Source organism: Mustela nivalis (assembly GCF_964662115.1).
Source record: "Mustela nivalis genome assembly, chromosome: 4".
In the NCBI taxonomy this organism is placed as follows: Eukaryota; Metazoa; Chordata; class Mammalia; order Carnivora; family Mustelidae; genus Mustela; species Mustela nivalis.
Genome location: NC_139023.1, coordinates 104,134,744 through 104,711,459, shown reverse-complemented (window position 1 = coordinate 104,711,459; position 576,716 = coordinate 104,134,744). Strand labels below are relative to the sequence as shown.

At 39.4% G+C, this 576,716-nt stretch overlaps 5 protein-coding genes and 5 long non-coding RNA genes across 68 annotated transcripts in view; 6 read left to right on the top strand and 4 right to left on the bottom strand.

Moving 5' to 3' along the window:
• Positions 1-14,701: 14,701 nt before the first annotated feature.
• SLC39A8 (solute carrier family 39 member 8) lies at positions 14,702-95,738 on the bottom strand. 3 transcript variants are annotated; one of them, XM_082726791.1, is made up of 9 exons: positions 95,622-95,738; positions 94,438-94,889; positions 69,409-69,571; positions 62,315-62,484; positions 61,086-61,208; positions 60,267-60,434; positions 19,816-20,023; positions 19,442-19,626; positions 14,702-16,619 (listed from the first exon to the last, which is right to left on the bottom strand). In XM_082726791.1, exons 2-9 carry the CDS (start codon positions 94,654-94,656, stop codon positions 16,470-16,472), a joined length of 1,386 nt encoding a protein of 461 aa, XP_082582917.1. In that variant the 5' UTR covers positions 94,657-94,889; positions 95,622-95,738; the 3' UTR covers positions 14,702-16,469. The 3 variants fall into 3 exon arrangements, with proteins under 3 accessions (XP_082582917.1, XP_082582915.1, XP_082582916.1); XM_082726789.1 differs by lacking the exon at positions 95,622-95,738 and adding an exon at positions 95,323-95,450; XM_082726790.1 differs by lacking the exon at positions 95,622-95,738 and adding an exon at positions 95,144-95,271.
• Positions 95,739-211,671: 115,933 nt separating this feature from the next.
• NFKB1 (nuclear factor kappa B subunit 1) lies at positions 211,672-332,270 on the top strand. 7 transcript variants are annotated; one of them, XM_082728975.1, is made up of 24 exons: positions 211,672-212,312; positions 236,388-236,433; positions 241,876-241,951; positions 245,979-246,016; positions 250,276-250,374; positions 279,636-279,784; positions 291,541-291,704; positions 293,734-293,892; positions 295,462-295,566; positions 297,921-298,012; positions 300,072-300,210; positions 308,053-308,196; positions 309,589-309,678; positions 311,620-311,805; positions 312,899-313,040; positions 316,771-316,885; positions 322,114-322,315; positions 322,793-322,962; positions 323,303-323,405; positions 326,051-326,175; positions 327,719-327,785; positions 328,106-328,278; positions 328,974-329,154; positions 331,402-332,270. In XM_082728975.1, exons 2-24 carry the CDS (start codon positions 236,395-236,397, stop codon positions 331,557-331,559), a joined length of 2,916 nt encoding a protein of 971 aa, XP_082585101.1. In that variant the 5' UTR covers positions 211,672-212,312; positions 236,388-236,394; the 3' UTR covers positions 331,560-332,270. The 7 variants fall into 7 exon arrangements, with proteins under 7 accessions (XP_082585101.1, XP_082585105.1, XP_082585100.1 ...); XM_082728974.1 differs by having other exon boundaries at positions 211,802-212,312; positions 245,976-246,016; XM_082728977.1 differs by lacking the exon at positions 236,388-236,433 and having other exon boundaries at positions 211,802-212,312.
• Positions 332,271-333,674: 1,404 nt separating this feature from the next.
• On the bottom strand, positions 333,675-334,976 carry LOC309863826. Its single transcript, XR_014311284.1, has 3 exons — positions 334,812-334,976; positions 334,071-334,175; positions 333,675-333,942 (listed from the first exon to the last, which is right to left on the bottom strand). It is a non-coding gene; the product is annotated as an uncharacterized lncRNA (long non-coding RNA).
• Positions 334,977-346,086: 11,110 nt separating this feature from the next.
• Positions 346,087-467,856, bottom strand: MANBA (mannosidase beta). 4 transcript variants are annotated; one of them, XM_082728985.1, is made up of 18 exons: positions 467,575-467,845; positions 463,332-463,502; positions 452,403-452,497; positions 449,025-449,130; positions 447,797-447,967; positions 441,342-441,465; positions 425,918-426,093; positions 424,904-425,014; positions 396,130-396,281; positions 393,608-393,725; positions 391,865-391,951; positions 388,190-388,357; positions 377,219-377,437; positions 369,036-369,200; positions 355,574-355,718; positions 351,421-351,563; positions 350,302-350,559; positions 346,087-347,781 (listed from the first exon to the last, which is right to left on the bottom strand). In XM_082728985.1, exons 4-18 carry the CDS (start codon positions 449,037-449,039, stop codon positions 347,557-347,559), a joined length of 2,277 nt encoding a protein of 758 aa, XP_082585111.1. In that variant the 5' UTR covers positions 449,040-449,130; positions 452,403-452,497; positions 463,332-463,502; positions 467,575-467,845; the 3' UTR covers positions 346,087-347,556. The 4 variants fall into 4 exon arrangements, with proteins under 4 accessions (XP_082585111.1, XP_082585108.1, XP_082585109.1 ...); XM_082728982.1 differs by lacking the exon at positions 463,332-463,502 and having other exon boundaries at positions 467,575-467,856; XM_082728983.1 differs by lacking the exons at positions 463,332-463,502; positions 467,575-467,845 and adding an exon at positions 455,948-455,969.
• LOC309863824 lies at positions 467,854-487,863 on the top strand. Its single transcript, XR_014311282.1, has 2 exons — positions 467,854-468,267; positions 485,137-487,863. It is a non-coding gene; the product is annotated as an uncharacterized lncRNA (long non-coding RNA).
• Positions 487,864-500,980: 13,117 nt separating this feature from the next.
• UBE2D3 (ubiquitin conjugating enzyme E2 D3) lies at positions 500,981-529,002 on the bottom strand. 46 transcript variants are annotated; one of them, XM_082729014.1, is made up of 10 exons: positions 528,373-528,532; positions 527,430-527,584; positions 520,092-520,295; positions 515,092-515,155; positions 514,971-515,023; positions 508,163-508,240; positions 506,906-507,011; positions 504,464-504,557; positions 503,998-504,047; positions 500,981-502,463 (listed from the first exon to the last, which is right to left on the bottom strand). In XM_082729014.1, exons 3-9 carry the CDS (start codon positions 520,113-520,115, stop codon positions 503,999-504,001), a joined length of 468 nt encoding a protein of 155 aa, XP_082585140.1. In that variant the 5' UTR covers positions 520,116-520,295; positions 527,430-527,584; positions 528,373-528,532; the 3' UTR covers positions 500,981-502,463; position 503,998. The 46 variants fall into 46 exon arrangements, with proteins under 46 accessions (XP_082585140.1, XP_082585138.1, XP_082585173.1 ...); XM_082729012.1 differs by having other exon boundaries at positions 514,971-515,002; XM_082729047.1 differs by lacking the exons at positions 520,092-520,295; positions 528,373-528,532 and adding an exon at positions 528,894-529,002.
• LOC309863823 lies at positions 528,736-531,226 on the top strand. 3 transcript variants are annotated; one of them, XR_014311279.1, is made up of 3 exons: positions 528,736-528,825; positions 529,756-529,820; positions 530,911-531,226. It is a non-coding gene; the product is annotated as an uncharacterized lncRNA (long non-coding RNA). The 3 variants fall into 3 exon arrangements; XR_014311280.1 differs by lacking the exon at positions 528,736-528,825 and adding an exon at positions 529,145-529,263; XR_014311281.1 differs by lacking the exon at positions 528,736-528,825 and adding an exon at positions 529,246-529,415.
• A 4,530-nt stretch (positions 531,227-535,756) lies between these two features.
• On the top strand, positions 535,757-546,850 carry LOC309863828. Its single transcript, XR_014311286.1, has 2 exons — positions 535,757-536,705; positions 546,169-546,850. It is a non-coding gene; the product is annotated as an uncharacterized lncRNA (long non-coding RNA).
• A 20,265-nt stretch (positions 546,851-567,115) lies between these two features.
• CISD2 (CDGSH iron sulfur domain 2) overlaps positions 567,116-576,716 on the top strand; it is a 15,557-nt gene continuing 5,956 nt past the window's right edge. Inside the window, exon 1 of the mRNA XM_082729052.1 lies at positions 567,116-567,393. Within this exon, the coding sequence (XP_082585178.1) occupies positions 567,291-567,393 (103 nt within the window). The 5' untranslated portion in view covers positions 567,116-567,290. The remainder of the gene's footprint in view (positions 567,394-576,716) is intronic.
• LOC309863827 lies at positions 567,400-576,070 on the top strand. Its single transcript, XR_014311285.1, has 2 exons — positions 567,400-567,987; positions 572,310-576,070. It is a non-coding gene; the product is annotated as an uncharacterized lncRNA (long non-coding RNA).

Sequence of the window (576,716 nt, the reverse complement as noted above, 5' to 3'; positions counted from 1 at the left end):
AAGGACCAACTAAGAATTTAAGACCCTGACCACATAGTTCCCTTCTGTAGGGAGAACGTGTGGGAAGTCACGTAGGCGAGCGCACATAGCACAGACCCTTTCTCAGTGTTACTCAACTTTCCTGTCCTTAACCCCTTATCAAGGCATCCAGACTTTAAAGGAGACACAAGACAGGGCCTGGTTTGATCCATGACTCCAACCATGCCGTAGCCTCCCACAACTAATTATGGTGACCATGCTGTACATTCTATATCCTCGTGACCTACTTATTTATAACTGGAAGTTTGTCACTTTCGATAGTGATAACACTCACTCACTTCCTGCAGTCAGGCCCTGTTTTGGTTCTATCATACGCATTTGACCACTTGGAGTCATTGGCGCTGGTGGGGTAGACACCATGATGATCACCATTTCACAGATGTGGCTTAGAGGATCACCATGCTTACCGAGTTAGTACACAATGGGCTGAGAATGTGAGCCTTGCCTCTTGGTTCCACCCATGATAGCACTCATCTACAACCTTCTTCGGTCTTTGAAACCTGCCTGATGGGGGAATACTAGAAGATTACAGTAAGACAAGCCCTAGCTTTAATCATCACTGAAATGGGGAAGAGAACAGTTTAGAAACAAATGAAATAGAAACTGCAGAGAGTATAGAAGGAGGTGACCAGTACCAAGGGTGCATTTGATCTCTGGGTATCATCTCCAAAATCTTTTAGAGGAAAAACCAGGAAAATGAGCGACCCATCAACCTCAGCACATTGGGCCATTAGACAGAAGAGAGCAGCAGTCCTCCAAGCTGGCTGAGGTGAGGTGATAACACCACAGGAAGGAGAAGCAGTCAGGGACTGAGCAGCTTCACACACACAACCCCCCCACCACACACATACACAACTAGTGCTGGTGCGACCACAACATAGTAAGAATCAGGATCAAGTTGCAGTTAGAAGACTTGTAAAAATTGAAGGAAAGTCACTACCACTTCCAAAAGTATATTCTAGGTGATGCTAATAAAAGCTCTTACTAGAAAAGGCTAGGAGGTTTGAAACTATGGGGAGAAAATGGGATGTCTGGGTGGCTTGGGCAGTTAAGCACCTGCCTTCAGCTCAGGTCATGATTCCGGGGTCCTGGGGTCAAAGCCCTACATGGGGCTCCCTGCTCAGTGGGGAGTCTGTTTCTCCCCCTGCCCCGCCCCCACTCGTGCTCATGTTCTCTCTCTCTCTCATGCATGCGTGGATGCACACAAAAATAAATAAATAAAATCTTTTAAAAACTAATATGGGGAGAAGCTGGGTGAAAGAGATACACAGGTTTTTCTTTACTGAAAGGCTGCCAGGGCCTTTGATAAATTAAAGTGAATTTTCATGAGATGACTATAATGTGCAGCATTTCCTAAACTTTTTTGAATGCAGCATTCTTTTTTCTTAGAAAAAGATGTTAACATTTTTGTAGGATACCCATTTCTCATAAAACACAGGATGAATGAATTAACCAGCCTTTTGTTCTTTCTCTGTGATACAAACTCACAAAGCACATCACTGGAGGAAAGAAAGATCAGTGCTATGTGTCTCTTGTGTTCACACCCCTGCACTTCCATGTACCACAGTACCATGAAATCAGCACACCCAGGCTACCTTATCCTGTGCAACGCAATGTGATCTATAAGCAGGACTACCAAAACTAGAGGCTCATTAGCTATGTGAATCGGGGTGGGACCATGAAATACAGATGCTATGTGTGTCTATGTTTATTTCCACTGTCATATTGAGAGAAGCTCTGTCATGTTCATCGGAGATTCGAATAATTCCCAGGATCCAAAAAGCTGAGAAATCACAGTCAAAATAATCTTTACAAAGGTGATATAAATGCTAAATTCTAGATCCTGTTTATAATTTCAGACAAATCACAATTTCTTTGGGGTTTAGTTTCTTCATTTGCATATTCTTTGTCTTGTGTCCTTTGTAGAGTTAATATGACAATGAAATAATATAATAAATAAAAACTACAACCTTTATTACTTTATTATTATTTATGTTGTTGTAACAGAATCATATTTCCTCCATCAGGGGCAATATAGAGAAAGGAAAAAATCTGTAGCATTTTAAGTAATGTGTGTCTGAAAACCACCACAAACTACAAAGTAATAGAAATAATCAAAGAACTAAAACCAAAGTAAAGTTCTCTGTCAGGTAAGGTCAAGATGGCAACTAAGTCATTTGATGAATCCATCTGAACCAAAGCAGAAATTCCAGCGATCTTAAGAACCTGTTACAAAACACCAACATTTTAAGTGAAAATAGCATTTATATATTGCTCTTTTAAAGTAATATTAGTAATATTCCTGCTACCCAAATATACTTTCAAAGAAAGCAAATCTAGCAAGAGGGCAGAACCTTAAAAATACCCTCAATTACAATTTTTTAATAAATGATAACAGCTCAGTGGCCTTGTTACTATGAAACAGTAACTATTCACTCTCCCTAAATGCTTTTCAGAAAATAAAAAAACTTATAAAATAATGAGCTAGGTGTCTACCACTCACCAGGCACATTTCATGCATGGTCCATTTAACCCTGGGAGACAGAAATTAATATCCCTGTTTTACAGATAAGGAAACTGAGGTTCACAGAGGAACGACAATGTTCACATAGCAAATACATATCAGAGGTAGGATTAAAAATTCTAATCTCTTTCACTCCAGAATCTTTTCCATCTTCAGTCTGCTGTTTCTACATTTTTTTAAAAGAAACAAAATAATTTTAAAAATTAATAAACTGAAAACAAATGTTTTGGTGCTATAAGATGAAATCTAAAAGTATAAGTAGCTGAAAATAAGCTCATAGTAAATTTTTTTTTAAAGATTTTATTTATTTATTTGACAGAGCGAGAGATCACAAGTAGGCAGAGAGGCAGCCAGAGAGAGACGGGAAGCAGGCTCCCCACTGAGCAGAGAGCCTGACGCAGGCCTCGATCCCAGAACCCTGAGAACATGACCTGAGGTGAAGGCAGAGGCTTCACCCACTGGGCCACCCAGGTACCCCTCATAGTAAATTTTTAATACAAAAAAATGTTTCTACAGCTATCCCCCAAACTTATTTTTAACATTACATGCATAGGAGAAGTTTCAAAAGAAAAATTACTTTTAACAGATGTACTACTAACTACTACTTAGTTAGTGGTACTGTAATGATACATGAAAGAAGTAATATAACTTATCACTTAAAATAACAGAAGCCCCTAATGGCTAATATTGATTGATTGATTGAAAACAGATCAGCACTAAAAAAAAAAAAAAAAACCTGTTATATTTAATAAAATGTTCTCTGCTCAATATTATACTATTTTTATACTGATCTTGAAATAGCACTAGCAAGTTCTGTATTTTAAAACCAGGTTGAAAGATGATCTAGTTTCTTTGCACCCTCTGAGTCCTTTTAAAGAAAGTTTTTTACCTTCACAATTTTGTGTGAATACTTCACAAATCATTCCTTTCAGCTCTTATAAACAATTCAAGGAAGATACTTCCCACTGTTTACTCTTCAGCAGGAAAATATCCCCTTCAAAATTAGCTTTCCTTGAATATCAATCTACCACTGTTTCTTCAGTAGATGAACCCCTGAGTAGATCTCTTCGGTGGATGAATAAATAAGATGAGAAAGCCCGTAACAGCATCCCAGGGTAAGAACTCCAAAGTTTTGTCAGATCATTCAAGCCCGTGATCCATAACACAAATGGAAGCAGGACAGCTATAAGAAATGTTATCAGGAAATTGGGCTGAATAGCTTATGTGAGTATCCTTTTCCTCAAAACCCATGACCCATTCCCCTATGGAGGTATAAGTTAGCTCAGCGGCTTAAAGACACGGGGAAGCCATGTGAAGATGAAGTCCTAGGAACCCATCCTGAGGGGATGCTAGCCCTGTACTTGTGCAGGTAGGGATAGCATTGGCACCTAACTGGGTTGTACAAAAAGAGGAGTTCCAACAGGCCACTTTCATGGGCAATGGCCCACTTCAAAGCCTTCTCTGATTTCCCAGTCCTTGTGACCTTGTGACATTAGGCACTTTTTCCTCTCCTTTCCTCTTGGAGATTATGTCCAACCACACAACTTGTCAAAGCTTCTCTCCACCAAAGCAGGGTATGAAAATAGCTACCTTTCCTCAGTCCTAGAAAGTCCAGGCCCAAAAGCCAACTCCAAGAAGTGGGGAACTAGAGTGTAGGCCTGAAACTGCTTCTTTTGTTTCTACTGGGCAGCAATCAGGCACTCCCTATAGCACTAAGCAAAGAATGCATAATGATGAAAGCTCTAACAGGCAGGTCTGTTTAGTCTCTCCTCATTAAATGCTGCTATCTAAATGGCAGAGCACGGGTCATGACTGAGCTTGACTCACTGATTTAGAAGACCAAGATACCACCCTTCCTTCTGGGTGTTTCAGAAGCAAGATAATCTCAGGGGAGAAAAAAAAAGAGTTACCCCTCTTTCCTCTTGGATTTTTATTTTAATTATTGTAAGAATACTAAAATGAGATCTACCTTCTTAACATTTGCAGTGTATCATATGATATTGTTAACTATTGGCACAATGTTGTGCCACGAATCTCTAGAACTTACCCCACTTGGGGTCATTGGGTGGCTCAGTTGGTTAAGCATTCATCTCTTGATTTTGGCTCAAGTCATGATATCAGGGTTCCAGGATGGAGCCCTGCGCTAGGGTCTGTTCTCTGCATGGAGTCCACTTGTCCCTCTCCTTCTCCCTCTGCTTCTTCCCATCCCTCCACTAGCTCGCTTTCTCTCACTCTCTCTCTCTCTCAAATAAATGAATAAAGTCTTAAAAAAAAAAAAAACTTACTCCTCTTGCTTAATTGAAACTCAATTCCCATTGGTTAGCAACTCCTTATTACCCCTTCACCTTGTACCTGACAGTCATGGTTCTATTCTTCAATTATATGATTATAACCATTTTAGATACCCCTAGATAAAATGTCTTTAAGTAGATGGAATCATGCATAAACAAAACATGTGTTGACAAGGAGGTAGAGAAATGATGATCTATGTACACTTTGGTGGGAATGCAAAATGCTGCAGTCACTACGGAAAACAGTATGGAGGTTCTTCAAAAAATTAAAAATAGAGCTACCGTATGATCCAGTAGTCCCATTCCTGGGTATTTATTCAAAAGAATTGAATCAGGATCTTGAAGAGATATTAGCATTTGCATGTACATACCAACATTATTCACAATAGCCAAGACTTGGAAACTACCTAAATGTCCATTGGTGGGTGAATAAATAAAGAAAATGTGCTACACTGATGTGATGGAATATTATTCAGCCTTAAAAAATGAAGGAAATTCTGCAATATGTGACAACATGAATGAACATGGAGGATATTATGTGAAGTGAAATAAACCAGTCACAGGACAAAAATTACCACATGATTCCTCTCAAGTTTGGACATATAGAAAAACATCTGGAGAATGAGTGGAAAAGGGTGGCCAGAGGGCAGTGTGTGACATCAGAACTTGCATTGCAAAAGAGAACACTAGGGAGGAATGAATCAGTTAGTGTTTTTTTTTGTTTTGTTTTGTTTTTGTTTTTTAAAAAACATATAATGTATTATTAGCACCAGGGGTACAGGTCTGTGAATCACCAGGTCTACACACTTCACAGCACTCACCATATCACATACCCTCCCCAATGTCCATAACCCAACCACCCAGTTTTCTTTAACTGCTAGTAATTGAAAGCAACTCGAAAGTGACCACAAGACTAGGAAAACTGACATTACATACATCAAGAAGTCCCAAGAAAGGGGGTCGGCATGGAGGAGATTTGATAATCCAGCTGCTAAGGATGTCACCTTAGACCACAGTTCCACTTTCTACCATGCCTCTTCAGCACTCACCTGGGCTCTCAGTTTATTTCCTGTCAAAGTCCCAGGATGAGCTCGCTGAGGCTGCCATAGCTTAAACAACATAGATGTATTGTCTGACAGTTCTTGAGGCTAGAAGTCCAAGATCAAGCTGGGTGTGAGGTTAGTTCCTTCTAAGGGATGTGAGGGAAAATCATCTCCATGCCCCTCTCCTGGCTTCTGGCAGTTTGCAGAGGATCTCTGGCCCTCAGCTTGTCACAGCATCACTCCCATCTCTGCCTTCAGTTTGCCATGGCGCTCCTCCTGCATGCACATCTATACCCAAGCTTGCCCTTTTCAGAAGAACACCAGGCATAACGGGATTAGGAACCTACTCTGCTCTGATACGACCTCATTTTAACTAATTACATCTACAATTATTCTACTGGCAAATAAGATCACATTCTGAAGTACTGAGGGTTAGGATTCCAACACATCTATTTTTTTTTGAGGGGGGGGGGGACACAGTTCAACGTATAACATTAGAAAAACCGCTGCTTCAGACATCATGTCAAGACACAATGTCCCAAGGAAATGGAGGCTATCTCTTCCTCACTCCTTCTAAGAAACTTCTCAGGAGACATACTGTCTTTTCTCAGTGCCCAGAACTGTTTCATATGCCTACCCTTAACCAATGTCTGGTGAACAGGTTGGAAATGCAGATATTTGGAAGCAAAATTCTCCAGAAAATGCAATTACTATCTCAACTTGATAGACAAGGAGAAAGAGCATAACAAGATATTACACATGTAATATGTATGCACACTCACATTTTCCAGTCATCTAAGTTGTGAGCAATTCTCTATTTTTACTGATTGCATTTATTAGGTTTTTTTAGAATATTCACTGAAGAAAATTAAGGAAGTATTAAAAATGACAAATTTTGAATGATTCAAATTCCAACAACTGAAATTTCTTCTTTTAAAACACTGATATATCCATGTTTATAGAAGGAAGTTGGAAAAAAATCTTAATATCTTAAAAGAACCAATTTAAAGCCATTCATAATCCCACAGAGATCCCCCTACTGATGCATTAGAAAATATATATTTATACCTATACATACATATAAACAAAAATTAGGATTATAGTGTATACTGCTGGGTAGACTACTTTTTTTAGCTAATGTTAATTGTTTACATTTTCTTTTTTGTTGTAGTGTCCATGGTAATCATATCTGGTGTGTCTTACCTCAAACGTATTTACAATCTACAGTGTAAATGATGTTAAAATGTATACATTTGGTATCAATGGATACCATCATACTACCTGGAACAACTTACCTCCAACATATTTATACTTTGCAGTGCAAGTATACCAAGATACATACATTTGGTTCCAATAGATATCCCAGATAATATATGGTATAAATTACATCAGTGTAATGATGCCAAAAGCATCATACTGTTGATACCAAATATATCATTTGATATAATTAATCGCAAAAGCCTTCCATCTCAAGTTAAGTAACAAAGTGAAGTTCTTGGTTCCAGCTATGTGTTGTTAGAGTGTCTATTCAGAAAGGAATTACACATTACTCAGGAAGGCCAAAGTCATATTGTCAAATGTTACCTCTCTGTCAGTTATTGCTTATCTGACTCTCACTCCAACCTGAGAATTCCGCACTTGTGCTCAATTATTATTAGTCAGTGTCTTCCTATCTGACTGCCCATGTCTTCTCTCAAAATACCTTGAATGGTGGTATCAGTGGGTTTTTTTTACATGACCATACCCCCATGATCCTTCTGACGTGGGTTCTGATTCATCTTGTATCCTCTGGGCCTGGCTTCAGTAGACATCAAATACATGGTTTACTGAACAAATGAATGAATTCATTCGTTCACGAGAGAACACGCTCAGATGGGTTTTTTTCTCATTTCCTGTAGTAGTTTACTTAAAAAAATAAAGAGGTAAGGTTGGAATGGTTGGTTTTTAAAGTAGCACTTGGAAGAAAGTGAAACGTAACCATTCCAGTACTAACCTGGATATTAGATTTAAGTATTAGCGAGGCATGTGCCTAAAAAAGACAAGTGTCCCTAAAAATCAAGTGATAACTTGACAACCAGGTGATGGTTGCTAAGAAACTGCATTTTTCTGTGAACACATGGTGTATGAAGTATGGCCTAGATTCATATCCTACATAAAACATCTTCCTTGGAGTTACCTAAAAAGTCTGATTTTGCATGGCTTGTCAAGGCGCATAAGTTACTCCCTCTGCTGTGCTGCTCCTGCTATTAAAAAATCACAATTCTATACATAGAATATGATTTCAGCAACAATGTCTGTTCTGAACCTCAGCTTATTTAGATTATAGACAGAGGCCTCCATAGTCCCAAAGGGTTTCAGTCACTACTGAGGAAAGCTCGTCACTTTTGCTACACTAATAGAGCTAAACACAAAAATTAAAATACCTATTGTGTTTCTGGATTCCAAAATGAAATAAAAATAAGTTGGGTATTATCTGCATGTTTAGACTTTGGTTCATCGCCAGTGGAACATAGTGAAGACTTTGCCATACGCTGCCCCAAATAGGAAGTCCACCCCGCATCTTAACAATGGAGGGTCCAAAAAGTACTCAGTGTGTGCTGAATTCAAGAGCTAGAAAATCTAGAAATTATGCTTGAAATAAATATCTTGGTATTAACTGCTGTATTCCCCTGAAAGTTTTTATTGCAAGTAAGAGGAACTCAAACTAAATTACCTAAAGCAAATGAAAAAAGACATATGGAGACATTAGAATAAGTCCTTCACAAAACTGAAGGGCAGGCTAAAAAATTAGAGATAGACCAAGGGTGTCAGAGCATGAAACACTGAAGACTGAATGACTCTTTCCACTCCAATCCCCAGTTGTGTCTTCCACTTCTTTCTGGGTCTCAGTCCCATTTTTCTCTTCATGCCAGGGACATGACCACCAGCAGTTCTGGAGTCACATCCCAAAGAGCTTTCGCCGTGGTGGGAAGTTGTATGAAGAGCTTATGCCTGGCCCCATCTGGGCGGCCTATACAGCTCGTGTTACAGGGGTGGGGTAGGTGCAGTGGTTAACAGGTCCTCCAGAACCCCTGGGGATGGCAGGAATGATTCCCAAGAGAAAGACTGAAGCTGTGACAAGAACAAGAGCTGAAGTCAAGGTCAACAGAAGTCCATCACTCCAACCGGGTCAGCAGTGACTTTAATACCACTAGGGCAAATGAGCAAAGGAGCCCCTGCCTTACACAATATTACCCCAAATGTTCACTATTCTAGAAGTCTTAAACTTCTTTCACCTAAAACAGCAAGAGATAGCTACCACAGTGCAGTGGATTCATCTCACGTGCATCTAGAAAGCATGCAACACAGAATTCCGTTTTGTTTGTTTGTTTGTTTGTTTGTTGTTGTTTTGTGTTTGTGGGTTTTTTTTTTTTTTTTTAATTGAAAGCAAAAAGCAAAGGTGGAGAAAGGTGAAGGATGCAGAGGAAGTATCTTCTCACCAGTTTCTAAGATTTCTAAAAACCAATGTTTCTGAGTTCATTGACAATCCCTCAATCACAAGAATAACAACCTTAAGGCTAAGAAATACAATGAATCCCATTACCTATTTACAGGTGTCTGCTACAAATAGGAAGAGCCTCTCTGTTCTCTGATTATATGCTGGAGTGTCTGGTTTTCTCAGTCCCATAGGCCTCCTAATAATTCACAGTGCATTTTAAATGAAAGAACCGAATACATCTACATGGGAAAGATTCTTATAAGGCACAAACTGCTTATTTGGTATTTACAGAAGCATACTCACTCTTCCGGACCCAGAAATCAGTCTTTATTTTAAAAGAAGTGATGCTTCCATTTAAGAAGCATTGCCACACAGGTGGTGGGATTTTTCATCTATTCAAAAGATATTTATCTGCCAGAAGTGTGGTAAATCCACTCCATTGCTAATCTCTCAAAACATCCTAGAGATTCTCTGTTTGAATAGTCCAAGAAATTAATCGAAGCCAATCCTGCCCTGTTAACCTAAAAACACTTAATGCATGTCTTCTAATCTTCTTTAGCCCCCTATGAATTTTCAGTTTGCTTTCAAATAATACTAACTCTACTCCGATTTTACCCACTTCAGTGTCTTACTCTCTCTCCCTAAGTCACAGAGCCATAGCCTCTTCCAAACTAAGACATTTACTGCTGATCATTCCTAACCACAACAAGAAACAAATAGCCCACTGCACCTAAGTAAGGGGGTGAGTTCATTTATTTACAAAGGGCTTCACTGCAAATACACAAGTGGGTGTTAGGGATCCCACAACCTGCTGTTGACAGCTGCTACATGAGGTCTACAGTGGGGGAGGTGGGAGGGGGGAAGACTTCAGTCATGCTCTACTGTGACCATGCATCCGTACCCCAAAAACAATACACCCAGCCATACAACACAACCCTCTGCCAGCTTTCAGCTGCAGCCTAGCCTGCAATTACAAATAGAACCCTTTCCCAGGGTTGCTGTGAGGACTAATTCTTAGAGTGTGTATGTTAACAGTATATTGACAAGCAGTTCTCACAGGATGAACCAAAAACACCTTTGATTTTTATTCCCCACCTGCTTGGGCCCTGGGGCCTGGCAGCCCTTCTACCCCTGGGTAAAACTGGGGCTAGCAAAATGACTATTCTGACATAAGACTTGGGGGGACATCAAGTCCTACAATCATATGGTTTCAGGTCAATTATGGAAAGTATGCAGTCCAGTATACTAATCAGTAATTCCATTTTAATTCAAAGACAAGACACTTGGAAAGAAATCCTTGTCTTTTATCTCTCTTACTCCCTGTGTTTGTTAACTATGGCTTCTGGCCCCTTCAGAGTAAGTGCTTGGATGGCAGAGAGAAAAAGACACATAGAAAGTTCTCAGTTGAAGGGTACAAAGTGTGTCTTCATATGATCTGGACTTATAGGTACTTAAAGCTAACTCCTTCTTTTACTCACACTTTTAGGATTTTTCAGAGGGGCTCCTCCCCAACGATGTATTCTAGTTCTCAGCTTGTCCCACCTAAGTCCTTGGTTTCCTGGAAGTCTACCCAGTACTCACCTTCTCGGTCCTCAGGATGGTATCCCTCTTACGCATGACTTAAAATTGTTTCAGACCAGGTAGATCGCTTACCCTCTGAGTGGCTCATACCAGGCCAAGGGAATATTCATGTATCCTTTGTCCAAAAAAACTCGAGGACTGAAGGTCTAACTGAAAGCAGCAGCATCTCTCCCAATTGACCTCCAAAGCCACTTGCCAGCAAACTCTCAGCCTCTCTGTTTCCTGGGAGAAGTCAGACACCAGTTCGCCCTGTCCATCCTGACTGTGCAAGCTCCTACCGAGGATTCTGCAGGGCCCACTGGTGAATCCTGCCCCCAAATACAGAACTAGATGGGTTTTATATACTTCTTCAGCTTCTTAAGGGAAGGAAACTTTTTTGACTTGAATTCTTCCTAAGAGACTTTGCATGTAATTCATATTTTTACATCTTTATATTTCTTTCCCATACCCCTGATCAGACATTCCTTTGGTGACCACAAACATGGTCATAAATTATCCACTTACTGGGGCTTTACCACAGATTGGTCCACACAGTTGTGGGGATAACACACATAATCACTACAGTAAGAATTAAGCCATCACGAAAAGTTTAACACATGCAATCCCTACCATTAGCAACGTTCTTTAGTATTCTTGCTGTGCATATGCGAGCTAAATGACCTTAAGATTTGATGTCTCCAATGGCCCATCTAAGTACAAAACCTAGTAACATATAACATTTTTGCCCCAACTTTGCTTATGCTAAATAGCTGTGCTGATCCAGTTAGAGGAAGATGGAGGGATAAATGATTTTTAAATGTTATTTTTGCCAAGATCTGCTAACAGTACTTAGTTTCATAATTCTTGACATATGCCTGGTGATCAGAAGAGTTTTAAACAGAAAGATCAAAGTCCATAGGAACAGTTTTATTTCAGTTTCCTTAGAATTTAGACCATCCTGTAAAAAAAACATGGGATTTCTTCAAGGTAAGTAAGTAGTACTCACAAAAGACTGAAACAGAGGAACTACAAACGGAAGTACCAATGTGTATGAACAATTCTGTTTGGAGGTAACACTGATCAGGTGGACCAGTATAATTAAAATGGTCAAGGTGACAAGGAATTAATCTGAAAGAAATCACAAGAATCCCTAAAAGAAGCAGTTCCCTGAACTGGCTGTTTCAGAACCATCTAGAATAGTAAGTTCCCCAAGTGAACCAGACAACAAACCTGTCTGCACCTGAGAAGGCTATAAGTCTACCCAATATCCATCCTTTGCTTCTTCTTAGTAACAGAACACTGATTTTATTGGTGGTAGTATATCCAGCTAGAAGCAACATTTCCCAGCTTCTCCTGCAGGTTGTTGTGGCCATATGACTCATTCTGACCAGTGAATATAAGTAGAAATTGTTATGTGTTCTTTCTGAGAAAGTTCCTTTTTTGGGGGACGAAGAGCTAGGTGTGAATTTTTGGTTTTCTACCCATTCCTCCCTCCTGCTATGTGGAATTAGACTTTAAGACTTGATTTCTCTGGCAAATGTCTTAGAACATAAAGTCATCTTCAAGTCAGAAGCCACAGATGACAGATTGGATCCCCAGTGACCAGGCACTGCCATGCCAGCCCCTCACAGCTTCTTCCACATTCTTTCATAGGAAAGAAAGTAAAGCTGACATGGTTAGGTGCCTGTTATATACCATCAAAGCCTAAACACAGTGATACTGGCACTTCCTTGGCCTTACCAGATCCCAACACATGACTTTCATTTTCACTCAACTGTAACTATCCCAACAATGCTACCCGGTTGCCAGTGAAAGCAGCATGTCCTTTGCAAATGTTAAAAGACAGGGGAAACACCCATCTCATAATTAATGGAACATGTCTTCAGAGTTTTTAGTTCCTCCTGCTGCCTTGGCCTACCTGAAGTCTTCCTAGTAAAGCCCCTGCTTATGAGACATATGGAAGTTGGAAGCCTCCAATACAGGAAGTACAATGGCCACCAGGGAGTGCCATGTGCACAGTCAACACAGAAAGGCCACTAAGGGAAATGCAAGTTCGCTCAGTGACTGCAAGCCACAGCTGGGAGAAGGCAAAGTGTCAGTGAGAACGCAGCTGTAACAACATCTGGGTGAGGGAATTTATTTATTGCAGGGTTAAGAACCTCTTGTCCTCTGATGGACCTTAAAGAAACAGAGAGAGAGTCTGGAAATCATGGTAGCCCACTGATAAAAAACCACAGTGAGCCGCCAAGGAAGTCAATGGCAATCAGAGCATAGGAGCAGACTGGCAGTCCGTCCCCTGGCACAGGCAATCCATCATTAGCTCTGGGAAGACACCTACGCTAACTATCTGGTAAGTTCCTAGTCCTATTTTGGTTCTTCTTAATTAATTCATTTTTTAAAATTTGAGCTCTGCTGAACAAAAGCCTTGTAGACATGGCGGGGTTTCCTCAGCATCTCAAGATCATTACAAAATGCCAGTTGGGGACCGTCAGATGCCTGGACTCCCACGTTGGTCATTTTAGGTAATTGCCATAGAAATGAACATGGCAGGGTTAGACTCACCAACTGAAGAAGAAATTATCCTGAAGTAGGGTAAAGCCGTGTTGCATCCACACGTTTACGCATACAGACATACAGGTAAAGGAAAGGAAGTATTATTCTTCTAAAAGGAACGAGGATAAATATTAGACTTAAAACAAGGAAGTTAATTCTGGAAGCTGTGGGTGAATTATTATTGATATGAGCTATTTTCTGCTAGGAAAAATAGTAGTGTCTGGAGACTAGTTAAGGTAAAATGAAGCACTGCAGGCCTGTGCCCTCTGCCACGTGACTGCAGCACTTCCTACCACACTGGTCCAACCTAGATGACCCCCAACTGGAAGTGGGCCACCCAGCAGAGCCCAGGGTGCATCAGGGGAACCTCGTCTGCAGACCTGGGAGCCTGAGAATAACCTGCTGTGAACCGCAGGTTCTTTGGTGGGTGGTTTCTCCATGTCAGCATGGTTAATAGGGGTTCAGCTACATCCACCAAATACTTGTGTTGAAATCCTGACCCCCGAAAGATGATGATATTAGGAGAGAGGACTCTGAGAGATGCGAAAGTCCTGAAGGTGGAGCCCACATGAATGGGATTAGTGCTCTTCAAAGAGGATCCAGAGAGCTCCCTTATCCTTCCCCTGCATGATACCGCAGCAAGAAGAATGCTATCTACGAACCAGACACCAGATCTGCCACTGCCTTGATCTTGGGACTTCCGGCCTCCAGAACTGTGAGAAATAAATTTCTGTTATTTATAAGTCCCCCAGTCTGGGGTAGTCTGGATGGGCAAAGACAGGGTCTGATTCAGTACTCAAAAAAATGCCAGCTAGTAGTAGGCATTTTTAGTTCGATAATGCAAAAATAGAAGGACATAACCCCCCAAATTACGCATTGAAATCACTGTTGGTGTGTCATAGTAGCATCTTTAAAGTTTGCAGATTATAGAATCTTCAACTGGTATCATGAATGCCCTGGTATAAGACACACTAACTGGTTTTTTGAATTGTTATCTAGGGTAATTTAAATGCAATCATGGTTTACTATATCCTACCTTTGACCTGCAACCATAACCTCCAGTAAGTAGCAATTTTCTTTTGGGGCCTTTATGCCCTATTGCCTTTTGTTCTCCCTCATAGTTGAAGATAATGGTCAAAAGATCAACAGGTAGAGAGAATCATATAAAGCACCTGGATTGCCCACATGCACAATGATCTACACCAAATGAGAGTTCGTTAAACTGTCTTTTTTAATATCATGTTGTACATAGCTTCTTAACCCAGACAAACAATCTGTGCTTTAAAAAGGTAAAGATTATTTCTTAAGACTGAATGTAAACAGATTAAAGGATAAAAATTGATTCTACATTTACTGATTAATCTTTACAGTATTTATTTGCTAAATATCTTTGCAATAAACATATCACCAACTTCCTATTTCTCTCTCTCCCCATAATGCCAGATACATGGAAGTCACTCAAAAGGATACACATTAAAATGAATAATGAAGGACACAATGCACAGCTTCAAAGGTGTTTACTATTTGGTCAAACAAGAATTTTAAGTTGAAATCCACATTAACAGACATGTTAAATGTTGATCTAATCTGCGTTATTGCTGTGTGACACCACCTCACGGTCTGTAGGAAAATGTGATTCCTGAGATCATTGTTGGCTTTTATCCATCACTTGCCTCACTGTCAATCATCTCTCCTGAAGTGACGTGGGAGTGTGAATTGGGGTTAAGATGCTCAATTGCAGACCAGCTTTCTAGAGCAGCTAAAGGAGCAAATAGGCCCTATCACCTACAAGAGGTACAAAAATAACCATGGTATGTGGAAGTTGTTTTCCAGGTATGCCATACAGCAAAAATGTAGACTGAACACATAAGTCTTTTTTGATCACTCTCAGTCGTCCAAAGGGATGTGTTTTCTAGTTAATCAGTCCTTGACATTCTGCAGTCCATCTGTTATTTTGTATTTATTTAAAATATCCTCTGCTAAATAATCGTGTTTATTTTTAAAAGTAAATTGCTTAAAATTACATTCAGTTTCTTCCTACAAGCCAACCTAGTCTCTCCCTTCACAACACAAACACACGGTATCCTCAAGCTGAGGAGCCCCAGCCGCACACGTTCTGCCATGTGCTGTGGTGCGATTAGAGCCTAAGTCATTAAAAATAGCGAGTCTGGATTTGTGTGGGATCTGGGAGAGCTTTCAGTAAAAGATAAAGTATGAGATAAAGTCTGAACTTAGTAGGGCTAACAAAACTTTACTGGCATCATAATTCACTTTTTTTTTTTAGAATGCTTTTTTTAAATTTTTTTTTTCAAGATTTTATTCATTTATTTGACAGAGCACAAGTAGGAGGAGCAGCAGGCAGAGGGAGAAGCAGGCTCCTCACTGAGGCAACGAGCCTGATGCGGAGCTCGATCCCAGGACCCTGGGATCATGACCTGGGCAGAAGGCAGACGCTCAACCGAGTCACCCAGGAGCCCCTAGAATGGTTTTTAAAACAATCCTCCAGGTCCCTGGCCAGTATATGAGGCCTTGGAATCACTTCTATCTGTGTTGTATACATGCCAATCCTCTTCTACATTTGAATGAAAAGCACTGGAACAAATTAACTGAAAGAAAACCACTCTGAAACCGCCTGAGCTTTTGAGCCCGCCATGGAGGTTTAAGGGCTTATACGACCTAGCTTGTATTTTCCTCTGGGTCTGGGTGTCTAAATGATTGTAGAATGCATGAAACATGAAGAAGTGAGTATTGACCAAAGATCCCGTATACCAGCCTTTCCGAAGGGAACCAAAACCACTTTGAAGCAATTCTCACAACAAATAACGGCCTATTTAACAGATCTGAAACCAATAATCAGTTTTCTTGACCTACAGTTGAAAACAAAATTATCTTTTAACTAAATAGGATCAGCTTAAAAATCCCTTTGGAGATGTTTTCATTTATTAAATGCCTTCATTAACAACACCATCTTTCATTTCCCATTACTCCAATTCGATTTCTCCTGCATACAAAGTAATGAGCAGAATGGCTGTGAATCCAGTTAACATTCCAGCATTCTGAATCATGAAGTAAGTAAAATCGGTTTTTCTTCCAGTTATCTTTTCTCTCAGCATATCGTTCATCTCTGGAAACTGAGAAAGAGAGAAAGAGAGACATTGTTAGATAACTGTTGCCATCTGGTGGTAAAACATAAAACAGTCACCTAGAGATTTCTTTGGGGGAGGCAGTTAGGATTTAATTCAGATGTCTGTATGTTCAGTATAGAGAGCATTAAAGGGATAAGTAGCCATATCAGACACCAACAGGAATAAAAGTATGGAAATAGTGTTCCTCAAGTGAGTGAATCTGTGAGATGGGATTGACCTCATCTAACGCCTCCTATCTGTCTGTCTTTGTCTGTCTCTCTCCCCACTACTCTCTGCTCCATCCACACCATTCGTTCAGGACCTCACATGCATCCATGCTCTTTCCAGCATCAAAATCTTCACATCTACCCAAACTGCTATCTGAACTCTACCGCCTCCAATTTTTCAATGAGCTACACCCTTGAGGTTTCAGTTTAAATCATACTTTCTAGCAAGGCTTCCCTTAGGCCCTCCTACCTTACATTAGATTCCCTTAACATCATCTCTCACCACATATACTGCATTTCCTTTTAGCTCACAGATTTTTTTACTTGTAATTATTTAGTCATGGAGTGTGATTTTGTTCACTCAATTTCTAGTTTCCTCTCTTTAAAGACAGAATGCCCCACAGATGCAGGGACTGTGCCTCCTTTGCTCATTCCAGGGTCTCCAGTGCCTTACAAATTCCAGGCCAGAAACTGTGGATACATCCGAGATGCCCTTCAACAGAAGAATGGATAAAGAAGATGTGGTCCATATACACAATGAAATATTACTCAGTCATCAGAAAGGATGAATACCCAACTTTTGCATCAACGTGGATGAGACTGGAAGAGATTATGTTGAGTGAAATAAGCAGAGAGAGTCAATTATCAAATGGTTTCACTTACTTGTGGAGCATAAGGAATAGCATGGAGGACATTAGGAGAAGGAAGGGAAAATGAAGGGGAGGAAATCGGAGGGGGAGACGGACCATGAGAGACTGCAGACTCCGAGAAGCAGAGGGTTTTAGAGGGAAAGGGGCTGCGGGCATAGATTGGCCCAGTGACAGGTTTTAAGAAGGGCACGGATTCCAAGAAGCACTGTGTGTTATATGCAAACAACGAATCGTGGAACACTCCAACAAAAATTAATGATGATTAACGTATGGTGATTAACGTAACATAATAATATAAAATTAAATAAATTCCAGGCCACGAACATAATAGCAATCAATAGTAGCTGATTATGTTAATTTTTAGAAATCACTATGCATTTAACTCCTGTTCTCTTCAATTTGTTGCCTTCTGCTTGCTCTACCCCTCACAAAATCTTATGGCTTTTAAATAAATCATGTGCTGTTATTGAAGGCTAGAACAATCTCCTTACAATGAAGGAAATTAAAACTCCAAGTTCTGTACTTAAAATCTATCCTCACTCAGAGAATAAACTCTACAGAAAAGGTTCAGTAAGATCTGTAAATGGCAGCTTTCTAAAACATATTCCAAAACGATGTGCTATATATACAATGGCACAATGTACCAAAGAACCAAAGAGGTCTCCAGAATCCCACCAATCCATGTGCCTGATTGAAGAAGCTGTTACCAGGATAAAGTGAGTGGAAGTTGTGAAACCACTCCGAAAAAAAGCAAAACTGCTGTAAGGGCATACAGCATCATTTATTAGCATTATTTCCTTAGACTGAACACTTCTAATAGATTCCATTCTTATAACAGAAAAAGAAATGATGCCCTAGCACAGATACAATATGAGACATTAATTCTATGAAGAAAAATATAAATGCAGTGACGGTTCCCCGAGATGAAATGCTTACTCCGATAAGGGCCTGCAAAGAGCAAGGAACAGAGCTAGACAGTTACCATTTGGAGCTAAGAATGCAGATGAAGGAAGCTAAATTACTAAATTATGTATGTAATACATATTCAGTTCCAAATGCAAAGGAAATGTTCCTTGATTTGCATATATGGAGCACATTTTTGTTTTCTAGAAAGCTGTCCATGATTCATTTGAAAATGCACAGGGCACAGGACTAGTGCCCTGTGCATACACACATACACACACGTGCACACACACACAAACACATAAATAAAGATGTAGACAGAGCACCAACATAAACAGATACAAATATATACTGACCCAAGTCGATGTTGTCCAATTTCAATTTACCAACTTTAGTTCAACCCAAAAGGCTCCCACTGTTTAGAACTTTGAAATAACAAAATGCTATTAACTCTAACAAGTTATTCCCTTCTAAATGTAACATCCCGGGACGCCTGGGTGGCTCAGTGGTTTGGGCTGCTGCCTTCGGCTCGGATCATGATCTCAGGGTCCTGGGATCGAGCCCCGCATCGGGCTCCCTGCTCCGCAGGAAGCCTGCTTCCCTCTCTCTCTCTCTCTCTCTCTCTCTGCCTGCCTCTCTGCCTACTTGTGATCTCTGTCTGTCAAATAAATAAATAAAATCTTTTAATAAATAAATAAATAAATAAATAAATGTAACATCCCCACCAAAGAGGGAGGAGAGGTCCCATGGGGACATACTATAATAGAATACAGGGTTTACCTCCCACAAGGCAAAAAACCTGGGAAAATCTCTCTACTTTAACAGAAGCAAATCATTTCTCTTTCTACCAATAAGATCCTAGATCAAAAGAGCAGTGAGAATCCCTTTCAAATTAATGCTAATACAAGTTGTCTGTTGAACCAAGAATGTTTCAAATTACAACAGAATTTCCTCACTGTGGGAAGCAGAAGGTTACCCTTAGTCGACGCATAACCCAGATGTTTAATTCTAAATTTTAAGTTAAAATAAAATTTTAAAAATTTCTTACCATATCCGCCAGAGAAATATAGAGGAACATGCCTCCAGCAAGAGCAAATATAATATTTGGAGCAAAATTGTTGCCCACCAAAATGCCAAAAGCTAGCCCGACATAGCAGGAACACGCCGAAAGGAAATTGAATAACAAGGCTTGCCGAGTGCTCATTCCTGCGCTGAGTAGGATCACAAAGTCCCCTAGGAAAAGAAGAAAATACCAAGGGAATAGTTTTGGCTATTTTTGGATGAGAAAAGATTAGGGTCAATGTCCAATCAGGACTCCTCCATTTTGATGCATCAGTGGGATTTTTAAGAGTGTGTCGCCGAACATGTCTCACTCCACCAAAACCAAGAAGTGACTTTCACAGTATAAACAGAGCCTCTTACCTAACTCATGAGGAAACTCTTCACACAGAATCGCTATAGAAGTACTGAGTCCCTGAAGAAGAGACACGGTGCAGGAAGCCCCAATCGCCAGGCCATCAATGAAATTGTGGAGGGCATCACTGAGTGTTATCATCCAGGCAATGGTCCCTATTTTTGACAGTTTGGGTCCCTTCAAACAGGTACACGAACTTGACTCTGTTTTTCCATCCTGTAAAATAACAGCAAATCAATTAATAAAATAGCCAACACTTTTTTTCTTAGAGAGAGAAACTGAGAAAGAGTGCGTTCTCAGGAGCTGGGGGAAAGGGGCAGAGAGCAAGAATCCCAAGCAGGCACCAAGCCTGACATGGGGATTCGATCTCCTACCATGAAATCACTACCTGAGTGGAAATCAAGAGGCCCACACCCAACCCACTGAGCTACCCAGGCGCACCAATAACCAACATTTCTTGAAAGTCTCAGAGATACACAGAAATAAGAGGTGTGTTATGTATTAAGACAGACAAACGGTCCCAACAGAGAGTCTTTCATAGTGGTTAAGAACTCCTAATCATTTATGACAACAAAATGACAACAAAAACTTATAGTAGGGAGAAAGGAAATGAATAGGTTGACAGCCCTTGAACAAGCCACTTAAAAGACATTTTATTACTCTGGTTTCCCCTTAAAAAAATCCTTTTGATTTGTATGAATAATTCTTACTATTGCCTTCCTAAAATGTAACAGATGACAACCTAAGAATTTGATTTATCTGCATACTTTAAAATAAAGGTAAATTTTCAAAAACTAAACCTGAAGACTTTTGCGTGTTACAATGTTCATGTGAAATCCATATTTAGAGCACAATGACACCAAAGAACATTTATTGTAATCCCTCCTAAGTTATCTGAGCAGGTAACCTGGGCCTCAGTTTCTTCAGTTGTGAAACGAAGATAATGTACTAAATGATTCGTTTATTTCTCAATGACTTATTAAGTCTCCACTGTGTTCCAAAGTAGTGTGTCAGGTGATTAAGCTGTAACAATATGTTCCCTATCAGCTCTAAATTTCAGTGATTCTCTTAACACATTTCATGAAATGTGATTAGAACAGACTTACCCCTTTGCACTAACACCTCTTTCCATCTTGGAGCAATTTTAATAAAAACAGAAAATCCTAAAACAAACCCTTGGTAAGAATTTACATTTCCATAAAATTTACAAAATCACATAAAATCAAATACTAAATGCCAACCGAAAGCATTTTCCAAAAATCATAAAAAAGATAATCAAATGCAAATTTATTTTTAAGTAGGGAAGCAATTTGCAATTAACCGGAGAACATTTTATTCCTAATTCTCCTCCCCTCAACTCTACCTCAGCAACTAATCAACATATTTACTGAGCATCTGCAATCTGTAAAACAGGGTGCTGGATGCTATGGGGAGTGCACAGAAGTAGAAAGTACAACTTCTATCTTCAAGAAGTGTATTTATATTGGAGAGACAAGATGTAAAGAATATGACTGACCATTTTAAAAATATTCAGTACACACCCAGATGAAAAGGGCTGCCTTCCAAGCCATCATGGTGGAGGTTTGAGATTTATCCCAATGTTGCTTCACTGCTCAAAACACTTTGGCGACTCCTCTTTCAGAATGGACTAAATCCTGCCATACATCTTTTCACTGTGTCTTTATTGGCAAAGCTTCATCTCTGGGAAAAGTTTTCGTGTGTAGACACAACCAAAAGCCACTTGGAGCCACTAAGTTCTTAAATTAACATGGAAGGAGGGAGGATTGTTATTTGTAGGGGCAGTGGTTGTAGTAATAGCAGGGGCCGTAATAGCTGTCGAAAGAGACACGGCAAAAGCATAGAGTATTTATCATGTGCCAGGAACTGCTCTAAGTCCTTGAGATACTCCACTCCTTTAGAACTATTCTGTGAATTAAGGTCTACTATTATCATAGAGTTTAGAGTTGAAGAAACTGAAACACAACAGAAACGTTGGTGAGCTTACCAAGGGATGCAAAAGAAGTCATTCGACTATTTTTAGTAACTGTTTACTACTCCAGACTTACGGTGGTGAGCGGACACTTACTGTACGAAATAGGCTCTGAAGGCAATTCACAAGAAGAATGCCCCTTTCTCTCAAAAAACTCTTCTAAACACTTGAAGTAATGTTGGAGTAAATGTTCAATCTCCTTTCATTTTAAAGGTAAATCTCAGAGGCATAAAAAGAATTCCATCCAGTCTTCAAATGTGGTCTTTTACTTTATAGTGTTAAAAGATAAACTGAGGTAAATTTAAAACTTTTAAGAGTGTATTTGAAAAAAAATTCAAATCGGGCAGTGTCGAACCAGATATGGATAGGAGCACTCCATCAACAGGAGCTCAGGAAGAGGCTTTTACAGAGAAAGGCAAGAAGCAAGGCAAGAAAATTATTGATGGGCTGTAACTTAAAGCCCAGGTGGCTTTTTGTGACCAATTGTCTTTAGGTTTCAGTGTCATAACCTTGAGACATTTACAGCTTAGATTTTGGTTTGTTTACATAGGCTGCCAAGGCATTAAAGCTACCCCAGTTTAATTAATTGAACAATTGCTATATTGTAAATGGACAACATAATAAACAATCATAAACAATCATGAGTTAGTACAAGTTATATGGGTGACCTGGGTTAAGAAATACCCCAGAGCAGGAAGCATTAACTGCCAAAGAAGGAACGAAAGTGGTCATGAGAAAAGCAATAGAAGAAGAGACCTTAGCTTTGCAAAATCTTACTGCCAAAGACACTTAATAAGACCAGTTGCTTTCATCTTACAACTTGATTTACCTAGTCAAATATTTATAATGTTTTTATTTACTTGTGAGGATTTAGGGAAAAGATTCAAAGACCAAATCTTGACTACCTGATGTTACATACAGAGTCTATATACAAACTCCTTTAATTCTGAAAAAGAAATTAAATGAATATATCAGGCATGATTCTCTTACCTCTAAGTACGGATTATTGACTGTATTTCTTATGCTGTATAGGCTTCTGTGTCAAATGACACTTTTGGGTAGGTTAATAGCCATGTATTTTTAATACTTTTGGAACAAACATAAGTAGGCAAGCATTCACAAAGAGCTTGTTTTTAATTTACCTGACACTAAGTCACTGAGCAAAGAAAACACAAAATTTAAGTCCCTCTAGTTAAGTTAGTGAGTATTCTGTCTTTTATTTTGGTTATTGTTGTTGTCATTGTTTGCTTGCTAACTTCTGTGACATATAGTACATTTGAAGCTGTTTCTTTTTCTTTTTCTTTTCTTTTTTTTTTTTTTTAAGGCTCTTTCTAACCTCAGCCATGATGAGGCAATTCAATCTAGTGAAAAGACCTTAAATCCGAAACCCAGGAAGACCAAATTCTGCCTTGGCTCTGACAGGAACTACCACGTAATCATCAGCAAGGCTCTTAACATCTCTCACCTTAGTTATTAATGGAAATAAAAGTCAAAGCAAAGTGCAGACTACTCAGAATGGGAGGAATGGAAAGAATATCATGGACCAAAGTTATAAGAGTAGAGGGGAGACTAGAATCCCAATGGAAGCATAGAGGGGAAGAAGCAAATAGAAAAAGAAAAACAAACAAAGTACTAAGAAATCAAAATTAAGAAATCCACTAGACTTATTTCAGAATTCTTATCTTTACTCAAAGAGGAGGAAGACTGAAAAGAGGTGGAGGGCATAAGGGACAGAAAAGGAAGAACATAAGAAAAAGATGTGGCATGACAGGGTGGGGTGGGGGGAGGAAGAGCTCTGATAAAAATAAAACCAAACCAAAAAGTAAAGGAGTAATCCACCAAAAAGCATAATAAAGATGGTAAAAGGAAGTATAAATGACAAAAAACATGGAAATTATATGGAACGAAATATATAAATTCTATGTCCATGAAAGAGAAATTAATGTAATATAAATAAAAATTTAAAAATGACATTTTAAGAGGCTGCAGATAAGAGGAAGGGGTGACATTTAGGGAGAGGAGCACTGAGTGCAAGCTAGCTTAATGATTAGAGGATATGTGACTTGGCATCAAATCGGCATGAGTCTGAATAATATCTCCTTAATGGGTTTGTGTCCTATACAAAGTCACTTGGGTCCTAGCTAATCCAATAAGACAAGAAAAGGAAATAAAAGGCATGTATATTTGGGAAGAAAGAAATAAAATTGTCTTTGTTGGCAAATGACATGACTGTTCACACAGAAAATCCAAAAGAATTGACAAAAAAAGTTCCAAGAACTAATAAGCAATTATGGCAAGGATGTACAACAAGGTTAATTACTTTCCTAAATACCAGCAGTGAATAAGTGGAATTTGAGTTTTAAATCATAATACTATTTACATTCGAATCCCCCCCAAAATGAAATAGATATAAATCTAACAAAATATGTACAAGGTCTGTATGAGGAAAAGCTCAAAACTGTAATAAAAGAAATCAAAGAAGAACTAAATAGATGGAGAGATATTTTATGCTTATGGATTGGAAGACTCAATATTGTCAAGATGTCAGTTCTTCCCAGTGTGACCTGTTGATTCAATGCAGTCCCCATCAAAATCTCAGCAAGTTATTTTGTGGGTATTTTGTTTTTCTAAAGTTTATATGGAAAGGCAAACACCTAAAATAGCCAACACAGCATTGAAGGAATGGAACAAAGTTGGAGGACTCACATTACATGACTCAGACTTACTAGTATAGCTACAGTTATCAATACAGTGTGATAATGGTGAAATAACAGATAAACAGATCAAGAAAACAGAGAGTTCAGAAATAAACTCACAAGTAATGGTCAACTCATCTTTGGCAAAGGAGCAAAGGCAGAGCAATGGAGAAAAGATAGTCTTTCACCAAATGGTGCTGGTACGAGTGGACGTCCACAAAACAGAATAAAACAAAATCTAGATACCTTACATCCCTCAAAAAAATTAACTCAAAATGGATCACAGACCTAAATGCAAAGGCAAAACTGTAAAACTCCTTGAAAATAACCCAGTAGAAAACCTAGATAACCTCGAGTAGGGCAATGAATTTTTAGATACACCAAAAGCACAACACACAAAAGAAATAATTGATAACCTGGACTTCATTAAAATTAAAAACTTCTGTCTGCCAAAAAGAATATCAACAGAATGGAAAGACAAGCCATACACCGAGAGAAAATACTTGCACATCTGATAGAGAACTACCAAAATATACAAAGAACTCTTAAAACTAAACAAGAAAACAACCTGATTTAAAAATGGGTCAAAGACCTTAACAGACACATTACTGAAGGAAATATCAGTAACAAATAAGCATATGAGAAGATGCTCCATATCATACATCATTGGGGAAATGAAAATTAAAACAAAAATGAGATACCACTCTACACCAATTAGGGTCACAAAAATTGGGAGCACTGACAACACCAAATACTACCAAGGATGTGGAGCAACGGGAACTCTCATTCATTACTGATGGGAATACAGAATGGTACAGCTACTTTGGAAGATAGCCTAGCAGTTTCTTACAAAATTAAAGACACTCTTGCCATATGACCCAACAATCATGTTCCTTGGTATTTCCCACAGAAGTTGAAAACTTACACCTACAAATAATCTTGCACACAGATACTTACAGCAATATTATTCCTAATTGCTCAAACTTGGAAGCAACTAAAATATCCTTCAGTAGGTGAATGAATAAATAAACTGTAGGACATGTGATATTAACACCCTCTCCCAAAAATGAAGTATTATGTTGTGAAAAGACATGAGGACTCTTAAATGGATATTACTAAGTAAAAGAACCCAATCTGAAGAGACTGTATGATTCCAACTATATGACAGTGTGGAAAAGGCAACTATGAAGACAATAAAAAGATCAACAGTTACCAGCAATTGGGAAAAGAAGAGGGATAGGCAGGCAGAGGACAGAATTTTTAGGGCAGTGAAAATACTCTATATGATACTACATTGATGGATACATGTCATCACACATTTGTCCAAACCTATGGAATGTACAACACCAAGAGTCAACTGCAACTATGGACTTTGGGTGATTATGATGTGTCACTGGACTCACCAGTTGTAACAAATATCCTGACTTGGTGGGGGATGCTGGTAACAGGGAAGGCTATGCATTGTGGGGGCAGACAGTCTATGGAAAATCTCTATACTTTCTTCTCAAGTTTGCTGTGAACCTAAAACTGCTCTTAAAAAAAAAAAAAAATGAAGTCCTTTAGAAAGAATCACTTTCAATATGCCTTCAAATTCCTTATCTGTAGAATGGAGAAAATAATATTACGGATTTCATAGGATTATTATGATGATGAAATGAGATGTTTATAAGCCACTAAGTACTCCATGAATGCTTATTAACATCTACCACAGATCGCTTTTCCTAACACAGTACAGATGAACACAGAATTATTACAAGAAAAACAAAAACTGCCTATAAGTGTGCAAGACAAGAGATTGCTCACATCCTTGAATATATTTTGGAGCACACTGGTCAAGATTATTGAAGAAAAAAGGGAAAAAAAACTAAATCTATCCCCCAAAAAAGAGTTTTAGAAAAGTGAGGGGGTGAAGAGACTTGTTAACCAGAAAAAAAAGAAAACTTTTTAAAAAGATGCTTGAGCTTGAGCATGAATATACTCTTGCAGAAAACTACTGAACGTTCAACTACTAGAGTCCAAGGTGCATGAAAGGGCCAGGAGATTAATTAATAAAACCCACTGTGAAAAGTATGAAGTCTGAGTTGGTAAGTCAGATAGCTGACTGAGTGTAGGAGAAAAGGAATCTCCAAGATGTAAAATAAAACCTTGCACACTCAACACTTCACAGTTTACAAAGCACTTCCATATGTTTGGGTCTTCATTTTCTTTTTACCTATACAACATCCTCATGAGTGAAACGAAACAGATACTGGCATCTTGACTTTAAAGATGATGAAAATAGCAATCCAGGAATATAAATAACTTTCTCAAAGTCATACAAGAGCTGCTGGGATGAGGCTACTCAATTGTTCACTGAGCAGCTATTTTATACGAGGCAGGAATTGTGCTGAGAACTGAGGATAAAAACATAAATCAGAGGTTCTCCATCTGGCTGGAATTCATAATCCAGAAAGGAAGAGTCAGGATTCAAACTCAAGGCCTATGATAAATAGCTCTTATCTCCCCTTCCAGAATAACCCTCTAACCTCTCACGCTTCTCTGTTCCAAATGAGCCACCTCTTCAGGCTCTTTGTCCTCCAGTTCTCATTTGAGATTAACCATTGGGGAACTCGAAAATTACTTCAGGGGAGAAAGGAGGAAGAAGTCAGGGTACTGATTCCTCTGATACCCATCTGTGTGGTCATCTAAGGCTGTCCATGACCCTCACATGAAGGCCACATCTCTTCTCAAGACAACTCTGTAGAGTCTAGTAACTGCTCTCTCCCCTCCACCCTTTCAGGTCCAGCAGTGGTAAAAATTTTGCAATCACTGGTCCCTGTGGTCCTCTTACACCCTACTCACACCTTATACCTATATCTTCCAGACACTATTCTAATTTGAGCATTCCATCAGTTTTCTATTGGGATCCTAAATGATACAATCACTGGTGTTGGACATGGCCATAACAACCAGTACCCCAAATGGAATTTAATTGGGTTTTTCATATATTTGAAGAATGGGGAAATAGTACACTGGTTACCCATAAGTGGGCTGCATTTTATAGTGATGCCCAGAACATAAAAGCACTCTGCAAGGTCTGGGCTATGTTGCAAGCCTTCCTGTCATTTGGTTCTTATGACCCAGTGGACCATAAAAGCATAAAAGCACTCTGCAAGGTCTGAGCCATGTTGCAAGCCTTCCTGTCATTTGGTTCTTATGACCCAGTGGACCAGTGAAATTAGAGGAGTCTATGGCAGACAGAGATGCTGAAAGGAGGCTTTGGAAGCCCTGGTGAGAGAACCCCTAAGATGTTAGTGCAAACCCCTAAGATGTTAGAGTAAAGCCATGTCTTCCTTTGCCACTAACTATTCCCTTTTTCAAGGTGTCCCTTGCTCCTGGATCCTTACAGAGACTTATCTCATGCCCGTGGAATAGTAAGTGGCCGTGAGATCATGCCCAACATGAACTGGATGTTATCTGGGTCAGCAAGTCATAAAATCAGCTGTTCACAGCAGCATTCCATTATTAAATTATATATGTAAGAACAGGCCACACCAGCCTTAGGAGACACAAACAAATCACAATGGCAGGAGATTCAGACCGCTCTATTATATGAGCCTGATGTTTCTTTTCTTTTCCCTCAACAACAGTAAGGTTTCATGGATAGCTCCCTAAAGCCAGTAAACTATGAGGACATCTATAAGTGTGCCAGCACCAGACAGCTATACTATGTTACTCAAAATAAATCTCATAGAGACCATCAAGGAGAGCAGTCTTCATGATAAAGTGAACAACAAGATCTAATTATAAACATCAGTTGGTATCTTTCAACCATCCCAATGTTGGTTCACTGGGTCCATAAACAAAGGAGTCAGAATAGTGGAGTTTATGACTATTCACAGCTCAGCATTCTCTTCTTCTAGCCAGGGTTTATCTGGCTTGCACCAAACAAGGTCCAACCTGTCAAAAACCAGGATTGATGCTGGACCTCCAAAAAGGTATCATCACCCAATGAGGTGGAAGGCCCACCTGGCTATAGGCAGAGGTAGGATGATTATATTGATGATACCACCCATCATAAGGGGGTACTCTTTGGACTCACAAAAATGGCTTCCCTGCTTGCAGTTTCTGCTAGAATCATCATTCACAGATTTATAGTATGCCTGATATATAGCCAAAATAACCTATATAAACTGTCTCCAAGCCATTCTGCAGGAAAGCAAATGAGACAATAGACTCAATCCTTAGAATTCACATGCCATATCACTTTCCCCTTCATAGAAAAAACTAGCCTGATAGAATTATGGAATGACCTAGTGAAGGCTCAGTTAAGGTGTAAGCCAAGAGATGAAAGCCTGAGAGATTGGAACTCTGCCCATAGGATGTAGGTATGTGCCTTACACCCGCAGGCAAATATAGGGAACTACCACTACCATAGGGATGCACAGAGCCAGTGGAGATTAGGGTGGCCCTTTTCATGTTTATACCTAATAACTCACCTGAAGTATTCTTGCTTTCTGTCTTCAATACTTTAGATTTGGTGAGTTTGAAGGTCCTAATGTCCAAGGGAATAATTAATCCACCAGAAAACATGGTCATTTTCTGATTCATTGGAACTGGAGATTAACCCTAGGACATTTAATTTTTTTTTTTATCTGTAAACCACAGGCAGATGAGGAAAGTCACTATATTGCCCAGGATAATGGCATCCAATGTTCAGGAAAACCTGAGTTTCTGCTACAGAATAAAGATAAGAACAATGTTTGAAACTCAGGAAAATTACTGGGGCACTTCTTAATACACCCCTTCCAATGATCCTTGTCAAGGAAGAAGAGCAACAACCCAGTGAATACCAAACCACCAAGGACTCAGATCTGGCAGGAATCAAGGTCTGGATCACCTCACCTGAAAAGGACGTTACCAGTCAAGGTGGTATCAGACAGTGAGGTAAATACAAAAGTTTAGTGGAAGGAGGCAGCTGTAATTACTGGCTTAGGTCTTAAAACCATCTACAGAAGCTAAGATCAGCTCTAATTTAAACATATTCTTTAATTACATCTCTTCTCCCTACCTCTATCCGCTGGTATTTCATATGAAGAATACTGGTGGAAGCCAACATTTTAGTTCTGGATTGCTTATTACTGAATTGCTATCACAAAGGGATGATACAACCACACAGTAGTGGATGGGGATTTATGCAGTCTCTGTGCTGGGGACATGCATTTTTCACCCAGATGAAGAGCAAGAGTGGAAGCTGACAGAAAACAAAGGGGTAGAGTATACCAGATATCTTTCATTTCTCCTACCCCCTTCTAGATCCACTTTCCATCCTTTTTTTTTTTTCCAGTTCTCTGCTCTAGCAGACCAGGATCAACTGTGTCAAAAGGCTCCCATGCTCTGGCTTCTAGTTGGTTCCAAACAAAGAGCTCTACCATGAAACTGGAGGGAAAGAGAGGAAGACCAAGGTACTTATTTCCTGAGCTCTTTATTTGAGGGGTAACCTGAGCTTGTCCCTAATTAAAGATCACCATTCAATGTACAGTGTTTTTCTGTACAAGACTACCTCCTAGGTTCCAGTAACTTCTTCCTTCCCTTTCCCTTTGATTATTCTTAGCTTGGTAAGATTACTCACAGTTTCACTATTCCAAGTCCCAGTTTTACTACACCCTCCCTTGTGGCTCACTTATACCTTGCTCAGAGTTTTGTAAATTGTCCCTTTCCTATTTATTATTTATCCTTATTTAAATGTGCCAACTCATTCTGGAAAGAACATGACTGATTTAAAGTCTAATGCTCTTTCCACACAGAATGCTCACAGACTCTACACGTACTGTAAGGACCTATTTAGCCAGTGCGCTTCCATCCAGTTAAATAATAACTTTGTTGTTTAAAACTTAAACTGTCCCTGCCCCCCTTCCACAGGGGGACGTACTTAAAAACAAGTTCCGGAAACCAGTCCCAGGTAACAAAGCCCAAATACAAGGGTGAGTCAGGCCAGGTGGAGACATCCCATCAGTGGGAGGACGCATACTATCTCCCTAGTTACCAAGGAGTATGGGCCCTGCCCTTTGGGCACCTTTTGAGCGCCAATTCTGACCAAGGTGATAGGCTGGTTCAAATATCTACTAGGGTAAATTGTAATTCAATTGGTCACTTATGTGGGACCTAACATGACTGTGCAGCTTTCTCTGTGTGTTACAATTTCATTGGCCACCTGCGTGTGGCCAGGCCCCACGACATGGCCTTAGCCCTTAAAAGCTAGTCTATGAAGCAGAGAGAAGTTGCCCTCTCTGTAAGAGGCACGGCCCCGAACCTTCAGTTTGATTATTGATGCTTGGCACAAAATAAAGCTTTGCATGACCTTCGCTTTGTATCAGTCTCGCTCCTTTAATCACGGACCCAATACTAGGGGACCTAACAGTACCATCAAATATGTTTTAATGGGAATATTTACAAAAAGGATTAAATAAATATAAAGATACTATAAAGAGTTAAAGGTACCATACAAATGTAAAAACCAGTTTCATGGTAGAGCTCTTTGTTTGGAACCAACTAGAAGCCAGAGCATGGGAGCCTTTTGACACAGTTGATCCTGGTCTGCTAGAGCAGAGAACTGCTAGGGTGGCTCACTCATTTAAGTGTCAGACTTACTGATTTCAGCTCAGGTCATGATCTCAGATCCGAGATCTGATCTGAGATCAAGACCCACATTAGGCTCCACACTGGGGTGGAGCCAGCTTATGATTCTTTCTCTCCCTCTCCCTCTCTCTCTCTCTCTCCCCCATCTCTAAAAATAGAAAATAAAAATAAACTTTAAAAGAGCAAATGTAAAATTTTAGTGGGCTTTGTTTTTATGACTGTATTTTCTAGTAATCTTGATGTACTTTACAGCTAGTGGTTCCTTTGTCCTTCCTCTGGCCCAGAACAGTCAGTCTCAAATCACTTTAAGCAAAATGAAACTTCATATAAGAAAGAAGAAACCGATTTTATCTTTAATGTATGCAACCAAACATAATTCAAATGCACTTAGTCACTAGTCATTTGGTTTTAGGAAAATCTTGTAACTACTTCCAAAATTCCCCTCGCTAATGAAAATAACCATTAACAGGAAAATAACAATTTCCAGACACCTTGAAAATTATTTCTTTTCCCTCTATCCCTTCAGTGGAATGTGAGTAACGTTGTTGTGGTCTTTAGGAGTTGAAGTAATTGCCTTTCATTTTCAGCCTGGGACTGTATCATTTTACTGTCTTAAAAAAAATTACTTAGGAGAAATCTGACAGGTTTTCAAGAAATATGCTACTATTTTGCCAATGGAATTTAAAGTATACACTAATTAAGCATTTGCAGTTATCCTAATGGACCATTTACACCACTCTAAAAGGTTGCCTACTGCTAATACAGATGGGGATAGCATTAATGCTCTCTGGGACGTTTGGGAAGCAAGATATCATTTCTTACAAAAAAGCCTATATAATATGCACCCCAGCCCACACAACCCGCACTGCTGCTGAGAAGTCTTAAAGGGAGTCAGGAGGCACCAGGAAACTGGTTAAGTTTTAATGTAAGCTGGAGAATGTTGCTAGGCTCTTGAAAAGTGGTTTCCCCAAATCTTGCTCAGCATCAGAACAATTCAGACAAGAGAATAGGGGTAGGACAGCATGAAGTAGAGGAACCAGCCCCCTGTGGGAGCTGCCCATTGAGTAATTACCATTTGATGGGAAGTTATGTCAAAAGAATTGAAACGCAGATGGCCCCACCCAATGTAATACAAATGATTAACCATTTAGCGATTAAATGAAGGAGAGCTCTGGGATTGGCAGAGAGGATCTAGAAATGCAAGCTCCCTAGGGAAAGAAGCTTGGGACAAGTGGAGAGACAAGAGAGGAGAGGGGTGAGAGCAAGGGCTAACTGCTGTCACCGTGACCAAGCAGGTAACTAGGACTCCAGAGGAGGTGTTAAGAAATAGGCAATCGGCCTGTGGTAGAAAGGAAAATAAGCACCAGAGTTAGAAATCAAAAGCTGCTCTCTTCTGTACCTCAGTAGTTCAGGAAAAGAGAGGCTATCTTTACTTCATATTTGGAAAGTGAGGAGTGGGAATGCACAGGAGATAAGGGTACCAGGACCTCCTTCCCTTTTAAAGATGTCACTATGACACTGTGAAGATCTGCTCACTAGTTGTTTTTATAGTGGCGAACTGAGCACGGAAGACACAGGGCATACTCACTGGCCCAGAACAGTAATCCTAACAACATTAGTAGTACAAGTTATTTACTCTTCCCAACAACCCTAGGTGGTTATTATTCCCATCTTACAGATGAGGAAGCTGAGGTATTAAGAGGTTAAATAACACTCCTGAAGTTATACCTCTGGAAAGGAGAAGAGATGGAAGGCTGGCTGAGGACAAAGCAAAAGCTGACACCCAGCAGCCTTCTCCCACCCCCACTCCTGGGTGGGACATATGTGACATTATTTAGGAATCTCCCAACTATTCTTAATAGCTTGCTAAAAAGGGCAGAACGACCTTGGCGAAGGCAAGGGCTCCCGCGAGGCATCTGGTTTCTCAGCATCTGGTATCTCCTAGGCCCACTTTAGCATATGAAAGTTCTGTTGAAAACTTGCTTTTCCTTACTTCCCCCACCCTAGTGGTATAGAACCTGCTACCTCTCCCAAACCCAGGGCAGCAACTCTTTCTGCCCATGGGTCCTGTCCCTGGGCTTTAATAAACCACCATTTTGCACCAAAGACATCTCAAGAATTCTTTCTTGGTCATCGGCTCCGGACCTCACCCCACCAAACCTCACTTATATTCTAGAACTTCATCAACAGGATTTAACACCTATGCCAAATCACACCCCTGATCTCTAGGAGATGTGGAATTTTATCTTCTTTCTTGTTCACCCCTGTATCCGGCACTGCTGCAGGCATTCCGAACATTTTTGGCTGAAGAAATGAAGGTGTAATTATAGTAAAATACATGTTCTCTCATGATAGGCTCACAAGACATTGTCATGTGAAGAATCTATTCCAATGTGACCAAAGAACAAACACATGGACACTCGCATACAACACTGAGAAGGGTGTGCACTAAAGAATGTTCATTCATCAATGCTAATTTGGTTCATCTACACTAAAAAACTGGACAAGTGCAGAAGTGTTTCTGTTGTCTTTTGTTTCCTTGCCAATACTTTGTGACTAAAAGCTATCGAGCTGGATCAAAGGCTCCGGGAGGACAGGATTTGCTCTCATTTCAGCCCAGAGTTCAACATTAGTAGGTGTTCAGTAAGTATGTTCTTTAAATAAATGATGGGGAATGGGGACTTGTTTTGCTAAACCCAGTAGAGAAGTAGAATGTGGAAATGACACTCTTGCAGAGAAAGCTCAGAGTGCTCCCACCTCCATTCCAGAGACCGTTAAAGGGCAGAATATTTTTATCAGCAGCCGTCTTGCATCTCACTTCATGTGACTGACAAATCTTTCAGAAGACTGCTGGAGAAGGAGGCATAAAAGTAAGAGTAGTAGCAACAAACCCAACAAACACTGTGGCGTGCTTACTGTTTCAAGGTACTCTCCTGACTTTTTTAACACCCTAATCACAAACAGGGAAAACATACAGCTAGCAATGGAAAGAGCCAGGACTTGAACCCACATGATCTGGCTCCTAAACCCACACAGTAAAAGCCAGAAACTGCTCAAAAGAAAACTGGGTTTTTCAAGTAAGAATTTCTGAATTCAGTAGTCTGTCATTACAATAATGGATTATTTTATTGCTGACACCAGCCTCCATCTTGTTAGGTACCAGTGATTCAAGTACCTCTCTCTGGCTTTGAGTAGAATGCACTAAGCTGGTATTCAAAGGTTTGCTAACACTTCATACGCACTGAAAATGCTTCCCGTCATTGAGGGGAAAAGACATCATCCTTGGGCTTTCAAATCCACAATCTGTTATTTACAGACGGCATTATGGATGGAAAAATGTACATGGTTTCTTCACTGTCTCTTCCTAAGTTTTTACATTTAACAAAATGTAATTTTAGAACAAGGCACCTATTTGAGGTTATTGAGATATTTAAATGTCAAAATACAGTAAAAATTTGAGGAAAGAATCCCATCTTGAATTTTCTCCAGGTCCCTTTTTTACCAGCATCCACTGTGCCCTAGCTACCCTGACCTTCTTTCTATTCCTAAAACCCACCAAACTCCCACCCTAGAGACCTGTGCTGACTATTCCCTCCACCATGACTTTTTTCTCTCTCATCTTTGCACAGATAGCTGCTTCTTAAGGTTCAAAGTTTAACTTAATGTGTTCCTGGCCACCTGAACTACTAAAGTCGTCACCCAGACATCATCACACCACCATGTTTTAATTTCCTGAACATCATGGGTAACCCTAGGATACTGAGCTGTGAGTCCCACTGGAATAGAGCGCCAGAAAGCAGGACCATTTTCTAACTTGCCACAGTGTTAAGAGGGCAGAGAACAGAGCCCAGCACTGGGCAAGGGTCACAGGATACATGACAAGTGAGTGACTGACAAGATGAATTAATGAATACCACTTCTTGCCCTTTAATACACCTTCACTGATTTGCCTTATACACTAGAATGTCTTTCAAAACAAGAAATGTTACCACAAAAGTCCCAATTTAAAATTGCTATTCTTGAGATGCCTGGGTGACTCAGTTGGTTAAGTGTCTACCTTCAGCTCAGGTCATGGTCCCAGGGTCCTGGGATTGAGCCCCGAATCAGGCTCCCTGCTCAGCGGGAAGCCTGCTTCTTCTCGCTCTCCCAAAACCCCTGCTTGTGTTCCCTCTCTTGCAGTCTCTCTGACAAATAAAGAAATAAACTCTTAAAAAAAAAAAAAAGAAAGAAGCATCTAATACCTGATCCATTTAAAAAATAAAATTAAATAAATAAAACTGCCAATCTCTGGGAACCTGGGTGGCTCAGTTGGTTAAGCTTCTGACTTTTGATTTCAGTTCAGGTCATGATCTCGGAGTCCTGGGATCAAGCCCCACAGTGGGCTCCACACTCAGCACAGAGTCTGCTTGAGATTCTCTCCCCCTCAAGTAAGTAAATAAATCTTTATATTTACTTTTATAAGTGAATAAATATATATATACAGCCATTACTGTATTATTGTTTTAACATATAAGTTGCATGTCTCTGAAATTTTGGTCAAAGTCACAAAAAATATACAGAACCCAGAGAAAATACGGACTATTTCTTCCCAGTAAAAGATTTTTGCTATTTTACTTCCTAAAAGTAAAACTATCTCTAGATTTAACTATTTGTTTTGCAGCCTAGAAAACTATTAACAATGATCCCTCGCTTCGTTTTTTCTGATACATACTTTACAACCAGAATATAAACCAGAATTTCAAGGTTTACTGATCCTGCAAAAATAATCTTTCTTGGTGCTTTCTCAGCTATAGAACTTATTTTCACTTTAATGTGCTTTCACTAAGTTGCTATAAAGGTAAATAAAGTCATTTTCATTAAGCAATTGATATTCCTACAAAGAATATTCAGTAAAATAAATTTTGTTCCTTTTTTTACTTTTAATACAAAATAAATTTTTTTTTACTTTTAATACTCTTATACCTGATTAACAGAAATATAAAGTAATAGTTTCCCAATCTTTTTAAAAATAATGGAGCTCACACATTAGGCCTTCTCCTTCCTACCCATAAGAACTCAAAACTTCTAATACATCTGAATCATCTGGTCCACTGATTAACATACCAAGAAAAGTTACAGACAGAAAGTCACCAGTTAATTAAAACAAATGAGTTATTAACTTAATTGGAATAAGACCCTCAGAAAGAGACTGAAATCCCCTATGAAAAAACAGCCATACAGTAATATCGAATTTCATCACCCAATCAGTGATCTGACTCTAACTTGGTATAGTTGTTACAACACTATTAAAGCACTTAATTCAGTCTTCAAAACCTGTAATTATTTTTTTATTCACTAAGATTGTTAGTGAAGTATTAATAGTTATAAGGGTGATATTTTTGATATGGACATGTACCTCAGACATAAAACTGAATAGGTATGAACAGAGAGACAGGTAAGTATCTACAGATGACTCTGTGTGTGTGTGTGTGTGTGTGTGTGTGTGTGTGTGTGTGTGTGTGTGTAACAATCTGCTAATACTCTATAGTGTAGTACTCTCAAACTCAAAAAACATTTTGGCAAGTCCACACTTCATTTACAAGATGCTTTCACTTTGTAATCTTTCTAACTTAGGATATTTATTTTGAAATATACAGGATAAAGATAACCTAGAATAACTGAATATAGAATAAAATCTACCTCCCCAACTGCTTCTCCCTAGAACATAAATTGTATTTATTATAATAAAACAACTCAAGCTTTGACAAATTTTCCATCATGCAATTCATGTGAGTAAACATTACTTACCAGGTCTTGATCCATTATTCCCAAACTGCATGATGTAGCATGCAAAGAATATAGTAATTTATAAATATTTTCAAATGAGCAAATAGCAGAAGTCAAAGAAAAGACAGACACATGTTGGCAAGTCCAGTATTTATGACAAAAACATCCTTTATAGTGCAACCTTTACAAAATTTTGAAAAACCTGATGTTAAAGAAACCAGCAACAGAATATGTATTTAAAATTCTTCCATTGCTTATGTTGGTTTGCAATGGGCTTTCTACACAATAGAATTAAGCAACTTTCGGATGAGACTGGAATAATTTACTTGAACCTCTCAAATTTTTTCGTCACTTATCAGAAGGAAAATGTGTTGGCATTCATTCTCTATTTTTTTTTTCTCAATCAGCATGCATGACAGAGCAACCCAGCAATTCTTCATTATACTAACAGGGGGAAAATTAACTTGACATCAAGCCTAATTGAGTAAAACCTCATTAATTCTTCTAAATAGGGATAAGTCCTGTTTGATTAGTGAAAGCAATTTAGTATAGAGCATGTTTAGATAAATACACTATTACTGCTTTCTAGAACTCACACCAAGGAATGGCTCCCACAGCAAGCATGGTGCAGGGTGAGACGTCCTTAAGCCATCGGCCATATTATATGGATGAGACTAGTATAGTATTTCAATTACATAATAATAACTTGGCTATTATTTCTTTAGATAACTTAAAAACCTTATTAGGTGCATCTTGCCTACAAATTGTTTAAAAGCAATTTTTACAGATGCTGCCAAGATACTCTACAGCCCAGCTCACAGGCATATAAACAAAATTTTAACAAATCATAATTCATCAGCTATGACAGATTAGTAGAGTCAAAATTAAGGAGATTTTACTATGCAGGCAATCCTCAACTCACTACAAGTTATATTCCAGAAGTTCACCTGTAAGTTAACTGTTAGGAATTGGAACTGATCCCAGCAATGTTCCATTAGGAACTTAGTCTCACGTGTGTGGAAGGAACATGGACTTGGGACTCAGAACCCCAGGAAGGGATTTCATCATAGCTTTGCCACTTATTATCTGGTTGAACCTGAGTGAGTGACTTAAGAGTCCTTAAGTTACTCAAGCATAAATTAATTTAATACCTATTTTACAGGGCTGTTGTAAGAACCAAACATAATAATAGCTGTAAAGCACCTACCGTAAGTGCTACCTACTCTTACCCTGGGCATTCCTTTTCTTTTGTCAACTGTCTCTCTACATCAGAGCAGATTAGCTGGGAGGTTACAGAAGCAATTCAGTGGGTTTAAGAATCGCTTTAAATTATATTTAATAATTGGTGAGTATGTATATTCTTCTGTTGCAAAAGTTAACACGCTTCATCAAACAGCTTCCTGGGGGAAATGCTTCAGAATGTTCTATAGGCAAACTTCCCTGAATTTTTCAAAATTTGAAATGGCCAAATGTTTAAAATCATAATTGGAAGTATCCTCTGCAGCTTGGTGACCATCTCATCAAATCTTATTTACTTAGTAACCTCCAACCCGCCCTTGCTAAGATGGTACAAGCATCATCTCAGGAAAGCACCCATGCCCACATCACTTGCCTCACTTCCCACCCTAACATGCCACATCTTTCTTGTCACCACGTGTACACCTACAGCATTCATCGCACTGTGTTGTAACTTTTTTCACTTGTCTCTAAGACCTTTAAAGAGGACCAAGTACATGGTAGGTGCTTGTCAAGTAGGTGAGAATTTTTTTTCCTCACAAAAATTTATTTATATTTGGATTTCATTAGAAGTAGTCATTGTAGCTGATGAGAAGCATGCAAATCAGGAAGCAGCTTAGCTCTGTTAGAAGAACTTTGAGCATGACTGAATTTAGTTCAAGTAAACTCTGACTTCATTGAATTGAGTAAATTCAAACTCATTTTCCTCATCTGTGAAAATGGAGATCACCCCATCACACCTACCAATCAAGGTTGTACCTGAATAATATTTGTTAAGTACTGAGAATACTCCCTGCACGTGATAGGTACCACCACCATCACAACACCAACTACCACCAGCACCATCCTTGCTGTGAATTACTCGAGAGTGACAAGTAATAGAAATCTGACATGCATACAAATGGATTGCTCTCCCTAATACTGGCTAGGTTTTACAGACTAGAAGAAACGAAAAATCTGTGTAGAAACAGCCTTCCAAGAGATGGAGTCCAAATGATGTTTCTGGAACTTCAATGTCAAACCAAACTATTTCCATATGTGGCTGCCTGGCTCCCTGAACCCGTCAGCCCTCTGAAAGTAGCAGGCATGTCATTCTCCCTGTTTGTAATAATCTGAGACTCCACCCAGATGGCCTATTGCTTTCTGTCTCACATCTGTAGAGAGTAGTGCCCAAGTCTGTGGGCTCCACACAAGGCTGTGAAGGTCAACATGTCCATCCCTGAAAGTAAGGACACGGGCTCAACTGTCCTTACTGAGACTTCTGAGAATTCTGCCTTTTTGCTCAGCAATCTGCTACAATCTGTTACGATCACCACAGTAACAGAGTCCAGTCCAAACCTTTTCCATTTTTCCCCAAACCCACATTCTTCCACCATTTCCCACCTGCCTGAGATGGAAGCCATCTGACATACACTCCTTCTCCTCTACCCACAGACACTTTCTCCACCTTCCACTCCATCTTAGAGTGGGACCCCCTGCACCTTTTCATGATCAACAGCTCCATCTGTGTTCTAATTCCCTCTTCGTTCCTTTTCTAAGAATTTGCTCCAACCGATATTCTTCCCATGACTTCCATTCTCTTCTGCTCTTCAAGTTCTCCCTGTCTACTCAACTTTCCTCCCTGTAGGAAATCTCCCTTGCATTTCCCAAATCTCATTCTTCCCTTCAATGACAAACTCCTTAAAATAGTTCATTTTTCTAGTCTTTTTCTGTACTTATTAAATCTGGCATTTCCTCTCCTTATAGCCCACTGCAGCATAATAATGCCTCCAAAAGTAGCTATATCTGGCTTCAGAAGCATTGAAAAATGTATGTATTCTTTTCCAAAGCCTTTTCAAAAACACTGAGGAAGGAATTATTCAGAACACATTTGGCACCACTTCTAAATATCCCTCAGAACTGTCTCCTCACCCATAGCTCCAGTCATCAGAGCAGATCCTCCAGATCTCATCTTTCTTGAAAATTCTTCCCACAGTTTCTCTCCCCATCCCACACCAGTTCTCCATCTTCAAATAAACTCATTGCTGGGGACGCTGATCCATTGTTCTCCTTCATTACCCTGTGCTAGGGTTACTGTAAACAAAGACTCATTGAGGAGGATTTACTATACTGGGGACCCATTGGGGGTCTTCTTTCACAGATGGAAACACAGCACCACCCCATTCCACCCCAGGCTCTGGCCATCTTCATCCACTTTTTCTCTCTAATGTCCCTGAAGATAGCATTGCCTAGTATACAGGACTCTGTCCACCAAAGTCTCTTCTAATGAACCTTGACTTTGGGACATTTCTTCTGAAAGGTAAGCAAAAAAAAAAAAAAATTTTTTGATTCAACTACCTCCAGATCTTTTATTCAAACTTGCTACTTGGTTTTGTTCTCTGCAAACTGTCATGGAAATTCTGCTCTCCTCCTCTATTCTAGACACCTTCATTAATATAACTCTTAGGTATAAATTGCTCCTGCACTGAAGTTAGCCATCTACTTTTGAATCTTTTTTTTTTTAATATTTTATTTATTTAACAGAGAGACAGCAAGAGAGAGAACACAAGCAGGGGAGTGGGAGAGGGAGAAGTGGTTTCCCGCTTAACAACTGAGCCACCCAGGCGTTACCCAAGTTTCTGTATATCAATGTGTCTATATCTGGGCTTTCTATTCTCTTTTGTTTATACATATTAAAAATGAGTTTTGGGGGCCCAATACCACACTACCCTAATATTATAGTTTGTAGTAAACAGTGACTAAGACAAGACTCCTCACCCTGGTTTTTTTTTACCCCCCACTGAAACTTAACCTTGTTCTTCCATATAAATGTGATTTGGGGGATTTTTATTGACTTTGAATGAACTTAGAGATCAATTGAGGAACAGCTGACATCTTTATAATATTTCAGATTTTCCTTGTTTTATAATTTTCCATATAAACCTCTTCAAACTGTTCATTTAGATTTATTCCTAATTATTTTGTAGCTTTGCAGATATTCTTAGTATTCTTTTCCTACTATATTTTTCTTTTTCTTTTTTTAAAGATTTTTATTTTTAAGTAATCTATACACCCAACGTGGGGCATAAGCTTACAAGAGAAATCAATCAAGAGTCGCATTTGAACTGAACCAGTTCCCCTACTGTATTTTCTAATTGGCTATTACTGATATGCAGAAATGACAGATTTCATATAGTAACTGTATTCTGCAGCACTGCTGAGTTCTCTTACTGTTTCGTGTATTTCTTTTTAAGATTTTATTTATTTATTTGACAGACAGAGATCACAAGTAGGCAGAGAGGCAGAGAGAGGGGGGGAAGCAGGCTCCCTGCTGAGCAGAGAGCCTGATATGGGGCTCGATCCCAGGACCCTGAGATCATGACCCGAGCCGAAGGCAGAGGCTTTAACCCACTGAGCCACCCAGGCACCCCATTATTTTTTGTATTTTATTTACTTATTCTTTTGGATTTTCTCTGTTGACATTGAAGAACAAGTAAGGACATTTTATCCTTCTTTTCCAATTGTCAAAAAAACTCTTATTTTTCTTGTCTCATTACACTGATGAGGATTCCTGAGATAATGCTGAGAAGAAGTTGTGATGGTCAGCATTTTGTCTTGTTTTTGACTTTGATAGGAATACTTCCAAAGTCAGTAGATTGCTTGCTTCAGTGTTTTTTAAAATAGATATCTTTAATTAGATTAAGAAAATTCCTTCCTATTCAGAATTTACTAAGTGTTGTTCTCAGTGTTAGATTTTATTGGACTTGTTGTTGTTGTTTTCTATACTATGACCAAATATGGATAATCTATAAGAGTTAATTTTTCTGCTTTCAGAATTCAGGAGTCTTCAATCAGGGTGAAAGACTCAATGAATAAATAAGTTATTTTCTATGTTTGTGTCATTTCTGAACTACAGTATTATTCAGTAGATGTAACTGATTAGTAATGTTTAAAATTTAGTCAGGGTGCCTGGGTGGCTCAGGGGTTAAGCCGCTGCCTTCTGCTCAAGTAATAATCTCAGGGTCCTGGGATCAAGTCCACATTGGGCTATCTGCTTGGCAGGGAGCCTGCTTCCCCTTCTCTCTTTCTGCCTGTTTGTGATCTCTCTCTCTCTCTCTCTCTGTCAAATAAATAAAATATTTTAAAAAAAAAAAAAACCTTTAAAAAATTTTTTAAAAAATAAAACTTTGAGTCAGTTGGATTTGAGTTTAAAATCTGATTCTGACAACTAATCAGATTACTTTACTTTGTTACAATGTCTTCATTTGTAAATTGGAAAAATCTCCACCAGTCAGGATTATTACCAGGATTAAATGAAATACTTAAAAAGTAATGTATAAGGTATGCAGTAAATATTAAATCATATTACTGCTACTACCACATTATCACACATACCATGTTCCGGAGGAGCAATGAGATTAAATCGGAGTAGCAGTGGACAGAACTGTGTGTGAACTCAAAGTTAAGTTCAATGGCCAAGTATGGAGCAGCTCAGACTTTGTACAAAGTTGTGGGATCATATCCCAGGTTTATAAGCACATGTCAACTAGAAAGAGGACAGCATTTTATGCATTTTATCTCCGATGAAGATATGATCAGAAAACAAAGATTCTAAAATGGGCAGGGGGTTGGGGCACCTGCATGGCTCAGTCATTAAGCATCTACCTTCGGCTCAGGTCAGGATCCCAAGGTCCTGGGACTGAGCCCCATATCAGGCTTCCTGCTCAACAGAAAGTCTGCTTCTCCCTCTCCCACTCCCTTGCTTGTGTTCCCTCTCTTGCTGTGTCTCTCTCTGCCAAATAAATAAAATAAGCCTTTAAAATAAATTTTAAAAATAAAACCTTTAGAAGAAGGAAAGAAACTTGATATATGGTAGAGATACACTGATCTATTCAATAAAGAAGCTAAGATAACAACTTATTTATACAGAAAAAAAAACTAGATCTTTTTCTTTTATAATCTATAAAAATAAATTCCACATGGAAAATTAAACTTATAGAGGAAAGTATGGAAACATACCTTCTTTACTTTGGCAAGGGAAGGTTTTTTAAACAAACCCAGAAGAAAAGAAAACCTGAAGAAGATATTAATTTACTGATGCCATTAAAAGTAATACCTTTTAAAAATAAAATACAAACTAAGTGAACAGAAAAGTCACAGACTTAGAGAATATATGTGTAACTCATTTACTCAATGAAGATTAGGATCCAGAATATATGTAAAATACCTACAAATAACAAAGACTCCTTGACCAACCCTCTCTCAGTCTCCTCTGAGCCCTCTTCTCACCAAGCCTCAATCCTGGGCTTCTGTGTCCTTGCAAGTTCCAGTAGTAGCAAGAATCCGCAGAGTCAGATTTCTGAGAGCTCCCCTACCCTTGATGCCTCCTGTTAGTGATTTCCTATCCACTGAGCCCCACTCTGCTCATTAGCTACAAATCCCCAGCTGCCCTTTCTATAGTCCAAGTTGAGTCCAATCCCCGTCCTCTACAGAGTAGAACTGTATTGCAATAACCTGGACTCAAATCCTCTTCACCATTTTAACAAGCATCAGAATAATTTTTTCTTTAAAATGTGAATCGATTAAAAAACTCAACAAGATGTAGAATAGTTGAACAGAAAACACAAAAATAAACTTATGACCAATAAGCAGATAATGAGATACTCAACTTCACCAGTAATCAGAATTATACAAAGAAAATCACAAAAAGATAAGATTTCAAACCCATGAAAATGGGCAAAAAATTTTTTGAAGCCTGAAATTCCCAAGTATTACTAAAGATGTGAAAAAAATGTGAACTCTCTTCTGCTGTTGATACGAATGTAAAAAATAATAATAATAGTAACAGCTGGGAGACAATTTGTTGTTATTCAATAAAATTATCTGTGTGCCTACCTTATGACCCATTTCTTATAATTCTAGCTATACAGACCAGTCTTTCTCACAGATGTTCTGAAAGACACGTCTTAATGCCTTAAGGTATCCATCATGCATAATAAATTATTTTCTCTTCTGTGCATATAGAATGATACTATGTACCATCCTCAAAAGACAAGAGAAAACAATCATTTTAAATCATTTTCTTGTCTCACAAAACTTGTCTCACAAAACTCCAATTGAGAAGAGCTCTAGATCAATGATTCTGAATCAGAAACTACCTAATATCACCCAAGGGCATTGAGAAATGTGAGGGTAATGGAGGCTATTTTTCCATTGTCATTAGTGACTGGAGTCCTACATCTGACAAATAGCACCCCGGGAGTCTTAAATGTTTAATATCCTTCAATGCACAGGGCACTTTAACACAAAGAATTGTTCTGCCAGAAATGTCACTGGCACCCACCTCAGCCCTAGACAACCTCTACGTGCAGACACAATGACATATGGTAAGAATACATTGCAGTGGCGCCTGGGTGATTCAGTCAGTTAAATTTCCAACTCTTGATTTCAGCTCTGGTCATGGTCTCAGGGTGGTGAGATCAAGTCCAGCAACAGGCTCCACGCTGATGTGGAGCCTAGTTAAGATTCTTTCTCTCCCTCTGCCTCTGCCCTACCTCTCTCTCTAAAAAAAAAAAAAAAAGAAAAGAAAGAAAGAAAGAAAGAAAAAGAAAAAAAAGAATATGCATTGCTGTTATAGCAAAAAAGTAAAAAAAGAATTATCAATGTCAGAGGAAATAAATAAACAAGTAGTAGTAACATCATGCAGTTAAAAGGAATGAACTAATAACAGAAGTACTAAAATATGGGCCAAAGAAAAGCAAGTTGAAAAATAAAATGTCCAAAATACTATTTTCACTCAGTTTTTTTTTTTTTTTGAAGATTTTATTTATTTATTTGACAGAGAGGGACACAGTGAGAGAGGGAACACAAGCCGGGAGAGTGGGAAACAGAGAAGCAGGCTTCCTGCAGAGCAGAGAGCCCGATGCAGGGCTCAATCCCACGATCCTACGATCATGATTTGGGCCCAAGGTAGATGCTTAACAACTGAGCCACCCACATGCCCTTCAGTTTTTAAAATGTGAAATTCAATATATCTTGTAGATATATCGATGTATAAGAAATAGATGAGCATAAATAGATATGGTAATTTAATAAATTCACGATAATGACACTGATGTGACTGATCTATGCCTGCAGGAATACTATAAAGCAATGAAAATGAGCAAATGACTACTATGAGCAAAAACATAAATACTGAGCAAAAGTCGGCAGATACAAAACATTACATACTTTACGAAAATCCACTGTATAATGCTAGAACTCACAGCCGTTCCCTTTGGGAGGAAAGGGTACAATCACTGGAAAGAGGACAAAGGAGATTTTTGAATTGCTGGTGATGTCCTTTTCATGGTGTAGGTGGTGGTTCTGGGAACGAATTTACTTTGTAAAAAGGTATAGAGCTTTACATTGGTGACCTGTTCATATTTCTGTATGTTTTTTCTTGACAAAAATGTTTATTTAGACAAAATTTAATCATTTATCCTCCTTTCTGCCCACCCCTGCTTCCCAGGGATCTCTTCCCAACTGCCTCATTATTGTCATTCACACCATAATCTTTTCTGTAACTTAGGTTCATCCCCTCATTTTCGGTCTTTCAACACCAGAGGACCAACTCTTGCCAACACTGACAAATACAGACTGCAACTTTTATCAAATTTGTCTTTCCTTCTTTGCCACCAACATTAAACAGATCTTCTGTTTGCTATCTCACTCTGTGTTTTATAAATCAAGTTCAAAACCAAGATGTTTGGGGCATCTTATCTGAAAACTCTTAAAAGGCTTCTGTCTGCTTTGAGTTGGACCTTTTGAGGGTATTTTAAAGGATTCTTTGGCAAACACTATGTGGGATAAGAAATTGTCAGATATTTCTGGAAATTTCTAGGGAGACTGAGAAGACTTCTACTGGAAAGTCTTTGAACATCTTCTCTCTCTTGTCTTTTTACTTCAAGATATTCATTCAGTCAACAGAAAATAGATTGTGTATCTCTATAAAAAAGAGAAAAAAAGCCCTAAAAATCTACAAATTATACCCAAAAGTCAAACTGCATCATATTTTAATTATATTTTCATGAAGCTGACAGCACATATCAATTGATTAAAATTATAAACTCCACAAAAATAGTAACCATTTAGGAGCGCCTGGGTGGCTCAGTGGGTTAAAGCCTCTGCCATAGGCTCAAATCAAGATCCCAGGGTCCTGGGATGGAGCCCCACATCAGGCTCTCTGCTCAGCAGGGAGCCTGCTTCCTCCTCTCTCTCTCTGCCTGTCTCTCTGCCTACTTGTAATCTCTGTCAAATAAAATAAAATCTTTAAAAAAATAGTAACCATTTAAATGTTTATCAGGAAACTAATATATTCCCCTTTTGATTGGATAGCATAGCAGTCCCTGACTGAAACCATTAAGCAACTGTCTTTCAAACAGGTTAAGTAGTATAGGTTTGGCTACCTTTCAAAGCAGTTTCATATATATTAACTTATTTGATCCTCTCAGCTGGTCTAGTAAGTAGCTGGCAGTACCAACACTTTTCATTATGATTTAATATGTCTGCCTCTGATGACACCAGCTTCCTTGTGTGAAATCAGGTATGTTCTAGATGTCCAAATGACTGGCTCATTTAATGAGTCACAGCAGATAACCCTAAGTTCCTCCTTAGGAATTTCCTTTTAGAACATCCTTAGGGGGACGCCTAGGTGGCTCAGTTGGTTGGACAACTGCCTTCGGCTCAGGTCATGATCCCGGAGTCCCGGGATCAAGTCCCACATCGGGCTCCCAGCTCCACGGGGAGTCTGCTGCTCTCTCTGACCTTCTCCTCGCTCATGTTCTCTCTCACTGTCTCTCTCTCAAATAAATAAATAAAATCTTTAAAAAAAAAAAAAAAAGAACATCCTTAGGAATGTCCTTTCAAACGAACTGATGTTCATAGTGTGAAGATACAACTGGACTTAAAGTACATAACTGAACAACTATGACAGAGAATCTGGGGTGCAAAAACTGATAATATCATTCAAATGGCAAATTAAATTAGACTTTAAAGTTCTACTCCATTAAATGAGAATAAATGTTTCACGTTCTCATAGTCTATTTACCAGAAAGTTAATGTCTGACTTGCAAGCATTTACATTCAGAAGCTTATCTTTATTACCAGATGGCCTTCAAGTTTTAAAAATCGAATTTTAGGGGCACCTGGGTGACTCAGTCATTAAGCATCTGATCATGATCTCAGGGTCCTAGAATAGAGCCCAGTGTCGGGGTCCCTGCTCAGCACAGAGTCTGCTTCTCCCTCTCCCACTCCCCCTGCTTCTGTTCCCTCTCTTGCTATGTCTCCCTCTGTCAAACAAATAAATAAAATCTTTATATATATATATATATAAATCAAACTTTAGTTTTTAGAAAAAGTACTCAAATTGTTAAAAAGGTAAATAATAAAGATAAGAAGGAATGAAATTCTGTATGTTTTATCCTCTCAGTGTGTTACTCTGTGTTTCCCAATGGAAAATGCAAATAGATTCAAAAGCCTTTATGGCTTCGTAAAGGATGATGTATAAATAATTATATAAATTTAGAAGTTATTTCCAGACGACTGAAAGTTCAAGTGATAGGATTTGATAAGATCGCTATGATTAAAAATTAAGTAAAGAGAAGGATAAAAACTGACGAATGAGATCCAGAGTCAAGATGGCGGAGGAGTAGCGGACTGAGATGACATCAGGTCACAGGGGTTCCACTAGATAATTATCAAACCATTCCGAACACCAACAAACCCAACAGGGAATTGAAGAGAAGAAGAGCAGCAATTCTAGAAACACAAAATTGACCACATTCTGAAAGGTAGGACGTGCAGAGTAGTAAATCTGAAGCGACAGAAAGACAGAATGCAGTGGGAGGGGCTGGCTCCCGGCAAGTGGTGGAGCAACAGAGCACAAAATCCAAACTTTTATTAGTCAGCTCCACTGAGGGACCTCACTCTAGAGAAAGAGCAGGGGTGGAGCCCTCACAGAGACAGTGTGGTCTCAGGTCCCGTGGGGTCACAGAAGGATTGGGAGCATCTGAGTGTAGCAGAGCTTGCAGGTCTTAGAGTGGGGAAGCCAGCTCAGAGATGGAGCCGAGGAGTGAGCTCTAAAGCATGAATGGGTCAACCAGAAAATTAAAGAAGAACTGAAAAAATTCATGGAAACAAATGATAATGAAAACACAACGGTTCAAAATCTGTGTGACACAGCAAAGGCAATCCTGAGAGGAAAATGCATAGCAATACAAGCCTTTCTCAAGAAACAAGAAAGGTCTCAAGTATACAGCCTAACCCTACACCTAAACAAGCTAGAGAAAGAACAACAAAGAAAGCCTAAACCCAGCAGGAGAAGAGAAGTCAGAGAAAAAGAAACAAACACAGCAGAAGTCAGAGAAATAGAAACAAACAAACAAATTTAAAAAAAAAAAAAAACAGGAAAAAAATCAAAGAAACTAGGAGCTGGTTCTTTGAAAGAATTAATAAGATTGGTAACCCCCTGTCCAGACTTATCAAAAAGAAAAGAGAAAGGACCAAATTAACAAAATCATGAATGAAAGAGAAGAGATCACAACCAACACCAAAGAAATACAATTATAAGAACATATTATGAACAGCTATACGCCAGCAAATTTGACAATCTGGAAGAAATGGATGCATTCCTAGACATATAAATTACCACAACTGAACCAGGAAGAAACAGAAAACCTGAACAGACCCATAGCCAGTAAGGAGACTGAAACAGTCATCAAAAATTGGAAGGGGAGGTGAACCATGAGAGACTAAACAATCTCTCTGAAAAACAATCCGAGGGTTTTGAAGGGGCAGGGGGTGGGAGGTCGGGGTACCAGGTGGTGGGTATTATAGAGGGCATGGATTGCATGGAGCACTGGGTGTGGTGCAAAAATAATGAATACTGTTATGCTGAAAATAATAAATAAATAAATAAATAAATATCTCCAAACAAACAAGAGCCCAGGGCCAGACGGCTTCCTACGGTAATTCTACCAAACATTTAAAGAAGAATTTATACCTATTCTCCTGAAACTATTCCAAAAAAATAGAAATGGAAGGAAAACTTCCAAACTCATTTTATGAAGCCAGCATTACCTTGATCCCAAAACCAAACAAACACCCCCTCAAAAAAGAGAATTATTTATTATTAATTTATTAATTATTATTTATTATTTATTGGAATTTCCAATATCCTTGATGAACACAGATGTGAAAATTCTCACCAAAATACTAGCCAATAGGATCCAACAGTACATTAAAAGGATTATTCACCATGACCAAGTGGGATTTATTCCAGGGCTGCTAGGTTGATTCAACATCCGCAAATCAATTAATGTGATGCAATATATTAATAAAAGAAAGAACAAGAACCATAGGATTCTCTCAATAGATGCTGAAAAAGCATTTGACAAAGTACAGCATCCTTTCTTGATCAAAATTCTTCAAAGTGTAGGGATAGAGTGTAGGGATAGTACATACCTCAATATCATCAAAGCCATCTATGAAAAACCCACACCAAATAACTTTCTCAATGGAGAAAAACTGAGAGCTTTTCTGCTAAGGTCAGGAACACAGCAGGGATGTCCATTATCACCACTGCTATTCAACACAGTACTAGAAGTCCTAGCCTCAGCAATGAGACAACAGAAAGAAATTCAAGGTGTCCAAATCAGCAAAGAATAAGTCAAACTATCACTTGTTACACATGATATGATACTTTGTAGAAAACCCAAAAGACTCCACTCCAAATCTGCTAGAACTTGTACAAAAATTCAGTAAAGTGTCAGGATATAAAATCAATGCACAGAAATCAGTTTCATTTCTATACACCAACAACAAGACCGAAGAAAGAGAAATTAAAGAGTTGATCCCATTTACAATTGCACCTCAAACCATAAGATACCTAGGAATAAACCTAACCACAGATGCAAAGAATCTGTACTCAGAAAATTATAAAGTACTCATGAAAGAAATGGAGGAAGACACAAAGAAATGGAAAAATGTTCCATGCTCATGGATTGGAAGAACAAATATTGTGGAAAATGTCTATGCTACCCTAAAGCCATCTACATGTTTAATGCAATCCCTATCAAAATACCATCCTTTTTTTTTTTTTTTCAAAGAAATGGAACAAATAATCCTTAAATTTATATGGAACCAGAAAAGACCTCAAATAGCCAGAGGAATGTTGAGAAAGTAAGTCAAAGTTGGTGGCATCACAATTTCAGACTTCAAGCTCTATTACAAAGCTGCCATCATCAAGACAGCATGGTACTGACGCAAAAACAGACACATAGATCAATGGAACATAATAGAGAGCCCAGAAATAGACCCTCAACTCTATGGTCAACTAATCTTTGACAAAGCAGAAAAGAATGTCCAATGGAAAGAAGACAGCCTCTTCAACAAATGGTGCTGGGAAAACTGAACAACCACATGCAGAAAAATGAAACTGGACCATTTCCTTACACCACACACAAAAACAGACTCAAAATGGATGAAGGACCTCAATGTGAGAAAGGAATCCGTCCATATCCTTAAGGAGAACACAGGTAGCAACCTCTTCTACCTCAGCTGCAGCAACTTCTTCCTAGAAACATCACCAAAGGCAAAGGGAAGCAAGGGCAAAAATGAACTATTTCATCAAGATCAAAAGCTTTTGCACAGCAAAGGAAACAGTTGACAAAACCAAAAGACAACTTAGAGAATGGGAGAAGATATGTGCAAATGACATATCAGATAAAGGGCTAGTATCCAAAATCTATAAAGAACTTATGAAACTCAACATCCAAAGAACAAATAATCCAATCAAGAAATGAACAGAAGATATGAACAGACATTTTTGCAAAGAAGACATCCAGATGGCCAACAGACACATGAAAATGTGCTCCACATTACTTGGCATCAGGGAAATACAAATCAAAACCACAATGATGTATCACTTCACACCAGTCAAAATGACTCAAATTAACAAGTCAGGAAATGACAGATGCTGGCAAGGATGTGGAGATAGGTGAACCCTCCTACACTGTTGGCAGTAATGCAAGCTGGTGCAACCACTCTGGAAAACAGCATGGAGGTTCCTCAAAAAGTTGAAAATAGAACTACCCTATGACCCAGCAATTGCACTACTGGGTACTTACCCTAAAGATACAAATGCAGTGATCCGAAGGGGCACGTGCACCCAAATGTTTACAGTAGCAATGTCCACAATCGCCAAACTATGGAAAGAACCTAGATGTCCATCAACAGATGCATGGATAAAGAAGATGTGGGGTGTGTGTGTGTGTGTGTGTGTGTAGTCTTCTTTATTACATATATAGTGTATATAATATTCTTTATTATATATAGTGTATACACACACACACACACACACACACACACACACAAATGGAATATTATACATCCATCAAAAGAAATGAAATCTTGACATTTGCAACGACATGGAGAGAACTAGAGGGTATTACACTGAGCGATATAAGTCAATCAGAGAAAGACAATTATCATGTGACCTCCCTGATATGAGGAATTTGATAAGCTGAGTGGGGGGTCTGGGAGGTAGGGAAGGAAAAAATGAAACAAGATGGGATCTGGAGGGAGACAAACCATAAGAGACTCTTAATCTCACAAAACAAACTGAGGGTTGCTGGGGGAGGATCGGTATGGAGAGGATGGTTGGGTTATGGACATTGGGGAGGGTATGTACTATGGTGAGTGCTATGAAGGGTGCAAGCCTGGCAATTCTCAGACCTGTACCCCTGGGGCAAATAATACATTGTAAGTTAATAAAAAAGGAATTAACAAAACAAAATAAAAACAAACCAAAAAAATGACAATCAGGAGAAGAGAAATAATGTACTTATCACATGCATATAGCGCACCAGACACTGGTACACAGTTAACCTGTAACAAATTATTCCATTTGCATAAAAATGTATTAGCATAAATATTTCTGCTCATCATTTAACAGAAGAGCAAACAAAGGCCAGAGATGTGAACTGATTTTCCCTGTATCATAAGAATGAACATTTTACTGCTGAGATGTGAACACTGGCCCATGTAACTGCAAAACCCTTGCTTCCTCCTCCACATTTAGCTGCCCTGCAAGCAAAAGGAGATACAGAGAAAGCACCAGAAAAGTAGTAGCTAAAATGGCAGGAGAAGGTTAGTACAGCATCACAGACACTACCTAATGAGCAATTCCAAAACAGAGGGAATGGCTTCCAGTGAAAAATTTGCCTTTATATTCCTAGCTTTCAGTCAACAATAAGTACTCAAATATGTACTAAACTACAGGAACATCTCAAAAAAAATGAGAATGAGTGTTAAGAATATAGCGCACTGTTGGGGCTGCCTGGGTGGCTCAGTAGTTAAGCATCTGCCTTCGGCTCAGGTCATGATCCCAGAATCCTGGGATCAAGCCTGGCGTCAGGCTTCCTGCTCACCAAGAGGCCTGCTTCTCCCTCTCCCACTCCCACTGCTTATGTGCCTTTTCTCGCTGTCTCTCTCTCTATGTCAAATAAATAAAATCTTTAAAAAAAAAAAAGAAAAGGAAAAAGAAAGTAGTGTACTATCTAGAAAAATCACCCCAAAGGGAAATTTTAGATAAAGAGTACTGATTTTTTTTATACATGATTAAATACTTGAGGAAATGATGAAAAAGAGGAAGGTGCACATGAAGACTAGCTCACAGACGGAAATAATAGAGTAGCACAGAGTAAGGGTTAACCAGATGGGTCCATGGATCAGGATGTCTGGGTTTAAACCCTAACTTGGTATGTGTGTGACCTTGGTCAAGTTACTTAACTTCCCTGTACATCACTTTCCACATCGTTAACATGGAGATAATTACCATACTTATGTCACAAGGCTGTTACTGTAAGGAGTAAATGAGTTACTGTATGTGAAGCACTGAAGAAAATGTCTGACACAGAGTCTTCAGTATTAACTAGTCTTTCAAGAAGCTGCAGAGTGTAGGGAAGGAGTAAGGTTGGGAAATCTTGGGGAGAAGCAGAGTCAGGAAAAGAAGAATATGTTAGGGTAAAAAGGCCTCAAGCATGTTTGTGGACATGGAGAGAAGGAGAAATTCAGGAAAGGTCAATGGAAACAGGAAGAAGCTGTGGGAAAGATGAACACATTTGGAGGAACTGGCCTTAAGAAAAGATAAAGAATACAAGTCCTGATACAATGAAGAGGTGGAGAGCAGAAGAGGAAACAGAGCAGTTTTCAGGACTTAAACGAGGAGGTGAGATAGCAAAGGTCACAGATTCCAAAGAAAGACCTCCGTCTCACTAAAGGAAGCAAAGGTAAGAGTGGGAATTTTGCAGACTAATGAAAAGATTTTAGAAGAGAGATTCTTGAAAATTTCAAAAGATTCACTAGAGATGCGTAAAAGTAGAGTTAATACTGGTGAAGTGTGGGCTAAATTCAGAGAGGATTCAGGTATCAGCTTTTGGGACGTTTCCAACACAAAGACTAGAGCCAGGTAAAATGGCGCATGGGGCAAGAAGTGTTGAGCCGGATCCAGAGCAAATTCCACTGACAGCCCAGCCCTACCCAGAATTCTCCTTCACCACAGTCTAGGGGCATCACGTGCCCTTCACTAAACCAGCTTTTTCATAAACAGCAGTCGATCAAAATCAATGAAAATAATCTCTTATATCATTTTATTACTTATGTAGTTTTCAGTTTTAACTAATGGCTAATATAACCACGTACAGGAAAGTAACCCATTTCTATTTTATGAACTACTATGATTTTAAACAGCAAATAGCTTTGTGGTGAAATACAGCAGAGCTGTATCAACTGGACAGGACTGGAGGAGATAATGCTGAGTGAAATAAGTCAACTACAATATGGTTTCACTTACTTGTGGAGCATAAGGAATAACACGAAGGACACTGGGAGATGGAGAGGAGAAGTGAGCTGGGGGAAATCAGAGGGGTAGACAAACCATGAGAGATTGTGGACTCTGAGAAACAAACTGAGGGTTTTGGAGGGGAGGGGGCTTGGGGGGTTGAATGAACCTGGTGGTGGGTATTAAGGAGGGCACGTATTGCATGGAGCACTGGGGTGTGGTGCATAAACAATGAATCTTGGAACACTGAAAAAATAAGTAAATAGATAGATAAGTAAGGCCAAAAAAAAAAAAAAAAGGAAAGAAATACAGCAGACTGGACATATATACTTATCTGTAGCCCCTCCTAAAACTCCTTAAAATAAATAAATAAAGGAGTCATCATGTCACAGGACAAAAAGAATGGGAGATTGTATGACAACATGGAGATACTTATTTTAGAAAATGAAAAGTGGAGGATGTAGTCGAACTGACTTCCTATGAGAAAAAAAGTCAACAAGAAACAAAGTGATGTGGGGCTCAGAACTTCAGAGAAGTTTAGGAAATGAAGGCACCAAGTACCTCGAACAGGTGAAGCATGAAACTAAAAATAAGAGAATTCATTTTAAGTTTATTAAGGAGCAATCAGAACCCCAGCTCTTTGCTCCTAAGACAATGCAGCAAGGCAAACACCCCACATGACTCTCGGAGATTCACCCTTTGAGACTACTGAACCAGAGAGAATTTTACTTCAAGGACACAAGGCAAACTGAAGTCTGCAGTGAGATGCGGAGCTGAAGGCGGGGTATTAAGTCAAAACTGCACAGTGCCCCATTCCTTTCTGCTCCCACCCCACTTCCAACACAGGCAGCCAGGAAGGCTCACCACCCTTGCCACCTCCAGGTAAGAACAGAGAAAAACCAACCACCTGAGAGAAAAGACCAATGGACAAGCCCTTCACATATGGGCTTCCTGATTAGTTCTTTTTTTTTTTTTTCTATCTCATATTTTAAAAAGAATGCTTTCCACATTCAGTGTAATATTTCACTTGTTATGAAAGCACACAAAATCTGTCTGTTCTATCCCACTGATATGTACCTGTACTTAGAAGAGTGCCAAGAACATATCAGGTGCTCAATAAATGTTTGAGGAATGAATTATATGTATTTAACAGCTATTAGATTCTGATGGAGATCCAAGCAACTCAAAAATATTCTCTCCGTATTTGGAGAGTATCATTTCGTGTCAGTTGTTGACAAAGGAAGTGTCCCTAACATCGCCACATTTTACAGCTGAATTCCACTTCCCTGCACCTCGGTTTTAAAGATAAAAGGTACAACAGTTAACTTCTAAAAATAGCTGATATTAATGTTTCTTCTATTAGGAAAAAAAGTGATGCCTATCACTTTATATTTACTGACACTTATTCCTAAAGAAAAGCACAAAAGGTTTCCTTTAGAGAAAGACTGATTACAGACTACAGGAGAAATAAGCCAGATGGTCCCCCTAGTGACCTAGAAAACTACCACTCTCTGGAGTACCACCCCTGCCTAAGCAATCAGCACCTAATAAAAATCCAGTCCTTCTAAAGCTGTAGATTCACGCGGACAAGACCCATTTGGTTGCATAGATACTGAAATGACTCCTCTACAGGGTTGTACAATCGTCAGAGAGGGAGAAGAACAAAGCAAGTGTCACAAGCTGAGCTGTGAAACACTACCTCGGAGCAGTAACTGAGTAACTGTGCTCCCCTTCTTCCCTCGTAACAGCTTTCTTTTATTCCCCTGTGACTCCCAGGTTGTCCTGGAAATACGCATGCTCCGGCATACAGGCACCTGTGAGCCTGTGCACATGCGTGCGTGCACACACACGTGCGCGCGTGCACACCTCCCCCCCTCTCCCCACACACACACTCCTGTGAGTCCCATGGATTGTGCATCTACAGGGTCTGGAACAAGGCTATTAAGGAAGTCTCACTAATTTGTCTAAGTATGTAAAAGTTATAATCAAACTAAAGAACTGTTGAATAAAATCTCTCCTATCCTCTTAAAAGGTCATAGATACCCTTCCATGGCAATACATTTTTTTTAAATGTGTAAAGCTATGGTTTTTATATGACTGAACACAAACAAAATACCAAAGGCAACTAAAGTTAAGTATTATTGCATATCTGAATATTCAATGATGGACCAGAATTGTTTGGAGTGAATACCAGTAAAGATATCCCTAAATCTCGGATTTTAATTATTCTGTAATTCTTTTGTTCTTCATATAGTCCAGCAAAATCAAAAATCAACTGCTATTATCATCTAGACTGTCAGATAATATGCATTCTATTAATAGAATGTCAAATTAGACTACTTTTCTTAACTTGCTCTTAGTTTCTATTATTTTCAATTTGAAAAAACTTGACTGTTTTGAAGCAGGAGCAACAAGAATCATCAACAAAATTCTTAAGGCAATACTTGAACATAGACATGAACCATGAATCTTCTATATCCTATTCAATTCTCACAATGGAGCATCCAGGTTAATCATTTTTATTATATAAAATATTAGAGAGTATTTTAATTTTATTATTGAAATCACTATCATTTATATTACACTATCTACTGTCTATTAAAGCAATATCTAAAACTTTACGGCATTTCTTAAATTCTACTTCTTTCAATTTTTTTTAATGCAATACAAAGAGCAAACCAAAAATAATGATACATTACTCAGTTTAAGTCTCTCTCCATTTAATACTATGCCTTCAACCAAAAGAGCCAGAAAGTAGACCCCATAACAAATTAGTGTCAGGGCTATTAGTACGGTTCATTTCAAGGCCTGGTGCATGGTTGTCATCCTGGAACACATCTTCTCTGCCTTCAGCTGGACTTCCCATTCCTAGAAGTGTATTTTCAGAATCCTAGCTTCATTACACTCTCTCACTAGATCTATAGCCTATTACTGTTTATAATTTCACAGTTGATTCTTTTTTTTTTTTTAAGATTTATTGACTGATTTATTTAGAGGGACAGAGACCACAAACAGGGTGGGGACGGACAAAGGGAAAGGGAGAATCTTAAGCAGACTCCACGCTGAACACAGAGCCTAACACGGGGATCCATCTCAGGACCCTAAGGATCATGACCTGAGCAGAAATCAAGAGTCATATGCTTAACTGACTGAGCCACCCTATCGCCCTCCACAGTCATTTCTATTCAATATTGACAGAATTGTGCCATTCATCTCCAGCGTCGATGTCAGGAAATCCAAAGCCATTTATTTAGCTTCTAGCGCCCTTGTATGTATATAGCCCATTTGGTTAGTCTCGAAGATTTTAGAACGTTCTTTTCTGAGATAGCTGCATGGCTGGCTCTTCTTTCTCATTATCTAATTCTCTGCTGATCTCTGTAGGGATCTTTCTTGATCAAGGAAGTTCCCACATACCACTCCCACATCACCATTTTCTTTAAAGAGTCCATTTATTTATTTTCAGAGAGAGAGAAAGACAGAGAGAGTGTGAGCCTGAGTAGAAGGAGAGGCAGAGGACAGAAAGAGAAGCAGACCCCCCATTGAGCAGGGAGCCCAATATGGGGCTCAATCCCAAGACCCCGGGACCGTGACCCAAGCCAAAGGCAGACACTTAACTGACAAGCCACCCAGGGACCCCCTCCATCACCTTATTTTATTTAAATCAAAGTACATCTTGTTATGTGGTATTTTCTAGTTTTACTCTTTTCTATATTGTCCATTAAATAAACTTTAATTTTACAAGAACTCATGTGCTTCTGACTCCCCAGTGCCTAGGACAGTGAGCAGGTCCTCAATAAATGGTTATTGGGTAAATGAATAAAAGCCTGTGTACTAGCTTTACTTCCAGAAGTAGAGTAAGAATAACTTTTCAACTGATATTTCTAAATTACATGAAACAGGATCATGTGTAGGATCCCATTCTTGTCATGGTGTTTATATTTACTACAAACATGTCTTCTGGCAATAGTAAATTATAAATTAGGAGGAGTCCAAAAACTTTAAAACTAAAATCGAACTTTTTAACAGTTCAATTTGTCTTCAGAAAGCAAAAGTCTTGGGCCAAATTATCTCCTTTCCTTACAAAAAATTCATAGTTATTAGGTTAAGAGTTAATGTCATCATCTTGATTCCAGTAGAGCAATGACCTAAAGAAGATAATCAGGCAAGGTAGGCAAGCATGTAGGCTTCAGTATCAGATAACTTTGGTCCTGATCCAAGCTTTGCCATGTAGGAGCTACCTGTCCCTGGGTTTGTTATTTAACCTCTTTAAGCTACAGTCTCCGAATTATGACAGTACTTATCTCCTAGGCTATGATGAGGGTCCAAGCAGATCATTCATTTAAAATTCCAGGCAGAGTCCCTGAGCATTAATAAATGTTATCTATAATTATTGCAAGAAATTATCTATTTGAACATTTTCACATTCTTTGCAAAATCTTGGCTGAAAGTATCATTCATTATATTGCAAGAAATAATTTCTTCTCTTAGCTCAGTGCTAATACAAAAATGCCTCTTCAACCACACTTGAGATTTTCCTTAATCAGGTGGGGCAAAATATATGACTGATGTTTTCTTTCCAGAAGGAAACTCAGGTCATTTGCCATAATAACCTGTTCCAGATACCTTTTTTTTCTACTTTTTATTTTTTCTTAGCTGGCTTTCCTTGATTTTGTTTTCACTATTTCTTTATTATGTTGTGTTTAACTTTGTATTTTATGGCTCTACTATTTACCAACTTAGTGACCCTCCAGAACTTTTTCAACATCTGAACTTCCATTTCCCTGGTCTGTCAAATGAGAACTGTTGTGAGCACCAATGATACTGTCACCTAACACCCTTTTCAATATCTGCTCCTCTACTCCATCCATATGCCCTGCACCCGTACAAGGGTCCAACCCTCTAGATTAGTCTAGAAGTGCACATCTAATTCAAGCCTGACCAAGGAGACACTTGCCAGGAATTTTGGACTTAGGACTGAAAGAGTCTGGTCAGTTTCCTTCTAGTGACTGAAACTGCAAGACATAAACCTCAGGGGTTGCAAGTGGCTATTTCCCACATATGGAAGGAGCCAGTGCACAGAGAAAGAAGAAATTACTGTAAGCTATAGGGAAGAGGAAGACAAGGAGTTCTAATGGTTCTAATGGCTTCTAAGTTCTTGCTCTTCCTAAAGCCTGGCTGTTCCATTAGACAGCCTACTATCTTTCCAATAAAGTCTCCTTTCTGCATACATAATTTGGGTTTGATATCCAGCATTTGAAACCAAAATAGTTCTAATATGTAGAAAATAAACTATTTTGAATAATTGTTATAAAAAACAAGAGGGGCACCCGGGTGCCTCAGTAGGTTAAGCGTCTGCCTTGGGCTCAAGTCATGATCCCAAGGACTGGGGATCAAGCCCCGAGTCGAGGCTCCTTGCTCAGTGGGGAGCTGCTTCTCCCTCTGCTGCTCTCCCCCTACTTGTACGTGCTCTCTATGTCAAATAAATAAATAAAACCTTTTTTTAAAATATTGAAAGTAAAAGTAAAATAAATAAAACAAGTGCCTAGCATAGTACCTGGCATATAATATTCACTCAAGAAATGATACCTACTGGGGCACCTGGGTAGCTCAGTGGGTTAAAGTCTCTGCCTTTGGCTCGGGTCATGATCCTAGGGTCCTGGGATCAAGCCCCACATCGGGCTCTCTGCTCAGCGGGGAGCCTGCTTCCCTTCCTCTCTCTCTACCTGCCTCTCTGCCTACTTGTGATCTCTGTTAAATAAACAAATAAAATCTTTAAAAAAAAGAAAGAAAAAAAGAAAGAAACGATACCTATTAACATTACTTAGAAGTTGGGGACTAGCTTTACTTTACAAATTCTAAATCAATTAATTAATGAACACAATTTTAATAGCTTATAAATCTTTTTCTTTTCTTGCAGTTTCAAAATTACTCAAAGGGATTCTTTGGTTTGGGATCTTGAAAGAATTGCAAATTAAGAGAAATGCTCTGATTAAGTTTGCTACATATCACTGTATAAATCTAAGTAACTCATACATATACTTAAATACTTATTAGAGAATAATAAAGTCTGAGATCCAGTAACCCTCCGTTTCTTACTTAACTCACTTGTTCAGGGTAAATATATGGAGGAAAATTAGAAAAAGAATACAGACTAACATTCCACAGATCCCTCATACACAAAAATAAGTCAGACACATTTAAGTGTGTAAAATACTGATTTGGCTACATTCACAGAAGTCTTCAGATTTTATAAAGGATGCAATATAGCAAAGAAAAAAATGGAATCACCCATACCTGTAGAGATACCACGCTGACGTTATCAAAATGGATATGTCCATTAGGTTCTGTGACAGCTGGATTTGCATAGCACGTCACACCATTGATGGCAGGTAATGTTTTAGGTTGATGAGTTTTCTCATGAGAAGGACCAAAGTCATCATTTCTAAAGTGAGTGTGATCATTCTACATAAAAAAATTTAAAAAGCAAGAGGAGGTTATAAGAATAAAAAATGATGGCTCACACAAAGTAGAGAGTTTAGAGCTTTTTATTTGTAAGAGAAAATTCACACATCTATTCAATATATAATCTTTTTAGACTTACAAATATATCTTCATTTATTATGTTGTGCTTTCTCATGTTAGGCTATGTATGCCTTCTTATTCTGATGAACACAAATGAATACAGATTGTGCACATTTTTCTTGACATTAAATTATTGGTACTTATTCCAAATTCTACATTGTGAATTGTTTCTCTTATATTTATGAATATATTGACTCTTTTCTTTCTCCTCACATTCACAAGTCTAATAACTGAGCTGTTCACGTAATTATAAGAATAAAAGTCCTGAGGCACCAGGGTGGCTCCGTCAGTTAAGCAACTGACTCTTGATTTCAGGTCAAGCTAAGATCTCAGGATTGTGAGATGGAGAGAGCCCTGTGGCAGGCTCTGCGCTGGGCATTCTCTATCTTTCTGCCTCTCACTCTGCTCATGCTTTCTCTCTCTCTTCCTCAAAAAAATAAAATAAAATAAAATTCTTACCTTATTTGCCTATAAAGCTATATAAAGTAGCTTTAAGAGGTCAAAAAAACATTTTCAATAAAGTCTATTTACCTGACCATATGTCTTTAATAACATCTTAAGCACTCTTTCAAAAAAGAAAAGCAAGTAAAATCCACCAAACACAGCAACTGCCTTCTCAACATAGTTGTCACTTTTGGGATTGAATCCAAATGCCTGAGAGAGGGGGAAAAAAAAATCAGGTAAAACAAGTAATTTAACCTGATTTCTGGAAAACAATACATCTTTCAGTATACAATTTTCATCAAAGTTCTAAGCCCATCTTCAGATCAGGTAATATGGGGAATTTAACCACGAAAATCACAAAACAAAAATTCTGAAACTTAAGTAACCAAACTGTAAGAGATCATACAGGAGTCTTATAACCAGAAGAAGTTCTATTACTAAAACCCCCCGAGTATCTTAGTTTCCTGACTCTAAGATAGTTTGCTACCTTCAACAATATTTACCTTGGAAGAGAAAGCTTTTCATAGTAAAGGAGAAGCACTGATTCCCACCTTTATAGATAATATTAGATATGAATAATAAAGAAAAATGAGATACTGATAATCCATTTTCTCTAAAAGTAATATACTTGTCCATTTTTTCCAGGTTCAAATTTTTAAAGCAAATATGACAAGCCATTTGGATTACTGTTTTCTCAAGAGAGATCCTTTTAAACCCAGAGGATCCTGGTTGGCCCTAAAGAGATAAAGAATTCAAGGGCTGGGCCCAAGAATGAAGAAGAAAAGATTTCTTTCACACCCACACAGACCCATGAGAATGAAATAATCTACTGTCTAAAGGACACAGGGAAAGAGCTAGGGTTTGAAATTATGAAGAGTCCAGGTTTTCCTACCAGACAAGACACACAAACTTAAATAAAAGCTACAATGAATGTCTGAGGACACTTTGTGGTATCTCATCAGTAAATCTGACATTGCAGGCTCTTCAAAAAATAAGTAAATAATAAAAGTATGTAGAAAAATTAAGTTTGCCAAATGCAAGACAAAATAAAATTTCAGGCCCTCAGAGATATCCCAGAGCCGTCTGGGCACGTCCTGGTGGCTGGCCTCCTAGAATATTAATTTTATCTCTGACACTGATATCCCCTGTAGCTTGAGACAAGCTTTTTCATCCACTGTGATTCAGCTTTCTCTTCTTCAACGCTATCAACCAGACCATAAAATGCTGTGAGAATTATGGAGCCTTAAAAATGTACAAAGTGCTAAAACATCTAAAAGGAACAATTATTCACAGAAACAAACAGCCAAGATCCTTACCTCTGGAATAAGCTGGAAAATGGCATTTGAAAATAGAGTCCCAATAGCCAGACCCACGAAAAAGGTCAAAACCTTAGGGAAGTAAGATTTCTTTAGCAGTGGAGTCAAAATCAATCCGAGGAGAGATGCCAAATTAATAACTGTCACTGACAGGAATCCATATCCCCAAACTGTAGATCAGAAGTAAAGAACAGAAATTAATCAGAGCAATGAAGCCAAATGAAGTCTTACTGTACAAGAAGCCTGAAACAACTTTTTCTTTGAAAGCTTGAAACAGATCTTCTTTAAAATAACAAGATCTTCTCCACAAAATTTATGCAGAGAACTGTGAACATAAATGCAGAATAATAAATACTAATAGTAATACTGCTGATACTGTCATCAGCCCTAAACTACTCAAAGGCTCAAAGAATTTTCTAGCTTGCAAGAAATGTGGAAGACATCTGGAATGGTGACAAACCACCTAAACCCCAGAGGCTCCAAGTCACCTACTTTCATCTGTAGCTCAAAGCCTCGTTTAAAACTCAGCCTTTCAGAGGAATACAGAGACGGTGTGAGTTTCAGGGGAAAAGTACAAAGTGATGGGTGGAGGGTAGGGGTGGAGATGGGTGGGTAGAAGTTAGCTTCAAGGTGACCAGAGTTGCTGACACTGCGCTTGTCATAATCACTGGTCTGCAGGATCCTGTGGAGTGCACTTCCTTGGGAAGGCAGCACCTCGGCCCTCCAGCTGGGGCCCCCAGGACTTGGACTCAGCCCCACGCGGTGAGCACTCAAGAGGGGAGCATGTGGGAACCAGGGAGTAGCTTGTGTTGACCAACTGTCCCAGATCGGGCAAAAATGGCTGTGCAATGAGGACTCTGATGACAGAAGGAGGTGGCGAGTCTTTTGACTCTCTGTCCCGTAAGGTCTGGTACCCAATAGGTGCATAATATTGCTTCCAATGAAATGCATGAATGTTATCCTAAGCTCTACAGTGAGTGGTGTGTGTGACCTCCATTTCCCCAATCATCCTGGGTGGCGGGGGGCGGGGTGTTGATTTAAGGACACAATGGGAGTGCAAGCGAAGCATACCCAGGACATCTGCGGTCAGCAGTGCAGGCCCCGGAACCACGCAACATGGCTTTACCTCCGCCCCACCCGCTGTGCACGAAGGACAGCGTGAAAGATGAGGAAGCTGCCTCTGCTCTCTCGCTTCTTAAAAATGCCCAGAAAACATTTTTAAATGTTAGGTCCCTTTCCTTATGACTCTCGGTGGAGTACCGTAGCAATACCTAATGCTAACGAGTATTTGCCACTGCCAGATACATGCTAAGAAACTGACATGGAGGGACACCTGGGTGGCTCCATCGGTTAGGCAGCTGCCTTCTGCTCTGGTCACGATGCCGGGGTCCTGGGATGGAGCCCCGCATTGGGCTCCCTGCTCAGTGGGGAGTCGGCTTCTCTCTCTCCCTCTCCCTGCTGCTCCCCCCTACTTGTGCTCTCTCTCACGCTCTCTGTCAAATAAATAAAATCTTGAAAGGGAGAGAGAGAGAGAGAAAGAGAGAAAGAAAGAAAGAAGGAAGGAAGGAAGGAAGGAAGGAAGGAAGGAAGGAAGGAAGGAAGGAAGGAAGGAAACTGACATGTATTCATGAATTTGATCCTCACAAAACTCTGTGAGGTAAGGACTACTATCTCCTTCCCCATACAGTTGAGGAAACCAAAGCATACAGAGCTCCAGTGAGATGCCCAAGCCATGCAGACAGAAAGCTGGATTTTGAACCCAGGCAGTCTGGCTCTAAAGCTGACAAATCTGAGCAATATGCTTCATTCCTCCCATAGAGATATTCTAGTTTTAAAAAAAAAAAAAAAAAAAAACCCAGGGACTCAGCGAAACTGCAGATATTTTATATTGTGCTTCGTGAATATAAGGTTGCTCACCATTATTCCAGTTCAAGTGACTCTATCTACAAATAAACAACCTTAGCAAATGCTTATGGAGCCACACAGATAGACATAACCATGGTTCCTGCCAACGAGGAGCCTAGATCTTCTACATGGGGAATTGGGAAATGTGTAGGCACACACGCACACAAGGCAATACAGGTTGTCTATGCTGCATACCAAATAAAATGAACAGAGAGTAAACATTCCTATTTCCATGACAATCATCACAGCACTGACCACGACTTTATCTTCCCCAGATGCTTTCCTATCAGTTCCAGACCCCTGACCAGGCCCTGCAAAGTCATCTCAGTAGAACTAGGAAGGTCCACCTCGTTCCTGGTTACTACCTTATCACCTCAAACAATACTATCTACTCCCCTCAGACTCTCCCCTTAGAGAAAACTCGCAATCCCACCTCTCCCTTCATGGAATAGCGATGTGTACTTTCCTTTAACACAATAGCCTTCTGTCCCTTCACTAGCCTACATGCACTCATTCATTCAACAAATATTTATAATCTCAGACAGGATACGTAATGCTGAAAATGAAATTAAAACACAAAGAAGTTTCTCAGTACCAGACTGAGTCAAAATCACATACACTTATGAAACACATTGCCTTCCCCTTAGAAATCTGGAACCTCCACAGATAGCAGAGACGTTACAATCAATTTCAACATCTCATCCACACCAGTGAATTTCATAGATGACTGACGACCAAATCCTATCAGTTTTGCTCGAGACATAGCTCATCCAGCTTCTCTGTCCTCCTTGCCAATGCCTTGAGTTCGGGCCCTCATCAGCGCTCACTCCCTCTTCTGACACATTATGACAGTCTTCTCCCCCTACAGGACCTGGCCACCAACCAGACTCACTATCCTAAAACACAACTTGGATCATCTCATGTCCCTATTTGAGACTGCTGTTCATAAACAGACTCCCACACTTTTCCAGTGTTATTTACACACTTCTCAACATGGCCTTTATGCTAACACAATGCTTTCCAAGTACAGAATTATCTTTACTTGTGATTCTTTATCTGAAAACATCTTTCTATCTTCCTTGCCTGAGAAACTCACGGGGTTTCTCTAAGTAGACTCCAAGACATCTTCTCTAGAGCTTTCCCAGCTCCTCCAGGCAGCTGTCCCTCACTCCTCAGGCTTCCCATGGCTCTTTGGTTAAAGGTAATTGGACCACATACCATGTTTATAAAATCCTTATATCATGACTCCTCTGAATTAATTTTACTTTGGTTTTTCTTGTCTTTGAAGGAACTCAGGATTGGCTCTATATTAAGTGAACAGTTACCTCAAGAATCCAGTGCCTTTCCTTACTTAAAAAATAATTTATTTGTGGGAAAAGAAGAGGCTTACATAGGGAACAGGAAATGGAGTGAACCTATGAACACATGTCTAAGAGGAGGGAAGACATAGTGTTCCGTCTCTGTGCCAGGCACTATTCCAGATATTTTCATATCTTAACTCATTTAATACCCCCAACGATTCTAGGAGGAACGTACTATAATTATCTCCATTTGACAGATGAAGACAACTGAGGCACAGAGATATTGAATAAATTACTCAACACAGCTGCACACAACTGCACATTTTAAAATAAAACAAAAGCGTACACCAAATAAAGGCAATGTAGTGTCAAATTAAACATCTTAGATTAGTAATGGTGAGTACTTCACCAGGTTCTCTAATTCTCCAGAAATTTTTCTGTCTCTTCTCCTAACCTGTCCCACCCACTCCAGCCCCATTTCAGTTCCTAAGATAATGTGTACCCTAAGAGGAATTTCTGTCCTTATTGGGTCTCTGTCCAAATATTTGGTGCCTGTCTAATCTTGTAACTTAGAACTATTGATTTTCCATTTTATGACTTTGAAGTGTTGACCATGGAGTGCTCTCACTTCCTGCTTCCTAATTCTCTGATCCTACCCTCCTGATTCCTAAGTTAAAGGAAACCTGGAATTAAAGTTAAAAACATTTGTGAGTGTCAGTCACTTAGCTGCACGGAGTAGAGGACTTGCTTTTTCTGAAGCTTCATCTCCTACGTCCATAATTATGTACATGGTAGATATATTTTATTTAACAGACGTGTATATAAGGCCTAATTACATGCTATACTATATTCTACACACTTTACAAATATTAAGTTATTAATCGTTATAGTAACCTTATGATAAAGATACTGTTTCAGATAAGAAAGCAGAGGTATAAAGACATAGTCATGTGCCCAATATAGCTGGAAAATTATAGAGCTGGGATTTGGGCCCAGGTAGGCTGGCTTCAGAACCTATGCTTTTCATATGTTATACACTATTAAATATTGATACGTAAAACATTTTCTGAATTTACTTTTAAATATAAAATGCAAATCATATTAAACAAACTTGTAGAGATACAAACATATTCCTATTTAGTTGTAATCTAGAAAAATATTTTCTTAAACAATTAGTTGTGAAATTATTGTTAGTCATAAAATCGCTAACTCTATTAATAAAGTATGTCTGGGGCTTTCTGTTCTTCACGTTTGTAAATAAACTACAAAAGAGGATGTGGATCCTAAAGCTGAGACAGCTTCGGTTTTGAATCAGACTATATCATGTACAAGTTGTATATTCTTGAGCAAACGACCTGGAACTCTCTGGACTTAAGTTTCCTTGGTCGTAAAATGCAGACAGCAGTTCCTACACCATAGAGCTGTATGACGGTAAAATGAGTTAACATAGGTCAAGTATCTGGAACAGTATCCACCATGTAGTGAGTACTACATAAGTTGGCTATTATCAGTATTTTCATCATTGTTGTAAGAGAGAGATCAAAGTATTCATATATACACAAAGGAATCCAAAAGTCAGTAGACTAAGAACTTCCTTTGTTGAGGTGTCCCTTTTCTTCTCCACCATTTCTCTCTTTTATAGTCCTTTATACTCAGGTCAGATGTGCTCACTCAGACCAGTGGCTTCACAGGCCATCACTAAGGCCACCAATCTCTAGCCTTGACCCGTGCTCTGGGCACTAAATACATGCATGTCACTACCTACTGAACATCCCTCTTTGTGGGTCTATGTCAATGTCTCAAACTGACCGTGTGAAAAATTACACCTGATCCTCACCCCTTGCTTCCCCCAGAGGAAACTTCTTCCAGTCTTCTCCATCCTGTGAAACAGCACAACCATCTCTCCAGTTTCAGTGGCTCAAACCTAGATTCATTCTTCCCAACCTCCACATTCAGTTAGAGGCAAACCGTTCTAGCACAGTTTCCAAAATCCATCCTGGATCCGATCACTTCTCTCTTTCCCTCACCCACCTTAGTCGAAGTCCCATCATCTGAGCACCAACCCCTGGGAATTGCCTCCTGACTAATTTCCTTGTTTCTCCTCTTACCCTACTATAATCAATTCTTCAAACTGCAGGTAGAATCATCTCTTACAAATCCAAACAAAATCATGTGATTCCCCCATTTAGAACCCTACAGTGTCTTCATACCACATTCAGAACGAAGTCCAGTCAACTTACTGTACCCTACTAGGCCCCAGAAATCATTTCCTTCTATTCTCCCTCCTGCTTACCATGTTCCAGATGCACACACTTTCTAGCTATTCCTTAAAGACACAAAGCTCATTCCCAAACTTATGCTGACCATTCCCTTGACCAAGAATGTTCTTTTCCCAGAGAAGATCTCGCCTTGGTCCTCTCCCTCCCCTCAGTCAGGACTCTGCTCGAAAAAAATCTCATCAGAAAGGCCTCCTGTCAAAAACCACATTTGCCCGCTATTTCCTTCTATTCCTTGCCTACTTTATTTTAGCAGTTATCACCCTGAAATTATATTATTTAGTTGGTTGTTTTATAAACATTTATTATTTTTCTTCTCCATTATACTCTAAGTCCTAAAAGGGCAGGGAATTTTTCTTGTTGACTACTGAATCCCCAATGCCCAGAACAGTGCTTGGCATGTCATTCAATAAACACCTACTGAATGAATAATGTACAGAAAAATGAGAACTAAAATGCCCATGTGGGTCAGGTTAACAATTTGAGGACACCAAGAAACTGCACATAGATGGCAAATAAATGATTTATTTCATTTGCGAAAGAGTTCTTTTATTTTTAAGGTTTTATTTATTTATTTGACAGAGAACCACAAGTAGGTAGAGAGGCAGGCAGAGAGAGAGGAAGGGAAGCAGGCTCCCTGCCGAGCACAGAGCCCAATGCGGGGCTCGATTCTAGGACCGTGCGCTCATGACCTGAGCCAAAGGCAAAGGCTTTAACCCACTGAGCCACCCAGGCGCCCCTGCAAAAGAATTCTTAAAAAAAAAAAAAGAATTCTTCTACGTGTTTAAGTGTGTCAACCATATAGTAAGCACACACTTGTTTTCTTATGTTTTAAAATTTCTTTGCAGCAGGTTATTCCTTTGAAATACATCTATCCCAACACTGTAAGAGGCACCTAAAATAGTCACTGGCTTTTTCTTTCATTTACAAAAATTAAAGCAGTAATAACTCAGTACCTTAATATTTAATCTAGAACCATGCTATTCCCTATCCCTTTACTGAAAATTACAGATAAATTGAGAAGCTTTTAAATAATATGATAAGCACAGGTAATGGGAATTGATCAGTTATGAGCCAAATAGTTAATGTCAATTAAACATGAGCACTATAAAGCATGTTTTATTTAAAATCAGGAATTGAGGGGCATGTGGGTGGCTCAGTCAGTTAAGTGTCTGACTCTTGACTTTGGTTCAGCATTGTGAGATCAAGCCCCACATCGTCTCTGGGCTGAGCATGGAGCCTGCTTAAGATTCTCTCTCCCTCCCCTCCAGTCCCTTCCCCATCCCATGCACTCTCTCTCTCTCTCTCTAAATATAAATAAGTAAATAAATAAATAGGTAAATAAATAATAAAATAAAGTCAAATATTGCATTTTACAAAATTTTTAAGCAGTACCAAGTATAATTTTGACTCCACAAATAGAAGAGCCCAGTTCATGAAGTTTAAACGAGTTCTAATTATTCTTACTCTAAATACTTTCAGAATATAAGTATTTTACCAAGGACCTTCACGCAGATTAATTAAAAGCAATAAAGCAAAGAAAGAAGTTAATTCAATTTCAGACCAGCCTATAGACTTCTCAGACAAACAGGAGAAAAAACTTCCAACATACCTTCTGAAATATTTGGTTTGGTTTTGTGTTTGGGCCGATCCTCACAAGGATGAAAGTTCAATTGCTGTAAGACTGCTGGACAGATGACAGAGAAGTTAGAGCTGCTTATCTGAGTAGCGTTTGAAAAGCCATGAAGGGAAAAGATCTCTTCAGCTGACAGACACTGAAACAGGATAAACAAAGTAAACATGTATGTGTTAACATAGTAAAAGCATGTCAGCAAACAAACTTTAAAGAGACAGAGAATATTTTATTTAGACCCACAGCACTAACTCTATACCCTAAAATTTTAAAACAGTCCTTACTTCTATAAACCTAGAAACAAGAAAAAATACAAAAAAAAAAAAAAAAAAAAAAAAAAGAAAAGAAAAGAAAGAAAGAAAAAACCCAAAAAACAAAAGGTCCTTCTTGACCAATAGTCTACCTATGGCTCCCAAAAAGGTAAGAACTGGGTTGAAAGTTCCCAAGCACTTTAAAAACATTAAAAGTTGACCAATAGCTTTCAAATCAAAAGCTTTAAAGAAGATTCTATATTCTCAATCTCTCCTCTCTGTCTTTGGACTGGATCTTTTGTGTAGTCTACTGGAGTAACTCTCTGCAACATTTCTTGTAGACAAACACCTGGCTCCCTTATACCTTCTTAATTAAGAATTCATCCATGCTTCTAGACAGCAACAATTCCAACTTAAAATACTTTTTAAAAAAGTATGTCTTTAGCACATACAGTTACTTGCTAAAATATGTATTGTTCTCAATGACAGTGGGTAGCTTTTCTCCTTATACAAGGTTTTGAAAATAGTACTAGGCTGCTTAGAAATTCATTAACAATTAATAAAATTTTTAGGCCAAAAATTTTATGAAAATCACTTTTTAAAGGTATCATTTTATTCTTGGGCATATTTTAACTATGAACAACATATCATCCATACACTTACATTATGAGAATATAAAAGAAATTAAATGTGTTACAGTGGTTAATAATCATTTTAAGAGTTACAGACTGTGAAAAATATCCATTCACTCAAACAGAAGAGATTCTATCTTTAATGAGTACAATTCAGAAAAGTTCTTTGCATGCTTCAGCCAATATTTAAACCCCACTAAGATCTGACTTGGCTTTGTGCTACAGACTGGACTGTGTTCTCCCCCAAAATTCATATATTGAAGCACTAACTCTTAATATAATGATACTTAAAGTTGGGGCCTTTGGGAAATAATTAGGGTTAGATGAGGTAATGAGAGTGGTGTCCTAGTCCAACTAGATTAGTGGTCTTATTAGAAAAGACACCAAAGAGCTTGCCTGACCTTTCTCTCCACCATGGCAGACAGTTAGAAGTCAGCCATTTGCAATCCAAAGACAGACCTTTTACCAGAAAGACATTGACCCTTTTGAGCCCTCGATTTGGACTTCCTGCATCCAAAACCGTGAGAACACTAATTTCCATCGTTTAAGCTATCCAGTTGATAATATTCTGTTATGGCAGCAAGAGCTGACTGACACTCTATGCATGGCATTTGAGAACGCGAAAGTTGGTGTTAACTGTTTGACCATGAAGCTCTGCGATTCCCTTCACAACAGAAACAATGAAACTAAACATGTAAGATGCGCGTAAAAAGAGATCACTTACTACTGATTACTAAGATGAAAAAAACATCCAATACACCAAGATGTGTGCAGATGTCGAAATAGAATTGCAAATGCCTTAAAGTGCACATTTCGACATCTCTCTGTTTTTTTAATGCCCAAGTATGTGTCTAAAGCTATTTCTTGTCCAAGCCATGACAATGTGTTTGGATTTATGACAAGGATAGATGTGTGTCATCTGTAGAGGAGGGGACACCACTCTGAATGCTCTGTTAACAGTCTTCCCGTTGTCCTTGGCCAACTAGGGGGATGATAAGCTAATGGAAGGAGAAAATAGCTCAACTGGAGGAAGGAAAGTGGGAAAGTGGGAAACATTTCTTTGTCACGATGAAGCCGCCCAGGAGCATAATGGCTAGACTCAAACATTAGAGTCCATGTGGTCAAACTGCCCACAGCATGATTCCAGGAATAAATGGGTATAGTAGCATAAACATCAAATGGTACTGTTCCCCTACAAGGAAGTCCAACCTACTTGGACTTAAAGTTCCTCCAACTCTAAACTAGGATGAAAATGGGAAGCTGCCCATAGATAATTTCCAAAGTCTTCTCAGAATTATCATACTAAGACTTCCTAAAACTTGAAACTGTTTTAAGCAGTTCTTTTCAAATTCAGAAGGTGACTCATTAGTGGGTCAAGAAATCCACTTATCACGTCACAGTCAGCATTTTTAAGGGGCTAAAAATATAATAGAAACTAGCACCGCCACACCTCACAAGAGTAAGTGTTACGTAGTGAGACTTGCTCCAGTTAGACAGCAAGCACACAACTCCTGGATCACAATGTAAAATTCATTTTTTTACTATAAATGGCAGTGAAGAGTTTGAAAATCACTGCCCTCAAAAATGTTTTAATTGTGCATCACACATCATTAAAGACACTCTCCTCCATACAGCTGGGGGTAAAAATCGTGTAGCCAAAGGAACATACAATCAGTACTGGAAAATAGCTTATTGGAGTCTTGAAGATCTGTGCAGCATCTATGTAGAAATTTTGGCTGGACAGGTTGTCATGGATAATAACACCTGGACACTGGCAACTGCTCCATCTCCAGAAAGAACAAGGAGGCGGAGACATGACAAAACTCTAGGCCTCGCCTAACTGAGAAAGATATTCTTAACTATGGAGAACCAAGAAACTGATGGCTACCAGAGAGGAGGTGGGTGGATGGATGGGGGAAATAGCGGATGGGGGTTAAGGAGTGCACTTGTCGGGATGGGCACCCGGTACTACCCGGAAGTGCCAAATCACTAAATCACACACATGAAACTGCTGGAATTTAAAGAGAAACAAAAAAAACAAAAACTAAAACTATAACTAAAACTAAAAACAAAAACAAAAAAAAAAACCCTCTACGCCTTGCTTAGAATGAGGAGAGAATATTCACAGAATCCTAGCAGTGTGGCAAAACTCAGTTGATGGCAGGCCTGATTTATTTAAAATCTTTTGCTATCAGCCAGCAAGTAGGATGCCTATAGCTTGACGCAGCTGCCTAGTTAGCTTTACAATCTCAATTTCCATAATGCTTTGATGTAACAAAGTTGAACCGGCAACAAAGAGAGCAGTTGTCTAAGAAAGGGTGGTGTTTCCCAGGGCAAGGACAAACAGGATGAAAGCCCAGTGCCTGAACACTGAGGTGACAACAAAACCGGTGGAACCGTTGAGGAAGGTCAAACATCCTGTCAAACACACCCCTTCGGCTCCAAAACAAACAAGGAATAAATTATGAAACCAGCAGGAGCCACAAGGGGAGGATGATGAGCCTGAATAGTATGTCTTCATAAAACCCCCTGAGCTTTTTTACCATGTGCTTTACATTTATGGACTGAGCTTTTTTCTTTCCATCCATTTGTTTTTACAACACCCCTATTCTCAAGAGTACCACCCTGCTGTTTGCTGCGGTCCTTTGAGCTTTTTGCTCCTAGAGGCAAACTCCAGCAAGCCAACACCCTAATATTCAGTGGGCTGACGTCTAATTTGGAGATATTTTCTCAGTGTCTGACTTAAACTCCTTGAGTCTCTTGCCACATTAAGGTGATCTTAAATCTCAAATGGGTCTTCTATAGAAGTGCCCAAGTAAGGAATGAGTAGAGGTAAGGGGGTTGAGATTCGTATCATACACGTGATCTCAGATTATATTTGAAATCATTTAACCAAGGAGTTCCATGCACTTCTTCTACTTCTCCTACTCCCTTTTCCTTACCAATTATGACTAGCCAGAAATTTTTGTTTTGTTTTGCTTTTTTTGCGTCTTTCCCCGACATTACTTTGTGGAAATGCTAATACAGGGAGGGGAGGGGCAGGGTTGAATGATAAGGGCCACTTCCTCATCCAACATTCTGTAGCGTTAAAAATCTGCTTGTGATAAATGCCAAAGAGTCAGGCAAGATTTGAAATTACCCAGCGTGGGAAGCCTGAGTGGCTCAGTTGGTGAAGCAACTGCCTTAGGCTCAGGTCATGACCCCAGAATTCTGGGATAGAGCCTGCATTGGATTCCCTGCTCAGTGAAGAGTCTGCTTCTCCCTCTTCCACTCCCTGCTGCTCTGCATACTTGTGCTATCTCTGTGTCAAATAAATAAATAAAATCTTTAAAAAAAAAAAAAAAGGAAAGAAAGAAAAATTACACAGTGTGGATAATGATAAAGGCACTGAACTTGACTAAATTTGGTCAGGTTCCTCTAAGCCCATGAAGCCTTAGTCTTGCATCCATCCTTATAGGGCCTGCATTGTCTGGTTTTAGCAAGAATCCTGCTAAGTTATTTTACAGAGAATCCTCCATCTTTCATATCTGATCACCCCGGCCTGCCTTCAGCAAGAATCCTATTAAGTCTGCTCAACCCAAATCCCTCCCACCCACCCATGATGCTTCCCCATAGTAATTTTCCATTCAATGACCCCCACCTGCCCCGTAGCTATAAATCCCCACTTGTCCATGATGTATTTGGAACTGAGCCCAGTCCTACACTGAGGTCCCTTCTCCTCTACTGCAGCAGTTCTTGAATAAAATCTGTCTTTATCACTTATACTACTGTTGTACTATGCTATAAGTATCATAAGCATGTAATTGTACTATGCATTGCATAAATGCTTTTCTTCATTCAAAAAATATTTCTGGAATCATAAAAGTCTGGGTATAATATTGATGGGAGGAGGGGAAGGTGGGGGAAGCTGAAGGATGACAACTAAGAAAGAAATTGCACAAAGGTAGTAAGTCCTAAGATTCTCCATCAAGAAACCTAATAATTGTGGCAGAAATAAATCTCACACCCATATCCATAAAACCAGAGAAAAAGTGTTAAATTCATGAAAGATAATTATAAAAAACTAGGAAAGTTTCTATAAAAGAGAAATGAGGAAACAACTTTGAGGTTAGACCTCCCAGAAGGTAGACAGAGGATATTGCCACAGGGGTGACTGGGGGACCTTCAGAAAAGAGACACATTTGGGAGGTTGATGGCCACTTTGGTTTTAGACATTTTAAGTAACAATGCCTGTGGGATACCAGATGAAAATGGCAAGGGAGTTTTTTCTGAGAAAAGTAGAGGCCATAGATAAGGATGTGGCTGTCTTCTGTGAGGAGATAAGAGATGAGTGGGAGGAAAGGATATCATCAGGACACAGAGCACAGAAGGCAGAGAAAAGCTTTAGGAACATATAACTTCATTTGGGCAAAAGCAGCAGAAAGAGCCAGAGAATAAGAAAGAGCAATATAAGCACCAAACAGAAGTCATCTAGGCCAGTAACATGTAGTGAATGCCTATTGGTTTTGCCTGCCTGAGATCCTCATCCTCCAGTAACAGACCACCTTCATGCCATGGGAGCTTCCTTCCACGTGATGTATTTGGGGCTGACCAGGGAACATGTCTGTTGTCTGGTAGAGCTACTGGAAAAAATCTTTTTGGACTAGTATTGCTGTGAGTCTGGGATTTCCTCAGGCCATTTTAATAGCATGTGAAAGAAGGCGAACTAATGCACAGAGACAGGTTTCCAACACCACTGTTAATCTCCTAGATATACCTGTGCCTGAAGCTAGACTCTTCAGGCATCTGAGACAGTGAATGGCCTTTGTGATTTAAGCTAATTCATACGAAGAAGTTTTTTAACCTACAAATGAAAGAGTCCTGATTGATACATAAAGTAATCATTCAAAAGACATTTTCAAAGCTAGGAAATGAATGCTACATCCAGAACCTACAGGGAAAGCAAAAAGATAAGCTTTTCCATTCTTTAAATCTTCTCCAGTCTTCTTATTCTCAACACATAGACCATTTTCTCTAGTTAAATGGCACAGATTAAATAATACAGAACACTCTGACCACCCGATCCCACACCCATCGTGCCAAAGCCTTCACACCACACCAGAAGTGAAATATCATCCCATTCAAAAGTCACCCCAAAGATGGTTTCAGATTGTTTTTCCATGAATTGTACTTCTGCGGAAGCTGAGCAATTCACGAACCCAGTAAGGACCCTGCTAGGTATGGTTGTGGTCTCTCTTACAAGGGTCAATGTAGGAAGAGAGAGCACCCTGTAATGTACTTAAACTCAGGGACACTCAAAATTAGAATGAAACACCTAGTCCAGTCTTTTATTTAGGATGTCAAGTAACTGAGCCACACAAAATTTAAGTTTCATTACCAGGCCCCAGAGAAGCCAGGAGTAAAACTGGAATTAAGAATCCAAATCTTAATTCTCACCACGGTGAGAAAACCTGGCTAATGTTTGAGTGTTTTGAAGTTCTGTCTTTGGGTATAATGCTAAATATGATGTAAGAGTAATTTAACTCTATCACTCAAGTCAATTTAGGGGCAACAGATATACTCCTCACCCCGGTCTAAGGGTGTGCCTGGGTGGCTCAGTGGGTTAAGCCTCTTCATTTGGCTCAGGTCATGATCTCAGGATCTGGGATTGAGCCCCGCACGCAGATCTCTGCTCAGCAGGGAGCCTGCTTCCTCCTACTCTCTCTGCCTGCCTCTTTGCCAACTTGTGATGTCTCTCTCTCGCTCTGTCAAATAAATAATTTTTTTTTAAAGAATCCAAATCCGAAAGAGCCCTGTCTAACCCTTCTCTTTTAGTGACTCTTCTACCTTGCCTTGCTCGGCACACCTGTTGTTTTATAGCAAGAACTCTAGCTACCTTCTGAAACTTGCCGTGTATGGAGCCGAGATGAAAGCCAAACAACTCCTCCTTCCCCAGACCCCAAGTGAATGACTCATATGCTGTTCTTTGAACAGGTAAGAGTTTCAGTAAGACTCCTACGAAAATCTTCATCGGCGCTACTCCCATCAAAACTAATCCCGCTCCTCCCTCACTGCCATTCCTGTATTCATTCACCAAACACACATGGATGACGTCTTCTCTGGGCCAGGTGTTCTGAAAGGTGCTGAGAATAAGACACGGCTCCATCTTCTAGTAAGCTCACCATTCAGAAGACAAAACATATACATACAAATTTATAGCTATAGAACAATGTAAGAAGGAGAATAATAAAGATAGGTGCAAGCTATTGTGAGGGAAGAGGTCTGGGAAGGCATCCGGAAGAACGAGATACGTGTGCTGAGTCCAAAATATTCGTTCAGTGCTTCTGCTGGCTGGAGAGATAAGACAGGAACCACAAAAACTTACATTAGGCAGAAATCAGTAATGCAAGTAAGTATGTGATCAGTTGACAAATGAATTTTGTAGACAATAGTTATTACACGAGTACTGAGAAGCACAGAAAAGCTATATTCCTCTAATCCCCACATCAATTACTAAAGTAGATTTAAGGAGAAATCTGGGATGAAGAAATCAATATCTTAGAAAAGTAAGCTGTCCAAGATGAAATAACCTGTAACTGTTAACAACAGAATTCAGACCAATGTCTTTTTTGTGTGTTTTCTAACTTCTAAGCCCCTACTCTTGGGGCTATACCCTTATTATGTTTTGTTGATTGAACATGGATAAGAACACAGATAATAAAAGGACCACTTAGACCGGGGTGAGGAGTATATCTGTTGCCCCTAAATTGACTTGAGTGATAGAGTTAAATTACTCTTACATCATATTTAGCATTATACCCAAAGACAGAGCTTCAAAACACTCAAACATTAGCCAGGTTTTCTCACCGTGGTGAGAATTAAGAAGGAAATGCATAATGGTTTTGATTCCTTGCCCTTCAAAGACCCCTCCTACCCACCACCCAAACAGGAACGCTGGGCACAATGACCACACCAGCGCAGCAGTGTGTGGAACTGGCATAGTCCTCTCTGCCACCGATGCCTGGCCGCTGACACCGCCATGAAGTTTTCCTGCAACAGGACTGTCAAACCTAGAGTACCTCCACATGTGCCATTCTGAATGCTTCACTTCCCCGTCACTGTTTTAGAGTCAGTGTTTTTGTAACTCAGGCAGAGAAGTCAACAGGTTAATTTATCCACCCAAGCTACCATCACATAACCACACTGGACTATGACACCAGTATGACTGACATAGGTTGTCAGAACATATGAAGAGGAGGAAAAGATTAAGATCCAAAATAAGTATGTAATGGGCAAGAGCCTCTAGAATCCTTGAGATCATATTTACCCCAGTATTCATGAATCCTAATACTAATAATATAATATTGTGTGCCTGGCACACAGTAGGGCTCAGTAAATACTTGTTGAATAAATGAATGCCTAAATGTATGAATGAACTCCTCACTCATCTTCACGGTATTTTTAAAAGCCAATTGCAAAAACATTTCAAGTTCACAGTCGTAACCTAAATGAAATTACAGGAAAGTAAGCAAATGCAGAAAGTGACATATATATAAGAGTGTTTCATATATGGCAACTAGCCAAGGTTCCCAGAAGAACAACTCAAATACTTAAATGTTTAAAGAGGAATTTGAGTTTAACAATGGGGGGAGGTACATTTCTGTCCCTGAAACAAGTGAACAGTCCCATGTACTTATCCTTTCTGGGGTGACTGCACAAGGTCACAAGCAGTGGCAGCCCAGAATCACACTGGCACCAGGAGTGTTCGAAGTAAGAGTGACTGAGAACACCACTTCCAGATTTGTTACTGATGCAATAACGGAACGACCAAACCTTAGTCACAAGGAACGTGAGTACATACCACTTCTGAACCTCCTTGATATTGCTCAACATAAAAATGCACTGAGTCACACTTACCAACATTCTCTTGAACTTTTCCCTCTTACTTTCCTTTCCAAAGTTTTCTCAATACTATTTTACCAAGATAAGACAGACTTTTCAAAGGTTTGAGCAAAAAACATTCCAGGTAAGTGATCCCTAGTTTTATAGAAATGGCTAATCAAGTGATTCCCGACTCTCTTTTCCTAATTTTTTTTTTCATTTTTCCCTCAAGTTTTTCTTATGTTTCTTACTTATGCCACTAGAGTGCTCAGGAAGTCCCACCCAGAATACACATAGACACACAAAGATGCAAGCACACACATGCACATACGTGCACATGTTCACATTTCACTCTCCAAACTATTCCTTAAGAGGAGAGAAAAAGGGCCTTTCCTACATATGCTATTTGAAGAAAGACACCTTGTTTTATGAAACAAGGAAATAAGAGTATCATGAAATAATATGCATAGAGTGACATCATTGCTATGAACAGGGTTAGAGAAAACCTGGAGATGTATGCTTCAAAATCTTAACAGTGTTTTACCTTGGGGTAATGAAATTATGGGTGATTTTTATTTTTCTTTTCTGTTTCTCGATATTTGCCAAAGTTTTAGACAACATATATGTATTCCTATCTTAATTAGAAAAATAAAGTTAAATCATGGGAAGTTTCTTAAGTCTCTTCTTCTAGGTTCCTCCGAACACAATTAAGACAAGTTGGAATTTTTTTTCTTTTTCTACTAAAGCAAAAGGAATTTTAGAATCTATGATACACTTTTTAAAAGAGGTTTACAAAGTTTTCTGATTTTACTGTAGCTATTGACATATTTCTCAATCCTGTCCCATCCACATTCAGTTTCTTAAGGCCCTCTCACCCCTAAGAGCCTGGCATGGTATCAAAGCACAGACACTCAGTCTGGACTCTTAACTTTCTGACCCTGACCGGTCTCCAGATGACAGAAGCTACCCTAGTTTCCATCACCTGTAGGATGATCTTCTTGTATTTGCTGCCAGGCTCAAAAGGTCTTTGAGCCTTCCTGCTCACCCAGGGCCTCCACTCAGTCCCTCCAGGATTGAGGTGTAGAAGGTAGGACTGTTCTCCAGGCAGGGCTGGGGCAAATGCCACCAAGGGTGAGAGCTCATCCTTCAAAGTCATCTCACCACTGCATACAAGGAATGACCTTATCCATCCATCACAGCCCCAATTTTATGACAGTTCTTTAGCACAGTGGTTCTCAAAGCATGCTCCAGGGAGCCCTAGGGGTTACGAAAACCCTTCCAGAGAACATATAAAGTTAAACCTACTTTTATAATATTACTAAAACTGCATTTTCCTTTTTCACTTTCATTCTTTTATGCGTGAACAATGGACATTCCGGAGGCTATGTGATATACATCCCAACAGATTGAAGGCTGCAGCATATATGAGGACACAGCTGTCTTTGACTAAGCCCCGACAGTAAAGAGATTTGCAAAAATGTAAAACAACACCATTCTTCTTATTAATTTTTGATCATGGAAAAAACAGTTGTGTTTTCATCAAAAATGTTAACATGGTATGGACTTATTAATGTTATTTTAAATATGTTAAATATTTAAAATTTTCCTTGACATTAAATTTTATAATGGTAAATATCAATAGATATTAACCACATTTACTAAAGGTCTTTGGTGTTCTCAATATTTATTAAGAGTACAAAGGGGCACAAACTTTTGTCTGCACGTAAGAATGACACAGAGGTTCCTATATACCACTTAACTGACCAGTTGGGAGCTTCTGGTAGATCTTACCTACTGTATCTTTCACCCTGTTCATCCTATATTCCCATAAGATGGTTTCTGCTGATGTTTTTGTCACTCTTCTACTCAGACTGGCTCCCCACACAAAAACAAGAAACTTCTCTTCTGCCAAGAGTCTAAAATCCCAACACTGAAGAACTTCAATTATCTACCTCCAATCTTCCTTTGTCCCTCTACCAACCTGAAAAGCATATCTGAACCCTCTATTCTAATAAAAAGTTTTACTAAGTCTTATAATATACCTTCACTGTGACTTTGTAGGCCCTGCACCCCCACCCCACTTAGAATGCTGATGTATCTCCTATTGAAGAATCCAACTCCTATCTGTGCTAACATTTGGCCCTCACCTCCTCTGCCTAATAGGGCTATGCTCACCAGACTGCTACGCCCATGGTGTTTTGGGAATTCACTGTGTATTATCATCTGTTCATGAAAATGGGTATCTCTTTAATAAGATCACATGAAGATCTAGAAAGGATGGATGTGTTCCTTTTCTATCTTTCTCAACCCTACTGAGGCTTGGGACATGTAAGATGCTCAACTTATCATAATCATTAATTTGCCAGATTAAGGAAAGGAAGGATGGATGAAAAAGAAATCAGAAATTAGCACACAGTACCTGAGTATAATTCTGAGAAAGACAACTGGATAACCTGAGAGTCATTTACCAGTCATTTACCTCTGAAGAGCCAAATTTTCAAGACACAAGTTTCTCTACTCATACCAGGAAACTTTCCCAGAAGGAACCTGGTGTTGCCTTGATACTACAGATACGCTACACTGTCACCAACATTTCCAACTGCCCTAGAAATTATAACTATAAGCTATGGAGAAAACCCACGGCTAAGTGAGCAAAAAAAAAAAAAAAAAAAAAAACTGACAAAATTCACAAATTAGAAGAGATAAAAACTATTACATCCTTCTACTTTGATAATACACAGGTTTTAGTTTAACATACTATTTCCTTTATACTATTTTAAGAATTTTCAACAAATGAAGGAATTTCTGGTTTATTTTGAATTAAGTGAGACATCTAGGCTGATTTAAAGTTATGTTAGTACGTCAGTATAAAATTTAGTGTTAAAAGGTGGAAGTTTTCATTCATTCAACAAATATTTCCTGAACACCTACTAAATGCCAGATACTATGCTAGTTACAGAAACACAAAAAGTGAATGAAATGCACCTAAGATGTTTCAGACTGTTGCAGGGTTTGGATAGAAATATAGGTAACTACAGGATGGGCTGATAAGGGCTGGGGTAGGATCCCTTAATGTTTAAAAAGGTTAATTAAGCCACCCTAAATGTATGGGATTGTCAGAGGCCTCCAGGAGAAAACAATATCTAAGCTGAGATGGAAAGGGACAAGGAGAAATAGGGTTGGAGAAACAAGGGGGTAGGAATATTACTGCAGTGCCTTAAATATCAGGAAAGGTGCTTAGATTTGATTTAAGAGTAATGAGAAGTGACTTGAGGATGGTGCGATTATCAGATGTGCGTATGAGATATTAAGTCTGGCGGCAATGAGGAGCGCAGGGAGCAAGACTGACGGGCAGCAGCAGACCCATGGCAGGCCTTTACTGAGCACCTACTGCATGCCATGCACATGACGGAGTGACAAGATGCAGTAACTCACCTAATCTCCACAACAGTCCCGTCAAGTAGGTAAAATTACCCCCATGAGACAAGAGAGAATCCTGGAGTTTAGACAGACTGAGACAGAAATATGTGGACGTTACAGTGACAGGACTTAGGTGCAATTACGATAAGGGGGGGAGGGGTGTCAAGAACGACATCCAGTTTTCAGTTTCATCACCCAAGCAAGCACAGGGTGATGAGGATCCCTGAGACTGGCCAAACAGGATTACCTGGAGGTTGTGCGGGAGAAAGGTTAGCGTTGATGAGCTCAGTCTGGAACAAGTTTAGACCTGCTGAGTTGGGGAGGAGAGGGAGTTGCACATCAGTGGGCAATGGGGGTGGCCAGACTAAATCTCCAGAGAGAAATCTGAACCCTCTCCTTAGAGAGCATCTACACACAAGTGACTACTGCAGCCAGAGGGACAGACAGGAGGCTGTGCAGAGACAGTGTGCAAAATCAAAGGGAACAGGACTTGAGACAGTACCCTGAGCAACATCAGTAGTTAAAGGACGACCAAAGGACACTGAAACTGAAAAGCAGCAGGGAGGTAAGAAAATCAAGGCACACTTAGTTTCCAGCAAGAAAAGGGTGTGTGTTTCCAGTAAGATGTGCTGCACACCACCAACACTAATCGGGAGAGGTAAGGCCGGAGAAGCGCCCATTGTATTTACCAATAAGAAGGTTCTGGATAATGTCCTCCAGGATTAATTTCATGAAAGCTCCAGGGACAGAGCCTGACCACAATGTGCTGTGGAGGGACAGAAAGGTGCAGAAATGTAATAGAACTACAAATAGTTCCACGGTCCAGTTATGTACAGAAAACGAGGCACAAGGATCATGATATATTCAGGGGATTCACAGCACAGGGACTTCACGAACACAGCATCTGCCCCAAACCATGAGAAGAAATGGGCATTCAAACTTGGAATATCTGTTTTCCCTGTCCAGTCTGGACCCTTGGTGACTTCTGCCAAATGACTTACTTGTGTCTTAGTTTCTGGGGAAACAGATTGGTCTTCATTCTCTCACAGTACTGTTTTGAGTATCAAATGCCGGTAATCAGGAAATAACACTGTAAGGTTGAAAAATGGCTGTGAAGGAACTACCATCAGGTTTTAGAGCTAACCCTGATTGCTGCAGAGACAACTTCAGCAGGGGAACAAAAACGGTAACTTTTTTCTTGTTTTACTGAAACGAGGGTAGTATCAGCAGAGAACACCTTCCTACTTCAAACAATTATGCAGGTCCCCGTGGCTTCAAGAAGCTCTCTCCCATCAGTTCTACCCTGACATCCAGGCACATGGATGACAAGAGGGGACAGGTGGGTTTTCGGAAAATCAACCAGTCCCTTCTTGGGATACCATTCAGCCTGAGGAACAGAAGTGGAAAGAGCATAAGTTCTGAAGTCTGGTCACCCTGCAATGGAATGCTCACTTTGCCATCTTGGATCGATGACTCCAAGTGAGAATTTTGGGTTTTGTTTTGTTTTGTTTTAAGATTTTATTTATTTATTTGACAGACAGCCATCACAAGTAGGCAGAGAGGCAGGCAGAGAGACGGGGGAAGAAGCAGGCTCCCTGATGAGCAGAGAGCCCTATGCGGGGCTCAATCCCAGGACTCTGAGATCATGACCTGGGCCTAAGGCAGAGGCTTAACCCATTAAGACACCCAGGTGCTCCCCACCCCCGCCCCGAGTGAGGTATTTAACCTAGCTAAGACTGGCCTTCCTGTAAGATTAGGAGGGTTAAAAGTATAGATTGCTCTAGGCAGTATAGACATTTTAACAATGTTTACTCTTCCAATCCAAGAGCATGGAATGGTCTTCCATCTTTTTGTGTCTACTGCCTAGAGCAATCTATACTTTTAATTCTATTTCAATCAAAATTCCACCAGTATTCTTCAAAGAGCTGGAGTAAATAATCCTAAAATTTGTATGGAATCAGAAGAGACCCCGAATCGCTAAGGAAATGTTGAAAAAAAAAATAAAACAGGGGGCATCATGTTACCTGATTTCAAGCTTTACTACAAAGCTGTGATCAGCAAGACAGCATGGTACTGGCATAAAAACAGACACATAGACCAGTGGAACAGAGTAGAGAGCCCAAATATGGACCCTCAACTCTATGGTCAAATAATCGACAAAACAGGAAAAAATATACAGTGGAAAAAAGACAGTCTCTTCAATAAATGGTGCTGGGAAAACTGGGCAGCTATATGTAGAAGAATGAAACTCAACCATTCTCTTACACCGTACACAAAGATAAACTCAAAATGGATAAAAGACCTCAATGTGAGACAGGAATCCATCAGAATCCTAGAGGAGAACATAGGCAGTAATCTCTTCGATATCAGCCACAGCAACTTCTTTCAAGATATGTCTCCAAAGGCAAAGGAAACAAAAGCGAAGATGAAATTTTGGGACTTCATCAGAATCAAAAGCTTCCGCACAGCAAAGGAAACAGTCAAGAAAACAAAGAGGCAAGCCACGGAATGGGAGAAGATATTTGCAAATGACAGTACAGACAAAAGGTTGATATCCAGGATCTATAATGAACTCCTCAAACTCAACACACACAAAACAGACAATCATATCAAAAAATGGGCAGAAGATATGGACAGACACTTCTCCAATAAAGACATACAAATGGCTATCAGACATATGAAAAAATGTTCATCATCACTAGCCATCAGGGAGATTCAAATTAAAACTACATTGAGATTATCACCTTACACCAGTTAGAATGGCCAAAATTAGAAAGACAGGAAACAACATGTGTTGGAGAGGATGTGGAAGAAAGGGAACCCTCTTACACTGTTGGTGGGAATGCAAGTTGGTGCAGCCTCTTTGGAGAACAGTGTGGAGATTCCTCAAGAAATTAAAAATAGAACTCCCCTATGACCCTGCCATTGCACTCCTGGGTATTTACCCCAAAGATACAGATGTCGTGAAAAGAAGGGCCATCTGTACCCCAATGTTTATAGCAGCAATGGCCACGGTCGCCAAACTTTGGAAAGAACCAAGATGCCCTTCAACGGATGAATGGATAAGGAAGATGTGGTCCATATACACTATGGAGTACTATGCCTCCATCAGAAAGGATGAATACTCAACTTTTGTAGCAACATGGACGGGACTGGAAGAGATTATGCTGAGTGAAATAAGTCAAGCAGAGAGAGTCAATTATCATATGGTTTCACTTATTTGTGGAGCATAACAAAAAGCATGGAGGACATGGGGAGTTAGAGAGAAGGGGGTTGGGGTAAATTGGAAGGGGAGGTGAATCATGAGAGACTATGGACTCTGAAAAACAATCTAAGGGGTCTGAAGTGGGGGGGGGGGTCGGGGTACCAGGTGGTGGGTATTATAAAGGGCACGGATTGCATGGAGCACTGGGTGTGGTGAAAAATAATGATACTGTTGTGCTGAAAATAAATAAATAAAAAAAATTTTTTTAAAAAGATTAGGAGGGTTAACGGGATGATGTATTAAGAAGCACTGAGCATGCTGCCTGGAACAAGGTAAGTCCTCTGAAAATATTAGCCTCATTCCCCTTACGACAGAAACTGCTTCCTCTCCTAGGGTGAAGGTCCTACTCAGAGTATTTCCTTAACTGAAAAAAGAGAGGGAGGGCGCCTGGGTGGCCCAGTTGGTTAAGCACTCAACTCCTGATTTCAGCTCAGGTCATGATCTCAGAGTCCTGAGATGGAGCACCGCAGGTAAGATTCTCTCTCTCCCGCTCCCTTTGCCCCTCTCCCTCCTCTCACCCTCTCTCTAAAATAACTAACTAATTAATTAATTTAATTAAAAATAGAGTACTTCCTTGACTGGCATTCATTCCAAAATTAGGAACAGAGCTAATGTCTCGCTTTTCTCATTACGGTGTGTAGGTGAAATAAGCAAAGAATATCCCTAAATTCTGAGGTTCCTGATCCTAAAGAGAACTGGATCACGATTTCATACACAAACTCAATCAGCTGGTAGCATCAATAGCATTCATTCCTCAACAAAAGAAACTGTGTTTTCTTACACATGTGTATAAAGCAGGATCGATCTGTGACCCGACTCAGAATTAGCCTACGGATTCTACTGTTCCCTTTCACCTGAAGTCTGGGCTACCTTTCATCTCTCTCTTATTCCAGTGAGACCAAAGCAGCCCCTGTTCTCTTACTGACTTTCAACAAACAAGGCCAGCTAGACATGAAGGGCCCTGGATTCTGCCAGCTTGTAAAACCCATACAGAGATCCTAAAGTAAATCTAAACTTCAAACCACAATTACATGAATTTCTGGAAATAGAACATAGACTCCCTACCATTCACATTTCAGTAGTGATGTAAATTTTGGACAAGAGTAATAAAATACAGCTAACTCCTAAATGTAGCCTCAGAAGTAATCTGGAGGAGAGGAAATGCCCATGGTCTGAAATACCCAATAGCATCCCATTAGCCTATACACCTAAAGTTTACATTTTTAGGAATTTATCAGGAGTGTTTGATCAAAGGGAAGCAGAGGCAAAAGGTAAAAGACTCTTGAGGTGAGAGTTGTCATGGAAACTAACACTGAAACCAGCGCTAGACTGACATATTTCTCATTGAACTTTTCATTTCATTAATCCTTGCTGTCTTTTTGGAGCAGTGCTTTCCATAAGTTGACTGACCCTGGGGTACTCAGGCCTCCAGTAAAAGACAATTTTGTTAAAAATAGTATAGCTATACCAAGTAACATAGTATTATAATAACTATGCATTGAGCACATATTTAAGCCAGGCCATACGTGTTTTACATGTACTCTTACATGTTATTTAATATTTGAAGTAATATAGGCAATGACAAAAATCTTTGAGTTGTTACACGTAATGCAGTAAATATTTAAGTGTCTGAAATACAGTGATTGTTCAGTCAATGTTATTATTTTTCTTATTTTTTAGTTCAAACAACCACCTATGAGTAAGGATCATTTTTTCAATTCACAGGTGTAAAAACTAAGGATTAAGGAAGTTAAATGACTTGCCTGTGATTCCCCAGCTAATAAGTGACAGAATTAGAGTTTCAGCCCAGGTCTGTTTGATTCCAGAGGCCAAACTGTTAACCATTATGTTGTATTCTCTACTCCAGTTTGAAATCTAAGGAGCTCACCAAATAAATCGATGGCAACTCTGGATTATTTTTAAGCTGGGTTCGTGGAACTAAAGCCTTCAGGCCTTATCAATGCACACCTGTTTTTGTTCTCTAGCCATTCACTTCGTAATAAAAAAAGTCAAGGTATTAGATATTTGGACTTGGAAGGCATAATACTACTTTTCAGGTTAACACCTTTGATCTAGATTCACAGATTTTTGTTTTGCTCTCTGTAAACTCCAGGCCAAGAAAAACAACAGAGGATCTTTGGAAGGAGACAGAAACCAGTTGAAACAAGGCTCTATTCTAGAGATTTTCTATGCTCCCAAATCCCATCATCACAAAGGTAATTCAATGTTAGTTTCATTTCTTTATAAAATAAATCGCAAGACCTGGCAAACCCATTTGGCTCCTGAAACAGACAAATGGGAATAGTTTGAGAATAAATTAATTAGTTTCAATTACAATCAGGAACCTACTGTTTGTTATCTGGAGTTGGGGATGGGAAAACTCTGAAAACTACAGTTTCTTAGGTAGTCTCGAGTTCAGTAACATTCTTTTTTTTTCTTTTTAATAATAAATTGCATGGTAAATGATCCTAATATTAATTGTTTGCATCTAGCAATATGGACAGTCCTTTGAGGAAATGCCACTCTGAATATAAGTAACTCGCAGACCCTTATTACCAACCACATTAAGCTGCCTTCATAAAGGGGTTGCTTTTCTTTTCCCTGAGGAATATCAATCCTTCTCAACTTCAGGCCTCATTTTCCATTCCTATTTATAGTCCTATTTTTCTCCCCCAACCACTATCATCACCAAAAGAAACAGGTAACATAGGGGATTCAACGTACATTAAATTTAAAGGGGAAAATAAAGACTTTTAAACTACAGTCACAGTTGAAACGCAATGGGGTTTTTGTTTTGTTTTTCTTAAATTTTATTTATTTATTTGACAGAGAGAGAGAAAGCAGGACACAGGGGTGAGTCCGAGGATGAAGCAGACTCCCTGCTCAGCAGGGAGCCTGATGCGGGACTCGATCCCAGATCTCCAGGATCATGACCTGGCTGAAAGCAGTCGCTCTACCGACTGAGCCACTTAGGAACCCAAAGCAATGGGTTTTTATGATGGAGAAATGAAGTCCTAGCATCTCCCTGGATGGGTCTCTTCAGGAAACAGGAATATGGCATGACTCCTGGAAAGCATAAAGCCTGTAAACCTCCCACCCAGCTACTCAACTCTGAACATCCCTCATGAGGAATAAAGATCTACCCCTACCAAGGAAAAAAGTTTTTACCTCTGCCCTCTCCCATTCATGGTGTGTGAGAGCTCAAGCTCCCTCGCAGAGCAGACTTGCGCGGTCTGAGTTAGGAATTCCACTCACCTACTCTTCCTTCATTGCTTCCTTCTAAACAGGCAGCACAGGCCCTCAGCAGTGTTCATATGATGGTGAATCACAGCCAGCCTAATGCTCTTTCTCACTGTCTTTGCCCCAGTGATTACTTAACTATGCGGTTTTGCCTTGTGCACCTTTCACGAGTTTCTGTCTTATTTCTTATTTCAATTCGAAGCTCTGAGGAAAGGGACACATTATCACCACTGTCATTTCTACACTCTTGGCACAGTTCCCTTCATGTGACTAAGCTATGGATAAGCTGATTGTGATCAATGATGAATAACTTCTATTCATAGTTCAAAATCTGAAGTAATAGTTGCTCAGGCTAGAGAAAGTATGATTTTCAAGACTATAATCAAAACATCCACAACAGCGTAGCATTTAGGACTGCCTTGAGGTTCTACCGCTTACTGTGTGACACTGTTTAAGTTACTTAACCATTCTGTACCACATGTTTCTCCTGTGTAAAATAAAGATAATAATGGTGCTATTATCATAGAATTGCTGTGAGGATGAAATAATACAAATAAATCGGTTAAAAGATATGGCACAGGGGCGTCTGGGTGACTCAGTGAGTTAAGCCTCTGCCTTTGGCTCAGGTCATGACCTCAGTGTCCAGGGATCCAGCCAGCATCAGGCTCTTTGCTCAGTGGGGAGCCTGCTTCCCTCTCTCTCTGCCTGCCTCTCTGCCTACTTGTGATCTCTCGGTCAAATAAATAAAATCTTTAAAAAAAAAAAAAGATATGGCACATAGTGAAAGACCAGTAAATTCCCAGATATAACTATTTATGGTATGTACAAAAGGGTGCATATGACTCTTGGGGTTGTTAGATATGGAAAGACTAAAGAGCATTTTCCCATACAGATCCCAATCATAACAGGCATGGAGGCAAGCTAAGCTCTTGACATCACAGTCATAGTCAAATGAATTACAAGTGCCCTTCACTTCCTTAACCTCTTGAAAACAATGATCTAACTATACACCCTCAACTTAAATGAGATGGATATAATAGGTGAGAACAGATACATTATCTTTAAGATAAAGCAACCAGAGACCTAAATGCAGCCTCACCCTCTGCCTTGCCCTTCTGTCTCACCCTTCATTTCTCACCTGAACAAGCAGGCTGGAAGACATTCCTGGAAGATCTACCCCCCACCATTTCTCAGAACATGAAGGTCAAAAGAAGAAAAAGAACAGATGTTCTTTCTCTCCTTTGTTCATGTCAGAGATCCCCACAACCTATGTCATCTAACCCACCATTACCCCCACCCCAAGTAAAAGTACAACAGAGATCAACACACCATGCATATAACACATATGGAATGAACACACATACACATACACACACACACACACACACACACACACACACCCCTCTTCTGTTGGCTACATGCTGCCATCCAGTAAAATTAAAAGCCAAGAGTTATCTCACTGCCTCTCCCTTTGGCATCATTAGGCTGGAAGCTAATAAAGGAAAAGATTTAACAAGAGTCAAAGACACTATAGGCAAAAGAATGAAGTAGAAGATATTTACTGGGGGAAAAGAGATTTTTTGCCTGCTTTTCTGCAAGAGACGGAGCCTTTATGCTACCTTCTGTCTCCAGGCTCCCAACAATCATGACATCAGCAAACAATAGCAGTCTCCTCTCTGACTCTGTCTAGACCCAACCCAACACATTCCACTCTCATGCAGGTGAATTTTATGAAACACATGGCTGATCCCTATTCCACTTTCATTTGCAATTCTTTCATTAGACATATCATGCTATTGTGCATGATTATAATTATGTGTGCATATGTCATACCTCCCTCAATAAACTGTAATGCCATGGGAGAACCCAGACTGTATTACTCTTATTAAACAATCTTCACTCATTCACTCAAAACATGCAGAAATGTGTGTTATGTATACCAGGCACTATACCAGCCCCTAGAGATGAGTCAGGTCATTCCCTTCAATTTTTTTAAAATCATTTGTGTTTGTGTTGGTTGCAGGGGTTGGGGCTGGGGAGAGGGGTGTTGGGGAGAGCCATATAAACAGAAAATTGTAATGCATAAAATTATTTACATTTTATAATATTATGATATAATTGCCAATATATATTTTGATTACACAGGCACCAATTAACATAGAATCACAGAGAAGGGCTCCTACTAAACCCCTGAGCCGATCAAGAAAGACTTTTCAGAAGAAATAAGGTCTAAACTGGCAGCTGAAACATCGGCAGATATACACGGAGAACCAGGAACTATGAGCAGTCCATTAAGACTACAGTGGTGGCAAAGGAGAAGGCTTGAGGAATATTCAGGAACCAGATCTTAAAAGGGCTTTAGCTACATTAAAGAATTTGACATTTATCTTGAAGGAGTTGAACTGCTTTAGTAAAAAGAGTGATGTGATCAGATTTCTACTCTTAAAATGACCACTTTAATTAGAATATAGTAGCCATTCAAAGTATCTGTTGAACACATGCATAGTTAAGTGTAAACAGCATAATAAAAAATATTGTAGGAATTAAAAAGGAGAGAAATCAGTGAATTGGTCCTGGCTATGATGTCCCAGAAAGGTTTTATGGAGTTGTTCAGCCCTTCTTTTAAAACTGTACAATTTTGATAGGGTAATTCAAGGAAAAGGACTTTCTAGTTGGAAACGGGAAAGATACAAGGAAGATAATGAGCTAGGAAGTGGCTGTGCAGAAGTTTCAGATGAATTCACAGAAGAGCTAATAGTTTAGTGCTAAGACTGGAGGGGTAGGTTGGCATCTTAAAGCAGGGATGGGGGCCTTGAATGCCAGTCTCAGGATTTAAACCTCACCAGCAAAGAGACAGCCAGCTCCTGGCTGAGTTTTGAAAGGGGAGAGGCATACTGCAAGTGTTGCATTGGGAAGATTGGGTATGAATTGGAAGAGGTTTAAAAACAAGGTCCAGGTAACAGGGTGTAGCAACATAAAAGGAAAAACAAAAGCAGGAGATGTGCTGCAAGATACATTGCAAAAAAAAGAAGAAGAAGAAGAAGAAGAAGAAGAAGAAGAAGAAGAAGAAGAAGGAGAAGAGTTAAGAGAGAGAAGTGAAGAAGTAAAAGCATAGGGTTGGGTGATAGGTGAAACAAAGGTCACCTCGCATGCCACCCTCCTACACCCACCCCCACGTCTCCAGCTCCCCTACTAACCCTCCCTGCAGGGCTGCCTTATCTGAACAGACCCATTTCCTGCAGCTTCGTGTTACCATTTGGAGGATGAGAGTCTCCTCCTTTATGAAGCTGTTTAACCAGTGTCTACACCTAAGAACTAGGAGGTGAGGGGTTTTTCTGAAAAGAAAATGAAGAGAAAAGAATATCTGGAGAAGAAGAGAAGAACATCGGACAAACAAAAGGTAACACTGAAGCTATTCTTAAGTCCCCTATATCAATCAGCCAGGGTGTTCATTCAATTGGGGTGCCCCTGTTTATTCCAAGAACACCCCCCGACCCCGAGAGAGATCAGACTTACACCCAATCCTGGGGCCCCAAAGACTCAATTAGCTCAAAGAGTTCCGTCCTCTCACTGCTGGGGTCACCTCTTCTACCAGCTATTTGTACCCTCAGTAACCACAAGAAGCAGAAAGATAAAACTCAATTGTTCTGTAGCTTCCAGTCTGAACTCTGGCCACTTTCATCTCCTACACTGACAACTTAATTTAATAGTACGTAGGGATACTGAAAAAAGGTGTTAGAAACCCCCTTCCAAAACTGTCTAACAAAATTCCACGGCACATTAGTCTATTACTCGAGAAAAGCTGACCTGAGAAACATCACAGCCCTCATCCAAAGGAACAATGTCATTTGTAAATAGATCGCTCAGAAAATCCAATAAATCCCTGGCTCATCAAAATAAATTCTGTTTTCCCAGCCTTATTCAAAGTCAGAAAGTCAGGCTTCTCACAATAGTCCCATGTATTATTTATTCTACTTTAAGGCAGGCGGGGAAACTGAAGTTGCATTCTTTAAGATAGAGATATTAAGGGCCAGCTGGGTAGCTAAGCAGCCCACTCTTGGTTTCAGCTCAGATCCTATCTCAAGATGGTCAGATCAAGCCCCTTGATGGGCTCTGCACTCAGTGCCGGCTCCATGTGGGGTTCTTTCTCTCCCTCCGTCCCTCCCACTCATGGGTGCTGTGCTTTTGCTTTCTCTCTCTCTCTCAAATCATAAATAAGTCTTTCTTAAAAAATAGAGATATCAATAGCTCTAAATCTTGTTCCAAATTGGATGGTGTCTTGCTGCAGCAGCTTTGAATGCCAGCAAATTAGTAGATTCTCTGTAATGGCATTTCATTTGTCACCGTGTAACTGATGACTATTGTTTTCTTTAGAACTTTTTAGTTGATGTTTGTTAGAACTGATTACATGATAAACTTTCCTCAGCTTGCCTTTGTTTCCAAAGTAATTATGAGCTTCTTCCTCTCTCTTTTTGATGCCCACAGATGCCATAATGAAGGCAGTTAAATATGCAAACATGAGAATCAGAAACAAGGTGTCCACGTACCTATAATTTACTTATTGAGGCATCCAACTTACTCATAAACCAGGGATCATATCGCTAATAAAGTTATCTGATTTTCCTGAAAAATTTAGGCATATTTTCCAGTGTCTTTGCCAACAGATGGTTCAGGGGTCTTTTGTCACCTTATAATTCATCTACCCCTCCAGACATGATAAGGAGATAATTTAAGTGAAAACAATGTGTGGACCTCAGATACGCAGCTGCAAGCGAAATCCTCACACGCCTTTGCAGGCATATGACCGCCCCTACTCCTCCTAGAATACTTTAGTCAGCTATTTCCCCTAATTGAAATGAGACTGCAACTAGACAGAAAATACTTAGGAAGGTGTTTGCTTTATTTTCTAAAATAGCTATATACTATGGGAGCATTTCAGTCTTCCAACATAGAAGTTCTCAGACATTAAACCAAAGGCAGTATCATGCCAGAACGGGAACTATACATGGTTTACTAAAGAACTTATATAAGCAGACCATAAAACCCTTCTAGATCAAAGGCAGGTTGCCCTCTAACCCCCCATCCTCCCCATGGTATCAGAAAGTTCTACTTCCCAATTATTGTATGTTTTAATTGAGGTAAGATATTTCTAATAAAAAGAATGCCAACCTAGCTATAGTTTTATTAGCAAGGATTTCACCTGATTAAAGTTTCCCTATCGGGCATCTAAGATTAGGTATCTTAGGATATCAGGATCCTAAATTCCTGAGTGGAGAATACATAGTATGCAGTATTTCCCAAAACATCTGAAAACAAACACTTTTTCTAAGAGAAACTAACATATCGCCCAGAAGTGGCAAACACTACGCAAAATACTGCATACTACCATTCATCATCAGTTCTCACTGGAACAAGAGCAGAAGGAAAAAAAAAATCAAAGCACTGAGTGAACTAAGTTTTTAGAAGTGGTGAGGACTTCTGCGAAGGATGCTAATAGCACATTTTGCCTACCTTGAAGTTTTAAGAAATACTCAATCACAGAATATTTTATTATGGAGGTGACTAGGAATCTATAATGGCATCTTTTTTTTTTTTTTTTTGGAAACTTACTAATAGGTATGACCTTAAAATTCTCCCAGGTAGCTCATGGCTGTCCTTGTATTCTAGGCCTTACCGAATGTCTAGCTAATACTGTGTATACATACTGAGAAATACATTTTTTATTTTGAATGAAAATTAGAATCAAACACTTGACCTGACCAATGATTAAAAACAAAGGCTCTAAGCCCTGTCCAGGCACCAACTGGGTATGTGATCTTGGTCAGGGCCTCCTTTGTTTCCTGATCTCTGTGCAATGGACCCCCCAGCTCTATAAGCCTCGTGAAACCCACCCAGGAAAGACAACTGCATCGTATCTCCTTGGCAGTTCTTCCCCATCAAGCAACTGTTGATGAGAGCGGGTTGTGAGCCATTATCTTTGCAAGGAAGATTTAGGTCCGCTGTTCCAATAGAAAACCACCTCATAAGGTGCTTCCAGCCCTCAACTACTTAATAAACTCTTCTCTGAAATTGTATAACCACAAGCGTGGGACCTCTCAGCTCATCAGGAGTAAAACTGCCCACTTCTAGCTCCCTCAACAACACCAGCTTATAAAAGCCCGGTGGAAGAAAAGCCCAGTGTGGTGAAAACCAAGTGCCACCCATGAGTCACCGCCTCACGCTTGAAAAATGCCACGCTATTCTGCCTCCCTCACTTCTCCCAAACAAAGAGTGTTCTCATACAAATGAAAGTTCACCGCCACCGAGAGCCTGGCAGGGCCGCGGGGGGCCCCCGCCGTACCTGGTTGAAGTGCAGCCGGCCGGGCTCGGCGACACCCTCCTGGGGGGCGGCTCCCAGCTGCTCCAGCAGGCGAGCGAGCTGCGCCGCCGACAGGCTCCGATTCGCGCCGAACACGCTCAGCACATCCTCGCTAAAGGCGAGCCCGGGCCCCAGCGCCGTGCCTCCGACGCCCGCGGCCGCCAGCAGTAGGAGCCCGGCCACCGCCCGGCCCGGGACCATCCCGGCCGGGGCTGCCTCTCGAGGACCTGAAACGGGCTGAAGCGCACCGGGACGCTCTGGGCGCACCGATCAGGCGTGGTCCACGCGGGTCCGAGTCAGCGGTGACGAGGGCGCCCCTGGTCCTCCACCGCCTTCGGAAGAGCAGCAGCCCGCGACCTGCGGGGCATTGAAGTGCAGGTGGAGTGGGGGTGGGGAGCGATAAGCTGAGTGGGCCCCCGGGCCTCCTGGAGAGCCTAAGATAAAGAGGACAAAGGGGGACAGAGATAAAGGCCAGCGGGCCACCCACCGGCCAACCCCGGGAGCAGGGCCTTGCGGGAGCCCTGGGACGCCCAGCCAGGCAGGGGGCCAACTGCTCCCGAGCCAGGTTTGCAGAAGTCCCAGGATTTGCATAGCGTGGTGACACAGGTTCCTCCTGGATAGAAAGCCCCAAACCAAACAATTTCTTTAGGAAGGAAGAACGAAAACCGCTCTCACTAGAGAACCCCACCTCTTCTTCCTGTCTTGGGGCTAAATTCCCTCAGAGCAAACTTAGACGGCGTGAGACAGTCCCCACGGAGCTGCAGGAAATAGCCCCTCCGGAGTCCTGGACTTTGCGTCTCTGCGGGACCCTCCCTCTCCCAGACCTCTTCGCTGGGTTTGGCAAACCGTAGCCTGCTAATCTCTCACCTCGCCTGTCTGTTTCTGTCTCTGCGTCTCTGAGTGTGTCCACGTGAGTCTCAGTCTTTCTCTCTTTCTCTCTGTCTCTCTCTCAACACTATCTCTGGCTAGTCAGCTCTGAAACTCCAAGATCCGGCCCTACGCCCTTTACAGATAAGAGGCGGGCCCTGTCCCCGCCTCTCTGGCACGTGGTGACACGCACTCCCCCAGCCCGAACTCCCGCGCTCGTCCGCGCCGGGGCGCAGAGCCGCTGGCGTTGGCGCATTCCTCACCGGACAGGGCTCTCCACCCTCACCCCGGGGGGTTACCTGAATGCCACGCTTGTGTCGGTGTCCCCAGCCTCCTTTCTGGTCTCGGTGGTCTCTTTTGTTACCTTGATGAAACCAGCTTCCTGGAATAGAGTCACCCCATGCATTGTCTAAGAGATTAGCAGGAATTGCTTTTTTGTGTTACTTGGTAAACTCCGAGGAAAAAAAGGAAACCAGATCTCCAGCGTGGTGGCGGGCGAACTGAGCCTGCACTGCCCAGGTCGGCCCTTCCTGACGCCGCACAGGATATCCGCAGATCAGAATGAATGTTTGTTTGTTCAAATGAGGGTTCAAGAAAAGCTGACTTAGGTGTGAGATCAACAAGCTTGTGCAAAGTGAATGCGGTATTTGGGGACAAAGGTTGTGTCTTGTGGATATAATTGTCCCGAAATAAAGTAAATCTTGGTTCGCTGCTACATGGCTAAGGACATTAAGAAATTCAAATTGTTGTTCTTGCCTTTCACTCGGCTCAGAGTGCACAGCAGATTTTAGGAGATACTAAGTGCAGATTTTAAACAGCAGATTTTAAGATATTCTAAGCGCAGAAAAAGGCAAGGAGATGTGGAAGGGGAACTTAAATGTAAATGTGAAAAATAGAGACAAGAGAGAAAATTCCAGAGGGATAAGGTTCTAGGGGGACATAACCGAAGGGCTGTCCTATGGAAAATGTTTAACTGTATTCTGACTAGTAACAGGGCAAAGTCACCAAGAGGAAGGTTTCCGCAGAATATAAAGCACAAGTGCTTTGGGAGGTAGTGATTTCTCCAAGATCGCGAGTAATTCAACCCCACAGGTGAGTGATAGAAGGATTCCTGTCTTGGAGGGAGATCAGCAAAATGATCTTGATGGTGTGTCCCTTCCAATTATAAAATCTGTATATTTATTAGTAATAATTTATGAAATTATAATGGTACCTAAAGGGCAAATATCTCACCCAAGGGCCAGAAGAAAACTCATGTCACCGTTATTTTTCCTTTTGATCTCAGTTACTCAAGGTGCTTCTTAGAAATTAGTGAATACTCAGACGGTTCATCACATCCAGCAAGCTGTTTATTCCCAGCCTGAAGTGCAACATTGATAAGATGTTGGATTTTCCACAAATATAAATGGATTTTAACTAATACCAATTTTGTATTGTGGATTTTTTTAAATAAAATTTTTGTATTAGCCATTCACATCTATATATATATACATTTTGCCTGCCCATCAACACCAAAAGACAATAAACAGTAAAATAAGTAATAATCAACTTGCTCGGCAATTTTACCAAATGCAGTTAATATAATTTAAGGATGCAATTAAGAGAGAGTATTCAGAAAATTACAAGTTACTAACTACCAAACCGGTAAGGCTAATTTCTAGATCTTCCACTCTAATGAAATATAATCACCAAAGTACTACTCAGATAAGATTTTAGGGCTCAAAATATGGCCTTCTTTCAGCAATATCATTACTGAAAAAAAGACTTCCAGTTTAAAATATAAAGTGTAATGTTAATAACTATAATTTCTCTCAAAACTTTGCCTGAGAGGTTTAGTAATTTCAAATGATAATATTTAAGGGAGCATGCCAGGAAGTCCAGCCAGGATACTAAAAGACGCTTTGTCTTTCTGACAATTCACCCTATGAAACTGGGTGACAGGTTCAATTCCTTCATCTATGAAACAGGAAAATTGGGATAGAAGAACAAGTATCCACTCCAGCCTTATTTCTAAATGTCTAATTTAGGAGTCAACTTTCAGAACAAAACATGAAACTCCTAGAAGAGAAATAAAAGTTCACTGACCCAGGGGCACCTGGACAGCTTAGTCAGGTAAGGGTCTGACTCTTGATTTGGGCTCAAGTTATGATCTCAGGGTTTTGATACTGAGCTCTTCCCTCGTGGGCTCCCTGCTCAAGGGGGAGTCTGCATATCCACCTCCCTCTGCCCCCCAACTTGTGCTCTTTCTCTCTCTCTTTTAAATAAATAAATAAATAAATAAATAAGTGAATATTTAAGGGGGAAAAAAAAGATTCTCTCCTTGGGCCCCTCTTCTCTTAAAAAAAAAAATAATAATCGCCAATGGAAAGGACATTTTTTTAAAAAAAGATTTTATTTATTTCCAGAGAGACTGAGAGTGAGAATACAAGCAGGAGGAGTGGCAGGCAGAGGGAGAAGCAGGCTCCCTGTTAAGCAAGGAGCCCAGTTTAGGATTTGGTCCCAGAACCCTGGGATCATGACCTGGGTGGAAAGCAGATGCTTAATTGACTGAAAGGGCATTTAAAGTCAAGTCTTATTTTTTCTAATAGCTTCAAATTTTTCCCAGTCCACATCTTTTGTTACTATTGCAAATAAGGAGCAAATGGGCTTCTTTTAAACTTTCTCATGCATTCATTTCTCTATAGAATGACTAATAAATAAGCAAATCTAAGAGACAACACATCCCTCTCCCCTTTCCCTTCTCTTCTGCTCCCTCCAGTCTTAAAGCCATGAAGTGGAGCATAGCATAGATAAATAGTAGCTGTGTGGAGGGCAGTCACAGTGGGGTGATGGAACCTGAACAAGAGAAAAAGGGTATCCAAGTAGGAGGGAAATTTGGTGTGGGCAGCTGTAGCCCACGCAGGGTGGCAAAGGTGTCCAGATGTAGAGGGAACATGGAAAATCAGAAGATACCTCCTTAGTGGGCATTTATTTCTGGACAACAAGAGTGTGTGCATACACCCAGCACGAATGTCAGCACCCAGATATGATGAGTTAGTATGATGGAATTAATTGTGGGACACTCAGCTAGTGTCTGAAAATTGCTCAGATATGTGTGGGGAAAACCCCTCATATGAATTTGGGGCCCAGAATCATAGAGTGTCAGAATCCAAGCAAGACAGGGAGGGAATGAGGGGGAAGAAAATGGCAGCAGAAAGAAAAAATTAATTATACATAAAAGGATTCATTAAACAAGTAAATAAAGAAAATAATTGCAGCCAGTTTTCTCACTGTCAAGGAAGGAATTTGCAAACTCAGAGAGGGAGAAAATTTAGAACGAACCCATGTTGTTGGTTTGAAATTGGAGATATCATTGCAAATTCATGGTTTTCACTATAGTTGAAAAAGCACCATAGCTCTGTCCACTGGCAGGTCTCGGAAACAGTGATGCCCTAAGAGCAATCAATGAGAATACCAATGACCCTCAGCTTGGCTTCTGAAAACTATTCTCAGGGGGTGGCTGGCTGGTTCAATTGGAAGAGCATGGGACTCCTAATCTTGGGATCATGAGTTTGAGACCCATGTTGGGTGTAGAGATTATATAAGTAAAAATAAACTTTTAAAAATAAAATAAAACTTATTCACTAACAAGAACCAGAGCTCTTTAGAGAAAGGTTTGACTCCAGACAGGCAAAGCACAAGCTAACCCTGGAGTCTCTCATTGTGCTTGAAGACAAGAAAGTGGTCAAAGAATGTAGAAAATACATTTTATAGTATTCCAAGAGGGTGCCTGGGTAGGCTCAGTCGGTTAAGCAACTGCCTTTGGTTCAAGTCATGATCCCAAAGTCCTGGGATCAAGTCCCACTTTGGGCTTCTTGCACAGCCTAGAGCCTGCTTCTCCCTCTGCCTCTCTTCCTGCTTGTGCTTTCTCTCTCTCTCTCTCTCTCTCTCTCTCTCTCAAATAAATAAATAAAATCTTTTTAAAAATAAATAAATAAAAATAAAGTATTCCAAGATAATGGAGCATTAGATCAGCAACTTACACTCAAATGGTTCAGTGAGGAAAGGTCTTCACTTGCATCTTTTCTGTAAGTTTGTTATTGCTTCAAAATTTAAAAAATAAAACAATGAGTAGGAAAGATAGGAAGTTCCCACAACAAATTATGTAGAAATCAAATCTAAAAGTTTTGCTAAAATCCCAACTTTATAATATTCAGCGAAATCAGTTTACTCATTGCATACATATTTTTAACATCTGTATCACAATCCATACTCTCTGGGGATACAAGAATGAAAGGATGCATTTTAGCTTAGCTTTAAGAAGCTTGTAGTTCAGCTTAGAGAGAAGTAAGATGATTGCCGTAGTGAAGTAATTTTAAACGTTGCGATAGAGAGAGATAAAAGCCCCTATATTTGCAGAAGATGCTGAGCAAATAATTGATAGAGCAGGTAACCCTTGAGCCTGAAGGAAAAGTAGAAGTTTGGGAGGAAAACAAGGAGTGGAAGCACATTGCAAGATGAAGAAATGCTGAGGGACATGAAAATAAAAAGTTTTTTAAAAAATTAAAAAGTGCTGAGAGACCTGAAAGAGCAAAAAGAACCACAAGGCAGTCTTTGGAACTGGAGAGTCTGGAGCATAAAGCAGCATCTAACAGAACCCAAAAAACTCTCCAAGTTCCACTGGGTCAAAGATGACTTCATCTACTGATGCTCCAAAAGATTCTTTATGGTCATCTGTGGTTAAAAAAAAAAAATCTCCTCAGTGAATTTAAGCCTCCTTTTTCCTATACTATAAGCACCAAATAATATCCATTCCTCATTATTACAAACATGCCACACATAAATCGCAAGTAAGAGTAAGGTAATGACTCTGTCCATATCATATGTGTTTATGTCTGTTCAGCCAACAGTGCTACAGTGTAGCCAGGAATCAGATTTCTGCAAGTCCTCTGTGAACTAAATTCCTAATCTATAAAATGGGGATTAAAATAATATCTGTGCAATCTATGTCACCAAATAACTGTGAGAATCAGATGTGATAAGGTGTGTAAAGACTTTTTATAAACTATAAAACAGAATGTCAGTATTATTATAAGCTAACATGGTAGGGTAATGTGACCTGCGTAATCAGCCCAGTGAGGTGCCACTGAGAAATGGAAAAGAGCACCAAGAATGCCTTGGAACAAAAGACTGCTTTATAGCTAACAAAAATCTTGAGGTATTTTTGTTTTGGTTCTGTTTCTTCCCCCCAGGAAATTAAAGCACTAGTCAGAAATAGAAAGAACCATGAATACCATCAAGTCTAATCTGGTCGTGTTATGAGTAAGGAAGAGAAAGTTCAAGAGAGTCAAATGAAATAGTAAAGTAACACGTTTAGACTGGAATATAGGCCCGAATCTGCTTCTTTCCATTTTACCATTAAAAGAAATAATAATAAAATAAAAAATAGGTGTGCCTGGGTGGCTCAGTCAGTTAAGTGTCTGCCTTTGGCTCAAGTCATGATCCCAGGGCCCTGGGATCGAGCACCATATTGGGAAATCCCTGCTCAGCAGGGAGCCTGCTTCTCCCTCTGCCTGCTGCTCCCCCTGCTATGGTTTCTGTCTCTCTCTCTCTAACAAATAAATAAAATCTTAAAAAATAAAAAACCGCCTGTCAATGTTTTAAAAATAATACCCGTGTGACTTTAATTTGAGTAAATTAAACAAATTATATTAGCCTTTGTTTTTCTTGGCTCTTCTTCCTTCTTTTGCTTGAGTTCTTGTCTAATGGACCAATAACCCAAAGCCCTTTGCTCCCATTCAGCTCAGCTCACCCAGCAGGACCTCACCATGGTTTTTGTGCTTTGTAATTCTAGACAGTTTTTATCATGTTGTTAAAATTTTTGAAAAATGTATATGTACTAACATGGAAAGGTGTTGAGTAAATTAATGAAAGCAGTAAGAACAGAATATGTTGTAAAACAAACAGCAGTGTGTGTGTGTGTGTGTGTGTGTGTGTATGCACGTGTGTTATGTTTGCACTTAACAAAAGTCTAGGGAAACATGCACCAAACTGTTTACAATATTTTTCTCCTCAGGAGCAGGTTTGGAGAACAGGGGATTCAAAGGCAAGAATATCTTTCTCTAGAAAGAAGAAAAAAGAAAACATACCTTTTTCTTCACGTGCTTTTATGGTGTTTGAATTTTTTAAAAGGTATATCTTTTATAATTAAAGGAACAAAAAATTATCAAACTATACATAGTGGCAGAAGGGTGGGTGGCCTCTAAGATGGGGGGTTAGAATCAGTCAATGCGTCTCCATGTGCCCAGTGGGGACAGTCCTGAGCAGCAGACACAAAGATCCCATGCTGTGTAGCCAGCATGCTTCTTTGTATCACAAAACGCCTGTAAAAATAGCACAGATTTATAAAAAGAGCACCAAAAGGCATCCAACCTCTTACTCTATGAATCCAGAATAGCCCCAGGTCTTTGATGGGGAATGGAGCGAGCTGAACAGTAGGCATGAGTAAGTCTCCACAGGAGAGGTACTACCCGTATCTCAACTCTCCCAAAATTTGAGGCTCACAGTTCCAAAGCTTGATTGAAATTTAGCTGCTGGAAAACATAATCATGGCGCGCCTGGGTGGTTCAGTGGGTTAAAGCCTCTGCCTTCAGCTCAGGTCATGATCCCAGGGTCCTGGGATCGAGCCCCACATTGGGCTCTCTGCTCTGCAGGGAGACTGCTTCCTTCTCTCCCTCTCTCTGCCTGCCTCTCTGCTACTTGAGATCTCTGTCTCTCAAATAAATAAATAAATAAATAAAATCTAAAAAAAAAAAAAAAAAGAAAGAAAACATAATCGTGTAGGAACAATTAAGAATTTTGTTTTCAAGATAAGAACTGAGAACAAAGCTTTAGCCATAGGCAAAATTATAGAATGAAACTATAACACAGAACACTTTTTTCCTCTGGGTTCTCAGCCCCTTAACTGCCTGGGACCCACACCCTCTTCTTTGCCTTCCCTTCCTTCACATTTCCTAATCCCAGGATCTCCTGTTCCCTTTAAAATATAAAAAATTACTAATTAAAAAATGATAACTGACTGTTTGCTTTTTGTGTCTCTGTGTGTGTGTACCAGTCGTATCACTGGTACCTCTCGACCAACTTCACTCTGGTCTTTTTTCCAGAAACTCACTCACACCACATTCTTGCTGAACGAGAAGTGCTCTCACTGTTACTGCACATTCATGGAGGACTCCTGACAAGGCGGTGAAACCCTGTTGGAGAGAGCTCCATGATTTCCAAGCGACACACCTGGAAACTACTCCCACCCATGGTCTCCTGGCAGCAAGGCATTGAGGAAGAAAAAGTGAAATAAGAATCAGAAGATCTGAGTTCTCCTTCTAACTGAAACGTGAGAATAGTTTTGTCATCAATGTCGTTGGAGTTCCTAGTTCTTCCAGGGATCCCAGGGGTCATTATAAGAGTTCATTGAGAGAATACAAATAAAAGCATTTTGTAAACCACAAAGCCAAGGAAAACTTAAAAAATGCCAAATGAGCCAAACCGGACTGAGATGTCATTTTCAGCACAGTTTACAGCATTGTGACACTATTTGTCTCTCTAAGGCACACACACAACAGCACCAAACACGCCAGATAGCCCACCTTCTCCAGAGCAGGGTCCAGAGAGCTCACTGTAGAAAACACAGCTTGCTTGCTTGCTTGCTCGCTTGCTTGCTTGTTTTTTGTTGTTTTTTTCTTTAACTTGGATGGAGTTTGTCACTTTATCAAAGAAACTTTAATGTTTTCTAGTTCTGTTTCTTGTTTTGATGCCTTTGTTTTGTACGTTTCAGAAGGAGGAACATTATTCTTGGCACACACACATGAAAAACCAAGCTTTGATACCTGTGGCTTTATCCTTAAATATGATCCATTCTTAGGTAAAAGTCTTAATGTAGATAAATGTACTCAGAATAAAGCATTATTTACACAAAATAAAATAAAAGCAGGATAGATGTTACAGGGAAAGATAATGGTTACAATACACAGGAAACATCCGGTCCAAAAATAACAGGTCCTAATGGCCTAAGGACTGTAGAGTAGTTTTCAACTTGTATTTACAATAGAAGAAATATTCCCCAGACATAAGATCTGATGCCACTGAGAGAATTATGGGTTTACGAATATCCTAGGTTTTTATGTTATAGGCACAGTCTCTAGAAATGGCTTGTCAGGAGTAATGCATGGACAACCGACAGATGACTGATGGCCCTTCAGTGTCTTCTAGGATCTCCACAGGTTATTTCTTAACTCAAGCTATCCGACCCAAGTTTGCTCTTTTTTGTAACAGAAAAATATATTTTCCGCTGAAGTTTGATAACTCAATTAGATATGAGAAAAGCTCATGTTGAAAGAAGCCTAAATATTTACTTACACAAAAGCACCATGAGTCTTTAAGCTTATTACAAGCAGGAATAGTAGTACTTTATCCCAAAGCCCCATAACTACTGCCTAGGTTTCTCTCTTAAAGAAGAAGAAAGTTTTGTTATCCCAGCGCTCATTCAAGGAAAACAGAGAGTTTAGATGGATTCCTTCTCCATCATTGATTCTCTGTCACTTGTGAATATGAGGGGAGGAGAAAAGAAGGACAATAGAGGGAGATACTCTATTTTTTTAATCATATGATCTCACTAATATGAGGAATTTTTTTAATTTTTTTTTTTAATAAACATATAATGTATTTTTATCCCCAGGGGCACAGGTCTGTGAATCACCAGGTTTACACATTTCACAGCACTCATCATAGCACATACCCTCCCCAAAGTCCATATCCCCACCACCCTCGCCCGTCCCCCCTCCCCCCAGCAACCCTCAGTCTGTTTTTTGAGATTGAGTCTTTTATGGTTTGTCTCCCTCCCAATCCCACCTTCTTTCATTTTTTCTTTTCCTACCCCCCCCCACTCCCCCACATTGCATCTCCACTTTTTCATTTCAGGGAAATCATATGATAGTAGTCTTTCTCCGATTGACTTATTTCGCTAAGCATAATTCCCTCTAGTTCTATCCACGTCGTCGCAAATGGTAAGATTTTATTTCTTTTGATGGCTGCATAGTATTCCATTGTGTATATATACCACATCTTCTTTATCCATTCATCTGTTGATGGACATCTAGGTTCTTTCCATAGTTCAGCTATTGTGGACATTGCTGCTATAAACATTCGGGTGCACGTGCCCCTTCAGAGCACCACGTTTGTATCTTTAGAATATATACCCAGTAGTGCAATTGCTGGATCATAGGGTAGCTCTATTTTCAGTTTTTTGAGGAACCTCCACACTGTTTTCCAGAATGGTTGCACCAGCTTGCATTAGAGGGAGATATTCTATAATGATATAAGTTTGAACAAATGGATTGCGTATGCTTAGTTAAGTTCTTATTTCCTTTGACACTTCCCAGTTACTTTTAGTATTAAAAATGGACTCTAATCTCCAAACAGCGATTTCTGAACTGTTTTATCTTTTGAAGATAATGTGAGGGTTTATTATTTGAGCTCTCACCCTGCTACTATTGCTCTTTAAAGAGAGTATTATTTTAAAGATTTTATTTATTTATTTATTTATTTATTTATTTCACAGAGGGAGAAAGATCACAAATAAGCAGAGAGGCAGGCAGAGAGAGGGGGAAGCAGGCTTCCTGCTGAGCAGAGAGCTCGATGTGGGGCTCAATCCCAGGACCCTGAGATCATGACCCGAGCTGAAGGCAGAGGTTTAATCCACTGAGCCACCCGGGCGCCCCTAATGGCATTATTTTAAATGTTATGTGAAAATGTTGCTGAGATCCTCTTATTTTTTTTTAAATGAGATTGAATTCTTTTTTTTTTTTAAGAAGTTAATAAATGTGCACAGAGAAAAGACTTGCACACATAAATTTATCAGCCTGGATCATCTCTAGATGGTAGGAACGTAAAATTTTTTCTTTATAATGTTTTTATATTCTCTAAATCTGAAAAAAAAATTTCACAATTAAATGTTCAATATTGATGTTAAGACAGCAATAACAAAATGAAAAGTTAGAGAGTTGAGTAGAATGAGGATATCCACAGCTTTTTATTGAAAAGCCAATGTTAAGATGGGGTGAGATTTTCCCATTGTGGATTTCATGTATGTGGGGTTTCCTTTAATTTGAAGAAAGAACTCTTCTTTCTCCTTATTTACAGGGCTAATTATAGATTCACATTAAGAATAAAAACTGAGATAGCAAACTCAATACATAGCAGGGGAAAATCCCCAAAGGCCAGAATTTTTATGCTCCATAAAACTTTCCAACTGCAATTCAATTGTTCCCACCTACATGCAAAGGAAAAAGGTAGACTAAAACCTTAAAATATAAATGATTAAGATATAATAAGTGACCCCCAAAATTCTAAACAGTTACCACTTTGCAAGTTTTCATCTAAAATATTACATAAGTATACATAGGGCACTTGTGATGAGCACTGAGTGTTATATGGAAGTGAGGAATCACTAGACTCTTAAAAAATAATAAGATAAAATAAAATATAATATAAGAATAATAATTACTTTAGAGAGTTTTAATCTAAAATAGTATAAAATATTTAAAAACTAAAAACTAATAAATCTAATTAGAATCTAAATAAAACTAACAATCTAAAATAATCTAAAGCATTTCATCTAAAATATCTAAAATTGGAATAAGTAACTTCTCCAAGTTGTTCAAGTTGTTTCTTCCTACTTAACCCACTGAAAGTTAATATAAAAAGGACTTTACCAATATCATGCTCGTTTTAAATCTTTCTAATGCAAAATCATTTCTATTAGGTCTCCGCCTACTTTATTCTTCATCATTTTGTGATTCTAGGATTTGAATTTTCAAAGACTCAGAAAAATCTTGGAACAAACGTGGAGCCAAAATAAATTGATCATCTAGAGAGGTCAGAGAGAAAGTGAAGTTGATAAAACTGTGTCTTTTCTGCTCTTTTACTTCAAAAGAGTTTTGTAAGGCTCTATTAGGCCAACTCTGGAGAATCAACTACAAAATAGCTGGATTAGAAAAGGAAGAGGTATGCCACAGCTTCACCATCTGCAGACACTGCCCCGCAGATCTGTTGTAGATATAGAACCAAAGAATGGGGTTGGGTACCAGCACAGACCAGATCATATCAAAACCATTTCTAAAGCAGGTTCAGAGATGCCTGGCTGTTAAGATAATTAGAGAACATTTATATCACTGTCATATTTTACTCAGCTATCTCCCTGCTGACACTATAAAACTCAATATTGTGGCTCAGCAGGTTAAGCGTCTGCCTTCAGCTCAGGTCATGACCCTGGGGTCCTGAGATCAAGTCCTACATCAGGCTCCCTGCTCTGTGGGGAGACTGCTTCTCCCTCCCTGCTCATAGTCGCTCTCTCTCTGATAAGTAAGTAAAATCTTTAAAAAAAAAAAAAAAAAAAAAACTCAGGGCGCCTGGGTGGCTCAGTAGGTTAAAACCTCTGCCTTCAGCTCAGGTCATGATCCCAGGATCCTGGGATCGAGCCCCATATCGGACTCTCTGCTCAGCAGGGATCCTGCTTCCCACCCCCCCTCTGCCTCTCTGCCTACTTGTGACCTCTGTCTGTCAAATAAATAAATAAATATCTAAAAGAAAAAAAAAAAAAAAACCCAAACTCAATATTGATGGCTGCAGCTTCAATGCCATCAACAAAAATCATATCTATAATTTGCTCTCTCAAAGCCAAAGTTACTACAAAGATATAACCTCTCTGAGGCAATCTGGTCTGTGGGGCCCATCTGGTAGAACCTACAGTGAAGATAACAATGTTTTCACTGCATCATCCGATTTGTGTGTATTTGGCCAAATGACATCTTTTCCTTAGAGATGTTATTTTGGTCATATAATCTGTCTTGAATGACTACTACTTGGCATTGCAATTCTAGTGGGTCAATATTTGGGAATTTAATTCATTGCCTTCACCATATTGCTTCACATAGAGTTTATGTTCTTAACTATGAGGAGTCCATTTCCATTTATATCAAGGATAGACCAAATACAGAAAGGTAAACTGTTTTTATTTTGTTTTGTTTTAAATATTTTATTTCTTTGACAGAGTGAGACAAAGCAAGAGATGGAACACAAGCAAGAGGAGAGGGAGAGGGAGAACAGACCTCCTACTGAGCAGGGAGCCCGATTCGGGGCTCCATCCCGGGACCCTGGGATCACTACCTGAGCCTAAGGCAGACACCCAATGACAGAGCCACCCTGGCACCCCAGTAAACTGGTTTTTAAATATTGACTCATTCAAAACAAAGAACAGTGTTAATATCATAAGCAGTATATATTTCAAACTTGTAGTCTTCTATTGATATAAATATTGGTAAAGAGCACTACCTGCTAACAAATGGATCTACATTTGAGAAACAAAAACAAAAAGAGACAATGCCTTGTCACTGGGCTTCTTGCCAAGAAGTCCGGTCAAAGTACCCAGAGGCTGCCCTGTTTGATCAGCCGGCGGAGTGGGTTATGACGAACCCAAGTGTGCTGGCCCCAGTACTTATCTAACTGCAATTCTTTTATAACTGTTAGAACGGGTTCTCTTTTGTTTCATTTTGGTTTTGGGGTTTGGCTTTTTGGTTTTTTGGTGGGTTTTTTTTTTTTTTTCCATCTCTTTTTTTGGCTTGGGTTCTTATAACACCTAATTATTATCTAAAATACATGACAAAGAAAATAAGAATAGCATGGAGTTCCTTGAACATTTTAAAAGACAGAAGAAGGACTTTTCTTGCTTTGGTTGGTTTGGGACCACTCCATCCTATCACTGATAGGACATGGTTGATTACAATAAACACTGATTTTCATGAAGTGGCTTTCTTTGGTAAATAGTTACTAACTCATCTTTAATCTATATCCTAAATACTTCTTCTAAAAAACATTAAACTCTGTTCTTCTCAGCTTTGCACTGATTGCGCTATAACCTTTACAGAACCTATTGATATGATAACGTGATTTTAGTAAACCCCCAGACCACTATGTGAATATACTGAACACTTAGCCCAAACCTTTGTGGTATATAGAAAGAGAGGAGATTTGACCAGGAGATGCTTTTTCAATTGTAGTGAGAATTAGAGTAGGTCAAATATGTAGGGTACCTAACATAAAGGCATAGGGATGTGTGTGTGGGTCTCAAGCACTGTGCTAGACTTTCATATGTGCCCCAGTCCCCTAAAGTAATACTATCCTTGATTATGACATTGACCTGAATTCCAAATCAGAAACATCTGTTTTCACTGAAAAACTATAAACCCTCAGAAGAGAAAATTATTTTCCCACCTCAACTCTGTAGCCCATCCTTCTCTGAATTCTCAAACTGCCTTCTTCCCTGGTAGAGCAAATGAACTTTCCAAGCTTTTTTCCAAGACCAACCCTCCACTGGAACAATGGAGCACAGCCTTTCCTGCTTACTCAAGGTCTTTGTCCCCCATATTATACCTTCTCTCCCTGATCATAGCATCAGTTTTTCCCTCTGTACTCGATTACTCCCAAGAACAACATTCTCTCTTACCTCTTAAAAAAGATCCTTTCACCCTATAAATGTCTCAAGCTGTCACTTGATTTGTTATAAGTTGAATTGTTTTCCTCAAAAGAAGACAGAGCGATGTCCTAGCCCTCAGTGATTCCAAACATGACCTTATTTGGAAATAAGGTCATTGCAGATGAAATTAATTAGGAGGAAGTCATCCTGGAGTAGGGTGGGTTCCGATCCAATATGACTGGTGTCCTGTAAGAAAATGGGCATGTGAAAACACAGAGACACACAGGGGAACACCATGTGATGATGAAGACAGAGATCAGAGTTATGCAGTGCAAGTCAATGCCAAATGCCAAACCACCCGCAGCTAGGAAGAAGCAACAAGACATTCCCCCTAGAGGTTTCAGGGGGAGGATGGCCATGCCAACAATCTGATTTCAGACTTCTACCTTCCAGAACCACTGAGACAAAACATGTCTGCTCTTCTAAGCCACCCAATATCTGGTACTTTGTTACAACAACCCTGGGAAACAAATAGATCATTTCCACTCTGTGTTAGATTTTTCCCAAGAGCAGAAAACATTATTTTTTATCGCTTAAAAATTCCCTTGACCCTAAATCTTCCTTAAGCTAGCAACCTACTCCTGGCTTCCTTTTTTTTTTTTTTTTTTTTTTTAAGATTTTATTTATTAATTTAGCAGAGAGAGACAGAATACAATCATGGGGAGGGACATAGGGAGAAGCAGGCTCCCCACTGAGCAGGGAGCCTGATGTGGGGCTCCATGTGAGCCTCAATCCCAGGACCTTGGGGAGCTCGATCCCAGGACTCTGGAATCATGAATTAACCCAAAGGCAGACCCTTAACAACTAAGCCACCCAAGCCCCTCACCTGTGCTTCCCTTTTATAGGAAATTTCTTTAGAGTCACTTCGAAGTGGTGCCATTACTTAATCTCCTGTTTTCTAGTACACTCATTCTGGTCAGACTCTCACATTCTCTCCACTCCTCAGATCCTATTTTTGTCAAGGTAACTTACTGTACTTTGCTTTTCTTCAAAAACGCGGTTCCATGGTATAATGGTGAGCAGTCTGGACTCTGCTTTTCTTCAAAAAGAAGTGAAATTTTATGTTTATTTCTTAATTTAGCTATTGTCTATGTCTCTCACTAGAATCTAAGCTCCCAAAATGACAGGGAATTGGTATATGTTTTCACTGACTCCCTCCAGGTCCTGGCACTCAGTGGGTCCTTAGTGAAATTTTGTTGGATGATGTAATACATTTACTTTTAGAGTATTAATTACATGTGATACATAAAGTTTCTATTAGGGTTTAAATACTCTTTAATTATGGATGTTAGAAATTTTGTAAGGAATTTGTTGCAGTTTTCAGGAATTTGAAGGCTACTAATAAAAGGTTATTTATCGGGGCACCTGGGTGGCTCAGCAGGTTAAGCCTCGGCTCAGGTCATGATCTCAGGGTCCTGGGATCGAACCCCACGTTGGGCTCTCTGCTCAGCAGAGAATCTGCTTCCCCTTCTCTTTCTCTGCCTGCCTCTCTCCCTGCTTGTGATCTCTATCAAATAAATAAATAAAATTTTTTAATTAAAAAAATTTTTTTTAATTTTAAAAAATTTTTTTAAACTTTTTAAAAAATGATTTATGCTTTGCAAGCATATATTATTACTCATTCTTCACCCTAGGGTAAACTGTGGCATCTCTATTTTATATTCTTCCTTCACAAGCTATTAGCAGATATTACTCTTCATATTCATCCTATGTACAGGGAAAAGGCAATTTTATTTTTAACCTACATCTTACAGATTCAGAAACTAAATGACTTGTGAGTAAAGAGGTCTTCTTGTGACATCTAAGTGCATAAATGAGAAAACACAAACTGATCAAATCAGTTTAATCTCCACTAAAATCACCCACCATCAAACCTACCTTATAATTTCACTGACATATAAGATTATTATCTTGATTATACTAAATGAAAAAAAATAACTTCTTCCTGGGTATTATGGCAATTTATAGGTGAGGAATATGAAATCAGATATATTATGCAAACAAATGGATAAATGAAGACTTCTTGCTCAGGTCAGTGTTCTGAGGAGCAGCAAAATTTAGCACAGCGAGTGAGAAAAAGAGAAAATTAAGGAGCACTGTTAAACATATTCAGAAAGTACATTATCTGCAATGTGCATAAGACTATGATCACATTAGTCTATGATGTGATAGTTCACAGGGATCAACCATCTATATCCACATGAACTTGTCTTCCCATTTTTTCATTGCCCTCTCTATCAGTAACAGCAAGATAAGGCAGCAAATTAAAGATACTGAGTCTTTGCTAATGAAGATATCAGAGATACATTGTTACATTGTTTATGGAGGCCTCCATAGAAGAAAGACATTATGAATTTTTTTCAAGCTCTTTTTTAGAAATGAGAGTAATATAACAAAAGTATTTTAATCATCTATGAATATATATAATAACAATACTTTTGTGAATACTGTGTTTCATATTTCCACTAAAGTCACCTTTTTTGAAAATTATGTTAACTCACTAACTTCAAGAAGAAAATTAATTCCAGAACTTTTAAGGAAAAGTGCTATTGGATTTAACAAGACAAAAATCATTTATAAAAATACATTTGCATTCTATTTTATGAAATCTTAATTCAACCCTTGGTTTCACTCAACTAACTTCTATCTCCTCCAAAACTCTGCCTCTTAACCACCCTTCCTTTCCTTCCAATCAGATTTCCCATCATTTTTTCTTTCCAACCTAGACAAATGGAAGAGGCATCTCTACGTTTATCTGAAGACAGCCCTGTACCTGAACTACTAAGCCTCTTCTCTGCGTGCACCTGAGGCACACCTTCAACCTTTTCCTGGCCCTTGGTTTCTTCCCAGCAGCACTCACACTCATCCACTTACTCCATGATCCACTGGAGCCAATACACTATTTCACTCTCCTTTCCCAGCCAAAGTCTGAAACTTCTTTTCAATTATCAACCCACAGGCTCAACAATCTCAGGGTATCCCTCCTTTGACAGGCCTGTCAGCAGTATTTGGCATTGGATGACAGCTCTCTCCCTGAAACAACCCTGCCTTGTCTTTCAGAAAGCCACACTCGCCTTGTTTTTCTTCAATTTTCCTATACCCTTTATCAGTATGTTTTGTTAATGCTAAATGTGAGTCCTTCTAGCATTCGTGTTACTCCTATGTAATGTTAGTGTCCCTCTAAAGCCTGTTCTGAGGCACCTGGCTGGCTCAGTTGGAAGAGCATGCAACTCCTGATCTCAGGGTCATGAGTTCAAGCCCCATGTTGGGTGTGGAGAATGTTTAAACAAAAAATTTTAAAAGAAAAATCTTTAAATAATAATAATAATTTTTTTTTAAATAAACCCTGTTCTAGATCCACTTTTCTTGAATAAGCTTCTCTATTCCCTTTGTGTCAGTTACACCTGTTAGGGCTGAATTGTGTCCCTTCAAAATTCATATGTTGAAATCCTAATACCCAGTACCTCAGAATGTGGCTACAAATGGTCTTTAAAGAGGCAATTGAATTAAAATGGGATCATGTGACTGGCCTTTATCCAATATAAATGATGTCCTTATAGGAAGAAGAGATTTGGGCACCAGTAGACACAAGCAAAAGATGACATGAAGACATGGGAGATTACCAAAGAGAGAGTCCTCAAAAGAAATCATCCCTGTAGATACACTGGTCTTGGACTTCTAACCTCCAGGACTGTGAGAAAGTATATGTGTGTTGTTTTGGCCACTCAGTCTGTGGAATTTGCTTGGTAACCTCAGGAAATCCATACACGACCCATGATTAGGCTAAACTTATGACTGTGGTGCCATATCTAATCATATCTCACTCCTGCTAGATCTCACCAATTGGTGTCTCAAAAATATTTCAAGAATTTGCCATATGTTGGGGCATCTTGTTGCCTGAGCCAGAAACATGGTCACTTTTGTGGATGCTATTTGAGCCCCATGTCAAACCCCTTCCCCCACCTCAAGCTCCAGTTTTCCTTCAGAGTTCTCTCTGATTTTCTGCCTTGGGGTTTTCTCCAAAATTCTAAGAACTTGCTCAGCAGTTCTCAAGAGCAGAGGAGTTATCCCTGGAGGTACACACAAACCAGAGGAGAGTGCAGAAATAAAAGTCATCTCCAGCGGTCCAGAGGGACATTTCTGAAGAGCTTTCAACACAGTTCCACAGAAAAGTCCCTTCAAATTGTGCTCCAGCTTTTGCAGCAATAAACAGCTCAGTGATGTACACTTTTTTGGTTTTTCTCCTTCCTAAATTGGCTTTTCTCATTTTCTGACTCACTCCCTTCATTCCCCTGCTCTTACTTCCTGGGATCACCTTTAAAATAAAACTCTTGAACCCCAGTCCTAATCTCATACTTGTTTTGAATAAAAAGCCACACGAAGAGAGTCAATGGCATTCTCTTGGCTTCCTCCTTCAACCATTTTATCTGGCCATCTATTATTAATTTCTGCTGATTCTACCACAGACTTCAAATTAGTTTAATCTCTCCAAGCCCACTGCCTTTACCCTGGGTTCAGGTCACCATCTGCTCTTAACTGGATAATAATACAATCTTCTCACTAATTTTCTTTGCCTTATGAATTGCCCCTCACCAAATCGTTCTACTGAGGGAAGTCAGTGTGTGCTTTCTAAATAGACTGTCTGATCTTACTTACTCACTCATAAAAACTTTCAGATATTCTTAATTGTCTTTAGCATAATGTCCTTTACATGATTTGCAAGGTCTTTTAGTTTTCCTCCCCAGTTTCATCCTTCATTTCTCACCTGGTAGACTGGATCATTAAGCTCTTTTCAGGTCTCTGACCAGCCATGCAATATCTCCCCTCAGGGCCTTTGCACATGTTGCTCCCTCCTCTTGAAATTTCTTTTTTTTCCCACTCTTCATCACCACTACCACTCAGCTTTGCCATTCCTAGCTTAGTTGGCACTCAATCTTAAAAACCTCTGATGTTGACTTATTAGGTGCCTCTTCTATTTCCTCTCAAGACATATTATGCTATGTCTTAATCAACTGTTTATTTGTTATGTCATACATTTGATTATAATTTTTGAAGGTTTCTATTTCCCATAATCTCTCAAGTACTGCACAGATATCCAATAAATATTGTTAAAATAAATGAATTAATAAAAATGGAAGATAAACTGTTGAATAATGTTACTAAACACTTTCACAACAGAAAACCTGGCGAACAAGTTTTCAAATCATATAGAAAGGATGAAGCAAAACAGAAGGAAGATTAATAAATAGAAACTCTATAAAAATCTAGGACAAAAATGCTATCTTCAGAAAACTTTGATACCATTACTGCTGTAACCATGGATACATGCCCACTCAGACTTTTTAAATCTATTACTTAGAAAGCAATTTAAAAAGCTTGTAATACAAAGCCAGCATTTTCAATGGAAAATTAAGTCAACCCCATAACCTAATGAATTTTGAAATGACTTTTTAATGAGATGGTTCTCATTTATGACCTCCTTCAATGGACCAGTAAGGCACTAAGCAAGACTACACTTTCAGTGAGACTGAGATGTAAGGAAAACTTGTTCTAGGCCATGACTGTACGGTTCTCACTCGGATGGCGCTTTTTCTCCTCTCACTGCTTCCACCTCAGCTCCGTGCTCTCAAATCAGAAGCCTCCTGTGTCTGCCCGCCACCCTCCCTGCCCCTTGGCCACACCGAATCTTACCGGAGGTCCCGGTAAACCCCCCTTCCCAGCAACCCACCATCTAAATAATGTGCAGTCACTGCCATTCTCTGCCTCTCCACTTTGTTGGAACAAACAAATAACAGCACTTGAGTGCATGAGTGGGAATTTGGGGTGAGCAATGATGGGGAGGTTGGTTTTCTGGGCATTCTAGAGGGAATGTGTGGAATCTTACCAATCACTCCCAGTAAACAATTCCCATCCCAGAAAGGCTTGGGAAAAACCTCCTAGCTCAGACTATCATTAGGTCATCGCTGTGGCCCTGGAGGAGCTATTTCGTACATAATCCAGACAGTGTTGCTCAGCATCTTAGCGACACTGTGCCATTGTCCTCAAGAGAATGGGCAGGAACCATACCATCCCTTCACTGAAATACCCCACATGCAGGCATATTGTCATCACCAGCTAAACAAGAGAGCCACTACAGTACTCATTCCTTTAAAAATACTCTATTTGAGTCTACACAATTATTTTGATTCCCCATTTAGCAGGCAATAACTTTTACTATAAGTTCTTGGGTGACTCTAAGGTGTCAGCTAATGAAATCATGCAAATTTCCAAAATACAGTTCTTTCATTTACTCAGTGAATGTTTTTGGAGTGTCTGTATTGTGTCTGCCAGGCTCTCTCCTAGGTATTAAGGGATCTTTGATGAACAAAACAGACTAAATCCTTGCTTTCTTAGAGTTCATATTTTAGTAGAATTAGAGCAAAATAATATACAGTTCATTTTAAAAAACACTTATCATACAATGAGTTACTGTGTAGTTTTAAATATTGTCTCCCAAAGAATAAAATTTAAAGATTTAAAAATACATACACATAATGTTTCCATGTTAAATGGGGAAAAGACCACAAAAAAGGATATAAAACTATATATATATATATATTTCTTCTATATGATGTAGCTTTCTCTATATATAATTCCCAAGCTTATAAAAAAATTAATTGAGGCATGTGTAGACACAGATAGAGCTTCCAAATATAGCTAGATATAGATTTAAGGAAAAAAGAAAGAATAGATACAATAAGAGTTACTAGTGCTATCTTTGGAGTGAGATGACCAATAAAAATTTTTTACAGTTATTTTCTTCATTATATTTCTTGTACTTCTTGAAATTTCATGATGAATGTCCTTTTATTGGTAGCAAACAAATACTACATTATGTATTTTTAAGGGAAAACTGAGAGAACAGAAGGGGGCTTATGAAAACCCCCTGCACTTTTCACTCATTTTTCTGTACACTTAAAACTGCTCTAAAATATATCAGTTAATGTTTTTTAAAGAAATAGGCTAAGATGAACTCCATCTCTTTTACCTTCCAGTCTGTAAAACACTACACAAAAATAACAGCTCCTAGATCTTGGAAATGCAGAGACCAGTAAAATGTCTCAGAGACAGATTTTTTTCACTTTCCTTGCCAAGTAAGTACATTAAATACATACATGTGTGCACACATACACATACAGGTATATCCACGCTCACTGTACATAATATTCCTTTAGAAGGAAGGATATTTTATCATCTAAATGTAAAAGCATAATCTTAAAGTGAGAGAAGTTCTGTCAAATGCAATTAAACTTGACCTCCGAACAACCCCCTCCAGTTTGTGACTTTTCTCATTTCACCTGCCTTTGTGAAGAATTGTACAACGTGGGTTGGGAATCCGTGGTATACAGCCCAGTGTTGTATCCAACTACAACTCAGGAAAGGAGAAGGCTGTGTTACAAAAATCAGGACTCTTCAGCTACAGCTTTCAGAGGATGGAGAGGCAATCTCCCAAAGTCATTCTCGAGGAGTTGGCTCGTTGCATGTTCCATGCCATTCTTAGTCATTTATCACTGTTGTGAAATCATATCAAATGTGCAAATGCTAGCCTCTTGTAGATAGTGAATTAGTCTTCCCAGCTGATCACTGGATTTGTTTATGACCTTGAAGTTCTCACACCTGGTCTTGTGAAACAGAACGAGGAGTGAATGTTCACAGACCGGATCCCCCAGCAAAACCTTTAGAATATGGTCCACTGCGGAATCAGTGAAGTGATGAAGGAGTTCTGCCAGAGGAAACAGGTGCTGTTGCTCACTGAAGATCTCAAACAGGTACTCCCTGCTTCTCAGTAAGAGAGACTCAGAACTTCCAGATCTAGTGCTGTGGTCCGCTGGTTCTCCTGCAGACTCTCATCTCTGTCCCAGGCTGGCAGCATTCCAAGTGTGGCTCAGATAGTTTCTGAGCGGGAGTAGAGGGGGCTGAGGGGGCATTTGCATTGAGGAACAGGAGTCACAGCCATCCGTCAGTTGTATGTCATTTTACACAATTACTAGAAATGGCACAGGTTTTTTCAAAGTACAACATTCAGGGGAATTCCTGATCCCACCACCCAACTAAATTCTCTTGCTGCCAGTCTAGGGTAAGTGGGGACTCAGGGCAGAATGCAAGGCTCTAAGGGCAAAGTCACTGAAGCGGGGAGGAGGGGTTCACACACACACTTCCCTTCCTCCTCAATCTCAGGCAGGTAAGAACAGGCCCACATTCTTCCTCGTACACTCTCACCAGAGACTAGAAATAAAGACTTCGAACTCTGTGCTGGGCTTCTCGGGCACTTGAGCGATTGTCATTCTGGGATGAAGCAATGTGGCCATATCCTTTTATCTGACTCCTCTGTAAATTGATAAAGAGAAAACAGATGAACTCGTCTGGTTATTCCAGTTCCAGAGAAATTACTCCCAATTTTAAGAGAAACTTTTAGGTAGAAATCTTGAGGATTGAATTGCAACTTAATTTATAATGCCTCTATTTATTAAGTAAGAGAAAATTAATCTTTCTTCTACGGGTATTGGTCCTTCCAAAGAGAAGTAGTCTCACGCAATCGATAACAGAGACTGATAAAATTTAATGCATCCACTGTGCTCCATTTAAATTATCTGACTTCACTCCCTGACTGCTATTTGTAACAAAGTAACACCTCAGTTTTGAAGGTGAAACTGCCAAGTTCTACATACTGACAAAATGATCTGCTACAGAATAACCCTGCATTGCTAATAAGTGACCCCTCAGCCCAGACAAAACCATGGAAGCGCAGAACATACCAACATGGCAAAATTCAAGCTTAGTGACAAGAGGCCTTTTCTAGACACACAAATTTAAACATGAACTCAAAGCGCCTTTTCCAATATGATTTTTTTTTCAATCTGTAGAACCACTAGGACAGTACCAGCCTCCTGACTCTTCTATCCTCCTGACAAAACAATTGATGACCTCTGAACCAATTGTCCTAATTCTCTAGCTGTTGATTTGTTTGGACAGATTAATCTGATGGGGTTAAGTCTTCATAACAAAAATAAATAAATAAATAAAAATAAAGGGCCCAGATTAGGTAACTTGCCTAAACCTGAAGACCAGAGTCACTTTTATTAAGGCCCATTGACACATCTTGCTTTAAAGAGGTAAGCCCTGGGGGCATGTCTGCCTTTGGCTCAGGTCGGGATCTCACGGTCCTGAGTTCTAGTGCCCTGTTAGGTTTCCTACGCAGCAGGAAGTCTGCTTCTCCCTCCCCCTCTGCCCTCCCACTTCCTTCCCCCTCCCCCTGGTGCACATGTGCTCTCTGTCTCGTGAATGAATGAATGAATGAATGAATGAACAAATAAATGATAAGATAAACCCTATATTTTGTCTCCTTTCCTCTTCTGGTAATTCCAGACCACTCCCTTTCCTGTCTTCCAACTTCCAGCTGTACGGTTAATACCTTATCTGCATAGTTGAGAAATGACATGTTATTGTCCGTTTGCCAGTCCTGATTTAACCTTCTTCCCAGATTCTTTCTTCCTCACTCAGAGAATGAACTACTAAGGCCCTGTCTTAGCAAGAAATATTACTTTTATCTGTACATATTGCAGCAACCTCTGGTTAAAATAATAAAGGTAACATTTTTCTCAGAACTTCTCTCACCTTTTGTCCCTTTCAGGCACACATTTAAAGCTTCCAGTTTTTCTCCATTCTTCCCTCTCACAGTTTGCTTTCCAGAAAAATTATAAATAATTTACTCTCAAGTACAAGATTGGCAAAAATTAGCCCTTTTCCAAAGATGTTTCCTTAAACAGAGAACAAAAATCTCATTTCTAAGGCTAGAGATGCAACATCGGCAAAAGGTCTTAAGGGAAGATACCTATGTGGTATCCTTTAACTCTTACCCCTGGGGATATACTATTCAAATTAGGGATAACAACCTATTGAGTGGGTTAACACCAGGTTATCTTTTAATGAAATAGAAATGTCAAGGCAAGAATCACTTTAGAGTAAAGGTAAATACTATTAGAATTTTCATTCTGTTTCTGTTTTACATATACATGTATTACTCATATACATACGTCTATGTGAAATATATAAATACCTGTCTTAGAATAATCATTATCAGGAAGTTGAAGAGTTACTTGCCCCTTGACTCTAAGTTGCTAAATTCTTCTGATTTTTCTTGTGTAACTTCACTGACATGCAGCCCTGCTCTCCTATTCCCACCGCCATCATAGGCTGGACTTCCATTTCAATTCTGAAATAATCACCGTCTACATGACTGCTGTCTCCTTCATTCTTCTGGCTTTTTAGAGCTTCAGAAGCACAGCATGTCTGGATCCAAACTCATTTTTTCATTCTCAAACATTTGCAAGACAAAATCCTTCATTCCTCAGCCTGGCCCTCTACCATCTGCCCCATTTTCACCTTGTCATCCCTTTCTCCGGCAGCTCTCAGACTTGCCTGCAGGCATTCTTCTGCTCTGTCTCCCTGCTGTGCTCACATTCTTCAGCCCCAAAAGGCATCCTCTTCCTCTTTGTCCAAACAAATCAACAGCTAGAGAATTAGGACAATTGGTTCAGAGGTCAATTACACCATCTTCCAAGGTACCCCTCAGTTCCCCCCTCCCCCCCAGCCACTAAATATAATAGAATAAAAATAATATTTCTTGCTAAGATAAGTCCTATCCTCCATAGCACAGCCCACTGACCCCTCGGTGGTACCTCACCTTCCTGGGAAGCCCTACATGTTATTATTTTTAACCCTTCATTGGCCAAACTGTCATTGTCCTCCTATTTTCAGTTACTTTTTTCTTTTTTTATCTTACCTGTTCAAAGAGATTATAAGCCCATTAAAAGGCAGAATCTCAAGGTGTTGTTCACCATCCACAGCACCTACAACAGAGGTCCTCAATAAACATGTTTAATTGATGGATTTTCCTATTATACGCAAGACCATCACTATGATCTAATAGCTGAACATTTGGCTATAAATTTAAAGAAATGCTATTTGGTTTTGGTTTTTATACTCTATTCAGCTTATTTTTGATATTTAACTTTCCATCAAATTTCATTTTCTAAGTAAAAACAAGTTGATATTTATTATTCTTAAATTACATGGACGCAATTCATTCATAACTTTCTAGCTAACTGTACTACTACTGGTAATAACAATCTTGTCTCATTTAACTTACTTTCCCACTCTCTGCAGAAGGTTTTAATGAGAAAAAAGTTTAGGTCATTGAAACAATAAATGTTCTGAAGTGACCAAGGTCGAATGGCTGATAGAGTTTCTTCTCATCAGAGGGTTTGAACCACAGGTTATATACATAACTTAGAAAAGCTAAGTGTAAAGGGAATTCAGGTATTGGAAGACGGTTGAACTTGGTGGACTTGCAATATCGACCTTGAAATCCCAGGATTCTAAATTCTACATGCTCAATAAACAAGTCCTGAACAACCAAGAACTACCTTTTCCCTCCCTCCCACTTCACCTTTGAAATATATCCTGAAATGTATTCAGATCACAGTGGTTCATTACACTAACAAGAACAAAACTTAGAGTGAATGATGAATTATAAGAGAACTAGCTCTTTAGTTTAGCATTCTGTGCATTATCTTCTAGATTTTTAAAAGATTATTGTATATGCTATAATTTTTAATATCCTCATCTAGATTTATTTATACTTTACACAAAATGAAGGATTTCTTTTTAAAATCTTCAAGTGTTAAGATTACGACTAGCGTAAAAAATGATGATGTGAACCCTCACAGGAGGGACTGTCCTGAAAACACTATGAAAATACAGCCCACATTTTATATATCTCTGATTGAAACAGAAGGGTCACCACTAGGATTAATTACAAGACAAGGATGTCTGCTCACACCATTTCTATTCAACATTGCATTTGAGGTTCTGGCTAACGCAATTAAGCATGAAAAAGAACTTAAAATAACCAGATTGAAAAAGAAGAAGTAAAACCACTCACAGATGACATGATCTTGTATATAGAAAACCTTAAGAAATATACTTATATAAATATTAGAATAAATAAATGAGTTAAGCAAAGTTATAGAATACAAGATCAATATGCAAAATTCAATTGCTTTCCTATAATTAGCAATGAACAATCTGAAAATAAAATTAAGAAAACCATTTCTTTTTTTAAAGTTTTATTAAGTAATCTCTACACTCAGCGTGGGGCTCAAAATCATGACCCTGAGATCAAGAGTCACGTAGTCATAGATCATATAGTCATAGATCACATAGTCATAGATCAATAGTCACACTTTGTCACCTAAGCCAGCCAGTTGCCCATGAGAAAACCATTTCATTTAAAATAGCATCAAAATGAATAAAATACTTAGGAATAAATTAAAGAGGTGCAAGGCTTATACACTAAAAACTACAAAGCATCATTGAAATAAAGAGGAACTAAATAAATGGAAAGGCATCCCATATCTATAGATCAGAAATTTTAATATTATTAGAATGACAGTACTCTCCAAAATGACCTATAGATTCACTGAAGCTCTACCAAAATCCCAACAGGCTTTTTTTTTTTTAATTGACAAGCTGATTCTGTAATTCAGATAGAATGCAGAAAACACAGATTAGCCAAAACAGTCATGAAAATGAAGAACAAGCTTGCATGATTCACACTTTCCAACTTCAAAACTTACTACAAGGCTAAAGTAATTAAATCTGTGTAGTACTGGCATAAATATAAACATATGGATCAACGGGATAGCTTAAAAGTCCAAAAATAAGCCCATACAAACATAGGAAGTTAATGTTCTACAAAAATGCTATAGCAATTTAAGTAAGAATGACTGGACTTTTCAACAAGTAATGCCATGACAACTGGTTAGCTACATGCAAAGAATGGAGTAGGACCCCTAACTCATACCATATATAAAAATTAACTCTAAATGGATAAAAGACCTAAATGTCAGAGCTAAGATGATAAAATGCTTAGAAAAACATCTTTTTGTGTTTGGGTGCAAATCTTTGCGGCAATGAATTAAACGACAGCTTTTTAGATTTGACTACTGAAGTTCAGGCAATGAAAGGAAAAATAGACAAATTTGAATTTCAAAATGAGAAACATTTGTGTTTTAAAAACACTGTCCAGAAAATGAAAAGACAACCTATAGAATGAGAAAAATATAGCTACAAATCCTGTATCTAATAAGAGTCTAGAATCCAGACTATATAAAGAATTCTTATGCTTCAGAAATAAGACAAAGAATTCAATAAGAAAAATGGCAAAGAATTTGAATATACATTTATCCAAGACCTACAAGTGGCCAACAAGTACATGAAATAGTGTTTAACATCATTAATTATTAGGGAAATGCAAACTGAAACTATAATGAGATACTTCATACCCACTAGGATGGCTATAATAGAAAGAGGAATAATAACAGATGTTGACAAGAATGTGAAGAAGTTGGAACCTTCATATGTTGCTGGTAGGAGTGTAAAATAGTACAGCCACTTTGGAAAACAGTTCAACAGTTACTCAAAAAATTAAACATAGCTACTGTATGATCCAGCAATTTCTATGCGGGTACCCAAGAGAACCAAAAACATGTTTTCAGAAAAACTTGCACGTGAATGTTCATAATAGAATTACTCAAAAGAGCCAAAAAGTGGAAACAACTCAAATATTCACCAATGGATGAATGAATAAACAGTATGTGACATATCAATACAATAGAATATTGCTCAGCCATAAAGAGGAATGCATTCTGGTATCTGCCAAAACCTGGATAAACCTTGAAAGCATTACACTAAATGAAAGAAGCCAGACACAAAAGGTCATATATTATAGGATGCTATTTATAGGAAATGCCCAGAATAGGCAAATCCATACATGCAAAAAGTAGATAAGCATTTGCCAAGGCTTGGGAGGATGGGGAAGTGAGAAGTGACTGCTTATGGGTTTGAGGTTTCTTTTGAGGGTAATGAAAGTGTTCTGGAATTAGGTAGCAGTATAGAGTGCATAGCTATAAATATACTAAAAACTATTGAATTGTATGTTTTAAAGGGGTTGATTTTACTCTATATGAATCACTTCCCAATTAAAAAGTAAGAAAAGAGAAAAAGAAAACCACTTATGATGTGAAGAAAATACTGAAATCAGAGATTAATTTGATGACAGGAAACTTAGTTATCAGTTATTTATAGTTAGTGATTACCTTTTGATGACCTGTAGCTATTTGTTTACATGTCTGACATGCTCTTTTAAAAAAGGTTTTATTTATTTATTGAAAGAGAGAGAGCATGACCAGTGGGGAGGAGTAGAGGGTGAGGGAGAAGCAGGAGCAGGACCCCGAGGTCATGATCTGAGTTAAAGGCAGACACCTAACCAACTGAGCCACCCAGGCACCCCTGTCTGACATACTTTTAAACAGGTGTCTCTCAAATCATCAGCAGCATTGGATAAAAAAAATTTTTTTTAGTTTTCAGTCTATCTCAAACCAATACTTTTAAAAAATATAATAAATATAAATGGCTAACAGAATAAAATCAACACACATAAATGACTCTGTTAAATTGCTATAAGATTTCTTAGACATTACTCTCAATCCCTGTACTTATTTCATGATAGACTGGGTAAGAAACCAGTGCAGATTGGCACTTGTCCATGACCCACACCTTGGGTAGCACTGCTTTAGATGTATATTCCTTGGGGATGGGGGCATGTTTTATCTACCTTTGTATCTACTCAGGCAGCACGGATTGATTGCTAGTTGAATTGGATCAACCAAGCCACTTAAATATAACAGCTTCACTGATAAATAATTCAAACAACCATTGAAAGACTGGGATTCAAAACTCGGACAGTAGAAACAGGCTAAAATCAGCTCAACAAGAATAGGTAGCAACTGAATCATGGTTGATATCGGCAGCACTAATTACTCTTCTGCATTAAATGGTAATGATTTTTTATTCATTTCATAGGTTATACCTTAACTTCACTAAGTAGGGTGACAGCTTTAGGAAATAAATTACATAAACAAAACAAAACCAAAAATAGAGACAGAATCATTTTAGCTCTAAAATGACAAAGAATGCCAGCATTGAACTTTCATACACAATTCAGAGATTATTTACAGAAAGTGATTCCTAATGTTGCTGAGAATAGTCCTATTTTTTTAAGGGGGAGGGGAACTTAAAATTTAAAATGCTAGCAACTATGAAGATGGCTCCTAGAAGTCTTCATAACCAAGAGAATGGGAGATGTTTGAGAAATGGAATCTGGGACTGGGCTAAGGCACCCAGCAGATTTCATAATACAGGTTTCCCCTACTATCCAAAAACAGAGTCGTCCTGTGAAAACTTTTGTTAAGTCAACATGGCCTAAAATGAAGAGTATCACCCAATTTCCAAAATTTCCAAAAATTTATGTTAGTCTATTTCACTTTTATGAAAGATCTAAACTAGCATAGTAGTGGTGTTTTTCTTAAAAATGAAATCCTCTTTGGATTTCTTTCAGCAAAAACAGGGATTAATGTAGATCTCTCATAAAAGCAAAGTGGGGTATGCAGTGCCTGGGTGGCTCAGGTCATGATCTCAGGGTCTTGAGATCAAACCTAAGTGGGGCTCAACATTCAGCGGGGAGTCTGCTTAAGGATTCTCTCCCTTCCTCTCCCCTAGCCCTCTCCCTGTGCATGTGCCTCTGTCTCTCAAATAAATTTTTAAAAAGCAAAGTGGGGTAATGCAACTTTTGGAAAGTGATGGGTATCTGTACCCCTTTATTATTGTATAGGAAATACAGATTTAAATTTCAACAATCACCAACTAAGGAGAAGGTATTAGCTGAAAAATTCCTGGAGACAAGATGTTTTAGACTTAAGAATGTTCCCAATTCTACCTAGGGGTTGAAAAAGATTGCAGAACTTACTCGATCTCCTTTTCAACACAAAAGAGTGAACAAAACTTTCTTATGGCTGCTCCTCTTTAAAGAAGTGGGATGGAGACATGCTGGTGCAGAGGAGTTACTCAGCCTGAATGGGATCCACAACCGCTGTGCCCAGGTTACGACTATGACCACATGTTCCAAAATGTCTGTCCACCAGGACAGACTTCCATGGAAGTATACTTCTTCTTATTTAATTATTTAATTATTTTTTTTTTAATTTTAATTTTTTTTAAGATTTTATGTATTTATTTGACAAAAGATATCACAAGTAGGCAGAGAAGCAGGCAGAGAGAGAAGGGAAGCAGGCTCCCTGCCAAGCAGAAAGCCTGACTCAGGGCTCAATTCTAGGACACTGGGATCATGACCCGAGCCAAAAGCAGAGGCCCTAACCCACTGAGCCACCCAGGCGCCCCTCTTATTTTTTATTTTTTGGAGATGAAGTTATTCTACTTCCTGAACAAAAGAAATAAAGTGAGGTTATGAGAGCCTGGTCAATGTTAGATCCTCACATATTAACGCTTAATGAGGTAACTATGATTTCTAACTTTCCTTTTTCTTGCAGTATTTTACTGCCAAGGAATTTATGAAGTAAAGAAAATGGCTACTTATTATATCTTATATAAACATAAGGATAGTGACTTAATACAATGTATTATGTCATAGGGCAGACAAACAGTGGTAATTTGTCTTGCTTTACAGAAAAATTACTATGTGGAAAGTGAGGGGCACTAGTTATATTACCCAAAGTACCATAATTCATCAACATCTTTATTGTACTAGTTTATTTCTCCTGTGACACACACACTCATGATGTATATCTTTGCAAAACAGCCTTTTTTAAAAACACTAGCACAATCCCTAACACTGTAGGTTAAGAGAATTTTTAAAACCTTTTTCAAACTCCCTCCCCCTATACATATATAAAATTAATTATTCACCTACAGAAGATGACATGGAACCAATTCCAATCCTTTACTTAAAAACAGGACATGAGGGGCACCTGGGTGGCTCAGTGGGTTAAGCCTCTGCCTTCGGCTTGGGTCATGATCAGGGTCCTGGGCTCTCTGCTTGGCGGGGAGCCTGCTTCTCCCTCTCTCTCTGCCTGCCTCTCTGCCTACTTGTGATCTCTGTCTGTCTGTCAAATAAATAAATAAAATTGTTAAAAAAAAAAAAAAAACAGGACATGAATCAAAAGTTCATCCTGCCTTTCCTATATACCTTGTACTAGCAGATAACCCAATAGTAAGGGAAGGAAGCATCTCTTCCTAAAAGTATTTTAGCTAATAATTGCGAACCATAATAGAATTAGAGCATTACCCTTTTACAACCTTCAGTGAATGAAAAATTTGAGACCATGAGTGTTAGCATCTGCTAGCATCAGATAAAGTAAAGGAGCCAGACGTATGAGTCAATGAAATAAAATCTGAGATTGATCCAGCTCCTGGATCCAGCTGCCAATGTTTAGGAAAGACAAAAGATAAAAGATGCTGAACTGAACTGCATCATCAGGATGCAATAAGAAAAGTCCGGGGTGTAAGAGCCTTCACGTTAGAGAGCCTATGCTCTTCAGCCGCTAAACCGAAAGGCAAGGAACGTGAGGTAGGATAAGCCTCAAGAACCAAAGAAACATAAAAGACATACTAAATTTTTTTAGATAGGCAAAATCAACAATAGTATCTAAAAAAAATCATATTCATGTGATAAATTCTAAGGAAGGAAGTGATTACGGTAAAAGCCAAGGTAGTGCTCACCTTTGGAGAAAAGAGTGGGTATATTTAGAACAGATCACCTGGATAGGCTTCTGGAATGGTCAGCAAAGTTTTACATTTTAGTCTAAGTGGTAGTTAAAAGAGTGTTCAGCTTATAACAATTTGAAGTATACAATTCTTTTGTGTGGTTTTTCTGGATCTGTATTTTATTCTACAATAAAGAAGAAACAATATGAGCTTTGTGACTAAAAAAAAATACCTAAACTAACACAGCTTTATTTGACACCTCATCACTCACATGGACAGCACCATACAGGCTCACTGAAATACTTACCTTGCATGGTTTACAAGTATTGCCTTCCCTCAAATGAAGAGTTCTTTCCTCTAGGTGGAAGTGGAGTTTAAAATTCTTTTCAGATCTCCAAAGTACACAGTTGAAACTGGCCCAGGGTTAGTTATCACATTCTGAGTTAAATATCAGCTTGATGGGCAATTAAAAATCATACCAATATCTTACAAAAATTCTGGGTGAAACCTACACATACATTCTGGCTTTAGGCTGGGACAAAATACTGGCTTCCCAGTTTCTATTCCCATCCCTTTCCACTCCTTCCCACACTGTAATCAAAATGATCATTTTTAAAACTCAACGAGTATGGCATGAGCAATTGAGAAAAGGTTTGCTCATTTCTTGTAAAATGAAACAGACCTATTCTATGACCCATCAATTATACTCCCAGGGATTTGCCCAAGAGAAATAAAAATACATGTTTATAGGGAGATTTGTATATGAATCTCATTACAGCTTTATTCATAATTGTGAAGCACCCCAGACAGTCCAAATGTCCATCATTAAAGTGAATAAACTGTCAAATATTTACATAATGGACTACTATTCCACAATAAAAAAAAAAAGAACAAGTTACTGATATATGCAACAACATGGATGAATTTCAAAGAAAACATGTTGAATGAAAGACATCTTACACAAAAGAGCACATACTGTATGAATATATTCATAAGAAGTTTTACAACAGTCTTCATTAATCTATGGTGGGGGAAGGTAAGCACAGTAGCTGCCTCTGGAGTAGATGGTATGAACATTAACTGGAAAAGAGCACAGGATTTTGGTGTGATGATAATGATCTGTATTTCAACAGGGCTTCAAGTTGCACAAGTGATAGTACTTGTCAAAAGTCAGCAATTTGTCACAAAAATGAACTATTGGGACTTCATCAAGATAAAAATAACTTTTGCACAGTGAAGAAACAATCAACAACACTAAAAGGCAACTGAAAAAAATGGGAGAAGATAAATATCTTTATCATTATGACATATCATTAAAGGACTAGTATCCAAAATCTATAAAGAACTTACTAAATCAATACCTAAAAAACAAAAAATCTAGTCAAGAAATGGACAGAAGACATGATCAGACATTTCTCCAAAAAAGGCATACATCTGGCCAACAGACACATGAAAAGATTTTCAACATCACTCAGCATCAGGAAATACAAATCAAAACCATGATGAGATATCACCTCACACCAGTCAGAATGGCTAAAATTAACTCAGAATATAACAGATGTTGGTGAGGATGCAGAGAAAGGGGAACCCTCCTACACTGTTGGTGGGAATATAAACTGGTGCAACAACTCTGGAAAACAGTATGGAATTTCCTCAAAAAGTTAAAAATAGAACTATCCTGTGACCCAACAATTGCACTACCAAGTATTTTTCCAGAGAATACGAAAATAGTGATTCAAAGGGGCACATGCACCTCAATGTTTATAGTGGCAATGTCCACAATAGTCAAATCATGGAAGGAGCCCAGACATCTAACAACAGATTAATGGATAATGAAGATATGGAGATTATATGCATATATACACACACATATATATGTACATATAATGGAATATTACTCAACCATCAAAAAGAATGAAATCTTGCCATTTACAACAACATGGATGGAACTAGAGGGTATTATGCTAAGTAGAATAAGTCAATCAGAGAAAGACAAATACCATATGATTTCACTCATATGTGGAACTTAAGAAACAAAACAGATGAACATAGAGGAAGGGAAGGAAAAATAAAATAAAATAAGATAAAAACAGAGAGGGAGGCAAACCAAAAGAGACTCTTAACTTTAGGGAACAAAGTTAGGGTTGCTGGAGGAGGTGGGAGTGAGGGGAATGAGGTAATTGGGTGATGGGTATTTGGGTATTAATGAGGTATTAATCTAACTTGATGTAGTTAGAACTATGTGTTATATACAACTGCTGAATCCCTAAATTCTACCGCAGAACTAATAATACACTAAATGGAAACTAACTTGAATTTAAATTTTTCAAAAAGTCAGGAATCTGTGCATTTCATTTTATGTATATTTTTCATCCAAATAAAAAGGGTCAAAACTCTAAGTAATGCTATACACACCAAATTAATTACAGGTAACACACTGGGGTCTGTAAAATATTATAAAATGTATTTTTAAATCTGATAGATTAATAGATGGACAAGTAAATAAGTATGTGATAAAACAAGTTTGGGAAATGTTAATAGTAGAATCTATGGACATACAGGTATTCAATGTAAAAATCTTTCAATTTTATTGTATGTTTAAAATTATCATAATAAAATGTTGGGCAAAGGGAGCAAATGAGATAATTTTGTTCCTTATTTAGAACCTAAGAAAGCTTCTCATCTCATTTGGAATAAAACATATACTCCTGAAGCACGGCATGCACTGCCCTGTGTAATCTAGGCCAAAAGGCACTCTGTGTTTTCATCTAGTATCACTCCATCATAGTGTCATTCTGCTCCAATGACTTTGGTCTCCCATCTGTTCTTCAAGTTTATTTGTCCACGAAGTGTCTACATATGTGTCTACCTAGAATGCTCATGTCCCAGATCTGCTCATTGTTGTTCTATCTTAGTCTACTCCTAGCTCAGCTATAACCTCAGAAATATTTTCCCTTACTAACCAGTCAATGCTAACATACCTAACATACCCACATCCATTCCATCACACCGGCCTGATTTACTGTTCACATTCTACTTATCTCCACTGAAATGATTTATTCATTTGGAATTACCTAGGGTCATAGTTCTTCTAAATGTGTCTTTCCAGACAGATATCTGATGTCTCCATGGAAATATTAGGAACTGCCTACATAACTAACATGTCAGGAATACTACCAATATAAAAGAAAGGAATCAAAATGAAAAGAATCTACCACTTGAAGAAGAATTTAAAGTAAGTGTAATAATTATCTTTAATGGCACACAGAGTATAATATTAATAAGAACCAGTAAAAGAAGTCATAGAGTTTGAAGAAATATTATAATTGAACTAAAACACAATAAATTGGATAAATAAGATAGATACTACTAATGAATAAGTCAATGAACTATAAGATTAAATGAAGGAATTTCTCCCAGAAACTATCAGAAAAATGTAAAGAGACTAAAAATATAGAAGGGGTTTCTGGATGGCTCAGTCAGTGGAGCATGGGATTCTTGATCTCAGGGTTGTGAGTTCAAGCCCCACATTGAGCAAAAAATTACTTAAAAATAAAATCTCTTAAAAATAAATAAATAGGTGCACCTGGGTGGCTCAGTGGGTTAAAGCCTCTGCCTTCACCTCAGGTCATGATCCCAGGGTCCTGGGATCAAGCCCTGCATGGGGATCTAGCCCCGCATTGGGATCTCTGCTCAGCAGGGAGCCTGCTTCCTTCTCTCTCTCTCTCTCTCTGCCTGCCTCCGTCTACTTGTGATCTCTGTCTGTCAAGTAAATAAGTAAAATCTTAAATAAATAAAAATATCAAAGAAAAACTAAGAGATATGGAGGATAGAAGTAGAGAAACCTATCGTGAAAATAGGATCCTAGAAAGAGAGAAATATAATTTCTAAATATGTAATATGACTTCTCAACCAGTGAGAAATGAGGTCATTCAACTCAAGAAACTCAATGAGTAATTCTAACATTGATATGAAAAAATAAATGGCCACAAATAACTAAAGTAACTTTGAAAAAAAGAGCAAAAGAAAGGACCTCCTTTCCAGATATTAAAATGTATTATGATAATACTGTAACACAAGAAGAGAAAATGAAATGATGTATCAGAATAGACAACTCAAAAATAGATTACTGTATACATAGGAATTTAAAATATGTTGAAAAAGACACCATGAATCAATGGCGAAGGTAAAAACTGTTGCAGTGGATGCCAGTGGAAAAGTATGTCAATGTATGGATTGAAGATCTAGCATCACAAGCATCATAGGATCACAGATGAATTATAAACCCAAGAATCAATGTTAAAATGAGGTTAAATGTTAAGATACCTTAGAGAGTCTGATGTAGGAGAGTATCTTTATGAACAAGAGAAAGAACTTCTTATATAAAATCCCAGTACCACAAACCATAAGGTTAAATTGGATTCATTTGATTAGATCAAAAGTAAAGATGTATTTCCAACAAATAACAATGTCAATAAAGTAAATAAATGAGTGGTAGATTGAAAGAAATATGTGAAGTCTACTAGGATCTAATACGTAAAATAGGTTAAAATTCTCTTAAAAAAAAAAGAAGATAAAACTTAAGTTATGAACAGGAAACTCACAGAAGAAACCAAACTTATCAGCCATGGGAGAAATTAAAATTTAAACAACAGTGATTATATTGTCAAAAATTAGCTAGCAGGATAATGCCAGGTTTGGGCAGGGATATATGACTAGAGGGACCCCTATGCTCTACTGACAGGAATGCAAACTTGTGCGGTCTCTCTGGAGAGAAATCTGACAACCCCACAAATCTGTAGGAAACATATTCAAGGATGCTCATCACAACATTGTCATAAAAGCAAGTCAAAGACAATTTGACAGTCATCCCTCATGGGCACTGATAAATACAATGTGACAGAGGCACAGTAAAGGATATTACACAATATTTAGAAAGACTCTGCTATTTACAGTTACACAGATAGATCTTATATCGAGAAGCCAAGTTAAAAAAAAAAATGAATGAATGAATGAGATGAGGTCTACCAAACAGTAGCATTTCTATAATTTTTCTTTAAGAATGCATATAAACTAACCATACATATTTAGCAAAACTAACAAACAAATGGATCAAGTCCATATACAGAATTTGCAGGACCTAGAACAAGAATGCAAATAAAGGTCTGCATATCTAAGGATTTAAGAGTTATAAATCAAGTTGATATATTGTTAAATAAAATGTTTTATTCTTTTACTTTAGCAAATATCCCTTCCTAATGATAAAATTTAATAGCATATGTAAAGATATCTTCACAAATATATAAGTATATATATACATATATGTAAAAGATATATATAGATATAGATATATAGATATAGATATAGAAGTGTATATATATATACATACATATATATAGAATCTGACAAAACATCAGTGATGAGATCGAACTTCACTATCATTGCACATGGCTTGGTGTTCTTTTATGGTACAACAATGTTTGGCTGAGTAATTATTGAATTACAGACCATTCCTTGGCTGCCATGTGTAACTGTGGCAAATAACACACTAATTCACAAATCCTCCTTCAACCACATAACTTGAACACAAAGAGAAGCAAGAAATATTCCCAGAGAGAAGTCAAGAAAATACTTAACACTTAAAACATTGGTCCATAATCTGTGACATTCATTCTATCTGAGAGCAAGGATTTGACAAAGTAATTTGTCTTTTCTCTTACCTACATGTTTGCACTGCTCAAACCCTTCCTGCACTGTAGACATTGTCTGTCTTGATGCTGGCAACAGCACAAACTTTCTGGGTATTTGCCCACGAGGGTACAGGCAAAAGACACAGAAGTTCTCCCCAGAGTAGTAAGTGGGGTTATTCAGGAGTGTGAATGCTGAGAGAGACAGGTTATGCTGTATCTCTGAACACTGGATTCCTAGTGATCGAGGCTCCTCCTGGGTGCTCTTAGATAATTTGTCTTTGTGATGTTCTGGTCCCTCTACCATGAAGTCTAAAAGTCAAGAGCCAAGGGTCGAAGAATGACATTACTGGAATATACAATAAATATGTTTGAGTTCATATGGGAGGTTCCCAAACAGAATTCGGAAATGGGGTAAAAACAGAATAGATGAGACAGACAAAAAATGAATAGATAGGGATGGATAGATAGATAGCTGACAAACAGAACAAGAAATGCACCTAATAAAATAATACTAATTGTAGTTCATGAGCCAAAAAGTATTATTACCTTAACATTTTCCTACTGTAATCAAACAAAAGAGGAGGAAAACAAGTAAAAAATATGAGCCAAAGTATTATTTGAATTTGGGTGGTTTTTTTGGTGGCATTTTTCCTACAAAATTCCAAGAGATCACTGTATTACATCCTTCATATTTGATCAAGCAGCATGTCTCATCATTTTTATAGAAATATTTGATTGCTGGTACAGTAGTCTCCCCTACCTTCCCATCCACAGTGGATATGTTCCAAGGCCACCAGTAGATATCTGAAACCACAGATGCTACCGAACCCTAAACATACTGTCTTTTCCTATTCATACATACCTACGACAAAGTTAATTTATAAATTAGGCACAGTACGAGATTAACAATATTTAGTAATAAAATACAGCCATTATAAAAATACACTGGAATGAAAGTTATTCAGTTGTGGTCTCACGCTCTCAAAATATCTTATCACATCATCTTCTTGTGATGATGTGAGAAAATAAAATGCCTACATGACGAGATGAAGTGAGAACCATGTAGGCACTGTGATTAAACGATAGGCTACTATTGACCTTCGGACAATATGTCAAAAGGAGGAACACGTGCTTCTGGATCATGGTTGCTGCAGATAAGGGGGGACCTAATGTATGTTTCTTCATCCTTTGATATTCAAAATGTATTCGAATCAATCTCTTTTGACATTCCAATCACTCTAACATCTATATAGACTTGCTATCTTCTATTGCTAACTGATTTAATTGTGACTGATGTTCTTTTTGCAATAAAGGGGTTGAGAAATTCTTCAATACTGTATTTAATGCTGCATGTAATCCTTCTTTTTTGGCAAGATTTGGGGTTTCACTTTGCAATTGATTTGCATTTTAAGTTGGCATCCAAAAACCTGTAAGGTCTAGGTGGAGGAGGCACACGACCGTCACCAAAATCTCTAGTCATGTTAAAGAGAAGAAAGTATAAGTTGGGATTAATTTTTTTGAGTGAAAGTTCATTAGTAAACTTTCCCATATTAGAAGGATGTTTGCTTCCCTACGCCAATTCATAACTTTACTTTGGACAAGCTCTTAATCTCAAACTCCTTTACCGAGTGTGATCAAGGCTAATTGACCGAGACAGCAGAATGTTGAATTAGGACTCCCCTTGAGCAACATATGTATTAGTTTCCTTCAATTCATGTATCTTTTATTATCAAACAATTGCATCTCTTCTGCAGCATTTCTGGATCTGACAGTGAGAAGAGTTGTGGTGGTCTAGGATTGCCATAGGAAACTCCACAGGAAGAACTTCAAAGGACAACACATCCTAGAAAAGCAAGTCATATGTGAGCACAGCACTATCAGGGAAAGCGTGACACTGACATTATGTTCAAAGGGAAGACTTTGAACATAACTTTGAACAAGACTTTTAATCTGTTCATCAACATTGGAGCCAGATAGCTGGCAATATATTCTAACAGCAATAAGACAAATATGTACTAAAACTACCAACAAATTTTAATAATAAGGCAAATACAAAAGATTCTAATGAGCACAGTTGTAGATATTTTAAAAATCTTTGAATGCACTGGTTTACAAAAAATTGTCAACATAAACTCTTTGTCTTCCCTTGGCCTTAGTCAACACCTTCTATTGTCTAATTTCAATTTGCTTAGAAATTCAGATAGGTACTACTAATGTCTCAATTATTTAGCAGCTGACTATTTAAATAGGTGGATTTCTTGAGCCCCTCTTACCCTTCTCTTCCTCTGTATAGTGGGCAAGTCTTTCCTGAGGTTCAGGAGGACACAAAGAACCAGAAACATTAATCACTTAATTTTAGGAAGCCTGGTAAGAATTTTATGAGAAGAAAAGTATGTGCTATTATATTAGTGTTCTTCAGAGAAAACAGAACCCATCTGATGTGTATCCATTTCTATTTTTAAGCTGAGGTAAATGAACCACCATTGCTCCACAGTAGGAATCATCTCTTCAGGGAGGCTAATAACTAAAAGGAAAGATAAAGTCCTCTATTTGCTGAAAGATGATGCGGTTCACTGCTAAAGATCTATTATGTGAAGTAATAATCTTCACCACTTAGAAACTTCACATGGGTGAGACTGCCATTACGTACGTAAGCAAAAGGGCCAGGTGTTCAACCAATACTCCTTATTGCCTCCTCCAATCCTGTATCAAAGTATTAAGGAAGAACTCTCTGACATCAAGTTAACAGAAGATAAACTCAGCTCTGTTTTTCTGCTTCCCACTTTTAGAGACAGAGATGTTAATTTAGAGCATTTTACTCCTTAGGTTTCAAGTAACAGAAGCCCAATTCAAATTGCCTTAAGCACACAAAAGAATTTACTGGATTATGCAGCATTGAAATTTAGGGATAACTCATGGCTTGAAGCACAAACTGCTCCAGGGATGAAGGATGTCATCAGAAAGCTCTCTTTATCTCTTGGCTACATTAACAGTCTTTTCCTAAATTGTAGTCAAGTCCATTTTTGGTATCTATTTTCCACACAGTGCCAGATTTACCTCTGATCAATTTAACTATCCCAGTAGAGAGAAACTCCCTCATGAGGGCTCCACAAATGCCCCCCATGGACTCTTATCAGACAGGCCTGGGGCCACGCCCACTCCTGGAGCTATTGTGTAGAGTTAGCCCCACATTTGGTGATGGCTGAGAGGAAACTATGGTGGCCATGAGACATCTCCCAAAAGGAAAAAATGGTATACCAAGAAAGCAAAAACAACAAATTTCCACTGTAATACGGAAATCATATTTGATACTTAAAAAAAAAAAAATTTCTAATAGCCTCTGAATAATCTAGCAAAGACAGAACATTCCAGGGACTCAGGTATCTTGACTTCTTGTTTGCATTAAGGCATCTAATTAGTTATGTGACCTGTCCAAGTAATTTATTTTCTCAGGATATCTATTTCATATATGTTACATGGGAGAATTTGATTAGAAATTCTTTAACTTTTCTTTTAAGCCTCAGTGCAATAATTCCTTAATAATGGCTATAAAACAACACAATCTATAACTTGAGTTTCCGAAAAAGACAATGACTATATAAATGGCTTTCCTTTATATCGTTTTTCATTTATATCATTAATACTGTGGTTATTTCTTCAGATTCCTTCCTTTCTTTCTTCTTTCCTTTTTTCTTTTTTCCTTCTCTCCATGATGGCAGCCAAAAGGTGGCCAGGGCCCACGTGATGGTCCCAGAAGACAAGAAACCAGCCCAGCTGAAATAGGAGTCCATACAAGGAGGGTGTCTGAATGAGAAGGGTGTCTCAGGGTCCACACAAAGAAGGTGGCCACTTGGGGGTACAGCTTAATGAGGTCAAGAGAGCAATACTCAGGGACGCCTGGGTGGCTCAGTTGGTTAAGCAGCTGCCTTCGGCTCAGGTCATGATCCCAGTGTCCTGGGATCGAGTCCCACATCGGGCTCCTTGCTCAGCGGGGAGCCTGCTTCTCCCTCTGCCTGCTATTCTGTCTGCCTGTGCTCTCTCTCTCCCCCTCTCTCTCTGATAAATAAATAAAATCTTAAAAAAAAAAAAAAGTAAGTATGATGAGGATAATGGCAGCAAAGAAAGGTACAAATAGAGAAACAAGGAAAGCTGGAATATATCCTGTGGTGTTGAGCTGGAATAGGAGACATGAGTGTGAACTCATGTTTTGCAATATAGATAGAAATAAGTAAGACAGAGATGTGTGTGTATACATATGTATTTTTTCTAATGCTTTTCACTGAAAGGATGTGGGATCAGCAATATCTCAGTAGCAATAAGCACACCTGTCAGCCAGACTAGCCCTTCTAAATATCACTCTCCACGAAGTGGAACCAAAGTGCTTGGAAAAAGTGGCTAATTCTAGGACTTGAACAGAGAAAGAACAAGATGATCCTAGAACATGTGCAAAAAATGATAGAGACATGTCAAACAGATTCAGAAACCATTTGAAAAGGCTGTTACCACCCAAATATGGAATAATTTGAATGTCTCAATAAATAGTAACAGCAATGAATTATAACCCATTTATAAATATAAGGATTCAAAAGACCATGGATATAAATAAATATGTGAGTAAATAAATGGGAGAAGAGTAAGTTCCTCTTTAGAATAAAATGCCAGCTAACAAATGTAAAATGAGTAACAAAATTGAAAATCACAATTTGGCAATCACCATCATAATAATTAATTTGCACAACTGTTATCAAAAGATGAAAAACTAATAGATGAGGGCAGGATAAGGACAAAGATTTTATCTGATCTCCACCTAAATGTAAGACAGGAAACTATCAAAAGATAACAGGCAGCAATCTCTTTGACCTTGGCCCCAGCAACTTCTATCTAGACACATCTCTAGAAGCAAGGGAAGCAAGGGCAAAAATGAACTATTGGGACTTCATCAGGATAAAAAATTTTCACACAGCAAAGGAAACAATCAACAAAATCAAAAGGCACCTACATTGTGGGTGAAGATATTTCCAAATAACATATCAGGTAAAGGGCTAGTATCTAAAATCTTTAAAGAACTTATCAAACCTGGGGCACCTGGGTGGCTCAGTGGGTTAAAGCCTCTGCCTTCTACTCAGGTGATGAATCTCAGGGTCCTGGGATTGAGCCCTGCTTGGGCTCTCTGCTCAGCAGGGAGCCTGCTTCTCTCTCTTTTTCTGCCTGCCTCTCTTCCTACTTGTGATCTCCTACTTTCTCTCTGTCAAATAAATAAATAAAATCTATTAAAAAATTTAGACGTTTGGGGTGCCTGGATGGCATAGTCAGCTAAGTGTCTGAATCTTGTTTTTGGCTCAGGTCATGATCCCAGGGTCCTGGGTTCGATCCCAGGACCCTGGGATCGAACCCCACATTAGGCTCTCTGCTCAGCAGGGAGCCTGCTTCCCTTCCTCTCTCTCTGCCTCTCTGCCTATTTGTGATCTGTCTGACAAATAAATAAATAAAATCTTAAAAAAAAAAAAAGAACTTATCAAACTCAACATGCAAAGAACAAAAAATCTAGTCAAGAAATGGACAGAAGACATGATCAAACATTTCTCCAAAAAAGACATACAAATGGCTAACAGACACATAAAAAGATGCTCAATACCGTTCAACATCAAGGAAATACAAAACAAAACCATGATGAGATACCACCTCAAACCAGTCAAAATGGCTAAAACTAACAACTTAGGAAATAATAGATGTTGGTGAGGATGCAGAGGAAAGGGAACCCTCCTACACTGTTGGTGAGAATGCAAACTGGTGAAACCACACTGGAAAATAGTAGTTCAAAAAATTAAAAATAGAACTACCCTGTGGCCCAGAAATTGCACTACCAAGTATTTATCCAGAGAACACAAAAATAGTGATTCAAAGGGGCACATGCTCCCCAATTTTATAACAGCAATGCCCATAATAGCCAAAACATGGAAGGAGCCCAGATGTCCATCAACAGATGAATAGATAAGGATGTGAGGTATAGAGATATAATGGAATATTACTCAGCCATCAAAAAGAATGAAATCCTGCCATTTGCAACAACGTGGATGGAACTAAAGGGTATTATGCTAAGTGGAGTAAGTCAGTCAGAGAAAGACAAATACCATACCATTTCACTCATATGTGGAATTTAAGAAACAAAACTGATGAACCTAGGAGAAGGGAAGGAAAAATAAAATAAGATAAAAACAGAGAGGGAGGCAAACCTAAAGAGACTCTTAACTATAGGGAACAAAGTGAGGGTTGTTGGAGGAGAGGTGGCTGAGGGGATGAGGTAACTGGGTGATGGGCATTAAGAAGGGCACTTGATGGGGCGCCTGGGTGGCTCAGTGGGTTAAGCCGCTGCCTTCGGCTCGGGTCATGATCTCAGGGTCCTGGGATCGAGTCCCGCATCGGGCTCTCTGCTCAGCAGGGAGCCTGCTTCTCTCTCTCTCTTTCTGCCTGCCTCTCCATCTACTTGTGATCTCTCTCTGTCAAATAAATAAATAAAATCTTTAAAAAAAAAAAAAAAAAAAAAGAAGGGCACTTGATGTAAGGAGCACTGGGTGTTATATGCAACTGATAAATCCCTAAATTCTACCCCTGATACTAATAATACAGTATACATTAACTAAATAGAATTTAAATTAAAATTAAAAAAAAAAAAAAACAGGCACACATGGATGGCTCAGTCCGTTAAGCATCTGACTGTTGATTTCAGCTCAGGTCATGATCTCAGGATTGTGATTTTGAGCCCTCACATCAGGCTCCTTATGATTTTCTCTCTTCTACTCTCTATGCCCCTCCCACCCTGCTTACACATTCTCTCTCTCAAATAAATGAATAAATAAAAACAGAGAAGGAGGCAAACAATAAGAGATTCTTAAATGTAGAGAACAAACTGAAGATTACTGGAGGGGAGGTGGGGGGGATGGGATAGGTGGTTGACAGGCACTAAGGAGGGCACTTGGGATGAGCACTGGGTGTTGCATGTAAGGGATGAATCAGTAAATCCTACTCCTGAAACCAATACCACACTATACGTTAACTAACTGGAATTTAAATAAAATTTTTAAAAAGAGAAAAAAGAATCAACCAGCAAAAAAAAAAAAAAAAAAAAAACTTTAGTTGACCTCAAGGTGTCTCCCCACAAATCTCCCCACACCTATTAAGTAGGTGGAAAAGTAACTTTATAACAGAAAAACAAAGCAGCTACATCTTGATAAAGTGATTACCAATATAACTCCACCAGTAATGGGACAAACAGCCAGAGTATGTTCCTGCTACGATATGATGGGAAGAATAGAGAATTACGTCTGTGATATTCTGCAAAAATGCAAAACTTGGCTATAATCATGAAGCTACAATGGACAAATCCAGATTGATAGACATTCTATAAAATCATTGGCTTATCATATTTAAAAATATCAAGGTCTTTAAAGTGAAGGAAATACTGAGGAACTGTTCTTGATTGAAGTAGACTGAAACCTTGACAACTGGGTTGCAACACGATGTCCTGAATAGGAAATTTTTGCGTAAAAACGATTATTACAATAATGGGAAACTTGAATGCAGTCTCTGGACAAAAGATTTCTGGGAGTTCTTTGTAATATTCTTGGAACCTTCCTGAACATTTAAAATCATTTCAAAATTAAAATAGGTCGAGAGATACTTCTCCAAACTGTTTAACTTTGTTTTTGCATGCAATCTTTCTGTACCTGATTGGTATTAGGAATTTGTCTACCTCTCATTGAGCATTTTGGAGCTAAAAAGATAAATGAATGAGAGTGACACTTCATATGAATTTTTCTTATTATAAAAGTAATACATGCATGGTTATTATAGAAAATAGAGATAAGCATAAAAAGGAAAATAAGAACTATTCAAATCTTCTCTACCCCAACCCCATGCACATATCCCAGAATGTTAACTTGGAAGTTGCTACCACGTTGTATCTAAAGACTAAGGTACGAAAGATATCAGGTATAACATTGAGTTATGAAGGCACCGGGTAGATCAGTTGGTTGAGCGTCTGCCTTCAGCTCAGGTCCTGATCCCAAACTCCTGGGATCAAGTCCTCTGTCAGGTTCACTGCTCAACGGGGAGTCTACTTTTCCCTCTCCCTCTGCCCCTCCCCCCCTTTACTCTGTGTCTCTCAAATAAATAAATAAAATCTTTTTAAAAATAGGTTAAAAAAATAAAACTGAGTTACGAGATAGATCGCTAAGATGTGAATTTCAAAGGAAATCTTCAAGAATTATATATACAATGCTTGGCGCCCTTCCTGGATCTGAAAGAGTGGAGTTCAAGAGAAAACAGTAAGGAAGATTCCTTTGGAGACAGGCCCTCAGACTAGAGGCCACAGGCTCAGGGTCCTGACCTGCGTGACTCACTCTAGTGTCAGGCATGGTGAAGGCCCACACGTCATTATACGTCCCCAGTACTGAATTCCTGAATTTAGCACCTTGTTTAATTAAACAGCATGTCTGGACCAGACTAAAACAAACAAAACAAAACAAAACAAAAAACTGGCAATAACCTCCCTGTGACAGCTATTAGTCTGCCTCTGTAATGTTTAATCCCCGTGGAAGTATATCACTAACAGTCTAGTATGGAATTTTGTTTTTGTTTGTCTTGTCTTGTTTGTTTTTTATCTCGTTTTTGTTTTTGTAGTGGTGATGCAATGTGAGAAGAGAGAGAGAGATCTTACACCAATCCTCTGTCTTGTGGATTTTAGCAGGGCTGATGGATGATTTGCCAAACTCAGCTGTCCCTCTGGCCATCACTGTCTGCTCCCGCGCTATTCTTTCCCTTCAGTAAAAATGGGAATAGATGTAATCTTCTGCAAAAAAATGAAGACAAGAAGCCCTTCCAGGAAGGTTCAGCTTCCGATTCGCAGTCTGGTATTAATTCCTGGCGTCTATCTGCAGTACGTTTCACGGCTCAGCAGCCTAAAACTGGGTCTCCTTACCTGCGTGGCTTTTCTTTGACTATTGATTATTTTTCCTTTCTAGTTTGAATCTATAGTTCAAAGTTCTCTTCAAAGAGAGTATCAGTCAACACACAACCCCAGAATTATCAGAGCTAGACTATTAGGTAGATATGGTCAAAGGCCCTTCAGAGATTAGATACACATCGCCATTATTGGATTGTTAAATCACCCCACTGACCCTGAGAAATCTTGCCTCATTAATATTTTCTTAGAAAGTAGGTCCTTTCTTCAAATCAAAAAACTTGCTACACCTTAAGACCCTGGCCAATGGGTTTACTTTAATCTCACGCCAGCCTGCTGAGCCCTTGCCCTGCAATGCTCAGCTTATTCTGAACTCCTCGGTGAAGAGAATTTTCACATTGGCCACTGTCTGCCACCCCTGATACCCCCTTATAGAGGCTCTGGCCTAGCCCCTTACATCCTGGACATGGTACCACAGTTTCCATTTTAAGTATATCTCTTCTCCTAATCCTCCAATGTTTAGGCTTCCCCTCATATCTGTACCCAAAGTGCAGTGAAAAATAAAACTTGATTGTTACATAAATGAAAAAATTAAGTGACTAAGAGCTGAACATCTTTTTTGTGGTGAATCATTGGGGTACTACATCAACAGGGGCATCTTATGAACCCCCCTGGATCCCATACATACACATACAAGTTTATCTTGAAGAAGGAAATAATGTAGACGTGGGCAGGGTTTGGAGACCCAAAGCAAAGTGTCAGGGAACCAACATGTGAAAAATGCCTGGCATGTACCTCCTTCACACAGGGCGCGCTCACACTTCAGTCCTGACCACAGCACTTGTGCTCCTGGAGGCCTGCTTTGCACCAACAGGCTGTCTGTCCCCTAAGTCTGCCTTGAATCCTGTCTCAGGAACTCACTCATGATGACTTTGGGGATATTATTTAACCACTTTGTACATCATTTTCTCTTCAAGTAAATGAGAAAATCATGCTTAGTTTATAAGGTTGGGTTTTTTTTTTTTAAGGTTTTACGTATTTATTTGAGATAGAGAGATAGTGAGAAAGAACATGAGTGAGGGAAGAGCAGAGAGAGATGGAGAAGCAGACTCCCTGCTGAGCAGGGAGCCTCACGTGAGGCCCCAACCAGGAACTCCGGGATTGTGACCTGAGCTGAAGACAGATGCTTAACCGACTGAGCCACCCAGGTGCTCCTGTTAGGTTAGTTTATTTAAGACCAAAAATAATGAATGTGAAGCACCTGGTCAATGCTCACTAGACATAGCTATTATTATTGTTTTTATTCTTCAGAGAAGGAAACAGGCTTTAAAAAATGTAAACCAAGGTCTCTGATTCATTAATTTAAGAGGTGCTCAATGAATCAGCCACCTTTTAATAGGCACATGCTTGATTTTGCTTCTTTGGGCAAGATTTTCCAAGGTAAGGTGTTTCAAGGGACAGGACAGACCATAAGGACGGGATGGAAGAGATACTGTGTGAATTGGGAGACCTTTGCCTTTTATACCTCCTATTTTCCAGCCCTTTCTCTCTCTTGGTGCCAAAACACCTTCCCCAGATGCAATTTTATAACCCAATCATTACTACAGAACTTTGCTCTTAGATACCTGTCAGTTCATTTCCTGGGAGTCTCAAACCACACGTACATCGCTTACATTAAATCACCACATAGGTAAGAGTTAACATTGTCCATTTGAAAAAAAAAAAGATCACTCTAATGAAGAATGAATCTATACCTAACAGCAGGTTAGAGCAGGGGAGTTCAACCCTCTAAGTCACGAGTAAGCATTTCAGATCCTCTTAGAATAAAACAGCATTTACTGGCAGTCTTAAGATAAAATCTTTCCCTTCGTTTTGTAAATTGGTTCTTTTTGTTAGGTGTTTCCTTTTTTTTTTTTTTCTTTTGCTATCTCAGAGTTGAGAAATGTCATAAATGTTTACTGAGAAGGCCTGGACCATGTTCAGTACTTGTGCAAGCCTCAAAATACTTGGTTGATTCAGTATGTGAAGCTTCCACTCTGGCTCAGTTGGCACACCCTTCTCAAATTCCTTAGACCCCTACAAATCTGAAACCAACAGAGAAGGTTGGTGTCTTTTGTTCTGTCCCATGTGCCAAAAAAAAAAAATTCTTTCACCTTCTTGGAAAATCCAAGCTCTCCTATATTCTAGGCCAAGTAAACACAGTAACCAACACTACACACACACACACACACACACACACACACACACACACACACGCTTTATGGGCATCCACAGCCTACCACCTGCTTTACCGTAAGGTCACGTCTCCTACTTCCTCCTCCGGCTCCTAGAACTCTGTGCGTAAGTTATGACATCTGTTTCCCCCAAACACAAAGAGTATTGCTTATAAAAGATAATACAAGCCTGATTTTACTCAATGGGAAATTAACATAGAAGATCCAGAGATTTTAGAGAAGGATCCCAATCTGGGGACACATACGGCAGTCGAAAGCCAAAGAATGGCACAAATGTCACTTATCCTCTTGGTTCTCAGTACTTCTCCCTTTCACTCTCCACCACCTGTCTCTTTTCTCTTGCACCCATAACCCCTGCACTTGATGCTCATACAGAGGTAGGAACCAAATCAGAGAAGCAATTCTGTCTGAAGTATCAGACTTATAGAACACTGAGACTCATAAGAAGTCAAATGAGCTGCCCCAGGTCAAATAAGCAGGTAGTTGCAGAATCAGGATGTTTATTTCAAAGATTTTATTTCTTTATTTGAGAGAGAGAGAGAAAGAGAGAGAGAGAGGAGGCGGCTAAGTGGCAGAGGGAGAAGCTGAGCAGGGAGCCCGACACAGGGCCCAATCTTGGGACTCTGGGATCATGATCTGAGCCAAAGGCAGATGGTCAACTGACAGCCACCCAGGAGACCCCAGAACAAAGATTTAAACCCCTGATCCATCTACCTACAAATCTTACACTTTTTCTGTAAGACACTGACAAGAAACAGGATGAGAAGGAAGGAAATAACCAGAAGTCTGCTCCGTGTCCGGACTTACTCAGAACCATGTACTTTCGAAGTTAGAAAAGCAAGTGCTGGTTACTTACAAGATTTCAGCAAATTATCTGTGTTTTTTTAATATTCCATCCAAATGAGATCTGACCCCTGGGGATGTAAAAACGTCACCCATCCACTAGTCAGCACATATGAAAAGCAAGAATAATAGCTCTACCGCGGAGGTGATATTTAATCAGAGTCTTAAAAATGAGTCAACACTTACCAGGCAGTTGGGGAAAGAACATTTCAGACCTTTAATCAGTAAAGCACTTTCTGAATATCACTGCATTCGACACTAAAGAAAAAAAAAAAAAGAAAAAGATAAAGATAAAAAGAAAAAAATTGTGAGCTCTATGGGACAGTTATCATTACCCACCATCTTAAAGACTGAGAAAGTAAGGATGAGGGAGGCTGAGGTACGTCTTCACCGCACATTTGGGCAGTAGTGTGCAGAGAACATAGTGAGGAGGGGAGCTTTGGGTCTATGTAGTGTTAAAAATGATTAAAGAAAACAATTTAGGTGACACCAACAACTTCATCCAACACTCCACAAAGCAGGCAGCCTCTATTCTCAAGGATCCAGAGAACTGTAAAATGGGGTGGAAGGCGGGAAACTTTACTGGATAAAGAATAAAGAACAGGGGCCCCTGGGTGGCTCAGTGGGTTCAAGCCTCTGCCTTCGGCTCAGGTCATGATCCCAGGGTCCTGGGATCAAGCCCCGTGTCAGGCTCTCTGCTCAGCAGGGAGCCTGCTTCCCTTCCTCTCTCTCTGCCTGTCTCTCTGCCTACTTGTAATCTCTGTCTATCAAATAAAATAAATAAAATCTTAAAAAAAAAAAGAATAAAGAACAAACAAGAGAAAAATAGAAAAATGAACAACAATAAAATATGGATAGGGTCCAGAGTTGACTTGGCGTTCTGGAACTGTTTATACTGTGTTCTGATCAAAGGGAGCATCACAGGGAAGGAAAGTGCTGTAAGGACGAACTTGCCACTGGGGACAGGAGTGGCTCTGTCTTGGGCCTAGAAATTCACTTGAACCATGAGGTCATTCGGGTGGCACACCCTGATCTGATAGGACTGGTAGCCTTAGAAAAAGAAAGAGACAGAGATACCAGGCCTGTGTGGCACGGAGTAAAGGCCATATGAAAACGCAGCAAGCATACAGACGTCTACAATCCAGGAAGAGAAGTCTCTCCAGAAGTCAACCCTGACAGCACCTTGATCTTGGGCCTCCAGCCCCCAGGACGGCAAGGAAATAAGTTTCTGCTGATTAAGCCCCCCAGAGCCTGTGGTATTCTGTGATGACAACCCTAATAGACTAACCCACTGCTTGACAGAGCAGATGGGGCCTTAGATCAATTACAGAGACATGATCCAGAGAGCAATCAGAACACGAGACAGTGATTGCCCTTAGCCGAGCACCGGCAGCGCGGTGCTCTTTCTGGAGTTTGTACCAGAACTCCGGAAGGCAACTAACTGGTGAGGAAAACTGAGTAGCTCAGTTAATGTAACGTCTATATACTGAGCTCCCGCAATGAGTTAGAAGTGAGGAATCCAGAGTATAATTGGACCAGGCGAACATGTAAACAAATAAATGCAAGGCCTTATGAGAAGTGCTGTAATGAAGGCAGGATAGACAGAACATGGAATTGGAACCAGATTTATCTGTCTTTGAATTCTAGCTCTCTGATTTACTCTAACATTATGACAAGGGCAAATTATCTAGCCTCTCTCTGCAAGTCTGGATTTCTCATCTATAAAATGGGTTTAATACACACACCCCATAAAACTTATTCTCTGCTGTGAGAACAAATAAGCTATTTTATGCAAAGCAAATATAAAGTACATGACATAAGTAGATACTCAATAAAGTGTGTATGTTGTCATCATTATAGTTAGGTACAAGGTCTATCGAAGGCAATCATAAAAGGATTCTCACTTCTACATGGAAATATTGAGGAAGACTTCCATATTTAATGTGAGTCTTAAAAAACAAACAGGTGTTTACTTGGCTAATAGAGAAGATGTTGTTGAAAATGCAGTTCAGAAAAAGAAAAGAAAATACCGTTCAGGTACAGGGAACAGCAAGGGGAAGGTAAAAAGGTATGAAAAACTTCTCCCTCCCCCTCTGTTTACACACCGTCTTTCACTAAAATGAATGAATAAATCTTTATATTAATAAAAATTGCACGTTGAAGGAACAGTGAATTAAGATATGGTACAGACTGCATATGACAGAGACTCAAAGTAGCAGTGGCTTGAATTTGATAGTTCCTCCTGCTCTTGCATAAAACTCTGAGCAGGTATGACTTCCCTGCTCCTTAAAATCATCCAGGTCTCTGTTCCTCTTATCTTTGTCTTTATCCATAGTGTTCAATGTAGCTCACCACCACGTGCATGTTTCAGTAAGTAGGAAGACAGATGGGGAAGAGGAGAGAACATTTCCAAGAGCAAAAGCCTGAAGTTGCACACAGATCTTCTACTCACATCCTCTTACCCAGAAATTAGTCACATGGACACACTGCACTATAAGGGAAACTTGAAAATACAATCTGTGTTGAGAGGCCATTTTCCTAGGCCAAAGTCTTACTTGCAGATTTTTACACTTTTGTTCTGAAACTCCTTGAAGTTCAGTATAAGAACTACATTTGACCAGGGTCACCTGGGTGGCTCAGTCGGTTAAGTGTTCAACTTTCCATTTCAGCTCAGGTCATGATCTCAGGGTTGTGAGATCAAGCCCCACATTAGGCTCTGTACTGGGCATGGAACCTGCTTAAGACTCTCCCTCTCTCTGCCCTCCCCCTCACTCTCTTTCTTTCTCTTAAAAAAAAAAAGAAAAAAGAAAAAAAAAAGAAAAACTATGTTTCATCAATAATATTTCTTACGAGGTTGGCTACCTTCAATATACCATTAATGTCCACCACAGTTTACTGGTTCCCCCAAAACCGGCGTCTCTAAGCATGACTAGAACTGGACTATAATTGTGCACTCAGTGGTTTGCCCCTGTGTCCTCTCCAATCTCACGCTTGCTGCTTATTATGAACAGAGGGGGATTTTTATCTCACTTGAACTTGAATGAGAAGAGTTATTTCCACATTGGGTATCTGAGCAGAAATGGATTCCCCACCAAAGAAAAGTACAGCACCGTAATATTACCTAAGTGATCTTTCAAATATTCTTTCTAGGTCAGGGGTTGATATACGCTTCATTATCTACTTTATAGGAGTTGCAATTAAAATTTTAAGCAGATGTAGTACATTAAAATAGATAATTTACAGGTGCCTGGATGGCTCAGTTGGTTAAGCGACTGCTTCAGCTCAGGTCATGATCCTGGAGTCCCAAGATCCAGTCCCACATCAGGCTTCCTGCTCAGCATGGGGTCTGCTTCTCCCTCTGACCTTCCACCTTTTATGCTCGGTCTCTCTCTCACTCTCTCAAATAAATAAAATCTTTTTATTTTTTTTTAAAGATTTTATTTATTTATTTGACAGAGAGAAATCACAAGTAGATGGAGAGGCAGGCAGAGAGAGAGAGAGGGAAGCAGGCTCCCTGCTGAGCAGAGAGCCCGATGCGGGACTTGATCCCAGGACCCTGAGATCATGACCTGAGCTGAAGGCAGCAGCTTAACCCACTGAGCCACCCAGGCGCCCCAATAAAATCTTTTTAAAAAATAGATAATTTACATGTGTAAACTACCTAACTAAACTAGGAAAAACCAATATGAAAAAACAAGTCAGGGTTTTTTTTTAAATCAAAAAAGAATTTCACTCATAAAAAGATAAATTAGATTTTAACAAATAAAATCAAGAATCCAAATCCTATAAAAGTAAATGACCAAAGAAATGACCAAATTCATTATTTCTTTTTTTAAAGTCCCAAACTCTTTAAGTTGGGACAGAAAGCCAATTAACAAATGAAAGCATTGTCCTAATTAAACTGCAGTATGAAAAAGCATCTAATGATACTGAAGTAGATGATTGAGTCTAACAGTAGCAAGTTCATTAATTAAAGAAATGTTTAACATATTCAAGATCTGTGCCCTATGGTTGGTGCTACAAGGAGTAAAAGAAAAACAAATTCTAAGACTGCATTTCCTTCTGTGAGCCAGCAAAATTCTATTTTTACCTTGTTATAGAACTTAACATAATATAGGCCTAAGTGCCTAACTCAGTGGCTCTCAATCTGCTTCCCTTCTGGAATCACCTTGGAAGCTCTAAAAATTATATTGGAGAAACCAGGTGATACTCTAGTGCCATGCAAACAGACCTCCTGAAAGTAAAGTCTGGCAACCAAGTGATTCGTATGTGCAGCCACAGTTCAGAACCATCACCCTAACTGGACTGTGAACTCCTCGAAGGAAAAGACTATGTCTTGGTCATTCCAAAATTCACCACAGTGCCTGACACAGAGATACTCATATTTTAGGTAAATGGCTAGATGGTCAGATGGGTGAAAGGCTAGTGTCTCCTGTGCTCAAGGTATTTATTATAAAGTAAGAAAAATACAACTGGTACACAGAGAGTTGAGCAGATACAAGCCAATAGATGTGGTGTTTGCCACTGTATTTTTACAGCAGAGATTCCCATCTGAAAGAAAGCCTAATTAAGTGCATTTCATGGACCACTTTCATTCCTAGGCCAAACAGGAAAGCCTCAATTACACTGCTGATTAACATCTAACTTTTAAAAAGAAGGAAGGAATCATCACACAGAGTATGTCACTAACAGGGAATAAAAATGAAAATGCTATAAACAATGAGGGAGTACAAAGACGAAATTTTGGAAGTGAAATTCAGGGCTCCCATAAGCCCTGTCCCAGTATCTCCTTCCCAGGGCAGACTAAGTGGTTTGGCTTGGTCTGATTTGGTTTTATGGTGACTTTCCTCCACTACTAAGATAGTTTCCAGGTCACCTGACTCCTACTATACAAACAGTGCTTTCATCCAGCTAGATAATCCAACATTTGGATATTAATCCATCCAAGGCCCTTAGCCAACATCATCCTGCCCTAACTCCACCACACCCCAGTTAAGTGTCACTTAGCATCTGAACTGAGCCCAGATGCTTTGATACCAAACACTACTCAGTAGCTGCTGAGCAAATTAAATGACTCATTCTAAACAAATGGAGCATTTATCATTAATACACTTCCCAGTGCAAATTAAATGAATAAATAAACTATGGAAACAAATGACATTTGGACAACTCTTCTCTTTGGGTCAGCTTGTGTGTTTATGTTTGATGAGGAAAGAGAAAATTCTGACCACTTTACCAGAGAGGACGTTATTAGAATAATTTTAAATATTGTCCAGCATAAAATTTCATAACATATATACTCAAAAACATCTGTAATATAGTAGAAAACAAAAATTTGTATCCAACCAAAAAAATAGGGCAAAAGATATTCTGGCATAGAAAACAGGTTTAAGGCCAAACCTAAGTGCTATCATCTCCCAAGACAAAACAATTATGTCTTCCAAGTTTTGGGAAATGATGTACCAAGTCTCTTGAGTCTTCTCTTTCTTGGGAGTGACACCAATCTGGGAAGTGTTCTAACTCCATTCTAACTCCTGATTGGCAAGAACCAAGAGGGAGGGCTAGGAAATACACAGGATATCACCTTTGGTGAAACCATCAATGGCAGCCTTCCAAGCTGCAGAACTGACAACTGACCCTTATTATAACTTTGTCATGACATGGCCAATATCTGACACCAGCACTCACAGAACTTTGGTCAGCAAAGCAACACTACTTATCTATTTGACCTTTCCTCTCTTCTGGGAGGCTAATCTTTTCCTGGTTTTCCTTCTTATTCACTGATTTGATTTTTTTCTCTTTTCTCAAATATTTGTTTAATTTTCTGTCCATTTGCCTGTCTTCTGGCCTCCAAAAATGGGTCTCTAACCCATCTTCTCTCCCTTTTTAGATTTATATCAAAGTCTCCAACTGCCTACTGTTCATTTCACTTGAATATCCAAGTATCCAAAACAAAACTTGATTTCATTTTACAAATGCTGCTTCTCTTCCCTTTTTTTTTCCATCATAGATTCATGATCTTACCATTCATCAAGGGTTCCATACTCATGAGTGGCCAAGAGTTCTTGATTCCACTTTAAAATGTTGTCACGAAATTAACCTCTATCTTCTGTTCCCTCTTCCAATATTTTCCTCAGGCTCTCATTCCTCTTTGTTCTAATCTAGGCTAATACAATAGTCTCCTAAGTGACATCAACTTCCTGTCACTTATCTTTTCCCCACTTCTGAGACCACCTCCTGGCTTTCTCTTCTTAACAAACAACAAATCCAATTTTGTCACAAACCTATTAGAAGTTTTTGCTGACTCTCCCTTGCCTATTAAGTCCACACTTAATCAGAAGGGCTATCCATACAAGGCGCTTCCCAGTATGACCCCAACCTGTTTCTCCAGCTTCACTGATATGCCGCACTACACTCAAAAATGAGTTTCTCTTCATCTCCCATACTGCACCCTTACTACTTTTTGCATATGTTATGCCTTCTGTGTGAAATGTCTGATCTTCTCTACCTCCATTCCAACCTGGAAAACTATTTTTTCATTAAGAAAATAAATAAGTAGATCAAATTTCACCTGCTAGAAAGGCTTCTCTGATTTTTCTCAGGGTCTAAACCACCCCACATTTGATGAGGCTGGACATATAATTCCAAGAGTTGAGTAGACATCATACTAGAACTAAGCACCTTGCAACAGACAGGAATTGTATCTAACCACCTCACCACTATATCCCCAGCATCTAACATTTTGCCCAGCATATAGTCACTGTTCAGCTCATATATTTTTAGTGAATGAATCTCTTACCCTCAAGCTTTAGAGCATAGATGCAATAAGCAGTGTTGAGATAGGATATTGGAGGGATTGAAAATGATAGGTAAAGAGAGAAAAATACAAGTCAGAACTTAAAGCAAAAAATCTAGGCAGAGGGAAACACAGGGTTTGAAGACTATCAAAGAGACATCCTAGAAGCCCAGATAAGAGATAAGGTTCAAAGGCTCAGATGGGACAGAGAGGTAGTGGTTATAGGTGCTAATCCAGGGAAACACCCAGACAGGAAGATCTCCCTCTGAGATCACCTGGTTCATTTACAAATAATGCCTTGTAGTGCAGTTTATCTGCTCAAATGCCTGAAACACCCACCAGCCTGTGTGTGCTTTGTAACCAACCACCCTGCCTTATTCATCTTTATATCTGAGCACCTGGTACCATGCCCACCACTTAGCCATAGTTCTTCTGTAAATTTCTTGCTGCACTGTGAACCCTTACACATGATAAATGATTGTGCAGGGCCTGAGTTCCACTGTTGGAACCACTAATGAAGGCAGATGTGGAGATAGGGAAGCCAACAGTATCATTGTGTTGGGTGAGATCATGCACGTCCAAAGCACACATGATGCCTGAGAAGTTTGCTTTTCTCAGCTTTATTTTTAGGGCAATTACTCTGAACTTGGTGACCCGGGCCTGTTTCTACCTTAGTAAAGTTTTACCTTTAGAAGAGGTGTTTAACAGCTCAACCTAATTAAAATATGTAATTGAGGAGTTCTTGCCATTATTCAGTCAATTCTTCTCTGGCAGGCTGATTTTCACGCTGAAAATCTCTACAGGCACCTATAATCTCGAAGAAGATGGTCCTGCCTGGTTGGACTCAGAATATACACAGCCCTATGTTTTCAAAGAGCAATTTTTAAAAGAGTAACACAAAATTGCCTTCCCATAAGCTTTTCCATACTTCATTTTGATACAATGCAAGTACAAGCTTCTCAGATAACTATTACACATGAAGACTCGTAAGGAGTACAAATTTTGTACCCAGCCTCCCATCAAAAGGTGGGGCCCATGTGCCCATTCTATGAATCTGGGTGGGCCTGTGACTCCTTTGATCAATACGGTACAGATGAGGCAATACCATGTGATTTCTTTGGTGAGGCATAAAAAGCCATGCCGTTTCTGCCTTGCTCGGCCTTGGAATCACCTGAGGCACTAGAAGAAATCTGACTACGGGAGCTGGCCATGATGGAGGGCAGAGACAGAGACCACTGACGACCCCAGCTGAGCTGCTTCTGAGCTAGCCATCACAGTCCAGGAGAGATATGAAATGGAGGAGCTGTCTTAGAAGTAGATCTTCAACCCCAGTCATTCAAGTCACCTCAGCCATTTGAGTCATCCTACCTAAGACCCCAGAGCCATCTCTGTTTTGCTCTCTCCAAGTTTCTTGCCAGCTCTCATTTCATAGCCCAGGCTGCTATAGCAATTACTCAATGTCCATTAAAAAAAGGATAGTCCAGGACCACCTGGGTGGTTCAGTCAGTTAAGCATCTGACTCTTGATTTCAGTCCAGGTTATGATCTCAGGGTCGTGAGATTGTGCCCCGGTGTTGGGCTCCACATTCAAAGGGAGGTCTGTTTGAGATTCTCTCTTTCCCTCTCCCTCTCACCCTCCCTCTGCTCACACTTTTTATCTCTCTCTCTCTCAAATAAATCAATAAATCTTTTCAGAAAAAGAAAAAGACAAAGAAAAAAGGTAGCCCAAATCCAGCTCCATTGAGAGAAAGGAGAAGCTGAATTCAAGACTCATGGGATTTCACATATAGATTTGGGAATGAATGAGCATGTAGAAATGTGTGGAAGGATGGACATCGGGTCGTGAACATTTGTCACTTGTGAAGGCCCAAGAGAAGGGGATAAGTGGAAAAGGAGGTGGGAAAAATGATTAATCATTCACTTTTTAAATTTATCTTTATACTATTTTACTCACACTAAACTCACATAACGTATACAATTTTTGAAGAGAGATTAAACGTGAGAAAGTTGTTGTGCACCTGCGTGGCTCAGTAGTGCCTGACTCTTGATCTCAGCTCAGGTCTTGATCTTGGGGTCTTGATGATTCAGTCTTGAGTTTGGGCCACATGCTGGGCCCCGCACTGGGTGTGAAGCCTACTTTTTAAAAAGGAAAAAATTGGGGGCGCCTGGGTGGCTCAGTGGGTTAAGCCGCTGCCTTCGGCTCAGGTCATGATCTCAGAGTCCTGGGATCGAGTCCCGCATCGGGCTCTCTGCTCAGCGGAGAGCCTGCTTCCCTCTCTCTCTCTGCCTGCCTCTCCATCTACTTGTGATTTCTCTCTGTCAAATAAATAAATAAAATCTTTAAAAAAAAAAAAAAGGAAAAAATTGTTGGTTTTAATTTTTTTTAAAGACTTAGAACAAACCAGCTTTCTTTTTCCTTCTCACTTCCTCCCACCTTCCCATGGTGATGTTTGTTGATATACTCCTGAAGTTCTGCATGCTATAGCACCTGAGATAAAATTAGAAATTTTAATAAGGAAGGCATGAGGTCACTCAGAGGACAGAAGCCATTTTATGTGACTGAGGTATGACTCATTATATGCAAGTTCAGTCACTGAGGGTTCCTTCAACACGTAGTTTTTGTTTGTTTGTTTGTTTTAGAAGGCTCTACACCCAAAAGGAGGCTTGAACTCCCATCCCCTAGATCAAGAGTTATGTGCTCAATCCACTGAGCTAGCCAGGTGCCCCACATATATATGGCTTTGGCCCATACCTACTCAGTGGAAATTCAGAAGGCCTTGGAGTACTTATTCTAATATTCCACCTTCCTTGAGCAGTTGTGTGGAAAATTTTAATATTTATAATTTGTTAATAACTTATAGACAAATACCCAGTTAACAGCAATCTCACTAAGACTATCAGAAATTGAGAAACACCAATCTCAAATTTATAACTCACATATAATTCCTTTGCAAAAACAAAAACTAAAACAAAATAAAAACAAAAAACAAAAAACTATTTTGTGATTGTACTAGTCTCCTACCATGCAACAGTCTTCCTACCATGTAATAGTCAGAAAGAGTTCATTTAAGGCCAATTTATCTCTGAACACACAATTCACATTTCTGGTCGAAGTCCTCCAAGGTTTAATTGGTTGAAATCAACAACTCTAAACAGCATGTCAATACTTTTTACTAGCATAGGGTACATTTCATAAAGTACCTCCAGAAGATTCTCTGGGAAGCTCTCAAATTCACACATTTCGTAAATGGATTTCTAAAATTTTTCTATGGGCAATTTTGCTTTGAAAATTTCCCAGGTTAAAATTGTCAAAGCCATGGTCTACAGAATAGAACTTTGGAACCTTATTTATTGATTTGCCTTTATCCTGGAGCAGATCCAGAATTGTTTTCTGAGAAAAATCTTTATACTGTCTACAGTGTTCCCCAGGCCTCTGCTCTGCAGACGTAGGCCAATGCCTCCTCAAGACAAAGTTTACATTAGGCACCTTAATTTTCATAAGGGGACATTTATTTTTTTCTCTTCGCCCGGTTGATTTTTAAAGTACTTTTCAAAGTATATAAGCTTTAAAAACACATGTATACTTCAATCAGTAACACCAAATAATTACTCCAATAATTACTCCAAATTACCTGTCTCTGGTCAAATTTATCAAAAGTCAAAGTGCAAGAAATAATATTCATGAAGGACTAATTAAGGGGAATAGAGTCCACTCAGCCCAATAAGTAATTTAAATACTGATCCTTAGATCAACTCAGACAATAAGAAAACTTACTTGCTTTTTGTTTGTTCATTTCTGTACCACCTACTTATTGCATTTACTACGTCATGCTTTGGCCCTATATCCAAGAAAGAAAGAGCTGCACTAAACAGTATGTTTTTATTTTTTTTTTTTTAAGATTTTATGTATTTATTTGACAGACAGAGATCACAAGTAGGCAGAGAAGCAGGCAGAGAGAGAGGAGCAACTAGGCTTTCCGCTGAGCAGAGAGCCCCATGCAGGGCTCAATCCCAGGACCCTGAGATCATGACCTGAGCCAAAGGCCGTGGCTTAACCCACTGAGCCACCTAGGTGTCCCGGCTGTTTTGATTTTAAGGATGTTGTTGCTAATACTGTTCATTCCAAGATTGTTTGTCCTATTCTTAAGCATCCAAAATACTAAATTTGTGGAGAACTCTTCCTCAAATTTTGTAACCAGAAGGATATTGACTTCTTTAGGTCTGTCTGCATTTATTATTACTATTACTATTACTATTACTATTACTATTATTATTATTTAGACAGTGTTTCTCTTTACTTCATAATAGTGTCTTTTGACTTTGATGAACCAGAAGTTTGGAACTAAATATAAATATGCAGTTCTCTTATAAGAGTTGTGTTGAACCTTACAGCATACATTTCTATGTATTAATAACTTTCTAAAATTATACTTCAACATTCTAAATCTCTTTTCCTTGTAAATACATTTCTCTAATTTATGTGTTATTATACTGTGTGTGATCCAGTGAGATATCTCAGACCTTTTTTGAAAAAGAAATATATCATAATTTAATAAATGATCATAACCCTGCGATTAGAAAGCTTTCTAAGTATTTATACAGTGGGTAGGATTTGGTAAGAAGCAGAATGGATAATGCTGGTAAAGGCACCACTGAGTTAATTATAATAGAAGTCCCTGAAGGTATCACATGATTTTAAATAAATGAAAATTACTAAAAACCATGATCTGGTTTATATGAAAACAATAATATGTAATGTCTCAATCTTAAAAGGGAGCCAATTTACAGTTTCAGGAAAACATTTCTTTTTTTTTTTTTAAGATTTTATTTATTTATTAGAGAGAGAGAGAGAGACAGTGAGAGAGGGAACACAAGCAGGGGGAGTGGGAGAGGGAGAAACAGGCTTCCTGCTGAGCAGGGAGCCCAATATGGGGCTCGATCCCAAGACCCTGGGATCATGACCCGAGATGAAAGCAGACGCTTAACAACTGAGCTACCCCAGCGCCTCTAGGAAAAATTTCTAATAAAACATTTACTCTGAATAGTAATTGTGAAAAATCCTAAAAAGTCTGGGATTAACTTGAACAGAGTTGTTAAGTTCCATTAGCAAAACTTTGACAAAGAAACATTAATCCTAAATGAAATTCTAAGCTACAAAAAGTAGAAATGGAGATGTATAGTGAAGTCACAAGTTTCATTCACACTATAATTCAGATATGCAAAGAAAATATATCTCAGTTATTTTGCCTCAGTTTAAAATGGTCTTGTTGCCAGTGCCAGTCACCAGTTGGGAGGGAAAAACACACTTTTATCTTTATTCAGTTTAAAACATAACACTTCTGTCAGTGTACCACCAAGAAAACAGAAAACACACCAGTTATTTCAAACATGGAGATTTAAAATACAGAATTAGTTACTGAAAACAAAAAGACACTAGAGATAATTCAAACAGCAGAGACAGAATTGGCCAATGAGAATACATGGATTGTACTTTTGAGAGAAAAGCCCACTGATATTTTCCAAACTGTTAACACAGTTGCTTTTCGGGCGCCTGGGTGGCTCAGTGGGTTAAGCCGCTGCCTTTCGGCTCAGGTCATGATCTCAGGGTCCTGAGATCGAGGCCCGCATCGGGCTCTCTGCTCAGCGGGGAGCCTGCTTCCTCCTCTCTCTCTGCCTGCTTGTGATCTCTCTCTGTTAAATAAATAAAATCTTTAAAAAAAAAAAAAAAAAAAACAGTTGCTTTCGATTCCATACAATCTCTAACAACCCCCAGATCAAGAGGTGCATGCTCCACCAACTAAGCCAGTCAGGCACTCCTGAAAACAGAAAAGTTTCCACTTGTGTATGCAAGATTATGCCATACAGTACTAGAAATATTCTTTTGTTTGCTTGTTTGTTTGTTCATTTTTTTAACTGGGCTCCATACCCAGCATGGGGCTTGAATTCACAACACTGAGAGCAATGGTTGCAGGCTCTCCTAACCAGGACAGCCAGGCACCTCATAATATTAGAAATATTAATGGGAGAATAAAGTCGGCCTGCTGATCCCTGGTATTACTATAGGACACCAAAGATTTCTCACTAAATTTAATTCATAGAGAACAATGATGAGCTTTGGGGGATTTATGATAAAAACCTGGTATTTTTTCACTCTGTGAAAGAAAGCTATTTTTCTAATTTTTCTTAAAAGCTTCCAGAACCTCTACATCTTACATTAAGTAGATTATCCCTTATGAACATGCCAGCATATTTCCTAGCTTGGACTAGAAATAAAAAAGTGTCCTAGTGTCTATAAATGCATACCTTCCAATCAAACAAGGGGCGGGACTACTTCTCTAAGAGTCGGAAATGAGAAGATGAGTCACTTCCTCCAGGATCTTTGTGGTACCTTTAAAATAGTTCCAGCACCAGGTAAGAGAAAGGTGTCATTTAAGATTTGCTCTGCATTGGAGCTTATAATGAAAATAAAACCTATACCAAAAGTTCACCCAACTTTTTGTATTGGTATATAATGTCAATTGTGTAACACTGATGGTCAAGCAACTTTTTTCTGAAATTTTAGAATAGGTATTAATTATTCTTTAAATGTTTGGTAGAATTCCCGTGGGAAGCCATCTGGCCCTGGGCTCTTGTTTGTTGGGAAACTGTTGATTACTGTTTCAATTTCCTTGCTGGTTATGGGTCTGTTCAAGTTTTCTACTTCTTCCTGTTTCAGTTTTGGTAATTTATACATTTCTAGGAATGCATCCATTTCTTGCAGATTGCCTAATTTTTTGGCATATAGTTGCTCATAATATGTTCTTATAATCGTTTGTATTTCTCCAGTGTTGGTCGTGATCTCTCCTCTTTCATTCATGATTTTATTAACTTGGGTCCTTTCTCTTTCCTTTTTGATAAGTCTGGCCAGGAGTTTATCAATCTTATTCACTCTTTCAAAGAACGAGCTTTTAGTTTTCATTGATCTCTTCTACTGTTCTTTTGGTTTCTATTTCATTGATTTCTGCTCTAATTGTTATTATTTCTCTTCTCCTGCTGGGTTTAGGCTATATTTGCTGTCCTCTCTCCAGCTTCCTTAGGTGTAGGGTTAGGTTGTATATTTGAGACCTTTCTTATTTCCTGAGAAAGGCTTATATTGCTATATAGTTTCCACTTAGGACAGCCTTTGCTGCATTCCAGAGATTTTGAATAATTGTGTTTTCATTTTCAACTGTTTCCATGAGTTTTCTAATTCTTCATTAATTTCCTGGTTCACCCATTCATTTAGTAGGATGCTCTTTAGCCTCCATGTATTTGAGTTCTTTCCAAACTTCCTCTCGTGATTCAGTTTCAGTTACAAAGCATTGTGATCCAAAAATATGCGGGGGATGATCCCAGTCTTTTGGTACCAGTTGAGACCTGATTTGTGACCCAGTATGTGATCTATTCTGAAGAATGTTCCATGTGCACTAAAGAAGAATGTGTATTCTGTTGCTTTGGGATGGAATGTTCTGAATATATCAATGAAGTTTATCTGGTCCAATGTGTCATTCAAAGTCCTTATTTCTTGTTGATCTTCTGCTTAGATAATCTTTCCATTGCAGTGAGGAGGGTGTTAAAGTCCCCTACGATTACTGTATTATTATCAATGCGTTTCTTTAATTTTGTTATTAATTGGCTTATATATCTGCTGTTCCCATATTAGGGGCACAAATATTTGTAATTGTTAGATCTTCTCATTGGATAGTCCCTTTAATTACAATACTGTCCTTCCTCATCTCTTACTATAGTCTGGCTTAAAATCTAATTTGTTTGATGAAGGGATTGCCACTCCAGCTTTTTTGATGTCTATTAGCATTATAAATGGTTTTCCAGCCCCTAACTTTCAATCTGGTGGTGTCTGTGGGTGTAAAATGAGTTATTGTAGACCGCTTATTGATGGGTCTTGCTTTTTTGTCCAATCTGAGACCCTGTCTTGATTGGGGCATTTAGCCCATCTACATTCAGACTAACTACTGAAAGATATGAATTTAGTGCCATTATATTACCTGTAAAGTCACCGTTTCTGTGTACTGTCTCTGTTATTTTCTGGCCTATGTTACTTTTGGGCTCTCTCTTCATTTCAAGGATCCTTTTCACTATTACCTGTAGAACTAGTTTGGTGATCACAAATTCTTTTCGTTTCTGTTTTTCCAAGAAGCTTTCTATCTCTCCTTCTATTTTGAATGACATCCTAACTGATAAAGTACTCTTGGCTCTGTAGTTTTCTCATTTAGCACCCTGAATTTATCATGCCAGTCTTTCTTGTCTGCCACGTCTCTGTGGATAGGTCTGCTACCAATCTAATGCTTCTATCCTTGTAGGTTACCAGCCTCTTGTTCTGAGTTGCTTTCAGGATTTTCTCTTTGTCTTGGGATTTGTAAGTTTCACTATTTTATCTCAGGGTGTTGACCTATTTTTTATTTTGAGGGAGGTTCTCTGTGCCTCTTGGATTTTGATGCCTGTTTTCTTCCACAGATTTGGAAATTCTTCCACTATAATTTGTTCTAATATATCTTCTGCCCCTCTCTCCCTTTCCTCTTCTTCTGGGACCCCCAATTATTCTAATATTGTTTCACTTTATGGTATCACTTATCTCTCTAATCCCCCATATCTCTTTTTCTCAGCTTCTTTATTCTCCATCATTTGGTCTTCTATCACCAATTCTCTCTTCTGCCTCATTTATCCTAGCAGTTAGAATCTCCATTTTTTATTGCATCTGCCTCATTTATCCTAGCAGTTACAATCTCCATTTTTTATTGCATCCCATTTTTTAGTAGGCTTTTTAATTTTGACCTGATTATATTTTAGTTCTTTTATTTCTCCAGAAAGGGATTCTCTAGTCTCTTCTGTGCTTTTTCCAAGCCCAGCTAATATCTTTGTAATTGTTATTTTGACACCTTATGTCTGTTCTGACACCTTATATCCATACTTAATAGGTCTTTAGCAGTCAGTACTGCCTCTTGTTCTCTTTTCGGAGGTGAGTTTTTCTGTCTTGTCATTCTTGCACAAAGTGGTTGCTTTTCTATTTGTAGATGGCAGCTATTCTTTTCTCAGATCTCCAGTTGAGTTTGCAGGTGTTCAGAATGATTTGATAGCTATCTAGCTGAATTCCTGGACAAGAAAAAACTAAGGTCTCCTACCTCTCCATCATCTTGGACTCCTCAACATACTATACTTTTTAAATGGGGAGGAGGGTGGAATTTGCTTAAAAATAACTCAGTGAAGCCTCACAATAATATGAATAAATGATAGCAGAATTCTGTACAGAGCAAAACTACCTTAGACTTCAGCTAACAGTATTTTCCTACTGTAAAATCTGAGTGTAAATTTTACTCTTACATTATGTACCCTAAAGGCTTCAGATTGAATTGTGTAACTTTGTTCAAGCTGTATAGTGCCCCTTATTTTTTTTTTTTGCACTCAAAGTGACACAGTTGCATTACCTAATTTGCTTCTTTTATTTTATTTTTATTTAAATATTGTTAATTAACATAAAATGGAATATTGGTCTCTGTAGTAAAATTCAATGATTCATCACTTACACATAACATCCAGTGTTCATCACAATAACTTCTCTCTCTAATGCCCATCACCCATTTAGCTCATCTCCTTACCTACCCCCCCAACCCTCAGTTTGTTCTCTGTTGTTAAAAGTCTCTAATGGCTTATTCCCCTCTGTCTTCCCCCACTTCCCATATATTCATTTGTTTTCCTTCTTAAATCCCACATCTGGGTGAGATCATATGTTATTTGTCTTTCTCTTTCTGACTTACTTCACATAGCATAATACACTCAAACTCTATCCATGTTGTTGCAAATGGTAAGATTTCATTCTTTTTGATGGCTGAGTAATATTCATGTGTGTGTGTGCCACATCTCCTTTATCCATTCATCAGTTGGTGGGGATTTGGCTCTTTCCATCATTTAGCTATTATTGATAATGCTGCTATAAATATCAGAGTGCATGTACCCCTTCGAATCCATATTTTTGTATCCTTTGGGTAAATACCTAGGAGTGCAATTGCTGGATCATATGGTTGTCTTATTTTTAACTTTTTGAGGAACCTCTATCTTTTTCCAGAGTGGCTGCACCAGTTTGCATTCCCATGAGCAGTGCAAGAGGGTTCCTTCCCCACATCCTTGCCATAGTGTTGCCTAACTTCCAAAATATTTTACGTGATATAATATCCTATTCATCGAGACAAATATTTTAAATTTTCCATTAACAAAACATCCCATACATTATTCTATGTATTCCTTGATTCCAAATGCTAATAAGAATTTAAAACTGGGGGAGGGCCTGGGTGACTTAGTGGGTTAAGCCTCTGCCTTTGGCTCGGGTCATGATCTCAGGGTCCTGGGATTGAGCCCTGCATCAGGCTCTCTCTTCAACAGGGAGGCTGCTTCCTCCCCTCCACCCCGTCTGTCTTTCTGCCTACTTGTGATCTCTCTCTGTCAAATAAATAAATAAAATCTTTAAAAAGAAAACTGGGGGTGGGGGGAGCAATTAAGTGTCAGGGGAAAGAACCCATTATATGTTGTTATCAAACGGGCTAAGATCATTACGCTTAGCCAACTACTTGTGTCTTATCCTGAATTAACCTCTGGAGTGATGTGATAAAAACACATTACAGCTGCTTTCTATTTAAGCCTTTCAAATCACTTAAATATAGAGTATCTCTTTTGATTTTCATAATAACCCATTAGATAATTAAGGCAAAGGTTATTATTCCTATTTTTCAGATGGGAAAACTGATTCATGTGGTAATTAAAACTCTGGAATCCAAACTAAAGGAGTGAATTAAGAAATCAAGTGAAAGCAGAAGAATATTCACTGAGCAGCCTTCATAGTTACATTTTTTTCTACATCTCTGTTGAAGCTAAAAGGCAGCCTAATGTTGGCCAAAGGGTTAAAGAGTAAATTGCTGCCTGTTAACGTTAGTACCCTGTCTATAACAGATATTAGATGGGGCACCTCGGGGGGCACAGTCAGCTAAGTGTCCAACTCTTGGTTTCAGCTGGGGTCATGATCTCGGTGTGGTGGGAAGAAACTCTGCTTTGGCTCCTCGCTCGGTAAGAAGTCCTCTTGGGACTATCTCCCTTGCCCTCTGTCCCACCCCCCCACCATGTGTGCTGATATGTACTCTGTCTCTCTCTAGAATAAATACATCTCAAAAAAAAAAAAAATAGATGAAAGAATGGCCTGCTTTTCTCCATCTATAAAATGATTTTGAACTACTTAATCAAAGAGTGTGATCTGGCAGGATAATGAATCGATTCAAGGACAAATTTCATTTGAGCTGCAAGATCTTAGCTCACAGAAAATTTTACATTAAAAGAATCAGAGGTTTCCAGCTTCTCTTGACATCTGAACAACTGACTACACTGGACCCACATTTGTACATGGCAGCAATCAAATGGAGTTGAGCTATGGCTTCTCCCTTCTTCCACGGCATATACTTCTCCATTTCCATGATCTGTACCACTTATTACTTATACTTAAGCTCCTTTATTCACTTGCAAAATTGCTTGAGTCCTATAGATATTGGACTTAGTGACCTCTGTTTAATATCACCCATTTTGGCTCATCCATCCATTCACTCACTCATTTGATTCAACGAGCATTTATCAACCAAAGCCTATGCACGCAGTATTCCACAAAAGTACTTAAAAGGAAGGGGTGACTGAAACTCTTTCTCTCAGCATTTGATGAGGATACAGAGACATCAATAGATTACTATGACATCCGTGCCTTAGTCTTTGGACCTTCATTCATTCCATTGGTACTTTCAATCAGTCTCATATCTTTAAACACCATCTATATGCTGATGTCTATCTCCTCTGAATTCCAGTCTCTTCTAGAGAAATGCCTAATCAATAACTTCATTTGGCTATTACTGATTAAAAGTCCATACATATACCCAAAGCCAGATCATGATCTTACCCCCAAAACATCTCTCTTTCCCATCTCAAAGAATGACAATCCCATTCTTCTAGGTGCTGAAGTCATCTTCAGTTCTACCTGTTATCTGTCCCATCAGCAAGGCGGGTAGCACAGGGAATGAGCCTGCAAGTCTTCACAGTGTGACACCTGGGAATGAATAGGACTTAGCTGGAGGAAAAATGAAAAAAGGAAGTGAAGTGTATTCCAGACAGAGGGGAGACATGTGCGTGAGCACATGTATTAAAGTGAGAAAAACCAGGGTATCTGGGAGGAACACCTCATAATTCAGCATAAATCAAGGGTAACTCATGGGAAGAAAGAAGCTGGAGATAGTTGGAAAGAAGTAGGTGGGGTTTGTATGGATCAGGGAAGGCCTATTTCATTTATCCTGTCACCACACAGTGCTGTGTCTTACAAGGATTTTAGTGAGTAAGACATTGTTACCTAAAGCCAGGTAGGGGACACCTAGATGGCTCATTCGTTAAGTGTCTGGCTCCGGCTCAGGTCATGATCCTGGGGTCATGGGATGGAGCCCTAAATTGGGCTCCCTGCTCAGTGGGGAGTCTGCCTCTCCCTCTCCCTCTGCCCCTCCCCCAGCTCATGCTCTCTTTTGCTCTCTCTTGTTCTCAAATAAATGATATTTTTTAAAAACAATAAATAAAATAAATAAAGATTAAAGCCAGATGGAAGATGATTAGGGCCTGAACTGAAACAGGAATAATTTGGATTTAAATTTGGTAAGATTGAAGATTGGTCAAATGTAGAAGAGGAAAGGAAACCATGAAATGACTCACCTAGCATGGGCCCTGAATGGAAAGTACAAGAGAAACAGGTATAAGAGAAGACAATTTGATATCAGAAATATTGAGCTTTTTACTCCACAAGGCATCTATGGGAATGATTTACTGAGTAATCCTTAGATTTGAAGCTTCAGCTTCAGTGCCTAAGTCTCCTTATTCATAAAGCAGGATTTATCATAACTACTTCATACAGTTCTTTTGAAGGTCATTTAATAAAATTATTATACCTTCACTTAATTAGCTGTTGATTTATGTTAATTGTTTAAAAAATAAATTAATTGTGGGACACGAGGGTGGCTCAGTCGTTAAGCGTCTGCCTTCAACTGTGATCATGATCCCAGGGTCCTGGGATCGAGCCCCACATCAGGCTCCCTGGTCAGCAGGAAGACTGCTTCTCCCTCTCCACACCCCCTGCTTGTCTTCCCTCTCTCTGCGTTTCTCTCTGTGTCAAATAAATAAATAAAATCTTTTAAAAATTAAAAAAAAAAATTTAAATTAAGAATTAAACAAATAAAAATTAAAAAATAAATTAATTGCTCAGATCGCCTTGGAAGACCACACAGAACAGTGATTGTTAACCTTTCAAGGGATATAAATACCTTTTAAAATCTACTGTAAATTATGAACTTTCTCACTAGAAAATTACACATAACCAAACACTCAAAATTCTGCGCAGTCTCAAGAGGTCTCTGGACTCCTGAAGAAACTGCTTTTTTTTTTTTTTTTTTAATTTTAAATTTATTTATCTATTTTTTTTTAAAGATTTTATTTATTTATTTGACAGAGAGAGATCACAAGTAGGCAGAGAGGCAGGCAGAGAGAGAGAGGAGGAAACAGGCTCCCTGCTGAGCAGAGAGCCCGATGTGGGACTTGATCCCAGGACCCTGAGATCATGACCTAAGCCGAAGGCAGCGGCTTAACCCACTGAGCCACCCAGGCACCCTATTTATCTATTTACATGAGAGAGAGTGTGTGTGTACATGTACCCACAGACTCAAGTGCGGGAGGGCAAGGGGTAGAGGGAGAGCGAAAATCTCAAGCAGACTCTCCGCTAAGCACAGAGCCCAGTGCAGGGCTTGATCCCATGACCCTGTGATGATGACCTGAGCTGAAATCAAAAGTCAGTTGCTTAACCAACAGCCACTCAAGGGGTGCCACCTGTGTTTAAAAATTCTTCATGCCAAATGAGAAGAGGGAAAATTTAAGAATCAAACAAGGAGAAATCAACATTTAAAAACAGAACAGAGTAAGAGAGGACCAAACAGAGATTACCGGAAAACTACTAAGAGAACATTGGATGGTTTCAAGGAGGATGTTATGATAAATTCCGTTAAATTTGGCAAAGCTGTCAGATAAAATAAAGACCAAAAATGGTCACTGGCCACTTCACAAATTCTAGTGAAGTGTCTAGTGTCTAGTGGCGGAAGAAGAAGCTAGAGTTTATTAAGCTGAAGAGTGAACAGTATGTGAAGAAATGGAGAAAACACTCATGGACAAAGAAGGAAGGAAAAATGAAATGCAAGTCAAAGGGGGAATTTCAGGTCAAAAAACAGCTGATTTTTTGTACGTGATGTCTGTTCTGTTTACTGATTTTAAGAATTTTCTTTAATTTAGTTCTACTTTTTCAGTGTTCCAAGATTCATTGTTTATGCACCACACCCAGTGCTCTATGCAATACATGCCCTCCTTAGTACCTGCCACCAGGCTCACCCAACCCCTCACCCCCCTCCTCTCCAAAACCCTCAGTTTGTTTCTCAGAGTGAGAATTTTTGAAAATTGTTGTAGAGGATATTTTGTTTGTCTGTTTTTTAGGGATGTGAAAGACTTTGTGTTTCTGGACCTTGGATCAGAGCCAATAGAAAGATTAAGGTGGGAAATACAGAACCGAGTAGGAGTGATTGATATGTGGGAGGGAGGGCTAGAACCAACTGAGGGTTCCAAGTCTGGCTTTGAGCAGAAGCAGTACTGTATCATTCTCTGAGAATGAGGAAAGGAGGCAGGGAAATGTTTCTACCTTAATAAGAATGGGTCAGGCTGACAACTGACTGGTGGCCACAACTCTGTCAGTTAAGAAACAAGGCTCTCTGCTGAGAGCACTGGGAGTCAAATGTGGAGGAGAATGATGGTGATTTGGAATAGAGGCTAATGGGAATGACAAAGAAATTAATCAAACAAGTAAATTGTTGTTTTATTTTGGAATATATTTAATACAAAATGTTACATTAGTTTCAGGTATACAACTTAGTGATCCGACAAGTTTATACAGTATGCAATGTTCTCCTCAAGTGTACCTATCCTCTGTCCCCATACAAAGCTATTACAATATCATTGACTCTTTTCCTTATGCTAGGCCTTTTATCGCAGTGACTTATTCCACAACTGGAAGCCTCTATCTCTGGCTCCCCTTCACCCATTTTGCCCATTCCCCACTTCCTCCCCTCTAGCATCCATCAGTTTGTTCTCTGTATTTACAGGGCTGGTTCTGCTTTTCAGACAAGTAGTTTTCTATTGTTCTGTGACAAGCTATGGGAACTCATTTCTTGTAAGTCCTTAAAATCTTGACAATCATTGCCAGGACATACACCAAAGAACCATTTTGGCAATTTGTCTTCCTGTTTCACTAACAACTGTATTCAGACAGAATCATTATATTTTTACCATTAACATATTAGACTTACTAAATTGCAAAAGCTAAACAAGACAATATGGATGTATATGTTACATCCATATGATAGATAGGTGTATGGATTGGTGGGTGGATGGATGGATGGATGGATGGATGGATAGATCGACACTAAGGTCCAAAACTGTACTTGATGTTTTAATGTTTTTAGGGTACAGTGTTTATTTTAACCAACTGTTATGTTTTCAAATCTTGATTTGTTTTATCCTTCTATTGCTTGCATAACCAGAAGGGAAGTCAGCTTATTACCGCAATTTCCTCAAGAATTCTTTTGCCAATTAGAGGAAATGGAATTAATTTCATTTCCCACTACTACCAAATTTGATGGTATCAAAAATGAAATAAAACCCGAAGTATGCTCACATAATAAACTACAAAAATTTCCATACTAACATTCTTGATTTCTCTGGACCCCAGCTATGTGTCACTTTATAATGAATTATCATCTCAGGCAGATGATCTTGTTAGGAGGCACATTTTTCCCACTAGATTTAATCCTCCAAACAAGTTATCACCTCTGCCAACCCCCTTTAAAACACAAAAATCCTCTGTTCCGGTCTCCTCTGAGTTGTTTTTCTTTCTTCTTTTGGATTATATGGGAAATGTGTTGCATCTTTTCACTTGGTGTTTGTGAAAATGTTTTAAACCTTTGTGCTCAAGTTGAAATTGGTTTGCATTACATTTTTATGGATAAAGGGGAGAAAGGAATGAAAGGAGAATCTAGTTTGAATTATTGAAAGCCCTAAAACATCAAGAATTAAATCTGAAGATGTTCAGGCTTCTCATGACTTAGGAAGTTAAACCTAAACAGCAGTTCCAAAAATATGTCAGATTGTCTTAGAAAATATAGCACTGTTCATCTGAAAAGGAAAACAATGTATTTGTCACATTTAACAAGCTCTAACGAGCAAAGACAAAGCAAGTAGGGAAATGGGGAGTTTTGCCTCCAATGTACTTGTCCATAGTGCCACCAAGCGGCACCTAGCGCCTCTAGTTTACAAATATTGCTAAATACAGTAATTCCGTTATTCTAAAAGTTAGCCGCCAGATGGCAGTAGATTTCTTTTCAAAGCGGCCTTGAAAACTGAAGCTTTGAAAATAGCCACATTCAAGGGTAATTGTTCATTTTTTTAAAAATTGGAATATCTATAAATCTAGTTCAAAAGTAAAGAAGATATACCACAGTTTTGCATGTTTTTAAAATATCTGCAACAGTTTGGTCATATTTTTTAAATGACCTATTTCTCATAGCTTTAATCATCATTTAGGTAACAAAATATTAAATAACTACTTATTTCCTTTATCAAAATGCCCAACCTAGAAAACAGAACCTCACAAATTTTCTGTTATTATCAAAGTCCTGTGATTAGCACTAAAAAAAAATCCAGCTGTAGTGACTCTTTAAACATAGTTACTAATTAACAAAACTTGACTAAGTCATGACTTAGAGGCAGAAATGAAAAAATTATGCAACTAATTAGCTTAGATTCACTCATACACTGTTTTAACAAGTAAAGAAAGAAATATGGAGGTGGGGGGAGGAACCCTGTGACTAACATTCTGCTTCCCTTTTATCTGAACCTCTGAGGCAAAAGATTCTTCTTAATTTCTCCTGTCAGAAAGAAATGCCATGTCACCTTGAATATAAATACAGGGACACCTGGGTGGTTCAGTTGGTTAAGCTTCTGACTCTTGGTTTTGGGTCAGGGCATGATCTCAGCGTCCTGAGATCAAGCCCCACATCAGGCTCTGTGCTCAGGGAGGAGTCCTCTTGTGACTCTCTCACGTCCCTCTCCCTCCCCTTCTACCCCTCTTCCCACTCACTTGCTCTCTCTCTCTCTCTCTAAAATAAATAAAATCTAAAACAAAGAACAAGAAAGCAAGAAAAAGAAACACAAATACAAGACACATGATTTAGGAAGTTTCCCTAGTTGTAACAGCAAGTGCCACATAATACATAGGAATCCAGCACAGCCACGGCTTTTTGTATAAAAATTTGTCTCTTCCTTAATATAAATAAAATCCAAATCTTCCCAAATGGTCAAAAGATTGCCACACGAAGAAAGAATAGCAGTGGGGCGCCTGGGTGGCTCTGGTCATGATCTCGGGGTCCTGGAATCGAGCCCCACATCAGGCTCTCTGCTCAGCAGGGAGCCTGCTTCCCCCCTCCCTCTCTCTCTGTCTGCCTCTCCCACCCTAGGACGAGAGAGAAACCAAGACTGCATGTTTCCACAGAACCCCACAGAGATGGAGACCAAGACTTGGCCCAGATGCCATCCCCCAAATGTGGCAGTGTCTCAGGTACAGACCACACAGTGGGTGCCTGGGCTCACGTGCATAGCCTTAGAAACCTCAGCAGAGGTCCCTGTCACTGAGTTTAGCACCAGAGCAGAAATCACGAAGTCTCCTCATTCCTAGTGCAGTGTAGGACCATCCTGGGAAATGAAAATGTTTACAGTACAACACAGCCTGAACACTGTAGCCTTTCCCCAGATTTTCCGGACTGAATAAGACCAAGGTTTTTTAAACAATGCAAAGCATGTCTTGACAATGTATTAATATCGGACTTCTTGTCTAACTTCTTGCACTAAGGAGTAGAGGGAGGACCAAGTGGAAAACAGGAAAAATTTTTACATTTTTAGATTCCAGAGGTACGCAGAGCAAAGTGATTCTTTACCTCGATGACCTACTCGCCCATAATGATTCGTACTCCTTGAAGCCTGGCTAGGTCAGTTTCCAGCACTTAAGGGATGAGCACTGTCTTAGAACCTACCTCTCAAAGGCATAGACCAGTGTCGTCCGATGTAGTTAGACTAAGACCCAGAAGAGGAAGGGAATTCCTTCCTCCGAACTATGTCAGTCCAGTTCCAGTCTGAGAACCTCCTCTTCTCAGAGCACCTAACATCCACGATTCCCACCTCTGACAGGAGGTCCTATTCACCCACAGAGGTGTGGCTTTCCAGCCTCCTCAAAGCCTCCGATGAAAACTGACTAATCACCCTTATTCACACAGAAGACATATAAAACAGTACGCAGATAGGTGTTTTGTTCTACTACAAAATCACACTGATCCTGCATGACACCAAGGAATGACTATAAACTGCCTTCCCTGTCAGTTGCACACTTCTCGTCCTAATCTTGAGTCATCTTGCAGTGATGCTAGGGGAACAGCTATGGAAAGAGGAAACAAAGCTTCACTTCCCCACTTCAGCACTGTTGGAAACACATTATTCTCAGGTTTGTGGATTTCTGGATGCGTTGTTCTCAATGCAGTTTTACAGAGTGGCTCTCTCCTCAGGTCTTGGAATTAAGACCTCTTGAATTTAACACACAAACATACGTAAGTATCCTGGAAATACAACAGACACCAGATAACTGATTAAATCTTAGAAGCCCCGTGGGGCTTCTGAGGGTGGCTCAACTGCTAAGGGTCTGCCTTCAACCCAGGTCAGGATCTCAGGGTTCTGGGATCAAGTTCCACATTGGGCTCCCTGCCCAGCGGGAAGCCTGCTTCTCCCTCTCCCACTCCCCCTGCTTGTGTTCCCTCTCTTGCTGTCTCTCTCTCTCTCTCTGTCAAATAAATTAAATAAAATCTTTTTTAAAATAAGTAAATAAATAAACCTTGGAAGCTCCGTATGACAAGCTCCCCAGACATGCCAGGACATTCCCCTGGAGAATGGCCTTCCCAGGTAGCAGAGGTGAATGTTTCGTTTGGGTAATGAGAGCATTGCCCGCTGAAGATCGTCCTGCTCTCTTCTGCATGCAGGTCCTCTGCATTTTGTATACTTAAGGAGTGGCTTCTTGGCTCTGTGAGTTCTGGCTTATTAATTATAACAATTATTGTGTTCACCTCTACAAAATGTCAAATGTCATCTACCTGCTTAATCGGCATTTGAAGAAATAAAAAGCCACTGCCTGTGTAAGAAAGACCGGCTTGATGAAATGCCTCGGAGGCAGTCCTCTGTACTAATTAAAATCATAGACATTGTCACATGGTGCAATTATTTTCCAGAAAACAGCTGACGTGTACACCCTATGCTTGGCAAAATTCCTAGCCAGTTTCGCAAGAATGTTTATTCCAGACTGAGATCATCCCTTTAAAAAAAGAAAAAGAAAGACAGACAGACAGGGTGGGACCAGAGAGGGCGAAGGGAGGGAGGCTGGGAAGAAAGAAAGGAGGAAGAAAGGTAGAGGAGAGAGTTCTTAATTAATGAAGAGAGGATTTTAGATTTTAAAGTTGCCCTCCTGCATTCTGACCAGATACCTATCCAACCCTATAAAAAAAAATTCTGTTAATTACAGGAAAGACATTTTAGTTCCAATCAACTTTTTTAAATGGCTTTTAGAAGTCTGGAAAATAGTTCAAACAGTTAGTAACATATCATTTACATAAAATTCAAAAGATAATGTTTGTTATCTATATTTAAACAAAAAAAAATTAAGCCTTAACTGTTTAAGAAAAATAATATGAAATCATGAAAATAATTACATATAGAACTAACAGTCTGGGAGGTGAAATATTTCATTTTTAGTAGAGTGATACATTTATTTAAACTATTGTAAGCTCAAATTCACCCTGAAGAATCACAACATTGGTGGGGTTTTTTTTCAAATTTTAATAATTTCTCTAGCATAAATCACCTTAAGGAGAATTAATCAAGATGAAACTATTTTCAAAAGGATCCTGGATGGGAAAATATAAAGTGAATACTGCAAATAAAGACAAGCATTATAGAAATGCAGAGTCATGATCTACTCATTCCAATTCTGTAGAAGTCTAGGAAACATCTGGGAACAGTCTGCTCAGCCTCTTTAATAGACCAAATTCATACACTAACACAACCACTCACAAACCCAGAGAAAGCCGGGCATTGTCAGACTTGAAGGAAGCCAGCCTTGACATGTCAGTCCCTTACCTGGGAAGAGGGAATCATAAAATCCTCTTTCTATCAGACTTAATTTGCTCCTGATTTCTGAAGGCAAGGAGGGTATTTTTGTTTTCCTCCTCTTTTGGGTCAGCCTGGAATTTTGACTAAAAAAAATTTTTTTTAATTTTTGCCACTAGTCTAAAAGACATTAATTTAGGGACTTAAATTTAACAGCTGCTAATATTTTGGCTTAAAGACAACTGGTATTTGGGGTTCTGAAAGAAAAATAGAGTTTGTAGCTTGCTTTAAATTTATTGTGGTCCTCAACGTATTAGTATTAAAATATATTCTTTTATGTTTATCTGCATTCTGTTTTTCTAAATGCTAGGTTCTGGAGAAACAGATTTGGATAACACTCACAACTTCCCATTTCTCGTCAAAAGCAAAGCTACATAGTGAGCATGACAGATAAAGGGTTCATGATTCAGTTTGGATGATCATATACAGTTTTAAGGTTTCACATGAACATTGCTTTCAATTTTCACTCAACAAGCCATGTGCAAAAATGCAGAAAGAATAATTAATGGTTGGGTAAATGGTTATGGGCTTTCTGAACTTCCCACTTTATAGATTCTTTTCCAGAAAGCTTTTCAATTAATAGGAAAGAGAGAGTATAAATATAAAGGGATGGAAGTGGGTTATGGAGTGAGCTTTTCTTTTTTTACTTAAGCTGTAAATTGACATAATTTATATTACTTTCAGGTGTAGAACATGATTGTTTGATATTTGCATATTTTACAAAATGATAACTATAATGATTTTAATTAATATCCATCACCGTACATAATTATAATATTTTTCTTGTGATGAGAACTTTTAAGATCTCTCCTAGCCACTTTCAAATATGCAATAAGCTTATCTTGTGAGTTTCTCATCTATAAGATCATAATTATTCATGATAACTTTCTTTTTCTTAAGATTTTATTCACTTATTTATTTGAGAGCTAGAGAGTGCCATGTGCATGAGAGTGGGGAGAGAAGCAGAGGGAGAGGGAGCAAGAGAATCCCAAGCAGACTCCACACCAACCATGGAACCTGACTTGGGGCTCCATCCCAGGACCCTGAGGTCATGACCTGAGCCAAAATCAAGAGCTGATGTTCAACCAACTGAGCCACTCAGGTGCCCCCATGATAACATCTCTTTTAGGACTTAGCAAGATAAGATATTATCAACATCGTGGCATTGTCTCTTTGTCATAATTTTGTCCATGCAAATAAAAACAGAAAAAAAAGAATCTTTCCATTACATTAGTTATAGTTTAAAATCAATCAGATATTATACCTATATCTCTACTAATTTTTGACTCTGTTACAGTCAGAAAGAAAAAAATGTTCTAAAGAGATGTGCTTTTGATAGAGCATCTTTAAATAATGTTAACTCTAATCATCTCTTTTTTTCCTGAGTGAATGTATTTCATCAAATTTTCTTATAAATTTTATCTGTTTTTCTTCTCTGCATGAAGAAAAGATTAACCCATATATATTCTTTAAGAAAGCATTAATGGGAGGGTCTGGCTGTGTCAGTCAGTGGAGCATATGACTCTTGATTTCAAGGTCGTAAGTTCAAGCCCCATATTAGGTATGGAGCCTACTTATAAAATAAAATAAAATAAAACAAAAGCATTAATAGTCTTAAAATGATCAATACTGAGGATGCTAAATTACTATTATAGACGTATTCCTTCAGTCCAACATGCACTGAACTTCTGGCATGTGCCAGGTGCCCTGTTAGGTGTGGAACTACAAGCTGAAAGAGATGCATGAGCCCTCACCTCAAGGAGTTAAAAACTTCCTGGAGAAGACACTAACAAACAATTAATACGATGTGATCTTTGTTATGGTGGAAGTCTAGCCATTGAAACTCTTTAGCTGCAAGTGACAGAAAATACATTTCCCACTGGCTTACACAAAAAGAAATGGATAGGGTCACACAACCAAAATCGAAGGAGGAAGAGTGGTCCATAGAGCTGACACATGGTAAATCTGAATCCAGGAATGCAAGTAACATCAATGTCACCAGGATTGGTTTGTGCTTCTCTCTTAGCTCCCCACCCATCTGCACTGGATTTGTTCTCAAGCTCCAGTGATGGCCTGGGGCAACCCCCAGCTCATTTCTTTATGTGTATTATTTGGGGAGATTGCCCTTTTTTTTACTCAATATTAACAGAAGGGTTAGCTTTGTAAACTTTGTGATGTATCTTCATCTTTCTCTCTTTCCCTATTGTCTCTGTACTTTGGGTTTATAGGGTCATAATTCGAAGATAAACTTAGATGTACTAAGAACATCTAAGTACTTAAAATAAGCCTTTGTTGCAGGTTCTGCTTTGGAGAGACCCAAACTAAGAGTGGGAAACCACCCCAACACACACTGACTCCCAATTGCCTTTCTGACCCATTGTAGCCGACCTCTAAAAACCATGCTTCCTTCTACTATGTAGTCATGGTCTCTTGGTCACAGTTGGTAAAACTGGGGACAAAAGGCTGATAGGCAAGGTGGGCCACTAAAAATTTTCCCCAGGAGGTGGGAAACAGAGTGTGAAAAAGTTGTTCCCTCACTGTGGTAAATCACACAGGATGAAACTTAATGTCTCCCCTCCTTTCGGTGGTATGCTAGAGCGCATTCATAAGGGCTGATGGTTAAACACTCAGATTGTGTCCAGCAGCCTGTTGGGAGCTGGAAATATACTGTGATGGGGCATTTAAATTTACCTCAGCAACCTGCTACAAATCCAACCCTTCCCTCTCCTCCCCCCCTTCAAGAGCCAGTTTCCCAGCAAACCACTGCCTTCTTACCTCTGTTTCCTAAAACCTGACAAATATTCATAAGGATCCAGTTAGAGAACAAAGTACCAACCAGGCATTATAAGGTCAGTTAAAACTGAATAGTCCCCCCGAAAAGAGTTTGGTAACACATTGGGGCACACACTTTTCAGCTGAGGCCCTTCCTGAAGTGAGACCTCTGGGCCCCCAGAGCAGCTCCACTTGACCTACTCACCCATAACAGGCTTAGAACCAAACTGGCCTGCCAGACACAAACCTCTGTCTTGCCTGTCTCTTCCAGAAGACAAAGGACAAGGGCCAACCCAGATCCACAAGCGACAAGAAATGCACATTCTGAAGCTGTGACTTCACAGCTGGTTCAGAAAACTCAGTGTAAACCAGTCATGGCTCCATGTCACCAAGAAGACAAACTAGTCCTCCTCCTGTGAGCAGGAACATGCCACAGGAATAGAAAGAAGGATAGAGATGTTTCCTCTGATATCTGCTCCCTTCTGGAAGGAAAAGGAGAAGAGCCTGCTCTTTACTAAAACTGGGAGGAGCCGGGCAGCCGCCATGTTTTTTGCTGCAGGGTTTGCGGAGCAGAGTAAGCGACAGCTGAAGAGAATGATGGCGCGAAGGATGCTAGATGAAGGGAAGCTCTTCTGCCTTAGGTTCCTGGTGACTTTCAGTTTCTTTTAGAGGCCAGCAGATAAAGCACTTAACTCAGTGTGGACAGTGGTGTTCTATGAGCGCCGACCATTATTTATTGATTATTGCCAGCAGTCTATTTCAAAGATTTTGGTTTTGAATTTATTTAGCCAATCCCCTACTATTAAATATTAAGGTCATTTCCAGTTCTCTACTTTAACAAAATAGAGAGATGATAGATGGTTAGATAGAAGATAGATAAGTTAGGAAAAATTTTTCTGACACTTCTAAAAATAGTAAAGAATTTATTGAAGACTATTATAATAAGAGTATTGCACTAAGAGGAAAGATCAGGCTTAATTCCAAATACAGCAAGGACAAATGGGAATGTATAACCACAAAGCAGAGTGAGGGGGTCAGTGGATGGGAAACGACTCAGAGGAGCTATCAAGGGTGGGGGCTTCTTGATACACCGACCTCACATGAATCTTGCTAAAACAAGCCAAGGACTTACACAGAAAAGTTAGGGGTGAGGAATTTGATCAGATACCAAGGGTGGTCAGCTATCAAGGGTGGGAGAGTTCTTGCTAAAGTGATCAGTGCAGACCCAACTAGGGCAAGAGAGACAAGGAAGGCCAAGGTTAAGGCCTTCCTTGAGGAGCGTGCTCGGAGTAGCCTGACTAAAGTTTGGTCGAAGAGAGAGTCTTTGGGGTGCCTGGGTGGCTCAGTGGGTTAAGCCTCTGCCTTTGGCTCAGGTTATGATCTCAGTGTCCTGGGATCAAGCCCCGCATCAGGCTTTCTGCTCAGCAGGAAGCCTGCTTCCTCCTCTCTCTCTGCCTGCCTCTCTGCCTACTTGTGATCTCTCTCTCTGTCAAATAAATAAATAAAATCTTTGAAAAAAAATAAAGAGTCTTTGTCAAAACAGAGAAAGACAATTATTTCATTAAAACAAATTCCAAGTAATGGACTCCAGTGGAAATGCATGAAATGTTTTATGGTTCTTGTGGCTCTTTGAAAAAAATTGGACCTACTTACAATACAAATGCATGAATGAAAACTTTTCTCCAATTTTTTAACAGCATTTTCTTTTGACTAATTCTTAATATATGTAAATTTCTAAAAATCTTTAGCCGTCCTGGAAAAGAAAAATATCTAAGTACAATCATCTAACTTTGTGTTTTACTAACAAAGTTGAATGTTTTTTTCATTAAACTGGCAGTGCTTTTGAAGGTTTTTTTTTTTTTTTTAATTGTGCCCAGTATGTGTATAAGGGGTCACACACTCTTATTTTGTAAGTACACACCGGAAATTATTTCAGATGAGATGGTTTCTACTTTCTAACCACTTGTTCCATTAAAACCTAGACACACAGAAGAATTAGCTTCCTAGAATTAATATTCTGCATGACTTTTTTCTATCTGACTCAATCAGGAACAAGGTAACATCTTAGCCAGAGTTCATTGTTCATTGGAGTTTTCTACCTGGTCACTGAACCATTCACTACGTATTTACCCATTTTCTTCATTCAGCAACCTTCCCGCATGCCTAGTATATAGTCAATATTGAACCAACACAGAGGATGCAGGTTTAATAAGAAAACCCTTCGTATCTTTGTCAGATCTAACATCTTCAAATCTCTGATAGAAAATGTATACAGGGATGGCTGGGTGGCTTAGTCAGTTAAGCATCTGTGTTCAACTCAGGTCATTATCTTGGAGTCCTGGGGTTGAGCCCCACGTCAGGCTCCTCTCTTAGCCGGGAGTCTGCTTGTCCTTCTGCCCCTTCCCCAACTCGTACTCTCTTTCTCTGTCAAATAAATAAATAAAATCATGGATGGAAGGAATGAAGGAAGGAAGGAAGGGAGAAGAAAGAAAAAGAAAGAAAGAAAGAAAGAAAGAAAGAAAGAAAGAAAGAAAGAAAGAAAGAAAATGCAAACTGTTGGAAACCATTATGACATGGACTTTACCCAACACAGGCAAACCTAGCATACCACTAGAAGGTTCCACATAAAAACTCTGTAGTATGGGAGAACAATAGATCTTCTTTTTACTGAAATACTTCTGCATTATCTTCCTAAAACTGAGACCAGTTTGACTGGGGCAAAGGACTGGGGCCAAGGACTAATAACATTAGTCAACCATTACTGAACCCTGTCAATGTACCACTCTCAGTTTTTTTACACTTTTCATGTATTTAAATTCAATGAATTCCAGTCAATTCAAAACTAATTCAAAATGAGGATCATTAATATCTCATTATACAGATGAGAAAACTGAGGAACTAAGAGGTTAAGAATTTTGCCCAAGGTCATAGAACAAGAGGCAGAACTAAGCTTCAAACCTAGACCCATCTGATTCCTGCCACCAAGCTCTTGGATGTCTATCTCAAGGATAAGAAATAAATAATAATGCCAATTTTCCCTCAGTGACACATTAGGGGTATGTGTCCCTTATTGAACCTTTAAAAACACATTCATGTATTTATCCCAATTGGTCTAGTTACTTCCATTAGTTTAGAATAATCCAACATTTAAAACTTTTTATTTAGACTAACCTCTAAAGACTTAAATTATCCGTTTCAACAATAATGTGGGATTTGTTTTAAAAGTTGGTCATGCATTTTAATTCTTAGATGTTAGACAAATTCACTGTCAGGTTTGATCTCCTGGAATGACATGGCCCCATTTGCAAATATGACCTCACACAGCAGCTCTGCCATCCTTTTTCCATGTGGTTCTGGGGCTTTCTACAACATCCTTCTATATATATGTGTTGACTATAGTCACAAAGAACATCACAGATTTATACATAAAGGGGCTTTGCTGAAATGCAGAAAAGCTTTATTTTGCTTTTTACTGTGCTTCAGATGATGAATCTTCTTGACCTTTTTGGCAATGGAGATTCAAATAGGCTCTTCTTGGAAACTTCTGTCTCTAGGGTCATAATGAAATGTCTAGAAATGTGGTGTAATGGAAAGAACCCTAGCCTATAGGTGGGCAACTCACACCCAGGTCCCTGCTTGGGCAATTCTTGGATGTGTGACTCTAACGAAACTCACACTCAACTTCCTCACACACAAAATGGGAAAATTGATGAATACCTTTGTCATGTTAGTTAAGAGCATGGATATTGGGACCAAACTGCCTGGTTCAAAATCAATCAATAGACACTGATGCTCTGTGAGCATAACCTTAGGCAACTTTTTTCACCCTTTTGTACCTTAACTTCCTCATATATGAATGAAAATTATAGCAGCAATACCCAATCAAACAATTGGGGCACCATTTGCCCGGGTAGCTTAGTGGGTTAAAGCCTCTGCCTCCCAGGGTCCTGGGATCAAGCCCCACATCGGGCTCTCTGCTCCGCGGGAGAAGCTGCTTTCTCCTCTCTCTCTGCCTGCATCTCTGCCTGTTTGTGATCTCTGTCTGTCAAATAAATAAATAAAATCTTTAAAAAAAAAAAAAGAATCAAGCAGTTGTTACAGACATCCGATGAGTTAATATACATAAAAAGCCTAGAACATTGTCTGGGACAATCCTGTTAGTTATTGTTACGTCATAAGGGAATTGGAGGATTATTGGAGAAAACATGAGTGGGCGGTTCCTAAACTGTAAGCAAGCTTCTAGACACTATTCCATTCACCCCCTCACCTACATTGAGCACTTCCAAGACAATCCTTTTCTTCTGCTAGGAACTTTCTTGCCACACCCTTGTCTTAAGAACCTTCTATTTTGTACATCTCCTTACAGCTCCCCTCTACTTACTAGAAGGGATGCTGCCCGATTCACATATCATTTAATAAAGCCAATGAGATCTTCAGATCTACTCGGCTAAACTTCGTTTTTTAACACCATCCAACCACAGCTCAAACCTATCCCTGTTAAGAAGGGAAAAAAAAAAGTGATTTGGAGTTTTCTGAGAAGACCCACGATGTCACACAGGATTTGGGGATCTGACTCCAAAGTCCCAGGCTTTTTCCAGGATCCTTCACAATCTGCTAATAAAAAGGTCATTTCTACAAAGAGTGATTAAGTACGAGGACAAGACCTGCACATGTGTTGGCAGTTTAACTTTTTCCAAATGTGTTTTCTTTCTCTTGCCACAGCTCCCCAGACTTGCACAGGGACCTCTCACGTCAGGCAAAGAAAGGATGGCCTGGCCCCAGGCATAATGCTGCTGCCCCTGGCCAGGCCGCTTTATATGCTGGAGCTTGCTTTAAATAAGATAAGCATCTCATTAAACTGAAAAGTAAAATAACAACTATTGTAAGTGCTTTCCTACACCAAAAATCTTAGCAACTTTAGGTAGATTAAAATCAGCCAAAGTTGACTTTCTAATAAAAACTAAGTTGTTGACTTAATTAAGTGAAAAGGAAATAATTAAATGAACAAGTTAGGGATCCAACCCCCTTCATGAATTTTGTACATGGGCAATCTCAGGAGGACCAAAAAAGCCTAAAGAAAAAAAAAAAAAAAAGGTAAAGATCTAACTTGCATTAATTACTTTCTCTTTCAGAAGAAAACTACATAAGCAGCAATATCTTAATAGCTATCCATTGGTTCATTCATTTAAAAATTTTAATTAGATGGTCCTATAAGGGGAGTTTCCCTTATAGAAAGCCCCCCTGACTCAGAGCTCAGCAGTAGGAATTCACAGTTTCTAAGCTTGAGCGCCCTTAGAAAAGAAAAAGGGAAACAGAGATGTGAAAACTTAGTTTGCATAGACTCAAATAGAAAGTAGCGCAAAGTCTAGTCATAAAATAATTTTATGTAGGAAAACAGCAATCTATGGAAGAATGAATTCTATAGTCACACAGAAATCATAGTGGCAATGAAGATGCTTCCAAGCCTCGCTTCTCAGACCGGAACGTGCACAGGAATCGCTTGGGCTATCTTGCTAAAACGCAGATTCTGATTCTGTAGGTCTGGGCTGAAATCTGACATTCAGCCTTTCTCACAAGCACCCGAGACAGTACGGCTGATCCCCAAAACACACTCTGACCAGCAACAGCTGAAGAGTATGTACCTGCTTATTGCAATGGCCATACCCCTAAGTTTAAAGCAAATTTATAAATTAATCTAAAGAATTCAGGTCCCTCAACAAATGAAAAGGCTGGGAGTTCGTCATTCATTCAATTAGCATTACTGAGCTTAGAATATGTTAGGCTTTGTGGTGGGTATGAGGCATTGGACAATAACTAAACCAAAAAGCGCCTTTGAAACAAGATACTTCAACAGGATGAATGTGAAAGTAGATATGAAGATTCAGTCATGTTTATTAAGCCAGACATTAAAGAGAGGCGCAAAAATGTAAAAGGTGGCCATTCAGTTCATTAAATGTTGTTATGGAAATAGGGCTATTTTATATAAATATGTTATTTATGTTAGTTTAATCGCCTCGTTTTTAACAAACAAAATTTTTTTTAAGTTCAAATGCTTTTGATAAAGCTACTTGTTGACTGTTTTCCGAAAAGAGCTGAAGGAACATAGATTAAAAGACTTTTCATCAGTCACTCAAATCGCTTCTCGGCCATTTGGCTGAGATCAAGTCCATCAGTCACTCAATAAATGTTCTTTCTTAATTCACAAATCAAAATGAATCCATGCATTCCTTGTGTTAACTTTTTCCTGACATATTTTTAGGAATTCCACCAGATTGTTTACATATTGAAATCGTTGGCAATTTAATCCAATGAACTAGTCTATAGTGACACAATTTAAGATTTTTTCATATGCATGGCATAGTTTACTGGCAACTATATTATTGCAAGCGTTGGTGAATAGCATCAATTAGAATTAAAATAGTTCGGTCAGTTAAGCATCCTCCATTGACTCATGTCTGGACTCCAGGGTTCTGGGATTAAGACCCCGCACTGAGCTCCTTATTTAGTGGGGAGCCTGCTTTTCTCTCTGCCAGCAGCTCCCCCTGTTTATGCTCTTTCTCTGACAAGTAGATAAATAAAATCTTCTAAAAAAATAAAATTAAGACAATTAAGACATATATGTATAGTAATGTGGCAAGAAAATTTTCACCAAATTTTGGCTTTGTATGGCCAAGTGCTCCAAATTAAAGTCATGGCTTCTACTTCAAACTACTACGTAGAGTAAAAACAGTGGAAGGCCTGTATTCATCAAAGATTTCACTTTTTTTTTAGGAGCATCGAGTACTATCCCTGCTGCATATTAAATGGCAAAATAGAGCCACCAACTAGGTTTTCAAATTCCATCAGGTTGAACATAATGGGAGAAAAGATGTCCCAGTCCAAGATTTTTTTGTTTTGTTTTCCCATAAACTCCCCAGCTCAGATGACTCTAAGCCAGCAGAGAATAAATACACGGAGGGCCAAAGGAGTGTGTAGTCTGTGGTAAACAGCATCTGAACCAAATGCAGGCTTTACTTAGCAGATTTCCTCTCTTCGAAAGATGCCAGGAGGTGGCAGCATTCATCGCAGCTTGTGTGACTGGAATTACACCAGAGGTTCCCAGAGGAAAGGGTCTGGGGCGTTCTACTGGGTCGTGTGGCAAGAGTAAGCTGGCGGCAGTCTGCTTAGATTGAAAAGCCATTGGGACAATATTATAACTTAATTGTGTATTCAAAAGTGAAACAAACCTGAGGACACAGGGCAAAAATGTTGGCTAGTGAGAAGAGAAAGAAGTTACTGCAATTTTCAAAGGACAGAAAATGGGACACAGGGAGAGTGCAGATTTTAGTCGCAAGACCATGGGACCATGACTAAAGTGTAATTCCACAACTGTCTTCATGAATAACTTGCTTCACATGTTATATTTGTGCAGGATTTGACACAGAGCCAAGTACACATTAAGAAAACTCAATAAATGTTCATTTCCTTTTTTTAACCCATCCCCACTATTGCGGAAGATTTTCCCTGGGGCTACTGATTCCTTCATCAACCTCTGGGAGTGGTATTTTTGCTTCTCATATTTTACCCATAGAAAAGCCATTAAAGATATAACAGCCACGAAGCAGGCAAACCTGGCAGAGAGGAAATCAGGAATGAAGTTTCCCTATTTCTTTCATTTCTGAGCAAGTTTACAGACTAACAATAAGACTCACAATGATTCTAGGGTCCACAGCCTCAGATCAATGTTCAATTTTATTTTTTTTTTAAAGATTTTATTTATTTATTTGACAGAGAGAGAAATCACAAGCAGGCGGAGAGTCAGGCAGAGAGAGAGAGAGAAGCAGGCTCCCGCTGAGCAAAGAGCCCGATGCGGGGCTCGATCCCAGGACACTGAGATCATGACCTGAGCCGAAGGCAGCGGCTTAATCCACTGAGCCACCCAGGCGCCCCCAATGTTCAATTTTAAAGGATCCCTTGCTTATCATTAACTGGTCTCCTAATCTATGCTCCTATGCAGAAAGATATTCACCATACGTCTCATCACTTTAATCATGAAGAAAGTGAAAAAAAAAAAAAAGAAATTATTTCCTAACTTTAAAAAGTGGCCTGTATTTCATTGAGATACACTGTGAAGACTTCAACATACGTTGATTAAAAGCTCTGCTGTTCTTTCCCTACAAAATTCAACTTCATCATTAATGTGTAATATTCTTATTATTAGAAACAGACCTCAAAACTTTAAAGACTAAGATATATTCTAGGATAATGTCTCCCCCTTTTTTGCACCTTGTGAATTTTTCATCTAGAGTTAACTAAAAATGAACAAGCAATGAATCATACGCAGTTTGGAATGACTCAAAATTCTAAAGAATAGACGTGCTAATTGTTACATATTATTTCTCAGAAAAAAATGGGCAAGTTGGTGACCCAAACTGCTTTTTAAAAATCCACCAAATTCTACTTTACTAGGCTCAAAAGGGAAATTTAGAGCTAGAAGAAAAACATAAAGATAATATAATCTAACATTTTTACATGACAGATGAGAAAATTTAAAGAATTGAATGAGGAAGATGTATATTTATAAATGTTAAAAATGTTTTTGAGGGTGCCTGGGTGGCTCGGTGGGTTAAAGCCTCTGCCTTTGGCTCAGGTCATGATCCCTGGGTCCTGGGATCGAACCCCGCATTGGGCTCTCTGCTCATCAGGGAGCCTGCTTCCTCCTTTCTCTATGTCTGCTTCTCTGCCTACTTGTGATCTCCGTCTCTCAAATAAATAAATAAAATCTTTAAAAAAAATGTTTTTGAACCATACAATTTCACTCATATGTGAAATTTGAGAAGCAAAACAGATGAAGGGGAAAGGAAGGAAAAATAAAATTAGATGAAAACAGAGAGGGGGGCAATGTATGAGAGACTCTCAACTCTAGGAAACACACTGAGAGTTGCTGGAGGGGGGAGGCGGAGGGGGTAACTGGATAATGGGCATGAAGGAGGGCACCTGATGGAATGAGCACTGGGTGTTCTGTGCACCTGATGAATCCCTAAAGTCTACCCCTGAAACTAGTAATACAGTATATGTTAACTAACTTGAATTTAAATTAAATTTTAAAACATGTTATTTTGAAATATTCATGGCTCTATCTAGTATACATATATGTACATATACATATATATACAATTTAAAGTATTTGGTTTTGAAGTCTTCCTAATCCCATGAACATGAATTGCTAGTGTTAAACTAGCTCTAAGAACCTCAGTTACATGAACAAAGCCTGCATTTGAGGTCAGAGGATTGGAGTTAAAGAAGTAAGGTTTTGCTTTCCCAAGCTCCTTTGACCATATTAATAGGAAGTGTGGTAGCTTTAAATTTTAATCATAAATTCAAAAGCATCAGAAATAAAACTTACATTATTTTCCTACAAATTGACTCAATAATATCTATTTCAAGTTCCCATTCCACCAGGAGCTGATCAAGGTAAGGCTGGCTCCCTTCGTCCCTTTACAGTTCTTTATGCGACACCAACGTGAAAGGCAAGACATCTGCTCTTCAGTGTTGAGCATCCACACAGATGTCAGCTGAGATGTTCATCATCAAGTCTGGTCCTCAGGGCTTGAACATCACCCATCCAAACAAGGTGACAATGAGAAGTGACAACTACCCTAAGCCACGGGCACTCTGGACACGTTCTGTACCTGTGGGCCTGGACCCATCAGCCAGTCTTTCTTTCTCCAGATGCCATTTCCCAGAGCTCTGCTAATGAGACAGGATACAAGGACCCTATGCAGAACTTCTAGGGATGATGCCCTCTCTTTCCAACTTTAGAAATAATTTTCTCTTGAGTGGAGCAGAAAATATCTTGCCACCCGTGCTCAAACATTTTCTCTGTATCTCAGCATTTCCCTAAAGACCCTAAGCTTTTCAAAGACAGATTCTGTAACTATGAGAAATAAATCTTTTTTTTTTTTTTTTTAACCCTACCACATCCCTTTCCCAAGCCAAGGAGTACAGGTTAGCCTAGATGTTTGCATGTTGAAACAACAAAGGGACATAAAGAGAAATACGGGTCAGATGGAGAATTATCTCTAAATGATATTTCCATGGTACTAACATTTTCATTTTTTGTTAACTTTAGATTCTCTTTTTTATCTTACTGTTATGGGAGAAAGATTTTTCAGTTTCCATATGAGTCTTTGTATTTCTTTGACCTTTTACAATTCATTTCTAGGATTGTTACATTTTAGAAAATGTGTTCTTTGAGTGTTACATTTTGAGGAATAAAGTGAGGTTGCTTTTGTACTTAGTATACTACCTATTTTATTTTATTATTATTTTCTTAAGTGGGGTCCACACTAGAAGCAAAATCACAACCCTGAGATCAAAACCTGAGCTGACATCAAGAGGTGGAAACTTAACCACCTGAGCCACACAGGCATCCCATACACTATATATTTTTAAAAGAAGTACAATCCATCTTATTTCCAAAGACCATCTACTATCAATCCGTATTAATTATATTATTCAATCTCTCTGAAAACTCATTCTTTCTTGTTTGAACTTTTACACTGTTAGGGATCTTTTCATTGCAAATAACAAACCCAGTTAAAAGTAGCACAATTCATAGAAGTACCAGTGAACTAGTATAACACGGATTTCCAAAATACAAACTTCTTCAGCAAAGGTTGGATCTCAGGGGTGCCTGGGTGGCTCAGTGGGTTAAAGCCTCTGCCTTTAGCTCAGATCATGATCTCAGGGTCCTGGGATGGAGCCCCGCATCAGGCTCTCTGCTCAGCGGGGAGCCTGCTTCCTCCCTCTTTCTCTGCCTGCCTCTCTGCCTACTTGTGATCTCTGTCTGTCAAAGAAATTAAAAAAGAAAAAAATGGGGGAAAAAAAAAGGCTGGATCTCAGCGTTCAAGTGATTTGTGTACTGTTGTTCTCACTCTCTTTGCTTTGCTTGCCCGAATTCATTCCTCACTCAGGCTCTTCCATTCAGCAGTGAAATGGCTCCTGGGAGATCCAGACTTACGTGATCCTTGTATGTTGTAATCAAAGGGATTTCTAGAAACACTTTCTTTCTCCCAACCCATGCCAAGACCAGATAAAGTATTCTGGCTGACCCAGTTTAAGTAAATTGCCCAACTCCAGCCAGTCTTTGGATTAGGAAAACAAACCACCCTGATCAGTTTAGGTCACCTGCCATCTCTGGTCAGGTTTCACAGACCTTGACTCAGGAATTCCACTGAGAGTGATTTATTAACGACCAGCTTCCAGGAGAAAACAGTAAAGGAGTGGGAAAAGCAGAACAGGGAGGGAGAGAAGCCTACAATTACCAAAGCGCTCTGGAGCCTAAATTACACCTCCAAGTTTGTCCTCCTCAGGCGAAGGGACCAGGCCAAGGCAGACCCAACGCCCAAGGGCCAGTCTCTAAGAGGCTCAGGAGATACTGTTTTTTAACCTCTTCATTTGACAAACTTCGTTTTAATTGGGACGTATAACCCATTTAAATTTATTATCAGAACTGACATGTTTCATCTTATTTTACAATCTTTGGTTGTGCTTTTTTTTCTTCCTTTTGGCAGGCTTTTATGTCACTTCCTCTGTTTTCTGTCATTGCTATTTGGGCTGATTTTATCTTCTGCCGATTTGGAAGATTTCAGTCCTGTTTTAAGTTATATTGCTGCTCTGTTTAAAAATCATTCTTTTGGGGCGCCTGGGTGGCTCAAGTGGGTTAAGCCTCTGCTTTCGCTCAGGTCATGATCTCAGGGTCCTGGGATGGAGCCCCGCATCAGGCTCTCTGCTCAGCAGGAAACCTGTTTCCCTTCCTCTCTCTCTGCCTGCCTCTCTGCCTACTTGTGATCTCTGTCTTTCAAATAAATAAATAAAATCTTTTAAAAAATAAAATAAAAATCATTCTTTTCCATTCTTTGCTGACTTTCACATAAGATTTTTTTAAATGTAATTAGCTATCTTTTTACTTTCTCCCACTTAGCATTCTTCTCCCTGATTCATAGTCTTCATATTATCTGGACATTTAGGCCCACTTTACTGTGACTTAATTTTTATATAATTTTAACATTATTCTTTTTAAAGAACTGTGTTTGACATCTGCACTCCCTTTTTATAAGCAAATGTACAACAAATTATTCAACCCAGTATGATCTTTGATTTTATGTGTTAAGTTGACTAGATGACAAAGTGCTCACATAATGACGTGTTTGATGAACACTATAATGGGTGGGTCTGGAATGGTGGCTCTGGGTGAAATTAACTTTTGATTCAGTAGAATCAATGAGTAAATCAGTGAGTAAACCATTGCCCTTACCAACATAGGTACACCTCATCCAATCCACTGAAGACCTAAATAGAAGAAAAAGTTTGATTAAGGGAGAATTCATTCTCATTGCCTGGCTGCCTTCAAGTTGGGCTACCAGTCCTCTTCTACCTTAGGACTTGGACTAGAGCATATAGCATCAGCTCTTCTGGTTCTCAGGTCTTCAGACTCAGACTGAACTGTACCATGGCCTGGATCTCCTGTTTCCTGACTGCAGATCTTGGCACTTCTCTGCCTTTGTAATTACACAGACCAATTTTTCAATATATATAGTATTCTATAAATAATCCTCAATTGGTTTTGTTTCTCTGAAGAACCCTAATGTACCTACTTTTATATGTAAATTATTTCAGTATACACTATAAGCCTATATATGTATATAAGCCTATAATATACATAAATATATATGTAAATGAATAAATACTTAAACATGTTTAAATTTTTATTAACTTCACAGTCATCTATAATATGTATTCAGGTAATCTTTCTAAATAAAAAGCATGTAGATAGTGTGTTTTCTGAGCCATTATACATATTTTTAAGTGTCCTTGTGTTGCCATTGCAAATAAACAAAAACTTGAGTGGATATAAAATTCTTGGCCAACAGTTTGATCCCTTTAAAATTCTGTAGAAATATTTACTACAGTGAAAGAAAATTCTTAAGTCTGTTGATTTTTGTTTCATAGATAACATGGGGTTTTGGAGGGGTTGTTTTTTTTTTTTCTTTTTCTTTTTGTTTTATTAATTTTTACATATTTTTAATAAACATATAATGTATTTTTATCCCCAGGGGTACAGGTCTGTGAATCGCCAGGTTTACACATTTCACAGCACTCACCATAGCACATACCCTCCCCAATGTCCATAGCTCCACATAGATAATGTGCTTTATTTCAAAATGATATTTAAAATTTTTTAAATTCTTTCCTTTATCTTTAAATGGAAATTTTTGCTAATATATGCTTCTCTCTCCATTAATTTTCTTTGTAACATAGTAAATCTTTTATTTATTTATTTATTTATTTATTAGACAGACAGAGAGAGAGCAAGCTGGGAGGAACAGATGGAGAAGGAGAGAATCTTGAGCAGGCTCCACAGCCAGCATGGAGCCCCACACAGGGCTCAGTCTCACGACCCTGAGATCATGACCTGACCCAAAGTCAAGAGTTGGACACTGACCTGACTGGGTCACCCAGGCACCCACATAGTAAGTCTTTTAAACCAACATAGTGTTAGGATATCTTTTTTTGGCTCAGAAAAGCACTGGTTGGCTGATTGGTTGGTTGTTTTATTTCCAATTTTTAATCTTTAATTTTTACTTCTGATTTCCTATTCTGAAAACCTATAGTTTTTTTTTTTTCCTTCTTTTAAAAATTTTTTTATGTATAGAGAAAGGCAGACTGCGACACTCAGGACCTCATTTGGCTGTGTTTGGGGTCTTGGAAGCTTGAGTGTCTGACATTCTCCTACAAATGGACCTAGAAAGCTTATTTGGAGGTTCTCCAGAGGGTGGGGAGTAGGGGATGCAGCTCTCCCTATACCCTTGATCAAAAAATGGTCCTCCTCTATCAGGGAAGATCCTAGTGTCAGACTGAGCACATAGCTTTTAGAAGGATGCACACACAGAGTGGTGAGAGAGGACAGGAACACCTGCCAAGCCAACCAGATCAGCTAAATCAACCTTGGTGATCAACAAGGTGACAGATGTTGCAGTCAGATGGCTCTCACATCCTGAAAACCTATAACTTTTAGCATGGATCATTGTTGTCTATCCTTTGTACCTACCATCTCTTCTTCTACATACTTTTTTCCTGCCTTTACATTCTAGGAAAATTTTTTCAAGCCATTCTGCCATATCTTTGATGAAATTTCCTGTTAAATCAAGTCTGCTTTTATTGACTACCTTATTGATTTTAATTCTACTGGATTTCTGATTTTCTTGACAATTTTCTCATCTCAAGCAGCTGACTTTATGTTTATCACGTTTTTCCCACGTTTCACACTGCTATCTCTTTAGACTAATTTGTATTCTCTTCTTCAGTTTTATGTTGCAACTTCGTAAAGACTATCCTTTCTGGCATTTTAATGATTTTACCAAAAAGTTTTCCACAAACATTCTCCTGGTTCCAGCAGTAGATTGTCTCAAAATATGCAATCCTTACCAACCTTCAGGGGGAAGAAATGGCTTCTTCTTGTATTCACTTATCTTTTAAAAGCACACAATAAGGAGCACCTGGGTGGCTCAGTAGGTTAAGTGTCTGCCTTCAGCTCAGGTCATGATCCTGGGATCCTCGGATAGAGCCCTGTGTCAGGCTCCCTGTTCAGTGGAGAGTCTGCTTCTCCCTCTCTCTCTGCTCTTCCCCCAACTTGTGCTCTGTCTCTCTCTGTCTCTCTCTCTCAAATAAATAAATAATTTTTTTAAAGCATACATTATTTTTTTTTCTTTTCCCTTGTTTAATTCCATTGAACAAGGAAAATTTTTATCCAGACTTTATAAGTGCCAACAGTCAGTCAGTCTTGTCCATAATCGTACCTCGGTCTCTGGAGTTAATAAAATTCTCTTCTTAGGCTATTTCTGGGAAGCAATTTGCTATGGGAATGTTCTTATGTTATAGGCCTGAGCTAGGGTCTTCTGAGACCCAGACTGCCAATTTCTTTGACTCTCTCATCCCACAGAACACAGGAAATCACAACCAACGCTCTCTCAATGCTTACCCTAAATAAGTTTATTTTCTTTCAGGATTATAGTTCTCTGTACACAATGAGCCACTATTGTTTTCACTAGTCTGCTACCTAACGTGATCCCCAAAACTCCATATATCCATTCTGATTTCTAAATGGTTACATAAAGTTTGCAGTTTCAAAATGGATCAATGAAGAGGGGTACCAAAGAAAGAAGGGGATTGGGATCAGAGTAGGAATCATCCTCTGGGTACCTCAAAAATAATTCCTGTATAGGGAGATGGTTCCTCTCCACTTTGTATCCATTGCCATAGAACGGTTTTTGTTTGGGGTTAGTTTGTTTGTTTGTATGCTTGTTTTTTCCTTTTGAAAGGGAAGTAGATAATAGTTTTCTCTACCTACTTTCAAGGAAATAAGTTAATTCCATTTAAGGAAGAAAAAGAATTAAAAAACGAACAAAACAAAACCACCCACCCTAGCCATAAATTATGGGCATGGCCATTAACTGTGATTACCCTTTAAATAACCTTTAAAAAAAACTACCAGGCTTAGTTTTTATTGATATGAGCTTTTATTCTTTACTGTGTCTTCATAAATACTTTTTTGAGAAATTCAGAGAGTTACTGAAACAGTACCTGCTAGCCAGATGTCATTTAAATTTAAAACTCCAGTTCCGGGGGGCGCCTGGGTGGCTCAATCCTTAAGCATTTGCTTTTGGCTCAGGTCATGATCCCAGGCTCCTGGAATACAGCACCTGCATGGTCCTCCCTTCTCAGAGGGAAGCCTGCTTCTCCCTCTCCCACTCCCCCTGTTTGTGTTCCCTTTCGCTGTGTCTCTCTGTCAAATAAATAAGTAAAATCTTAAAAAACAAACAAAACTCCAGTTCAGGATTTAAAGTAATACTGAGAAACTAATGTATTTTCTTTCTTTTTCTTCTTCTTGTAGAGCTATGATAATAGCTACCACGTGCTGGATGTTTATTATCAAGGAGGCACTGTGCTAGGCTCCTTTCGGAAATTTTTTAATTCTCATGACACTAAAAGGTAATTGCTACTAATTTCACTTTTCATCAAGAAATTAAAGCTCAGGGGTGCCTGGGTGGCTCAGTGGGTTAAGCCACTGCCTTCGGCTCAGGTCATGATCTCAGGGTCCTGGGATCGAGCCCCGCATCGGGCTCTCTGCTTGGCGGGGAGCCTGCTTCCTCCTCTCTCTCTCTCTCTCTGCCTAACTCTCTGCCTACTTGTGATCTCTCTCTGTCAAATAAATAAATAAAATCTTTAAAAAAAAACAAACAAACAAACAAACAAACAAAGGTTCATAGTCAGCCATAATCAGCTGGCTTCGACTCCAAGCTCCAGACTCTTGCTTCAGTGGTGACGTGCCATCTAGCAAAGTATCCTATAGTTGTAAGAACACAGGCACCACTGCTGACACTACAACTAAACTTTTTCTTGCACGTAAATTTTGGTATAACGAGCATTTTTATAGAAGTCCCACACAAATTGCCAATGAATCTCATTAGTAATACATATGGGGGGAAATGAGAGAGTCATTGATAGGACAATTAAGGTGAATCAACGCAAAATTTCTGATCCGTCATTAATGGCTCCGTCGAGGTAGGTTTGATCTAAGTCTGTGATGCTGGTGCTGATGGTAGAGATAGTATTTTTTTCAATGCATCACGTCATTAAATGAGTTATTTCCTGTATTCAACTTCCTTCCTTCAGCAGGATTTAAGCTTGTTGATAAAAAGATGTGAACCGTTTGAGGGAGTACAGTTTACTATCCACATCCTCTCAGTTAAAACCCAAATTTAGGGTTATTGGGAATGAATAATTGAGTCCTCTCTGTGAAGCCATAAAACAGATTACTTTGTAAAACAACAGATTTTAGAAGAGCAGCTCTTTAACTCTTTACCGCTTCTTTGTTACTAGTTTTTAAAAATCTAAACAACTTCCACAGTATTGTTGTAGGAGTTTGAATTCCGATCTTAAGTATGTCATCAGTGCTTTGTAAGAGGGAGGCTGGAAAGAAATATTCCACTTAAAAGGAGGATAAACTGTGTTGTTCTGAATCACAGTTCCATACAGTGAGGTAGGTCTTTAGAGATAAAGACCTCTCATTTCACCTGTAACTAAACTATAATCCAAAGGAGTCAAACAGATATATGAGGAATAAAAGAAGGATATCACTATAAACCCTGAAGACAGCAGAAGGTAATAAGCTAACAACTCTACACACATAAATTTTCCTGAAAAAAGCAGATTACCACAACTCACCCAGTGTAAAATAGTTTACATGGCCCTATAGCAATTAACAAAATTGAATTCATAATTTTAAAATTTCAAAAAAAGAAATATCCACGCTCAGAGGATTTCTCCAGAGAACTCTACCAAAAATGGAAAAGAGAATTGACATCAACTCTACTAATTTTTCCAAAAAATTGCATTAACAATTGAAAGGAGAATTAACATCATTCTACCCAATTTTTCCAGCAAACAGAAAAGAAAAGAAGTCTTCTTAATCTATTTTACGAAGTTAGTATTACCCTGATACCAAAACCAGACAAAAACAGTATAAAAAAGAAAACTGTGGGTGAATATCTCTCATGAATATAGATGTGAAAATTTTAAAAAGAAGATTCAGTAGTACTTAAAAAGAATTATATACCATTAGGAAGTGGGATTCATTTCTGAGATCTAGGTTTGATTTAACATTTAAAAATCAATCAATATAATCCACCACCATATAAAAACCTAAAGAAAAAAAATCACAGGATCATATCAAATGATGCAGTAAAAACTTCTGGCAAAATTCAACACTCATTCATGAAAAAATAAGAAAGAAAAGAAGTGGAATGGAGAACTTCCTCCACTTCATAAACAACATCCAGAAAAGCCTACAACTACTGCCATACTTTATGGTTGCAGATTAAATGCTTTCTTTCTCAAATGAGGAGCAAAGATCCTACTCTTACTACTTTTACTCAACGTAATGCTATAAATTCTAGCTAGTAAAGATAGAATTAAAGTAAAGATAGAAATGTAGTAAAGATACAAAATAAAAGACATATAGTCCCAAAAGGAAGAAATAAACCTGTCTTTATTTGCAGATAAGATTTTTTTACATAGAAAATCACAGGAGCCCAACAAAAGAATTCCTGTAACTTATAAGAAAGTCCAACAAGGTCACAGAATACAAAATACACTTTAAAAATCAGCTATAGGGGTGCCTGGGTGGTTCAGTGGGTTAAGTCTCTGCCTTCGGCTCAGGTCATGATCTCGGGTTCCAGGGATGGAGCTCCGCATTGGGCTCCCTGCTCAGCAAAGAGCCTGCTCCCACCCTCTCTCTGCCTGCTTGTGATCTCTATCTGTCAAACAAATAAATAAAATCTTTAAAAAAATAAAAAATGATAAAAAATTAAAAATCAACTATATTTCTATATACAAACAATGATATCATGGATGCTGAAATTAAAAATAGAATACAATTTATAATCACTCAAAAAAATAAAATAATAGGTATAAAATAGGTGCTGGGTGTATATGCTTTAAACAACCAATTGGCAATGAAAGAAATCAAAAAGCTAAAAAATGGAGAGACACATTATATGATGGGTGGGAAACCCAACATTGAGTAAATATGTTAATTCTCCCCACATTAATATAGAAGTTGAATAATATCTATCAAAATCCTTGCAAAAATTTTAGTAGCTATAGACAAAATTATTCTAAACTAAAATGGAAATATAAAGAAACTAGAAAAGCAAAAATGAAAGGACAAATTGTTCTAGAAATACACATATGAAAAGGCAAAAGAATTGGAATAGTTAAAAGAATTTTGAAAAGAAAATGCACATTTTTCAGTGGGAGGAACCAGTCTACCCAATTTCAAGACGTTGTAGAGCTAACAGTAATCAAGACTGTGAGATATTGGCAACGGGATAGACACAAACAGAGCAATGGGACAGAATAGAGAGCTCAGAAATAAACTCATAGAAACACACTCAGCTGATTTTTGATAATTCAAAAATTCAAACATTCAAAAAAAATTCAAAAAAATTCAAAAGCAAAAAGATAGTCTTTTCAAACTGTCAGGCTAGAACAATTAGACATCCATAGGCATAAACAAATGAAAAAAAAATGTATGTTGACACATACATCTACCTGTATGAATTTCCAGGGAATAAGACTCAGTGAAAAATCATTTTTAAAGGGTTACATACTGTATGATTCCATTTTTGTAACATCTTCGATATAACAGAACTATAGAAATTGAGAACAAATCAGTAGTTGCCCGGGGCTAAGAAGAGAGGTATGAAGGAAAGAAGTGCATATTAAAGAGCAATAGGAGGGATCCTTTTGGTGATGGAAATGTTCCAGATCTTGACTGTATCAATAGTGGTATCTTGGATGTAATATTGTAGTGTCATTTTGCAAGATATAACCATTGAGATAAACTGGGTAAAAAAAGTACACAGGATCTGTGTATTCTTTTTTACCATTGCAAGTCAATCTGCAGTTATCTCAAAGTAAAAAGTATAATTGTTTAAAAGATTTTATTGATTTATTTGACAGAAGGAAAGAGAGAGAGCACAAGCAGGGGGAGTTGTAGGCAGAGGGAGAAGGAGAAGCAGGCTCCCCGCTGAGCAGAGAACCTGACAAAGGGCTTGATCCCAGGACGATGGGACCCAGGGAACACAGACCAAGGGGAAAGCAGGTGCTTAATCAACTGACCCACCCAGGTGCCCCAAAAGTATAATTTTTTAGAGATTATATTTACTTATTTGATACAGAGAGAGAGTACAGGCAGACAAAGCAGCAAGCAGACAGAGAGGGAGAAGCAGGCCCCTGACTAAGCAGAGAGTCATGCAGGGCTCCATCCCAGGATTCTGGCATTATGATCTGAGCCAAAGCAGATGCTAAAACATTCTCAAGATTGTGAACTCAAGCCCCACATTGAGCTCTATGCTCTGTGTGGAAGCTGCTTGGGTTTCTCTCTCTACCTCTCCCTTTGCTCCCTGCACTTGCTCATGCAGCTGCACTCACTCTTTCAAAAAAAAAAAAAAAACATAAATAGAAATTGAATCTGTAGTTTAAACCCTTCTTACAAAGAAAACGTCAGATCCAGAAGGCTTCACTAGTAAAGTCTATGAAGGATTTATGAAAAGAATAATACCAATTCCACACAAATACACAAAAAGATCAAAGAGGAGAGAACACCTTCAACTCATTCAATTCATGCCAGGAATCCATTTAACATTCAAAAATCAATGTATCTCAATACATTAATAAACTAAAAAAGAAAAACATATGACTATCTCATTTGATGCAAAAGAACGCATTTGATGAAATCTGACACCCATACATGATTTAAAAAAAAAAAATCCCTGCAAAGCTGGATTTGAGGGGAACTTCCTAAACTTGCTGTAGGACATCTATAAAACCTACAGCAAACATCATTTCCTTAAAATCAGGAAGAAGACAATGATGTCTACTGTCACAACTTCTATTTAGTATTGTTTTGTTTTTGTTTTTGAAGATTTATTGATTTGCTTTAGAGAGAGAGAGAGCATGAATGGGGGAAGGGGCAGAGCAAGAGGGAGACGAGCGTACTCGGTGCTGAGCGCAGAGCCCAACATAGGGTCAACATGGTTCTGGTCATGGGGCTGGACACGTGTACTTGGGCTCGACCCCAGCACCCTGAGTTCAGGAGTTGAGCCAAAATCAAGAGTCAGATGCTGAACCAACAGAGCCACCCAGGCGCCCCTCTATTCAATGTTGTACTCATTAGTCATCTCATTACTCATCTAGTCAGTACAATTAAGCCAAAAAAAAGTAAATAAAAGGCATCTAGATTTTAAAAAGAAATAAAACTTTTTATTCACAAAGAATATAATCACCTATGTAGAAAATACAATGAAATCTATATATTTAAAAAATCCTCTACTAGAAGTAAAAGGTGAGTTTATCAAGGTGGTAGAATGCAAGACCAATATACAAAAATCAATTATAGTTCTATATACTAGTAATGAAGAATGGAAATTAAACATTAAATATTTTAAGTACAGTTTCAATATTATTAAAAATATAAATACTCAGGAAGGGCACCTGGGTGACTCAGTTGGTTAAATGACTGACTCTTGATTTTTGGCTCAGGTCATGATCTCGGGGTCCTGGGATTGAGCCCCAAGTCAGGCTCCATGCTCAATGCAGAGTCTGCTTGAGTTTCTCTCTCCCTCTCTCTGTGCCCCTCTCCCCACTTTCTAGCTCTCTCTCAAGTAAAGAAATAAAATCTTTGAAATAAATAGGTATATACTCAGGGATAAATCTGACAAAAAATGTGCAAGTTGAAAACTACAACACATTGCTAATAAAAATTGAAGAGTTTCTAAATAAATGGAGAAGTACACATTATTTATGGGACAGAACACTCATTATTAACATGCCGATATTCCTCAAATTGATCTGTAAATTTAATGGGATCCAAATCCCTAGTACTAATTACAGAAAGTGAGAAGCTGGTTTTAAATTTATAGAAACTCAAAGGACCGAAAATAGTCAAAATGTCTTTGAAAAAGTAGAAGAAAGTCGGAATGCTAGCCCTACCTGATTTGAAGATGTATTATAAAGCTATAATAGTTAAAGTGTGATATTATCATAAAGACAGAAAAAAAAATCAATAGAGCAAAATAAAGACTCCAGAAATAGACTATATAAAGAAAACTGATTTTTGACAAGTTGTAAAGACAGTTCAGTGGAGAAAGGGTAGTCTTTTCGACAAGTGATACTGGAGCGACTGGATACCCATACTTTAATAAAAGAAAAAAAGGAATTCAATCCATGTTTTGCACCACTGTGTGCAAACTTAACTGAAAATGTATTATAGATCTAAATTTAAGCTTCAAATTAACAAAATTCTAGAAGAAAGCATAGAAAATCTTTATGAATTTGAATTAGGCAAACAGTTCCTGGATACAATGTCGAAATCACAATGCAGCAAAAAAAAATTTTAGTAAATTAGACTTTATCAAACTTTGAAACTTCTGCTCTTCGAAAGAGGATGAGAAGCATCAAAGACGAGAAGAAACTATTTGGAAATCATGTATTTGATAAAAGGGTTCTATCCAGAATATAAAACTCTCAAATTCAGGGGCGCCTGGGTGGCTCAGTGGGTTAAGCCGCTGCCTTCGGCTCAGGTCATGATCTCAGGGTCCTGGGATTGAGTCCCGCATCGGGCTCTCTGCTCGGCAGGGAGCCTGCTTCCCTCTCTCTCTCTCTCTCTGCCTGCCTCTCCATCTACTTGTGATTTCTCTCTGTCAAATAAATAAATAAAATCTTTAAAAAAAAAAAAAAAATTTTAAAAAAAAAAAAAAAAAACTCTCAAATTCAATAATAAGAAAACAAACAACCCACTAAAAATGGGTAAAATATTTGAACATCCATTCCATCAAATGGCAAATAAGCACATGAAAAGATGCTTGTCATTGTTAGACATTAGGGTAATGCAAAGTAAATCACAGTGAGATACTACCATATATATGAGTTAGAGTGATTAAATGAAAAAGACCACCCATACCACATGTGGCAAGGGTATGATAGATCTAGAATTTGCATAAGCTGCTGGTGGGATTGTAAAGTAGTATCTTCCTTGGGAGAACAGATTGCTGCTTCTTAAAAAGTTATACATATGCTGACCATATGTGCTAGCCATTTCACTCCTGGGCATTTACCCATGAGAAAAGAAAGTGTATGTCTACACAAACATTTATATGCAAATGTTTTAGCAATTTTATTCATAGAGGCCCAAACTGTAAACAACCCAAATGTTTATCAACAAAGGAATAAATCAATCGGTCATGATATATCTGTATAACCAAATCCTAGGCAAAAAAGGAATGAACTGCTGATACACAGAACAACACAAACGAATTTCAAGTGGACCATGTTGAATGAAAGAAGCCCAATGAAAGAGAGTATACACTGAATGATTCCATTTATATAAAACACTAGGAAATGCCAACCAATCTATAGTGACAGAAAGTAGATCAGTTAGTGATGGTGGGGGGGGTGAAAATGAGGGCGTATAGAAGACCATGAAGAAACTTTCAGGGGTGATACATATCGTGATTATCTTGATTGTGGTGATGATTTCATGGTGCATACACATACCAAAACTTACCAAATCGTATACTTTAAATATGTGTGGACAATTGTATGTCAACTATAACTCAATAAAACCATTTAAAAAGAACATGGGTGTGACTCAGTTCTGTTTGGTGAGAATCAAAAAAAGGTTGTTGCAAGTTTGGGAAAGTTCTTCTTTGATCTTAAAAAAAGCCATAAGAACTCTCTCTCTTTCTCTTTCTTTCTCTCTCTCTCTCCCTCTCAATGTCTCAGTGTGAAAAAGAGAATGTATGTTGTCCCTGGTACAGCTGGAAGCCATCTTTTGACCAAGAAGTAAGCCAGCAGCAAAAAATTGCTAACACAGAGACAGGAAAACAGAAAAAAAATGCCTCTGAGGGGAAGGTAGCTGAAGTCCCAATTGCATTGGATCTGAAGTCCTCTTTATCAAAGGATTTCAACTACACAATCTAATAATATATCATAATTATTAAATCAATTTGAGTCAGGATTCTCTACCTTGCAGTGAAAAACATCCTAACCAAGATAAGCATATTCTCATTTGAGATCCTCATTAAAAATGTCTAATATACAATCAGAATGGAATTCTATTCCTGGCATTTAACTAAATTACATTTTTAGAAAACTGTAGCCTATGTATATCTACTATATGTGAGGTTTATAGGTGCTAGAGTGTAGGGAATATCAGATATTTGTACCCTCCCAGCATGTCTTTTTCCTTCTTTTCATTATAGTACCCCAATTTTCTTTTAGCAAATAGCCTCTCTGGCACTCTTAGGTCATGTCTTTCAGTTGAGAATTTGTTTGTCAGTAAGAGTGCACATACGATTCCAAGGGCATTGTAGGAAGATAAACAACTGACCCCAGATCCCTGAGCAACCCCCCAAGCCCCTCAAATACTTCCCCAAAAAAGGAAAAAGTTGGAGCAGGTAAGCAGGGGCACCTGGATGGAACACTTGAGGCCATAGATTCCATGGTCTTCTAAAGGAAAGATATACCCTCAATCTCCTTTGTTTGAGGTATGCATAAAGCAAAGGTTTGAATTTCATAGTCCCAGTGAAAGCTAGTCCTGGGAATCATAGTAACACCTTCAGGAAAGAGCTACACATGCTTATTTATGTATTTGTTTATCTATTTGTTTGTTTTGGAAGTTGACCTAATCCAGACAGATAATAGGGAGGAGATCTGTACCCATGAGATGATTTGCTCCTGGCTCCTGATGCTAGGAAAGAGCCCTCCCTTGCACCCAGGGAGATCTGCAAGAAGAAAGACTTTCTTCCAAAGCCTTAGCTGGATGTTGATTTTTTTTTTTTTAAGATTTTATTTATTTATTTGACAGAGAGAGAGAGACCCAGTGAGAGAGGGAACATAAGCAGGAGTGGGAGAGGGAGAAGCAGGCTTCCGGCTGAGCAGGGAGCCCGAAGTGGGGCTTGATCCCAGTACCTGAGATCATGACCTGAGCTGAAGGCAGCCACTTAACTACTGAGCCACCCAGGTGCCCCTGGATATTGATTATTGCTTCACCACCAGCCCACAAGAACAGAAACTTTCCCCCTTGCAAGTTTGCCACTGCATAAAAGACCCTAACTACCTGACCCTTATACAAAGTCTGAGGTCTGAACAGGAAATGGAAAATAACTACTTGCCCTAGTAGTACCAACAAGCCAGAGAGGAAAACCAAGATAAACACTTCAAACAGGTGTTTCCCTGAAATAGAACTGTTGGCAGAGTCAGATGAAAACTTTTTTAAAAAGCAATAAAATCACTCAAGAACTTATAACTAAAATTTAAGAGGTTAACAGTTAAATCTATGATAGATGTTATAACTAGAGGGGAAAAAAACTATCATTTAAAAATGTGTAATAATTCCATGTTTCTCACAGTGTGCACTTCTTGACTGAAGTAACTAAAATGAAATAACTAATAGAAATAACTGATTGAGGGGCACCTAGGTGGCTCAGTGGGTTAAAGCCTCTGCCTTCAGCTGGAGTCATGGTCTCAGGATGCTAAGATCAAGCCCTGCATCAGGCTCTCTACTCGGGAAGAGCCTGCTCCCCCCCCCCACTCTCTCTCTGCCTGCCTCTCTGCCTGCTTGTGATCTCTGTCTGTCAGATAAATAAATAAAATCTTTAAAAAAAAAAAGAAATAAATAAAGAAAGAAAGAACTGATTGAAATGCCACATAGTATGTTTTAAAAGTTAATGCATTGCTGAAATTGAATGAAAGTCAAAAAGTCATACATTTTCTTTTTTTTTTTTTTAATTTTTTACTTTTTTATAAACATGTATTTTTATCCCCAGGGGTACAGGTCTGTGAATCGCCAGGTTTACACGCTTCACAGCACTCACCAAAGCACATACCCTCACCAATGTAAGTCATACATTTTCAATGCTGAAAGCAGGAATGAACAGCTGAGAAAATGTCTGCCTAGGACTTGTCACAGTGTAAAAAGAAAAAAATTCTTTCCTGGGAATTCATAACCACTGACTTTATATGTGGCGGTCAAAAACACTTGTGTAGGGAATTTAATTTAAAGTGTTCCCAAACTAAGGGTGCCTGGGTGGATCAATAGGTTAAGTATCTGCGTTCAGCTCAAGTCATAATCCCAGGGTCTTGGGATCAATCTCTAAGTCATTGTTGGGCTCCCCACTCAGTGGGGAGTTTGCTTCTCCCTCTCCTTCTGCCCTTCCCCCCAGTCATGTGCACTCACTCATGCATGAATTATCTCTCTCTCTCTCTCTCTCAAATAAATAAAATATAACCTTTTAAAAATAGAAAAAATATTTAAAAAGTGTTCCCAAGTTAATAGTATACCCAAAGTATCAATAAAAAGAAACATAAATATTTTTTGGAGTGTTCAATTTCAATAGAACTTTCAAAAAATTTCTAAAGATAGTTTCAAGAAATGTAGACAATTCATTATTTTAAACCCAGTTGCTGTAGTAAATAGCAAATAAGATGTGGTTAAAGAAAGAATTGATGAACTGAAAGATAAATCTGAAAAGAGATTTAGTAAACTGGAAGATAAATGTAAAGAAACTATTCAGAATGCACTAGAAAGAGACAAAAAGATGTTAAGAGATATCGAGACATAAAAATTACAATAATAACTTTATAATGATATTTATAATATTATTAGTAATAATAGTCAATATTGGAAAACATAATAGATCAGGATTTTTTTCAGAATTGTTCAAAGATAATAAATTCTGAGATCCAAAAAGCCTTATTAAAAATAAATAAATAAAATCCAAGTAGGACATTTAAAGTAGACCACATCTACATTCATCACAAGGAAATCAGAAAAATGGAAAAGAAAAGAAAAAAATCAGAAAAGCAGCAATTAGGCTGATCCAGGCTGACTTCTCTAAAGCATCAATGAAAATTTAAAAGACTACAATGAAATCTTTAATGTGCGAAAAGAAAGTAACTCCTAATCTAGATTACATACAATTTCTTAAGTATAATGATAATCAAATGACATTAAATGACATTAAAAGAAATTCCAAAATATAAGATTTGCTACTTGAATATAGTCAGATAACACTTTGAAAAGAAAAAAAGTGACTTGAATTGACAGAGTTACTAACTTTGATATGATTGTACCTCTATTCCAGAGGCTGAAGGGCTGATGTTGCATTTTACAAAGTGACATTTGAGCAGAGACCTGCAGGAAACGAGGGAGTGCTCTCTAAGGAGTATTGCCAAGTGTTTCACAAACAGAAGACAGCATATAGGTAAGGCCCTGGGGGCAGTGTGGGGAGTATGCCTGGTATGTTCAAGGAGCAGGAATGTCATCTTTTCTGGGACAGTGAGAGCAACCAGTGGAGCTATAGGAGATGAAATCAGAGAACCAGCAAACAACCAGATTATGAAGGATCTTTTTTAGATTGTTGTAAGGATTTGGGTATTTGTGCTGAGTGACTGAGGAAGCCATTGGAATATTTTGAACTGAGAAGTGACTCTGAACTGAGAATTGACGATGTAGATGAAATTCTTTAGAAATAATTTAGGTTCAAATCACCAGAAATTATTTTTCCATGGACCAATGTAATCTGGTACTTAGGAGGCTTTCGGTTGATCTAGTCGATAGTAAGAATAGTGAGATTCTCTTCCCTATTTATAATCTCCATCCAACAGGCTTGTAAAAGGAACTGGATTGCTGAGTATTAAAGGGCAGACTTGTATAATGATATTTCCAGGCATTGTACCATTCTATGCCCCACAACCCCCCTTTATCCCAGTGAGTATGTATTTACTGCGGGAGTCTGAATGCACCACTATAAACTGACTGTTCAATTCTTTTTTTATAATAGTGACTTTGGATTTGCATTATGTACTGGATATCTGCTTTCACTCCTCCAGATCCACTCTCTCTCCACCCCTCCCCAACCTACTTTGTGCCTCTGGCTTCCATTTAAGTCATGTTAATGGGAAACACTGGAGATGTATTGGGTGATATACTCACTCCCTGCCACGAGGTGAGCTGTCCCTGGCCAGTTCCTTAGTGAGGTGCCCAACTCTTTTCTTAAACTCTTCTCTTACAACTACAAGCTCTTTCTTGGTTCTGGGCAACCATTCTCTCTCCTTGTCTTTAAAAGCCCAGGACTGGTAAAGTCTCCTTGTTCTTGTTATTCCTCAGATGTTTTGCCATCACTTATTGGTTTCTCTTTGCTCCACCCCTGTCAATAATCCCTTCATTAAATTCTCCTTCATGACTCTGTTAAGGTACCATCTGCTTTCTGCCCACACTCAGATTGTTACACAGAGCAAGTTTGACTGGTTATATTTATCAACTTGGATTTTTGTTTTATATATTCTGTACTGTTTTTTTATGACATTACATTTTAAAAGTTTTACCTTTTTTATATTAAAAATAATAAATATGGATTCAATGATATGTATCAAACATATAATAAATACATCATACAATTCAATACAATGAGCTAAATATAATGGCCCAGGTACTACAGAAGCAGATAGGAGGATCTCAGGCAACTTTAGCAGCTGGAAAAGACCGACCTGAGAAGGTCAGTAGGACTTGGTCATCTCACTGCCCCTTTCAACTCAGGATCTGTGGGTCTCACTACCTGCCAGTCTTGGGGCCACCAGGGTTAGCAGATCCCAGTGTCAGCCCAAACTTTCTGCAAGGCTCCCCTGCTTCCACAGATCTAATGGCACCTGCCTGCAGTGTGTGGGCATGGGCACACACACAACACTCACTCGAAAGGTTTGGCTGTAAGGACAATGTAAGTGCTATTAAAACAATTTATTTACATGAAATGACTATACTTTCAAAGGACACTGAATTGAAAGTTTTTAAAAATTGTTGAAACAGTGAAATAGTCAATAGATAAAGCATTGTTTGAATTTGTACTTTAACAAGTCCTGATGATGTTTTCTATGGAAGTCTTGCTGCCAATATGAGGAATGGAGATCTATTATAATGTCTGTTACTATTACAATGAGTTCTTCCAGATTTCTATAAAAGCTTGTCGGGAGAAATACACAAGCAAGGACATAATTATTCTATTAAAGATACACACATGGAGAGAGATTATTAGATATATTAAAGATATATGTATATATATATATATATATATATATATATATATATGCATCAAACCACCACTTACGAATAGTTTTGACAGCTAGATGTGGAATCTTTCAGGAAATAGAAACCTTCTTCATAAAAACAAGTAATCAGCAGCTATCTCAATGGGATGACCATTAGCTGGTTTGACTTCACTCAAACCAGTTTTGTTGGCTTCATGTAGCTTGACCAACCACCATGGGCTGCTGGGGACTGAGATGTCCTAGACAAAGTCTTTCTGTGCTAGAGCCAGAAAAGTCCTGAGCAAACTGGGATGAGTTGGTTTTCTAGCTCCATGTCTTTATGCAAATCAATAGAGAATAACTCTGTTATGAGTTGTGTCCTGACCAAATTTATATGTTGAATTCTTAATCCCCAGTAGTTCGGAATGTGACTGTATTTGGAAATAGAGTCTTCAAAGAGCTAATTGAGTTAAAATCAGGTTGTTGGGGTAGTCCCTAATCCAGTATGACTGGTGTCCTTATAAGAAAGGGAGATAGAGGGACGCCTGGGTGGCTCAGTTGGTTGGACGACTGCCTTCGGCTCAGGTCATGATCCTGGAGTCCAGGGATCAAGTCCCGCATCAGGCTCCCAGCTCCACGGGGAGTCTGCTTCTCTCTCTGACCTCCTCGCTCATGCTCTCTCTCACTGTCTCTCTCTCAAATAAATAAATAAAATCTTAAAAAAAAAAAAGAAAGGGAGATAGGGACTCAGACACACTGAAGGACCCACATGAAGACACAGGGAGAAGACAGTTACCAAAAAACTAAGGAGAGAAACTTCAGAAAGAACCAACACAGCCAACACCTTTTCCTGGGCTTGTAGCCTCAGGAATCATGAGAAAAATTAATTTCTGTTGTTTAAGCCATCAGCCTGCGGTATGTTGTTATGGGAGCCCTGACAAACTAATGTACTCCTATTAGCTCTTCTTGCTTTCAGTTTAGTGTGTTTCAGCTGGTGATTAGAGTCTAATCCCCTCCTAAGTTCTCTTCTCTTCGTTCCTCCTCCTCCTCACTTCTCAGACAGGAAGAATTGACCTCCCTAATCCCTTCACCTAGATTGTGACCTCCACACAACCCACTCGTCTTTTCTTCTGGCACCTTGCCCCTTCATTAATCCTCTCTCTCTTACGAACTCTACTAACTCATTAAACTGTCTTTCAACCCTTCCAAACTTCCTTTAAGCCTAGCACTCCATACACATTAGTTAAATGAAGACTCACACTAACTTCTCTTTCCTTCCTTCTTCTCCCTCCAAACTCTGAGATTCTTTTCCATTTACTGCCTTCTCTTCTCCATTTCCCACTCACTTTTCACCCCCTAGATGCTGGTTCTTGGCTCTCATCATTATGCTGAAACAATCCCATAAAGTAACCTAAGACCACAGCCACTGTTTCGATAGCCATTTTGAGAATCTAAAAAAAAAAAAAAAAAAATCCCTTTTCTTCCAGAATAAAAGGATGAGCAGAGTACTGGGTTTTTCCTCCAGCTGCACGACCGTCTCCTATAACGACGCTTGGAATTTCATAATGTCCTAATTAAACTGTCTTTCCTCATTCTCACCTTTCAGGAACTGACTTAAGTATTTGAAAGTTGAGCACTCTGATCCTGGAAACCCTCTCTTATCTGGCTTTCGAGGGCTTCTTCCCGACTCTGATGGTACCTCAAGAATCTTTAAGCATCTCCTGTCCCCAGCTATCCCCCAGCTTGCTCTTGTTCTCCCTGTGCTCTCTCTTTCACACACACACACACACACACACACACACACACACGCACGCACACCCCAATCCCAGCAATAATTATTCTTCAGATTTCTGTCTTTGGTCCTCTTCTCTTCCAACTCTCTTTGGTCACTCATGTTGAGTCATGACAACTGTAACATCTTTGCAGTTCTTTCTTGATTTAGACCTCCAACCCTAAGTCTCTCTGAGCATCAGGCCGAATTTCCATTTCAGCATTAGTCACTTTCACATGGAGATTTCATTGAGTTTATCATATTAGCATGTCTAAAACTGTAATGTTACCATTACAATCACCCAGACTAAAGATCTCAGAGCTGCCTTTCATGCTTCCTCTTACTCATACAGCACATATAATCTGTAAACATGTCCTATTGGCCCTATCCCCTAAAAATCTTTTAAATTCTTCTCCTTTTCATTTTGTTGTAAAACAGTTTATCGTAGTTGTTAAGAGCATGGGTGCTGGAGGCAAATTAACTGGGGTCAAATCGGGGTTCCCCTTCTATATACTGATTTTGAAATCTTAGGACAGTCATTTGACTTCTCAACTGTAAAAATGGGAGTAAAAGCAACCTGTCTTATACATCTGTTGGAGAATTAAATAAGTTAATATGTGTGTAGCAATTATTAACCATATGCTCACTCAACCTGTTTCCTCTTTCTAAATACCCAGGCAAACTGTAGTTCCTGGATCCATTGTGTCAAAGTGGGGCCATGGAATGTGAACAGAAGTACTGTGTCATTTTCAATTAAGGACAGTTAAAAGAAGACTTATATTTTCTATGCTCTCTCTTTCTTTTCTGAGACAACATTGGAAGCAACATAGAACAGTGAAGTCAGATGATGGGCAGATTCTGAATTGCTAGAGAAGAGCTGCCCAGGTGAGCCACCCAACCACAGCTTCTGCAGTGAATTTTGTGTGAAAGGGAAGTAAACTTTAAAACTTTTATTGTGTTAAATCACCAAGATTTGTTTTTTTTTAAATACCCGCTAGTATTACTAACTCATATAAATACATTGGAAACAATGTCACAAATAGTAAGTACTCAATAAATGATAGAGATTACTTTTTCTACTACCACTATAGTAGCTGGACTCCAAATCATCTTTCACTTAGATTATGAAAAGATCATATAAAATATCAACTCTTTCTAGCCTGAGTAGTTTATTTATTTAGGATATATTTTGCTGTAAAATTCTTCGTGAAAGAAATTATTTGGTTGTTCACTTATATTGTTGGTAAATCCCAGAAGACTATTGTCTAGAAGCAGCAAAAGACTGTTATTTTGTGATCTCTATAAAGAGGAAAATAATAGATTTTCCATTCCTTCTGTACTGCCTCAAAGAAAAGTGTAAATGATGCCAGGAATTCTATATGCTCACAAATTGCAACTTCATTCCCCCAACCTGCATCTCAGCCTCCCACATGTAGATGTCAAGTTACTTAGATTCAGAATCCTGGCTCTCCTACATCCTCTTCTTCTTCCTGAGTCTCTCCATGTATAGGATACACTTTTATGGCCAATTCTTTGGTGAAACAATATGTACTTCCCCTGTTTCCATCAGGCCTTTAGTTTACATTTTTAAAGAGAATAGTCCTTTTGAACATTTCATTATAATTTATGGGACATATTTTAAGTGCTATGAATGTGCTTTAGAGAGGGGACAGACAAAAAATGTTAGCAGGTGGGTGTCTGGGAATAAGTCTAGTTTCTTTCTTTCTTTTGGGGGGGGGGGGGATTTCGTTTATTCACTTGAGAGTGAGCTAGAGAGCACAAGGAGGGGTAAAGAGAGGGAGAAGCAGGCTCTCCGCTGAGCAGGGAGCTTGACATGTTCCCAATTCCAGGATCCTGGGATCATGACCTAAGCCGAAGACAGATGCTTAACTGACTGAACCAGTCAGGCACCCATAAATCTAGATTATTTGTTTATTTATTCATTTAGATTTTATTTATTTATTTGACAAAGAGAGAGACAGCAAGTGAGGTAACACAAGCAGGCTCCCCACTGAGCAGGGAGCCCAATGTGGGGCTCAATCCCAGGACTCTGGGATCATGACCTGAGCCGAAGGCAGACACTTAATGACTGAGCCACCCAACTGCCCCTAAATTTTTTATATATTATTACAACATGTAATTCTACTTTTAGGAAGTGGAAGTGGAAGTCTTTGTACCTAACATGGGTCTCCATCTCACTAGTAAGAAATCAAGAGTCATGTTCTACCAAATGAGCCAGCCAGGCATCCCAGTGACATTCTTCTTTCAGATGTATTGCTGTCTCTGTCTCAGTGTATCTTCATTGCCAAAGGAATAAAATTCTGGATTCTTCATATAATCTAAAGAGGGAGATGATTTCTTTGCCTTCTCAGATTGGTTTTACTCTTAGTGAAATGATCCATTGTACAAATTACTTTTGTCCTGGCTATTCTGTAAGGGTTCATTCTTCTGGTTCATTCTTCTCGTAGAGATCGTATCTTCTTTCTCTTTTGTAACTACTTATACAGGCTAATTGAGTGTCCCTTCAAGAGGACTTGCTAACTGTGCAAACACAACACAGAATATGGAAGGCACTTAAATGGTGGTGAAAGGAAATACTATGTTATCAGTAGGGAGAGATGTTGCAAGGATGAATGTATCACCCAGTGCTGGGCAACAGTACAAGTACCTACACCCTGTAAGACAATGAGAAAATTAATTTCAGGTCTTTTTTCTTAGGATAAATATTTACATTGTATAGGCCTTCCATTCTCTCTCCCTCCCTTTTGCTCTAGAACTTTGTGAGGTAGGGTTGTTATAACGTAACCCATGTGCTATTGTTACATATATACACCTTAGTCTGCTATCTTGGGCCGCTGAAACAAAATACCACAAACTGGGTGGCTTATAAAGGGCAAAAATCTCTATCTCTGGCTTCTGGAGATGGAAAGTCCAGCATGGTCTGAGGCCTTTTATCTAGGCTGTGGACTTTTCATTGTGCCTCATCACATGGCAGAAGGGAGGAGCTCAGTCTATGTCATTTCTCTCTCAACAATTATTGAATTGTTGAATTATTCAATAATTGAATTATTCAATTCTCAACATACATGAGAATTGAATAATTTCTTCAATTGTTTGCACGTGATATTTTCTTTCAACATCTCTGAATGAATTGATGGGTAGAAGTGGGGACTCTAGCCTTTGTGGTGCTAAAGTTGTGTATTTGCAACAGCTATCCCATTCTTCAGGAATTGGTTTAGGTATGCCAAAAGATATGCCTGTAGCACAAATTGTTCTGCAGATCATCGTAATAGTATCCAAATAATTGGTTGATTTTTTTACTGGTGTGTGTGTGTGTGTGACACAGCTGCCACCAGTCAAGTGGTCCCCTTTTCATGCCTCTGTTGACTCGGAACAGAGGGTGTATTCCTCGATGACTTCCCGCATCAAACTGATAGTCATTTGCTGATGTATAGTCACAACAGATGGAAAAACAGTCCGTGGTGTTCAATTATTTCTGTGTCCCTTAACAGTTTTTTTGAAGGATATGATAAAGGATATGAATCAACAGCCAGATGAGCTATTATGGGGGCAAGGCATGGGGAAAAGGCACAGAGCTTCCAGGCCTTCTCCAGGCATGCCGTTCTTCCCCGTCCTCCACGTGTTCACCAACCTGGGAGCTCATGGGGTCTCTTATAAAGACACTAATCCAATCATGAAATCTACTCACCTCCCAAAGACCTCATAATATCTTCACTCTGGGGGTTAGGATTTCAATATATGAACTTTCAAATATTCAGATCACAGCAGTACTACATATAAATGTAAGACATTATAGATAACGATTATATGGCAAAATATAATACAATATAAGCCATAATGTTATGCGTATTGTACAAGTGAAGAAACTGAAATTCATACAAACTATTACTTAGCAAAGATTACGCAGTAATTCAAGACAAAGCCATAATTCTAACTCAAGTCTGATTTCAAGTCTAGAGAAACCTTTCCATTTCATTTTGGCTCCCATAGCCAAGACCTGTGATCAACAATGTTGAAGCAGATTCATGACCCAAAGCAAGTCGTACTCTTTACAGAAATACAATTCAGGTCTATTGTATCACCAAAATGGGTCTTAGAGTTTGCAAGACTCGGATATGGATCTGCATTTGTGAATCTCCTTCACACACTAAATCATTTCTCATTGTCAATGTATACACTATACAGATCTCAACCTCAAAATTCTCTGAACAGGGATGCCTGGGTGGCTCAGCCAGTTAAGCCTCTGCCTTCCGCTCAGGTTATGATCCCAGGGTTCTGGGATAGAGTCCCAGTGGGGCTCCCTGCTCAGCAGGGAGCTTGCTTTTTCCTCTGTCTGCTGCTGCCCCTGCTTGTGCTCTCTCTTCTTCTGACAAATAAATAAATAAAATCTTTAAAATATATACATAAAAGGAAAAAAGCTTCTCTGGACAACATTTCCAACACTTCCAATACCCAGCTTCAGGAGAAGGGAAATTTATATGATTTCAAAGACTGGTGACAAACACAAATTGCCCTTTCCACAGTCTTGATGTGTGAAATTCCACATTTGGGCATTTTTTTCTTTTGTAGCCTGGTAATGACAAATGTTCTTTGACACCTGAGGGTAGATGAATTCATAAGAAAAGCATACCTCAAAGCAGGAATGTACAGGGTGTAGAAAAAGTGTCAGGAAACAAAGCAGGAATATAGGAAAATTAACTGGTGGACCAAAAAGAGCAGATGGGGAACTTTTACAGCTTTGCTTACTATAACACACTGAATTGCGTCCCCCTAAAAGATAATGTTGAAGTCCTAACCCTAGGTCCTTATGAACATGACTTTATTTGGAAATAAGATCCTTACAGACGTAATCAAGTTAGATTAAGTCAGATTGTATTGGGGTGGACTCTAAACACAATGACTAGTGTCTTGACAAGAGAAAGGAGAAGGAGAGGTAGATGTAAAGATACAGAGGAAACACAAAAAAGAAGGCCATGTGAAGACAGAGGCAGATGTGAGTGATGCGGCTAAAAGCCAAGGAGTATTAAGGATTGTGGGAGACCCTGGAAGCTAGGAAGAAGCAAAGAAAGATTCTCCCTAGAGCCTTCAAAGGGAACAAGCCAATAACTCGATCTCTGACTTCTGGCCTCTAGAACTGTGAGAGAATAACTTTCCTTTATTTTAAAACACCTAGTTTGGTAATTGTTACGGCAGACTCAGGAAGCTAGTTTACCTGCTTAACAACCCATCCTCAATTTTAAGATTATTCTGTGGGATAATTTTGAATTTGAAATTCAATTGAATCTTTTTTTTACTAAATAACACTCTTCAGTTTTTGTTCCCAAAATATGTCTTGCTGGCCCTACTCTTCTAACAATCCTCCCTCTCCATTCTTTCATCAATGGGTTACCTTACCCGGACTTCCCCACACGCAGCACCCTTCCACCAAGTGTGTGTGTGAATGTTCACATCTGCCTGCTAAAGAAAACTACTCCCATAACACTTTTTTGTTTCATGGAAGTTTGCACTCTTTATACTCATGCGAGTGGCAAAAATCGTTTTACATACACCATATATTCATCTACTAAAATATAATATTGAAAACATTTCTTTTTTAATAGAAGCATTTTTCAAAATATTTGAGAGAGAGAGAGCACAGAGACAGGGCAGAGAGAAAAGGAGAAGCAGACACGCCACTGAGCAGGGAGACCATTGCAGGCTCAATTCCAGCACTCTGGGATCACGACCTAAGCTGAAGGCAGATGCTTAACAGACTGCCCCCCACTAGGCACCCCTCTAATAATGTCTTATAAATAACAACATGAGGTTTCTAAAAAGTCATTGTCTTTTGTCTTTATAAAATTCCCTGGGTTCCAGTTGTACAAACAACTTCTGGTAGTTAAATGAAATCGCTTCAAGGTAGATTGTTGCTTGATCCCAAAGCCAGTGCAGAGACTCACCCAAAACCCAATCAAACGGATCTCTTTCCCGTGCCAAACACTCCTCTGAGAACACTGTCATGGCCTCGGGGAGGGGAGGGAGGGAGGAAAGGGGGCTGGGAGCCGGCGCGAAAACAATGGCCAACTTGCAAGGGCAATCAAATGCCATAGCAACACCGTGGTGATCACGTGATTATTGGGTTTTTAAAGTTAAATTTACACAGTTGTTCACGGAGCCAAGTGGTGAGATGATAAGCTTGACCATATCTATTTCAGCTCCAGGTTTCTTATTCTGGGAGCTCTTCTATCTTCAAGTATCCCCAGCCCTTGCCTAGCACGGTGCCTGGCACGTAAAGAAGCCCATGAACTATATTGAGCGGTGGTCACTGGGAGACCTGGCTGCGGCTTCTAACAGTGCTCTCTCCAGAAAAAAAGAGAGAGAGAGAGAAACTCCCAACCGCTGGATCAGTATTCCCATTATCAGCTGTGAAACAAAACTATTGCTACCACCATTGCTATAATTCTATCCACGGTAATTATCATAAAGGCCTGACAACACCCTACAGAGGAAAGTTCTGAGTAACTGTCATAACCAGGAGATTGGAGACCTCGCCGAAACCCAGTAGATTGTTCAGAATCCAATGGACAGAAGCCGGTTATGATATAGCAATCCCACTTTAACCTGTGGAGAGATTTCAGTGTAAATGAGACAACTTAAAAGGAATATATAGATGAGATTTCTTTTTATACACAGCACGCTTGGCTCCAGGCCGCCCCATCATCCCCTCCAGATGCTTGGGCCTGTCCTCAGGGCTCTGGACCGCCAGACTCCAACCTCCGCGCAGCCGCCACCTCCGCGCCGCCTGCCTCCCGGGACAATTCGGCCCCGCGGGCGTTTCCAGGGGGGCGTCCCCGTCCGCTCCGGCCTCTGCGGCTTCGGGAGCGCCGGCTGGGGGAGCTCCGCAGGACACCCGGGCGTCCGGGCCCCGGAACGCGCGCCCCTAGTTCTGCGTCCCATAGCGGCCCCGAGGGGCGGGAGCCGAGCCCGGCGGCAAGGCAGGGCCGGGGGCGCAAGGCGCCCCCAGAAGTGCGGGCTTTCCCCACCCCCGGCGGCTACCCCACCTCCCGCCCCCGCTGCGTGCGCGCGGGTGTCCGTCTGTCTGTCTTCTCTCTCGACGTCAGTGGGAATTTCCAGCCAGGAAGTGAGAGAGTGAGCGAGAGAGAAAGAGAGAGAAGTGCACCAGCGAGCCGGGGCAGGAAGAGGAGGTTTCGCCACCGGAGCGGCCCGGCGACGCGCTGACAGCTTCCCCTGCCCTTCCCGTCGATCGGGCCTCTAGCCGCCGCCGCCGCCCTCGGCCTGCGCCCCGCCGCCGGCCCCGCTCCGAGAGCCCAGCGCAGCCCAGGCCGGAGCCGCCGCGGCCGGGAAGGCGGCACAGCCGCGGCCCGGCCACCGCGCGTCCTGCGCTTCCCTCCGCCCGCGCTGCGGACATGGCGCGGCGCTGACTGGCCCGGCCCGGCGAGAACGCGCGCTCGCTCGCCCCGACCCGACCCGACCCGCACCGGACCCGCTCCGGCCCCGGCCCCGGCCGGCCGCTGCTTCTTCCTTCTCCGGCCCGCAGGCCCGCGCCGCCCCGAGGGGAGCCCACAGGCGCAGGGAGGCCGAGCGCGGACTCGTCACCAGGGTAAGCCGAACTCGGGCAAGTGGGGGCCACGCCGGGGACGTGTGGCCCGAGTCCCGCCGCCTACCCGCCCCGCACCCCCTCTAGCTCTGCTCGGACTTCCTCATTCCTGCGCTAACCGCTGGGCTATTCCGGACGGAGGACCAGGTTGACAGGAGTTGAGAGGCACATGGGCATGGAGAGAGGGGCAGAAGGCACATCTGGACTTCGCAGGGGCCGCTTGGCCAGAGGGCCGCGGCTGCCCGGGCCGTCCTTTCTCCTCGCGTCCCAGCGCCGGGCGGGAACCGGGACCCGTGGGGGAACTCTCGCAAACTTTTTTTTTTTTTTTTTTTTTTTTTATGTTCACCCCCCACCCCCACCCCTCCTGGCGGGTGGCTTGAGGGTTGAGGTGCGCTTCGGAGAGGGAAAGATGTTTGGTGCAGTGCTGAACCAGATTTCACCTAAGGGCGTTCCATGAAATGAAAGCAGAAGTGTATGTCAAGTCCTCTTGCCTGGGAAGCTTATTTACATTAGATTATTTACATAATAATAATCTAATTATTATTAGAATAATAGCTCCCCAGCTCCCCAAAATTGAGTAGAAGAGCCTCATTCCTTCATCTCCTACTTCAAAAAGAAGCCCCCACTTATGTCTGTTTGTCTCTCTCATATACACACACACACACACAAACACACCAGGACATAATGTATTCACTTAACTACAGAATCCGTATCTTCGTTTTGACAAAAAACAAGGAGGGCCTGGTAATGAACCTACAGGGCCTGGCATTTGAGAAAAGAAATTATCTACTTAGAGCACTTTTCAGACACTGATTATGTAAAACACTCGGACAACAGCACCATGTATCATGCATGACCTCCAAAATAAAAATAATGATATAAACAAAGCCTATCCTAAACACAGGTTTTCTTACAGTCTTTAAGAATAGATACCAATGGAGATGTTTGCCGTGATTTATTGGTCTGTACTGAAACCTAAATGGGACTTGATGATACAGTACTTGATTATCAAGATTTAAGACCTTTCCATGGACTTTGTTAAGTAGGGTTTTTCAGCATTGCAGCTTATTAAATAACTGTATTTAACTTACAGATTTTGTTATAAGGCCCATAATCTGGGAAAATGACTATAGTATTACTACAACATTATTTAATAACTCTGGCATACAAATGTTCTGTAAACTGGTGATCTTTGGTAAACACTGAAGCTTTGGGATCAAGATGTCCAGTGCTTATTTTTCTAGAAAAACATCTCAATAGAATATTCTTGAGTAGTTTAAATTGCAGTGTTTGTTAAAACTAAAACGGACTCTTGATTAGAATAAAGTTCTTAACTGGAGTATGTTGTTTTCCTAATTTTAATATTGTGCTTTCTAGAGATGAATCCTCTTACTGTTTGATACACTAAGGAAATGTAAATAATCTAAAGCAATGTATTTTTTGAGTTTATGAGCTTGGGAAGACAGGAAATACAAAGATTTGTTTCCAGTAGCATTTTACATTTGTCATGTAATTAAGTTGCTAAGGAGAATCGAATATTTATCATAAATGGAAACATGAAATCTCCTGAAATTATTCATCCATATTGATATACCTGCAACTCCTCAGTGCCCTGTGGAGCTTGTTTAGATAAAATGTCTTCCTGGGCCACAGCCTACTGGGCAAATGTGAACACAAAGGAAGGCTCATTATGTGTAGATTGAATGCTGGCATTGAAATACTGCTTGCTGTGAATAGTAAATCACCTCTAACCTAATTGAAACACTTTTTAAAGGAAATGTTATAATCCAGTTAGGTGTTGGTGGGTTTGACAATTAGGGTTTGAAAATCTATAATCTTTGTTTTCAAATTTCAATTTAATCTTAAATTCTGCAGCTGGCATTCAGATGGGCTGAATGAATAAACACTGTTTCTCAAACCCAGTTAGTAAATACTAGAGTATACATACAAAAATAGTTGTTCCCCTTTGTAAGCACTACTTTGATCTTTGCACTTCCTTCTTACTCCTACCTCTTAAACAAGTTCATCTGTGATGACTGAGTTGCTGTTGGGAGTTGCCATTGGTAAAAGCTTAGACTGAAATAGCCAGGATGTTAGATTTAGTGATCATATCCCTCCTATTTCTCTTGTCATGTTGCTTGGAACAAACTGAAGCTAGTGTAAGAAACTAATATTTAGGCAGGTTTTTACTACTGCTTTCAGACTTCCAGATAATTGATGGAGTAAGTTACCTTCACTTTCAGGGATTGCTCATTGTGGTAGATAGAAGGTCTAGATAAAGATTTGGCGGCTGCAGGAATCTTGGACTATCATTCAATCAGCAAGATCTTTTTTTTTTTTTTTTTAACCTAATTTATGAGAGGTATTCCCCTGTTCAGAAGAGGTGAAAGTTCTGGCTTTTGGGGGGAAGTGGTTACTTCATAACCTTCATTTAATTTCAACTTGGGAGAAGTAAGAACAGTATTGACATTTTAAAATAGTAAGTTAAATAAAAAATATGAGTTTCCGTATGGCTTTTTAATAAAGTGAAAATATCATCTTTCCCTTCTTCAGAACTTCTTAGTAAATGTGCTCTTCTGAGCACAGAAGATGATTGCAATAGAAATTGTATCTGGAAATGCAGAATAGTTTAACCAATAGAGTAAATACTCAGGTTACACTCTTCTAGTCTACAGATTGAACGGGAATCACAGTAGCAAGTAGGGATGCATAAGAATCAATGGCTATGCAAATTAGCAGGGGGATTGTTTTATTGTTTTCTGTTTATCCTATGAATCATGTAAGGTGGTAAGATTGTTGCATATTATAAGAACAGAATAAGGAAGAGAAGGAAGAAAAGAATTTTATTGTTGTAGGAGGACACTTCTAAATGTTCTACTCTTACATCAGCATTTATGTTTGATTAGAGTTAATTGACAACTGCTTCTTAGTGACCAGTAAACCTCACTGAAGCAATTTGTGCAGCTTTCTGGGAATTAATTCTCATTTGCACTCTTGCACCTCCCACAAATATGAACTCCCCTGTAAGGTTCTTAGATGAGCAGGTAAACGGTGTGAAGCATGTTTGCCCCTATGAATCGACCCTATCACTTCTTAGGAGACCTTAAGGATTTTCAAGAACTAGAAGCATTCAGCCTTAGGAAGGAATGTTTGGACTTGTGGCACAGTTATACAAGTTAGCTTGGCTCCTTGACCTTTTTTTTTTTAAACAATAAAGATTAATGTTTGAAACCACTTAATCTGGTAAAGTTAGTAGAGTAACATAACTGAGATGCTTATCTTTGTAATATTTCATTAATGAGTATCTAGTGCCTCACTGTTGGAAAAAAATAGCATTCTTTTCATGATGATAAACTTGCTTTGTACCTTTGGTCTCTGTTGTATTAGAGAGGGTATTCCTGGGTGCAAATTAATGTGCTGTCTTTCATATTTCGGGTGAGGTTGATAGACTTACCCTTGAAAACCAACTAATAGTTTAGAAAACAAGATGTGAAGTCATATTTTATTGCTTCTCTACAAATAATTTAAAGCCTGACAGTTTTACATAAAATAAGATGTCATTTGCTAAAGATCACAGAATCCTCAAGAGTAGATTATGAATGAAAATAGAGTATTCATCATAAAAATATTATATTTTAAAATTTAAAAAGAAACCAATTATCAAATCTCTCATTTTCCTGTAGTAACTAATAGATTTAATTTTCAGTAGTACAAGTTTCAACTGCTTTGTTGCCGATTTTGAAATTAGAATAATGAAGTAGAGACTTAATTCCCCAATACAAATTGGCTTATTACTTTTTATTTATATTTCACCATTAGGCCTAAATCTTATAACCAGCTTTTATTCTGACCCATATTTTCAATAAATATTAATAAATTTATAGACTTATTTTTTCAAATGGTAAAAAAAGATTATGACTGATGGAGCTTTAAAGAATACAAAGATTCTATATGGCTTATCCTTTAAGAGCCTAATTCTTTTTAAAAATAGTGGAAAAGAGAGGAAAAGAGCTATCTAAAAGAATGAAATCTTGTAGCTACAGCTAAAAAGAAATTATACCAAATTTATACTGACAAAGGCATATCTAACATTTAGCACTGTGCTTATTGGTATATAGTAGGTTACGAATAACTATTTTTTGACTGAAGGAATGGCACAAGTTTTCTTTTGTGGTGTTTGTTCAAAAATAGGGCAGCTGTTTTCTGCAAGGAAAAAAAAATTACACTCTTTTGCCTTGCCTTCTGGGAAGAAAGAAACCAAAAACAAAGTTCTTGCTTCCTAGATATTATATTCTTATCTAAAGAGCACACGAAGTTTATTAGAACAAGGAATTTATTGAAAAGTACCCAGTGAGGTTTGAAGCAGTGGGGGGGGGGGTTGGGGGAACCAGGTGGTGGGTATTAGAGAGGGCAGGGATTGCATGGATCACTGGGTGTGGTGCAAAAAATAATGAATACTGTTATGCTTAAAATAAAACAAACAAACAAAACAAAATAACAACAAAAAAAAAGTACCCAGGGACTTTCAAAAGGAAAGCATTTCATTTTGAAAGATGAGTTTATGGGGCGCCTGGGTGGCTCAGTAGGTTAAGCCGCTGCCTTCAGCTCAGATCATGATCTCAGGGTCTTGGGATCGAGTCCCACATCGGGCTCTCTGCTCAGCAGGGAGCCTGCTTCCTCCTCTCTCTCTCTGCCTACTTGTGATCTCTCTCTGTCAAATAAATAAATAAAATCTTAAAAAAAAAAAAAAAGAAAGATGAGTTTATGAACTGGAAAAAAATGGTTTTTAGTTTCCAAGTTTTAGAGGCACTTATTATGAAGGAACGTAATAAAGTAATTGAAATGATAAAAGGTGTTTATGCAAGTAAAAAGTGTAACTTTCTGCTACGCTAGAATTTATCTGTACTCCATTGAAACTGTAATTTCAATATTAGAGTCTCCAAAAGAGGAAACAGTGCTATAGGCACTGCTTTGTAATCTGAAGTTTGTTAAAGCCTATCTAAATTAATCAACTAAAAAGTAAAACCAAAATATGTTAAGCCATCCAGAATTAAATACTTACCACCTACAAAAAACTGAAGGGGAAAAACTACTAGCTGGAAAATCTCAGGAACAAGCAGACACTTAGTAAGGGGTACTGTATTTTCCACTTTTCATACTTTAATGATTTTGCAATACCCAGGACCTCCTCATGTCAGGGTTTTATCGATTATTTTCACTTGGAACATTTTCGGAAAACTGTCCTTGAAACTCTAAATCAAACCATCTATTATTCTATGAGGACATAATTTATGAAATCTTCCATCCAGACTAGAAGAGAACACAATGCCAACACTCCCAGGCCTGGTGTCCCGACCCCAAGTAGAGTTAGAACCATTTTATCGGAAATTGCTGTTGCTTTGCTCCCCACTTAATTCTAGTTCTGACCCTGATCTCCCTTCGAATCACTTACAAAGACACATTCAGGTTTTAAAGATGAAATTTTAAAAATTGTTTTAAAAAATGAAATTTTAAAAATTAGAAACTAAATGTTTACTTATTATAGGACAGGTACACTGTAGAGCTGTCACTGTTGAAAAGTACTCACAGTAGTGTTTGTTAGTTAAAATAATAAAATATAATCCACGTACTTTGGTAGCTTCCCTGTAAGAAGTCTCAGAGAAGAATAAATTCTGCTGTGTTCCATTACATAATCAACTCAGTCTGCAGCTTCCAGGCAGGAAGAGAAGCATAAACAAAAACACAAAACTGTAATGTTGGCTTTATCTTTACTGTATTAGTCAAAATTCTATGGACAGTTCATACATTCCATACTGGAAAATAAAGCTATGGGTTTTCCTTAGTTTTCAGGCTTTTTAGGTATGAGTATTTGTTGGTGAGATTTTCTTTTTTCTAAACTTGAACAACAACAACAACAAATACCAAACCTGCGTAAAGTTAAGCACACCTCTATAGAAGCATTTAACATTTAAAAAACTCAATTGCTATAATGAATTTTGTCAAAATAGCAGTCATTTAAAAAACTTATTCGTTACTATTGTTTTATCATGCAATTCAGACTGAACATACTACACTGTTTCAATGTCAGGACGTACCTCTCCCTCCCCAAGTCAGTTTTTATCTCCACAAATCAGTTCTAACACATATCAAGCATGAAAGAAGAAAAATTAAAGGTGATGACAGACTCTCTAATCAGTCTACCTGTTTATTGGTTCTGTGCCCACACCTGCAATTCATTTCGAATAGTGAGAATAAGTTACTTGATTGTCTTAGAAAATATGCCTTCTAGCAAGAATTTTAGGAATGGAGAGAATGACTATTTCTTTGAGTGTTTTAACATGAATTCCTCATGTTTTATTGAGATTTGAAGAACTTCTTTGTCTACTAGGTGTTAGATATAGGTTTATTTTTTAGGATTTAAGCATTTATTGGTGTTTGATCATTAAGACTTGGTTTATAAAACTTCAGTGTTTTTTTCTTTTAAACAGGGGTTAGGTATGGTGGTGAGGTCAAAGGAAAAGAACCTCTTACAATTTATAGCATTTTGTATAATGCTCTCTGAATAACACAAGCACCTTTATGACTTATAAAGCTAAAATAAAGTTGATATAGAAGGATGGAAGGAGTATGAATGGCTGTTTATACAGAAGAAATTTAAAGTAGGAAGAAACATGAAGAAGGTAAAGAATAAAAATTAAACTTGATGTTTTTAGTTTTGTTGGATATTCAGGAAAGTACTTAAGGGAGTACACAAAACCATTAGTTTATATAAAATTAAAATAGAATGTAAAATCTAGGCAATAGAAAGATTATTATTATTATTTTTTTAATGGAAGGAGTGGGGGGCAGAGGGGCAAAAGGAGATGGAGAGAGAATCTTAAGTAAGCTCCGTGCCCAGCACGGGAGCTGGATCTCAGAACCCTGAGATCATGACCTGAGTCAGAATCAAGAGTCGGGTGCTTAACCAACTGAGCCATCCAGGTGCCCAGAAAAGATTGTTTTATAGAAAGTATTCACACTGCTCATTTCAAGCCATCCAGGAAGCCTGGGAAAATATTTTGTTGGGGATGGATTAAAATGAACCAAAAACATAGCAAATCCCATACAATATTTATTTAATTCATTCATTTATTATGTAGTTGACATATAGTAAGGTATGTAAGTTAAGTGTGTGTGTGTGTGTGTGTGTGTGTGTGTGTGTGTGTGTGTTTTAAATCTATGAGTCTTAAAAATTTGGTCAAAATCAAGGATAATGAAAGCATAAGTAAGGATTTAGTGGGAGTGTCCTCTATAAAATTAGATCTTGAACTTTCTTACTGACTTAAATATGAGTAACAAAAATAACCTAGAAAGTGAATCAATATTCCAGAGAAAAGGATGAATTCTATGTATCATGGATGAGAAGGGGAGGGTCATGACAAAAAGAGAGATTGAAAAGAACTTTCCTTATAGGCATTTCACTGTGGCTTATCCTATTTTTGATTAATTAAAAACAGTGGTTATTTCCCCTCATTCTGAAAACATTTTAAAGTCAGTTGTGATTCAGCAAACCTCAGTACACTTGGGAAATTAAAATCAAAAGGATGGTATTTGACAATTAAATGTATTTCCTTGTTCTCATGCCATAACATAACATTCAATTGATAAAGTATCGTTATGGTTTCTCTCCATGTCTTTACCCCATTTCCCATTTTAAGCACTTAACTAAATTTAACAAGTACACCTTAGAACATTTTAATATTTCCCGACTATTTTATTTTAAGATTTTATTTATTTATTTGAGAGACAGAGAACGCAAGCAGGGAGAGAGGGAGAAGGAGAAGCAGACTCCTCACTGAGCAGGGAGCCCAATGCCGGGTCCCAGGGTCCTGGAATGGTGACCAGAGCTTAAGGCAAACACTTAATCAACTGAGCACCCAGGTGCCCTGACTATTTTAAAACATTACCTTAGCAGTCATTTACCCTCAAGTTCTTTTTTATGATAGTCGGGGAAAGTATCCCATTTCTCTTAGAAAGTGTGCTGTAAAGGCCAAATAGGAATTAGTCCAAGTTGTTTATGAAGGTGGTTCAATCTTTTGTTGAAATAGATGATTCAAGGGACGGTTATGCTATATTTACTAAACATATGTTAAACTGAAGGAATCCAGGCATTCAAGGTAAGCCACAAAAAAACAGTAATTTTATTGCTGAGCCACTTAGGTATCTTCGCAAAGATATCCGCATCAGTATGCCAGTATCAAATTTATGGTCATGCTCATTGACCAACTTGCAGTCCCTCCCCGACCCCCCATGCACATTAAGGAGTGCAGTTGTTAGCCCACCATGATCCATTTGGTAGGTTCCCCATGCCAGAAATCTAGGAGACCATTCTTCATTCCTAGTCATTTATCTCCTCCGATCACCAAGTTCTGTTAACTCAGCCTCCTCCTCACCTCCCAAATCCATCCCTTCCTCATTGAATTCCTAACTTTCATTTTTGCATTGTCTCCTGATTCATTATCTCCTTCTATTCCATCTTTCATTCCAGCATAAAGGTCAGCTTTCTAAAGCACAAGTCTGATCATGTCACAGTCTTTATATTTCTGAAATCAGTCTCTGTTGTCTTCACAAGCTGATTCCTGCACAGCTCACTTCCCACCCTTGCTCCTCGCCAATCCCCTATTTCTCAGATCATCCACATCAATTTTCAGTTCCTTATTCTCTGTATTTTCTCACTTTGAATGCCTCTGCATACGCGCTCCCTGTGTGAGGTGTGTCCTTTCCTTCCTAGCCAACTTCTCAACCTCTGTAGATGGTTGGGGCGTCATCATTTCTCTGTCTTTTTCTCCTCTGTCCATTCTCCCTGACCTCATCCTGAAGTTACGTGCTTGCAATCCATCTTCTCTTGACATATTATGTTTTCTAGAAAGAAAATATCTTGAGGGTGGGGATTTTATCTTACTTTTTCTTTGCATAGCACCTGGTAAGTTTGCTAAATGAGTAAGTAAATAACTAAGGAGAAAGTCAGCAGATACTGACTAGGTAGCTATTGATTAAGCTGTGTGGCTCTGGGCAAGCTAATTTCTCTGCATTTCATTTTTCCTATGTATAAAAGTGAGAGGGTTAAACTAAATGACCATCTACTTCTAAAATTATTTCTTTGATATAATCGTATTATTTGGAAGCGTTCAGATTTTCTTGCTCTATTGAGCAAAGTCACCCTAAAGAAAATGCGCATGTGAGCAGGTACAAAGATAATTCTTGACTGTCATTATGATAATGTGAGGAACTGTTCATTTTTGTATTTTGAGTTATCATTTATGGTCTTAGTCTAGTTTCATTCTGACATCAGGTGTTTCTGGGGTTGCACCTTTTTGTTATTAATCTCTGCCGTAAACTTAAATTCACATTTCTCCAAAGAAATTGAAGACACACTTGATACAGAAATTGAATATAAAATTCAATATTTTAACTATAGCTGGGTTCAAGCTCTCATTAATTATATAGTTGGAAGAGGAAAAAAGGGAAGTGGTAGTAATGTAAGCTCAGTCCTCATGTGTCAGAACAAGAACATAATGTCTAAAATTGACAAATTAAGAAAAAAGATATAAACATGGTGTTTGGAAATATGGAAAGAACCCCCATGAAAACCAAAAGAGAGAAAGTTAGGAGTGGTAAAAAGTCACTCTGAAAAGTAGGATTGAAGATGAAGAGAGGTGGGGTAGGGGAATCTTTGCTTTTTTATAGAAGCTCTTCTACCTTTGCATAGTATGATTTTTTTTTTAACCATTAATTCATTTGAATATACATTGGGTCCTTTCCAGTGCCAGGTTCGAGGAACGGTAATACTGAACAAGGCAGAAATCAATAATTTCATGGACTTTAGGTCATTTAATATTATCAGTTTTAAAATTTTTCTCTTTACATTAGCCTTTTTAAGATTGAAGAATTACATAGCTAAAAGACTGCATTAATCATAAAAGTATAGCTTTAGTGATTTACCTCAAAGTGAATACCTTAACTTAGGTGGTGCTCTAGAAAGAACATTACCAGCTCCCCAAAAGCCTTTTTTCTGCCCCTTCATGGTCAGGACCCCTACCCTTCACTCTCATTTAAAAGTCTTCACTAATGGGGCGCCCGGGTGGCTCAGTTGCTTAAGCCTCTGCCTTCTGCTTAGGTCATGATCCTAGAGTCCTGGGATCAAGCCCCATGTCAGGCTCCCTGCTTGATAGGGAGCCTGTTTCTCCCTCTTTTCCCTGGCTGTGCTCTCTGTCTCTATCTCTGTCTGTGTCTCTCTCAAATAAATAATAAATTCTTTTCAAAAAATAGGTTTCACTACCGACTTTTGGATTGTAGGCATGTTGATTCCATGAGTCCACAAATAAATTCATCCACATACAATTGAAAATTGACTGAATGATTTCATTACTCCAAGGTACTAATAATGAGCTTCCCACAAGTAGGAACTGTGCTGTGGTTAAAAGCTCTAAGGTCAGTTCATTTAAGACTTTGATCACTAAACAAAATATGTTTGTAAAAGTAGAAAACAATTCAGATTTTCATATAAATTTGTCATTTATGAGTTTGAGTAAATATTTTGTTTATTGCCCAGCAGTCAAGGTCACTGATAAAGAGACATGGGAGAAAGAAGAATTCACATCAGACCTTATCAGAAATGGAAGAGAAGGGGCGCTGGGGTGGCTCAGTGTGTTAAGCCTCTGCCTTCGGTTCAGGTCATGGTCATGATCTCAGGGTGCTGGGATTGAGTCCCGCATCGGGCTCGCTGCTCCACAGGGAGCCTGCTTCCTCTTTTCTCTCTCTCTCTCTCTGCCTGCCTCTCTGCCTACTTGTGATCTCTGGCTGTCAAATAAATAAATAAAATCTTTAAAAAAAAAAAAAAAGAAGAAATGGAAGAGAATGTAGTTCACTTTTTTCTTCCCTTTTACATTGACATCTGCATAAATTGAAGGATTTATCTATGGTCAATGTGGAAATGCCTTCATAACTAGATTTAAGGACTGAAAGTTCCCTGTATAAGACCTGATTTTGATGCTTGCAAATCATCATTTGTGTGTTTGTTTAATTGGAAGGCCACTGTTGTTCTTATTTCTTCAAGGAAACCTTCTTCTCCCTCCAGAGCGATTGTCACCATATCCATAGAATCAAGCAAGTATTAATGGCTCACATGATTAATCCTTTTCATTTAAAACATAAAGGATGTACTTTTATAGATATGTGAAGATAAATAAAAATGAAAATCCAAACTGAAGTTGTCATACTAAATTTAAGAGAACTTGTTTTCTCCCTATCTAATCAAATAATGCTAATCTCCAATTCATAATTCTTGAGGTCTACTTCCTCTTCAGTCTGAAAATACAAATACTCCAAAATGGTGCTCAAGACAAAGGCCAGACATGAAATTAAAATTTGGTTGTACTCCATCTTTTTAAGTAAGTCTTCATTTTTTTTTTTAGAACGGTTTAAGATTTACCACAAAATTGATACGATACAAAGATTTTCCCTACACCCTCACCACTCTCTATGCATCGTCTCCCATTATCAGCATCTCCCATCAGGGTGTACATTTGTTACAGTTGATGATCCTACATTGACACATGGTAAGCACCCAAAGTCCTTAGTTTGTGTATGGTTCATTCTTGGTATTGTGCATTCTTTGAATTTAGACAAATGTGCAATGACATGTATCCATCATTATGGAATTCTACAAGGGTATATTCATGGCCTTTAAAGTCCTGTGTTCCACCTATTCATCCTTTATCCCCTCCCCCAACCATCATACTCTATTTTTAGAGAATAAATTTGTAGTAAATCAAATCCCTTTCCAATGCCACCTGAATGAAAGACCTCAAACTTAATGTATTGAATTGGTTTTTATGTGGAAATGGAAGGCAACAGTATCTCCTGAGTGACTTCAGTTATAACATGTAAGGTTTTCATCTAATGTACTGTAATCTTTTTTTTTTAAGATTTTATTTATTTATTTGACAGAGAGAAATCACAAGTAGAAAGAGAGGCAGGCAGAGAGAGAGAGAGAGGGAAGCAGGCTCCCTGCCGAGCAGAGAGCCCCATGCGGGACTCGATCCCAGGACCCTGAGATCATGACCCGAGCCGAAGACAGTGGCTTAACCCACCGAGCCACCCCGGCGCCCCTAATTTACTTTATCTTTAGAAAGCTTCTCTAGCTATACAAATTTAGATTCACCGTATTTCATCCAACTATACTATTAACAAAAATAAATTTTACTCAGAATGGAATCTGCCATTTAGTATATATGGCACTTAATTATAATATGATAGAAAATGTCCAGAATATCTTTTTGACCCTATAAATTTCATTCATTTATGATTGAGAAGACAAGCATAGGCAAAGATTCATACTTAGGGAACACATTAGAATGCATTCTGATCTAAGAAAATCCCTGTCCTCCATGGGTACAGCAGACATGATACAGCAAGAATTTATATGCTTCTATCACACAGGGAAAAGAGGTTATATTTACTATGTTTTATTGATTCTAAGAGGTACTTCTCCCCCCTCCCAGACTAATATCTTTACTTAATTATATGTAGTTGAGGATTTTCTAGGAATCTTTCTGTTATTGATTCTAATTTAATTTTATTGTGTTTAGATAACATATCTGTATGCTTTCACTTCTTTGAAATTTATTGAGACTTGTTTTATAGTCCAACATATGGTCTGTCTTGGTGAATATTCCATGTGCACTTGAAAAGAATGTGTCTGCTAGTCATTGTTGTGTTTTATACATGCACTTAGTTTTATTAAGGATGATGTTCCTACACTTTCTATATCTTTACTGATGCTCTATTGATTTGCTTTCATCAGTTACTGAGAGAGGAGTGTTAAAAATGTTAACTATAATTATATATATTTCTGTTTCTTCCTTTAGCTCTGCCACTTTAGCTTCTTGTATTTTGAAGCTCTGTTAATATATGCATATGCATTAAGATCATTATTTCTCTGTGATGAATTGACCCTTTTATTCTTAAGAAATGTTTCTTTTTGCCACTGGTAATATTTCCTCTCTTGAAGTCTACTGTATCTGATATTTTACTATAACCTGCTTTTTATACCTAGTATTTCCATGGTGTAACTGTCATAACTTTCCATCCTGATACTAAACTATTTGAGTCTTTAATATTAAAGCATAATTTTTATGAAAAGCATATACTTGGATCTTGCTTTTTTTTTTTTTTTTAAGATTTTATTCATTTATTTGACAGACAGAGATCACCAATAGGCAGAGAAACAAGCAGAGAGAAAGAGGAGGAAGCAGGCTCCTTGCTGAGCCGAGAGCCCAATGCAGGGCTCTATCCCAGGACCCTGGGATCATGATCTGAGCTGAAGGCAGAGGCTTTAACCCACTGAGCCACCCAGACGCTCCAGGTCTTGCTTTTTTTGTCCAGTCTGACCATCTCTACTTTCTTTTGGTCTGTTTAGTCCATTTTCATTGAATATAATTATTGATATAGTTGGGCTTAAGGTACCATCTTGGTAATTATTATATACTTGTGCCATCTGTTTGTTCTTTACTGTTTTTTCCCTCCTCTCCTGCCATCTTTTGAATAGGTTAATTTTTTAAAATTCCATTTCCTCTCCTTCATTGGATATATTTTAAACTGTTTACTTTGGGGATTACAATATGCACCCTTGAGTCTACCACAAATAAATACTATAATATTTCATATATAATGTAAGAACTTGACAGTGGTATACTTCCACTTATCCTTTTCCCTTCCTCTGTGCTATTTTTGTTCCACATTTTACTTCTGCATATGTTATAAACCCAAAAATAGATCATATTTTTTAATAGCACACAAAAAAAAGGTCTTATACTTACCCCCGTTTTCATCATCTTTGGCCTTTTTTATTCATCCGTGTACATCCAAATTGCTATCCAGTATAATTTCCCTTCATCATGAACAACTCTCTTTAACAGGCTGCAGACCTGCAGAGGATGAATTCTCTCAGCTGTTGCTTATTTGAAAAATAATCCCAATTTCACCTTAATTTTTAAAGGTTATTTTGCTGAGTATAGAACTGTATACTAATCTTGTTTTTCCTTTCAGTATTGTCATCATTGTTTCTGATAAGTCAGCCATCATACTTATCATTATCCCTGCTTGTCCCTGAGTGTTTTTAGAATTGTTTTCTAGAGCATTAATTTTTATCAGTTTTTGTTGTGATGTGACTTAGCATGGTTTTGTCTTCATCCAACATGGCATCTTTGAGATTCATGGATCTATGGGTTGATTTTGTTTTTTTAAAAACAAATTTGGAAAATTCCTGGCCATTATTTCTTCAAATATTTTTTCTTCTCTTTCTCTCTAGGACTCTAAATGACACATATAAGACCACATGATATCATCTCATAGGTCATGAAAGGTGTCCTAATTTTTTTCTGCCTTTTGTCTCTGTGCTTCAGTTTAGATAGATTTTATTGACCAATATTCAAGTTTATTGATCCTTTCTTCTATAGTGTTCAATATGCTGATCAGGTCATCTAATAAAATCCCATTTTGATGTAGAATTTTCTATTGGCTCTTTTTCTTTTTTATTTCCATTTCTCTTCCAAGATTCCCTATCCATTTAGTATGTTCATTTTTTCCTTTATTTTCTTGGACATATTGCTACTAACAGTTTTAAAGTCATTGGTTGCTAATTCCATAATTTGTGTCATTATTTTCTTTTGAGTCATATTCTCCTACTTCTTTGCATGTTTTGTCCTTTTTGTTGTACTCTGTGGGTACTATGTTGTAGAGATATGTATATTTGTCTTCCTTTAAACAGTGTTGAGTTTTGTTGTAATAGGTAATAAATTTAACTGGTGAATACCTGGTTTTATAAAGTTGGGCTTAGAGTAGACTTTATTCTAGGGTATGCCCCTTATTCCAGGAACATGATCTTTCTGGTGTCAGAGCTAAATGCTCAGATTGTTCAGTGATGTCTCTTCATCCTGGATGATTGGAACGTCAGTGTTTGTCATAGGTTCCCCAAACTTCTAGAATTTCCATTCAGCTCTTCGATCCCTGACAACTGTTTTTCTAGTAGGCTTTAAAGAATCTTGTCCTGCACTAGCACAGCTTAGAATGTATTCATTACCAGAGGTGACCCCATGCAGATTTCTGAACGTTTTTGTCTATGTAAACTCCTCATTTCTGGTACCCTGCCCAGTGAGACTGGAGATCTCTGTTTGGACTCTACTTCCTTGTATCATGGTTTGGAACATAGTCAAAAAGTGATTTTAGAGCTCACCTCAAGTGTTTCCATGCCCAGTGTCTTCCATTATTCCTCAGTTATTTTGTATAGTTTTACAGTTGTGTTGGGCGCGTTCAATAATCATTACCCTGTCATGACTAAAACCAAGAGTCCACATTTTGACAAATCTGAAATTGCAGTGTTTCCTACTATTAATATAATATCATTTTTTAAAAGTACTTAGTATTTATTAATTTGGTGATACAAAGAAGTGAAGCTCTTGTATCTACTTTTCAGGCATTTATATCCATAAAGAAGATGGTAAATATATAAAGTTAAATTGTAGTAGATCAGTATGTTGTTCAGGTATAAAGTCACCAGTACACCTAAGTGTTAGAGCCCTTGTGTGGACTGCATAGCTGTAGGTTACAGAAGAAATACTGGGTTTCTGGGCAGAGCTCAGATTTGAGCAGAGGCTTGAAGAGTCGGTAATACATAAGTAAGAAAGATGGCATTTCAGGATGTAAGGCTACCATGAACAAAACACAAGGTGGAAGTGAACAAGGCATTTTTGAATTATCGATCAGTCTGTCTATAATAAAGCGTTTTGGTTAGGACATAGGAACAGATGATGTTTATAATACGATTTAATATAATAAATAATAAGCTGAGTGGTTGATGGGCTTTTGACCTTATAAAGGAGAATAGTAGGGAGGCTACTACTATCATTCAGAAGCGAGGCAGTGAAAGTTCAACTAGGATACAACAGTGGGAGTGGAAAGAGGGGGCAGATACAAGAAATAATACAAGGAAGAAATCAGCAGGAATCAGTTATTAATTGAATATGTGTGAGATAAGGAGAGGGAAAGGAGAAAAAGGTGACAGAACTTTTGATCCTGAGTACCTGAGACAATGATATATTGGCAGAAACCAGGAAGTCAAGAAGAGAGCCATTGCTGCAAGAATGATTAATTTGATTTTAGAGAGTTGAAATTAAGATTTTAGAGAATTGAAAGTACTAAAAGGTTTATTGTTTCTTAATGATATCTGTGCTTAATGCTAGTAACAATGTATTAATACTTATATTTTGAAGGTTTTAGAGTACTAATTTTATTTCTGTTTGCATTACAGTATTTTTGGCTAATGTACTTGTTTCCTTTGTTTTATTAGGAACTGAATAAGCAAATATAGTAAAAATGAGTACAGAATGTGGGGGTGGGGAATAGGTTCTGAATAGGACCCTAACAAAGAAAATATAATTACTGAATTGCCAAGATAACTAAACCACTCCATACACACCCTCCATTTCCTGTGGTACTTACCATGTTGCATTGCTTTTGCCTATATGTCTTCCTACCTACTAAACTGTTGCATTCGTTTGTTTTTGCTGTGTAAAAAATTACCACAAAGCTAATTAATACACAAATGTTTGTTATTTCCCTCAATTTGGTAGACTCTGTAGGTCATCTGGTCTGGGCTGGTTCTGCTGATCTTTGAAGTCTTTTGGTTGCTCATCTGATGCTGTTTGGTTTAGGGGGGTGTCCAGTAGGACCTCTCTGCTCCACAGGATCTCCAATTCTCCAGTGGGCTAGCTCATGCTTGTTCACATGGCAGCAGTGTTCCAAGAGAGCAAGAATTGCTGTTGCAAGGCCTCTCTTGAATCTCTCTCTTGAAAAAGCCTCTCTGGCTTTTTTGTTTTTTTTTTTTTTAAGACTATTTATTTGACAGACCGAAATTGCAAGTACGCAGAGCAGAGGCAGCAGAGAGAGAGCAGAGGCTGGCAGAGAGAGAGATCACAAGTAGGCAGAGAGGCAGGCAGAGAGAGAACGAGAAGCAGGCTTCCCGCTGAGCAGAGAGCCTGATGCAGGCTCGATACCAGAATCGTGAGATCATGACCTGAGCCGAAGGTAGAGGCTTAATCCACTGAGCCACCCAGGTGCCCCTGAAGCCGGCATTTAAAACTCACACTTCTATCTTATTCTATTTGTCAGAGCAACTTACAGGCCTGCTAAGATTCAAGGGTTGGAGAAGAAATAGATTTTACCTTTGGGTGGAATTGCAAAGAATGTTTGGTCATTGCTTCCATTCTACCACAACTGTGGGCCCTGGGAATACACTCTTGTATATTTTGCTGTCATGAGAAACTGACACATAGTAAGTCTAAATTTTTTTTTCAATGAATGACTAAATTAATGAAGGAAGGAATGCTTTCAAGGAATATTTCAATATACCTTAGTTTTAAAGATCTGCATTCTTTTATTCTACCATTAGTGAGTATAGTGTTTTCTATGGACATATTTTAGAAAGGGAGTCTCTTTATTCTCCTTCTATCCTTTGTAATTGAACAAAAGAGATATATATTTTTAAAGATTTTATTTGTTTGTCAGAGAGTGAGAAAGAGAGCACAAGCAGGGGGAGTGGCAGGCCGAGGGAGAAGCAAGTTCCTAAAGAAGCAAGGAGCCTGACATGGGACTCGATCCCAGGACCCTGGGTCATGACCTGAGCTGAAGGCGGATGCTTAACCAACTGAGCCATCTAGGCCTCCCCAGAGGAGATATTTAAAACAAAACAAAATAAAAAGCAGCTATTGTTGTTCTGGTATTTTCACCTTCACATTTGACTATCTCAGGAAGAACTCACTTGAGTGCGTTGTCACAGTCCTACTCTGCTTTTTGGGCTATGCACTGAATGGACTAGCTCCAACCTGAACATGCAGGAGGCCTGGAGCAAAAATGCTGGATTAGAATGAATTAAATTTTAAGTCAAGGAAAAAATCACATCTGCCTCCTAGGTAGATGAACGAACCATAGTCTACAGAGTCAGATTAGCTAGCATTACTCTGTCAACCTCGGCCAATGACTTGCTGTCAGTAAACCTTGGTTTTCTCCTCCAGGACCATATTTCTCAGGAATATTGTGAAAATTAAGTGAAATGTGTAAATCATGCTAGTGCTTCCTGATTCATTGGTAGTAATTGATGAAGTTTAGTTCTTTACACATGTGAACCAAAGTACTGTTATATGATGGCTTTCATCAGGTTTCTCTTTTGGGGCATTACTGACATTTGGGTTCAGGTATTTCTTCATTGTAAAGGGTTGTCCTGTACGTTACAGGGTCTTTAGCAGCATCTCTAACCTCTACACACTAAATGCCAGTAGGACTGTCCACTGTGTCACACTGCCAGTGTGACAACTAATAGTGTCTCCAGACATTGCCAAATGTCCCTAGTGACAAAATACGCAGACATTTGATTCAACAGTAATAAGGATAGAGATAAAGAGGGAATGTGGCAGTGTACCCATACATGTGGGATAGGAAAGAAAAGTACTTGATTCTTCTCAGAATGCCTAAAATACTTCCTGTCTGTATTACTTTTCCCATAACCTAACATAAACTAGTTTATTATGCTCTAACAAAATGCTTAACGTTTACTGTGTGCCAATGACTATGCTAATATGCTTTACATGAGTTAACAGTTGGAGGTTGTGTATGTATCTTCTCTCTCTATTGGATTGGCATTCCATCGTGGACAGGGACCTGTACTAGCTCCAACCATGATGTGTTTGTACTTCTGAGGGAGCTATTTTCTCTGTTGGTCACATTGGTAGCATTGCACCCAAGTAAAGCATTAAGGAGCTGAAAATGGGTGGAGGTATGGAAAACATGGAAAATGAGTTTATAGGAATCTAAATGTAGTAGATTACAAATACTGATTTTTTTAAAAAAACTTGTAATAAACAGTTATTTTGTGAAAAGTAACCACTAACGTTTCTTTCATCATCATAAACTCACATATCAGAAGAAAGGTGTAAATAAATAGCCCCCCTTTTTTTTTCAAAGATTTTATTTATTTATTTGACAGACAGACAGAGACCACAAGTTGGCAGAGAGGCAGAGAGAGAGGGGGAAGCAAGCTCTTGCCGAGCAGAGAGCCCTATGCGGGGCTCAATCCCAGGACCCTGAGATCATGACCTGAGCCGAAGGCAGAGGCTTAATCCACTGAGCCACCCAGGTGCCCCAAATAGTCCCTTTAAAGTTAAATTTTTTCTGTTATATTTATTTGAAGAGGATTCCAGTAGTGCTTACAAACTGCTCACTCATTCATACTTCATGTGTGATTCACTATGTCATTAATTGTTAAAGATGTTGGAGTTAAACTTTTAAGTTCAGCACGGCGTTTTTCTTTTTTCTTAAAAACATGTATTTCTAATTACATAAATGAGTTAGAAAATTAAAACATAGGAATGTATAACTTAGGTAGTAATAATCTCCATGTCACTATATATGGATACGAATTATTCTTTTTTATTAATTATTTTTATTAACATATAATATATTATTAGCCCCAGGGGTACAAATCTATGAAGCATCAGGCTTACACACTTCACAGCACTCACCATAGCACATACCCTCCCCAATGTCCATAACCCCACCACCCTCTCCCTACTCCCCCACACCCCAGCAACCCTCAGTTTGTTTTGTGAGATTAAGAGTCTATTATAGTTTGTCTCCCTCCCTGAATTATTCTTTTTAACAGCCACGTAATATGTATGGTAAGAGTGTAGCAATATTATAATTAATCTGGCATCAAAGGACATTTAGGTTGTTTCCAGTTTTTTGCAGCAATGCATATCCTTGTACTAATTTTTTTTTTTTTTTTTGCACATTTGCTCATATAATTCTTTAGCACAGATTTCTGGAAGTGGGATTGCCAAATCAAAAGATAATCTCAGTTGAATGTTTCCCATTATATGTAGTACACACATGTATAAACCTTACAGTACATTTCCTCTGAAAAATTCCTCTGTCTAGATAAATAGGCTTTATCTATATCAATTTATTATTCAACAGAAATGGTGAAAGTCACTGTCTTTCCTCTAATTTCATCTTCACTGCTATCTAGATTGTTATTAAAATTATACCTAAGTGGTGTCTGTTATAGCTGAATATAATCTTGGAAATAGGCCCTTATCTGATTCCCAACTGCATCCTCTGAATGGCACCTAAAATTCTGTTTTTTGAACTGCAGATTGTCAATGCGTTTGAAAAGCTTGTTTTTCTTTTTAATGAAATCTAATAGAACAAAAAGGGTATGTTTCCTTACAGCGGGCCCTGATTAAAAAAAATGTGAATATATTTGATCCTAGAAAATTCCTCCACTTATAAGGAGGGAAGTGGCCTTGGTCGTGCTCCCTTCACTAAGAACTCTTTATGCTGGCCTTTGATGTCAGTGGTAAGATTGTCACAGATGTGCAGCAAATAATCCATTAGACTTTTCATGTAGAACTCATCACATGTTTAGAACTTAGCCAGTTACATTATGCTTCTCAAGTGAGAAACACAAACAATCCCAGGAGAAGCTCTTTTATTGCTACCTGGCTATATTTTCTATTTCTCTTTCCGCAGAGTGAACATTTTCCTGAAAACCTCACCATTGGGAGAGAGAGTGCAGAGCTTAGGCCCATCTTCTCACTAGTCAACCCAGTATCTTCCTTTCTGTTTCAAGGTCCTTCCTCAAAAGCACAGAACTGTGCGAAGGGAAAGTGAGAGACGGGCTCAAGGAGCAGGGGGCCAGGAGGGGCTTTCCCTGGTCTTTCCTGATCCTTCAGTTCCAAAGGCTTAGTTGGTGTTTCAGAATTTTGAAATAAAACTTGCTTTTACAATTTATGCAAATATGACTCAGTGATTCACCCTTTCCAAAGAATTCTTGGTTTTTTTTTTTGACATTTTATTTTGAAAATTATGAGCTAACATTGACATCACTCTGAGGGTTCCTGTTACCTCAGCTCCTCATGGTGAATTTAACTGCCTTACAAAGCCCGTAGAAGTTCAGATTTCAGTCACCACCCGGGTATCTCTTGGGCTGCGATTGGGCTTTTAAAATCATGATCTTTTGACACACGTTTCTGCAAAAAGCCTGGGGAGGATGTTGGGAGGAAGACTATGTTTAATTGGGAAATTTGTCCAGTGCCTACAGTTTAGAGATTCCTGTTAAAGTTTTAACTATAGTAAGGATCATGATAAGAACCCTGTTACAGTTAGAGTAGTTTTAGTTGAGTTTTTAAAATCAAAGTGAGGGCCACTGTATTTTAAATCCATACATTCAAAGGTCAGGAAGTGATCTACAGCTATATGTACATGTACACACACATATATATTCAAAGTCACAGGTACTCAATGGATTCTATCAGTTTAATAAGTCAGTGGTCTTGCTTACGTTAATGGAAAGCCTAAAGGCAAAAAGGAAATAAAAAAAGATCTTACTATTTGTCTTGGAAGCTTGGACTCTTATGATGTTCTAAGAATAAGGATTTTCCACATGGAATATTGTAACTGCCATTAACACTGCATTTCAGTGTAACAATGACTATTTTATGAGTATTCTCCAGGTAACTGAAAATTATGATGATGACTATATAATATAGATATATACCTAAGTACATATAAAAATCCAGGTTAACAGAGCGAGTTATGATTTGTTCTTTGAATGGGCATTTATTAGTCAACTAATCTACTCCAAGCTCAACAAAATTCTGCTGTTCTCAGAGGTTGATCCCATCAAAACCTCTATTTTACAGATGAGGAAACAGAGGCCATAGTGAGTTTCATTGTATATCCAAAATCACACACTCAGCAGTGGGGAAATGCTGGAATTTTGAATGATTTCATTCCTTTTTACTATATCAGGGCAATTTTCCCTTTTTTTAAGCTACTTCTCTTAATTGATTACAGTTATTTCTCAATCTTTAGCAGTTTTATGTTTTAGACAAATATTTCTTTCCAATCTGCATGGAGTTCTTATTTACTGGACACACTTTTTTCCCTTCTGCTGAAGTTGAACCCTGCTCTGTATGCCGCTAGCAACCCTGACGAGGCTTGCTCAGTCCTCGTCAGGCACGAGGGCTCTGGCAGGAGAGGATTTCATGGGAACCAGGGTCCTCTTTGGAGGATCTTGTCCTTACTGGAGATATATTTGTTAGGGTAAAGGTTAGCCTGTTTTTAAAAAATATTTTTATTAATATTTATATTAACATATAATGAATTATTTGCCCCAGGGGCACAGGTCTGTGAATCGTCAGGCTTATACAGCTGACAGCACTCATCATAGCACATCATACCCTCCCCAATGTCCATAACCCAACCACCCTCTCCACCTGCCGCCCAGCAACCTTCAGTTTGTTTTGTAAGATTGAGAGTCTCTTATGGTTTGTCTCCCTCCTGATCCCATCAGCCTGTTTTACTAGAGAGACCCAGCAATACACTAGTCAAAGAACAAAGACACTTCTTCTTTCTCACACCACCACCAGTATTATCTGTCATTCATCATCACCCATGTGGAAGAAGCTAGGTCTCCTTCACGTCTAGGTTTTATCCAGCAGGAAAGAGAGAGAAGTGCACAAACATGAAGGACACGTGGGGAGGGCCTCAAGCCCAGACCTGGAAGAGGCACGCAAATAGTTTTGACATTCCCCTGGTGAGCGTTTCAGCAAGTAGCCACCCCTAATTCTAAGGAAGTGTGGGGTAGAGTCAAGCTGAACAGTCACATTTCCAGCCACAACTATTACCATGCAAAAGGAGACAAACAGATTTTGGTGTGCAGTTAAGATTCTCACCCAGAATCTCAAGTGCTTTAAAGACTTCATGAAAGAAAAAAGAAAAACTTGTCTCAGGAATGCTGTATACCTGAAATTAATGTAAAATCATGTGTCAACTATATTTCAGTAAAAAATAGAAGAAAAATTTATTGGGGGAATTAATATTTGCTTTCAGCCTTTTTTTTTTTTTTGTCCTTTAATCTTTCATGTAGATAGATCTAAAATTTGATCTAGGTAACTTTAATAAAATCAGCCTGTATTTAAAGTAATGATAAGGATAGTTCTTAAGTAAGTAAGCCCAAAATGATATGTGATTTTTAGATAAATTTTTTATCTGGCCACATGGTTTCTCACTTTTTTCAGGGTCTCCAGGTAGTCAAAGATTGCTAGGGCCTGCGGTACATTAATATCTGGCTGGGATTGATTAAATCTGAGATGATAGCCTTGATAATAAGGACTCTTATAGTCTTTCCCTACCACTTTTTTTTTTTAAGATTATCTGAGAGAGAGTGTACACATGGGTGTGCGAGTAAGGGGAGGGGCTGAGGCAGAGGGAGAGGGAGAATCTCAAACAGATTCCACTGTGAGCGTGGAGCCTGGCACAGGGCTAGATCTCAGGACCCCTCATGACTGAGCTGAAACCAAGAACCAGACACTTAACCGACTGAGCAGCCCAGGTGCCCTTCTCTACCACTTGGACAAGGGTAGGAAATGACTCCCTGAAGTGGAACGTGCTGGAGGGCAGAGCACTGCACACGTGCTGTGCAGATCACTGACAGGCCCCTCTGACAGCAGGAGGACCCTCTCTGAGCTTCTCAACTTGAACTCTGGGTAGAAAGCTTGGGCACAGTTCTAGGACCATCACAGAATTCATGAAAGGCTGGAAAAGAATCTACACGAAGCACTAAGACTGAATCTTCGAAGTCTAGGTGGTGACAAATAGAAGTGACCTCTAAGAATTGAATTATGTATGCTTTCTATATAGAGGATGAAGACTGGTTTCACCAAACTCCAGGACACTGTTGTGAGCTTGCCCCAGTTTTGGATTGTACATATGTGGTAATTCCTTGATTGTGCAATTTTTCTGCTAGTAGATTTCAATTCCAAAAAGGAACTACTCTTCTAAGGTTGCTGTCCCCCCTTCTAAGATCTTTTAAAAAGGATTATGTTTGGTGTTACTGGAATAATGTAGTTTACTCCTACATGATGGAATTCTTAAGTGTCATTCCATTCTTATAGTTTGGTTTGGTTTTGTTTTGATGCACAGCTCCAGAATGGCAGAAGACGATACATATTTGGGAGCACATGACCAAGTAAGTATTATAATCTCACCGATAATTTTTTTATAAATGGATTCATATTTTTAAATACACAGAGGCAGCAGTATTATTTATCAGGAAAACTCTAAAATTGGTAAAAATTTATTTTAAATTGTTTTTGCCATTTCTCTGTCCCTCCATGTGAGGTCAGAGGGGACATGTCCTATAAAATGAGTAACTCAAATCCTCCTATCACACATACTATTGCATAAAAATTATATATGCTACAGGTCAAATGATAACTACCATATTAGTTTCCTTGGGCTACTGTAACAGATGATCACAAACCAAATGGCTTAAAACAAACAAACAAATATATGGGGCACCTGAGACATAGTCAGTTAAGCATACACCTCTTGGTTTGCGCTCAGGTCATGATCTTAGGGTTGTAGGATCAAGCCCGCATCAGGCTCTGTGCTGGGTGTGGAGCTTGTTTGGGATACTCTCTCCCTCCCTCTCTGTGTCGCCCCCCTTTCCCTCTCTGAAAACAAAACAAAGCAAGAACAGAAATATATTCTCCTACAGTTCTGGAGGCTAGGGATATCAAATCCAAAATCAAGATCATGACAGGGTATGTTACTTCTGTAAGTTCTGAAGGAGACTTGGCCTCTCTCTCCTAGCCTGCCGTGGTTGCCAGCAATCCTCTGCACTCCTTGGCTCGTAGCTGTATTGCTTTTGCACGCCTACTTTCTTCCCTGTGTGTCTTCCTGTATCTTTGTACCAAATCTCCCTCTTCTTTCCTCTCACAAAGTCCCCAGTCATTGGATTTAGGGTCCATCCTTCAGTATGACCTCATCTTGACTTTACATCCATGCAGAACTTATTGCTAAGTAAAGTTATGTACACAGGCACTGGGAGTTAGGATTTGAGTGTATCTTTTGGGGGAAACACAAAATATTTTTTAAAAACTCATCTAACAATGAAGCAAATTAGTGTAATGAAAAGACCTCTGGCCTTAGAATTCAGATATCTTTATGTAGGTGCTGGCTGCTACTTATCAGCTCTTAAAACTTGAGGCATCACTTAGCCACCCACATCCCACTTTTCTCATTTGCAAAATAGGAATTCTAGTCCCATACTCACAAGGGTGTTGAAGAGACTGAATGGGCAGTGAATGTGTTTTGGGAACATAAAGCTGTTCATTATAAATTCACTTTCACTTATGAAGGGATTCCAGTGTCTTTTTTTCCCTTTTCACCCAACTTTTTACCCTGGAAAATTCCAGGCCTAGAGAAATATTGAATAGTCCAACAGATCTTGGTAGATTATTAATATTTTGCTTCCTCCCCATCCTTCCCTCCCTCCCTCTGTGTGTGTATGTATATATACAGATACATACACACATACATATGTTTTTTATATACTTTATTTTAGATATATGTTAAATGAACCATTTGAAAGCAGCTTTCAGACTCTAGGGTAATTATAATAACAATATTATATTTTTAACTAATGATTTTTAAGAAGTATTTAAAATATTGAGATTTATTTATTCATCAGCTATTTATTGAGGCACTACTATGTACCAGAACATTGGCTAAGAAGGACTACAAAACAAGTGCTGCAGCTGCCATTCTAATAGGAGGGACAGAAACATAGTTTCTATATGGTGATAAATGCAGTTGTAGTAATTTTCACAAAATGATCCAGAAATGTCCAAAGTGATCACTCTGCTACCTAGGAGGGAAGGGCAGGGTTATGAAGGACTTTCCAGAGAAAGTCTATGTATGTTGTGATTTGGAATATATAGTTTGCTAGACTAGATAAGGAGCGGGAATGCTAGGTAGCAGGACACCCTGGCCCGAGACTCATAACCATTTCACATTAAAACTTTAGCAGCAGGTGCCTGGGTGGCTCAGTGGGTTAAGCCTCTCTCTTCGGCTCAGGTCATGATCTCAGGGTCCTGGAATCGAGTTCCACATCGGGATCTCTGCTTGACGGGGAGTCAGCTTCCTCCTCTCTCTCTCTCTGCCTGCCTCTCTCTGCCTACTTGTGATCACTCTCTTTGTCAAATAAATAAATAAAACCTTTAAAAAAAAAAAAAACTTTAGCAGCAACCACCTAAAAAGTGGATTTTCCAAATTTACACATGCAAACGTCAGTCAGGAAAATAAAACCAAAAGTGATATACTTTTTAAAGTATCTGGTATCACTTCTTCAAATAAAATAAACTTGTGCAGCATTCACTACTCTTGATAATGTTCTGATTTATTTAGAAAGAATGAGTAGGCATTGCTTTTCACATTAAGATGCTCCTTTTGAATTTTATTGTACAAATGGTAATACAGGATCAATCTAGGAACACTTTCTTTGATTACAGCAGAAAAGATATTGGCTACTCATTTACCTTTCACTTTTTTTTTTTTTTAAGATTTTATTTATTTGACAGACAGAGATCACAAGTAGGCAGAGAGGCAGGCAAGAGAGAGGAGGAAGCAGGCTCCCTGCTGAGCAGAGAGCCCGATGCGGGGCTCCATGCGGGACTCCATGCGGGGCTCAATGCGGGGCTCAATGCGGGGCTCGATGCGGGCCTCGATGCGGGCCTTGATCCCAGGACCCTGGGACCATGACCTGAGCCAAAGGCAGAGGCTTTAACCCACTGAGCCACCCAGGCGCCCCTACCTTTCACTTTTAATATGCTATCTCTAACATTGGAAGGCAAACTCTAACCAGCATTAGGGCTGTTCTGCTTGGTTTTAGACTGTGCTTTCCTGTCTATACGCAGGAAATCTTACCAACAAGAGATGGTCCTTTATGCCACACAAAAGTAAGACCTTCTGAAAACATTCATTTTGAGAGTTTTTCTTATGTGGGCACTTTTGTGATCATCAGCAACAGATGGGGTACGATCTGATAATTCCATTTTTGAGGCAAGAGGTTCTTGAAGTAGGTGGGTTTTTTTTTCCCTTGTCTCAAGCTTAACAGTATGTATTTCCTGAGGCATTCGTGTCCTCAGTGAAATATCCCGCGTGTTTTAATGTATTCTGGAATTTGCTCTCCGACTGTGACCTAAAGCACGCAGCAAGCTGCAGCTCACAACGTGGCTTCTGTCTGCCTCGTCTGAAGTGGAGTGTGCGCCTCGCTTCCAAGACCAGTGCTCTGCTCTCTACTAGGTTAGTTTGGCCTCTCCACCTGCTGCAGAACCGGAGAGAAGACATTTTCTTCCCAGGTCATCTCTCTTACTCTGAGACCGACGGGCCAATACTCTCTGTAAGGTGGGGCCCATTTTTTAAGATAGCATAGGTTTTTTTTGTTTTTGTTTTTTCTAAAGATTTTATTTATTTATTTGACAGACAGAGATCACAAGTAGGCAGAGAGAGAGGAAGGGAAGCAGGCTCCCTACTGAGCAGAGAGCCCGACACAGGGCTCAATCCCAGCACCCTGAGATCATGACCTGAGCTGAAGGCAGAGGCTCCAATCCACTGAGCCACCCAGGGGCCCCAGTAGCATGTTTTTTGATTCCTATTATTTTCTTTTCAGCGAACAACAAATAGCATAGATAAACTTTACTCATAAGCACTGAAGTGGAGCAGATCTACTGTTCCTCAATTGAATTATTTGCATACCTCACAGCTGGATCTGAAATGTTCTTTATTTAAACACAGTGTTTCTTACTCTTGATTTAACTAGGCATGCTAGGCTCATAGGTCCCAGGAACCTCCAATAATATACTAATGAAAAAAAAGGAGGGGTGCCTGGGTGGCTCAGTCAGTTAAGCATCTGCCTTCAGCTCAAGCATCAGCCTTCGGCTCAGGTCATGATCCCAGGCTTCTGGGATCGACCCTGCATCGGGCTCCCTGCTCAGTGAGGAGTCTGCTTCTGGCTCTCCCTGTGCCCCTCCCCCCAGCTTGTGCATGCTCTCTTGCTTGCTCACTCACTCTCTCTCAAATAAATAAATAAATAAATATCTTTTAAAAAAAGAAGGAGTAAATTGAAATGCTGGTTTTTCTTGTTGTTTAACACCAGCTTACTAACTAGCGTATCATAAAGAATGAAATACGGTTGGTTTATGTGCGGTCCACAGACGTTTCAAACAGATGACTTATTTAGATTGAAACAAATACTAAGCTCAGAAAGACAAATTTTAAGTCCTGAATAAACTAATTGGAAGGGAAATTTTCTCTTGGGGTAGGTAATTATTAGTGACTTATCGAGATAGAATACATAATTCAATCAACACATACCACTTACCCACTGTGTTAGTTCTCTGTTGCTACTGTAACCAATTACCATCCGTTTAGTGACTTAAAACAACACAAGTTTATTCTCTTACAGTCTGAATGTCAGAAGTCTAAAATCCAGGTATTCGCAGGGCTGCGTTCCTTCTGGAGGCTTTCTTGTCCTTGCTTCTTTGAGCTTCTAGAGGAGGCCTACATTCCTTGGCCCATCACCCCTTCATCACATTAACTTCTTTTTTCCAGTCAGACCTTCTACTGTACACTTTGATCTCCTCCATCCCTCTTACTGGGCCCACTTAGATAATTCAGGATTATCTCTCTATGTTCCTATGAGAAAGAGAGAGAGCATGAGCAGTGGGGACTGGCAGAGGGGTGGGACTGGCAGAGGGGTTGGCAGAGGGATAGGGACAAGCAGAACTCCGCAGTAAGCAGGGAGCCCGATGCGGGGCTCAGTGCCAGGGCCCTGAGCTCACGACCTGAGTGGAAGTCACTCAACAGACCAAGCTACCCAGGCACTTCTGTGTTCATATTCTTAACTTAATTATATCTGCAAAATTATTTTTGCTCTATGAGATAGCATTTGCAGGTTCTGGGGATTAGAATGAAGTTGTCTTAGCAGGGAGAGTGCATTATCCAGCCTGTCACACCCACCAAATTCCAGGTATTTTGTATTGTGCTAGGTAAATAAAGGTAGGGGAAAAAAAAAGTGAGGGAGCTCTCTGCTGAGTTGTATCTGCTGCTTAGGCTGAAAGTTGTATTTTCAATTTTTTTGTAAATCGCTCCAGGGCTATTGCCTAATTCTTATAGGTCTTGAAGTTGTATGGCTAGAGTAGGCATTTCTTTACCATCATAAAAGAAATATTTCTAGGATTTCTAGGACTATATTCCTATGCTCATATTTTTGAGAGTACAGTATAAATCATTTATTAAAAAAATATTAAGGATCCACTCTGCAATAAACAGACACTGGGACCTAAAGAAATACTAATAAGCAAGCTACACCGGGTGTGGACTTTATAGTTAGGTCATTTTTCTCAAATTCCTTTGTCACATAAACATGGCCCAAACATGTAAAGTTCTGTATACCTGAGAATTTCACTAGGTCTCATGAAAGTGTTTTTAAAATCCTGATTTGAAATATTTCCAGATATTTTTTTGCTTGGGTTATCTAATAATTGTTTTAGGTGTTCCAACTTCAAATATTTAATACAATGTTGGAAAAATAAGGATTGAATTATATAAATTTTCCTTTTTACAGATGTTTCCTTTGGATTCTTTGTCTCATACAATATTTAACCCAGAATTATTTCAACCAGACATGCCACTACCTACAGGTAAGAAACCTCTTCATTCCTGTTATCCTGCCATTTATTTTGCTTTTGCTTTTTTTTTTTTTTTTTCAATTCAAGATTTGCTAATAGCTTCTTTTAGACAGTCAGTAAGACTCCTAGAAAGGAAATGGTATATATGTTTTAAAAACCAACTGTCACTAGACTTGTTGGAACTATATTTGCACAAACATGTTCCACCCCTCTTACCCATTGTTTGACTTAAACAGTTGTTAGTCATATCTGTGAGGATGGCTTGGAAGGACTTTTTTTCTGGTAGCATTTTCCTTTTTACTCAGTCTTAATAGCTCTTGATTCTGTACAACTCCTCTTTCCTTTATCCCAGATGCACATGAGGTACTCTCCACTTCTCAGATATATTCCCCAAACATTTATGTGAGTGTCTGTTGGGTGCCATCCACGATGCCAAGCTCTGGGGAAACAAAGTTTCTAAAAGTTTACAAAAATCATAAACATCATCTCAGTAGAAAAATCATCTTTTTAAAAAAAGATTTTGCCTTCATATTCTGCCATTGGATAAAACTTGTGATAATCATCCTTCCTTCTAACATAACTATGTTTTAACATTAACAAATTATTGAATCTCATATGAATGGTTTTAAAAATCAGCTCATTTCATCTCTTTTTATTTATTGATTTGTATGTAAGGTTTGTGTGATGGCTCTTTTTATGTGCTCCTCATATCACCAGTAGGACTTAACATACGCTCCCAAGCAGATTGAGTAAATTTTGTAAGATGTATATAGAACAGTTTTGTACTTGGGGCATCTGGCTGGCTCAGTTAGTAGAGCACATGACTCTTGATCCCAGGGCTGTGAGATTGAACCCCATGTTGGGTGTAGAGATTACTTTAAAAAAAAAAAAACAAACTAATAAAACAAACAACAGCAACAACAAAAAACAAAAAAACCTAGAGACTTTTGTAATCACTAAAGTGGACATCAGCTATTCTATTTACCGTGGACTTGAGTTGTCCTCATTGAAAGACTTCATCCGGTTTGGATCGTTCTCACTTAAAATTATTGTTGTTACTACAGTGCCCACTTTTCATTTTTTAGATCAAAAATGAAATGACCTTTTTTTTTAAATCTCTATTACGTATATCTAGGAATACTTGGGATGGAAAAAATAAATCTGCTCTATGTCCCCCTTCCTAGCAGAAGTCATGTACTGCTGAGGGCTGTCTTGCTTTACAAAGGGTATTTTGTAGGCTGCCGTGGTCTCGTGAAGTGCTGTGAATTCTGAGCCGTAGGTCAACTTCCTGTGAACAAGTAGAGATCTTGGTATCTTCTGCATTTCCTGTGAACTTTTTATTCTGGGGTTCAAAGTTCTTTCTTAGTATCAGTATTTTATTGAAAGCCTAGGAACTTGGTTCTGCCCCCGGAAAACATAAACATTTCCATTTAATGCTTTGTAAATGCCAAACAGTACTCTGAGTAGATGCTTTCTTAATGTTTTTATTTCATCAAGTTTATGGAGGTTGAAAAATCTCTGTAAATATGAGGTAGTCAGAGCTTCATGTTGTAGAAATTATTTTGCCATAGTATTAGAAAAACTCTTAAAATTATACCACAAAATCTCATATCCCCGTTATTACCTCATCATTTTTTTTTTAAGATTTTTACTTATTTATTGAGAGAGAGGCAGTGAGAGAGAGCATGAGCGAGGAGAAATCAGAGGGAGAAGCAGACTCCCCATGGAGCTGGGAGCCCGATGTGGGACTTGATCCCAGGACTCTGGGATCATGACCTGAGCCGAAGGCAGTCGTCCAACCAACTGAGCCACCCAGGAGTCCCTACCTCATCATTTTTACTGTTTTTCCCTCTCTGTTGCAGTCCAGTTTTTATGATCCAAGATTTATGGATGTTTTATTCACATTTTAAAAGGGTAGAGAGGTTATGTAGACCAATATAACCTGTAATTCTTATATGGACTGTTGTATCTTCTTGAAATCTGAAACTATTAGTTCTACTACTTCTTGAAAACTCTCTGTGATAACATACAACTTTTAGGTCTATAATGTTATATGTAAGTTAAATTTTTCTACATAGTGGGATGTTACTTCATGGCATAGAAATGTGGCCAAAAGAAAATTGGCATTAAAATGAATACATGCATATCAAATCTAGTTTTCTAGTTGATTTAACTTTTGAGTGTGTTCGCTAAAAGAGAAAAATGGCCCCATTTCACTAATAAAATTCCCAAACCTTGGAATTTCTCATACTTAAAGGAAATTAAGCCATATAGCAAAAATAATAACAAACCTTCCAAGTATTTTTAGAAGAGTTATTAAGCGAGAGATTGCAATTTAATGTAAATGTGACCTAACTCTTCTGTATTTTCCATGACATACAAAGGTTACTTTTTTTAGAAGTCTCTCTTTTTGATTTAGCTTTCTAGAGGGAATATTTTTATGAGTAGATTGGTTACATTATCATACAAGCTGTATTAGTAGCATGAAAATATTTCTATTTCTAAGCAATTTTATCTCCTTATCAAAAATTAAGTCCTAGACATTTTTTTGAATTTTTAAATTGCAGCTTATTTCCTAAAAGTATTTTAAGGTATCCAGGATAAATTTCATACAGATAAAAGAAGATAATTTTCTTAAATTAATACTGCATTGGCCAGTCACTACCCATTTTTCCTTTCCTTGTGTATGTTTTGTTTCAAATTTAGTCATTTTTTAACTGACTTCCTTATAAATTTCTTGCATAGTAACAGGAAATAGTTACACCTTTGTTTCCTCCAGTTCTCTAGCCTTATCCGGATTTGTCATGACACAGAGAAGATAAAAATAAATTCTCTCTTAAGTTATAGTTTATTTTTTAAAGATTTAAATCTTCATAAACTTGTTTATCCAAAATATTATGAACTTCTGTTCTCTAAAAGAATAAACTTCTGGCTAAGAGACTGTAACGACTGAAATGAATACAGAACCGTTCTCTTAGAATTTTGTTGGTATCAGACATCCTAATTTACAGTCAAATGAGTGAGAAACATTATATGCCTCTGTTACAGAACTGTGGGTTATTAGACTATTAACATAAAAACCAGCTGGGGAGCTTAGGGACTTTCTCATATCGAAATTTGATTTTATCCTGTCAGAGGTTCTGATTTGCCTTTGATTTTTCCAAAGTCAGATACAGTCAGGGTATAGATTAAGCTTCTAGTCTTTATGTTCTTGCAATAATTTACTGAAATGCACCTATCTTCAGTTAAATTATTTTCAAAAAGGATTTTCTAAAATGCCTGTGCTGTTTTAGAGGAGTTGATGTGAGAGTATTCAGTATTCAGAAATTGTACACAAACATCAAAAGCTATGAATTAGCAAGAAAAGTCCACCAGACTTTTGGTCTGATAGACCAGATGAAATTTGGGAGGGCAGGGGAAGCAACTTAGCCAGCTGGGGAATGAAGGCGGCACGTGGGGATTCAAATAAGGGAAAGGAACTGAACACTTAGTTCAGGAAGGGCAGGTAGCCTGAGATCACTCTGTGTGTTTCACGAATGTGGGTGCCAGCTCAATCTCTTCTACTTTCACATGAGGCTCATTATCGTTGAGGAATGGAAGTCAGTGTCTAATGATGTGAAGGCAAAAGGAAATATCATGGTGCCCAGGATATGGTTGCTGCTTTTATTTGGTATTTGTGTCATTTTCAAAATGCTTTGTTAGTAGTCAAGATTGTGTTGACCTCTTCATCCTTGCCAGACAGACATCACACCTTTTCTTGGATCATGCAATGTGCTATCACCATTCGACAAATGTTTATTTATTGTGGTTCTCTAAAGGAATAAAACCGTTATTAAAAATAAATTTGCTAGTCAAATGAGGAAGTTAGATTGTATCGGTATGGAATATTAGCTAAAAAATGAATTTGAAACCTCTATTTAAAAACATAATTTCAGGGTTTTTTGTTTTGGTTTTTTTTTATTTGCTTTATATTTTGTAGCCAATTTGAGAAACCTCACAGTTTCTTTTGCTTTCTGTTTGTTGTTTTCGCTTTTAGCAGATGGTCCATACCTTCAAATATTAGAGCAACCTAAACAGGTAAGAGTTAAAGGGATGGGACTTTGTCTTTAAATGTGAGATCCATAAGTCTCATATTCGTATCTCAAGCACTGAGTAAAATGACAAGTGAATTTTACGAAGGGCATAGCTTATCTAGAAATGCAGCAGCCTGCCAAATGATCTGATAACTTCATTTGTCTACTTCACATTCCTCTTAGTCATTCTTCCAAGCGTCCTGAGCCTCAGTGGTAGTTCTGTAAAACCTAGATGATTATAGATCCTTGCTATCTCACTATCTCCACCATCTCTACATAGCAGGCTACTCCTAGGAAAGGCAGAAGGTGTCTCCATTCATTTCCATTTATAAGGAAATGTCCATCCATGCAGTTCGTATACACTAATGTACACCCATCAACTCTGTTCCTGCACAACTCTGTTCTTCACCTTCCTCCTTCCTTTAGAAGCTCCAGCCTGTTTTGTTTTTTCTTTGGAGCATGTGACCTAAGATTTTAAGTACCAGTGGGGTGTGGGCAATGTATTAAGAGGGACAATTGAGTCCTTGTCCCTCTGGTGTTAACCGGAGACTCACCCCCGTTGGAGACTGAAGAGGAGTATTTTATTTTGTTGGGTTCTTCCTCTTACCACTAATTTTATCGGTGATGCCTGGGAATTGAAGTGGCTTCCTCACCATGCCCCAACTGTGTGCATAAATATTTACTGGAAATTAGATGAGACCATTTTTATGAAAGAGGAGGGAAGAGAATCTTTGTGCTTCTTTTAGAGGGTATGGGGAGAACTGAATTATTAGGGGATTTTTAGACTGGTACAAGTCCCCACAGAATGAGGACAGAGTGAGTAGATCTCTGAATGGATGTGCTTACCACATTTGACGAGACTGGAGATGCATATACTTGCTGTCTCGCACTTACTCCCCAAAACATTTCTTAATGTTTCCAGTAGCTAGGTAGAGTGAGTGTAACACTTCTCCTTTGTGTAACACTGAACCAGTGCTAACTAGGTCAAGAACTTAAATAAAGCATCCATCCATTGTGGTTACTGCAATTGTGATATGTGTTCAGATTTCGGTTAGAATTTAAAGGATAGAACCATCTTAATTATCATTGTAGGCTGAACTAAAAAGCTTTCAATGTGGAGAATGCCACGTGAGACTTCGGACATTGTTCTGGCATTTGCGGTGGCAGACCCACTCCATGGGCTGCCAGCAGGACTTGCTTTGTCTTACCTCCATGTCCAGGTCTTTTTTTTTTTTTTTTTTAAGATTTTATTTATTTATTTGACAGAGAGAAATCACAAGTAGATGGAGAGGCAGGCAGAGAGAGAGAGAGGGAAGCAGGCTCCCTGCTGAGCAGAAAGCCCGATGCGGGACTCGATCCCAGGACTCCGAGATCATGACCTGAGCCGAAGGCAGCGGCTTAACCCACTGAGCCACCCAGGTGCCCCCATGTCCAGTTCTTTAATGTGACTTCTCACAAGTAGCCATTTTCTCAAAGACCCTCCCGGTGCAAGTTTATCTCCTGGAAGCCTGTGCAGTGGTCTGGCCTCCTGGAAAATTCCCTAACTTGCAAAATGCATTAACTCGTGAGAATGAGACATCAAACCCAAATCTGTTGTCTCTGCATACCAGGCAAAGCATGTTTTTCAAACATCTATTTTCATAAGCATAAATAATAAGAATTTTTAAATGCAGTTCCCTATTATGGGTCCAACAGTCATAAGGAAAAATTGACACCTATGATTTACCTAAAGGGCTGTGTAGTTCCAAAATTCAAAATTTAATTCACTCCACACAGATGTCTAAAAGCTCACCTGAGTAACACAATGTGTTTGTTTACCAAGCTGATGTTATTTTGATGTCTGACTCCAGTGAAAGTAAAAAGATTGCATTCAAGTCAGACTTTCTGACCGGATGAATGTAGCCCTTGCCTTTGAGGTTGATGACTCATCGTAAGCAAATGGAGTTACTAAAATGAATGGCTGTGGATCGGCAAACCTCTAATTTCAAAAATTTAGAATCAGAAACACATTTCGACTATCCATGTGAAGACATCCTATCTCCCTGAAAAAAATGTAATAAATTTCCATCCTCAGGTTAAAAATTCCTATGCACAGAAGTTTAGATCCTCTTACACAACCATGAATGCTACCTATTGTTTTTCAAACTGTTTGCAAGCTATTGAGACATGTCTCTTTCCTCATATTTCATTTGACATGACTCCCAATAAAATATAAAAGTATAAGTGTGTATAGTTTTCCACCTGCCTAAAGGAATTTTGTGATTAAAGATAATGAATGACTTTATTAAATTTTTTCATTAAAAAAACTTTAAATAAAAGTTAGAAAAATATTTTTTCTTTGCCACAATTTTCCCCAGCTCTGACAGAGATGAGTCATGGCGTAGACGACTAATCTTTAGAATATCCATTTCTGTCACGTATTATTCAGTGCTAATTATCTAATGCTTTTTAAAAACTGAGTTTGTATTTAAGTAGATTAGCAGTCAGTAAATCTCTGTCTTTATGGTTAGTCAGTTCTGGAGGCTTATGTAACACATGCTGCTGCTTTTTCATGCTATTCGAAATTTCATTCAATTATTAAAAATAAGCCAACAGCCCTTGTCTATAAAAGGTGTAGGGCTGAATTTGTAACTTATTCTTTGGTTTGGATTTGGTGAGAAACAAAAGAGAGGAATTGCTCCTAATGACTGACCTCACCTCAAAAGGTTTCCCTGGTATTAGGTCTGATTTCTCCTGAGGAGTCATATGCAAAAGTTGTTTTAAGTCCCAGGTTATTGAGTTGATCATATGCTCTGGATCTGTGTATGACTTGAGGAACTTTCCCACACTAGGCAATTTACTTCAGGCCTTACTCATCCTGTGAAATATGCTTTAGGACCAATGCTCTTTGGAAATCAGAAAGTTCTCAGGAAATAGAGGGACGGTTTCAGACACTTACCAGAGGTTTAAATTCGTTCAGGGCTCCTGAACCACTCAGATTATTTTCCAAGACCCTATGATGAATAATGAAATGTCATGCAATGTAAGGAAGGCAAGAATTTTTACATTGACCCACGAGCTTAAAACTGTTAAAACCTTTGCATTTACCAGGCTTTGCAACTGTTATGAGTATGGAAGGTAGAAAGCCCCTACTGTCAGGTAGTGGGTGTGTGGAGCTCCTGATGGCCTAGTAATCTAGCACTGTTTATATGAAATCAGACCACTACAAAAATAAATGGAAGGTGAGGCTGTTCCTTAAAGTAGATTAAGGTATTTGAAAAGGATTTTAAAAAAGAAAAACTGGTTAAATTTAAACTGTAACACCAACATATTGATTGACAGCTGTATAAAGTTGAGTCTTGCAGGAAAAACATTGAAAGCTCCCTCAATATTAAGCTTCCTTAATATCAGATACATTTTCATAGTATTCCTTGCTGCTTTATTCTTGGTATACAAATAGGTACAGTTATCACTGTTAGTTTTGCAAATTATAAAATGCTAGAACTGGAATGGACCTTTTAGATGGTCTTGTCTAATCTTCTCATCTGTATAGATTAAACAACAGCAAACAACATGGAACATCGGTGTCCATCAGCCCACAGTAGTTCACATGGTTCAAAGCTTCCAGCTCTCTTTTCACTGATTTGCTACATCTGTAGAATTCTTGGGTTAAGAATATTGAAAGGGATTATCTGGTTTTGGATTACTCAGGTCAGTTAACATACCAAGCCTGAGCCTGATAATATCAATAATCATAAAATCTGAAATCTTCTCAACTTTAGCAGAGTATGTTCTACAACACGGATGTAATGTATTTAACAGGACATTTCTATAATCCCGCCTGAACCAACTATGATCAGAGTAGATAAAGGAATGCCTTTAAGTAAGAGTCAAAGAAGCTTAAGTCAGTAATGTGGCCAAGTTTGGAGCTTGGCTGCAGCAATTCGAGATGAGGAAACTCTGATTCAGACAAGCTGCAGCATGTCCAGTCCGGGCTTAAAACCTTCAGCAGCTCACTCTCCGCATATGCACAGCAGGAGAGGTCCTGCCGGGTTAGGGAACTGGCTTTTAAGCCACAGCTCAGTACACAAGTATCAATTGACATCTATGTTTATAATAAGATTATGGGAAAAGTGGTTCTTGTTTGTAGAGTCCCCTTTCACAGTGTATGCTTTTCCTCTCTCACCTAGTACATACAAGAATAAAACATTTGTATATAACTGTGCCCCTATAATTTCTAATTAGTATTTCTCAAACTTGTTGACTCTGTATTCACCTTTGCAGAGAGGATTTCGTTTCCGTTATGTATGTGAAGGCCCATCCCACGGTGGACTCCCCGGTGCATCTAGTGAAAAGAACAAGAAGTCCTACCCTCAGGTCAAAGTAAGTCTGTGATGTCCTTCTATATGATTCCAGAAGATTTGATTGCCTAAGAGCAAAAGAAAGGAATGCTTTAAGGGAGTACCGTCTGCCTTTGGCCCTAAGCTGTTCACATGATCATTATAATTTTTAAGTAAGAAATTTGTCACTTAGCAATAGAAGTGACACATTTTAAGATTCTATTAATATTTCCATGTAGTAGAATTTATCTCAACATCAACCAACATTTACTACTTCTTGATCATCTTCAAGTGGTTTTTAGTTGTCATGCTTCCTGAGATTTTAATAAGTCTTCGAAAGAAGTGCTTGATATTAGCCCTTTGGAAATGTAGTGAGAAACAGCAGATGACTGGGTGTGGGATTATGTGGCGTCGTATTTAAGAGCATGAACTCAGATCCGGGCTCTGTGAAGAGCTGTGTGCCTTTGCCTTGTTTACCCAACACTTCTAGCCCTCGGGACCCTAATGTGTACGATGCAGAAATGTTAATGGTCTGTACCTCATAGGGTCTTATAGAGATGGAATGAGAACATGTTTATTAGTGTTCTTCAGAGAGCCTGCAAGTCTTGTAGGGCCTCTCCTTGAGCGACTGTACAAACCACACGTGCTAGTCCACGGAACCTACTGCTTCCAGACGTGCCTGGAGCAGGCTTGGTCTAGGCTTTTACATGTCTTCAGGTTCTTTTTCTGTCTGTTAGTTTAATTGAGAATATCGTTCCCAGAGTTAGTTTGAGCTTTTTATTCTGATACCATGAGGCCATGTTCCGTAGGCTGATTGCTAAGAGTTCTGCAGATAAACCGTTAATAATTACAATTCTGCTATTGGTAAAAGTTTTGTTTGTTCAGTAATTCAAGACTTTGGCAAAAGACTATCAGCTCCGTTCCCGCTAAGGTGTGAGTGCCTCTCGGGGTAGAGCATTCTTCTATATTTTGTTGTTGGTTTGTTTTGGGAACTAGGTGAAGGGCAACAGGAGAGATCCTCAGTAAAACCGTAATGTGAAGGAAATTGGTCTCTGGTGTTGCCAGCTTTGTGTTCTGCCTCCTGCCTCTTCTCCCTCTCCTCTCTCTCCACTTCCAGGTACAGGCCTTTCTAATTTCTGATCCCTGTTCCAAGACAGAAGACAAAATACTGTGATATCATTCCTTACCATTTGAATGACCCTCACGCATATTCTCTGGTGCCAGTCCTACTTGACATTTTGCATTGGAAGTCTCCTAGCTAGCTGCCCTGTGGGATAAAAAGATGTTTTTCTCCCAGTCAGGGTCATCAGGCGGGGTAAATACCATGTGTTAACCACAGTGTTATGGTCTCAAGTCCTTTAGAACCTGGGTGAGGAAAGAGGAGCCGCAATTAAACAAGAGAATTAGCATTTATTAAGCACCAAAGAGTTGCCAAGTGCTTTAGATACATAATCTCTTCTAATCCTCACAACCACCCTGGTCGGTAAAAAGTGTATTGTCTGTGAGGAGCCTGTGGCTCAGAGAGGAATTCACTTGTCTTTCTCAAAGATGGCTGGCTCTTCTTCGCAGACTGTTGCTTGTTGAACTCTCACGTGGAGTGGAGTGCGTCCGTGTGGGGTGCTGGAGGCAGGGACCCAGGGAACAGGGCATGGGAGGACCAGGGTAAACTATGAGCAGAGAACTGTAACTCTGAAAACAAGAGGGAGAGAGGCTTTGGGGGCAAAGTGTACTCAGATGTTAGGAAATCAGAACCAGCACTTTTTTCTTCTTTTCTTTCTATCTTTTTTTTGGAAAGAGAGAAAGTGCATGCAAGCAAAAAGTGAGAGGGAGAGAGAGAACCCTGAGAAGAACCCTGTGTGCTTGTGATAAGGGTAATTGAAAGATACGTGTTATCAACTTTGGTGTTGGTTATAATTACTGAAGAATTAACATTAAGAGAAAAACTTTTTTTTTCTGGACTGGCTCTGTACAAAAAAATGTAAATTATGGTATTTTCATGAACTGCTTATTTGTAATGCTTCAGGCTTTTGTGGCTAAGTAGCAATTTTTGATGCTAACAAATACATAGCATTACCTTTGTTGTAAATTTATTACCTAATAAAAAACTATTCACTTATGCTCAGTCTTCATACATCCTTCTCATGTAGTGGTTGCTGCCTCACATTTACAAAATAATTGAGAAATGAAACAGCTAATGGAGGCATTAAATGTTCTTATCAAATCATAGTTTCTGATCAAGGAGTTTAATACTTAGTAGGAAATATAAGTATATAAACAACTAAAAATAAAGTCAAAATATAAATGTGCAAGATTGCTCATGATTACACTTGAGCTACGGTATCATTATGTCAGTCATTTATTTTTTATTCACTGATGCAACATATATTTATTAAGCATTTATTCCAGTTGTAAGAAAAGGAAGTACAGTTTAGAGAATCTGTTACAAACTGTCATTGTTCTAGCCCGTCATTGTTCCCTGAGAGTTTAAATGCCCCTGCTCTTCCCAACAGTTAAAGGAAGTCATTTTATTTATCTTAAAAGCTCTTACTGGGAAGGATGGAGAGGAGGAAGGGAGACACAACCATGAGGTATTTGTCCCAGAGCTCTTCTCCCAATCTCACTTTTGATAGTGATGGTGAAACGGGACCTTTCAGGTTACAGAGGGGTTTTAAATCCTGACTCTCTGTAAAATTTAGACAGAGGAAAGATTTGTTCTCAGTATCCATCTCTTATCAGGAGCATCTTTACAATTTTACCTATAAAGATGTACCTGTAGCTTTGCAATTGTACCTATAAAGATGTACCTATACCTGTAAAGAGCGTCTTATCAGGAGGATCTTTACAATTGTACTTGTCTTCTGTTGTAGTGAGCTAAGTGCCCATTCTGTGTGAGGCTCGAAGGGAAGCAGTGGGCCATATGCAACAGCAGCAGGGTTTCTCAGACTTGGCACTACTGACATTTGGGGCCAGAAAACTCTCTGTTGTAGGGGGCTTTCCAGCGCCCTGCAGGATACTCAACAGCATCCCTAGCTTCTACATGCTAGAAGCCAATAGCTTCTCTACAACCGTGACAACCAAAAGTGTCTCTAGATACTGCTGTATCCCTGGGGAGCAGTGGGGGGTGGTGCAAAATTACCCTGCCGCCTTAGAACCACCCATCTAGACGCAGGTTGAATCAGACGTAACCTCACTCCTCTGCCTCCTTTTCTATTATAAAGCTGTAGCACATGGGTTATATGGAATCGCCTAAGTATATTATGTTGCAGACATACATACTTTTCTCCATTATCAGTAGATACTTATTTTCAACATGATGATCACAGTGACTGTATGATTTCTTCTTGGATCTCTGAGCTAGCATACTGGATATGAAAGAGAAAGAAAAGAGAAGAAAAAAGAGGTCTTCAACATTCCATATTCTATGATGACTTCATATCTAAAAGTTAACACTTGGTCGTGAACTGTTGCAGAAGAGAAAGTGAAAGTGGAAACAGGCTCTGCCCAGGCAATGAGCCAGCAGAGCCGTGGTGGTGGGTGAGCGAGTAGGAGCTTCAGTGGGTGGTCCCCATCTTCCCCCTCAGGGTCCAGTGGAGGGAACGATAATGGGGAGTGCCCCGCACTTACCCCAGAATCCATTCCTGCAGAAGTCAGAGGGAGGGCATTTAGATTTACTGGGAAGGAATGCTATTTCTGAGGTCTATATATACTACATCCTTATTAAAGTACATGTTCAGCTTTAACAGTGCAATATTATGGGCTCTGCCTTTTCCTCACCTCCAGCCCCTTACTGTTCTGTCTTCCCTTGTCTTTAAGCACACCACTCCGTTTTTCAGGCATCTGAAAGGCTGGTGGCTTCCCGTGCTCTCTGTCACACACAGGCAACAGCAAAGGGTCAGGGGCCACCTCAAAAGCTACTGGGGTTGACTGTGACTTGGGGGCTGTAGACCCCTAACTGCACTTTATAGAATGAGTGGATGTAAAACCCACTGGGCTTACTCTCTTGCTAACTGTCCAAATATGATACCAGAGTTAAATCATTTTAAAACAACTCTAGTGGTCTACCCACTCCTCCTTTTTCTACGGGAATTTTATCCCATGCCTAAAACCCTATTTCTCATAAGCTGGGTGTAAGCCAGGCTTAGACCTGTTCTTCCTATATGGAAATTATTTCTAGAACTCGGACTACGGACTATTGGACCATCTGGTGTTCTACATGTTTCTTTCAAGTCAGAATCCCATTCAGACTTCTAGAGCCTTGCTCTGTAAGTCTTCACATTCTTTTTATTATTTTTTTTAAAAGATTTTATTTATTTATTTGACAGAGAGAAAGAGGGAGAGAGAGCACAAGCAGGGGAAACTGCAGACAGAGACAGAGGGAGAAGCAGGCTCTCTGCTGAGCAAGGAGCTCAATGCAGGGCTTGATCCCAGGATCTTGGGATCATGACCTGAGCCAAAGGCAGATGCTTAACTAACTGAGCTACCCAGGCACCCCTTCACATTCTTTTAAAAAAAAAAATTGTTTTAATTACAAAGTACTTCAAGCATATTTCAAGAACATTTGAAAATTGGTATAACAGACACCAGGTACACTATCTAGATTAATAGATCTTAACATTCTACCATGTGCGCTTCTGATCTCTCTGTCTCTCAAATGAAACACAGTTACAGGTACAACCGAACCCATCTATCATTTTTTCCTTTTTCTTGGTAACTAAACCAGTGTTCTGAACTTTGTTTACTACTTCTACTGCATAAATATGCTTCCATAAATATTGGCATTTTCAAGAGAATTAATTTTTACTGGCTTCCACCCTAATTTTCTAATATATATCATGGCTCCTTTTCAGGGCAAATGAGAATTAAAACTCGACTCCGTTGAAGATCAGTGTTCACTTTGATCATGCTGATTCCTCTTTATCAGCTAGATAAAATTTATTCATTTACAACGTGGAGCTTGTTCTGACTCAAAACAACAAAAAATAATACTGAGAGAAAAACCTAGGGAAAGTAAATATGCAGACTAACCCTTATGTGCCCTTTTTAAAGAAAAGCTTTCCTGTTGTTAAAGATTTAATATTCTATTATACTATCCAATAAAGCTTCTCTTTAAAGTTTCCTCAGTTCTGATTTCATCACGGAGCTCCTAATGGGAGAGGCTGGCAGAAAAGCACAAGTAGCTTCCTCGGGGCCAAGCTTGTCCCTGCCTGTTTTTGACTCAGCAAGGAGTGCCAAAGAAGGCTCATTTCCCTCTTTTTCCCGAAAGTTATGCATCAGGTTTTTTTTTTTTATTAATCAAACTGCTTTCCTCCATAGAGGTGGAAAGGCGCCAACAGGAGCAGCCCGATGGGGCTTCATAAGCTCTCAGTGATTCTCTTCCAAAGCAGCAGAAAGTACCCGTCTTCAGCTGCTAGGACAACCTCCAGCAGAGCCCACTCTATGCCAAACAGAAATCGGTGTCAGTGACCTTGATTCTAAAATACAAATAGCTCACCAGTGGGTATTTTTATTTTCTCTTCAGTTATAAATATCAAATGCAATGGACTAGAACTTGAAACACAGCTGATGGGAGCATAACTATTTTTAATCGAATGTTTTCCGAAAGCTTTTTCTCACATATGTGTTCTTTCCTGAGGGTTTTACGTTGAACAGAAGGCATGTGTCGAAATATGTAGGTCAACAACAGCTTTTTTGTTGTCCCCCCCTGCCCACTTGATTTTTTTTTTTTTTTAAGTCTTTGCTCTTGGTGCCTCTCACTTAAAAATCCTAAATGTTGAGTTCCATCAAGGTCAAATAAGACCAGCTGATCTGCTGTGGCGTTTAAGGCTATCACATATCCTTGCATAACCTTTCCTTTGTATAGACTTGTCTGATCCAAGAGGTTTGCCGTTTTAAGGATCTAGTTTTAATAGAAATTTTGAATAATTTAATCTGACTCAATTTCTAAAAACAACAGGGAAGAAAATCACCAGAATGAATTAGGCATGCGTATATAACCTAAGCTCATAGCATTTATTAAAATTTCCATCAACAGCCCTGAGCTGTTTCTTATTTACATATGTTCCTGGGGGAAATAACGACATCCCCTCGGTGCGGAGTCTTGTGCTCTGTATATTGAGGAGACGGCTTGTGACCTGAATCCCTTTCGGTGGTTTCAGAGAAATTTGGGACCTGTGAATTTCTGTGCAGAATTTTATGTTAATGTACATACATTTTTTCTGGAGAAATAACTTTTTAATCAGATTTTCAAAGGGAAAGATTCAAACATGGTTAAGAATCAATGCCATATAGGGCACCTGGGTGGCTCAGTAGGTTAAAGCCTCTGCCTTGGGCCCAGATCATGATCCCAGAGTCCTGGGTTTGAGCCCTGGGATCAAGGCCCGAATTGGGCTCTCTGCTCAGCAGGGAGCCTGCTTCTCCCCCCTCTCTCTCTGCCTGCCTCTCTGCCTACTTGTGATCTCTGTCTGTCAAATAAATAAATAAAATCTTTAAAAAGAAAAGAATCAGTGCCGTGGAGTACATGTCTCTGTAGCTTTGGACAGCAGCTAATTAAAAAATTGGTGTATAATATATGTATATAATGTCTTTGTAAATTTTTTGTTTTTATTTTTGTACTTTTTAATTTTATAGTTATGTTTTTGCATGTTTTTGTCCATTTTAAGTGAATTGAAATACTTCAGGGTTGAAATACAAAGCTCAGGAAAGCCTCCCTTCCCTTTGGTTGCAGGGTGGAAAAGAAGGGAGACTTCTTATCAACAGACACAGATGGTGAATGGGCTTCGCTGCTTTCTCTCTCTTGCCCTTCCATACTGATGCTGATTCAGCATGAAGCTAACCATTAGTAATTGAAGTTAAAAGAAAGAAAATTCATTTACCAAATATTCATTGAGCCCTGTGTGCCCGGTCCTGCTCTAGGCAAGCAGACAAAACTCTCTCCTGTGTTGCAACCACAATCTGGACTCTAGATAATTTTTCTTTCAAGTAGTTCAAAGTTTTGTATTTGGCCCCTAGAACAAAATATTACGTAGTAGAATATATTTAAAAAGAGCCCTCTTAAAAAAAAAAAAAAAAAAGAGCCCTCTAAATTCACTGTATAGATTCATCATCTCTACTATGAACTAGAGAGATCTACTCATTAAGGAAACTTCTAGCAGAGATTATAGTTGTGAAGCTTAACCTTTAAGAGATTATCAATGGAACCACAGATTGTCTGAGTTTTAAGTTTTGTTTTTGTGTGTCCTGGCTTGGTGACCATCCTCTGCGGGCCATTCCCATTTTGCTTTCCTCTCCTCTTCTTTAAGTACACGATTGTCCTGGGACCATTCTTGAACCTAAAACAAATCTCTGATGGCTGCTCACCCCTGTAAGCTCAGTCTGAAGATTATCTACAGCGTCTCTCCATTCCATTCAAGAATTCAGGTCTCATAAAGTCACAAACTGGTAATGCTTCTTGATAAGATAAGAATATCCGGAAGTACTACAGCCCTCAAAATGTGTAACACCTCCTCCTCCACAGACAAGCTGTTTCTCAGCCTGTCAGCTGGTCTAGAGTAGACTCCTTGGCAGTCTCAGCATCCTCTCCCCACCTGCAGGGCAGGCTCCCAGATCAGAACCATCTGTGCTATACTCACCTCCCCAAAGTCTCCTGTGGGTACTCTGGAAGGTGCAGGAAGACTTTCACAAGCAGTTCTTCTCACCTTGAGGTCCCTGTCCACCCAATAGAATGATTATGAGAATGGATTGTTGTGCTTACTTTCGTCATCTCGTTTAGGCATCACAACAGTCCACTGTGGTAGGTTCCCTGATCCTCATTTAAGATTTTATTTATTTATTTGACAGAGAGAGCAGGAGCAGGGGAGCAGAGGGAGAGGGAAAAGCAGGCTCCCCACTGAGGAGGGAGCCTAAAGCAGGGCTTCCATCCCAGTACCCTGAGATCATGACCTGAACCAGAGGCAGATGCCAACCACCCAGGTGCCCCCAGACAGTATGATTTAAGAGTCCGTACTCTTAACCATCAGGAGATACTATTCATTATTGAAATATTAAGGGTCTTTCTACTTAAGAGGGTCTTTTAAATCTATGTTTCCCTCTCATCAGAATCACCCAAAAGTATTCTTTTTTTTTTTTTAAAGATTTTATTTATTTATTTGACAGAAATTACAAGTAGGCAGAGAGGCAGACAGAGAGAGAAGGGGAAGCAGGCTCGCCGCTGAGCAAAGAGCCTGATGCGGGGCTCGATCCTAGGACCCTGGGATCATGACCTGAGCCGAAGGCAGAGGCTTTAACCTACAGAGCAACCCAGGCACCCCACCCAATAGTATTCTAACTGCAGAGATGCCTGGGACCTGTTCCACACATGCTAAGTCACAATGGGTCATTTAGCCAATCTGGGATTCTATAATTCTAAGATAATTTCTGAGGGCTTATGTCATATAATGACAAGATATAACAACAGATGAAAGAATAGGTAAATCATGGTATAACTGCAGAATAAAATATTATGCCACTGTTTGTAAAAAACAGTGTGAAGGGGCACCTGGGTGGCTGAGATGGTGAAGTGACTGCCTTCCGCTCTGGTCATGATCCCAGAGTCCTGGGATCGAGCCCCACATCAGGCTCCCTGCTTATTGGGGACCCTGCTTCTCTCTCTCCCTCTGCTGCTCTGCCTGCTTGTGCTCTCTCACTTTCTCTGTCAAATAAATAAGTAAAATCTTTAAAAAACAAAACAAAACAAAACAAAAAAACCTCTATGAAGACTGTACAACATGGAAAACTGCTTATGGGCTAATGTTAAGGGGAAAAAAAAGCAGGATTCCAAATTAAAAATATAACTACTGAAATTATTTAACTCAGTGAATGAGTTAAAATAAAGATTAGAGGGGCACTTAGGTGGCTCAGTTGGTTGAGCAGCTGCCTTTGGCTTGGTCATAATCCTGGGGTCTTTGGATTGAGTCCCGCATCCGGCTCCTTGCTCAAAGAGGAGCCTGCTTCTCCCTCTGCCTACTGTTCCCCCTTTTTATGCATGCTCTCTCTCTCTCTGACAAGTAAATTTAAAAAAAAATCTTTAGGGCCGCCTGGGTGGCTCAGTGGGTTAAACCTCTGCCTTCGGCTAAGGTCTTGATCTCAGGGTCCTGGGATGGAGCCCTGCATTAGGCTCTTTGCTCAGCAGGGGCCCTGCTTCCCCACCCCCCACCCGCCTGCCTCTCTGCCTACTTGTGATCTCTCTCTCTCTATGTCAAATAAATAAATAAAATCTTTTTAAAAATCTTTAAAAAAATCAAGATTAGAGACATGATAATTGACTTCAATTATCAAATGGAAAAATAGATCTGAAATAATTTCCTGGAATGTATCACGGAAGGACAGAACACTTGAAGGAAAGAGTGAGATAGAGGGTACAGGAGAGAGAGCAACAGGCCTGGAAGGAAGTGATAAAGAGGCAGGTTTCTGGTTCTACACTTAGAGGTTCTGGGGCTTAGGTAAGGACAGGTGTGGCTTATGGACCACACCTTTAGGTTTCAAAGCATTACCTCTGAAGTCAGCCAGTTTAGGGCTGGGAGTGATGTTGATGCCTTGCTTTGCCACTAACTAGCAGTGTTGCTCAACTTGGCCAGAGCTCAGTTTCTTCATCTGTAAAGTTGAGATAAAGAATATGTACTCCATAGGATATGCATATAAATTAAGGTAGTCATTGCATTGCACATAGTAAGCACTTAAAAATAGTAGTTGCTTTCATTTTACTTTATTTTATTTTACTTTATTTATTATTGAGAGAAAGCATGTGTGAGTAGGGATTAGTAGGGGGAAGGGGAAGAGGGAGAAAGAGAATCTCAAGCAGACTCTATTCCCAGCATGGAGCCCAACATGGGGCTTGATCTCATGACCCTGAGATCATGACCTAAGCCGAAATCAGGAGTCGGATGCTAAACCAGTTCAGCCATTGAGGTGCCCCTTTACTTTTATTTTTATATACCCACAATAATTTAAGTGTTGAGTGACAACTTTGCTAATTGGTTTATAGAATCATGGAGTTACACAAAAACTTCACCAGTCCACTAATTTGTTTTTAGCACAACCTTACTAATTAGTATTGTTTCTACTCTGTTTATACCATGTCCTTCCTTCTGTCTGGAGTTTTTAAAGTAGGAGATTGAAAAGAGATCCTATGCCAAAAGCTTCCTTGTAGATGTAACACATGATTTCTTATGAAAATATAGGTAGTCAGAAGCCAGAAAGGAGTGTATTAAACTTTTGTTAGGCTCCTTAACTGCGTTCTCTTCAACACCATGCATGCAATGATTTCGTTTGCGTGAATACTGTATTAATTCCTAGGGCTGCCATAACAAATTACCACAAACCGGGTGAAGCAATGGCAATTTATTCTCTAACAGTCCTGGATGCTAAAAGTCAAAACTCAAGTTGTCAGCAGGGCGGTGCTCCTTCTGAGGGCTCCAGGGAAGAATTCTCCCTCCCTCTTTCTAGCTTCTGGTGGTTGGGAGCTAGCAATCCTGGACACTCCTTGGCTTGTTAGCGGCAGCACTGCCCAGTTTCTGCCTTTGTCTTCACATGGCTGTCTTCCCTCTGTGTCTGAATCTACCTCTCCTTTCTCTTATAAAACATTGGTCTTGTGTTTCAGGCCCACCACCATCCAGTATGACCTCATCTTAATTAATTATATCTGCAAAGACCCCATTTCCAAATATGGTCACATTCTGAAGTGCCAGGTGAACATTGAACTTCAGGGGTACACTATTCAACTCATTAGGTGTATGTCCTGGCATTATAAACTAGTGGTTTTGAGGTATGGGATAAAGACCATTTTAGCCCCATTTTGCACACAGAAAGACACTTACATATATCTGCTGTGTTCCCTTATATATCATTAATATAGATTTAGGGAGTAGTAAAAAATCTTTCAATTTAGAGAAGTTTGTCAGTATTTTTAATAATTTGTTTAAGAAAGTAACTCCTGTGTTATTCCCCCCATTCAGTAGATGTTGGACCTTCAATACAGTTGTGTGCTAGTAACTGTTTAATAACCAGCTGTCCAGGAGAACAAAACAAAGCCCTGATTTGTAGTATTTGTCAGTTTCCTGGATGTAAATACTCCCACCATGGTCAGTTTCAAGCTATCCATATGAAGTACTAGCTTGCAAAATTTCTGAAAATTTAACAATCAATCCTGTAAGTGGGTCAGACCAATTCCATCCATAACCATTTCAAGATTTCACAAAGAGAAAGTCATGAGATCATATCCTAGATATTAATCCCAGTGAACAATAGTTAGAACAAGAGAAGATAATGAATTGCTTCATATAAGGTACTTTATTTATGCTTTATACAATACAGGGGACTTTGCAGGATCTGAGTAAACCCATTAAGTTGCTGAAGTGAAGATATCTGTCATATAGCAGATAAGTAGAGTTGTGTGGTCTTGTGAGCAAAATATCGTACTTGAAAGCAAAAGCTGGATCTTGCTCAAGATTGTGCTCTTAAAGGTGATGTGATCTTTCACATTGCTAAATCTCTTCAGACTTTATTTTTATCATTTATAAGATGACAATAAAAATACCTACCTTGAAGGAAGAATAGCAGCATTAAGTGAAGTAACTGACATACACGCACCTGGCACATCTATAGCATTAAATGTTCACGCAGGACATGTTTATGTTTTTAATAATAAAAAAAAAATCATGAAAATGTCTGTAACATGATTGTGAGTTCCATGAGGGCAGGCAGGAATTTTTTTTTTTCTGTCTTGTTTACTGCTGTTATCTCCAGCACCTGCAATAGTATGTAGTGAGTAACCAGTAATTGTTTGGATAATGAGTGAATCATCAACATGCAGGAAATGCTAGAATTAGACCTCCCCAAAGGAGCACCAGTACTATCATAATACAGCTAAAGAAGACACACTTAACGTGATGTAATAATAATAGGTTGTTACTGGAAGCATCCTGTCTTTGACCAGCCTTCAAGGCTTCACTCCAATTGCTCTCTGTCTCATTCTTCCCATCTCAACAGCCTTCTCTTCCTTTTCCTCCCTTGCTGCACCTGACCAAGAATCAGGTGATCGTGTCCTCGTCCCACTGAGTTGGGACATTGTAACTTAGACCTTAGCCACGTGTCTAAATTTTCTGAGTTGAAATGGGCCCCTTCTGCTTCAGACTCCTTAGTGGACTCTTTCCATGGCAAGTGTTCCCTACTGAACTAACACCTTTCCCTTCTTGGAAAATGGCAGTTCCATCCTTCCACTTGCTCAGGCTAAAACCCTTAGAGTTTCCTGAACTCCTCTCTTCTTACACCCCCACGTCTGATCCACCAGGAAGTCTTTGTGCCTTCAAACTTACCCAGAACCTAATCACTTGTCCCCACCCCCACTGCTGCCTCCTTGGTGCAAGCCACCATCCTCATCTATTGCTCCCAATGGTTTTAGCATTCATGGATGAATCTTTACTGAATTATTTATTATTGGCAATTGATGGTGATAAACTTGTGATTTTTGGCTTATATCATTCCTTTTACTTTTTGTTAGTTGGAATTCTGTTTAAAAAATAGAGCTTTCTCAAAAAAAAAAAAGAAAGAAAAAACATAGAGCTTTCTCTTCTTCACATTTCTTTTAAAACTTTTTTTTAGGATCAGCATGTACTCATTAGTCATTTTGTTAGTCAATATATTATAAGCCATTTCTGTCATTGTTTATTTTGATGTTTAATTGGTCCCAGTCTTCCTTATTTCTGAAATAATAGAATGTACTAGGTGCATCCTGTACTTTCCCTGCACCAGCCCTGAGATCATCCATCTCTTCAAGAAGCCCTGGTTCCTTTTATTGGAAAAATTTCTCCTAGGATCTCATTAGACAGAGCTAGAAAATTAATTTTTAAAAATATTTTTGAATTCATACTGATAATTCCGGTCTAACCCCACAGGCTTCTTCCTTTCCTTCCCCCATTCCATATCTGTATCACCTTTCTTCAATAATAAAAACCCTAGTTGCTGGTCATACCAATAAACCTACTCATTTTGCTCAGCCCTGTAGTACATACAGAGTAGCTTCTAAATTGCTCTACCAATATCGATACAAACTTACTAAACGCAGTTCAGACTTTCTTTGTAGTTTTGTTGTTGTTTTTTTTTTTGACCTTCATATATATTCAAGAGAGGATATTCAAAGCAATGTGTCTGAAAGTGTCTTGAATTAAATTTTTACCCTTCTATATAGGTATGGTATCGTTGGGATATGTAGTCAACCTTTTTGTTTTCAGTTTTAGGGATTTCCTGTCCTTATTGATTTCATTTTATTTTTTGAATCTCAATATTTATCAATCTCATTATCTGTCATTTACACGAAATTAACTAGACTCTTTAGAAATCATGGGAAAGTCAGGTTGTCTTGAATATAGACACAAAAGGAATCAGTGAGAGCCATGATGTAAATTGTGTTCTGGGTTATTAGTTAGAAACCTGAATCCTTCTAAACCTACAACATTCCATGTGTAGGTTTCAAAGGCTGCTCGGCTGTCCTCCCTTCCTCACATTCATGTAGCCCGTGTTTATGTAGCACACCCCACATGCCAGGCAAGGTGCTGAGCTCTGCACCATGGTCACACACATGAATGTGATCATCTCTGCCCCCCAGGGCCACATGGAAGCAGATATATACAGGATGATATATAAATGTTTACATATATATATGTTATATATATAAAATGTTTATATATATAAATTTGCTGGAGGAGTGCCTCTTCAGGGATGCTCTGCAGTGCATGTATGTGTGTAGGTGTGTGCATATGTCTGAGTGTGTGCACACATGTGCATGCATGTGTGTTTCTTGGGGAGGGCTGGAGGAAAGCACAGCCTTACATTGGGATCACCTACTGGCTTCCACACTTCTGACCTGCCGGCCACCCCCATTTGTGATAGAATGCTCATGGCATTTGTTTGGTAGGTATATTTCCAAACCATAGGCTCGAGGTCTGATATCCATCTCAGGCACCTCAGTAAGAACAAATCACACCAAGTGTAACTCTGTGTCTTGTCTGACAGGTCTCTAGAGTGGTAACATGGTGATCTCTGGTTTGGTACTTCAGGGATAACAATAGTTCTTATGTTGGTGCTGTCAACAGGAGGCATAGTTCAGCCTTAGGGATCTTCCTCCAGCCACTTCATGCATTTTATCAGTGTTTCCAATGGAGTTCTTACCACATTTGCAGTAACGGGAAGTGACAAATAACAAAATATAGGAGTTCAGATTAGTTTTGAAAAGCTGGGACAAAGGGCTAAATTCTTTTTTTTTTTTTTTTTTTAAGATTTATTTATTTATTTACTTGAGAGAGAGCCTGAGAGAAGAGAGCACGAGGAGGGGTGGAGGAAGCAGACTCCCCACTGAGCAGGGAGCAAAGGGCTAAATTCTTAAGCAGCGATATTTAAAGATGATGAATGCATCCAAAAAACAAATTACCACAAATACAGCGTGGGATAGGCAGGCAAAGAGATCTAGAAGTTGTAGGTGACAGTGGACTTAACATCACAGCAATGTGATGTGACCACCAAACAAGTAATTTCACATCAGGCTACATTAACAGAAGTAGGGTATATAAAACAAAGGAGGTGGTGGTGTTATTTCCACTCTTTATTGAAAGGCCACGCGAGGAGTAAGGTGTATACTGAGTAAGGCACCACATATGTAGACAAATAGAAACCAGCTTGAGTGTGTTCAGGGCAGAATGGTGACAGAACTTAAACCTTCAAAAGGAAGTAGTCTTTGAACCTGAGATTATTTATAGCCTAGAGAATTTGGTTTTCATCAAATATTTGAATGGCTATCATGAGAAAGAAAAGATGAGCTTTATCCGGTCTATCATAAGAAGATGAAATGAGGAACAATGAATGGAATTCCCAGGTGGTAGAGGGTTCAGTTGTTACTGAGAGAGCTGCCTGAGGGTGGCATGTATAGCCTCAGGACAAATGAAGTACATTGTCACCAGACCGGCTCAGAAATCAACTGGGAGACGATAGGACAGGGAAGCTAACTTATGTAAGATCCTTTACAGTTAGAAAATTTATGTATGCCTTTAAAAAGAATTTTCCTTAATAAATTAATGACTTTATGATAAGGGATACCAGGCTTGGGTTATAAAGCAGTTATAATTTTCTGGCAAATCCCTAAAAGTGATATAAAATAATAACTTGCAGAACATTTCGCCCAAGCATCAGAGTGTATGATTCATTTCATATACTTTGTGTTTTAGTCATTTTATACTGAACTGAACAATATAAAGTTATCGCATTGAAGGGTTTTTTTGCAGGTTTAAAGGCCTGCCATTTTTCCAAATTCCTGGCTGATATTATTTTAGAGCTTGTTAGAAATGTTAATGTTTCCCCCTTCTTTCTTTTGCTTACATCATAGTATGTAGATGGTACAACATGTTGGTTAACCTCAGTCTGACACTTAGGTCGCATTCTCTCTTTTGCCCCATCGATGTCTGGGATGTAAATTAGCCAATAAAGTGGCAACAAGAAATCAGACAAAGAAAATTTCCCAGTTATACTCACTCGTAATGCTTCTAATTTAGTAGGGGTTTTCCACAGGAAATCACGGAAGAAGAGTTGAAATGCCTTATCTTATGTACTTTCCTTCTGAAGAAAGGAACAGTTAATTGTCTTCTTCCCAAAGTAGTCCGCTTTCTTGTACAGGCAGCTGTATTTACTCCAGTACAAATTAAATTCTACATCAAATGTCGTCTCTGAGTACTTTCAGTCATTGAGAGCCAAATTATTTAATTACTTCTTTAACCAGTGGGTTTCAGGGAAAGTAATAGAATAGGTTTTGTAAGCAAGAAAAATATATCCTGAGGATGATTTTATGCCTTTAAGAAGAACGAAATTAGTCATATATAATCCCAACTAAATTTGAGTATCTGAGTTTTGGAAGATAATCTTAATTATCTCAAATCAAGTTTGGGTCAAAAACAATTTGTTGAGAGACTTTATTTAAAAATAATGTTAAAGGTTGGGCTATGGACATCGGGGAGGGTATGTGCTATGGTAAGTGCTGTGAAGTGTGTAAGTCTGACATTTCACAGACCTGTACCCCTGGAGCTAATAATACATTATATGTTAATAAAAAATTTAAAAAACTTTTAAGAAGTAATGTTAAAAAGTTATACTAATCATTTCCATTTTCAAAGAATAAACGAATCAGAAACCTGAAATTTTTATTTTGGACCTACTTCAGTCAGAACTTATATGTGGTCTAATCCTTCTAATTATTTTCATGCAGTTTGTATGGATTAAGAAAAAAAAACTTTCATAGACCAAAATTTTCTCCTTCTGACTTTGTTTTGCTTGTCTGTGCCTCCCTCCCACCAACTTGTGTAACTGACGCATTTCTGACATAACCCGGGAAAAGACCTATCTTTATTAACAGGACTTAAGTCCCAGGTCAGGGCCCTCCTTGAATTAACTGAAAATAAACACTGCGGGTACTCAATTTCAGTGTTAATGACAAAAGTTGAAATCTGTGCCTAACATAAAGGTTTTCTTTGTCTCTGAATTTTGATTTTCCATGCTATCAGAGGCCCCATTGCAACAGGTAATTTGAGTGTTGATTGTATGTTTTCTCAGTTTGTAATTGTGGTGACATGTTTTTAAAATGTTCACAGTTTTAAAATGAAGTTTTTCTATTAGGGTCCTTCCAACTCAGAAATTCTGTGATCTTAAATTCTTTTTTTTTTTTTCCCTTCAGTTTGAAAATGTGATCTTTGGGTGTTGTCCTGTGTGTCCCATACCTATAAACAGGAATCATAGAATTTTAGAGCTGGAAGATGTGTTAGTCATTATGTAGTGATTCTACAAACGAAGACATCAGGGGCCCGAGAAGGAAAGGTGGCTAACCAAGGATCTTAGCGGCTCTATGGCTAGAGCTCTGGCCACTGGCTGGATAATGAAAACTTTAACACTAAGAATTAATCCAGATCTTCTTATCTAAGATTTGCAGACTTCAGGAGAACATTCTTTCACACATTTAAGAATTCTGAGGCGTTTATATTAAGCACAGTTTGTTCATGCGTGACAAACGGTGCTATCATTCCGTTGGTTTCCTCCAAACCTGGAATCACACTAGAAAATAAGCCATGGCTTCAGGTGGGTTAAAGCTTCCTGAGTTTGCACTCCTGGGGTGTTTTTCAGTGACTTAAAAATGTAAATTGACCCCGTGAAGTTTGGACCGCTTTCTTTGGGGCGGGAGGGTGACAGCGCGTCTCTGGGATGCTGGTGGGGAAAGCCATCTCCTCTCCAGCGACTCTGGCAGAGTGTGGCAGGGATGGAGAATGGTGAGGTCCACTTCCCTGATCACCCCGGGCCTGTGGCTAAGGCAGTGCTTCCCTCCGCTGGCTCTCACTTCTGTTTTACCTGGAACCGACCTTGATGATGGTTTCCCTCCCATTCTACCATCTTGGCCAAGCCCCAGCACAGTTGGGAAATTTCTATGTCAGGGTTAAATCCTGCCTGAGAACTGAATTTATAAAAATTAAAGAGGTAGCATCTCTGCAGCCAGACTGTGTATAAAGGGCAGTTCCTTTTCTTAGTGGAAAACCTGGATCGAAGTGGAAAGGGAGTACAAGTGCTTATAAAAAATAATATCTTAAGAAATAAAAATACTGCCAAGGTTCCGTGGCCTTACTATGATTTCAAGTCAAGGAGTTAGTAGAGTTAGTAGAATTTCACACCCCTTTTATTAAGACTTTTCTGAAATTCCTCAGGGCAATCCCTTTCTGGTTCTGTTAGTGAGACAAACCCTATTACAGAACAGGGACCTCAGGGCAAAAGAGCCTGGGGGGGCCCTGCTGTCAGCCCCCTCTCCTCACTGCTCACTGCTGCCCCCCCCGGGGCCTTTAACCACTTTGCTGCTCCTTCTTTCCTCCTTATAGCCTGGAGCTAAATATTTATTCAGTCATTAGTTTATTTATTTATTTATTTATTTATTTATTTATTTATTTATTTGGTGCTGAAACCCAAGATCAAACCAGACTCATTAGTTCTTTTAAGGATTGATTAAATCGGTTCTGTTTCTGTGCTGGGGGTTGGGGAATTGGAAAGAAGAACTAAATAGCGACTTTGTCCTCAAAGATCAGTCAGCTCAATAGAGGAACTAAAATATGTCCTAAAATATCTGAAAGATGAAAATATTGTGTTTGTTTTGTTCACCACTACCTAATCGGCACCTGTAGCTGCTGTGTGGAGATGGCTGAATAAAGTTGTTTGGGTTTTTTTGTTTTGTTTTGCTTTTTGACTGGAAGAGTGAATGACCTAATAGCTCCAAGACCAAGACAAACTTGTAAGAGCCGGCTAGTGAGGGTGGTCATAGAAGACTTGGAGGTGGAGATTGCATTTTGGTTTGGCTCTTGAGGGAAAGATAGAAATTTGAAAGCAAACTAACTGGAGAAAAGATCACAAGCAGAAAAATCAACAGCAAAGCCTCAAACTTAGAAGTCTGAGGTCGAATGGGAATAGTGAACAATTCTGCTGGTAGGAAGAGCAGATGAGAGAGGTGGGAATAAGGTTAGAGAGGTATGACAGGGCTAAATTGCGTAAGGTTCAACAACTTGGACTGGGTTTTGTGGAAAATGGGTAGATTATTATATAAGTTTTAATACGAGAATGAGATGCTCTACACAGCATTGTGCTTTAGGAACATAAACCTGGTAGCAACGTGCTAAGGGATTTTGGAAGGGAAAGGCACAGGGACACCTGTGAGAAGAAATGCCATGATTCTTTTTGAGTTAAACTCAAGAGTTCAGGCTGAAATGGATAAAAACCAAGGCAATGAGAACAGACGAGAAAGACAAATGCCAACGATCTGGGGACTATGACCTCACTGAAATTTGGCAACTGACTAAATGTGGAAGACAGCAGAAGTGTCTGAGATGGCAGGGAGGTTTCCAGTGCAATTGCTTAGAAGGATCATCTAACAGTAGAGTACGTTCCAGAATAAAGGGCCATTAACTCAGTCACGGGCAGATTGAGTTACAAAGATGTTGTGGACAGGAAGATGCTCTGCAGACCACTGGCAATGTTACAGACGCTTACAAGGAAGGTAAACACATGGGTTTTAAATTAAGGAGTTATCTGCTTGGCACAGACAATTAAAGCTGGGAGACTAGATAAGAACATCAACAGAGTGATCGTGGTAGAGATTAGAAGTGCACCAAAGACTGAATCTCTGAAGAAACTTCTCTTTGGGGAGGAAGGAGAACACCTTAGCAGAAGTGTCTGACAAGTGAGAGGGGAGAGTTTCTAAGAGGGAATGGTAAGACAGCCCAGGTTTCTGAAGAGGGAAGCGGAAGGAAGAGTTAAGAAGTGGCTAGTGGATTTGGAAACGGGGAGCCCAGTCATCATGACCTTGAAGCACTTTTTCATTTGGGGGAAAAGGGACTTAGTTCATTTGCAGAAGGCTACATGTTAAGTACAGCTTTGTACTTAAAGATGGGGACTTTGCTCACACACTTGTGAAGGAGAAAGAGAATGGTACTGAAGCAGGTGGGAGGACCTTCTAAGAAGCTTTCTCGCCGGGTTCTTTGAGAGAAGATGAAATGAAAGAATCATTCTCTATTTCTGTATTTCCTAGGGTTATGCCTGGCCCATAGTTTGAGTAAATGCTGACCTTCACAGTTGTCATCATCCTTATCAGAAAAGGGATTTTTAGAATAAGGGAGAAGACTGTACATGTTTTGCGGCTAAGAGGAAGGGTCCTTTCGAGAGGAAGGGAAGAGGGTAATTCAAGAAGGTCTGGAATAAGTAGGCACTAAGGGCAAAAGCAGACTGGTTGACTCTGGAAAAGGGAACAGACCTACCTTTCTTGGAATTAGGGGAGGATATGTGAAGGAACAGGGACATTTTGAGCCCAGGGAACAGGAAGGAGAAGGAGGTTAAACAGATTCGCATGCGATGGTTTCCACCCTCTCAACAAAGTGAGAGGATCTCTCAACTGCAGATAATCTGCTTAAGGCTCGAAGAGACAAATGAAAATCACTGTCCTTTATTTTGTGCCTGCCGTGTATCAAGAACCATAGAAGACACTTTAAATGATCTTTAATCCGCATGAAGTTTCAGAGATTATGTATTTGCATTCACTTTATACACACAGATGGGAAAACAAGGCAAAAAGGCAAACTCTCTCTTCCAGCCTCACTCAGCTAGTAATGGGAGGACCCAGGGTTCAAAGCCAGGACTGTCAGACTGCAGAGCCTGATCTCCATGGCAAGGAAGCCTGGGGGGAAAAAAAGGAGCCCCAGTAGATTGAGAGTTTACAGGTGTAGCTGTGCTGTCTCATAATCCTGCGGGGTGGTTATTCCTGTCAATGACCACAGTGAGCATCAAAGAAGAGCCGTCTCACATGGGGAGGAAGGGACTGTGAAATTGGGGTGGACCAGAAATGTGAATTCTGGGTCCCTGAGGGCAATAACAAAGCAGAGAGATATGTTGGAGTCGGGGGCTAAGACTCTTTAGCCCTGTGGAAGAATGCCTGATGGGCATCAGCAGTTAGGGTGAGGCGAGGGAAGGACATGGGGGTGTCTCGGACTTTTAAGAGGAAAGCTACTACCTTGGTTTTCCAAGGGAGATGATTTCAGAGTGGTCTTTCTTTACCTTTCCCACAGCTGCCAGAATTCCCACCACTGAGCAGTTAGATTCCTCTTACCATCCTGGGGTTCTAGAGCCCCTACCCAGACACCCTTCCACCAACTCAAGCTAATGTGCTCTGATGTAAAATAATCATATTCTAATTTAAATAGTCTATTGAGAGGTTACACCAGAATCTAGCCATGGTTGTTTGTTTGTTTGTTTGTTTGTTTTTTGAAAAGATAAAATAAGAGAAAGAATATAGTTACCCTATTTCCACTTTCTACTTAACACAGCTCTTTATATTTTAATAAATTGCCTTCCATGGATAACATTTTATACCTTAATTACTTAATCGTATATTCACTAAAGAATCAATTATCAAATACCCACACTATGACAAACATTACTGCAGGCACTGAGGACTTAGCAGGAAACGAATCAGTATCCCTTCTCTGATAAAGCCTCTATTCTAGTCTAGAAGATAGCCAATAATCAATACAAATAAAGTGTGTTGTAAATTAAGTAGTAATTAGTAGAAAGGAAAATAAAGCAGGAGAAAGGAGCAAGGAATGCAGGGATTGGAGTGGTCAAGTTCAATAGGGGTGGGGTGAGCTGTGAACCCCCCCACCCCGAAGAATGGCATTCTGCAAAGCCGGAAGGAAGGCAAGAGAACATGCAGGTATCCGGAGAAGAGTGTTCCAGGCAGAGCACACAACATGTGCAGAAGCTCTCAGGAGTTGAGCGGGCCAGGTCAAGAACAGCAGGCAAGCTGATGTGACTGTCGTGCTGGGAGCAGTAAGAAACAAAGATGGAGGAGGAAATGGGGGTGGGGTGTCTGATTGCCAGGGACTGTTAAAATGGAAAGGCATTGGAGGGTTTGGAGTTGTTTTTCTTTAACTTCTTATCATGGAGAATCTTAATCATATATACTTAGAACAATATAATGAGTCCCCTTGTATTAATCATTCAGCTTCAACAGCTTTCACTTTGGGAGAACTTTGAGCAGAGGAGTGACAAGACTTGGCATGACCTGACTTGAGCAAGATCATTCAGGAGAAAGGGCAGTACGGAAGTGGGGCAGGCACAGCAAACAGTGCGGAGACAGATCACCGTGGCCTTAGACCAGGGAGCAGCAGCGGCAGTGGGGAGAAGTGGTCGGAGTCGGGATATTTTTGAAGGACTGCCTGGATGTTATAATTGTATACTTGGTGAAAAAAGAGAATTTGAAAATGCACATAGTATGGTAAGGATGGTGAGAGTTGTACCTGAATCCCACTACTCTAGACTAAACTCCAATTCTGAAAAATTGGCTTATAAGTGAACATTTGTAACATGATTGAGCTGTAATTACACATTGTGTACTCCTCCTCTGTTCTTCTGCAAGCATGGATGATTGGGCCATATAAAGGGTAAGGATTTATTTGTAAATTTACTGATGAGGTGATGACACCTGTTGAGGTACAAGTGCCAACAATTCTTTTTTTTTTTTTTTAAGATTTTATTTATTTATTTGACAGAGAGAGAGAGAGAGAGAGCATAAGTAGGCAGAGAGGCAGGCAGAGAGAGAGGGGGAAGCAGACTCCCAGCTGAGCAGAGAGCCTGATCCCAGGACCCTGAGGTAGGCAGAGAGGCAGGCTAGGGATGGGGGGCGGGGGCAGGCTCTCTGCGAGCAGAAAGCCCAAAGCGGGGCTCGATCCCAGGACCCTGAGATCATGACCCTAGCTGAAGGCAGAGGCTTAACCCACTGAGTCACCCAGGCTCCCTAAATGCCAACAATTCTTGAAGCTAAGGAAATTGTGTTACTTATTTTCTGAAAGAATCATGATTTATAAACAGCTATATTAATGTAATAAAACTAAAAATTAAAATAGAACAGACAAAAAAGAAACCTTAGGTCAAAGTATGACAGATGACTCCAAGTTTGAAAGCAGAGTTATAGTAGACCAGGATTTTATTCCTCTCTCTGTGTAGTCGATAACATAGTCTTAGCACATTTTGTTGTATTGAGTTTGCCTTTCTTATCCCAGCCTGACATCTGAGTCATATGTGTTGTTGGTCAGACAAGTAGGACTGCAAACAAGGTAAAGGAATGTGACTGTCTCAGTGCACAGCCAGGTGACCCACTGGAAAAACAACCATGTCATCAACAGTGAATGGGTCAAAGAGGATATTTTCACATCATCCCACCTTACTATGAACACCTCCCTTACTTACATTCAGAAGACATAGGATGAATTCCGAGGTCCTCCATGTCTTGGCTGTCTGACCTTGGGTTATGTCACTTGTTAGTCTGTCTGAACTTGTCTGAACTTTGTCTTCTACAAAATGGGGATGATAGTGTCCTCTCTGTCTACCCAAAAGGGTCGGTGAGAGGCCCAGGAAGAACTGGGACGTGTATAAAATAAAAGAGAAGGAAAGAAACCAGTGCCTCCTGGAACTGGCTTTGTGTCTGGCACTGTGTTGTTCTTCAACAGCCATCTGAGGTTGCACTACTGGCCCGTTTTGTAGCTGTGGAGCGTGAGGCTCAGAGAGGTTACCTAACTTATACAAAGTCACCGGAGCTAGAAGAAGAAAGAGTCGGCCTTTGATCCCAGATGGGATCAACTTTAAATCCCGTACCTTGAAAGGAAAGAACCAGTTTTACTGAGCATCTTCCCACTCCATGCCAGAAACCATGTTAGACATGGTTCTGTCCTCTCTCATTTAATAAAGGTTGTTCTGTACTTTCTGGGTGCTCAACAAAGAATAAAGAACTTGAAAATCTATCCATCATCACCGAGAGAGGATACATAATGAAAACTATTATTTTCCTTCTTTTTCCCGTTCTCCTCCTCTTCCTTCTCTTTCTTCTTTGACCCCTGCCTGTGCCTCCTCCTCTCTTTCTTCTTTGTTTTATAATCTGACATGCCACCTAACTGAGAGGAATCGATGCGTAGCTAATGGTGTCTGTGGCATGTTTTCTTTTTTTTTTTTTTTAATGAAGGAGCCTTGCAAGAGGACAGGTGCACTTCTGCCACCTCACTGCTAACTATGAGACTTTCTCACAACACACAGCAGCAAAACCAAACAAACAGGTTATTCAGGAGTCACTGTCACGTCCCCGCAAAGGAGAGCTGCACAACACCAGGCAGACGGGGTATTTACAGAAGAAAAGTCATTGAGCCAGCAGTCGGCAGTGTAATGGAAAATGAGAATGGGCTTTGGAGTTGGACGGACCCAGGTTCGCAGGGCTGCCCAACACTCTAGTGACAGGAACATGGTTTGCTTCATCTTCGTGTTCCTCTGTTCCCTCAGCTGTAGAATGGAGTGGCCCTACAGGGGCTACATGAAGACTTGCTGAGTTAACACGTTCCCTTGCATTCCCTACGAACAGTAGGTTACCAGGTATACATGTGTGTGCTCTGGGGGGTTAACAAGCAAGAGAGCTAAGCCAATAACTCTTGAGCTGCAAATTGGTTTTACCATCATCTCGTTGCAAAAAGTTGCATTTGCTTTTCCTGCCTCACTCTAATCACATCCCACCTCCACCCCCCCTGCCAAAGGGGACAGTCATGGAGTTTTGTGGGCCACAGTGGTGAGGAAAGTGCCATGGAAGATGCATATTTAGGTCTTACCTTTGAAGAATGAGTGGTTCTAGATAGAGAAGAGACGGGAGGGATACTGCTGGGGAGATTGGAACCACTTGCAGGAAACCCTGAGAATGGTGATGAGTATGGCCGGGGAGAGAGTGAGGAGGACTCTCACCACAGGCCCCTTGTACATCTGTTCTCAACCCCCTATCTCTTGCCCACCCCTTCCCTTGTTCTACTCCTGTCTCTCGTTGCTCCCTCAGGAACCTTTCTCTGACATCCTGACGAGGTCTGCTCCTAGTATGTGTGTCTTTTGTAAGGGCTTCACAGTTAGGCGTTTATATTTCTCTTTGAGTTTCTCTGGGTACTATGAGCCCCACTCTTTTATTCCCATCAAAACAGGTTGTGTCTGTTTTGCACTCACATTGTTTCCCTTCAGTCCCCGGCCTGCTGCAGCGCATGAACCGTAGAAGGAGCCTAAGAAATACTCACTAAATAAATGGATATGGTTGGGTTTGTGGTGAAGTAGTAGTCTGGAGAGGAGAAAGGTTTATATTTGAGATTATGAATCCCATTAAGTGTCAGCGCTGTATTCCCTCATTTAATCCTCAAAAAAAGTTTTTGGAATCAAGTGCGTTTCATTTCATTTTAAAGATGGAGAAATTGATGTCCAGAGATGTTAACCATCTTTTCTTATGGACCCAGCTATAGAGTAAGTGGTAACAGAGGGATTTGAGCCTGGCACCTTAAGCTCAGAGCTCTCAGATGAATCATACTGCTCTGCTGTTTTAGCAGAAGAGGGACCAAGTTAGGTACACAGGTAAAGTTAGGACAGATTTCTGTTTGAAAATTATGGATTTTTTTTCTTCCTCCTCCTCCTCAATTATCATCATCGTGGTTATCACTTCATGAGAAAGACTAAGCAGAAAAGAACTCCTTCGGGGCGCCTCGGTGGCTCAACAGGTTAAGACTCTGCCTTTGGCTCAGGTCATGGTCCCAGGGTTCTGGGATCGAGCCCCGCATCGGGCTCTCTGCTCAGTGGGGAGCCTGCTTCTTCCTCTCTCTGCCTGCCTCTCTGCCTACTTGTGAATTCTGTCTGTCAAATAAATAAATAAAATCTTTTTTAAAAAAAGAAAGAAAGAAAAGAACTCCTTCATGTGTCATGTTTTACATTCATGTTGACTCTTCTGCCAAAGTGATTAGGTCAAATTTCCTCAGTAAGTATACCGGACATTTCAAATTCTGATCCCCCACAACATTTTAGACTACTTTTCTTAGTCACATTTTAAGAACCAGTATGAACTTTGCCAGAGCATGACAGAATAACTATGAATAAAAGGAGGTGATTTGAGTAAGTTTGGTATGATATGCGACACTAGGTTTCTGTTTTTTACTCAAAAAGTAGATCTAGCCTGTGGTCATCAGGACTGTTGCATCATAAAGCTCCCAGAAGAAAGGTTTAATTTCATCAAGGAAGCTGAGAAATCCTGAGCACCTCCAAGAATAATAGCTGTTACTATAATAACACAGTTTATTACCAGAAAATTAACAAAGCCCAATAAAATATGGCACTCTGGGGAAAAATCACAAAAACAAAAACTTAACCCTAGGAATAAAAGTGGCTTGAATTGGTCATTTATTCCAGCCCCTGCCTTTAGACAGGATTTTAAAAAAATCACCTCAGTGCAGTTGTAAGTCTCTAGATAGGGGAGTGCATTACAGTAATCAATAAGATGATAGTTAACACTGTATATTGCTCTTATTTACTGGGCAGCATTATAAAAACTTTAACATATTTGATTCTCGTACTGCAAGGCCCTATTTTTATCCCTATTGTATAGATGAAGAACTGAACACTGCCCAAGGGCACACAGCTAGTAAATGGTGGAACTATCTTCACACCTAGCTAGTCTGCCCCTGCACTAGGTGCTCTTACAGTGTCCCTTGATGGCTGCTTACTCACATTTTCACCTTTGACTCCCTGGCTTTCACTGAAAGCTTAACTTGCATTTAAGCCCTTACCATTTAAGAGCCTGCTATATGTTCAGATTCTTTCAAAAATAACCCAGCCTTCCTGGCAGATGCAGTTGCTTTCTGTAAACTTCATTTTCAAGGGAACTACACTATTCAAAGAAGTAGGGAGGCTGAAAAAAAATAACCAAATTCTCTGTAGAACATACGGATTTCTGGATCAGTGGCAAATAGCTCTCAGTCATGGCGGCATTCTCTGAAGTATGCCCTCCCCTAGGTTAGAATTCCATTGTCTTCATTGGCCGTACAACCTGAAAATAGTATCATTTTTTTTTTCTGTCCCCACACTTCAGCTTTCTTCTTTCAGTCAGTATTTTGGAAAGTCCACAAAACCCAGGGGCCTCCCTGTCGTTGCCCTGTGGTTGGTGTAAAAACCAGATGATGCCATCCTGACCTAAAGTCTTTTAAATGGATCAAACTGCACATTAGTCACTGGCAAAGTTTTCAGGTCCTTTTACCTCAGAGACTACTCATTTCCTCATTCTTGCCACCCTTCAGTCATGAAGTAATAGCAAGAAAAAGATGTGAGTGCTATTTGAGGACGCCTCCTAGTCTATCCTTCAATTCTAGTGACTGATTCCTTCATAGCGGTGACATTGAAGAGCCCCGATATCCAAAGGGATTGGGCTCTAATCGCTAGATTCCTTCTGATGTTCTGCTTAAGTGGAGGGCCTCCCTGATTTCACCCAAGTGAAGCATTTCATCATGCCTTACATGGTTGCATTCCTGTGCTCCGAGCACTTAGGATTGAAATTACATGTCTATTTAGTGCTTTTTACTGCCAAAGAAGTCCCTGTAGAATATGTCATCATAACAAAGGCTGATTTCACGTGTTGACACCAAGGCCCAGAACTGCATCAGCAACCCAGGGACTCTGCGGGGACAACAACCAATTTTGGAGCAAACCCAGAACTTTTCATTCCTTTGCCCTGAAGGGTAAAGGCTTTCTTCTGCCTGTTTTAAAAGGGAAAGCACTAAGTTCATAATTATTTTTATAGCCAGGAGGCTTTTTTAAGCGCTATACCTGTTCTAGAGATGATTTGTGCTTTGAGGTGTCAGTCAACACTGATTTAATCCTCAGCGTTCTGTGTGATGCGCTTGCTCTGCAAGGTAGGGAGGCCACTTCCTAGAAAGGCCTTTGCTTTGGGAAGGAGTATTAGAAGGTTTGAAAGCAACTTTGGCAGCAGCTCTGGACCAAAGTTCAGGCAAAGAGGCGCTAGCGTTTCCAGGGAAGCTATACTGTTGATGAGAAAGGATTCTGTCCTTTGCTCAGGGCGGGAAACATCTCTCCCCAGAACGCTCTGCCAGACAATCCCAGCTCTGATCAACTTCTCCTCAACTCTTGCAGTGAGAGATTGGATTGGAGAAAAAATCCATACTGAAAAAATCCTCACAAAACCCTGCCTCAATGGAATATGAATCCATTTGATGATACTTAGAGGGGAAGCAGATTGATTGAAGGGGATTCTGTCTTTTTTCCAAGAAATCTTATTGGCGAGTGTAGATTCTTCTTCAAGCTAATGTCAGAAAGACTTCCATCAAGGATTCGTTGCTAGATGGGATACCTGTCTACTTTTTTTTCCTTCCGAGCTAGGGACTGCTTGTGCAGATCAAAATATTTCTAATGATTGTATAGTTAGGAGATCCTGAATTTAGTTCACTCACTTCCTCAAAAAGAGACAAGAAGAGCTAAGGAAATAGGATGGCCACCTCTTTCCAGTGTTAGCCCTGAAAGCCATGGAAACCCCCTCAGTCCCAGGCAAGCCAGGATGGCTGATTACCCTTTAAGGAAATATAGTGCATTTTCAATAGTTTGGTTGAATTTATCACAAAATTCTGACTTACAGGATTCAGGAAAGTAAAAATAAGGCCATTGGTCTTTTCTATTAGTACAAGTTTAGTATTGGGGCTTTCTCAAGGGAGGAATCTATGGTCTGCTGTAGGAGGCTGGGGGACCAACTAGAGGAGAAAGGGGGTCCAGGCTGTCTTTGCTTTAAAATGCCATTATCTCCATGCTACTTCCTTTTTAGGGCTCCTATCAACATTTTAAAGGTTTAACAGTTAAAAAGATAAATTACCTTAGTATATGTGCTGCCGAAGTGAGCACAAGATAACTTACCTTAAACAGAAAAAATCCAGTTTTACAAAACAAGAGCTAAACAGGTGTCAGATCTAAGGATTTGCCTATAGGGAGTGCACTTACTTGAAATTTACTGTGACCTGGACATGTGTAACTCACTTATCAGAGCTCATAGCAGAGAGTGCTCTTGAAGGCTGCAGTGTCCTGACACATCACCACAGACCAAGTCCATGGGCTTGGGTATCCATGGCCAACCTTCAGAGCCAAGTCCCTGGCAAGATTCTGTGTCCTGGGCGCCTGGGTGGCTCAGTGTGTTAAACCACTGCCTTCGGCTCAGGTCATGATCTCAGGGTCCTGGGATCGAGTCCCGCATCGGGCTCTCTGCTCAGCAGGGAGCCTGCTTCCCTTCCTCTCTCTCTGCCTGCCTCTCTGCCTACTTGTGATCTCTCTCTGTCAAATAAATAAATAAATAAATAAATCTTTAAAAAAAAAAAAAAAAGATTCTGTGTCCTGCCTAATCTCATGGCAGAGACTTGAGGTTACACTGCTTCTGCTCCTCTCTCTCTTTCCCTTGATTTCCATCAGTCCATCAACCCCACTTCCCTTCTCATGGCTCTTCTACCCAGCGTTCATTCATGACCAAAAGTTGTGACGAGGGTACAGATGAAAACGTGTTCTCAGCTAGGTGGAAGGGGGCTGCTTCATGGCTACACAGCATCCTCTGAGATGTGCCATTCCAACTTGAACAATACACACAACATTATAAGTGGCCTGCTTCCTGGAATATATCCTCCCTACACAAAACAACCAGCATTAGCATTTTACTTTATTTCCATCCTGTCATTTGTTCATCACATATTTTTTTTTAATGGAACTGTGGTCATATATGTACAGGTATTCCAAATTTCGTATCATACTTTTTACAACTACTGCTTTGTCATAGACGTTTTCCCATGTCGCTGTATAGTCAGATGTACTAACTCTCTAAATGTGCTTCTTACATAGATCTGCAACTATGTGGGACCTGCAAAGGTTATTGTTCAGTTGGTCACAAATGGGAAAAACATCCACCTGCATGCACACAGCCTGGTGGGAAAACACTGTGAGGATGGGATCTGCACTGTAACTGCCGGACCCAAGGACATGGTGGTCGGGTAAGTGAGGGCATATGACACTGTGAAAGGCAGGAGCGGAGGCAACATGGCACCGGGGGACTTGGACTGAAGGTATCCTTTTCATTCGGAACCTTCCCAAGACGCTCAAAGATGGTTTTATACTCTTGATGATGCTTTTAATGAATTATTGAGTCTGGATTTATAGGATGAACATTTTGAGCATGAAAAAGATAGATAAATATTGTTTCAGTTCTCTGCTATTTAGAAAGTGTGCACGGATAAGAAGCCCAGGAATGCAAATTAGTTTTGGCATTCATCAGACTTGAAATTTAAATATAAAGGGACGTATTCATGTAAGAGTTAGACAGACAGAACAATTTTAAATGAATGAGTTATTATAAAAGATGTTCAGCCCAAAAGGAGTAAGAAAGTTTAATTTTATTTGATTCTTAAGAATATCTTTCTAGGGTTTCCTAATACTGGTTTAAACAGTTAATGATAAAATCCCAGTTAATCTAGACTATGCGCTCAAAAGAGAGGAATTGTTTAAATCAACTGTAATTAAGTTGATGGTAGCATTTCAGGCTTTGAATTCTGATCAGGTCTTAAGTTGGTTGATATTGGGGAGGTTGAACTTTCATGTTCCTAGGTATTTCTTTGTTTGACTGTGAAAATATTCAAGTGTGAAAAACCTAGAGAGAAAGCTTTCTTTTAAGTCACTAAAATCTGATTCTTTTGATGTTAGAAAAAAAAGCCTCTCGATCGGAGGAAGAAGCTTAAATTGATTTTAAAAATTCAGTTGTGCTTTATATGAACTTGTTTCAACATTCTCTTAAACGACTGGCCTGTTTCCTGTTGAATGTCACAGTGTTGGAATACTCTTACGGTTCCTGACTGACCTGTGAGAGCTTTGAGATGCAGGGTAATTGTCAGAGTTTCAGACTAATTGATCACTTAGTGTTTCTGCGGATTTACCCCAGTAGGCTGCTGTCAGTTTGAAGTGTTGGTCCTGTTTAATCTGTGTGATAATCATATCCTTTAGAGGAAATTATAGGTGAAGTTCCTTACTAATAACATTTGTTACTATAAAACTGCCAGTATGTTGTCTATAATTTGGTGTTTCTGTGGCTTGGCTTCGTAATCTTCTAGGATTTTAGAAGGAACTAATGGTTATTTGGTTTGAGACCTACAGCAGGAATAGAAGTAAGTTCCCTGTTTCTGAGGAAAGAAAGGAAATCCTTTACTCTCTTGCAGGGGGTTTCTGTCGCTGGGAGAACTCATTCACTCAGCAAACATTCTGAGCACCTACACTCCCAAGTTTGATCATTAAGATGTCTCCTCATAGCGCTGTGGGATTTTTGTGACCCTATACAACTTCACCAAGAAATTCAGTCAAGAGGATGCCACATGATAGTTACAACAGACTCAGTAGATTTTCTTGTTAAGAGTGTTCTGTGAGGGGCGCCTGGATAGCTCAGTGGGTTAAAGTCTCTGCCTTCAGCCCGGGTCATGATCCCAGGGTCCTGGGATCGAGCCCAGGGATCGAGTCCCGGAATCGAGCCTGCATTGGGCTCTCTGCTCCCTGCTGCCTCTGCTCTCTGCCTGCCTCTCTGCCTACTTGTGATCTCTGTCTGTCAAGTAAATAAATAAAATCTTAAAAAAAAAAAAAAAAAAAGAGTGTTCTATGAAACACTAGTACTCCCTTTATAATTGATTTTTAATTGAGAAACTTTGCCTACAGTCTTTTCTAAAATATAATATTTCCTTCATGATTTGTCTCTCTTATTTATTTAAATTTTTTTTTTAAGTTTCCAATGTCAGAGCCTGTTGTATTTTAGTAGAGAATATGCTAGTAGTCTGGAAACCAGAATTCTCTTCATTTCTGTCACTCTCAGCAGTAGGGTTAGGGTGTAATCTGTATGACTTCTTGAGCCCTTTAAATCCTTCCCTTAGAAAATATGAGTGTTGGGCTACAGAATTTATCTCCAGGCCCTTTACCTCTCAAAACTTCTAGACTGAGCTAACTTTAGCTAATATTATGAAACATGAGCTGACTTGCAACATGTATTTATGGAATGCCATCGATTACTGTTATTCAGTTCTAACTTGTAGGTAAGAATATGACCTAGAGAAATTTAGGAAGATAGCCAGAGTGACTCCGCAGACTTGTCAATACTAGAAATGGAACCAGGAAATCTCTCCAATAATACTTCTTAGGCTAAGAGTATATATTCATGAGTAGGGCACCAATCCAACATATCAAAAAGAATATGTAAAAAATAACTCAGGGGAGATAAATGACTTTTAAGTTATCAAAGCCAGAAGGGAGATGGGGGAGGGTGAAATAGGTAAAGGGGATTGAGAGTACACGTATCTTGATGAGCACTGAGTAATATATGGGACTGCTGATTCACTATATTGTACACCTGAAACTAACATAACACTGTATGTGAACTACACTGGAATTAAAATTTTTAAAAAACAAAAGCAAACTAAAACAAATAAATTATCAAAGCCAAAGACATATTTATCTTTGGGGTTCTTTTAGTTTCTATATTCAAAGACATTTTGTTATCTAGATTAAAATATTCATGTTTTAGATAACTTGAGTCACAGCTGTAGGTTTGAGTGCTAACATTTTGCCTTTAAAAATTTCTTTTTATTTAGCTTTAGTTTTTTTCACATTTTATTTCGTACTCATTTGTTCAGTTAGCTTTTAGTGCTTGTCCTCATAAAAATAATTTTAGTTCGGTATTTTATTTTTGGCCTTGAATATCAACAGTTAGTTTCAACAACATTTTAGTTCTCTGAATTTTCAATCAATAGAAACTATCTGTTACCTGACTTTGCTTTAAGGCGCCTTCCTCACCAGCGATCACCACACCCTCTGTTTCCTGGCAGCCCTGCTTTAGAGAGATTTGAAGGCTTTTTTTTTTAAAACTACTATTTACTACATGTACCAATTGGTAAGCACTAGTAGTGGTTATATAAGTACAAAAGAGAAGCAAGGTCTCCCTCAGTGAGCTAGTGCAAACCTATTAAAGTGGTGGTTTTGTAGGTCTAAAAACAATTGATTATTGGCAGTTTTATAATGTTAACCCCAAATACACAGAGAAGATGCTGGTTGGAGAAAATGAACAAAGTATGGACTGAGATTGGAAGTGTCCAACTTCAAAATTAGGGTGTAGGTTGGGAGTCAGGATGCTTTTGAATCTTGTGTCAGCTATAAAGTCAATGTTTGTATCCTGAGAGGAAGAAAAGCCAGTTAGAGGGGCCCCATTAAAATCCCAAACTAGGGGCGCCTGGGTGGCTCAGTGGGTTAAAACCTCTGCCTTTGGCTCAGGTCATGATCTCGGGGTCCTGGGATAGAGCCCCGCATCGGGCTCTCTGCTCAGCAGGGAGCCTGCTTCCTCCTCTGTCTCTGCCTGCCCCTCTGCCTACTTGTGATCTCTGTCTGTCAAATAAAATCTTTTAAAAATTAATTAATTAATTAATTAAAATCCCAAACTAATGACATGGGGGTTTGAACCTACCCAGAGGGCAGCAGTAGTTCCCAGATGAAAACGATGATGATGACGATGATGATGATGATGGAAACATCTGGAACAGTATAGAGGATTTCAAACCTGCCAGCTAATTAGAGTCACCTTTGGTCACTTTATAAAAATACTGAGGCAGGCCCTCCTCTCAGAGGTTCTGATCTCTTTGGTCTTGCAGAGCATAGAGCAGTGGTTCTCAAACTTTAGGTGCTTTGGGATCTCCTAGAGGATTTGCTGAGTCCCACCCTCAGAGTTTCTGATTCCCTAGGTTTGGGATAGGGTTTCAAAATTTGCATTTTAATAAGTTCTCGGGAATCACTGATGCTCCTGGTCTAGAGACTACACTTTGCAAACTACTGTAGAGACTATGGCACTTTGAGTAAGACACAAGATTTTAGACCCAGCCCTCTTTCATTAGCTGTGATAGCCATCTTCTAAAAAAACCTCTGTCAAGTTTTACTGAAGCAAAGTATAATTAAAATACTGTAATATTTAGCCTTTAAAGTGCATAGTCTTACGAATTTTGGCAAATACAGGAATAAGAACCACAATTAAGGTATAGAATAGTTCCATTATCCCCCAAATCCTTTGTGCCTCTACCTCCCACTCCAGGCCCTGGCAACTCCTGATGGGTTTTCTATCCCTACAGTTCTGCCTTTTCCAGAATGACATAGAGGTGGAATCCGGCAATACATATATAGCCTTTTTGAGTCTGGCTTCATTCACTTAGCGTAACGCATTTGCAATTCCTCCTGCTTCTTGTGTGTACCAGCAGCGTCCTCCTTTTCATTCCGAAGTGGTATCGCACCCCACTGATGTACATCACAGTTAGTTAGTCCGCCTGTTGAAGAACCTTTAGTTTCTTTCCCGTTTTGACAGAGCCACTTTTTGTGTGAACGTAAGTTTTCATTTCTTTGGTCTTAGGTAAATACTGAACAGTGGAATTGTAGGGATGGATCCTAAGGGTCCATTTGTTTTGATAAGAGATTGCCTATTTGTTTTCCAAAGTGGCCGTACCATCTTGCATTCCCACGTGTTAGCATTTATGATCCTTGGGACACCTGGGTGGCTCAGTGGGTTAAGCCTCTGCCTTCGGCTCAGGTCATGATCTCAGGGTCAATCGAGCCCCACATTGGGCTCCTTGCTCAGAGGGGAGCCTGCTTCCCACCCACCCCCCACCTGCCTCTCTGCCTACTTGTGATCTCTCTCTCTGTGTCAAATAAATAAATAAAATCTTTAAAAACAAACAAAAAAAAAAAACCATTTATGATCCTCAGTTTTCTCGGTTGCACGTGCTGTTAGTAGTAATACCTGCTCTTGTTTTCTTTTACATTTTACTCTAGAAATCTTCAAACATACTCAAAAGTAGAAGAAAACCACAATGAGCCCTTACCGTACTCATCACCCAGCTTTGACAATTAATTACATCTTGGTTTAAATATACCCCTGCCTAGATAGCTTTCATGTATTGATATGAGTTCCATTCTGTTAGAATACTTGGTATGATTTCAGTCCTCTTATTAAATTTATTGAGATTTGTTTGATGGATTACAATATGGTATGCTTGGTAAATGTTCCTTGCGCACTTAAAAAGAATGCTTAGTCTAATTGAGTTGAATGCATATTCTATAAACGTCAATTAGGTCAGGTTGTTTGATAGTGTTGTTCAAGTCTTCTCTATCCTTACTGACTTTCTCCCTACTTGTTCTCTCAGTTGTTGAGAGAGAGGTGTTGAAATCTCTGATGATATTTATAGATATATCTATTTCTTCTTCCAGTTTATAAAATTTTGTTTCTTGTATTGTGTGAAGCTCTTTTTTTTTTTTTTAAAGATTTTATTTATTTAGAGAGACAGAGAGAGAAGGAGAGGGAGAAGCAGGCTTCCCTCTGAGCATGGAGCCTGATGCAGGCCTCTATCCCTCGATGTTGGGATCATGACCCAAGCCAAAAGCAGATGCTTAACAACTGAGCCACCCAGGTGACCCTCCTGAAGCTCTTTTATTAGATACATAAACATTCAGGATTCTTACATCTGCTTAATGAACTGATCCTTTTATCGTTATGAGATGACCCTCTTTTATCCCTTGTACTAGTTTTTTGCTCAAAAATCTACCTTGGCTGATACTAATATATAGCCATTTCACCTTTTTAAAAAAATGATTTTATTTATTTATGCAGGAAAGAGAAAGCACGGGGGTAGGGGGTGCCCACTGAGCAGGGAGTTCACCTTGGGGCTCCATCCCAGGACCCCAGGATCATGACCTGAGCCAAAGGTCGATGCTTATCCAGCTGAGCCACCCAGGCACTCCTCAGCTTTCTGCTCATTAATGTTAGTGTGGAACATTTTTTGGCCCATCCTCTTAGTTTTAACCTATTTGTGCTTTATATTCAGAGTAAATATGCATTGCATATAGTTAGGTCTTATTTTTTTTTTCTAATTGACACTGTCTGCCTCTTAATTGAGGTCTTTATATAATCTCTATTTAATCTGATTACTAATAGGGCTGTGTTTCACTCTCCCATCTTGCTCTTTGTTTTCTGCTTATCACATTCGATTTTTGATCCTTCTATCATCTTTTTTCTGTCTTCTTTTAGATTAATTATTTGCTATGATTTTAATCTTCTATTTTGGTTTATAACCACTTTATAGTTTTTAGAAGTTGTTTTACAGCTTGCTATATACTATACATCTTTAACTTATCGTAGTCTACCTTTACTTAACGTTATACTTCTTCATAGATGGTATATGAACAGTACTTCCATTTCTCGTCTCTCAGCCCATGGCTATTGTGTACTCTGTTTTACACCTACAAGATGTGGTAATTACCACAATGTACTATTTTTTAAATTTTTGCTTTAAATTCTCAATTACCTTTTTTTTTTATTAATTTCATAGATAGAATTTAGTGATTCATCTGTTGCATATAACACCCAGTGCTCATTACGTCAAGTGCCCTCCTTAATGCCCATCACCCAAATACCCCATCCCCCACCCAGCTTACCTCCAGCAACCCTCAGTTTGTTCTCTGTAGTTCAGCTACTCTTATGGTTTGCTTCCCTCTCAGTTTTCATCTTATTTTTTTCCTTCCCATCCCCTATGTTCATCTATTTTGTTTCTTAAATTTCACCTATGGAGAAATCAAATGGTATTTGTCTTTGACTAACTTATTTCACTTAGCATAATACACTGTAGCTCTATCCACATCGTTGCAAATGGCAAGATTTCATTCTTTTTGGTGGCTGAGTAATATTCCACTATATAAATATATGCTGCATCTTTTTTATCCATTCATCTGTTCATGGACATTTGGGCTCTTTCCATAGTTTGGTTATTGTGGACATTGCTGCTATAAACATCAGAGTGCACTATTTTTGTATCCTTCGGATAAATACCTAGTAGTGCAGTTGCTGGGTCATATGGTAGCTTTATTTTTAACTTTGTGAGGAAACTCCATACTGTTTTCCAGAATGGCTGAACGCTCAATTATATTTTAAAAGAAATTTTAAATAAGGAAAAAAAGTATTTATATTTAACCACGTATTTATCATTTGTAGTGCTCTTCATTCTGTTTCATAGCTCTAGATTTCTGTCTGGTAGCATTTTCTTCTACCTGAAGCCCTTCCTTTCTTTTTTTTCTATTGCTGGTCTGCTGCTGATAAATTCTTCAGTTGTCATACATCTTTAAACTCTTCATTTTGTCTCTGTTTTAGAAAGATATTTTTGAAGAGTATAGAATTCCAGGTTGACAATGTTCTTTCACATTCTTAAAATATGCTGCCCTCAGGGCCTTTTGGCTTGCCTTGTTTCCAGCAAGAGGTCTGCCCTCATTCTGATATTTTGTTCCTCTTCATGTAGTGTGTCATTTTTTTCTCTATCAATAGCTTTTCAGATTTTCTCTTCATTAATTTTCATTTCTCTTCACTAGTTTGAAGCAATTTTATTATGGGCTTTAGCATAGTTTTCTTCATTTTTTTGTGCTTCAGAGTTGATTAAGATTAAGATTTTTAGATTTCTGGGGTTAGAGGTTTTTATTTTTTAAAGATTTTATTTATTTATTTGACAGAGAGAGATCACAAGTAGGCAGAGAAGAGGCGGGGGGGGGGGCGGGGAAGCAGGCTTCCTGCTGAGCAGAGAGCCCAATGCGGAAGGCAGAGGCTTAACCCACTGAGCTACCCAGGCACCTCTGGGTTTAGAGTTTTATAATTGAATTTTTAAATGTGTCAGCCATTATTTTTTCAAAATATTTTGTCCATCCACTGATCTTTTCCCTCTTCTTCTTCTTCTTTTTTTTTTTTTTAAGATTTTATTTGTTTATTTGACAGACAGAGATCACAAATAGGCAGAGAGGCAGGCAGAGAGAGAGGAGGAAGCAGGCCTCCAGCTGAGCAGAGAGCCCGATGCAGGGCTCGATCCCAGGACCTGGGATCATGACCCGAGCCAAAGGCAGAGGCTTTAACCCACTGAGCCACTCAGGCACCCCTTCCCTCTTCTTCTGAAATACTAATTACCTGTGTGTTTTGCTATTCAAAATTGTCCAGAGCTCACTGGTAATCTGTTATTTTTACTTGTTCTTCTTCCTGTGTTTCATTTTGAATTGTTCTATTACTATGTCCTCAAGTTCACTAATCCTTTTATTCTATAGTGTCTAACATATTCTTAATTCCATCTAGTGATTTTTCTTTTCAGCCATTGCAGTTTTCATCTCTGTAGGTTTGTTTGACGTCTCTTTAATATCTTGCAAGTGTTCCTTAACATATTAAAGCTTTTTATCTTCTTAACCATATGGAATATATCTATAATAGATATTTCAGTGTAGAGGTCTACAAATTTTTTGTTCTGTCTCATTTCTGGATATGTTTCTATGATCGATTGTTATCCTCATTATAAGCAGTATTTTCCTGTGTCTTTATTTCTTTTTCTTTTCTTTTCTTTTTTTTTTTTTCCTCTGTCTTTGCATGCCTGATAATTTGTGATTGAATGGCAGGCATTTTGAATTTTAGATTGCTGCATGCTGGCTTTTTTTTTTTTTTTTTTTTTTGTATGCCTTTAAATACTTTTGAACATTGGGATGAAATTAAATTTGGGAACAGTTTGATCCTTTCTAGACTTATTTCTAAGATTTGTTAGGGAAGCCAGATCAACCTTCCATCTGGGGTTAATTTGACACCATTACTAAGCCAATACCTTTCTGAATATTCATCCTGATGATTCATGTATTACAAGATTTCCTGAACTAGTCCAGCCCCACTGTGCTCCAAGAAACATTTTGCCTGCTCCTTTCTGGTGTTTTGTACCCCGCCACCCCGGCCCTACCCCAAGTCTCAGTTGTTTCCTCATACCCATGCTCTGATCATTACTTTGCTGAAGACTCAAGGCGGGGTCACATTGTACATCCCTGAGTATCACTCTGTATGTGGTTCTTTCTTCTCTGGTTCTCTGCCTGTGACTTGCAGCCTCTTTAGCCTCCTCAGATTTTTAACTCTGTCTCCAAAACTCAGGGAGATTACCGGGTCCTGTTTAGGTCTCCCTTCCTAGACTGCAGCCCGGAAACTTCAGGCATTAACCCAGCATTATTGTAGGAATCAGCTTAGTTGTTTTTCTTAAGGATCCCTATCCTGTGCTGCCTGTTATCCCGTGTTAGAAAACCATTTTCCATGTGTTTTATGTTACTTAAGGTGAAAGGTTCAATATTGTCCCTGTTACTTCCATCATTATCTGAAACAGAAGATTAGCTTCTGTATTATTCCATTTATTACCAGAGTAAATAAATTATTCACATAAGGATGATGCCCTTTTCATAGGGATTAGGTAAATAATATACATGAAAATCACTTTCTGTATGGTAAAGGGTAAAGAGTTACATAGGTGTTTGTCACTGTCACTACCTATACATAGGTAGTTGTGGATGATCTACATCAGAGTACAGCCTGAAAGGCCAAAAGATGGTGTTGTTTCTAATAAACTGTCTATGCTTCCATACATATCGATACGTCATGTTTCATATTTTTCTGTGCTGTGTGAATTCATGCATTCGTGTATTCAACATTTATTAGACACCCATATGTCAAGCAGTGTTCTTTTTTAAAAGATTTTATTTATTTACTTGACAGAGAGAGACACGGCGAGAGAGGGAACATGAGCATGGGGAGTAAGAGAGGGAGAAGCAGGCTTCTGGTGGAGCAGGGAGCCTTATGTGGGGCTCGATCCCAGGACCCTGTGTTCATGACTTGAGCCGAGGGCAGATGCTTAATGACTGAGCCACCCAGGTGCCCCAATCAAGCACTGTTCTAAGCACTGGACTTCTTTGCCATCAGGAGCTTATATTCTGAGTTGCTCTGTTTTTTTTCTCTGTGTGCCTCAGCTATTCTACTTTCTTTTTTTCTTTTAGTATAGTTGACACACAATGTTACATTAGTTTCAGGTGCACAACATAGTGATTTGCCAGATTTATACATCGTGCTAGTTCATGTCCTTTTTCTGTCACTCTCCGGACATGTTTCTCGTTGCGTCTCTGGGCCTCTGTCCGAACGCTCATCTCATTCTGCCTTCACCGCCTATATTTTCTTCTTCTAGTTCATCTTGTCTTCTTCCCATACTATCTTAGTCTTTGTTTCATCTAGTCCAGTTGTCATAATATTTGTCTTCTGTTACTAATCTTTCCTCCTGGGTAAAAGCCAGAACCAAATGAAAGTCTTTGCAAAAGCACACAAGGCTTTAAAAGATCTGTGTGCCCACTTATCTCTTTGACCTTTTCACTTACCACTCATGTCTTGTGGATTTTCCTCCAGTAACTTTGGCCTCCTTGCCATTGTTGTCTTTTGAAAACATCAGGTCCGGTCCTATCTCAGGGACTTGGCTTCTTCCTTTTCAAATACTGTTATTTCAAATACTTGGTATTCCTTTTCAAACACTGTTCTTCCATTTAGCCACGTCTTTTCCCTCACATTCTTCGAGTCTTTGCTCATTGTCATCTTTTCAGTGAGGCTTTTTCTGGTTTCTCCCTATTTTAAAACATCGTGTCTTCTACTATTACCTTTCCTTTTCTCCATTCCTACCTTATTTTTCTTGGTAACACTAATTACCCTCTTAATTATACTGTAAAATCTCTTGTTTCTTCTCTTTGGTTACACTAACATATAAATTCTATGAAGGAAGGGATTCCCGGGTGCTGACAGGACACCTGGACACTGCCTGGCACTAATAAGTAGCTGAGGGGTGCCTGCTGGTTCAGTGGGTTAAACCTCTGCTTTCAAGCTCAGTTCATGATCCCAGGGTCCTGGGATCGAGCCCCGCATCAGGCTCTCTGCTCAGCAGGGAGCCTGCTTCCTCCCCTCTCTCTGCCTGCCTCTCTGCCTACTTGTGATCTCTCTCTGTCAAATAAGTAAATAAATAAGATCTTTTTAAAAAAATAAGGAGCTGAATAAGTATTTGTTGAACAAATGGGTCTCCTCCTTGGTAAAGTACTTTTTTGTTTGTTGTACTATGTTTCTTGAATATACTTTTTTGTTTCATGTACTTTAAAAAATGAAGAGCTGAAGTAATTTATGCTTTTTCTTTAAAATCCCTTAACTTGTTTTATTTAGCTTATTAACATATTTTGCCCAAGAGGTATATAGGCTTCACGAAATAAAAGGTTCTCTATCCTGAATACATGTAGCATTAGATGGCATTCTAGTGGGAATAAATAATTCCAGCCTTAGAGATAACCCAAGAGGAGATGAGACTCCATTATAGACTTTAAAGCCCAACCAGAAACCCAGGGATGATCCAAAAGAAAAAAAAAAAAAATCCTTCCAAATATAGGATTCCTCTATTCTTCAAAAAAATGAGTTAAGTTAGTACTATATTCAGAATTTTTTTTAAAATTTAAAGAGTTCTCCTAGAAAATACTTCAGAGTGAATCTAGGTGAAGCTTTCTTAATAAGACATACATATGTGTGTATTCACTCCCTGAAGTGTTATTTGAAAGCCTAATAAACCCTGAAAACCAAAAAATTTGGTGAAGTTTGCCACAGGCTCATTTGGCAGCAAGACCCACTCTGACCTGATGTGTAGTCTTTATGATCCCATTTGGTGAGTCTACTTCATACGTCTCACCATGGACATAGTAACATGTTTGATTATAGTGTGGGCTCCAGCGACTGAGGGCCCGTGTATTTTTTTTTAAAAGCCGCTTTGCTAGAGTAAAACTAGACTCTCGTCATTGACAGCCTAACTTTTGGTGGTGGATGTTGCTGTTATTGCTTTTTCACCAGCTTTGCGAACCTGGGTATACTTCATGTGACAAAGAAGAAAGTATTTGAAACACTGGAAGCACGAATGACAGAGGCATGTACAAAGGGCTACAACCCTGGACTTTTGGTGCATCCCGATCTTGCCTATTTGCAAGCGGAAGGCGGAGGAGACCGGCAGCTCACAGGTGAGTGTCGCTCTGCCAGCCTGTGCTTTGAGATCAGGCTCTCCATTGCTTGTGTGTAAACTGGGTGCTCCTCGGTCTACCCCAAGTTTCTCCTTCTCCCAAACTGTACCTTGAGCTGCTACCACACTTTCTCTGCTCAGAAACCTGTGATGGCATCCCACTCTTTCCTAGAATAAAGTCTATACCTCCACGGCCTGGTATAGAAAGCCCTCAGTCTGGCCCCAGTCACCTTTCCAGCTTTATCTCCAGTCCCTCCATGCACTCCTCTCTCCCCGTCACAGCTCCCTGAACACCTGGTGCAGATTCATACTTTTTTATGTGTTTTCCACGACTTAAAACACCCCACCCTGCCCTTTTCAGCCTGTCAAAACCAGTGTACAAGACAACACTCAGTTCCTTTGTTTTAGTTTTCTCTGTTTTACCTCCCCGGGCTCACCTTATTAGAAGGAATCTCTTCGGGCTCTTCAGGCACATCATAAACTATGCTCTTTCTTGTAAAAATGCTATGATTTTATGTTTCCTTATTTTTACTTACACTTTTTCTTTCCACCCCAATCCTGTCCTACCACATGTGCCGTTTCTGCTGTCACACGTTGTCCATTGTCTGGTCATCCTGTCATCCTCTGTTACTCAGGTGACCCAAAACCATCGCTGTTTTTCCACTCAATGCATTCCGATGTCCAGACTGGAAGCCTTCACGTCACCTTTGAATGAATCCTCCTTGTTGCCTGCACTGCGTCTCCAGCCTGTGGCCCTGCTCCCCTCTGCTCTTTCTAGCGCTCCACTCCTCACTCCATTTTTCTTGCTTTGCTTCTCCCCATCCCCACCTCTGAACCAGTTTACACCCCGGGGCCAGATGGATCTTGCAAAAGCCTACGCCTCACCACTATTCAGTATCTCCCTGCTCGCTGTCTATAAGATCCAAATGCAGGGGGCACCTGGGTGGCTCAGTGGGTTAAAGCCTCTGCTTTCAGCTCAGGTCATGGTCCCAGGGTCCTGGGATCGAGCCCCGCATTGGGCTCTCTGCTCAGCGGGCGGCCTGCTTCCTCCTCTCTCTCTGTCTGTCTCTCTGCCTACTTGTGATCTGTCAAATAAATAAAGTCTTTAAAAAAAAAAAAAAAAAGATCCAAATGCAGTAAGCTGGCCTTTTAGGCCTTTCAAGAGCTGGTCCCTGCTGAATTTCCAGTGTTCTTTCCCAGGACCGCCCCCCACCCTTTGTGTCAAACTGAATTATTCCATAGAAACACCATGATTCTCACTTCCTCGGCACATTCTTTCTATTCTTGCTGCTCCCTCTTCCTGGAATGACTTTATTTACTCTCTGCATAAGTTCAAGTTGTACCGTCCCTTCACGACTGAGAACATATGTCTCTTCTGCTCCAGAGCCTCTGGATTCTCCCCGCCTTTGAAATTCCCTATCTCTTTAGCTGTAGCACTTTCACAGTATTCTCCACTTGAATTATCACCTTTTATGATACTATAACTTAAATGCAAGCAGGCAAGGAAGGAGTCAAAAGCAGTTGAGTCATTCAGTTTCTCCAGAAGCATTTTTGGGGTACCTCCCATGTGCCAGGCTCTGTGCTAGGGACTGTGGAATGAACATAGTCCCTGTGCTCAGGGAGCTTTCAGAAGACTTAATTTTCACATTTCACAGTACAACTCACGCATAATAAGTTTATTGCATTCTATGGCTTCACACCTTTTGTGCCTTTAACTGTCACTGTAGGGAGAAAAAGGAGAAATCAGGGGAAGATAAGAAAGGAGAGAGGCAGTTGAGTTCACGGAGGACAGTTTTCACTATCATCCAGAGAAAACGCAGGTCTTCTTTTGATGCCTTTAATTTGGATGACATAAATGAGACAAATTTTTTTGAAAATTGTATTAGCAATACAAATAATTTCAAAAGAAAAAAATAGATTTTTGTTTTCAATTCATGGTCTTTATTTGAGCTTTGTAAAAACATCTTATCTAAAGTGTTCTGGCTTTACTCTTTCCCTGGGCATGAATGCGCTGTGCTGTGTGGTCCTAGATCGGGAAAAGGAGATCATCCGCCAGGCAGCCCTTCAGCAGACGAAGGAGATGGACCTCAGCGTGGTGCGGCTCATGTTTACAGCTTTTCTTCCAGATAGCACCGGCAGCTTCACGAGGCGCCTGGAACCCGTGGTGTCAGACGCCATCTATGACAGCAGTGAGTCCTTGACTTCTGCCGGGAGGCAGCTTGGTGTAGTGTCAAGTACAGACTTTTAACCCAGGCCTGGCAGTTACTGACTAGCTCAGAATCCCAGGGCAAGTAACTTAATCACTTGGAGCCTCACATTTATCATCTACAAAATTGGAATACTAAAATCTAGCTTGAAACGTTGATGTCTAGATTCAAAGTGAATGCTACAAGGTGAGCAATAAATACGGTTCTCCTTCCTCCAATGTGCATGCTAGACTTTTATATGCCATTTGAGGATGGCAGAGCTCTTATTATTTATGAATTCCTTGCCGTGAGGATATATTGTTGATGCTCCTAAAAAAACCCCTCAATATTTTCTGTTGAGGCTCTAAAGAGGTGTTAATAAAAACAATCCTTGCTCTTATCCGTCTACATTCTTGCATGTTCTAGCTTTTATCAAGAAAAGAACTTCAAGTTAACTGAATGAGTAGTCTAGACAGTATGTGACTTCAAAATTCTATTTCAGTCTGTAGTTCCTAGAACTTTTTAACAGAGTTTTACAATGGTCTTCAGCCTTTACCCTGCAGATTTCTTATTTGGTATGCATGGGATTTATTAAATAAATTGTAGAAGGCTGCAAGTGTGGTACCTAGGCTCACTGAAAGTTTATCGAGTTTGGTCTAAGTAGAAAACTCCATGCCCCAAGTACAACAACTGACCGATTTCTCTAATTTAAACAAGTTTGAAAGGAAGTGAAAGAGTTATAAAATGATGTAGACTTATATACTAAAGATCACCTTAAAATGCAGCTGTGGGAGGGGGGAAAAAAAAAAAGGGAAGCTTTATACTATTACCACAAGCAACTTTTGCCCCTAACCACACAGAATTCTAATTTAGTCTGGGGAAAAGAATTTTAACCTCTCCATTTTTCTCTTCTGTAAAATAAGAATTTATAAGCAGTTTAAGAAAACAGTGGTTTTTTCTAGATTTTTAAGACTTTTGTAAAAGTATATCAGTATTATGGAAATAATTGAAGGTCTTGACTTATACAAAATTCCACAAATCCGTTGGCTCAGTACTTCCCTGAAACATCAGAAAAGATCTTTCTTAATGTGTTTGGGAGAAGCAAATATTGTTCCTTTCTGCCTCGTGTGTTTGGGTAGTAATGAATGATCCATGCTCAAGAGGTGAGGACTTCCAAGGACTTCCAAAAGCTTTTGTATTTGTGTCCTTGTTGAAACAATATAAATGAAAGCATCTATTTTTTTTTCTTTTTTTATAAACATATAATATATTTTTATCCCCAGGGGTACAGGTCTGTGAATCGCCAGGTTTACACACTTCACAGCACTCACCATAGCACATACCTCTATTTTTTTTTAAATGAAAGTATAATTAACATACAGTATTATATTGCTTTCACACATACAATATATTGATTTGACAGTTTTATACATGACTTAATGCTGACCACTCCTGATAAATTATTTTAACTTTCTTTGGTTAATGTGTGCTAAGGGCAGGGTTCCCTCTAAGAGACTGGCTTCTTAAGCTGAGGATAAAGCATGATGTTTGTTGTTTCTCTCCTGTGGACAGAGGCCCCCAATGCGTCCAACTTGAAAATTGTAAGAATGGACAGGACAGCTGGGTGTGTAACTGGAGGAGAAGAAATTTATCTTCTCTGTGACAAGGTTCAGAAAGGTAAATATAAGCTCTGATTTCAAAATGTGAAATGTAATTCTGGGTGTGTCTGTGAGTCACTTTTTAGCAGCAAATCCAGTATATGCCTTTTCTGCCATGGAACTCCTTCAGAAAATGTACACATTTTGCCTCTTCCAAATTTGTTGTTCTTTTTAAAAAAATTTTTATTTATTTATTTGACAGAAGGATAGAGAGAGAGCTCAAGTAGGCAGAATGGCAGGCAGAGGGAGAAGGAGAAGCAGGCTCCCCACTGAGCAGAGAGCCTGACTCGGGGCTTGATCCCAGAACCCTGAGATCATGACCTGAGCCAAAGACAGAGACTTAACCCACTGAGCCACCCAGGTGCCCCTATAGTGTAAAATCGTTAATTTAGTTTCTTTTATAAGGCTTCATTGCTGAGAGAGCTTTTCCAAAACGTTCATGTGACACTGATGTCAATTGTGAAAAAGAGAATAAGGACTATAGGGAAATTCTCAGAGCATATTTCTCATAATTTCCACTTTCAGGAAAGGTTCTTGGCATTGACCTTTCATTAGTAATGGTACAAGATTTATAAAGGAGCAAAAGCTGAAGGAGATTGTGCTATTTTCTCCAACAACTCATTTTTAAAATACAGTGATAGAAAGTATGGTATGATAAAGATCTACTCACTACAAATTGACGAGCAATTTCCAAGTGAGGAGTGCATACCTAAAAATACAGCTCTTAAACAGAAGAATGATGGCTTTGAAGGCCTGAGATTTAAAGGTCAGAAAAAAATACAATCTAATTTTAAGGTAAACATATATGTATCTTTATTCAAAAAAAACTTATACTTCCTCTGCATATCCTGGTGTCAGCCTCTTTTTAACCCATTCTATCCGGGTGATATGTACACATTCAATGAGTAAACACAATCTGAGTTCCTTTATTTATAAATGCAATTCTTAATCATTATCATCACATTGGAATGACTTATTAAGAGAAGTCTTGTAGGGGCACCTGGGTGGCTCAGTGGGTTGAGCCGCTGCCTTCAGCTCAGGTCATGATCTCGAGTTCCCAGGATCGAGTCCCGCATCGGGCTCTCTGCTCACCAGGGAGCCTGCTTCCTCATCTCTCTCTCTGCCTGCCTCTCTGCCTACTTGTGATCTCTCTCTGTCAAAAAAATAAATAAAATCTTTAAAAAAAAAAAAAAAGAGAGAAGTCTTGTACCTGGCTTAAAGAGTCTGAATAACTAGGTCCTGTTTAGTCCTACCTGAAGGCAAAGGAATTGACCAGGAGATAATGAGCTGTTTTATCCAACCCTAATATTTCTAAAATTCTATTTAAATAGAAATATGAACTTAGTTTTCATAAATCAGTAGTGCAGTTCTTTCTATAAAATGGGAAGTAAAGCCAAGGAGATGCCAGTCTGAGTTATATTGTCATATTTCTGCAGAAGTAGAATCAATGACACAAGTGTGAAATTTAGGCATTCCTATTTCATCCAAAGGTACTTGACCAATATGATTTTTTTAAGATTTTTTTTTTTATTTGAGAGAGAGAGAGCATGAGAGGGGAGAAGGTCAGAGGGAGAAGCAGACTCCCCGTGGAGCTGGGAGCCCCATGCAGGACTTGATCCCGGGACTCTGGGATCATGACCTGAGCAGAAGACAGTCGCTTAACCAACTGAGCTACCCAGGTGCCCCCAATATGATATTTTTAACAACTTCTCCATATGGACTGACAAAGTATCACAAGGAAGCAGCGGAGCAGAATGTTTATGAGCCTGGAGGCTGTGTTCAAATTCTGCTTCTCCACTTACTAGCTATTCAATCTTGGATAAGTCACTTAATCTCTCTGAACTCCAATTTCTCTTCCACAAAATGGGATTTTAATAGTCCACTTGCATCACAGAGTTGTTGTGAGGATGAAATCAGTTCATGTATACACATAAATCCCTTAAAATAGTGTTACCATATAGTATACTTTATAGAAGTTAAATATTATTTATAGATCTGTACGGAGTTTGAACCACCCTTTGGGATTCTGATATTCTTTGATATCCTTTGTGTTTCTCAGAAATGAATTGGGTTAGTGATGGAGAAGTGGGAAAGTCAAAGACTGGTTAAGAGTAAAGTCAGATCGAATAGGTAAATCTAGTGTTCTCTCATTATAAATGAAACTCAGCGTCCATTACTGTGGTAACTAATAAAAAAAATGCATTGATTTGTGAAAATTTTGAATGATTCAAAAGTCTTTCATATTAATTACTTTTTTAAAAGTTTAAACTTTTAATAGGTAGAATATTGAACCAGCTGCATTTTCCAGCATGCTTACAAATATTACTACTCTATGTGAAATTATACTTCTGTGTAATATGTGACTGTTTGCAGATGACATCCAGATTCGATTTTATGAAGAGGAGGAAAATGGTGGGATCTGGGAAGGATTTGGAGATTTTTCCCCCACAGATGTTCATAGACAAGTAAGTGGATGATGATGATGGTCATGACGATTTTACATTTTCTGTCTTGTTGAAATTCAGTACTTAATTTCCATGTATGAAATAAGAAAAATCGTAAATACTTATTTAACTTTCATAAAAGAATACTATTTTTAACACTCTTGCACATCTTCCAGAAAAGTTATCTACCATAGAATTATGAGCAAGGCCTTAGACTACTGGCTCTGAGACCTTGTCATGACATTTCATTTGGGTGTCTGGTCACCTACCCATTAAGGCAATGGCCCTCAGGTCCTTTAGGGGAAATATTTTAAGTAATCGTATTAATCTGTTCAGACTGACATAACAAAGTACCATCGACTGGGTGTATTAAGCAACAGAAATTTATTTCATCATGGTTCTGGAGGCTAGAAGTCCCAGATCAAGGCCCGACAGGGATGGTTCCTGGTGAGAGCTCTCTCCTCCTGGCCTGCAGACAGCCACCTTCTGGCTGTGTCCTCACATGGCAGAGAGAAGAGAAGTAGCTCTCTGGTGTCTCTTCCTATAAGAACACTAATTTTATCCTGTCACAGTTCTACCCTCATGACCTCATTTAACTTTATTTACTTTCATAAAAGCCCTTTCTCCACATATAGCCACACTAGGGGTTAGGGCTTCAACATGTGAATTTTGAAGGGACAGTCATCTGCTATAGTATTCCACCAGAGTAATTATGGCGAGACCTGTTAAAGAGATATTGTAATGGAAAGTGTCGAAAGGAAGAGTCTTCTATTGAGGCTGATATCATCGTGATAAGTCAGGAGTTCCCAGTGACAAGTGAGTATATAACTAAGAGAAATGCTGTTTCGTATCTTAATCACTCTCAGTGATTGAGAAATACTGTTTTCACCCCCCAAAACTGGAAACAATCTAAAATGTCCATCAAGAAGTGGCCAGTTAAAGGAATTATGGTGGATCTGTATGAGGGAATATTATGCAGTTATTAAAGAGAATGAATAGTTGATGAACTAATATGGAAAAAATCTCGAAAGTACAACATTAAAAAATATTTTAAGATACAGAACAAAGTGCATATAAAAAAGATTCAGTCATGATCTCAGGGTCCTGAGATCAAGCCCCACATCGGGCTCTCTGCTCAGCAGGGAGCCTGCTTCCCCTCTCTCTGCCTGCCTCTCTGCCTACTAGTGATCTCTCTCTCTCTGACAAATAAATATTAAAAATTTTTTTAAAAAGGATTACCTGTTTCAAAATGCTTTAAAAAAATAGATCGTTCATGTTTGCATAAGCATAAGGAAATTCTGGAAGCGTACCCAAGGAATGAATAACATCACCGTGGTTCCCTCTGGGGGCAGGCTCACAGTAGGAATTGCTTAGATTGGAGCTCCAGAGGCGTATGCAGGTGTGTTCAGACATGGGGTATGCCCCTCTGTACCTCTCCATATTTTACAAAGACTCAATCCCTATGAATACATTACATAGTCAAAAAAAAAAAAAAAAATCAAACAAGAAACTGTAAAAATGCCAAACTATTGTGGCACTACCAGAAATTAGTGAGGAGGCTAGCTGAGAGGTGTCACAGAATGCCCTCAAAGCCTAGCGCATTGGCCATCCTCACTTGGAAATACATGTCTCTCTTGCAGAATTTAGCTTCCTCTCCTCATTTGCCAACCTACAGGCTGATTGTAGTACCCCGTTCTTCACTCTCTCTTTCCACATCCAGTGTTTCTGATATTGCTGTAAATAATTTTGGAGCATGTTAAGGCTGACTTAGAAGAGAAGGAGGAATATATGATGTATTTTACTCACACGATTATTTAACTACTGGAAGACATTTGAAATGTTAGACAAATGAAAAGAAAGGTTGGCAAAACATTAGCATAATCTTGTATTTCAGTTTTACTGTGTCAATTTAATGATAATGTATGGGCATAGAATTCTGAGTTTGTAACTTTCTCTAGAATGCCTTCTTTTTTAGTATACTGTGTCTAGACATTGGGCATAAAGAATATGTTTAATGAGTAGCATTTCCAGGAAAAAAAATACAGGCCTCCCCCAACATTTGGATCTTTGTATCCTACAGTTCGCCATCGTCTTCAAAACCCCAAAGTATAAAGATGTCAACATCACAAAACCAGCTTCCGTGTTTGTCCAACTTCGGAGGAAATCTGATTTGGAAACTAGCGAACCCAAACCTTTTCTCTACTACCCTGAAATCAAAGGTAACTCGGTTGCTTACACTCTTGTGCTGTTTCCCATAAAAGGACAAAGCTGATCAGAAAAGATCAGTTGGCTGCTTCCTTTGAATGGCTTCGAGGAGTTGGCCCCCAGACCAATGGTATTGACTTTTAGAGGAGGGAAGTAATATCCTATTTTGGGGATCATGGAATTAAGTCCAGCCTTTCAAAACAGTGTTACTTTTACCAAGCTTATGTGAGATTTAGACATTTGAGAATTAGCCCTTGAATCTGAGAATCTGCCATTTATTTGAGACTCTTTGGGTTTGGCCAGTTAAGGCGGCTGTTCAGGAGAATCAAACGCTGTATCAACTGGCCTCAGACGGTAGAACGGGAGACTCAGCCACCATGCAGTGCAGATCCATAAAAATGAATAAAGCACCCTTCTTGTCCTCACAAAAGACACCCCAAGAAGGGGAGAGAATAATCTTACATAGTTACAATGAGAATTATGATTTTGATAAGCTCCCACAGGGAGGCATCCAAAAGCACTTTGAGGATTCTGAGGACCCTTGTTTCGAAAGAAGCCACCAAGAAGTAGGCTTCTTGGGGTGCTTGGGTGGCTCAGTGGGTTAAAGCCTTTGCCTTCGGCTCAGGTCATGATCTCAGGATCCTGGGATCGGGCCCCGTATTGGGCTCTCTGCTCAGTGGGGAGCCTGCTTCCTCCTGTCTCTCTACCTGCTTCTCTGTGATCTCCATCTGTCAAATAAATAAATAAAATCTTAAAAAAAAAAAAAAAGAAGAAGTAGGCTTCTTCAAGGTTTTTTCACTTGGGGTGTATTTCAGTAATTGGGTGAGAAACAGGGAACGTAAGGGTTTCCTAGGCTTAAGAAACTTGAGGAGCTGAACAATTAGTGTTTGTTCAGAAAGAAGTGAGAGCCTTGTGAGCACCAAGATGAACCACTGAAGACCAAGGCAGGTAAGGAAGTCCAGAGCCAAGCACAGAAGTGCTCTCATGGGTAGCTGAAAGAATTCTGATTGATTCTGGAGAGGGGAATGATGAGGCCTACTGAGATTTGGATTGATGACTCTGACTTCCTTATGTGGACACTGAGGAGACTATCTGAGCAGCAGACAAGGAGCCTGAAGAGTAATGCAAGAGTCCAGGTGAGAAAAGGTGAGGTTCATGAAGGTCATAGTGCAAAGAATGAAAGAAGGTAGTGTCAAGAAGACCCAGATGCTGGTTGGGGTAGGAGGTGAAGGAAAAATTCAGGAGTCCTAGATGGTTCTAGGAATCCCAGCCATGTTACGTGGTTGAGCTGATGAAAGAATCAAGAGAGCAAAAGTAGGTTTGAGTGGGCAAAGAGGGAGCTCAGTTTCAAACATGTCACATTGGTTTCTCTGGCAAATTCCTAATAAGCCGTCAAAAGGCAAGACTGGAACTCCAGAAGGCAGGGTGGGAAATTTAGCATTGAGAATCCTCTCAGAATGAGTGTGACAAGCCCCTCAGTGGAATAATTGCTCAAAGATCCTTCTTAACCTAGAGTCCACTGATCCCCAAAGGGTCCAAAAATAGAAGTGGACTTTAGTTAATAGCTTTTTAATATAATCCTATTTTGTATTTTACATATGAATAATTAAGATTCTAAGAAGAGATCCGTGGGCTTCACAAGACTGTAAAAAGGGGTCATGGCACAAAGAAAGTCAGAAACCCCTGGGTTAGAGGGAAGTGAGACCATAGGGGGAGGTCAATGAAATGATCATCACAGGGCATGTCTTGACTGACGTCAGAAGCCACAAAGGTGCCGTATTGATGACGCACAGGGATGTTGGATCCTGTGACAGCCACATGTGATGTGGGATCCTTGAAAAGGGCTTCTTTTCCTAGGATTCATGTTGTGGCAGGAGCATTTAGAAGATGATTCCATGGGTTCTCATTTCTTTTTCAGAAGTTGTGACCTGTCCACCACTGAGTCCAATTTTTAGTGCATTCCATTACTGTGGTGTGAAGACATTGTCAGCAGAAGAGCTTTTTCCCCCCTCCACGTATAATTTCATGCAAAATCCCAGTACATACAGGCTGAAAAATCCCAGTACTGACAGGCTCTGGTTAAAGTGGAAGTAGGGAGCCGACCCACTTGGCCTTCCCTAGAAGCCCACCTCCCCTTATTTCTTGACCCAGCAATAGCCTGAGGTCTTTCAAATGCTTTAGGCTGCATAAAGATGAAAATCACTGCTTCCAATTAAACACACTTATTTAATAGACACAGAAGAGAAATATGGCTAATCTGGGGGGACTTTCTGAGGGAAAAAAATAGATTTCTTCTCCTAAAATACATCTTCACATAATGTCTGTTCTTTCCGACACAGAGAATTACTTTTAAAAAAATACCCAGATTACCTACACATGTATGAGCCTAGAAACATTCAAAGCTAAGCTTGGTTTCTAGGCCACCTGTCTACCTTTTGCAGTGGTATCTGTCCATCAAAAGAGTAAGGGACAGCTGGGACATGTTCAGACATTCATTCATAATATCAGATGCTGGGGTTAGAGAATGGGGTCTTCTAAAAGTTCAAAATCCCCACCTATATGCTTCAAGCACTTCCAGACTGCCACTGACTAAAAGCTCCTAAGAAGAACCATCTGGGGGTGTCTGGGTGGCTCAATGGGTTAAAGCCTCTGCCTTCAGCTCAGGTCATGATCCCAGGGTTCTGGGATCGAGTCCCACATCCGGCTCTCTGCTCTGTGGGGAGCCTGCTTCCTCCTCTCTCTCTCTCTCTGCCTGCCTCTCTGCCTACTTGTGATCTCTGTCTGTCAAATAAATAAATAAAATCTTGAAAAAAAAAAAAAAAAGAACCATCTGGTAAAATAAGGGCAGTTGAGCTCCACAGAAAGAATGACCAAACATATTGTGATCAAGTCGTGTGAGATTAGAACTATTTCATTGAAGGTAAAAAATTACCTTAGTCAATAAAGCCTTCTGGATTATAAAATTCCAAGGTGAAATAATTGCAGGGAGCAATCATCACACGACATATGACGTGGTCCGAAAAGTAGCAGGCCGTTTCATATAAGACTAAGTGTATGAAAGTGAATCCCAACTATACAACCCAGGAAAAGAATCACTGTATACATTTCTCAGAAGTCACTGAATACATCTTCCACTGCCCCGGCCCCTGCAGTCACTCCTTATGTCATTGCCTAATTTTGTATTTTTTGTTATCTTATCAATATGTAAAATTGTCTTATGTATTAATTTACATGTCTTATCTTCTTCCATCTTCAATAGGAAGACTATTCTTTAAGTCATAGATTTGATCTTTCATGTTTATTGCTACATTCCCAACATCTAGAACAGTATATGCCATGTATGTACTTTTTTAAGTAGGCTCTACACCCACGTGGGGCTTGAATTCACTACCCCGAGATCAAAAAGTACATGTTCTACTGACTGAGCCAGCCGGTTACCTCTTAGTATATGTCATATAGTAGATGCTGAGATAAATCTGAAAGCGGACTTATTTTTTTCAAGTTTTTATTTTAATTCCACTTAGTTAACACACAGTGTTCTGTTAGTTTCAGCTGTAAGATATAGTGACTCAGCACTTCCATACATCACCCGGTGCTCATCACAAGTGCCCTCCTTAATCCCCACCACCTATTTCACCCGCCACCACCCACCTCCCCTCTGGTAACCAGCAGCTTGTTCTCTGTAATTAAAAGTCTGTTTCTTGATTTGTCTCTTTCTTCCTTTTTTTTTTCCTCTCTGCTTGTTTGTTTTGTTTCTTAAATTCCACATGACTATAATCACGTGATATCTGTCGCTGACTTATTTTGCTTAGTGCATAATACTGTCTAGCTCCATCCATGTTTTTGCAGATGGCAAGATTTTGTTCTTTTTTATGGCTGAATAATATTGTATATCATATATATTATGTATAAACACACACATGCATGTATTTTATATGTATGATATATATATCACACATACAAACACACACACACACTGTATCTTCTTTTTTTTTTAAGATTTTATTTGCTTATTTGACAGAGATCCCAAGTAGGCAGAGAGGCAGGCAGAGAGAAAGGAAGGGAAGTAGGCTCCCTGCTTAGCAGAGAACCGAATGCGGGGCCCCATCCCAGGACCCTGGGATCATGACCTGAGCCGAAGGCAGAACCTTTAACCCACTGAGTCACCCAGGCGCCCCACACTGTATCTTCTTTATCCATTCATCAGTCGATAGATACTTGGGCTGCTTCCATATCCTGGCTCTTGTAAATATGAAAGCTGACTTATTGATTGACCAGTCCAAAAGGCTAGTAATTTGTTGGGTGCCATCAAGAAGGACATCAGACAAAGAAATATAACACATATTCCTTTCATTGTATTGAATCATCCAGACACCTCTATGGTTATTGACATTGTACCTCATCAAAACTTTATGGAGATGGTTGGGTTCAGGGAAGACAAAATAATAGAGAGGGATGATTGAAAAGAAAAGAAGATATTTGAGCAACTGCTGTATGAAAGCAAAAAAAGACCATGTGATTTTTAGTCTGAAAAGATAGAGATTCAGAAGAAACAGAATCATAATCTTTAAATTATGAAAGGAATGCAGATATCTTTACTAGAACACTAGAACCCCAAAAATCAGAATGAGTTACTTTTAAGGCATACACACAGCAAAAAAAGGGTGGAGACTAAAAGTTTATGTTTGTGAACTGAACTATTATCATAATCATCAATTATTAAAAGAAAGAGGGGGTGCCTTCGTGGCTCGGTGGGTTAAGTATGACTCTTCATTTCAGCTCAGATCTTGATTTTGAGGTCATGGGATTAAGCTCCGAATGGGGCACTGCGCTTAGCACGGAGGCAGCTTTGAATTCTCCTCCCTCTTCCTCCTGCTCACTTTCTCTGTGTCTCAAGTAAATAAATAAAATCTTAAAAAAAAAAAGAAAAAAGGTATGGCAGGGGTGGGAAAGGAGAGATATTTTGGAGTGTTTCCCCCAAAATGGCTACTTGATATAATGGAAAGCTCACTAAACTTTGGATCTGATCCTCACTCTGTCCTGACCTCTGACAAGTCCCCTAATCTTCCTAGCTTCTATTTCCTCTTCCCCAAAGGAGAGCTTGTAGTAAGTGACCACTTAGATCCCTTCTGGAATAGGTTGATGTTTCATAGTACAACCCATGGTGCCACTGTCAAAGGCAGACCATGAAGATAAGTAAACGCAATGGGAAAATCTCCATGTTTATTTCTGGAAATTTAGACTGCCGGTTCTTTTCTTTAAAAGCCTGTCGTAATGAAATTTCCATTTCAGTTTCTTGTCATTGAAATCTTAATGGATATAGAATATTTAATATTTTTTAATTGACTCAAAAATTCTCATTTTATAGTGAAATATAACCATTGAACATCTGTTTTCTAAGTCAAAAGAAGTACATAGCAAATGCCAAATGATCTCTTTGCTAGAAAGCATGTCAATAGATAACATTATCCCCGAAGATGAATGAGTGAACTGTTTCGCTCCTGTGTTTCGTATTTCTAATGAACTAATACTGTATGTGAGACCAACAGTATATAGATTGAGTAATAAATACGACTATTGGTTATAGTACAACTGATGGAAAAATTTTATAAATCTATCCAAAATCTTTGATAAGGACATTTGTAAAGTTTTTCCACTTTGAGGCCAACACTTTCTAGGGGAAGCACATTCTCTTCAATTTGCCCAACATTGGCTTTCTTCTTCCTAACAGGTGTGGACATGATAGTTTGTTGTTGTTGTTGTTGTTGTTGTTGTTTTAAGATTTTATTTATTTATTTGTCAGAGAGAGAGCACAAGCAGGGGAGCAGCTAGCAGAAATAGAGGAGGAAGCAGGCTCCCCACTGAGCAAGGAGCCTGGTGTGGGGCTCGGGACTTGATCCCAGGACCCTGGGATCATGACTTGAGCCAAAGGCAGCTGCTTAACTGATTGAGCGGCTCAGGCATCCCGACATGATCAGTTTTTGAACGATTATTTGTAAGGGTACTTTGCTGTATCCTATTCCATGCTTTAGTCTTCCAGCTGCACTGCAGTGACTGTGAGGTAGTCAGTAAGAACATCCTCTTGAGCGCTGAGGTGACTGAAACAACCACAGAATTAGAAATAAGTAGGGATCTTTCTGAACATAAAAACATTGACCAAAACTGACGTTGAAAAATCAGAAATAGGAGGCACCTGGGTGGCTCAGTAGGTTAAGCCTCTGCCTTGGGCTCAGGTCATGATCTCAGGGTCCTGGGATCGAGCCCTGCATCGGGCTCTCTGCTCATCAGGGAGTCTGCTTCCCCCTCTCTCTTGCCTAACTCTCTGCCTACTTGTGATCTCTCTCTGTGACAAATAAATAAAACTCTTTTAAAAATAGAAAAATTTTTTAAAAATTAAAAAAAAGAAAAATCAGAAATAGGACAATTGTTAAGTATCAAGCTGCTCATTGAGAAAAAGAATACCACACTGGTTATGTACTTAAACAAAAACCTTCCATCCTTTTAGCCCAAAAGAGAGAGGGGAGAAAAAAGTATATGGTAGGAAGGCCAGAGAAGAGAAAGAAACGGAAACAGAAAGAAGAAACAAGAACACGGTAATGGACCACAAAGGCATTGGGACTGGTGAGAACAACAGAGTGAAAAGCAAAAGAAAAACAGCAACTACACAAGGAATGAGGGAAGATGGTTTAAGTAGTGTCTGGACCGGGACAGTCAACAGTCTCGGGGGCATCACTGTACTGCAGTCAAGCTGTGTTCTTAGACTTTCAGCCTCCCGTTTCTCATCAGTCACCACTGACTACCGATCCCTCTTTCCTTGTATTTCTGGGGTTCACCACGCTTGTATTATCATGGTGCCCAGTAAGGAACAGCCCCCATCTCCTTATGTCTCCACTGTCTCTGCCTCTCACTTTGACTCTTCATTTTGTCCTATGCATCTGCAACAGGGGAAGCTTCCTAAAATACCACCCTATGTGCATCATCCCCGGTTCAGAAACACTCAGTGGCTCTCCTGCTGGTAAACCCCTTTGGTTCACCATCCAGAAGCTCTACAGGGCAGTCCCGAGCAGCCCCATTTCTCAAGAATATCTCATGCTCAACTTTCACTTCAGCTAAACGGAACCACTGCAGCTCTCAGAAGCACACAATGTACATTCCTTCCTTCATCACTTGCCCCTATATCCCATCTCCAGAACATCCTCCCGGTGCCCTCTCCTGACGGAAAGTTGATTCCTGCAAGACTTTCCTGAGTTTTCCACCCCACAGGGACTTCCTAGAAGTGCTTCCTTGATCTCCTGGAACACTGGTGTGCGCCCTAAATTTAACATATATAGCACTGGGGTCCTCTCTGTCTCCAGGTCTCCCCCGCAACACCCCCTGCAACCTTAAAATTATATTGTAAGGGCTCTTGACAGCAAAGACATTATTCATATATTCTTTCTCCCTAGCACTTAGTTCATAGTAGAGTCATTATAAATGGTACTTGGCTAGGAATCCTTTGTGAATGACCAAATGAGAATGCTCAGTATTGGTTTTCTTATTCTGGGTCTTCAGTATCCTAACGTTTGCTGGGAAATCTAGTCTTTCACTAATCTGAATGACACTGGGGACTTCAGAAACTGCTGCAGAGGGGATTTGGGTGTGTGCAGCTCTGTGGTCTCTCTGAGGCCAGTTCTCTGTATTCCGATCCATTGGAATAAATATACTGCTTCTTGAAATTTGGCATCTCTTCCTCCTTGGGTGATTTCTGTTTCCCTTTAAGGTGTTTAAAAATACCATCCGAATCAATACTCTTTCTGTGGCTAGTAGTGGAATTGAATCAGTCTTTTCTCCTCTGGTTTCTCTTCCTTTAAATACAGATAAAGAGGAAGTGCAGAGGAAACGGCAGAAGCTCATGCCTAATTTCTCAGATAGTTTCGGCGGCGGGAGTGGAGCCGGAGCTGGAGGTGGAGGCATGTTTGGCGGTGGCGGTGGCGGAGGGGGTGCTGGAAGTACGGGGCCAGGTACGAACTAAGTCTGCTCTTTCTAAAGCTTGTCATGGTCGAATTTTCCTTTCCTAGAATTCCCAGATTGTCTGTGGTCAAGCGGCCGGGACATTATTGAATGCAACAGATTAAACTAATTAAAATTTCCCAACATACAGAATTTTTCAAGGAAACACATGTTCCTATTGCAACATACTGTAGGTAACACCAAAAACAGTACGAAGAAAAAAAGTCACCCGAGGCCAGTTATCTGAAGAATGCATCTATTAACGTTTTGGTGTATTTCCCCTCCCCCCCTTCCCCCCCCCCCCCTTCCTTCCTTCCTTCCTTCCCTTCAGTCCCTCCCTTCCATACTGTCTTGGTTTTCTTTGGAACCATTGAGAGGATTTCATATTATATGTACTACATTGTAGAAAATCTGAAGATACATAAAATCCTGCTGTTGAAGGTTAACTTCTGCAAATTGTTTTTTTCTGTACAGACATTACACTATGGATTTATGCAGTGTCATGAGTACAGCTGCAGTCCTCATAATGTGTTGTATTTGATTTATTCACCTGTATGATTTATTATCAGCACATCACGATTGTGTATATAGAGTCAGAGATGCCGCTTCTCCCTAACAGATTAAGTAACATAGGCATTTCCCCCGTGGCAGTATAAATTTTATGTAAGCGTAACATTTTAAGCATCAGTTAAATGACTCCTAGTATTTCATCAAGTGAACACACCATAGCATTACTTACTTGAATGTGTTTCCTGTTTTTTATTGTCTTTACTCAATGCCTTCGTCCACATTGCTTTTCTTTTATTCCAGATTGTTTTCGTAAATTAGATTCTTTGAAGTAAAATTACAGTGTCAGAGAGTATGACATCTAATACCAGCTGCTTCCCCCAAAGAGTTTTACGTGTGAGTTTATGCTTCCACCAAGTTTTGGAAAAACTTGCCACCAAGTGCCTGAAAATGAACAGTGTGGTCATGTTTCCCCTGAAGAGTCAGTATTTTTTCCATATTTTGTTTGGTTCAGTTTTTCCCGCCAGAGGTTGTTTCAGGGTCCTCTGTGTCAGCAAGTCGGAGTTTGGTTGGTGACCACTCACCACTGGCCTCTCCTCTACACAGGGGTGGGAGCCTTTTTCCAGCATGAACTCTTCCACACTGCCCCAGGCCTGGGCGTTGCCTGAGTTGCTAAATCTAAGCTTGATCAGAGTGGAATTCTGATCATCCTGTCATCTCCCACAGTGTATCTTGCTAACTCTCCATGGAAGCAGCGTGTTGGGCACACTGGCCTCCCACACCAAAGCCCACACTCACCTTAAGGAAGGACACTGAACTTTGCTGAGTCTTTGTTTCTTTAAAAAAAAAAAAAAAAAAAAAGCATGAGGTTTCAATTGTTTTGCTTGCTTTTTCAGGGTATGGCTTCCCTCACTATGGATTTCCTACATATGGTGGAATTACCTTCCATCCCGGAACCACTAAATCTAATGCCGGGATGAAACATGGTAAGTAAGATAGTTTTTTTAATAGTGAGGAAAGAATAACAAAACTAATGCCAAGAAGGTTTTTTTTTTTTTATCATTACCTATCATGACATTATCATCTTGAAAAAAAACTGATAAAGGCAAATAAACTAAGAAGGTACTTTTCCATTAAAAAAAAAAAAAGTTATTCCCTGTGATGAATATAAATTCTAGTCCCAGAATGTGTTTATACACTGGGAATATAAATTCTATATCATATAATATATTATAGAATTATATAATATAAATTCTATATTATATAATAATATATAATTATATATATATTATATATATATATATATATAATTCTATAAATTATAAATGAATATAAATTCTAGTCCCAGAATGTGTTTATACACTGGGTCGTGAGTTCAAGCCCCATGCTAGGCATGGAGCCCACTTTAAAAAATATATTGACTTTGTGAGTGGTATGACCAGGGGGAAGAAAACATTAAAAAGGGATCTAGAGAGACACTTGACTATTGAAGCATAAAAAAGTCACCAAATTTACCTATTCTTTCCCTTTTTTCCCCCTTAAATACTATACTTTTATAGACATTTTGAGTTTTATAGGGGTGACCTTTCCCATCAAATGCATCCCCTAATTTGCAGTTGTCATACCATGGCCTCATGGTTTAGACTACATGTCCATTCTAGTGGACCCATTGAAGAAATAATACAATGAAGCCTTCCCAAGTATGGAATGCATTTTTTGTCAGGTGCTGCTACACATCTTGACTGTAATCTTCATGATTGCTCTATAAGGAAAAGAGTAGTGTCTCCATTGTACAGACAGAAGACACCCAGATTCAGAAATGTTCATTCACTCACTGAAGGCACGTACCTGTTAATGGCAGAACTAGGATTTGAGCCAGTTCTGCTCATAAAACCTGTGTGTTCTTAGAGCACCTGTCAGATGGCATGGTCCGGCCTGAAAGAGCACAGAAATGGTGCCCCAAGTAGATCCTGCACTAGAGAACATGGCTTGATATCACATTCTAACAACTTGCTTGGTGAAATAACATTAGGGAAAGAATAATTCCTCTGTTTTTATTTAAACTTTAAAAATTTCACTTCCCTGGGGTGCCTGGGTGGCTCAGTCAGTTAAGCATCCGACTATCGATTTCAGCTCAGGTCTCAATCTCAGGGTGGTGAGTTCAAGCCCCATGCTGAGCATGGAGGCCACTTAAAAAAAAAGAAAAAAATCCACTTCCCTGCAGTTCACAGAAGAGCTATATTTCTTTTTTCTCCTTTATAAATAAATAATGAAATGTTAAGTTTTTAGAACTTTAAATAAAAACTTTTTAAGATCTTAAAAGTTCCTCATCAAAAGAAAAAAGATTTATATGTGCTAACTGATATTAATTATTGTGATATCATTTGACAGTATATACAAATATTGAATCATTATACTGTACACCTGAAACTAATGTAATGTTATATGTCAGTAGTAAAAATGTGTCTTTTAGAATTGAATGCTTAAAATAGGGGTGCCTGGGTGGCTCAGTGGGTTATAAAGCCTCTGCCTTCAGCTCAGGTCAAGATCCCAGGGTCCTGGGATCGAGCCCCTGCTGAGCAGAGAGCCTGCTTCCTCCTCTCTCTGCCTGTCTCTCTGCCTACTTGTGATCTCTGTCGGTCAAATAAATAAATAAAATCTTTCCCCCAAAAAATCTACCTTTAAAAAAATTTTTTAAATAAAATAAAATAGCTCCAAAACACTGTGCCGAATAAATAAAATCTTTAAAATAGTTCCAAAACAAGTTACCTAATGATTTAACTATTTTAAAAGAAATTTTAAATTACTGTATTTTCTTTTCCCTTTGCAGTAAACTTGCCTCCCATCTTTATCTGACAAATGAAACAGTAAATTATAACTTAATAGATTTTACTGAGAAAAAGCTGGAATTTTTATTTCTGTCTTAGGAACCACAGACACCCCATCTAAAAAGGATTCTGAAGCTGGTGGCAAGAGTGTGGACGGAAGGGCAGTCAGCCCCTCTGGGAAAGTAACGGAACCCATAGAACAGGACAAGAAGTCCAGCACTGGGGATGATGCAGTTACATTGACGTATACGGTGGGAGTGAAGGAAGAGAATTCTAGGTTTCAGGGTAAGTGAACATACACATGGTTACGTGGTATTGACTGGTGAGGAGATGGGTTGGTTCGAGGTGTGGAGACCATTGCCAGAAGACAGGTTTATTTTCTGTTCATCTAAGAATGATGCATCAATATGTAGTTCAGTGTGCTCTTCAGAGTCGTGTGTCCTTTTCGAAAAGCATGTGTCTGATCATCTTACTCACACTGAGATTTCCATGCTCCCCATGTTGTCTCTGAATAGAAAGACTAAGGTTTACATATGCATTCTCCAATCATAATTATGTAGTTTTAGGTATCGTGGGAGATCATCTCATTCATTTCTATCACAGATAATAGAGAAAAGTTTCCATCACTTTAATAGTTTCCTCTCTCGACTGGAGCTTGACTGTCATATTGAAGTAGAACTTTGCCATTTCCTTTTACCCTGATGCCCTCTTTGAACAATTAGGATAAAGAGGGACGGTGCACTTCTGCGCATATTTTGAACCAGTACTCATTAGAGAAAAGGGAAGGGAAAGATGGCAAATATTTCAACTTATTGGCCAGTTATGGTCTCTATCACAGATTCCTTTTTTTTTTTTAATACCACTTTAAAAATGTACAAAGCATGGTTAAGTGGCCGATCATATAAAAACAGGCCACGGTTTTGGCCTGCAGGTCTCAGTTTCCTTCCCCTGTCCTTCCGGAAGCAAACTTCACAAGAACACCGGTGGCCTATGGAAAGTCTGTCTTTCTGTGTTTTTTGACACTTTGTCTAACAGGAAAGTTGCTGAAGACTCCATGAAGGATTATTTCATCAATAGAGGGATTGCTTATGATACAGTGAATTGAATCAACATTATTTAGAGATTGAGTGTGCCCCATAAGATAACAGACATTTCTCAGTTCCTTTCCCCTGATGAACTAGAGACAGATTTTTGAGATCAGCCTCTCTATTTGTCCAGTGTCCAATTGTGCTTTTTCTAGTGAACACAATGCAGAAGTACTGAGAGGAGCATTTGCAATTAAAACGATGTGTGTTGAGGTATCGGAACTCCGCTGCTGATGGTTTTGACCTCAAGCAAGTAGAGGAAACTCAGCTGCGATTGTGTCCTTGCCTTGCAGATAACTTCTTTCTAGAGAAGGCTATGCAGCTGGCCAAGCGGCATGCCAACGCCCTATTTGACTACGCGGTGACAGGGGACGTGAAGATGCTGCTGGCTGTCCAGCGCCACCTCACTGCAGTGCAGGATGAGAATGGAGACAGGTAAGTCAGGATTTGAGCAAGCAGAAGTTGTCTTAGGGCAGGGAAGAGAGAAAATTGCTGTATGCTCACTGGCTAGAGATAAAAAGAATCGTTTAGAGGTATCGGGTCCTGTCACTGGAAGACTGTCGTGGACAGTAGGGTGTCAGTAAGGTTGAATCCTTCGTTTGCTTCTCCTGTCCTGCGGCTCTCACCTGTTGGGTCCTAGCATAGCTCAAGTCCTCTTCTAGGAGGACTGCCGTCTGGGCAAGAAAACAAAGACGTGTGTGGGGAATGGGGAAGGTTTCAAAAACCTCGCTCTGTTTATTGGGATAACATGTGAAATAAGATTTAATAAACATATGTATGGGGTGCCTGGGTGGCTCAGATGGTGAAGCATCTGCCTTCAGCTCAGGTCATGATCTCCAGGTCCTGGGATCGAGCTCCGCATTGGGCTCCCAGCTCAGCAGAGAGTCTGCTTCTCCCCCCACCCCTGCCTGCCTGCCTCTCCTCCTACTTGTGCTCTCTCACTCTCTCTCTCTCAAATGAATAAAATCTTCAAAAAAATTTATTTATTGGATTAATAACATTTGCTTTATGTACTGAAATGGTATAATAATAAAATTTGGTCCAACCAAATTCCTCAAGCACTTGTTATCCCAACTGCATATTTACAATGGCCGTGTACTCAAGAAAAAGCCCTATAAAGATAGCACCACGAAAACAACAAAACAGTTAAGAGGCAGCTATCATTCTTTCCCAGTTACTGGTTCCTTCCCTCCTGTGTCTGTTACCAGTTACCAGTCTGTGACTGGGTCAGGCTCCTGGGACTGCTCTAACTCCTGCCGTGTGGGAGGCCTGTGCTCCAATCACCAATCGTACGTTTCTAATGCTACTGAGTTTATATTGGCAAAACCCCTGGCTTCTTTCTAAACCAGTCCTCTCAGGCCTCTCAAAAGCCTGTGAGAATAACAAGAGACAACAGCCCTCAGATTCAAGTCAAGTGCCTTATCTAAAACTTTCCTAAAATAGTGTCAACCCTGAGAAATCCTTTTCCGTAGAGGAACTCTTGAGGGCTGTGTTTTTAAACCTCGGTTGAAAACGGAATCAAACGCTTTAGGAAAGTGCCAACCTCAGGGTTTCAAACAGAGACCTTTGTTCTCATTCCTTGCAACGTAACCAAGGATGTGGTGTAACCACTGGCCTTGTTATACAGTACAAGAGGCACCCGTACAGCCTCGTTTGTGCGGTGCTGTGAACAGCAGAATGTTTTCACAGGGTTAAAGAATCCAATTAGCATTCAGTAGCGTAGAACCACAAGAGAAAGCTGCCAGTTAACCAAGATAGAACAGTGTTTCAAGTGACATTTTTACAGACCTGCAGAGTTGCTGAGCCTAAGAAAGATGAGCACGTGGAAGCTAGCGAGGGACTGCAGGTCTGTGAGGGGAGGACTATGGAGAAGATACGAGGCACGTGCGTTTGATGGGTGCATGGAGGGGAAGTTGCAGGCATGGGTAAGGACACAGAGGGGGACCCAGGAGGTGGTCTTCCCTGCCCAAGTGGAACATGAATCCTTCGAGTCCCCTCCTGGGACCCCAAACGTACACCTGCCAGCAGACTCTCGAGGTTTGCCCCAGCTGGAGGACAGAGAGGGAAGACCCAAGAGGAAGCCTCATGAGAATTTAGACAAGGGAAAGCTGTTGGTCCTCACACCTCAGGGCTCTTCTTTTCATTGCATTTGTCACACTCAGCTAGTAATCTGAATCCTGGAGTCATTAGTCATCACAGAAAGTACAATAAAGAAAAGACAAGAACTTCTGGTATTGGGGAAATTCCCATGAGGGTGTGAGGATTTATGGGGGAGGGGGAATGTGCTTCTGCGATGAAATGCTGAGCTGCACATGGAAATTTTTAGGAGTTTTGAAATACGACCTTTTTCTTGGTATATGTGCATCATGTCTGCGTCAGACTTTGGGCCCATTTTAGAAGCCTTCTTCCAGCCTCACATTTCAAGAGACAGTAGTGAAACCTTGACATCATTCATTTGCTCTCTCAAGTAACAAAGTCACGAGTTTGTTTTCTAGGCCCTCTCGTGCCAAAGTTAATCCTTAGTAAAATGCACTTGCTGTTGCAAAGAAAGAGGCCTCAAGAACAGGACACCTCAGATGTTTCAACTGGAGAAAATCTAGCCTGTCCTCAAATCCCAGATGTCCTGCCACCACGCTATACTTGGAGTAGGCTCTGCGTCGAGATCTGTCCTTTCTTTGGCGTATTCCTTATCTTAGGGGTTCATCAGCAGCTCTACAGAGCAGCGTCCATATACCCCTTCGCCAGGGGGGCTTAAGGGATTCAGAGGTGGCTTTGGAGCCAGATGGACTTGGGCTGGACTCTCCGCTTCATCACTCACTAGTTATGTGGCATGGGTTGAGTTCTGTTTTACCTGCAAGTCCCAATTTCGTCACTGGAAAAATGAGGATAATATTACCTACCTCATAGGGCTTCTTGTTATGATAAATAAGGTCATATATGTCAACTGCTTAGCATGGTCTGGTAAATAGAAGCTCTAAACCCATAGTAACCACTTTTTTTTTAGGAATTTCAAGTTAATTTTAGTAGTAAGATTTTTAACAATTAAAAAATTGTGTCCTGGGGTGCCTGGGGGGCTCAGTGGGTTAAAGCCTCTGCCTTCAGCTCGGGTCATGGTCCCAGGGTCCTGGGATCGAGCCCCGCATCAGGTTCTCTGCTCGGCAGGGAGCCTGCTTCCTCCTTTCTCTCTGCCTGCCTCTCTGCCTACTTGTGATCTCTGTCTGTAAAATAAATAAATAAAATCTTCAAAAAAAAAAAAAAATTGTGTCCTTAGGACTGATGCTTGGCTCCTGCCAATATTTTCAGCCTCATTAGCATAAGCCCCCAGTCTCATTCTGTCACCCTTATTTAGTGCCTAAATTGTGTGCCAGGGCTGTAAGGCTGACCCAGGGAGGACCGGCTCTGAGACCACAGGCCAGAGAGGGGGAAAGACACATAGCAAACCACAGTTGCGTAACCAAGCAGTAAACTTGAGGGGAGACTAACCATGTGCTCTGCCTCAGAAGTTCGGAGAAGAGGTAAGGTTGGAGCTGGAAAAGAAGGATGGAGTAGGTACTGTCCAGGCAGAGAAGAGGAGCAAAACCATTCCAGGCAGAGGGAATGTTTGCCAGGGAGAAATAAAATCACGTGGTTCCTTCAGAAGTTTACCTCAAGAGTGTTCCCCCAGTAGTTAAAAGCATGACCCCATTCTTCCCTCCTGGGATCTAGGAAGATCTTTCAGAAGCCAACACACTGTATTTTGGAGGAGGCTGGAAGGTTAGGTGAGGTAACTACATTTTCCTGAACGGTTCCTAGTGCCGGGCATTTTACATACATGATCTATATGTCAAAGGAAGCCAGCAGAAAGCTAGAGGAGAAAATGCCCTTGGCTATTGCAGGGAAGCAGAGTTGGGATTTGAACTTAGATTTCTCTGCCTCAAGGCGCATTTATACCTCTAGGGATCAAACCAAAAGGCCCCCAGAGACCAGGCAGACATGGAAAATGAGTGTAACAGTAGAACATTCCCACCTCAGATTCAAGACATTTGAGATTCAAGACATTTGGGGGCTGAATAAGAGGAAGTATGCGAGCTAGGTCCAGTCTGCAAGTCTGTCCTTTATTGGGGATCTCTCTTTTTTTTAGTCACTAACACTTTAGCTGACTCCTGCCACTCTGTTTTTGTTTCAGTGTCTTACACTTAGCAATCATCCATCTTCATGCTCAGCTTGTGAGGGATCTACTAGAAGTCACATCTGGTTTGATTTCTGATGACATTATCAATATGAGAAATGATCTCTACCAGGTAAGCAGAAATGCCAACTGAAGAAAGATGCAGTTAATACATGCTTTACATGTGTGTGTGCATGTGTGTGTGTGTGTGCGTGTGTATACATATTATTTCTAACAATGTTAACAGTAAGAAAAATACAGTATTTTGTAAGTTAAATCCTAAAAGCCCGTTACTTGGGCATATTGCTTATGATTTAGGATCCTTTAGTCTGTGAGTATAATAGAAATCACTCCACAACAAAATTCTGCATCCTGCTGGGGGAAGGCAAAGTTTAAACTTTAGAAATTTGTCAAAGAATTGATCCATTTTCTTTTTTTTTTTTTCTTTTTCAAATTTATTTTATTCTGTCCTTCCTGTCCCCACCCCCAGCACCGGTAACCATCAGTTTATTCTCTGTAATTAAGGTCTGTCTTTGGTTTGTCCCTCTCTTTTTCCCCTTTTGCTTGTTTGTTTTGTTTCTTAAATTCCCCATAAGAATGAAATCATATGGTATTTGTCTTTCTCTGACTTATTTCACTTAGTGTTATACTCTATAGCCCCATCCATGTTGTGGTAAAGATTTCATTCTTTTTTATGATGAATATTATTCCTGTGTGTGTGTGTGTGTGTGTGTGTGTGTGTGTGACTTCTTTGTTCATCTGTCGATGGACACTTGGGCTGCTTCCATAGTCTGACTATTGTAGATAATGCTGGTATAAACATAGGGGTACATAGATTCCTTTGAATCGGTGTTTTTGTATTTTGGGGGTAGTTACTTAGTAGTGGGATTACTGGGTTGTAGGGTAGTTCTATTTTTAATTTTTTGAGGAACCTCCACACTGTTTTCCACAGTGGCTGTACCATTTCGCATTCCCATCACTTTTTCTCCACATCCTCGTCAACACTTGTTTCTGGTTTTGATTTTAGCCATTCTGACGGGTGTGAGGTGATATCTCATTGTGGTTTTGATTTGCTTTTCCGTGATGATGAGTTGTGTTGAGCATCTTTTTTTCTTTTTTAAATTGAAATATAATTGATATATAACATTGTATTAGTTTAAGGTACACAATAATTTGGTATTTGTATATATGGCAAAATAATCACCAAAATATGTTTGTCATCCATCACCGCCTATAGTTACAAATTTTTTTTCTTGTGATAAGAACTTTTGGATCTACGCTCATAGCAACTTTCAGATATGCAGTATGGGAGAACTTGGAGTAAATATGTCATTTTTGTCAAGATAAATACAATTGAAAAAAATTAAGTTTGGAAACCCAATAATGTGTAAGAATTTTGAAGCCTGCTGAAACACATTTTGACAATATCTAGATTAAGTGTATATCAAATAAAGGGTGCTGAAATCAGAACACAGAAAAGTAAAAAAGATTAGTTGAGGAGAAAGTATCTTTCAAAATCAGAAAGACAGGGATGCCTGGGTGGCTCAGTTGGTTAAGCAGCCGCCTTCAACTCAGGTCATCATCCCAGCGTCATGGGATGGAGTCCCTTGCTCCGCAGGGAGCCTGCTTCTCCCTCTGACTCTGCCTGCCACTCTGTCTGCCTGTGCTCGCTCTCGCTCGCTCTCTCTCTCTGACAAATAAATAAAATCTTTAAAAAAAAAAAATCAGAAAGACAGCGCCAATCAAGGAAACCAGAAAAAAAAAAAAAACCAGAATTTTGCTCGGGTTGGGTTTGAACAGGAATTCAGTGGGTTCAGAAGCAAACTGAGGAACCCTGGTACAGAGGTCTCAGACGTTGCAGAGAGAAGGTAGCTGGGACCCGGTGAGGCTTCCTGATGGGCACGTGCAGACTTTAGGTGAGAAAAGGAAATTGGAACTGCACTTGGCAGAACCAAAGCCTGGAGGCTGGTATTGGGAGTCTGAGACCTGGCCCAGCCACTCTGGCCAAAGGGGCACTCTCCTGCCCCAGCCACCTTCGCCCCCACCCCACCTGGCTTTGGTGCCAATCTCCTGGTCTTGCTCCTTGTTAGCTTTCCCATTTTCTCCTTCCCTTCACTCCACCCAGAGTGACTTCCCAGCCCTCGGTGGCCCGGACAGCGTGCTTAGGTGCCTGGTCCAGGCACACCTGTCACTCTAAAAATACGGACTGTCGTGTGCAATTAACTGCACAGTAAAGGTACCTGTTCCAGTTCTCAGTTGTTAAAGCAGGTGCCGTGAGTCATTTTTATCTCCTCGAGGCAAAAGAGCTAAAATGTCTACATGTAGCTCTCACTAGATTGTTATGTGTGAATAGGCGTTTCCTGATAAGGGAAATAAGTCTCTCATTTGATGTAAGGCTTTCGGCTCCTTCCCTGGTGGTGGTGCTTTATGTCGACGGAAGAATGAAGTTGGGGATTCTTCACTGACTCATAATATAAAGTAATGAGGACAAAGTCTAATTTTAGGTAGACATTTAAAGAATGTCTTCAGATTTTCATACCATCTTGGGGGTTGGTGGTATTTGGAGAGTCATCTGGCCCTTAAAGCTTGATTTGCTCCGTCTTTACGACTGTTCCTCTCAACCATCACGAGCATACAAATAAAACTGGGAACGAACGGGACTCTGTCGCTTCTCGGTCCTCCTTTCAAAGATTGCTTCACTTCGCTGCCTGTAGGTCAGATTCAAGGAATTACTTGTTTTTCTGTTTATAAATAGGCCCTGCAAAGGGCACCGCACAACAGGATTAGTAGTCGTGATTTATTATGGGCTGACCTCCTTACTGTATCATTTGGTTACATATATTGAGACTCTCTGGTATGCTAGACACAAACACCTTGAAACCACCACCTCTGACACGTCTTGCCTTCCGATCTGGGGACTCTGGGGAGAACACAGGTCCATTTCTCCCCCAACTTAGCACCACTCTCCTTCGTGGACAGGGAATCTAGGATCCCCTGGTAATGGCTTCTAGATCTCAAAGATACACCCAGTGACGACTTCGATTCGAAAACTAGAAAAGGCTAAAATTTGGACTCATTTCTCTTTGTAAAGGCTCTCTGTTAACTATTCTCGATGGAAGAATCTTGCAGTTCTCTAAGTAATTTGGATTATTTGGCAATTGTCTTAGACAACCTCCCAAAATACCATTCACTAATCTTAGTACATTTCTGTGACCATCTGTCATGATCAAATCTCTCTCCCCACCCACTTTCTAGAGATGTACTCAAAATAATCCCAGTGCATAGAGTTAGGATTCTTCTGAAGATATTTCTGAAATCAATTGCCTTCAAGCCCTCTCCTCTTCTTCTCCCCCCCCCCACCACAGATCACCCCTCCAGTGTGTTTGATATGGATTGTTTTATCTGCATAGCTTCCCATGAAACATTAATGAGGGGTTTTGTGCATGTGGGTTTTTGCTTCTTTATTTTTAACTTTTATCAATATAGTATATGTTAATGGTTCTTCAGATCATACATAAGGAAATACACTGGAAAATCAAAAGTTGCCCTCCCTGGCACTATACAGGTCCCCCAAACTCATTCCCAAATATAACTACTGCATTTGTAAGTATTTTTCCAGATACTGGCTACATAAACATATACACTTGAAATATTATAGATATTTTAGGATACTCTCACACACAGTCCACGCTACATTACATAATCCTGGGGTTAAAGATATAAAGCCTGAAATTTCATAGAAAACCTTTGGTGGGACTATGCTAAAAAAAAAAAAAAAACTTCTCTTACTCACGGTAGCAGAATTTGTATAACGTGAAAAAAAATCATATTAAAACCAGATATAGGGCCGCCTGGGTGGCTCAGTGGGTTAAAGCCTCTGCCTTCAGCTCAGGTCATGTCCCAGGGTCCTGGGATCAAGCCCTGCCCTGTATCGGGCTCTCTGCTCAGCAGAGAGCCTGCTTCCCTTTCTCTCTCTCTGCCTGCCTCTCTGCCTACTTGTGATCTCTGTCTGTCAAATAAATAAGTAAAATCTTTAAAAAAAAAAAAAAAGATAATTACTAATTTCTGAGTGGTATAATATTTTATAATTTCAGATCTTTTTTACAATTTCATTCTCTCGCATTTTTCATCTCCCCAAGTAGGGCTTCCTATTAATACATGCACCCTTTTTGTTTTACATATTTATTTCTTGAGAAGAAGGCTCTTGGCTTACAGTATCTAAAGTTTTGAGGACACCATTCTGTTTCAAGCAGGGATATAAAATATGAAAAAAAAAAACAAGAAAGAATGGAAATTCTGTCCAAAAGCCTGCCTTGCGTCTGCTGTGTGCAGTTATTACTGTGAGTGAGCTGAAGCTGTGGGAACTTCTTGCATTGCATCCTGGGCTGTGGTCATCCTTCATCAGGGGCGTTGCTATTGTCGCTGCTGTTGCTAGGAATCGCATGCCGAGAGAGAAAGTGTAGGCAAATTGTCACCAGACACACTGGATTTCACGGACTCCTGTGAAATAGACTGAGTTGTATAAAAACATATCACTCTTTTGTCAGTGACCTCAGTTCTTTGAAAGATACTTTCACAATTCTGTTTTTGTTGCTCATTTTGAAAACACTGTTTGCAAAATATCTCATTTGCATTTGCCGAGGCACTGGCTTGCGGGCAGAGTAATCAAATGGACTCTGGACGCACCTGTGAGGTGTCAGCAAGTCAGCTTGCTTATTCCTCGGAGGCTTCTTACTGAGATGGGTCTCTCGTCCTTGTTAAGACATTTAGAATCCTTGGACACCTGTTGTAAAATGGGGGTGCCAGAGTTCTGTTGGTTGGTCTCATTATAGAGCAGGTCCATGGAAGAATATTTTTCATTTTAGCAAACTCATTTTCCATGTCAATATTGAATGACAGCGCCTTTGTGAATTGGTTTCTATTGAGTAATAAGTTCATTTCCACTTCTTAAGTAAAACTACAGCCTTGCTTTGACTTGTTAATATGCAGAATTATCAGCTGAAGATAGATTTCTGCTAGAAAATCAAGGAAAAGAAATTTATTAATAGAAAAATTAACATAACAGCAGTCAGCAAGCTGTAATGAGGAACAAGAAAGCAATTAGGAGTTGTAGATATAAAAATAACCTTAATTATCACGTGGCTCACTGTCAGTCCGGCACAGACTGCATTCTCACAGGGCATGGAACAGGGAATAACTCGTTTGCGGAGGTGAAGAGGTGATCTGGCAACGGGCAGTGGCCCCAAGGCAGGACACCACCCTCTTGCAATGGTAGCGACCAAGCCAGTAGGTTCAAAACCCAGGGGGTTTCAAGTGTGTGCCTCTGACCCATTTGTCTCCTGACCCTTCTCCACTTCCCAGACACCCTTGCACTTGGCAGTGATCACCAAGCAAGAGGCTGTGGTGGAGGACCTGCTGAGGGCCGGGGCCGACCTGAGTCTTCTGGACCGCTTGGGTAACTCTGTTTTGCACCTAGCTGCCAAAGAAGGACAAGATAAAGTTCTCAGTATTTTACTCAAGCACAAGAAGGCAGCACTACTGATGGACCACCCTAATGGGGAAGGTAAGAGACAAGCAGATGTCATGGGTGACCTCTCACTGCTTTCTAAACAGTTGGTAGCTAGCTACATGATAAATGTGTGTTCTCTGATTTGCACCAAAAATGCTTCCCAACTTCCCTGGAGTCTGTCATCTCTCATGAGAATTTCCTGTTGCCCGCTGTGACCAATTTCTTTAAAGATGATTTGGAATTGTTAGTAGGTGGAAAAAGCAGAGGCCTGAGCAAACTCCGGCCTCAAGGTGTAGCAAGCATCAAGCGTCATTAGCCACAGAATGTTTATTTACCCTCAGTGTCTCCTGAGCACACACGAGGAGACCGTGGGTTTTCCTGAAGAACAACAGCCTTGCAGCGCCTTTCCAGGCTCTCTGGAGCAGACGCTAGGTGTGCAGAGACTCGACAGCATTCCCTCCCTAGGGTCCAGTTTTGCTGTCCTGCGACCAGTCTCCCAGCTCCATGACTGTCCCTGTGCTTGGGCCGCAGGTCTCAACGCCATTCACATAGCCGTGATGAGCAACAGCCTGCCGTGTCTGCTGCTGCTGGTGGCCGCCGGTGCCGACGTCAACGCCCAGGAGCGGAAGTCCGGGCGCACGGCGCTGCACTTGGCCGTGGAGCGCGACAACATCTCCCTGGCGGGCTGCCTGCTCCTGGAGGTGACGGACATGCCTCTTTGCCTTCGCGTTACATTCCCCAGAGGGCGTTAGGACCATCTTTTCAAGGACGGACGTCAGTGACGTCTTTCTCCCTGCAGCTGACTCGATTTATTCCAAAGCTCCTCAAGGCTACGGGGTGGTCAGCTTTGGGCTGTCCTGACACCGCCAGCCCCTTCTCTCCAACTGGGGATTTCTGAAGTGTCGGAGAGCATCCCAGATAGCCGCTGGGTTAGTTATAGGATCTGGTATAGGACCCAGGAGTCACGCTGACAGGAGACAGTGGGGACTGGAGGATGCAAGAACCTTCCACTAACTCCTTCCTGTGTGGGCTGGATTTCAGGGCGAGGCCCACGTAGACAGTACCACCTATGATGGGACGACAGCTCTGCACATAGCAGCCGGGAGAGGGTCCACCAGGCTGGCAGCTCTTCTCAAGGCAGCAGGTAAGGCGGCCTGGCAGGTCGGGCTGGAAAGCTCTATCAGGAATGCAAACCCAACTCCAGGTGCACAGCCCCAGCTGCTCCTTTAAGCCACGGAGCTATTGCTGGAAGGCACGGGTAAATAAAAATCACACGTCCATGGCTGGAATGGCGCTGGCGGGACTTGTAATCCTGGGCTCCATCCCGGTGCGTGTGTCAGTCCTTTCTCTCTGGTTCATTGGTTTGTTTTGGGTGTTAGTGATTTAGGTTGACTCCCATGACAGGAGATCTTCTTAAGGTTGAATTTGATCCCTTAAAGAACTCTAAGCAATGCCAGCCTCACATCGTGTCAGAAATCTCCAGGTAAAAAAGCTGATTGATAGAAGACATTTAGGAATTTCCATGGGCAAGAGAGGTCCCTTAGAAATTGAAATAATAGGAAAAAACAAATGGTTTTTTGTGAGGCCCTAGAAATTGCTAGCTGCTATGTGTCAGGCAGTGTGCTAGGCCTGCCAGATGCACTGTCTCATTTAATCTGCAATAACCCCTAGAGTTAAGTATCATTTTTTTTCCCATCTCACAGCAGATGAAACAGACTGAAGAAACCTGTGGGACCCTGTCCTGGGGTCCTAGGAAGGGCACAGCTATGACTCACATCTCATCCATCTAAGCTTCCAGACTCCATTCTCTCTACTATTTCTCTCCCCTTCTCTGCTCAAGGATTTTTAGGTGTCATTCCATTTAATTCTTTAGTCCTGTGAGGTATAGAAATCACTCCTGCTCACCCCTGAATCTCTCTTGCCTTCCATACTTAGAACCTCAACAAATGTTTAATGGGAGTAGTCTCGCAAACCTTGAGCTATCCGATTTACTACAGATCTTATTAGAACCTTTTTAGAAAACAGATGCTTCATAAGTTCAAGAAAACACAACGAGTTAAATACCTCTTTAAAAACTGAGCCCAGGATGATATACAGATTTTTTTCTTTGGGGAGCCCCACATATTTCTAAGCGAATTAAGTCATGTCCAAATAAACCATAACCTTCTCTTTTCTTCATTTCGGTCAAGTCAACCTTTCTCTTGAACAAGAGACTCTGATTGCAGTATGTGTGAATAGTTTGGGATGTCCCTGGTTATTTTTTTTTTTTTTAACGAATATTCATTCCATTTAGTAATTTGTGATTATCACATAACTTTGTTGATGTAAAGATTTTTTTTTACCTTTTTTTTTAATTTATTTTTTATTTTCAGCATAACAGTATTCATTATTTTTGCACCACACCCAGTGCTCCAATTAAGAAATGCCTTCAGGGGGCGCCTAGGTGGCTCAGTGGGTTAAGCCTCTGCCTACGGCTCAGGTCATGATCCTAGGGTCCTGGAATCGAGCCCCACACCGGGCTCTCTGCTCGCTAGGGAGCCTGCTTCCTCCTGTCTCTCTCTGCCTATCGCTCTGCCTACTTGTGATCTCTCTCTCTCTCTCTGTCAAATAAATAAATAAATAATCTTTTAAAGAAATGATTTCAGACAAAAACCTATAACCCTTTCAAAAACACTTTCTCTTAAATTCTTAATACCCCATGAAAGGAGTAGTGAAAACAGAGTACAAAAATAGTAAATGAAGGTACTCGGATGAAAAACCTAATGCTGAGCTCCCGGTCATGCCAAAGGTCACTTCAGGACCAGAGCTCAGCTCCTCCAGCATTCATCAGCCCATACATCATTCCTCTTAGTTTCTCTTGTGTTTTCCGTGGTCAGATGGCCCTCCCTGCCTTCTGGATCAGGTGGGGGCTGGAAGGCTGAAGTAAGAAACAGCACGAAGATCCTTCCCTGACTCTCATTTGGCCCTCTCCTATTATTGAAGTTGGCACAAAGCAAATGATCGCCCAGCAAGATAAAAACAGGTTCTTCCCAGAAGGGTGTACTGAACTGACTACTGTTCGTTAGACAGCTGACTAAACGCTCTCATAAAAATAGTTTCTAAGCCTCTAAGAGGTAACTAGCTCTAATCTCTGAGTGACTTTTGGTGTTTTCTTGCTGCACATTAAGAAAAGACTGCATTTTTCCAAGATCAATAACTAGACATCGTAGGAGAATGTTTTTGTGGTGTTTGTCCGTTTAAGGATTGGGGCCCCGGCAGTGCTGTACCCAGGAATAAAAGTGAGCCTATTGAAAGAGCAAACTTTGCTGTATAGGGATAGCAAACTTTACTGTATCCATATACAGCAAAGTTTGCTCTTTTGTGCAAGTAAGAGAATAGCCTGAGACATGTGCAGTGGTGGGCATGAACTTGAACGTTAAATTAGGTCCTGAATCCTGAGGAGGCAGCCCAGCCCTTATAAATCGCTGCCGTTACTCCTCAGCTTAAAGGTGCCTCATTCAGTTGAAACTGTCCTAAAGAGTTAAATGTGAGGGTCAGGGTACTTCTAAGTCTTTTGTCTTTGAAAATGTCCTTGGTTGTATAGGGTATCATCAGACATCTTTACAGTCAAAATAAATTAGAATTTAAAAGAGGATCTCTGAATAGTTCGGTAGAAGCATGTTTCCTGTATTAAAAATCATCCCGGTAATTGCCTCAAGTAGCTATTGTGCTTTACCTTTGGAAACGTGACCTCTGCAGGCATTTCAGAGTTGATAAGATTGGGGCTTATTGTGCTGTGTAACTTAACAGGCGCAGATCCCCTGGTGCAGAACTTTGAGCCTCTCTATGACCTGGATGACTCCTGGGGAAAAGATGGAGAGGATGAAGGAGTCGTGCCTGGAACCACACCTCTAGACATGGCCACCAACTGGCAGGTGAGTGTGGTTCCTGTCTGTGTGGCGGCAGCTCCGGAGGGAGCTAATGATTGGGGAGTATAAGAACAGATGGTCTTCTTGGGTCTTCATTCCCCAAAGCACAGTCCTTTTATTTTTAAGAAAGTCTGTTTGTCAAGAGACATACTTATCTTGAAAAGCCTACCCATGAAAGATCTAGGTCAGCAGAGTTATGAGTGTGAAAGTGTGAGCCTAATCAGATCACGGTTAAATTGTGAGAGAGGGTTCCGCAAGAGAAAACACAAAATTCATGCAAGAGTTTCCCGTTCTGAGCTCACACCAGAATGGTTCCCATCTCCATTTCTGAAGCTAGGAGAAATGTTGCAGTTTGCTTAGAATTTTGCTAAGTGATTTCTTTTCATAAAAAGAACCCAGGGATTCTTCTGAGGATTTTAATAACTATAAACATAGTAAAGAGACTTAAACTCTTCCTCCAAACTCCAGTGACCTGAGATCTGAGGGTGAAAAGCAGTGAGTAAGTCTTTATGGGCCAGGAAGAAGAGCCAGAGGGAGGACACGGGCATCAGACACATCTCTGACACAACAAAATCGACTTTCTTAGGGCCAAGCGCTGCTCCACATCCAAAAACTGCTTGTTTGCCTCTTTGAGGCTCGTGGTGTTGAGCTGAGTGACCCTGGCAGAGACCACACGGTTCCCTTTAATGCTGAGCACCTGGCTTTCCCAGAAGCCTCACCACAGAACACACAAAGATAACCCACTTTAGTGACCCCATGTTGTCCTTACCAAAGTCAGCGAGCCCGGAGTGACTGCAGAGCACAGAGAGAGGTCCATAGCTACGGAATTGTGTTTTTCCTTTTAACCTAAGACTTTTCTGTCCCCTCAATTTAAAATGCAGCTGGTGCTGGAAGAGAATATCCAGCTTTGTGAGCATTACTATACCCCAGTCTGAGCACATCTATAGACTACGTTCCAGATGCCTTCCCTGAGGGAAGAGGGGGCAGTGAGGAGGCCCAGCTTCCAGCTCTGCTTAAGCCCAGTCCTCCTCCGGGCTCTCAGACATACATCACTTACTGACAAGTCTCCCACCAACACATGGCCGATCTGGTGGCCTGGACTGTTCTGGAGAACAGTGGGAGAGGGAAAAGCAGGCTACTCACAGAGCAGGGAGCCCAATGAGGGCTCGATCTCAGGACCCCAGGATCATAACCCAAGCCAAGGGCAACCGCTTTAACCACTGAGCCACCCAGGTGCCACTGGACTGTTCTGGCTTTGTCCTTTAAAAGTACTGTGGTGCCAGCTCTCTGCAAGGTTGGCTTGGGTCTTCTATCCACCTCAGAAGCCCCTATATAGCCCCGCCTCCTGGCCCCAGAGCCCCCAGGACTTTTCTTTGTCCAAAGGGCATTGTCCTGACTTTGAGGGTCATGGGACCGACTCCTTCTCATTCCTCCACCTTTAGGGTACTAGGCCCTCGTCAGGAGGACACAGTGAGTTTATTACAAAGCAACTGACTCCGTCCTGGTCCCTTTAATGTGTAATGTTTCTCCACGGTTTTCTCCCCAACAGGTGTTTGATATATTAAATGGGAAACCCTATGAGCCAGAGTTTACATCTGATGATTTACTTGCGCAAGGTGAGCTCTTAACCGGTATTCCCTCCACACAGTCATTAAAAGGGCTGAGAGAGAAGCAGCATTGGCCAGGCTGTGCTATGAAAGGCTCGGTGGCTTATTCCAGAATCAAAAGCTCCTTGGTTGTATGCAAAGGAGCCTGTCCGGCTGTGATCTGCTAAAACATGCATACTGCCCTTACTTGGCTAGGCTGCTGCCTGCTCCAGGAAAAGCAGCTTCCTGGCTCCCACTGGGAGCCAAGGGCAGCAGCACGGGCCGTGCTCAGTCCCTCCAGAGTATCTCTGGGTGCTTAGCACAGCTGTGTTTCTTCTTCATTCTTTCAGGAGACATGAAACAGCTGACTGAAGATGCAAAGCTGCAGCTCTACAAGTTGCTAGAAATCCCTGATCCAGATAAAAACTGGGCGACTCTGGCACAGAAGTTAGGTCTGGGGATACTAAATAATGCCTTCCGGCTGAGTCCTGCTCCTTCTAAAACGCTGATGGACAACTATGAGGTAACCCATCACCTCACCCTTGCACTTGACTCTCGTCTGTTAATATCACTGACCTGGCCATGGTCCCCTTCCAAGGAGGCGGAAAATCGGTCATTACCGTGTCCTGGGAGAGTGACCCCGACCAGGGCAGAAACCCACCTTTGTAAGAAGGCAGTTTTCAGATATCTTGAGATTTCCTGCAGAAATCCTAGGTAGAAGGTCAGGGTTGTCACAGAACTTTGACCGCCTGAACCACCGTGATAGACTGTGATCCACATGCATTATCTTCCCATCCCCAAGAGCATGCCGTGATCCCCAGTCAGGACCCAGAGGCAGCTTTCTGTGAGGTGAAATCATTGGTCTACTGAGAATTTCCTTTGTGGCTCTGGTTTCTCGGTGGTTTTCAGAGCCTCAACCCCAACAGGGATACCGCGTGACCTTCACGGCAGGCAGAGTTTCACCGCCTCAGCACTTCTGTCCTTCTCTGTCCTCCGGGCTTACTGGAAGCTGCTTCTCTGTGATTTCCTGAGAGGTCTCTGCGCTGACACAAGAAGCCCGACATGAAGGCCGCGCGTCTCCGTGGTCATCTGCCCGCCAAGCCCTGCAGGCCTCTGGGTGCTCGCAGGGGCCGAGCGGGGCAGGTGTCGTGGGGATGGCCTGCCTGCTTGGTCCTGGCTCCCTGCTCAGGAACGCACGCTGCCTGTCTTTTCTCGCAGGTCTCCGGGGGCACAATAAGAGAGCTGGTGGAGGCCCTGAGACAGATGGGCTATACCGAAGCCATCGAAGTGATCCAGGCAGCCTTCTGCACCCCAGCAACCGTGATCCCCGGCCCCGGGAAGGCGACGCCTCAGACCCTCTCACTGCCCCTCTCACCTGCCTCCACGAGGTCGCCAGTAGGTAAGGGAAAAACAGAACAAGCAGTGGAGATAACCTCCTGCTCCCCAGGCTGTGTCCTCCATGTCTTGAGCTGTGGCTGTCATCCCCTGAGGACCCTGTCCCGTGTGTCCATCTCCCTCCACAGCTCACGGGTTCTACCCTCTGTGCCTCTCCTGATGCTGCTGTTCAGGCAGGGTGCTGTCCCCAGGAGCAGTCCCATTGACCCGTGAGTCACTTGGATTCGTAGTAAATACTACGTAGTAAATAGTAAAATAAATACTAAAAACAATGATGTGGCTACTTAAGGCAAATAGTGTCTCTCTCACTTCTTAAGTGTAAAGGAGGGAAAGGAACTAACAGAGCAGGACCTGTAGAGCCAGGGCTGGCCCCAGAATGTAGATGACACCGCAGTTCCCACCACAGCACCCTCGGCTCTTCCCATCCAGCCCAGAAGTGGCTTCACCTTCTCCCTGCGCCCCCTCCCGGCCCCTAGCACTGATCCTCTGTCCCCCACCTGAAACACATCCCAGAACAGACTCCCATCAGCCCAGTAACCCTTTGTTTCCCTGCAAATGTATTCTCGAACTCTCTCAACAACCACTCGTGCTTTCTCTCTTTGGACCCTCCCTCTGTCAGTTCCCACCGAGAACATGGCAGCAGCTAGAATTCCCTCATCCCTGAAAGACTAACAGTTGGCCATGTCAGGCAGAAGTTCCTCCATCCTCCAGGAGGTTAGGACAAAAATCCCAGACTCAGCTGTGAACATCTGCTGCTCACAGCCAGAACACACGCAGCCCCCAGCCCCTCCTCTGGGACAGCCTCCCTTGTCCATCCACCTTCATTTCTTGCCTCAGTTCCTGCAGCAGCTCCTGGTCAGTCTCCCTGCTTCCGGTCTGCCCCTCTTCCTTCAGTCCACTCAGGCAACAAGAGTCTTTTTAAAAAGTACTGCTATGGTTGTACCTGTTGTATACCTTCCAGTTCACTTATCCACTCACCAAATCTTTAATGAGCACATCCTGTGTGTCTAGCACTGTTCAAGGCTTTGAAGAGAGAGAGGTAACAAAGGCAATGTCACTTATCCATTGTCTCTCGCAAATCCCTTCCATATGCCTTTCCTCCTGCCCCACTTCCCTGCACCCACTGTCCCCCAAGCCCTCTGCTCACAAGTCTGATCCCATCTCAGGACCCCCTGCCTGCAAAGATCCTCACCCAGTGGCTCCTTCTTGCCCTTCAGTGTCAGCCGAAGGGGTCACCTTCTCAGGGGCCCTTCTAGGAGAGTAAGGACAGATGTTGCACACATTGGAAAGGAATAAAGTGTCCACCAGCAAAATAGCCCTAATCTCTTATGTCGTGACCTGATGCTCCTTCTACACAAAGAAATAGAAAAATACTTATATCTTTAAAATCTGATTTGATCTCTGACTTGTAGTTATTTTTAAAATACCTCCTATACATAATAGAAACCCAGTAAAGATTGGGTGACCGAATAAATCAAATCAGTCAATAAATCTACCAAATTAGTAAAAAAACAACAGCGTGTCACGGCCATTAAGGTCTTACTATTTTAATATCAGAACTTAATATACAAGAAGATAGCATTTTGATTTGTGTATATTAGACTTTGTTTCTCTGATCACTTTCTCTCTATAGGCAATAACTCCACATTGTTCCCATCTTGAAAGACGTTTCTCAACAAGGAGAATGTGACCTACTCGTTCATCACAGACTCCTTTTCCCCATAATCACCTCATCTTTTCTCTGCTACCAGAATGTTTTTGAAGCAATGAGTAGCATTTAATAGCACGTGAGGCCCAGAGAGATATCTCATTTTTAGTTCCTGCTTTGGTCACACATTTATTTTGCCTGGGTTCAGCAATTTCCCCAGCTAGAAAATAGGTAATACAGTGGTTAGAAAAATACACCTGATTTCTAAGAAAAAGAAGGCCCACTGTGAGTTAAGAGAATTCGGAAAGGATTCTGATAAACGTGATGGTAAGGAAGAGATGTGGAAACATTTGCCTAATTTTGATGTCTTCACGGTGTTTCTGTTGCCCGGGGTTCTCTGTTTTTCAGCCACCGCTGGGCGCAGTAGTGACAGGCGGGTGGCAGGAGTGACAGGCAGGCGGCCTGCGGAAGCGGATAGACAGGAGCTGCCCACGAGCCTCTTAGACCCAGACTCTGAGCCTGCCGGGGCTAAAAGGTGTAGGAGAGCCAAGGCTCTGCCCTCTCCCCAGCTGTGCCCCAGTGACTCTGTGCTTCTTCCCCCAGACGAGGTCCGAGACGACAGCATCTGTGACAGCGGCGTGGAGACGTCCTTCCGCAAACTCAGCTTTACAGAGTCTCTGACCAGCAGCAGCTCCTTGCTGACTCTTAACAAAGTGCCCCATGAGTACGGGCAGGAAGGACCCATAGAGGGCAAAATCTAGCCTGCTGGCAGTTCTCCCACACCGTGTAAACCAAAGCTTTGAAATTCCACCCTGTCCAAAAGAAGGAAGGCGAAGTGCATCCACGGGTGCTCAGAGGAAAAGCAGCCTGCCTCCGTCTCTCGGAATTTCACTCAAGGCCTTTTGCAGTTGGCTTCCTTTCTCGGTTCTCACGGGAATGTTACTAGTCCAGTCCACGAACACACAGTCCTGAGCAGTCACCATGCCTGGCTGGCCTGCCGCCTCCCCGTGGGCAGGCCGGCTTAGTGAGCTTTCCCAGCTGCTTCCCGTTGTCACTGCTGCTGCCCCCACACCCCCGCGTTCCCGCTGGCATTAAAAGGTGACCCAGTCCCCACCTGGTGTTCTCTCTGGCCGTCCACAGCACTGTCGTGCATTCAGATTAAGGATTATGAAAAGGGATATTTTTAAATGAAAGTTACCTGGTGTATAATTAAAAAAAAAAGGCTTTATTGCTTTTTCTAATGTGGTTATCTATGTGATTCGAAAACAGAACATATAATGTCAATATATAATGTCAATATGTAAACACGGTTACAATCAGTGCTGCAAATGGTCTTTACCCCCTTTTTCTGCATTTTGCTATTGTAAATATGTTTTTTAGATCAAATACTTTAAAGGAAAATATGTTGGATTTATAAATGCTATTTTTTATTTTACTTTTATAATAAAAGGAAAAGCAAATTGGTTACCTCATTCTGTTCGATCTTCAGAAATACTTTTCTGAGATGATTTCTTACAATCACGGGATCATTCCACAGCCCAGTTATCACATTCACATACCCCTTCAGAGTCCAGTTTTTGACCCAGAAATGAACCCCCCCAAAATGATCAAAAGAACAGTGTTTTAAGCTGAGATGAAAGCTTTGAGTTTGTCGACTCCTCGCTTGGCTCGTTTCATTCTGGCTGTGTCGCTTCACCTCCCACCGCCTCGCGGGACACTGGGCCCCTGCAACCCTCAGGATGCTCTCGGGGCCCCTGCACTGCCTCAGGTCCTGTGGTCTCAGCACATGGAGGGGGGCCTGCAACCAGCAGCCTTCCAGCAGGAAGCTTGGCTGACTGCTCTTCACTCAGAGGCTTGGAAACAAGGCAGAGGGGACATGAAAAGCGTTTTAAGGAGGTGCTGTGATGAACCCTGGGACACGCAACCAAGAACCCTCTTTAACAAAGGCCGCATCCACCCAGCTGCCGGGAGCACACTTGGCCAAAGCCCTCTCGACCTGTCAGTTCCTTCGGGGATTGCCTCAGCCACAGAGAGCCACCCCACCAGGTCACACTCTTGGCCCTGATGGCCCCGAGTAACATGGATGGATGTGGCATACAAAGGCTCCTCAGCCCCTGGGACGACGGTGAAGGGCTGGCTGTCCGCACTCCAGAGCTCCCTCTCACTGGCTGAGCTGTTATTGGGGTCTGCGTCACAGCTTGGGTCTTCCGCCTGCCCAGGACGGCTTCCTCCCCCGGCCTGCACAGGCCTGGATCCCAGGCCACCCTGGCTCCCTCTCAGAGCCGGCTTTCATGGAGTCCAACCTGCACAGAGGCTCACAGCTAACGGTGACCACTTTTGCTCAACCTATGAAGTCGGGCAATCTTGAAAATAACCCAATCAAGTGTACGGAATTATCCCCAACATACAGAGAAGGAAATTGAGCCCCAAGAGTTCAAGTAGGCAGTGGCTAAGCTGCTTCTGAGTGTATATCCAGGTCTGTCTAGTTCCAGAGCTAATGGGCTAGAGAATTACCTTGGTGAGGACAAAAAGATAGGTTAAGATAATTGAGTCCAGAAGTAGAGCCCAAAATATATAGGAATTTAGTCTATAATAAATTTCAAATCAATGAGGAAAAGATGGTTAATCAATAAGATGTTCCATCTGGTTAATCACTGGAAAGAACTTCTACTTCCCTTCTTTCACCAAAATGACTTCCAAATATATAAAAAATGAAACCATAAAAATTCTAGAAATACTAAAAATCATGGATGAATAATCTTGAAATAATCTTGAAATAGAGGAGGCCTTTTTAAGTAAGACTTTGTTCTTGGTGTGAACAGTTTGGGTTCTTCATTTCACAGTGCGTCCCAAAGAAATGAAAATATTTTTTAAATTCTACTTCTATTTTTTATTACATTGCCATTTCTCCACATGCTCCAATCCACTCTTGCAGTTGTTGAAAGCTGTATCTTTAAAAAACAAAAAACCTTACTTTCCTTAATTCTCCAGCAACAAGCCCAGGACACTGTCCCTCCCCTGTTCCTCTCCGTGGCAGATGGTCCTCTTCCAGTTGGCCCACGGCAGCTCTCCGGTCTACAAGATGGCGGCCGAGACTCCTCCCACTGAGGGGCGGGCCTGTGCTCCTCCCTCATCAGTGTAGGCCTATGAAAGGGTCGAACTGATGGTCAATGGCTTCCGAGGTTAGGTTGGAAAATGCAGTGCAGCTTCTGCCCGGACCCCCCCACCCCCACCCCCACCCGCGGTGTCACTCCCTCTTGGAATCCAGTTACCACACTCTGGGGAGCCGAGTGGATACATGGAGAAGCCACGTCGTAGGTGTTTGGCCTTCAGCTTTCACGGAGGTCATGGCCAACGCCAGCACCGCCAGCAGATGTCTGAGGGAGGCAAGCCTTGAGCTGATTCCAGTCGCTAGCCCCTGAGTCACACCTGGCTCACCTTCAGGCTGCCTCAGCCACTGCTGTCCAAGCAGAGACCGGCGAGCCCTATGCAAATGGCAGATTCACGAGTAAAATCGTGGTTGATGCTTTAAGTCCTCCGTGCGGAGTGTTGACATGCTCCAGAAAGCCACTTTAAAGAGAAGCGGACTCCAGGAGGAACTACTAAGCCACTCATGCCGAGACTAAAAATAACATTCCCCTTCTTCAGTAAGAAGCCCTGTTTCTCTTCTGTTCCGGAAACTTCCTCTTTCCCCGCCTCCCAGATCTCCGTGTGGCCTGAGCCTCTGCATGGTGCTTGGAGCAAAAAGGCTATCAACGCTATCTGTACCTCTGAGGAAGAAGTGTCTTTCATAGTGTACCAGCAGATGGGGATCAATACCCGGAGGAACGCGGGAGATCAGGTGGAAAGCTACAATGGGCCGGAAATCAACCTTCCCAGAAAGCCGGTCTCTCAGCAGGAAGCCATTTAAAAATAGCTTTCTCAGAACTTTGTCATCTTTACTCTGCAGGCATAACCTAGACTTCTGCAGGAGGGGCAGTGTCTGTTGGCAGAAGGAGGTCCTCATCACCCACCTGAGTCCCCTGCAGTAGTCCAGTGGGGCACGGAGGGCCCTCCTCAAGCCATGGAGGGCAGCTTCACAAACCAGACCCTGGGCACTTTAGCAAGAGAAAAGCAAGGCAGGAGCCAGGCAGATCGATGTGCAATCCCCTTTGCATTAATGATTTCTAAATGATAATTGTCAGACATCCCTCTGAGGTACATATTTAACCCCAATGTTAGAGTGAGGAAATGGATAATCTGAATATTAACTAATTCACCCCAGATTTAAATCCAGTTCTGTCAGATCCCACGGGTTACTCTTTAACCATGTCTGAAGACCTTACAAGGAAAGAGGTGGTACTTAAAAGGGAAAGAAAAAAATCCACACAATTCTATATGTTAATAGAGTCATAAGGTACCTCAACCAAAATACAAAATGAACCTGGAATATCACTGAAGAGCCTTCTTGCTTAAATGTTAACCTCGCTTGATTTTCCTTCTAAAACCAGGCTAAGATGCTTAAGTACGAATTATTCATGGACAGGAGGTCACTAGGAGCATCTCTTTCTCCTTATTGTGCTTCTGGGGGAAATTTTCTTTCTGATTTGTGCTTCCCCAGGAAATAGGCTTGGGGAGGCACAGGAGTAAAGAGAAGGTGAAGCTAGAATGCTATCTATTTTGAGGGTCTGGCTGGCTCAGTCAGTAGAGCATGTGACTTTTGATACCAGGGCTGTGAGTTCAAGCCCCATGTTGGTCATAGAGATTACTTGAAAAAAATGCTGCTTATTTTCTTAAGCATCACAGACCTTAGAGCTGGGGAGTATCTTAAAGATCACCTAAGTAAATCACCCAAGTTGTCATCTTTTTTTAAACACCTACAATAGGAAGCATCTCAATTTATAATGCTCACTATAGCCTGCCGCTTCATTTAAACACCAATCCCAGAGACTATAAATCTTTGTCCATTGGTTGGGAGAGGCGCTGTAGAGGGGCTTGAAATTAAATGGATTCTCTCATTTTCCATTATTGTGGATTCCATTGTGTCTGCAATGGCCTGCTTGCACTACCCTGGACAAAAGACGAGTTCTACACATTGTTCAAGCTTCTTAGAATGAGAGGGAGGAAGGGGCTGAAATATCATTTTTTCGCTTCCAGCAAATAGCTCTTCCACAATGATCTCTCTCTTTCCAAAATGATGATTTCATTAAAATATCACAACAATCCTCCAGGAATGAAGATATGTATTCAGTCAAGATGTTTTTGAGCATCTGTTGCGTGCCAGGCACTACAATAGGTGGTCATCATTCACTCACTCATATTACGTATCTGAAAACCCTGTGAAGAAAAATCTGTCCCTATTTTACAGATGAGTAAACTAAGGCACACATAAAGCATTTAACCACAGGATCTCCTGATTACAATAAGGTGGTTTCATAAGCCACACTTGCAGCAGAGACAGGGGTGGGTGGGTAGGGTATGTCTCTTCCACTTAGTCATGAAAGGACGCTGGCTGACAGTCGCTCTTCCTCCCACCCTCGGCTGCCAGGGTCCCAGTCAGCTGAAAGGGGAAAGGAGCATGGAGGAGTACATGTGGGAGTTTTGAAAGGGGCGCTTCCTCTCACATGGCCCCAGAGAAGAACGTAAGTCCCACAGCCATGGGACCAAGCGCAGGAAGGCGATAGGGGTGATCAACTTTTGTTCCCTATATTAGGAGGAATGATTCTGGAGAACACATCCCAGGGTCTGGCACAGATCAAAATTCTTTACCTGACTGAAGGAGGAGCTTGAACCTGAAGGTTCTTTCTAATTCCAAGTTGTGTGCAAACATTCACTCACTCTGGCTGTAACCAAAAGCAAAACCATTTCCCAGGATTAAGAATGAAAGATGCACTGTAAGGACAGTCACAGTTCCTCTTCAGGAAATCCTCAGAAATAATCAAGTGTATTAGACTAGGTAGGATGGGGGAGAATTACAGCAAGGGCTTGTTGCCCTGGCGGTGACTCAAGGAGGACTCCTGTTCTCCAGCCCCTGGGGTCTGTAGTTCCTTAACAACAGACCTTGGGCTTGTTGATGCCAAGATTAAGAGTCTTCAAGACATCATGGTTCTTGGGATCCCACCCAAAGGAGAAAGGCAAGCAAGTTTATCTCCCTTGTGATCTGCAGAGAACAGGCATTTCTCGGATGAACAGGAAAGGAGCAGAAGTGGGTTCTTAGGGGAATAATAATCCCTCCAGGCCCGAAGAAGAGCAAATGAAAGAATTCTAGAAACTCCTTCTCCTGGGGTTCCATCTTAGGACTCAGGAAGCAGAGTTGATGCTGAAGATGGTCAGATGAAACCGCCAGGCACATGAGGGGAGCGTATAGGATGGGAGGAGGTTATGCGTTCATGCCGAATGCTACAGATAACTGGGTTGCTGGGACTATTCCCTGGCAGTAAGATTTTTTTTTTTTTTCCATTTCAAAACTGTTGTGTGGTTGCCCTTCCCTTTCCTAAAGCAAGAATCAACAACAAATTATTTTGTTTCAAAAATTCAAATGAGAAATTTCAGGGATTTTTTTTTTTTCTTTTACAGGGCACCTTTTTATCACTTAGTTCAAATGTAAATGTTCCCTTTGGCTTTTGAAATAAATTTCTTTTTGCAGTTTTGGAAAAAAAAAAATCCAAAAACAAAATCTAAAACTTTGATCTACACAGTATTTTCAAATGTTTATTCTCCTAACAATCTGTGAAGCAAACAGGGAGGAGTTTTAATTGCCGCCTTCCCCCCGCCCCCCCCCCCCCCCGCACAAAATAGCAAAGCCCCCATGTCCCTGTTGGTTCCTCCTCTGGAACCAACAGGGACATGGGGGCTGGACTCGGCCTTCAGTGCTCTAACTGCCCTCCTTGGACTGGCGCTGCAGCCCCTCCCGGAACACATGGGAAGGTCACAATGGCAGGCCCAGGAGAGGGCAGGGAAAATGGCCAAATGCAGACACTGAAGGCTGTCAGAGCGGAGGGATAGCAGCATCCGGCCAGGCCAGCTGCGCTCAGTACCAGTCCCTGCGAGCAGCCACCGCTGCCACCACCACCACCAGAGGCCAGGGGATCATACCGGATGTGCTCCTCCGTCCTTCCTTTCAGCCTCTCTCACCTCCTTTGCTTTGGGATTCTCCCAAGGGTCCCCAAGTTAATGTGGAATCCTGCCCCACAGCCAAAGGGCAGCCTGGGCCAGAGAAGCGAAAGGGCCAGAAATCACAGCGGGGGGAAGCCTCACCGCATCTCCTCCCCAAAGTCCCAGGCTGTGCCCCTCCTGCCACACCTGAGACCACCTCCCCCCTCCTCCGCAGGGGCCGCCCAGGAAGTGTTTGCTCGCCCCTGGGCCCCTGTAGTCCTGTTCTTGTCTGGGAAGGTCAAAGCTGCCGTTGGGCCCTGACTCCCTCCCCCACCTCACCCAGAGCACCTTTTGAGGGATTATCAACATAAGCACACTTACATGAGCCGGGGACCATTTTAGTTCTGAAAGGCAAAGAGACTCCAGATTTAAAGATTCAAGAAAGACTGTGTGGGCGGCGAGTCACCCACATGCCCACATGGCCGCCTCCTGAGTCTCCAGATCTCCCTCTTTGTCACCAGCAGGCCCTGCCTTTCTTCAGATGACGCCTTAATTGGGGTTTCTGTCCCTTCCCACTGCTCCCAGTTACTGCGCCTTGTAAGAGCACATCTGACTTCCTCTCCTCCGTCACCTCTTCTGGAGGCTTTATGCCAAGTTTTCATGACCCATCCTAATTAAATTAGGGTTAAAGATCATAATCCCTCCTCCACCCTCCCTCCGCCTCCCTGCCTCCTCCTATTTATTCTCCCTGCCTCCCTTCTCTGCCTGCCTGTCTTCCTCCTCTCACGCTATCTCTCTCCTTCCTCGTTTCCTTTCTCTTTCTCTCTCTGCCTTTCTTTCTTTCTTTCTGCCTTTTTCTTTCTCCCCCCATCCTCCACACCCCCCACCCACTTTCTCTTTCTTTCTTTCCTGGAAGACTCTTCCATTCCAGGGCAGGGGCCTCCAGCATTCTGAGGCAGGAAGGGCTGGGGTACAGGTGAACACCCTGCAGGCTGTTCCCCAGAGTCTTCTCCGCACCTTCTGCAGGGGAAGCCTCCTGGAAACCAGTGCCCTGGCCTATGGCGGCCCACCGCACTCCCCGCCCACCTCCCCTGCCAGCAACTGCCACCGGCCCCATTTCCTGTGCACAGGAGGCCTCTGCTGGAAGAAGCAGAATTTTGCACAATCATGCAACAGCTGGTCTGCCTCTTGCTACTCAACTTTTTTTTTACTTGAACAAATTTGGAAAGAGGCTTACAAGAAAAGGGAATTAGAAACATCTTGGGCTTTCTGCCTGAATGTTTTTCCTTCAATTCAGGTCACAGAAGCTGATGATTATTTTCCCTTAGCAGAGAAGACTTGAATTGTTTTTTTCTTTTGCCAAGAAAAATGTAAACTCCCCTAGGCCTGATCCTTCCATCCAGGGCAACCTCCTAAGCCAACATTTACTACTCGCCCATTTTAGGCACTGTACTCCCTGTAAGGACCTATTTAGAAACTGTCCCTGCTCCCCTTCCCCCAGGGGATTTACTTGGAGACAAGTCCGGGCAAAAAGCTTCAGGTAACAAAGCCCAGATACAAAGGTGGGTCAGGTCAGGTGTAGACATCCAATCGGTTGGGGGGGGGGGTGCATACTGTCTCCTTGGTTACCAAAGAGTATGGGCCCCACTCTTTGGGAGCCTTTTGGGTGCCAATCCCAATCAAGGTGTAATAGGCTGGTTCAAATGTCTGCTAGGGTAAATTGTAACTCAACTGGTCACCTAGCATCACTGTGGAGTTTCCTGTGTGTGTTACAATCTCAGTGGCCACCTGTGTGTGGCCAGGCCCGACCGCATGGCCTTTGCCCTTAAAAGCTAGTCTGTGAAACAGAGAAGGGTTGCCCTCTCTTATGAGAGGTGCATCCCTGAACGTTCGGTTAGATTCTTGATGCTTGGCGCGAAATAAAACTTTGCTTGACCTTCTTTTTATATCAGTCTCGCTCCTTTAATCACGGACTTATCATTGGGGCGTAACACTCCCCACCTCTTAGTTAAACCTCACAATCCTATGAGATCATAAATTACTATTAACCCCATCTAAAGATAAGGAAACAGAAGTGTGGCGGTTAAGTGATCTGTCCAGGTTCAGTACGATTTAGAGCCAAATTTGCACATTGGAGGTTCCATATCAGAGCATGAGCTCATAGCCATTGCTGGGGCCTTCGTGTGTGTGCACACTCATACACACACACACACACACACACACACACACAATTTGGATCTTTAACAAGGGAAAATCTAGTTTGTTGTATTTGCAAGTTCAATGAGCTAAAAATCTTTTTGTTCAAGCCATCAAAAACATGGGTAGGGAAGCACTCCAATCACGGGGCTTGGGCTGGCTTCCCATGATAAAAGAGCAGGGTTCTTCCTTCACTCAGCTGGACCAGTCAGGCCTCCACCACCTTCCTTACTGAAGACATTCAGGGGCAGGCAAGTGACAACCAGGAGGCCCTCCGCTGAGAGAAAACCTCAGCATCCTCCCTACCGCTCCAAGGCCCAGCTGTGTCTGACCTCCAAGCTCAAGCCTACATCTGTTCGAAGTACAAAGTAAGAATACCTATGATTGGATTAGACAGTGGCTTTCTCTTCTTGTATCATTACAAGATCAGAGATAGCTAGATCTAGATTTCACAAGGAATGTTCCCTTGTCGGCAAGTAATTCAACTTTTCAAATCACTATTTGTGCCAACAAAATTATCTGCTGGCCAAATATGACCTCTGTGACTTGACCCGCACTTTCTATAATTGTACCTTCGGGATGACCGGGGAGGGTGATGAGCTTAAAGCTTTGGGAAGGAATCCAGGTCTTTACCTCTCCTCTTCTAGGTGCCATTGCTGGCTCCTCCCTCCCAGCAGCAGCCCTGGCTGAGACTGTTCCCAACCATCACCCAAGTGCCTGAGCGCTTCCCTTTCTATCCACCTGCCTAGGCTTTCTTTGATGACCTAGCACAGAGGAAATGATAATTATAATAGCCAACATTTGTTGAATAGTTATTGTGTGCTATCAATATCTAGGCATCATCTAAATTAGTCCTCACTAGTATTATTATTTGATTACTCCGATTTTTATTTTTCAAAAGATTTTATTTATTTATGTATTTAGAAAGCATGTGAGCCAGGGTGGATAGGAGGGTAGGGGTGGGGAGAGAGGGGCATAGGGAGGAGGGGAGAAACAATCCCGTGCTGGTCTTGGTGCCACGACTCAGAGATCACTACCTGGGCTGAAACTAAGAGTTAGACTCAACCCACTGAGACACCAAGGCGCCCCATATTACTCCATTTTTTAAAAGGATTTTATTTATTAGAGAGTGGAGAGAGCATGAGCAGGGGCAAGGGGCAGAGGGACAAAGAGAAGCAGGTTCCCCGCTAAGCAGGGAACCTGACTCAGGACTCAATCTCAGGGCCCTGGGATCATGACCCGAGCAGAAGGCAGACACTTAACTGACTGAACCACTCAGTCACCCCCTCCCTTTTTTGTTTTTTAAAGATTATTTATTTATTTATTTAACAGAGAGAGAAATCACAAGCAGGCAGAGAGAGAGGAGGAAGCAGGCTCCAAACTGAGCAGAAAGCCTGATGCAGGACTCGATCCCAGGACCTTGGGATCATGACCTGAGCTTAAGGCAGAGGCTTTAACCCACTGAGCCACCCAGGCACCCCCCTTCTCCCATTTTTTAAAGATGAAGAAACTAAGGTACAGAAAGAGTAACTAATAGGCAATGTCAAACAGCCTACTAGTGGTGGGTCTGGAATGGAAACATAAGTTATGTCTGATTTCAAAGCCCACACCCTCAACTGTTCTATCAGTTAGGATACCTGGGTTATAAAATGAGAATACCTGACAACAACTGGATTACACAAATAGGGCCTTATTTTTCATAAGGAGACTGGAGTTAGATGACTGCAGGGTTAGCTCAGTAGCTCAACATCTCTGACATGCCCCGGTGTCACCAGTGTTTCCTCAAGCTCACAAAAAGGCTATAGCAGCTCCAAGAGTCAGATCCCCACACAGCAACTTCTGAACTTCACCCAACAGCAGAGCTGGTGATCCTCCTCAGGCCTCTTTCTTGTTAGGCAGGAAAACCTTCCCACCCCAAAACCTACATTAAGTGTCAACTTGTGTTTCATTCCCCAGAAATGGGTCATATGCCTCACCCTAGACCAGTCATTGGCAAAGAACAGAATTAGTATAACCAATTACAGTTCAGTCCCTGAGGCTAGAAACAGAGTCACCTCTATTAGCAGAGAAGAAGCAGATACGGAGGTAGGGTGGCCGGCCCATCATGTCCACCCCAACTGTTGCGAATATGTGAATTGTCTCTCAGGATCCAGTAAATCTTACAAAAGCCTAAGTAAGTAACACTAACAGAATAAGAACAAGAGGGTTGCTCGCACATGGATGATGAGACAAGAAACGAGTCTAGTGTTCAACCAGAAATTTCCATGAGCCTGACATCCCATTTCCTGGGAACTCTAGGTCACTTTGGTGTTAGTCATCTTTTGTACAGCTCCGTACTTTGTACTATGCTCCTAGCACAATGCGCCACAAGTTGTTGCTCAATAAATCCTGTGTAAACGCTGGGACTCGACCTAGGCCAGTGAGATGCATTATTGTTGCAAATGTTTTTTCATGGCAGGATTCAGTAACCCATTACTGAGATAGAAGGAGAGGTAGTGATAAAATCTGACACTAGGGATGCAAGACCCTTATTTCTGCAAAGCACATTTCTGATTTGGCCCCTATTCAAGGCTTAAAGATGTCTTGGGAGGTTGCCCAGCCTCAGCCTAACAAACTCAAGTCCGAAGTCCAACCTTGCTAACTACCTGCTCTTGTGCTTTTCCTTCCTTAAGGATTAACCACAGGGAAGGTCTTAAAGACTCTTTTCTCAACTGAAAAACTCTTTTTCTTTTTTTGTATTTTATCCTAACCTTTCAAAACAAAACCTAAAGTTTTGAATGAGACGGCCCTATCTCACATTGCTCCGCCATCACTGTCACATTAACCCTATAGGTCTTGTCCCTGATGAAATGGCCTTATTTGTCTGTTTGCTTATTGTCTGTCTCCCCCTGAAACTGCTTAAAAGCATGATATTGAACAAAAATCAAAATAGCTGCACTTGTGCTTCAGCAGAACTCGATTTTAAAGTAACCTTTTTGGGGGGTACTCCAGAGTGGCTCAGTCTGTTGCACGTCTGACTCTGGATGTCTGCGCGGTTCATGATCTCGGGGTGATGGGATCCAGCCCCACATCAGGCTCTGTGCTCTGCATAGAGTTGGCTTGAGAGTTTCTCTCCCTCATTTCTGCTCTTCCCCCTTGCTCACTCGCTCTAAATAAATAAAATATTTAAATAAAATAAAAATAGGGGCGCCTGGGTGGCTCAGTCGTTAAGCATCTACCATCAGCTCAGGTCATGATCCCAGGGTCCTGGCATCAAGCTCTGCATCGGGCTTCCTGCTCAGAGGGGAGCCTGCTTTTCCCTCTCCCTCTGCCTTTCCCCCCAGCTCATTCTCTGTGTCAAATAAATAAACATAATTTTAAAAATAAATAAAAAATAAAGTAACCTATTTCCTCTCTTCCACAAACCTCCTCTCCGCCCTTCTTAGCCTTTTGTTTCAGGAACCCAGTCCCACCCTGAGAAGAATTAACAGGACTCATGAGGCTGGCTGCTCACACAATTCCTGTTATCTGGACCAGCAAGATCCTGTATCTCCCTACAACCCCCCCCCCCCACCCGCCGGCCCTTCCTGCGGTTGGGGGTGGGAGGCTTACAGTTTTTGAAGGCCATAGCCTGCTGCAGTCTCCTTTGCCGGGCAAAGCAAAAAAGCTCTTGTTCCTCTTCATCCCAAACTCTGTCTTTGAGTTCTTTTTTGGCCCTGAAGCATAAAGGTCGGTTTTTGACAACACCCCTACCAGGGATAGTCCATGAGAGCAGAGACTTGACTGCCTTTTGTCATTGCAATACTCCCGGGGACAAGGACAGTGCCTGCTGCTCAGATAATAAATAAATGCTTGGTAATAAATGCTCAGTAATATGCTTGCTAAATAAATAATAAATGCTTGGTAAATGAATGAATAAATTCTCAAGTTAAACAGGCTTTACAGTCAGAACATAGATGTGTCTTAACACTGGTTTTGCCTGTGATTTTTAGGGTCTTACACACTATCAACCATCAAGTGATTGATACCCTCTGATCAGTCTATTACAAAACAAGAAGCCTGGAAAGATTTCGAAATGCTTTGATTTTTATGCACAAATAACGCCTACTTGTTTTTCTTCCTAAATCTTACCAAGTTGGGAATAAGTTTCCTGAGAGCCCAGGGGACGATTCTTTCTGTCTCAGGTCCCTGTCACTTTGGGAATGTGTGGGAAACTCAGCTTTATTTCTCCTGTGCACCAGTTCACTTTCCTTCCAACCTAGAAAACAATCTTCCTATTTATTTTCCAAGTGACTTCCCATGGTTTGAAAACCTCTCACAATGAAAAGTCAAGTAAGAAAAAAAACCAAGAGGAGTTACAGTGAATGTGAATGAGGAAATTACCATTTTTATTGTCCTCTTAGTTCTCAAATGAGAAGATGGAATCCTGTGAATGGACTTCCCTTCATCTCACACTCTCTGGAATGTGCTTTGCATCCAGCATGGCAGAAGGACCCCATCCCCTTCTTTCCATTCTACTCAGGTTTGCAGAACTACTAGCAAAAAAGTCTTCTCAGAAATCCAAAGCTGAGAGTAAGTATATCAGACTCTGACCCAGTACATGTGGCAAAATAAAATCTATTAAAATGGTAGAGAGGACTCAACACAGTGCCACACATGAGCTGTGGAGACTGTTTCCGATGTCACCGTTCTCTTACAGAAATAATATGCATACAGCACATTCCTCTCCTTCTACCAGTTGTTGTCCACATACACTCATGTCTGTTCATTCACTGATTCTTCCTTTACAGATTCATTATTTTCTGATATCTTTTTCCCCTCTTAAAAGTACGTCTAGAGGGGCGCCTGGGTGGCTCAGTCAGTTAAGCGACCGACTCTTGGTAAGAGCTAAGGTCTTGATCTCAGGGTCAAGAGTTCAAGCCCTGCACTGGGCTTCAATAGGCATGGAGACCACTTAAAAAAGAAAAAAAGGCTGGAAGACATTTGCCTTTAAATTTACTTTATTTTTTACTCTCGCATCATGTTTTAATTGGATAATAATGATTATGATGTTAAAAAAATCCAACCACCATTTACTTAGCATTTATTTTGTTCCAGTTGTTTAGTCCTCACAACTACCTTGAGGGTTAGAGATTATTATCTCCATTTTACCAATGAGACAATTAAAGTCCCAGATCAAGCAGTCAGCCAAGCTCACAATAACCTACACGCCTCAGAACCTCAGCACACAGATTCCAAACCGTGTCAGTGTGGCTAGAAGCCCAGCCCTCTCTAGGACAGGACGGTCCCCAACCCAGGATGGTGCTTCCATTTTCAGGGCCCTTATTATGGGCCAGCACAGGGCCTAGTCCTCATGTTAAATTTTAAATTCATTCTTCAAGACAAACTTGCAAGGGCATTGTATTTATTTCCATTTCACCATCACAAAACTGAACACAGAAGTGAAATAACTTGATTAAGAGCTGGTAAAGGCAGGATTGTGATATAAATTCTGGTCCATCAATTTCAAAGCCCACCTCACAGGGTGCCTGGCCTAGAAAATTCTCTAGTTTAATGGAGACAGGATTTTCAACATTGACAAGAAAATTATATATTTATTAAGTAAAAATCTTCTAAGATGCATCCCCAAGCTCCAGGCTTTCATAAGACTTTTCTAAACATATTGAAATAGCTGAACACATAAGATGAGGAAGCTCTTAGATACTGAAGAGAGGCCTGGATCACCTGCATTTATTGCCATTTTAGTCAATGAATCATGACCTAAACCTTCTCAGGTTTAAAACCAAATCTATATCTAATTAGGCTTGATTTTCAAGTCAAACTCTCATTGCCACTCCATTCCATAACCAATTACACGATTCTTCCCAGGGAAAACCACTCAAGTACCTTAACCTAGGTTTCTTAAACTCTCCCAGTTTATCAAGTAGAATAAAAAGTTGGCCAGAGCTAAAGGGAAATCAATGCCCAGCACACAAATGGACACAAATGAATGTTTCTGGAATGATTAAACAAGCCACAGATGAAACATCACACTGTTAATGCAATCTATATAACTTTTATTTTTTGATCATTTTAAACTTATAGAAAGGTTGCAAAAGCAGAAGAAAAGAATTCTTGCACATCTCCACCCATTAACATTTTGCCCCAATGGCTTCATTATGAATATAATTTATAAACATGATCATATATAATAAAATAATTTTATAGCAACTTACAATTAATCAATATTAATAAAAATGACTTATTTTTAAAAAGATCTTTTTATTTATTTGTTAGAGAGAGTGAGAGCACAAACGGGGAGGCAGAGGGAGAAGCAGGCTTCCCGCTGAGCAAGACCAATGCAGGACTTGATCCCAGGACCCTGGGATCATGACCTGAGCTGAAGGCAGACACCTAACTGACTGAACCACCCAGTTGTCCAATAAAACTGATTTAAACCCAAGCGAAAAGAAATACACTTTGCTGCCAGAGACAACAAATATAAATCTCATTCACGGCTTTCGAATTGGGAAGTACATTGGATTTTGCCACATCTACAACCCACACATAATTATGGGTAACAACTTATGTTAGGACACTCAAGAATCTTCAGAGTGACCACAGAGATGTCCATTTCAATGTGAGCTTATTTTTCAAAGGAGGATCACTCTAAATAGACTTTGAAAAAAGCTGTTACTGTCAAAAAAACATTTTTTTTTTTGAGAGAGAGAGAGAGATGTGGGGAAGGGCAGAGGGAGAGGGAGAGAGAGAATCCTAAGCAGGCTTCACACTCAGTGGAGAGCCTGACTCAGGGCTCAGTCCCACGACCCTAAGATCATGACCTGAGCTGAAATCAAGAGTCAGATGCTTAACAGACTAAGCCAGCCAGGTTCCCCAGTCAAAACGATACTTTGTAACAAAACCCACAAACGAAAAGAGAATCTTATCCAAAAAAGTAATCAAATGGCAACAATCAACTCCCCAAACTTTCTGACAACCAATATGGCTACTATCCAGAACCCTCTATTGTACCAGCTGAACCTCCATTTCCTCAGGGAATAATAACAAAGCAGCTTCATTTTGATTATTCACTATTTTTCAAGGCTAACTCTGAGAGGCTTACACGAACCTCACAGCCTTCCAATTTGGCTCCACAGACACTGCAGTCGTCATGTTCCTGTGATTCCCTGACAGGACTTTATGAGTGGACTTCCTTTTCTGGGTAGGAAGAGTGGTTGGGTTATAACTGGGTCACATGGTGCCAGAGCTGTGGGGGGAGGGCTAAAATCATAGGCCTGGCACAGGCTGAAGAACGCCGAACCACGGCCTTGTTGGAGAATATCACCGGAGTAAACAACCTTCCCGGACATAACACACTGGACAAACTCTTCAGAGTCATGACTCAGACAGGTGGAGGCAGGCAGACACACTTCCCAGTTTCTTCAACTTGTCTCTGGGTGTCTTCAGCTCCCGACGGTGCCTTAGAAAGGCTTTATTCCAGAGTCTGCTAAAAATACCACCTGCAACCCCTCAGTAAATATCCATCAGGGAAGTCACACGAAGAGACTGCTCCAGTTCGCTCTTGCTGGTGGGTTTCCAAGGGTAAAATAACACAGTCCGTGTCTCTTCAGTCATGAGGAAACCGTTGTCACTGAATCTCCCGGGGATGCTTCCCACATCTAACCAAACAAAAGGAGCAACAGCGGAGGTTTCCAGATCAAAAGCGAATGTGTCACCTTGCTGAGAGATGACAGCCTGAAAAAGATAAATTAAGTGAACGATGAGGGGAGACCTATTTATTCTACCCACAATGCCTATCAGAATGTGTATGTGGGCCAACAAGGAGCGTGTCTCTTACAGCTTTGGCTCCGCTGTCAAAGTCTCATACTCTGTGCACTGTCTAATACCAAAAAACAAAGGACATTTATTTGAGGCTGTGGAAAATTACCAAATGGTTATCTCCAGCTAAGTGTAAAATATGTCAGTCTCTAATGATTAAGGAGGATATTTCACAAGAAGCTCAAAGCTTTATTATCTCTCACAGCTTTTCTCCGGGGACCAAGAGAGGAACATTTTGGCATAAGGGCCGGGAAGTTTCGATGACTTTCTCAGGATGTACGGTGGAGTTAGCACCACCAGGAAGCTTGTTCTAGAAAGATCCAGCAATCTAGACAGCTGCCTGCCAGGCATTTACAAAAGCTCTACCGTTAGAGCCTCCTCTCTTTTGCTGCATAATACCAGAAAGTCACGTTATTAGCACTTTTAACATGTGCAAATCCCACACAATATCAGCAAAGGCAAGTGTAATTTAAGCCCTGACGTTCACTAGCCAGTTAGTGCACACTGAGGAGAGGCTAGGTTGGGTGGTGCCCCAGAGGGTTGGGGTCTGTGAGGTTCTTTCAGTGCGAGCGAGCACGCTGCTGAGAGTGATCTGGTATTTAAAGCCTCGCCTGACACAAAAGGTGACACCTCAACACGCAGACATGCCACACCGTAGGTGTGACGTTGGACGTGATGTGTGGCATAGAGAATTCCAAGGTGCAATTTTTACTGTATGTAATTTTGGACTTACACATCATGAGGGGTTCTGAGTTATAAACAAAAAAATGTACTTTGGAGGAAACAGCACAGACACTTCATAAGGTGTATCAGGTATCTCTTTGGATTCAGATCTGAAGCTAGATGTTAAAGTCCCAAACCATACCGCCCAGGGGTTCAGTGAAGACCCTACGGCAGTCACAGGCATGCAATTCCCATGGCGGGCCCCAGTCCCCCTGCCAAGTCTGCCAGGGAAGCCTCGGCTACTGCGGCTCCCCGGCCAAAGCCAGCAGGGGCACTGGGGCCTGCTTCCCATCTGAAGTCTCATCTCTGTACAGGACTGCAGAGCCCAGGGTCAGGCTTGTCGCCTGGCTTCAGGGAGGTGTGGTAAACAACTTCCCCGAATCCTGCTGGGGAGAGCACACCTGAGTGTCTGGCCTATGGTAAGCCTGCAGAAAATGTTAACTATTATTACTATTATTAGATCCCTCTGGAAGGGCAAGTCTCACTGAAATCCAAATGAGGCAGGACAAGGGAACAAGTCCCACTTCTCTCCCACACCCACTCATCCTAAGGTAATGAAGGCCTGGTTTAGGAAAGAGAAAAAAACTTCGAAATCCTAAGTCTAGAGCCTGCAAATTGAACTGCTACAGAGTTTTTTGGTTTTATTGTTGTTATTTTTCTGGAAAATAGCTGTGTGATTGTATGGTATTCCCTTCACAGCTGCTCCACATCAGCTGTTACAGATTACTTATATTTCATTATGTGAGTATATCACATTAATTAGAAAGATATGTTTTCACTTCAAGGACTGTTTTCATATGATTATTTTTAAGTAGACACACACACACACACACACACACACACACAAACCCTGTCACTGAAGCATTCTCAATGACTTATAGGTCTAAAACAAACGTAACTTTCATTAAACATAGAGAATAAAACTTCTTAGAGAATACATCCAATCACCATGTGTAGGGGAAAGGGTAAGAGAGATTTTCAACCAACTAGACAGATTCCACATTCTCCAGCTGCACAAATTTTATAAAAACACATGCTGGTTATTCCATTTTTTTCTTGGCAATTACAGATTTGATGATTAAGCTACTTGGAAGCAATAAATCAAAGAGAGTAGAGGGATTTTTTTTTTTAATTTCCTTAGTTTTAAGGACTTTCCTTAAATTTAAATTTTTAGTTTAAATATTTAATTTAAAAATTTAATTTTATTTTTTTAAATTTCCTTAAATTTAAATCCTTAAACTTAAATTTTTCTTAAATATCCTAAATTAAATGATTATCCTTAAGCCTTCCAAGTCAGAGTGCTTCTGCTGGGGATTCCTGGTCCCCCCTTTACTAAGGTTTGCTGGCTTGTCAGGGTGGCACATGATACTTCAGGGATGAAGCAGGAAAGCCTGGGGACAGAGCCTGGGACATGGTGCAGGAGCAGTTAGCGGCGATGACTCATGCAGCCTTTTCCTGTTGTGCTCAAGCCCACTTCAGAGGGGCCAAGGGCTAGTGGAAGTGGCAGGAACCCTAAGCTCGGACAAACACTGAAATAGAAAAAAAAAGTCTTTTGGTCTTTGCTTCTAGTGGGAAGAGACGAACATTCCCCAAGTCTCAGGTAAACTTAGTATCAAGGGGAAATTCTGCAGAATGCAGGAGGCCATGTGCTTCGCCGCTCAGGAGCAGGAAAGGTTGGCAAGGCAACGGGGACCCCAGGCCACTGGTACTTACAGTGATGTACGCCTTGCGCAGCCCCACGCTCTCACTCAGTGAGGACAGGAAGTGATAGTTGGTTGGGCTCCCAAGTTGGCTGTCAGTTGAAAGGTAAAAGGAAACCACACAGCTTTGCCGGGTACAATTCCCACAATTCTCCAATAATACGGGTACCGGCTCCTTATAGAGGAGAACGGCCTTCCCTGCTTTCAGGACAAAATGGTCAGTCTCAGAGGAGCACACCGGCTCCAGCGAACTCCACGTGTGGACTTTCACCTGGGAGAAACAAGACAGGGCCAAAACAAACATTCTTGGTTTTGTTTTGTTTTGTTTTGTTTTTAAGAGAATAATAGATGAAAGTCTGAATAGCAGAACTAGTTAAGAGCCTATGAATCCTGGGTTTAACCCCACCCCATTCAGTCCTAGAGCTCATAAGAGAGCAAGTTCCTTAGCTTCTCAAAGGCTCTGCTTTTTCACATGGAAAATGAGAATAAGAACAGCATCAACTTCAACGGCTGACATGAGATTTAAATTAAGTAATCTGTGGAAGACACAGGACCCGGTGCACTGTCAGGAGTCCATAGCCGTGACCTCTCTGCAGTGTTCTCCAGACTGCAGCCGCCTGAGACTCTGAGTCTCTACCCTCTATTTTTGCCTGATATTGTTTTAAATACAGGAGTGTTTTTCCATATATGTTCGGAATTCTTTTACAGATTTTCACTTTAATAAGCCATTTTTAAGGATTCCTTTCTGTCAAGTTTAGGCTATTTCCAGCTTCTTGTGATTATATGACTTTATGTTATAGCGGCACTTTACAGTTTATAATTTGCTTTCAACTGCCCATCGAAATCCTTCAGGATTGCCTGATGAGGGAAAATATGATATTCGCAGATGAGGAAACTGAATCACCAAGGCATTAAGCCTTAAGATCATGGAATAAATGGCAGAGTTTTACCCTGAAGGTAAAGGTATTCTGAGTCCAAGGACAGCCCCTTTCCTGCGACAGGCACTAGAAACATTTTGACACAAATCAATTTCTCTTTTCTTTTTCCCAGAAGAAATATAACCAATAACTAAAGAATTATGAGCAAAATCTCTCCCTCTGGCTTAGAAAAAAAAAAACTCGAAGCAACTTACAGTAAGCTTCGCCTTACAGTCAGAGTGAAGGTCTGAAACACCATAGATGAAAAACACGTCTTGATCCTCAAAACCCATGGGCAACAGTGGAGCGAAGAAATGCCGAGCAAAGTAATGAAGCATCTTCCACTTTCCTCCATACTCTAGAAACAGGCGAGTTAAGAGATGGGCAGGGTCAAGCAGGCAGGGTCATCTTGCCCACAGTCCAGCTGTCTGACTTGTCATGATTCCAGGGACAGAGCATAGCAGAGAGACTCAACAGGGTTACAAACCCACATTTCATTAAGGCCTCGGGGCATTCAAGCCTTTTCCTGGAGGCACCCTCACATCTTGGTGAGGTGAGCATTCACATCTCCCTTACAATGAGGGAAGGGAAGCTCAAGTAGTAAAGCAAACATGCCACAGGCAGGACTCTGAGCCCGACAGGACTCCTAGGCAGCACTTTCTCATACATAATTCTGCTTCTGGGAGCTCGATGTGCCAATATTCCTTTTCACTACATATGTATGAAGAGGGAAATCGGTACATGGCCATAAAAATATCACATATATTAGTAACTGGGTTTTTTAAATTTAATTTAATTTTTTCAGTGTTCCGAGATTCATTGTTTATGTCCCCCACCCAGTGGTCCATATATTAGTAGCTATAAGAAAATATTACAAGTGTATACGATACCATAAATATTTATTTATAAGCGTTATAGAGAGGGGTGCCTGGGTGGCTTAGTTGGTTAAGCAACCAAGTCTTGATTTCAGCCTCAGGGTCATGAGATTGAGCTCTGTGTGTCCATGCTCAGCAGCTCAGTGCAGAATCTGCTGGAGACTCTCCCCTTCTTTTTCTCTTTGCCTCTCCCCCTCCCATTCGCATGCGCTCTCTCTCTAATAAATAAATAAATAAAATCTTTAAAAATTTTTTTAAAAATAAGAGTTGTAGGACACATAGTCAATAACACTGTAATAACTTTGTATGGTGACAGATGCTGACTACACTTATCATGGTGAGTATTTCGTAAGGTATAGAAATGTCGAATCACTATATGGTACACCTAAAAAAAAAAAAAAACCATAAACAAAACACTTGGGAAAGAAAAATTTAAAAGGTGACAGAAAGAGTTATTTAGAACTCAAAGTCTTCCTTTTCCCATAAGCACAAAAGGCTCTGAGTGAAATAAAACAACCATTATCATAAATGCCGCTGGCAAGTGCAGACTCGAGGAGAACATCCAAACAGATGATAATTAATGACAGTTGCTCAGATACAATTAGAAGCTGTTGAGAACCTATGAATTCTGTGCCCTGTTGGCAAGTCTAGGATGCTAAACCCCCAAACTGAAAAATATGTCACCATGCCTCTATTTCAAAAAAGCTCTTTCCCACAAAGCACTGCATCACTGAACAACTTCCAGAGAGATGGTGGGGAGGGAGAGTAGGAGGAAGGGGTGGGGGGTGGGGAGTATCGTGTCCAGAATTCAGTGTAAGCTGTTGACATGGGAAATGTGGTTTGAAGTTCAGATAGAACCAACTTATTTGGGTTTTCCAAAATTTCAACTCTCAGCACTTGAACTGCAACTCTTAATATTTCCCCTTAAAAAACAACAAGCGGGGGAAAAAAAAAAAAAAAAACAAGCAGGGAGGGGTGGAGAGCCTTCCATATTAGACCTGTAGAATGAACTCACACTTATAACACTGACCTTGAACAACGTGGGTTTAGGGGCACCAAACCCTGTGCAGTCAAAAATCTGCATATATAAAAAATAATAATAAAATAAAAATTTAAAAGTATGTTTTTAAAAATCCACATATACATTTTTTACTCCCCCAGAACTTAACTACTAATAGCTTACTGTTGACCAAGCCTTACTGATAACATAAGTGGTCAATTAACACGTATTTTGTACGTTATATGTACTATATACTGTATTCTCACCATAAAGCAAGCTAGAGAAAAGAAAATGTTATTAAGGACATCAGAAGGAAGAAGAAATACATTTACAGTACTGTACTGTCTTTACCCAAAAAATCTGTATCTTCTTGAACATGCACAGTTTAACCTCATGTTGTTCAAACATTAACTGTATTTGGAAAGTTTTCTCATAAACGGAAGATGGCTCAGACCTGAGGTAACTTAGAGATGCTCGCGTGTGATATCCATTACAGAAGAGACTTTACATGCATGGTTCCAACTTCGCGGCCACACGCAGAACACAGGAGAACAGCAACTGAAGCACAAGGTCTCACTGGGCCAGACACTAGTTACTCATCAGGGACAAAGTATGACTACCAATTTAACATCTTGCAGTCAGCTGAAGATGTTCTGTGATTTCTGGCTTTTCTATTAGCTCTCAACCTGTCCAAGTTTATGACCCAAGCAAAATAAAATGCCCAGGAGGATTTCTGTATTTGCAAAGTTGTAACTAAAAATGAGACTAGTTTTTTTTAAAGGAAATATATAAGAATCTAGAGATTCCAAGCAGCTATGATCCCTTTAAAGGATCACATTCCCCCATCCCCACCTGTATATTAAAGGATCCCCTTTTCAGGTGATAAGAGGAGACACATTCGTTCCCCCACCCTCACTGGCACACACTAGATGCACCAGATTCATTAAACCAACGAAGTAGAGTTAAACAGAGGCCATGAGGCTGCCCAGAGTAGGAGCAGACATAGCATATCATGTCACGCCTTCCCCCCTGGCACCTGTTTTCTGTAACAGGTACAAGAAGATGGTGAACCTCTCCATGGAGGCACTGTCCTGCTAGACTTTAGAAAATAAATTCTTGCTCTGCCATCACAACTTCTGTTTCTGGCTTTACTCGCCTTTTCTCTCTCTCTCTCTTTTTTTAAAGATTTTATTTATTTGGCAGAGAGAGACAACAAGAGAGGGAACACAAGCAGGAGGAGTAGGGGAGGGAGAAGCAGGCTTCCCGCTGAGCAGGGAGCCCGATGCTGGGCTCCATCTCAGGACCCTGGGATTATGACCTGAGCCAAAGGCAGATGCTTACCCACCGAGCCACCCAGGTGCCCTCTCACTCTTTCTAAAGAACTCATTAAAATAATCTGCAGAACAGTCATTTAAGGCGAGATCAACAAAGACTAGGTTCTCCCAGTTCTCGAACCAAACTCTGCTTCAGGAGTCCACAACCTCATCCACAGACAAGAAGGCAGGTTCAGAGTCCAAGCGTCTCTGAACAATATCTCTTTGTCCAGTTTTAAGCATCCCAGAAAGGCTACTCTCCCCAGTCTAGAGCTAATTCTCATTCAATACTCTTTTATCTGGTTGGTGTTGATAAACAGTTTGGTCAGAGAAACTTGATCGACACTCCGACTTACCACAAGAGGTGATTCAGCACACTGATCAAAGCACATGGGTAATGGACTCCTTTGGATCTGTATACACAGCTGGTTTAAAAGCCTGACCCAGCAAAGGGGCTTTTTTACTGTGGGACCTTGCCTCACTTTTGCCCCCAAATTCTTGTGTACATTATTAACTGTACTTTGCTTCAAACCACCACTAGTGAACACCAAAGATTCATCATTACTCCTTAATTTTTAAAAATATATCAAAATAGAATAATTCAAACGGCTGGTACCATGCCAGTCATCTCTCTGTTGCCAACTGATGGAACTGATAACCTTTCCCATCTTAATTTCTGACTCCACATGTTTTGCCTGAGAGATAAACAGAGCAAAAATAAAGATGGCCTTTTGAACCTAAAAGGGAATCCGGAAAAAGAACATTTTAACACTCGGCTGGGCCAGCATTCCACTTGGCTGAATTCTTCTTCTAAACAGAGGAAAAGAGGCTTAAGTAAATGCTTCTTTTGCCTGGAAATTCCTCCTAATTAAATTCAAAATTATAAGCAATAATTATAAGACACATGGCTGAGATCTTCATGCATCTACACCCTACATTAGCCGGCTTTTGTGACTCTGCACAGCCCACAACTCCAACAAGGCAGCCTCCAAGGCTCCTGGAGAGACCAGGAAGGTGGGCGAGGTGGCCACAGTTCACCAGCTGTGGGAGGAACCTCTCCACTTAGGGTGCCAGAGTCTACTCAGTTTAGTCTGATCCTCAGGCCCCGGGGCTTTGTCAGCCGCCTCTCTGCCCTGGAGTCGCTTTCTCTCAAGGATGCAAAGAATGCAGCAACACTTACCTAGAGAAGCCCAGGAAGGAGCCTGCCAGATGTCATTCAGCTGCCAATAAAGGGCACCCATGGTGTAGCCTTGCCCATCCACTATCTCGCTGCGACTGCGGCGGTAGAATTCAGTCTCTATTTTGACACACTGGGCCTGCGTCACCTGACTCAGGGGAAAACACCGAAGCACACAAGTTGTTGTTAGGCTTAAGTGTCCAGGTCTGAGAAAATGGCATGTTTGAGCTGTTTTTTAAAGCAGGTTGGATAAATTAGGGACTCTGATTAACATTATGTCTACCATTATCATACTAGATCTGGAACTAGCCCCTCAGCATAACAGAAGGGTTGTCTATAATAGCTGATTTGTTTGGGAGTCTTAGTGTTCTGTTTATGGGTAATCAAGGAAACAGGATGGTATGAAAGGTTCCTTGCTAATGACAGTATAGGCAATGATGGAAAACAGACTATTATTCCAGAATAAATGGTAGATGTAGTCAAACACTAATTTTTTTTGAAAGTGATGGGTTTTATAAATATATTCATAGCTACTAATGAACAAAGTTTTATTAGAAAAAAGTTCTATAGGAAAAATAACATTATTTTAAGTCTGATACTGTCTAGTCCCTAGCCCCTTTTTTCTACTCAAGCAACTTTGTCCTTATATCGTGATTTTTGATAATCGTAAATTTTTTTTTTAAGATTTTTGTTTATTTGTCAGAGAGAGAGAGGTAGTGAGAGAGGGAACCCCAGCAGGGGTAGTGGGAGAGGGAGAAGCAGACACCCCGCTGAGCAGGGAGCCTAATACGGGGCTCGGTCCCAGGACCCCGGGATCATGACCTGAGCCGAAGGTAGACACTTAACCGACTGAGCCATCCAGGCACCCTGATAATCATAAAATTTTTTATAAATGTAACTCCTTCATTACAGCAGAACAGATGGTAAATTGTAGCAATGAGACCCATGAATTTAGTTCCCACTGAAGAGGCACTGAAGAACTTCAAATAGGACTCTTAATTATTGGCAACATCATTGAAATATCACCCTTTCATTGCTACTATTATCACATGCTTTTTAAAAGAGTTACTTTTTTATTTGGAGAATGCGAGCCAGAGGGGAGAGTCCGTCCCAAGCAGACTCTGAACTGAGTGCAGAGTCCGACGCAGGGCTCAATCCTGCTAACTTTAGATCAGGACCTGAGCTAAAACCAAGAGTGGGAGGCCCTGACTACACCACCACCCGGGCGCCCCTGTTATCCCATGTCTTTAGAGTTGTAGTAGGGGAAGCTCACGAGTGAGAGGTTCTCAGGCTGGTTTGGAGAAGTCACCAAGGAAACCTTGCAGAGATGGTCAGTGCTGCAAGGATTCCTCACTAGAATGAGGCCTGGATTTTCAGAGGAAGGAAAAGAAGGATGCAGATAAGGTTTCTAGGAGACTAAGCCCAGACACTTCCTAAAAGCTGGAAGAGCTCAGGTAAAGGCAGATCCTTTAAACAGAGTTAGGCTGGCTAGTGAGAAAGTCATAAGTGAAGATATGACTTACTTATATGAGTTGGTGCCATAGAATTGCAGAAGAGTGAAGCAAGAAGAAATCATGGTCATTCAATAAAGATGTAATAAGTACCTATAGTATGTATTACATGCTGGTATGGTCCACCCCTCTCCCAGCAAAAAAGATACAAGCGCACCCTCATGGAGCTTACTGGCTTGTGGAGAAGACAGGACTTCATCAGAGAGTCACGCAAATGAATGTAAACTCTAAACAGTAATAAGTGCTAAGTAGGAGGGGTGAGCAATGTTAGGAGTGTGGATCACAGGGAAAGCAAGCCTGGCCAAGGAATGACGATTGGCCTCAGAGAAGAGGAAAGAGAAAAAGGGAGAGGGCAGAACCTGGCAGCCAGACAGGACATGTGCGTTGAGCAGAGAAAATTCAAGTGAAGAACTGAAAGGCACAGAGAGCCAGGGGCAGTGGAAGGGAGGCCAGTAAGATGCAGGGATCAGATCTGGGAAGGTTCTGATGTGTGTCCTGGAGGCAACCGTAAGCTCAAGGGGTGAAAGGACCAGATTCACTTTCCCGAAGAAGATGCTGCTGACCAAACGGAGAAACAGAGGTGCGGTGGGGGTGGGGGTTTACAGTGGGATTAGGGCGACCCTTCAGAAAGCTATGAAAACCACCCCAGCAAGAGATGATACCAGCTGTGAGCAGATAAAGAAATGTCCTCATTCAAGAACCAGACCACGGGGACCACAGCAACGAGAACAGCGAATACACTCTAAAGAAAGTAAGAATCTCACAGACGGAGTGGCAATGGTGCCAACTGAAAATGACCACAGGATACATTCGGCATATATTAGTCCGACACTAAGTCAGAGGAAATGAAACAGAAAAACAAACCTATGAAATCTGATGTGTTAGTCAAGCCAATCTGCAATTATACTCAGAAATCTCTAGCCAAGTTCCTTGTAAAAATACCAATCTTGTCCAAACTAAAAGAGAGAGAGAGAGAGAGATTTATTTACTTCTAGGCCTAGATAGGTAGGCACAGAGAAATTAAGTCCCTTAGTAAGCATTCACGTATGTTGAGTTTTGAGGTACAAAATCAGTGTTGTGGAGCAACTTCTAGAAAATTCAGTGAAGATGAAGCAGGCCCAAGTGGAAATCTCAGTAGGAACAGATTCTAGGACACCATCATCCATGCCCACTAGAGATCTTTACCTTGTATCAGCATGGAAACAACCCTTACAGTTGTTTAAAAGATCTTATCTCTGAACTCATTTATATCATCCTGAGCCTTCATATAATGCCCCCACAAACCAAGCTAAATTGGGCCTATAGCACAAAATCAAGCCAACGATAGTCTCTGCCTCCATTGCACACATATCCACGACCCTGAACAAGAAGAAATCTCAGTTCTCATCCAGAGATTCCTGAAAAGCAACCATTGCTTTATAGACTGTGTGTGGAGTGAGTATGAGAGAAGAAGCTGAGAAGTCCCCATCGGACTGGTGAGTAATCACAGGAGGAGAGGAATTCTAGTCACCAAACATTCCAGAAACGATGGGTCCAGCCCTGACAAGCTGAGAACAAGCATCCAATGGCAACCACCATGGACAATCCACCTTAGATGCCAGCCCACAATCCGGAACTCCCCCTACCTGAAGTATCCCTGAAATCTAGATATACCAAAGAAGCCAAAGAACCTGCAACATTCTGCTATTACCCCCTGAGACTTGGGTCACTGTCAACTCATAAGTGGTGTGGAAGGACGGGTGTCATTCATAAAGTCTGGGACCAGAATCACTATCCTTGGATCCACATTTATAAAGTAGGGTGAATCGGAAAAAAATAACCTCTGTTCTGAGGTGGGAACAAAATACCAATGTGTATCAGAGTAGGAAATTAAGTTATCTCTTTCAGGCGGAAATGAAAATGGAAAAAGCCATACTCTATGAAATAGTCATGCTTCTGCTTAGCTGGATCTAATCCAGAAGACAACTATATATTTTACTGATGGCCTTAGTAGAGGTGACTGCATTTTCTTTTTCTTCATTTAAGCTTCTTTTCAGGAAAAAAAAAAAATCTCACAAACATCAAATTATTTATATTGCTCCAAATTCTTTTCCAATCTTTGTGAACACATATTGTAGCATATACATTTAGTGTTCTGTTCTTAGTTTTGACATGTGTACTTTTTCACGCCCTGGCACTTGCTAGCATCTCTGTGCTTTAAATGGTTACACAGTTATTACCACAGTGTGATTCATCATTCTCCAATTATTAGGCATTTGAATGGTTTCCAGTTTTTTCTTTCAATGCAAGAGCTAAAAACATTGTATGTTCTTGTGTTGCTTCTTTTGGTAATAATAGATGACAAACATTAAACTCCTCGCTGCATAATGCTATATTAGGTTCTAATCAAGAGGCTGCTATAAACTGGTGACCTCCAGGCTGAACTTTGCCCCATACAGATTTTTTTTTTTAAAGATTTTATTTATTTATTCGACAGAGAGAAATCACAAGTAGACGGAGAGGCAGGCAGAAAGAGAGAGAGAGGGAAGCAGGCTCCCTGCCAAGCAGAGAGCCCGATGCGGGACTCGATCCCAGGACCCTGAGATCATGACCTGAGCCGAAGGTAGCGGCTCAACCCACTGAGCCACCCAGGCGCCCCTGCCCCATACAGATTTTAACTGGCCCCCAGAGATAGGCAGTTTTTTGGTTTCTTGTTTTTTGTTTTTGTTTTTAGGTGGGTTTTTTGTCTCTTTATTGTTTGAATGTTGCTTAATGTCTTAAGTCAGGGCCTATAGTTCGGTTTTGTCACAATTCCCAATAATCATACTCCTATCCACTTAAATTACCTTCCTAGCCCACACAAACATTTGAGTTTTAAGTCTCTATTTCAATTTTCAGAACTACTTGCAAGATATCTTTCTGTTCTAATTACTTGCAAGATACCTTTATATCTGTTCTAACAATCTCACTGTAATTTATCTTTTCTGGTTTAATAGGTAAGTATTAATAATCTTTTAGAATTTTTAAACCTTTTTTTTTTTTTTTTTACATGCATACAGGATTCCTACCCCTTGCTAGCAATGAAAGGAAAAGGACATGAGGCAAGCCCTAACTAGGAACTTGTCATAGCTGAACTTCGTGGGAAGGAGGATAATCAAGGCTCTTTGAACACTCCGGGCTCCAGCACAGTGCAGCATACTCCACAGACAGATAGTGCCATGCCAATATCATGGATCCGGGTTTACCCAAACCAGTAGGTGCCAGTTAGGGCTAATGAATGATGCCTTTGTTCATAAAAATGCAGAAGGTCACTGCCCACTATCCTCCTTAAAGGGATGTTGTAGAACCCCATTTCCCTGGAAAATCTCTGCAACTGCCTTTCCCTTTAAAATTGTACTCATGCATCCTTCCCTAAAGAGGACAATCTCTACATATAAGAAGAATAAATGCTTAGTCATTTCCTAGGCTTCTAAGTCCCACTGTTAGCAGACAAATCTTATTTTAGTTTCAAAAAAGTCTATTTTCAGCAGCTTGCTTGATTATACTTATGAAATCAGCCTCCTTGGAGAAACAGATGGTAGGGTAAAAAGAAATTAGACCAGGATACCAAGACCTAGGTTCTAATTCCAGTTTTGCCACTGTGATGGAGATTGCTAGCTGTTTATAAAAACCTACCATCCCTGTCCTCCAGAGTCACAGAGCTATAGGTGGGCTACATTCTCCAGAATCACACCCCTGACCCTTGGAACTAGGCATAGCCATGTGACGAAGCCCTGCTGACAGAATAATTTATATTATTTATTTACTTAAAAATTATTCGACACTAAGACTCTCCTAATAAAGCCATGTTTCAAACTGATAAAATTCATACCATACAATTCACCCTTGTAATATCCAATTCATTGGCTTTTAGTATAATCACAGGTTGTGTACTCTTACCCCTACCTAATTCCAGAATGTTACCACTCCAACAGGAAACACCATACTGTACTAGTTAACAGCAACTCCTCATTCTCCCCTCTCCTCTGTATCCAGAAACCACTCATCTACTTTGTCTTTTTGGACTTGCCTATTCTGGACATTTCATGTTAAGTGGAACGAGATAATATACGCCCTTTGTCACTGGTTTCCTTTACTCAGAATAATGTTTTTGAGGTTCATTCATGTTGTATTATATATTCATATTCCATTCCTTTCTATTGCTGAATAATATTTCATTATATAGGTATGCCACATTTTGTTTCTCTATTCCTGAGTTGGTAAACATTTGGATTGCTTTAGCTTGTTGGCTATGAAAAATGCTATGAACATTTGTGCACAAGTTTTTGTGTGAACACGTTTTCAATATTCTCAAATATACCTTAAAGTAGAATTTCAGGGTTGTTGTTTTTTTTTTTAAGATTTTATTTATTTATTTGACAAAGAGAGAGAGCTCCTAAGTAGGCAGAGAGGCAGGCAGAGAGGGAGGGGGAAGCAAGCTCCCCGCAAGCAGAAAGCCCAATGTGGGGCTCGATCCCAGGACCCTGAGACCATGACACGAGCAGAAGGGCAAAGCTTAACCCACTGAGCCACCCAGGCACCTGAATTTCAGAGTTCTATGGTAACTCTATGTTTAATTTTTTGAGAAAGGTATAGGTAGTATCTCTTTGTGGGTTTTGATCTGTATTTCCCTAGTGACTAATGATGTTAAGGATATTTTCGTGGTACTTATTGGTCATTTTCTTTGGAGAAATGATTACTCAAATCTTTTGCCTGTTTTTTAATTGGGGTATCCTTTTCATTATTGAATTGTAAGAGGTTTTTTTTTTTTAAAGATTTTATTTATTTATTTGACAGAGAGAAATTACAAGTACACTGAGAGGCAGGCAGAGAGAGAGAGAGAAGGAAGCAGGCTCCCTGCTGAGCAGAGAGCCCGATGCAGGACTCGATCCCAAGACCCTGAGATCATGACCTGAGCCGAAGGCAGCGGCTTAACCCACTGAGCCACCCAGGTGCCCAATTGTAAGAGTTTTTAAATATATTATGGACATTAGATCCTTCTTACATATATGACTCAAAAGTCTTCTCCCATTCTGTGGATTATCCTTTCACTTTTGTGACATATTGGCCTCTGACACACAGTTTCTAATTTTGATGAAGTTCAATTTGTCTATTTTTTCATTGGTTGCTTGTATTTTAAGTGTCAAATCTAAGGAACTGTTGTCAAATCAAAATTCACAAAGATTTACATCTACTTTTTCTTCTAAGAGTTTTATGACTTTAGTATTAACAGTTAGATCTTTGGTTCATTTTAAGTTAATTCTTATATATGGTACAAGGTATGGGTCCAAATTCATTTTTTTTACATGTGGATATCCACTGTTCCGATACCATTTGTTCAAAGCACTATTTTTTTCCATTTTGTTATCTTGGCACCCTTGTAGAAAATCAGTTGACCATAGACTTATTTGTTTATTTCTGGACTCCCAATTCTGTTCAATCTATACGTCTGGCCTTAGGTCAATAGCACACTATCTTGATTACTGTAGGTTTGTAGTTAAGTTTTGAAAGTAGGATGTGTAACACTTCCAAATTTGTTTTTTTCCAGATATTCTGACTATTCTGGGTGCCTTGCATTTCCATATGAATTCTAGAATCATTTTTCTCATTTCTCTGAAAATGGTAATAGGAATTTTGATAGGGATTATGTTGAATCTGTGGATCACTTTGGGGAGTCCTGCCATCTTAATAATATTAAGTCTTCCAATCCATGTCTTTCCATTTCTTTAATTTCCCTTAATAATGTTTTTATAATTTTCACAGTGCAAGTCCTGCATCTCTATATATGGATCTGTATATTCTAAAATATTTTATTCTTTTTGATACTATTATAAATGTTATTATTTAGTTTCATTTTAAAATAGTTCATGCTTAGAAAACAGCTGACATTTGTATATTGATCTCACATCCTATAAAGTTGCTCAATTAACTTATTAGCTCTCACAGGTTTTTTACTTTTTTTTAAAGATTTTATTTATTTGCCAGATAGCGCAAGTAGACAGAGAGGCAGGCAGAGAGAGAGGAGGAAGAAGGCTCCCTGCTTGGCAGAGAGCCCGATGCGAGGCTCTATCCCAGGACCCTAGGATCATGACCTGAGCAGAAGGCAGAGGCCTCAACCCACTGAGCGACCCAGGCATCCTCTCACAGTTTTTAGGTGGATTTTTGAAGCTTTCCTATATATAAAATCATGTCATCTGCAAAGAGAAAGTGTTACACCTTCCTTTCCAATTTCATGCCTTTTATGATTTCCTGGCCTAAATGTTTTGACTAGAATCTCCAATGCAATGTTGAATGGAAGTGGCAAGAGCAGGTTCCCTTGTTTTTTTCTTGATCTTGGGAGAAAACTTTCTGTTTTTCACTATTCACAGTATGATATTGGCTATAGGTTCTTCACAGGTGCTCTTATCATGTTGAGGAAGTCCCTTCTTGTCCTAGCTTGTCAATTTTTTTTTTTTTTAATCACAAAAGGGTACTGTATTTTTTCTAATGCTTTTTCTTCATCTATTGAAATGATAATGTAATTATTTCTCTTTTAATCTATTAATATGGTGTATTATACTGATTGACTTTGGTATGTTGAACTAATCTTACATTCTGGGTAAATCCCACTTGATTATAATTTATAAACCTTTTTATATGCTGCTGGTTTTGAATTATTAGTATTTTGTTGAGGATTTCTTTTTGTCTATATTCATAGAAGATCTTAGTCTCTGGTTTGCTTTTTTAAATATGTCTTTGTCTGCTTTTAGTATCAGAATAAAAATGGCTTCACAGAATGAGTTATGAAGTACTTTCCCCTCTTCTGTATTTTGGGAAGAATTTGTGAAAGATGGTGTTAATTCTTCTTTAAGTATTTTTTAGAATTCACTAGTGAAGCCATCTTTGCAGAGGACAATTCTTTGATTACTAACTCAATCTCTTTAGTTGTGATAGATCTACTTAGATTTTCTATTTCTTCTTGAGTCAATTTTCATTGTTTGTGTCTTTCTATGAATTTGCCATTTCATCTAGGTTAAATGACTTATTGTCATACAATTATTCACATATTTTCTAACATATTTACTTACCCTTTTTATTTATTTAAGGTCAACAGTAGTGTTCCTTCTTTCATTCTTGATTTAGTAATTGGAATCTTCTCTCCTTTTTTTTTTTTCTTGGCCAGTCTAGCTACAGTTTTTTCAATTTTGTTGCTCATTTCAAAGAACTAACTTTTTGGTTTTGTTGATTTTCTCTATTGTTCCAAAGAGGCCTCTTTTAATGTGCCAAATTTCTGATGTCTGCTTTACTTAAGTGCTGAAAATTGATAAAATGCAACCTCAGTAGTTACAGAATTTCCCTTATCTCAACTGTGAAAGGATAAAATACTATAGTTTAAAAGGCAGAAACTTGTTCCAATCATTGCCTGAGAACTTGGAAAGAATACTTAACCTTTCTGAGCCCGTTTACTCAAACATAAAATTAAAACAGAAACACAGATGTCTGGAGATGATGTCAGAATTATGTGAGAAGATATACAATGCATCTCGTGGCCCAGGGCCAGCCATTTGGTAGACACCCAAAGAATGCTGACTGTGTACTTGACTGCTAAATTACATGTTGCATATAAACATAATACATTAGTGTGTAATGTACTCTATTAATCATTCCCCTCCTTTACTCATCTCATCCATCTTAAGAGCTCAGCATAGACTTTATCTTCTATCAAATCTCGGTGCTGCTTACCAAACAAATAACCATTCCAAGGTAGCGAGTATCATCAACACCTGGGTCTACAACATAGTCTGTTTGTTGTTGTCATTGTTGTTGTTGTGATCAAGTTACATGCAACAGGAAGATAAAACGGACCCCTAAAGAATATGTATCTCTTAAGGACATCCCCAAGTATCTAGCCTTCACTACATGCTTAATACACATGTGAGGAATAAATGGAGGCACTAGAGGGAGCTATAAGCTAAGGGGTTAATAAAAATAGCCCAGCTTCCTCTTTAAGTGGCTAGTGAAGAGACCATACTGGCAGATTAAATTGATCAAAATTAAATGTGTTAGTATAGACAGTCCTCAAACTAATCAGTGAGCCTGTGCAACCCAGCTTAAGAGAGTGTGCCTGGGTAAGTAGGCTATTTGGAATACAATATAACAGGATAACGCAGGAGAAAGAAAGGTGAGGCAAGATTATTTTGGAATTATTAGAAGAATTAAGGAAGTAAAAACCGAGAGGGATACTTTTGCTGTTATAAGGAAAAGCCAGGAAAAGATCTAAATGTGAAGAAACTTACTGCACCACCTTCTCAGCCAAGATATTTTTGAAAGTTGCAAAAACTTGCTTTACAGAACATCTTTTAGAAGTGGTACACAACAAGCAGGTACTCTGTTCTTCAGAATAGTAATGACAGACAGTAAGAAAAAGAAGAGAGGCTGGAGGCAGGAACAGAAAACATGGACCAAGGAAGTTTTATTTCTAATGCACATGTCAAAGATGATTGTTTAAAATCAACATAGAAAGGAGGAGAAGAACATTTTACTTTTAACATTTCCTGTCTGTATTTCCGTCAAGAAAATCCAACACTAAAAACAAACAAAAATCCTAATTCTGATTTTTTTTTCATCTCAGATCCCATCTAGTACAACTGAAGTTCTAGGGGAGAACTAACACAATCCAATTCCAAGCCAATGCCTGATAAGACACCAGTGCTAAACTATCAGATGAAAGCCATCACCAACAAAACCAGCAACAAATAATTCCACTTGTATCATCAGCTCCTAACTACATGCCACTAATGCTAATGAGTTCAGAAAGAACAATTATTTTTGTGAGTGCTTTGTTTTGAAGAAATAAAATAAAGTAACAGTAATAAAATGAGCAGCTGGGAAGAGGGCAGCCAGCATGAAAAACAACAGCTGAAAAGGTTCCCATGTGTGCACACATACATACACACAGGATGTATGAGGATCGTCCTAGTTCATATATCAAACCTGAGGCATTCTGATAGAATATTGGCTATGAAAAGCTAATAAGATGAACTTCAACACTTTAAAAGGGACAGATATCAATTTTATCTTTTAATTTGCTTTTTGTGAGGTAGGTTCATAAATTATACATCACACTGGCAAAGCTTCCCTAACTGATAAGCTTATGGTTAAAACATTAAAATCCTCTTTATTAGTTTATCACCTTCTAAAAAAGGGTATTCTTTTGGCTTCCAATTTTCTGCTTCAGCTTCCATCCAGATTTTTGTTTTTATATAGGAGAAAACTGATGTGAGTAGGCATGAGTTTAGATTAAAATTGGCATATTTTTAGGTGCTAAGATGCAAAAATTAAAATGTGATCATGTTTAACAAAAACTTTGAGTCTATTTCAGATCAACTCATATGACTGGGATTAGGCTCCTGCCTTCTCTCTCTGACTTGAAACAATCATGAAAAAACATCAGATAAATAAGCGGTGGCTTTAATAGTCTTAAGCATGCAAGTAGTTCACAGGTTCATGAGATAAAAGTGGCAAACAGAGAGAGTAAATGGAAACACTAAGAAGAAAATATTACCTAAAATTCAGCTCAACAGTTTCTTACTTTAAACATAAATTTAAATTTACCATATAATTCAGCAATTTCACATATATATTTCAACTCAAAGGAAATGAAGATATGTACACAAAGATCTGTATGCTAATATTCATGGTGGTATGATTCATAATAGTCAAAAACTGGTAATAATCCAAATGTGCACCAACAGATGAATGGATATGTGAAATATGGTACATCCATTACAACCGGATACTATTCAGCAAAAAAGAGGAATAAGTACGTGTATTTGCTACAACATGGAAACACTTCAAAAACATTATGCTAGGTGAAAGAAGCCAGATGCAAAACATCACACATTGTAGTTACATGAAATATTGAGAAAAGTAAAATCTACACAGACAGAAAGCAGGTTAGTGTTTACCTGCAGCGGAAGGTGAGAAAGGAGAGTAACTGCAAATGGACACAAGGGACCTTCTGGGGATCTGAGAAATGTTCTAAAATTGGGTTATAGTCATGGTTGCATTATTTAATAAATATTCTAAGAATCACTTAATTGTATACTTAAAATGAGTGAATCTTATGGCGTGTCAATTATATCTCAATAGAGCTGTTTTAAAAATAATCCAGGGGCATCTGGGTGGCTCAGTCATTAAGCATCTGCCTTTGGCTCAGGTCATGATTCCAGGGTCCTGGGATCCAGCCCCATGTCGGGCTCTCAGATCAGCGGGGAGCCTGCTTCTCCATCTCCCTCTGTCTCCCCTTGCTTGTGCCCTCCCATCTCTCTCTCTCAGATGAATAAATAATATTTTAAAAAATCCAATAAGGTGATAAGGTAATATGCAGAGATTTTAAGTGTACACCTCAGTGAACTTTATCATGTGTATACACCATGTACCAGCACCCAGATCAAGACATAAGGCTTTTTTTGGCACTCTGGAGAGTCTCCTAATACCCATGTCTAACCATAATTCACTATCCCCTCCACAAGAGTGGTGATCACTAATTTGCTCTCCATCATGCTGATTCATTTTGTCTATAACTAAAAATTCAATGTTTCTTTTGCTCAGCACAATGTTTGTGAGATTCATCCAAGTTGATGCTGATATCAGCAGTTCATTCTTTTGTATTGCTATGAAATATTCCATGATGTAAGTACACCATAGTTTATAAATTCCTCTGTTAAAGAACATCTAGGCTGTTTTCAGTTTGGGGCTATTATGAATAAAGCTGGTATGAACATTATTTTAGATGTCTGTTGGCAGACATATGCACTCATTTTTCTTGGGTACATAGCTTGGAGTAGAAATGCTGATTCAAAGAGGAAGCAAATGTTTAGCTTGGATAGAAAGTGCCATAAAATTTTCCAAAGTGGTTAAACAAATTTCTATTCCTACTAACAATGTCTACAAGTTCCAGCTGTCGTATATCGTCACCAACAGTTGGCATTGTCAATCTATTTAATTTTAGCCATTGTGCTAAAAAGACATTGTATACCTTGTAGTGTATACTCTAGCATGATTTTAATTTGCATTTCCTTGATTGAGAATGAAACTGAACACATTTTCACATATTTACCGAACACTGGGTGTCTTCTTTGATGAAGTGCCTGTTCAAGGTTTTTGTCCATTTTTTAAAAGGTTATATCCTTTTCTTATTACTTCATAGAAGTTCTTTATTTTGAATACAGATCTTTTATCAGATACATGTTTTGCACGTACTACTGCCCAATCTGTGGCTTGTCACTGCTCTCTCTTAATGGTGTCTTAATTTACAAAAGTATATAATTTAATGAAGTCCCAATTTATCATTCTTTTCTTTCATAGTTAGTTCTTCTTATGCCCTGTTTAAGAAATCTTTGCCAAGGTTATAAAATTGTTACCTTTCATAGTTGATTCCTTGATCACCGATCAAATTAATTTTTGTATGTAATTTTTGTATGTGGAGTCTAAGTTCACTTGTTTTCCTATAAAGACACCCACTTGATACTGTACCATCTACTGGAAAAACTAACCTTTCTCATGGGGATTACAGTGGCAAATGGCCATCAACCAAGTAACTATATCATCTGTAAGTCTGTTTCTGGACTCTACTGTGTTCCACTGTTCCATTTTATCCTTGGGGAAAGCTATTGTCTTAATCACTGACACTGTATGGTGATCGTGAGCTAGGGAACATGTTAATACACAATTTGTTGTAGAACATTGTGAACTGTTTGTTCTCTCTAAGAGAGGCAAATGCCAAAAATTAACTATTTCAAGTACTACATGTCATCATTTATCTATTTTGAAGAAGATATGCTCCTCAATCAGTGAAATAAAATGCTTTTTCATCACGTAAGGCTTACAGAGTCTATAGGATCCCTTGTGTTAACTGCAGGAACCTGCTGAACTCCAGGATGCAAATGTCTTACCTGAGTAAGGTATATGGTATCCTTGAATGCCTGTAATGGATCTGGGCTTTCCGGGAGTGTGAAGTGAAATTCGACCTGACGCAGCATTTCACTGTTACCATCTGCATGATGTTGTCGGTGAAGAGAAAATTTGCTGTTGTAAGACCAGTCCTCTTTAGATGAAACCTTTCGATGAAAGAAGAAGAGGTACAAAGTGGGAAGTTAGGAGTGAAACTACTTTTCCACACACTTCTGACAAACTCAAAAAGTACTCTGCACAGAGAAAAGAGCTCAAGGTTTGCTCTGCGACTCTAATTTCACAGATGGTAGATGTTTTGTACTTATTACTGGTGGAAGAGTAGCCCTGTGCAAAGTTGAATCACAAAACCAGAATATGGCACCTATACCTTCCCTAACTCAAACCTAGGAAGTTTCACTTTGGCATTTCTTTTTCTTTCTTTCTTTTTTTTTTTTTTTTAAGATTTTATTTATTTATTTGACAGACAGAGATCACAAGTAGGCAGGGAAGCAGGCAGAGAGAGGGGGAAGCAGGCTCCCTGCAGGGCTCGATGTCAGGACCCTGGGATCATGATCTGAGCCAAAGGCAGAGGCCTTTACCCACTGAGCCACTCGGGCGCCCCTCATTTTGGCATTTCTATCAAAATTCTTATCTTATCAAAACATTATTCCTGTGTTTAGAACACTCATCGTGCTCATTTTTAAATGTCATTTTATCTATTCAAGTAAATAAATTGTCAAAAAAAATAATGGACTGAAAACAGTAATCTGTTAAAACTGTCAGTTCTTTGACAGGAATAAAATATGACTATTAAGACAGTAAATGCTTAGCACTTGCTTATTTGTTTCTCAATTACTACTAAATATATTTGATATATACAGATGTTTAATTTTGATATAGTTGAAGACAAAAACCAAACAATGATACTCTTTCCCCCTAACAGTAAATCTTTTTTTAGAGCCAGGCACAATTTATGTGATCTGTCATCTCCTTGAGAAGCTATCATCAGGTCAAGGTAAAAACAAACAAACAAAAATACCACACACATATTAGTAGTGTAACTTTTAGAGAAAAATAGACAATCATTCTGCCTTATAGGTCTATGATTTAATGCCTTTTAGCATTTGAAAAAGATGTAAGACAACTGCTGTCTACACCTGAAAATATCAGTTTAATGCAGGTTACACAAAGGCTTTGAAAAACAATCTACCGCACACTCAAAAATCCCTAAAAATTAAAAATATTAATCCCTGTTCACAAAATATGACTTATACTTCCCTAGAATCATGCAAGCCACAGACCAATCACCTTAAAAGGAAAAAACTACTCTTTAGGAATTTATTTATAGTAAAATGTAAGTAGTGCACATTACTCATGTTTGATGTGAAAGTTTTTCCAAATTATATGTATTTTCCAAAACTGGTATCACCAGACAGTTTAGAGAACACTAATTACTTCAATTACTTACTTAAAAGAGGTATTAGCATTTACAGTCATCTTGTACACATTTGAGATGCACAGACCTTTAGCAACCACCTTCCTTTCCTTTTAAAAGCCTGAAACACATCTTCAGGCTTCTCAGCCTTAACTGGTAATGATATGAATGTATCCCATAACTGGTAAACTTGATCTTCTGTTATGTGGAAAGCTTTCTAACTTCTGATAGTCATGGTTTGAGAGTCTATTATAAATTTCAGCTGTAAAAACATTATCAGTAGGAATTAGAAAGTGCCAGACAAGGCTCTAATTGTTTTAAGAATATTACCTCACTCAATCCCCATGACAAGTCTACAAGTCAGTATTATTATCACTGTTTTTTTTAAAGATTTTATTTATTTATTTGACACAGAGAGAGAAACATCACAAGTAGGCAGAGAGGCAGGCAGAGAGAGAAGGGGAAGCAGGCTTCCTGCTGAGCAGAGAGCCTGATGCGGGGCTTGATCCCAGGACCCTGGGACCACGACCCAAGCCCAAGGCAGAGGCTTTAACACACTGAGCCACCTAGTCAACCCTGGCAGTTCTAGAATTAAAATCCAAATCTGGGAGCGCCTGGGTGGCTCAGTGGGTTAAGCCGCTGCCTTCGGCTCAGGTCACGATCTCAGGGTCCTGGGATTGAGTCCCACATCAGGCTCTCTGTTCGGCAAGGGAGCCTGCTTCCTCCTCCCTCTCTGCCTGCCTCTCTGCCTACTTGTGATCTCTCTCTGTCAAATAAATAAATAAAATCTTTAAGAAAAAAAAAATCCAAATCTGTTTATTCCATAGCCCAAGCTTTTAATCACTATGCAATACTGATAATGGACTATTGAAAATATTATTTTGGGCGCCTGGGTGGTTCAGTTGGTTAGGCCACTGCATTCAGCTCAGGTCACTACCCTGGAGTCTTGGGATAGAGTCCCATATCGGGGATCCCAGCTCCATGGGGAGTCTGTTTCTCCCTCTGACCTTCTCCCCTCTCATGCTCTCTCTCAAATAAATAAATAAAATTTAAAAGAAAATATGATTATTTGACAAAGAAGTAATGCATCCTAAACTAGAAAGGGACATTTTAATATTTTTGTTAAATATATGGGGGAATAAAACCTCTAACTAAAAACCTAAGTTTTATGTAAAGTTATTCTTTTGGTTTCTTTCATTTTCCCAATTACCTAATCCAAATCCTCAACTAAGCAATGTAGTTCAAAAAAGAGGAATGGTTAAATCAAGGGTTCATAATGAATAGTACATACAGAACTTAGCTTCACCTTTCCCTATGTTAAAACACAGTGTTTTGTATCTTTGAACATCATCAGGCATTTCACAAAAACACGGCAACTGCATTATTATCAGAAGGTAAACAGAAAGGCTAATAGATTTAAGAAAAAAGTTTAGCAATTTATAACACTCATCCCTCCCAAAAATGTGAAATGAAAATGATTCAGCTTCTGTGTTAGACAGTAAGCTTGAATCCAGATATCCTACTTGCTATCTGGGAATAATGATGGAACTCTCACTCCCTAGAACCTTGATTTCCTTCCAGACCTCAATCAAAGGGTTGGGGGAGGGAGGAGATCATTGCTAAATGAAACAATGGGTCTCTGGTAAAGAGCACCTGCTCAGTAAATATTTTTGCTTCTTTCTTTCCTTCCTTCCCATTCGAACACCTATTCCTACCTGAGTCAGTATACTCAACTCCATCCTCCTTCATTTTGAAACAAAAGTATTCCTAAAAAGTCCACCTTGTAATATGGAAGTGCTAAAAAAAAAAAAAAAAAAAAAAAAAGAAAGAAAGAAAGAAAGAAAGAAAAAAGAAAAGAAAAGAAAACAAGGGGTAGATCTAAGGTTATGACATTACTTATTAAAGTTCAAAATATAGGGCCGCCTGGGTGGCTCAGTGGTTAAGCATCTGCCTTTGGCTCAGGTCATGACCTCAGGGTGCTAGTTTCAAGTCCCACATCACCTTCCCTGCTCAGCAGGGAGTCTGCTTCTCTCTCTCCCCCTGTCCCTGCGCATACTCTCTCTCTAATGCTCTCTCAAGTAAATAAATAAAATCTTAAAAAAATAAAGTTAAAAACACAATATGACTGCATTGTGTGGAAGCAAAAATAGTTGGGTTCAGGTGGTAAAATTGAAGAAGATTCTGAAACTGTCTTAAAATTTTTTTTGTGGTGGGGCGCCTGGGTGGCACAGTGGGTTGGGCCTCTGCCTTCTGCTCAGGTCATGATCCCAGGGTCCTCGGATCGAGCCCCGCATCGGGCTCTCTGCTCAGCAGGGAGCCTGCTTCCCCCTCTCTCTCTGCCTGCCTCTCTGCCTACTTGTGTCTGTCTGTCTGTCTCTCTCTCTCTCTCTCTGTCAAATAAATAAAATCTTTAAAAAAAAAATTTTTTTTGTGGTTACTTTACACAAGTAATAGGGGAGGGAAAACAAAAGTTCGTATTTATTTTAAGAGAGCGAACCTGCATATATGAGTTGGGGAGGGGCGGAGGGAGCCAAAGAATTTCAAGCAGAGTCTGTGATGAGTGCAGAGTTCAAAATGGGCCTCCAGCCCATAACCTGAGATCATGACTTGAGCCAAAATCAAGAGTTGGACACTTAACAGACTGAGCCACCCAGGGGTCCCCAGGTACATGATTATTTCAGCAGATGCAGAAAAAGAGCATTTGACAGAATCCAATACCCTTTTATGATATAAGCACTCAGCCAACTAGGAATAAAAGGGAACTTCCTCAACCTGATAAAAGGCATATATGAAAAACCTACAGTCGGGGCACCTGGGTGGCTCAGTGGGTAAGCCTCTGCCTTCGGCTAAGGTCATGATCTCAGGGTCCTTGGAAGGAGCCCCGCATCGTGCTCTCTACTAAGCGGGGAGTCTGCTTTCCCCCCTCTCTGCCTGCCTCTCTGCCTACTTGTGATCTCTGTCGAATAAATAACTAAAAATCTTAAAAAAAAAAAAAAAAAACCCTACAGTTAACATCTTACTAAACAGTAAAAGACTAAAAGCTTTCTCCCTAAGAAAAGGTGTCTGTTCTCACCATTTCTATTCTACATTGTACTGGAGGTTTTAGCCAGGGCAATTAGCCTAGAAAAGTTAATAAAAGGCATCCATATTGAAAAGGAAAAAGCAGAAGTAATTCTATATGCAGATGACATGCTCTTAAATATAGAAAAACACAGAGGATTCACAAAAACTATTAAAGCTAATAAATAAGTTCTGCAAGGTTGCAGAATGTATGTTCAATGTACAAAAATCAACGGTCTCTTTATATACTAGTAATGAACAATGTGAAAATAAATTAAGAAAATAATTCTACTTACAAAAAGAATAAAATACTTGGGAACAAATTTAAACAAGGAAGTATAAATTCTGTACAATGAGATTACAAAATAGTGAAAGAAGACATCACATGTTCATGGATCAGAAAACATCTTATTGTTAAAATGCTAATACTTTTGCAAACTAATCTACTGATTCAACACAATCCCTATCAAAATCCGAGTGGACTTTTCTGCAGGAACTGCCAAGGTGATCGTAAAATTGATATGTAAATGAAAGGCACCCAGAACAGTCAAAACAATCTTGAAAAGAGGAACAAAGTTAAGTGAACTCACACTTCCTGCTTTCGAAACTCACTCCAAAGCTGTAAGTAATGATGACAGTGCATACTGGCATAAAACAGACAGGCAGATCAATGGAAACAAATTGAGAATCCAAAAATAAACCTTAACATTTATGGTTAATTGATTCTGACAAAGGGGTCAAGAAAATCAATGGGGGAAAGAATAATGCTTTCAATAAATGATGTCTAGGTAACTAGATATCCACATGCAAAAAAAAAAAGAAAAGAAAAAATGAACCTGGACACTTTCTTCACACCATATAGAATAATTATCTCAAAATAGATTACAGATCTAAAATTAAGAGCTAAAACCAGAAGACAACACAGGAGTAAACCTTTGTGCTCTTAGGTTAGAAAATGGTTACTTAGATACAATAGCAAAAGCACAAAAGATTAATGAGAAGACTGATAAGGACTTCATCAAAATTTAAAACTTCTGGGGCACCTGGGTGGCTCAGTCAGTTAACCATCCACCTTTGACTCCGGTTCTGATCCCAGGGTCCTGGGATTGAGCCCCACATCGGGCTTCTTGCTCAGGAGGGAGCCTGCTTCCTCTTCTCCCACTGCCCCTCTCCCTACTTGTACTCTCTCTCACTCTAATGAGTAAGTAAAAAATCTTAAAAAAAAAAAAAAAAATTAAAACTTTTGTGCTTTAAATGACACCATCAGGGCACCTGGGTGGCTCAGTGGGTTAAAGCCTCTGCCTTCGGCTCAGGTCATGATCCCAGGGTCCTGGGATGGAGCCCCACATTGGGTTCTCTGCTCCACAGGGAGCCTGCTTCCTCCTCTCTCTCTGCCTGCCTCTCTGCCTACTTGTGATCTCTGTCTGTCAAATAAATAAATAAAATCTTTAAAAATAAATTTAAAAAAATAAATGACACCATCAACTAAGTAAAAAGAAAACACACAAATTAGGAGAAAATATTTGCAAAACATAGATCTGATTTTAAAAAAATATCCAGAATATATGTATAACTCTTAAAATTTTTTTTTTTAATTTAAATTCAATTTAGTTAACATATAGTGTATTATTAGTTTCAGGGGTAGAATCTAGTGATTCATCAGCTGCATATGTATGGAGCCAGTGCTCATTACATCAAGTGCCCTACTTCATGCCCATCACCCAGTTACCCCGTCCCCCCAGCACCTACCCTCCAGCAACCCTATCTGTTCCCTATAGTTAAGAGTTCCTTATGGTTTGCCTCCCTCTCTCCTTTTATCTTATTCTATGTTTCCTTCCCCTCCCCTTCTGTTCATCTGTTTTATTTCTTAAATTTCATATCAGTGAAATCTATGGTATGTCTTCTCTGACTGACTTATTTCACATAGCGTAATATAGTCTAGTTCTATCCACATCATTGCAAATGGCAAGATTTCATGCTTTTTGATAACTGAGTAGTATTTCATTCTATATATATACCACATCTTCTTTATCCCTCCATTTGTTGATGGACATCTGGGTTCTTTCCATGTTTTGGCTACTGCAGACACTGCTGCTATAAACACTGGCACAATTCAATAACAAAAAGACAACCCAAATTAAAAAATAGGTGAAGGGTTTTTGAATAGACATTTCTCTAAGGAAAATATACAAATGGCTAAAAAGCACATGAGAAGAAGCTCAACATCATTAGCCATGAAAAAAAGCAAATTTTCTGTAAATGCTAATCTCCAGAGAAATGTTAAAAAACACAAAAAGGGAAAATTCGTGTTGACAAAGATGTAGAGAAATTGGAACCTTCATACATTTCCTGGTGGTAATGTAAAATGGTGCAGTGTTTGCAAACTATGGGAAATAGTTTAGCAGTTCCTTGGAATATTAAACATACAGTTACCATATGGCCCAGCAATTCCTCTACTAAGTGTATACTTAATAGAACTGAAGACATTGCTCACAGACACACTCACACAAAAATGTATACAGATATTCACAGCAGCTATTATTTTTCATATTGGCCAAAAAGTGGGGATACACAAAGTACATCAACTGAGGAATGGATAAACAAAATGTAGTATATCCACATGATGGAATATTATTCAGCAATTTTAAAAAATGACAAACTACTACATGACAGAACATGGACAAGTCATGAAAACTTTATGCTGAGTAAAAGAAGCCAGTCTAAAAAGATCACATATCTTATGATTCTAATATATGAATTGTACATAAAAGGCAAATGTATAAACACAGAAAGCAGATTAGTGGTGCCTAGAGCCGGGGTGGGAGGAACTGAGAGAGTGGGGAGTAATTTGGATATAGAGTTTCTTTGGAGTGATGAAAATGCTCTAAAACTAGGTCATGGTTAATAAATAAAATCGAAAAAAAAAAAAAAACCAAAAAACTAGGTCACGGTGATGACTGCACAACTCTGTGACTAAACCAAAAACCCTGAAAGTGTACATTTTAAATGGGTGGATTTTATGGTCGGTGAATTATATCTCAATTAGGGACACATACAACTCTGAAATAAAATCTGCCTATGAAACTGAATCTGTAGGAACAAAGAAAGTAAAATGCCATAGTGAAAGTCAGATACAGCAACATGAAAGAAAAAGGAGAAGGAAGAGGAGGAGGAAACAGAAGACAAAGGGGAGGAGACAAACGAAAAGAAATAATTCCACCTGGTAACAGTTAGATAAAATTTTACTTATCACATTCATTTCTCTTACTGTAGCAAACCATCCAGTTCTGAATATCTGTAAGTGAAAACAGTTGTAGGATATACAGAAAATAGCAAGTGAGAATTACTTTCATGCATGATAAGAAGTCAGGCTTAAGCAACCCTGGTTCCCATTCAATTTTTATAAATGTAAGTGAAGGAACATAATTAAAAGCAGGTTTGAAAAGTTATAATTCTCAAATTGATGACTACAAGAAATTTAGCTCCCCAAACTTTAAAGAAAAAAAGTTCTCTTCTATGATCTTCCTCAACTTTCATTTAAATACTAAGCACATTTCATTAGACTGTCTATGGCCATACCACCCCGAACACGCCCAATCTTGTCTCATTTGACTTTCTGAACCTCTGCTGAGAATGACCTATGCCCATCACCTACCATTCTGAATCACTGGGAAATCAAAAGTGGCTTACCTTTTTTAATGTACTGAAGGAAGGCCAGGACTGATATCCATATTCAGATACAAATCGAGCTTTTGGGAAAACTTTCCAATCCCAGCAATCACTGGTATAGTCATAAAAATGTACATCACCAAAATTATTGTCATATGGGTTGACAGAGAGCCAGCCTTCTTTAACAGATTCGGCCCCATTTGTAGGGCTGGATATAATAAAAGGACGAGTCTTGTCTTCCTGAGTCCAGAAATAAAAGGAGTGTTTGTTTTAATTCCAATATAGTTAACATACAGTGTTAACGTTAGTTTCAGGTGTACAATATACTGATGCAACACTTTCACCCTCACCCAGTGCTCAACATGACAAGTATCCTCCTTAATCCTTATCACCTATCTCACCCATCCCCCTCTCCCACCTCCCTCTGGTAATCATCAGCTTGTTCTCTATAATTAAGAGTCTATTTCTTGGTTTCCCTCTTTCTCTTTTTCTTTTCTCTTTTTTCCTCTGCTTATTTTTTCTTAAATTCCACATATGAGTGAGATCATAACGGTATTTGTCTTTCTCTGACTGATTTAATTCACTTAGCATTATACTCTCTAGCTCCACCCATATCTGTGTAAATGGCAAGATTCCATTCTTTTTTATGGCTGAGTAATAGTCCATTATATATACCATAGACACACACACACACACACACACCCCACATCATCTTTACCAATTCATCTGTCATGAACACTGGGTTGTTTCCATAATTTGGCTATTGTAAATAACGCTGCTATAAACACAGGGGTGCATATATCCCTTTGAATTAGTGCTTTTGTATTTTAGGGGTAGATACCCAGTAGTGTGATTACTAGATAGTCAGGTCTGTTTTTGACCTTCTGAGGAAACTCCATACTTTTCCACAGAGGTTGCACCAGTTTACATTCCCACCAACAGTGCCCAAGGGTTCCCCTTTCTCTGCACCCTCCCCAACATCTGTTGTTTCTTGTGTTTTTTATTTTAGCCATTCTGACAGGTGTGAGGTGATATCTCACTATAGTTTGATCTGCATTTTCCTGATGGTGAGTGATGCTGACCACCTTTTCATATGTCTGTTGGCTGTCTACATGTCTTTGGAGAAATGTCTGTTTATGTCAGATCATTTACTTTTTAAAAAAAACACTGTCAAGTTACAGGATGCCAAATGACTGCAGAAAAATAATAGAACCATTAACCTTCTGCATTCAACAACCACCAGCACCTGCTATTCACCAATCCTTTCTATCCATTTGTAATTAACACAGCTTACTCCTTAGTACCTGCTCCCAATCTTTTTCAAGAATGCTGTGCCTCTACATTACCTTCTACCAACAGTAGAAGTACAATCTACTGCAGAAGTTCTCATCCTTGGCACTACTGACATTCTGTGCTTGATAAGTTTTGTGCATTGGTGACCAGAAAAAGGGAGCAAGGGGAGACAGAATGTTTAGCAGCATCCCTGGCCTCTACCCACTAGATGCTAGTAGTACCCTGTACACACACCAAAAAATGTCTACAGACATTGCCAAATGCGCTCCTGTCCCTTGGAGGACAAACTCGCCTCTACTTAAGAAACACAGGTCCAGTGCTTAAGAATTAGAGGCTAAGGTGCAGGATATAAAATTAATACCCAGAAATAAGTAATATTTCTACACACTAAAAACAAACTAGCAGGAAGAGAATTTTTAAAATTATATACACCGTTTATCCTTTTTAAAGATTTATTTATTTATTTATTTATTTGACAGAGAGAGAGAGAGACAGCAAGAGAGAAAACACAAGCAGGGAGAGTGGGGCTTGATCCCGGGAGCCGGAATCATGACCAGAGTGACGAAGGCAGCCGCTTAACCAACTAAGCCACCCAAGCACCCCAAGAAGGAGAAATTTTAAAACAACACCCTTTATAATTGCACCAAAAAGAATAAAATACCTAGGTATAAACTTAACCAAAGAGATGAAAGACCTCTACTCTGAATACTATAAAACACTGATGAAACAAACTGAAGATGACCCAAACAAATGGAAAGATATCCCAGGTTGTAGGCTGGAAGAACCAATATTATTTGAATGTCCATAGTACTCAAAGCAATCCACAGATTCAGCGCAATCCCTATCAAAATACCAACAGCGTTTTTTACAAAACTAGAACAAATAATACTAAAATTTGTATGAAATCAGAGAAGACCCCAAATAGCCAAAGCAATCTTAAAAAAGAAAAAACAAATCTTGGAGATGTCAAAGCTCCAGGTCTCAAGATTTACTACACAGCAGTAGTAATCAATATAGTATGGTACTGGCATTAAAAACAGATACATAGATCAGTGGAATAGAATGGAGAGCCCAAAATAAACCACTGATTATATGGTCAGTTAATCTGTGACAAAGGAGGCAAGAATATACAATGGGAAAAGACGGTCTCCTCAATAAATGGTGCTGGGAGAAATGGACAGCTACGTACAAAAGAATGAAACTGTATCACTCTTTAACATCATAAACAAAAATAAACTCAAAATGGATTAAAGACCCAAATGTAAAGTCTGAAATCATGAAGACCTAAAAACCATAACAAAACACAGGCAGTAATTACTCTGACATTGGCCATAGGATCATTTTTCTTTATAGGTCCCTTCACCCAAGAAAAACTAAAGCAAAAATAAATTATTTGAATACCATCAAAGTAAAAAGATTTACACAGCAAAGGAAACTACCAGCAGCGTGCGCACACGCACACACACATATCAAGAACATGTACAACTCAATACCAAACCCCGAATAATTCAATTAAAAAATGGGCAGAGGACTTAAATAGACATTTTTCCAACAAAGACATAAAGATATCCAATGGACATATGAAAAGATCCTCAACACCACTTGTCATCAGGAAAATGCAATTCAAAATTAAAATAATTACTTTATACCTATCAGAATGGCTAAAACTAAAAACACAAGAAACAATAAGTGTTGGTGAGTATATGGAAAAAGGGAAACCCTTGTGCACTGTTGGTAGGAATGCAAATTGGTGCGGCCACAGTGGAAAACAGTATGGAAGTGCTTTGAAAAATTATAAACAGAAATACCATATAATCCAGTAATTCTACTACAGGTATTTACACAAAGAAAATGAACACACTAATTCAAAAAGACACGTGTCTGTGTTTATTGCAACGTTATTTACAACAATCAATATATTGAAGCAATCTAAGTGTCCATCAATAGACAAATGGATAAGGAAGATGTGGCGCATACACACACACACACACACACACACACACACATTTCATTATATATATCCCATTATATATATTCCATTATATATATATATATTATATACTTTCATATATATATATATGAATATGGCACAGCCATAAAAAGATGAGATTGTGTCATTTGAGATGGACCTTGAAGACTAGGATGGATGTACCTAGAGGATATTATGGTAAGTGAAATAAGTTCAGACTGAGAAACACAAATATTATATGATTTTACTCACAAGTGGAATCTAAAACAAAAACAAAAGAATAGACAAACAAAAAGCAGAATCAGACCTATAAATACATAGAATAAACTGATGGTTGTCAGAGGTGAATGGGTCAGCAGCTAGGCAAAATGGGTAAAGGGGAGTGGGAGATACAGGGTCCCCATTATGGAATGAATAGGTCATGGGAATAAAAGGCATAGCAGGAGAAAAAAAAGGAAATAATAAAGGATATTCAGTCAGAATGACTTGAGTTTAAATCTCAAATCAGAATCTTATTATTTTTGGACAGATCTAAGCCTCAACAGACTCTTCTGTAAAATGGGGAAAATAGCAGTACCTACTTCATAGGACTACAGTAAATGGTAGAGAACTCATGTGTGGAAGATATGGTTAAATTTCACTGAGATTCATGTTCTCATTTCCATAATATAGAGCTGTTTCTAGGAAGTGACTTTCTAACCTCTTTGCATCACTGTGGGGCTATGTGTCTCCTTCTCATCCTCCTGGAATCATGAGCTCTTAACCACTGAACTGTGAAATGAAAATGCTCAAATATTAAAATCCATTTCTTAAATCCATCAGATATGAAAAATGTAATACCAACACTATGAGTAAAAAGATGATAAATGTTTTATAAATATTAATTAAAGCTTATACCATCATAGGTTGTGTATAGAAAAATTCTTCATGACACATGACTAAGCATATCAGATAAGCTAAAAATCTGAACCTAAGTTTTTCATAAATTCTCACTGAAATGTCTTCACATAAATGAATAATACCATAAACTGTACATATTTGGGTGCCAAAATCACATACTATTCTTTTCCCTTTCCAAACTGCTTCAGGATATACCCAAATATTTAAAATATCTAATTAGAAATAAAAAATATAAGGATAATCAGATTATTAAATCACACGTTGAACATCAAAGTTTTTAAAAGTTATATCCTTCGAAGGCATTAGTACAAAAGCAAATGCTGCTTCCTCTCCCTATCAAAAAAAGTTAACTTATATTATCATATAATGTATATGTAGCAAATACTAGTATAATACGCTTATTAAAAAGTAGTGATGGAAAAAAAAAAAAAAAAGTAGTGATGAAAAAGAACCACCATAAAGGAAGGGCTCTATGGTGGAGTTGGGAAGAAGCTCTTTCCTTTCCCTTTCTCCTTATTTCACATATCAACATATTCATATATATCAAGTTCTGCTTTAGCGTTTATAATTACAGAATTTTAAATGACACATTAGACCAAATAGACTTTACAGACAGACACAGTATATACCATCCAAGAGCAACAGAATACACATTCTTCTCAGGTACACATGGAACACTCTCTGAGAGAGATCACCAATTAGGCCATAAATCAAGTCTAACAAATTTAAGAAGACTGAAATCACTCGAGCATATTTTTGGACCACACGGGTATGGAACTAGAAATCAATTAGAAGAAGATGACTGGAAAATTCACAAATACATGAAGATTAAGGAATATGCTACTGAACAAACAATGGATCAACAAAGAAATCAAAAGAGAAATTGAAAAATGAAAAGGAAAATACAACATACCAAAACTTATGAGATGCAGCAAAAGCAGTTTAAGAGGAAAGATCAGGGCGCCTGGGTGGCTCAGTGGGTTAAGCCGCTGCCTTCGGCTCAGGTCATGATCTCAGGGTCCTGGGATCGAGTCCCGCATCGGGCTCTCTGCTCAGCAGGAAGCCTGCTTCCTCCTCTCTCTCTCTGCCTGCCTCTCTGCCTACTTGTGATCTCTCTCTGTCAAATAAATAAATAAAATCTTTAAAAAAAAAAAAAAAAAAGAGGAAAGATCAGAGATAAATGACCATTTCAAGAAAGACGAAAAATGTCAAATAAAGAACCTAACTTAACATCTTATTAAACTAGTAAAAGAAGAACATGGCTCCAAGTTAGCAGAAGGAAGGAAATAACAAAGACGAGAGCAGAAATAAATGGAACAGAGACTTAAAAGACAATAGAAACGATCATTGAAATGAAGAACTGGTTCCTTTAAATAAATAAATAAATAAATAAATAAACAAAACCAACAAACCTAATTTAGCCAGACTTGCTTAGGAAAAGAAAGAGAGAGGACTCAAAATCAGAAATGAAAAAGATATTACAAATAATATCTAAAAAATACAAAGAATTTTAAGAGACTACTATGAACAACTATACACACAAAAAAATTGAGCAACCTAGAAGAAATGGATAAATTCTTAAAAACATACAACTTTCCAAGACTGAATCATGAATAAATGGAAAAGGTAAACAGACCAATTAACTAGTAAGGAGATTGAATCAATAGTCAAAAATCTCTGAACAAACAAAAATCCAGGATCAATTTCACTGGTGAATTCTACCAAATATTCAAAGAAGAACTAATACGAGTCCTTCTCAAACTCTTGTGAAAAAAAAAAGAGGAGGGAAAACTTCCAAATTCATTTTATAAGACAACCATTACCCTGATACCAAAACCAAATAGGGTCACCAGAAGAAAATTACAGGCCAATATCCTTGATGAACACAGATGCAGAATTCTCAACAAAATACTAATAAACCAAATTCATATAAGTAAAAAAAAAAAAAAAAAAAAAAAAAAAAAAATATATATATATATATATAATGATCAAGTGGAATTTATTCCAAGGATGTAAGATGGTTCAACCCTGGCAAGTCAATCACCATGATACACCACATTAATAAAATGAAGTATAAAAATCATATGCTCATGTGAACAAGTGCAGAACAAGTGTCTGACAAAATTCAGCATCCATTTATTATAAAAAGTCTCAACAAAGTGGTAACAGAGGAAACATACCTCAACATAGTAAAGGCTATATAGGACAAGGCCACAGTTAACATCATACTGAATGGTGAAAAAGTCAAAACTTCTAAGATCAGGAACAAGATCAGGATGTCAACTTCCACCCAACAGAGCACTGAAGTCCTAGCTAGAACAATTAGACAACAAAAAGAAATAAAAGGCATACAAACTGGAAAGGAAGAAGTAAAGCTGTCACTCTTTGCCGATGACATGATATTATATGGAGAAAACTCTAAGACTTCACAAAAACCTTTTACCATAAATACAGTAAATTGTAGGCTACAAAATCAATATACGGAAATGTGTTGCATTTCTGTGTACTAATAATTACTAGCAAGAGAAATTAATAAAATAATCTTATTTACAACTGCATAAAAAAATATCTAAGAATAAATTTTACCAAGGAAGTGAAAGACAGAAATTATTATTAAAAATTATAAGACACTGAAAGTTGGGGTGCCTGGGTGGCTCAGTTGGTTAAGTGTCTGCCTCTGGCTCGGGTCATGATCCCAGGGTCTTGGGATTGAGACCTGCATTGGGCTCCCTGCTCAATGGGAAGCCTTCTTCTCCCTCTCCCACTTCCCCCGCTTGTGTTCCCTCTCTTGCCGTCTCTCTCTCTGTCAAATAAATAAATAAAATCTTAAAAAAAGAAAAGACACTGAAAATTATAAGACTTTGTTAAAAGACACTGAAGAAGACATAAATAAGTGAAAAGATACTCTGTACTCATAGACTGGAAGAATTAATACTGCTATAATGTCCATATTATCCAAAGCAATCTACAGATACAATGCAATGCCTATCAAAACCACAATACATTTTTCACAAAATAGAATGAACAATCCAAAAACTTTTATGGAACCACAAAAGTCTCTGTATAGCCAAAACTATACAAAGCAATCTTGAGAAAGAAGAATAAATCTGGAGGCATCATGCTTTCTGACTTCAAAACATGTAACAAAACAAAAGTAATTAAAACATTACGGTATTGGCATAAAAACAGCCACATAGATCAGAATAGAGAATCAAGAAATAAATTCATATATGTATGGCCAATTAATTTATGACAAAGGAGAGAAGAATATACAATGGGGAAAGGACAGTCTCTTCAGCAAATGGTGTCGGAAAAACTGGATAGTCACATGCAAGAGAATGAAATTGAATAACCATCTTCAACCACACACAAGAGTTAATGCAAAATGGATTAAAGACTTGAATGTAAGATCCAAAATCACAAAACTCCTAAAAGGAAACATAGGTGGTAAGCTCCTTGACACTGGTCTTGGCTTGATGTTTTTGGATTTGACACAAAAAGCAAAGGCAATAAAAAAGAACAAGTGGGACTACATTCAAACTAAAAAGGTTCTGTACAGCAAAAAAAACCATCAACAAAATAAAAAGGCAACATACTGAATGGGAGGAAATACTTGCAATCATATGCCTGCTAAGGGGTTAATACCCAAAATATATAAAGAATTTATTTGTTCAACCCAACAGTAAAAAACAAACAATTAAGAAATGAGCCAGGGATCTAAACAGACATTTTTTCCAAAGAAGACATACAAATAGCCACTTAGTACATGAAAAGGTACTCAACTAATTATCAGGGAAATGCAAACCAAGACCACAATGATGTATCATCTGACACCTGTTAGGATGGCTATTACCAAAAAGATAAGAGATAACAAATGTTAGCAAGGATGTGGAGAAAAGGGAACCCTTGTGCTTTGTTGATGGGAACGTAAGTTGGTATATTCACTAAGGAAAACAATATGGAGGATACCTAAAAAATTAAATGTAGAACTACCATGTAATCAAGCAATTCTAGTCGTGGATATCTGAAAAAAATAAAAAACATTAACTCAAAGAGATATATGCACCCCCATATTCACTGTGGCATTATTTATAATAACCAAGATACTATAACAATCGAAATGTTTATTGATGATGAATGGATAAAGAAAATGTAGCATACACACACACACACACACACACACACAAAATGGAGTATGGCTCAGCCATAATAAAGAATGAAATCTTGGAGCACCTGGGTGGCTCAGTCGGTTGAGTATCCAACTTTTGATTTCAGGTCAGGTCATGATCTCGGGCCCAATGTATCAAGCCCTGCATGTGACTCTATGCTGGGTATGGAGTCTGCTTGGAATTCTCTCTCTCCCTCTGCCCCTCCCCACTTGTGATCACTCTTTCTCTCTTAAAAAAAGGTGGGGGGGGGGGATGAAATCTTGCCATTTGTGACAACACAGATGGACTTTGAGGGCATTATACTAAGTGAAATATGTCAGAGAAAAGCAAATATTGTATGATCTCACCTATATGTGGAATCTAAAAACAACAAAAACAAGCTCATGGAAAGAGAACAGACTGATGGTTGCCAGAGGTGTGAGGTGGGAGGTGAGTGAAACAGGTGAAGGTAGTCAAAAAAATGAAAAGAAAAAGTAAGAGTCTATATGTCTCTTAGGAAGGAAGGAAGGAAGGAAGGAAAGAAGGAAGGAAGGGGAGGGGAGGGGAGGGACGAATGGAGGAAGGAAGAAAGGAAGAGAGGAAGGAAAGGAAGGAAGGAAGGAAAGGGAAGGGGCAGGGAGGAAGGAAAATAGGAAGAAAGAAAAATAGAAAAGGAATATCCATAGAACAGTTGAGCCTGCTCTGTGCCTTTTTCTCCCTGCCTATGGAAACTGTCTGGTAATTCCAGAAATTACCAAATGTCTGATAATTCCAGACATCCACAATGGACGCACACGTACACACACAGACACACACATACACAGACACACACACACACACAGACACACACACAAGAATAAGAGCAACATCCACATTCAAACATTATTTGCACTGACAATCCTGGAGTCTCTCAGCCTATATAACTTGTCTACTTATAGTCTAATCTACAAAGCATGTTTATTTACACAAAAATCTTCTAAGTTCTAGGTGAAATGCTATGTTCCTAGGAAATATAAATATCCATACTTCCAGGAATTATAAACCCAAATTGGATAATAACTTCAGAAGAAATGAAATATATGAGGCAGAAGATCATTTCTGCTCCCACAAAGGCACTGGGCCCAGAATGTTTTATGGGTGAATTTGTCTCAGTAAAACCAATAATCTGTATTTTATTTAAATTGTCCCTGGACTATAAAAACAACAACAAATGGCTCCTAACTCATTCTGTGCAGGTAGCATATGCACATACACACATACCAACCTGGGTTCTCTAGGCTAAATCTGTCTCACAAAAAGGCTTATTTATTTATTTATTTATTTCGGTGTTCCAAAATTCATTGTTTATGCACTACACCCACTTCTCCATGCAATACATGCCCTCCTTAATACCCACCACCAGGCTCATCCCACCCCCACTCTCCCCGTCCAAAACCCTCAGTTTCTTTCTCAAACTGAGGGTTTTGTCTCTCACGGTTTGTCTCCCCCTCCGATTTCCCCCAACTCACTTCTCTCCATTTTCCCAGTGTCCTGATGGCTAATGATTATGAACACTTTCCATGTGTCTGTTAGCCATTTGTATGTCTTTTTTAGAGAAATGTCTGTTCATGTCTTCTGCCCATTTTTTGATGTGATTATCTGTTTTGTTTGTGTTGAGTTTGAGGAGTTCTTTATAGATCTTGGATATCAGCCCTTTGTCTGTAGTGTCATTTGCGAATATCTTCTCCCATTCCATGGGTTACCTCTTTGTTTTCACAAAAAATTTTGTTTAGATATCATTTTTTAAAATACTCAATATAAATGAGACCCAGCATTCATTTGCTATTACCATAGTCCCCCCTTCTCTCTTTATGAACCTCATCAACTCTACTTAATTTTTTAAAAGAAATTTGGCTCCTCTAGGCATTTGAGTTTACAATTCCTACCACAGACTGAGTTTGCTTATGAACATAAATTTTCAAATTCTAACCAAAATATTAGCAAATCAAATCTAGCACAGAATAAAAGAAAAAAGCATTATAGCTAAACAGAGTTTATACTAGAACTAGTCTGTGATCAGGAAAGTAATTTATAGAATTCATTATATTTACTGAGAACAAGGAAGGAAGGAAGAAAGAAAGAGGAAGGGAGGAAAGAGGGAAGGAAGGAAAAAGTAGCATATGGATAAGTCATCCAAAGTAGAAATTCTCAACATTTGGGGTTCCATAGATGGGCTCCAGAAAAGAGTACATGACAATCTGCAGATGTAAACACCATATTGTTGTATGTGTGGTGAGCTCCACAGATTAAGTTCATCCGCAAAGAAGCCCATAACCCATAAATCCATTCACATCCTGCAGCATTACAATGGACTATTCTGTATAAAAATGGTATTACTGAAGGTTGCTCTAAAAAAGGGTACAGGGGCTCCTGAGTGGCTCAGTTGGTTAAGCAACTGCCTTCAGCTCAGGTCATGATCCTGGAGTCCTAGGATCGAGTCCTGAATAGGGCACCCTGCTCCACAGGGAGTGTGCTTCTCCCTCTGACCTTCTCCCCTCTCATGCTCTCTCGTCTCTCAAATAAATAAATAAATAAAAATATTTTAAGGGGGGAGGAGTATAAAAACATACTACATCAATATTCCAACTGATCCATTTTCAAAACACGTTCTTAAATTCTATTACATGAGAAATCATTACTTACAGCCAAGACAATCTTTCGAATATTCTTCACGTACAGTACCACATAGTCCTTGATATAGGTATGCAGTTCTCTGGCAGGGATATTATACCAATTCATCATCAGTGCTGCTTCATTTTCATTATTTCCACCCCAAATGATGATGGAGGGATGATATTTCAGTCTCCTGATCTAAAATTTCAGAAAACATGAAACAATTTTGCAATAATCAACAAGAAAAAAAAGCCTCAGAGCTGTAATGATTCATAAAATGATAGCCATTGCATTTTTGCACATAAAATCTTATGTACAGAAAACTCATTAGAAAATGGCTTGTAACATTACCTGCAGGAATACACATTAAGAAATCTGATTCTTTTTACCTAGATTTTATAAACACCAGTAAAATAGGATTCCTCTTCTTTACTGTATAAAACCTGAAGAAAATATAATCCCTTTTATTAAAAAAAGAAAAATAAATCAACCTCATTGTTATCTGACTTGCCACAAGAAAAGGCTCTAAGAAATACAAAGGGCAGCAGACATTACATTACAGAGAAGTTTCTCAAGAGCAAGATGGAGTTTTGTGTGAAGAAACAAACGAGGGAGGACAACCAGTTCTGCTGAAAGAGGGACTGAGAGGTTGTCATGGTCTCCACTGAGATCAGAAAACCGCAAGGACAGCTAGAGAGGGTTTTACAAACCAAGAGAGTTCCCAGAGATACTCTGTAAGTTAAAGACAAATATGTGGAATATTCTAAAGGAAAAAGGATGAGGACATCAAGAGGATATCTCCAGGGCACCTGGGTGGCTCAGTGGGTTAAGCCTCTGCCTTTGGCTCAGGTCATGATCTCAGGGTCCTGGGATCGAGCCCCACATCGGGCTCTCTGCTCAGTGGGGAGCCTGCTTCCCCCCCTCTCTCTGCCTGCCTCTCTGCCTACTAGTGATCTCTGTCAAATAAATAAATAAATATCTTAAAAAAAAAAAAAAGAGGGTATCTCCAGAAATAACTATCAGTGTCATGTCCTGAGAAATCAACTAAGGTTAAGTAAGTTACTGAATATATCTGAATATAGAAGAAGAAATTAGAGAATCTGTCTGAAAATCCTGCAGCCCTAAGAACTGAGCCTGCATGACCTGGGCTCTCTGTGACCAGCCCTACACAAAGGTGGAAGGATCCAGTTGTTCGGATACACTGGGAGATGGACTCCGGCAGAAGAGGACAGTTAAATCTCTTGGAGAACACAGTGAGTCAATAATCAAGAAAAACTCCTCTGGAACCCATTTTAGCAAAATAACCATATTGGTATTTATAGCTTCTCTTCCATGAAATGCATAATTAGAGTGATCCCAGCTAATGATCACTATGATCACTCATCATAATTAGTGATCCCAGCTGATGTTCTCACTGTGGCCTCCTTTCAAGATGCCAAGTATCTCCTACATGACACAGAGATCCATTAAGGATGCATGCATTAAAGGGATTTATCTCATTCTTAAAAATTACAGTCTTGTGTTTTTCTAACCCAGCCTTATAAATACTATTTCCTTTATTTGTCTCTGTGCATGCCCAGGTACGTGACGGCTACTACCAAGTTTGACTGGCACAAGAACACAAATACTTGGGCACCTGGGTGGCTCAGTTGGTTGAGCAACTGCCTTCGGCTCAGGTCATGATCCCCGACTTCCAGGATCGAGTCCCACATCGGGCTCCCAGCTCTTTGGGGAATCTGCTTCTCCCTCTGACCTTCTCCTCTCTCATGCTCTCTCTCACTCATTCTCCCTCAAATAAATAAATAAAATTAAAAAAAAAAAAAAGAAAAAAAGAAGAAGAACACAAATACTCAAGAGGCAGAAAGCTCCAGTGACTCTGTGCTACACATACCCTTCAAACTGACCTAGAATTTTTGACAAGCTTTCCTTTAAAATTTTAACAAAGTCTTCATAAAAAGCTCTCCTGTTTAATAATACATAAAAGAATTGAAGGTACATAGACACCATAATTTATTTATATGAGAAAAAAACGTTTAAAAAACTGAAATGTCTGCAACCTACATAACTATAATTAATATATTTTAAGCTCATCTATCCATTCATACTCCTGATGAAAAACCTGGCCCGGTAGTGCGGATACAGAGAGGAACAGTCCCCGAGGCCGCAGGGAGATTACAAACTTGCAGGGGAAACAAAACATTGAACAAGTGATTCAAAGTGTGGTATAGGTCATACAGGGCAAATTTTGTGATCTAGACTTGCAAATATAGAAAGGATCTGCCCCTCCCTACCGAGAAATTCATGCTCAAGGTAGGACGTGACAGAAGAAAATGAGAGAGGTGGTTCGGAAGAGGGTGCTTGATGGGGCCAGGGACACCAGCAGAGACAGGAAATGCCCGGTGTCTTTATCTGGAGGATTCAGCCAGAGATGATTCATTTGTATTTTTTAAACCTTTTTAAAAAAAATAAAACACAGGGGCGCCTGGTTGGCTCACTGGGTTAAAGCCTCTGCCTTCAGCTCAGGTCATGATCTCAGGGTCCTGAGATTGAGCCCCACATCGGTCTCCTGCTTGGCGGGGAGCCTGCTTCCCCCACCCCTTCTCTCTCTGCCTATCTCTCTGCCTACTTGTGATCTCTGTCTGTCAAATAAATAAATAAAATCTTTTAAAAAATTTAAAAACATAGATATAAAAAAAATTATGACATACTAAATTACTATAACACAATCACCCTCGTAACCACCACCCAGATCAAGAAAGATAACCCCAGAAGCCCTCATATACTCCTTTCTAATTGTAGTCCTTTCCTGCTCCCAACAGTAACCACTATCTTGTATTACAGTAATCACTTCCTTCCATTTCTTTTGGTTTTCCATGCAAATGTACATCCCCAGACATTGTAACAACAAAATCACAGATTTTAACTTGCTTGATGGATTTCAATCCACTGACATCCTTATTGAGTTTCAAATTGTCCCATTTTTGGTTTGTGAGACTCTCATCAAAGTTTTTTTTAACATATCTTTGATAGTGTCATTGGTATCTCTAAGTCCAACTATTCCAGGGTCATCTATTACACTTCCTGCCCCAGACCTAGAATTGGCCATTTGTCTAAGAGCCCCTTCTCTTAATGGGAAGAATTATTTCAATAGAAGGATACACCATATTATTAGGTTGTCCTAGTCCTTTTGATGGACACAGCTAGGTTGCAATCACTTCCTTGCACTTACAGATCTATAAATAGAAGTGTGTACATACGGTATGCAAAAGAAATCAAGGAGTCAAGAATCACTTTAAATTTTTGACCTGAGAAACACAAAGACTGGCTTTGCCATTTCTCAAATTGGGGGAAACTGCAGGGAAAGCAGGTTGGGAGATGGTAATGCAAGTTTGGTTCAGATATGTTACACTGGAGATGACTATGAAACCTCCCAGAAGAGGCTCCAAGTAGGCAGCTGGATATAAGAACAAGGAATCCAGCAGACATGTCAGAACTGGGGATAAATCTGAAAGTCATCAGCATATAGGTGGTGTTAAAGCCATGAGACTGGGTGCAATCACCTAGGAAGTCAATTATCTGACTGATTTTCATGGGATTTAGTAAGGAGAACAAAAACACACACAAAAATAAAAAATGAGGAGAGGTTTAGCGAAAGACAAATGAAACAAAAGCATTATCCTTCTTCTTGGAATGGTAATGACATACCTGGTAAGCAACTTCTGCTCTCACCGAATTCAGGAAGTCCTGATTGGTTGGATAAAGGGCACAGGCGAACATAAAATCCTGCCATACCTATCAAACCAATAAAGAGCAGTAAAGAACTTCCATAGACTTTATTACACAGAAAGAAATTCTTCATTTTGAACTCTGGGGAATTATCTTTCGGGCAAATGAAAAAACAAATTAGCCTGCTGAGTGTAACCATTTTAAGGCAGTGGGAGAGGCTCTCATATAGACCTCACGGCCTTCCAGAACAGCATAAAACTGTGGGGGGAACCCAAGAGAAGAAAATGTTAAGTAGGGAGAAAAGAAAGAGAAGGAAAGGGAATTCAAAGAAGGAAACAGTGAGTGTGTTGAGGGGAACATGAAATTTGAAAAGAACCTTCCCCCAGCTCCTCCTCACTCGCAATACTTTAATTTTCACTGGGAATTTGCTGTTGAGAGATGGGCCAGATTGTTTATAAAAGAACTAATTTTGGGGGCGCCTGGGTGGCTCAGTGGGTTAAGCCTCTGCCTTCGGCTCAGGTCATGATCTCAGGGTCATAGGATCGAGCCCTGCATCAGGTTCTCTGCTCAGCAGGGAGCCTGCTTCCCCCCTCTCTCTGCCTGCTTCTCTGTCTACTTGTGATCCTCTCTCTCTGTCAAATAAATAAATAAAATATTAAAAAAAAAAAAAGAACTAACTTTTCATGGCCAAAAGGATTACTACATGGACATTTTTTTGATGAAACCACATTAAGTTCTTTTTTCTCTCTTTCTTTACCTCTCTCTTTCTTGAAAGACAGACTGTGTGTGCGAGTGTGGGGCGGGGGGTGGCACAGAGGGAGAAAGAGAGAATCCCAGGCAGGCTCTGAATGACGCAGGGCTCAATCTCATGACCCTGGGATCATGACCTAAGCCAAAGGCAGACGCTTAACCAATGGAGCCGCCCAGGTACCCCACGTAAGTTCATTTCTAGAGAGGCTGTTATTACGCAGTGCTTAAGGGCCCAGGCCCCAAATCAGTCGACTGAGTCAGAATCTGTATGTGCCACCACATACACTGTGTGGATTTGAGAAGGTTATTTCACCTCTCTTCCACTTGTCCATTTCCTTACTGATAAAATGGGGATGGAGAACAGCAGTAACTACTTCATAGGATGGGCACGAAGATGAAAGAAAATAACAGAAGCAGAGCACTGAGAACAATGCCCGATCCTCAGTAAGTATTATAGAACACTGTGACACTATCATGACCATCGGGACTGCCAATATTGTAATTACTATTCTTCTATGGAGTGCTTTATATTTTAGAACTATAATACCAGAACTAAAAGATTTTATTTTCTGTGCTTAACCCTCATGAATGCAAAACACGCCTGGAGTACTTGGTAGCAATATTATGTATAGCTTTTCTTCACTGAATTTTACTATTTTTCTTCTCTCTAGATCTTGTTAAATCTTCTTCAATTTAAAATTTTTAAATTGTTTATGCATACCCTTATATCAAAAAGAAAATTACAAATACAGAATGCCTACTACTTAAAAATAATTAAATAATTATGATATTTACCATCAACTATGGTTCTGGGTTTGCAAGATGCCATTTATTCCTTTGCAAAAAAACCCCAGAATATCAGTGCTGGCTCTGAGAAAAGAAGGAACAAGCCATAGCACTCACTCAGAACACAGGTACTCAAAGTGAGGCTATAGTAACATATCAATCAATAAAATGCTGTCAACTACCCACCATTATTCCTAGTTCATCACAGAGTCTATAGAATTCATCCTGCTCATAAATTCCTCCTCCCCAAACCCGGAGAGTATTCATGTTAGCATCCACAGCAGACTGCAGAAGGAGCCGTAACCTATAGAAGAAATTGTAAAAATAAGTATTAATATGAAAATCTGGGGATGTTTAAAAAAAGATTTTAAAAACACATGGTGGGGGCCACCTGGGTGGCTCAATCGGTTAAGCGTCTGCCTTTGGCTCAGGTCACAATCCTGGGGTCCTGGGTTGGAGGCCCGTATCGGGTTCTTTGCTCAGCAGGGAGCCTGCTTCTCTGTCTCCCTCTGCCTATCACTCACCCTGCTTGTGTTCTCCCTCAAGTCAAATAAAAATATAAATAAAATCTTTACACAAAAAAACACACATGGTGTTGATAAATATGTTTCAAAACTCTTTTAGAAAAACATGTTCTAAAATTATGGTTTGGATATAACGCTAGGTGAAGAAAGTGAGACAAAATTATATAAATATTAACTGCAACCACATAAACAAACCTGGAAAAATTGTAGGTTATATCTTTTCTCTGCCCTCTAAATTCACACTGTTATCATACTGCTTTTCAAACTAAATTTTTTATTAGTTATTCTTATAGAAAAAAATGTTGTAAACCTTAGGAAGTATGAGGTGATTTTATACAACCATTTCAAATTTTAAGACAAAAACCAAAGTTTGCATAGTAGTACCCAGCTTACTCTTATTTCCTTTTTTCTTTTTTTTTTTTTTAAGATTTTTTATTTATTTATTTGACAGAGAGAGAGATCACAAGTAGGCAGAGAGGCAGGCAGAGAGAGAGAGAGGAGGAAGCAGGCCCCCTGCCGAGCAGAGAGCCCGATGCGGGACTCGATCCCAGGACCCCGAGATCATGACCTGAGCCGAAGGCAGTGGCTTTACCCACTGAGCCACCCAGGCGCCCTTATTTCCTTTTTTCAATTCCTCCAGTCTAGTACAGAATTTCCTCAATTTACGGCGGGATTATATTCCAATTGGCCCATTGGAAATTGAAAATATTGTAAGGCAAAAATGCATTTAACACAGCTAAACCTTCCGAACATCCCACCTTAGCCTCACCTACCTTAGATGTGCTCAGAACACTTACATTAGCCTGCAGTTAGACAAAATCATCTACCACATAGTCTACTTTATAATAAAGTATTGATATCTCATGGAACGGACTGAATACTGTACTGAAAGTAAAACACAGAATGGGTATATGGGTACAGAATGGTTGTGACCATATCAGTTGCTGACCCTCAGTCTGGCATGGCTGACTGGGAGGCTGCGGCTTCTGCCTCTGCCCAGCATCACAAAGGAATCCTGTACCGTTGTTAGCCCAGGACAAGATCAAAATTCAAAATATAATTTCTACAGAATATGTATCATTTTTACACCATGATAAAGTTAAAACATCATGTCAAACCATTGTGGGTACCAGCTATTCCTCTTTCTCTAGTAAATTAAATTTCCATTCTGACTCTTCCAATTCCTATTCACATTACCCACAGGAAAATGTATAGCCACTCTAAGAACATCTACTTTGCATCTCCAGAACAGAGCCCAGAGAGGAACCAAGAAGCCCCCAACCACTGGCCGGCCAAGGACCCAGAGTGTTGGGCTTCAACAGGTATACTAGTTGGCCCAGCTGTACTAAATAGTCACTGTCCAAACCAGCCAAATGGGAGGAGCAAGGAGATGAAAAGGAAAAGAAGCAGCAAATTATGTGTCTATGTTGGGAGAATAATTTCATTTTCATGTGAAATTCAAGACGATATGTTTAAAGTAAAAGCAAATTACTACAACATTTGGCAAATTCTAAACACCAAATAATATGGTACAATGCATATTTATACATATGTAAATAAGTTAACTGTGTTTATTTCTCTTCCCAAAGTTTGTTTTTACTCTCACAAAGACAGTTGGTAATCACAAACAGGAAATATTATTCTCTTGTGAAGTGTTATTCTCATAGCTTCAGATAAACACTTTAAATTTTCTTCTAGATTTAAAACTGTAAAGCTTTTTTGGTTCCTTTTACTAAGGTAAAAGTAAAGGAATATACAAATAGCTTAGAATGAATAAGGAAATATGGGTTTCCATTTTTAAAAAAGAATGCACAGAAATAATTAAGGTATTTTTTGAAAAATTAAAAAAAAATTTTTTAATCATTTTTTTAAGGGACTAACTATCCAAAATGTGCATTAGTCATTTTCTTGTTCCTCCAGAGGAAATATATAATAGTTTTCTAAAAATTGGATGGTTTCAGCAGTCTCAAGTCACTTAGCTGTTAAGACTTGTTAAGACTATCTATAGCTTGTGAAAATGGAATGTATGATTTAAAAATCCTTTCCATTCTAAAGTTTCCATCATCCTAGAATTCTCTCTTACCTCTCAGTTCCTTCCACTGCAACCAAAGAAAACAAAAAGGAGTAATTCTTTAGCTTTGGGGGCTTTTAATAAAAACAAGAAATAAAAAAATCATAACTTACAAGTCAGAGGTTACTCGATCCTGGAATGAATCTGCTGGGATCCAGTTCGAGCCTTTCAGAAATATGGGCAATCCATTAATTTTGAAATAGAAACTCAGACCTTGAGATCCTTCAATGGGCTCTTCTATAAGTTCCACTGTCCTAAAATAAACCTTTTATGAACAAAATTAAACAATGAATATCAAATTTAAAACATAAACAAGAGATTTTTTTTTTAATTTTATTTATTTGACAGACAGAGTTCCCAAGTAGGAAGAGAGGTAGGCGGGGGCTGGAGGTGGGGGGAAGCAGGCTTCCCTCTGAGCAGAGCATGATGTGGGGCTTAATCCCAGAACCCTGAAACCACGACCTGAGCCAAAGGCAGAGGCCTAACCCACTAAGCCACCCAGGCGCCCACAAGAGATTTTATTTTTAAAAAGGAAAGCAAATTTCTGAACAATTTACATGAACATATTTAATGTTAATTTCCTACTTGCTATGAAGCACTTAATGTAGAAGTACATATTTCAGAATATATATATAATTATTGCCAGATTCTATCTTTTAATAGATATAAAATATAGAAACTATTAAAGAGGAAATATATTCTAGTCTTCCTTATGAAACAGGCATTTGTAATTCCATCAAAAGAAATATATTTGAATGCTCACCATTCTTCTATTTTGAAGGGTGCTTGGGTGGCTCAGTTGGTTAAGCATCTGACTCTCAATTTCAGTTCAGGTCATGATCTCAGGGTTGTGAAATCGAGCCCCAGGTTAGGCTCAGCATGGAGACTGCTTGGGATTCTCTAACCTGCTCTGTCCCCCCACTCAAATAAATAAATAATCTCTTTTATAAAAATATATATATACATATATTTGAAGATAACATTTCAAAGTTAGAACAAAAACTTATACTATTTCACAAAATCAGGGGAAATCCCACCAGTTAAACTACGCATCCTGAATAGAAAACACACTCTAATTTTAGTGTTAACATGTGCCAAAATACGCATCTTAGAATCAAAGACATATAGCACTCATGAAAGAAATTGAAGAAGATACAAAAAGATGGAAGACCATTCCATGCTCTTGGATTGGAAGAATAAACATTGTTAAAATGTCTATACTGCCTAGAGTAATCTATACTTTTAATGCCATTCTGATCAAAATTCCACCAGTATTCTTCAAAGAGCTGGAGTAAATAATCCAAAAATTTGTATGGAATCAGAAGAGACCCCGAATCGCTAAGGAAATGTTGAAAAACAAAAATAAAGCTGGGAGCATCACGTTACCTGATTTCAAGCTTTATTACAAAGCTGTGATCACCAAGACAGCATGGTACTGGCATAAAAACAGACACATAGACCAGTGGAACAGAGTAGAGAGCCCAGATATAGACCCTCAACTTTATGGTCAATTAATCTTCGACAAAACAGGAAAAAATATACAGTGGAAAAAAGACAGTCTCTTCAATAAATGGTGCTGGGGAAACTGGACAGCTATAAGTAGAAGAATGAAACTCGACCATTCTCTTACACCGTACACAAAGATAAACTCAAAATGGATAAAAGACCTCAATGTGAGACAGGAATCCATCAGAATCCTAGAGGAGAACATAGGCAGTAATCTCTTCGATATCAGCCACAGCAACTTCTTTCAAGATATGTCTCCAAAGGCAAAGGAAACAAAAGCGAAAATAAACTTTGGGGACTTCATCAAAATCAAAAGCTTCTGCACAGCAAAGGAAACAGTCAAGAAAACAAAGAGGCAACCCACGGAATGGGAGAAGATATTTGCAAATGACAGTACAGACAAAAGGTTGATATCCAGGATCTATAATGAACTCCTCAAACTCAACACACATGGAACAGGCAAACATATCAAACAATGGGCAGAAGATATGAACAGACACTTCTCCAATCAAGACATACAAATGGCTAGCAGACACATGAAAAAATGTTCATCATCATTAGCCCTCAGGGAGATTCAAACTAAAACCACATTGAGAAATCACCTTACACCAGTTAGAATGGCCAAAATTAACAAAACAGGAAACAACATGTGTTGGAGGGATGTGGAGAAAGGGGAACCCTCTTACACTGTTGGTGGGAATGCAAGTTGGTGCAGCCTCTTTGGAAAACAATGTGGAGATTCCTCAAGAAATTAAAAATAGAACTTCCCTATGACTCTGCAATTGCACTCCTGGGTATTTACCCCAAAGATACAGATGTTGTGAAAAGAAGGGCCATCTGTACCCCAATGTTTAAAGCAGTAATGGCCATGGTCGCCAAACTATGGAAAGAACCAAGATGCCCTTCAACAGACGAATGGGTAAGGAAGATGTGGTCCATATATACTACGGAGTATTATGCCTCCATCAGAAAGGATGAATACCCAACTTTTGTAGCAACATGGATGGGACTGGAAGAGATTATGCTGAGTGAAATAAGTCAAGTAGAGAGAGTCAATTATCATATGGTTTCACTTATTTGTGGAACATAACAAATATCATGGAGGACAAGGGGTGTGAGAGAGGAGAAGGGAGTTGGGGTAAATTGGAAGGGGAGGTGAATCATGAGAGACTATGGACTCTGAAAAACAATCTGAGGGGTCTGAAGTGGTGGGTGGGTGGGAGGTTGGGGTACCAGGTGGTGGGTATTACAGAGGGCACGGATTGCATGGAGCACTGGGTGTGGTGAAAAAATAATGAATACTGTTTTTCTGAAAATAAATTAATTAATAAAAAAAAGACATATAGCACAGAGTATTTCACAATTTAACAACTTACCAATCTTAATAGCACATTAGTGTAAAATCATTTCGTTTAACGGGCAATTTAATCCCAACTAATCATCACATTAAACTCAATGTTTGAGAGAGCTCTAGAGATGTAAGTGGTGTTCCAAGTGGAAGACAGAATAGGAGCACACACTCCAATATTATAACCACTGAGTGAGAAGAAGCTGAGACCTTTGTCCCTGGAACACTCTAGCCAGGTTAAGCGGAAGCACTTAAGCATGAGCAGCAAGACTCCAGATAGAGAAGACTGAGGTTTTTATCCAAATCTTCATTCCTTTCAGTCATAAACTGGATCAAGGAATGAGGAAGTGGTTGTACACCAATGAAGCCTCACCTTGAACCAAGATTATGCTTTTCTTCTCTAATTAAAATAAATAAATGAATTAATCACCTTATTCTACGAAATAAAAGTGCTCACCGTTCTTCTATTTTCTTACCCTTGCCCTTATTACTCTGACATGACAAAAAGATATGAATTAACTTTATGAGAAGACACAGAATAAGGCTTGGTTGAGGAGGATCTTGACATGGAATTATTATACCTGCTTTAGGGTTGCAAATGTAAAAAATGTAAGGCGATTTTCACAGACACTTTGAAAACACTTTGAGGGGTAGATTCAAATATCTAGAACAGCAGTTCTTTAAGTATGGCTGGGGACTACATGGGACCCCTTGGAATCCTGTAGGAGATCCTTGTGTTTGAAACTATTTCTGTAGTAAAGCTAAAATATTATTTGCCGGGCACCTGGGTGGCTCAGTGGGTTAAGCTGCTGCCTTCGGCTCAGGTCATGATCTCAGGGTCCTGGGATTGAGTCCCGCATCGGGCTCTCTGCTCAGCAGGGGGCCTGCTTCCCTCTCCCTCTCTGCCTGCCTCTCTGTCTGCTTGTGATCTATCTCTGTCAAATAAATAAATAAAATCTTTAAATAAAAAATAAAATAAAATATTATTTGCCTTTTTCACTCTCTCACTCTTCTGAATGTATGGCCTTTCCAGAAATTACATGATGTGTGATGACATCACTTTTTTGGCTAATGGAATGCATGCTTGCATATTCTGGTGTGTTCTACTTCTACGGTAGAGGTTTAGTATTTAAAGGGGTGAGTTTTCAGATATTAACTCAGTTTGTTCTCAGCTTCTACTGTGTTCTTTGTAGTGTGTCTGGTTATTCCTGCTATAATCTCTGTAACCTCACTGTCATTCAATAAATGCTCCTTTTGAATCTCAAAGTTTCCCTTGCAACCTACACAGAAACACAAAAGAATTAGGTACCATTTGTTAACTTGTTTCACAGTGGTTATTTTTAAGTTTTCAAATGAAAATGAATGTTAATTTTAATTGAAATTCATTTTACAGTTCAGTATTTTTTATTCTAAAGAAGTATTTCAAATATGCTTTTTCTTAAGTTTGAGTTGCAACTACAAGACTAACATTCTCAACCTACACCTATATTGTCTCCATTTAAAAAATGCTGGAAAAAAAATGAAATTGACATATCAGAAGTTTTCTTTCTCTCTCTCTCTTTTTTTTTTTTTAAAGTAGGCTCCACAACCCATGTGGAGCCCAATACAGAGCTTGAACTCACAACCTTGAGATCAAGACCTGCAATGGCATCAAGAGTTGAATGCTTAACCAAGTGAGGCACCCAGGTGCCCAACATTATTAGAGTTTGCTGATTCATGGAAGGGAAGAACCTACTCTAAAGAAATTGGGTAAAATTAAAAATAAGTAATGAAATTGTGATGAAATCCATATTTCCCTCAACTTTATAACTGTTAATAATTTATCTTACTGTGCCTTATGCAATGTAACATTTGAAAAACAATACTTATGGTGCCAGTTAAACTGCAGTATCATTTTGAGACCCATCATTTTTCATATAAAGAAAAAAGAATGGAAGATTTTAGACAAGATAAGCTCTTTAAAAGGCAAACATTGTTTATTATGCTCTAATATATTATTTTATATTATATTACAATGCTTTCAAACCAGAAATGAAAAAGTCACTGGAGCATGTTACAGGACTCATTATGTTACATAGCTGGAAAAGCATGCACACACACATACACACACACACACACACACACATTTTATGTTCAGTTAGTCAACATATAGTATATCATTAGTTTTTGATGTAGTGTTCAACAATTCATTATGAGAAGCACACATATTAGCTGACAGAGTTTTACAGTTGACATTGCTGAATGCCTACTAGATAAAAAGTCAAAAAATGAAATCACAGCATTGTCACTTGGCAATGATACAGTAAGTCATCCAATTAAAGATTTAGCTGCAACAGGATACTGAGCTGATCTCTCATCTGAAGTATCACTGTTTGCCTGAGAAATGGATGAATCTCCAGAATGATGGACTCACTGTTTGCTTTTATTTGTCTGTTAATAAGCAGAATGAATCATCAAAGATTTCTTTTATGTAAATCTCTGGCAACAGAATACAAGAAATGCTGAAATATTCAACGTACTGAATAGTTTCTTTGAATCTCAAGGTTAGCAACAAGTGTGTTAACAACATTTGCCCCAATGTTACAAAGGCAGTGGTGGGTAACAATTCCTGGCACCTCCACAAAAATCAAGGCAGTAGATCCCAACTGTGCTAACTGTCACTGTATCCTTCACCTTCAAGCATCAGCAGGAAAAAAAAAGTCAGTTTCACTTAAGAATGTCCTTGGTAAAGCAGTAAAAATTACTAATTCTATTAAACCCTAACCTTGAGCAGACATCGTTATAACAGTCTGTGAGATGAAAAAAGGATAGAATGGGAAATACAGATGAAGTCCCACAAAATAGATTTCTTGAGGAAAAGCATCTGGGCCACTGCTTGAGTTGTAAACTGAATTAGTCATCTGGTTCGTGAAACTTCATATTCACTGGAAAGAACTGCCAGACAAACTATGGTTATTCAGACTTGGCTATCTGGCAGACATTTCTTGAAAATGAATGAAGTGAGCCTTGTCACTTCAAGGAAGATAAGTGAAAGTATTGTGGACAAGGATAAAACTCAAACTTACAGGTAAAAATTAGGATTTAGGAAAACTTGTATCTACTCCCATGAGCTCGAGAGCTTCCCAATACTTAAAGACTTCTGAGTAACATCAGTGTGATATTAACAAATGTGTATGTGATATTATATAATGGAATGTTTCAGTATTTGGAAACATCTGGATATCTTAAGACACCAATATTTTTCCAATAACCAATGCACTACGTTATGATATCACATAAAAGATCCATTAAGAATGAGTAAGGCATGGTAATACAGAGAATACAGAGAATAGAGTCAGGTAGTGTTGTAGTAACATTGTAGGGTGACAGGTAGGAGCTGAACTTGTAAGCATAGCATAAGTTACACAGTTGTCAAATTACTATGCTGTATACCTGGAACTAATGTAATGCTGTCAACTATGTCTCAGTAAAAAAAATAATAATTTTAAAAATCCATTAAAGGTGGAAGATACACCAACAGATTTTAATGTAACAGAGTACAAAGTTTTTTAAAATGGCTTCAGATTCCACTTTACAACTAACCTTTAAGAAACCACCACTGCTTAAGTTCTCCTGCAGTACCAAAGAACGGCCTCGATCATTTGAAAAGGCTACTAAAGGACTCCTCTCTTTTCCATCTACATACTTATGTAAGATCATTTTTTTCTTCGCATGTTTCAATGAAAACAACATGTTGCAAATTAAATGCAGAAGCCGATGAACATCCAGCCATCCTCCATTAAGCAACACATTAAAGAGACTTGTAAACATGTAAAATAATGTCATTATTCTCACTACATTTTCTGTTTTATAAATATATTTATTCTTCATAAAATAACTCACACATTAACATGTCATGGATTTGGTACTGTGATTTGAAATGAGTAAATATTTAATCCTCAGTTTTAAAATTTGCCCACATAAACAAAGGTACATTGGGGTTCTCAATAATTTTTATGAGTGTAAAGTGATTGTGAGTCCAAAAAAAAACTGAGAATCACTAATCTAGAAAACAGAACTCACTTACTTCTTTATACCAATTAATGCTACAAACAGTATTAATGATAAAACTCATCTGCCCCAATTTTCTCTTTTCTGTTTAAATTTTCTCATGAAGGGGTGCCTGGGTGGCTCAGTGGGTTAAGCCTCTGCCTTCAGCTCAGGTCATGATCTCAGGGTCCTGGGATCGAGCCCCACATGGGGCTCTCTGCTCGTCAGGGAGTCTACTTCCCCCCCACCCCGTCTGCCTCTCTGCCTGCTTGTGATATCTGTCTAATAAATAAATAAAATCTTAAAAAAATTTTTTTTTCTCATGAAAAGCAGCTATCCCTATCTTCCACTCCTGCAGTAACAATTTTATGGCCCAGGTCAAAGTAAACCCTAAAGCACCTGACAGTCCTCAGAGGTGAAGCAGGAATTACCAGGCACCTTTCCCTTTGGACATTCCCCGACAGGTTAAAGGCTGGATCTATGACAGTAACTCCCCATGTCCTCTGGGAGTCCTGATAGGTTAATATAAAAGCCTTCTTCTACAACAGGTATTTTACTTCCAAGGAAATAATGAGCTTTGAAAGAGGTTTTCTGAAAAGTTCCCTGAGTAAAATATATTTACATCGAGAGGGAATTACAAGATCAAAACTATATTAAAGAACTCAAAAAAATATTGTCTAGAAGTAGAAAAAAATACCTAAGAACCTAAATGTGTAAGCCAAGCAGTTTGCATTTAAAACTTTTTAATTTGCAAACTTGTCTATCTACAGTTGAAGATTCCACTGGCAACTCACCAGGTAAGTTTTTAAATTAGCTTTAATGATTACATTTTTGAAATAGAAGGACTAACTCAAAGTACAGAACTGAACACATTTTTTAGACTAAGAGTTAGGAATATCTTTTTTTTTTTTTTTTTTTCTTTTTAAAGGCAGGCAGAGAGAGAGAGAGGAGGAAGCAGGCTCCCTGATGAGCAGAGAGCCCGATGCGGGACTCGATCCCAGGACCCTGAGATCATGACCTGAGCCGAAGGCAGCGGCTTAACCCACTGAGCCACCCAGGCGCCCAGGAATATCTTAACTAAAGGGCTTAAGAGGTATGTGACTGATAACACTGTGCTTCTCAAATTTCTTTCTCTGGCAGACCAGATGATGATGTAATGAATCATTGAGTCATAAACTGCATATCGCCTCTCAGCTGTTTGCAATCAAATACTAAAAAGGCTGCCATAGTTGGGGCGCCAGGGTGGCTCAGTGGGTTGAACGTCTGACTCTTGGTTTCGGCTCAGGTCATGATCTCAGGGTGGTGAGATCGAGCCCTGGGTCAGTCAGGGCTCCCTGCACAGTGGGGAGTCTGCTTCTCCCCCGCCTCCCTCTGTCCTGCTCATGCTCTCTCTCTTTCTCTCAAATAAATAAATCTTAAAAAAAAAAAAAATGCTGTCATAGTATCACTAGACACTAGTAATTTTCTTCTTAAAAAAAAATCTTATTTCCAAATATTGACAAATGTTACCTGAACTACTTTTTTACTACTTTTTTTACTTTTCAAATAATTTTCATGAATTTCCAAAAACACGAGTCATTTCATTTACATTACATTACAGTGTTTTTAGAGACAAGCAAACACATTTCTGTCTGCTCTAAAAGTGCTTTAACAGGCAGAAGCACTGAGAAAACATGTGCTGGGTTTCCACAAAGAGCTGTCCTCACACAGGCCTGTGCAGGACCACACAAGCCCTAGCAACATGCAGCAAGCGCAACCAGAAGGTGACATCTTCAAGTTTATACCCACACAGTTGCCTGGTATCTTTGTGGCCCGAGGTGCATTCCCTTATCTGACAGAATAGACAGAATCACTGTTTAACAAACCCCCTCTTCTCTATGACAAAATTATTTTCAGTAATAATAATGAAATGAAATGAATAATGATAATATCCAGAAAAGAAATGCAGACACTTTCCTTTATTTAACTTCATATGAACAGTCATACCATTTTTAAGTAAAATAAAAGAATAGAAAAAAGGAGAAGTGGACCCCTAGTTCGCTCAGTCAGTTAAGCACCTGCCATCGGCTCAGGTCATGATCCCAGGGTTTTGGGATCAAGGCCCCGCATCGGGATCCCTGCTCAGCAAGGAGCCTGCTTCTTTCTCCCCCTCTGCCGGCCACTCTCCCTGCTCGTGCTCTCTCTGTCAAATAAATAAAATCTTAAGAAAAAAAGGAAAAAGGAAAAGTAACAGATTCATGTACTCAATTATATTAGTGTTTTTGGAAAAAAGTAAATGACATTTCCATATATCGGTTCATTATAGAAATGAATAATATTTGTTATGTTGAGCCTTAACTTCTAACAATGTCAAGAACTTTGTCAAAACTGATCTTCTTTGTGTGTATATGCTTTATAAAGAATAAAGCCAGATTTGTTAATCTATCCTTACATAGTTGACAGAGGAACACTTTTTATTAATTTTAATTTATTAAATTTCATTTTTTTCAAATGAAGCCCAAAATATGCAAATATTTTGGGGGAAGTATTAGACAGAAAGTTAAGTCTGACAGAGATTCATAGAAAATCCCACTTCTCATTAAATTCCAAAAAATGCAGTAGTACCCATGCCTTTGTTTCTTTGAGAACCACTCCAAGTATTTACAAATGCCTCTGGGGTGAAAAGTATGCCTTCTGAAAGTAGCAAAATCAAAGAAAATGCCTACATGATCATGAACATAGACATTACTTGATCCACTGCTTTAGAACAAGTATCCAGTTCTTGGTGAAAATGACTGGGATATTCAACACAGCTGTTTCGATTCCTCTGGGCACTGTAAGAGCTCATCTTTTGTTGCTCCCCCTGACACTCTTCTTCAGAATTTGATTCTTTTTTTCTATGTAAATGTTCATTTCCTTACATTTTGTTGTTGCACAGTAAATAGCCTTCACCAAAATGTCTGTGTGCTTATCTTCAAAGAAAAGTTTGAAAGCTTGGTATTTCACTGTACATTGTTCAAGGCAGATTCTGGCTATTTGTGAATAATGTTTGTATCTGATTAACCTCAACTAAAATTCTACACAGGAAAAAAGAAAGATAATTCAAAAGAGGAAAACTGTAGTAGCAGAGGACAAACTCTGAGCGGATTCTCATGCATCCACATGTCTTTGGATCACAGAGTACTTCAAAGTGGAGATTAACTTTTCAAAATTTACTGTATCCTTGCCTCCTAATGAGCATTCCATCTCGTCTAGGAAAGATTTTCTGTAGCTTTTTCCAACAATGAGATTTAAAAGAATGAATAAAACTTTTCCAAAGTTCACAAAACATCACACATGAAGAAATGTTTCCCAAAAAGAAAACTTCACAAGGTTCAGAGAATGATTTCCAGAAGATAGAAATCAAATATGAGATTAATCTCTTGAATTCCTGTATGAACTCCACCGCAAATATTGGCCACATATGCAGCACCCTCCTGTCACTGACCACAACAGAGGTTTATGAAACAAGCATCCAGTTGTTTCAAGGTACCCTCTGTGAGGTCAGCTGCAGCCTTTCCAGAAATATAAGAATGACTTTTTTATATCAATTCTTATCACCTTTTATACAGACAAATCTTTTATACAGAGTTAGATTTGATCTCTATGAAGCATCTGAAGTGTTAACAAAAAGAATTCCAAGTAGGGGTGCCTGGGTGGCTCAGTGGGTTAAGCCTCTGCCTTCAGCTCAAGTCATGATCTCCAGGTCCTGGGATCAAGTCCCACATCGGGCTCTCTGCTGAGCAGGGAGCCTGCTTCTCCCCTCTCTCTGCCTGCCTCTCTGCGTATTTGTGATCTCTCTCTCTCTCTGTCAAATAAATAAATAAAATCTTAAAAAAAAAAAAAAGAATTCCAAGGCATTTTGGTTTTTTTAATATCTGCCACTACTAAAACAAACACTGATAGTTTTAAAACAATTAACAGGGGCGCCTGGGTGGCTCAGTCATTAAGCGTCTGCCTTCGGCTCGGGTCATGATTCTAGGGTTCTGGGATCGAGCCCCGCATCGGGCTCCCTGCTCAGCAGGAAGCTTGCTTCTCCCTTTCCCACTCCCTCTGCTTGTGTTCCCTCTCTTGCTGTGTCTCTTTCTATCAAATAAATAAATAAAATCTTTAAAAAAAAAAAAAACAATTAACAATTCCCACAGTTGTGGGAATGGTTAACTAATCTTCAAGAAAGCAGGAAAGAATATCCAATGGAAAAACGAGTCTCTTCAACATATGGTGTTGGGAAAATTGGACTGCCACATGCAGAAGAATGAAACTGGACCATTTCCTTACAGCACACACAATAATAGACTCAAAATGGATGAAAAACCTCAATGTGAGACAGGAATCCATCAAAATCCGAGAGAAGAATACAGGCAGCAACCTCTTTGACCTCAGCCACAGCAACTTCTTATTAGACATGTTGCCAGGGGTAAGGGATACAAAAGCAAAAATGAACTACTGGGACTTCATCAAGATGAAAAGCTTCTGCACAATCAACAAAACTAAAAGGCAACTGATGGAAGGGGATAAGAAATCTGCAAATGATACATCTGATAAAGGGTTAATATCCAAAATCTATAAAGAACATTCGAGACTGAACACCCAAAAAACAAATAATCTAGTTAAGAAATGGGCAGAAGACATGAATACACATTTTTCCAAAGAAGACATTCAGATGGCCAACAGACACATGAGAAGATGCTCAACATCACTCATCATCAGGGAAATACAAATCAAAACCATATGATGAGTGAGATATCGCCTCACACCTGTCAGAATGGCTAAAAGTAACAACACAGGAAACAAAAGATGTTGGTGAAGATGTGGAGAAAGGGAAACCTCCTTACACTGTTGGTGGGAATACAAACTGATAGAGCCATTCTGGAAATCAGCATGGGGCTTCCTCCAAAAGTTAAAGATAGAACTACCCTACAATCCCACAACTGTACTACTAGGTATTTACCCAAAGGATAAAAAAGCACATATTTGAAGGGCCACATGCACCCTGTTCTATAAACAATAGCCAAATTATGGAAATAACCCAGATGTTCACTGACTGATGAATAAAGAAGATGTGGTAAATACATATATAATGGAATACTATTCAGCCATCAAAAAGAATGAACTCAGGGGGGGCGCCTGGGTGGCTCAGTGGTTAAGCCGCTGCCTTCGGCTCAGGTCATGATCTCAGGGTCCTGGGATCGAGTCCCACATTGGGCTCTCTGCTCGGCAGGGAGCCTGCTTCCTCCTCTCTCTCTCTGCCTCTCTGCCTACTTGTGATCTCTCTCTGTCAAATAAAAAAAAAAAAAATCTTTAAAAAAAAAAAGAATGAACTCAGGGCACCTGGGTGGCTCCGTGGGTTAAAGCCTCTGCCTTTAAATCAGGTCATGATCTCAGGGTTGTGGAATCGAGTCCTATGTTGGCTCCATGCTCAGAGGGGAGTCTGCTTCATTCTGTCCTTCTGTCCCTCCCCACCAAAATAAATAAATAAATCTTAAAAAAAAAAAAAAAGAAAGCAATCTTGCCATTTGCAACATGGATGGAAGTAGTGGGTTTTATGCTAAATGGGGTAAGTCAGTCAGAGAAAGACAAGTACCATATGACTTCACTCATATGTGGAATTTAAGAAACAAAACAGATGAAATATGGGAAGGGAAAAAGAAAGAGAAAGGGAAGCAAACCATAAAAGATTCTCAATGATAGAGAACAAACTGAGGGTCGATGGTGGAAGGTGGATGGGGATGGGCTAAATGGGTGATGGGTATTAAGAAGGGCACTTGTTAGATGAGCACTGGGTGTTTATGTAAGTGATGAATCACTAAATTCTATTCCAGAAACCTATATTACACTATACATTAACTAACTAGAATTTAAATAAAAATTTGGAAGAAAAAAATTAACAAATAAAGAATTTCAATTCTAAAGATATTAAAACTAGTAAAATATTTCATATATCAATTCAAATATCCACTTACCAAACAAAATATTATATATTCTACATCTCAGTTCACACTTTCCCCCAAGTTGTTTTTTTTTTACAGACTTTATTTTTTTAGAGCAGTTAAGATTCATGGCAAAATTTAGGGGAAAGTAAAAAAACTTCTCATATACTCTTTGCCCCCACAGTGCATGGCCTTCCCCATGACCAGCATCCTCCACTATGGTGGTACATTACTTACAACTAATAAACCTGTATTGTTATACAGAGTAGTTCCACTGCCCTCAAAATCCAGTATGCACCACCCCTTCCCCTCTCCCTCCTCCCCACAGTCCCTAGCAGCCACTGATCTTTTTACCACTTCCACAGTTTCATCTTTTCCAGAATGTCACATACATGGAGTCATGCCATATGGGCCCTTTCAGACTGGCATCTTTCACTGAGTAATCATCATTTAAGCTTCCTCCAAGTCTTTTCAGAGCTAATAGCTCTTTTCAGCACTGAATAATAAACAGTCCATTGTCTGGACCCACCAGGTTTACTTATCACTTCACTTACTGAAAAACTTCCTGGTTGCTTCTAACTTTTGGCAATTAGGAATGAACCTAATGTAAACAGCAATGTACAGATTTTGTGTGGACATACGTTTTCAGTCCTTTGGATAGTAAGCAGATCAACTGCTGGATCATTTGGTAAGGGTATGTTTCATTTTATAAGAAACCACCACACTGTCTTCCAAAGTGACTGACTGTATGTACCACTCTGCATTCCCACCAGTGATGAAAGAGAGTTCCTGTGGCTGCATATCCTCACCGGCATTTAGAACTGTCAGTGTTCCCGGTTTTGGCCTTTTTTTGTTTGTTTGTTTGTTTGTTTGTTTGTTTTATTCACTTGACAGAGAGCACGAGCAAGCCAGTGAGCAAGTGAGATCATGAGCAGGGAGAAGGGTCAGAGAGACAGGGAGAAGCAGACTCCCCACTGAGCAGGGTGCCTGATGCAGGGTGCCAACGCAGGACCCCAAGATCATGACCTAAGACACCCAGGTGCCCCATGTTTTGGCCATTCTAAAGGGTGTGTAGTGCCATCCTATTTAAATTTGCATTTTCCTAATGACATGTGATGTGGATTATCTTTTCATATGTTTATTTGCCATCTGTATCTCTTCAAGTTTGCTACGGTCTTTAGTCCATCTTTTTTAAAATTGGTTTATTTTCTTACTGCTGAGTTTTAATAGTTCTTCGTGTATTTTGTTTAACAAGATATGTCTTTCGCAAACATTTTCTCCCATCTGTGACTTGTTTTCTTATTCTCTCGACATTGTCTTTGGCAGAGAAGTTGTTCTGAATTTTTTTTAAGATTTTTTATTTGAGAGAGAGAGAGTACAAGTGCAAGCAGGGAGAGGGGCTTAAGAGAGGGAGAGAAAGACTTCCAGCCTGACTCCCTCAGAGTGTGAAGACTGATGTGGGGCTCGATATCATGACCCTAAAATCATGACCAGAGCTAAAATCAAGAGTTGGATGCCCAACTGATTGAGTCACCCAGGTACTGCCCCAGAAGTTTCTAATTTTACTCAAGTTCAGCTTATCAATTATTTCTATATTAAAATTTTAAGCTTTAGGTCACACTGAAGTAGCTCATGTTTAGTTTCTGTTTTTTATAATCACTCTGCTATTGTTGTTTCTAATCTACTTTTAAATGCAACAATATGTAAGAAGACAGAGACTAGGGACACAAACCATTCCAAAACAAGTTTAAACTGTTTTAAACTATTATAAACTTACTTTCAAAATGACTATATGCAGCTGAGTCTCCATGATCCTGGGGACAACTATATAACTAAGAGTTCTCCAAATTTATGTCCATGTAAAATGTAACATTTATTAAAGAGTTAATAATAAAAATGTGCTAATTGAAGCCTACATATATGTTATTAAAACTCAAGAATAATTGCACAGATGGATAAAACTTAAACCAACAAAAGATTCTGCAGGGAAGAGTATTTAATCACTGACATTGTACAGAATTGCCAGACACACTAATACACATAATGCACCCACTTACTGCCTGTACCCAGGGCTAACTGCTCCCATGACCCAGTCTGGGTAAGCTGCTATCCACAGCCATTTTGGAAATATTTAATTAAAATGTGACAGTTGGAAAGACAAAAGGGAGGGGGGCGCCTGGGTGACTCAGTCCATTAAGTGTCTGCCTTGGGCTCAGGTCATGGTCTTGGGGTCCTGGGATCGAGCCTGAGTCAGGCTCCCTGCTCAGTAGGGAGTCTGTTTAACCCTCTCCTTTTGTCCCTCTCCCTGCTTGTGCACTCCCTCTCTTTCTCAAATAAATAAAATCTTTAAAAAAAAAAAAAAACAAACAAAAGGGAAATTTACTGAGATGAACAGTGTCCTTCAAAATTCAAATCACTCAGAAACTCAAATTTGACCTTATTTGCAAATAGGGTCTTTACAGATATAATTAGTTATTAAAATGAGGTTATACTGGCTTAGGATAGACCCTAATCCAAAGGCTGCCATCCTTGTAAGAAAAGCAGAGACACACACATACACAGAGAAGGCCATATGATGAGAGAAACAGAGATTTGAGTAACCCACCTATAAGCCAAGAAATGCCAAGGATTACCGCAACCACCAGAATCTGGAAGAGGCAATGAAGGATCCATCTTGGAGCCTTTAGAAGGAACATGGCCTGCCAACACCTGGATTTTGGACTTTGAGCCTCCAGGACTACGAGAAATTAAATTGTTTTTGTTCTAAGCTACTCCATTTGTTACAGTTGCCCTAGGAAACCAGAGACCCACAGAGGGTGACATACTTCACAATCTCTGTGAACTCTCAGTACTGATCAGATGTACGAAGTAGTCAGAAATAGACCTTGATTATTCTGAATTCCACATTATTTTGGCTATGTACTTGTAAGGTCTTTAAAGAGCCAAAAGCAGCATTTAGGAAGAAAGAGAAAAGAAAAAAATCTCACAGGCATTGTGCTCTCTTTCTACCCTGCAGATACTGCAAAGATGAAACTGGGAACTTAAGAAACAAAGAACAAAGCAAAATTTGAAAAAAAAAAAAAAGGAATAAATCTCCATCGTTTTCTAATTGTAATAGCTAGGGGCAGTTTTTTATCTCTTCTGGTTTAGGAACTGCGCAAAATAATTTCTAATTCTGGAATACATATTACTACATTGTCTATTTCCCTACATAATTTAATTAGAGAATCTTGATGCTAAGACAAATACAAACAACTGCTTTCTGTTGCTTTTAGCAAGATTTACCTTACACAGGGACTACATGAGAAACACTTACAAAATAAGTTGTGCTAAAGAGAAATACCAACTAACTGATTTACTATTTTTCTAGAAAGGTTAAACTGTAATAGTCCTTCAAACGTACTTATTATGTCTTTGACATGTATTAGGTAGGAATTCAGTATAATCAATTAGTAGGATAAAAATATTTAATTAACCTGGGCAGAAGATGGCAAAACAGTGATTAGGAAGATTTTTTTTAATCTCATTTACCCAGAGCAGCCTTTCCCACTAAATGTATACACAAAACTTCCTTTGTTAAAAGCAAGCTGACTCTATCAAACTTGCACTTTAGGGTCCCTGTGAAATGACATATTGAACAGAATTTATAAGAGTCCAATGCCTAGCTTTTACTTTTTAATTTATTTTTAAATTTCCTATATTTTCTTCATATGACCTCCCTTCATACCTACAGTATGAATAACCTCAAAGTTATTCCTTTCAACAATAAAAAAAGTTCAGTCATTCAGTCAAAAAAATATTATCAAATATCAAATATTATCAAATGTCAAATATTATCAAAAAGAATGTCAAGATATTCTTCCCTGTTCACAAAGAAATGTAGTCAGCCCTTTCCCCTCCTATTAGACCCAGTACATCTCTGCTGCATGGGCTGCATCCAAAATTCCTAACTTCTCCAAGGCCTTTTTGTCTGAGTTAACTGTGCTGCTGTCTTGAGACAGACTGAGTTAACAAAAAATAAAATACCCTTATGTCTGGGCATGTGGGTGGCTCAATTGCTTAAGCATCTGCCACAGGGCCCTGGGATCGAGTTCCACGTCAGGTCTCCCTGCTCTTCGGGGAGCCTGCTTCTCCCTTTGCCTGCTGTTCCCCCTGCTTGTGTGCACTTTCTTTCTCTCTCTTAAGTAAATAAAATCTTTTTAAAAATGAGTGTGTCTAATCTCAGTGGAAGAGAGGCATGAAAGATATAAAACTGAAGCAAGATGGATTACAATAAGATAGCTTCAAAATAGGAACAGTTTTACATAGAGCAAGCCCAAGGTAACAACAGAACTGTCAGGATACCAGAGCCACTGAGGTGAGATAAGGAGGTGTCTGTGAGGAGAACAGAAGTCCTGACACAACAGCTAGTGCTGGGGGGCACGTGAGCATGGGCAATAGAAGTGAAACCTAAGCCCTCTGGAAGGCAGCTCAGCAGGCTCTCTCAAAGCTGACCTACGTGTCCCCTGTGATCCAGTGATTCCGGTCCCAGCACAAACGTTGTGCTCTGACTGATCATCATTAATGTTCACAGGGTTTTTAGAGGGGCGGGAAGTGGCAGGGAGGGGTGACCCTGGTGATGGGCATTAAGAAGGGCATAGACGGCACAGAGCACTGGGTGTTATACGCAAACAATGAATCATGGAACATTCCATCAAAAACTAATGATGGACTGTATGGTGACTAACATAACATAAAAATAATAATAATAATAATGTTCACAGTAGCATTACTCAGAATAGCCAAACCTGTAAACTACCTAAATTTCAACAGTAGAATGTATAATACATTGAAATATAACACAACAGTATAAACAAACTACAGCTATATATAACTACATACCTAAACACCACAAGTATAATGTCGAGCCAAGTTGGCCAGACACAAAAGAATACATACCATGTGGTTCCATATACATAAAGGTTAAAGACAGACAAAAGTACACTAGAGTGAGAAGGCAGGAGAGTGGATCTTCGGGAAGGACAAAGGCCCAGTGATTGGGGACGCTCACAAAGGGGGAGGGGGAGCTTCAGAGGTACTAGCAATTGTTCTATTTCTTGATCAGGATAAGTGTAACATAATTCTTTTTCTAATCCCTCATCCAGCATTTCACACATGTTTCACATGTTCTGTAGAGTTTTCTGTATGTGTGTTATACTTCACAATAAACAGAAAATAAAAAGAAATTCCAATCTGGCAACATGGATGGGCCTAGAGGGTATTATGTTAAGTGAAGTCAGAGAAAGACAAATACCATATGATTTCGCTTACACATGGAATCTAAAAGCCAGAACAAACAAATAAGAGCAGAAAAGAAAAAACAACCAACCACACACACAAAAAAAACCAAGATCCATAAAAACAGAGAACCAACTGACCACTGCCAGACAGGAGGGGGTGTGAGGATGGGTAAAATGGGTGAAGGGGAGTGGGAGGTGCAGGCTTCCAGTTACGGAATGAGTAAGTCGCGAACATAAAAGGCACAGCATAGGGAATATAGTCAATGGTATTGTAGGAGTGTCACATGGTGACAGACAGTAGCTCCACTTAGTGAACACAGCATAGTGTACAGAGTTATCTGAACTCTATATTATACACCTGGAAATAACGGAACATTGTGTGTCAACTAGACTTCAGTTTAACAAGACAAGAAAAGAAACCCCAATCTGACACATTCCCACCAAAGAAGTTAGACTAAGAGACCCCTGTCAACTCCTTGCTTGTTGAAACACTAGCAAGTCTGAAACCATCTGAAAACATGACGAAATTTAGGGCTGGCAAGTACTGAATTCCCTGTAAAAACCACCCTGGAAAGGTCAATTAGGTATTATTTCTCACTTACAAAATGTGAAATTAGTCTATACCATTAATCTAAATTTCAAAGGCAAACACTGATTCCTAAAACTTGCAGTGAACTCAAATTTTTATTTCATTCCGGTTTTCTCTTCTGAGCAATCAGAATTGTGGGGATGTGCAAGAGATCCTCTGATCAGCCTCTACCATCCTAGTCTAACGGACAAATGGACATAAATACTCTTCAACATTCCCACTGCAAGCGCATGCTAAGGTGTTCCTCTGTGGCCCATTCTAGGGTGTACAACCTTGCCACCACCACCACATAGCCACTCCCATGGGTGGCCTTGGTGTCACAGGCTCCACTCTAAATTCACTTCCTCATCCAACTCTTCCCTCTTACAGATGAATGAAAAATTTCATGAATAACAAGTTAAAGAATTAGCAAATGTAGGGGCGCCTGGGTGGCTCAGTAGGTTAAGCCTCTGCCTTCTGCTCAGGTCATGATCTCAGGGTCCTGGGATCGAGCTCCACATTCTTCAGGCTCTCTGCTCAGCGGGGAGCCTGCTTCCATCCTGCTTCCCATCCCCCTCTGTCTGCCTCTCTGCCTACTTATGACTTCTCTGTCAAATAAATAAATAAAATCTTAAAAAAAAAAAAGAATTAGCAAACATGTCCTCAGCTCTCTGAGGTAAATCACCTTATTCCTTTATCCTCTTTTTTCTTTAATCACCTTCATGGCTATCTTCTAAGCCTTCTAATGAGAATACAACACTGATTTAAATGTTACAGTAAGGTTTTAACAGGCTAACTAAAACAGTACCTTAAGACTCTTACATGACATAGAACATTCTAGAAATAAGATAATTTCAAAAACCACAGCAGGGAAAGATACCTAGTTTTAGACCCAATCCTCACCTCAAACTTTAACCTGTTGCTCAAATACAAGGAATTTTATTAGCATGTGTACAAGCAGGGCTGGTGGAGGGTCCAGAAAACAATTTCAAACCACACACCAAGACACCTTATAAAACACCATCAAACCACCCTAACATGTCCTAAACAGAAATCAGTACTTTATCCAAAGTAAAGGTATACCAACTTTCAGATAAAGAGATTCCGTTCTCAGCCTCAGATGAGCCCTCAATTCTTGTCCCAGAATCCTGCCATGTTGCCTTAACCCCTTCTAGCTTTTCTCTATAGCAGCTATCTTAAGACTTAACTTTCTCAAATTTCTCACTTGCCCTCCATTCCTCTCAACAAGACATTATATCCTAGTGCCCAGGAGAAGAAACAGTTACCTGAGCAGAACTCCCTAAACTTTCTTGCTAAGGTTCACTTTTCCTCTTAAGACTCTGCTGAAAGAAGAGCTTGCAATTCCCACAGAAAGAAATTATACCTTAAGTGGTCCTAGGGATCTTCAAACTTACTTCCATCCTTAAGCTCCATCCTTTCCTCTACATATGTTATTTTATCTTTAACCCCTACAGCAAGATAACAGAGCCCCTCCTCCCCCACTGAATCCATTCACTAGTGTGGTGATGTCATCCCCTACCTTATCAGAGATTTTGCCCCTGAACACCTCTCTGGTTTTGAACTGTTTTCAGTCTTGCCCTGTCTCTGGCTCTTTCCAGTCAGGATTTTGTTGTCATTGCTCTTCATTCTCTTAATGGTGTTCCTTCTTGTGTTGCAACATTTGAACTTAACAGAAAAGTTGCAAAGGCAGTACAAAGAACTGAATACCCTCCACCCAGGGACCCCCACTCAAGTTTTTTCAGTTGTCCCAATGATACTGTTTATAGGGGAAAAAGATCAGGCACTGCACTCAGGTGTGATATCTCTGTAGTCTCTTTAAATGTAGAATAGTTCCCTACCCTTCTTTGACATTTTTTAAGATTACTGTAGACTGAAGTACATTTGAAGGTTTTAGCTCATGGAGCTCAATTTGAGACTGCCTGATGCTGCTACCTTAGGATTAGATCCAGGTTATCTGCTTTCACTGGACTGTCACAGAAGTGATGCCATATTCCTCTTTCCGGCTTGTTGGGTGGACACCATGTCACTTTGTCATATTGGTGGTGATAACCTTAACCACTTAATCAAGATAGTGTCTGCTAGATATCCCCACTGTGTTTTTTTCTCCATTATAATTATAAATATTTTGTTGAGAGATGCTTTGAGGCTATATAAATATCTCATTATTTCATGCCTCAGTTTTAGCATCCATTCATATTTCTTACTTGAATTACTATAGTAGTTATCAAATTATTATTATTCTAGCTCCATTATTCCTTCTACATTTATCAGTTGATATTCCACTTTAAGGAATCACTTTCCTTCCTCTCATTTACTTGTTAAATGGGTTATAACTTTTTACTACCGCTTTTTATTTTAATGCTCAAGTTTCTCAGATTTGGCCAGTGGGGGCACATTAAACAGTTTCAGTGTCCTTTTAACTTATTCCATCCTTCTTTTTTTTTTTTTTAAGATTTTATTTATTTATTTGAGAGAGAAAGTACACACATGGGGGGTGGGAAACAAAGAGAATCTTTTTTTTTTTTAATTTTATATTTATTTGACAGAAAGAGAGATCACAAGTAGGCAGAGAGGCAGGCAGACAGAGAGAGAGGGAAGCAGGCTCCCCACTGAGCAGAGAGCCCAATGTGGGGCTCCATCCCAGGACTCTGAGATCATGACCTGAGCCGAAGGCAGTGGATCAACCCAATGAGCCACCCAGGTGCCCCAAGAAAGAGATTCTTAAACAGACTCCCCACTGAGCATGCAGCCCCAACATGGGGCTTGATCTCACAACCTTGAGATCATGACCTGAGCTGAAATCAAGAGTCTGATACTAGGAAGGCCTGAAAAGAGCTAGGAAATGTGTGTGTGTGTGTGTGTGTGTGTGTGTGTGTGTGTGTGTGTGTGTCTGGATGTCTATCTGTAAATATACACACATGAATTTAAATTTGTATAGCTCTATTTTTATCTACATATGTTGAAAATCATGAGTTCCCACTACTCCAACTCCACTGGACTCCGGCCAATCCATTCTAGCTTTTCTCTTTGCTATAAGTATACTACCTTCCACCATCCATGAAAAAGCTGGGTCTTGGTCGTTCGCTATATATACTTATTTGCACAGTCTCCTACATGTAGCCACTCTTCTGACCCCAACTGGCCACCATTCCCACTTGGCTCAGGGGTGGTTCCCATCAAACATTTCTCAGAGTCATCTACTCTCTCTGTCTCCACTTCCTCACCTTCAGGCACTTCTCCACCTACTGCAATCTGACTCCTTCTGGTTGAGTCCAACAGTCATCTACTTATTACCAAACCTAAGGCTCTTTCTCACTCCTGGAGTTCCTTGCAGCTTTTGACACTCCAAACATTTTTGCTTTTTAAAATACCCTCTTCCTCTGGCTTCTGTGACTCCCCACTCAACTGGTTTGCCTCTACCTCTTTGGTCATTTCTTCCTCGATTCTTCCATGGACTTCCCCACCACCTTGGCTTAATTATAATGATGCCGAGCTTTGTCCTAGCATTCCTCTCCATGCAGTCCCTGAGGTAGTTCATCCCCTCCTATGACGACATTAACTTATTCTGTGGATTTCTGCATCTACTTTTTTAATCCATACACAATTCCTAAATCCAGACCTACATAATGAAATGCCCATTGAATATCATTCCTTAAGTGTCTCTTAATCACTCCGTACAAAACACATCTAACACAGAAATAATTTGCACCCCATACTGCCCTTCAAACTTGCTCTTCTTTCTGAGTAACTGAGTTCAAAGAAATGCAATCTGTTCAGTAGCCCAAACCAGCATCTTAAGAACCATTAATAATCCACTCCTCTCTCTCATCCCCACATCAACAAGTCTGATGGTTTTAACTCATAAATCTTTCTCAAATCTACTTCCTCAGCTGTCTATTGACCGAGCAACCATCATTTTGTGCCTGGATCACCACCACAGTCTTCTAACTGGCCTCCTATTCTTGTCATTCTTCCAGTCTGATCTGTAAAATCTTTGTAAAACAAATATGGTCATGGCTGTCTCCTTAAAACCCTTCAGAGAATACCCACTGCCCTCGTGGCCAAGTCCAGTTCCTTCACATGGCTTACCAGACCCTGCATGAACTTGCCGTAGCCTACCATTACAAAACCATCCCTTGTGCTACTTCAAACTCAAACTCAGCCACACTGAAATGACTTTCACCTCTACAATCACACAATATTCCTACAAGTCCCTGGGCCCTAACATAGTCTTGTTCCTCTGCCTCTTTGCTACACACTGCTTGGTCAAATTTGCCTCATCCTTGAGAACACAGGTATCACCTTCTCTGGGAATCTTCCCAGAATGCTCCTCCTCTGGTCCTTCTACAGTACTCTGTATTTCTCTAGAGTGCTTATTACACTTAATTGCAATTGCTTGTTTAATTATTTAATTTCCCAACCAAATTGTTAGCTTTACTAAGACCTCAGAGAGAAATGGAAACAATGTTTTACTCACCATTCTACCACCAGAGTCTAATAAAATGGCTGAAACCCAGTAGATGTTCCCTAAGTATTTAGTGAATGAATGAGTCTCAAAAATAACAAACCCAAAATGGTTAAATAACTTCAATGTGAGACAGGAATCCATCAAAATCCTAGAGAATATAGACAATAACCTCTTTGCCATGGACCACAGCAACTTCTTTCAAGACGCATCTCCAAAGGCAAAGCAAACAAAAGCAAAAATGAACTTTGGGGACTTCATCAAGATCAAAAGCTTCTGCACAGCAAAGGAAACAGTCAACAAAACAAAGAGACAACCCATGGAATAGGAGAAGATATTTGCAAATGACATTACAGACAAAGGGCTGATATCCAAGATCTATAAAGAACTTCTCAAACTCAACACCCAGAAAACAGATAATCAAATAAAAAATGGGCAGAAGACATGAACAGACATTTCTCCAAAGAAGACATACAAATGGCTAGCAGACACATGGAAAAATTTTCATCATCATTAGCCATCAGGGAAATTCAAATCAAAACCACATTGAGATACCACCAGATACCACTGGTGTTAGAATGGCCAAAATTAACAAGACAGTGAACAACAAGTGTTGGAGAGGGAAAGGGCAACCCTCTTAAATGGTTGATGGGAAAGCAAGTTGGTGTAGCCACTTTGGAAAACAGTGTGGAGATTCCTTAGAAATTAAAAATAGAGCTACCCTATGACCCTGCATTTGCACTACTGGGTATTTACCCCAAAATACAGATGTACTGAAAAGAAGGGCCATCTCTAACCCAATGTTCATAGCAGCAAAGGCCACACTCGCCAAATTGTGGAAAGAACCAAGATGCCCTTCGACAGAAGAATGGATAAAGAAAATATGGTCCATATATACAATGAAGTATTATGCCTCCATCAGAAAGAATGAATACCCAACTGTTGTATCAACATGGATGGGACTGGAGGAGATTATGCTAAGTGAAATAAGTCAAGCAGAGAAAGTGAATTATCATACGGTTTCATTTAGTTGTGGAACATAAGGAATAACATGGAGGACATTAGGAGAAGGAAAGGAAAAGAGAACTGGGGGAAATCGGAGTGGGAGATGAAGTATGAGAGACTGTGAACTTTGAGAAACAAACCAGGGTTTTAGGGGGGGGTAGGGAATGGGTGAGCCTGGTCGTGGGTATTAAGGAGGGCACATATCGCATGGAGCACTGGGTGTGGTACATAAACAATGAATCTTGGAACACTGAAAAAGTAAAATTAAAAAAAAAAAAAACCTATAGTCACCACAGCCAAAGGGTACACTTCAGAGACACACATTAACAAAAGGCATGGGAAAATACAGCTTTCACTCCCCTTGCTGGCCAATTCAAAAAATGGTAACTTTAAATGTAATAAACAATAATTCAACCATGCTAGCCAGAATGAAAATAATTATTTCCCACAAACAGAAAAACACGTACATTCCTGTTTCATCAAAGTAACACATAACAACTCAACATGTGAGAGAGCAGACATCTTGTACCAAGAGAGTTAGAGTAAGAGTGAATGTTTTGGCCCTTTAGACGGCTCTAGGATATTCTCCCTATATACACTGTGGACACACACACACATTCACAAACACTCACAATGTTCAGAAAATACAGAGCATGATTAAACAAAGAAAAACAAATAATGATCTTCTAAAGGGTACATTACATGGTGTCTGGCCCAAAGGACAGGTAACACCAAATGTGACAGATGATGCCAGAGTATAACCCCAGCCAACTGCAAACACCAAAGCTTGATGATGGGGGAAGGAGGAGACCTATGAAAGGGATTAAGATTGCTACTACTTACTGTATACTATTACAAGCCAGATTAGGTTATGTCATTTTTACTGTCCCATTTTACTATACAGAAATGACACTTGAAAGACTAAATAAGGGGGCACCTCGGTGGTTCAGTGGGTTAAAGCCTCTGCCTTTGGCTCAGGTCGTGATCCCAGGGTCCTGGGATCGAGCCCTACATTGGGCTCTCTGCTCAGCAGGGAGCCTGCTTCCTTTCCTCTCTCTCTGTCTGCCTCTCTGCCTACTTGTGATCTCTGTCTGTCAAATAAATAAAATCTTTAAAAAAAAAAAAAGAAAGAAAGAAAGAAAGACTAAATAAGTAGCCTATAACTAATAAATTCCAAAGTGTAGTTCTTTCCAATCCTTAGTGCTATACCCCAAACCAGGCAGAACCTAGTCATTTCTTTAGACTAAAGACAAATTTTCCTTTCACTATCCTCTAGTTAAGGTTACCACAAGGTTTATTCACAGATTTAGGGACAAAAAAGATGGTTATACCTTCAGGGGGAAACATTTTTATTGCATTTTTAATTTTTTAATTTATGTTTTTTTAAAGAATTCTTATTAATCTAGATGGATGTGATAAAGGTATCATGGTTAGTTTTTTCAAAGATTTTATTCATTTATTCAAGAAAGACAGAAAGAGAGAGGGAGAGGGAGAAGCAGGCTCCTTGCTGAGCAGGCAGCCCAATGTGGGACCCGATCCCAGAATCCCGGGATCATGATCTGAGCTAAAGGCAGACGTTTTACTGACCGAGCCACGAGGTGCCCTGTATTCTTTTTTTAATAATGGTCCCTGACAGATGGAGGCACTGGATGAGATTTTTCTAGAGGTACTTTGAGAGCAATACTTTTGAGTACAGGGATTTTGTCCCTCATTGTCCTTTCTAGATAGCTCCAGTTTCAATCTTGACTCTATTTTAGAATTTTTTAAATGACATGAAAAGGCAGTTTTATGTACAATGACCTATATAAGATGTTTTAATTCTAAAAGCAGAACTCAAGGACATTGCTTTGGGAAAAGGGATCCTGAGGCTCACCTATTGTTTTGCCTTTCAGAACCAGAGAGACTTGAGCATATAAAGCACAATGTGAGAGGGGGAACAGATGAAACTGTAGCTCCATGTCAGAAATTGAGTCCCCTTCTGCCACTAGACTCCCTGAATGGTAACAACCAGTCTTATATTCCCCAGGCAAGAGAATAGAGAATGTCTTTCCTGGCAAACACACACACACACACACACACACACACACACACACACACACAAGATCTATAACTACGGACATGTGGGTATCACCACAAGATAAAGCTGGGCTTCCACCTGAATAATGAATATTGAAGCTTATATAGGACAGTCTCGCTGGCTCAGTTGTTAGAGCATGCGACTTTTGATCTTGGGGTTTTAAGTGTGAGCCCCACACTGTGTGTGGAGATTACTTAAAAAAAAAAAAAAAAAAAAAGCGGTGCCTGGGTGGCTCAGTTGGTTAAGCATCTGCCTTCAGCCCAGGTCATGATCTCAGGGTCCTGGGACTGAGCCCCGCATCAGGCTCCCTGCTCAGGAGGGAGTCTGCTTCTGCCTCTCCTGTCCACCCCTGCTTGTACCCTCCTGCATGAGAGAGCAGTCTCTCAAATAAATAAAATATATTTTTTTAATTTCTTAAATTGATCCTTTAAAAGATTAATAAAATAATAAAAATAAAAAACTTTTTAGGGTGGCTCAGTGGATTAAAGCCTCTGCCTTCGGCTTAGGTGATGATCTCAGGGTCCTGGGATCGAGCCCCTCATCGGGCTCTCTGCTCAGCGGGGAGCCTGCTTCTCCCTCTCTCTCTCTGCCTGCTTCTCTGCCTACTTGTGATCTCTGTCTGTCAAATAAATAAATAAAATCTTTATAAATAAATTAATAACTTTTTAGAGATTTTTTTAAGTGACAACAAAAATAAAGTATCTAATTTTAAAAACTGAAGATAAGGGGCACCTGGGTGGCTCAGTTGATTAAGCAACTACCTTCAGCTCAGGTTATGATCTTGGGGTCCTGGGATCAAGTCCCACACCAGGCTCCCTGCTCAGCGGGGAGGCTGATTTTCCCTCTTCCACTCTCCCTGCTTGTGTTCTCTCTCTGTCAAATAAATAAATAAAATCTTTAAAAAATAAAAATAAGAATAAAAACTGAAGATAAACTCAACTAAATCTACCAGAAGACAAAATAAAAAGATAAGACAGAATACAGAAAAGAAAATCGAGGTATATTGCTCAGTTCAGGAGGTCCAATATCTGATTAACAGTTATACCAAAAAAATAAAATAAAGATAATGAATGAAAAATTATAAAAGATATAATACAAGAAAACTTTCAGATTGGTTTCTATATTCAAAGAACCCACAAGGATAACTAGCACAAGAACAACAACAAAAATCTACTCATTTTCAAATTTTTAAATTCAGATTATCAGAGATAAAGAAATCCTAAAAGCTTCTAGAAGCCAACAAAAATAGTCCTGTACAAGAAAACAAAAATTAGAATATAATTATATTTCAAAACAAACATAGAAAAGCTGAAAGCTAATGAAGCAATGTCTTCAAGATTCTGAAGGAGAATTATTTCCAACCTAGACTTCCATACCTAGCCAAACTATCAAATAACTGTGAAGACAGACTTTATGTATTTGCATGTTCAAAAAGTTCTCAAAAATGTTATTTCCTACACAGCCTTTCTCAGGAATCTATAATGTATCAGTAGCTATGGAAAGTCAAATTTAAAAAAAGAGAGAAACATGGCTCCAAAGAAACAGGGTTCCATGTTTAATCCAGAAGAAAGATGAAGAGAATACCAAGAATTCACAGAGGACAAATAAATAAAATTCGAAGAATAATAATAAAAGGAAGTTCTAGGACTTAACTGTTGTAGTTAACTGTTGTAGTTAAGTAGAAGGTCTAGAGAGTAACCAAGCAAGATCAAGGAGATGAAGAAATGGGTCTGGAAGAAAGAGTTTTTACAGAGAACAAAAATGAAAATAACAATAAACAATGGATAGAGCACCTAGGGAGCTGATTAAATTTAAAAGTTATTTCAAGTATGTCAGAGAGTTTGTATATGATTTAGAGGAAGATAAAAGATTTTTAAAAAAGCAACTAGTAACATGAGGCAATTATTAAGTCTAAGGAAAAGAGAAAGTTGCAAAGGAAAGGAAGTATGATTTTAGTATGCCATGCAATTCAGCTTTGAACAGTATATTCATAATATAATAATGTAAACACTGAATACTAAGTTAACGAAAAGGACCATTTGACAACACTGGATGGGCAGAGGGAGGCAAAATATGTACACTGGGGACCAAGAAGAGGTCAAAAGAGAGAATCATATAAGAGAGCTATATCCTTATCTTCTAGGTTTGAAGTCAATAGGTAATACATCAAACTGAAAAATTAGAAAGCACCAGTAGAAGCAGGTTATTTGGGAAAATGAAGAGGTAAAGTTAAAAATGATTGATTCAGAGGAACAGAAAATAGGAACAGGAAGCATTGGTCAAGTTACCCTATTACCTTCTGGTAGTATCAGAGCTTTAGAAATATATATATATATATATATATATATATATATATATATATATACTAATTTGATAGAATGTAGAATTTAAAAACACAGTAGGAGAATTATTGATAAATAAAATAAAATAATATGTAAAGTCTGATTCATTTACAAATATAAATACACACACATATGCACACAGAGAAGCTTTGGAATGCATAGAACTGTTACTAGGGACTGTCTCTGTGTGATTAAGTTACAGGAGTTTTGCTGGTTTCTTCTTTTCCTACAAAGATGTTTTGCTATTTTAACAAGAAATATATTTTTTCTTCACAAAGTATTTTAAAGTATTAGCTTACCTTAGCTGATTTTTCAATACTTAAGCTTCCGTCCAGTTTAAAAAGAATTGTCATGTTGTATCCCGTCTGGTTTCCATGTCCATGAGGCCACCAAGTTTCTATGGTAACATTCTTTGAAGAAACAATGTAAGTCATTCTAAGTAATCTATGACATATTTTTAACAAAATAAATAGTGATTAAGAGCATGATATCAATGTCTCATAGATTAAAGCACAGAAATTCTAGGCTCTATATATGCCAAATTACACCAATCCATAGTAATATTTAAAAATCAATATGCTAGGTGTTTTAGCATGGATTAATATACCAAAAGGAAAAGGTAAGAACAGAGTTACACGGATTTTCAGAAAAACAATTATCTCCATTTCTAACACTGACGCTTACATTTTTCTGTATTCTTAACAGTTAGAATTGGATGTTGAGGTTGACTCTTCTTCCAAACCCAGAACTAGAAATTGTTTGGGGTTCTCACTTTATCCGAATAGTCACAATGTTGCTTTACACCATCCTGTTCAGTTCACAATGATCAATAAGAGGAATAAAAAAGAGAGACAAGGGAAAATCCAGCCAACTTCTACTCATGAAAGATCATGAGTTTAGAATTAGAATTCTGCATGTAAAATAAGCATCAATATTCAAAAAAATTTACTGTATTTAATAATGATTGAAATCAGAAATTATACAAAATTATACAAAAATAATCACTGCATTTAAATGTAATGCTTAGAATCTATTCTGGATTTAGGATACTGCAAACAGTGCAGAAAAATTAAGATACAATACCCCTGACTTCTTGAGAGAAAAGGATGTTAAATCACATATTCTCCATTTTCTTAATCTTAAAATTTGGGAATATCATTCCTTAGGTCGTAACATACATAAAATATATGAGAGGTTAAAAGTGAAGAAGGTGGAAAAGTACATTTTTCTTTCATTCTCAGTCCCTTTCTAGCCATTTCTTTTGAATAGTATTGCTTTTCATCTAGCGCTTCTGAAGAAGTACCATCATTCACCTTATTAATTTTCACAAACAGCTCAACAATTCTTTCCCCAGGTTGAAGTTCAATGCTGTATGACTGCTGTGTTTGCAGTTCAGGGATGGCTACCATCACTTGACCAGAAATTGGCTTTGAGCTGACAACATCAAAAGAAGACTCTATTTCAAGATTCCACCCCTGGGTATGGTTATCTAAGGCACAGAGGAAAAAAAGAATAAAGAAGCATTATATATATATATACACACACACACACACACACACACACATATATATATGAATGAAATATGCTAAGCATTATTGCTGCACTCCTTAGGATTCATTGAAGAAAAACTGAAGCAGCTTCTAAACTAATAAGCACTCCACAGATCCTGTCATGACAAAAAGTCCAGTGGAAATTCTCATTTAATCTTTAGGTTTTAATCATTCATTTTGGGTTTTTTGTGTCTTTTTAAGCCATTCATTCTGAAGAAGAATAACCAGAGTATATATATTATATATACTTCTACCCTAAAAAGGTTACAATCATAAGTCATAAAATCTTTATTAAATAGGGCATGAAGAGAATATCACAAATGAAAATATAACATAAATTTTCTAAGACTGATATATGTTCAATTCCTTTTCATAAAGCAAAGTAAAAATATAGAGGTTTTAGGCCATATAATAAGGTATAAACTTAGATGTAGTAGATTTAATCAAATGTGAAAAAACAGAGATAGACAGTTGACCCTTGAACGACAATGATTTGAACTGCATGGATTCACATATATGATTTTTTTCAAAAAATATATTGGAAAACTTTTTGGAGATTTGTGACAACTTGAAAAAACTCATTATTGAACTACATAGCTTAGAAATACCAAAAGAAATATATAAGAAAAAGTTAAGTATTATTGTAAAAGTACAGTATATAATACATATACAAAATATGTGTTAGTCGACTCTGTATGTTATTTATAAGGCTTCTGGTCAACAGAGATTATTAGCAGTGAAGTTTTGGGAGAGCCACTGTGGCTCCTGGCTGGGTCAGTTGGTAGAGCTTGCATGTAGGTGTAGAGATAACTTAACAACAACAAAAAAAGTATATGTGAATTTTCAACTGCACAGGAAGTCAGTGCTCTTAATCCCCATGTTGTTCAATGGTCAACTGTTATTTTAAACGTAGATTATTTAACAAATAAATATTTACTGAGAACATTCTATGTGCCATGTACTTTGCTAAGTGATTGGAACTACATGATGATCAGGATAAACATGGCCCCTGACCATGTGAGTTTAGAGTGTAACAGGATATATAGCCAAGTACAAAAGTGAAATAATTCCAGGATGGGAGAAATATGAAGTTTTCTGAAAAAACATTCACAGGATGGGAGATCACTTAACTTATAGAGGGTGAGGGAAGGCCTTTATGAAAAAGCAGTAGCTAGCTGAACCCAGAAGGATTCTTTAGCTAAGTTCAGAGGCAGATGAGAAGTATTCTAGGCACGATGAAAACCAAGGGTGAAGAGCCGTAAGCAATGCTTTAACAAAAACTTGAGCAATAATCAAACTGGTAAGGAAGATCCTTACAGAGGATGTAAGCACAGTCCAGCTCATCCTGGTTCATGTGAGGAGTCCAGAGACTTTACCCTAGATCAGTGAGGAGCACTGGAGATTCTTCAACAAAAAGGAAAACACCCGGTCCTGGGTGGCTCGGTCAGTTAAGCCTCTGCCTTTGGCTCAGGTCATGATCCAGGATCCCAGGATCCAGCTCCATGTAGGGCTCCCCACTTAGCAAGGAGTCTGTTTCTCCCTCTGACCCTCCCCCTTCTCATGCTCTCTCTCTCTTTCAAATAAACAAATCTTAAAAAAAAAAAAAAAAAGAAAAGAAAGAAAGAAAGAAAGAAAAACACGATCAGATCGGCATTGTAAAAAATTACAGAGGGCGCCATCACAATAACATAACAGGATAAAAACAGGAAAAGCAGAGAGACATGAAATTTCTATCTATGTAAAAGGAATAGAAGGTGCCACGTGGAAAATCTTGGAATGGAGAGGAAGTAAAGGGAGCAAGCCTGAAGAGGAAGGTCACGGGGAGAAAAGAAAGATGAGACAGCTGCCTAAGGAACAACACTTTGGGAGTGGAGTCTGTGAATGGCATAGAATGTTTCAAGAGGATTCTGAAGTAGTGTTTTATACTATGTGCGATATAACCCGTTCCTCCATCACCGGATCAACTTACATCACTTAGTCTCCAGAATAGAATCTGGGTTTGGTTTTGGTTTTAAAATAAGACGGTATGCTTTAGGCAAGAGCAGAGCGGAAAAGCTGACTCATATTTTTTAAGTTACACAGGAGAAACCAGAATTGGAGTACCCAAAAGGCTGCATAGGCAGAAAGTGAGAGCCACCAGTGAAAGTTCTCATTCCTTACTGCCACAGAAAGGACAGTGCCTGGTGAAGATGCACTTAGCTTTGTATGATCTATGGCAAGAATCTGAGGAATTTCCTGCCGAGTGGCTTCTATTTTCCTCCGTGAAAAAGAGATGGGAGAAGGTTATCAGCTGATGAATATCTTAAAGTCCCTTCTAGAAATAAAGAGGGGACTAATCATCATGGTTTTGCTGCAAATGAAGGAAAAGTATATATGCTGATCAATGAGCCAAGACTTTGTAACTGGCATTCCTTACAAATGCAGAGCCACAAACAGAGCCACTGTAAAGATGATCATAGCACGTCTCATCATCTGCATCCCCCATCAAGCCAAAGTAGAGATGCACTGGATGCATTCGGAAGTAAAACTAATCCTGGACTTAAGAACTATTTTATTTCTTAAATGATCCATTCTTTTTTTTTTTTTTAAGATCTTTTTATTTATTTGAGAGAGCGAGCAAGCACAAGGGGAGTGGGAAAGGGAGAAGTACATGCCCTGCTACGCATGGAGCTGGACGAGGGGCTCGGTCCCAGGACCCCAAGATCATGACCTGAGCCAAAGGCAGACACTTAACCAACTGAGCCAGCCAGGTGCCCCTTAAATGATCCATTCTTAGGAACACCTGTCAATGAGCTCTGAATTAATTTGTTCTGATCCAGCCAATTCTGGAGTTTACCCACCCATAGGCTGCAAGTTTTTCTAAGATATAGTAAACTATACCAAGACAACCACACTTTGTTCAAGATACTTTCTTCCTACCAAGTATATACTAAGTCTCTCAATTTTCCTTTCCAGCATTTTTATGGTTATTTTTTTAAGATTTTTATTTATTTATTTATTTGACTGACAGATCAAAAGTAGGCAGAGAGGCAGGCAGAGAGAGAGGAGGAAGCAGACTCCCCACTGAGCAGAGAGCCCAATACGGGGCTCGATCCCAGGACCCTGGGATCATGACCTGAGCCGAAGGCAGAGGCTTTAACCCACTGAGCCACCAGGTGCCCCCATTTTTATTGTTTTTAAACAGAAGCACACACTACAGTTTGATCCATAGGTATTTATTTTCAAAACATCCTAAATCTTTGACAGCTACATGATCTTTAGCTCCCTATCATATTCCCTCTGGCTTCCTTTACTGTCTCTTACTTCAAGAAATAATAATAGATAATATTTACCAAGAACTTCCTGTGAGCCAGGCATTGCTTTATGCTCTCAACATGTATTAACTTATTTAAGCATTACAACATTTCTATAAGGTAAATTCTATTATCACCACCATTGTCTAGATAAGAAAACTTAAAAATTGGAGGAGTTACGTAACTTGTCCAAGGTCACAAAGCTAGTAAGTTGCAGAGCTTGAACATGAACCATGACAGTCTGAAGCTAGAGACTGTACACTTAACCTCTAAGTTATGCCAATCGTAACCAAATAATGTCCCCCCAACTACGTCTTATTGGTACTCAGAATTTTTACAGAATTTAACAGTTTAATTATATAGGGGAGTATTTAACTTAAAGGTATCAAGTGATAATAGACATCAAATATAGTTTTTGGCTGAGTCTTTAACCACAACAGCACAGAGTCATAAAACTTTTGAACTAGAGGTTGACAGATCATCTAGTCTACTTTCTGGTAAGTGTTTATTTCCTTCTAGACCAAAGGCTGACAAACAACTGGTCTTTGGGCCAAATCTGACCCACCTCCTTTTATAAATAAAACTTTATTGGAACACAGCTGCTATGAACTGAATTGTGTCCCCCCTCCACCTCTCCAAAATGCACCTGTGGAAGCCCTAACTCCCCAACTTATCTGGAGATAAGGTCTTCAGGAGATAATTAAGTTAAGTGAGGTCAAAGGGGTGAGGCCCAATCTGATAGGTCTGTGGTCTTATCAGAGAAAGATAAGACCCCTCCCTCCCTTCATCTCATTCTATTTCCATCTGCCTGTGTCTGTTTTTCTTTCTCTCTTCCCCCACCACCACGGGATCCTGCAAGAACAGAGCAAGAAACGTAGCTATCTGGAAACCAGGAAGAAAGCCGTCAGTACAAACCCATCAGCCAGCACCTCACTCTGAGCCCTCCCAGCTTCCAGAACTGTAAGAAATCAAAACCTGTCGTTGAAGCCACCCAGCCTATGGCATTTTGTTATCACAGGCCAAGCATGCTACACCAACCACTGTCATTTGTGTACATGTTGTCTTTGATTGCCTTTGCACAACAATAGCTAAGTTTGAACAGCTGCAACAAAGGCCAAATGGCCCCCAAAACCTAAAATGTTTACTAGCTGACCCTTTCAGAAAATGTTTACTAATCTCCATCCTTAAAATATTTCCCTAAAAAGGCTATTCTAATCTCTTTAATATCTGTAATGAAAAAACCCTCTGCCTCACAAAATAGCCTTCCTTTTTGCTAGCCTTGGCTATTGTAAAGTCTTCACATTGAACTGAAATCCCCTTTTCTTTAATTTCTAAGTAAAGATTTTAGTTCTACCCTACTAATAACCACCCAAGTTCAAGCCGACGCCTTGGATGTTTCCTATCACTTCCTCTTTGATGAAAAATAGGAAGGCTCTGCTTGTAAGAGCCTCTGCCAGGAAGACAAATAATACAGTTCCCAAAGGCTACTGGAAGTTTCTACTGCTTCTAACAGGGAAAACGTGCTAAAGTAAATCAGCAGTCCTCTGGGGCTCATCCAGTTAACTTCCTTGGGAGCTGACAACTGAAAAAATTAAGGCTGTGGAATTCAAAAACCGAATATGAACACTTGCAGGTGTTCATATGCAAGTGTTCCCCTGCAAGACTATCATGTCATCAGCAGAGGCACTATACCAAAATATTTTTGCCCCCTCCTCTTCTTCCAAATGGAATACAACACTTCCTTCCAGAAGTCATGGAGAATTTAAGTAATTTAGTTTCCAAAAGCACATACAGACTCGTAAATCATCAATAATTTTCCTGGTATTAAGTGGTCACTTCTTTTTATTTGTTACTTTTTAAACATATAATCCTATTTCTAGGTAAGGAGAGCTCCCTTTTATAAATTAAGACCCATTTCTAGAATACAGCTTCCTGTCATACTTCTCCTAGCACTGACAAAATTACCCTTTCCTAAAGAATACCCATCACTCCTCTCATGAATAGCCAAAGCAATCTTGAGAAAGAACAAAGCTGAAGTATCACAATTCCAGATTTCAAGATATACTACAAAACAATATGACACTGGCACAAAAATGCACAGACAAAGGGAACAGAACAGACTCCAGAAATAAACCCATGATTATACGGTCAATTAACTTATGACAAAGGAGGCAAGAATATGCAATGGGGAAAAGACAGTCTTTTCAATAAATGGTGCTAGGAAAACTGGTCAGCTACATCCAAAAGAATGAAACCGGTCCGCTTTCTTATGCTATACTCAAAAATGAACTCAAAATGGACTAAAGACCTAAATGTGAGACATAAAACTATAAAATGCCTAGAAGAAAACATAGGGAGTAATTTCTCTGACACCAGCCTAAGCATTTTTCTAGATATGTCTCCTAAGGCAAGGGAAACAAAAGCAAAAATAAACAAGCAGGACTTTATCAAACTAAAAAGCTTTTGCACAGCAAAGAAAGGCATCAACAAAATAAAAAGGTAAGCTATTAAATTCTGGAAGATATTCACAAATGATATATCCTATAAGGGGTTAAGGTCCAAAATACATAAAGAAGATATTCAACCCAACACCAAAAAAACAAATAATCCAATTAAAAAAATAGGAGGAAGATCTGAACAGACATTTTTCCAAAAAAGACATATAGTTGGTCAACGGACGCATGAAAAGATGCTCAATATCACTAATATCAGCAAAATGCAAACCAAAACCACAATGAGATACCACCTCACATCAGTTCGAATAGCTAGAATCTAAAAGACAAGAAATAGGGGCGCCTGGGTGGCTCAGTGGGTTAAGCCGCTGCCTTCGGCTCAGGTCATGATCTCAGGGTCCTGGGATCGAGTCCCGCATCGGGCTCTCTGCTCAGCAGGGAGCCTGCTTCCTCCTCTCTCTCTCTGCCTGCCTCTCTGCCTACTTGTAATCTCTCTGTCAAATAAATAAATAAAATCTTTAAAAAAAAAAAAAAAAAAGAAATAAAAACTGTTGGCGAGGTTGTGCACATTAATGGGAATGTAAACTTGTGAAGTCACTGTGGAAAACCATACAGAAGTTCCTCAAATAGTCAAAAACAGTAATACCGGGGCACCTGGGTGGCTCAGTGGGTTAAGCCTCTGCCTTCTGCTCACGTCGTGATCTCAGGGTCCTGGGATCTAACCCCACATCGGGCTCTCTGCTCGGTGGGGAGCCTGCTTCCCCCTTTCTCTCTCTGCCTGTCTCTCTATCTACTTGTAATCTCTGTCAAATAAATTTTTTAAAAAATCTTTAAAAAGTTAAAAAAAAACACAAAAACAGTAATATCATATGCTCCAGTAATCCCACTACTGGTATTTACCTGAAGAAAACAAAAACACTAATTTGAAAAGATCTATGCATCCCTATGTTTACTGCAGCATTGTGTACAACAGCCAAGATATGGAAGTAACCTAAGTGGCCACCAACGGCTAAATGGATAAAGAGGATATGGTGTATATGCATGTATTATGGAATTTCTCTCAGTCACAAAAAAGAATGGACCTAGAGGTTTGTTTTCTGGTTTTTTAAAGATTTATTTATTTATTTTTTAGAGAGAGAAAGAGAGTGCACAACCTTGGGAAGGGGTAGAGGGAGAAGCAGACTCCCTGCTGAGTGGAGAGCCTCCTGCTGTTTTGAGGTTCGGCCCCAAGATCATAGACCTGAGCCGAAACCAGAAGTCAGAAGTTTAACTGACTGAGCCAGCCAGACGCCCCTGGATCTAGAGGTTTTTATGCTAAGTGAAGTAAGTCAGACAGAGAAAAACGAATACTGTATGACTTCATTTACATGTGGAATCTGAAAAATACAACAAACAAAAGACAAGAACAGCTACATAAATACAGAGAACTGATGGTTGCCAGAGGGCAGAAGACTGGGGGGAACAGGGTGGGCAAAATGGCTAATGGACAGCGGGAGATACAGGCTTCCTATTATAAAATGAATAAGGTACAGCAGAAGAAATACAGTCAATGGTGTTGTAATAGTATGGTATAGTGACTGATGGTAGCTCCACTTGTGACCACAGCATAACATATAGACTCACTGAAACACCTGAAACTAATGTACACTGTGTCAACTACACTCCAATAAAAAATAAAACAAATAAAAATAAAGAAAAGACGGAGATTAAACAAAATAAGATAACAAATACCGATCACTCCCACCTCTCCAGCAGTGGAATGCAAACAATTCCAAAAAATGGATACAGCACTGGGGATGGGGATAGTAAGAAGAAAAACGATTAAATGAGTCAAAATCTCCTCCCAGGTCTCCTTCCCAATTACACCAGATTTTACATCCTCTCCTCACTTTGAGCCCAGACAACACAGGAATTCTGCCAAAACAGGGCAAACAGGCAAGGCTGACCTGCTCTCTCTAGAACTTGAGGCCTTTCCAGAGACTCAGGGATACCCTCGCTGATGTCCCGCTCCCTGCAAAGGAAACCATGGTCTATAGTTTGTTCCATATAAAATCAATCAGGCAGCCTATCCAGAGAAGGTCAGAGAATGTGGTTCTGGCCACTGACTCACTTTTAAGTTTTTCCAAAACTGATTCAGGGAAGACTTTTTAAATACCAACCAACCAACCACTAAGAATCTGACTTGGATGGAAATTTGTATAAAGAGTAGGCAGCTACATAACCAGAATAAGTGTGCTGCCACTTCATCCAAACAACCTTCAAGACAGTTCCAGTTTGCGTAGATGTGGCCAACACATTAACCTTTAAAAAACCTCTCAGATATACCAGTTTGCTCCTCTTATATTCCCGTATGGTCTACTTCTTTGTCGAGATGTGGTCAGAAAAGAAAACAGCTTGGGGCGCCTGGCTGGCTCAGTTGGTAGAGCATGTGACTCTTGATCTTGAAGTTGTGAGTTCAAGCCCCATGATGCATATAGAGATTATTTAAAAATAAAGTCTTTAAAAAAACAAAACAAAAAAAAGCTTTATTCAGTTGTTTAAGAGAAAAAGGAAAGTGTAAAAAGACACAGAAGTAGAAAAATAAGACATGGCTGAGTTACTTGAATTCAAATGTGTCCATAACTACCAGAAAGACTCTCACACTATATCTTAACCCTTGCCTTAACTGATTATAATTAAGCCCCAAGTATCAATGTCTTTATTAATCATGTGTCCAGCTTCAAGAAGAACTGAATTCTTCAATTAGAATTTCTTCTACTTGGCAATTTCCACATCACTTTGTAGACAAGGTTCCTGAGGCCCCAACTACAGAACGTAACTCAAAAGCTCCTGAGCCAAAAGACAAGTCAAGGGTCCAGGTTTCCTGACTCTAGGGCTCTCCACTTTGCATGCATTTCTCACAGAAGCACCTCTCAAAGAGAAAGACACTAGCAGGCACATGCTGAAATTTGTGTATAAACACTGAGGAAAACCAAAAGCTTTGAGGATCCAGGAATCACACTACTGGGTATTTAGCCAGAAAATGCAAAAACACAAATTCAAAGGGATACCTGCATCCTGATGTTTTTAGCAGCATTACTGACAACAGACAAACTATGGAAGCAGCCCAAGTGTCCATCAACAGATGAATAAATAAAGAAGAGGTGATATATATATATATATATATATATATATATATATATACACACACACAATGGAATATTACTTAGCCATAAAAAGAATGAAATCTTGCCATTTGCAACAATGTGGATGGAGCTAGAGAGAGGCTAAGGGAAATAAGTCAGTCAGAGATAGACAAATACCACATGATGTCACTCATATGTGGAATTTAAGAAACAAAAGAGCAAAGGGGAAAAAAGAGATAAATCAAGAAAAAGACCCTTAACTATAGAGAACAAACTGATGGCTACCAGAGGAGAGGTAGATGGGGAGATAGGGGAAATAAGTGATGGGGATTAAAAAGTATGCTTATCGGGCACCTGGGTGGCTCAGTGGATTAAAGCCTCTGCCTTCAGCTCAGGTCATGATCCCAGGATCCTGGGATCGAGCCCCGCATTGGGCTCTCTGCTCAGCAGGGAGCCTGCTTCCCCCCACCCTCTGCCTGCCTCTCTGCCTACTTGTGATCTCTATCTGTCAAATAAATAAATAAAATCTTTTAAAAAAGAAGTATGCTTATCATAATGGAAAAATAAAATAAAATAAAATGATAAAAGCAAAGGTACTTTTTGTCTTTCAGAATCCTAAGTCCAAGTATCAGATACATTCAATGTGAAACAAAGAACGGGGGGAGGGCAGAATAAAACAATAAAATATTAGCCTCTTAATAAAAGGGTCTGTGAAAAAGAATGCTGAAATCTACAACCATAGAGTGTGTCTGACCCTCTACTAAATGTATAATTATATGTTGCCACAGTTCCTTCATTTGTCAAAATACCATCTTTGTAACCTAAACTATCTCACAAGGGCATGACAACAGTTATGGGAGCATCAAAGAATACAAATATATTTCTTGAATCATTACTGTCTGTAAACCTTAACAGGCACTATAAATTATATCCCAACCCAAAGAAGCAAGAGGTTGAATCTACATAGAGAAATATACCCAAAGGTCATAGTTAAGAATACAGGACAGTATCTGGGGGTTAAGAATGAACACGGAGATGGAAGAACATTCGGGTCAGCATGGGAAAAAGGATCTGCAAAGGAAGGGAGGTTGCATATGTAAGATGAAAACCAATTGCTCTAGGGCCTTTGGCTCAGGTCATGATCTCAGGGTCCTGGAATCGAGTCCTGCATCCGGCTCTCTGCTCAGCAGGGAGCCTGCTTCCCTTCCTCTCTCTATGCCTGCCTCTCTGCCTACTTGTGATCTCTCTCTCTGTCAAATAAATAAATAAATAATCTTAAAAAAAAAAAAAAACAAAAAAGAAAACCAATGCTCTATCTGGGGGGCGGGGCAGGAGCTATTTCAAAGATAGCTGCCTTGATTAGCTTCACCCTGCTGAGCATCTAACAGCTCCTCCTTTCGCCTGCTTGCTTCTTGCATCTTTAATAAGTGATGAAAAGCTGCAGTGTTGAGGTCCTCCTGTGCATGTGAAGAAAAGCAGTGACAACAAGCTGAAATGATCAAGCCACAGAAGGTTTCAATTCAAACACAGGATATTTTCCTGTGCTCCTGCTAGAATTATAGGACAGCCTTCAGCAGCTGCTTTTCAAAGAGCTAACAGCTTGCATTAGCCAGAAAGGCAGGCTCACAGTTAGTTACAACAGCTGTTTCCCCCTTCTTTTACCAAGCAGCAAGACCTCCTCGCTTACTCAGCAGGACAAAATCCTCAAAGATGAAACTAAGGCAAAACAGACCGCAAAACACAATTTCCCCCCAAAGATAAGTTGGTAAATTCCAGAGGGAAAAAAATCTATTCAGAAGCTAATCACAGGAGAGATTAGTCAAGCAACCTACCTACCCATAAAGATATTTTCAAGGGTGAATAATGTTATTTTATGGGTAAAGTAATTCGAAGATGGATGAAAAAGTGATTCAAACGAATGCATTCAAAAAATGCATCAAACAAGGCATTGTGCAAGACTGACAAATCATCATTATGTTGTAATTACATTCCCTATATCGAAGGGGAGCAACGACCTTCAATACAGACTTCTGTGGGGAAGGCTAGGATCTAGCCAAACTAAGTCCTCCAACCCAAAGGCTAGGTCTTGGAGAATGACGGAGGGGGCACTTTAGGCTGAGGCAGCAAGGAAATGTGGATCGGGTCAGGGGAAGGCAGCATCTCTGAGATGGTGGAAGTGCACAAGCACCCCAGGTCAAAGACCCACAGCTCACCTCAGCTCAAGAGGAGGATTCACATACCGAAAAACTTCTCTATACTATTTTTTTTTTCCTGGCTGTGGTAACAATGCAGCATTTCATCAGAACATACTTATTATAGATTTGGACTTAATGTGCTTATGTAATCTTATGAAAAGCTCATAAAACTACATGATCAACCTTCCCTAATACATTTTTGGGCATAATGTGAACAATTTACATCAGATTACAAATATTAAAGACCTAGCATGGAAAAAACAATTAATAAATGAATATATGTATGAGTCTCTCTCTCTCACTCTCTCTCTGTCTCTCTCTCTCTCTCTCTCTCTCTCACACACACACACACACACCACCACCACCACCACCACCACCAGACAAGGCCTGCCGTTTGGGCCAGATTATTTGCTTATAAATGTCTTAATCTTTGGAATTGGGGCATCTACCCCCACCAGCTATCTTCTCCCCATCTCTCCTCCCCACCTTGGAAACCCAAGTCCAGAGAGACTTCCCCCAGTCCCCCAGCAGATGAGGTCATTCTTCTACTCCCTCCCCAAGAAAAAAGAACAGGAAAATCTTCCTAGGTTTCTACATCCAGTAAAAAGCCTCTGGGCTTCCCTTTTCAATACCAGAGTCAATCTTTCACTGTTCAAGACACTGAAAATGTGGGTGCCCTAGAGCAGCTACTGCTGTTTAAAACCTGATTAGACTATTTCAGGGCTACAAGGGAATTATTCAAATAAACATTTTCTAATAAGGTTTTAAAGAAAGTCATGTCAATGAATTGGTCTCTCTTAATACCTAGATAAATGAATGACAGAAGCCTAAGACATAACGGGAGTAATTCTTGTTTTCCTTTGACCTCAGTATTTTTTTCAAATATAAATTTGTTTTTATTATCTTAAACATTAAGAATGGGTGGAAATCATTGAGGAAGCTGAGGTTAGGGCAAAATCAAACAAATGACCACAGGATACTAAAAAGTGAAAAAGTTTAGAAACCATCATTATAATGACTGAGAATGCAGAAAAGGATATCTATCTATCTATATATATGAATTGATATAAATATATAAGTTTGTAAATGTATTAATAGATATATAAAGTAAACTAATTCATAAGAATTTCAAGTTAATTTTTTAAATGTTAAAAAGACTTTTTACTGTCATCTGCACACGATTAAATTGGGAAGTTATGGTCAGTTATTTCACCTTCGGTGGTAAACCTACTAGTTTTAAATTCATAAATAAACTGAACATTTGGAAAAACAATAAGGTTACGTTCTTCTAGCCTCAATAGGGAGAAGGTAGAAAGTGCCACACAGTCAAATCAGTTAAGCCCTTCATAACAAGTTGGCTGAAATTACTAAATAGGTTGTTTTACTGACTTTCTTCCCTTACTACAGAAGGAATATAAGCTCAGCATAGAAATCTAGAGAAGACAGTCGAGCAAAAGTATAAAATACAAACTATCTGTATTACTATTCCCCAAGATAGTCCCGTCTGCATTAGTTCTGGACAGCCTCATTTCACACTAAAATCTTCAAAAATAAACACATGTGATTTTATTTTATTTTTTTTTAAAGATTTTATTTATTTATTTGACAGAGAGAGATCACAAGTAGGCAGAGAGAAAGAGAGAGAGAGGGAAGCAGGCTCCCTGCCGAGCAGAGAGCCCGATGCGGGACTCGATCCCAGAACCCTGAGATCATGACCTGAGCCGAAGGCAATGGCTTAACCCACTGAGCCACCCAGTCACCCAACCTATGTGATTTTAAAGAAAAGTTATATTTGTCTAGTTTTGATTATGAGCTAATCCTCTTAAAAACCTTTTAGTACCTCTCACAGTGCCTGCCTCATACTATATACCAAATAAATGCATAAAATATATTAGCTTATTCTCTTTATTATTTTTCAATTTTTAAATAACTATTGATTTCAGTGATGACTGCGGTCTTCCAAAGGAAAACTGGAAAAAGAGCTCTGAAAAAAACTCCTAAATGAAGTTCCTCTCCTCACTTTCACATGTTTATGCTTCAATTTTCTTTATTACATCCAACAACCACATTGAAATCTATATAGAATTAATCATAGTAAGAACTGATGTTTAATATGCACAGGGCATATCCTCTGAACAGGAAGCATATTTTTCTCTATATTAAGTACAAAATATATTGCAGTCACAAAATATCAAAAATGTAATTGAAATGGGGAATTACACTGAATCTAAATTAAATTTTAAACATCACTGAAATAGATTTAATTCCAATAAAATTCACGTAGTCACTAGGGACTAATAAACTGAACTCTAATGATTCATATTCAGGAAGAAATTTTAGTTTCATATTCAAAATTTTAAATTAAACCAGAACAGTGTTATTCAAATATTTGCAGGTATCAGGGTGTCTAGAACACAACAGCACTTTTCGCAAACCACCTAAAACATTCATTAAACTTCAAAACAATTTAAATAAATAACTCTTTGCAAAATCAGACCTCTCCTTCCACTAGATTCTATTATACCTGAGAAAAAAATATCGGTGGGAATAGGAAAGAATGAACTGTTCTTTGAATTTAATAGCAAAACTCAGTTCAAGTTACACCTCTGAAGAGTTCAGAAGCACTAGAGTGGCCACATTTACACATGCAATTTAAATTACATCTCTTCATGCCCTTTTCCCATTTAAAAATGCCAGCAGCACCTAATTACTTCAATTACCCACCATCTCTGATTGGCTTTTGTCTTTCCCTTTAGAAAACAGATTTGGCTCTGATAAACTAGCAATCTCCGGTCCCCAGGACCTTTAAGATAACGGAACTCCTGTACTGACCCATCATCTTCTTGCTGATTCCATCCAGCAGGCTTGCCTATAACTGGATCAAGTTTCACGAGGTATTATTCAAGAACCCCCTCATGGGATGCCTGGGTGGCTCAGTGCGTTAAGCCTCTGCCTTCGGCTCAGGTCACGTTCCTGGGATCAAGTACCACATTGGGCTCCTTGCTCCACGGGGAGGCTGCTTCTCCCTCTGCCTCTGCCTGCTACTCTGCCTGCCTGTACTCTATCTCTCTGATAAATAAATAAATAAAATCTTCAGGGGGGGAAAAAAGAAAAGATCCCCCTTCATTGGTTTCCCTGACTTCACAAATCCTCCCTGATCTTTGGTTTTCTGAACTACAGGGCCTCCCAACCCACAAGCCTATTACAGCCTTGTTTGGTGTGGTAAACTGTTCACATATCCCCACCCCAACCAATGTGCAGGCAAGAGTATACTCTAGGTCCTTTCAATGCCAAACATACACAGTGCCGGGCAAACAACTCAACAAATATCTGACCGGCTTTTCACTGATTTGTTGATGTCAGTGACACGTTTGAGGTTTTATTCAAAGCTCCTTTCTTATAAATAGTTCCTTCGGCCGAAAAAGTAGTATTTCTTTACCTTACGAAACTTTCTTTGTGCCTTGTTTGCATTCCAGTTTATTTCCAAGTCTTAACAAAGCTAGTATGTCACAGTGCAGTGATGGACAGCCAGCCCAGTGATGGGAGCAAATTAAGAATTCAGCACAGCTGGAGTTCTGAAAGTGAGAACCGAGACCACAAAGAGCAGTACAAGGCAGCAGGCCCAATTCTGTTAGAAGGGAACACTTAGCTCAGAGAAACCTCAAGTGCTCTTGCTTGCTTTCTTTTTTTTTTTTTAAGATTTTATTTATTTATTTGACAGACCGAGAACACAAGTAGACAGAGGCAGGCAGATAGAGAGGAGGAAGCAGGCCCCCTGCTGAGCAGAGAGCCCGACGTGGGACTCGATCCCAGGACCCTGAGATCATGACCTGAGCCAAAGGCAGCGGCTTAACCCACTGAGCCACCCAGGTGCCCCGCTTGTTTTCTTTTTCATTTCAAAATATGTTTAAAAATGTTTATCTACCTCCTTCCTATTTTATATTGTAAATTTTCATGACAAATCACAGTTTGTATATATTTTTAATGCTGATAAATGTGCCACAAATTTTTTTAAATGAGTCTCTGAAAAGTATATCTACATATTCAAATTATAAGCCCAATTTTTATCACATAGAGGAGGCTCAAAAAAGAAAAACAAGAAATCACATCTCTTAGCTTACCGTATATAGGGGAAAACACAAAGTAGTTCAGACGACAAATGTTATAGGCTTCAATTCTGACATCTTTCCAGATGCCCTGGGTAGGAAAGGACGGCCCCCAGTCCCAACCAAAGGAACTCTGCTCCTATAATGTCAAGGGGAAAAAAACCAGATCCCAATTACCATGAAATTTAAACACTATGGAAAACATGTTCTTCTAAAATATTACATACATGTATATTAGTTTGCTAGGGCTATCATAACAAAATACTACAGAGTGGGTGGCGTAAACAACAGAAATGTATTATCTCACAGTTCTAGAGGTTGGCAAGTCAAAGATCAGGGTGCTGGCAGGTCTGGTTTCCTCTGAAGACTCTCTCCTTGGCTTATAGACAACCACCTCACTGGGCCTTCCCATAGTCTTTTCTGTGTGTGTGTGTGCTTGCGTGTGTCGTGTGTGTGTGTGAATGCGTGTCCTGCATGCGTACACACACGCGCACACATTACCTTTTCTTAAAAGGACATCATTCATACTTGATCCCCCACCCTAAAAGTCTCATTTTAACTTAATCCCTCTTTAAGGACCTTATCTCCAAACAAGGTTACAGTTTTAGCAACTGAGGATCAGGATTTCAACAAAAAAAATCAGGGAGGAACACACAATCCAGTACACAATAGTGTTTGTGTATATGTGTGTGTCCCGTACAGAGCATCTAAAAAGGCCTCCGATGATCCCCTCCTGGTATTCATGCCCTGTGTAATCCCCTCTCCTCCAGTATGGATTACACCTAGTGAATCACTTCTAAACAAGAGAATACGGGAGAGGTGATAACCATTTCCAAAATTAAGTTATAAAAAAACTGCACCTTCTGTTCTGGGTACTCTCCCATAATCCCCAGGCCATGAGGGAAGCCAGCTGCCACGTTGTGAGGTGACCTCTGTGGAGAGGCCCATATGAGTAAGTGAGCTTGGACGCCAATCTGAGCCCTACCGATAACCACATGGATAAGCTTCGGCCCAAACACTTCAGGCCCAGTAGAGCCATGAGATTACCACAGCCCCAGTCCATACTTGACTGTAACCTCACGACTGGCCTTCAGCCAGAGGCACCAGCTAGTCCACACTCAGATTCTTGACTGACAGAAACTACGATAACAAATGTTATTTTAAGCTGGTAAGTTTTGGCATAAGTTGTTATACAGCAATAGATAACTAATACAGTTAACTAATACATGAACCTATGCAACACAGTTGTTTGGCAGAAATGTTTTAAGAACCTAAAATCTGATTATGTACTTTTACTCTTCAAAAGCATATGACATTGAAGCACTCTTTAACCTCTCCAAAATGTATCTGAACCTATCATTGTATTTAACCATAAAGAACATTCTATTTAAGTGTGATAGCTATAAAGAATGAGGAAACATTTAAAAATAAAGATAATAAACACATTGAGGCTATGAGCTGAGCTTTAGAAAGGAATAAACACCACAATAAGTAGTAAGCTCTTTCTGAATGGAGCATTTGTAGAATAGAGCCTGAGGAATCGGCCAAACTGTTCTCACTTAAGTATTTCCTAAGATCTGTATTTATCTGAGATAGAGATAAATTAGTTTCCATTACAGAGAAAAACAGAGAATTAAAACCACTTTATACTATTCACATTTGTCTAAATTCACCATTTCAGCATCAGATTCTCATGTCTGGAATGAAAGTCATCTTGGGGCTATTTATTAAAGAGTTTATAAGTTCAAGTATGTAATTCCTTTATTAGAGACAGGGATAAGGAGGAGGGCGAAAATATTCAACATCTTATAAGGCAAACTATTTTCCCCACCAAGGGCTACAAATCACTCTTATTCATAAAACTTCCTCAGATAAAAGTTTTCATTAGTCAAAAAAGATTCGTGAACTGCCTTTTATATTTCAGGCAGGAGTGCATCAGTGTACAAAACAGACAGTCCTTCCATTTATAGTGTTCACAGTATCCAGGAAATTCAGGTGCTGAATAAATAATCACAAGTGCAAAAGACACCAACAGGGAACAATCTAATGGGGGAGAGGAAAGAAAAGTATCAAGCAAGGTTTCCCTGAATAATAGTATCTTTCATATGGAGATCTGAAGGGCGAGTACCACTTGTCCAGTGTGTTTAGGAGAGAAGTATAAGCATCCCTTCTGGAAGGAACAGCATGTGGCACCTGGATGGCTCAGTTGGTTAAGTGACTGCCTTTGGCTCAAGTCATGATCTCGGGAGTCCCGGGATCAAGTCCCGCATCCCGCATCCAGCTCCCAGCTCCGCAGGGAGTCTGCTTCTCCCCTCTCATGCTCTCTCTGACTCTCTCTCTCAAATAAATAAGTAAAATCTTTAAAAAGAAGAAGGAGAAGAAGGAACAGCATGTGCAAAGGCCTTGAGGTGCAAAAGACTATGACATATTCCAGGAGATGAAGAGGGAACAATAGGAAGAGATGGGACGAAGACAGAAGTGGGCATGAGTCAGACTAAACAAAGATCTGTTACTTTAGCAATGAGAAAGGCGATGAGAAACTGTTGAAGAGTTTTAAGGACAGTGCTATAATGATTTTTGTCTGAAAAGAAGATTCTGGCTGCTCTATGTAAAATTAATTAGAGGAAGGTAAATTAGGTTGTAGGTTGCAGTTAGGTGGCCAGGATAATACTTCACGCAAGAAATGATGGCTTGAACTCAAGCATGATAGAAGAAATAGAGAACAGGAAGATTAAAGAACTATTGAAGAGGTAATGTCCACATGGTCAAAATGACTTAGGAATGGACTGGAGGAGGGAAAAGAGAGAGGAGGAGTTATCAAAAACAACTCTTGGGTTTCTGGCTTGAACAACTATCCTGGATGGTATTCCATTCAGCAAGTCAGGGAACCCTGGGAGAAGGATTCAGATCAAATGCAGTATTGGACATCCTGAGTTTTAGGTCCCTGTGAATCAGGCAACTGAAGATGCCAAGTAGGCAATCAGTATAAGGCCTGGAGGGCTGGACTTTAGATACAATATTAGAAGTCATTAGAAATTCGACTGGTGGGGCGCCTCGGTGGCTCAGTGGGTTGAACCTCTGCCTTTGGCTCAGGTCATGGTCTCGGGGTCCTGGGATCAGGCCCCGCACTGGGCTCTCTGCTCCGCAGGGAGCCTGCTTCCCCACTCTCTCTGCCTGCCTCTCTGCCTACTTGTAATCTCTCTCTTTCTGTCAAATAAATAAATTCTTTAAAAAAAGAAAGAAATTTGACTGGTTATTGAAGAAGTGAAGCTAAATGAGATAGTTTAGAGAAGGTACAAAATTAAAGGAGGAATGTGTCTGGAACAGAGCAAAGCATGAATGATACAACTTCTAAGAGGGATAGGTTGATCTGGATAAAGTAACTTAGAAGGAATGGCCAGAGATATGGGTAAAAAAAAAGGGGGTGGTGGAGAATATTGCTAAGAGGGTAGCTGAAGTGATATGCCCCACCATCCAGGCTGAACAGAGAAGAAAGCAGAGGTAAGAGGGGACCTGTGTTGATAGCGCTACTCCACTAACTTCATATAATCAGTAACACACTTAGAAGTCTGTAACCACAGAAATAAGTCTCCAAAATAAGTACAAACACTATCTTACATTCTGAATAGCTATATAGCCCTTCATGCATGCAAAATGCATTTACATTATTATTTCACTGTATGCTCCTATCAACACAGTCAAGAAGGGAAGGATTAGCTCCATACATAAATGATGGACTTGCTTAAGATCATTCTGGTCCTAAGGTCAGAATTCAGATCTAAGATTCCTGACTTGCTCTCCAATTCAGGTCTTTTTCCACTAGACCATGCTAGTCTAGCCAGAAACATCAAGATGCAATTCAGTGCTCTGGTTAAGTTTGCCCCAGGGTTAGTGTTCCACACACCCTGAGAGCAGAATCTTGGGTCTGACTCCTGATTTCAGTGATAAGGGCTTTGTTCTATCTAGAGAAACTGAAAGTGTGTTTTCTTTCTTTTTAAGATTTTTCATTTATTCACTAGAAAGAGAGAAAGAAAGAGCTCAAGCAGGGGGGATGGTCAGAGGGAGAGGGAGAAGCAGGCTGGATCCCCGAACCCCAGGATCACGACTCCAGGCAAATGCGGAAGCTTTACCAACGGAGCCACCCAGGTGCCCCGAAAGTGTATTTTATTTGCCACAAACTGAATGGTGGGGTAGAGGAAAACCACTACATGGATATATGCATAACATATACATCCTTTCACTGACGACTGGAAAAGTAACATTAGGATTCAGGAGGTTCTCAAAGATTAAAGACAGAAGAAGAGAGAGAAAACGCGCAAACTCTAGTATTCAAACCACTGTGCCATTTGAAGCCGAAGGCCAAAAACAAAAGGTGAATTTTAAACAAGTCTCAGTACACAGTATTCCACAGATACCTGACTGCTCAGTTACAGACCATTCCTTTACGGTAGTAGGAACAAACAATTGTATTGAGACACTGACACAAATATAAGTAGGTTGAATAAAACCAGAGGAGGTATAATTTTGACCTTAGTACTTGTATCAGAGAAACATAATTTAGTGATAAATCCAGCCAGTCTGAAGAGAGCCACTTAACTTAAATAATCAGAATTTACTAACTGAGGCTTTAGCTAATAAATACTGGAAAAATATTCTCAATATCTTCACCGTGAAACCAATGCTTACATTTGTTTTTTTAAAACCAAATGCCAATTTCCAAAAATATTCAAAATAGAATTACCATACACTGCAGTATCCCACTTCTTGGTCTTGATGAAAAAGAACTAAAAGCAGAATCTCAAAGAGATATTGGTACATCCATACACAGCAACATTATTCACAATAACCAAAAGGAGGAAGTAACCTAAATGTCTACTGACAGATGAATGGATAAATAAAATGTGGCATGTACATACAATGGAATATTATTCAGACTTAAAAAGGAAGGGAAATTCAGACACATGCTACAGCATGAAGAACATTATGCTAAACGAAATATGCCAGGCACAACAAGACAAATGTGCATGATTCCACTTATCGGAGGTATCTAGAGTAGTCAAACTCATAGAAACAGAAATAATGGTGGTTTCCAGGGGCTGGGAGGAGGGGGAAATAAAAAGTTTTTATTTATTAATGATTTTATTTATTTGTGAGAGATAAAGAGCACAAGCAGGGGGAATAACAGGCAGAAGAAGAAGCAGGCTCCCTGCTGAGCAAGGAGTCCGATGCGGGACTCCATCCCAGGACCCTGGGATCATGATCTGAGCCAAAGGTAGACCCTTAACCTACTGAGCCACCCACGCATCCCTGGGAATTGTTTTTTAATGGGTATGGAGTTTCAGCTTTGCAACATGAAAAGGTTCTTGGGATTTGTCCCCCAACAATGTGAATATACTTAATACTAGTGAACCACACACTTGAAAATGGTAGAGATGGCCAATTTTGTGCTATGGATATTTTATCACAATTAAAAATTTTTTAATAAAAATAAAATCAAAAAATTAATGCCACAGAGCAAACTAATCCAACCATACTGGAATAAACTCAAGTCATTTAGACTCAGATGAAACTCAAGGAAAAATAATCATCATGTGGATTTTGTCATTTTTTTTTATGTCATTAGATTTTATGTGAACCTAGCAGTAAAATATAAGAACACATCAGCAAATATATCAGTATTTCCAGAAAGCTTCCTAGTAACACGAATCACTAATAAGTATAAACCATACAGTCTGGTGAAAAGTTGGATAAACTTAAATGCTAAAAAAAATAATTTGTAGGGGTGCCTGAGTGTCTCAGTCAGCCCAAGCATCTGACTTTGGCTCAGGTCATAATCTCAGGGTCCTGGGATCAAGCCTCACATTGGGCTCCCCACACAGTGGGAGTCAGCTTGTCCCTCTGCCCCTCCCACAGCTGATGTCCTCCTTCTCCCTCTCTCAAATAAATAAATAAAATCTTAAAAAAATAATTTGTCAAATTACATTATCGGTCACCTATTTTTCTTCTTTTTCTGTTGTTACCTAAGTTAGAGGCATGCTTCAGGAAAAAAATCTAGAAAGACAACGATTCTTCAAAAAATTTGTATAACCTTTTGGTTCTTATTTCAAGTGTTCCATCCCATGAAGCAGGCAGGAAAGAGATGCCCAACTTCTAAAATACTATTGGTGGGACGCCTGGGTGGCTCAGTTGGTTAAGCAGCTGCCTTCGGCTCAGGTCATGATCCCAGCATCCTGGGATCGAGTCCCACATCAGGCTCCTTGCTCGGCAGGGAGCCTGCTTCTCCCTCTGCCTCTGCCTGCCATTCTGTCTGCCTGTGCTCGCTCTCTTTCCCTCTCTCTCTCTCTCTCTGATAAATAAATAAAATATTTAAAAATAAAATAAAATACTATTGGTGTCTTCAAACAAGCATTTCACATGCTGGCATACCTCACCCTCAAGCCTAACGCCCCCTCCATTTGCAAGACTGTTACCTTTCGAATGAAGTTTACATGGCATTGGCCCTTCTGCACAGGCGGAGGACAGTCTGGAGGCACCGAGTAGTTAGAGTGAGCTTTGCTCTGCTGGGCCGCATACAACACTGGTGACTGGAAACGCAGCTCAAGGGAGTTCACATCTCTAACCACACTGGTAACATCAAAGCTCTGCATTAAAGGAAAGAACAGATGTGGAAGTGGACATGTGTGTAAAATTTTAGATATAGATATAGATATATAAAAATGCGTGAAAGATGAGTAAAATAATTGAAATCTTTAGGGTTAGCCTTTTTGTAGAAGAAAGCACTTCACTGAAATAGTATAACCTAGTTGCCTGCTTATAGGTACAAGCGAACACATTCTCCTACCCAAAAGTAGATTTCTAGGTTTCTCCTTCTATTTGTACTGACAGATGACGGTCCCGGGCAAAGAGAGCAAGCAGAAAATATCTTTAGTCCTGGAATGTCTGCTCTGGCTATTTGAGATGTGGCCTTGAACAGCCAGGGAATTTCCTAGATGCTTCGTGACAACCTGACTCTCTGGTATGAACCGCATGTTATTTCTAAGTCATAAGTTATTTTTGTTTTTGAAAAGTTCTACCCTGGAATGGAGACCAGGATATGATATCTTAATGCAACATCATTTGGCGTTTCACATGAAACTCTCGATCACCAAACAACAGAGAAGGGAACAGCATTCACTGAACACTTCTCCTGTGCCAAGAACTGTGTCAAATGTTTTACATCATTAGCTTATTAAGTCCTCACAACGACTCCACGAGGTCTGTGGTGTTTTCATCACTCAACAATGAGGCAACTGAGAAAGAAAGTAACCTAATTCATGCTTCAAAGAGTATTGCCTGGGGCGCCTGGGTGGTTCAATGGGTTAAAGCCTCTGCCTTCAGCTCCCGTCATGATCTCAGGGTCCTGGGATGGAGCCCCACATGGAGCCCCACATCGGGCTCTCTGCTCAGCAGGGACCCTGCTTCCCTCTCTCTCTGCCTGCCTCTCTGCCTACTTGTGATCTCTCTCTGTCAAATAAATAAAATCTTTAAAAAACAAACAAACAAAACAAAAAGCATTGCCTGCGTGGGCAATTATGCACTTAACTTTCTCTATTCACAATAATTAACACACAAACACGTAACAATTAACACACAAACACGTAACAATTAACACACAAACACGTATCAGTAGCTTTTAACCTGACGTCACTGGATACTTACATATCTTTTGAACATGTTGCCTGTTTTCCCAATAGGAACACTATTTAGCAGGACTTTTGCAACTGTGTCGACGCCCTCAAAAATCAAATTCACTTTTTGCCATTTGCTTAAAAAAGAAAAGATTTTTAAAACAAGATGTGTAAAACATGAACTTAGATAAATCTTTTTTAATTAAAAACTAAAGGAATAAATATTTCACAGAGATTACACAATCTTAAAAGGCAGATTCCAATGAAATTTTCATAAGTATTGATTTAATACACTTTTTTTTAAATTCAACTAATTAACATATGACATATTATTAGTTTCAGAGGCAGAGTTCAGTGATTCATCAGTCACAAATAACACCCAGTACTCATCACATCACATGCCCTCCTTAATGTCTGTCACCCAGTTACTCCATCTTCCTGAATACACCTCCCTCCAGAAACCCTCATTTTGTTTTTGTTAAGAGTCCTTTACGGTTTGTCTCCCTCTCTGATGTCGTTGTATCTTATTTTCTCTTCCCTTCCCCTAGATCCTCTGTTTTGTTTCTTAAATTACACATATGAGTAAAATCATATGATGACTGCCTTTCTCTGATTGACTTATTTTGCTTAGCATAACACCCTTGTTATGTTGAGTAATCTAGCTTATCTTTCTTCATAGTATTTCAATTGCCATAAAACCATGAGCACAGCTTAACAATTTCCAAATGCACGGACTTTTTTTCTCGGACTTTACAAAATTCTTATGATAGTTTAGTTAAATAGAAGATATAAAGCATTTTCACAAAGTATTACCTTTATGACACTAAGAGAATGTATTAACCAACTAACAGGGATCTATGAGTGAATATGATGTGCCCAGTACTCTGCTAAGCCCTACAGGGAACTAAAACACTCTCTAAATTTAAGGAAATCTGTAATCTAGTTGCCATTCAAGCCTAAAATACAGGAATAAAGAGAAAACATTCAATTTCTTCTATTTTATAATATAGTCTGGTCAGACAAACTACAAATGCTATCAGAGCTTCTGTCATAAGGAAAGACTTCAAGAGAGAAATAAGAATTTCAAGACGAACAGAATAAATAAAATGGGGTATATCCATGCAATAAAGTATTAGTGATAAAAAGAAATGAAGGATCAGTGAATGTGACAACACAGATGGACTTTGAAAACACTGTTAGGCTAAGTGAGAGAAGCCAGTCACGAAGGACCCCATGCAGTATGAGATTCCCAGAAGAGAAAAATCCACAGAAAATGAGTCCGTGGTTGCCTAGTGCCAGGATAGGGATGAGGGAATGGGGATGGAGGGAATGGGGATGTTGAGAATGGGGTATGACTGCTAATGGGTATGACCTTCTCTCTGACAAGGATAATGATGGTGGCACAACCCTTTTTTTTTTTTTAAGATTTTTATTTATTTATCTGACAGAGAGAGATCACAAGTAGGCAGAGAGGCAGGCAGAGAGAGAGAGGAGGAAGCAGGCTCCCTGCTGAGCAGAGAGCCTGATGCGGGACTCGATCCCAGGACCCTGAGATCATGACCTGAGCCGAAGGCAGCGGCTTAACCCACTGAGCCACCCAGGCGCCCCACAACCCTTTGAATATACTAAAAACTACTGAACTTTATACTTTAAAAGGGTGAATTGGTGGCACCTGGGTGGCTCGGTCATTGAGCATCTGCCTTCAGCTCAGGTCACGATCCCGGGGGTCCTGGGATCAAGTCCCACAATAGGCTCCCTACTTAGCTGGGGGTCTGAGTCTCCCTCTCCTCTTGTTCCTCCCCCCACTCATGTTTTCTCTCTCTCTCTGTCAAATAAATAAACAAGTAAAATCTTTTTTTTTTTAAGATTTTATTTATTTATTTGACACAGAGAAAGAGAGATCACAAGTAGACAGAGAGGCAGGCAGAGAGAGAGGGGGAAGCGGACTCCCTGCTGAGCAGAGTCTGATGCGGGGCTTAATCCCAGGACCCCGAGATCGTGACCCGAGCCGAAGGCAGAGGCTTAACCCACTGAACCACCCAGGCGCCCGTAAAATCTTTAAAAAAAAAAAAAGATAATGAGCTAGTTTCAGGTGTAGAGGTTATGCTAGGGAGCTAAGGGAAAGAATCTGATCAAGTCAGCAGGGCAGGAAGGGATACAAGAAGTGGGACAGAATAGTCAAGATTAAGTAGTATTTTCACAAATAAGCAGGGAAGATGAAACTGGTTTTATCAATGAAAAATAAGACACTGTCAGAGCGCCAGGGTGGCTCAGTTGGTTAAGCCTCCAACTCTTGATTTCAGCTCAAGTCTACTCTCAGCATTGTAGGATTCATTCCTGCCCCCCACACCCACCCACTGGAGTCAGCCTCCGGCTCCCATTGGGTGGGGAGTCTGTTTGAGAGTCTCTTCCTCTCCGTCTGCCCCTCCCCCCACTCATGTTCTCTTGTGGGCTCTCACACGCATTCACGTTCTCTCTCTCTCCCTAAAATAAACAAACCTTAAAAAAAAAAAAAGGGAAGACACTGTCATTCCTTTGCTCAAGAATGACAGTACCTTCTTTTTCAAGACTTTATTTATTTACTTGGGAGAGCGAGGGAGACTCTTAAGCAGACTCCCACACTGAGTGTGGAGCACAAGGCAATATGGGGCTCCATCTCAAGACCCAGAGATCATGACTTGAGCTGAAACCAAGAGTTCGATGCTTAACTGACTGAGCCACCCAGGTGCCCCAACACTGTCATTCTTGAGCAAGAACATCATGGTAAAACCAGTATGTTGGGAAGATGAATCTAATGTTTGTGGAAGATGAGTCTAACATTTCCATATATAAGACCGGAGAATAAAAAGACAAAGCAAGAAATTTAGTTGCAGCTTTGGCCTAATTGTAGTCACTTGCTCACAAAGGCCAAGGCAAATGTGGAAGCTGGGAAATGAGGAGAAAGGGGCTGAATCAAGAAAAATTACTATGCTTTTCCTCATGGCTTCATGACATAACATAAGGCCAATGCCATAGCCTCAATGGCTGGCTAACACCACATGGAAAAAATGATATAGCTCTGATCCTACTTGACAAATTATAACTAACATTCTAGTGATTATGTGGTCGTAGGGGCAGAGAGAAGGAAATGGAAATAAGAGAACTCACTAGGTATAGGTGACTCCATTATAACCACTGGAAGGAGGACTGAGTAAGAGATAATTTCATGACTGATGGTCAGTGGCACCATTCTTACATACAAATCAAAACATAAATCAAATAGTCACTTTTATGGGAAAAGGCTTTGGTCTCCCACCTCTCTGACATGCAACCGAAACAAACAAAAGATTACTGCAGAGAAAGAAAAAGATCAATAATAACAATAACTAAATAAATACAGATGTAGATATAGATATACACACATACATACCTAATGTTAAAGGGGATTTTAAATTTCTTGCTGTAAGTCCAGTTATCCAAGGAGATCCATCTGTAGTCAAGGTCATTAAATCTGTAGTACGGATCCTGTTGATAAAAATTATGGCAGACAAATATGCAAAAATAAATAAATTAAATAAACATGAAATAAATTATTAACAATAGCCATTTGTCACCTAAAAATTAATGAACTCTGAGCCTAGGAGTGTAAGCATTTCATATGCTGGCACATGCCATCCTCAAGGCTAAAGCTCCATCCATTTAACTTTCAACAAAGTTAACATGGCTTTCAGATAACAAAAAATACTAAAAAATGTTTTCTTAAAAAATCCAACAAGGGGCACCTGGACGGTTCAGTGGGTTAAGGCCTCTGCCTTCAGCTTGGGTCATGATCCTGGGGTCCTCGGATCGAGCCCCACATCGGGCTCTCTACTAAGTGGGGAGTCTGCTTCCCTCTCTCTCTATGCCTGCTTCTCTGCCTACTTGTGATCTCTGTCTGTCAAATAAATAAAATATTTTTTTAAAAAAGTCTAACAAAATTCCTCAATGAAAGAGCTTTGAGATAGAAATAACATAGTTTCATTATCAATAAGAACATGTATGGAGATGAAGATTAGCTGTCCTTGTTAACACCAAATACAGAACCTCCGAGGTATTAGCAGAAAATAAAAGTCAGACCGTCTGCTGTGAAGCCCTCAGTTTTGTCTTTTTTTTTTTTTTAAGATTATTTATTTATTTATGTCTGAGAGCAAGTGAGCGAGCAAGCAATAGAGGACAGCGGGTAGTGACAGAGAGAGGGGGAGAAGCAGTCTCCCTGCTGAGCAGGGATCCCGATGTGACACTCGATCCCAAGACCCGGAGGTCATGACATAAGCCCCAGGCAGACGCTTAAAGGACTGAGCCACCCAGGTGCCCTGGCCCTCACTCTCTTATAGCCCTTTTATTGTCACCATGCTTATTGCTGCCACTATTCTAGCGGGCCTCAGGGGGGATGGTTCTCCTCTACTACCCAAACATCAGCAAAACGCCCACTCTTTGGATTCACATAGCATTTCCAAAGTTATTTCTCACCAAGCTTTACTAAATGAGCACAAAAAGGACCTCTACAGGAAACACACAGGCAGCATGGATACCATTGAATGGACCAACTTCAGGTTACCTATACTGTCCCAGACCAGGTCAGCAAACTACAACCTATGGGCCACATGCAGCTCACTCACTGTTTCTGTGCAGCCAGTGAGCTAAGAATGGACACATGTCAATAAATAAAGCTTTACTGGAGCACTGCCATGCCTGTTCCTTTACAAATCATACACGGCAGCTTTCATGCTACAACAGCAGAGCTGAGTAGGTATGACAGAGGCCATACAACCCATGATGCCTAAAGTAGTGTCCAGGCCTTTACTGAAAATGGTTGCCAATGTCTACCCCAGGCAACAGGCCTGCTGGGTGTTCACCGATGCTATTCTTACTGAGTGTCCAGCCCTAGATCCTTCCTTTCATAATACTCAGAGATCCTTCTTTTCCTACCCATTTTCTACACTTTACATTCCAGATGAGGACACAGAAAAGAAAGTGGCAAGTGACGCTTTTTGGTCCATCTTTCTGTGAACAACATCACAGCTACAAAGGAAACAGTGCAGTCCTCCCCCACTGGGACGGGACAAAGGGTGATTTCCTCAGGAATTGCATCTCTAGATGGAGAAGGAAAAGCCAACTTTGTCTAACTTCCACAGAAGTTAGGTTGGCACCTGCTCAGAGCACAAGTCAGTAAGACACACTACAACATGGCTGGGTATATGTCAAGATGGAAAGAATAGTACCTGTCAGAAATTGCACCTGACGAAGAAACACTTCATTTTATTTTTAAGATTTTATTTATTTTTAGGTAATCTCTCCACCCAATGTGGGGCTCGAATTCACACCACCACAAACAAGAGTCACATGCTCTATGGACTAAGCCAGACAGAGCCCCTGGAAGAAATATTTTAATAAACTACTAGGGAAGAGTGCAGTTAATGAGATTTAGTAACAACTGATAATCACCAAACTGACTTTTAAGGGCTGATTAACAATGAGGTTTTATTCTACTAAGTAGGGTGTGCCAGGCCCAGCCAACTTGTTTCCTTTTCGGCTCTTCCAACACACACACAGGACTTAAGAGTCCGATGAATAAGCATGGAATAAATATTTAAGGACACAGGTTTAAAGAAGTACCTAATAATTAGCCTGTCCATGTGTCTCCACCCAGCCTTATTTATAACTCTACACTGTGGACTCAGTCCAATCCAGTTAAAAATAACATGAAAAGGAAGGTGTGAAGGCTAATGTAGTTGCAACATGTCATCCTGCTAAGCTGTGGGGCTGACTGATGATCTGGTTTGTGTGGCACAAGTCCCCTTCCTGTCTCTCAGCCTCTTGAAGTAAGCTGCTTGTTGAGTTCGAGAGGACAAGCTTCTCAGATATATTTTTTCTAGACAAATAGAATTTGGAGGTTAAGTTTTTCTTTTACTTGAAAGAAGCCAAAATTTAAAGACCAGAAACTGGGGCACCTGGGTGGCTCAGTCGTTCAGCATCTGCTTTCAGCTCAGGTCATGATCCCAGGGTCCTGGGATGGAGCCCCAAGTCAGGCTCCCTGCTTGGTGGGAAGCCTGCTCCTCCCTCACCCACTCCCCCCGCTGTGTTCCCTCTCTGGCTGTCTCTCTGTCAAATAAATAAATAAAATCTCCAAAAAAAACACCACCAATCAAAAGGCTACATACTATATGACTCCAACTACATGATGTTCTGGAGAAGGCAAAACCACATTAACAGTAAAGAGATCAGTGGTTGCGGGGCACCTTTGCCCTCCCCCCCCCCCAACTCTCTCTCTCTGACAAATAAGCAAATCTTAAAAAAAAAAAAACAACAAACAAACGGGGGTGGGGGGGGAGCAGTGGTTGCCAGGGATTAAGGATTAAGGGGGAGAGAAGTGAACAGGCAGAGCTCAGAAGATTTTGAAGTTAGCGAAATTCCTCTAAATGATACTAAAATGATGAATAGATATAATAAATTTGTCAAAACCCACAGATATACAACACCAAGAGTGAACTCTAATATAAATTATATGCATAGGGTGATAATGATAGGTCAGTGTAGGTTCACTGATGATAACAAATGTACCACTCTGTGGAGGGATATCCTTATGGGGGGCTGTGCCAGTGTGTGGAGGGGGGTATATATGGAAACGTCTGCATTTTCATTCAATTTTGCTGTGAACCTAAAATTACTCCAAAAGATGAAGTCTACTAAAAAAATTTCCTGTAAGGGAAAATATCTTACCTTCCCTAAAATAAAGATTGCAGAAGCTTAGATTACACTTATAATAACTATTCCAAATGCTAAGCAACCAACTTAATTTAGTTCCAAACAGGTCTGACCCCCTTTGCTCATATTAAAACTCTGAGTCCTATTTAAAGCTAACAGCCCAGTCTATCCACTCCTCAAGGATAGCTATTTTTCTGGTCCTTCTGCTTAATTTGTAGTACTCAAACTCACTGCCATGTCTTCTGAAGAAGGAAAGCTTTTCGTGGGAGGGCTCAACTTCCACATCAATAAGCAGGATCTGGAAGACCACTTCAGCAGCTCTGGTCCTATTTCTGAGGTAGTTGTTGTCAAGGACTTACGAGACTCCGCAATCCCAAGGTTTTAATTTCACTACCTTCACCAAACTAGAGCTTGTCTCTGATGCCAGGAGAGCCATGAATGGAGAGTCTCTAGATGGTCACCAGATCCACATGGATCTCTCTGGCAAGTCAGCCAGGGGAACTAGAGGGGGTGATTTTGGGGCCCAGGGGCAAGGTTGCAGTTACTCTAGAGATGGTGGGGACCAAGGCTACAGGAGTGGCAGATACGATGACCTGGAAGATATGAATATGGAAGGCCAGAGTGCTATGACCGCTACACCAGAGGAAATTACAGAGACAATTATGACGAGGGAGATGAGGCGTGTGTACCTAATGTAGACACAGGAATAAAACTTCTGATCCAGGATCATCCTTCCAAATGGCTGTAACTTACAAAGATTTTTAAAGCTACACTGAAACATCTGTTTCAGTGCATCAACTTCTATTTTTGAACTGACTCCCAAGGTAGCTTGTTAAAAGACATTTTAGAAAGCTCAATGTGGTTTTCTTTTTTGGTTTGTGATTTTTTTTTTTTAAAGAATGAATCTTCTTTTTTTAAAGATTTCATTTATTTATTTGACAGAGAGAGACACAGAGAGAGAGGGAACACAAGTGGGGGAGGGGGAGAGGGAGAAGCAGGCTCCCCGCTGAGCAGAGAGCCTGATGTGGGGCTCGATCCCAGAACCCTGGGACCATGACCTGAGCCAAAGGCAGACACTTAATGACTGAGCCACCCAGGCGCCCCTCAATGTGTTTTTTTAACTTTTTTCTGCCATTTAAAGACAAATTCTGGGACATTTGTAGGGTCTGATTATTTTTCCTTTTACCATTTTTTTAGTTTGGGATCTCAGAGTTGCTGGTCCTGCCCCCCCCCCAAAATAAGATAATAATGTGCATTTAGGGACATTTTAAGATTTTATTTATTTATTTATTAACGGAGGCAGAGAGGCAAGCAGAGAAAGGAAGGGAAGCAGGCTCCCTGCCGAGCAGAGAGCCCGATGTGGGGATCAATCCCAGGACCTTGGGATCATGACCTGAGCCCAAGGCAGAGGCTTAACCCTCTGAGCCACCCAGGTGCCCCTTAGGGACATTTTAGAATGTTTATCAGAGGTGGGAAGCAATTTCCAAATGCAAATTTGGATTATAAGAAATCAAGAACATGATGAGAGGTTTGTTTTTTGATTGTTGTTGTTTTAATTCGGGGTCACCACCTTGATTACATAGAAGTTTCCTTAAAACATTTGTGAATATCATTTTTATTTATTACTGGAAGAAAAAATATTCTGTTGTGTCTCATTCAGCATTTAGGATGTCCTTCATAGCACAGATTAAAAAGCTTAAAACTGAAAATAAACAAAAAATAAACAAAATAAAGCTAACAGCAGTTCAGTGTTATACCTGATGACTAAGAAACCATGTAAGTCATTGGAATGCTAAGCAAACCCATGAGCCCTAAAAAACAACAGAAATATCATTTGTTGTCCAAGACAGGTACTCATATAGTCTTATCTTCATCAGAATCATATGCAGTAAATACCATTTACAGAGGAAGAAACTAAAGCTCTGGAAGATTCCACTCCTAAGTCCCACAAGTAAGCAGTACATCCAGGAACCAAATCACCTCAGTCTAACACCAAGGTCTGCATTCTTTCAGCTATCCTCATGCCACACACACCGACACTTTTATATCAGATGATCACCTGACCCAAGGGGAAAGGTATTATCATCATTGCCATCTCGGAACAAAGAGTCCAAGGCTAAAAGTTAAATGAAGTGGCGGAGCACTGATTTAGACCCAGGACATCTAGCTCTAGAGTCCAAACACTTAATCCATTACCCAGTGCTGCCATTATTGTCACAAATGCCACCAACTGTTACAATGTCAGTGCTACCTACCAAGCAGGAACCAGGAGATAAATATGCCATATAAAGCCTGTGCTAGTTATTTATAATTGGCATTTACCATGCTTGCATACGTCAACAAACTATATGGCAACACACCGTACAAAGGACATTATCAGTCTCATTTTCTCTGTAAGTTTCTGAACGCCATCTGTTAGGACTGCCTATAGATACATAAATTCTTTTTTTTTTTTAATTTTATTTATTTATTTGACAGAGAGAGATCACAAGTAGGCAGAGAGGCAGGCAGAGAGAGAGAGAGAGGGAAGCAGGCTCCCCGCTGAGCAGAGAGCCCGATATGGGACTCGATCCCAGGACCCTGAGATCATGACCTGAGCCGAAGACAGCGGCTCAACCCACTGAGCCACCCAGGCGCCCCAGATACATAAATTCTTTAACCAGGTATAGCTTCTCCACTCTCCAATTCTGCTTCAATCCAACACCTGATTAACATATTTTGTATATCTATTATACACTGTATTCCTACAAGAAAGTAAGCTAGGGAAAAGAAAATGTTATTCATAAAATCAGAAGGGAAAGAAAACACATTTATAGTACTGTACTCACTGAAAAAAATCCGAGTATAAGTGGACTCGCCTAGTTCAAACCCATTTTGTTCAGGGATCAATTGTGTATCCTTTACCTATTTCTAAAAGTCCTTAAAATTAGTTGACCTCTTTTTTAAAAAGAAAACAATAAGCTGGGCTGATAGCAGTACAAATGATGAAGCAGGAATGGTTATAAGACACTGCAGGCTGGACCTACAAGATCCAACAAGCAGCAACACAGGTGACAAGAAACAAAAACGGCCTCAAAATTCCAGGTCTCATTCACTGAGAAAATATTGGTGTGTTGTTAGAAACAGATAAAAGAAGAGAAACTAAGGATTGGGAGAATTGAGAAAAGAGGCATTTGTATAGACTGAGTTTCAATATTCCATGAAGACATTCAGGTAGAAGAGTGGAGATAAATTTCCAGCCACAAATCAGCAGAGGACAGAGTTCCAGATTAAGACATCAGAGCAGCTCTAGGCCAGAGCCACAGTTTTGGCACAGACACCAAAACTAAGAGACTTCCAAGAGGCAGAGAACAGAGAAGAAGGGATGTGTAGAGTGACCCTCAGGAACTGCATGCATTTATCAAGAACTTTCAGCAAATGGGATGCTCTGGGTGGTATATTTTGAACAGCACATTGTGCTCATCACTGTTCTCACTGGACATCTTTAGATTAAGACAGTAATTGTTCTCTTTGCTTACTATTTCTTCTTGCCAACAGGCCACATGAGATGTGAAAAGATGTGGGTTGCATCTTTGTCCCCCCAACCATTTAATAGATGCATGACCTTAGGCCATAACTTCTCTGAGCCTCCATCAGTGTAACTAATGATAACCTTCTCCACAGGGCTGCAGTGGGAATTATATGACCAGGTGCACCTGAAAGGGTCAAGGAGAGTGCATTTCACATGGAAGACATTAAAGCACTATTACATGAAGATGAGTTTCATAGTCTAGGTTGACTATATACATGTTCATGTGATAAAGACAACGCCTTACCTAAAGATTCAACTATCAGTTGTTTCTCTGATATCCAGTGTTGGGCCATAAGAAGCAAATCTTCTTATGCCCTAAACACACCCCACAAGGTATCAAATGAAGAAGCATATGTCCAGGTTTAAGAATCAGAATTTTCCAAAGCTGTCTTTAAAAAAAAAAAAGAAGGGGTGCCTGGGTGGCTCAGTGGGTTGAGTGCAATTGCCCTTAAATTGTTTAATTTTTAAGGGCAATTGCACTTAAATTGTTTAAGAAAATAAGGATATATGGGACACCTGGGTGGCTCAGTGGGTTAAAGCCTCTGCCTTTGGCTCAGGTCATGATCTCAGGGTCCTGGGATCGAGTCCCACATTGGGCTCTCTGCTCAGCAGGGAGCCTGCTTCCCTTCCTCTCTCTCTGCCTACTTGTGAGCTCTCTCTGTCAAATAAATAAATAAAATCTTTAAAAAAAAAAAAAGAAGAAGAAGAAGAAGGCTTAAAAACCTCACGGTTTTCTCTTCCCCAAAACTGAATATCTGATTATTTCTGCTCAAATTTAAACTTCAAACTCATTTATCTCCTTAATGCCATACATCATTTTTAAGCAAACTTTTAGAAAACATACAGACCTTCAAAAGATTCTTTTTCTATGTGTGCCTGGGTGGCTCAGTTGGTTAAGCGACTGCCTTCAGCTCAGGTCATGATCCTGGAGTCCCAGGACTGAGTCCCGCATCTGACTCCCTGCTCAGCAGGGAGTCTCCTTCTCCCACTGACCTTGTTTCCTCTCATGCTCTCTCTCTCAAATAAATAAATAAAATCTTAAAAAAAAAAAAAGATTCCTTTTCTACAAGCTTTTGAGATCATTTCACATTATAAAATGATCAAATAAAATCAAATATTCCAGTTTTAAGTCTTTCATAGAAGATGAGTACAGACACCAGAGAAAAGACCTTCTATTTAAGGACAAATTTATATTTGGTCATTTTGGACCACAATCATGAGACTTCTTCCTCTGAAACACAACAAAAATATTCAAATGGGTGATAATGGCATTACAGTTAGAGATCCATAGTAAAATGTTTGAGGATGAAATGGTGTGAAGTCTAGAATTGCTTCAAAATTAGGGGTGGCATAGTGAATGGAGGAAGAAACAAAATGTACTGTGCTGAAGCTGGAGTGATGGATAAATGGGAGTTCACTTTGCTACTCTTTGTAGCTGTTTGAAATGTACCATAACAATAAGTTTTTAAAGTGTATTTACATGACAATTGTCTCTTGGCTACTTCAAGAATACAAAAATGTACATTTATCCACACTAATGCACATATTTTATTAGAATTTATCTGAGTGATAATCGGCAGATTAGGGCCTCCAAGGGCTCATAGGACAGAATGACAGCTCCTAGGACAGAATGATTAAGACTAAATTGTTAGGCACATGTATAGCTACCATGATAGCCTTGACATTTATATTTTATAAACTGACATATCTAAAAAATCTTCTCTGATCATTTGTCCCAGTTACATAAGAAGGATACAAGAGAGTCGTAAAATTTAGAGAATTCCTAAGTATTTGGTGCCTACCAGTTCTTAGTATATGTGTATATTCATATATTTATAAAATGTTTTCATCAATTTTTAAGTGTAGATTTCAAATATGAACACATCTTCATAATGGGAGTCTATGTAGTTATTAAACATTAGTCTAGATTTATACTTACAGACATGTATAGATACAGAATGATGTTCACCATGTATTTTAAATGAATAAGTACTTATAAAACCATTACAGGAATTGATTTCATTTTTATATTATTGTATTTGTATGTACTTAGAAAAATCTGGAAAGACACACATAAACATTTTTATAATGGTTACTTCTGCTTTGTAGTATGTTTTTTATTGTTTTTCCCTTATTCTTTATATTTTATATTTTTGTGCATCGATTTTTTTGTTCAATAAGCATTAAACATTTATAATTCTTTAAAAAATAATTTTAAGAGAGGAAATAAGAAAATTACCAGTATGTGAGAATTTCATACATGAAAAAGTAATGTTTTATATCAGTGAACAAAAGAGAAATTGTTAAATTATGGGATATTAAAAACTAACCATCTGAAAACCTCAAATGGATCAAAATTTTAAATATATAAAGGAATTATAAAGATACAAAAGAGGAAATACATGTAAATATTTACTTATTGGGGTAAGAAGGAATTACTTTCAAAGTAAAATATCGAAGACAGAAACAATCATGAAAGGAAAAAACCTTACAAGATTTCAATATATAAAAGAGACATTTTGGGGGCACCTGGGTGGGTTAAAGGCTCTGCCTGCGGCTCAGGTCATGATCCCAGGGTCCTAGGATGGAGCCCTGTATCAAGCCCTGTATCGGGCTCTATGTTCAGCAGGGACTCTGCTTCCCCTCTCTCTCTGCCTACTTGTGATATCTGTCTGTCAAATAAATAAATCTTTTTAAAAAAATAATAAAAGAGAAATTTTAGAAAATATATAACCAGAAGTCTAATAAATATGTATTTCAGATGAAGAGCCAACACAAAAATAAAGGACATAAGTAACCTGAAATCACCAATAAACATGAAATAAACATAAAATAAAGATGTTCAACCTCACTATAAACTGTGTTTGGTTTTGCTTTTTTTAAAATAATGTCCAAATGGGGCACCTGGGAGTGTATCCCACTCTTGATTTTGGCTCAGGTCATAATCTCAGGGTTCTGGGATTGAGTACCCCCACCCCAGGGGTCAGGCTGCCTGCTCATCAGGGAGTCAGCTTGGGAGTCTCTCTCCTTCTTCCTCTACCACTCCCTCTTCTCGTATGTGCCTGCACCCTCTCTCTAAAATAAATAAATAGTCGGGCCTGGGTGGCTCAGTGGGTTAAGCCTCTGCCTTCAGCTCAGAGGTCCTGGGATAGAGTCCTGCATCTGGTTCTCTGCTCAGCAGGGAGCCTGCTTCCCCCACTCTCTCTCTGCCTGCCTCTCCTAATTGTGATGTTTCTCACTGTCAAATAAATTTTTAAAATCTTTAAAAATAAATAAATAAATAATAAAATAACAAATCATTTTAAAAAATAAGTAAATAAAATAATGTCCAAATCTAGCACCTAAAATGAGCACTCTGATAAAAGAATGGGAATGTTAAACTGTTACAGTTTTTATTATTTATTGAGAAAAACTGTATTGAGAAGCAGGGAGCCAGGAGATCTCTCCCTCTCTCTGTGTCAAATAAATAAATAAATAAATAAAATCTTTAAAAAAGAAGTACAGGGCGCCTGGGTAGCTCAATGGGTTAAGCCGCTGCCTTCGGCTCAGGTCATGATCTCAGGGTCTGGGATCGAGTCCCGTATCGGGCTCTGCTAGGCAGGGAGCCTGCTTTCTCCTCTCTCTCTCTCTGCCTGTCTCTCTGCCTACTTGTGATCTCTCTCTGTCAAATAAATAAATAAAATCTTTAAAAAAAAATAAAAATAAAAAAATAAAAATAAAAAAAAAAAATAAAAAAGAAGTACATATTAAAAGACCAAAAAAGGGGGTGCCTGGGTGGCTCAGTGGGTTAAAGCTTCTGCCTTTGGCTCCAGTCATGATCCCAGGGTCATGGAATCGAGCCCCACATCTGGCTCTCTGGGTTCTCTGCTCAGCAGGAAGCCTGCTTCCCTCTCTCTCTGCCTGCCTCTCTGCCTACTTTGATCTGTCAAACGAATAAATAAAATCTTAAAAAAAAAAAAAAAAGACTAAAACAGTGTATACCCTTATGAATCAGCAATTGCACTTCTAAAAATTGGTTTAAGAAAATAAGGATATATGGAAAACCTGGGTGGCTCAGTGGGTTAAAGCCTCTGCCTTTGGCTCAGGTCATGATCTCAGGGTCCTGGGATGGAGTCCCATGTCCGGTTCTTTACTCAGCGGGAGCCTGCTTCCTCCTCTCTCTCTCTGCCTGTCTCTTTGCCTACCTGTGATCTCTGTCAGATAAAAAAATAAAGTCTTAAAAAAAAAAAAAAGAAAGAAAGAAAATAAGGATATATACTAATTAAAATTTATTTATTTTAAAGATTTATTTTTTTTTTTTTTTTGACAGAGAGAGACGCAGCCAGAGAGGGAACATAAGCAGCAGAAGTGGGAGAGGGAGAAGCAGGCCTCCCACTGACCAGGGAGCCGAATGCGGGGCTCAATCCCAGGACCCTGGGATCATGACCTGAGCCAAAGGTAGATGCTTAACGGCTGAGCCACCCAGGCACCCCACAATAACTAAAATTTAGTTAAAAGGATCTTCATCAAAGAATAGAAAAAATCGAGTCTGGTAACTATCCAACAGTGAGTGATTGATTATAAATGACAGCAAATATATACAACGAAATCAAAAAGAGCCCTTAACCATGGTTTGTAGAAATATGTTTATCGTATACAAAACTATCAAAAATATTCTATACGAAAAAGTAGTTATGCTGTATATTTAAATAATTATCAAAAATGTGTATAGACAGAAAAGTTCTGAAAGAATATAGTGTATTTTAACCCACTGAGCCACCAGGTGCCCCCAAGAATATAGTGTATTTTAAAATTTTAATAGTAGTTATCTCTGAAAGCCAGGTTTCCAGGTTTTCTTCTTCTCACCTATATTTTCTAATTTTGGCATACTGAGAATATCTTTATCTAAAAAAAGAGAAATGTGGGACACCTGGGTGGCTTAGTCAGTTGGGCATCTGCCTTTGGCTCAGGTCACCATCCCAGGGTACGAGAATCTAGTCCGACATCCAGCTCCTTGCTCTACAGGGAGTCTGTTTCTCCCTCTGCCTCCTGTTCTCCCTGCTTGTGCTCTCTCTCTCTCTCTCTCTGACAGATAAATACATAAAATCTTTTTTAAAATTAAAAAAAAAAAAAGCTTTTCAAACTTGCACCACTGAGAATTGCATAGGAAAGCTGAAAACAGTCATAACAAGAGTCCCCTTATCTAAGCACTTAAGATATCAGGCAGCTCCATTCATGCAACTCTATACTCCAAACTCCCAACAGCTTCCCCATTACATGCAGAATAAAAACCAACGTGTTTCCCATGGCTTACAAGATCTGCAGTAGATGCCCTCTTTGAACACATTCCCTTCCCCAAGAGCTCACAGGGCCCTAGTCACACTAACCAGCTTACTATTCCTACAACTTCTCCAGCACGTTCCCATCTCAAGGCCTCTCCCCTCTCCGACTTTTTTCTTTTTAAAACTGATCTTATCAAAAAGATCTCTGCTTAAAAGTTACTTTATCAAGACAGCTATCTTTAACCACTTTATTCTTTATTTTTTTTTTAGATTTATTTATTTATTTGACAGAGAAAGAGAGATCACAAGTAGGCAGAGAGGCAGGAACAGAGAGAAGGGGGAAGCAGGTTCCCTGCTGAGCAGAGAGCCTGATGCGGGGCTTGATCCCACCACCCAGAGACCATGACTGGATCTGAAGGCAGAGGCTTAACCCACTGAGCCACCCAGGCGCCCCTAACCACTTTATTCTAATAGCATTCTTCCCCACCAGCCTTCTACCTCTGCTTCCTCTAATCGACTTTATTTCTTTTCCGTGTACCACCTGCCATTATATTATCTATTAATTTGTTTATTGTCTATCTCCTCCACTGGAATGCCTAATGGAACAAAGAGTTTGTTTTCCTCACCACTCAGTTTCAAGCACTTTAAATAGTGCCTGCTACATTGGAAGTACGGAATACTTACAAAATAATTAGGGGAATGAGTAAATAAATAACTTTGGCCAAGATATGTTTCAAGTTCTTGTGTAAAAACAGTATTTGGCCTTATCTGCTCTAAACGATAGATTTCCTGAAGCCAACACCAAAAGGGTAGTTGTAATAAAGCAGGTGGAGTAACAGCACCATATTAACTCAATAATACTGATGTTGCTGATGATTAGGCCCAGAGTTACCCAATCCCCAAAAGCCTCCCCCCCCCCCACCGACCTCTCACTGCACTACCATTTAAAACCTACATCTTGGGGCGCCTGGGTGGCTCCGTAGGTTAAGCTTCTGCCTTCAGCTCAGGTCCTGATCTCAGGGTCCTAGAATCGAGCCCTCCATAGGGCTCTCTGCTCAGCAGGGAGCCTGCTTCCCCCCTCACTCTGCCTGCCTTTCTGCCTACTTGTGATCTCTCTCTGTCAAATAAATAAATAAAAATCTTCTTTAAAAGGTTTTAAAAATTAAAAATAAAAAAATAAAACCCACATCTTTGAAAAGTGAATTGTGGAAAATCAGAGAAGGCGATGAACCATGAAAGACTGCGACTCTGAGAAACAAACTGAGGGTTTTAGAAGGGGGGGGAGGTTGGGTGAGCCTGGTGGTGGGTATTAAGGAGGGCCAGTATTGCATGGAGCACTGGGTGTGGTGCATAAATAATGAATCTTGGAACACTGGGAAAAAAAATATTTTGATAAGGGGGAAAATAAAATAAATAAATAAATAAAATCTTTTCAGAAAAGAAAAATTTTTTAAAAACCGACATCTACCTTACTGAACTTAAAGTTTTTCTAAGAATTTCTGAATATATTTAACAAACATTATAAATTATTTCCATGAGGAAAAGTGAGTTATTTCATATTCTGAGCAACCTCTTTCTCGTTAGCTAGTAACCAAACCCTGTTTCTTAATATGTAGCCTTGTAACATGAAATAATCATCTGATTTGCTAAAGCCACTAATTATTTCTCACTGCCCTTAATTTTTCAGTAAAATGAAGCAAGGAGAGACCCTGCAAAATAAACACAGGCACTCTCAAAGCATGTGTGAGGGAAGCCTCAGGGAACCAAGGTCTGCTGTAGCCTATGTCACAAGTAGTTTGTTAACTAAAAGTAGTTAAAGTACCCAAATTTGAAAATTAGTTATTTTAAAAAAGATAAACTGGACTATGGTCAGTGTCATTTACAAGGTTCACTTCCTTTCTGATACACATTTCTTGAAGAAAAGCTCATGTATACAAGATCAGAAATTCTGCATAACCCTACTTGATGATGCCATCATTTAAGTAAACTGTGAATGATATTCCCCATAGTCAACCACAGGAATATCATAATTTTTCACACCACCACGGTAAGCGTAGTACAGTTGAGAACCCAGACTGTGGAATGGAGTCTGGCCAGCCTGGGCTAGAATTCCACTTCTGCCACTTAGTTGCTGTGCGATCTGGAGTAAATTCTCTACCTTCTCTGGTCTCCCTAACTCCGTATTATCCATAAAACGGAGATAAGAAGATCTACTCTTGTAGAGATGTTCTTGGGGCTGGTAAAATGTATCAAAAACATTTTGTCCCAGGCAAGAACGACTGAGGAATGGGAATGGAACAGTGCACAAAAACAGTGGAAGGTGTTAAAGTCTGGAAAAGCTCTCAACTTCTCTGCACACAGGCAGCCAAAGAGGAAACCGTCCTCCACAAGGAAATCTATAAATTGGAAGATCTCTTAACACACACACACAATGTGCCTTTCTTCATATCCCAATCAGCCTTAAAAATTATCTAGCCTTTACACTAGCACTAATAATCCTAAGCTTACGCTTGTATGTCTCATTCTCCTTATCTTAGGAGGGTTGCATCAATCCCAACCCGACTCCCTGAGGTCTACAAACTAAAGAGAAAAACCAAGACATCACTGAATATAGCTAACGCTTAGCAAAACTAGTGTCCCCTAAAGGGTCCATATAAACAGTAAACCCCCGCCTTACGCTTTGTCGGTAACAAGTCCCTTCTATGCTCCTCAGTGAACTACAGCAATAGGAAAACCTCCAGTAGAAAGACTAGGCGCCCAGTATGAACTTCCGCTTTCCGAATTAGTGCTGTCCCAGACTGGGTCCGGCGGCCCGCACCAAGCCTGGACCCCAGCGGTGCTCTCCGCCTACAGGAGATTAACTGCTTCAACATTTTCCCGCCCCATACCACAAGACCCAAAGAAAAGTTAGGACCAAACCCAGGAACACAGCCCTAAGGCTCGGGGGCTGCTAAGCCGTTCCTGCGCCCCTCTCAGCACATGGGGCACGCGGGTGCAGGTTGCGGCGGGGCGTCCGCACACAGTACCTGGATGAGGCCCCGCTGGAACAGGGCGCTGTGCACGCAACCGGGGACCCTCCCTGGCAGTTCCAGGGACCCGTTCCCGCTGCGGATCCTCCAGCTTCCCCGCAAGCTGAGGCTGCGCCCGAAGGCGGTGGGGCCCGCTCGGCACAGGGCGAGCAGGAAAAGCAGGCGGAGGCGCATACCGAGAGCGGGTGCTGCGCCAACCGCGCCGGCGGCCGCGGAAGCGCGAGTTCCTCGGAAGCCGCCCGGGCCCCTGCGCTCCCCGTCCGGGCCCCGCCCCCGGCTCCGCCCCCAGGTCAGCTGAGAAGCTGGGACGACCCGGGCTCCCGCGGCGGGGCGGGCTAGCGCAGAGCTCCGGTGGGTGGGTGGACAGAATCTGGTCCTGGTGGTACCTCGGCAGTCTGGGCAATTTTCAGCGCTTATTCCTGCTGCTCCGCTGTCTGAGCCAAAGGCGAGAACAGTGCTGCGCAATTGGGACACACAGATCCCTGGGCACGAAGTGGCGCTCAAAGCCTCAGGGAGCTCAGGGACCGATAGTAGGGTGATGAGACGCAGCGAGAGAGGCTTCCAACCGCTTCAGACAACCGAAACACGGAGACACTCACCGCCTCAGCTCCCCCAAATTTCCCGGGACCTTCGTCCACACTTCAGAGGCCTGTCGGGCGGCAGTAACGCTCACCTCCTGCAGCTCCACAGGTGGGTCTCAGAGCGCACTCCCACCCTTCAGAGATGAAACAGTGACTAAAATTACCTGATTCGTAGGGTCATTTTGAGGGCTGAGAAAATCCGTGTACCGCGTGGAACGTAGGGCCTCCCCCAGAAAAAAAACAGCAAGTTAGTTAATGTTAGTGGACTACGACCCTCTGTTTTGAAAAGCCTCACAGAGGACGCTTCCTGAGGTTCCAGAAATGTGCACCAGATGTGCAGGCAAATTTAAAATCCTCCAAGTCTCCTCCTCTCAGTAAGGGTGAGACTTGAACTGGGAAGTTTCCTGAACTCAAAAATGTAGACAGTCCAATTTTTTCAGGTTGTTATACGCATAGAAGGAATTAATATGTATGGCTGTTCCTAACAACGCAGGGGTACCCAAGGAAGAGCACACAGGTTTATTTCGGGTTTCATTGTCACGTGGTCTACTTAAGTCCCATTTTGCAATAGGATGTAACGCTGATCCTAGGAAGAGGACACAAAATTTTACATTGCATGAAATGGATTTATACCCGTGCTGATATTATCTCCCTTGTTTTCATATTTAGGAGGAAGCTTGTGAAGGGTTCTCCCCTCATCAAATCTGAGCTTTGTTTTGGCTATTTATAATGACCCTGGAAGTGCCTGAACCTGTAGACACAGGACAGTGTTTTACAGAGGCATTATTTTTTCACAAGCCTAGTGTCTTGGCTTTGGGGGTATTATGGATTATCCAGTCCAAGCCTCTGGTTTTGCAGCTAAGAGAACAGAGTCCAAAGAGGTCAGGTGACTGGCCTGTCATACCGTGGCAAACAGAACCAAAATTCTCCAGTTCTGACTTAGTCTCCCTGTAGTAGAGACTACTGATCTTGAGCAGGCTGTGGTTGGTTCAGAGCCTTCCATACTTCAGCAGCATTCTTACTTTTGATAGGAACAAAGCTCTCAATTCAAATAATTTGCCATAACTCAATGCAATAAATAGTCAGCCTTGGTCTGTTCAAAACTAATTACAGGATATGACAGCAAGAGTAGCAAAGGAATTTTTTCATAAATCTCAGAGATTCCATTAAACCCAGTCAAAGGAAAACTCATCCCAGCCAGTATATTTGGATATATTCTGTTGTTCTATTAAGAAATAGTTTAAAGGGGTTCCTGGGTGGCTCAGTCAGCTAAACATCTGCTTGCAGCCCAAGTCATGATCTCAGGGTTATGGGATCAAGCCCCAAATTGGACTTCTGCTCAGGGAAGAGCCTGCTTCTCCCTCCCCTTGCACCTGCTCACACAGGCAGTCATGCTCTCTCTCTCTCTCTCTTTCTCAAATAAATAAATAAATAAAATCTTTGGGGGGAAAAAAATGAAACAGTTTAAGGAATCTATTTTTTAAAAAAAGAATACTCACCAGGACACAAACATGGCATGACATGGATTGCTTCACTTTGAAATCTTCTTATTTGATGTTTTCCAAAATTCAGATTGTTTAAATTAAATTATAGTTTCCTGGTTTAAAAAGACAAGGCTTATAGAAATTAAATGATATGCAGGGTCAACATCCTGCTACAGAAGACCAATGAGGGCTTTTTGGCTCGTATGACCATGCTTCCATCATCTCTAAATATATGAAGTTGGTAAACTCATTAGATTAGAACACCAAGGTATACCAAGGCCAAGGATGTTCCAATCCCATGAGATAATTACATAAATTATAATGAGGGGAAGAAAAATGACTCAGTGTCTGCTTAATCCCCAAAGCTAGGGACAACAGGCCAGAAGTATTTCCCTAGAAAGTTATACAAAGAACTCTTAAACTCAACAATAAGTTCACAAATAACCTGGCTAAGAAGTGGACCAAAGACTTGAGCAGGCAAGTCACCTAAGAAGATATACAGATGGCAAATAAACATATGAAAAGATGTTCCACATCATTTATCATCAAGCAAATGCAAATTAAAACAATGAGATACCACTACACACTTGTTAGAATGACCAAAAATCAAAATACTGACAACACCAAATGTTGGCAAGGATGTGGAGAAACAGGAACTCTCATTCATTGTTGATGTGAATGCGGAATGATAAAACCACTTTGGAAGATACTTTGGTGGTTTGTTACAGAATTAAATATGTACTTACCTTATGATCCAGCAATCACAGTGCTTGATATTTACCGAAAGGAGTTAAAAACTTATGTCCATACAAAAATACTCAGGAGCACCTGGGCGACTCAGTCGATTAACCATCTGATTCTTGATTTCAGCTCAGGTCATGATCTCAGGGTCATGAGATCAAGGCTGGGTATGGAGCTTGCTTAAGATTCTCTTTCCCTCTGCCCCTCCGCCTCCTTCCTCTACTCATGAGTGCATGCATGCATGCTTGCTCTCACTGTTAAAAAAAAAAAAAAAAGCATATGGATGTCTATAGTAGTTTTATTAGTAACTGTTAAAACCTGGAAGCAACCAAGATGTTGACATCAGTAGGTAAATGGATAAATAAACTTTGGTATGTCTAGACAATGGAATATTATTCAGTGCTAAAAAGAAATGAACTATGAGCACTGGGTAGTATGTACAACTAATGAATCTTTGAACACTATATCAAAAACTAATGATTCACTATATGTTGGCTAACTGAATATTAGAAAAGAAATTTGGAGAAAAGTGAGTCAGAAAAATCTTATGACCAAAAGAGATACCATATAACATGTATTACTACTTATTAGATATAAAATTATGATACAAAAATGGTATTTGTTATTTCTATTGCACTTTTTAAAGGATTTTATTTATTTATTTGACAGAGATACCGAGAGAGCACAAGCAGGCAGAGCAGCGGAGGGAGAGGGAGAAGCAGGCTCCCCACTGAGCAGGGAGCCCAATGTGGGACTTGATCTCAGGACCCTGGGATCATGACCTGAGCCGAAGGCAGTTGTTTAACCAGCTGAGCCACCCAGGCGCCCCTTTGATTGCATTTTAAAACTGATAAATTAATCTTGAAAAAAAAACAAAACAAAAAAAGAAACTATCAAGCCGTGAAAAGACAGGGAAGAAACTTAAATACATATTACAAAGTAAAAGAAGCCATTCTGAAAAGGCTATTAAAAAAATGAGATTCCAAGTGTATGATACTCTGGAAAATGTTAAACTATGAAGACAGTAAAAAAGATGAGTAGTAGAAAGATGCCAGGGGTTAGGGAGGGTTGAATATATAGAGCACAGAGGACTTTTAGGGCAGGGAAACTACTCTGTGTAACCATAATGGTGGGTATATATTGCTATACATTTGTCAAAATCCATAGAAGGCATCACACAGTGAGTGAACTGCAGCATCAACTATAGACTTTGGGTGATAACGTAAGTTCATCAGTGGTAACTGTTGGGTCCGTTATCAAAGGAACGAGACTGAGACAAAGTTACGCAAAGCCTTATTCTATGCCAAGCATTAGAAGTTAGACTGACCGGCCAGGGCCGCCTCTGAAGAGAGCGACGCCCCTTGGTCTTACAGGCTAGTTTTTATAGGGCACAATCGCAGACATCTGCATACGTGGCTTTGGCTGATTGGATGTCTCCTACCTGTGTGTTTTAGTAACAGTTACCAATGGCCTTGTTTTAGGTATATGTTTTAGTAATAGTTACCTGGAATTGGCCTTGTTTTAGGTGTGTGTTTTATTTTTTTTTTTTTAAGATTTTATTTATTTGTCAGAGAGAGCGAGCACAGGCAGACAGAATGGCAGGCAGAGGCAGAGGGAGAAGCAGGCTCCCTGCCGAGCAAGGAGCCCGATGTGGAACTCGATCCCAGGATGCTGGGATCATGACCTGAGCCGAAGGCAGCTGCTTAACCAACTGAGCCACCCAGGCGTCTCTAGGTGTGTGTTTTAGTAACAGTTACCTGGAACTGAGAGCAGTAACTTTTCTAGACAACAAAATGTCTACCTAGGCAACATGGAGTCACCATGGCTAAGTAGGCCCATGGGGATTAACATGGTTTAAGGTGGAATCGACCCCAACAGTAACAAAATGTACCACTCTAGTAGGGGATGTGATAGTGGGGGAGGCTGTGTATGTGTGGAGCAGGGAATATATGGGAGATCTTTGTATTTTTCATTAATTATGCTGTTAACTTGAAATTGCTCTAAAAATAGTCTGTTAAAATATATATTTCTAGAAATTCTGTGGGTCAAAGAAAGAAGACTTCCAGTTAATGATGTGTTGTGTAAAGATCTTGGAAGTTATCACTGCATCCTAAAAATAAGCAAAAAGCTGAACTGAAAATCACTAACTCCATCAGAGAATTCAGGTGATGGCAAAACACTACCCCTAAAACTGGAGAGACAGGTGGATACAGAGAATCATGGCTTACTATAAGCAGAAACCCATGAACAGAAAGCTCCTCAGGAACAGCACTGGGTAGGAAAACCTACACTATAAATGATGAATTGCTGGAGACTGTGAGTTAAAAGCTCTATAGGGGCCCAGGCTTAGGGGTCACCCAGGCTTTTGTGGGTTTTGCTTTCCAGAGCTCAACCAAATTCTCACACTGAAGATTAGAGAATAGTTCCCTGATACTTCAGCAGGAGGAGAAGGAAAGGAACCATTTTGAAATACATCAGACCAGTCTGATCTTCTTAATAAGACCTGTCATCAAGAGAAACCATTTAACCAAAGCCTAAACCTTTGGGGTTTTATCAGGGTCTAACCAATCTGGAAGAAGGGAAATTCTAACTCCAACATTATTTATAGATTCAATGGAATTCCAGTTAAAATCCCAGCTAGTTATTTTGTGGATTTTGATAAACCTATTCTCAAGTTTATAAGAAGAGGCAAAAGGCCCAGAATAACTGAGACAATTTTGAATAAGCCAAACAAAATTGAACACTACCCTATCAGGAGCGCAGCAGAGTTGGGAGAGAGCTGAGCTACCAGGTGTTGGAACAGCCAATCAAACCAACAAGGAGCCAAAATGAAAGTAACAGTGAAGACTTTAATTACTTACTGTGATAGTATAAACAAAAGGCTAAAATCAAAGATGCCAACTCCCCCTGCTCCATTTCCCCCATGAAATGGCATACAAATTGAGGGTCAGGTGGATCAGCAGAGATACGGGCATTGTCTCACTGTTGAGGGAACCCTGAACAAAAGGTTCTGGCTGCTTTATGAGCCCTAGGGGGAGGGAAGAGAGGAAGGGCTAACAGTAGAAAATTACTGGGTAGTGAGTTTAAGTAGGGATAAATGAGATTAAGGTTTCCCATTTGTCCTGCCCCATAAGGAGGTATTGGCAGAGTCAGCTGAAGAAGACTTCTGCCCAGGACCTCAGATAAAGAGACCCAGGAATGAAGTTATAGGGGATGGGAATGTAAATATGTGAAGAACATGAACAGCGGACATCAGTCCTTCACAGCAACTCTGTTTAGAGACTGTACTACTTGACTGTATACCAAGTCTGATATGAGGGGATGGATGGCTTTTTCCCACAAAGCCTGTCAGGTAAGACCTTTGTAATTGCCTATGGTCAGGCCTGAAAAATTACACATACATCATGTGATCCAACAAATCTGATAGTGCTGGAGATTTATCCATGGAAGATATATAGAGTTTGGGACAAGCTCCAACAGAAGAGTCATGGTGTAGACCCTTATATTCTATAACAAAGCTATGCACTTCGCCATAAAAAACTACTCTGAAAAATGTGTCTTAGTATGCTACTGGGTCTTACCAAATACCAAACATCTGACCATGGTACATTAAAGGACTATGCAGCCTGAGCAGAGGATTATCAAAGCAACCAAGTCATAAAGCTGGGCAGAAGCATCAATGTCCCATTGTATGTAGGAAATGGTATATTCAGGCTCAAGCAAAGCCCAAGGCACTCAAGTAAACTATAAGAATAGGTGGTGTAAGGGCACCTGGGTGGCTCAGTGGGTTAAGGCCTCTGCCTTCGGCTTAGGTCATGATCCCAGGGTCGTGGAATCGAGCCCCGCATCAGGCTCTCTGCTAAGCGGGGAGCCTGCTTCTCCCTCTCTCTCTCTCTGCCTACTTGTGATCTCTCTTTCTCTGTCAGATAAATAAATAAAATCTTAAAAAAAAAAAAATAGGTTCTTGGGCGCCTGGGTGGCTCAGTGGGTTAAGCCGCTGCCTTTGGCTCGGGTCATGATCTCAGGATCCTGGGATCGAGTCCCACATCGGGCTCTCTGCTCAGCAGGGAGCCTGTTCCCTCTCTCTCTCTCTGCCTGCCTCTCCGTCTACTCATGATTTCTCTCTGTCAAATAAATAAATAAAATCTTTAAAAAAAAAATAGGTTCTGTAGCCTTCCATGTCACTTAGTTTGCCATACCGATGACCTCATGGGGAGTTCCTTATGACCAACTAACACAGGCCTGATTCACATGTAGGCTGCTGGTACAATATATTGGAAATGAGTGTAAAAGTATAGCTGCCAGCCACATTACAGCATCATTCAGGAATGGCCCTCCATGACACTGGTGAGAGGAAATCTCATTACACAAAGTTGTGAGACCTGTGTTTGATTTTTTACTTCATGTGATACAGGTAGCTTGAGCTATAGTTATATATTGAACATCTGAGCTGAGCCAAAAGTCTTGTTTGGTTGGGGCCTTAAAAGGGCTGTAAAAGAGAAAGAAGTGCCTGGGTGGCTCAGTTGGTTGAGTGTCTGACTCTTGATTTCAGCTCAGGTCATGACCTTGGGTCATAAGTTGGAGCCCCATGTTGGGCTCCACGCTTGGCAGGGAGTCTGTTTTTCTCCCTCTCCTGCCCCTTCCCGTGTTTGTGCTCACTCACTCTCGCACACTCTCTCTCTAAAATAAATAAATCTTTAAAAAGGGGGAGAACTTTAAATGAGGGTGGAAACTGGGTGACATGGAGGTCTGGGTAGATAATATGTGGATGGACGCTATAGGAGTGGGCACAACACATGCAGTTTTGTTGTGTCTCACATTAATGCTCAAAAAACATGTACCACAGAGGAGGGTCTGGAGAATCAAGTACACAGAAAGCCCAGTCCTTTGGATTTTAGCCAGTTTCTCTGTGTACCACCCCAGTACTTGACATTGAACGCATGAAGGAAGTGATCATAGGAGCAAAGATGAAAGCCAAGCAGACCCAACAACATGGGATTTCTCTCACCAAATACGATCTTACTTACTGCCTTCGCTGGTTGCCCAACCAGCCAGAAGCAGAGACTGATGCTGAGTTCTAGATAATGGTACCAGCCTACCACCTATTGGCAGGTTGATTACACTCAACCCTTTGCCCCTTGTTGGGGCCATCACATTGATTTACTGGAATTAATACAATGTCTGAAAATGTTCTGCCTTCCCTGACTGCAGTGTCTCCATAGCACCATCCTAAAGTTATAGAATTCTTTTTTTTTTTTTTAAGATTTTATTTATTTATTTATTTAAAGATTTTATTTATTTATTTGACAGACAGAGATCACAAGTAGGCAGAGAGGCAGGCAGAGAGAGAGGAGGAAGCAGGCTCCCTGCTGAGCAGAGAGCCCCATGCAGGGCTCCATCCCAGGATCCTGAGATCATGACCTGAGCCGAAGGCAGAGGTTTAAACCACTGAGCCACCCAGGCACCCCAAGATTTTATTTATTTATTTGACAGAGAGAGATCACAAGTAGATGGAGAGGCAGGCAGATAGAGAGAGAGAGAGAGAGAGAGAGAGGAGGAAGCAGGCTCCCTGCTGAGCAGAGAGCCTGATGTGGGACTCGATCCCAGGACCCTGAGACAATGACCTGAGCCGAAGGCTGCAGCTTTAACCCACTGAGCCACCCAGGAGCCCAAGTTATAGAATTCTTCTTTTGAAATGGTATCCCTATGACATTGCCTTAGAAAATAGACCCACTCAATGTCAAAAGAAATGTGAAAAAGGCCTCATGAACTTAAGAATCACTAATTTGACCAAGTACCTTATCAGCCAGGAGCAGCCATCCAGAACAAAACAAAGCAAACAGTGAAACAGTGGAAATTTCAGCTTAGGTGTCAGATAGAGGACAGTATCTTGTGAGGTTGAAGCCCTTTCCTTCAGGATGCAGTATATACACTGATTCTCTGGCTAGTTTTTGTGCTATGTCTCCCAGAACTAGAAAACTCGGGTATAAGAACCAAGATGTAGAAGTGGCTGTTGCCTCTCTCATCATCATTATCAGTGACTCACTAATGGAATTTGTCTTTCCTATTCCTGAAACTGTTGACTCTGTTAGGTCAGAAGTCTTAATTCAAGGGGTGGGACAGATACAGGGTTCCACCCAATTGAAAGTTGTGACTAATATTTTGGAGTCACTTTGGGTTCCTCATGATATTGGACAAACAGGTAAAAACAGAGTTAATGTACTTGCTGGGTAATGAATTCTGATAGCCAGGTGAAGCTGGAGTTGCTACAGCCTAATGAATAAAAGGAGGATTCAGTTCAGAAACTTAGGGAGTCAGTGGAACATCTCTAACTACTTCCATGCCCAGTGTTAACTGTCAATGGGAAATTACAATCAACGTAACCTAATAAAATCAAAACAAGTCAACATGCAATCCACATGGGCCTCAGTAGCCCCAGGCCTACCCAGTCAGTCCCATGGTTATTCTGGCTGCTATCTTCACTTTAAATCTCAGATGAGGCAGCATGCCACAAAAACTAGAATCAGACTTTCCTAGCAACTGCCCAAAGGTGCTTTCCTACTTTCTCTGACTCACTTTTCTTTTCCTACACTCTCAATATTCTGGGATCTTACCTCCCAAAGAAAACATTAACAATTAAACTTTGCCTCCATCTCTCTTTGCTAGAGCATTCCAACAAAGAAAATCTTCTCTCTCAATTTCTATTCATTAGCTTAATTGTTCGTTCTAGGCTGTCCAATAAAAATTAGACTTCCAGAGCTATTCAGTAGAAATATAATGCATGACTCATAAGTTTGACAATATCTAGTAATCACATTTTTAAAAGTAAAGAGGAGCACCTGGTTGGCTCGGTCAGGAGAGCATGTGACTCCTGCTCTCAGGGCCATGACTTCCAGGCCCACATGGGGCATGGAGATTCCTTAAAAAAGAAAAAAAAAGGAAGAGTGGGGCACCTGGGTGGCTCAGTGGGTTGGGGCCTCTGCCTTCAGCTCAGGTCATGATCTCAGGGTCCTGGGATTGAGCCCACATCAGGCTCTCTACTAAGCGGGGAGCCTGCTTCCCCCTCTGCCTGCCTCTCTGCCTACTTGTGATCTCTCTCTCTCTGTCAAATAAATAAATAAAATCTTTAAAAAAAGAGAGAGTAAAAGGAAACAGGTGAAATAAATTTTAATACATTTTATCTAAACCAATATGTAAAAATACTATCATTTTAACATATTCAATGTAATTATTGAGATATTTTACATTCTTTAATACAAGGTTTCAAAATCTATTGTAAATTTTATACTTACAGCACATCTCAATTTGAATGGTAACTTTGGATCTGTATTCAATATCATACGTTTTACAGTGAAAAATATTCACATACCCAATTTGTTCTGAAATATCAGTGCACAATTTCCCATGGATCTCATATTTCTGAACATCTTGTGAGCAGAGGCCCTGGATACTTTTGTTCTGCACTATCTTGTAAAGGATATTTGTATTTCAAACAACTTTGGAAGAAGAACACCCACCCATGTCTTAGTTTAGGTAGTCAGGCAGAGAGCAAACTCTCCCTTCCAGTGCCTTTTTGTTCTATTTAGGTTCTCAGCAGATTAGAGGATGCTGAGTCACAACTGGGAGGACAATCTGATTTACTTAGCCTATTGATTCAAATGCTAATCTCTTCTGGAAGCATCTTCACAGACACACCCAGAAATGTATAACCACTTATCTGGGCATCTTGTGTCCTAGTCAAGTTAACACAAAAAGTCAGCCATCATACAGTTCAGTGAGTTGGAAAATGTATATATACTTGTGTAATCACTAACCCCATTAAGATATAGGACATTTAATCCTAGAAAGTTTCCTTGTGCTTCTTTCTAATCAAATTATCCCCATCCCAGGTAACCATGTTTCTGATTTCTATCACCAGAGTTTAATTTTGTCTCTTCTTGAATATCCTGCAAATGGACTTGCACACTATGTTTTTGTACTTCTCTTTTTCGGTATAATGTTCTTCACATTTATTCATGACATTCATCCTTATTCTTTTTTTTTTATTTTTTATAAACATATATTTTTATCCCCAGGGGTAAAGGTCTGTGAATCACCAGGTTTACACACTTCACAGCACTCACCAAAGCACATACCCTCCCCAATGTCCATAATCCCAACCCCTTCTCCCAACCCCCCTTCCCCCAGCAACCCTCAGTTTGTTTTGTGAGATTAAGAGTCACTTATGGTTTGTCTCCCTCCCAATTCCATCTTGCTTCATTGATTCGTCTTCTACCCACTTAAGCCCCCATGTTGCATCACCACTTCATATCAGGGAGATCATATGATAGTTGTCTTTCTCTGCTTGACTTATTTTGCTAAGCATGATACGCTCTAGTTCCATCCATGTTGTCGCAAATGGCAAGATTTTATTTCTTTTGATGGCTGCATAGTATTCCATTGTGTATATATACCACATCTTTTTGATCCATTCATCTGTTGATGGACATCTAGGTTCTTTCCATAGTTTGGCTATTGTAGACATTGCTGCTATAAACATTCGGGTGCGTGCCCCTTTGGATCACTACGTTTGTATCTTTAGGGTAAATACCCAGTAGTGCAATTGCTGGGCCATAGGGCAGTTCTATTTTCAACATTTTGAGGAACCTCCATGCTGTTTTCCAGAGTGGCTGCACCAGCTTGCATTCCCACCAACAGTGTAGGAGGGTTCCCCTTTCTCCGCATCCTTGCCAGCATCTGTCATTTCCTGACTTGTTGATTTTAGCCATTCTGACTGGTGTGAGGTGATATCTCATTGTGGTTTTGATTTGTATTTCCCTGATGCCGTGTGATATGGAGCACTTTTTCATGTGTCTGTTGGCCATCTGGATGTCTTCTTTGCAGACATTTCTTGATTGGATTATTTGTTCTTTGGGTGTTGAGTTTGCTAAGTTCTTTATAGATTCTGGACACTAGTCCTTTATCTGATATGTCCTTTGCAAATATCTTCTCCCATTCTGTCAGTTGTCTTTTGGTTTTGTTAACTGTTTCCTTTGCTGTGCAAAAGCTTTTGATCTTGATGAAATCCCAATAGTTCATTTTTTCCCTTGCTTCCCTTGCCTTTGGTGTTGTTCCTAGGAAGATGTTGCTACGGCTGAGGTTGAAGAGGTTGCTGCCTGTGTTCTCCTCAAGGATTTTGATGGATTCCTTTCGCACATTGAGGTCCTTCATCCATTTTGAGTCTATTTTCATGTGTGGTGTAAGGAAATGGTCCAATTTCATTTTTCTTCATGTGGCTGTCCAATTTTTCCAGCACCATTTATTGAAGAGGCTGTCTTTTTTCCATTGGATATTCTTTCCTGCTTTGTCAAAGATCAGTTGACCATAGAGTTGAGGGTCTATTTCTGGGCTCTCTATTCTGTTCCATTGGTCTATGTGTCTGTTTTTGTGCCAGTACCATGCTGTCTTGATGATGACAGCTTTGTAATAGAGCTTGAAGTCCGGAATTGTGATGCCACCAACGTTGGCTTTCTTTCTCAATATCCCTTTGGCTATTTGAGGTCTTTTCTGGTTCCATATAAATTTTAGAATTATTTGTTCCATTTCTTTGAAAAAGATGGATGGTACTTTGATAGGAATTGCATTAAATGTGTAGATTGCTTTAGGTAGCATAGACATTTTCACAATATTTATTCTTCCAATCCAGGAGCATGGAACATTTTTCCATTTCTTTGTGTCTTCCTCAATTTCTTTCATGAGTACTTTATAGTTTTCTGAGTATAGATTCTGTGCCTCTTTGGTTAGGTTTATTCCTAGGTATCTTATGGTTTTGGGTGCAATTGTAAATGGGATTGACTCCTTAATTTCTCTTTCTTCTGTTTTGTTGTTGGTGTAGAGAAATGTAACTGATTTCTGTGCATTGATTTTTATATCCTGACACTTTACTGAATTCTTGTACAAGTTCTAGCAGTTTTGGAGTGGAGTCTTTTGGGTTTTCCACATATAGTATCATATCATCTGCGAAGAGTGATAATTTGACTTCTTTGCCGATTTGGATGCCTTTAATTTCCTTTTGTTGTCTGATTGCTGAGGCGAGGACCTCTAGTACTATGTTGAATAGCAGTGGTGATAATGGACATCCCTGTCGTGTTCCTGACCTTAGCGGAAAAGCTTTCAGTTTTTCTCCATTGAGAATGATATTTGTGATGGGTTTTTCATAGATGGCTTTGATGATACTGAGGTATGTGCCCTCTATCCCTACACTTTGAAGAGTTTTGATCAGGAAGGGATGCTGTACTTTGTCAAATGCTTTTTCAGCATCTATTGAGAGTATCATATGGTTCTTGTTCTTTCTTTTATTGATGTGTTGTATCACATTGACCGATTTGCGGATGTTGAACCAACCTTGCAGCCCTGGAATAAATCCCACTTGGTCGTGGTGAATAATCCTTTTAGTGTACTGTTGAATCCTATTGGCTAGTATTTTGTTGAGAATTTTCGCATCTGTGTTCATCAAGGATATTGGTCTATAGCTCTCTTTTTTGATGGGATCCTTGTCTGGTTTTGGGATCAAGGTGATGCTGGCCTCATAAAATGAGTTTGGAAGTTTTCCTTCCATTTCTATTTTTTGGAACAGTTTCAGGAGAATACGAATTAGTTCTTCTTTAAATGTTTGGTAGAATTCTTCCGGGAAGCCGTCTGGCCCTGGGCTTTTGTTTGTTTGGAGATTTTTAATGACTGTTTCAATCTCCTTACTGGTTATGGGTCTGTTCAGGCTTTCTATTTCTTCCTGGTTCAGTTGTGGTAGTTTATATGTTTCTAGGAATGCATCCATTTCTTCCAGATTGTCAAATTTATTGGCGTAGAGTTGCTCATAGTATGTTCTTATAATAGTTTGTATTTCTTTGGTGTTAGTTGTGATCTCTCCTCTTTCATTCATGATTTTATTTATTTGGGTCCTTTCTCTTTTCTTTTTGATAAGTCGGGCCAGGGGTTTATCAATTTTATTAATTCTTTCAAAGAACCAGCTCCTAGTTTCGTTGATTTGTTCTATTGTTTTTTTGGTTTCTATTTCATTGATTTCTGCTCTGATCTTTATGATTTCTCTTCTCCTGCTGGGCTTAGGGTTTCTTTCTTGTTCTTTCTCCAGCTCCTTTAGGTGTTGGGTTAGGTTGTGTACCTGAGACCTTTCTTGTTTCTTGAGGAAGGCTTGTACCGCTATATATTTTCCTCTCAGGACTGCCTTTGTTGTGTCCCACAGATTTTGAACCGTTGTATTTTCATTATCATTTGTTTCCAAGATTTTTTTCAATTCTTCTTTAATTTCCCGGTTGACCCATTCATTCTTTAGAAGGATGCTGTTTAGTCTCCATGTATTTGGGTTCTTTCCAAACATCCTTTTGTGGATGAGTTCTAGCTTTAGAGCACTGTGGTCTGAAAATATGCAGGGAATGATCCCAATCTTTTGATACCGGTTGAGTCCTGATTTAGGACCGAGGATGTGATCTATTCTGGAGAATGTTCCATGTGCACTAGAGAAGAATGTGTATTCTGTTGCTTTGGGATGAAATGTTCTGAATATATCTGTGATGTCCATCTGGTCCAGTGTGTCGTTTAAGGCCTTTATTTCCTTGCTGATCTTTTGCTTGGATGATCTGTCCATTTCAGTGAGGGGAGTGTTAAAGTCCCCTATTATTATTGTATTGTTGTTGATGTGTTTCTTTGATTTTGTTATTAATTGGTTTATATATTTGGCTGCTCCCACGTTGGGGGCATAGATATTTTAAATTGTTAGATCTTCTTGTTGGACAGACCCTTTGAGTATGATATAGTGTCCCTCCTCATCTCTTATTATAGTCTTTGGCTTAAAATCTAATTGATCTGATATAAGGATTGCCACTCCTGCTTTCTTCTGATGTCCATTAGCATGGTAAATTCTTTTCCACACCTTCACTTTAAATCTGGAAGTGTCTTCGGGCTTAAAATGAGTTTCTTGGAGGCAATATATAGATGGGTTTTGTTTTTTTATCCATTCTGATACCCTGTGTCTTTTGACAGGGGCATTTAGCCCATTAACATTCAGGGTAACTATTGAGAGATATGAATTTATTGCCATTGTATTGCCTGTAAGGTGACTGTTACTGTATATGGTCTCTGTTCCTTTCTGATCTACCACTTGTAGGCTCTCTCTTTGCTTAGAGGACCCCTTTCAATATTTCCTGTAGAGCTGGTTTGGTGTTTGCAAATTCTTTCAGTTTTTGTTTGTCCTGGAAGCTTTTAATCTCTCCTTCTATTTTCAATGATAGCCTAGCTGGATATAGTATTCTTGGCTGCATGTTTTTCTCGTTTAGTGCTCTGAAAATATCATGCCAGCTCTTTCTGGCCTGCCAGGTCTCTGTGGATAAGTCAGCTGCCAATCTAATATGTTTACCATTGTATGTTACAGACTTCTTTTCCCGGGCTGCTTTCAGGATTTTCTCTTTGTCACTGAGACTTGTAAATTTTATTATTAGGTGATGGGGTGTGGGCCTATTCTTATTGATTTTGAGAGGCATTCTCTGAACCTCCTGAATTTTGATGCTCGTTGCCTTTGCCATATTGGGGAAATTCTCCCCAATAATTCTCTCCAGTATACCTTCTGCTCCCCTCTCTCTTTCTTCTTCTTCTGGAATCCCAATTATTCTAATGTTGTTTCGTCTTATGGTGTCACTTATCTCTCGAATTCTCCCCTCGTGGTCTAGTAGCTGTTTGTCCCTCTTTTGCTCAGCTTCTTTATTTTCTGTCATTTGGTCTTCTATATCGCTAATTCTTTCTTCTGCCTCATTTATTTATCCTAGCAGTGAGAGCCTCCATTTTTGATTGCACCTCATTTATAGCTTTTTTGATTTCAACTTGGTTAGACTTTAGTTCTTTTATTTCTCCAGAAAGGGCTTTTATATCTCCCGAGAGGGTTTCTCTAATATCTTCCATGCCTTTTTCGAGCCCGGCTAGAACCTTGAGAATTGTCATTCTGAACTCTAGATCTAACATATTACCAATGTCTGTATTGATTAGGTCCCTAGCCTTCGGTACTGCCTCTTGTTCTTTTTTTTGTGGTGAATTTTTCCGTCTTGTCATTTTGTCCAGATAAGTTTATATGAAGGAGCAAGTAAAATACTAAAAGGGTGACAACATCCCCAGGAAAATATGCTTTAACCAAATCAGAAGAGATCCCAGATCGTGAGGGGGAAGAAAGGGGATAAAAAGAGGTTCAAAAAGGAAGAAAGAAAAAAAAAGAAAAGAAAAAAATAAAAAAAAGAAAATGAATGAAGAAAAATATAAAAAAGAAAAAATATATATATTAGATAAACTAGTTAAAAATGTTAAAAAAGAAGAGGGTAAAAGTTAAAAAAAAAATTTTTACCAGAAGGTGAGAAAAAAAAAAAACAAAAAATGAAAAAAAAAAAAAAGAAAAAAAATTAAATTAACTGCATGACTAAAAAAAATCACAGGGAGAAAGCCATGAGTTCCATGCTTTGCTTTCTCCTCCTCTGGAATTCTGCTGCTCTCCTTGGTATTGAAACCGCACTCCTTGGTAGGTGAACTTGGTCTCGGCTGGATTTCTTGTTGATCTTCTGGGGGAGGGGCCTGGTGTAGTGATTCTCAAGTGTCTTTGCCCCAGGCGGAATTGCACCGCCCTTACCAGGGGCTGGGCTGAGTAATCCGCTCAGGTTTGCTTTCAGGAGCTTTTGTTCCCTGAGCCCTTTCCATAGAGTTCCAGAGGACGGGAATACAAATGGCGGCCTCCTGGTCTCTGGCCCGGAGGAGCCGAGAGCCCGGGGCCCCACTCCTCAGTGCGCCCTCAGAGAACAGCGCCCAGTTACTCCCGTCTGCCTGACCTCCGGCCGCGCTCCGATCTCACTGAGCCTGCGACCGGTTCAAGGTAACACCAAGCTGCGAGCTTACTGTCGGCTCTGTCTCTGTAGCTGGCTTTCCTGTTCCAATACCCACAAGCTCTGTGACACTCAGAGACCCTCGATCCCTCTGTGACCCTGCGGGACCTGAGGCCCGCTGACCCCGCGTGGGCTTTGCCCCGGTTTAGCCTCTGGTGCGATGTCCCTCAGTGGAACAGAATTTTAAAAGTCCTGATTTTGTGTGCCGTTGCTCCACCGCTTGCCAGGAGCCAGCCACTCCCCCCGGGGTCTATCTTCCCGTGGCTTTGGATTCACATCTCCACCAGTCCTACCTTTCAGAAGGTGGTTGTTTTTCTGTTTCCAAAATTGCTTTTCTTCTTCTCTTCGATCTGCCGATGGATTTGCAGGTGTTTGCAATCTTTAGATAAGCTATCTAGCTGGTCTCCTGCTAGCTGAAGTAGTCTCAGCCTGCTACTTCTCCGCCATCTTGACTCCCTCATCCTTATTCTTGAAAGATCTTTTTCTTGATATAGTATTCCAGGGTGATAGTTATTTTTCCTCAGTGCATTGAAGATAATATTCTACTATCTTCTGTTTCCAGGATTTATTGAGAAATATTTCATTTTCTTTTTTTTTTAATTTTTATTTATTTATTTGACAGAGATCACAAGTAGGCAGAGAGACAGGCAGAGAGAGACTGAGAGAGAGAGGAGGAAGCAGGCTCCCCGCTTGAGCAGAGAGCCCGATGCGGGGCTCGATCCCAGGACCCTGAGATCATGACCTGAGCCGAGGGCAGAGGCTTTAACCCATTGAGCCACCCAGGCGCCCCGAGAAATATTTCATTTTCGTTCTTTAGTTGATCTACTTATTGTTTCTTTGCAGGTAACCTACTTCATTTGCAGAAGAAGTGGCAACTCTATATGGACCTCTGGACTACAAGTGGGAGGCACACGGCTGTGTTGAGGCTTGTAGAAGTGGGTTCTGGTGTAAGACACTCCAAGACACAGGAAACTGTGTATAGATCATACAAGAACATTGGTTTCCATATCAAGGTCTGCAAAAAGATGATCACCTGGCCAAGGTGGCAAAGTATCCTATGAATTGTGTTGTAGGCCTGTGGACATTTACTGAATGTCTTTAGACCCATACCAGGCAAACAACAGTCCACACCATGAACTGCTAGAGAACTTTTTCGTTTTCCTATAATATCCCCCCCATTACCTTCTACTGAGAAAGCTTAACATTATGCTCATAAGAAATGCTTAAAGGAATTCAGATGTTTCTCACAAAGGATACAGGCATACCTCAGAGATATTGTCGATTTGGTTCCAGACCACCACAATAATGTTAGTATTGCAATAAAGTGAATCAGATTAATTTGTTGGTTTCTCAGTGCATGTAAAAGTTATGTTTACACTTTGCCGTAGTCTATTAAGTATGCGACACTGTTATGTCCAAAAAGGCCATGCATGTACCTAAATTTAAAAAAATACTAACCATTGGGATACCTGGGTGGCTCAGTGGGTTAAGCCTCTGCCTTCAGCTCAGGTCAAGATCTCAGGGTCCTGGGATTAAGCCCTGCATGGGGCTCTCTGCTCAGCAGGGAGCCTGTTTCTCCCTCTCTCTGTCTTTCTGCCTGCCTGTCTGCCTACTTGTGATCTATGTCTGTCAAATAAATAAAATCTTGTAAAAAAATTTTTTTTTAAATACTAACCGTTATCTGAACTTTGAGCAAGCCATTATCACTGATTGCAGATCTCCATAACAAATATAATAATGAAAAAAAATTGAAATATTGTAAGAATTACCAAACTGCGCATACACAAAAATAAACTCACAGTGGGTAAAAGACCTCAACGTGAGGCAGGAATCTGTCAAAATCCTAGAGGAGAATTATAGGCAGTAACCTCTTCGACTGGGCCAGAGCAACTTCTTTCAAGACACATCTCCAAAGGCAAAGCAAACAAAAACAAAAATGAACTTTGGGGACTTCATCAAGATCAAACCTTCTGCACACCATAGGAAACAGCCAACAAAACAAAGAGGCAACCCAAAGAATGGGAGAAGATATTAGCAAATGACACTACAGACAAAGGTCTGACACCCAAGATCTATAAAAAACTCCTCAAACTCAACACACACAAAACAGATAATCACATCAAAAAATGGGCAGAAGACATGAACTGACACTTCTCCAAAGAAGACATACAAATGGCTAACAGACACATGGAAAAATGTTCATTATCATTAGCCATGAGGGCAATTCAAATCAAAACCACATCGAGATACCACCTTACACTAGTTAGAATGGCCAAAATTAACAAGGCAGTGAACAACAAGTGTTGAAGAGGATGTGGAGAAAGGGGAACCCTCTTACGCTGTTGGTGGGAATGCAAGTTGGTGCAGCCACTTTGGAAAACAGTGGAAATCCCCTGAGAAATTAAAAATAGAGCTTTGCTATGACCTTGCAATTGCACTACTGGGATTTACCCAAAGATACATATGTAGTGAAAAGAAGGGCCACTTGTACCCCAATGTTCATAGCAGCAATGTCCACAATCACCAAACTGTGGAAAGATGCCCTTCAATGGATGAATGGATAAAGAAGATATGGTCCATATATACAATGGAGTATTATGCCTCCATCAGAAAGAATGAATACCCAACTTTTGTATCAACATAGATGGGACTGGAGGAGATTATGCTGAGTGAAATAAGTCAAGCAGAGAGAGTCCATTATCATATGGTTTCACTTACTTGTGGAGCATAAGGAATAACACTGAAGACATTGGGAGATGGAGAGAAGTGAGTTGGGGGAAATTGGAGGTGGAGACGAAACACTAGAGACTGTGGACTCTGAGAAACAAACTAAACGAACTGAGGGTTTTGAAGGGGAGGAGTGTGGGGGTTTGGTGAGCCTTTTGGGTGTTAAGCAGGGCACATATTGCATGGAGCACTGGGTGTGGTGCATAAACAATGACTCTTGGAACACTAAAAGAAAAAAATTAAAAATGTAACTTAATTAAAAAAAAAAAAAAGAATTACCAAACTATGACACAGAGATACAAAGTGAGTAAATGCTGTTGTTAGAAATAGAGCTGATGCAATGTTCATAATAGCCAAACTATGGAAAGAACCTAGATGTCCATCAACAGATGAATGGATAGAGAAGATGTGGTATATATACACAATGAAATACTATGCAGCCATCAAAAGAAATGAAATCTTGCCATTTGCCACAACGTGGATGGAGCTAGAGGGTATTATGCTTAGCGAAATAAGCCAATCAGAGAAAGACGACTATCATATGATCTCCCTGATATGAGGAAGTGGAGATGCAATGTGGGGGGTGTTGGGGGGTAGGAAAAGAAAAAAATGAAAGAAGATGGGATTAGGAGGGAGATAAACCATAAAAGACACAATCTCAAAAAACAGATTGAGGGTTGCTGGGGGGAGGAGGATGGGAGACGGTGGTGGGGATATGGGCATTGGGGAGGGTATGTGCTATCATGAGTGCTGTGAAGTGTGTAAACCTGGCAATTCACAGACTGTACCCCTGGGGATAAAAATACGTTATATGTATATTAAAAATAAAACTGAAAAAAAAAATAGAGCTGATGGACTGGCTCAATGCACAGTTGCCACAATTTCAATTTGTAAAAAATACCGTATCTGTGAAACAATAAAATGAGGTATGCTTGTATGTTGAAAAGTGCATTTGGAACCTAGAGGCAATAAAATTGAACTCAAGCACCAATTAGACATTAGACTTACTCATGTTTCTTTCTATATTTCATAGACTCTCATATTTTACATTTCTCTGTGCTACATTCAGAATTTCTTTATGTTACCACTGCTCTAATTCTTGCTTCAGCTGTGTCTACTGGGTATTAAACCTATTCTAAGAATTGAAATTTCAATTACTCTACTTTTTTTTTTTTCTGAAAATACTGCTTCTGGTTATTTTTCAAGTCTGACTTGTCATTTTTATAGTCTCTTGGTTTTTATACTTCAAACTTCTTTTATTTCTGGCATCATATTTAGGAGTAAGACTCTGGAATTTGATTACCTGGACCTAAATCCCAATCTCCGTTATTAGCTGAGTAACCCTGGGTAAGTCACCTAGAGCCGATGCGGGGCTCTATCCCAGGACCCTGAGATCATGACCTGAGCCGAAGGCAGAGGCTTTAACCCACTGAGCCACCTAGGTGCCCCAGGCCACTACTTTTTGAGCAGGGACCCCACAAGTAGCAGATCTGGGGAGACCCTCCTTCTGGCATGGGAATGCACTGCAGGAAACTGCTGGGTTTAGGAACTCTAAGTGGGGCTGTGTGTCAGAAATAGAAATGCTCAGTCATAGGCCAGGTGAGCATAGAGCATGGTCAGAAACCAGGAAGACAGGTGTGATTGACTCCTTTTCTCTGAGGGCTCACTGAAGGGGTGGCCACCGAGCTCTTGGCTCCTCTGGGGTGGAGATTGGGAGGCCACCATCTTCATTCTTATCCTCCAAAGTGGTACAGAAAGTGTTCAGGGAACAAAAAGCTACCAAGAGCAAACCGGAACAGATTACATAGCCTGGCCCCTGGCAAGCGTGGCGCAATTCGGCCTTGGGCAGAATTTTTAAAATGTTATTAATTTTTTTCTTTTTCTATTTTAAAAATATTTTCTTCTCTCCTTTTTCAAGCAACATCTTACCCTATCAATTCCTTTTTTTTTTTTTTTTAAGATTTTATGTATTTATTTTACAGAGATCACAGGTAGGCAGAGAGGCAGGCAGAGAGAGAGGGGGAAGCAGGCTCTCTTCGAGCAGTGAGCCCAAAGTGGGGCTCAATCCCAGGACCCTGGGATCATGACCTGAGCTGAAGGCAGAGGCTTTATCCCACTGAGCCACCCACATCAATTCCTTTTTAAAAATATTTTTAGAGTCATATTCTATCCCTTCATTGTATTTAACCTTATTTTATATATATATATATATATATGTTTTTCTTTCTTTAAAATTTTGGGATACAGTTTCTTCTAACAGACCAAAATATACCCTAAATTTGGATGCCATTTATTTCTTTTTGTTACCTGATTGCTGAGGCTAGGACTTCTAGCATTACATGAATGTTGGTTAATATCTATTCCTTATATTTTATATATTTTTATATATATAAATAAGTATACATTTTGAAATTGTTTATATTATGTTACATGAATTTTGCCTCAATTTTATATATAAGGCAAAACTCATGTAACATAATATAAACAATTTCAAAATGTATACTTCAGCAGCTTTTAATACATTTACAATTTGTGCATCCATCACCTCTATCTAGTTCCAATTTATTTTTATCACTCACAAGAAAAACTCTATATCCATTCTCCACCCCTAATCCCCACAATGCTGGCACACATCAGTCTGCTTTTATCTGTATAGATTTCATTATTCTGGGTATTCATATAAGTGGAGTCATACAATATGTGATTTGTTTCCTCATGTGTTTATTTTTTAAAAACTTTAATTCTAGTACAGTTAATGTTAAATTAGTTTCAGGTGTACAATATAGTGATCCAACAATTCTATACTCAGTGTTCATCATAAGTGTGCTCTTAATACCATTCACCTATTTTACCTATTCCCCCATCCACCTCCTCTCTGGTAACCATCAGTTTGCTCTCCATAGTTGAGGTGTGTGTGTGTGTGTGTGTGTGTGTGTGTGTCTTTATGGTGGTTTTTCTTTATTTTGGTTCTTAAATTCCTTACATGAGTGAAATCATATGGTACCTCTCTTTCTCTGACTGATTTTTTTTTAAAGGTTTTTATTATTTATTTGACAGAGAGAGATCACAAGTAGGCAGAGGGGCCGGCAGAGAGAGAGGAAGGGAAGCAGGATCCCTCCTGAGTAGAGAGCCTGATGTGAGGCTCGATCCCAGGACCCTAAGATCATGACCTGAGCCGAAGGCAGAGGCTTTAACCCACAGAGCCACCCAGGTGCCCCTCTCTGACTGATTTTTGACCAGCATTATAATCTTTAGATCCATCCCTGTTGTTGCAAATGGCAAGATTTCATTGTCTTTTATGGCTGAGTAACATTCCATTGTGTATATACCACTTCTTTATCCATTCATCAATTGATGGACATTTAGGCTGTTTCCATACTTTGGCTATTGTAATTAATGCTGCAATAAGCATAGAGGTGCAATAAACATATATCTTTTCAAATTAGTGTTTTCATATTCTTTGGGTAAGTACCCAGTAGCACAATTGCTGGTCAAAAAGGTAGATCTATTTTTAATTTTTTGAGGAACCTCCATACTGTCTTCCACAGTAGCTGTTCCAGATTGCATTCCCACCAACAGTGCACAAGGTTCCCTTTTCTCCACATCCTTGCCAACAACTGTTCTTTGTTTTTGATTTTAGCCATTCTGACAGATGTGAGGTGATATCTAGTTGTAGTGTTGCTTTTCATTTTCTTGGTGATTAGTGATGTTGAGCATCTTTTCATATGTCTGTTGGAGATATATACATATATACAGATATATATATATATCCCATATATATTGTCTGTTAATGTGTAACATGTCTGTTAATGTGTTATACTCATTTTTAAATTCAATTATTTACTTTCTGGTGTTGAGTTGTATCAGCTTTTTATATATTTTGGGTACTAACCCTTTATCAGATATGTAATTTGCAATGTCTTCTCCCATTCAGTAAGCTGTCTTTTAGTTCTGATTGTTTCCTCCACTATGTAAATGGTTTTTATTTTATTTTTTTAAAATTTGATAGAGAGCAGGGGGAGGGACAGAGGAAGAGGGGAGAGAGAGAGAGAGAGAATCCCAAGCAGACTCTGCTGAGTGCAGAGCCTGAAGTCAGGCTCGATACCATTACTCATGAGATCATGACCTGAGGCGAAACCAAGAGCTGGTCACTTAACTGACTGAGCTACCCAGGGTCCCCAGAAGCTTTTAATTTTGATGTAGTTTCCAGTAGTCTATTTTTGCTTTTGTTTACCTTGCCACCGGAGACATATCTAGAAAAATGCTGCTATATATCAGAGAAATTACTGTCTATGCTCTCTTCTAGGATTTTTATGGTTTCTGATCTCACATTTAGCTCCTTAATCTATTTTGAGGTTGATTTTTTTACTGAAATCATTTATCAGTTCTAGTAGTTTTTTGGTGGAGTTTTTAGGGTTTTCTATATATAGTATGTCATTTGCAAATCGTGAAAGTTTTCCTTCTTCCTTTCCTATTAAGATGCCTTGTATTCCTTTTTCTTGTCTGGCTATTATGGCTAGGACTTACAGCACAATGTTAAATAAAAGTGGACATCCTTATCTTGTTCAGGATCTTAGTCAAAAAGCTTTCAGTTTTTCACCACTGAGGATGTTGTTAGCTGTGGGTTTTTCATATATGGTCTTTATTATGTTGAAGTATGATCCCTTTAAACCTTCTTTGTTGAGGGTTTTTAGCATGAATGAATGTTGTACTTTGTCAAATCCTTTTTGTTTCATCTATTGAAATGATTATATTGTTTTTATCCTTTTTAAAAAATTGATGTAATGCATCATTGATTGATTTGCAAATATTGAATCATACTTGCAACCGAGGATTAAATCCCAGTTGATTGTGGTGAATGATTTTTTAAAATGTATTATTGGACGTGGTTTGCTAATATTTTATTGATGATTTTTCATCTATGTTTATCAGAGATATTGGCCTATGGTTCTCTTTTATTGTAGCATCTTCCTCTGGTTTTGGTATCAGGGTAATCGTGGCGTCATAGAATGAATTTGGCTGCTTTCTTTCCTCTTTACTTTCTGGAATAGTCTGAGAAAAACTGATATTAACTATCTCTAAAATGTTTGGTAGAATTTCCCTTTGAAGCCATTTAGTCCTGTACTTTTAACTGTTAGAAGGGTTTGTGTGTGTGTGTGTGTGTGTGTGTGTGTGTGTTTTAAGATTTTATTTATTTATTTGACAGACGGAGATCACAAGTAGATAGAGAGGCAGGCAGAGAGAAATGGGGAAGCAGGCTCCCTGCCGAGCAGTGAGCTCAATGTGGGGCTCAATCCCAGGACCCTGGGATCATGACCTGAGCTGAAGGCAGAGGCTTTAACCCACTGAGCCACCCAGGCATCCCAACTGTTAGAAGTTTTTTGATTACTGATTCAATTTCATTGCTGGTAATTGGTCTGTTCAAATTTTCTATTTCTTCCTGCTTCAGTTTTGGTAGGTTATGTTTCTAGGAATTTATCCAGTTCTTCTAGGTTGTCCAATTTGTTTGCATGTAATTTTTCACAATATTCTTTTATTCTTTGTATTTGTCTCTTCTGGCCTGTAAAATTCTGCTGGGAAAATCCAGTGGTAGTCTTATAGGGTTTCCCTTGTATGTAACTATTTTCTTTTCTCTTGCTGATTTTAAAATTCTCTCAAAAAAATATAATAAAATTCTCTATCATTACTTTTTGCCATTTATTTACTATGTGTCTTAATGTGAACGTCCTTGGGTTGATTTTGTCTGGGGCTCTCTGTCACTCCTGGATCTGGATTCTTCTTTCCTTCCCCAGATTCAGGAAGTTTTCAGCTGTTATTTCTTCAGATAAGAGTTGTTCCCCCTTTTCTCTATCTTCTTCTTCTGGAATCCCTATAATATGAATATTACTAGGTTTGAGGATATTGCAAAGTTCCCTAACCTCCTTTCTTTCTTTTCCTCTTATGTTTAGCTTGATTGTTTTTCCATTACACTTTCCTTCAGGTCACTAGTCCATTCTTCTTCCTCCTCTAGTCTACTATTTATTCCACCTAATGTATTTTAAATTTCATTTATTGAGTTCTTCATCACTGGTTCATTTTTTTAAATGTTTTCTCTTTGTTAAGGGTTTCCCTGAGGTCCTTCACTCTTATCTCAAGGCCAGTGAGTATCTTTATTACCATTACTATGTTATCCATCAGGCCTATTACTTATCTACATTTCATTTAGGTTTTTGCTGAGATTTTGTCCTGTTCTTTCATTTGGGATGTACTCCTCTGTCTTCTCATTTTGTCTGTGTCTGTTTCTATATATTAGGAAAGTCAGTTATGTCTCCTGCTCGTGACAGTAGTGGCCTTATGAAGAATAGGTTCTACAGTGCCCTCAGTGCAATATCCCGTTTACCAGAACCTGGCATCAGGGGTGTGTCCTGTGTGTGTTGCATGTACCCAGCTGTTGTGATTGAGCTGTTTTTGCCTTCAGTCCAGTTAGCAATGGCTTCCCTTGCTTGTTTTTGGTAGGGTTTGGTCTTTGTGTTGTTGGTGGGCCAGTCTGGGGCTGCCTTGGGCTTGAGTCAGACCAGGCATTAGCCAGAGATGCAGTACTTCTGATGAGGGAAGGGTTCTACAGTGGAGACAAGCTAGGTAGTGAGTGTTGACAACATGCTGGTTCCTGCAGGCGGTCTGTGTGTTTATGGAGGGAGAATAAGGGAGGCAAATGATGCCCTCCAGCTCCTTTGTTCCTGGAAAATTCTCAGAGGTCCCTGACCCTCCAGCACATGCTCTGAGATTAGTAAACAAATCTCCCTCCTGTGTACCACAAATATTTTTCAAACTGCTTCTATGCTATATATCTGTGAGACTGTTTACTGTGCTATCTCTTGAAGGGTTGGGACTCAGTTTCCTCCTGCTCTCCCAGCTTTCACACTGGCCCACTGATTTTTTTTAAGTTCCAAGTTTTAAGTTTCACTGATTGTAAGGACTTGTGAAATTTGACCCTTAGGTTTTCAAAGCTGAATGGTATAGAGATTCATCTTCCTAGTATGGGTCCTCCATGCCTGGGGTGCCTGCTGTGGGGCCTGCTCTTCTCTCCTTGCTGTGCCTGTGGCATCCCTCCCTCCTGCAGACAGTTCTGTGGGTCCATTTAGCTCCCAATTTGGTCTCCACCCTTCCTACCCTCTTTGATGGGCCATCTTTCCACATTTAGCTGTGGAGAGTTGTTCTGCCAGTCTTAAGGTCATTTTCTTGGTTATTTACACTGATGTGGTGGTTATCTAGTTGTATCCATGGTACAAGATGTGCTTAGGTTCCTCCTATTCTGCCATCTTCCTCAGAAGTCAATATTGAACTCTCCTGACTTCTTTCACTTAGTGTGTCTTTAAGGTCCATCCACATTGTATCATGCATCAGTACATTCCTTTTTATGGCAAAATAATATGCCAGAATATGAATATATGACAATTTGTTCATTCATCCATTTTTCCCACCTTTGCTATTGTGAATAATGCTGCTAAGAACATTCATGTACAAACATTTGTTTGAATTTGTTTTCAATTATTTGGAGTATGTATCTAGGAATGGAATTGCTGGGTCATGTGGTAATTCTGTGTTTAAATTTTTAAGGAACTGTCAACCTGGTTTCCATAGAAGCTGCATCATCTTACATTTCCACCAGCAATGTAAAATGGCTCTAATTTCTCCAAATCCTCACTTATTTTCCGTTAAAAAAAATTATAGACACCCTAGTGGATACAAAGTGGTATCTTATTGTGGTTTTGACTTGCATTTCTCTAATAACTGATGGTGTTGAGCATCTTTTTCATAGGTTTGCCGGCCATTTGTAGATCTTTTTCAGAGAAATATTAAAATCCTTTGCCCATTTTTAAGTTGGGTCACTTTGTCTTTTTGCTGAGTTTTAAAGATCCTTAATATATTCTGCAAACTAGACTTTTGTCAGATATATGATTTGGAAATATTTTCTCCCACCCTGTAGGTTGTCTTTTCACTTTGGTACTGTCTTTGGACATACAGAAGTTTATAATTTGGTAAGTCCAACTTATTTTTTTTTTTCATTGCTTTTGGTTTTGGTATCATTTCTAAGAATTTGCCAAATCTAGAGTCATAAAATTTATGCCTCCTAAGAGTTTTATGGCTGTAGATCTTACATTTAGGATCTTGGTCCATTTTGAGTTAATTTTTGCACAAAATCCTTTTTTTTGGGGGGGGGCACGTGAATATTCCAGTTGTCTTAGAACTAATTGTTGAAGACTATTCTTTCCACATTGAAAGGTCTTAGCACCCTTGTTGAAAATCAATTGACTGCAGATGTGTATGGTTTTATTTTTGTATTCCCAGTTCTATTTCATTGGTCTATATGTTTTATCTGTATGCTAAGACCATACTCTCACTGTAACTTTGCAGTAAATTTTGAAACAGGAAGTATGAGTCCTCAAACTTTGCTCTTCTTTTTCAAGATTGCTTGGCTCTTTGTGCTCTTTTACAATTCTCTATGAATTTTAAAATCTTCCATTTCTGCAGAAAGTCATTAGGATTTTGATAGGGATTGCATTGAAGATGTAGATTGCTTTGAGGATCCTTGTAATCTTAATAATAAATCTAATCCACAAACACAGGAAGTTTTTCCATTTACTTAGGACTCTTTTTTTCCCAGAAATGTTTTGTAGTTTTCAGTGTACAAGTTTTACACTTCCTTGGTTAAATGTATTCCTATTTTATTCTTTTTGATGTTATTGTAAATGGAATTTACAATTGATCATTGCTGGTTATAGAATAACCACCAATTGATTTTGTGGTATTTGTACCCTGCAATGATGAATTCCATTTTCAGCCCTAATAATTTTTAAAATTGTTATTCTTTAGAGGATTTTCTATGCCATCTGTGAATATAGTTTTACTTCTTTCTTCCCAATTTTTGATGATCTGGTATTTTTAGTATCTGAAATTTTTGCAGGTCACCTGGCTCCCACTCATGGTGCTATATTCATATATATATATATATATTTCTTTCTGATATGTTAACTGTGAGCTATTTATTACTTACTGAGTCCCTGCAGAGTGTTTGCTTCTGCCAGTACTTGGCTCCTCTCTCACTTTCTAAAAAATTAAATCTTTTCCTTGATTATTCTGGGATCACCTATGTAGTAAGATTCAGGGCTGCAAATTTTCACAAAGACCAAAACTATTTCTACAGATTCTGAGAAAATATTCTCCTGCCACAGAGCACCAAGTTCCAGAATATGCAGACTCCTCACTGTATGCATTAAGGAGGGTATTCTCACTTGACACCACTCTTTGGGTGCATTCTGTGCTTTGCCAGGGTCACAAATATCATAGTTCACTTGGTTTTTCAACTGTTTTTGAGGTGAAAGTTGGGCTTCTGGCTATATTCTTTCTTTTTGGGCTCCTGGCTCCAATTTGTTTTTGGCTTATGAGTACTCTTTTCTTGATTATAGACATTAAAAGAAAAATGTAACTGTAGTTCTTTTACAGGAGAGTTGGTCAAGATAATCATCCATACTAATGGAAACTGAACTGTTCATCTATTGACTGTGATGCTATTTTTCTTACAGTGGCCAGAGTGTACCTAAGTTTCCATTCATTTCATCAGTCTCCCTTATCTGTGGAGAAGTTCAAAGACCTCCAGTGGATGCCTCAAACTGCTGAAAAGTATTGTACCTCTATGTACTATTTATTTTCCAATACATACAGACCTACCATAACGTTTAATTTACAAATTAGGTACAGTAACAAAAGTAAACTAACAATTTTAACAATATGCTGTTCTAACAACTTATAAAGTAAGTTACATGAATGTGGTCTTTCTCTGAAAATTATCTTATTGTACTGTGCTCACCCTTGTGATAGGAGACTAAAATGCTTGCGTGATGGGATTAAATAAATGTGATGTACTTGGGCTACTATTGACCTCCTGACTGGATGATGATCTGCTTCTGGACCACAGGTGATCCTGAGTTTATAATTAAGACTGTGTGCAAGGGAGAACTACTGTATTTTTTTCTATAGTGTATATTTTTTGTACTTTTAGAGTTAAAAATATAGCAAGGAATATTTTTGGTGAAGTCTGTCATTTAGTTCATAATCATCTATTAAATATTTGGCCACTGAACAACATGCCAGTCAGTCAGTCATCTGGTCACTGACAAATGTAGCAGAACAAAACACAAAATCCATTCTAATGGCTTACATTCTGTGATAGGGTTGAAGAAACAACAAATACTACATGCAAGATGGATAATACTGAATATGCCATGGCACACTCTAAAACGGCAGGGCTGTTGGTGTTTTTTTTATGTAAGATAGTTCAGAAACACCACTCTGAAGTTTGACATTTGAACACTTACAAAGAGAGCGCCAAATGGCATCTGAGATAATTCTAGGCAAAGGGAATCAATCTCAAGGGCAGACATCTTAAGGTGAAGAGTCCCCATGTTCAAATCTTACCAGAGGTCTGTGTGCCTGAGCTGAAGGAACTGGGGGCATGGCAGAGTATACTAGAGAAGCAGAGGTGGTAGGAAAAGTCATTACAACTTGTGGTTCACCTTAGTATTTCAGCTTTTACTCTTCATGAATGAGATGGGAAATGTTTAGATTTGCAGTGATGACGTGAAGTGAGGTTTAAAGGGATTGGTTATCCGGGGTGTTACATGTGGGACAAACTGCTGCCAAATAAAAAGCAGAGAAGACCACTGAGGTGGCTACTGCAATAACCCAAGAGGTGATTAAGCTTTATACCATGGTGGCAGCAGTAAATACAGGGAATAGGTAGACTGAGTAAAAATTAAAAGTGGACCTGAAAGGAGTGCTGTTTAATTTGGAAGCGAAGTGTGAGAAATCATGGCTGATGACTAGGCTTTGGACCAGTGCAACTCAACATTTACTGAGCCCAAGAAGAGGTAGTGGTGTGTGCATCTGTGTAGAAATCAAGTGGGTTTTAGACACTTTGAAGGTACCTTTCAGTTAGCCAGGTGGATTATAAGGAGCTATACAGGAGTTTAGGAGAGAGCTGGGAGGTCAGCAAATGACAAGTTAACTATGTTCTCTTAAAGCAACAAGAGCACGAAACTCCAGTTTGGTCTTACTTGACACTATTCAAATTTAATATAACAAGGTACTGAGTTATTTGAGAGGCTCACAAAATATAGTATGCACAATGAAAATTATTTCATAAAACCATTTTCAGTACAGGAAAACTTTGAGGGCTCTTCAAATTTAAAAAAATTTCATTCAGAAAGTGAACAATTTGGCTAGACAATGGACAATGGGATTTTAACTAAAATTCCATGTAAAAGAGGAATTACTAGAAAGTGTGCCAGAGTTAAAAATCATGAATTCTTCAAAATGAGGCAAAATAGTTTTAAGGTAGCAGGAAAAAATGCAAAACTGTAATTACTGGAGAACGAAAGAAAACAATCTTCCTAGCCTTTCTAGAAAACCATAGTTCTGATCTTTCATAGTTCTTCCATTTAATTCTTTTTGGGGGGTTGGGTTCAGAGGTGGTCATGCTTTAAAATCCTATTTTCAAATACCTTCACAATTTATATTACACTGGGACTGTTGAAACCTTTAATAGCTATTTGCTAGTATGTTTAATACATGCTAAACCCAATGAATACTGTGAACACCCTAAACATCAGATTTTACCTTTTCACTCATTTCCCCCAAGGCAGGGGGTACAAATAAAAAACTAAGCAATGTGAAGGCCACAGAATCAGACCAGTGTTCAAATCTTTGCTTCCATTTTCAACCAACACTTAGCCAACGTTTGTACCTGGTTACTCTTTAAATACTACTTGGCCATTGGTTGAGTTATATAAACAGTTTTATCTTTTGTCATAAATTTCAAAGTCGCTAGGTTAGACTAACCGTAGGATGTTAATATATTAAGCAAATGTAGAACAATCTACATTATTTGTAATTCAAAGTGCTATAAACTTGTCAGATATTTATAAAGATGGAAATGTATTTGGGCATCCAAGAGAAGTTCTCTTATCCCTGTGGAACAGCAAGACGTGTCAAGTAACTACTGATAAGGCTCAAGGACTGCTGCTGTGGGCTGTCAGATCTAGCAGCAGACTTCAGAATCAACCTGGATGGCTTTTTAAACCAACCACTGGGTTTCTCGTTTTCTCAATCTGTAGACCTGGAGTGTGGTCTGGTTATTTCCATTCTAAAGAACTTCCCAAATGATACTGATGACTAGGTCTTGGAACCACACTTTGAGAACCAGTCTTACTTCTTTATAAACCAGTTTTGTAACTGCTATTTTAAAAGGTTCAAAATAGACACAGTATTAAAGTGTGGATTTCATGTTAGCTGGAATTACTGAGACCGAAGTGTCTTTAAACACAGACTTTAATGGTAACAATTCCTTTAAGCTCAATTAACCTTAGCTATTACAAGTGTTATGCAGATGTCACTATTAAGACAATATTTAGTGACTTGTACTGGTTTCCTCATAAAATAGAAGACAAATTCACTTAAGTGTAATCAACAATCATTTAACAGTTTTGTTATGCCAACACAAATCACGGCTAATTTGAGTCACCTCCAAAATCACTAACACAGCATGATCAGTAACTGAAGCATATTTTAACTAAGCCATTAAAAAAAAAAAAAAAAAAAGTGAGTGTTTCACTACCCCTGAGACCACTAGATAACTGTGGTTCATACTTTAAAAAAATTGTGAGTACACCCACACAAAAAAAGCAAACTAACAAGCTTTTAAAAAAATCTGGTATCACATTGCAAACTTGCCCAGGAAAAATGAGTCACTTAGAATATAATTTACCATAACAGGTCAGCTGGACTATAATTCCCATAGATTGAGAAACTATTAAAAATTTGACCTTATACATGAAAAAGACCTAGGAAATATAAGAACCAAAATCAATTTTTAATCTTCTAATATGCATCCAGTCCTACACATGGCACTAGTAATATATATGGGGGAAAGGGCAAATTCTTGGATTCGTTTGAAGGTTTCATTGGAGATGATCTCAAGTTCAGTGTCCATACATTCAGAAATGTTGGTTTTTCCAGGTACTTTACTGTTCTCTTAAACCTGGAGAAGCCTTTATGGCTTATTCCCTTAGAAGTGACATAAGAAATGTCATAGAAAGCATCAAATCAAAGATACAGAGAACTGGACACATCTAGTAATTATTATGACAATCAATGGTTTAAGTTATCTCTATCTATACTTAAAGGTTGTCTATGGCTAAAAAGAAAGATCAACTTGAAAAGGAATTCAGAAGCTCTGACAAACTGTTTATTCACAGCTGGCTTTCAGTGATATGCCTACTAAAGCTATTATTTTGAGAGTATAGAATCAGAAGTAATTATTTTGAAAATAGAGCAAAAGAACAGTATTTCTTACCTTACGGAGCAGTAGGCTACTAATTTCGTATTTGTAAGTTGAGTCCAAAATAGCTTTAACAGTATGACATCTACCTTTAAGGAGTAATTTTTAAGTAAAAGATGAAACGAAAAAAATTCACTCATTGGAAAATTGTATAGCTGGGTTGATATTTCTCAATGAAATGCTTAAATTACAGAATTAACAAAGCCAGAACATCTTCGGAAGGCATGCATTTCACTTGCAGTTTAGAGAAAAACCTTAAGTCAATAAACCATGTCCAAACTATGTATTAAAATGTTTATAAAAAAATCAAGCTTTAACATTTATTTTATCTAGCTTTCCACATCTGTATGCAGACAAGGAGTAAGAATGCACATAAATGTAAGCAGTGCAAAAATGTGGAAGTGAAGAAAAGTCACAGATGTGCTAGAAATAAATACAAGATTTTAAGAAAGCAATGGACAAATCAAAGTAACTAGGAAAAAAGTAAAACTATAGGGTCAGGATTAAGAAGGGTGAAGAATGATAATGCCCTTGTTACTACAGAAGTTAAATTAGTGGCACAGATAGCACTTGTCAAACAAAAAATAATCCAATAGCATTGACTTTTATTCATTCATGTTAAGTCACCTGAAATGATATCTGTTGCATTTAAATGCTCATTAATGTAAATGGCTGAACAAATCCATTTCAATGGATATTCAATATCCCACATAGTTAAGTTACTTCAACACAGCCTCATGACAACTCCCACACCAAAACAGTACTTTATTTTGTAAATTTTGACCCATTATTACTCCCATGTTATGGTTTCTTCAGCTGTCGAGTGTACAAGGTGAAGAAAAAAATTTAGTTAGATGGGGGTTGCACCTGGAAAATAAATTTCTCAAACTCCACATACATGTTTCAAAACTGCTGGGTCCCAAGTCCATCTATGAACTCCAGGGCTGCCAGTATCATGTGCAGCATACTAAAGCTACACTATCCGAATAGCTTATTAATTCTGCATAAATCAGGTCAATCAATGTGTCAACCTGTAACAGACTGTGCACTTTTAACTGAACATGGCAAAATATTCACTCTTTTGAACTTTACATCATCATTTGATGTCAAACAATGAAGCAAATCCCAACAGTATATACAAAAACAGCTTTGCATTTACAAAAGATTGTTTCCCATACTGATTAATTCAGGCAGCTAACTCATTGGTTTATGCAACTTTATTGAAGAAAAATAAATCAATTACTAGCAGAGCTATTAGTTGATCACTCATCCATTGACAACTTGCATCATTTATTCAGTGCTATATTAAACAGTGTATTGGAAGATAGATTAACTAATAGCTCCAAGCCTCCTAACAATTTAAATGAGAATTACAAAATGTTTGAGACCCTATTTTGGAATACAAAGGGTGTTTGACTTCCAATTTCCATTCTCTGTAGAACAAGAACAGGTCATTCCTTTATTGACATGCATAAAATACATCACATTTTCTGTTCTGCTGATGCTATAAATTCAATACCAATTCTCCAGCCACATCAGTTATGAGCATAAAGTATATCATGTAACCTCAAATCTCTAACAGTGGAAGGCTTAAAAAAAGACTGGATGCTAGAATAATGCTGCTTCTTTTGATGTGACAACTGAGCATCCATCTCCCTCCCCCTCAGATGATTTCTTCAGCATGTTAGAGCAGTGAGGAATGGTTTTAGTCTCATAACCAAGTTAGAGTGAAGACATTGGCCACATAATACACATGCTCCATTTTTAAAAAAATTCTGAATCTTGGGCAACTGTTCTCTTGTAACTACTTTACAGTTTCTAAAAGCAGTTATTGTCCAAAGCTGGAAGAACTTAAGTCTTCTCAGATGAGCATGTGAATGAATGGAGGGAGGTAAACAAAAAATAAAATTAAAAAAGATGAGGTCTGATAGGGGAGCAGCCGGATAAGAAAAATCAAAAAAGGAACAGTAATTTAAAGTTTATTCCAGCTATAATGCAGGTTATTCTGACTTTAAGGTAGCATCACATGGCATACTTCTGAGTCCATTCCCGAGATATTCTGTTGTACCTGTAAATAAAGAAGATGTTACTTAAAAAGTTAAAGAATTCTTAATACTTAAAAGGAAAGATTTCTGTTTTACCTCCAGACTCATCATGGAGTCATCTCTCAGGGTTATGATTAGAAAGCCAACTAGGAAAAAAAGCAATGTGGGAAATGGAAGCCTTATGCTTCTAATACAATGTTCCAATACACTGAAAGTGTTTTAATAGACACGTGTATAAGGGGACACTGAGATTGGGGAGGCTAACAAAAATCAAAGACCAATTTTCTCTCCCCTACCACTGAGTTAAATGTTCTATTAGAAATTCTTTAATTAGTATCCATTACAACAAATTTTAACATTAAAAAAGTATTTTACAGTTTATAATGGACTTATGTCAGAGTGCAACACAGATTCTGAACCATCTATAAAATTTCCATCAAAGCTGGAACCAAACAATTTTATCTGAATCCTACACCTTGAGAAATTACTAGAGCTACTCTGAGTAATCAGAAAATACCTTTGAGAGTTAAGCACAGGTAGAAGATTAGACACTGGGGAGGGTGGAAAAAAAAGCAATTTTCAAGAGGGATGTGGGTGGGACTGGTATGTATGTGTTAATTAGAACACTTATGTGTTACTTTGAGAAAGGGTGGTGACTGCAGCTAACAAGCCCCACTTAAGACCAGATAAATGGGAATTTCCACTAGGGGTACAATTTGGGGGCATCTATTTAAAAGATCAACAGATAATTCACACACAAGCAAGGTTATTGATTACTGAGGAACATCACTAATATTGACAAATGCTATCAATTTCTCCCTGTATTACATCCATGCCATAGGCTACTTACCAAAAATTATAGTGAGAACTTTAAGAAGCAAATATACATCAAAGGGCACAAGAGAACTTTTAGATTTGTATTTCTGGTTTACACTTTGTAAAATATTAACTAGCTTCATTTCAAACCAAGAACTGAACATGGTTCAACCATTTTTCTAAACTTCGGCATACAGAAGTTCTTTCTACCATTCATGGTTACCTTATTTAAAGACACCCTCTCAAAAAGCCAGCACTTTGAAACAAAGGTTTCATTTAGCATACACAGAGCCACACAAAGTATAGCTGATATTAATGCATGCTTGTCAGTAATGAATATCTAGTTTAGATGCGTAGAGACTTTATTAAAAAAGTATTTTCCCCTTATATTATTTCTGGGCCAAATTTGAACTAAATCACCACATTCCATGTAGTACTGGTATAAAGGTTAAAATATACCAAATTTAGAATGTAAATATCATGGTAGTTTGAGAAAGATACTACTTAAACTTTAATTTCTTACTACTGCTATATATAACTGCTTTGCCATGCAAAAATTTTCTCAAGCAATAATGACTACTGGGTATACTTTCACACTAAACAGATCAAGCAGTTAACTGTACAGTTTTAAAAAAACTGTCACGTTCCCTTTTGTTAGTTAATACAGTGCCTTAAAACATGCAGCACTCGAGTGCTGGCAGTACCATGAATAAGCGCACCATAGAGTGCAGATCCTCTTACCCTACAACATAGCGTATTTCTCTGTCCACTCTCTTGCTAACCTATTGTACCTAATTGAACAAGTATACTTAGCGTTAATTACAACATACAACAAAGTTATAATGGTGGAGTTGTACACAAAGATAATTCAAGTATTTGAGAAATTCAGATAAATTTTGACAGTACCAGTATTTGTTTCAAAAACGTAATTGGGGTAAAGAAAATTTTTGCTTTCTTCCCAGAAACTTAGTGACAAAGCAATGACCATGTTAGAAAAATAGAACGTTTTAGACAGGCTATTCACTGTCACATAAACTAAAAACTATTTAAAAAATATCCCATTTCAAAAACTACCTTTCTGTACACTTTATTATCTTATCAGAAATAAACCATCAAATCTTCTTGGCACTGCCACAACTTACAACAGAGTGTAAGCCTAGCTCATTACATCACTCTATATTATTTCCTTTAACTACTATATACTTACTTATCTCTGTCTGTTTTATAGATCCGTGCAATCTCTGGCACTAGGGGGTCATCTGGGTTTGGATCACATAGCAGTGAACAAATGGATAAAAGAACTGCAAATTAAAAAAAAAAAAAGTCTGTTACCCAGCATTGGGAATTTGGATAAATAAAAGTATATTTAAAATCATATTATTAAAAACCTCATTCCTCAAAAGATTTTTTAGCCTGTATCTTAATGTCAATGAAACAAGTCTGTATAGAGATTTTGCTTCATAGGAGATAAACTCCTAGTAGATAAGGAATGCTAAAAACAGTTTTGTTGGGATCAAATTTAGTACTGACTAGCTATAAAAAAATTCTGCCCAACTCAGGAGTTCTCAGATATTCAAATGATGCTATATCAGTTTATTAATAATCATTTTTTAAAAGTGGCATTAAAATTTAAGTAACTGGAGTTTCTTGGTACTATGAAGGGAGGAAATCTAGCAAAGCATATGCAGAACACCTGTGCAGTATTATTCTCAGCTGTTAGGCATGATGAAAAAAATCCATTCTCTGGGAGCCAGCTGGCTCAGTCAGGATAGTGTGTGACTCTTCATCTTGGGGATTGTGGGTTCAAGCCCCATGTTGAGAGCAGCAATTACTTAAATATTTAAAAAGAAAAAAAAAGAAAAGAAAAAACCAATCTTTGCCCTACACTCAGGGATATTCACAAAAACTCCCAACTGCTCCACTGTTTCGCTCCTTGAATTTATAAACTAACAGTACTCATTAAATCAATATGGAGATCTAGCTCTATTAACTCAGTGAGTCTTCTCTAGTTCTTACCTTGACCTAATTCAATATATGAACTTGGGAAAGATATAAAGCACCACATAGCATGTATCTAATTCAATCTGTACTCCTGCTATGTGCCAGACACTGCAAAAATGTTTTAAAATTTTAACATATAAAAGCTCAGAGTAGTTATAAAAATCTTCAAAGATAACATTACCATGAAAGACAGTACTAATGTAATGTATTACAGCCAAAAGGCAGGAGAGCACGTATAAAGGGAGAGAGCACGTATAAAGGGAACATAGTGTTGAGTTTTATTCCCAAAAGTGATAAAACCTGGAACCTAGTATTAAGATACTCTTGATACTGTATCTATATAGTATCTGTACTGTACTGTGGTGTTAAGAGAGTTTGATTTGCAAGGGAACTGGAATGTATCCCAAAAAGGTGAAAAACATCTAAATTTATGTCACACTCGAAATTACAGCAGCATTCACCAAAACTTTTTTTTCTTCTCTAAGAGTAATTTCAAATTCATTGTACAAACATATTTGAAATACTGTCTTAATTAGTAATAGTATAAAACCCTCATTTTTTGAACTAAGGAATGCTACATCAACACCAAAACACAAAATTTACTGGAAGGCCAACTTCCCATTATGCAGTTTGTTGTAGGTCATTTGTGTGTGTGTGTGTGGGGGGTGACAAAAGCCACCATAGTCATTCAAAATGGAGGAAAGATGAAGGCACTCAATCTCTTATCTGGGATATTCATGTGGAGACCGGATAACCTATTTGAGATGACACCTAATGGACCCTTATTAAAAGTAGACGACCAGAATTACTCTAGCAACATTTCCAAGACACTAATTTTAGCTTATTACCAGGTAGGAACAATCTATTAAACAACACTACCCAAGTTGCTTTAAAAGCCTTTTTACCTAAAAAATACTGTAAGAAACACAAGAATGCAAAACCAGAATTTACTTATAACGGAAACCAAGATTTAAAAGTTCTATTAAACATCAGATCTGGGGCGCCTTGGGTGGCTCAGTGGGTTAAAGCCTCTGCCTTCGGCTCAGGTCATGATCCCAGGGTCCTGGGAAGCATGCCTGCTTCCTCCTCTCTCTCTTCTGCCTCTCTGCCTACTTGTGATCTCTGTAAAATACATACATAAAATCTTTAAGAAAACAAAAAACCTCAGATCTACCATTTTATAAAAAGCAGAAGCGGGAGTTGAGATGGGAGTGGCCTAGGATTCAAAAATACTACAGAAATCTATTAAAAAAACTTAACTATTATTTGCAAATAATGCCAATATCCGAATTTGAATTTTAACTTTTTCCCACAAAGTCTTTAATCAATACTGCTAAAAGCACAAATAGATGTAACTTTTTTCCCTTCTCCACCTCTTACCAAAATATTGGCATAAAATGGAAGTAGGCCCAAAATGGAACTTTATTTTTTTAAAGATTTTATTCATTTATTTGACTGAAACAGTGAGTGAGGGAGCATGGGCACACAAACAGGGGGAGCAAGAAGCCCAACATGGGGCTTGATCCCAGAACCCCAACTCTAGCCCAAGGCAGATGCCCAACTGACTGACCCACCCAGAAGCCCCAATGAAACTCCTTTAATTTGAAAATCAGAGGAGCTCAGGGCTCTTTCTCTAAAAGTACTTTACCTTTAGAAATAGTTAAAGCAGGAGACCACTGTGATCTTAGAATATCGAGACAAATGCTGCCATTACTGTTAATATTTGGATGATAAATTCTTGTTGTAAATGCAACCTAAAATAAATAAAAATGTTATTTTTCCCAAGTGAAAATAAGCATCCTAATCTGAAACAGAAGACTTTTAAGCAAGGCTTACAATACTGTGTGACACACACACACACACACACACACACACACACTCTCTCTCTCTCTCTCTCTCTCTACTAATACATATAAAAAGACTAAAAATTACAGAAACTGGTTTGTATATTCTGATCAAGATCTTCCAGGACCTCTCTCTCTTTACTTAAAATAAAAAACATAACTTTGGGGCAAAAATTTTATTATTTAATGATATGATGGCATATTCTGAAGGTTAACTTTGGCTCTACCATGTCAGGAGTATCAAAAGAACATAGTTAACAGTAATCAATATTCATTAAAAAATAAAGGAACTTCAGATTGTAAACAAAATTTACAGACCAACTCATTTAAAGTATCAAGTTACAAAAGTATGTGTTTTAGTCTGCATTTCCACTGTACATAAAATACAAATCTGAATCACGAAAGTGTTTCATCTGAAGTAACTATTACACTGCACCTATAATGGGACTGCAAAGATTGCTGAAGTGCCAATGTTTTGTTATTTCTATGTTGAATTCATATAGGTTTGCTTTCCATTAACTGTTCCGAAAGTCAAGACCTTATGTTTTTTAATAACTGTTGAACAGTCACCTTAGTGCATCAAGCAACTCTTAAGTTTTGACAGATTTATTGTCATATATGCAAATGCGACCCCCTGACAATGTAAACCCTAACAAATATAGCACAGGCTTCAACAATATGGGCAAATGCACAGGAAGCTAATACTTGAAGCCTACTACTACAAAGGTTAATAATACGCATCTCTATGAGCATAATAAACAGTGGAAAAAACCTTCCACATAATGTATCAGAGTCCTGCAACATTAAGGATAAGTCAGTTCTTATCTCCATTTACAAAGTTCAAATCCAGGCCTAACTGCTCTCTTAACTAAAGGTTAAGTCAGCATTCTGTATTAGTGACTCAATACATATGTATTTAGCCTTAATTATTCCTAGTCACTACATGTACATATCCCAATTTAGCCTTACGTATGTAGAACCTTGATTTCTAAGAATATTCTACTCCTCTGAAATATTGCACAGATCTTATTTACTAATGGATTTTGGGGGTAAATACTTGCCTTAGGTGGTTTGAAGGGGTAGTCTGTAGGAAAATGAATTGTCAAAAAGAATACACCGCCTTGATATGGGCTGTCATTCTGGTGAAAAGAAAAATTTGCTTAACTCTGGTATTTAAAATACTAATGCTAAATAATGCATGTAACATTTCTATTTTCTAAGCATTTCTTTAACATGAAACAAGATTACCTGTTTATGCTGCAAGAGAGAATACAAATCATTCCACAATTCAGTTCACATTACTAAAACACCACAATCAAAATTTCTTACAGAACAATGAACCCTTATTTAGTTAGATCCCATTTTATTTAAGGCACCAAAGAACTGAAAAATTAACCAGAAACCAAATGTTCTAGATCCTTATTTTCACAAAGGAAAAGTATACTTAGCAATAAGGTCTACATACAGTATTATATATCAAACCTGAATTTGAAAAAAGGTCTTATATTTATTTCTGAAAATGACAGCCATATACAAATATATGGCTTTGCACCTCAACACACCACTCCGGTCACTTTAGCAACCCAAAATGTTGGCTATTGCAGGTTAACCTGTAACTACCTTCAACAGAAGCAAAACAGAAACAAAATAGTTTTGTTTTTGTTTATTTATTTGACAGAGAGAGACACAGTGAGAGGCTACCACAAACATGTGACCTGAGCCGAAGGCAGATGCTTAACGACTAAGCTACCCAGGTGCCCCCAAATAGGTTTTTAACAAGTTTAATTCCCATCTGGCTCCTCAAAACCTTCATTTTTAAAAACATTTATTTAGATCATCTCTATACCCAACATGGGGCTCAAACTCATGACCCTGAGATCAAGAGTCACATGTTCTTCCAACTGATTCAGCCCAACATCCCTCAAAATTCTCATTTAAAACCACAATTTTTTTTTTGAAGTTTTGAGAGAGAGAGAGAGAGTGTGTGTGTATGCGCATGCAAGCGCAGGAGGGAGGGGAAGAGTCTTAAGCAGACTGCATTCTCCACAACAAATTAATGAACAGGATTACAAATCTGGAAAACAATGTGGAACTGCTCTGCCACTTCAACAGAGAACAGAAATTTTCAAGCTATAGCATCACTCTTCCTCCTTTGTTATTTTGCTTATTATATAATCTGAGTATGAACAACTCTCTTAATATTATACAATGTTAGTACATAAGTAACTTGCTAGAATTTTACATTTAGTTTAACCAATACCAGGAAAAAGGTAACACTGTATTCCCATTTTACGGCTAGATACAAATGGGACTTGAATAATTTGTGGCAGAAGAACCAAGACTGGGAACCCAGGTCTTATGAAGATCACTTGTCAATATGGGATCAGTGAATGATGAAAAAGACAGTGACCTCATTAAAACCTTTAGGGTCAAACATAGTAACTGCATAACTGCTTCTGGGTATGCAAAGTCGTCACCTGGTGATGTCTTCAAAAATTCACGGTAATTCAGTTATTACCAACATCTACTCCTCTCCATTACAGACAGTATGTACATAGTGCTAATTATAAGTCCTTTATTATGCCCATTCTGGATGTCAGGAAAGTAAAAAAACTTTTCCAGATCTGACACTTAATAGAGCTCATTTAATTCCAAGCCCTCTGTAAAATAGTTAAACAATAACTGAATTAATCTAACTCAGTTCTTAGGACACCTGGGTGGCTCAGCCTGTTAAGCATCTTTGTGGCTCAGGTCATGATCCTAGAGTGCTGGGATGGAGCCTCGAGAGCCCTGCGTCGGGTTCCCTGCTCATCAGAGAGCCTGCTTCTCTCTCTGTCCCTCACCCTGCTCGTTCTAACAGATAAATATTTTTTAAAAAAACCTTAACTTGGGCGCCTGGGTGGCTCAGTGGTTGGGCCGCTGCCTTTGGCTCAGGTCATGATCTCAGGGTCCTGGGATCGAGTCCCGCATCGGGCTCTCTGCTTAGCGGGGAGCCTGCTTCCTCCTCTCTCTCTCTCTGCCTGCCTCTCTGCCTACTTGTGGTTTCTCTCTGTCAAATAAATAGATAAAATCTTTAAAAAAAACAAAACCTTAACTTGGGGTGCCTGGGTGGCTCAGTGGGTTAAAGCCTCTGCCTTCGGCTCAGGTCGGAGATTCCAAAGTCCTGGGATCAAGCCCTACATCGGGCTCTCTGCTCAGCAGGGAGCCTGCTTCCCTTCTCTCTCTGCCTGCCTCTGCCTACCTGTGATCTCTGTCAAATAAATAAAATCTTAAAAAAAAAAACAAAAAACAAAAAAACAAAACCTTAATTGTTCTACAGATCAGGTATGTATAAGGGACACAAAGAACAATTTCTTACATTGGTGGGTAAGTGTTCTGGTGAAGAGACATACAATAAAATGTTGCAAACATTATGAAAAATGAACAGGGCATACCAGCAACTTGAAGGAAAAATGACAATTTACTGATTAAGAATGAAGTTCAAAGAAACATATAACTAATATAATCAAAGAACTACATCTTGAGTCCTTCTTACTCCAAAGTCTTTTCATATTGCCTACAAAATTTAAATTCAAAAAACTAAGATTGCAAAGCAGCATATAAAAAGTATAGAAAAAATAAAGCACAGAATATGATCTGAATTAAATAACATTCCTTTAACAGCTACATTAACTGGGAATAGATGCTTCAAATGGCATAGTTTTACAAAACAGACTAATACAGAAAATGGTTACACAGTACTCCTGAACAGTAGAAGTTTTTATAAAACCAAATTACCAAAGTTTTAAGTTTTCATTCCAAGTTTCATACAATCAGAAGGACCGTATCTGACTGCCTCTAAATAAAGGCAATCTGATGGTAAGATTTAGGGAAAGCCAAATTTAAGAACTCAGGGATGAAAATATTTCAGTGTTACAATTTAACACTACAATTTCATCAACTCAAAGAGGAAAAACTGGTAAAACCACAAGATCCAGAGGTAACCAAACCAAAGTATGCTATCTAAAAAACTGAAGCTCTATTATCAAATTTACTATAAACTAAAAGCAAACAGAAAACAAAAAATGAAAAAGAATACTTTAATCTGTAATATCACCCAAGTCTTAGAAATCCAGTATAAATTCTGGATTTATACCCTATCTCTTTAGATACCTTCTACTGGTTTTAACTACGATCAGTCCAAATTCATTCTTTCTCAGTGTCAGTATTCCTCCCTCAGGGCAATCATAAAGTCTTGGTATTCCCCCCACTCCATCCATCTTCTGCTTCTATCTCCTGACTCATACTTATTTTGGTTAAATCTTGAATTTTTCTCTAGTTATTAATTCCAGGATATATATATATATATATATATATATATATATATATATATATATATATATATAATTTATATAAAAAGCCTATAAATATTTATCCTTAGATGTCTCCTGTGTCTAAAACTCAAACCACAAACCAGTAACTCATCACTGATCAAAGTAGTTATTAATCTTAAAGATCCTTAAAATCTCTTAAACTAGCTTCCTCTTTTATGCCCACTGCCTGCCACTACCTCCCTTTGTTCATGATCTTACAATCTTTTGTTTATATTATATTATAGCAATGGCTCACTTTTGATATTCCTGCCTTCACTCTGGTTTTTTTCTTCTAATTTATCCCTTACCCTAATGCTGAAGTTGTCCTAAAACACAAGTTACATTCCTGCTTGATATCTAGCACAGCTTTCAAGATAAAAGTGCAAACTCCTAAGCACAAAAGGTGCTTTATAGTCTCCTTCAAACCAATATAGCTGGTCTCATCTTCCACCTCTTCTCCATATGCTCTCCCTACTGGACTTAAAATATTTCACACATCTCCTTTTTCTCCCACTTGAAATATTCTTACCTGTATCCTTATCTTCTTCATCTCTAGGACCTTACCTACACTGTACCATCCATCTCAAGTTTAAATATCCTTAAAAAGATAATACAGCCTTCTCTTTGTTTAGTTCAATATGCTTGTTGCCCTTCTTTTATACCTTTCTATACAACAGTTATTAGTACCCAACATACTTATGTAACTTGTATTTTCCTCTTCCTCTAGACTACAAAGTTCCTTAAAAAGGTACTGAAAGGGGAAGTTTTCACACATCATTAACCTCTGCAGGAACTGACAAAATACACTTAAAATAAGTTGAAAAATAATCCTTAGGGACCAGTAAGACAATACCTATGAACCAATTATCTGACCAGATGGTTTCTGCAAGTGATTCTCCTCAGGCTGGTTACATTGTATTACCCCAAAATGGTACCTTCTTCCATGGCTATATCAAAGATTAGGTGGAAGTCAGGGTGGTTCTCTAAGTAACTTTAAACTATCTTTCTGCCAGTTCCACTTCCAATGAAAGAAACATCAAGTGTATAAACTGTCAGATAAGGAGTTAATTTCTCCTAACTGCATCAACTGATAGTGGGAACTGCCCTTAATACAAAAAACCAAAAACTTAAAAACTACCAGTTTAAAAACCCCACAGCCAGCAGTGCTCTGTCAATTCTTTTGAAGATTTAATTTTTATTAGTATTTGTGCTTCCAAAGTACCCTACCTTTGGAAAGAATAAGCCAGTTCAAACAGTTATTAGGAAGAAGCATTCTGCCTCATAAATTTAATGATTGAGAACATTTCAAGACTATAAAATGCTAAAATCCAATAGACGACTCTGTACAAAACTTAAAATGAGATGTTCCAGTCCTTAGTCAGGAACCTTTACTTATGTGGCACTGCCAATCACTTTTACTGACCTAAGAAGTACTCCAAAGCAAAAGTACTTTTGTCACCATTTATTCTTTCAGCAAATCTGCAAATATATGGATTGTTTTATGACCAATGGCCCTATGTTTTAGCTCATGTCACATACTAACAAAATAAAGCAATGAGTGATATAATCAAACTGTAATGTTTTATCACAAAATACAATCAAAAGCCAAACTAAGAATGACTTCACTGATGACTCTACAAGGATAACTATTAACTACTCGCAACCTGGCATCTAAACGTGCTTAAATATAGTTTTTGCTTTTGTTAATCACGGAATATATATTTTTTATAAGATTTGTATTTATTTACTTCTCAAACAGAGCACACATAAGCAGGGGGAACAGCAGGCAGAGGGAGAAGCAGGCTCCCTGAGGAACAAGGAGCTGATGTGGGACTCATTCCCCAGGACCCTGGGATCAAGACCTGAGCCAAAAGCAGACAGACACTTTAGTGCTTTATTAATACTTAGAACTAATTTTAATAATGAGGTCATTTTAAAGCACCATCTGGATCAAAGATGAGCTTTTATTCGGTGCAAATTTTAAAATATTTTATTACATATGCTTTGAAAATGGGTTATCTATAATGAGAAAATTCTAGAAATTACAAATGCAAGTGCCTAAAAGGAAGGCAAAATGAGTGGATAGAAATAGTGTGAGACACAAGCTCCATATAAAAAAGGGAGGTAGCTGCTACTCCATCCCAAGCCATTATCTAGTCTGGCTTTTTATGTGAAGTTATCCAACTTTTAAAATGTTCTGAGGACCAAATTGGTTAAAAGTCACACTGAATTAACTATGTGTATTTAAAATAAATAAATCACAATTTTGTTACCAAATAAAAAGCAGCATTTTTAAAGCAAAATAAGATTTACAACAGTAAAAACAGGCCTTGAAAACAACTGGAAATGAACAATTCTGACATTGAATAGTTTCTTAAATTAGAATATAGACAGATTTCAAATTAAGAAGCTAAATATCCCCCACTACCACTATACCAAGTTTAACTATGATTCACAATCTCCTTACCTTTAAGTTCTAACATCATAATTACTCTAACTCAATCATTCCTGCTATGGATTTCCCATAAAATTTCTGCAACTAATCACTTCATTTATGTATCACTTACTTCCCATGTTAATCACACCTGTTTTAACTGTCTCTCCCAGTAGGTAAGTTCCTTAAAGAATGAGAGGGACCGTGTCTATCCTTAATGGCTGGCACACAGTGAAGGATCACAATGAAGATTATAGTTACCAAACTCGGAACTACGGAATAAAAACTTACTAACTTTTCCAAGAACCTTTCTCCTTTAAGAATGACAGACATCTATCTATAGACCACTAACTCACCAAGTACATTATTGACATTTATGCGGAGATTAAACCACCAAAGGGAGGGGTGCAGATTAAGACATACATATACTTTAGAAGAGAAATCCTAAAGAGCCTTTCAAGTCAAAAAAATATTAAGTATTGTGCAAGATACAGTCTTACCCCAGGTTGTTTTACTGCGCTCTAATTCTGTGAAATTCTTAGATGGTATCCATAATTCTGAATATTCAATTATCCAGCATATACAGTTTCTTATCTACCCAGGATAGAAAGGAATTTTGCTGTATTCAAAATACCACTTTCTACCTAAAAATTTTCAAATTTTGTAAAAAACTAAGGAAGAATCAAGTATCAAAATAATACAATAAAAATAGATTTTCAGCAGCAACAGGAATAAGATCTTTGAGTAACACCACGGTAGAGCCAGTTAAATTAATTGGCTCTATAAGTATAAGGAAGCTCTATGACAATGCTTTACATTCCTATGAAAGAAAACTAGAATAAGTGAAAAAATATGATAGGCCAGAGATGCTATATTCTAGAACCTGAGTACAGGAACAGACACATAGCACATGTAACAAATTACTATTCATTGAATTGTTATGCCTTTCAAAAACAGTACAACTATGGCAATTCCAAAAAAGCACTACAATGTAATAAAATAAACAGAAGACTAAGTTAAATACAACTTGGTCAATGCTGAACCTTTAATCAAAAGCAAAATGTTTTAATTCTTAATACTTACAGGTCCCATAATTGTGGCTTGCCAATGAAACACTAGGGAAATACAAAACAAAACTGTTGTTATCTAAACACATACAAGTTTTTTGAAATTAGCCATTAAAATCTACTTGAGAGTTACTTACTATCATCCCCAACTGGACCTGCAGAACATTGTGCTGGAGGGTCACGGGCCAAATCACTAAGTTCCTACACCAAAACAGAAAATGATGGGTCATGTAACCATAATAAAATATGTAAGCAAGCAAAGAAAGCCAACTGTTTATTTTCACCCCATTCTTTAAGGAACATATAATCAGTTCACATTAATATATTCTAGTAAAAGAGAGAAAGCGTAAGTAGCCAGTCCAGATCCTGGGACATAGCAGGTATAAATATGAAAATTTTTGTTACACCAACGAAAGCTGTGCAAACCAAAAAAGTTCTATCAGATACTTTCATGGCTTAAGAACTTAAGACAAAGCAGTTCTCAATATCCTTAATACTCATGTTGTCTAATGAACTTCCTTGACATCTCAAATCCTGCTATTTCCAAACCACACTATCCACAGACCTCATTTTCCACTTGAAAAATCTCTCATGGGGCTAGGTAGGTATTCTTTTTTGTTTGATCTTATTCCTGCAACTCAACCATGTCTTTTAGACAACGTTGAGTAAAATTACAACTCTGGAAGAACCTGAAATTTGCTCATAGTAAAAACATGCAGTTTCCAAAAGTCCACCCCACCTTGTATTTACAAATACATACTGAACTATTCCACATGACTTGTATGTAAACACATATGGATAATGCAGTAAGAAAATAGTTGTTTCTTCACTGTTTTAAAATTTAAGACGATATAACTTTATCTATGTACATATATACCTATATATACATCTTTATAGGGATTTACAGACAGACCCATGAGGTAATAGTGGGCTTCTAAAAAAAAAAAAAAAAAAAAGGGAATACACAATGCTGCAGAAAGAGAACTAGAGCAAATATCTGCCTCTGTTATACGGTCAAAATGCACTTTAGGAAATGGCCAATTGTTTGGGAGTGATCAATCTAGATTCACTCCATTAAAAAAAAAAAATCAATGAAAAATCAATGCAGAAGAATTGTCCTTGTGGCAATCATTTCACAAAATATCAGAACATTATGTTGTATACCTAAAACTAAAAACATTACAAGTCAATTATATTTCAATAAAACTGGGGTGGGGGGGTTGCTCTGATATACTCGATCTTGTTTCTGAAAACTCATACCACATTTGCTTTTAAGATTATTCAACAGCCAGACATCCCAAGATTCACAATTTCAGGATAATGGAAAACCAGATAATTTCTGCTTGCCTTTTAAATATACCTTCACATGTTCAGCATATGTAAAAATGGGAGAAAATTCATTTCAACCACTTTTGATCCTGATTTAGGAATTACAGAAACTCTTGACTAGAAATTAAACAAATGGTTAAAAGAAACTATGTATGGTTTTGGCTTAAAAATAAAAACAAACACCCTTACAAAGTATCAAATGATTCTGAACCACATTAAGTTTTTGAAAACTATTCCTTTTTTGAATAAAAATAGAAATGTAGGGGCGCCTGGGTGGTTCAGTGGGTTAAAGCCTCTGCCTTTGGCTCAGGTCATGATCCCAGGGTCCTGGAATCAAGCCCCGCATCGGGCTCCCTGCTTGGCAGGGAGCCTGCTCTCCCCCCCGACCCCCGCCTGCCTCTCTGCCTACTTGTGATCTCTGTCAAAAAAAAAAAAAAAAAAAAAAAAAAAAAAAAAAAAAGTACTTACAACTTGAATTGACTATTATGAAGCAAATTACTTTTTCATAGGCCAAATAAGTTTTCATATGGTATTTACTTACATCCCATAATCAGCCACTTTTATTATAATGGGAATCTAACACCATCTCAATGCATAAAAATTTTACTGTACGGGGCACCTGGGTGGCTCAGTGGGTTAAGCCTCTGCCTTCAGCTCAGGTCATGATCTTAGGGTCTTGTGATCAAGCCCTCCATTGCAGAGAGCCTGATTCTCCCTCTCTGCCTACTTGTGATTTCTTTCTCTGTCAAATAAATAAAATCTTAAAAAAACAAACAGGTCTTTAAAATCATGTACCAGCCCTCATCTCTAAGATAACAAGTAATTCTCATAACATTATTATGCCTATAGCATAAGCAAATGAGATTACAGAATAATACCATAGCAAGGAAAAAATATGGGAGAAAGCATAATTAACAAGTCATTTTAGACATTCTTCTATATATATATATATATAACATTTTGTCTACTCAATAAGTATCTTACCCCGCTTTCATGAAAATGTTTTTTCCTCCAAACTTGTGATTGTAGTGTTCGGTTAATGGTGGCTGACAATCACCTGTTACTCAGACAGGGCTAATCACAGAATTTTGTTACTTTGGCCTGTGATTAGCTCAAAGGGTTGCAAAGCAACCCAAGCCAGGACCTGACCTAATCAAGTCCATCCATCTCTGCTTGGTTTTTCAAACTGAAGCTGGAACACTCTTCCCTCTAAATCAAAAGCTGTATGATTGTGACCTAGAGCTGTTGGCAGCCATGTGCCCTGAAATTACATAGTGAATCCAAAGAAAAAGAGATCACATTGAGCAGTGGAGATAATAAAAGCTGACTTGGCATATACACATGCAATTTTAGTCCCTGAGGTTATAGCTTGTTCTGGGTTCCTATAGCTATTTCCTTTGATTGTTAACCACTCCAGTTTTCCTTCTAATAAATCCAAAGGGGGAAAAACCCCAAGCGTGAGGAGACCCATTCTAAGGCAGAGAGCTACTGGGACCCACATAGACTTTACCCACTAAAGCACAATGTAATGCTCAAGTCTTGTTTTCTTGAAAAACATGTAAGAAAGAAAACTAAGTGAAGCAGTCTTAAAATTAAGCTAGAGGGAGCAGTCATGTGTCCTGTCTAGCAACTTTTAATCTAATCACAGAACCCAGAGGTTAATTTAAATTCATTTCTAAAATGAAAAGTGCAATATCTGCTATTAAAGTTTCACTATCAAAACATTTATTGGCTTATAGGAAGACTGCATTTTTGGTATCCAGCAGGTTAGGTTTGAATAATACCAAGATAAAACATGAATGACTTTCCCAACAGACTGAGGTAATATCAAGTAAGCAAAATGCAAAAACAAAAAACTACATTTCAACAACTCAAGTGCTTAAAATAAAAGCATTCAAATACTTTGTAAATCTTAAAAAGGTAACCACTAACCTTGTGAGGGTTTAAAAACAGTGACAACTGAGCTGGGTCTTGATGGAGAGGGATAAGCATTCCAAACAGAGAAACTCATTCAAAGTTGAGGGCGTGAAAGAACACAAGGCTGTAAAAATTTGCTTATAGTCTTACATACCAGAAACACAACAGGGTATAGGTAGAAAGTAACCCATGTGGCCAGAAAGGTTAACCATGGCTAGGATCTTCCTTGGGTTTGAATATGTCAGACTACCCCAAACACAATGGGAAACGAACAGTTTTATTTTTGTTTTAAAGATTTACTTACTTGAGAGAGCAAGCACGGTGGGGGGGCCACGCAGAGGGCACCCTACATGGGCCTCATTCTCACCAACTCATGAGATCATGACCCAAGCTGAAACCAAGAGTCAGATGCTCAACTGAGCCACCCAGGTGCCCTGAACCATGGATAGTTTTTAAGCAAGACAAATCAAATTTGGTTTTCACTATTTTTTTATATGTATGGACAAATACTACATTAGGAGGGATTCTCTGAATTTAACTTGCTAGGTCATATCCCCAAAGTACCCATAAATCTGTGTACCCAACCTGTTAGTTAAGCAAAGCTTAACATTTTTACTACTTCCATATTTTAAAAAAGAAAATGTTGTAGATATAATTGACGATCCCTCACATACTCCTCAAATTCCATTTCCTTTCTCCCTCAGTAGGTAACAGATTATCCCAAATTTGGCTTCCACTATTTCTCCACATTTTTACACTCTACTAGGTATGTATCTTTTCACACATAGTATTGTTTTGCAGGTTTTCAAATTTTAAGAGATAAAAAACTATGAATACATAGTTAATACAAAGACCTATATCTACATATTTCTATGTATATCTACTATTCAGAACACTGGCTCTTAACACTGTTTATAATAAGGACTTCTAAGACCAATTTAACTAGAGCTCTTCTATCCCCCCCAAATACACACATACTTGCACAAAATTTTAATTTGTGGGGTTATCAAAGACCCATCCCCATTTTGTAGGAATCCCTAATACAAAGGACAGAGAAGTAGGTAACTACATTAGGAAGCTATAGCAGTAATTCAGGTGAAAGAAGAACAGGAGAACTAAGTCACTGAGGATGATAAAAGATCTTAAATAACAAGCATTTTATTTTATTTTTAAAACAATCTTATGGAAACAGGCCTTCTTTCTATTTTTCCATCAGATCACCTTACTAGGGGAAAGAATGCATCCAAAGTGTAGGACATACTACTCTTTGGTGTCTCTACTAGACCACTTGAATATTAGAGGTCTAAGGATGGATTTCCAAATGGCTGCTTTTTCAAAAGGGTATCCTTACATCAAAAATGTAGTTTAAAAATTTGATATGGCATTTGGAAAACTGAAAAAAAAATTTCAACTGTACCAACTCAAGTCTTTATTCTACTCAAGGTATATTTATTGGACTTAAGATAAATTTTCAATGAAGCATCTTCTCAAAGATTACTCAAAAGTAATTTTGTCTTTGGTTTTAACTTTACGAAATGACTTTAAACCCGAAATTTTCATAGGCTTTAGGGACAAAAACAGTTTGTAAAATTATATGAAGAACTGAAACCATTAGCTCTTTGCTTCCTAGCAGGGAGAGACAGTGGCAAGGACCAAAGAGAACAGCTCACATAATAGCACCTATAAAGGGTTCATACTGTTGACCACCCCTTTCCCCAAGAACGGCATTACTAAGGTTGTCTCTTGGCCAACTATTAAGACCACTAAAATAGCAAAGAGGCTGGCAGGGAGACTGGCACACACTAGGAGCGGCTAACGGCTCCACTCACAGTGAATCAACTCTAAAGCTGACCAAGGGCATACAAGGACATAAAGAAAAATAAAACCTCACCAAAGTTAGACATCTCTTTGCCATGGTGTGTTCTTCTGGAGGATATTTTCCTTTTGGATCATCTTCCTATGAACTGCTTCTCCTAAAACCTTCCTGTGAAACACCTGGCTATCATGAGAATCCAGGCCTCTTCTCACTTAGAAATACGCTTCTCCTTCCCATTTAAAAGCCTAAACAGACTCATAAGGAGTCAAGCAAATCTCTCTGTAAGGAAACCAAAAGGTACAGCTTAAGCCACTGAGGATTCTCATCTGGAGGTATGTAATTAAACAGTAAAGAATCTGACCATTCCTTTTCTGAGACTCATAAGAGAAAGCCTACAGTTTATCTTGAGAAAGATCTTTGCTTTGATCATTTTAGCACACAATATCTCTTTGACAGTTGACTGTTAGAAGCAAATCATGAAAAGGCTGAGACACTTGCTTAGAAGTCTAAACACACTGCTAAATATTTGCTTCTTGCTTCTCTCATTACACGTTACTCATTTCAAAGAAGTGAAAGGATGGACATAGACTATGAAGAACAGGAAACCAAGGTATTAAACACAAAGGTATCAGAAGTGACAGAGACATAAAAAATGGTCTCTGCCTTTAAAGAACTTGTAAATTGGAAATTAAGAACTATTTATGAATGATGAAGCTATACAGTAGCCACTTCAGATCAGTGTCCAGTAAGTTAATAGGAGTAACTGTTTAAGCATTCTGCTAATCGTTCTTCAAATGATAGCCTCTACTTATGTTAGATTAACATAACCAAAGTCAGCACTTATGGAAAACAAAGATGATTGCTATGGTAACACCAAGTTCACAGGTTCCATCCTTGAGTAATTAGCACCACCAAGTTCACAACCATTTGTCATCCCATACTCCACCATTCATCTTGAACATTATCACACAAAGGTCAGAATGATAGTAGTATCATAAATACAATTCCCATCATCACTTTTGGGAAAACTGAGAAGTTCATGCCATCACCGAAAGGTAATTTCTTGTATTAAAGAGTCCACTTCTTTAAAAATTTCTGACTTAAAGACAAGATGTGTGTAACTATGTGAATCAGTGTCATACAGACGGTCCTGCCTCTTAAAACCTATACTGAGCAACAGAAACTACTACCTTGGGGGCTGGATGAGATGAGGCCATGAGGTGGAAGGCAAGAAGAGAGCCTTTACAAGAAATTTTGAGGTAAGAATCACCCTCAAGGATTACAACCTAGCAAAATATAAAGGTACACACTCAGACCAATGTCAGGATGAAATACAGTATAATTGCCTAATTAGGCAGATGAGAACTGCTCTAATTGTTCTTATAAAGATCAGGTTTACCATGAAGTAGAAATTTGTATTAGATTTAATGCTCTGAAATTTTTACATACCATGTGTAGACACAAATGGTAAGGAAGGAAACAGCATACATTTCAGAAATGTATCCTTACCATAAGTTACTTAACAAGGAAGCTTAGCAAAATATTTTGGGATCTTAACAATTTCATGGAGCTATAGACTCAAAATAAGAAGGAATAGTCACTTTAAAATCGCTACAGCTTGGAATTTAGAATTTGAGAAATACTTAAAATTTCTTTTACCTTAAGGATTAACAGGTAGGTAGGTTCTACAAACCATGTCTCATTGTATCACTGACACTACATTAATTTCCTGTTTGGTTGTAATTACAGGTTAGACAATGTGCTAGTTTGCCTGATTAGACAAGATACAAAGAATGGGTTGAATAATACTACAATTTTCTTTCTTTAAATCACCACTTAAGTCACTTAAAATTATTCAATGCTATTTTTCTGTAAGCACTATCTAAATGAGCAAAACAGCCAAATTTAGGTTCTCAGCTTTGATATATAAAAGCATACAAGACATTTCATAAACATAAAAAACAAAATTAACAACAGTCCAGTGGTGGAACACATCCAATTATAAATTAGCTTTGAAATGCTAACAAGACTAAGATGAATGTGAACAAGTACTCCATTCTAAAAATGAACCAGTAACCAAGTACTGATTCACAACTGAAACCTACGAGGCCAAATATGACATATCCAGCAATGAAAAGTTGAAGGCCCGAATGAAACAAGATTATGTTGAAGGTATCGTTAGAGATAAAACTCAGATGTTCTAAGGGAGAGTATAAAACACTTCATTGAATTTTTCCCTTCCCCAAAGGCAGAGGGTAGTTTTGAGACTCTTACATACCAAGGTTAACTTGGCTAATAAGTTATTCAGTAAATTCATCTGTTCTGAATTACACCATTCAATTTTCAAATAAGATCGCTATTGTAGCAAAACCAAAAAGAATACAAAATTTTCCATTTAAATAATGAAAATCCTTTAACTTTGCTTATTTCAAAATTTTGACACTGAGAATTAACTACAGTTAGAAAAACCACCCTGAGATGACAAAACATAGTATAAGTAAAATATTTAGATAAACTATCTTTAATAATAATGGGTAAATCTGATATATGAATAACCCTTTCTTTTCAACAGGTGTTTCTCATACTTGATTTATGTTCTTAAAAGGTAAGTTGCACAAGGTGACAAACACCTATTCGTGTGTTTATATGCTTGTTTCTTCCACTCAAAGCAGAGACTCTCATGGGTAATGACAAGGTTTCCTCATTTTTCTTTATCTCTTGGGACTAGACTACTGTGCCAAACAGTAAAACCTCAGTAAGTATTGATTAAATGATTATTGCTAAGTCTGTGGATCTTAACCAGAGGAAGGCCTCAGAATCATCTGGGTAATTTCAAAATTATGCCTGATCCCAGAGAAAATGATTCCATAAATATGTTTAGTCCCCATAAATATGCTTAGTTCCCATATACCATATTCTTTAAGATCTCTGCTCAATATCCTGATATATAAATGCAACTCGTGTCAAAACCCACAAACCGTAACATATTCTACAGAAGGCAAAACCCAATCTAAGACTTGAGATTTCAACCTGAAAACTTTCACGTCAGTGGTAGGAACCTAGTATCTTCTTTACTAGAAAGGGATCATTATAGTCCAAAGGATTTGGAAAATCTTCAAGAATTGACTGTACCTTAAGACTAACAAGGGGTACTGAGTCCTTGAGTTAAGTAACATATAACCTAACACATACCTTGTAAGTAGTTTTCCTCTAGTGCTAGTAAGAGTATTCAACTTTGTATTCATAGGAGTAACGACAACTAGAATAACTGCAGATAAGCAGGATGATCAAAGCAATGTCAAAGTAAGTCACTCTTAATAAAATTAACACCAAGGTCACCATCAGCATCCATGAGTCACACAACCGTCCCACAAATTTAGCTAGCTACAGAAGCACCTTGGGGATCTTAAAGAGACACCTGCAAAACCATGTATCTGGTCTATAGGCTCTTTGGGGACAAGTGTATTTTAAGATACCCCTAACAGTTGGCACATGGTAGTTTCCATAGTCCTTGAAGACTAATCAAAAAGGAACTCACTCCTGCTTTCAAAACTTAGCAGTCAACAGCTTAGTTCACAAATAAGCTATTACCTGGGTGTAAGAGTCAAGTCAAATCCCAATTATTTAAATGTGGCCTGGGAGAAGAGAACAGCTTATTCCAGGTAGCAAGACCAAATAACATTCACTGGATAAGACAGAAATTGAAATGGTCTGAAATAGCAGAACAGCATGAAGTTTAAGAGCTTAAGCTCCCGAGGCAGACTATCTGATCTGAATCTCAGTCTCTTCTTACTGTGAGACTGGATAAGGAACTTAACCTCTCTGTGCCTTTTCTTTAGATATCACTGAGTAATAAAGTGCCTCTATCTCAAGAGAATTGTGAGGATTAAATGAACTGATTCTTATAAAGGGCTTATGAACAGTGCTGCGTATATAGTAAAGGGTAAGTCCTAGCTACTATCAGCAGTACACTAATGCACAAGAAAACCTTTTTGATTACCAAAAACCTAAAGGATGATGATGTAACAGTTAAGACACATTGTGGAGCCACACTGTCCAGGTTCTGATCCCAGTTCTGCCTTTCAGTGCCTCAGGTTTCTAATCTTGAAATGGGGATAACAATTTAATTGTAACTACTTCCTGGAGTTGTTGTAATATTAAATGAGTTAATGCTGGTGTCTCAAATAGTTCTGACACATTGCAAACACTCAAAACATTATTCTTCTAGGCTCGGCTCACATATTTTATGTAGTTCTTTCTAAACGGCCCAAAACACAAGCACTGTAGTTACTTTAATAGCAGTAGTAAAATCGTCTGTGGTTCTCAACCACTAATCAACTTGGGAGTTCCCATTTTTGATTCTTGTTGTTTAATAAATAGCACTGTAAAACCATACTACAGCTTATTAAATAAATAACACAGAAGAAAACCAAGTTAAGATTATATGATAAGGCTGCCTGGTCTAAGAAATACTCAAAATATTGTAATGTAGCTTTAGAAAAAACAAATCCAAAGGCTAATCAAATAAACTATTAATGGCTAAAAATATCCCAACGCTACCATTTCAATAAAGTATCAACAAGGAATACAGATATCTTAATATTTGGAACTTGGGAGCTTCAGACAGTAAATTCAAAATAAACAGGTAGGGGCACCTGGGTGGCTCAGTGGGTTAAGCCTCTGCCTTCGGCTCCAGTCATGATCTCACGGTCCTGGAATCGAGCCCCGCATCCGGGTCTCTGCTCATCAGGGAGCCTACTTCCTCCCCCCTTCCTCTGCCTGCCTCTCTGCGTACTTGTGATCTCTGTCAAATAAATAAATAAAATCTTAAAAAAAACAAAACAAAAAAACAAAAACCCAAACAGGTCCATGACAGAAGAAATACCACACTAACATCAATGCCTACTTGACCTTGTATTTCTAGAACACAGGACCCTAAAAGAGCCACCTCCCATTAACTATCTACTCACTGAAATTCTTTGGATCTTGGATCTTTTCCCCTCCAAGTTTCATCATGTGTTTCTGATATTAACAGCTAAGCATCAAGCCATAAGCCTTTCAAAAACTTTGTGTAGGTTGAATGAACCGTCCCACATAAACACTGTTTCTTCCAATTTGTAAAGTATTATGTCTAGTTTCTGTATTACACATACCTTCAAAATATTTCTAACAGAAGTCAATCTGGTACTAATGAAAACAACTAAACCAAGAAAGTTCTTTAAAGTCTCTGAAGATTAATCTGAGTGCCATGTGCCAGGGGCATATTCAAAGCCACACGTCAACCTCTTTAATCCTAAAATCAAAATCTAGAAACCTAAACCCGTTTTTGCTCATTGTCGCATCCCTAGAGTCTAGAACATACTAGGCACTCAACTATTGTTCGTACATAACAAGTATTTGTTTCATAGAAGCACACAAATAATTTGCCCACTCCTAGAACTCTAAGTGGAACATTTCTACCCCAAAGTTCACATTCTTAACTATTATATTGCCTCTCTAGAGCTTTTAAATCATTAAGTGGTGTCACAGCAGCTGGGTATCACCTATAAAAGAAAAAAAAAATAAATGAGACCTTCCTTTGAAGTGTGCTGTTCCACACGCATAAAAAGCTATGGATTTGAGATTACTCCACATCTTAGTTTCCTGAACTAATTCTCATATATAAAAGATTTTGATCTGTACTAAATGTTATATTCCTTATATTAACTATGCTGTAAAATAGGACTATGCTTCTCCAATCGTACTGCTGGCCTCAGAAGTGGTCAGAGAGGTTTAATCTAATCCTTTTGACTTAAAATCTTAACTCCTAAAAATTTGTACCTCTCCTTTTCCATTCTCTCAAAAACAAAGATTTTTTATATTTCATATAAACGCACAATGACAAAGCAATGATGGACTAAAATCAAAATTCAAGATTTCAGCCTCAATACATTGCCTGAAGATCTGCAGTCAAATGCTCTATCCCTGAGCTATACCCCCCATCGCCTGAAGATCTGAACCATTATCTTTCATAATACCAGTTTGGTCAAATACACTCCAAAGTTACAGGTATTAAATAAAATTAGACAGCATCAGGTCTACTTACTAAAGCCAAGTCTTTCCCATTCCTTCCATGTAGAACCCCTTTTTAAAAAGTAATCCATCCAAGCCAAAGTTTCTAACTCACAACATCCTCTGTCTCCTAGTTTTAGTAAGGCCGAATTTATTCCATGACATTTTTTTCAAGTTAGCTGTAAATACTCCACCCTCCTCGATTGTGCAAGAACCAAACACACCACACATACACAAGTTACAAAAAAGGGCAATACAGTCTCAGAGTTTGAATATAAAGTCTCCAGCATGACGTCTTAAGAGCGGCATACAATCTGATGTCAAAGTTAACATTTAACAAAGAACTTTATTTCATATTATTACGAAAGGAGATGCCGGAAAAAGCCTGAACCAGTTAAAGCAGCCGCCATCTTAAAATGCGGGATAGAAGTTAGAGCAAGAAAATGAGACTAAACCACCGGAGGTGGAGGTTCCGCTCACCCCCCTCCTACTTCGAGCCTCGAAAAATCCCATTTTTTCAACTTCTATCGATAGTTCAGTATCAAACCACGTTTTAAGTAGCGAAACAATCTTCTCCGAGGGTGTTATTAAATAAGATGAGGCAAAAATAGGTACACTGAACCTCCCCTTACTGCCATCACACCCCTAGTCCTCCCTCCCCCCAAAAGAAGAGAGCTTCCAGAAGCCTTTTACATCAGTTCCCAGTGTCCCTCTGATAAATACTTTCGGGTGAGAAGTCTCAACTACAAAACATAGGAAGTGGTAACATAGTGTCAGCCCATCTCCTCCCAACCCCACTTTTTCTTGTGTAACCTGCCCAGAGTCGATGAAGTTTGACTAGGTTCAGTGACTACTCTTCCGCCACCAAGAGACTTCTACACCGACCCCCCAACTAAGTTCGGGACCCGACAAATTTCAATGATCTTGTCCCCTATGAATTTGCCATGGTTCTTCCCCCTAGAAAACCCAAGAGCCTTGCTCTTACAACTGAAGTTTTTAAGCACCGAGAATAGAGAGCGCCATGACATTTGCTGGAGCGTTCTCGACAAATCTTGACCCTCAAACAAGACTAAATCTTCTTTCAGAAGCAGAACCAAACCGCCTGAAATCACTCCCCCCCCACCCCTAATTTGAACCGATTCCAGTGAAACACACTCAAGATAACCTCTCACTTGCCACAAGTGTTCTGTTGCTAGCTTTAAGCATCATTTCTTTAAAGTACATCTGCGTTTCCCATCCCCCAACAGAAGTGACCCAAGGAGAGACGTTTTCATAATTATACTTCCTCCCCACCCCCACGCTTTCCTCCGAAACTGAGCCTTGCATTCCTCCCACGACCCCATTCCCAGCCCCACGGGTTACCTTATTAATCCGTTTCAGCGCCATAGTCTGTGCTTTTCGTCTGGCTCCTCACTCTCTCGGTGTGTGCTCAAAGGTCCGGCCAAAACTCTTGATTATCCGGGCGGCAGGGAAGGATTGTCTCTTCGTCTCACACCGGCTCGGCCAGACACAGGCGCCTTTTGCAAAAACGGAGCAGATCAGCACTCGCACGGGCCCCGGAGAGACCCTGATGAATCCAGGTCCCTTAAAACGGTCGCGCTCCGGGGTGGGTGGGCTGGCGTGGCAAAGCCACCAACAGCCTCTATGCCGTGCTTCGGCCCGAAGAGGAGGCAAGGGTGACGGGAAGAGCGGAGGGGCGGCTACAAGTTTGACTTCCCGGCCTCTCGAAAGGAAGAGACCCGGGTGGGAGAGGAAGAGGCGTAGGAGAAAGGGGTGGGTGCGGGGCAGGGTCCGGAGCCCAGCAGAGGAGGAGCCGGGGCCTAGTCGGCGCTATGCCGGCGTCACTAGGGCAAAGAAAGGCTGGGGGGGGGGGGGGGGGGAACAGGAGACTCCGGACTGACGCCGGGCTTCTTTCGGTTTCTGCTCAAAGGTGCGGCCAGTAAGGGGAAGGAAATAATAGAGAAGAGACTTGATATATGTTGCTGTCCCCGCAACTAGAGCTATTCTGTGTCGGTCCCTGACGCCACCGTACACTCCGCCTTCCAGCGCGCTCCCGCACGCGCCCGCCCAGCCACCGCCACCACGCGCCCGTGCTGCCCCTGAGGCTCCGGCTTAGGCGCGAGGACGCGCCCATTCCCCCACCCCCTCAAACAGGAGAGGCCCTGGCTTCCCCAGCCTTCCCACCCCACCCCACCCAACAGGCTGGTCACTCAAGCCACCCCAGGCCTGTGTTTCCCCCTCTTACCCGGCCGGCCAGTGGGCCGGCCCCCCTTCCCTTCCCCTAGCCGTCCACACCCACGCGTACAGAGGGGCCGGGGCCTCCCTCAAGCTGCGGCCTCGGCCTCCTCCCCGCGCGGCAGCTGGTGCCTCCCCGGCCCTACGGGGCTCACGCGCACGACACAGCCACAAGATGTCCGCTCTGACGGAACTACTGCCAGCTGCCACGCTCCGCCCCTCCCCCCTCCTCCTGCCTCTTCACCGCCGCGTATCAGTCCGCCAACGCCGCCGTCGCGAGCACAGGACGAATCTAAGGGTGAAGGGGGACGGTTTACTTCCTACGTCCAGGGCCGAGGTTATCCGTGCTACCCCCTTTTCCTCCTTTTCGGAACAGCACCTTCTTACTAAACAGATCGGAGATTGGACTAGGAGGGCGGGGGCCGGAGGCGGGTCATGGGCTTGGGGGGGAAGGGTGGACGAGCGGCGGAAACCCTCAGCCTCAGAGAAGCATCGAGAACCGGAAGGAGACCATGGGAGGAAGGTAATGGAAGCGGCAGCTGCGCGGTGGAGACCCACGCCCCTCCCAGCAGCGTCCCCCAATTTCCTCACTTGGTATTGAGGCGACGGATCTCGCGAGAACCTCGTGGCTGGCCAACAGGAGCTATAACTCCGCAATGACTTAAGGGCAGTTTTGTGCGCTCTTCCGGGTGGGGGCCCGCCCACAAATCCACAAATTCTCGCGAGATGCAGTAGGAACCGGCTCGAGTTGGGGCGGGCCGTGTCCTGGAAGCACCGCCCCTGAATGGTCATGCTGGTGGGAGGGAGAGGAAATGGAATTCCCCCGACGGGTTAGAGCGCGCGCCGACACATCGGTCTTTCACGCGCCCAATCAGGAATGTGCGGTGGGCGGTACCACGGTCTAATTACTAGATACCTTTAGTCCTGCTTGATCGGGCTTTTGAAGTTTTCGGTGAAGCAGGTGAGCGGTATTTACTCGCTTGCCTGTGTGGGCTGGTTAACCAGTAGGAGGAGGCACCTTTCGAAATGGAAACAGTCATTTTAAGTAGAACCTGGTGGACCGCTGATCAGCGCTCTCACGTGCCAAAATGGAGCGCGTTTCTGACCTAGAAGGTCAGTACTGAAAGAAGTGGGCCCATGCAGCCCTTCCCAGAATTACAGCAGGCTGGAAATCAAATGCAACTATGAATTAACATAAAGAATGGGGAGATGGGGGCGGGGTATTTATTTGCCTCTCACGGTCCGCCAAGATTGAGGTACGGGAATAGACTAAATATATTTTTCTTCTTTTTGCTCTGTTCCATTTTCTAGATCCACAAAATTGGCAAAACTTAAGAGCTCAGAGTTTGGGGTCTCAACTGAAATAAGGGGGGGGGGGCAGAAATAGAATTGGCCTGTTTTAATCTTCCCGGTGTAAAATACGGAGATGGTGGTTTTGCTCTCTGTCCTTCAGGCAAAGGGTAGTACGACATTCAGGAATAAAGAACGGCAATAAATAAATGAATAAATGGGATAAAGGTAAGTGCTGACTTGTTTAAAGCACTTGTAAAGTGCTGACTTTTCTAACATTCCTTTCTAACCTAACGAAGTGGATATTTAAAAGAATTAAATAGAAGTATAAGCTTGTTTTTAAAATATACATTAAAAGAAAAGCAGCAAGTTCTTTCTTGTTAAAATAAAGTATTACCTAATAACTGAAATAGGCCTGTGATGAATGGGCTAATGTATACTGTTTCAGTGACCAGAATGAGTGTCATAGAGCAATTAGTGAAACAGTGCTGCTCAAACTAGTGTGTATTTGAATCACCTAAGGATTTTGTTCAGAATGCAGATTTTGATTTAGTAAGCTTTGGTGGAGCATGAGATTCTACAGTTTTAACAAACTCCCAAGTTTTGCATATTATTCTGGTCAGAAGACAATCCTGTGAGTAGCAGAGCACTAAAGTGCTCATCACATAGCCTATTTCCCGTCTTCCAAAATAATCTTTTTTCTCTGTTTTAACCAGCCTAATATAGTAGAAACACAGAATTAGGCAGTTGGGGTGGAGAGTGAAATCCAGGCTTGAGTTCTTGCTCTATGCCCATTTGTGTGATACTGTGTGGTTAACTTACTATCCTAGTTTCTTCCAACATTTGAATTATACATAATAATAGCTGTCGTTTTTCACAGGGTTATGGTATGGTTCAGATGTCATAAAATAATTGAAAGGGTGCTGTAGACTACAGTGGTGTATAAACCTAAGTTATTAACATAATCAGTCAGACATGAACTGGCCATAATGTGATACCTATGTAGGAATAATCATAAATATAGGTAATGTTTATGCAACACCTGTCATTTGTCAGGTACTGTGCTTATTAATCTCCTTTTACAAATAAAGAAACTGATGCATAGGGAGATTGTTACTAATCCCAGGATCACATAGCTAATAAGTGGTAGAAGTAGAATTTGAACCCTTGCAATTAACTTCCGGGTATTTAAAGAGTGGAGTTTCATATTGTCTTTTAATTTAGAAAGTAGGAGAATAGGATGTTTTATATTTCTACTTATAATGTCCTCTGAATCTAGTTTTGTTGACTTATTTCTCCCTCTGTTTTGTTATTTCAGAACCCAAGGTTACAAGAGTGGTAGGAAACATTCCTACCTACCCAAAGGCAACTCACAATATCCAGGAGTTCCATAAAGAAAAATCCCAGATAAGCCATTTGTATTACCCTAATCTAAACAGTCTTTCAGTATGAAAGTTCCATATAATGGAACATGTTAATGCTCTTAATTAACAAAGCACAGCAGACTGGGACAAATTTGAGGTCAGAGTTCTTAACTTTTGTGCGACAGACCACGCTGGCAGTCTGGTGTAGCCATGGACTCTTCTAAGAATAATGTTTCTAAATGTTTAAAATAAAATTCATAGCAATGGTAATAATATGATATAAAGTATCTCATTCCTAGTGGTGATACAGACATAGGTATAGCTGTTTGTCGCTTACATTCAAAATTTAAGGCAATGCTAAATTTCAGTTAGAGATTAGTAAAAATAAAGATGTTTTTTTTCTCCTCCATCAAAGTCCACATACACCCTTGATTCTATCCAAGAACTTCATGATAAAAAATTTTTGGTAAAGTCTAGTGCGCTTACTCTTCTTAGTGAGCCTTGAGGGGATTGTAAAATTTTAACATGCAGTTATAATTTATATTCATAACAGTAGTGATTAATTTAAAAAAGTTTAATTACTACCAATATACTCATTAAGAGTGCATGGAAGTGCATACTAGTTTTAGGAAATAGTTTTATTTCATTTGTTTTTTTTTAAAAAACTAAACCTATAAATATATCCTATAGAAGACTTTCCTGTCCAGATAACTTATTCCCCAAGCATTCTGGTAACTTAGGTTTTACTATGTTATTCTTACTTATCACATACCTTTGCAAATACGATGTGGTAGAAGAAGTAAAATGAAAATAATAACCAAAGATTAAATTAAAATACTGTATAAATTTTTTAATGAGTGTTAATCATTATTTTTTGAAGTACTATGAGTGGGGTCTTTTTTTTTTTTTAATATATACTTTTAAGACCTTATGTATTTATTTCTCAGAGAGAGAGCGTGCGAGCACAGGCAGGCAGAGTGGCAGCAGAGGCAGAGGGAGAAGGCAGAGAGAGAAGGCAGAGAGAAGAGCAGGCTCCCCGCTGAGCAAGGAGCCCGATGTGGGACTTGATCCCAGGACGCTGGGATCATGACCTGAGCTGAAGGCAGCCGCTTAACCAACTGAGCCACCCAGGCGTCCCTGAGTGGGGTCTTTTAATTCATTATCTTATAAAATCTCTTTTATATAGATGAAACACTCAGGGTGTTAAAATTATTAACTAATTGTCAGGATTTAAACCTAGGCAGTCCGACCTCAAATCTCACACTCAACTAGTAAGCTATTTGATTATTTTTTAGTCCTTTGATTATTAGTGAATATTAATTTGCCCAATAGTGCAACAAGTACATACTTGCTGTCTCAACTTCTTATGCATTTTGTAGTATTCCAAGTAAAATTCCACCCAGTGACTGAAAGGAATTTTCTAAACTTTTCCTTTGCAGCAGTATTGCTTATGGTATCCAACACCACCTTTAAATAAGTGGGTGACCGTTTGGGGCTGGACAATTGTTATGCTAGGTTCTTGTTGCAATAAAGTTTTGCTTAGAAAAATCCACTTATGCCTTTGCCTGCCCTACAGACATACTTTCTTATCTGAAATCAAGACTTTGTTTTATAACGGTGCCACTATATTTTTATGTTGGCCACTGTCAAGGTTGTATACAAGAAATAATGACATACAAATAAATGTTAATATATGAAAGTCTAGATTATATATGCTGGAGACAAGTGGTTGTGTAATCCCCAATTTTTATTTGGCAATGAAGTGAATTTATTGGTTGATTAGATTTCCTGTTTATTTTTTTTTCTTGTAGTTACATTAGCAAACTTAACAATGTTACTCAGTTTTGTTAAGGGTAAAAATAAAAGGAACATACATGGCTTAGAAGCATTTTGATGCTTTAGAGCAGCCTAGGATTAGCTGAAAATTTAAAACGCTATTTACAAATCTAGTGTTAGAACTCCTTTTACAATTGCAAATAAAGTTAAAAGTGACTCTCATTCATTTGACTTTTTGAATTATAGTGGTTGAAATGTCTATCTGATAAAAAGGAAAGATTTTTTTATTTTACAGTCTTATAAAGGGCTAAAAAGGTTTTATATATGAAAGAAACATTGACATTCAAAAATTAATATAAATACAAAAATGTTGAAAAGGTGAGCTTTAAAAAATCCTTAGTGAATATTGAAGTCTCAAAAGCTTCCTAATTGTGGTAGATCAGATCTTGCGTGAATTGACATAAAATGCAAGAAAAATATAAAGGTTCAAGAAAATTAGTATAAAAGCGGCAGTGAAGTAAGTAATAACTAATGAAATTTGTCAAAGTCCTAATGTTACATGAACATATCAGCAAAGCCACATAATTATAAAAACCTGAGTACCAGGCTTAATTAAAATTTACTTTTGAATAAATACAGTTAACATAGATTGATACGTATACTTAGGTTTATTGAGTCTGTATTTTCAGATCTTTGTAACTTTGTCATGGAATTTTATAACTTGCTAAGGATACTACTGGCTCTAATACACTGTATGCCATTTTATTAGTTTAATTAAATTGTAAATGCTGTGATCCAGATTTTATATTCGAATCTGTGCTTACATATGCTGCTTGGAATAGGTAATTTAGAACCCAAGTCAACCAAATGTTATTTCATATTTGCATAAAAATTAAATTATCCCTTCTCTGTACTTTACCAGTTCAGGTCTCATTTTATGATCAAGACAAGTTAATGTGGTTTAGGAACCTACTTTATTTTTGCTTTGAACATCATTTGACCTTAAATTAAGGTGGTTTTTGGTACATAATGAGCTAGGCACAAATGTTGGGCTAAAAATAAATTTGAGCATTTTCACATAAAACTTGTATACATGACTATTCAGAGTAACATTAATCATAATAGCTAAGATGTGGAAAGAACTAAATGTCCATCAGCTGATAAATGGATAAATAAAATATGGTATACCTCTATGATGGAATAATATTTATTAGAAAGAATAAAATACCAATATATGTCTCTTGTAGCTTGAAAATGCTCTGCTAAGTGAAAAAACCCACACACAAAGGCCACATGGTTGTTTGTGTTTTTGTTTTTTTAAGATTTTATTTGACAGAGAGAAATCACAAGTAGGCAGAGAGGCAGGCAGAGAGAGAGAGGGGAGGAAGCAGGCTCTCTGCAGAGCAGAGAACCCGATGTAGGGCTCGATCCCAGGAGCCTGGGATCATGACCTGAGCTGAAGGCAGAGGCTTTAACCCACTGAGCCACCCGGGCGCCACAAGGCCACATGTTTTATTCCATTTATAGGAAATGGCTAGAATAGGCAAATCCATTGAGACAGAAAGGAGATGACTGGCTGCCAGGGACTAGCTAGCAGTGGGGAGAATGGGAGTGATTGCTAAAGGAGTATGGGGTCTTTTGGGGGGAGATGATGAAATGTGCTAAAAGTAGGTAATGGTGATGGTTGCAGAGCTCTACAGATACAGTAAAACCCCCTGAATTGTACACTTAGAAAGAATTTTGTGGTATGTGAAATACCTCAGAGTCTTAAAAAAAAAAGTTAATTAGAACCAAATGTGAAATCAACCTGAAGCTTATTACTGAATATTTTCAGTATCTCAACATTCTCAGATTACTGATGATAAATGAGAAACGATATCTTTGTAAAATGAAAAGTTAACAGCCAATAGTAGGTTTATCCTTCATTACAAACAGTATAACCCAGATTAGATTTTAATACGATAATAACCTTTGCTATTAATTAGTTTTTAATTTGGGGTATTTTCACCAATCTTAATGAATAAAACAGTGATTAAAATTAACTTTAAGTAGCATTGTATTTCCTTGAAAATAGAAGTTCGTAATTATGGCTGGAAATAGAAATAGATTAAAAAAAAACTTTTAAAATTTCAGATGAAGTCAAGTTAGGTTGGAAATCATGGATAAATCATCTAGATATAAGGATTTTGAGGATTAGATAGTGTCAGATGAGAAAACCAATTTAGTAATGAATTCAATGTCCTTTATTGGGGCAGGTGAGGGGGATGAGCCTGGGGGTTGGTATTGTGGAGGGCAGGTACTGCATGGAGCAGTGGATGTGGTGCACAAACAATGGATTTGGGAACTGAAAAAAATAAAATTAAATAAAAAAAAAGTTTGATGTCCTTCATTGAATGTTAACAATCTGTGGATTGGGGGAGCAGACTACCTAACAAACAGCAGAACATTCAGGGGATTTTGGAAAGGAGCCATTGTACAGAGCATAAGAAGCAGTAAGATGGTAGCAGCATGATTGGCTAGGAGGCCAGGGATTTCCTTGTAAGGCTAACAGTTCCTGTTTTCTAGGGTAAGGTATGCTAGCTAAAGTGGAGTTGAAGGACTGTGGTTGGTGTGTGCTGTTTCCCTGGCAGGTGCTTTCTGTAAGCTCCAGTAAATATTCATTTAGATTTGTGATCATGTGGGCCAGGCCATTGAGGTGGCCTCCATTTTGTGGATCTCAATATAAAAATTAACTTTATCAGTACTTAAGTAAAAAATAAGTACTTTGAATTAGTATTACTTCCCAACTATAAATATAATCTGTTGCTTCAATATTAATACAGAAAAATCCAAAGGAAACAGGTACTGTGATTTAGGCCAGAAATGGATCATTGTTTTACAAATAGTGGATTTGATTATTTATATCTATGTGAAAATTCTTTTTTTTTTTTAAGATTTTATTTATGTATTTGACAGAGATCACAAGTAGGCAGAGAGGCAGGCAGAGAGGAAGGGAAGCAGGCTCCCTGCTGAGCAGGGACTTGATCCCAGGACCCTGAGATCATGACCTGAGCTGAAGGCAGCGGCTTAACCCACTCAGCCACCCAGGTGCCCTCTATATGAAAATTCTTTAGTAAGTTAATAAATTCTATTATTTGTTAAAGAATTGTAAGGAGTGATGGGAATGCTGTACATAGTGGTTCTGAAGGATCTGATCTATATACTATCTAAGTAACATAATAGAGGCACTAGACTTTTAGTTTTTCTTAAATATTTATTAGAGCATGCACGCATGCAGTGGGGAGAGGCAGAGGGGGAAAGTTTTAAGCAGACTCCATGCTGATAGCAGAGACCATGTGGGGCTTGACCTCAGGACCTTGAGATCATGATCTGAGCCAAAACCAAGAGTCAGATGCCTAACTCACTGCGCCAATTTTTAATACACACTATTTTGCACCTGTTGGTTTTTTTCATTGCACAAAAGTAGCGATTTTAACACATGGCACTAAAAGAATGAAACGTTTCACTATGTCTGAAAAGCCTTAACAAAAAAAATAATAATAAAAAAAATAAAAATAAAAAACCTTAACAAATTTGGCTTATTTGGTATTTAGGAATGTGACAGTTTCAGAGATACCCCATCATCAAAGCATATTAAATTCCAAAAGTTAATGCTTGGTCTTTACCATATATATATTTGGTAAGAGAACAGTATGATACAGGTTCTCCATCTTACAAAAAGACCCAGACAAAAATGGAGAGTCTTGGGTGTTACAATACTTGAAATTCAACTCCCAGAGAATACTTTTCCACAAAACCCCCTGAGATTTAAGATATAATTAGATAGTTACAGATTTTTGTGAATTTAGCTTTTCCTTATTTTCCTTCTTTCTATTCTGTAGTAATGGAGAGAAGGGGATTACCCTGGAGCATTTTAGGGATAAAGCTAAATGCCTGCTCCTGGCTTGGACAGGGCTATAACTGGGGACAAAAGGTAAGGACATTGGAGACTACAAGGAGAGGTGTGCAGAAAGAAGTGGGAAGAAAATGTCAAAGACAAAACTATTCTCAAGGAAATGAGGAATGAAGAGGATTTCTTTTCCCCCCTCTTCGCTTAAGCACCAGAAGATCTACCCTTGAACATAGAATTCGGGCTACCACAATTGGGGTGGTTCAGTTTTACACAACTTGGTTACCATTTCTGTACTTGGTAACTTGAAATATAGTCACTATAACAGCATTGTTCACATATGATAGTGCATTCTGCCTTCCAAAAACCTTATTTATGGCTTTTAAAAACATCCATTCACAATATGGGGCTGCTTTTGATGTAGGTTGAGGCAAAACCAAGAGACTCATACAGTTGGTCAGTCAGCGATACTTGGGTCTAACTAGACCAATTGGAAGTTTCTCCCTAAGTGAAGGTTTAGGCTGAAGAATGTTAATGTAATAGAAACCTATTGCTATAATTATTCCCATCTTCCTAAAAAACATAATGCCCGTTATATGCAAGGCATTGAGCTAGATGCTGAAGATACATAGATAAAAGACCCAGATGTCACCTTTTTTTTTTTTTTTTTAAGATTTTATTTATTTATTTGACAGAGATCACAAGTAGGCAGAGAGTCAGGCAGAAAGAGAGGAGGAAGCAGGCTCCTGGCTGAGCAGGGAGCCCGATGCGGGACTCGATCCCAGCACCTGGGATCATGACCCGAGCCGAAGGCAAAGGCTTAACCCACTGAGCCACCCAGGTGCCCCCCAGATGTCACCTTTAAGAAAGTCTTTTGAGTGGGGCGCCTGGGTGGCTCAGTGGGTTAAACCGCTGCCTTCGGCTCAGGTCATGATCTCAGGGTTCTGGGATTGAGTCCCGCATCGGGCTCTCTGCTCAGCAGGGAGCCTGCTTCCCTCTCTCTCTCTCTGCCTGCCTCTCCATCTACTTGTGATTTCTCTCTGTCAAATAAATAAATAAATAAATAAATGAAAGTCTTTTGAGGATACCATTAAGGATCAGTCAATCACCATAATATGATGACATAGATACATGCATAGAGTAATATTTTTTTAAAAAGATTTTTATTTATTTATTTGACAGAGATCCTCAGTAGGCAGAGAGGCAGACGGGTTGGCGGGGCGGGGGGAGCAGGCTCTCTGCAGAGCAGAGAGCCCGATATGGGGCTCCATCCCAGGACCCTGGGATCATGAGCTGAGCCGAAGGCAGGGGCTTTTTCTTTTTCTTTTTCTTTTTTTTTTAAGATTTTATTTATTTATTTGAAAGAGAGGGATCACAAGTAGGCAGAGAGGCAGGCAGAGAGAGATGAGATGGGGGAGAAGCAGGCTCCTGCCGAGTAGGGAGCCCGATGTGGGACTTGATCCTAGGATCCAGGGATCATGACCTGAGCTGAAGGGCGAGGCTTAACCCACTGAGCTACCCAGGTGCCCCTGCATAGAGTAATATTAAGTACTTAATTTAACTGGGGGTGCCCAGGGCAAGTTTCTATATGGAAGAGTTGTCTTTAAAGAAATGAAAGAAAGGCATAGCTGGCCTTGGGGGGGATGGGGCAGGGGAGAAGGAGGAAGCTTCCTAGGCAGAGGGAACAACACAAAGAAGTCTCAGAGAACTTGACCTGGTAGGTTTTGGAGACTACAGGTTTGGCAAATACTTTGGCTGGAGGCAGTTGGGGAATGGGGGAGGGCAAGGAAAGAATGGACGAGAAGAGACAAAACATTTCAAAGTCAAAGCTAGATATATTGAGGGCCTTAACGTGCCATGGTAATGGGTTCAGATTTTCTTCTGAAGGGTATGGGATGGGTGAATTACAATCTCACAGAATACAAAAGAAGAATACAATTCTTTTTTTCCTTATACTTTTGTTCCTCAAGCAAGTATGTACCTGTTAAGTTTTCATTAGGGTTTTAATTTCTGATAGTAGTATGTTAGTATTTATATCAGAGTATAAGCAAGTTGCTGATAGTATGAAGGTCAGCAAGAGAATAGTTGCTGTGACATAGTTAATGGAACTCTCATTTGATCCTGGTTTCCTTCTTATTTCCACGCCTCCACTCAACAGATCAGACTCAATAGGAAAAAAAATCACAAGATTCAACTATACTTTAAAGGAAAATTAGAAATGGCTATTGTCATACTCTTGATGTAACAAATTAGTATAAATTCAACGGCTTAAAACAACAGTTATCTTTAGATAGCTAAGATATCTGGAGGTTGGATAACTAAGATATTGGAGGTTGGAAGTCTGAAATGGGTTCTACTTGTCTAAAAATCAAGGTATAAGATTTGTTCCTTTCTGGTGGTTCAGTCTCTTTTCTTGCCCTTTCCAGTTTTTAGAGGCTGCTAACACCATGGCTTGTGATCCCCTTCCATCTTCAAAGCCAGAAATGTCCAGTTGAGTCTTTCTCCCATCACGTCACTCTGACACACTTGCCTGCCTCCTTTCCTATAAAGATCTTTGTGATAATCCAGGAAAATCTACCCATGTGAAGGCCAGATGATTAGCTGCCTTAATTCCATCCACAATCGTAATTCCCCCTTGTTGTATAACATAACATATTCACAGGTTCCAGGAACTGGGATGTAGACATCTTCTGTGGGGGTTGAAGATCAGGGGGAGACATTATTCTGAGTACTACAGCTATTTATTATTCCTTGGGTACTCTTGAGTTTGAGAGCAACTTTTTCCCTTCCCTCCATCAATTATAATTTATTCATTCAAAATATATTTGACTACCTATTCAAAATATCAAGTGTGAAATGGTATAGAAAGTTAAATATACTAAAGATTAGAAACTTGTCAACTAAATTTTGTCCCTGATGACTCAGAATTTTATTGAGGTAGTGTCGACAGAATTAAAAAAAATTTTTTAGGGGCGCCTGGGTGGCTCAGTGGGTTAAAGCCTCTGCCTTCCGCTCAGGTCATGATCCCAGGGTCCTGGGATCGAGCCCTGCGTCGGGCTCTCTGCTCAGTGGGGAGTCTGCTTCCTCCTCTCTCTGCCTGCCTCTCTGCCTACTTGTAATCTCTGCCTGTCAAATAAATAAATAAAATCTTTAAAAAAAACTTTTTTTAAAGATTTTATTTATTTATTTGTCAGAGAGCACAAGCAGGCAGTGTGGCAGGCAGAGGCAGAGAGAGAAGCAGGCTCCCGGCCGAAGGAGCCTGGTGCGGGACTCGATCCCAGGACTCCAGGACCATGACCCAAGCCACACTCCGGGACCATGACCCAAGCCAAAGGCAATGACCCAACCGACCGAGCCAGCCAGGCATCCCGACAGAATTTAAATTTAAGCATGTTAGGGAGTGAATGGAAAGTGAAAAAATGCAGAGCTTGATCATGATAGCAAGTTAGAAGATAGGGAATTATCTTAGAGCAAGCGGGGTCAAAGATTTTTTTTTAAAGATTTTATTTATTTATTTGACAGATATCACAAGTAGACAGAGAGGCACGCAGAGGGGGAGGGGGAAGCTGACCCCCTGCTAAGCAGGGAGCCCGATGCAGGGCTTGATCCCAGGACCCTGAGATGATGACCTGAGCTGAAGGCAGAGTCTTAAGCCACTGAGCCACCCAGGTGCCCTCCTAGGTAATTCTTTTTTGATGCAGTTGTCAATGGGATTGTTTTCTTAATTTCTATTTCTTGTACTTTGTTCTTAGTGTATAGAAATGAAACAGATTTCTGTATATTGGTTCTGTATTTAGCAAATTTACTGAATCCATTCATTAGTTCTAATAGTTTTTTGGTGTAGTCTTTAGGGTTTCCCATCTATGGTATCATGTCATCTGCAAATAGTGAAAGTTTTACTTCTTCCTTACCACTTGGGATGCCTGTTCTTTTTCTTGCCTGATGGCTGTGGCTAAGACTTCTACTATTGTGTTGAATAAATGTGGCAAGAGTAGTCATCTCTGTCTTGTTCCTGATTTTAGAGGAATGCTTTAAGCTTTTCACTACTGAGTATGATGTTAGCTATGGATTTGTCCATATTGGCCTTTATTATGTTGGAGTACATTCTTTCTAAACCCTCTTTGCAGAGAGGTTTTATAAGGAACAGATGTTGAGTTTTGTCCAGTGCTTTTTCTGCACTTTTGGAGGTGATCATATGATTTTTAATCCTTCATTCTGTTAATGTGGTCTATCATATTGGTTTATTTGAAGGTGTTGAATGATCCTTTTAACATATTGTTAAATTTGGTTTGCTGAATTTTGTTGAGGATTTTTGCATCTATGTTCATCAAGGATAGTGATCTGTAATTTTTCTTTGTAGTATTTTTGGTTTTGATATCAGGATAATCCTTCCTGGCTTCACAGAATAAATTTGGAAGCATCCCTACCCCATTTTTTGTTTGGAATAGTTTGAGGATAGGTATCAGCTCTTTAAACGTTTGGTAGAATTCACCTATAAAGGTGTCTGGTCCTGTACTTTCTGTTTGTTGGGAGTTTTTTTTTTTTTTTTTAAAGGTTTTATTTATTTATTTGACAGAGAGGAATCACAAGTAGATGGAGAGGCAGGTAGAGAGAGAGAGAAAGGGAAGCAAGCTCCCTGCTGAGCAGAGAGCCCGATGCGGGACTCGATCCCAGAACCCTGAGATCATGACCTGAGCCGAAGGCAGCGGCTTAACCCACTGAGCCACCCAGGCGCCCCAATGTTGGGAGTTTTTGATTACAGATTTCATTTTGTTATTAGTAAATCCATCTGTTCAGATCTAATTCTTCCTGATTCAGTCTCCAGAGATTGTATGTTTTTAGGAATTTATCTGTTTCTTCCAGGTTATCCAGTTTGTTAGCATGTAATATTTCATAGTAGTCTCATAATCCTTTGTATTTCTGTGGTGTCACTTGTAACATCTCCTCCTTTGTTTCTCATATTATTTTTTTAGAGGAAAAGGGAGAGAGAGAATCTTAAGCAGGCTCCACACCCAGCACAGAGCCTAATGTGGAGCTCCATCTCACAACACTGAGATTGTGACCTGGGCCAAAATCAAGAGTTGGACGCTTAACCGAGTCATCCAAGCTCAGTTCTTTGTCTTTTTTTCTTGATGAGTCTGGGCTAAAGGTTTATCAATTTTATTTTTTCAAATAGCCAGCTCTTTCTTTATAAATAATTGATCTACTACCATTACTATGTGTTTGGTTTTACAAGTGGAATTTTTTCCTTTATAGCTTTCTTCTAATTATGGCCTTTCCATTTTTGCTTATGGAATTCCCTTTAATATTTCTTATAAGGCTAGTTTAGTGGTGCTTAACTTTAATTTTTGTCTATCTGGGAAACCAACTCGCCTTCAATTCTGAATAATAACCTTGTCCAGTATTCTTGGCTATTTTCCTTTGAGCACTTATCATGCATATATCATGTCACTCCCTTCTGGCTTGTAAACATTTTGCTGACAAATTTAGGTGATAGCCTTATGGGATTTCCCTTGTATGTAACTATTGGCTTTTTTGCCGCCTTTTTTTTTTTTTTTTTAAGATTTTATTTATTTATTTGACAGACAGGGATCACAAGTAGGCAGAGAGGGCAGGCAGAAAGAGGGAAGCAGGTTCCCCGCAGAGCAGAGTCTGATGCAAGGCTGAGTCCCAGGGCCCTGGGATCATGACCTGAGCTGAAGGCAGAGGCTTTAACCCACTGAGCCACCCAGGTGCCCCTCTCTTGCAGCTTTAAAGATTCTCTCTTTATCCTTAATTTTGGACATTTCAATTACTATATATCTTGGTGGACTGCCTTGGGCTCCCTTATTTGGGGTTCTCTGTGTAGCCTAGACCAGGATGTCTGTTTTCATCCTCTTAAACTTATGGAGGTTTTCAGCTATTTTCTCCAATAAGTTTTCTGCCGTTTTCTCTTCTCCTTCTGGGACTCCTATACTATGAATGTTAGTATGCTTGATGTTGTACCAGAAGTCCCTTGACCTATCTTTATTAATTTTTTAAAATTTGTTTTTATGTATGGCTTGGCTGCTTTCCATTACTCTGTCTTCCAGATCACTGCTCCATTCTTCTGCATTCTCTAATCTGCTGTTGATTTTCTCTAGTGTATTTTTCATTTCATGTATTGTACTTTTTTTTTTTAAGATTTTATTTATTTGACAAAGAGGGACACAGTGAGGGACAGAACACAAGTAGGGGGAGTGGGAGAGGAAGAAGCAGGCTTCCCGCAGAGCAGGGAGCCTGATGTGGGGCTCCATCCCAGGACCCCATAATCAAGACCTCAGCCAAAGGCAGGAGCTTAACCACTGAGCCATCCAGGCATCCCTCAGCTATTGTATTCTTCAGCTCCGATTTTTATATTTTCTGTCTAAGTTCTCACTGAGCTTGTATGCTTCTCTCAAATCTAATTAACATCTTAATGACTGTTACCTTGTATTCTATATCAGATTCCTTATCTCTTTCATAGTTTTCTGAGGTTTTGTCTTGTTCTTTTGTTTGGAATATATTCTTCTGTCTCCTGACTCTGTGTTGTTTCTCTATATTAAGTAGGTCAGCTATGTCTCCTGATGTTGAAAGTAATGGCCTTATGTAGAAGGTGTCCCTTGGGGCCAAGTCACACAGTCCTCTGTGTCACCAGAACCAAGTACTCCCAACGATATCCCCTGCCTGCATGCAACCTTCCTGTTGTGGGCAGATCTGGCCTCTAGCATAGCTGGTTACAGTGATTAGCCATGATTACTGTGGGCATACTGGTGGGCAGGGCTGGACCCCTGTGCAGCTAGCTAAGAGATCTGACTGTCGTGGGTGTACTGGTGGATGGGGTTAGCTCCCAGCATAGCTGGCTAAGTTTTAGCCACAACTGCTGGGGCATGCTAATGGGTGAGGCTAGCACACCCACTTCCTGGGGCAAGAGTTGCTCTGAAGGTGTACTGGCCTGGGCTGGGGCTGCCCACCATGTGTGGTGGGATGAAAGTTGCTTTGGGGAAACACTGTTCAAAACTGAGGCTGCTGGGGTGCCTGGCTGGCTCAGACAGTGGAGCATGTGAGTCTTGATCTAGAGTGTAGAGATTACCCCAGTAAAATCTTCAGAACAAAATAGTGTTTGCCAGTTGTGGTGCCGATTGGGATGGGCAGGTCTGCAGGGGAACGCTGGCATAGAGAAAGTGGTATTATCAGGACCGATGGAGAGTGTCAGAACTGGCTCCCACAAGCATCTGGCCAGCTAAGCTAAAAGGCGGCAGGAAAAATGGTGCCCACCAGCATTTCCCTGACCCTTTAGCATACACCCTAAAATCAGTAAATTTCCTTCACATATAAACCCATGTATAACCATTTGCTTTTCAAACAGCTTGCCTCTATGTTGGATCTCAGACCAAGTGATATAGTGCTCTGACCCTGCGTAGTCTTGGTTTCTTACAGCCTTCTGGCTCTCTTGGCGTTAAGATAAGTCCTGCTAATTTTCAGAGGCAGATTTTATGGGGGTTTATTTTCTTTGTGCAGGTCCCCAGATCCAGAGGTACCGATGTAGAGCTTGATTCCCCTCCCTCCTTGGAGAGGACCTCCATTCCTGTGGTATCTATCCTGCTTGTGGGTTGCTGGGCCAGGGTTTTGATTCCTGAGTCTCTGCCCCTTCTACCCTTCTGAATGTGGTTTTTTCTTTATATCTCTAGCTGTGGAAAAGCTGTTCTGCTAGTCTTCAGGTTGTTCTCAGAGTGACTTGCATTAAAAGTAGTTGCAGCCTTGGTGTATCCCTTGGGGGAGGTGAGCTCAGGATCCTTCTACTCTTTGTCTTCCATGCAGTTGTTACCTTCTGTAGTATAAAATCAATAGCTCTTCTCAAAAATTAATACTCCCATCTCAAGAAACTCAAATGGCAGAATAAAAGTTTATGTGCCACGTGAAGAGTACAGAAAGAAGTAAAAGTGGCATTTTAAATTTAATCAAAATCCATTTAGATATTTATTCAGCAACTACTATGTATTAGCCTTTGAGTGTGGCTTTTGGAAAACTTAGATGATTTTCACACTTCTTTCCCAAGAGTCCTTAAGTCTACAAAACAAGCTGCCTGAGTTGGAGGCTGAAGCCTTGCCCATTCAGAATCTTTATCACTTTCCCTCTATCTCCAATCCCATACCCACTAAGGATACCTTAGATGGTTCTGTGAGTATCCCTAGTATTCACTGAACACAGTATGAAAAACCAGTGGTCAAATATTAATACCAAAGCCTCATTATAATAGTTATGTGAGGAACAGATAACATGAAATATATTATGCACATGCACTCTCTCTCAAATAAATCTTTATTTGACAGAGAGAGACACAGGGAGAGAGGGAACAGAAGCAGGGGAGTGGGAGAGGGAGAAGCAGGCTTTCCACCGAGCAGGGAGCTGGATGTGGGACTCGATCCTAGGACCTGGGCTGTCCTCATGACCTGGGCTGAAGGCAGATGCTTAACGACTGAGCCACCCAGGCGCCCTGAGACCAGTTTTAAATTTTTCATAGCATTATTATAGTGCAATTGACATACATTGCATTTACTTAAAGTGTACAGTTTGGTAATCTGACATATGTATATACCCATCAAAACAATCATCATATGATAAACATATGCATCACTACAAGTGTCTGCGTACTCCTTTGTAAACCCTGTTGTTCTGGTAACCCCTCTCTCCCGTATCCATAGGAAGACATTGATCCGTTTTCTGGCCTAGTTTGCATTCTCTACAAATTTAAATAAGTAAAACTGTATGCCCTCTGTGACTTTTTTACTCAGCGTAATTATTTGGAGATTTACCTATGTTGTGCAACTCAATAGTTCATTAATTTTTTTTTTATTGTTGAGTAGTATCCTTTGTGTGGGTATGCCACAATTTCCATATCCATTTACCCATCAGTAGACATTCTGGTTGTTTCAGTTTTTGTCTATAACAAATACTATTTTTTTTAAAAGGCCCTATTTATTTATTTGAAAGAGAGTGAGAGAGCACAAGTACAGGGAGTGGCAGAGGGAGAGAGAGAAGCACACTTCCTGCTGAACGGGAAGCCTGACTCGGGCTCAGTCCCAGGACCTTGAGATCATTACCCGAGCCGAAGGTAGATGCCCAACTGAGCCACCTGAGCATTCCTATAACAAATATTCTTCTACAAGTGTTTGTATGGACATAGGTTTTTATTTCTTTTAGGTAAATAGCTAGGAGTGGAATAGCTGGCATTTGATAGGTATATGTTTAATATTTCAAGAAATTGCCAAGCTGCTTTCCAAGTAGTTGTACCATTTTACATTCTCCCCAGCTGTGTATGAGAATTTCAGTTCCTCCTGACTTGTTATGACTAGTATCTTCAATCAGCCATTCTAATAGGTATGTAGTGGTATATCTCATTGTCATTTTAATTTGCATTTACCTAGTGACTAAAGATGTTCGACATGTTTTTATGTACTGCTTTGTCATCTATATATCTTCCTTGAAGAAAGGTCTCTATATTTTTCCCACTGTTTATCAAATTCCTTTTGTTTGTATTTATTTACAGATGACACAAATGGAACATTTACAGTAGCCTTAGAAGATTTTTAAAAAGTAAAGTCATAACAAGGAAAACATGGAGGAATATGAAAAAGGCATGAAGGATTCAATTCATATTGGCTAGTGCCTAAGTCACTTGCAAAACTAAGTGTGCAGGCAGTAGTTTGTTAGAGCTGGCTTATGTTATGAGTACCAATTTGAAAATTTAAAAAAAAATTTACAGACTGTTAAACACAGCCATTATTAAAAATTAATTATATAACCTGACAATTATGTTAACATCCAATATATAAGATTTAGTAATACTCAAAATTCACTATTTTTACTATTTTCCATGTTTTTGTGGTTATCATATCCATATTGTAGAAATAACATTTTATAATTATACATCTCCTTCCAGTTCTGTGTTCCATGATGTCCTGTGGTAGCTTGAAATGAGCCAAAGCAGGATTATTTACCCCCTGAAATTTGCACATGATCAATCCCCCCCCCACTGCCCCCAGCCATGAGCTAGTTGTCAAACATTTATCAGCTCACCAGTAATGGCAAGGACCTTCAGACTGCACTGACATACTGTCCATGATGAATAACTGAAGCTTTAGTCACATGGAGAACTCACTTTTGTGAAACACTTAATTCCTCAAGAATAGATCAATATTTTTGTTGCAGAATAAAGCTTACAAAACCTATTTTCCCTACTGCTATTTTTTCTTACTTCCAAGTACCCTGAGGTTGAGAATGCCAAAGTCTACTGGATAAGGGAGAATGCAGTACATTATTTCTGTGGTCCCATGTAAAAAATACAGAATATTTTATTTTAAGTAGAACTAGAAGGGCTGTTAAATATTGAAAATTGTAATGGGAAAAAAAAAAAAAGGCAAAGAGCTCTGTATAACCAAATTTCTATTTACGTTAAGAGTAGGGGAAACTGGGTGCCTGGGTGGCTCAGTGGGTTAAAAGCCTCTGCCTTCGGCTCAGGTCATGACCCCAGGATCCTGGGATTGAGCCTCATATCAGGCTTTCTGCTTCCTCCTCTCTCTCTGCCTGCCTCTCTGCCTACTTGTGATCTCTGTCTGTCAAATAAATAAATAAACAAAATCTTTAAAAAAAATAAAAAAATAAAAAGGAAAAGAAAACATCTTAAAGTTCATGGTCTAAATTAAAGGCATATACATTTAAAATATAAAACAAATATACCATGCACATGACTTTTTCCCTTTTTTCCAAGATTTATTTGAGCATGTGAGCATGTGTGGTGGGGGTGGGGGTGGGGCAGAAGGAGAGGGTCAGAGAGAATATCCCAAGTAGACCCCCCCACCAACCTGAGCACAGAGTCTGACGTGAGCTGAAACCAAGAGTTGGACGCTTAACTGACTGAGCTACCAGGTGCCTTGATCATGCATATAACTCTCAATAAGATATTTATTATATCTCACATGAAATTCAAATAGAAATTAAAATGTTCGCCTGATTTTTAGTAGGGTACTAGTAACCTAAAGTACTAATTGTGGTAACTTTTAGAGTGATGCATATTGAAGAATATCAGTTTGGTATTAAATTAGAGGAACAAATAATTCTTAAACCAGGAAGTGACCATATAATCACATTTACTAATAAACTGGACAAAATAGATGGAACTTTTTATCAAATCAGCAGGTACAGGCTTTATTTTTTAAATTAAAAATGAGGAGGAAACACATATTCTCAAGGAGATAACTTCTTTCTCTCAAAACTTTTAATTTTGTAAAGGAGATTGAATCATCTCACATAAAAATATCTAAGAATATATAAAACTAATAGATGCAACAGAACTGCCAGCTGAACATTTCCACAATTTTTTTAAAAAGATTTTATTTATTTATTTATTTGACAGAGATCACAAGTAGGCAGAGAAGCAGGCAGAGAGAGAAGAGGAAGCAGGCTCCATGCTGCGCAGAGAGCCCGATGTGGGGCTTGATCCCAGGACCCTGGGATTATGACCTGAGCCAAAGGCAGAGGCTTTAACCCACTGAGCCCCCCAGGAGCCCCCATTTCCACAATTAAAATGAAATAAATCACTGTTTTTTCCCTAAACTTTGTCCTGATCTCCCAAATCCGTTCCTCTACTGACTGACTGTTTTAAGTGACTCTATTTTCTAGTCACCAGGATTCATTTTTTTCTTTGACCCTCTCATTCCTTACCAGTTTCCATTTTTATTCTTTGGATCTTCAACTGCATATTACAGCTTAAATTTTATAATATACATTTAAAAAGATTCTTATCATTATATATGTATAACCACTCTGTGAGTTAAGCAAAAGTTATTAGCATTTCATCATTCCTATTAAAGGCCTCCAAGGTGATGGGCATGTAAATAAGTAGAATCAGACAGGTTAAATGACTTGCCCAAGTTGACAGGACCAGTAATTACAAGTCCTATGATTCTAGTGTCAACATTCTTTTCATTACACTATGACGCCTGTCATCAACAACTCATATTTGGTCCATTACTATAGATTCCCAATGGTTTTCTCTGCCTCTATTCCTACTTCTTCAGTCTATTTTGCATGTCACTATCAGAGTAAACACAGCTTTTATTAAAAGATAACCACAATGAGGAAATTTCCAATGGCTTCCTATTATATAGAGAATACAAATCAGAACTTGATCTCTGCTTTTGTATATGAAATCTCTAATCAAGCTGGGCTCCTCATGTTCCTTCAAATATACCTGGCTGGCTCAGTCAGTTAAATGTCTGCCCTTGGCTCAGGTATTATTTCTAGGTCCTGGGGTCAAGCCTGTTGGGCTTCCCGCTCAACAGGGAGCCCGCGTCTCCCTTCCACCAGCTCGTGTGCTCTAATAAGTAAATTTTAAAAATATCTTTCAAATATATCGTAACTTTCCTGAGACTTTGCCTTTGCTTCCAGTAGTGTTTCCCTTCCTTGAGTTACAAATCCCTGAGTAACAGTTATTGCAAGGAACCTGGACATAAATAAATAACACACTATTATGTTTATTACATATTTATTTATAGTTTATATGTGAAACATGTACAATTACTACCTTGTATGTTTTGATAAGAGAGGGGACAGGGGCCTCCAATAAAAATTTTTGACATTAAAAATGAGTCTTCAGGGTGCGTGGCTGGCTCAGTTGGTGGAGCATATAACTCTTGATCTTGGGATTGTGAGTTCAAGCCCCATATTTGGTATAGAGATTACTTAAAAAATATTAAAAAAAAAAAGTACTCTGCAGTTACACTTCTGGTAATGAAGAACTAGGTGGGTTTTGATCATGCTTTAGCTGACAATAACTAGAAAAGTAGACCAAGAAAAAGAAAACTGTATTTCTTTAGAGGCACTGAAAAGCTGCCAAATTGGTGAAGATTGCAGGGCCAAGATCTAGGAGAGGGAGATATGTTGGAGAGATGCTTGAATATCTGGGGTTCCCCCCATTCTGCTGAGGCATTGTCTCTTCCAAAAGCAACTGAGAAGGTAAACAGATTTTTGTAAGCTCACAGGCCTAGGAAAGGGGGCAGGGAGGTTGAAAAACTGGAGTTTAGGGCTCACCAAGGAAGAGATAAACACCTCACCCAGCCTTTCAGTTGAGATCCTGAAGGGATGTATCCTAGCAGTCAAAGTGAACTGAAAATAGGTCAGAAATGGCAGGGACTGAATCATCTCTGGCCCTAACTTGACTATAGTGATCTGAGTCTGCTAACAGCTCCAGTTGAGTTGCCTAATGGAAGTAAAAGAAATCCTCTCTAGAGGAAAGCAATGCTATCCAGAGCTTCAAAATACTTCTGCAGTATTTTATATATAATACCCAGCACACACACAAAATAATCAGGTATGTGAGAAGGTACGACAAAACCAGAGAAGCCACAGATCATAGAAACAAAACCCACAGGGATTATGAAACAAAGACTTTGAATTGCTGTTCAAAATGCTCAGGAACTTAAAATATAAGAATAAGAATATGTATAGAGAATGAACACAAAAACAAATAGAAATCCTATTGTTGAAAGACTGTAACAAATTAAAAACCCAGTGGATGGACTTAATAGCCAATTATACAGTGCTGAAGACAAAATTAGGGAACTGGACAGAATTCAGAAGAAAATATTCAGATTTAGAGACAAAGGATGAAAATAATGGCAAAAAATTTTTAAACAGTGGAAGAGACTTCCGGTACAAAATTAAAAAAAAAAAATTTAATATAGTTATAATTAAGGCCCAGAAGGAGAGGAATGAGAGACTATAACAAAACCATACCCGAAGAGATGTCTAAACTAAGTAAAAGACATCATGCCTTGGATTCAAGAAGCATTATAAACATTAAGCAAGAAAAAGGCCAAGAAAAACATACCTAAGCACATCATAATAAAACTGCTGAAAACCAAAGAGAAATTTTAAGCATCCAAAGGAAAAAGATAAATTACTTTATCAGATGAATGACAGTAAGGCCAATGGTTGCAACCAAAATGATGCTATCTTTAGAGTACCAAAGGAAAATATCATCAACTCAGAATTTATGTTCAAACAATAGAACTTTCAAATATTGAGGCAAAATAAAGACATTTTCAAACAAACAGAAACAATTTGTACCAGCATTTCGCCTTACAAGAAAGAGTGGACCTTGGGCATAGAGAAATGATCTCAGATGGATGCTCTCAGATTATGGAAGAGATGAGCAATGAAAAGGAAAAATATATAGGTAAATCTCAATAAATAGTAACTTTACAAAACAATGCTAATATATTGTGATGTTAAAAACTTACAGATTTAAAAATGCAACAATACAGTAATTGAGAAGGGAAGGTAAACAAACTTAAAGTGGTCCAAGCTGGTCCCATTGTTCAGGAAGTGGATAAAGTACTAATATATCTTAGGCTTTTAAAAGTCAAGGATGTACATCCTAATTTCTAGAGGAATTAATAATATTAAAAGAACATAAAACCAAAAAGCTAATCAAAAGAAAACAATTAAAAAAAAACTTGAACAATCCCCAAGAAAGTAGAGAAAAAAGGAATGAAGAACAGGTGAGATAAAAACATCAGGATGGCAGCTTTAAAGCCAATATATCAATAATTACATTAAATGGAAACTGATTATCCCAATGCAAAGACACAGACTGTCTTGGATTTATAAAGGTACACCTTTAATCTGTTTCAAGAGACAAATCTTAAGTAATAGAATGTAGAAAAACTTAAAGTAAAAAGATAGATACATCATTCAAAAACTAACAAAGATGGTGTGACTATGTTAAATCCAAGTAGATTTCAAGCAAGAAGCAATATAAGAGATAAAAAGTTCACGGATGCCTGGCCGGCTTAGTTGGTAGAGCACGGGACTTTGATCTCAGGGTCAGTTCAAGCCCCATGTTGGGCACGGAAACAAAACAAAACAAAACCAAAAAACTGTTCATGTGTCCAAGAATCCGAACAGGAAACAAATGATACACTTAGGATAATTTAAAGATTTACCTACAAAACGACTAGTTATAAATGTGTGTGTGTAGGGTATAACAGAATTACAAGGGGGGCTCTAAAAGACAGAAGAGGAAAAAATTAATCAGAACCAGGGAAGAGAGAATTGTGAAGAGTTTACTTTGAGAGAGGCAATGACCTAAGATCAAGATATACATCCAGTTCCAGGTAGCCTCTACTGGAGGAAGCCAGAGGGAATAAATACGCTTACCTCACTCTTCCACTACACAATTTCCTCCCATCAGCTACAAAATCATCATGGGGTGGTGTCATTCAGTCCTGAAACCATAAACATTAGCCACTCCAGAAGTCTTCATATATAGTACAGGAGAAAACAAACAAGTTCCAAAATAGTCTTATAAAACTTGCTTTTTAAGCTGGTTATGAGGCATAGATTCATAAAAATAGTTGTTCTCTTTCACCATCCATTCTTGGTTTCTCTCACTTTTTGCTGTACCTCACCTGAATGGAATTTGATTTTTTTTTTTTAAGATTTTATTTATTTGAGAGAGAGAAGAAAAAAAAAAAAGGGAAGAGGAGTAAAGAGAGAGATTGAGAGTAGGGAGAGAAGTAGAGGGAGAAGGGGATAGAGTATCCTAAGCCAACTCCATGCTGAGCATAGAGTCTGAGGCAGGACTCAATCTCACAACCCTGATATTGTGACCGAGCTGAAACAAAGAATCAGATGCTTAACAGACTGAGCCACCCAGATGCACCCTGAACAGGATTCTTTACAAGGTTGGGTGCTCCAACATTCATTCTTATATGAGTCCTAGTGGAGGTCCTTTTTGGGCTACTCTAGTTTTTTATTGGACTACTGGCTAAGAGAATACAAGTAAGCATTTCAGAGAATACTCTTACATTCCATATATAGTCATATTTATTCCATCGTATAGCAGCAATGCAATTTCCTCATTAAAAGGGATCCCATGGGGTGCCTGGGTGGCTCAGTGGGTTAAGCCTCTGCCTTCGGCTGAGGTCATGATCTCAGGGACCTGGGATTGAGCCCCGCGCTGGACTCTCTGTACAGTGGGAAGCCTGCTTTCCCCCTTCTCTCTGCCTACTTGTGATCTCTCTGTCAAATAAATAAAATCTTTAAAAATAAAGAAATAAAAGGGATCCCATGGCACCTGGTTGTTGCAGTCAGTTAAGCATCCGACTCTTGGTTTTGGCTCAGTTTGTGATCTCAGGATTGTGGGATCAGTCCCAATTTGGGCTCCATGCTAAGTGTGGAGTCTGCTTAGGCTTCTCTCTCTTCCTTTCCCTCTTCCCCTGCTCTAATAAATAAATCTTTAAAAAAAAAAAAGATAAAAGGGATCCCTCACCTTGCCAGAAGAGTGATCCCTTTGTTGGTTTGTGACAGAAAAATCCCATACCTGCCACTGAGCAGTGTCCACTTATAATTCACTGAAACTACTTCCCTAGGAAGACTTCCTAGAAAACATTCCTCTCTTCAGTACTAAGACCTCCAAAACCACTAAGTCCAAAGTTTCAGGGACCAAAAATTCTTCAAGTGGGTTATTAGGTATAATAGAAAACCCAACAAAAATGCATACATGTGTACATCAGAAGAGGTACACAAGAATGTTCATAGTAGCAGTCCTTATAATAGCTCCAAATTGAAATACCTCCCTTGGCTGTCAACAGCAGAATGGATAAATGTAGATTCATTAAATGTGGTATATTAAATATGGGGTAATCAGTGTTGAAGCTAATGAAGTGGGTGCTGATTACATAGTTATCTTCACTTTGTAAAAGTCATGCTAAATAATTATATTTGTGCACTTTTCTATTCATGTGTTATGTTTCAATTAAAAAACTAAAATAAATGCAATAATAGCTTGTGTGTAATGTGTACTTGTACTGAATGCTTTTAAGATGTTTTTCTTTTTCTTAGTTTTATCAGTTTGACTATAACATGCATTGGTGTGATTTTCATTGTAATTTTCCTACTTGTGGTTCACTTAGTTTTGTGGATCTGTAATTTCATGTAGAAAACGTAATGCCAATTTTTTTTTTTTTTTTAATTAGACATGTATAAAATAGAGGAGCTACTCTCATCTCCACTATGTGTACTTTCTGGTTAAGATAGCACTATATATTGATTATTGGGGTTAAACATATACTTCATTCCATTGGTCAGCATCCTTAATTTGCAGGTTATTGTCTCTTGGCTAGCCCCATAAACTGAATCAGTTTTCCAGTTTGTTCTAAGCTCTTGTCCAGGCCTTCAACTCATAAGCCATTAAAAACGAACCCTTACCTCAGGCCATCGTCTCCTAAAGTTCTTCTCAATGAAAGGATTTCTTTTTACTGTTGTGTTTCAGGGCTACTAATGAGTGATGTTGTATAGTGACCACTCACACCCAGTTATTGCAAGCTCACTGCAGGCCTTTTTTTGAATTAATAAGACCAAGGGGTGCCTGGGTGGCTCAGTGGGTTAAGTGGCTGCCTTCAGTTCAGGTCATAATCCCACGGTCCTGGGACTGAGCTCTGCACTGGGTTCCCTACCCCGTGGGGAGCCTGCTTCTCCCTCTGCCTCTCTCTCTCTCCATCTCTGATGAATAAATAAATAAATATCTTTAAAAAAAAAAAAACAAAACCACAAACAAACGTTTCTCTCTTCCATTAATTGGTTAGAGGAACTCTTTTGAAGCCAGTTTATATGGATTGGGGGAGAAGTGCTAAAGGAATAGGGGCAGGTACTAATAGTCTGAGTCACCTGCTTGTTCAGTTTAGTTGTGATGGTATTCCCAGTCTTGTAGGGCGTGGACTGCTGTTGTGCTCATCAGTTGTATGGTCTGGTGAATCAGATAACACCAGGTCATGATGGTTGGTTTGATTATTCACACAGTCACTTGATGTCGCATGGTCAAGTTTTCCATCTCTACCAGGTACCAGCAGCAAATCAGGAGCTACTTTTCAACAAAACAAAACAAAACACTGGTTGAGGAAAATAGATCTTTACTCAAAAATCAAGGAATCCGTGTTGTAATTCTCCTATTGGCACTTATCAGAGGCTTCATATAACATTTCTACCACATGAGTTTCCAATACCACTGGATTTGCCCGATCACAAGGTCCAACTGGCAAGATAGTTTGCCCTGGGCTCCACTGAAAACTACAGTTACCCAGAAAATAGGTTAGAGGAGGCCACCCAAATGTCCTTATTTTGTTGTCTTCAGAACTCAAGAAGGTCTGCCATATGTTTTGCCTTTTTCTTTATTGCTTGTGATGAAAAACACAACACACTGTCACTTATTTGAATGGATAACCTAACATGTCTCAGGACATTGGACTCCTAGAAATTTGTGACAGGTCCTGGAAGTTTTACAGGGTTTTTCTTGCACCTTAATGTTGCATGCATGGGTCTTACCAAAACATGTGGAGTGCTTATTACTATTTCCTGCTCATTGGGTTCATTTAACATTCATTTTTATAATAGACTACTGTAAACATTCTATGACATAGCAAGATGATCAAGGTCCCTTCACACCACAGAACAGAAAGCTGACACAGCCCTGCAACAAAACAGTAAGGGCCCACTCTGTCCCTGGCAGTTCAGTGTGATCTATTTCTGACTTCCCTCACTAACTGGAATGGAGTGAAGGGGGCACTTCCAGACCAAAATCTATATATCATGTCAAACTCTGTATTAATTTCCTCCAATGAAGATCCCACACTGAGAACAGCAACTACCACTGGCATCTCCGCCTGACCAAACTCTGCAGTAATCCAGTCATTCTTTACTACCCCTCTGGTTTTTACACTGTCATTCCCTATGACTCATCTGGTGACCACAAAAGGAATTTAAGTGGGAATGTGGTATGAATCACTATTCCAGCATGAGCTTCCCAGGATGTGGTACTTTCTGTATATAGTCTAGTGTGAGAGTGGTAGCAAGCAGTTATGAGCACCTATATAGCCCTTCCAACTGTAACAGCAGTCACTCCATTGGTCAGGAAAACAAAATGAACACTGCTTTGGTTATTAAAATGTATCTACTCTTACTACACTTCTAGGACTGGAGAAATAGCCACAATATGGGTCTTCCTGGACTCACTGTTACCCAGACTCAGGCCAAGACTATATCCATCACTTGACTTTCTATTTCAACCAGTTGTCCAGGATGGTGTTTGGAGTCTCTAGGTATCAACAGATATTAAGAGGCAGTATCTAATAAGCCTCAGGAGGTCTGGTATTTTCCTTTCTTCAGTAAGTGGCCACTAGAGAAGGATTATGGCAGTGATCCCCTAAATTCTCACATAATTTACCAGGGGAGTTTTAAAAAGTATCAGTGCCTGGATCTCACTCCCTGAAATTATAATTTAATTGGTTTGGAGTATGTTCTTTAGAATTCTCAGGTGTTCTAAAGTACAGACAAGTCTGGAAACCACTGGATAAGGGGAAGGTTCATGGTTATACAACTGTGGCTGCACTGCTGGGTACTTCTTCACAGGGACCCAGTCTCCTTCCATTATCAAGGAGTTCCAGGTCTGTGAATCAGATGGGAGTCTTCAAATTTCACTATGACAACACAAGTTTGTTCAGAATTTTCCCACCTATATATGTCAGGCAGCACCTCATGTCCTACTTAAGCCATTTCATTTCTAGGGACTTTGTTATCATTTGGTCATTATCCCTCTTTCCCTGCAGGTCAAAACAATCTGACTAACTTTTCTTTTTTGACTTATTATGGTAATCGTGTCCACAGTGTCTCTGGTTGTTATATGCCATCATGTGGGCTTTGCCACTTTGGGATGGCATTATTCTCTTTGGAATTAGGAAACAATTCTACCACAGCATTCATCACCATCATTTTGACAGAGGACAGCCGCTTCAGAGCTCTTTGGGAATGCTGATGCTCCTATCACCAAAGTGCTTCTTAATGACTTGGTGAAAAGAGAATGTCTAAGGAAACTTTGTACTCCCTCCTCATGGTATGCCAGGACCCTGGGATCATGACCTAAGCCGAAGGCAGGGGCTTTAACCTACTGAGCCACCCAGGCGCCCCTTTTTCAATTTTTTAAAGATGTTGTTTATTTGACAGAGAGACAGTGAGAGGGCGAACATAAGCAAGGGGAGTGGGAGAGGGAGAAGCAGGTTTCCCGCTGAGCAGGAAGTCTGACTCAGGGCTTGATCCCAGAAACCCAGGATCATGAACAGAGCCGAAGGCAGACGCTTAATGACTGAGCCACCCAGGTGCCCATTTTTTTTTTTTAAATATTTTATTTATTTATTTGACAGAGAACAAGAGAGCATAAGCAGGCACAGCAGCAGAGGGAGAGGGAGAAGCAGACTCCCCAATGAGCAGGGAGCCCAATACGGGGCTGGATCCCAGGACCCTGGAATGGTGACCTGAGCCGAAGGCAGTTGCCTAACCAACTGAGCCACCCAGGCACCCCTAGCTTGTGAGTTTTAAGGTAAATCCTCACTAGAGAACTAGTCAACAGTAGCAACAGAGATAAAGCACTATAGCTCCTCTGTGGTACCTGGAGCTCTCTGCTCTCTAGTCTTTAAACTTGTGGGAAGGGATAAAAGCTAGGGTCTGCTCTTTTTCTCTTCCTCCATATCCATTATCAGAAAGGGTAGCAGAGGGGCACCCAGGTAGCTCAGTTAAGTGTCTGTCTTTGGCTCAGGTCATGATCTCAGGGCCCTGGGATGGAGTCCCACATCAGGCTCCCTATTTCTCTCTCTCCCTCTGCTCCTCCACCTACCTTCAACCCCACCCCCACTCATGCTCGCTCTAGGGTGCGCTCTCAAGTAAATGAAATCTTTAAAAAAAAAAAAAAGGTAGTAGAGAATATAAGCTAGTGAACCAAATACCTAGACACCTGAGGAGTATGATCATTATGTAACACAGCAAATTACATAACATATACCAACTGAAGCAGAACTATAGGCATATAGGTATTTTAAAACATGTTTTAAGTTTAAGAATTTAAAAACAATTCAATTAATCAACAAATTTTTACTGAGCACTTGCTAGTGTCAGGCACTGAGGATTCATCAGTGAATAAGACAGACAAAAACCTTTCTTCTTGTGTGTTTTATTTTCAGTGGTAGGAAATGGCATGAGGGACAGAGACAAAAACATCAAACAACTTACTATCTAAGGAATAAAACGTTTTAGAAAGTAGTATTTGCTATAAAATAAAGTAGGATAAAGCCGATTGGGAATGCTAAAAAGGATCACCAGTGTAAAAAGAAACTAAGCCTAGGGGCGCCTGGATGGCTCAGTGGTTTAAAGCCTCTGCCTTCAGCTCAGGTCATGATCCCAGGATCCTGGGATCGAGCCCTGCATCAGGCTCTCTGCTCAGCAGGGAGCCTGCTTTTCCCCCTCTCTGCCTGCCTGCCTCTCTGCCTACTTGTGATCTCTGTCAAATAAATAAAATCTTAAAAAAAAAAAAAAAAAAGAAACTAAGTTTAAAATAGGAGTCAAGAGGATGCTGAGTGGGAGGTTAGTAATATATAAAGAAGGAACAAGAAATCATTAAAAAGCCATGGGAGACTCTTAGGTATGGAAATATGAGTTTAAAGAACAACATAGATAAATTAAAATGAAATAAAAATTTTTTAAAAGATTTTATTTATTTATTTGACAGAGATTACAAGTAGGCAGAGAGGTAGGCAGAGAGAGGAGGAAGCAGGCTCCCTGCTGAGCAGAGAGCCCGATTCAGGGCTCGATCCCATGACCCTGGAATCACGACCCAAGCCAAAGGCAGAGGCTTTAACCCACTGAGCCACCCGGGTGCCCCTGAAATAAAATTTTTAAAAAGTATATCATAGATGGATAAAGATAGAAGGGCTAATCAGATTTTATGATGCTTTTGAGGTACAGAATATCTTTATGTAGCTACAATCTCTAGATTTTTCCCCTTGTGGTACCTAGGGCTTTCATGTTTGAAAAACGTAACATTTAAAATATTTTCAATTACAAAATAATATTTGTAGATGGTATGACAATCAAAACAGAAGTAAAGCAGAAATAAAAGACCTCATCAACCCCCCCCCATTATCCTTTACATAGAAGTAGTTATTTTTCTATGTATCCTTCCAGAAATTTTCTATGTATAATCAAATATGTATTATATGCATGGTTTAAAAAATTTATAAATAGAATACATGTTTTCTGCAGCCTGCTTTTTCTTTTCCCACATTTGGATCTACTCCCGAGACTGAGGTTTTAAATTACACTAAGAATTTCTTTTAGGAGGCAGAATTATAGAGGTAATAAAAAGATCAGTGGTTAAAAACAAGAGACTGTTGGTTGCCAAGGGTTGGTAGAGAGTGGGGATGAACAATGGAGGAACATAGGGCATTTTTAGGTGAGTGAAACTATTCTGTATGATCCTGTAATGCTGGGTCCATAATATTATGCATTTGTCAAAACCTACAGAACTGTACAAAAGAGAGTGAACCCTACTGTAAACTAAGGACTTTAATTAATACTAATATATCAACATTGGCTTATCAAAGGTAACAGATATACCACTAATACACACTAATACAAGGTATTAATAATAGGAGAATATGTATGTGTGATATAGGAACTCTCTATTTTCTGCCCAATTTTTTTGTAAACATAGAATTGCTCCCAAAAAAAACCTATTAAAAAATTTCATTTAGAAAAACTATTTTGTAAACTATTTTTGTAAAGCTCTGTATAGGCTATTTTAGAGTTGGAGGCTATAGGTCAAATATTAGGCAGGTTGTAGCTATGGCCCAAGCATAAACTGATTAGTTCTGAAATAGCAAAATAAATTATTTTGAAAAGATTTACTAATACTGCACCTTGGAAATCTTAAGTGGAATCTACTGTGTTCTTTTCTTTTAGTGGGCTTCATTTAGTAGGCTTTATAGAGCCCAACCTGGGGCCTGAATTCATGACCCTCAGATCAAATCCTGAGCGGAGATCAAGAATTCGATGCTTAACTGACTGAGCCACCCAAGTGCCCCAGAAGCCTTTAGTGAAACTTAAAATTTGTGATTTAAAGAAGTAATCTGTTAAAAATATCACATTAATCAAGGGTAGCACATAAAAAAAAAATGTTTTTCTTTTTAAAGATTTTATTTGACAGAGAGAGAGAGAGAGAGAGAGAACGAACACAGGGCACAGGAGTGGGAGGAGGGAGGAGCAGAGGGCTCTATATGGGGCTTGTTCCCAGGACCCTGGATTCATGACCTGAGCCAAAGGCAGATTAACTGATTGAGCCACCCAGGCATTCCCTCCACACCCACTAAAAAAAAACCCAATATGCTTAAGAATTATGAGAACAAAAAGGAAATATAGCTGCAAAGATGTAAATAGTCATAACTGACATGTTGAATATTTTGTAAGTTAACAGGACATGGAAGAATCAGGAAATCATTAATCTACTACACTTGGTGTTGCTTATATTCTTAAACCATTTATTTATAGGTTTTTTTTTTAACCTAGATATGTCCTTAACAAATCAGTCATCAACAAGATATTAATGGGTGCTTTTAATCTAAATAGCACGATTCCATACACAATTCAGCTATCTCAAATTTATGCTATGCACAACAGTATTATCACAAAGCATTTGTTTCCTGTTTTCTTTACTGCCCAATTGATCACACTTGGAGTAGGCTAGTTCCATAAACTTATGAGGTAATGAAGAATCTGTTATATTATTTTAATGATTACCTATGAAGATTACAGTACATATGGAATTTCTATGGCAAAGAAAGGTGGCTTTCAAAAAAGAAAACTTCAAAAGTCTACAGAATCAAGCTTTTTATTATATATGTTGCATTTATTATGTTTGCATTTACTTCTTAATTGTAATCTTTTTCTAGTCAGTGACTGCAAAAGTGGCATGTCAATACAGTATTGTTTGACTCACAATTTTTCAACTTTATAATAAAGCAAAAACAAGGTGTATTCAGCAGAAACTGTACTTCAAATTTTGAATTAGGACTTTCATCTGGGCTAGTGATAGTGACAACGATACGCTCTAGTGATCCTGGGCAGTGGCAGCAGCCACAGCTCCCAGCCAGCCACTAAATCACCAGCAACAACCAATACATGTACAGATATTCTGCACCAATACAACTACTCTATTTTTCACCTTCAATACAGTATCCAATAAATTAGGTGAGATATTTGGTATAAACGAGGCTTTGTGTTAGATAATCCTGCCTAACTATAGGTTAATGTAAGTGTGCTAAGCATGTTTAAGGTAAGCTAGACTAAGCTATGATATTCATTAGGTTAGGTGTATTAAATGCATTTGCAAATTACAGTATTTTCAACTTACGATGGGTTTGTTGTGGCACAACCCATCATAAATTGAGGAAGAACTCTATACACTTACAGAATTACAGGGGCACCTGGGTGGCTCAGTGGGTTAAAGCCTCTGTCTTCAGCTCGGGTCATGGTTGGGATCGAGCCCCACATCGGGCTCTCTGCTCAGCAGAGAGCCTGCTTCCTCCTCTCTCTCTGCCTGCCTCTCTGCCTACTTGTGATCTCTGTCTGTCAAATAAATAATAAATAAAATCTTAAAAAAAAAAAAGAATTATAGAGTAGAAAGATTTTTTCAAAGCTCACTCTAGTCCACCATATGTCTCTAGGAATTTCTAGGAATTTCCCATTAGGCAATCTGCTTGTTTACAGTACTAGGAAGTACTATGGAAGATGGTTTTAAAAAGTTTTACCATATGTTATTAATTTACCAACACCAGTTTTGTTTCTCTAATTTTGCCTTTATTTCCAGTTTGTTGCATTTCCTCTTAGAACTGTGGGTAAGACAAAGCAGTTAAAATATGTTTCCTCAAGAAGAAAGGGGAAGTATAATGTGACACCAAATGCCAAAATCAAAACACTCTTTTTAATAAATTTTGTTTATCCCTTTAAAAATGTTTGAATAAGGGCGCCTGGGTGGCTCAGTGGGTTAAGCCGCTGCCTTCGGCTCAGGTCATGATCTCAGGGTCCTGGGATCGAGTCCCGCATCGGGCTCTCTGCTCAGCGGGGAGCCTGCTTCCCTCTCTCTCTCTGCCTGCCTCTCCATCTACTTGTTATTTCTCTCTGTCAAATAAATAAATAAAATCTTTAAAAAAAAATGTTTGAATAAAGTTTAAGAAAAAATCTTTTTAAGAATCTGCTTAGTTTCTAAATCATTCATTTAACCCCAAACTGCAACCCAAGAGGGAAAGCCTGCAAATAATCTGTTCAGACATGCAGGCACATCTAAGCAATATAGTGGGTTCAGTTCCAAACCACCATAATAAGGCAAGTATCTCAATAAAGTGAGTCAAATAATTTTTTTGGTTTCCCACTCAATATAAAAGTTAGGTTTACTCTGTACTATAATCTACTAAACATGCAATAGCATTACATCAAACAATGTACATACCTTAATTAAAAATCCTTTATTATTAAAAATGCTAACCATCATCTGAGCTTCCAGTGAGTCATAATCACTGATCACAGATCACCATAACAAATAATAATGAAATTTGAAATATTGTGAGAATTACCAAAATGTGACAGAAACACAAAGTGAGCAAATGCTGCTGGAAAAACAGTGCTGAGAGACTTGCTCTGTGCAGGGCTGCCACAAACCTTCAGTTTATAAAAAATACAGTATCTGTGAAGCATAATAAAGTGATGCACGGTAAAAAGCTATCCTTGTGTTAGGTGTTCCATTAATTTCATCTTACTGTTCCAATCCATCAAATGCAATTCCCTTACCTCTCTCTTATTCTGGATTTCATATTTCCTTAATAACATGCCCTGCTTTTTCCTGATACAATCCTCATTTAGGTGGTACACATTCTCTATTAGCTTTTTGAGAGAGGATGTATGGAGTGTGAGACCTTTTAGGTTTGAACATAACTTTATTCTAGTCTCATAACTGATAAGTAGGTTGGCTTATATAGAATTCTAGACTAGAATTAATTTTCCCTTAGAATTCTGAAGCACTGCTCTGTTACCCTTTTGTTTCCAGAGTTGTTACTGAGAAGTCCAACACATTTGCCTTTGTGTGCCTCATACGAAACCTGTTTTTTTTCTCTATAAACTTGTACAATCTACTCTTTGTCTACTTGCTATCTTTATAGAAATGTGCATGTGGTCCCCTTGAAGCATTTTAAGCAATCTTAATAAGATCCCCAACAGCCACATATGATTAGCACTGACACATGCACTATCATCACACTGACCACACAGACGTAGAGCAGCCATGGTAAAAAACCAAGTGCAGCTATAATAAACAAGATGTGCTAACAGTGATGTAAGAGAGAAGATAATGCAACTGTGCATGTGTATGTGCCAAGTGGGTTTAGTTGCTTTGTATATATTAATCCACTAAACTAGTATATACAATACAGCCTTAAGAGGTAGGTATTATCTATATTTTTATAGGTCACAGAATTTATTTCGGCAGAGCCAAAATTCTAAACAGTCTAGCTCTAAAGTCTATGGTCTTACTGTTATGTTACCTTCTAGTAGTAGGTGATAGTAGTTTTTTGTTATATTGCTTTTAAGTATCTTTTCTTGGCAAAATAAAAAGTTGGCAAACCTATGTTGATTATCTCAATTAAAAATTACTGGTGAAATCTAAAAGCCTGGAGATCAACAGTTTGTGGGGCCAGTAGAGAAAGAAAAATGAAAATTTGAGATGGTAACTGATGAAGCAAGGTCTTGGAGGATGAGCTCTAGAACACAGGGTGCAGAAGACTTGGAGAGCCGGGCAAATGTTAATTATAGGAGGAATTACAGCCACATCTAGAGATGCTGGTGAGAAGAGCTTATCTGTTAACTAAAATTCAGAGTCATCAAAGCTTAAAATAAGCATGGTAGTAACAATTAGAAAGCTTAATAAGTAATGTAAAATAGTGAAGATCTGAAGGAATGAAAAAAGTAAATAAATCCAGGAATGGACTGACAGACTAGAAAAAGAGTTTCAACACTAAATATCTTGATAAAGTTAAAGAATAAGTTTAGTAGGAGTAAGGGAGTGGAAGATGTATAAAGAGCTATAGTAGGTTGTGGTCAGAAGGTAGTATTTTTGAATTTAAGATCTCAAAGCCAGAGTAAAGGCTCATTCACTGATGATGATGATGATAATGATACAAATGACAGCAACCATTCATTAAGCACATGAAAACGATTAATTTTATCTAGTCATAACAACCATTAATATAGGCATATTAGGGGAGAAACTGAGGTTCTAACAATTTTTCAATAAAACTCTTACGTTTTTTCAATAGATCTTAACAAAACTCTAAAATTTATATAGAGTTATCTATAACTGGCATTTCCAAGATAATTTTGAAAAAATATGTGGGTTATTAACTGCTGTTAATATCCTCCTGGATATTAACACTTATTATAAATCTGTAGCAATTATAATACTGTGGTAATGTCACAGAAGTCATACAAATTGACTGATGGAAAACTACCCACATATGTGTAGAAACCTGTTCTGAGATGAGTGACATAAAATAAAAATTAAATTATTCAATAAATGCTTCTAGAACGATTGTACATATATAAATAAAATAAAATAAAATTAGATCCCTACCTCATGCACAAAAATAAGTTGATTAAAAACGTAAATATGAAGAATAAGAGTTTTAAACTTTTAGTAAAAAGATAGATAAAAATCTTTGTTATTTTGAAGTAGAAAAGGATTTCTTAAACAAGATCTCCAAAGCACAAAATATAATGGAAAAGATAAATCTGACTACATTAAAACTAAATTTCAGTATAAGAAAAGACACCACAAACAAAGGTCAGAGAAAAGTCTTAAACTGGAAGAAGACAGGTAACCAATATAACCAACAAGGTATTATTTTACAGAAAACATAAATAAATGAAAAAGATGAGCAAAGCATTAGCAAAATGAGTAAAGATGCACAGAGAGAGCAAAGCATTAGCAAAATGAGTAAAGATGCACAGAGATATCCAGGAGGCATTTGGGACTGCTGTACAAGAGAAATCTGGCCTGGGATTAGAGATCTGGGCTAGGTCAACATACTGATCACATTTGAATTCATGGGACTAGATGAGCTTACAGAAGGAAACTTGTAAAGAAATTAGAGACTTGGGTCTAGCTAGGACACAAAGTAGGCAGAGAATTTACCAATCTTCATTCAAATTCTTAACACTAAATAATAACTCCTTTAGCTTTATTCACATATTATTTTGTCTGTTCTTTTCTAACCATAAAATATCTTTATGGCTTTTAAAAATGGCATCTAAATCTAAGATACAAATACTAATAAAACCAGATTTTGTTGGACACCATGTCAGAAAGTAGTTAGATAAGCCTGTCACTTCTGTGTAGGATATTATTTTCAGTCCCTCTGTTTCACATACTACCAAGAAGGCAGGGTTGTGGAAATGAAATGCAAATTAAGATATGAATGAAACAACATTTATATTTGAAAGTAAAAGGAATTTAAGAAAATATTCCCTAAAATACACAGTAAGAATTTTATTGGTGGGGTTAGGAAACTATCACCTTTTATACATTAATGTAGTTTGTGTAATGCATCTCCTCTGAATTATAAGATTAGAGAAAGAAAGAAAGAGAAAAGGTAAGATAAGATAGATATGGGGAGGGGGACCCCTGGGTGGCTCAGTGAGTTAAGCCACTGCCTTAGGCTCAGGTTATGATCCCAGAGTCCTGGGATCGAGCCCCGCATTGGGCTCCTTGCTCGGCAGGGAGCCTGCTTCTCTCTCTGCCTCTCTGCCTGCTTACGTGCTCTCTCTCTCCTTCTCTCTGACAAATAAATAAAATCTTAAAAAAAAAAAAAGATAGATATGGGGATAAGACTTCCACTCACTACATTTCTTCTACTTGGAAACAGTAAACCAGCTATCCACATAAACTCAGGAAAGCCAATCACAAAAGAAGAACTATGTATACTGTATAACTCCTTTTATACGAAGTCCAAGAACATGTAAAGCAAGACAGAATAGTAGTGGTGGTGGGGTAAGGAGACACGGTTGGAAGGGGCACAACGAAGCTCTCTCAGGTGTTGGAGATATCCCATATATACCGATCTGCACAGTTGTCGCATCAGATTCTACCTTTGGCACCCTAACATTTTACTACGCTGTATCTCTTAAGCATTTATTTTTTAATGCTCTTAAAGAAAAACCTTAGAAGCCTAAAGAATCTCACTCAACACAGCTTGCTTTTTGGCCTTGTCAAGGCTACAAAGCCTCTAATTAAGAAAAAAGTATTTAGGGCACCTGGGTGGCTCAGTAGGTTAAGCCTCTGCCTTCCGCTCAGGTCATGATCTCAGGGTCCTGGGATGAGGGCCCGCATCCAGCTATCTGCTCAGCAAGAAGCCTGCTTCCCCCTCTCTCTATGCCTGCCTCTCTGCCTACTTGTGATCTGTCAAATATAAATAAAATCTAAACAAAACAAAACAAAAAAGTATTTAGAGGTTATCTCCAATCTTTTCTTCCCCTAATTTGCCTCACTCCCAACCCACCCCTAGGTCCATCATCTCTCCAAGGGTACTTCTACATCTGATCAACAGAAATTAAAGATAACCCCTAAGGGGCTCCTGTGTGGCTCAGATAGTTAAGAGCCTTCTTAGATTCAGGTCATGATCCCAGGACTCTGGGATCAAGTCCCTCTTGGTGCTCCCTGCTCCCTTGAGAGCCTGCTTCCCCCTCTCCCTCTGCCTGCAGCTCCCTCTGCTTGTGCTGTCTGTCAAACAATAAAAACAAATAAAATCTTTAAGAAAATAATAAAGATAACCTCTAAAAGAACAATCCAGAGGACGAGGATATCTGAGAATATCATATTCATAGTAAACAAGCTTCAGGGTCCTACTTTCACCAAACCAACAGTAAGCTCTCAAAAGGAAACTGAAAAGAAATCCTAACATAAACAACTTTTTTTTTTTTTAAAAGATTTTGTTTATTTATTTGACAGAGAGATCATAAGCAGGCAGAGAGAGAGGAGGAAGGAGGCTCCCCGCTGGGCAGAGAGCCCGATGCGGGGCTCGATCCCAGGACCCTGAGATCACGACCTGAGCCGAAGGCAGCGGCTTAACCCACTGAGCCACCCAGGCGCCCCTAACCTTTTCTTTAAACCTGGCTTGTTGGGGTGAGGGAACGGAGTCAGGCACCGCAGGGTGGCGGGGAGGGTGGTCGTGGTGAGCTTGCAATCCTAGGGCCCCGGCACCCGACCGGTTCCGGGAAGAAAGGGGCCGGGACGAGACGCCAAAGTAAAAACCGACGCCAGGAGCAACTCACTTTTGAAAGGCGCTTTCCGGTTACAAAGCACCCTCACATGCTTTACCTCATCGGCCACAGTATCCTTTCTGCGGGCCTCGAGCGTCTACAGATGCGAAGGGCCCAACGTGCACGCGCGCCCTCTTCAAAACCGAGATTCCCCGGAGGGCCTCGTTACTCATCCCAGCCGCGACTCCACACCTCGCGGCCGCGCGCTCTCCCTTGGCGTCCGCGGCGCGCGCACGTCACTCGCCGGCTGCCAATCGGCGCCCAGCAGGTCAACCTCTCCTCTGGGGGCCCTCAGCGCCGCCCCCTCCTGCCTGCCGCGGGACCCAGGCCGCGGCGCCCGCCGGGCGCTTCCGCTCTCCGCGCACGCGCGACAGCTCGGCCGGAGAACGGCGCGGGCCGGGAGGGGAGTGGACGCTGCTGGCGAGGATGGTGCTGGAGAGCGTGGCCCGCATCGTGAAGGTGCAGCTCCCGGCGTATCTAAAGCGGCTTCCTGTCCCCGAGAGCATTACCGGGTTCGCCCGGCTCACAGGTAATCCCCGCCTTCCTCCAGTCGTGCACGTCTCCCAACGTGGGAGTGGGGGGTGGTCTAAACCTCCCCCGGCCAAGGGGCGGGGCTTGGCGAGTGGCGCGTTACTCCGTGACCCTGTGCGCAGACGGCGGGGGCGGGCGCCGGCGCAGCCGCCCCGGAGCGCGGATGATTCCACCTCTCGTCCTTGTTCTAGGGCCTTTTCCGAGTCCTTTCGTGATGGGAGACCGGGTTTTTTTGCAGAGAAAGTGCCGAGTTGGTAGCGAGCCCGTATCTTTCATCTCTCTCTCTGTATCTCTCACTGCTGTGTGCTTGTTTGTGTTAGAGTAGGATAAGCCGTCGTTATCTAAGGCGCTGTGCAATCAGACAGTCCCAGCTCTCAGCGGGGTTTTACCCACAGCGTGTGTGTGTGTGTGTGTGTGTGTGTGTGAGTGAGTGAGGGGGCGGGGAGGAACAGAGCCATACACGCAATATGTGTATGACAGCTTTATTCGGTAACAAAATCCGAGAACAACCTCCATTCCCACAGGGAAGACTTGAAGTACCCCGAGGGCATTCGAGGTCAACTCCATTACCTTGGGCCTGGATGTAGTTAAGGTAACTTGAGTTCAGGAAAGAAAAATTGGCCAAAAGGTATTCAAAGGCCAGTACGATAGACCAAATGTTAGATAATGAAATTTAATGAATATATATGTAACATCGTGGTTTTAAGATCCGTTCTTTACAAAACAAAAACCCCACAACTCAGGATTTCACATCTAAAAGACGAAAATTTCCATAATGCAGCCAACACTTGGAAGATTTTGTTGGGTTTGGGATGTTAACAGTCTAAGAGGGGTATTTACAAACCAGACTGAGACTGATTGGGATGGTGAGGGGAGAAACAACCATTTTGATTTGGCAAACTTTGAACTCATAGATCCTGAATGGGAATAAAACATGCATTAAGGTAATTTTAAGATCAATAGGGCTCCTTAGCCTGGAACAGTCTGGAGTTCTGTGGTAGCTGACATGAAACATAGCGTTTGGAAGGCTTATTGATGGAGGGAGAATAACATATTCTTTGTAGACCAAAAGACAGAACTAGGACCAAATTAGTGAAAATTATTTGGAGATGGATTTCAGCCCCAATACACAGAAGGCTTCTGTTTGGTTGTTTTTTTGTTTTTTTTTTTTTAAGAGAATACTGTCCCTAAAAAAGGATAATATTTTTTAAAAAAAGGCAGAGTCAGATAGTAGATTTAGAAGAGGTAAACTAGAGGACATTCTAAATCTAGAGATCCTTTGAATTCTGGCTTGGTAGGAAGCTTGTAATTGAATAGAAAGCGTGATAACTGAATAATTAACATTGAAAGAAGCATCAAACCTCAGAATCAGGGTAAAAGTAACATAAAATGAAAAAATGTTTCAAGTATTTATAAACATCAAAAGATTTTGATCCTGTAATTCTGATAGATTTTCTGCAGTTATATAAAATTTTGACTTTTTCCCTTTATCATTGCTTTTACTTTAGTACTTTACATATTTTAATATATTTCTCTTTTTCTAACAACTGTATAATCCTTTTTTAGACTAACGTCATGGTAGGCCTAACCATTCCCCTACAGTTGGAAATTTGTAATGTTTGTGCATATATATCTTTTATTCATAATGTTCTGGTAAGTAGCCCTATACCAGTTGTTAAGGGTTTTTTCCTCCTTTGAATTATACCCTTGAATGAATTCACAAAAGTGGTAATACCAGGTCAGAAGAATATAATTGTTTTGTGACTTTATTTCCCAGTTCCCAACTTATATTAATAATTTGCCCAAATTAACTGCCAAGTTTTTAACAGGAAAGAAAGAAGTCCCCTTACTCCCACCGCAGTCCAGTGTAAACTGAATTATGTGTGCTGATTCCATTGGTGGCTGGTTTTACATTAGTTTCAATTTTCTGTAAATGCAGTGTAGTTGTAACAATACAGAGTATGTAATTTGATTGAATGGCTAGATTTTAGAAGTGTTTTTTTTTCTCATTTTTTATTTTTCCCCTTCAAAATCTCCACTGTCAACAAATATTTAATTCCTATTAAAGGCATTAAGGAAACTTAGCCTAAAGTTTTTCTCCCTTAAATCAATAATAGTAACTTCCTCTTCAAAGCTGTTGAATATTTAAAGTGGGGACTGTTGTCTCAGGGAGAGTGACAACATTGATAAATATCTTAAAAACATGTATTTAAGTTCCATTCTAATGTGTCTATTTTAATTCTTATTGTATTGCTTGTTAGGAAACGTTTGTAATAACTGCTTTATGAAAAAATGAGGTAGTCTATTTCATACTAGACAACAAGATAACAATTGCATAATTTGTTTTGAAGCACTATGGAAGAAAATTCCCACTGATCAATTTCTACTCTGAGTCTATCCTACAGAGTAGATTGTAATAGCTAAATAATAGATAAATTACATTTATCTGTCTTGATTGAGCTACTTACAGAATCCATACTTAGACTTTTGTTGAAATAGCCTGGAGGACCACTTTTCAGCAAATGTTTAAAATGTCTAAGGCACCAAAAGTGTTTCCATTTTCTATCTGAAAATTAGAAGGAAGTAATGGCTTACATTTTCATTGCTTTTTTTTCCCCTTCCCTATTTACATGTAGTGGTTTTTTTAAAAGCACTTGGCTCTCTCATGATGACTCTGCATTCTTAGTAAACACTTGGAGATCCTTAATCACCATACAATATTTACAGACAGTCCTTATCTATTAGAAACAACTTACCTATTTTTGTTTAGGTCTTATGTTTAACAGTGAGTCTTTTAAGATAAATTTGTATGATTCTGCCCTTTGGAAATGTAGTCTATTCTAATACTCTGACCTTAAAAAAGCTTTCCCTGTTGTATAAACTTTTAAAATAGAACAACAACAAAATCCTCCTATGCGGAAGTCAGAAGTAGTTTACTTCTAGATTTAAAAGCTTGCTGTGAAATTGAATGTAGTAGCTCTTCCCTCCTTGACTCTGTTTGCTTCTTTGAAACATAACAGTTTTGCTCCTAAAGATAATGCAGTGAATCCCAAGATAATCAATATGTTTTCTGGAGTAACACAAGCATGTCAGAGCTGACAGCTTTAAAGGCATTAGCTCTGTTTACCTAGAAAGGGCCAATTTTGAATGAAGAATTTAGAAGTGGAAAAGGGTTGAAAACTTAGATGGGTAAGAAGACTTCTACAGGCATGTTTATAGCAACCTTATTTATAATAGCCCCAAACTGGAAGCACCCAAAATATCTACCAACAGGAGAGTGGATAAACAAAGTGTAGTATACTACACTACAGAGTGGAATATTGGTTAGCCGGAAAAGGGAGTGAATTACTGATCCACTGGATGAATCTCAAAAAAACTTAATGTTGAGTGAAAAATCTTTGTTTGTAGACATCACTGGTGGGAGGATAGACTGGAAAGGGACAGAAGAATACTTTCTTGGGTGGTAGAGTATTTTGCATGTTTTTGTTTTCAGTGGAGGCTGCTGGGGTATATTTAATTGTACTGCTCAGAGCAAAACACCTAAGATCTGTTTAGTGTATGTAAAATTTGTCACAATATTTTTTAAAGAAATAGAGTAAAAGGTGAGTTTTCTCAATAGGGATGTATAAGAAATTATTAAATTCAAACTAGAAAGTTGCATTTATTACTATGTAAATACTAGAGATTATTTCTAAAAGATCAAAGAATTTTATCTTAAAAAACTGTTTTTGAGAATTTGGGAAAAGAGTTTCATAGTTCCCAGAAGTTTTAAAAGTTTTTTCCCTCTTCCTAGTGAGACCAACTGTATTTAAGTCAGTGTAATTAAAGAATTAAAGATTATACTAGCCTTTGTGGAGAACAGTTTCAGTCTCATTAACACATTTTGTGCCATCTAACTACTTTGTGGTGTAAAATTTTTCAAGTCATCAGGTGTTTATTGAGTACTTGGTCCAGGAAATATTCTAGACACCAAAACACTGTTCATAAGAATGAATGGAAAAAAGTTTTTTAAATTGATCATTAATTTCGTTTTATTGGCTTTTGGTCCTGAACAGTTCGTATTAGATTTTAAGTGGCAATAGTAAAACCATCCCTTGAAAATATTTTACTTTCCTCTTTTTACAATTCAGAAATAGAAATATTTCTATTTTATCTAATAAGAAAGCACATTAGTAAACTATCAGCAACCATGTTCCCAACATTATTATAATAGTATCATTATATACCACCTTTTGAGATGGCAAAAGTCTGTCCTAGATTCTTAGAATATTATTCCTAATAGAGATCCATGTGTGTCTACGTGTGCTTCTACAAATGTTTTTATCATTGTATTTGTTTATATATCATGGTCAGGAATAGGGGGTGATAGGTAGCCTATCTTTATAAAAGTTTGAATCTGCCCTGTCCTTATCTGAATTCTGTTTCTCTGAGGAGATTCTTTTTTTTTTTTTTTTTTTTTTTTTTTTTTTTTTTTAAAGATTTTATTTATTTATTTGACAGAGAGAGATCACAAGTAGGCAGAGAGGCAGGCAGAGAGAGAGAGAAAGGAGGAAGCAGGCTCCCTGCTGAGCAGAGAGCCCGATGCGGGACTCGATCCCAGGACGGTGAGATCATGACCTGAGCCGAAGGCAGCGGCTTAACCCACTGAGCCACCCAGGCGCCCCTCTGAGGAGATTCTTTGAACAGTATCTAAACTTCCAAAAAATTATGTGAAAATTGCTTGCTATGCAGGTTGCTTTGAAATGTTCTTTTTGGTGTAGATTTTGTTACTCTGATGGTATGAGTTGTTTCAGTGTACCTTCTGAGGCTGTTGCTTATCTTAATAGTGGGAAGTAGAATATTACAAAACACATTTAGAACTCTGCTTGGTATTTTAGAATGAGTGTGGTCTGATTTTTTTTTTTTTTAACTTAGAAACAGGTATTTAAAAAAAATTGGAAACAGGAAAACTTCACTGGAGAGGAGGAAGATCTTTCTGAAGTGAAAAATTTGAAAGAAAAAAATTTGAGGAAATTTAAGCCTTTTACGTTCAAATGAGTAAGCAGAATGTTGCCTAACTGGGTCCCTTTTTAGTGGATTGAATGTTGAGGTCACACTAAGGTCCATGTACTTGACTTAATTATAGCCCAAAATACCTACACCCCACACTCTCACACCCTTGATCTCTCACACTGTTATCTTCTACTCCTGGCTTGTCTACTTCATAATTTTTCATAGATGCACCTCCTTGCCCTAAATGAAACAGAGCTCTCCCTGAGAAAGTCACTTCCCCTGCCTGTAGCTCTCTCAGTGGTATCTTTTCTTTCTCTATCTTTTCCTTGTCTTCTCTGGGATGAGGGGGCAGAGAAAGTTGGCATCTTTTAGGCTCTGCAGAGCAGCTTCCACACTGTACTACTTCACTGTTTCAAAGAAAACTGTGACTTGTGCCATCCTTCTGTATCCCTAATTTTTTGCTGCTAACTATTGACCTTTTAGTCTCTCTCTAATATTCTTTATTTTATTTATTTGACAGAGAAAGAGAAATCACAAGTAGGCAGAGAGGCAGGCAGAGAGAGATGGGGAAGCAGGGCCCTGCTGAGCAGAGAGCCCGATGCGGGGCTTGATCCCAGGATCCTGAGATCATGACCTGAGCTGGAGGCAGAGGTTTAACCCACTGAGCCACCCAAGCGCCCCTCTCTTTTATATTCTTTAAAGATATCAACACCTCATATTTTCCCCTTTCTTCTACAACACTACACTGGTCTTAATCTGATTAAAATTGCTCTTCTTAAAAAAAAAAAAATTGCTCTTCTTATGTTCTGTTTTGTTTTGTTTTTAAATTAGAGACCAGTATCTCCATCCATTCAGATAATGAAACCAGAAATCTGGGAATCAGAAAAAGCCTCACTTCCTCCATATTTGATCATGCACCCAATCCTATCAATTTTATTGAGTTAGTGGTTCTTATGCTTCAAGGCAAGTGAAGATTGATCACAGACCTACTCGGTGTTCCCAATGAAAGCATCAAACTATTCTCAAAAAATGCATGCACACATACACTGTTAAGGCAGTTTCAGGGGATCCATTTGGCCCTTTTTACTTTAATGGCCACTGCCTCAGTTTAAGTTTGCATGATTTTTTTCAGAATTATTTCTGTGGATTTCTAACAGATTGTCTTGCATTTTGTCCTCCCATTACCAGCCCTGTCTGCTCTTACCTGTTTCTCCACCAGTCCATCTTCCATCTGATACCATAATTCCATCTGATTTCATAGAAAATAGCTTTCTATTTATGTTAATATTTAGATATATCAATGGTTCCCTTTCATGTACAGAGTAGATTATTACCTACCTGTTGATTTTTTTTTTAAGATTTTATTTCTTCATTTGACACAGTATGAAAGAGGGGGAGCTGCAGGCAGAGCTGCAAGCAGGCGCCCCAAGGAGCAGGGAACCTGACATGAGGCTCCATCCCAGAACCTGGGGTCATAACCTGAGTGGAAGGCAGACGCTTAACCGACTGAGTCACCTAGGTGCCCCTCCTGATGATTTTTATCATTTGGCACCTGGTCACCTGTATAGTCCTTCCCTGTTTTATGATATTCCAGCAGTATTGTTACTTTTCATGCATCTTGGTATCTCTGCCTTTGCCTATGCTGTTTCTTCTGTATGAAATACAGCCCCTCCTCCCATAAGCCTGTGGACTCCTATACTCTTACTCATCTTTCAGAAACCTAGTTAGGTGCCATATCCTCTCTGTAAAGTCTGCTCATCCCTGCGGAGTTAAGCATGTCATCTTCTGTACTGCTTATTTATAATTATACATACTATACAGTATTGTAATCCTTTTTTATAGATCTGTATTCCATTCTAGATGAAAAGTGTCTTTGGGTTAGGGATTATGTCTTATAATTTTTGTATCTTCACCTCTCATATCACCTAATCTGTTTGTGAGGTCTTACACTTCTTGAGGGCGCTTCAGATTTTTTTCTTAAATGTCTTAAACAGAATTTTTATCTGTTAACTTACACTATTCTCATTCATAAGCCTTGAATAAAGGCAAACAAGTGCATACTAATGGGAGTTACCTTAAATACCCAGCTTAATGGGGTACAGACTCAATTCAGTTAAAATTAATTGAAGTCTTGGTTTACATAAGTCTGTTAGAGGATAGTGAGTGAGTGAGGAGACCAGTATTTTAGTTTCAGGGTGGAATGTGTTAGTAGCTTCCTTTTGCATAGTGCTCAAAAGTTTCTAGAGTGGTTTCCAACTTCATTCATTCATTCCTCCCAACAGTTCTATGAAGTTGGAAGTTTCTTTACATATACTCTTTGTTGTGCCTTGAAAGTTCTTTACTCAAGTCTTTGAGCTCCCTGCTTTTCCTTTAGGTCTTGGCTTAAAGATCTTTCTTCCTTCCTGTGTCCCTTACCTAAAGTTGCAGTCAGCCTATTGCTTTGCCCCTGGGATCGTCTCTTTCTTATATGATCCTGTTTGTTTCCTTCATAGCTCTTCCTATAGTCTAAAATTATCTTGCTTATTTATTTGTTTACCTGTTTGTGGTTGTCTCCTCATCTAAAATGTATACTGTATGAGTATACAGGGACCTTGTATATCTGCCTGAATCCCCAGCACCTAATGTAATATTTGGGATGTGGTGGGTACTTGTATTGTTGAACAAATGAATGAATTATGTAGTTCTGTTTTATAGACCAAAGAAACCTAATTCCGAGTATTTGAAAATTTGGATTTATTCCACAAATAAACTGTGAATTTATTATGTATTGAAATCCTACTTTTGTGCCAGGCACTGTACTGAGCACTGGGTACATAGAAACAGATAAGAAAGCTGCTACACTTTCATTAGCACATTGTCTCCACATCGTGGGTACTTACTGTGTAGTCAAAAACTAAATTGGAATTGTTTAAGAATAGCAAAGAGATCAGATTTCTTAATTCATTAAAATATATTAAGTACTAAAATTGGCAAGGGAACTCAGAGGGGATTGATTGTACAAGAGCAAACTTTTTTTTTTAAAGATTTTATTTATTTATTTGACAGATAGAGATCACAAGTAGGCAGAGGCAAGCAGAGAGAGAGGAGGAAGCAGGCTCCCTGCTGAGCAGAGAGCCCAACTCGATCCCACCCTGGGATCATGACCTGAGCTGAAGGCAGAGGCTTTAACCCACTGAGCCATCCAGGTGCCTCCAAGAGCAAACTTTTTAGAGTGAGGGAAATACCCCGTATTTTGCTTCAGGTAGTGTTTATAGGTATAGGTAGGTGTAAAGACTCATCCAGTATAACACTTAACTCAAAGCTCAACAGTCTATACTATAAATTATGACTCAATATAAAATAAAATAAATTGAAGCAAGCATTATTTAGGCACAGAGGATATAGTGGTGATCTGGACAAATAAGGTGTCTGCTTTTGTAGATCTTACATCCTGACTGGGGAACATGATAGATGGATGTAGCTGTTAAAATTCATGTTTCCAAATGATGCTAAAAAATTGGGAAATGTTCCTGATATAAAGTGAAAAATGTAAGATATGGACTGTATATACAACATGGTCTCGGTTTTTACGTATTGAAAACACGTTTTTACAGAGCAAAAAAAAAAAAAAATGTTATCAACTCTTGACTGATAGTATTATAAGTTATTTTTATACTTTCCTAAATTTTGTAAATAAGTGCTGTTTTTGATAATCCTAAACAATAAAAATAAAGAATACACTGTACAAAATATACATTATACCTGACAATTAGGAGGTAATAGTTTTCCCCTCAAAGTATCTGAAATTTCTGTAATAGCTCAACACGTATCAGGTAGGTTCATTGGAAATAGCTGTTTTAAAATTTTTAAAAATTTGTTTGATTTTTCTGTATTTCATATTTGTTTGCTAAAAATCAACCTTAATAAATACATTTAAAGTTATTAAGCTTCAAAGTCTTTATTATTTTTCTTTATATACCTTTTCTTTAATTAAATTGAAGATTATCACCTTCAGAAAGTAGATTGTACTCAGGCTTTTGTTTGAATTACTTTGTTGTAGGAGGTAATAGTACTTTTTATTCCCATACTATCACAGAGTAATGCTTTACTGAGGAATTAAGTACGTCAAAGGAACATTTTCTGAAGTAGATTTTTAAAAGTATTAACACCATTTTTTTCCCTGAGATTTGTGGGCTAGGATAGGAAATGCCAAACTTAAGAATCTAGGTTAAGGTTTTCATCTTTAAATTTCTATTTACTTTTTGAGTTTGAGCATTTAACCTCATGACTTTATAATTTTGTAATATACAGAATAATACTTAAAATTTACTCTACATTTAATAAACATTT

Bases quoted from the DNA above. Each gene is read 5' to 3' on its own strand.
- SLC39A8 (XM_082726791.1), bottom strand. From the start codon at position 94,656: ATGGTCCCGGGCCGGGCGGTGGCCGGGCTCCTACTGCTGGCGGCCGCG. The intron at 19,627-19,815 runs GTAAGAGGCTCT...TTCTTTTCCTAG, and splicing joins AGAGTTTCCTCATGAGTTAG to GGGACTTTGTGATCCTACTC. The intron at 16,620-19,441 runs GTAAGAAATTTT...TCTCTTTCTCAG, and splicing joins ATATTTCTCTGGCGGATATG to TTTCCAGAGATGAACGATAT.
- NFKB1 (XM_082728974.1), top strand. From the start codon at position 236,395: ATGGCAGAAGACGATACATATTTGGGAGCACATGACCAA. The intron at 279,785-291,540 runs GTAAGTGAGGGC...CTTTTTCACCAG, and splicing joins CCCAAGGACATGGTGGTCGG to CTTTGCGAACCTGGGTATAC. The intron at 309,679-311,619 runs GTAAGTAAGATA...TTTCTGTCTTAG, and splicing joins TAATGCCGGGATGAAACATG to GAACCACAGACACCCCATCT.
- MANBA (XM_082728982.1), bottom strand. From the start codon at position 467,751: ATGCGCCTCCGCCTGCTTTTCCTGCTCGCCCTGTGCCGAGCGGGCCCC. The intron at 351,564-355,573 runs GTAAGTGTTGCT...GCCTGTTTCTAG, and splicing joins TCCTTCCTGGGCTTCTCTAG to AGTATGGAGGAAAGTGGAAG. The intron at 350,560-351,420 runs GTAAGTTGCTTC...TGTTTCTCCCAG, and splicing joins ACTGTAAGGCGAAGCTTACT to GTGAAAGTCCACACGTGGAG.
- UBE2D3 (XM_082729047.1), bottom strand. From the start codon at position 527,453: ATGGCGCTGAAACGGATTAATAAG. The intron at 508,241-514,970 runs GTAAGTATTAAG...TCTTTTCACCAG, and splicing joins AAGCCACAATTATGGGACCT to AATGACAGCCCATATCAAGG. The intron at 504,048-504,463 runs GTAAGTATATAG...TTGTTCAATTAG, and splicing joins TATAAAACAGACAGAGATAA to GTACAATAGGTTAGCAAGAG.